Here is a 576716-nt window from a genome sequence, read left to right as displayed (position 1 = left end):
TTTCAATTTTTGAATGATTATTTTTTGAATAATTATTGAATGATTTTCAATTATTGAATGATTTTCAGATACTGTACTGATTTCAAAATTATTTTCCTTTGATTAGAGGACATGCTCTGTGATTATTTCAGTATTTTGAAATTTACTGAGACATTTTATTTTCAGCATATGATTTACTTAGTTCTTATTCCGTGCATGTTTGAAAATGAAAGTTGCATTCTCCTTTAGCAGGTAATTGTAATACATGTGGCAATGTGTTTCTCATGGTTGATAATACCAGCTATTCTACATATAGCTTGCCTGATTCTCTTCTTCTATCAGTTGCTGAATTGTGTTAAACATCTCCAACTATAATGACAGAAACATCTACCTCTCCCTTCATTTGTGTCTATTTGACTTTCACGTGTTTTGAAATTCATTTGTTATGGGCATACATATTTGTAATTGCTATATCTTCTATCATGAATTGATCTCTTTTTCATGGGCCCTCTTTATTTCTAAACTTGTGATTAAGCCCACTTTTTCTGATACTCACATAGCTATGATGTGCTTACTGTTTGCATGGTCTATCTATTTTTAATCTTTTTACTTTCACCCTTGAATTAAAATAAAACTTTTAGTTGTAGTTTACTACTACAATCCAGCATGCAGTTGAATTTTGTTTTTTACACATTTTGACAAATTATGTCTTTTAATTGGAGAGCTTACTTCAATTATGTTTGTGGTAATTATTAAAATATTTAGGCTTAAATCTACCTTTTTGTAATTTGCTTCCGATTACTGTTTTTCTTATTGATGTATATTTTCTCATTTCCTGATTTATTTGGGGTTAAATGTATCTTTATAATTTTTATTTAGTATTTCACTTTAATTTCACTAATGTTTCCTTTTAACTAGACCTTTTTGGGCATTTTTTTTTTACTGATTACTTGGCATTATAATATACATCTCATCATGATCTATCCAGAGTTAATGTATCACAACACATAGCTGGATGCTCTCCAGTGCCTTCAAGTAGTTTGGGAATTTTTTTTTATATTTTATCCATAATTTATCATTGTTACTGAGAAAAACGTTGTCTCACACAAGCTACTCTTGTCATTACTACTGAAAATCCTACAATATGCTTTTATGAAGTATTTTCTACTAAAATGAGCTAGTGGGCCTCCCCTGGTGGCATGGGCAGTTGAGCGCCACGCTGTGAAGCTGTCCGCAGCCTCTGCAGTGCGGGTTCCATCCCAGCCTGCCGGCGAGGGTCCCACATGGCACAGCAGACCTCTCCTGTCGTGCCTGCTGCTCCCCTCAGCAGTGTATTTCGTCAGTCTTCCTGTTCTGTTCTCCGCTGTCTCTGATGAATCCTCTCACCCTCCCGCGCATCTGGCCTGTACCCCGGTTCTTGTATAAATAAATAAATCTTTAAAAAATAAAAAACGAAAAAAAGAGCTGGCATTCATTTAGTTGGAAATTCTGCAACTAAAATCTGTAGCTAACATTAGTACTGATTGATAACCAAGATTAATATAAAAGTTATCAAGTTATATCAGGTATTTATTTCTTTAAAATTTTATTCTGATAGGTATCACCCATTGCAAAATTGTTTAGATAGACCTTCTAAATGTCATTTATTTTTAATATTTTGAAGGTGAGTGAATATTTGTACTTTCATGGCGGTTTATCCTTTTTTGTACCAGAATAATCGAGTTGACTTTAAAACACTGACACAATATTATTATAATGGTGGTTGCATCAGTTAGGATTCTTGGGCACAAGTCACAGAAAATGAGCTTGAATTCACACTTAAAATATATGTACACACACACACACACACACGTGTGTGTGTGTGTATATATAGTTGGCTCTCAGAATCCAAAATAAAATTCTCTCTGGCTATCGCCTTCATTTTCTCACCACCTAGGACAGTTGACTACCGATACACATTGCTTTTATATATTAAAAATTTAAGACAGAGAGATTCTCATTTTCAGGTACAGCCACAAAAGCCCTGTGGATAGATCTGATTAGCCTCTTATCTCACCCTAATGTCACTCACTAGCAGACCGACAGATAAGTTCAAATAAAACCACCTCAGTCATACACCTGGAAGAAGTGACTCTTTCCGTGAGATAGAAAAGGCTAGACAAATCTCTAAATTTTTCCTTCAGATATAATTTATAAAACTTGACTAAAAGTGGGAAGAAAGAACTTGGAGTATAGAAAACATATTTTGAAAATTAAGTCATTTTTCCATTAAACACACTATTGTTTCATATGTAACAGAGTTGTGCTGTCTATGCCTAAAAGTCTTTTTAATGCAGAAAACCTGTCTGAAGAAATACAAAATGAAAAAACATAGATTTTGGGCCTCCCTGGTGGCACAAGGGGTTAAGCACAGCACTGTGAAGCTATCTGCAGCCTTTGCAGCACGAGTTCGATCCCCAGCCAGGGAGTAACACACATACACAGCAGACCTCTCCTGTCTCTCCTGCTGCTCCCCTCAGCAGTGTATTTCGTCAGTCTGCCTGTTCTGTTCCCGGCTCTGTCTCTGGTGAATCCTCTTACCCCCAGCACCTCTGGCCTGTACCCCAGTTCTTGTATGCATAAATAAATAAATCTTTTAAAAAAAAAATCTGGACTTTGGAGACACAGACCCAGGGTCAAGTCAGCTGAGCTGGTGGGTCCTAAGTATTAACTGTATGAATGTGAGCATTTAGGTAATCTGTATCTCTCCATTTCTTTCATCTCTGAAGATGTCTAATCAGAAACTGACCTAGTAGCTTTGTTGTGGGGAATAAATAAAAGGCGATAAATAAAACAATATAGGTACTTTAAAATATAGCTATTTTAATTCACTGAGAATCTGAGCCTTGTTTCCTTGTACTAACAATTTTCTTCCTGAGACTTTAAAAAAAAAATCTATATGTTCGATTTATTTGTTCTCCAGGAAGAACATAGAATGAGAACCAAAAAAAAAAAAAAAAAAAATCTCATTCTGGCTCTTTTGCAATTGCAAAACTAGGACAAATGCATTAAAATAGAGATTCCAATAAACACCAAAAAGGGCTTTGATAGCAATTATATTACATTATTTTTTAAGCATTTAATGGTGCAGTTTCCCATAATTCTGCTCCCCGTCCTCCACCATCTTCCCCGTGTCCTACTCTTCTTTGCTTTCCCTCTTGCTCCTTCCCCTTCTACTCAACGCACCTAGAACTGAGGCTTGAGATATCTGCCCCAGTACTTGGGAAGGCTGCCACAGAACTCTCCTTCCCAGGTCTGGAAACAAAATGCTTACATAATTTAGCCCACGTTTAAGAGAAAAACTCAATTATATCTTATGAAGCAGAAAAATGTCTTTATTTACTACACTAGAAGAAATTAAGTTGAAATGAAGATAATACAAACAGACAAACACATTGTTCGTCTTGACCAGAGTGAACACTCCAGTCCTATTAGAAAGGAACATGCTCGTGTTAGTATATATTTTTCTAGGACATGCAGTAGATAATATAAAATAGAGGCAAATGAATGAGACTATTCATTGAATCAAGGCCCATTGATCTTTAAACGACTAGATTTGTGAATCATAAATCTTACCGAGAAAACTGGGCCTCCTCCAAAAACAGTGATTAATATTTAATGTATTCATTGGTCCTTCTGCTTTCCTTGCTCTACATCTTCCTAATGTGGCACACAGCCTTGAGCCATCTGGCTTCTCCAGCCCTGCATCATTTTGACCCCCTGCAGGTCACCACATAGCCCTCTCTGGAGTCTCAACTGATTCCTCCAGAAAGAGGGCACCCCAGAGCCCTGTGGCCAACGTGGGCATGTGTGAGCCGGCGTGTTCACCTGTCTGTACAGGGCTCTGTGGTGAGCAACATGAGAGCAGCCCCTTTTATGTAATTGTTTTTTAAAGGTTAGTGTGATAATAAACATACTTGGGCATATTCAAAGTGCACGGCCTGACAGATGTTTACGCACACATGAAACTGCCACTAAAATCAAAATAACACATTTAGTGACCACAAAATTTCCTCCCATTTCTAGTCTCTCCCTCCTCTCTCAATCTCAGGCAACCACTAATGTGCTCTCACTACAGATCAGCCTGCATTTTCTAGAACATCATATGAATGGAATCATACAAAATGAGCCCTTTCTTTGCCCTTTGTCACTCACCATAATTATCTGGGGATTCACTCACATCACTGGTGTCACCAGTCTGTTCCCCCTGTACTGCTGTGCACTCTTTCATTCTAAGGTTATGTCATAGTCCATTGGTCTGTTCACTGGTGATGGGTGCTGTGCTTTTTAAATACAACCCCCCTATGAATACTCCATGCAAGACCTTGTAGACAAATGCTTTCAGTTCCCTTCAGTAATACCTATTAGGTCAGATGGTAGAACCATATCTAACTTTTCACTTATTTTCCAAATTGCTCGTACCATTTTACACATCTATTAGAAGTGTATCAGAGGTTTAGGTTTTTATTATTAATAGTTGGGGTGTTCAATTCTTAGTCATCTATTATTAGATATTGTAACAGTTCTGTTGTAGTATCTTATAGTGGTTTTAATCAGCATTTCCCTAATGACTAATGATGTTGAAATTCTTTATAAGTCTTTTGGTGAACCTGTGTATGCCCTTCTCTTGAAATGATGGATGTACCCTGTCTGTGTTAGAAGACCCTGCCAGTAGTTTTCCCAAGTGGTTGTGCCATATTACACGCCCATCGACAGTTTGTATTATCTGCTTTTACATTTCACCATTCCTTTGGGTATATGGTAGTACTCCACTGTGGGAGAAAATGACCTCTCTATCACATATGTATTGATCATTAGTGCCTGTTCAAAACTTTTGCTCATGTTTTCATTGGGTTGTCATTTTGTTTCACTTGCAGTTCTTAATACATCCAGGATTTGATTCTTGTGTAAGATACATGCATTGCAAATATCCTCCCATTTGAATTGCTTCTTTATCCTTCTATGGTGCTTGTGATGAAGAGATGTACTTGATCTTGTTACAGTTCAATTTCCCAATTTTTTTTCTTTAGTTGGTGCTTTTCAAGTACTATTTAAGAAATCTTTGCCTACTCCCATTTTATTAAGGTATTTTATGCTTGTCTAGAAAAAATTTACATTTACCATTCACATGGAGAAGTCTGGAGTTCCTCTCAAATTGATTTGCTTCATTCTCCTTTATTATTTTCTGTATTAATATGAAAAATCAACATGTCCAATTTTTCCTTTTGCCCAGGTCCCTACATGGCTCAAAATGGCACTCTCTTTATTCAAAGTTGTGATATTTTGTTCAGTATGTGTTTTTAACTAATTGTAATTTGTTTAAATACTTCATTAAAATATTATTTATCTTGACTGCTAAGTTTAAATTTGGTGCCCAGAACAGGTTCCTCATTCCCCCCACTCTAGTTCCTAGCTCACTTTAATGCTGAAGCACAGGGCTCTTCCTGACAACAGGTGCTTCTCCACACCCTTCAGAATGGCTCCATGGATTCTCAGCAGAACCCTCAGGCCCTCAGGAGACCAGAGATCTCAGTCCCCTCCTTTAAGCAACAGAAATGCTCTGATTGCCCGAATGTGAATCCTATTATGATCTGCCTTGAGAGGGCTCTATTTCCACTGCTGCAAGGAAGAACCACTGTGTGGCAATCTAAGTGATTTACCCTTTCACAGCCATCCAGGTGTTATTCTAGTTCTTTGCTCTGCAGACCAGAAAAGAAGAATAGAAGATCTTAAAGAGATAACTGCATTTGCATATTCATTGCAGCATTATTCACAATAACCAAGATACAGAAACAACCTAAATGTCCTGCACAGATGGGTGGATAAACGAAATGTGGTCTTTACATACAACGGCATGGCATTCAACCTTAAAACAAACAAGGCAGCCCTACCACTTGTGATTGTGATGGTAGAATGTAGACCAGGACATGGGTGGACCTGAAAGATGCTGTGCTAAGTAAAAGAAGCCAGACACAGAATGACAAATATTATAGGCTCTCACTTATTTGTTTATTCTAAAATAGTCAAATGCAAAGAAACAGAAAGCAGAATGGTAGTTGCCAGGAGGTGTGGGGAGGGGAAGTTGAGAAGGTCATGATAAAAGGGGCCAAAGTTTCAACTGCGCAAGTAGGATCTAGTGATTTGCTACTGGGCAGCCCAGCACCTGGGGCTGACAACAGTGCACTGTACTTAGGCCTGCTAAGAGGGCACATCCTGTGCTCAGTGCTCCTGCACAACAACAGCAGAAACAGGGAATAGGAAGAAGTCTGAGAGGAGATGGGCATGTTTATGGCCTTGGTGGTGGTGGTTTCACAAGGGTACAGTTATCCCCAAATGCATCACCTTGTATACATTAAATATGGACAACTTTTTATGCCAACCATATATCCATAAGGTGGGTTTTTTGAAAAATAATTTGAAAACACCCCAGTGCCCACTGACAGAAAACAGAATAGAGAAGATGTGGTCTATTCACACCAGGGGGTACTACTCAGCCACAAGAAAGAAAAAAGGTCATTACCAGCAAGATGGAAGGCGTCTGAGGAAATTATATGTAGTAACCCGGTCAGAATGGCAGAGACAGATATGGACATTTACATGGTAAATGATTTAACAAAGGAAGACACAAAAATCTGCAGGCACTAATACATGAAGCCAGGTTTCGATGTCAAGGTTGAGGGGGGAGGGTCAAAGGATGAAAGGAATGCTGATGGGAAAAAAATCATGGGTTTAAAAACAATAAAACAAAGAAGTTGTGCATTATATTACCGTTCTACTGAAATTCTTTGCATCCTGGAGGAGTCAAAGGAATTACAGTGTGACTTTTCCCACTCGGCTCCAACCTGAGTGCTGAGACAGTTTTCCTGATAGTTACCCTGATCAAGAAGCAGCAAACATCCTATTACATTTTCTCACTCAAGAATCTACCATTTTCTCTGGGTTTCTCGTCTATGGAGTAAGCTCAGCAGACTGTGACTCTGGCAGCTCCTCTCCACTCAAAGCCCCCACACTGTGAGTCCCCAGCATGCCAGAGGCTCTGCAGTCTACGTACATGTTCTTAGGTCTCCTGTGATGGCTTGTTGCTCTGTTTGATTCTTTAAAACTAGTATCAGCTACACTGCCTTCCTTTTGCTGGTGTGTTTACTATGTGTGCCACAAGAAAGACTCTAAGAACTGCTTCTAGACTTCCCGCCTTCGGGTGAGCTTGGAGTGCTATGGCCAGAGTGATAAGCCAAAGAGAATCATGAAGATAAACTCCCAGTTTTTGATTTGCAGCTTCAGCAGCTTAGCCAGTGTCGCTGTCCGGCAATGCTGGCAAGAGCTCCCAAGTCCACCTCCGGAGACACCCCTCCCTTGGTCAGAGTCAGGCCGGGGTCTTCTCTTCCAGCCCCCTGCGGGCTTCTGCTTGGTCCTAAGAGCTGCCCAGCCACTTCACAAAAATCTATCAAGGGAAAGCAAATTAAAGAAGCTGATTTTTAAACCAACCTTACAAATTAGCCGCAGTGCAGATGCCACAACGGACATGCACGAGTAAAAGATAGGCCTGGCGGGAAGGAGCATGTTTTCCCCATCCTTAGGTTTCTTTGGAGACAAAATAGCAACTAAAACCTTTGGCAATATTCAATTCCAAATATTATCTGCCAAGAAGTTCAAGCTAGAAAGGCTAGGACAGACGGTTGTACCCGAAAATCCTTCCGTGTGGTTTTCCTTTTACCAACACATGTCCTTGCCCGTCAATGGGCAGAAACCACACTATAGGCAATTTTTTGTAATTTGTGTCTTTTAAAACCTCACCAAAAGGAAGGAAAGGAGCAAAGATGAAAAAAAGTAGGGTTGTAGTCAACAAAACAATAAAAAATCAAAACCAGTCCCTTTCTGCTTCTGCCTTTCTCTCATTTCAAAGAAAAAATAAAAATAGTTCAGGGAATCCTGGAGCATGTCTGGCTTGAGCTCAAACACAATGCACAACCTCCCAACCCCCAACCTCGGTGGCTCTCTTAATTAGGCTTTGTATGGCTTCTTAGCTAGGCCAGTATCTCTGCTGTGTGTCCACCTGTATTTATATCAAGAAAGTCACTCCTAGTGGGGCAATGACAGACCCACCCCTTTCTAGCAATTTTCTAATTCCTCTGATTACCTTCTAGATTCCAATGAACTCTCTAATTACTCCATAATTATTTTAACCCTTTCTCCCAGGATTGTGAGTCGGCTCATGAGAACTAGATCAGACAATTCTTGGAATAATTAGTGCTATGTACTCAAAATTACTCTTCTTCTCTGAGCGGCCCAATTTTCCTCAGAATAATCTGTCATTCTCTCCCCGATACAATTTCTTTTCCAGGAGTACCTAGTATCTACTATTTGGTCTTCCAAACATATCCAGGACAGTCTGAATCTTGGGTAAACACAGCAAACATAGGCTCCCAAATCAGTACTCCTGGTACACAACTATCTCCCATAGTTTCTGGAATTTGCTATTTCATAAGGAAGAAATATCGCCTAAATCTTGGCTCAGAGTTTTCATATTTTCTATATAGAAAGTGATAGCACCTTCTACATACCAGCTACTGGGTAAGAAATGGAGATACAGTGCTGAGCAAAGCAATAAACCACACCTTCACTCAACCAACTACAGTCCATTAGAGGGGAAAAGCCAGACTTACCAACTATTAACTGTGACAGTGTAATAAAAGATATATATAAACTTAAGTTCTAGGTACAGTGGTAGCTCCAAGCCTGAAGATCCACTCTGCTTAGGGGTAGAGAATCAGGAGAATTGTGAAGAAGCTTCAAGAATGGTTGGAAGAATCACTATACTAGGTGATCAAAAGACATGGGTGGAGTCAGCGGCAGGGGCAGAAGCAAGAAGGCAAAGCCCAACCAATCTTGCTTGGGCGCAGAGTTGCCATTCAGGACAGGGCAGAGGGCATGAGGAATGCGGAAGATCAAAGCAGAGAGGCCGGCAGAGGGCGATCTCGGTGGGGGGGGGGGGTAGGGTGGGGTCTTGCATGCTATACACCCAGCTGACCACTCTCAGCAAAGGAGAACCACTGAAGTATTTGGAGCAGGGAAGACACGGCTGTGGCAGCCGGGTGAAGGAAGGAGTCCCAGGCAGGCAAGAGTATTGCAGACAAGTTGGGTTATTACCAGGTCACTTATGTCAACGTGCGGAAGAAACAAGCCTTTTGGCCCGTGTGCTAATCCCCACAGCTTGCCTTCCAGTACAACACCCCCATTGCTTTGGGGTCCACACCGGGTCTGCCTTTAAAAAGCCTTTCCTTGGTTATATGGTGACAAGAATGAAACAGACTCAGAGAGAAGAGAAGGTTTTTCCAGGTCCCTGCACCGATGGCCTGTTAGGACGTGCCTCTCCTTGCAGTAGGAAAGCCGATCTTGGAAATACTCACATTATACCATTTATGGTCTACATCTTTGCCATCATCATTGTATTTTTCTCTCCCTGTTGACCTCAGCCTACACAAAAAGGAAAGAAAACACCAGATGGTGCTGCTATGCACATGGCTGTGCCCCAGGGAAGGTTCCAGCGCTCCCTTCCAGCCTTTCTGGAGGTATCTGGAACCCACGCTCCCGGGCATCCTCAGCACTGCCTGCCAGCCCAGCAGGCTGTAGCTGAAATGCACTACTCTTATTGAAAATCCTTCCACGTGCTATAAATCCCACCAACTTTCAACAAGATACTGAAAAATCAGAGCGTAAAAAGTGGTCTGGTATAGCTATGGTGTTGGACTACATACAGGTGCTCTGGTGGTGGGAGAGCTACAGGGACCACACCTGAGCAGAGAAATGCTATACTGTCAATGCTATACTATAAACCAGGATGTAAAACATTGGTACGTCATTTTTTAAAAAATTAAATAAGTGATCCAACATATAGAGTGGCTGTCAACGCTCATCAGCCTTCTGAGATTCCAGTTGATTTCCACGGGAAACATGAAATCTCAGAGCTGGATTTCTAGCTTAGAAACCCAGTCCACTGAATCTAAAACATGACTGTGTTTTAGAATCAATGCTTAAAAAATAAAATAGGCATCCTTGCCTCTAGCTCCAGGTGCTCTGTTTCAACAGCACAACAGTGCAGTATGATGTGCAGTCAAGTCGGGCACCGCTGGCCACCTGACAGTGTTGGAATTCTCCCTCGATTTTACCCCTCCCGATGCACTGGCCAGCACCTGCTGAGACACTCCCAGAAACAAGGACCTCACCTCCTGCCTCCATGATCCCCTTCCTACTTAAACACCTGAAACCATTTTAAGTGCTTTCTTAGGTAACCAGAGTATTCAGAGTATTCACCCCTTTCTGACCCTGGGTGAAGAGGACATTATCAAGGGCACCCAGGAAAATCTGCCCAGCAGCCTTGCCCCTGGGCACCACCAGGTAACTCCACACACTATCTGGCACAGTCTGATTTATGAGTAATCTTACAGCCCTCTTCCCTAGAAGAAATAGGTGCAGAACTGGAGTGAAAATGAAAATAGTTCTTTCACTGATGATTCAGGCAAGCACCAAAACAACAGAGACAGGAGCTGATGGCTTGGTCAGAATCATTTATCATCTGTACTTTGGAGAAGCACAGAAGGGCTTACTTACAGTTGGGGGTCTTTGTTGGTTGCACACATAGAACAAGCTCTAGCTTCTCAACCCCCTTCTTCTTGGTGGCCCTCTTGTCTTCCTCCTACAGTCATTCCCCAAGTCTCCCTATGGGGTGTCACCAGCCTGTTCCTCTTTGAAACTTAAGCCCCCAGACTTAAGAAAGAAATCCCGCCCTTGTCAGATTCCCCCCTGCAGGACTTTGCAAGCCCTCAGTGAGTAGGGAAGACTCAGGGCTGGAGAAAGGGAGAGAGAAGGTGGGAATCCTATTCCATTTCATTCTCTGCTCCACGAGGGTACTAACCAGTGCCTAAAGGAATTCCCTAAATTCCTTTAGGAATTTAGCATCTGTCACCTTAGCAACCTTTCATTTTCCTCCTAAAACAACGACAGCGTAAGTTTCCTGTTACAAGATTTTGACCGAACTCCTGGTAAATTATAACACGGTGGGAATTATTGAAACAAGGAGCATCTTCGCATCTCTTCTACATCTGTTTACAACAGGCACCACACTGACTGAGTTCCTCAGGCTACAGGGATACACAGCACCATTCCCAAAGGTATTTTTCCTGATCCTCAAGCTATTCTCCTGCTAGAAAAGCGTGGTATCAGCTCACTCCCACCTACGTTACCTTGAAATTCTCTCCCGGTGTTGTCTACCCTTGGTTTAGTCAACAGATCAACAGGCACCATTCGTCACAGAGATACAAATAATTTATCAAAGGCTTGTACCCTTGAGGAAACAGTGCTTCCAGCATCCAGACTCTGCTTTGGTACAATCACCATTCTCACACAGAATACAAAGCCAAATAAACAATTGCTTTTGATGCAATAATATTTCACACTTTACTTTTCCCTAAACAGCACTCAGCTTCATCCTTAGATCCATATATTTTTAAACTTTTTCCAAAACACCAACAGCTTCTTGACAATAAGAATACTCTGTTTTTCAAAATAGTATGCCCTGTGTTACAGAGAACCAGCACATGAGGAGACAGGGAATATTTACTGCAATAGCGTGGATGAAAGCAAGCATAAATATGGATGGGTGGCAGAGTGGGAGGTGGCGAATGGATGGATGGGTGGATGGATGGATGGATGGATGGATGGATGGATGGATGGATGGATGGATAGATGGACTCCATGAGTCCAATGTGGCTCTAGCAGTACAAGTACAGCACATATTTATTCTGCAGGTATGAAATTATGTTTCCCAATTAGGATTAGAGGTTAAGACTAGGCCCTGATTCTTACTTTAGGAGATGTGATTGCCTTGTTCTGTTGATTTTAGCTATTGCCCAAGTCAAGAAAAAGCAGATCCTGCTTATAAACATAATTATACCAGATGGGAAACTGATTAAAACAGGCCAGCTGACAATATCTGTTCATCTTAATTAGGGCATAGCTTGAAGATGACTGCCTGAAATTCAATCTGATCACAACCAGAAGCAATGGAAATCACCAAATGTACTGTTTCCTCCCTAAGAACATGAGACTAGGATGACTGTAATTTCTTTTAAAAAATATTTCAGAGGAAAATTGATCTTGTTAGGGCATCCTTTAAGGAAGGTCCAAATTATAGGAGATAAATATGGAAAATGACAAAATAAATCAAAAGTAGATGATAAACAAAGAAGCCACAGTCCACCCTTTACTTCTAAAGGCTTAGGGAAAAAAATTTAAAGGGAAATGAGAGCCCAGATAACTATTACATTTTATTTCTTCCCCCAGGGTGCCAAAATCTATAATTTTCTAAAATAAACAGTGTATTTTCCAACTCAGTCCTCAACAAACTCTGCTACTTATTAACTGGGAGTGACCTAGAGCAGAGCAATTAATCACTTTAAAATTCAATCTCCCAATGTACAAAAAAGAACAAAAATATAACCTACCTATCTGTCCTAGTTGATAAGAAAACAAAAACAAAATGTGCATGTTACAGAGGTAAGCAAACCATCAATGCTATGAGCTCTTTAAGCATCTACACATAGTAAATTCTTTCACCTGGCTGGGTGCTACCCCACTGGGAAGCTCTGCAGCACCTGGAGGTTAATGCACCTCCCCAGCTCTCACGGTTAGCAAGCAGAAGATCTGTGATGGAAAAGACTCGCCCCAGAGCTCTCAGCTATACTGCTGTACAGAGTGCTTTTTAAGAAGTATTTGTTGAATGGGCAGATGCGAGGGAGACATGGGAGAGAAAGAGGAGGTTATGGACTGCCTCATTGCGGTAATTCCCTACTTTTTCTGATTCAGATTCATTAACAAGCCTTCTACTTATAATTTGACTATCTCTGTAGATCATCCTATGAGAGAAAAATTTAAATAACTGAGTCCTTTCATATTCCACCGGAAGTAAGAGTGCTCATGATTAACAAATTAGGTTAATATTTATTCATAAGTCTCTAATCCCAGTAACGCCAGTCACTCCCTAACAGATAGTTCACATCATTTGACTGACAAGCAACCTTACATACCTACATGGTCAGACTGTGGCCACAAGGAATCTGCCTAGGAAGTGCCAACTTGTGGCCCCCCGTGGAGACTGCCAGTCAGCCCCAGGCAGGAAAGAGACCCTAAGAGTAAACACGGCTTCTTTGCACTCCCTCTAGGGCCTAGATTTCCTAACCTTGGTTGTGATGGACACTAGCCCTGTGTGATTCTCTATGAATATATATATAGTCAGTTGGGGCACATTAAAACATCAATAAGGATTTTGAAATTCTGCCTTTATTAAAAATTTAGTCATGTACAATTTAATGTTTCCCAATCTTGGCACTGAAATCCTTTTTCCACATCACTCTTATCAATGCCTTCTGGAGTATTAATTCCACTGGCCTATTCAGCAAGCAAATAAACATTAATTGTATACATACCACATACAAGGGACTGTCCCAGGTTCTGGGGAAGTCTAAAAGATGAATCTGGGAGGGAGAGGGGACTTAAAATTTTGAATGCCCAATGTTTGTAAGGTCCTTTGATCTTATTGCCTGTGATCTTCACCCAAAAAGTCTCTGAAGGAGACATTATTAGCCTCATTTTACCATGAAGAGACTGAGATTCACAAATGTCAAGACCTTTGCTCAGTGTCACTCAGCTACTAGCTGGTATGGCTTAGGTGTGAAGGCCTACCTGTCTCACCACGGATTGTATACTCTAATAGTCTTATAACATGAATCCTTCTGTAACTTACAACATTGTACAGAACAGGCATGTGTGTAGCTGTATGATACATGACCAGAAGATCCAGGGCAAGAGAAAGGACCAGGATGTGAGCTACTGGGCATTCACAGGAACTTCACATTGTCTTCATCTAGGGAGATTCAAGAAAGGTTTTACTTCTGGGGACCTTCCCAGTGGCACAGCAGGTAGAGCACCACGCTGTGAAGCTGTCCACAGCCTCTGCAGTGCGGGTTCAATTCCCAGCTGGCCAGGGCCATACCCACATGGAGCGGCAGACCTCTCCCGTCTCGCCCGCTGCTCCCCTCAGCAGTGTATTTCTTCAGTCTGCCTGTTCTACTCCCCACTCTGTCTCTAGTGAATACCCTCACCCTCCTGTGCCTGACTGTACCCCAGTTCTTTTATAAATAAATCTTGAAGAAAAAAAAAAAGAAAAGAAAGAAAGGTTTTACTTCTGATGGGGCATTTGAGCAAAGCCTAGATGGGAAGCAGCCAACCTATATAGTGGGAATAGGGAAAGAAATTTATAAAATCTTGACCTGTATAAAGAGAATCCTCAGTAACCTGTATAAGGGTAAGTGTCTGTCTCTGTATTAGGTCATTGAACCATTGGAATACCTAATATGTGCAAGACAGAACAAACACACTAAGGTAGAAAGGGAGTCAAGTCCCTGACTTCAAAGCAGTTTGCTCTGTAGTGGGGCAACCTTCCCTGGACAGGACCCCAGGTGACAGGAGAGTGCGGGAAAGCAGAGGACTTCAGGTTGGGTTTTTTATTGTTGTTGTTGTTTTTGGGAGAAGGTCCAGGGCCAGAGAAAAGAACAGGATGTGAGCTATTGGGCATTCAAGGTTGTTTTTTTGCAAATGATGAAGCACTTCCCAGAGAGGGAGAATTTAGGCTAAAGATGGATTTGAAGAAGTGGTAGCAAGAAGAAAGGCATGCCGAGCAAAAACATTCCACAGAAAAATGTGAGAGAGTCAAAGGCAAAGAGAAAGATGAAACTGCCAGGACTTGAAAGAGACGCCTCCAAGGCCAGGGCACAAAGGAGACAGGCACTTGACTCCGGCGCTAACCAGACAACTTTGCCTTTATCTGTGCTGTATTTTGCATCTTTTGTGTGTGGTATTTTGTTTTAGTTAAAAGGATTGCTTTACTCACCAAACAACTCAAAGCTGGAGTAGACAGGAGGCAGATGTAATGGTCGACAATATTGGGGGAAAAGAACTTAATCAATTGTTCAATGGCCTTAAACTCCATGCCATGGCTTCTAGAATGACCTAGCAGGTAAAGAGTAGTAGTCGTATTCTGATAAGGATGTAAACTAGACAAAAGTTGGGGATGCTACAGAGTAGTCTGAGTCCTGAGTCAGAGAATCACTCTCCCATACTGATTTCTGCTTATCACATGCATGAATGAATATGGCAACAAACATCAGAATGAAGCAGGCCAGAGCGTCCTTCCTGACCTCCCTTAATCAGATAACAGGCTCTTAAGATAAAATCACTACTCAGCCACTGCGCCAGTGGAGAAACAGAGGGCCGATGCTGCAAGCCAGGAAAATTCTGTACAGAGAATGTACCCCCCTACCTGCCCCTACTTTTCTTTTATTCCTTGGGTTGAATTAGAGAAATAATACCTTTAAAAATAAAATATAATAAATATAGTATGTAAATAAAATACACAACTAAGTTGAACTACTTCTCTGAGAGTAAGGTATGAACTCACATTAACAGAAACTTTTTGTTATCTTTGTAGTATCCTCATTCCCTAATTCAGGGCGGTTTGATAAGTGATCATTATTGGAAAGGCACCAGCAATGGAAAACTCCAATGACATTTGGCTCTAGACACACTTTAAGAATCACTACCAAATAACTGAGATATTGCATATAAATTGCCCTCTCCATTTCAAACTGGCTCTCTGGGGCATGAGAAAATGCCATAATGAGCAGCAGCAGCAGACCCAGCAGGGTTCCAGAATGCTGAGATCTCACTCTGGTGCCAGCGCCAATGTTCATAAACTCCCCGATAGGGAAAATGTCTTCTCTCCCTTGAAAATTCACATTCAAAGCTTAATAAAGAACCAGAATCAGAGGACAAGTTAACCAGTTCTCAGGACTAAGAAGTATTCTCAAATAAACAAGTTAAATTAACTCAAACATGAATTTTCAAGTGAAGTAGTGGAGTCTGTCATTCCGCACACACATAGCACAGAGGGCCAGCGCGGGGTAGCTGGCTGCACCACTTCATCCAGCTCTATAGGTGTCTGGATCTTTGTCTGTGATCCCCGCGACCTCTCAGGCTCTCTTGCCTGCTACATCCTGTTGGAGTCTACAAGTAGGAGACACTCGCAAGAGATTAAAGGTAAGAAGATGAGCCACGTCTTCTGCATTTACTCCAACAGAATGGTAGTTGTGGACACTGCCAGGTGTTTTCATCTGGATTATCTCAGAATCTGGCATTGGGAGCCCATTCCAGACCTAGCTGCTACAGCGCATGTGGATTGAGAACTGGCTTCTAGAACCTTCAGCAGCCCAACTCCAGTTAAAGGGTTAATGCAACCCTCTTCTCAGAGAATCTCCTCTTTCTACTCCTCTATTGATGCCTGAGTTTCCTCATTTCTAAAATGGGGCCAATATCTTTGAAAGAAGAAATTAGGACTATTAGAAATCTTATGCACTATTTTTTTAAAGAGTGACTCAGGGTATAACTCAAAGTAAGTTATACTCATTTTGTAAAGTGTAAAGAAATCCATCAAGTTCTCTTTCTAGTATTATGAATTTAATAGTGCTTTTAATATTAAAAAAAAATCCATTGCCTGCTGTGCATCTAGCATGTATGATACCTACTTTCTATGGGCTTTTTTGAGGGTCCGCAACAAACATCTAGCAGTGTGTATGTAGCTCGTACTATATGCTAATACATGGCAGCTGTGATCATTTGCACTGTAGACATCTTGACAACAATTATATTTTCTTAATACCTCCTGTACTTTCCAATGCCATTGCACTAGAAATATAATAGCTCAGGTTATATACTCATTTGCACCTCCTTAAAGCCGAGGGCAATGATCTTGGGATGCCTCTAGTACAGACTGCACAGAGGATAGAAACTTAAATCTCTCTTGATTCATCTGAATTTGTTTCAAGCTGTAAACTGGAAAGCTGACACTCTTCCTAACCAAATATACTAGATAGCCCACTTAATCCTAGAGGGAAATAAACTAACATTTATTGTTGCCTATTATATCAGCCAGCTTGTTACCTTTTTCTAGAGTGTCTCATTTAGTCTTGCTAAACTAGCTAGTTAAAAGATAATTTATTTTATTAATTGGATGAACACAACAAGGAAAATGGATACTGTCTGTCTTAATTAACAGGCAAGTATGTGTTATATTAGGAAAAGACTCATTCATGTAACAAAAATTTATTGCACGCTTGTTGAGTGCCAAGAACTGTATTAGAAACTAAGTAAGTGGATTAAAATAAAGAGAAAATGGCACTGACCACTGGCCACTGCCTCAGCAGTGGTTGCCAAGGGCTCAGGGGGCCTCAGCAAGTGGGGCAGCCTCATCCAGAAAAGACTGAGAGTTAAGTTCCTGGGGGGGGGGGGTAGGGTTTGTCCCAGGTCAATGACTGACATGAGGGTAAAAAGCACCTTAAGGTAGGGCAATTCTGTGGGACTGGTCACACTCCAGAACTTCCCAGAGGGTAAGAGAGGTTAGGTCCTAGTGCAGACACAACTCTTGGCTTAGCTTCTTTCTCCCCCAGCTGCCCTCCCTTCACAGGGGTTCTTCAGAGAGCACCCCTCAACAACTCTCAACAAAAATCCCCATTCCAGGCCCTGCTTCTGTGGAGCATTGCTCTAGCCGGCCCCCAAGGAGCTTCACCTGGTAGAGAAACACACAAACAATAAGGCATAACATCACATAAACACCCCAGACATCTGCAGGTGCACAGATACACAGAGCGTGGCCGAATCGTGCTGATCCTCACTCCCAGGGTATTTGGGTGAAAGCAAGAATCCATCCCGAACCCAAGTACAGTCAGGCACGTGCCCTCGAGCAGGGCCAGCAAACTTCCTCTTAATGAGCCAGGCGGCAAATGCTGCAGGCTTTTCTGGCCAAGGGAGGAAACTGGGTATGTAACAGAGGTGTTTGTACTCCGGTGTAAACGTAATCACAGGCACGTTACAAAATTTTGCCTAGCACAATGCTTTTCAGACATTAATGTGCATGGTAATTACTGGAGTTTTTGTCAAAACACAAAATCTGATTCAGCAGGTGCGGGGTGGTGCCTGAGACTCTGCATTCCCAACTAGTTTCCAAGCCAGGCTGCTGCTGCTGGCCCATGGGCCACACTTGGAGTGACAAGGTTCTGGAGAGACAAGCGTGATAAGAGAAGAAATCATATAATTGGGTTGATTTTGCAGCTCTGGGAGCAGAGGAAGAAATGAAGAGGACTCCAGGCGCAGGTGAGAGGGAGTGCCAGGTGATATCATGGACAGATGTTTGCTGTCAACCCACTGCAAATTGCTGCTCTATGCCCCCTCAGAGGCCATGCTTTCACATCCAAGAGCATACACTGTCAAAAACCAGCTGGAAGTCACTGCTGCAGAAAGTCCTGATTGGTCAGTTGTGGCAGGAGAGCCAAGGGCTGGTGGAAATGGAGAGACCAAGGGCTGGCCACAGCACAGCCTTGAGAGCCAGGCATATCAATAGCCAGGGACTTAAATTCCAGCTGAACCTTTCCCCCCCCCCAATTTTATGGATTTGTAAATCATTTACACAACGATATAATTTGGGGATTACAACTTCACACCTTTTACCAACTCTTTAGTCTGGTATGTGTCATCTAAATACTCTGAACCTAAGATTTTAACTTATTTATTTAGTAGAAAAACTGGGGTGAAGGCCAGAAGTGTGTGTGGGGAGTGAAGGTGAGAGGATTCACCAGAGAGAGTGGGGAGCAGAACAGGCGGATCTACTAAGAAACACTGCTGAGGGGAGCAGCGGGCAAGACTGGAGAGGTCTGCTGTGCCATGTGGGTAGCTCCCTGGCTAGGGATCGAACTCAGGTCATAGCAGGGACAGCGCTGAGACTTAACCCCTAGACCACCAAGGAGGTCCATGAGCCTAAGATTTCTCACCTAGGTGTGCAGATAAATCTATCCCTGTGAGTCACTGTGAGAATTCAGTGCTGTGTATGGAGGCACAGGGCACAGAACTGTGGCATGAAGACCCACCGCCCACCCCCTCCCTTGATCAAGAGGTTGGCATGGTCAACTGTTTCTGAAATATGCAAATATGGAACCAATGGTTTTAAGAATGCAATTAATATATATGTTGGCTTGAGACTATATAAACTCTCTGGAAGGGTCCCCAATAAATTGCTGATATGATGACAATATGGGACAAGAGTAAGGTAAACTTTTATATATCTTGACTCCTTTCCATGCAAGTGTTTATTTCTCATTAAAAATGCAATTACATTCTATATTGTTGTAATGCAATGTTACTTGAATTTAAAAAAAAAACATTTTTTATGCAATCACATGTGCACACACACACAATTTGCTGAGTGGATTAGTGACAGGTTTGAGTGAGAGCAGTCTTCGCTGTGTGACTGAATTTCTGTCTAGAAAACTATTCTGAGGAGTCTGGTTTTTATTTGTAAACATTGCATACCTAAGAAGATTCATTAGGAGCCATTTCAACCTTCTTGTTCTTCCTTTTTTGGCTTAGAAAATTAATCTTCAGACTTCCTTAGCGTTAGAGGGAACCCATACTACAGATTTCTAGGCACTGAGACATAGCCAGTGCTGCCCCCTCCCCTTCGTGCTGCTTCTGTGTGACACGCGGGCCTGAGACCAGAGCGGGCAGGCATTTTGTAACCACACAGTGCAGCAGAGAGACAGCGGGTCTGGCTCCAACAGCTTCTCAGAGCAGCCACTGAATGTTGTACTTCTCGTACTTGTGCTTGAACCACCGGTACTTCTTGTTCTGTAAGGAAAACGAATTCCCTACTTGCTTATGCCATTTTATCTCATTATATTAGTTATAGCCAAAGCCAGTATTTAATGATAAAAAGAGACGAGCCAAGTTTAAAGTACTGGAGTTTCAGAGAAGGAGGTCTATGAGCAGTGTGGAAGCATCGCTGAGGGTTATTCAACTCTCACTACCTTCTATTCTTGGGGGGTCTCAATTCAGGTGCTCAAGTTGTTAGGACCGTGAATCCAACTGACCCAACGTGGGTCCGGTACCTCTATTCTTGAGACAAAGCACCATCCCAGGGGACAAGTGTAGTGAGCAGGGATGGCACTGGGCATGGGCAACGATACCAGTTTGTGTCCTACATCTCACCCTGGACTCCCCTGAATACATGTGTGTACACACACACACCCCTACACCCAATACACACACTCTTTTCCCCATATCCAAAGATGCTTCCATACAACTAGAACTATCACTCCGCGTGTAACACTTTCCCTCTCTCTTCCAATGGGAAACCACCCAAGTTTCCACCCAGCTACTCAGCAAGAGACAATGTCCTGAGAACACGCTTGTTCTGGAGAATAAGTTCTCCAAGAGATATCCACTGTATGGTAAATCTATGTTGGCATGCTGCCACTACACCACCTGTGAAGGGAGGAAACTTCAAGACATCTAGAGATCGATATAGACACAAATGGATACAGTAAACAAAGAAACTAACAGATTTTTTCCCTTGTTGCCAAAACTTGGCTATTTCAGGCTTCCTGACACACTCCTACCCCTGCCAGTATGCCTCCAGGCCTCCTTTCTCCTTGCACGAGGAACTCGGTTGACAGGGTCTTTGTCTAGGGAAGCTACCTAGTGTTTGACTCCTGGGCGGCCAAGGCGCTGGTGGTCCTACCTGCAGAGAGTGGTGCTGGCCACTCCACCCTCTGCTATTGAGCACATCACCCAAGGCGGCTCTTTCCTCCCAAAGGGCTGACCTCGATATAATTCAGTCCTACCAGCCTCGACCTCTGCATCTTCCCTTATATGTTCTGAATGCCCACAAAAGAGTATTGTGAGGTCAGTTATTTTTGTCCCTTGTATCAACTGGCCATGGCTAGAGGCCCAGGATAAAATGCACATTCAGCCAGGGAGTGGCTCTTGACTAGCTCACCACCCCGGGTTTTTCTAGGTAAATAAATTCTTTCTTTACCAGCAGCTATTTCCAAGGTTGTACATGCAAAATGTGAAATTTTTTTAATATGATGACATTTTAATATTAGCATTAAATTTATTCTCACGTACTTTCAAAAAAAAAAAAAACACTGACAAAATCTTCTAACCATTTATCAATGATATCCTCAAAGTCTTTCTGAGTCACATAGTCCTACTCAGTTGATTAGACTGTCTAATATGGGTAAATCTAATAGGCAGTGAAACTGCCTAAACAAGGAGTAATTCTGTTAGTGATCAACTTTGTAATGTAATTGAAAGAGCAAGAGCTCTTTAAGGGAATTAGGCTGATCTGGGTTTTATTCCGGGTAATGCTCGCTATCTGACCATAGGCAATTTATTAATTGCTTTCAGTCTCATTTTCTTCATCTATGAAATCATTATCATAATATCTAATTCATATGCAGGCAAGAAAAATGTAATTAAATGACTTATATAAAGTTTCTGGTGCATTTTCTAGAAAATAATAGATATCCAGCAAATGATAACTGTAGTAATCAGAGTTTACCCTTCACATTGACTGGGATAAAATTCATGGCTAAGTACCCAGAAATTAACAGCAGGTGTCCCAATTTCTTTACATAGAGCTGAAATTTTTCTTATAGTAATTTTATCCAATGTCTGCAGCACAATTCTTCCCAGATTTCCCCTCCAACTTCTCCCAAGGGAGGGAGCACATTAGAGCGTTCTGCCCTTCCTAGCTATTTTAGCAAGAATTTTCTCATCAAGAATCACCAAAAGAAGGAGGCTGTGATCAAGGTAACCAGAATGGTGCATTCTCCATTGTCTCGGCTGTAGCATCCACTTGATCTAGTTCAATTCCAACTGTCCTCTTGGCCTCCCTCACTCTCATCATTCCAAGAAGGGAAACTTTTTGCCATTTCTTCTTTATTTTACCTTTCTCCACAAGGTCTTATTAGACATTTCCCTTAAATTTCCTCAATATGTTTTATTTCTTTCAAATAACCATGATGCCTGTCCCTTCTCTGACACAACAGAGCTTCTCATCAATACTGCCTATGAAACGTGTGTGTGTGTGTGTCTGGGGGTAGTGGGGTGGGAGGGTTTAGCATAAAATGTTATTTAATATTGTACATAAAATATTATTTCTACCAAAATGGAATTGTAAGTATAGTCTAACTTTAAAGGAGGAATTTCCATTGTTAAGCCAAGGAACCATGACTTTTCAACAATATTTTATTCAAGAAAATGCAGCAAAATATTTTTTAAATTAATAGGAACAAAAATGTTTGCTGAATTAGTTTCACTCTGTATTTTTCAGCTGGCCAAAGAGAAACCATGTGGCTTTAAGCCATAAGCATTATTCCTATGCTCCATGCAAAGTAGAGTAGAACTCTATTTGATACACTAGTGAAAGGCAAAGCCTCCAGGCTTCAGATATTTCTCTGAATTACTGTCCTTTTCCTCCACACCCACCTATAGCCCACCTCCCCCAAACCTCCAGAGGTTTACTAGTCCATTAGACCTCAGCTTTGGTGACACTACCTCCAAGAAGACTTCTTGGGTTTTATTGGCTTAACCCTGAAGGAGAAAGTGGGCATCCTGCACTGTGCCCAGACACTGTGCTTACTCCCTTTCGTACCAACGGTCACTCTTCTTTGGGGTTGTTCATCTGTTAGTATCTCACCCAATGACTATGAGAAACTTGAAAGTTATGTCAACTCAATCAGTGGAAGGAATTTGAATCAGGGAATAGGTCTCAAAGTTGTTAGAAGAGCTCAGAGAGCAAACAGGAAGAGGCAAGGCAAGCCAGCAATTAGCACCTGCAGGGAGCCATCAGCATCCCAGAGCCTGGAAGGAAGGGCCAGTGGTGCTGCCAGAGCCAAGGTCCAGGGCTTTCAAGGGGAGAACTCCAGCCTGCAGCAGCACCCCCCTCTCAGACCTTCGCCCTATTGTTAGCAGTTTCCAAGCAATAAGGGAGTTTAAGGATGAGTCCCATCTTTAATTAGGACCTCGATCGTCCTCTGAATTGTCCACTTGGGAGTCCTGGACTCTGGCACATCCAAGGGTTTTATTTCAGACCTAAATATTTTACGAGTGCATTTTCCATTGGAGAACCATTACTAATATTCTGTGAAAAGTCTGCAAAGAACTTATATTTCTTTAAAACACATGTCTAATGTCATGTGTCTAATGATAAAACAGGCAGTGAAGGAAAAAAGGCAGTTAAGATAGCAATACTACTATAGCTTTAATAATATTAATAGAGCTTTTAAGAGGAAACAAACTAGTAAAGCTCAGATCTAAATATGCAATTCTTTTTCAAACCCGGTAGGCTAGAAACCTGCCTCAAGGATGCAGCCTTTATTGAAAACATTTTTAGAGCTGGGTTTAGAGTAGATTTTAAACCTCAAAGGAAAACTAATTTCTTGGCTGCAGCAGCAGCTGCTGCTTACCCCAGAAATTAATCTTCCTCTTTCCACAAGAAAGAGAATGTTTACCTGGGCACATGACTTCCTCTTCTTAGTGGCCTGGTTTGACCAGGTGACTAAGTTCTGGCAAAGGGTATGTTAGGGGAAAAATCATCTAGGCGCTTCTAGGACCCGTCCTTGAGGGACAATTTGGATGTGCTTTGGGCCCCCAATTTCTTATCATCCCTTCCTCCTTACTGCAGCCTTAAATAAAGCAGTTACCAAAAACCAAAACAGTGCCGGTTGCATTTAGAGAGGGGAGAACAGTGAGCTAGAAGATCAGAGTCTCTGAGGACTCAGAGTCTCAAAAGGCCCACTCAGTTTATACCTGAAACAAAATACATTTCTATGGAGTGTTGATCCACTGTCACATCATTTGGTACACTACTTTTAGCCAAACCGATTATTTCGCAGATACCCGAGAGAACAGCGTTCTGGTGGGAGCAGACCCTTCCTGGAGGCACTGGAGGAGGCCAGACTTGCCAGGCAGGGCCTTAAGCTCGCATTCATGTCTGATCAACTCAATGATCCATGTTAAATAGATGATGAAATCATTTCTAGGAAAAACAGGGCAGCTGGGTGCGGAAGAGGGCGTGGGAGGTAGACAGGAACATATCTTCCCATTAAAAAATCAAGCACCAATTAAAGAAGGTGCAATAAATTTTGACCCAGAATGGAAAGAGTTCAAAGAAATTGCATGTTTTGCCCTAAACAGCAGAGCAGCAATTTTTACTATTATCAGCCTAACCACTGAGGTAAAACAACTGAGCTGTAAAAATAATCACTTATTTTATGATTGTTAAGTCTGGGAAATCCAGCCAAAGTCTTGCTAATAAATTACCCTCTTTGGAGGAAGTCAAGAAATTGAAGCATGATCTTCCCTCTCTGTCAGATTCTTTGTTTTCTAGCAGTTTGCTCCCAAGACAGTTGAGTCACTGGGGTGATAAGTACTATGTGAATATATCAAGAAAAAGAAAAGAACTTGTAAATGATCTCATTTAAGATCCTGAATTGACTTTGTAACTTTACAATGTATGAGTCACAGCCATTGGGATTCCCCACCCATCTCTTTTCCCCACTGGTTATCACAACCAGCTCTCAAACTTGAGGAAAGCCAGCATTTTCTGTTTTCCACACAATACTGGCATCCCCAAGGAGGTCAACAAATGTGCAGTGACCAAATATACCTGGAAATGGATCATAAAGGAATATTTTATAAATATTTCAGGTGCTTTTTTTAAATACCAGAAATCTTATTGCCAATGGCTCGCTACCCACAGCATTCATTCTGTGAGGAAAGAGGAGCCAAAAATGACTTAGAACAAACTGGGCTTTTACTGGAAGTCAGCCTTTGTCAGGAGAAAGAAATTTCTAAATTAAAAAGCAAATAAAAGAAAAGCACTTTACCAATCAAATCATAATGGTATGAATCAAATCACTTTACTAATTATAATGGTATGAATGAGATCTGAATTCATCCAAGTTTTGAGATAGAACTAATAGTTTTATTTTCAGGGGAAGTTAGGGGACTCAGCATATAATTAGGAAAAGTCTGAGTTGCCTCAAGAGGAAGTGGAGTTTTCCTGGGACAGGAAGATGGGGAATCTGAGGAGAGAGGAGAAGGGTAAGCATGTGAGCAGACATGTTTGCCTAGTCCACTGGCCATGACAGTAGAGACAGAAGAGGCTGCTGAGGACAATTAGGATATTGCAGAGTAGCAGGGATTTTTCCTCACTTTCCAGACACAGACTGGAAGAGTTTAAGTTTTCATTTGGAAGATTTCACATTCTACTCTTTACCTGAGCAAAATGACACCTAGAGAGCAGGTTAAACTGAGCAAGGGAGATAAGAGCAGTAAACCCAACGCACGCCCCCAAAGAGGATTTCAGGGGTGGAGACAACTCCGTAGAAGTGCCAGGAGTAGTGGTCACCAGAACCTTCAGCCACAACTATGATGACAGGGTGAACAGAAATATGAAAACCAGAGGCAAATGACCAGAACTTCAGTAGTGGGCTATCTCATCAACCCACCAACAACCAGATGAGGCCTGCCGTTCCCTAGCGGATACCAACCCAAGTTGAATCAAACCTGATCCATCCATTCCTCTACAGAAGAGACCAGTGCAACTCTAGAACACATCATGAACCCAAAAGTCCCTTTTCCCCCAATGTCTCAAAAACATGTAAGGTAGATAAGGGGAAGAATCTAAGACTAGACATTTCCCCAAAGAGTCTGAGTCATTCAAAATAGCCTCTCCAAACTGAAAGAAATGGTAAAACTGTTAATTAGCAAGATTAATTTTGCAATACTGCCTTAACCCTAGCACATCAATGTCATATATGGATAACTTCATGAAGAATTACATGTGTACACCCTCCATGAAAAAAGTAAGGATATAAACTGGCCAATGAATGATTATAAATTATGACAGTAAAATGGAGTATTCATGGAAAAGACTCCTGGAATTTGGGAATTCGAGTGGGTACTGCCAAGTTTAACCCTGTAGAGGTTTCAAATGCAATTCTTCTATATCTGCTTTTTTCTCACTACCGGGATTTTTTTTTCCTTGAGTCTTATCCTCTATCCCACATACAGATGGATTTGCTTTTAATTTCATAATTTATTTAAAAAAATAAATGGTTCTTTTCTTTTAATACTTTGTAAAACCAGAAGAACCACTCACAAGGTTGGATAACCATGTTGAAAACCTTACTATTTCAATCATCTTTATTTTTCTTTCATCAAAACTGAGCTCTGGCCTAGATAGTTTCACTCATGCAATATGTAAGGTAGAATTTATTTCGATACTCTTTAATTTCTTCCAGAAAATTGAAGAAGAGAGAATACTTACTAATGCATTCTAAGAGACCAGCATTGCCCTAACACCAAAACCAGACAAAAGACATTACAAGAAAATTACAAACCATCATCTCTCATGAACATAGATGCAAAAATTCTCAACAAAAGAAAATCAAATACAAAATCTATAAAATGAATTATATACCACAAATAAGTGGAATTGATTCCAAGTATGTAAGGTTGGTTTAACAATTAAAAATCAATTAATGTAATTCATTATACCAAAAGCTACCAAAAATTCACAAGATCACATTAATAAATGCAGATAAAGCACTTGACAAAAATCCAACTCTCAGCAAACTAAGAATAAAGTTTCTCAACTTGATAGAGAACTTCTACCAAAAAAATCTAATATACCATCATACTTAATAGTGAGAACCTAGAATCTTTCATGCCAATATTAGGAACAAAGCAAGAATGTGCCCTCTGGGCACTCATTTTCAACATCATAATGGAAGTCCTAGCTAGTGCAATAAGACAAGGAAGGAAATAAAAGGTATGTAGATTGGGAAGGAAGGAATAAAACTTTCTTTGTACACATATGATATGATTATGTAGAAAATACAAAAGAATCAACACCAAAAAAAAAAATGTTCCTGAAACTAATAAGCTGTTATAGTAAGGTTGCAGGATCCAAAAGTCAATCACATTCCTATATGCCAGTAATGAAAATGTGATTTGAAATTAAGATCGCAATATCATTTACATTAGCACCCAAAATAAACTGAAATACTCAAGTATAAATCTAATAAAAATGTATAAGGTCTCCATAAAGAAAACTTGATAAAAGAAAAATACTTGATAGAAGAAATCAAAGAGGAGCTAAAGTGAAAATATTTCCTGTTCATGGGCAGGAAGACTCAATATTGCAATTATGTTGATTCTTCCTAATTTGATCTACAGATTCAATGAAATGCAAATTAAAAATCCCAGAAAATTATTTTGTGGATATGGACAAAGTGATTCTAAAGTTTATATGAGGAAGCAAAAGACCCAGGAGAGGCAAGACAATAGTGAAAGAGGGCCCTCCCTGGTGGCACAGGGGTTAAGCAACGTCCCATGAAGCAATCTGCAGCCTCTGCAGCACGAGTTCAATCCCCAGCCGGCCAGGGAGCAACCCACATGGCACGGCAGACCTCTCCTGTCTCGCCCGCTGCTCCCCTCAGCAGTGTGTTTCAGTCACTCTGCCTGTTCTGTTCCCACTCTGTCTCTGGTGAATCCTCTTACCCCCCCACCTGACCTCTGGCCTGTACCCAGCTTTTGTATGCATAAATTAAAAAAAATTTAAATAATAAAAAAAATTTAAAAATTAAAAAAATAGTGAAAGAGAACAAAGTTGGAGTATTGATACTACTTGACCTTAAGACTTGTTTTTACACTATAGCAATTAAGATAGTATGATATTGGTAAAAGAACAGACTAGTAAATCCATGGAACAAAAGGAAAATCCCAGAGTGGATCTCACACATAACCAACTAAAGTCTGAAGCAACTGACCACAGACGCAAAGGCAAAACAATGGCGAAAACACAACCTGCTCAAAAAATAGTGCTGGAACTACACTTCCACATTAAAAAAAAAAAAAAGTGTAGACACAGATGCTACATTCCTCACAAAAATTAACTCAAAATAAATCACAGACCTAAATGTATAATTTCAAACTACATAACTTCCTTTACTTAACTGGGAGATGAGATAGGACAAAATTTAGATGATTGTGGGTGCACAACACCAAGGGCACAATCCATGAAGGAAATAATAGATAATCTGACTTCATCAAAAAAAACTTCTGTTCTATGAAAGTCACTGTCAAAAGAATGATAAGAGAGGGCCTCCCCTGGTGGCACAGCGGTTGAGTGCTGGGCTACGAAGCTGCCTGCAGCCTCTGCAGCGCCGGTTTGATCCCCGGCTAACGGCGAGGGTCCCACATGGAGCGACAGACCTCTCCTACCGCCCGCTGCTCCCCTCAGCAGTGTACTTCGTCAGTCTGCCTGTTCTGCTCCCCACTCTGGCTCTGGTGAATTCTCTCACCCTCCCATGCTTCTGACTGTACCCAGTCCTTGTACAAATAAATAAATCTTAAAAAAAAAAAAAGAATGATAAGACAAGTACTGGAAGAAAACACTTGCAAAAGGATTGTTATCCGAAATTCACAAAGTAGTTTTAAAACCCAACAGTAAGAAAATGAATAACCTGCTTTAAAAATCAGAAGATACACAGTTATCAGCTAAACATGAAAAGATGTTCAGCATCTTAATTTACTAGAAAATTACAAATCCCACATCTATTAGAATGGATAAAATCCGAAACACTGACAACACCAAGTGCTGGTGAGGATGTGGGAACAGAAAGAACTCTCATTCAAAATGATACAGTTGCTTAGAAAACACTTCGGCAGTTTCTTAGAAAACTGAAGTGAAGGACAGTCTTACCATACAATCTAGAATCACAGTCTTTGGTATTTACCCAAAGGAGTTGGAAAGTTATATCCACAGAAATACCTACACATGAATATATCAGCTTTATTCACAATTGCCAAAACTCGGAAGCAAACAAAATGTCTTTCCAGCTGAGTGCACAAAGGAACTGTGGTACACCCAGACAGTGGAATATTATGCAGTGCTAAAAAGAAATGAGCTATCCAGCCATAAAAACAGTATGGAAGAATCTTATATGCACATTACTGAATGAAAGAAAACAATCTGAAAGTTACACGCTATATGACATTCTTGGAAAAGCAAAATTCACGGAGATAGCAAAAAAGATCAGTGGATGCCAAGGACTGGGGTAGGAGAAAGGATGAACAGGCAGAACACAGAACACAGGACAGTGCAGCTCTGCTACTATAATGGTGGATACATGTCACTATAGGTGTGTCCAAGCCCATAAAATGTGTGACACTGAGCATGAGCTCCAGGCTAAACCACAGACTTCAGGCGATCATGATGTGTCAGCACAGATTCATCAAGTGTAACAAATGTACCACTTCTGTGAGAGATGTGAGTAATGGAAAGAGACATAAAGAATTGGAAGCGGTCACCTACTTTCATGTGCAGAAATTTGCCTTCAGGTCCTATATTGAATAACCCATGTCTTTAGAAGGGATCTCTTTAAATTGGAAAATGCCAGTGTACTCCCTTGGCAGAAAAGATCTGTCATCAAATTCTTGTCCAAATCCCTCATCGTGGTGGATTTTTGTGCGTTAACTGTACTTAAGACTCAGAACATGTAGTAGAATCTTGATACTCTAAAAATACAATATAAAAAAGTTGAGAGATTATTTCTATATGATGGGATTATGGAATGTTTGTTGTAAGTCCTTTACACTTCCAGTTTTGCTTCATTCTCCCTATGATGAGCACGCATCTCATCATCACCAGAGAAAACGGATACCATTTCAAAGAGACATATAAATGGATCCCATATGTGCGTATCTACATGTTCACGTACATACCATATGTCATCACAACTGTGGACAGGAGGAAGGACAATAAAAATATTAAAGAGATTAGAATGAAATACACCAAAATGGAAGTAGGCTATAACTGTGGTTACCTTTGTGTGAAAAGACAAAGTATTATTTAATATACTTTTCTGTATTTTCCTGATGGTTTATAATGAATCTACATTTTTGGTGGAAAAACAAACCTGCATTTATTACATCAAAATAAAAATTCTGTAAGACTCTATTTAGAGAAACACTTCTTAAATAAACTTGAGCATGAAGAAATTGTTATGACTGCTGTGAACATTTTGAAAGATTAGCAGAAGCAGGGATAATATGACATTTAGCTGATCTTTCAAGAGAAGCTGGACAAATAACACTTTCTGTTAAAGAAAATAGTAACTAGCAATGAAACATGGTGTTTCTAGTGTGATTCAGAAGTGAGGTGTCAAATTTTTCTGTGGAAAATTTCAACATTACCAAGAAGGCACATACTTCAAAAACAGAAGTGAAAAATATCTTGATACATTTATTTAACACTTTTAGAATTTATCCAAAAAAAAAAAAAGCTTATTTAAAAAAAATTCCAACACATATAAATTATCATTTACAGTGAACTGGCCAAATGAGAGTGTCTCATGTATGCTGCATGCCCAGCACGCGTGGGCTTTTACACACTCTTCATTCTTCACTACAGAATGCAAGGAAAGTATTCTTAGCCGCACTTGACAGGAAAACTGAATCTCAAAGAAGTCAAAGTGTCTTCTCTGACATCACACAGCTATTATACAATAAAACTGATCTTTCCACCCCTCTGACTCCCCCCAAACATTGGGGACCTTTACATGACATCATCAGTTCACAGTGTGCTTTTCCTCCAGGTTTTGACTGAAGCATTACTGCTCAGCAAGATGCCTCAACTAATATGCAAAACGTGACTTTAACAAAAGGTGATCATTTCTGAAAGCAAAAGTCCAATCAGAAAGTAGGTGATTTAGAGAAGAGATTAGCTGAGCAATAAGGACACTTCAGAAAAGTCTGGAACCAAAGCATCAATGCTTCACTTGTTAGGAACAGTACTCATTTGGAAGAAAAATTTCTTGTGTGACCATTTAAAATGAGTCTTGTTATTCTAAGCCCTAGTGGGCAGGTAAGAAGAATAACTTACGTGTTTGTTTTTTATTCCCTTTAGCTACCTGCTCCAAGAATGGATTTCTTCCTAAACTTCAAATTGCAATTATGACTTCCATAAGTATGACTAGGACTAGTTCTTAGGGTGAGACTATACATAAGTAGGCTTGCACAGGGTGTTCAAAACCTACTCTGAAGGAGTGAGCTCCTAGGAGCAGGGCTGGACATTGCTTATCTCCACAGCCCAGCTGCGGAGGCATGGCAGCTACTCATACATGAACTAATTATGCATTCAAGAATCATACAACAGGAAGATAAAAAAAAGCTTTTCATAGTGTGGTGCTTAACCCCTTGCGCCATGAGTTCGATCACCAGCCAGGCAGGGAGAAACCCATATGGCGAGGCAGACCTCTCCTGACTCGCCCACTGCTCTGTATTTCAGTCACTCTGCCTGTTCTGTTCCCCGCTCTGTCTCTGGTGGATCCTCTCACCCCCTGCGTCTCTGGCCTGTACCCCAGCTCTTGTATACATAAATAAATAAATCTTTAAAAATAAAAAGGTTTGGGCCTCCCCTGGTGGCACAGGCGGTTGAGCGCTGTGCTGTGAAGCTGTCCGTGGCCTCTGCAGCGCCGGTTCGATACCAGCCGACCAGCGAGGGTCCCACATGGTGCAGCAGACCTCTCCTGTCGTGCCCTCTGCTCCCCTCAGCAGTGTATTTCATCAGTCTGCCTGTTCTGTTCCCCACTCTGCCTCTGGTGAATCCTCTCACCCTCCTGTGCATCTGGCCTGTACCCCGGTTCTTGTATAAATAAGTAAATAAATCCTTAAAAAAAAAAAAAATGTTTTGAAGCCCAGTGCAACCCTGTGGAGCCTGTGTGACCATGATAGCTTGCCCTTGGGAATCACGAAAAGTACCCCCCAGTCTTGTTCTGGGTGAGCACACTGTTCAGGGTCATTATCCTGATACTGCTACTGATAAGTTCATAAGAAGCCCTTCCATCCTGAGGAGAGGAGAGGTGAGAAGAGGGACTGTGAGACTTAGCCACTGTTCCTCCATCTTGCGTATAACCACCATTTTAGTATTTCAAGTTTTGCTTACTCAAGACTAAATAGCCTGCATTCCAGAGAAGGTTTCAACCCCCACCCCACTCTGGTCTTAGCCACAGCGGAGCCAAGCAACGGGGTCTAACTAGCCATAAAATGGAGCCAAGCAATTCGGGCCACTAATGGGGTCAAACTAGCCATAAAGTAGAGCTGCATCTCGATGTGACTAACCAGCTCAAAAGCTGAAACTGTGCACCCACCGTTGTTAGGAAATGCACCTGTGTAACCAATGAGTAGTTGCAAACATCATTTAATTTTTAGAAATCTGCTTGTAACCCTATATAAGATCCCTGTTCCCTTTGTTCAGGGCTCTCGACCTCTGCCGTTGCATCGGTGCGTGTCGTGAGTCCGGATTCAAGCCCGTAATAAACTCCTTTGTGTTCTTGCATCGGCTGTCTGTGTGTCCTTGGGGGCTGCTCTGGTCGACGTTGGGCACAACAGGGACAGGGAATGACAGCCGGCTGCCTGCCTCTCCAGTGCCGTGATGAGACATCCAGTGCAGGCTATGGACAGCCACGACCCCTGGGCCAAATCCAGCCCACGGCCTATTACATGGTCTATGGCTAAGAACGCATTTTATATTCATAATTGACTGGAAAAATTCAAAAGCAGAGTAATATTTTGTGACATGTAAAAATAAATGAAATTGAATGTGTAGTGTCCATGCCTGTCCATAAATAAAACTATGCTGGAACTCCGCCACATCCACATTCACTGGTTTACGTTTTTCCAAGGTTACTTTCACACTTCAGCAGCAGAGTTGAATAGCTGTGACAGGGACCATACGGACCACCAGGCCTGAAATATTAAGAGTCTGTCCCTTTACAGAAAAATGTGCTGACCCCCACACAGATAAGCAACCAACCTATCACTGGGAGTCTAGGATAAGTGGGGGCTGTATGAATTAGGGGAAACACTCTGCGAAGAGCAGGTGATGAGGCTTGGCAGCACCATTTTACCACCTGTCTGGTAGCCCTCACCTGTGCCCCTCACAGTCAACACTGCACAGGCTCCGAGGGCGGAGCAGGAAGCATCTGATGACTTGCTGCACACCCTTCCTATTCCTTCTTCATATTAGCCTGTGTGTGGCTGTCAGAAAAACGTTGGATCCTGCTGTCATTTTCAGACCCCACCAGCAAGTTCTGACAGTCTCCACACCTTGAAGCTTTCCAAGCGCCTATCTTGGCTCTGCAGCTGCCTGTTACCTGTTTAGTCGGGATGCGCTTCCCACATGCTGTTATTTGTGTTTGTCCCTCTCTGCCCCCCTCTCTCTCTTTCATTAGAAGGGAAAAAAATCTTTCGACTTCTTCCTAAGTCTAATAGAAAATCCCTTTCATAAACAGAGCTGCCCTGGTTATTTGCAAAAGTGTGGCTGGCCCTCCTTCTGGAAGGTGATGGTACTATTTCTGCAAGGCCTCCTTGGGCCATTCTCCCCACATCATATCCAGCCTGGAAGCTCTCTGGAACCCCCTCCTTTTGGGTTTTCATGGAAGCATTGTTACCAAGGCAAGACGACTTGCCCTCTGGCAAATGACTCAATCTTCAACCCCTCTTCCCTCCCTGGAGGTCAGAGGGTGGGGCTAGAAGTTCCAATCCACTAATCCCAGCACTGTTCCTCTAGCAACCAGCCCCCATCATCAGATGCTTCCCAAAATATTAACATACCAAGAGATACTTTAATCGCTCTTAACACTTAGGAAATTCCAAGCCCTCTAAGAAATGCGAAGCAGAAACGGTGCATGCAGACCAGATACATATAACTAAAATAGATATTTCCTATAATCCCACTATCACAATGGCCATGAGGTAATCCACAAAAGTCAACAGTAACTAAATGATTCACAGCACAGCCTACCCACCTTAACTCTTTACACCAACACTTGGCAAGGGATAGATTTATAACGGTGGTACACCACCACCGCCCCCCCAAGCTCCTGTGAGAGGGAGGAGGTTGGTCTGTTGGAGGGACAGTGGGGAGCAAACTCCCAGGCAGTGAAGACATCCTGAGTGAACTCTATCCCTTAAAGTCTTTCTGGACACCATGCAGCCTCCACATGGAGGTGATCTCGGTCAGGGAGGACTGTAACTCCCAGCATGCCATGAACCACACTTTCTGACCCAAGAGCAGCAGGAGGGGGGGTATGATGTTGAAGCTAGGGGCTGAGCACACTAACCTTTAAAAGGCTGAGGACAGGTGGGCCTCGCTCTCTTGCTTTTCCGGCTTTGTCTTGCACTTGAATCTCAGCTCAGACAGGGCTGCTGGTATGGGATTAGTGCAGGACATCATTTCCCCCTAACAGTAGGAAGACCGCATCCAGCCTTGCGCTGACCCATAATATTGTAACAGGGGGGTCCCCAGGAAAGGGGGAGGTTCCAGGTTCCCTGCCCCACCCAAGGGAGGGTGGAGCTGAGCAGGGAGAGAAGAAGCTGCAGAAGAGACTGAGGAAGGAAGGAAGCAGGATGGAGCCAGAAGGAGACCTGGAGGAGGCGCATGGAGCCTAGAGACATGTGAAGAAGCTGTGCTTGTCTTTTGGTCATGGACTGGGTGACACAGATGTGGGTGAGACCCGTGGGGAGGCGACAATGGTGGATTTTGTCCTTATTTTGATTTTGCTCTTTTCCTTCCAGACTTGTCTGGTTGTTTCTGATCCTTTTCTGGGGGTCCCCACTGGAAGGTGCTTTAGACTTGGGGCAGGCTTTGGGGCCTTACTCTGGGCCAATCCCGCTTGGGTGGACTTTTACCCACGAGGGGACGGGGAACTTTGGGTGCTTGATTTAGAAACTAGATTCTTTGCCTTTCCTGTCTTGTTTCCTAATTGTATTAAAGTTCCTTCCCATTAAAGTCTCATATGTTTTGTGTTGATACAGCGGATGGCAGAACCTATTTAGAGCAGGCAGGTTTGGGGGGTCTGGGCTGCCCCTCTCCCTGCCCTGTAACAGTAGGAAGACTGCATCCAGCCACGCACTGACCCAAAATATCTCTCCTGTCTCTGCTCTGCCCCTTCTTTCTCCCCTTTAAATAAACCTTTTTTATTTCTCTCCAAGTACCTGCTTTTAGGTTTTGTCCTGAGTTCTGAAGCACACTCACAAACAGGGACACCCCTTTTATTTCCTACTTTACCAGCAAACATATTTGAGAATGCCCTAAAGATTGCCACAGAATCTTTACAATGCTGTCTCACAAACTAAAACTCAACTATTTTTGAGTTTGGCTGGATTCCTTTTCCCCTAAACCTGTCTGCTCTGAGAAGACATTTTAAATCACTTCTGCTCACCAAAATGAAAGGTTTTGACACTGATGAAGGTATTTCAAACAAGACGTGGTAGCCTTCTCTGGGGCTCAGGGATTCAAGTCACCCCTTATCTCTGACTCCAAGCAAGTGACTTAACCCGGCATCTGTAAAAGGGAAATATTGTATGAAACCAGTCATGAGGCTAAAATGAAATAATGGACATAAAGTTTCTGGCCTAGGATCTAAAGGGGAACAAACGCCTCTACCGCAAAGTATGTCTTTTTTTTTTTTTTTAAAGATTTATTTATTGGTTGATGCAAGCACTGGGTACAGTCAGAAGCGCGGGAGGGTGAGAGAATTCACCAGAGCCAGAGCAGGGAGCAGAGCAGGCAGAAGGACCGAGGTACACTGCTGAGGGGAGCAGCGGGCGGCAGGAGAGGTCTGCGCGCCATGCGGGACCCTCCTCCGGTGGCCGGGGAGCAGCCGGGGATCGAACCGCCGCTGCAGAGGCTGCGGGCAGCTTCGCAACCCAGCGCTCAACCGCTGCGCCACCAAGGAGGCCCCCGCGAAGTATGTCTTTTTGGCAAAATTTGACTTCATGGGAGGGACTGTGGAAGCTGGGTGGAGGGTGCATTTGACAATGAAATGGAATTATCTCTGTGAGCCTTCTCCCAGGAAGACCTGCCCTCCTTTTCCTTTTTTTTTTTTTTTTAAAGATTTTATTTATACAAGAACCAGGATAGAGTCCAGATGTGTGGGAGGGTGAGAGCATACACCAGAAACAGAATGGAGAACAAAACAGGCAGATATACTGAAGTACACTGCTGAGGGGAGCAGCGGGCGAGACAGGAGAGGTCTGCTCGCCATGTGGGTTGCTCTGAGGCCGGCTGGGATCGAACCGGCACTGCAGAGGCTGCAGATAGCTCCACAGCGCTGCGTTCAACCGCCTGCACCACCTGGGAGGCCAGGCCCTGCTTTTCTTTTTCAATGAAAAAGGCAGAACTCAACATGCACACTTTTGTCTCCTGTGCCTTCCCCAATACCCTCCCTACCTGACCATCTCCTAAATCCGCCCATCTTAGCTAAGCTATTTAAAATGGCATTAATGTGGGTGAGTTAGTCAATCAGGCAGGCCTCTCCTATGTATACAGGGAGCATGCTTGCTATTATTAAACTTCTTCTTGGCTTTCTGTCTTATCAATCTATCTGATGCCAGTTCGATTATATGGCAGCCTAGAAGACCCCAGTGGGGTACAGGACAATTTCCTTCGTGCACCTACAGGTCCACATGCAGAATGATGAACAGAACAATCTAGTTCCTTTCCCTTTGCAGTCACACCACATGGAGGACCCCGAGACAGCCGCAGTCCTGGTCAGCGGGACGAACACAAGTCAAAGACCACACACTTAAGGCCTTTGCCAAATGACTGTGGTCACTCACTGCGCTTGTCTCTACCAACTCCCAGCCCTGGTTATCAAGAGAAATTTCAGTCCCACCCTTCATAAAGAAGAAAGAAGAAAGAGGCCTCCCTGCAGTACAGATAATAAAAGCAATCCAGCATTTAATGGAGCAGAGTCCCTGATGGGCCACAAGCACATTTATTCAGCCGGTAATCACGAAGGCTCATCACCCATTCCTCTGTGCTGTCAGACAAATGGCCCCTTTGCTTCACAACCCTAGCTCAGAGTTGCCCAGGTCTCCACATAACTGATTCACAAAGCCAAAGGAAGCCTTCCGGCAAGTCCCTTTTAGAAGGCATTGCTTAAATGGTGGCCCATGCAATCAGTTTCCGTAGGCCTGGGGGTTCTCCCGGATGAAGCTCTGCTGTCACAGCAGTTCAAAGGCTCGAAACACGGAGCAGTGGAGCAGAGACTCAGAAATGGGAGGAAAACTACTGCCCTAATTCTTATCTCTGTGGTGGAGAAGAGGTTACAGAAAACTGATTTCTGAGCAGTGAACCAGAAATTAGTTCATCTCTTCTGTTACTTAGTTGTGTTTCCCCAGGCAAACACATAATCTGAGTCTACCCTATAAAGAGAAGCAGGAGTGGGGTTAGGTTTGTAAGACCCCATTCCATATTAGGGTTCCTGCTTCCAAAGCACCAGTCTACAAACATCTGTACCTCATAAAAAAAATTTTTTTTAAAGATTTATTTATTTATACAAGCACTGAGTACAATCAGAAGTGCAGGAGGGTGAGAGAATTCACCAGAGCCAGAGCAGGGAGCAGAACAGTCAGACTGACGAAGTACACTGCTGAGGGGAGCAGCGGGTGGCAGGAGAGGTCTGCACGCCATGTGGGACCCTCACCTGGTGGCCGGGGATCTAACCTGTGCTGCAGAGGCTGCGGGCAGCTTCGCAGCTCAACGGTCAACCACTGTACCACTGGGGAGGCCCTGTACCTCATAAATATTCTATGTATGAGGCAGCAAAGGGAAACATTTGCTATTACTACAAGATAATGGAAAGTTGCTATCTTCTCCAAGTTTCACACTAGAGTTTAAGTACCAAACAGTAGTTGTCAAGAACCCTCCCATTTAAAGTTGGGTTCCAGATGGTCTATGTAAGATTTGCAAAGGGCAGAGTCAAAAACCAATTTTGCCAGCATAGATTATTATCTACCTCCAAACTTTATATGAAAAAACTAAAATGTCCTTGAGGAACAGAGCAAGGAATTCTTCACAAGGGCTGATGTACCTCCCTCTTACACCTTCCCTAATAGTGGGGAAATGCTTCCCGTGCATTTTAAGTGAGCCACCTGATGCAGAACCTCAAAACAACCACTCACAGCCTGACAAGTTTCTGACATCTGCAGTGCTCAGAGACTGCTACTACTTCTCAAGAAAGTCCAAAGACAAGATAGAGGATTGAAATATGGGATAAGAGAGAAGAGTTGAGTCTGGAGTGCTTCATACCTCAAGCTGTTCTGGCCAAAGGGCTGTGTGTGCCTGCATGTTTTCCATGGGCCACAGATGGACTCCACCATAGGGAACAAGACAAAATCTTGAAAAAGACCCCCCTGGAAATCTTCCTTCCAGGGGTGAAGCAACCTCCACAGCATCAGAGGTCACAGTGGCGGGGTGGTAAGTGGTCATCCAGGAAGGCACAGCCTAAGTTAGTGAATTGCAGTCAGATGTGTCCACCAGAGAAATCTCTGAGGGACCCATAAATAGGTTCCAGAAGAAAAGGCTGGTGGGAAGGGAAGGGAGGTCAAAATGCAACTGACCAAGTCAACAAGGCCACCTTCCGTTTTTCTCTTCCACCACCCCGCCTCCTCTTAGCCAGTCCTAGAAGGGCCAGAAACCACTTCTAAGCAGGGGTAGGTGTGGACAAGCAAAAGTCAAATACACTGTCCGCCACAGTCCCGACTACAGATATCTCAGACTGTGGCTGTCACTATGAGGTTTTATGCCAATGTTTTCTATGAAATTTTTCAGGCATACAGCAAAAGTTGAAAAAATCACAGCGAACACCTATTTACCCACCTACCTAGATTCTTGATTTATCACCCATCCACTTCTGTCCATCCATCAATCCACCTTAGTCTTTATGCATTTCAAAGTAAATTGCAGACATCAACATTCACGCCCTAAATACTTTAGCATGTATTAATTGGGGTTTGGTAGTTTTTGATTAAAAAATTTTACATATATTGAAATGAAGGCATCTTAAGTAGATATTTGCTGACATTTGACAACTGTATACATATGTGGAACCCAAAACTATCAGGAAAAAAAACTCACAATCCCAGAAAGTCCCCTCATCCACCTCTCTGTCAATCCCCATCCCGTTCTCTTACTTTTTTTCCAACATAATGTGCCAAATTTTAGCTTTCATTTATTTCTAAGTGGAATCACATAGCAATCGATCTTTGGTATAAGGCTTCTTGTAGTCCACAAAATATTCTTAACACTCAACCACATTGTCATACAAGTCAATAGTTCTTTTACTTTCACTGCTGAGTAGAATCCTACGGTATGATTACTGTAATTTGCTTATCCACTCTTCTGTTTATAGACACCAGAACTGTTTCTGTTTTGGGCTATTATGAGTAAAACCGCTGTGTTCTTCTTACACATCTTCTTAAAATATATACATATATTCACTAAATTTGAGTAAATACCTAGCGGTGAAATTATTAGATTCATTGGGTAAATATATGTTTAGTTTTATAAGGAAAGTCTAGAAATGTTCCAAAGTGGTGATACTATTTTATATTCCCACCAGCTATATAGGAAAGTTCCAATTGCTTCACATTTTTTGCCAACACTAGTGCTTAATCTTTCCAAGCAGTCATTTTGGTGTTTGCATAGTGGTATCTCATTGCAGCTTTAGTTTCCATTTTCTTGATGAGCAAGGATGTTGAGCACTTTTCCCCATTTGTGTATCATCTTTGCTAAGTGTCTCCTGAAATATTTTATCTTCTAGAGGGGGTGGGTTTTTTTTTTTATCCTCTTGTCTGCTAGTAAAAATTCTTTTTAAGTCCTAGAGCCCAATGCTTTGCCAGAAAATGGATTTATACATATTTCCTCCAGTTCATGGCTTTCATCTTCCTTTTCTTAATGTATCTTTTCACTAGCAGAAAATTTTATCATTTATTCTAGATCTTGCTCCATTTTGGTAGCTGTATTTTTACAAAAACTTGTTCATTTCATCCAAGCTCCTGAATTTACCACCATGATGTTGTTCGTAATAGTCTAATCCCTCACGTCTACAGGCTCCATAGTTAAAACCTTTTCTTTTAGATACTGAGAATTGTTTTTCTCTTTTTTTTTCTTCATGACTGGAGTAGCCAGTGGTTTATTTTCAAGAGACAACTTTCTGCTTTATTAATTTTCTCTATTATATTTTCTGTTTCCAATTTGACCGCTTTATGCATTTTTATCAATATCTTTAAAATTTCTTTTATGCTATGTCCTTGGGTTTGCTTTTTATTGAGCTATAATAGACATTTTTTAATTGAGTGCCCCCTGCCAATCTTCTTCAGATCATTGATTTGAGACCTTTCCTATTTTCTAATATAACCAAGTAGAGCTATATATACAATGCCTCGAAGCACCACCAGAGATGTGTTCTACAAATGTTGATATCATGTATTTTCATCACCATTCAGATTTATGTTTTCTATTTTCTCTTGAGTTTTTCTTCACCCACACATTACATTAAATTTCTAATTATTTGAGGTTTTCCTAGATCTTATTATTGATTTGCATTTTAATTTTTCATGGTCAAGGAACATACTCTATGGTTCCACATTTATTTAATATATTGAGTCTGTTTATGTGACCCAGTATGTGGTGTCTCCTAACAAACACCATGTACACTTGAAAAATATGTGTATTCTGTGTTGGGGTGTAGTCTTCTATAAATTAATGCAAGGTGGTTAGTAGTGTTGCTCTGATCAACTGCTTGAGAGATGGGTACAAAATCATCGATAAAAATTGTGGATTGTCAAGCGTCTCCCTGGTGGCTCAGAGTTAAAGACAGTGCTATCGAGCTATCACCAGCCACTGCGGCACTAGTTCTGATGGAGTTTTATAGAGTTGCAGGCCCTTGGGTTCACTCTAGGAAAGGTTTCACCAGAGCTCCCCTTTCAGCGGCTCGTGGCAAGTTTCCCAGGCGAGTTTCTCCACGAGACAGAGACATTAGTCATATTTAAAGAATAGGTTTATTAGGAAAAAGGAAATGGACAGGTTTTGCTAAGAGAGGCCAGCATGGTTGCAGGCAGGTGGCCTTGAGGAGAACAGCCTCCGCTGAGGGAGGTCAGTGAAGTCCTGGCATGGGACAGGTCACGGGCAGGCAGGAGGCTGCTGCCCTGCAGAGGGAGAGAGTTGATGAAGAGGCTCCCACATAGGCACAGGTGGGCAGTGGGGGTGCTGCCCCAGCCTGTGCAGAGACTGTACTGATATAGTCCCCTTCTGTTTGGAAGGGTCTCTCCTCCATGGAGTGGTCTGTTTGTTGCTGATTTGAGATAACCAGGCAAAACAAGGAAGGGACCAGAGATTCCAGGGTGGGCCCAATCTCCATATCTTTACCCTCAGGCCTGTGCTCCACTCCCTAGAGTAGTCTGATCCTGCTTGGGTCTCAAGCCTTGTGATAAGGCACTGGTGCCTGAGGGTCACGACTTCTACAGCTGGGTTAATGGTCATTTTATTCCCCTTAACCCTCACCTCCTTGTGTGAGTCAGGCCTCCTTTCCAGCTTTTCCATTCTTTTCCTCCATCAGTTCGATCCCCAATTCCCGGCCAGGGAGGTGACCCACATGGTACACCTGCTTCCCCCTCAGTATTTCAGTCAATCTGTCTGTTCTGCTCCCCACTCTGTCTCTGGTGAATCCTCTCACCTCCACACCTCCAGCCTGCACCCCAAGTATGCATAAATATTTTTCTTGTATGCATAAATATTTTTTATAAATTTGTGGATTGTCTATTTATTCCCTTAACTATCTTTATTTTTGCTTCATATGGACTAAAGCTGTTATTAGGTACTTGCTTTTTAAAAATGTCTCATATTCACTTTACAATGAAAATGAAATTGTGTCTAGACAAGGGAGAGTCCCCAGGTCCGCTCAGTCAGATCCCAGCCTCCAACACAGGCAGATGAGCTGGGAGCAAGCCAGTCGCTGTCCAGAACTTCACCCACTGGAAGTAAGAGGGATGGACTGGAGGGCCCTGATCCCAAGCTGGGAAAAGGTTCTTGAGACTCTGGCCAAGACAGAAGAGGTGACTCCACAGACACCAGTGAAAGCAGTAAAGAAGTCAGCGCTTTTTCATCCACAAAAGAGCAAGGAAAGAAAGCTCTGAGGAGACCCCTCTGGGCACAAAAGACTCCAAATTGCCAGGCTAGGAGTCTGTATAGGTTTTAAGACTGGGCTTTGAGAACAAGGGATTTAAACTTTATTTGCTGAGAAAAAAAGCAGAGTGGACGTGGCTGACGTCCATCTCTGTCGCTGCTTGTGAGCACCGGCCAGCTGCACCTTGTCACCCTGCAGACGCGTGAACACCTCCAGAGTGAGCGACTCGCAGAGGCTGTGTGTCCACAGTGTCGGCCTGACCCAGGCTGATCCCAAGATCTGTGACCCTTTTCTTCTGGGCCTATAAATCCCCTTTTTCCCCATAGTAGCCAACTAGATAAACTGGAAATTTAGTTCATGATTAGGAAAAAATTAGTAAGGAAAAAGAAGAACCAAAGACATTTATAGCAGCAGGTGTCTAGGCCTAGAGTCACCAGGTCTTTGACCTCTTGTTTACCAGGCCATGGGAACAGCAACATTTTATCCTTGCACCCTGCCCTGCCTGTCCTTCCCCAGGACCCATCCTGTCTCAAATTCACTGTCATGAAACATCCTTTTTTTTGGTCCCTTTAACTTGTAGCATATTTTAGCTAATGTTAACATAGCTACCTCAGACGTCTATCACTTTGTTTTCATAATATAGCCTTTTAAATATATTTATTTAAACCTGCTTATATGTTATATTTAAAGTGACGATCTTATGGACAGCATATAACTGGATATTGGAGGGTTTTTGAATGAAACGTGGAGATCTGGCGATCTCTGCATTCTAATCAATTGTGTAGTTCATTAACACTTAATGTTAAATGTTGATTTATTAGTGATTGAATGCCATGACTGGATTTAGGACAACCATTTTTTTTTGTTGTACTATTTTGTTTTGCTTGTCCCTCATGCCAATTTAGAGTCAGATAATTTTTTAATAAAGTCTGTTATCATTTTGTAATTTCTAATTCATAGATATCCCATGAATTCTAGTTCTGAAGCCATGTAAACCTGGAAGATGTCACAATTCATGGTCCTCACTGTGGGCTCACAACTGCAGGACACAGCTCAAGCACAGAGTATAACAACAACAGTTTATTTACAAGGGAGAAATTAGGAGAGATTAAAGAAGTTTCTGAGCCCACAAGTGCCTGTCCATCGTACCCAGGATAGTGTCTGCTGTGTCCATTAGCACAAACCAAAAGCTGAAAGATGATATTGTCTCTTTGATGACAGCCTAGAGCTGGCAGCACATGGACAAGTGGTAGACCAGGTCCCAACTCACAGTGGCAGCTAGAAGTGATCACAGGTGGTCCTTCTGAGGCAATGCCATGCTCTAGAGGTGGCACAGGCCCATCAGGCAGCTGCAGTAAGGTTTTAGAGGCAGCTCTGGTGTAGCAGCAGGATAGGCACAGAGCAGGTTTTCTCTGAGCTGGTAGATGGATAAAGGAGAGTCCTGGAGCCCTCAGTGGCTTTCTCAGGCTTTTATTAAGCTTTTACATGTAGTACAGGAATCAGGTACACGGCAGGCAGGAGTGCCAGGAAGCCAGGAGGCCGGTAGGCCTCCAAGCCCCCAGCAAGTCTTCACCCTGGGCTTCTTTCTCTCTCCTGCCTCTGCTTCTCTTGGTGACTATCTCAATACTGCTGCCATGGCCCACAGAAGTAAACAACACAACTTTAACAATGCAACAAATGTGGGTGGCCCATCAGGCAGGGCAATCCTAATGGCAAGCGGGCAGAAAAGCCTGAAAACCGTTTACCCTACAACTTGTCATGCCAGAGGCAGGAGCAGCCATCAGGAGGTAGCACTGGTCAAGTCAGAAGCAGGACGGGCTTCCTGAAGCTACTGCCCAAGATCAGTCGCAAAGATCATCCCAGGAGAGCGTGTCTGCAAGTCTCAGATCTGAAAACAGGAACTGAAGGTCTCCCTAGGCCAGAGTGCCTGAATCTATCTGTTGCCCCAGCTTTTATGGGAGGATCCCTTTGCTGCTCCCAAGAGCATCATGGCTTTCAACTCTGATTGGAGTGTTTTCAAAACTGGCCTGGGCTTCAACACCCAAACAAACCCCATGGGTGCGTGAAATCCAACCTGAGCCAGTCAGCTACCTCCCGCTGGGTGTGGTGATGGGTGCAGGGGGGCAGGGGATCCAGGCAGCTCCATTGTACCCCTAAACCTGGAGCCACAGCTCTTCTCTTACCATTTTGCTAATCGAAGTATTCAGTTTAAAAGCATGAGCTACTTTCTAAATAAATTCTGAGTAGGAGTTATTAGGAAACAGAGACATAAAGATCCTAAGTGGCCTTGTGACCCAAGTTTTCTTCTGAGAAGGAAATTTCAGTCATTTAATCAATGCACTGTCTTTTATAAATCTTCAGGAACTCTCCTAGGAAGCCTTTACGAGATGAATTCCTGGGTACTGCTGATATATGTTCCAATTAAATGTTTAGTATCGCCCTCATGGGACTGCCCTGCCTGATGGAGGGAATGTGATCTCAGCTCTGACTCCCCACCATGGCCAGCCCACTGACCAACACGATAATGTGCAAGGCTGGCACTAGGGGCAATCTGGATGCTCTGCCAATCTGGATATAAAGCATGACCTTGGAAGCTCCATATACCCACACAGATGGGTGTCTTCAAATAGGAGAGTATGGCTATTGTCCAGAGGAAAAGAAAGAAAAAAGAATCTAGGAAAATTCTACAACCATGTCCTCTGCCACCCCCATTACTAACAACCAAGTCCCCAGAGCCTCTGCCCCAGTCACGTGAGGCCGCCCAGAGTACCGGCTTGTGAGTTTCACAAAGCACATATGCAACCATTTATCTTGGGGGAGCTGAACAGCAATAACTCAAGGCAGAAAAGCAAAGGTTGACTGGCCCCAAAGTGAGCAAACTGAAACCATAAGTCCTGAGAGCTTGAGCGACTTGCCAAAGCCTTCCTGCAGCCTGCACACCAGGGTGGCCTGAGCAGGGCAGCGGAAAGGCTTCCAAGGCGGCAACGCAAACAAAATGATGGATTTTAGTGTGCATCATTCTTAGTCCTTTCTCTTTTTTTTTAATATAATTTATTTATTAAAGATTTATTTATTTATTTGTTTGTTTGTTTGTTTGTTTATTTATTTATTTATACAAGCACTGGGTACAGTCAGAAGCGCGGGAGGGTGAGAGAATTCACCAGAGCCAGAGGGGGAGCAGAGCAGGCAGAAGGACCAAAGTACACTACTGAGGGGAGCAGCAGGCGTCAGGAGAGGTCTGCGCGCCATGTGGGACCCTCACCCCATGGCCGGGGAGCAGCCAGGGATTGAACCGGCGCTGCAGAGGCTGCGGGCAGCTTCCAACCCAGCGCTCAACGGCTGCGCCACCAGGGAGGCCCAGATTTATTTTTATACAAGAATGGGGGTACAGGCCAGATGCGCGGGAGGGTGAGAGGATTCACCAGAGACAGCGGGGAACAGAACAGGCAGACGGACGAAATACACTGCTGAAGGGAGCAGCGGGAGCGGCAGGAGAGATCTGCTGCACCATGTGGGATTCTCCCAGGCCCGGTGGGATTGATCCCGCGCTGCAGAGGCTGTGGACAGCTTCACAATGCAGCGCTCAACAGCCTGCACCATCAGGGAGGCCCTCTTAGTCCTTTCTCTTTTGTACTTTCCTTGGGTTCAGGACACAACGGACATTCCCACCCACGATTCACCTGAACCAGCACAGGTAGCACTGCCCACCCATCCCCTAGTTAGTGACTGGCTTCATGTGCTCTCGACCCTTTTCACTTTACTTTCTCAACACCCGTATAAGCAACACAAGGATTTTCTGCCCCCAAGATTTTGTAACTTTCTACTCAACTAACTACAACTGAAAACTGACTGTTCCACATACTTGGAGATATATGGTAATCAAGTAACCAAATGCTCTTTTTGCTAATGACATGTTTTTCAATATGTTCAAATGAGAAGCTCATTGGAAATTATTCACTTTCTTTTAAGTTGCAAAGGAAAATGAAAGGCAAATTATGGCTGTATAAGCACGTGTTTGCACGGATCTTATTCCACTGAATTAATTTGCCATCCACAGAGCTATCAACAACTAGTTCTTTCCATCAGCCTCTTCACTTACCAGGTGGAAGGGATGAAAGATTTCATTTTGTGGAAGGGTCCGGACCTTCAGGTTGGGGATGGCAACCATGTAACAGAAGCCCCAATGTCCAGAAGAGAAAGAGGACAGTGTTTCAGCAGTGGGAAGATTCAAGAGCTTCTCACAGGAGAAAACTGAGGCCCCAGAAGTAGATCAAAATCAGTTTGTTTGGAGCTGAGGGTCACAACACAATACCTGGCCTCTTTCTCCCATCCTGCCCCATCTGCCTTCCAGGGATGTTGGTATAAATGAAAGTAAGTTGGAGAAATGGGACCTGAGGTAGGCTTAGGAGAAGCACTAACACATCCCAGCCATTCTCTACACACTCCCTACTTACTCGGCTTCATCCCTTCACAGAAACCGCCCTGCTCATACACAGCCCAGCACACACTTCAGGCAAACAACCCCTCCTGATGCTCATTCTGGACGGTGCTTGTTCTGCCCGAGGAAGAAGAGAAGCAGGCTCAAGGGTAGCCTCTCCTCACTTCCCCACCCCCACCCCTCCCATCAGTATAGGCTGATCCATTTTCATTATATTTCTCTTTGATGCAATATCCAGAAACCTTGGTCAGGCAGCTCTGCTTATCAAATCTGTTCTTAATAATCCATTTTTATCACACTTTATCTGATGGAACCAAAATAGGTTTCATCTGAGTATAAAGCACTTATCAGTCCTACGGCTAAACAGCACTGCCCCAAAGTGAACGCTTGCAAAAGCTTTAAAGTAAAAAGAAGTAAGTTGAAATCCAAAATCCATCATGTCCCAGCTGCACTCCCTGGTATCTTACTGTATCTCACCCAGCACGCCAGGCTGCGGGGGTGCAAGCAAGTACAGCCCCCCCACTATCTGGCTTTCCGCTCTGGGGCAGAGTCAGGCGGACACGTCTGTTACCCAGGTCAATGCCAAGGGCTACCTCTTACAAGTGCTGTCAAGAAGGTCCCTGTAACAGCAAGGACACCTAAAAGGAGGGCTTGCCTGAGTCTGGGAGACTGAGTCTGGGACTCTGAGGCTGTGCAGGGTGAATGAAGCAGAGAGCAGGGCTGGTGAGGGTTTGTCCTCAGACGACGGGCATGGGTGGTGTGAGGCCTGGAGAGCTGACTGAGGGACAGCATGGGCAGCCCAGGGTAGTCCGCAAACAGGAGTCCGAAGCAGTAATCCACACAAGAGCTAGTGCAGTGTAGACGGAAAGCGTGGACACAGGGGACACACACCTGCCGAGTTCAACAGGCCCTTGTGACAAACCAGTGCAGGAAGTGTGCAAAGAGGCCAGGCCCAAGTTAATCCAGGACTTGGCTTCGCACTGGATGGGGGCACTGTTCTCTGAAAAACAGAACCCAAGGGGGAACAGCTGTTGACTGAAACCTCTGAGCTTCCATTTTCCCCTCTGCAAAACAGGCACATCTCCTACATCACACGCGGCTCGATGCACTAGAGAAGGTTCCTAGAAAGTGACTCTTGCACGGCATGTCCTGAAATAAGCAGGAGCTATTCTTGGCCATTCTTTCCTGACCCACCTGCAAATTCAGGATCTCAGATGTTCCTTTCTTTACACGCCTCTCTGACAACACTATCAAATTGCCAATGTACAGATCTAATCACCCTAAATAGTCTCCTTTATGCCAGGCTAGCAAAATAAGCAAGGTAGCGATTGCTCTTATAAACTTATTATCATAAATGTCACCGCTGCAGTTTAGCTCACAGTGGTTCACTCTGCTGTTCAAGGGAAAACACCCACTGCAAATGCAGTTCCCACTATGGGCCAAACGCTCCTGTGCAAATGTATTTATGAGCCAGGGGAGAGTGCTGGGCCCGTCCAGGGACCTGGAAACCACTGCTCCCCAAGGAAGAGGGAAGGAAAGACTGTGTGCATGGCCTTGAGATCTCACAAGATCTCACACTGTCGAGGGACTTCACCTTGCAGAGGCAGATGTTTTCACTGTTGTTTGTACAAGTGAGATGAATTTGGTAAAAGTAACAACTTGCTTAAACTCACAAGGAAGTGATGGAAGTGACTGAGATCTAAAGTTTGGGGTTCCAGCCTACGTCTATAATGTCTATAAAACCACCACCTGCCAATGGGGAGACACACGATGGAGACCATAAAAACCAGGCAGCTGCTCAACGCAGCAGCCAAGCAGCCTGAGCCCATCTGAACTTTCGTGGTGACAGTTTATCAATGTGTGATTATTTTATTGTGTTGTTATGGTTCTCATTAGCACAGATGATAAGCAGAGGAGCTGCTATCCACCAGAGCCATGCTAAACACTTCACAAGCACCATCTCGCTAAGGATTTGGAGCAGCTTAAAACACAGGTGCTTTTATAAATCAGAATTTTAAAAGTAAAGATGAGGAAATGGAGGCTTAGAAAGCTAAAGTTACTTGCCTAGTGCCTAAATCCTGGTCTCTTTCCAAAGCCACTCTACTAGACCCCATGCTTCTGTAGGACACATGTAATGCATAGCAGGGTTACCCTGGTTTTTTGGGAGATTTTCCAATGCCCCCTACCATCTAGTGCACCCCATTCAATGAGCAAATAGGTGTGAGTTCACACCTGAGCCAGGTATCCTTCTAGGTCCTCTGTAATGGCACCTTTTTTTTGTACAGAGGGTCACATCTCAAATTCTGGTCCTGGCTCTGCAGGAAGAACTTGGCTCAGTTACTTAGCAGCTCAGACACTCAGTTTAATAGTTTGGGAAATGGGGGTGATAATCATTCCAACATTGTAAGGTAAATGGAAGCACAGACATTCAGCGTGGTGCCTGGGCACAGTTAGTGCTCCATGCATATTAGCTATGATTATTTTATATTTTGATGATCCTCTGGATAGCAGAACAGATGTTAGTTCATTCTACAGACAGGAAACAGTTCCAAGACATAAAGTAATTTTTGTAATCTCACACAGTTTATAAATGATAAAACAAAGAAACCAAGTCTTCTAAATATGACAAATTTTTGTTGTTAAAGTCCCCCACAGCTCTCTAAGGAGGGTGGGTCTTAGAACCCGGAGGATATTATAAATGCTTCGGTATGAGTGTAGAGATTGAAAATGAGCTGAACTCCGTATGAAACTGGTGAAGAGTGATAAGACTCCCTTAGACACTCTCATGGGAAAACGATGGTCCCGTGCTAAGATGAAATATGTGTAAGATGCTGTGTAAGATGAAAGATGTGGAATCCGACTGTATTTAGGTCTGGCTAAACATAAAAAGTGGGGACTGGGGGGGTTGGAGGATCACCCAATTCTGCACAATGTAAGAAAAGATGGCAACCAGCTTTGGCTTCAAGGGTACCATTCTGAGCTTAGCCAGCTTATAATGGGGGCCCAATCACTCATTCAAAAAGCCACCCAACCTGACCCAAAGCCTTCTAAAAGAGGGTCATACATGTCAGCACTCTGATAGTCCTTCAAGAGACACACCCGATCTAGAATGGAGACAACAAAGAGCAAAACAAGAGAATTTAGACTACTGTTCCCAGCTTATTTCTTTACCTTCCTGATAACAAACAAGGCTGACCACATACAGAAACTCATGAAATCCCCAGTTCTGTTTCCCTCTTTGCCAAAAATTTAATTACTGAAAACAGAATCTGTATTAACTACATGGTTGCTTAACTTCAAATACTTGCATCATATTTTTAAATCATATTCCCAAGATAGAGTTCGCTTTTATAACCCCTGGCCTGGGTATAACGATAACTGCTTGCACCTGCAGGTGGTAGCGAGCAAAAGATGTGAGGAAGAGAGACGGGCAGCAAGGAGGGCGGAGGTGGCCAGGGAACAGACTAAGAAAACTGATCTCTCTCCTTAGGAAACTGGGCAAATAATCTGTGCTTTGCTTTTTGGGAAAAAGCAGTGTCCCAGTGCTCCATGCGCCCTCAGCCCTCTCCTCCTGCTCTCCTACTCTCTTTAGCTACATAGTGAATAAAAGGCCAGATAAGGTGGAAGAAGATAACAGCATTTGGAGTCAAGTGATCTGGGTGTGAGTCCAAGCCTGTGCCACTGATTAGCTGAAAGATCCTAAGCAGGATGATTCTTTCAGCTTCCACAGCCACATGCCTGCTACATGATGGGGCAGTTGTGCTGTGTATATAAGGCCATACAGACTTAGCCCTATTCTCCTCATCACTTCTGGAACAAGCATGCTTTTGCCAAACTCCCCTCTCTGCCACAATGCCCTTGACCCTCATCTACCTACCAGCTCCCTTACTGCCCTCAAAGTGCAGCCCAAAGAAGCACTTCCCTTTTGATCTTCAATCAAAAGCCGATGTTTCTTTGTTCATCAATTGTTCCCTAAAGTATATACCTCTCATAAATTTCTGTAGTGAGATGTATCACATAGTAACTTGAAAATATCTACCTGTATGTCAAGCCTGGCCCACTGAATCCACTATCAAGGGAGCTGCAAACCACATTTTCTTCATCTTTATGACTCTGGCACTTGGCATGAGGAAAAAACATGTGTTTACAGAATTTTAAAATAATAACAGTTACATTTTGTTTAGTCTTTCTCATCTCAGTAGTTTAGAGCATGATTCTTAAAAATAAAAAAAAATAGCCATAGACATAACACATGTCTTTACAGATTCATCCTAAGTAGTTCTGTAAGCTTCAATCGTGGCTTAAATTTTCTGGGAGACAAATTCCTATGTGATAGAAAATAAGGATGACAGCTAACTGGCTCACTTTACTTTATGGGAGAGGATGATAATCCTAAAAATAGCATACATTCACATTTCTAACAAGAACTAGCTTAAAAACTACTTGCATAAACAAGATGTTTTACACTGTCCAAAAAAACAAGGCCCAAAAAACATGTCAGTAAAAGTTCTTTATAAATTGTAAAGTTCACATGTGAAGTAATACAGCTTTTAGTTTGCATTAAAATCACTACCTGGCATAACTCAAATCTCACAGCCTTACCCCCCAGGTAGAAGAATCTGTCTGGAGGGCTTATGACACACTGAAGAGTGGCAGATAATTTTATTCTGCGTGGTGATGATACTGCCTTCCAGCTTCCTCTCCGTCAGCTTCTTCATAAGGAAATAAAACAGCGCTTTACAAGTGCATGAAACTTAGCTTTACAAGACACACCTGTATCTATAATTTTGTTTACCCTTCAGGGCTGTCTCTACTTGGAGAAAGGAAATCCATTCTTCAGAACTGGAGGTGTTTCACCTGAGACCTTCCAGCATTGGATAGGTCAGAATCTGGATGCAAGCCTTTGACCTTCCCATCATACTAACAGTCTATAGCATTAAAACCCCTGAGATCACTTATTCTAATAACTTTAAAGATTGGGACTAAGAGATTACAAGTATTTAAGATAATGCAACGAAGGAGAAAGTTAGGAATCCAACCAAGACACTGCCCCACTCCCAACTACTTGTGTTTTATCTTCTGTGGTAGCCAGCCTCAAACATGGCCTCCAAGGACCCTGATCAACCACTCATACTCTGGAATCATCTCCTCCCACACTGAGGAAGACTGACTTGTATGTAACCAATAGTATATTGTGGGAATGACAAAGTGTGAATTCTGAGGCGAGGTCACAGAGGCACCCTGGTTGTGGCTTGTCCCTCCCATGGATCCTTTGCTCTGAAGGAAGCCAGCCGCCATGATGTGAGGACATCCAAATGCCTTTTGGAGAGGCTCACAAGTCAAGGGATAAAACATCCTACCAAGAGACAGCACCAATTCTCCAGCTATGTGGTAAGTCTTATTTTACTTTATTTTAGTTGAGGTAACACTACACAGTAACATCATACAAGTTTCAGGCACACATCATTATAAATCAACTTTTATACATATTTTAAGTTCATCACTGAAGTCCAATTATAGCCTTTGCATACAATTGGTTCTTTTTATCTGACTTACCAACCCCTCTTTCCCCTTCCTTCTGGTAAACACTAATTCAGTCTTCGAATCTAAAAGTTTACTTTTGGTTTATTTACTTCATTTACTTGTTTTCTTTATGTACCACATATGAAATCCCATGGTGTTTGTCTTTCTCCATCTGATATATTTCACTAAGCATAATATCCTCTAGTTTCATTATGTTATTGCAAAAGACAGGAGTTTTTTTTTTTTATAACTAAGTAATATTCCCTTGTGCACATAAGCCATATCTTATTTATCCAATCAGCCCATCCAATGGATGGATACTTAGGTTGTTTCCAACACTTGACTATTGTTAATAATGTTGCAATGAACGTGGGATTACAGAGACCTTTGATTTTTTATTTTTGGGTAAATGAGCCTTTTTAAAAATGGATCCTCCAGTCCTATTCACATGATTTAATGGCGACAGCCCCTGCCAATATCTTGACTGCAACCTCAAGAGAGCCTCAGCCAGACCCACCCAGCCAAATGGATGCTGAAGTCCTGAACTCACAGAAACTGTGTGGATATTAATGTTTATTTAAATCACTTTGTTTTGAGGTAATACCACAATAAATAACTGATCTACTTCCCCATTACAGGCAGTAGTTTCTTTAAGGTAAGTGCACATTCTCCTTTCTCTCCCTCAATTCCCAACTTCTCTTCCTAAAATGGACTAATCAATTCAGTAGTTCCCTACGCTCTAGAGACATTAATCCAATGAGAGAAGTTACTTTAATAATCTGATTCTCCATGATCTTCACCCAGTTGCCCCAGAAGTTTTCCATCTTTGTTCCCAAGCAATTTCCTCATGGCATACCCCTGTTGAAAGCCTGAGTGAGCTAAGGTTGACTAGGCGGTGTGAATGTCACATGCTTTATATCTGATCTGTCCTCAGAGAAACACATAATGAGATCTGAGATGCATCTGGTTGAAAAATTGGATCCTGAACTGATAGGATCATGGTACTTCAATATATTCTTGCTTAGCTAGTCCAATCGCTTGTTTCTCTCTCTTTCAAATACTTCTACCATGCACTTGTCTGTTATGATTTATCGTCCTCATTACTGAGAAACCAAAACCATAGAAACTGGCTGCTAATAATAAGCATGCTCATCCTTTAAAAAAAAATGTATTTATGAATCACAGTTCCTTCTTTTTCTGAAGCAAATAAATTGTGAAATCTCTTGTCTCCCCCAAAACTGTACTATTTATGCAATTCCCTTGAGAAAAGGAAATAAGAGGCAAAAAACCTGAACCCATCCCACCTCTGCCCTAGGAAAACCTAAGATGCTCATAAAAAGGAAGGGAACAAGATGCTGTTGTATTAGGGGATTGTGCCTCATCCCAACTGTGTGGCCAGGAGCCAAACGCCATCCAGTGCTCTGCAACGGGGGTGTGAGGGTGAGGAGGAGCCAGCAACACCTCACAAAAGTAGTCGGGGTGATGATGATGAATAAATGAGGTCACTGCAACTGCTTCTCGAGCTTTCGAAAGCATACAGTCCCCTAGCGGTTGTGATGAAATGCAGATTCTGACTTGTAAGTCTGGAGTGTGGTCTGAGATTCTACACTGCTATCAAGCCACCAGAGATGCTGAGGCTGCTGGTCCAGAGCCACGTTTTGCAAAATGAAAAATTTAAAACCTCATAGCTACTTGGCGATTATTGTTATGTTGCCAATATAATTTCCAAAGCAAGTGTAGTAACAGTAAGTGGCAAGGCTAGGATTCAAATCCAGGACACCTATGGCTCTCCCACGCCATGCTGCCTCTTAAAAAGGAGCAAGACATGTGGGCATGGGGCTACCAACGGATTCGTAGAGCCAGAGGTCTGTCAGCTCACTCCCTTCCTGATGACATTTCAGCCCCAACATCTTAAAGGCTTTGAGGGGGGGGAATTCCAGGAGAGGAGTTGTGGGTTCATTATAGCCTCCATCATATTATCACATGCTGAGGACTTCCAGAGTTGCCCAGATAACATCTGTCAGCAAAGACGGATTCAATCAAAAAATGAAAATTAAGGCTTAATTCAGCCTAGGGAGGAAACCGATTAACCAGAAGATGGGAGATTAACCCCCTGGGCCACATCTCAGGGGAAGTGGGGCTGACTGCTCTGTGTTCATCAGAATCAATTAAGCATCATCTGCCCCGGGAATCACCTGGAGGAGGTTGTCTTCCAAGACTGAGCAGGCCCAGAGACAGGCAGCAGGGGCTTAACTCTCATCTGGAGCTGAGTAAGGAGATATTTGGTTTGTACAGGGCCTGATAGGGCTGCTGAGGATAGCCAGGCACTATTTTTCACTTCCAGTACTTTTGTTGTTTTGGTTTTTAAGATTTTATTTATTTATACAAGCACTGGGGTACAGGCCAGAGGCGCGGGAGGGTGAGAGGATTCACCAGAGACAGAGCGGGGAGCAGAACAGGCACAAGGACGGAAATATACTGCTGAGGGGAGCAGCGGGCGAGACAGGAGAGGTCTGCTGCACCATGTGGGACTCTCCCTGGCTGGCTGGGAATCGAACTTTCGCCACGGAGGCTGTAGACAGCTTCACAGCGCTGTGCTCAACCTGCTGTGCCACCGGGGAGGCCTACACTTCCAGTACTTTTGAGGCAAGAGAGCTTTCCATTTTTTTATTTGTTTAACTTAAATATACCAGGAGTCATGAGGAAAGGAAGCAGAGACAAGTTTTGAGGAAGAGAAACAAGTGGGCAGTCCTCACATTCTACAACTTTGGTGTCAGAGCTTGGAGTGGGCGCAGATACATCAGCAACTAGCTGTGGAAGGTTGGACTTGGTGACGTACTTGCAGTTCCAGCTACTTTAAAACTGGACTAATAAGAACATGACTGTAACAGCTACTGTTCTGTCTCAGGTGCGGGGCTGAGCACAATGAATACATTAGCTCAGGCTTTCCCACAGTCTAACGGGGATTGAATCTGTGGCCCCCATTTTACCAAGAGCGGGAGTGATGTTCTTGCCTGTTTCCAATAGCAGCGGCGACGCTAAATAAAACATACCTGCATTTTTACTATAAAACATATCTTCATTTTTACAACTGAATTTCCTGGTAGAGACAAGAGTTTCAGCACCAGCTAGGTGACAGAATTTGCAAGAGAATACAAGAGAAAAGATAATGGAAGCTCTTGTTATTACTGACCAAGGCATCAGCTCTCTCACACGCTTATTCCTAGTTCTACGAGTCCTTGGACAGAATACTTGTAGCTCTATGTGTGGGAAGCACGCAGGAGCTTCAGACCAGTTTCAAATGTGGCTCTGGTTTCCTAATAATCTCTCCTGCCCTCAGTAGGAGCTGCCCCCATCTGAGGACAACAGTGAATACCTGATGGGATTCTCCATGGACTTGGCCTTATGGCGCCCTGAGAGTTGGGGGAATCGATGAGCCTTCTGATCCCACAGAAAGTTCACTTTCAAAATCACTGCTCCAAACATGAGGGCTGGACTGTGAAGAGTGCCAAGCAGGGCACAGAGCACCCCACAACCAACCACTGGGCACCTATCATGGTCTTCCATCCCTCCATGGATAGGGCCACCCTCGGGGGCAGGGGGTGCTGCTAACCACCCCAGTTCCAAATCCAGGAAGATACTGTGTAAGGGCCGGGTCAGTGTCAGCTGCTTAGAAGAAAGCCCTGCAGCAAAAAGTGCAAAAAGGCTCCATACAGTGGAGGTGGATCGCAGGTATGCAACAGCTGAAATCCAAGGTGGACCCTTGGGATGTGATGAGCAACAGCAAAAGGGTCTTTTACACATAGAGACGCATCACAACCCACTTCCCACCTCACGACCTCTGTGCAATGTACGTGGAAGGCAATTTAGCACTACCTTTCCAAATGAAAAATGCACATGCCACTGATCAAGAAGTTCAGGACCTAGTTGCTGAGCCTGTTATTCTTGCACATGTGTGAAATCTTACATGCACAGTGACACTTACTCAAGCATTATTTGTAATGGCAAACAATTGGAAAGAAAAAAAATTTCAGTCAACCAATAATGGGACCAATCAAATAAGCAATGACATATCCATGAACAATGGAATCAGAGTGATAATTCACTATTTAACGAGCTGCATGAAATTATCACCAACAAATCAGAATGGGTGATCATAGGGGATGAGCAGAAGCCGGCTGGCCTGCCCGTGGGATGCGTAGTGGCAAATGTCAGTTGTGAATGGCAAACCACGTGATGGTTAAAAAGAATAAAACCTCTCTAGAGGCACTTTATGTCTCTACTTTTAAAGTTGATTTTAGATCATTGCTCAGTTAAGAAGTTCAGACAGAAAGTTCAGCCATTTTGCCCTCAATTCCCCTGTGCAATTCTTCTGCCCTGCGAATGACACAGCCTTCCTGTAGCAGAGAATGTCGATGCTGATTTGAAGGGTCAGTGGAAGGATATACTCAACATATTAGGCTTATTATGTAGTTATTAGTAGAGTTGGGTTTTGAACTGTTCCAGTCTCTGTTTTATTCTAGACGTCTAAGTGGTTGATTGAATTATAAAGTCAGAGTCCAGCATGTGATGGGCCAGACCTCACTGAATTAAACTAATTCCAAAGCAGCATCACGTCCTCCAGCAATCTGATAAATCACACTGGGAGGAGGGGGGAGTTATTCCTCCTGGTAGTTTTCCTCTCAGCTTTAATATGCAAACCAAACTGTATCCGCCAGAAGAAAAAGTACTCAGAACCTGGAATGCTCGGTCTCCCCCATGGGAGAGCCAAGAAAACTATGTCCATGCGCAGCTGAAACAGACCTCCCCTGATGGCCTCTGGCACTCTCTGAAGGCAGAGGAAATTCACCAGTCCAAACCATGTCTTGCTTTTTGAATCTCATCCAGGGCTCACACAAGATTCCATGGCTGGAGTTATAGCTTATTTTCAAGGTGACAAAGCAATTCTGCTCCTGGATTGGACCCACATGGAAAGGTGGTCACCCCTGCAGGTGTCTCCTCACCCACTTATACAGCCACCTGCTTTGGCCTTGACATGTGTTCAGCCAGGAAGGAAGTCAGCACAGGACTTGAGCAAGAAGTCAGTACCATGAGATGCACCCAAAGCAACCAGCATGGTTCGGACTGTCCAGGGAGCAAGAGCAGCCCCTACCTGGGCCTCCTGGCACCATCCACTTCCTTTCCCAGTGGAGGGAAATCCCTGAAGATAAGCGGATGAGTTTCCTTATCAGGATTAGCTCCTGGACTGGTGAGGATTCGGTACATTTTAGTTAGAGTAAGTCTGTTCATTAAAAACATCCTTTTTTGGTAAAATCTTGTCCTTCATGACAAGGATGAAACTGGAGGGGATTATGCTAAGCAAAACAGTTCAGAAGTAGAAAGACAGAAACCTGATGGTTTCACTCACATGGGGAGTGTAACGGAACAGATAAAAGTAAACCAAAACAAAACCCAGAATCTGATTAGAGAATTGAGTTATGGGGGCAGGGGAGCTAGAAGGGAGGGGACCCACTGGATTGTAGATTATGGGTGCTTTGGTGGCAGGTGTGGTGCGATAACATCTATCTGAAGAGGCGTGAGTCTGTACCCCCCAATCAAATACACTGTTACATGTCTGTCACTTCAATAAGTAATTAAAAAAAAAAACTAAAAAACCCCCAGTATTTATTTATATAAACAAAAAGTAAATAAACTAGTCCTTTCTCAACTGATTGTTCAATGAAAGGCTGTGAACAAAGCCATAAAGGAGATGCGTTGGCCCCTACTCTCCCCCCGTGGAGATGAGAGGATGAATCCACCGTGGCTTAAAACGAAGCGCAAGGTGAGAAGCTTCATTCAGCACAGCGATAAGATCACCAGTAAATTTCAGAACTGGGTGCCTTTCAGCTCTGCCCACAGGGGCTGAAAAGGATGGTAAAGTTTATTGAATTCCTCGTCTTCGCCATGGAGGGGGGAGCTCACAGATTCACGGGAACTTCTGGGGTCAACACAGGAAGGTGCTGGCAGTCACAGGGCTTGGGGAGATGGTGCTAGGCACAGACAGGAGAGCCACAGGTGCTGGCATCTGTTGGCACACCTGTCCCCGGACAGGCTTGGCCTACCTCCCTGCCTGGTCCCGGACCCTTGCTCATGACCAAAACAGTGACAGAGATGCCAAGCTCCCCTAAGGAACTCTGGAAAGTGTGAAATGCAGAGACACAATTTAGCCCCATCCTGCTTAAATCTCAAGCTGATGGAAGGTAGCATGTGAGAAAGTCTTTTAGTTTTCTTTTATAAATACAATTTAAAATAGTATTAGTAGAGGCAAATTTCTCTCCCATTAGGACCCTTATTTTCCATTTGTCATTAAAAATAACTTCATATAGGGCCTCCCCTGGTGGCGCAGGTGGTTGAGTGCCCCGCTGTGAAGCTGTCCGCAGCCTCTGCAATGGTGGTTTGATCCCGGCCAGCTGGTGAGGGTCCCACATGGTGCAACAGACCTCTCCTGTCGTGCCCGCTGCTCCCCTCAGCAGTGTATTTCAGTACATCTGCCTGTTCTGTTCCCCACTCTGTCTCTGGTGAATCCTCTCACCCTCCCGCGCATCTGGCCTGTACCCCGGTTCTTGTATAAATAAATAAATCTTTAAAAAAAAATAACTTCAGATAAATAAGACACCCCTGCCCCCACCCACGACAACTACCAGAACAACTACTCCACCTCCTCATCACCCCCTAGTACTGTCTGTCTTGTGTGGTTCTACAGTGGCGGGATTTGAAATGACCTCGTGGTCGTGTTCATTTCCAGGATTAGTCGTATGACTGAGCCTCTTTTGGGTTTATGGTGTAAACCTCTTGTTTTTCATTTTCCTATGACTCTTATAAAAACCAGTTTCCAAAAATCCTTATACTCTTTTTAGTTAAAAAGAGGCTAGCTATCAAAAGCTTGACTGAGAAAAACTGAATTGTAAATAAGAAGTCTAATAAATAAATTACTTTAAAATCTAGTAAGTAAATAAAAGTACAAGCAGTCTGTTCCTCAGTGTTTGGGGCTCTCAGGAATGACTGTTAATTCAAGTGAGAGATACCCGAGGAAGGCAGGTCTCTGCTTGCAGAGGGAGCCCGACACAGCTTCATGCCCCCTGAGGTAAGGGAACAGGCAAAGACACTGTTGAAAATTGACTTTCACCCAAAGCTTAATGGATATCCCCTCATTTAATCCTTGCAACAAAACTCTGAAATAAGAATTACTTTCCCTAGAGGAAGAGGAAATGAAGACTTGGTGTGATTAAATGCCTCTCCAGGGTTATGGAGTTAGTAATTAGCAGAGCCAGAAGTCAGACCCCGAAATGTCTGCCTTAAAAACACATGTACTCGTCACCATACATGAGAATCATAGTCCCTGTGGGTAAGATAATTTGAAGAGAAGGTAAGTATCTGAGGAAGTTTATAAATTTGAAGAGTAATGAGTGGCAGCAAGCAGTTCTTTCAGAAATAATTATACTGGGAGTTAAAGATTACGCCTAACCTTTTCTGAAATCTAACCATTAGACCTTCAGTGGCACACTTGCCCCGACACCCCATCACATTACTGTTCAGATATTCTGCATGCCGTGGGGGATTCATATGAACTCTTTTCTTCCCTTAGATTCCTTTCTTCCTGCTAAGAAACAAACAGTTTTTCAGTATCAGCTGCTTCCTCAGGGGGTTGATGATTTGACAAGGCAAGCTAAGGGAAAGAGATGAATCAGGCTTTGAGAGAATACAAAACAAGCTTTAGTTTTAAAAAGTGCTAGAATTTCTTTTTTTTTTTTCTTTTAAGATTTATTTATACAAGACCCAAAGTACAGGTCAGATCCATGGGAGGGTGAAAGGATTCACCAGAGACAGAGCAGGGGACAGAACAGGCAGACTGACTGAAATACACTGCTGAGGGGAGCAGCGGGCAAGACAGGAGAGGTCTGCTCGCCGTGTGGGTTGCTCCAAGGCCAGTGGGCCAGTGGGGATCGAACTGGCACTGCAGAGGCTGTGGACAGCTTCACAGCGCTGTGCTCAACCACCTGCACCACCAGGGAGGCCCCCCCCATAGACATTTCTTCACTTTCTGCCCTTGTTCTGAAGTCAAGGAAGCTTGTTCGGCCTTCATCCAGAGCCAGAAATTTGAGAACTGATGCTTCTGGAGGCAACTCTCATGCAATAGAGTCAATAAATAAATGTCCTGACCCTTCATAGGGAAATTCTAAAGTGTATTTTACATTTGCCGACCTCCATACTCAAGTCAATACTGCACCCTTTCTTGGTTTTTCTTCCTTCCCTCTATCATCCACCCTACTTTCTCATTTCTACCTCCTGGAAGCACCTTTGAAATAAACCCAAGTCCTTTTCTCAGGTTCTGCTTTAAAGAAAGATCCCCCAAGTTCTCATAAACATTATGTATCATCTTGGATATAAATTCCTTTACCTTCTCCTCCAGGAAGCCATCCCTGACCTCTTCTAAGCATAGAAAGTGTAGCTAAACTTCTCTTATATCACACATTTTAATTGACCATTTGATTTTTCACATTTCTTACTAGACTATGAGCTTTGTGGAGAAAGGGGCTGGATACCATTTCAAGATAGTCCTAGCACAATGTCTGGCACAGAGTAAGTGCACAATAAGCATGTGATGAATAAACAGAGACAAAAATGTATAGGCACTGGGCCAAGTACTTGTTACTCAGAAACCAAAAGGAACACTATCTACAACATTCCCTTTGGTCAAAAGGATTCAGTGCACTGGAAGCAGCAGAGCCAAAAACAGATAAACTGCAAAGCAACATGTATAGGGTTTCCATAGAGACATGAAACAGCCCTGCCTAAGCGCTACTTCAAAAGGCCACCATAAGCCCTGTCGGAAAGATATTTGAGCCAACACTTGAAGAAATCCAGGGTATCTTAATGAAATGAATAGAAACAATTAAAGAAAAATAATTCACATTTGCTGAGTCCTGCTTTGGTGCCTGCTGCTTATACAAGGGGCACCTCTGGCCTTATCTCATTTCACCTCCAAGGCTAAATCTGAGCAGCTCCATTTCCTGTTGAGGATACCATTTGGTGAGGTCGAGAATTTGTGTCAATTTGTACAGGTACCAAAAGGTAAAACCAGGATTCCAGTTTATTTAAAGACAGACTCTTACCCCCACACCGTTGCAATAAACTCTGCACTCAAAGGGTTCCAGTTAAGATGGCAACACGGGTCTCCCAGCCCCTCCTCCAATGAACAACCAAATCTATAGCTATAGCCCTTCCATGTGGAACAACAATCTGGAAAAATAACAAAACTAAACCCAAAAGTGGCCAAATGAGGCCTACACCAGCTGGTGAGGAGGCCTGCATCAAAGTGGGGCACAATCTCCCCACAAACACTCCCCAAGCTACATGAGCACAACCAGGAGGGGACTCCAAATCTGAAGTTTCTCCCCGAGGAGCACAGGGCTGGAACGCAATATCAGACCCCCCCCAACTTGTAAGACCCGCACCCAAGACGCATCCCCAAAACCTCCCACTTTGACAACCAACAGGCCTGGTGTCCAGCCCCACAAGGCAGCAGTGATGTGAGAAGCGGCTTTTACTCACCAGATCGGGGTCCAGTGCAGAGACCCAGATCCAGGGCCCCCAGACACTGTGGAAGAGGCTCCTCTGCGTGTCCCCCAGGGGTGGGCAGCTGACACTCCGGCCGCAGGGCTCCCTCCAGGCGCCCGCTAGATAGCAGCTGGCACGCACCATTTTGTGCTCTTCCCTCAACCCCTGTGACTCCCTGTTCTTTTCCTTGAAAGTCCAGACTTCATGGTGGTGTTTTTTTCCTGTGTGTCCTTTTCTGTCCCGTTCCCTGCGGCCCTCTCACACCAGCAGGAAGCCGCACCCCGCATGTCCCGGGGGGCCTTGTCCGACCTCGGGTGCCCCGGTTGGACCTCTGGTGCCTGGTTTCCACGGAGCCGCCCGGGGACACCGCTCCATCGCCAGGCGGATCCCCAAGGACCGTGTCCACCCGCGAAGAATCCAGGTTCTCGGTCTTTCTGGGAAGGGGGTCTGTGGTCGCAGGAGCCAGTTTCGTGTGCCTGCTGCTCACGCTGGGAGTGTGGAGTCTGGGGTCTCTGGAGGGGGCTTTGATGGCCAGGGAGGGGGACACCTCTGCGCTGCCCACAGGAGGCCCTGGAGCTGGGACCGTGCCCATCACAGCGAGGCGGGCAGGCAGCCTGCAGCAGCAGGACAGGGCCAGGAGCAGGAACTTGATGACTGGAGCAGACAGGGCAAAGGAGAGCGCCCCGGAGCCCTCTGTGGCTTTTGCAGGCTTTTATTGGGATTTACCAGGTACATGCAGGCAGGGGTGCCGGGGGGCAGGGAGGCTGCAGGCCTCCCAGCCCCTGGCGAGTCTTCACTCTTTCTGGGCTCTCCGGCCTTCCCTGGCGGCCTCTGCTTCTCCTTGGCTCTGCTGTTCCTCACTCTCTTCTGCTGGCATCCCCCTGACGCCGCCCTTCTAAGCCCAGCCTCCCAGCCCAGGTGTGCCCACCTACGCATGCCCACACCCACTCCAGGTGCCCGCCATCAAGCATGCATTCAGGGCCGCAGGGGTCCATCATCCATCCTAATGGCGGGAGGGCAGAAAAGCCTGATAATTATTAACCCTACACAGCCCCTGCCACGGCACGACTTCCCGTGAGGGGCCGACCGGCTCCCCACACACGGGGGCCAGTGGGGTGCCGGCCTTGCACACATCAGGCGAGGGCTGGGACAGGCCAGGGCCACCCTCCCCTCTCAGACCCTCGCACCTGGCGCTGGAGGCACGTTGCGTGGGCGGGGCGGGGCTGGTCTCATGCCCCGGGCTCTGTACAGGTGGAGGCTCTACACACCTGTGGGTCAGCAACGGGAAAACGTTTGCTCAGCACGCAAGGCGGTCGCGCAAGACCTAGACCAAAATGTCGCCGAGGTGTGTGTCAGGACGGCAAGTGGTCAAAGGCTCCGAATCAAAATGTCTCCGAGGTGTGTGAGGGAGTCGCGTGGGTGGCAGCGTGTATAGGTGCGAACTAGGTGGGGTGTCCTCATGCAGGTCCCCTCAGTGCCAAAGAGGCTGAGGTCACTGCGGTTGGGATTGGTGGAAATTTGGTCAAACAGGGGTTGGTCCAATGTCAGTCCTGGCAGTCTGGGGGCTCCAGTTTAATCCAGTTTCTTCTGGAAGGTGGGTGTGCCTGGGCAAGCTCCAACATGCTGGAACCCTGGACAGCTTGGGACCTCTGCAGCCTCCCGACTGTTTTAGTTACCCAGACTCACACGACCCCAAGGTGTTTCCTGTCTTGTCATTTACTGTCTGAGGAGCAGCTCCATCTAGGTGAGGGCTGAGCACACATCATGCGAGGGCTGGGAGAGGCCAGGGCCACCATCCCCTCTCAGACCCTCGCACCTGGCGCTGGAGGACCTCAGCTTGTTATAGCAGTTCCGACTCTTATGTGGTAATTCCACAGAGCAGGAAGATCTCACTTGACTTGAGACAAGTGCATCTAACCACAATATGAACATACTGGGGGAATCCACATTATAATATAAGCATACAATTCAGTTGGCAGTAAAAGTGGAAAGTTTAGGACTGCCTTGGCAAGGATTGAAGACTATGCAGAGCCATGGAGGGCGGGTGGGTCCAATCCAGAAAATTCCTGGTAGTCGTCTATTTGCAGAGATGGAGGGCCACTTCTCAAAACCAGAGCCCCTGGTGGCTCTACCAAAAGAGGCGGCTTCAGGGAAACAGGCATCGAGTCCATGAGCATCGCAAGTTGACTTATATTTGGTTCCAGGCCTTTAACCGTATCTCAGAGGCTTATTTTCAGAATCACCTGTTCCTTCTACTCTAGCCAGGGCGTGGGCACGTCAGGTTATATCTGTTCTTGCCTTTCGCATGTCTGTTCACTTCTTAATTGATTCCTTAAGAAGCTCTATCTCATTGGCCCCACTTCTGGACCAATCGGGGTCAATACAACGTAACATCTCCATGGGTCAGGGTGGTTACAATAGCAATACAGAAGCTAGCACACCTTCAGTTAAGGAGTAGCTTAAAAATAGGCTTCCTGTACAATCCTAAGTGTTTGAAAGTCAGCCAAGAGAGAGGGCAGAGTTGAAGGACAAGGCTCATCTCCTACAATCCTTTGCATCTGGGAGAGGTAGCGGTTTTACCTAATACAGAAAAGCCAATTCAGAATCAAGAAAATGAAGAAACTGAAGAAGCATCTTACATTGCCTCTGTTCTGCAGAACGCTAGACAGGAGGGAAACTATCAAAGGAGAAAAATATCCTTTATCCTTATTTGAAATGCAGCATGGATAGATGCAGAAATTGAGATCTTCAAATGACCCAGACAGCATAACTGGTTAAGTGAGGAGACTGGAGCAAAATTAATAACTTCACTTTATATTCTTTAAAAGAGCCAACCCAGGCTGGGGAAAAAAAGCAGGGAGATGGATTGTAGGGTGACAGGCAGTTACTGGTGCAAATCAAAGGTCTGTTAATAGGATCTTGGAAGGAGAATTGGGCTTTGAGTTGGTTTGGCTGAAGACTGTCAGAACCCCCTTCCAGTAAGATGCTAATCCCCACAGGATGAAGAAAGTGACTGCCCTGCATAAAACATGACTACAATTTATGACACGCTATCTGGCAAAAATCTCAGGCAGTCCCTGTGGGACTAACCGAGCTGTGATTCCACATTAATTGATACAAAGGGTACTGTTTTCCAGATGACCTCACACCTAATTGAATGAGGCAGACACATGTGATCATGTTTATTGCATGCATTACCGTCATTTAGCATTTATCACCCTTACCGGTAGCATGTAATGGCTGAAAAGACTGGCTGGCTCTGAAATCTGAGCGACTGTGAGTTTAATCATCCTGAAAATGTAAGAAAAGAGCAGTACATACCTCAAAAGATTGTGTAGGTGAGGAAAATTAATGCAGAAAAATACAATACCTGGCATACAATAAACATCTATAAATATCATTATGATTTGTATTTTCTGGAAGCATAACTAGACTTTTCTCCTTGGGCAAATTCAACTGACATTTTCAGCACCTCTATTGTGCACAATGCTAATTCTTTCACACATTCTTAGTGATCCTCATGGCAGTGAGGTGGGCATTATTATTAAAAAGCTACAAAAGTGAAAACTTGGATAGGATAAATAATCTGCCCTTCATCATCCTCTTGTCCTCTTAAGGATCTTCATTATTTAATGCACACACTTATACATATAAGTTGTCGATGCCCTTTAAAGCTTCGGAAAATACTAAACATGGCTTGTGAGGGAACTCTAAGTTTAGATAAACAACCTTATATTCATTTGTAAGGACTGTCACACAAAATACCGTGGACATTTACACAGTTCTAGAAGCCTGGTGTCTGGAGTCAAGCCCTAGACCAACCCCATCTGCAGGTTTGGCTTCTCCTGAGGCCTCTCTCCTGGGTTTGCAGGGAGACGCCTCGCACCATGTCCTCACCTGATTTCCTCTGTGGTTTTTTTTTTTTTAAGATTTATTTATTTGTTATTTATTTATACAAGCACTGGGTACAGTCAGAAGCGCGGGAGGGTGAGAGAATTCACCAGAGCCAGAGCGGGGAGCAGAGCAGGCAGACTGACGAAGCACACTGCTGAGGGGAGCAGCGGGCGGCAGGAGAGGTCTGCGCGCCATGTGGGACCCTCCTCCGGTGGCCGGGGAGCAGCTGGGGATCAAACTGGCACTGCAGAGGCTGTGGGCAGCTTCGCAACCCAGCGCTCAACTGCTGCGCCACCGGGGAGGCCCTCCTCTGTGATCTTTCCTCTGTCTTTCCTCGCCTTTAGGAAGCCAGTCTGGTTGTAATCGGGTCCAACCTGAAGAAATTCATTTTTAACTTAAACTCCTCTTTTAAGATGTCATCTTCAAATAAAGTAACATTCTGAGGTCCTCGGAAGGGAACATTTCAACGTAGGAAGACGCGAGCTGTGCTATTGTGGTATAGACGGCCACAGCCACGGTCCCACCAGCCACACACTCGGATTCACTCCTCATGTTCCCTCTTTGTCACTGAATCCAAGAGTTGACATAGACCTTGCTCTTTATGAGACTTGAGCAACCAAAGGCCTGTGCCTCAGGCCTGCCCTCTCTTGCTGATGGCACCTCACTTCCTACTATGTGAGAAAGCCCACGCTAACTACTCAATGAGGCAGACATGAGACATGAGACACTTCCAGATGTAAGGAGCCAACATCAATGACTAGGTGAGCAGGTGAAGCCATCTTGGATGACCTAGTAACAATGGATCCAACTGCCAACCAACTGCTGCAGGGTGAGTGAGCCCAGGAGACACCAGCAAAATTGTAGGACAGACTGCTCATCCCACCCCCCTGCAAAAAAAAAATGTTGCCTCCCAGTTCTAGGAGCTAATAAAGTTTTACCAGCCAGAAGTTGGGGGTGGCCTGTTAGCAGCAACACATCCCATTGCAGCTATGAGTCTCATTCTGTTTCTTTTTTTTTTTTTTTTCATTTAACATCACGCATTCAAGACATTGCTATTTTTAGATGTTTCACTCCTTCTGGCTGCTATATGAGTTTTGTCATATGAACATGTCATATTTTACATATCCGTTCTGGGGAAGAATAGTTGAGCTGCCTCCAGTTTTTGGTTCCACTCACATTCTCAGAGACATCTCATTACCCTCCTGTGTGAGGCTTCTGTGCATGTTACTCAGAAGTGAAATTGCTGGGTTTCAGGGCATAAGCACACTCATTTGCACAAATATTGTAGGATTGGCCTGCAGAACACCTGTAGCAATTTCTACTCCACCTAGAAATGAAGGAGGTTGACAGGAGACTTCTAGGGGACTTATTCCCGGATGGTGGATAGTCTTCAGCCTGCAAGACAGAGTACGTACAAGTCCCCAGCTGGGACAACACGAGGTGGTCCAGATGGCAAAGTTCACCTGCAGCCAGAGGCTAACTCATGTTAACTTAACATAGTTACATATTGCTGAACACCATACAGTGGACCTTCCAGATTTGGGTTCTACAGCCACAGATTCAATCAACACCAGATCTAGAACATGCCCTATATCGTTAGGCCTGCAATGGCTGTTTCTGTATTATGTATTATGTATCTATATTATGAACAGACCTTTTTCTTTTTGGTCATTATCACCTTAACCATAAGTACAACAAATACTTGCAGGGCACTTATATTGTGTTGGCTATTATAAGTAATTTAGAAATGACTTAAAGGAGGACTGTGTACACGATGTACAAGCATCACACCATTTTACATATGTGACTTGAGCATCTGCTGATTTTAGTATCTGCAGAGGTCCCGGAATGCAGCTCCTGTCGATCATGAGGGACAACTGTATTTATAGCCAAATACAACTGTTAACATGTGCACATACATTTCTTTGCTCTGTCCACTCAGAGAACCTAAAAGAAAGGATACCAGATAGCAATAAGCACACCCCGATGAGTTGGATCCCCCGCCGGCCAGGGAGTTACCCACATGGCGCAGCAGACCTCTCCTTGCTCGCCCACTGCTCCCCTTAGCAGTGTATTTCATCAGTCTACCTGTTCTGTTCCCCACTCTCTCTCTGGTGAGTCCTCTCACCCTCTGCACCTCTGGCCTGTGCCCCATCTCTTGTATGCATAAATAAATAAATCTTAAATAAATAAATAAATGAGCACACCCAGAGCCCTGATCTTGGTTTCTAATACCATTCTCCTACAAGGAACTGGAGCTCTGTGGGGAAATGACTGATGCTCGGATTGGGACAGCAAATATAGAAGAGGATCCTTGTAGTTCCAAGAAGGATAGACGTGCTTAAAAATAAAAACCCATATTGATAGGAGTATGTCAAAGGGGCACAGCAGCCAACTGAAAGAGCTTGCAGTGGCCAATTTGAACAACATAAAGAAGTATTGGATTATATCCTAAAATATAAATTAAACATCCAGGAGTCAATCTGATATAAATACATAATTAATGGAATAAATAATAATGGAGTAAAAAATAATAATGGAATAAATACTAATAATGGAGTAAATAAATGAATGGGAAAGAAAACATGAATCTGGGTAGAATTTCAAGCAATACATGTAGACAGTTTACCTGGGGAGGGGGGCATAACTCCCATTCTTTAACTATTAGCTGCACGTACCACCTTCCTGCCAAAGAGAAAAGTGTGGAAAGGAAAGGCGAAGAGTAACTTAACAAGGGAAACTTGACAAACACAACCTCAGCCCAGTGATCAGGGGTAACACTCACAGTCACAAATCTCTCTAGTGGCCAAATGTTTTGGGTGATGTGATAATAAAGTCAGTTTGCCTCCATGGTCTTTCTCCCCAAAACCCACAATTACAGTCTAATCATGAGAAAATATATTCAAAATAAATTCCAATGGGAAGGCATCCTACAAAATACCTGAACGGTACTCCTCAATACTGATAAGATCATCAAAAATAAGGAAAACTTTTTAAAAATTCATCAAAGGAGCATAGGGAGAAATGGTGATTTAATGCTCCTGAAGCAGGACAAGGGCATTAGGTAAAATCTAAGGGAATCTGAATAAACTATGACTTTATTTCATGTTGTATAGATATTGGCTCATTCATTGTAGCAAATGCACCCGCACTAATATGTTAATGGGCGGGGGGTGGGGTGGTATGTGTGTGAAGAGAGAGAGAGAGGGGCATGTAATGGGTAGTAAAATTATAGAGAAGCTTGAAAAATATGGTGATTACCCAAAAGGAAGGCAGGTGATTGTGATCACAGGGGCACGTAGGTACTTAATTTTTAAACAATATTGTACAGTATTGGAGCACATTTAGGGGCCATATTGCTGTGTTTTCTGATCTGAGGGACAGATAATTAGAGGTTTGGTTTAGCGATACTCATTAAGCTTTATTATCAATGTCAAGCTATATGTACCTATTTTGCATAGTTTTCACAATACAAAAAAAGAAAAAGAAAAAGAGGAAATACAATGAAATGACAGAGGAGATTTTCTCCAGTGGTGAAATCATGGATTTTTTTTTCTTCTACTTACATTTTAATATATTTTCCAGCCTTTCTGCAATTCACATGAATGTTATTCATTATCTGAGATCGATAAACTCTACTAATTAAAGGAAGAAAGAAAAGCAGACTGTCAAAGAGTATCTGGCCAGGAATAATCTTTTTCTTTCTATTTACAGCTTTATGTTGTACTAAAAGTTAACAAGAAACATGCCAGCTCTGGTCATCTAACAGCCTACTAAATGGAAATGTCAGGTAGCACATAATGCCTGGAAAATCAAGAAACGCTTTCTGGTAGTTTTCCATAAGTCTTTTTATGCCTTGAAAGATCATTTACATCTTTCCCAGTGTGGAAATAAGCTAACAAACAACAAAAATACAATGACTTTGGAGAAGACACAAGGACCCACAGACAAGATGGCCAAAAGTTGCTTATCATTTAACAGCCTCCATTTAGAAGCAATTAAGCAGCTGGCCTTGTGCTTTCATTTGTGATGACAAATACCAGAGGGGAAATTATATGTGAAACAAAAAACATCCTCGCCTTGATTTTGTGCAGGCATTTCAAGAGAGTCAAGATGTTGATCCTTCGAGAACCACAATATTGGAGGACTTTGTGATTAGATGTGGCCTTCTGCAAATCACCTGGGCCTCAGTGTCCTCATCTATAAAATGAAAACTTGGAAGAAATGACCTCAAAGTTTCCTCCTAGGACTAGAGCTCTATGATTAAAGCCTATTCAAATTACAGGAGAATAGACTATAGCTTCGCTATTGATTTTATCACAGCATTGAATATTTCATGACATTTTAATCTATAACGGTGCTCTTCAATGCATGTTCATTTCATCCTCCACAAGTTCTATTTTCAGTAAAAATAGAAATATTATACCTAGCTTGGGGTGAGATCACCAAAAGAAAGTGTGTATTGATGTCATGTTATAGAAAGTCCGTGATTTTAGTTACTCTAAAAATGTAGAAGTACAGCGGAGGGTTCCTGAACATTCTGGTTGTCCGGGTTTTGTTTCCTTTTTTCCATCTATAAAGTGAGCAGGTTGAAGTCGGCCAGACGATCTCTAATATTTTCCTCTTTTTTGACGACAACAAATTCACTTTCTAGGATGCAGAGGTGTTTGAGTCAAAAGCACCTTCTCCTGATTATGAAAATGGCCTTCTTCTAGCAGTGGTCACCCCACAGCTTGGTGCATTTGGAAATGGTCTCAAGGACACTCACTCGGACACCCCCCAAGGTCCCTGCCAACCCAAATAGTGGACATTCTGCTGTAGCTGTCACCAACTTGAGTCTACAGAGATCCCTGTTTTAATTCCAACTCTTCATCTCTGGACCTCAGCCTTTTAATCCATGAAACTAAAGACTTGAAGGCACTACCTGGACCATGAAGATGCTGCTTCAGTGTTGTGGTGGCCTCCACTGTTTGTCAGCACTGGTACAGTCGCCCGTGGTGTGATGAGGCAAGACACCAGGTATGTGTCATTCTTGGTAGACACCACAGCTCAGTACCAGTCTCCAGGATACTGTCATCAACTGGACCTTGACCCTCTCCCTCCCACACCATTGGATTTTGTGTTTCTGTCTTTATCCTCTAACAAATTTTGCTTCTGGCAAGTTTGATTCTGTGGCCTGATCTTTGGTACAGAAGGTATCAAATTTCAAGGCCCATCAGAACCACCCAGAGGACTTGCTCAAATGGAGGGCTAGACCTCAGAGTTTGGGATTCAACAGGTCTGGGGCGGGGCCTAAGAATCTGCATTTTTAACAAGTTTCCAGGTCATATTGATGCTACTGGCTCAAGGAGCCCTCGTTGGGTTGGCCACTGCTCCAAAAATCACCCAACTCCAAGGGCAAACAGACTTCATGATCAGCCAGTTCTTCATGCTAATGTAATCCTCACCCTTCCTTGTAAAGAGATATTTTTAAATAAATAGTTATCTTATAAAGGAATTGACTTCTCTAAGTAATGAAATCCAATTAATAATAGAGGTTAATAGCTGGTAGACTTAAAAATCTACAACTACTCACTTCTGAGGAAAAGGAATTGCCTTGACTTAGCAGAACTAATGAATTCAGTACTTACATATCAGTACATTAACAAGTTGCTGGGTTTCACTTATTTTTTTTTAAGATTTTTTTTTATTTATTTATGCATACAAGAGCTGGGGTACAGGCCAGAGATACGGGGGATAAGAGGATTCACCAGAGACAGAGTGGGGAGAAGAACAGGCAGACTGACTGAAATACACTGCTGAGGGGAGCAGTGGGCGAGTCAGGAGAAGTTTGCTGCGCCATGTGGGTTGCTCCCTGGCTGGGACTTAACCCAGTGCTTAGACTTAACCCCTTGCATCAGCAGGAAGGCCCTCATTTATTTTTCCTTTTCTCAATGCCCACACCCTTCTTTGACACCCACCTGCCATATCAATCGCTCCACCCAGAGGGGCAGCAGGAGCCTAGTGACCCAGGCACCTGTCCACAGGGGAGCCAACCAGAGTAGGTAGGAATAGGGATGGGAATCTTGCAACTGGGACTGGGGAGGAAAGTCACACCTGACTATTTATCTTGGGATGGGAGGCTTGTGCTGGATTTTTATTCCAATTTTCTGCAACAAAGATCAGAAAAGTGAAGGAAATACTTACATATGAAAAGTCAGAAGAAAGAGGGGGCCTCCCTGGTGGCTCAGGCGGTTGAGCGCAGCACCGTGAAGCTGTCCGCAGCCTCTGCAGCTCCAGTTTGATCCCCACCGGCCTCGGAGCAACCCACATAGTGCAGCAGACCTCTCCTGTCTCGCCCGCTGCTCCCCTCAGCAGTGTATTTCTTCAGTCTGCCTGTTCTGCTCCCCGCGCTGTCTCTGGTGAATCCTCTCACCCTCCCGCACATCTGGCCTGTACCCCAGCTCTTGTATAAATAGATAAATCTTTAAAAAAAAAGAGTCAGAAGAAAGAAACTGGCAGATTTGACTAGTCAATTCTGAAGGCCTCTGTGTTCCCAATCCCCGGTTTTCCTGAGAACTGTTCACATTTGTGTCCTGAAGTTCTGTGAGACGCCCAGTAGCCTGAAAATTGATCTCTCTTTCCCGTAACGTAGCTAGCATGCTTACCTCCCCTGCACCTGACGACCCTAAGCAAAAGCCTGTCCACCTAAGGCCACTTCCTTGAGGTCATCGTTCACGTTGGTGTAACTCAAAGGACACCCAGAACTCTCTAATGGACTTAGGATTTTAAGTAAGTAAAAATTACACACAGGGGAGTAGTATACCCACAGTGCTCAAGTGTCAGAAAAGAAAAAAAGTCCCATACAACTGCAGGAGGTCAAGGTCTGAATCTCACATGAGGCCCACAGTCAGTGGGGAGAGGAGGGAGGAGGAGGAAGGAGGAGGGAGGAGGGGGGAGGAGGAGGAGGGAGGAGGAGGAGGGAGGAGGAGGGAGGAGGAGGGGAGGAGGAGGAGGAGGAGGGAGGAAGAGGGAGGAGGAGGGGGAGGAGGGAGGAGGAGGGGGGAGGAGGGGGAGGAGGGGGAGGAGGAAGAGGGAGGAGGAGGGAGGAGGAGGGAGGAGGGGGGAGGAGGGGGAGGAGGGGGAGGAGGAGGGAGGAGGAGGAGGGGGGAGGAGGAGGAGGGAGGAGGAGGGGAGGAGGAGGAGGAGGAGGAGGAGGAAGAGGAGGAGGGAGGAGGGAGGAGGAGGGAGGAGGGGAGAGAGGAGGAGGAGGGAGGAGGAGGAGGGAAGAGGGGGAGAAGGAGGGAGGAGGAGGAGGGAGGAGAAGGAAGTAGGAGGAGGGAGGAGGAGGGAGGAGGAGGGAGGAGGAGGGAGGAGGAGGAGGGAGGAGGAGGAGGGAGGAGGAGGGAGGAGGAGGAGGAGGAGGGAGGAGGAGTAGGGAGGAGGGAGGAGGAGGGAAGAGGAGGGAGGAGGAGGAGGTAGGAAGAGGGTGGAGGAGGAGGGAGGAGGAGGGAGGAGCAGGGAGGAGGAGGAGGGAGGAGGAGTAGGGAGGAGGGAGGAGGAGGGAGGAGGAGGGAGGAGGAGGGAGGAGGAGAGGGAAGAGGAGGGAGGGAGGAGAAGGAAGTAGGAGGGAGGAGGAGGAGGAGGAGGGAGGAGGAGGAGAAGGAAGGAGGAGGAGGGAGGAGGAGGGAGGAGGAGGGAGGAGGAGAGAGGAGGAGGAAGGAGGGAGGAGGAGAGAGGAGGAGGAGGGAGGAGGGAGGAGGAGAAGGGAGGAGGAAGAAGGAGGAGGAGGGAGGAGGAGAGGAGGAGGAGGAAGAAGGAGGAGGAAGAGGGGGGAGGAGGGGGAGGAGGGAGGAGGAGGGAGGAGGAAGGAGGAAGAAGGAGGAGGAAAGGGAGGAGGAGGGGGGAGGAGGGAGCAGGAGGAGGGAGACGTGAGCAGGAGGGAGGAGGAGGGACGAAGAGGGAGGAGAGAGAGGAAAAGGGAGGAGGAGGGAGGAGGAGAGGGGAGGAGGAGGAGGGAAGAGGAAGGAGCAGGAGGAGGGAGGAGGAGGGGGAGGAGGAGGGAGCAGGAGGAGGAGGAGGAGGGGGAGGAGGAGGGAGCAGGAGGAGGGAGGAGGAGGGGGAGGAGGAGGGAGCAGGAGGAGGAGGAGGAGGGGAGGAGGAGGGAGCAGGAGGAGGAGGAGGAGGGGGAGGAGGGAGCAGGAGGAGGGAGGAGGAGGGGGGAGGAGAGGGAGCAGGAGGAGGGAGGAGGAGGGGGAGGAGGAGGGAGCAGGAGGAGGGAGGAGGAGGGGGGAGGAGGAGGGGGAGGAGGGGGAGCAGGAGGAGGGAGGAGGAGGGGGAGGAGGAGGGAGCAGGAGGAGGGAGGAGGCGGCCGCGAGGGAGCTGGGCCCAGCACAACCGGCCCAGTTCTCCCGTTCGATGCTGAGATCCGTGCGAGGATGACAACCACCCCGGCCTTCCTTCCCTTGGTGCTTCAAAGCCAAAGCCCTGTTCCCCGAGGAAACCAGGCTGGCAGAGACACCCTGGGCGGAGAGAGACCAAGGAAAGGGATGAATAAAAGAGACAGTCTTCTCAGATCTTGAGAACCTCAAGCCCATCTGCGGGCCCTCGACAGCAACGAGAGGACAGGCCTCGGGGCAGGCAGTGACTCAGGGTGGCGAGGAGCCCCGGCCCGGCCGCGCGGTGCCCAGGACGACGGCGTGTCCTCTCTCCACGCTCAGTTTGCATTCTCCTCACTGGCTACAAGGGTCTTAGACGCTGCCCTCAGAAGTACTTTCTAGAACTGCCAAATCATAATCTGCAGTTGAGATTTTCTGCCTTATCTTCAAAGAAAATTTACCAGGAATAATCAGGAAGGCTTGCCGCGCAAGTCATGGCTATAATTAATAGGCCGGCTGGCACGAATAAGGCTTCGGAGTCCAATTTTCAAAGGGAGACGTGGCAGCCCATCTGCTCCGGCTGATACGCTCTATCTCTCTGCCCCGGCGGATTGAAGGCCCGAACCTTAAACCAGCCTGCAGAGGGAAAATCTCTAGAGAACGCAAGAGTGGCAAAGCTTTTGCCTAATCAAGGCCTCCTAGGGTGGGATCTTGCTGTCAGTCCCCAGACCTGTAAATGAGTCTTTAGGCAGCATTAACCTTTCCGCTTCCCTTGCGGGGAGCAGCCTTTGTCCAGGAGTCCCCCTTTGTTGGCTCACTCCCGCCTCAAGTTTGACTTTAATTGATTCTTGTAATTGGCCTCTGTAGGGTGTGAAAGGGCAAAATTACCCACAGATTAATGGAAAGAGAGAGAGAGAAAGAGAGAGAGAGAATGCTGTTCACAGAAAGCATCAAATGGAGATAAGAGTTTTCCTTTCATTTAGAGACTCCCAGAATAAACACTTGCCAATCTCAAAGAGTTAAAAAAAAAAACAAAACCCTCATCACAATGTGACCCTCTTGATGAACTGGTGAAGTGGCTAGTAGGGGGAGTGGTTTGTCAGCTGTAAGACGCACAGGAATAGGTTATAGCTATTTTTTTTTCATTCACTCATCCTACAAAAATTCTCCTGCTTAGCTCATCAGTCCTGTCTTAAGAGTTACGTTCCTTCAGCAAGGAGACTGAGTAAAGCATCTATAAAATATTATCACTATATATTTCTTCTGGATTACTGTCACTGGTTCCTAAAATCAAGGCTAAAGCCCCAGCTCTACCCCTGATCATAGACATGACCTTGGACAAGTCACTGATTCTCTCTAAGCTTCGCCGTCCTCAGCCAAGAGCAAAGAAGTAAGTTAGAGCTAATGCCTGCCTGCAAGATGGGACTGCTCCTTGGTCACCCAGCCAGTCTCTCAATGAGCAATTCTAAGTCAGTGTGATCACCACCATGGTTTTGAATAAACTCCTACGGTACAAAGGAGTATCCAGTCCGTCCCGAGGTGCTGGGACAGGGTGCTCAAGGAAGGCCAATTGGAACGTGGGGGGTTCATTCAGCCAACCATGACAAGGGGTCAATGTAAGAAAAGGCAGGAAATCATGAGTCAAGTGAGTTCAGAGCATGAGACCAGAGTCCTGTGGGTGGAGCGTCCCGTGAAGGAAACTGGGGGTACCGAGATGGGGAAGGAGGTGGGGTCCAGAGTACACACACTTGGAATTAAATGAGCAAATGCTTTGGGGACCAGTTTCTAATGCACAAAATGAGCACGAATGTCTGCTAGTACAGTTACTTCTTTTCCCCCTCTTTCCTTCCCTAATCTCTTTAAATGCTGCTGAGAGTGCCAAACTCTCCCCTCAGGGTTTCACAAAGACATGTTCTGAAGATTTCAGATCTGAGCTTGAACCTGAGCTCCACGTACTTGCCATGTGAACCCCAATTTCCTCACCTCAAAGCGGAGTAATAATACCTACCCTACAAAAACGTTATGGATGGTGGAGACCATTTCTATAAAATGCCTTGCACATTCCAGGTGGTCAATAAATGTTAGCTATTAGCATATTTCTATTGGCAATAATGTAACTGAAGTGCCAAGATCAATACCTGGCACAGGGGAGATGTGGCTAAATCTACAAAGATGAGAAGGTGAGAAGGGCAGTTTCTTGACGAGCATTATTTGAGAAAGGATCAGAACACCACTCCCTTCAACCACTGTCCTCATCTGAAATGTCCACTCTCAATCACTGAATGGATGTTGGAAAAGCTTTTTCCAAAGCAAGTTTTGCAGGTAAAATACCCCTTAGAAACACACACACACACACACACACACACACACACACACAGAGCCAGGAAGCAATTTCCCAAACTTACTGACTACAGAATACTTTTCTCCACAGAGTCAAACTCACTTGGGGAAGAAATAGATTAAGGCATTATCTGCAAGAGCCCCCTATTAACAGCCAGGCATCGGATCCGAGAGAGATAAAGCTTGAACACTGTATAGTGGTAGCAATGATACCTGTAATCGAGTGCCCTCACTATGCTGAGACTGTTCCATGAATTGTCTTACTTAATGGATGTTCATTAAGGTCTTAAGATAACAACAGCCACATAGAACATAATACTAGGTACCTGGAGCTCCTCCAAGCATTTAATAATTGCTTAATTCTTTCTACAACCCTATGATGAGGTGCCATCAGCATTCCCATTTTATTTATTTTTTTTAGTTCTTTTTTTTTTTTAAGATTTATTTATTTATACCAGCGCTGGGTACAGTCAGAAGCACGGGACGGTGAGAGAATTCACCAGAGCCAGAGCGGGGAGCAGAACAGGTAGACCAACGAAATACACTGCTGAGGGGAGCAGCGGGCGGCAGGACAGGTCTGCGTGTCATGTGGGACCCTCGCCCGGCGGCCGGGGATCGAACCGGCGCTGCAGAGGCTGCAGGCAGCTTCGCAACCCAGCGCTCAACCACTACACCACTGAGGAGGCCCAGCATTCCCATTTTAAAGATGAGGAAATTAACTAACAGAGAGGTTAAGGGTTTCCCAAGGTGACAGCATCCAGGGGACGAGTTGGGCGACAAGTCCAGGCAGTCCAGGTCCAGGGTCCATGCTCTTAACACTCCTTCATCTACCCATCCAGTCAGGGACCTCTTCTCTCCATTGCCAGACCTGGATAGAGAAGAGTTGTTTCTGCCTGCTCACAAGAAACACGGCTAGTGAAGTTGTTTCTGAAATTCGAAGGCAAACTTGCAAAATGTAATTACTTCTGGAGAGTGGCTGAGGGTGCAGCAGAGTTCAGGACACACAGGGACCAGGTCTACCCTGCAGAGGGCCTGGGTTTAATTCCACGCACAGCGCATGCGAAGAGGACCGGTTTCAAAGCGTAGGCCAAGGCCATTAGCTGCTGATTTTTCTAGCAGACCCTGCCCAATTGGCATGAAAGTGTTTATCAGATGGCCCTGACATAGGACGCTCCTTTTCCTGCCTGAACTGAGTTCCTAGTTTGACGAGAACCCTCTGGAGTCTGGTCATGGAATTCTCAGAAACAGTGACTTGCCATATGGGTCCCAAAGAGAACAGTGGCTTGAGGAAAAGCCCTCCCTCAGTGGAGGACACCGGCCCAGGTACTGGGTCCACCTGCCACTCCCTGGGCTTGTTCAGCCACTTCCTCTTTCAACCAATTCCAGGTCTGCTTCACATACTGCTCTTCAGCTTAACACATCAGCTGACAGGGGGCCTTCATGGAATTTGAAAAGCCACAGATCCGGTCCTGAGACTGGCTAAAATACGTTAGGCCACAAAAATCAACTCAGCAGGGCTAGTGCCTGTGTGTCATTGTCACGGCAGCACCTGCAGGTGGCTGCTTTTCTCCTACTAGCAAAGTCACTCAAATACAACAGGAGTTTATTACATTCCCAGCTGTTTGCTTGTCTTCTCCAGGAACAGAATTTACAGGCACTCAAGAGCCCCTCGCCCTGTGAACCTCCCACCATCCCTGAGCAGGTGCCAACGCTCTGACGCCAACAGGACTCCAGCCCAGGTAACTGATGCTCAGGCTGGAGGTCTCAAAACTGCCCCAGGATACCATTTACCTCATCTGGTCCAGCCAAGCGATGAACTCTCACGTAGCCGCAAACACCCATTATTTGAAAAGCAGTGCAGAAGCGTAAGACCATGTTTTGGTGTAAGAAAATTAAAAACAGTGAAATTCAGAGTGTGCGCAGAAGCAACTGCAAAAGGAGGGACACAAGTTGTATATCACTGGCAGAATTTTACTCTCGTGATGGGAAAAGCATGTTTTCAGTTATTGCACATGCTTATTTTAACCAACCTATATAAAAGAATCACATATTCCAGAAGCAGCTTTTTAAAGTAGGGGCACTAACAGCCACTGCTCATGCCCTACACACCCTGGGATGCACTTCAACTTTGAGATGGAGCCTCACAGCTCATTACAAGGCGGGCGGTCTCACCTCCTTCCAGAAAACACCAAGTAACATAGCAGCCAATGGCTGTAAGAGACCGAGCCATAGTTTCAGATCTTTACGCCTGTCCCAGTAGCACGATCGTGCACCCACCATCCCCTCTGCCACGTATGCTTGCAGTGCTCCTTTGACGCTTTCCCATGGGAGCTGGGGTGTAGGAAGGAGCCCCCAACTCCCAACTACACTCACCTGGGATTTACCCTCAGCTACAGGTAGTAGGGGCAGCACATGATAGGAAGTACTGAGGTCCTGTTCTTGCTGGTATGAGCCAGAGTGAGACACCAAAGGCTGGTCAAGTTACTCCAATGGAGTCACAGTAATGGAGAAATCTCGTTGGCAACCCGAGCATCACCGCAGAGGGACTGTGACTCTGGGACTTGCTACAGAAAGAGCCCTGAGCTGAGAATCCCAGGGGCACGCAGCTGCTTATATAGCCAAAGGGGTGGGGGAGGCAGGGTCAGGTCCACTTTATGCAAACGAGGTTTTTAGTCACTGCAGTTCTGCTTGTGGAAAGCTTGTCAGGTGGTGATAGGTCGAATTCCAGTGGAGGATGTGGTTTACCTGTGCGCTTTGCTTCTTCTGCAGCTGTGCCCATGGCCGTGCTTGGGAGTCCCTCAATGGCTCCGTGTTGGTGTTTCTTATTTTACTGGGAAGAAAACCCTCGACTTGGAGTGGGGTTTGGGGGGCAGGCGTGGAGATGTTCTCATCTGCAGCAATCAGGAGTGGGGTCTCCACTTTGCTCAGCAGGAGAGATGATGGCGTGGCCTTGATTCACCACAAGCCCTCCCCCTCTCTCACCAAATTTTCAGTGGTTTTTTCCCCCATTCGTTTGCCCTTAGGACTATGAACAGAGACTACAACTGTTTCTCTAGCGAGGGGCCTGGCGGATTCCTAAGTGTGACCTATCGTGAGTACATGCATTTGTAATTTATAAAGATGTTAAGTGAAAAGACAAAAATCTGGAAGATTCCTTACTTCCAGCCTGATCATGGATAGACATAGACGCTAAGGCCCAGAGCCAATGGCTCAACCCCACCACCCTTCTGTCTGTTGTTCTCCCCAAAGCAGTGTGGTGCGCCCTAACCCAGACAAGGCCAGAAGAGGGGTGGCTTGGTGCAGTGTTGCTTGAGGGAGGATGAAAAGACTTGGTCCCACCTGTTCCACCAGGTAGTTCGCATCAAGGGAGCACTCTATTTCCTTGCCACAGAGACCCCAACAACGCCAGCGAAATCAACATCACCACAGAGCCGATTCCCCAGTTTCCTTAGAATTGTTACATTCAGTCATTGCTCCTTTAATCTCACATTACTAAAGATAACTCCACTTTGTTTGACAAAAGTGCATCTGGAGAACAGACTCTTAAAAGAGAATGCGCCCAGATGGTAGCAGTATTTAAGGAAATATAGTTTTCCAATTTGGGAATTTGTAACCCCCTCTGATTTCATTTGTATGATTTCTCAAACCCATCCCCCCACACACTATTCAAGTTGCCTGGGGAGTTTTGTGATGTAGTCATGGTAACCGTGAAGCTGCACTAGGCTACCCACTTCCCTACACACACACACACACACATACACCCCTTCACATGCTTTACCCAATGGTAACTCACTCAAACTCCAAAAATCATTTATATTGTGAAAATGAGCTTAAAATAACAAATACCAAAGTTGTATGAACCTCCACATGTTGTGTTTTGTCACTACGTCTAATTACTATTCACACTGAAGGTAAAAAATACAAATGGGACTCGGCAGCAGATTGCTTGTGGCTGAGGACTTCCTTCTTCACACAGAGGAGAATGGGCAGACCATGCCCTCCCCTCCCTGCTGGAAGAAGAGCTGAAATTGAGGGTGGCTTTAAAGATGTACTCCTTCCTGATTGTTTTCACTTTCCTTGCAGTAATAATTATTCTTGGCTAATAATGTTGGTTTTTAAAGCAGGTAATTGGTACTTTCAACACTGTAATTCAATTTCCTGAAAGCAAAGACCTGCATTCTCCCTTGCAGTCCCAACTATTTGACCAGACACTGAATTTCAAACACAGGAGGGAAGAATTTCCCGGTCTTGGCTCCAGTCAGCCTCACCTGGGTAGGATGGCCGCTGCTCAGGACACCATGTTCAGGTGAACAGTGATGGAGGGGCTGCACCCAGGGCCAGCGAGCATGTTGGCAAGCCGTGTCTTACAGCTAAGCCCAGGAGAGACTAGAGAAGTGTGTGGGATCTTAAATTCCCTAGTCTGTGTTTTATGTGAGATGACCTCTAAAGAGGAACTTCTGAAAAAAACAAACAAACAGGAATGTCCTTTAACAGGAAGATAGCTACCCCACGTATTTGCCGCCCCACCAAAGCAAAGGATGAGGAAATGTCCTCACTCTTGGTCCTGATGGGTTCTCTTATCCCTGCCTCCTACAGTGATATGACATATACAAGAAGTCCCTTCCCAGTGATCCCCACTTCTTCTCACCCTCATGCTATTATTTTCCCAGCCTGGTTATACCCCAGTAGAGCCCAAGAATTTATTCACAAGGGTAACTCCAGGGAGCAGGCCTGGGGGGCAGAGAGAGTGCCAAGGGAAGAAAGGAAAACAACCCAAAGATGAATTTGCACTGTCAGCTCAGCCCCTTCATGCAGGAATCATCTATAGAATGAATCTCTGCTCCCTCTATCTGGGTAAGGAAGAGGAAAGCATTCATCCCTGTGCTCCTGCCCCCACTGGTCTGGGTTTCCCCCATGGGATGTGAACTCCCCTCCATTTCAAAGTGGAGCTTTTTGTGAGTATTTGGTAGCATATGACCAAGGGTACCCAAAGACCCCAAATTATTGAGGGGTACATTCTCTGAAAGTGATTCAGCCATCTGCATGCACAAAAGCAAAAGAAGTATAACCTTAGTGTGAGAGATTTTTAATAGAATCAGTCTCTTCTAAGTGTCTCCTTCAAGTCCCTAGGTGCAAGCTGAAGCCAGACAAGGAAAAGGTGAGTACCCACCTACCTTCCATGTTTTATAGGCCCACCTGGCTGCTCAGTTCTGTCCCTAGATCCCAGTAGTTCCCCATCTCAGGAAGTCTGGTTCATGGCATACTGGAATTTGTAATCCAAGGTGGCTGCATGTAAGTGGAGGCAGGGAAAATAGCAACATTCTATGTCCCTTCTTCTTTCATGGAGGTGTTCTCTGGGTGTACCATGTTTTATTTAAAAAGAAGGAAAGGAAAGGAAAGGAAAGGAAAGGAAAGGAAAGGAAAGGAAAGGAAAGGAAAGGAAAGGAAGGGAAGGGAAGGGAAGGAAGGGAAAGGGAAGGGAAAGGGAAGGGAAGGGGAAGGAAAGGGAAGGGAAGGGAAGGGAAGGGAAGGGAAGGGAAGGGAAGGGAAGGGAAAGGAAGGGAAGGGAAGGGAAGGGAAGGGAAGGGAAGGGAAAGGGAAAGGAAAAGGAAAAGGAAAAGGAAAAGGAAAAGGAAAAGGAAAAGGAAAAGGAAGAAAGAAAGAAAGAATAAAAACGGCAGACGCAAAACACAAAATGAAGTCATTTATGCTACACCCCACTAAAACTTAATGCCTAACCCCAGTTGCAGTTTTAGCCTCTCTCCAAAGTGGACATTTAAACCAATCAATCTAGAGTTTCCTGATGAGCACTGGTGAGGATATATGTATGATAAACACACTTCCTTGCAAGAAGCCAAACTATCACTATTTGTGGATGATATGATAATATACATAGAGAACCCCAAAAACTCCACAGAAAAACTAATTAAACTAATCAATCAGTTTAGTAAAGTGGCAGGATACAAAATCAATGAACAAAAATCAGTAGCCTTCCTATACACAAACAATAAATCTGAAGAAGAAGCAATCAAGAAAACCATTCCTTTTATTATTGAAACAAAAAAAAATCAAATACTTGGGAATAAACCTAACAAAAGAAATAAAGGACCTATACAAAGAAAACTATAAAACACTGTTAAAAGAAATAGAAGTAGACACAAAGAAATGGAAAGTCATCCCCTGCTCGTGGATTGGAAGAATTAACATTATCAAAATGACCATGCTACCAAAAGCAATATACAGATTCAATGCTATTCCAATAAAAATTTCAATGTCATTCTTCAAAGAAATAGAAAAAATGTTGATGAAATTCATATGGAGCCACCAAAAACCCCAAATAGCCAAAACCCTCCTAAAAAAAAAAAGAAGGGAATGGAGGCATCACTCTCCCAGACTTCAAACTATACTATAAAGCTGTAATCATCAAAACTTCATGGTATTGGAACCAGAACAGATACATGGACCAATGGAACCGAATAGAAAACCCAGAAATAAACCCACAGATCTATGGTCAACTAATCTTTGGCAAAGGAGCAAAGAATATGCACTGGAGCAAAAAAAGTTTGTTCAATAAATGGTGCTGGGAAAACTGGGTCACTACATGCAAAAGAATGAAGCTTGGCTACTACCTCACACCATGCACAAAAACCAATTCAAAATGGATTAAAGAAGTAGACATAAGACCTGAAACCATAAAATACATAGAAGAAAATATAGGCGAAACTCTATGTGATTTGCACCTCAAAGACATCTTTACAGACACATCACCCAAAGCAGTGATAGTGAAGGCAAAGATCAACAGCTGGGACTACATCAAATTAAAGAGCTTCTGCACAACAAAAGAGACAATAGCCAAAACAAAGAGAAACCCCACCGACTGGGAGAACATTTTTGCACCCAACACTAATGATAAAGGACTGATCACAAAAATCTACAGAGAGCTGATAAGACTCAACAAAAACAAAGAAAATAATCCAATCAAAAATGGGCAGAAGATCTAAAAAGAAATTTCTCTGAAGAGGAAATACAAATGGCCACCAGGCATATGAAAAAATGTTCAATATCACTTGCAACCAGGGAAATGCAAATCAAAACTACAATGAGATACCATCTCACACCAGTGAGAATGGCACATCTTAAAAAAAACTAGCAACAACAAATGTTGGCAAGGATGTAGAAAGAAAGGAACTCTCCTGCACTGCTGGTGGGAGTGCACACTGGTCCAACCAATACGGAGAGCTGTGTGGAGATTCCTCAACCTACTAAAGATAGAGCTTCTATATGATCCAACAATTCCACTCCTAGGTATTTACCCAGAGGACATAGAAACATTAATTCCAAAGAACACCTGCACCCCTATGTTTATAGCAGTACAATTTACAATAGCTAAGCTTTGGAAACAACCCAAATGCCCAAAAATAGATGACTGGATCCAGAAGATGTGGTCCATATACACCATGGAATATTACTCAGCATTCAAAAAAGATAAACACAAGCAATTTGCAGCAACATGGATGGAGCTGGAAGGGATCATGCTCAGGGAAATAAGCCAGAAAGAAAAAGAAAAATACCAGATGGTCTCACTCATAACAGGAATCTAGAAAACCTAAATATGGACCAGGAAAAAGAATAACTATAAGAAAGAAAAAAATCAAAATCAACAAACAACTATGAACCAAGGACACTCTTTGGGGAGGGGGGAGGGAGGGATTGGGATCAAAATCGGGGTTGCAATTGTATGGGGAACATAAAAATTTAAAAAAAAAGTTAATTCTGAAAATAAAAATAAAAATAAATAAAAAATAAATAAACACACTTCCTTGCCCTGTCTTCTTTTGCTAAAAACAATTTCTTGCACCTCTCTCCTTACTAGTTGGGCTGCTGCCTGACTTACTGAATCATCTAATATGGGCATTTCGAGCTCTAAATGTATTAGATTAATTTTTTTGCTTTTATATCATTTTTTACTACTAGAGAAAAAAATCATAATATAGCTTAATAGTTACTGGAATAGCAGAGTTGCCAGCAGAAGCATGTTGGGTCCATAGTTATTGGAATATATTTTCCCAACCTTGTTTTCAACTGAAGCACCATTGCATTTTAACGATATACACATTTCCAGAGTGCATCATTAAAAGCAAACTTGTGCATATACTACATCAAGTTTTAACAAATGGTACAGTGTCCAAAATGCTGAGGCCACAAGGGAGAGGGACACAGCCCAGTCCAGGAAAGGTGCTGTCAGGTTGCACCTGGAAGGCATATCAGAGTCTGTGTGGACTGGTAGACACAGCAGGATTGAAATAAGAGGATTCCAAGTGGTGCCTCCCTCAGAGGCAGAGAGTCCAGCCCGCAGGAGCGAAGGAGTAAGGGCTGAGTGGGGGTGGACACTGGCCTAGCATCCTTGTCCTTCCTTTAGTACATATTCTGTGTGGTAGAAAAACCTGACCATTCTTTTCTGACCCAGGGATACAGCCTGCCGATTCTTTTTCTAGAATCTTCTCCAACTATTGTGCTGTGCTTGATTTACATCCATCAAAAACTGCCTGCCTCCTCAGACACAAATTCTGTTTGCCTTACACCTGTTGGAAGGCACAGTGCCAATCCACACCTCTATTCCATTGGTGACTTTTGAGCCTTTTTAGGTTTCCCCACTGGAGGAGTCGGATCTCTGAACACGGTCTCCTCCTGTGTTCCTAAAATGACTCATGATGATCCCTTTTTTGCTTCTGTGGGCACCACCTGCTGCACCCTGTGACCTGGCCATGGACCAAGCCTGGCCTCCCCCTCACCTTCTGTGCACGTCTGTCCCCATCTATTAATTCCTTCTCCCTCCCTCCCTCCTTTTCTCTCTCTCTCCTCTGGGCTAAGTTTCCCAGGGGAAAATCCTATATGTAGTGTAAATTACATCTGAGAACGCGATGTAAAGGCAATATTGATTTTAAGCAAGATTATGTAAATTGTGGCTAGTCTATTATTTTGCTTGCCAAAATTCCTTTAACAAAATTATGAAGTTGAAGTTCTTTAACAGGAGGCAGGCTGATAAAATACATAATGATCAAATCATGAAGACATGACTCTCAAGCACCCCACCGGTGTGGCAGGCATCTCATTTGGATGCACTAAAACCTTAACACCAGAATTTTGGAAGAAATGTCGTTTCTGCCAAGTTGGCCTGTGTATCTCTTCCATGTAGGGAAACTGAATTTCCCTCGGGCATCCTTTCTGAGGTGCGGAGCCTATGATCGTTATGTTTCCTGTTTCTATGCTTCTGTGAACGAGGCCGTGTTTGCTGTGTTCATCCATGTTGCTTAGGGCTTACTCCAAGCTGTTAATATAGAATTTCCAATAGCATTAAGAGTTTTGCCCAGTTATTCCTGAAAATTGGGAAGGGGAGCCATGTGTCTGCCTATCAGTGTTTTCCTTGTTCTCTACTGCCTGCTTTTGCTCCCCCTTATTGACCAGTTTTCCCCACACCCCACTGGCATGTCCATGCGAGGCTGTTGCTCATGGTTCCATGACCTCCTCCCTCATGGAACCTGAGGCAAGTCCAGGTTGCTGGCCAGGGACCCATCTCTGAGAGGATGTTGTCGTCCACACCCTTCCTTCCCCAAGCACAGTGCACACATCTGGTCTCTGCTTCTCCAGCCAAAAAGAATCCTGCACTGCAAACTCATGCCAGAAAGTTCCATCCCCCAAAACACACCAGGACCCACGCCCAGATACACTGCCAGGTCCTTCCTCCCTCTGCCTTTTCTGGTCTCCTTTCTCTGCTGCTCATCTTCAGTTGTGGAACATTCTAGAAATGGCATGGTTCCTTCAGGACAGATTAAGCATACCCTGATTTTTCTACTATGTTTGTTAGTCCCCATATTACCTGTTTGGCTTCAGGGAGAAGTGTTTATGCTGAAGAGGTGAAAAATGAAATAATTTTCCCCCTTAGAACAACAGATTCAAGGACGGGCGGAACATTTACAGACATCAAAAGGGTAACGGGGGCTCAGAGATCCCTCGCTTGCCTAGGCTTACCCAAGGCACAAATGACAGAACCAGGATTAGAACCATGGACTTTCTTCTAACTGCAAAGCTAAACTGACTCCCCTCCCGTGCCCACCCCAGGCTCTCTGAGAACCTCCTTTCGCAGTTTCCATCCATGTGACTAAATAAAGATTCTGTCACCACGTGGTGGGCACCTCAGTTCAGATCTGAATGTCCACCTAAACTCCATTTTCTCTGCACACCTCATTTTTCTTAAGCCTGGAGCCCTACAGACCACCTGCTGCTTTTTCCCTCCGCAGAAGCCTCCAGGGAGGACAAAACAAGAAAATACACCCTGCCGAGCATCTCAGAATGAAGCCTACCTACACTTGCAAGCGTCCTTGAGACCACGGAAATCCTTTCAATTTGCATGCACCCCAGAGGATGCTGTTCTCTGCAGAAAGTCCAAACTTGGAGGGGACCTTTCAGCCCTTTGTCCACTTCCTCTATTTTAAAGATGAGGAAATTGGGCTGAAGCAACCAGCCCAAGACCTCATGCTGCCCCCAGTTTGCACGGGTGAGGAGTGGAGCCAAGAGTCTTCAGGCTCCCAAACTGAGCCTCCCTTGTGTAGTCGAACAGTCTTTCCCCATTGGGCTGAAAAGATTTGCTCCCGTGAGTCCAGTTAGGACAGTGGCTGTGTGTTTTTAAACAAGGTTAGAAATACATTTCTTCTTTTCTAGAAGTATACACATCCTCACAGTGAATCCATCAACACGGCACAAAACAGATTTACTAATACACACAAATGTCTTGTGTCTGTAAAAAGTTAAGAGGTTAGAAGTAGAGAATCTTATGTTTAGCATTTAATGTTTATCTTACTTGAAAGCGATTTAGATCTTCGATGAATATCCATTATTTACTTTAACAGCAAAAATGTTTATCTCATTTACACTTACTTTTAACGATAATGCTGGGGTCAGGCTTTAAACAGGTAACCATTATTTTTCTACATGGCTAAGGTCAGGCACCACCTCCCGGATGAGGGAGAGTTCCGTTTTTGAGCCAACAGATCGTGAATCCTAAGCCCCACGCTCTCCGGCATTCTGGTTATAACAGCTAATCTTCAGAAATCCCCAGGCATAGTCAGAGGTTTTTGCCTGTGTAAAATTAGCCAGCAACAATAAATGTTAAAGAAAGACCTGGTTAAATAAGCATGGTTTCAATTCCAGGTGTCCTTTATTTCAGGCCCAAGTATAATACAAATGGGTGGAGGAAACCCTGGACCCTGGAGCAAATCTCTTCAGAAATGATCTCCACATTCGAATGCATCCTACAGAATAGATGGGAGATATTCATCGCTTTGCAAAAGCTGTCTCATTCCACTTGGCAGAAACCGACCCAAGGGCTAACCAACCTTGAGTCACATCTTCAAGGTAGCTGCTGCCCTCTAGTGTTCTTGGAGTCAACCCGCAAGTGCACCTGGAAGAATCTAAATGCAACCGCCCACAGGTTTTCAATTAATGTTATGTCTCAGGGGCCATAGCAGGCTTTTCCAAGGGGAAAACAGCACGGGAGGCGGTGCCCCAGTTTCCATTCACCCAGTTCACGTTGGTGCCTCCATACTCGTTCCAATACTGAAATGCTTCCATACCGGTTGGCCAAAAGCTACTACTCCAGCCCCCCAACCTTCCACCCCACACCCCCACCACAGGATCTCCACCATGCCCTCCCCACCACCAGGAGCCTCCCTGGACCCACCCCCCTCAAGACCTCTCCACCATCCAGTTCTTGAAACCTCCACAACCATGATACAAAACTATGATTGGAGACATAGGTTAGAGTTTCAATCTATCCAGTGATTAAATTATTTTTAATGACACTTGAGTTGCCCCTCAGCATTCTGCTAGCTATTCCTTCATCTGTCACTCACCATCTGCCACTCTTCCTATGTCCCAGATGCCATCCTAGTCACAGGGCACAAGGAAAGGCGGGTTCTATGGGGTCACAGCCCTTGGAGCCTGCTGCGGAGTACACTGTGGAGTACACTTAGGAGAACATCTGACTTGGTTAATACTGGCCTGGAGGCCTGGAGACGTCTGCATCCAGGGACTAATCTACACCCAGGATGCTCTGGAAGGCAGTTCCGTGGACCGTCACACTGCCACACACCAGGTGCTGAGGGCCGAGCTTGGCTCCACCTCTCAAGAGCTCCTTGACCTTTGGTGAGTATTTGTCTACATTTTCAGGTTCCCTATCACTAAATGGAAGAAAGTGGTACTTAGAGCATTAGGCTAATTATAGACTTTAAGGAGAGTCTCTAAAAGTGTCTATCCCAGCTATGTCTATCCCTCACTAAGTTTTGAATATGTGTCAGTATTTGGATCACAGAGTATGAAAGGTTAAAACGGCACTCATCCATCAGCAGGTCAACTATTTCCACTCCTTTGACTTACTGAAAAACAAAGACACTTGGGCCATCAGCAGTTCCATCTTCCAGGGACAGTCAGGTGGAAAATCACATAAAGGAAGAAGGAAACAGGAGCATGAAAATATGAGAAAACAAAAATGCCTTGGGCCATTTCACACACATAGCATCAGTTCCCTCCCTCGGCAGAAGCCTTCACTCGCGCAGCATTAGTTATAGACTGAGCCAAACGGCTCCGGGTGGGTGGGTGGGAAAGGTATACGTAGCCAGCTTCCAGGTGTGGGCCAGGTGGTGGGTCCCCTCTGGCCATCACCTGCTGGCTTCCTTTGCAGAACTCGTGGCTTGTGGTTCTGTGCCCTCCTCACAGCCAAGGGACTGAGGACAGATCGGTCCGACGCAGGACTGTGAGACCAAACTGGCTTTTCATTATCTCCCCTGAAAGTTCTTTAGAGAAAGCCTGGCAGGCTTCCCCGACACCTGCTTTGTCCGCTAGCTGTGCTTCATCTCCCAGGAGGCTCATCGACGTCCAAAGACTTAGCAAGTTTAGCTGCTTCCCAAGTTTAGCTACTTCTTTGAAATAGAAAAGAAAAACAAGATCCCATGCTTCGTGGTGTCCTTTTGAATGTCCCCTTTTTAATTTTTCATTATTTTCTCTTTTATGGCAAAAACAAACAAATGAACAAAAAGCAGTTCTGTGAGCAATCTTGCCATGAACCTATACACACCCCAAACAAGTCTTTCATTTCGTTATTAATTTGTCATGTCGTGTGGTGTCCTTTTAAATGCCGCTCTTTCGTTTTTGGTTCTCTTCTATTTTTTTATGGCAAACTCGCCTGGCTGCCAAAGAGTTACACAGCAAAGCTGCTTGCCACGATCCTGTTCCTAGTAAAACTGCCCAAACCCTTTGCGATAGGGCCCTAGGTCGAATTTTCCTAGAAAGCCATCTGTGTCCTTTTGGAAGCACAGGCTGGTCTAGAGAAACCTGAATCACTGAGCTTCTATGTTATAAGAAGTGGTTTTGTGGTTTTGCGTGGCTTGCTCTCCTGGGCGACAGTTGCTATAATTAAACAGACCTCCCTATCTGCCAAGTTATCAAACGTGGCGACACGCTGACTTTGGTAGAGGGCAGCTCCAGAAAGCCTTCGCTTTCTAAGGAATGCATATGCATGATCTCTGGGATTTCGAAATACTGAAAGCTAGAGGGACCAAAGGCGAATGAGCAGCTGTGTGCCTGTCCTCAGGGTGATGACAGGACAACTCGCTGCCCTGCTGGGGACTAGCACCTTCCAGGGGGTGTGTGAGGGTCCTGCTAAGCAGATTCCCTGTTCCTTCTGTAATTAGCGACGACTATAACAACTTTTCTTTCTTCATTTAACCTTTGTGGATAGCTCTCATGTCTGTTTCATTCTATCATTAATCTTCTTGGAAACTTCACTGCTGTCACAAAAGCCACACATATAAAACTCCCCACCATGCCTCCGCAGATTAAATAAAATGTGCTCTCAGCCTGCCTCAAGTTCAAAGGCTCTGTGCTATCTATTTCCAAACTGCTCTTAAGACAGCCAAAACATGAGGCAGCTACCCATAAAAGCACAAAGCTTTGTACCGAGCGATATCGAGGGACACTAAGGGGCTGTTGTGTTGAACGAGGTCTGAGGGGAGGGAGTTACCCCACTATACCTTTCTCTTACCTAAAGGAGAAGGGTTCACTCTTTTCAAGAGAAAATCTCCAAGCCAAGTTCAGGTGGACTGTCTGCAGGTCAGAGTCACACCTAGTCCTGTGTTTATCATCTTCTGTGTACCCCTAAGTGGGAGAAAGCTTTTAGGATCAAAGAGAAGCATTGTAAAGCCTCAAGAATTACAATGTGCCCTGAATTTGTGTGTTCTGTGTGGAAATGGCCAAAATAGGGCTCGTGAATCCCCAGGTTAAAGGGGTCACCCTCCACCAAACCTGGGAAGAGAGAGGCCGACAAGGTCTGAGCGAAGCCGCACAGGCTCCGGGGAAGGGAGCACTTTCACCGATGTCCTGGAGTTACTGATGCGCTGTCAGGAGTCATTGTCTCTGGAGGTTAGGAAAATGATTAGCATTTTTCAAGGGTGGCTAGTTTTTGTGAATTTCTGATTGGACCGCTGTTCAATGATCAGGGTAAGAGATGCTCCCCCAACGAATCAAATAGGTAGGTTATCAGTGCTGCTCAAAATGTGGTTCAAAGGTTGACATTGTCCATCTCACCTTTGAGCTCGAGAAAATGCCAGGTCTCAGATCCCACCCCCTATTTCTGGGGGTGGGCCCCGCAGAGTGTTGTAAGGCCCCTCTGCCTGATTCCAGTGCATGCTAAAGCTTAAGAAGCAGGATCCACTTCCTTCCTCCCTTTCTCTCTTGGTGGCCAGATCTGTGGTTGGAAGAGGGGTGGCAGTGTTCCCAGGTAAATGCCACATTTCCTCACCTCCCTGCAACAAAGGGATTTCAGGGATACAGCTGTGGAATCAACTAGGAAGGACTCCAGGAGAGCGACTTCAAGGGAGGCTTTCTCACCAGGGAGGGATGGTACCTTTGCTTCTTTGCTCTTCCTCCTGCTTCCTGCATGGTTTGTGGATGTGAGGGCTGGTGCTCCAGCAGCCATCTCAGTCCATGAGACAGTCTCTACAAGGGAAACTGTGCACTAAAAATTGAGGAAGCCAAAGGGGGGGCACCTATTCCCAATGCTCAGTCCACAGATCAGCCATATTAGCCATGCCTTTCTTTTCCTCCATTCCTTCTTATATAGGAGAGAAACAAACCATTACATATGAATGTATGCTAAGCCCGCTTGCTCGGGTTTTCAGTGATATGTCATTCAACCTAATCCTAACAAAATACCAAATACTGGGTCAGTGTTCATTCAAACAAACAAGCCAGACACAGAGGAGGTGGCCCATTCCCAGGGCTACAGGGAGTCTTGTCCCATTAACCAATGTCCTGCTTGCACTCCTGGCCCTTAGCCCTTGTCCATGTAAAACTGTCTGTGAAGTCGATTTAGTGAAAATGGATTATGTTCTACAGAACATGAACAAGTTTGTCTTCTCCTTTACCTGACGTATAATCTCAAGAAATGGACACCTCATTGGGGAAGAGTCATGGCGAGGGCGGTCCCGATCAGAAACCCACAGCTGACTGGTAAAGAAGCCGGGACCCCTTTCTATACAAAAGGTACATTTTACCAATTATAAGAGCATTGCACTTTGTTTTTATTGCCAATTTAAAGTCCATCTTGCCCCCTCACTGTAAGTGGAAGGAGGCAGGAGGCAGGAACTGTGTTAGCATGGAGATTGGCACACAGTAGGAGCTCAGTACAGGTTTGCTGAATGAATGAATGAATGAATGAATGAATGAATGAATGAAATAGATGCATGAATGAATGCAAAGCATGTGCTCTACCACTGAGCTACACCCCTTATGCATGCGTGAATGAATACTAATCTTTTCCTATTTAGACTGGTCCTCCCACTCATTCTAAGTAAAACAATTCAGTGCATTTTCAATGAGTGGCCTCAGGGAAGAGAGGGTGTCACATTGTTCCAATCCTCAAAAAAGGGGAGGCTCAGTAGCAGGAAAGACCATTCCAATGAGACAGCATCCCTGTAAGCTTTGAGACATGCTCCATGTCACCTTGGTCACATCATTGAACCCTCCAAGGACCCTCTATGCAAAATAAGAACGCTGAAGGAAATGACTCTCAACCTTCCTCCCATCTGATTCAGTCCATTTAAAAATGGAGAAGAGAACTTAGAGTCCGAAAAGAATCCCTAGCCCCACATCTTAAAGGTTTGCTTACAATTATTTTTATTAGCAGTATTAATGAACTAATACAAGGTCCCGGGGAACCCTGGGAATGAGGTTATTTTTTACATGACCTTGGGCTAATGCTATAAACGTCACAAATAGGCATATCCCTTTCACTAATTATTTCCAATAAAGCAAAAGATCGAAAATCAGCATCAAGAGACAACACCACACAGTTGAGACTATTTAAAGCAACTCCTCCCAAGCTGGGCGGCAGAAAATGCATCATGAACTCGGAACAGGTTTGTTCAATGAAGGAGAACCTTCGCCCTTTAACTCTCCACGGACGCCATCGGGAGTTTCTCAGAGCAGAACGTGAAGTGGGAAAGAAACCCCGGCCAGGAATGCTGTCCATCACCCCCGGTGACCTCCCTGCCATGGGCCATTTCGAGAGAGGCATTCGTCACAGCTGGAGCGACAGCATCTAAGAGGACAGCTGCCAGACAACCTTCGTGGGGAAAAGCTACCCCTGCACGAAGGCTCCAGTGATGGAGCTGGGGGGACCTGCCTGGTGTTGTTGAAGGACCCACGAAGATAATGCAGAAAATGAGAGCTCAGAAATCAAACAGAGCTTACCCCTAACTTACAGCAGCCCCCTCAACACTCAGCCGAGGCACAGAGAATAGATTTCTTATGGGACCTGATTGTTCGAACAAACACGTGGCGTGTTTTCCTGCTAAAAGAAACAGGAACAGTTTACACTTTGAAGATCTGTGACGATTCTTCTCCACCCCTCACTCAGTCATCCTTGTTGTCCGCCATGTTTTATTCTCCTACATAGAGAGAGCACCAGAGGCCACCGAGTGAGTCTCATTTTGTTTCTGGGCGAGCAGCAAAGTTAGACGCTCGTTAGAGACAGAGAACTTGGTTTCACAAGTGATCTGTGTAAGAGAGAAAGTATCTACTTCACAGAGCGAGGAACGGAGCCTGGGTTCCATGAACTGTACAACGTGGGTCTGCCAAGGGCCTGCTCCAGACGGCAAGTGCAGTGGCTGCAGGAACCGTGCTTGGGTTCCCTTGAGGCTGCTCCAGTTTGTGGGGCCACAAACACCAAGTCCTCCCCAAATATGACCGAAATGCTCCCATTAAGCAGAGACCATTTCTGCAAGTTAAATGCAGATGCAGTGATGCCCAAAGTGAGTTTACAGAACCACGATCCCATGACGGTTCTTTGACTAGCTCAAAAGAGGAATACACATCTTCCTTAAATGTATCACGAAGTCATCACGGAAAGCTGAGCACATCTGGGGGGAGGGGGAAATGGGTTTCTATAGATGGTGCTCAAGTATTTGGTTTTCTATGTCAGATTATCTTCAGTGCTGCTGTGCCAATTTTCAAGTGGAAAATAGGATGGGTGATACTTCTAAATGCAAAAATAGGCTTATCCTGTACTTCGAGTCCAGCAGGCCTGTGCCGATTCTAACTTCCTGCTGAGTCGTTATGTCGTCTTTGGGCTCCCGGGAACCTCACAGATGAGCTCCAGCGTTTCTCATCCCCAAATTCATTTTGAAATGCAAACAGGTCCTTGCACCCTGCTGGGGGAAGATTCAAACCCCTGGCCTGGTTGGTGCCGGAGCATGTGGTCCTTTTTCCCCCTGGCCTTGGGCTAGGGTGACCTAAAGCCAAGCACGCAGACATGTGATTCCAGGGGCAGCGCAGGACACCCCAAGTCAGTCACCTGAGTTACAAACATATTGACAGCTGAAATGGGTCCTAAACTAGGGGGTTACAAGAGCAACTCCTTCTCCTGGGGTTCTCTGGACAGCGACAGACAGGAGGCGTGAGTGCATGTCAGGTTCCTGGACAAGGCTCTTCTGACACTTCTTTCCCCGCAGCTTGTTCACATCAGGACCTGTTCCCGCGTCTCTGGCAGTCGGAGGGCAATCAGGCCACCCCCAACGAGGGAGGCGGCCGCCAGGAGGATGGGGATCACTTTGGTTATCCCAACAAAAGAAGCAAAGATGGTGTTTCCCAAAATGGCGCCAAACTTGCACAGCCCATTGAGGATGCCAAAGGCTGTTGCCCTGTCAAAGAAGAAGAAGGTGAAGGATTGTGAGAAGTGACAGCCAGACCCCCTACGTGAGTGGGGCTGCGTTCTCCCTGTTGTGGGAACAGGCACAGTGAAGGGGAGGGAGGGAATTTTTTACCTAAATATAAAAGAAGCATATTCTCACGTCAGTCCAATTGGAAAGTGTAGAATAATATAAAGCTGCAGAATACTACAGAATAACAAAGTCTTTAACTGTCACACAAACACAATCACCACTATTAGCGTTTTAGAATATTTCCTTCAAACCTATTTCTTTTCCCTTTCAAATACACATCTTTTTGAAATTCTCACAGCTAGTAGAAGAGTATTGTGAAATACTGAAAGAATAAAGAAGAATGCAGTAGAAAGTGTATGTGTCCCCCACTTAGTAACACCCTCAACCCTCTTCTGGCAGAGACCACTAACTGCCCCTAAATGGCAAGGGGTTAAGACACAGCACTATGACGTTTTTGCAGCCACTGCAGCACGAGTTCGATCCCTGGCTAGGGAGGGACCCACATGGCGCAGAAGACCTCTCCTGTCTTGCCCGCTGCTCCCCTCAGCAGTGTATTTCAGTGGATCTGCCTGTTCTGCTCCCCACTCTGTCTCTGGTGAATCCTCTCACCCCCCGCATCTCTGGCCTGCACCCCAGCTCTTGTATGCATAAATAAATCTTTTTTTAAAAAATGATATTCCTCTGACTGTGAGACTACACTTTCCAGATTCCCTCATGGCTCTGTGTGGCCACATGACTCAATTTGACCAATGGGATAAGTATAAGTGCGAATGGCAGCTCCTGAGAAACTTTTTTAGATGTAAGGAGTGGGCCTTTTGCTCTCTTCTCTTTCATCCTTTTTTTTTTAAAGATTTATTTATTTATTTATTTATTTATTTATTTATTTATTTATTTATACAAGCACTGGGTACAGTCAGAAGCGCGGGAGGGTGAGAGAATTCACCAGAGCCAGAGCGGGGAGCAGAGCAGGCAGAAGGACCGAAGGACACTGCTGAGGGGAGCAGCGGGCGGCAGGAGAGGTCTGCGCGCCATGTGGGACCCTCCTCCGGTGGCCGGGGAGCAGCCAGGGATCGAGCCGGCGCTGCAGAGGCTGCGGGCAGCTTTGCAACCCAGCGCTCAACCGCTGCGCCACCTTTTTCCTTCCATCCTGCTTCCTGGGATGTAGATGGTTTCATTTTGAACCACGGCCAGGGGTATGGAAGAGAGAACAGGATAGAAAGAACCTATGGTGCCAGCCCTAGACAGCTAGAGATGAGAAAAATACATGCTCACCATCTTAAGGCTGCAGTGATTTGGGGTTTCTGTCACCCCTGTCAGAATCTGTTATCATCACCCTCCAGCACATTACCCAGTGTTAACCACCACTAAGCATTTGTGCTGACTCCATGTACACAGAGACAGCATTCCCGGTGCTCTCTCCCCCCAACTAAAGCAAGATGTCACCTTTCCATACCACAAGTCTATTAAGAATGTGGCTGTATTTTCGTTCCTTAACCCCCCCTTTTGCTATAACTGCACCACAGGATAACTTCATAATCACCAGGCGCCCAATCCCAATCTCTCTGTTTTCAGAATTTTCTTAGTTATTTTCACACATGTATTTTTCCTAATAAGCATTAGAATAATTTTTCAAGTCTTGAGCAGTCGGGTAGGGGGGAATCTCGTTGAATTTTGAATGGGTTCTGTTAAGTTAGAGAAAAGCTAAAGAAGATTTGACATTTTTAAAAGATTACATCTTAGAATCCAATAAGATATATCTTGACATATAGTTACCGCTTCTTTAATAGCTCTCAGTAAAGCTCTTTGGTTTTTTTCACACAAGTGTTTCATCTTTTATATCAATTGGTTCCTAGAAATTTTATGGTTTCTGCTATTATTAAATGGACTTCAATTGTATATTTAATTGTTGATACAGCTTTTAAATCTATACATTAAGATAGCTTTATGTCTGAGCACCTATCAAATTATGCTTTCTAATATTCTCTTTTAGTTTATTTTTGGGGTTTTCTAAATGTAAAACATATTTAGGTCAAACATATCCTATTCAAATTTCTTCCTCTCATTTGTTGTAAAATTATTTTTGTAGAAGTTCTCTGATTTGAGAAAGAGGGACTCTGTGTGGTGAGGTGTGTTTTTCCATAGCTGCCTACAGTCCAGTGCCTGTGTCATCAATTTTGGGAATATCATTAAGGTTTTCTGCAGAATTTACCTGCCGCCCATACTACTTTCCATTCCTTTTGGCCCCAAGGCCCCTTTAGCTACTGTCCTTAAAATTCACAAACCCCCTTCTGTGAGGAAAAATAACAGCAAAACAATGGTCTTGACCCTGTGCCTTCAACTAGGCCTCTTCTCACACGGTGGGCAAAGGATTAGAGCAAGCTCTGGACACCCCTGCCTCATCGCTGCAAACGGCCATCATGCCTCATCCCTGCTTGTTTCTCTCTGCCTCTCCTCTCCCATGTTTATCTAATTCTCCGCCTTTTCACTTTATCTTGCCTTCAGGCCTGTTCTCACCGCTTTGGCTGTGTGGCCATATTCGGCTCTCCTGGACCTGGCTTGTGCTTGTCCTGTGCATTTTACCACCCCCCACCACAGCTGCCACCTCCCAGCCCACATGCAGGAGCAACTCCACAACCTCAGAGACTGGTCCATGGCACACGGGAAGACCTAGGCAGTCGTGGAGGAGGAGCTTGAGAGCCTGGCCAAAGCAGCCCCAAATGTCCCAGCAGAGAGGCCAGGGAAGAACCCACCTCTGGTTGGTGGGGTACAGCTCCACTGTGATGACATCCAGAGCGTTCCAGGCGGCGATGCTGGTCCCGCAGAACAGGCACTGCCAGCCGATCATCGCCGACTCGCTGTTGCCGAAGAAGAGGAAGAAGCAGCAGACGGCAGAGATGAGCATGGAGCCGCCTGCAGAGCCAGGACACAGTGGACTGTGAAGTGGGGTCTGGACACAGCTGGGGCTCGTGGGTCTTGCCCCCGCTCCCATGCTCACAGGTACAGCTGGAGCACCAGGTCCATCTCAAGGAGAGAACCGGCTTGATCCCCAGGGGGCCCCGGCCACAGCAAGAGCATCCTCTGCGTGGTCCTGTCACCAGAGTTAGCCCCTGGGAAGGATCTCAAGACCTTGTGGTGCTCCCAAGTCCAGGACACTGGAAGAAGGCAGAGGGGCTCGGCTAGAATCTACACTGCCTCAGCCATTGCTCAGGGTGCCCCAGATATGTGGCCATCAGAAACCCTGCTCTCATGGGGTTCACATACCAGTGAGAACATTGCCAGGGGTGGACAGGAGGAAATCCTGAAGAAGGACCCTGCTGTTGTTCTCCATTTACTCCCATTTCCAGCCCAGAAGCTGTGCCCCCTGGACTGGGCACCCAGAGAGTTGGAGGAGGAAAGGGCTGGAGTTTGCTCCTGACTCTTGGTCTGCTCTGATGCCCATTTGCAGGGAGAACACGGCTCTGGCGGACTGCAGCTCCAGGCCTTCCTGGCTCCAGCGATCCTGGGCATTCGTGCTGTTCCCTTCCCAACCCTCTAGCCCCAGATGTCGGGCTGCTGCCCCCTTTGCTAGAGCCTGAGGCCTGGTCTGCCTGACTTGTGTCCATACCCCACCTGCCCCTCTACAGTCTCTTCCTCAGACCCATCCCGGGAACCTGTGGAGAGAAGCCGTCTGGAATCCTGCCCAGACACAACACAACCGGCCCAGAGGGGTCGAGGAAGTTGGGGTGGAGGGTGGATGAGGGCGCTGTACAACAGCTTGCAGACCAGGGTCTGGCTAGAAAGGAGGTGGGAGAGTTAGGAGAAAGGAGGCAGGAAATCACCCAACAGCCAGCTGGAAAATGGGGCGTCAGGATCCTGGGGGAGGGAGGACCTCAGTTTCCAAAAAGGCTGACCTGGCCCTGCCAAGTACCTCCCTGGGGGCCCCCACCTGGAATCTCACCCTCATACGTGGAGCTGCCAGGTGAGTGGCAAACCCTGCTGACTCCTGCCTGGATTCTGCTGAGCCTGGAAGGGGCCAGGGCCGTTAACAGCGAGCCTGGAACCTCTCCCCAGTAAGGACAGACTCAAAGAAGAGGAGAGGTAGGGAGGCAGGTGGGGCAGGAGGTACTTGGAGAGAGGGGTGCCATGGCCAGCCCTGAGGGCCAGAGGACACAATCAAAGGGCAGAAGGCCAAGGGGCTGGGTGGCACACGCTGCTGATGCCAACAGCACCTCCAAGAGAGAAAGAGAATGAGGGCAAGGAAGATGTAAGTACACAGATGCAGGAATGAATGAATAAATGACAACATGCCGTACATAAATGAATGGAGGAAGGAAGCAGGGAGCAGAAGGAGGGAGAGAGGCAGGAGGGACACAGGGAGGAAGGAAGGGGCTGAAGTTTGCTCTTCTCTGATAGAATCGCTCCATGACGTATTTTGCTGCCCTTTGGGCGCTGCTGCTGGAAGGCTGGCATTAATTCCTCTGAACGACACCCTCCTGAGGCAGCTCTCGTGGCATGCTTGTTAATGCACTGTCACTCCCACCCCTGGCCTGGACTCATACATGTTTCCCCTACCCTGGGGGGGGGGGGTCTACATCTTGTTTCTTGCCTGCCAAGCATGGCGTGTGTTTCTGTAGCCAACTGAATGTAAATCCTTGGGAATAAGGCACAGCCCACGTGGGTGTGGGGGCCACCTTCTTGGAGAACCTACAATGCACCAAACACTACCAGATGCTTCAGGACATTATATTCAACCTTCACAAAGCCTGACCAGCTGTGATAGGAGACCTCACTGTACCAATAAAGACTCTGAGGCCAGGAGAAGTAAAGGAGCACGTTCAACATCCAACAGCCTTCGGGCAAAGAGAATTCACCAGGAACCCATCACACTCCCACACCCCAAGTGCTATCACCGTAAGAGAATGATGAGCAATAGATTGTTTAAAACTCATCAAATGAAACCAATGCTCATTAAGAGCAGTTTACATCTCTTTCCTGAAATCATCTTGCAAAGCAGGTGAGGAAGACATATTTAATATCCCTATTGATGTGCTCATAGAGTAAGTGGCTGTCACAGAGTTGCTGGGTCAGGAAATGAAGCTGAGTCCCTGGGTGGGGCAGAGGTATCGTGTACCTCCATGGAGTCCTGAAGTTTTCTAGATGTGACTCCTGGCCCTACACCTCCAGATTCCATCTTACCTGTTTGGTTTCTTGCACAAGATATCTTTTTTTTTTTTTTTTTTTTTTTAAAGATTTATTTATTTATTTATTTATATAAGCACTGGGTGCAGTCAGAAGCGCGGGAGGGTGAGAGAATTCACCAGAGCCAGAGTGGGGAGCAGAACAGGCAGAAGGACCGAAGTACACTGCTGAGGGGAGCAGCGGGCACGGCAGGAGAGGTCTGCGCGCCATGTGGGACCCTCGTCCGGCAGCTGGGGAATCAAACTGGCACTGTAGAGGCTGCGGGCAGCTTCACAGCCCAGCGCTCAACCGCTGCGCCACCAGGGAGGCCCTGCACAAGATTTCTTTACGTAAAGGAGTCATTTCACCAGCCCATGGCGCAAAGACTCTAATGACTCACCCATCATCTTGAGCCTTCCAATTCTATCCATGAGCAGAGCAGAGATGATGTTTCCAGGCAAGACAGACAGGCTGCCAAGGAAGCTAACCAGGTAAATCAGGAAGTCGTTATCTTGCTCGAAGTCCATGTGGCAGCCCTCCTTCTGCTCCAGAAAGGTGGAATTGATAAACCGGCAGTTGATAAACTTGTGCTTGTAGAGGTCTGCAGAGAAAAGGACACTCTGGTCCACGTAAGGTTGAGGGGGCTGGGAGGCAAGGGCAGAGGCAGGAAAGAAGTTCTGCCCCCTCCATTGTCTTCTGCAAACCAGAGAGTCTCAAGGTCAATGTGGTGTGTGACCAGGTATGGTAATGACCTGCTCGAGTTCTCATAAGCAAGGGGAACACCAGGAACATGACGAGCAAGTCTAAAGGCATCCTCTCTCAGACCACACACCAGCCCTGCCTGCACAGGTGAGGTGACACCAAGGGCTACTGGCTGACAGCAGCAGGAGACAAGGACACTGGGTCCAGATTGAGCTGGTCCCTCTAGAACCCAGAAGCACTGAAACCTGACTAGTGTGCACAATGAAAGCCATTTGCCTGGTGGCTGCCCAGGCAGGGAGGGGGCAGGATGAAGGAGTGAGCACAGAGCATCTTCAGGGCAGTGAGAACACTCAGTGTGACATTATAATGATGGATACCTGTGTCCAAACCCAGAGAATAGACCACACCAAGAGCGGACCTCGAGGTGGGCAATGGATCGGTATGATTCTGATGTGTCGATTTGCTATCACAAAATTAGCAGCACTGGGGGCTGTTGATCATGGGGCAGCTGAGCTAGTGGGGGGGCCTGGGGTCTCAGGAACCTCTAGGCCTTCCTTCCAATTTTGTAGTAAACCTAAAACGACTCTTAAAAATTAAAAAGATGAAAAACATTCCTTAGGAGCTAGTTCCCATATCTTCTGACACCAGCTATTCTAGCAGAAAGAACTGGAAACAGGTTGTCAGGAAACCTGGGCTCGGAGCTCTGGCTCTGCCCCCACCGCTCGTGAACCTCCTCTGACATCAGAGGGTCACCTGCTGGTCTCTGACTCCAGGCTCTGATGCTTTGAGCCAACAGCATCTGCAAACTCCCCATGTTAAGAGGCGGCAAGGAGCATCACTAAAACTTGAAAGAAGAAAATTAAATATATGCCAGGTTTTAATAACAAATAGCAGAGTATGGAACTCATTTTTTTTTTAAGTTCAGGCTAAAAAGAAAGCCAGGAACAGAAATACCATAACAGGTTATTTAGAGACAGAGGGATATTTCGAGAGATTGAAACTTCTGAGGCTGACATCACGAGGGAGGAAAAAAAAAGTCACTGTGTGCACCATCTATAGGGGCCGGCAGCAGGGAGAAAGCAATGACTTGGGCAAATGCATGTGGTTCAGCAGAAGATCACAGGCCTCATGCCCCAGGAGTGGCTCCAGGTGATGCAGCATGCCCGCTGTGGCTTGCTTGGGCAGCATGTAAAGCCACATGTTCTGGGCAAAGAGGGGGCTACAGTGGATTCCCGCTTGCACACTTGCATCCACTCCACTCAGTGTGTTGCTACTCTATGATAAGTGGTAAATGCAACAAGAAGTGGGGGAGCAGTGTTTTAATCACAGACAGCTGAAATGGCACGATTGATAACAATTCTTCTCTCACTTCATGCATGAAGCTTCCAAAGACATGGTGTATCTTTCTCATCGACGCTCATGAGAATATGAGCCATGAATTTTGCAAATTTCAATTAATGCCAGGTCTTCGAGAAAACTAAAATGTGGCTTCCTGGGAGGCTGGTTTGTACCTGTATCACTGTTTTCTTTTGCCAACCAAGCATAGAGCCTCCATCCATTGAGATCAGAACCCTTGCCCAGAACTCTTGTTTCCATTTACATGTAATGAAACTGAGACACAAATCAATGAAGTGCCATGGTGAAGATGGTGGACCTAGCTGGTGCCTGGGCCCGGAACCCACCTCTCCATCCTAGGGCTTAACCATCTGTGGGTACTTTATTCCTCCTCACGCTTAGGACTGAGCAGTTCAGTTCTTAGGCAAGACTAGTCCAGCCTTGTGACCTTCTGCCTTCTATAAGCAGGTTCTTACCTGTGTTATAAAAGGTGGTTGATTCGATGGTGCAATTCTTGAAATAGGTATCCGTAGATGAAACATCTTCAAAAGTGCACATGTCAAACAGCGTGTCCTCAAAGACTACATGCTTAAAGTACATCTTTGTGAACCTGTGGAAAGACATCAGTCCCTGAGGGATTCGTGTAGGAAAAAGGAGACTCGACACCAATGTGCAAAACACAGGAAAGCAGAAAAAGAACTACAAACCCAGACCATTTCCCGAATTCTCTTTAATTAGACTGAGCTTCTTGAGGGTGACTCCATCCATCCTAAGACCTAACAACTAAGTGGATGTGACTTTGGCAGTTTCATCACCTGGAGGGTGAAGCATTGAGTGAGGGAGCTGACATGAAGTGTCTAGAATGAGGATTCTGCCCAAGACCCTGGCCGGCCCATGGTCTTTGTTTCCTTAAATTTCCACATCGGCTAACTTTTCTTTCGGTCCTGAAACTCTCCTGAAAAAAGAATCTTGGACCAGCTTAGTATATAAATTAGAGATCGGAGAAGATGATTTATATGAAGACTCATAAAATATGCCTTGGTCCTTTCTCCTTTTATCTCTTTCTTTATAACGTTGGCTTTTTATAGCTCATGTGGTGATACATTGTAAGGCCTGCCACCATCTGGCCCATCGATGATTTATGGCTCTGCTTTCTCACCCACCCTTGCAGACCATTAAAATCTCACCAAAGGTCACATCACTAGCCTGTTACTCTATTAAAGACGAGGACAGTTAAGAAATGCAACGGTGTGAGACAGCCTCCAGGTAGAGCTTTCTCGAGTAAACGCATCGCGCATACAAACTACATTAATTTTGAAATAAGAAGCATCTTCCTGTGACAAGATTCGCCAATTAGTTTTCCAATGGCCATCTGGAGAGGCCAGTGGTAGCTTTTGCAGGCCTTGGTTTAGAAGTCTGTAGCAAATGCAACCCGAAGGAAAATGACTCAAAAGAATTCAGCCTTCTAGACCAAAGAGCTTTCAATTTTTTTAGGTACAATGATCTGGGCTCTGCCTCTGGGGATTTTGTTTAGAGATGCCAAGGTTGGAATGTAGGCGAGTGCAACTCTCAGAATGGCTTCTGCTTTATCCTGAGGCCAATGGTCTGAAGACCTCTCTTTGGAAGCACTTGCCCAGCTCTCCTAACGGGGGGAGGTCTTTCTGTAGGTCTAATGGCTCTAGAGCAGAGCAGAATCTGATGTGGCTCTAGAGCAGAGCAGAATCTGAGGACTAGTCATCAGAGGTGGTCATGGGCTGAATCACCTGCCTCCCTTGCTCCCCGGGATTCCTACTGTACTGTGCTTCTCTGTTTGCTTCTTTTTTCCAGTTGGGGTTAAGGGCGGGGACCTTGTGTCTCCTCTCGCTGCCCAGAGCACCTGGCCCCAAGCTCAGGCAGTGTTTGCTAAAGGTAGAGTAAGCAAATAAATGAATAGACGAATGAATGGGATATAATTCTTCACAAATAAAGCTGTATCTAAAGGTAGTCTAAAAGTTTGGCCAAGCTTGGTAAACAGAACCAACTGAGGAAGACATCAGGGTGTATGCAATATTGTTCAGACAATATTGTTTCTGTTGGAGATGGAGGGGCACAGGGACACCCAGATGCCTGCTCCTCATAATCATCTAGATGCTTGTTAACTTAATGCTTTTAAGTGTATTTTTTAAAATTTCTACCCTAGGTTTAAAGGGAAGATTTAGTTGCTATCATTTCTAACCCTTATCCTACCTCCCCAGGGTCAACCGCATCTACCTGTTTCATGTAGAACTAGCAAGATGTACCACATCTTTACCTACGAGAATGGTCACATGCCATAAATACTACATGACATTTTATTTTTTTTAGTTACCAATGTATTTTGAAGATTTTTCCAATTAAGACATATTGACATATTGATTTACCTAATTGCTATAATGATTATATGGTATTCCATTGTGTGGTATCCATCCATCCATCCATCCATCCATCCATCCATCCATCCATTGTCTATCTCTCTCTTTCTAGTAACCCATTGCTGCTGTAAGCAATGTTGCAAAAAATAATCGGGGAATGTATCTCTTTGAATGCTTAAATAAGTATTTGTTAGTTAAAATCTTACAGGTGGTATTCCTAGGGATTATGCATTAAAATTTTTGCAAAATTGCTCTTCAAAGAGTCTGCACCAATGATAGTCTACCAACAGTGGGACTAATGGAGGTGGGCTACGAAATCACTTGAGAGGGGGCCCTTATAAGTGCCAATACCAGCTGCCAGAGCCAAGAGGAACCTCAAGAGACAGGGGTACCACCAGATGGGGTCTAGAGCAGGAAGAGAACACTGGGTAAAAACTAAGGAAATCCAAATAAAGGGTAGACTTTAGGTAATAACATATGATCTGATCCATTCATTGTAACAAAGGTGCTTACTAACATAAGACGCTTCTAGGTATGAGGCAGATGAAACTTTCCAGACTATCTTTGCAATTTCTTGCGAATCTAGAACTGTTCTAAAATTAAGTTAAAATTTTTCAACTATGTAATTGACAGGTGTTTTCGATTCTCAATTTTTCATCCTGAGCCATCACCCTTAGCCTCCAATTTGAACTTGAGAGAACTTTCTCCTACTTTTCACAGGCTGACTGTCTTACTTGTCCCATTGGAGGACCCGCACTAGCTTCCCTGTGGGATGTGAGACAACTCAGGGCCCTGCATTACTTCCTGTGTCACCACCCCTCCCAGACAGGAGTGGGGCACAACCAGGGGGGTTTAAATCAGGAAACCCTCCATCACACTGACCCTAAACATAGAAGGCTGTACCAAGAGACATTCCTTCCTAAGCAGAGAGGACAAGATCATTAGCTGACACATATTCTGGAGTGAAAAGCTGTCCTGCTTTTAATTAACATTAAGAGAAACTGAGCCTTCCTGGTGGCGCAAGGGGTTAAGATGCAACCTATGAAGCCATCTGCAGCCACTGCAGCATGAGTTCGATCCCTGGCCAGGGGTCTACCCACATGGTGCAATAGACCTCTTCTGTCTCCCCACTGCTCCCCTCAGCAGCGTACTTCAGTGGATCTGCCTGTTCTGTTCCCCACTCTGTCTCTGGTGAATCCTCTCATCCCGCCACCACACACCTCTGGCCTGTACCCCAGTTCATGTATGCATAAATAAATGAATGTTTAAAAATAAATAAATAAACAAAAATTAAGAGAACCTGGCCTGACATTTTTAACTTAGGGTCTAACACATGAACTTTTTCTTCTGCCTTTCTTGCCTCAATTCTGAAGCAAACACAGTGTGAGTGATCAGAGCTGCCCAACCCCACATGCTGCCCCGGGAGGCTCCAGATGGTATGTGGGGGCACAAAACCCCTGTGTGTGCTGTTTCTTCCTGGGGCTAAGGGCTCAGTCCATCCACAGGATGGAGTTTAGGTTTCAGTAGGAGCATCTTGATTGAAAACTCGCCCATCAGTGCACTCTGAAGCTCTGTTTATACAAGCGCCCCCACCCCCCAATCCCACCTGGGATAGTCAGTGAAGTAAATAATTTGCATCTGGATTTTAAAGCGGCAGAGTATGGATACCATCCATGGAGGACAGTGGTACCTATGAGAAAAATGCCCCACTGAGCTGAACATGAGCAGTTTAACTCCAATGAGGCTTGGGGTTTTCAAGATGAGAGCCTCTAGCTCTTGGCCCGCAGGTGGCAGCATAGCCCAAGCAAAGAAACTCATTTCTTCTTCCTTTACTTGCAACTATTCCAAGGAGAAAAACTCCTTTTTGTTAATTTTGCTGGAGAGGAAAGTTACAAATTTCTGCTGAGCGTGATGATGTTTTCAGTGTCCGTTTGTTAACAGACACATATGACAAGTTAAAAATGAACTTATGGCAACTTTTGAAAGAATGTATTTGTTAAGAATCACACAAAAACCTCCACACTTGAAACACAGAACATCAGAACACACAGACTATTTACAACCACTCCCAGACTACCCCTGGCACACCGCTTGGTAACAAGAAAGGTATGGACCCCAGTGTCCTGGCCCACAAGGCGAGACCCTTGCTTCCTCCTCACTCCCACCCAGCAGCTTGCTGGAAGCTCCAGTAGGCTAAGAAAGGCTACAGGGGGCAGCCTCAAAGGGGCATTCCTAAGCCCCATGGGCTGCTCAGCCCATCTCCTCTGCCCCAAGAGTAAATGCCAAGGTGTAGAACATATAGAAGATGCAGCCCCACTATGATATGGACTCAACTTTTCTAATATTACACTGATTCTTTTCCCCCCAAGGACAAGATTCTTGAGGTTGATGGGTCACACTGACTGACCCATGGAGGTAATATTAGATGAAAGAAAAACATAAGACAGTGAGTGTCATGTAAGCCTTGGCATGGAGAAGCTTCTATAATTTAAAAAAAAGTTGGTGCAGGGACCTCAGCAGTGGGAGCTTGGGGCCCTCCCCCAGGCAGAAACCAGTGACAGATACAGGACAATGGCTCTCTGTGTCTTCACTAAAGGTGCACATCTCAGAAAGATGATTGAATTGACCCTCCTCAGTCAAATGTGCTCTTCGTTGGGAGAATGCGTCATGGCCAGGAGATTAGGGACGAGTAGGACATACAGTCAGAGCCACAGGACACTGTTTTGTCTTTGACACCTGCAACTAACTGTGCTACCACAACAGCCCTGCAGCCCATCCCGCCATATTGAAGTCCCAACTTTTCAAAGAGTCTCCCAAGAACCATCCCCCACGACTCCTCCCTGATCTGGGGAAAGCCTCTGGGCACAGACTTACTTATCATTCACAAGTTTCCCATGTTGGTGAATCTGATTTTCCATCGTGAAGTTGATGGTGGCACCATATACGTGTTCCCCGAAAAATACCTTCATTTTGGATTTGTATTCTTCATCTTGATAATAGCGGATCATGTCAGGGAACCAAACTGTCAGTCCATAGTAGCTGTAATAGAGAAGACAGAATTTCAAGACATGCTTTATTCTTTCATGTTCAGAGTCTGCATTCCTGACGTGATGCAACATAAGCTCATTTGAAGTGTGTTGATATGGTTCATTGTTAGAAAATCTAATAATAAAACTCATATTAATAAAGTTAAGGAAAAATATGATTATTTCCATAAATGCTGAAAAGGCAGTTGATAAAAACAACATTCATTCTTAATAAAAACACCAATAGATTAGGAATGAGTGAACTCTTCCTTAACTTCTAAGAAAATACATATCTTAGTACAAAAGGTAGGTTCAGACTTAATGCGGAAATGCTAAAGACATATTTCCACTAACATCGGGACTAAGACCAGGCCACCAACTGCCACCAACACCATTTCTGTCTAGACTGAAGGGCTTAGACAACGCAGAGAGGAGAAAAACTTGGGAATATACAATTACAAAACAAGAGCTAAAATTATCTCTACTTGCAGATGATGTGATTTTTTTTTAACCTGGAAAACCCAAGATAATTGCCATTAAACGTCTAATCCTACTCACAATAATGCCTCTCTAAAGCATTTTTGTTCCATAGGATAAGAAATTTCGTCCTTGTAGAAGCCATTAGAGTGAACGGCCTCTTATTTGCAGGAAAGGCATCCAATCTGACACAGACTTCATGAGTCAGAAACAGCTGTAATCCTTGATTTATAGATGAAGGTGCCTGAGGCACATGGAAATTAATAAACTGAATTAGGAGAGACTTACCTTAAGGCCATGGTGAACCAGACCACTGCCAGAATCAGCGTGTTCATCCTGAAGGGCCCCATCACACAGTAGAGGGCATTATCCCACACCTGCAATCCACACCAAGAAGGTTTGCTAAAGGGAGGAACTTGTGATTTGGAAGGGCTCATTCTCAGATTTTCTAATAATCGGCATAGAAACCCATGGAGAGAATGGGGAATGATTATCTCCCAGAGGAGGCAATTCTGTTCAAACAACAATGGCTGCCATGTGAACATATTGGGAGTGTTCTGGAGGGGGGAAAAAACTCTCCTCCCTGACCTAACAGACAAGGGAGCAAAGCCATCTCCACAGAACTGAAGTCAGAACCCACTTCCTGTTCTGTGAAGCAGCCACACAGGGATCTGCTACCTATGGATACACCAGCCTTTCAACTACCAATGACCAAGGAGGCATAGAATGAAGATTAAAAAATACGGGTCCCCAGCCTTTCGTCTCCACTGGTGTACCCTTTAGAAATCAGGGAAGTGACGAAACCCCAGCATTTGGCCTCTTCTAGCATCAGAAGAGGCCTCCCTCTGCCTGGCCAGAAGTACTCCAAAAGTCCTCCCCCTGCCTGGCCAGAAATAATTATATTGCTTACATCAATGACTCACTGCTCCTATCTGTGTAAACCAAAGTCACACTTAACGGTGGTGGGAACCTGTCTCACGGTCAAATCTGTCTGCTGGCTTCCCACATTCAAGCCCTCACTCTGATTATCTGATAAACTCCTTGTCTAACTAGTATTAAAGAGACTTTTATTTCAATCAACAGTCTCTTCTCTTCTTCCAGGCTGGTCTCAAGCTCTATCAGTGCTGTAACATCTTCCTGGGAACACAGCAAAATGCCGTGCGTGTGAGCCAGAGCACGTTGAGCAGGGATTTCAGGGCACTGAATAACCTTAACAGGTGAGTTCTCCTCCTGCCTGTGGGGGCTGGTGACGTTCCAACACTGAACAACCAGCCCTCATGGAGGCGACTCTGTGGGCTGCCCCGGGGCTAAACAGCGGACTTGCCTGGGGGACCACCTCTCAGGGGAAATGATCCTGTCCATGAAGATTTTCTCAGAAATCACTAACAAAGCTTAAGGAGTCATTTCTTTTACTCATTGCTTTCTTTCTATGGCTTATTTAGAAGTTGCTAGAGAGAAGGAAGTTTACTCAGATCAGGCATTTTGCTTATATTCAAAATCTCTGCCTTGGGAAGGAAAGGCAAAAATACTAAGGATTGGAGAGTTGGTGGTTCAAGGGCTCTACTGGGACCAAAGACAGTCTGCCCCGGATGTGCTAAGTGGCTGGTGAAGAGACAGAGGATATAGGAATGATGTTTGGCCTAATTCTCCTCCACGAACAGAAAATTTCTGGTGATCTGGTAGGTGGGAGACAGTCTCACAGCCTTAGGCATGCCAGATCTGTTTAGGTTCATATGTAGATGACCCTGCAAAATTCCTTTAAGTTCCAAAGTTCTTTGTTCTGTTTTTCCCTCCTAAATTTATTGTCCCCTTTCTAGAGATGACATAGCCTCACAGGAATGACCAGAAGTTTTTCTATAGGTTCCTGTGTGCATGAGATTAATTAAAGTTCATCTTTTTTCTTGCTAATCTCTCTGGAGTTAACTGAATTACTTTTTAGCCTATAGACCTACAAGGGTAGCAGGAGACTGGCTTCCTCCCCAATAGCTCACAGCAAGTGAGAGACGAGGAATGGGCTAGAATCAAACCTCTGCATTAGGGGTGCTTGCCCCCCCCATCCCAGTGTCCTGGGGTGGACAGGAAGGCATCAGGACCACTATTCTTAGTCCACTGAGGTTACGGATTTCCACAGGGCCTTCCTCCCCTTCACGGCATGTCCCAAGTCATACCTGCTTGAAAGTGGTTGTGAACCTGACCAACCAGCGCTGGTACCAAGTTCCTGTCGAACTTTGGATCTCTATGAATTCATCCATTTGCTTGGGAGTCTTGATGTTGGAAACCTGCAAAGCAAAGATGGTCTGGACAATCTTAACTCCATTTTGTGCCAGATTTTTCCTTTTTTTTTTTTTTTTTTTTTGTTTAACATAACTGACTTTATTAATTTATTGCGTGTTAGAAGAGCCTTCGGTGAACTCTAGTTCAATGATTCTAAACCAAAGACATACATAGCAGAGCTCAGGGCTTTTTGCAGGCAGCTATATCTCTTTGCAGATAAAACAAATCAGTCTCTTGACTTCATCACGCCTTTGGGAAATCAGTGGCCCATAATACACTGAATTTCCATTCACATCTGGAAATGGAGCTCCAGAACCTGGCTGCTGGTGGACTTGCTTGCCTGCAGGGTCAAATTAGGGAGAAGCGTAGGGTCTGATCTCTGAGGACAGAAACTGCAGGAGGAAGAGCCTTGGTCCAGAAGCCAGAGATTTCTGGTCTCTTGGTGCCACAAAATGCTCCTATAGGGGATCAACTACCTAGGCTGAGTGAAAACATGGTGCCAGTCAGGGAAATGCTGACAAAGACTGGGCTTGCTTTCTGGGTGTTTGGAGCAGCAACAGGAGGCCATACAACCCAGGCATATGCAGAAGCAATTAACCTGATGCTGAATTCAAGTTGGTCAGAACCAAAAAACAGCCTATGCTGGTGGAGAGGGGAGATATTTCCATATACATAGACCCAATGTACCTAACTGATCTAATTCTGCCGAACACATTACTCCCTCATTCCTAGGTCTTTCCTTCCTTTGTTTGCTTCCATAAAACCAATCTTGGCTCCCAGATTGGGGAGAGAGATTTAAGCCCTGTTTCGTGTCTGCTCATGAGTCAAATGGCAATTAACTCTTTTTTTTTCTCAAAAAAACCCCAATGTCATACTATTGACTGCTTTTTTTTCTTTTTTAAAGATTTATTTATTTACACAAGCACTGGGTACAGTTAGAAGTGCAGGAAGGTGAGAGAATTAACCAGAGCCAGAGCGGGGAGCAGAGCAGGCAGACGGGCGAAATACACTGCTGAGGGGAGCAGCAGGCACGGCAGGAGAGGTCTGCGCACCATGTGGGACCCTCGCTGGTGGCCAGGGATCGAACTGGTGCTGCAGAGGCTGCGGGCAGCTTCACAACCCAGCGCTCAACCGCTGCACCACCGGGGAGGCCCCATACTATTGACTTCTATGCACATCAGTCAGCAAGCCCACTGCTTGGGTGAAGGGCAGTGGGAAGGGGAACCTGCCTTGTGAGCTATTTTAAAAATACACCAGAACAAGAGAAATGATATCCTCTTGGTTTTCCCGGTGGAAATCAAAGATACATGGAGATCAAGTTGTATACCTCAGTGTTCCCCTCAAGGGCCCTAAAAGTGTTGATTTAATATCAGCAGGAAGCCCCAATGGGCAATGCTTATTCCCAAGACAGTGATTTTCAAGTTAACTGATGCTCAAAGCAGTCACTGAACTATCTTGATAACTATTATTTCAAGGAGATTCCTGACTTCACGAATCTTAACCAAATGATCAAGGTCCTTGCTTTCTGACCTCTTCAGAGGACAATGGAAGAGCAAACTCAAAAATACTCAAAAGCAGCATCACCTCTTCCAACTATCACTGCCTCCAACCTTTTGTCTAGGGTAAGAGTGACTCATCTTTTTTCTTCAAAGGACTGAGAGTATGAGAAGACAAGAGTAACAGAGATGGGATTGGGTAAACCACAGAGATAAAAGCCAGTGCCTGGATGATAGACAATTAACTTCTTAATTCCCAAGCACTAAGCCGGGGAAGGCTTGGCTATGCTTCGCTAAACCCTAGACACAGTGGTTCTTAACCTCCTGGGAGAGCAAGGCAGTCCTTTGAGAAGCTGGTAAGAGCAGAGTGACTCTTACTGAGCCGGCAGGTAGCACTTGAGAGCCTCCTGAGTGTACCCCTTCATTTCCAGGTGTGTGGCCTTTGCAAATGCTCTAGGGATACAGGAGATCCACACAGCAAACCCTGCAGTAAAACTCTTGGCTGGAGCAGGGCTTCCTGTATCTGACACCCCCAGGGAGGCCAGGAACCCTTGCTGCAGCCAAAAGAGGCCAGAGGGTAAGGGAGACACCAAAGCAGGAAGCACCTTAAAAATCACACTCAAAAGCGTTAAGATAATCACTTAAATGCAAACTTTTCTTTTTTCTCTTGGAGGAAAAATAACACCCTTTCCCCTAGGGATTTGGGAGTGGGTGTGTTGACAACATCAAGCACAATTACTCTAATTTACAATTAAGTAGGATACTTGCTTTGATTCAGTACAAATTAGACTATTGTCTATGTTCACCCCAGATCTGCTGTTGGTTCTCAGGGGAACACTTCAACTCATGCCCGTTCCAGAGGTTTCACAGGGAGACCTGCCACATGGCAGTTCAGAAACGTGTAAGGGTAGTGCCTGGCTGGGTTGGAAAATCAAATTGACAGATTAACAGAAGAAAAGCATATATATTTTATCAAATTTTTACACGTATATGGGAGTCTTTACAAGAGAACGAAGATCCAAAGAAGTGACCAGAACAAAAAATTGTTATACCCTTTAGAAAAAGAAACAATAAATTGGAGAAGGGTTGATCTGACGAAGGCGTATGGCTGTGGGATAATAGATGGCGACAGGGTGATAAGGCTTATTTGCACAGTTTGTTTACATAGTTTTCTTGGCCCTAAAGTCCCTGCATCTGATGATCCACTGAGGCCTCCCACAGCAACGAGCTGAGCAGGTGTGAGTTAAGCCAGGGAGTTGTGTCTCCCAAAATATATAGTTAACTAGACAAATGGCAAATCAATAAAATCTGATTTAAAAAATCCTCTTGAAAAAGAGAGAAATGAACTTGACGTCAGTCTTCAAGGAAGTGATGCAAACAGGTGCACAGAGCTGCCTGCCTGCCACGGGCGGGCTCCCTCATCATTGGCCACAAGCATGGAGAGAATTAGGTGGCATCTTGGTGTCTAAATAACAGGGCAGCCAACTAACTAATGGGGCATCTACCTAATGGGCCATCATAATGATAATTAACATTTATTTGCCTTTCACTTTTAAAATAGCAAGTAACGAATTCGGGCTACTAACCAATGCTGTCAAGGGTGCAGAGAAATGGGGATCCCATTGTTTGTGGCAATGAAGGCTGGGACACCCCACTGAAGTGAACTTGGCCATATGTCATAAGAGCTATCAAAATATACTCTTAGAGCCAATCACTTTATTTTAGGACTCTACTCTTAGAAAATAAACCCAAAACATGAAGTGGGGAGAAACTATGTGTATAAGAAAGTTCACTGCAGCTGTATTTACAAGAATGAGGTTAAAAAAATCAACAGGTAAATAAATCTCTAATATTAGTGATATGTTTAGGAAAACTACATTAATGCTCCTAATATTAGTGTTCATTAAAAGAGTGGTTATGCCACTATGGAGAGCTGTGTGGAGATTCCTCAACCTGCTAAAGATGGAGCTTCCATAAGATCCAGCAATTCCACTCCTAGGTATTTACCCAAAGGACACAGAAACATTCATTCCAAAGGGCACCTGCACCCCTATGTGTATAGCAGCACTATTTACAATAGCTAAGCTTTGGAAACAACCCAAATGCCCAAAAATAGATGACTGGATCAAGAAGATGTGGTATATATACACCATGGAATATTACTCAGCATTCAAAAAAGATAAACTCATGCCATTTGCAGCAACATGGATGGAGCTGGAAGGGATCATGCTCAGCGAAATAAGCCAGAAAGAAAAAGAAAAATACTGGATGGTCTCACTCATAGCAGGAATCTAGAAAACCTAAATAAGGGACCAGGAAAGAGACTAATTATCATAAAGAAAAAATCAAAATCAACAAGCAGCTATAAACCAGAGACACAGTATGGGGGAAGAGGAGGGAGAAGAAGAGGAATTAGGGTCAAAATAAGGGGGTGGGAATTGTATGGGGAATATAACCAAGATGAAAATGCATACATTGTGCAATAATGAAAAATGATGTAAGAATTATATAAAATAAAATAAAAATAAAGAGGGGTTATGAATATAGTAATATTACAGGGCAGCAGATAAGATGCTTATGAACACTCAAACAACACACACACGTGCCTGCATTTATGCTGTATGAGCACAGCTAGTTTTCCCTTCTGTTATTTTCTAATGATTGGGAGCACCGAGAAGGGTGTCCATCGAAATGCAAAGAATGATGATGATCCAGTAACAGAAATGTAAGGGTTTTATTATCCTTTTGACAAATATTCTGATGACATAATAGAAGTTTTTTTTTTTAGCAAACAAAGCAAGAAGGAGAGGCCCCTCCCGTGGACGGAGGTGAAGCCACACTCACCGTGAACACCTTCTCTGGAGTCCCTTTAGCCCTCATGTTGGTGTCATGGACTCGCTTGAGAATCATCCAGGCTTCGTCATGTTTACCCATCTGTTGAAAATCAAGGAAACAGACCTGAAAAAGTTGTTGCTGATAACAGATGGAAAAGCCTAGAATCCCAGGTGCTGATACCTGAGTCCGAGGAAGCTGGACCCGGACTCACAACTGTCCAGGATGTGTGGATGTGTAGGCCAGGTTCCTGGTCCAGGTCCCTCTTGGAGGGATAATAAGGCCAGGCCTTCAAGAGGTAAATGCTAAGCCTCATTGCACTGTACGTGATTATCATGACACGTTACAAGTGCTCATAACCTTGAGGTTGAACATGGGTGGAGCCATGTTCCTCACTGACTAGATCAGACAAAAAGTAACATGTTAGGGGTTGCAGTACATCCCCTAAAAAAGACATGCTGATATCCCCCCAAAATGGACATGCTCAGAGTATGAATTTATTTGGAAATAGGGTTGCTGCAGACAGAGTTCATTAAGGTGAGTTCACGCTGGAGGAGGGTGGGCCTTGGTCCAACCTGGCTAGTGTTCTTATCAGAAGACGCCTGTGAGAAGACACAGAGAACCTGTATGACCACAGAGGCGGGGATTGGAAGGATGCAGTGTCAAGCAAAGAAACACCAAAAAGTGCCAGCAACCTACTAGAAGCTGGATGAGGAGAGGAAGGAGACCCTTACAGACTTCAGAGGGAGTGTGGTCGTGCCAGCATCTCGGTTCTGAACTGCTAGCACCAGAACTAGGGGACAGTGCAGTCCCGCTACTTTAAGTCGTTCAATTTGAGGCCCTTTGTGACAACTTCCCTCACACCTTTGTGTTAGACAATGCGGGGCAGGGTTGCGATATCCCTGCAGCACCCGTTCCCTGATCAATGGGCAAAAGCAGGAATTCAGCAAAGAGGAGGACTTGGCAGAAGGTTCTAGAAGGAGGCACATGAATGGACTCTGAGAACTGAGGCTGTGAGAGTCACTGGGGCCTGTTGCCCTCTGCCCACCCCTGCCCTGCTGACCACTGGACATGGCAAAGGGTGGGGAGGAGAAGCTTTTAGGAGAACGGGGGACCCTTAGAGTCCTGGGGGCCTTAGGAGCAGCAATGAGCTTTGTCACAGATTTCACTGCCACGACTTGGACGACAAGCATGTAACTGAAGCATCTCCTCACTGGGGGCTTGGAAGAGAGTGGGTGCAAGGCCACAGCCTCCATCCCTGCCCACCTCTGGGAGTAGTCAACGCAGGCAATCCAGGGCCCGTAACTGTCACCAGCAGCAACAGGCCCAGGCTGAATGAGCGGCAGGTCAGCTGACCTGGGGTGGGGTGCAAAGCACACGTGCAGAAGGTGGGGCTCCAGACTCACCTCCAGCAGAAACCTCGGGCTCTCGGGCATGAACTTCAAGGCCAGCAGGGACACGGTGCAGGGCAGCGCGCAGACGATCACGAACACTCTCCAGCTGTGGAAGTGGTAATTGGTGCCCATGCTGAAGCCCCAGCCTGTGAGGAAGCAGTGAGGGTTTCTGACCCAGGATTTCAGAATGACCTTGACACTGGCTCTCAAATTCTAGGGCACCAGAGTGCCACCTGGGAGCAGGTTCAAATGCAGATGCCCCACCTGCGTCCCCAGGCCTGGGATGGGCACTGGGAATCCCGACCTTGACAACCGCCCTGAAACATCTGGTCCAGCATCTACTGGGACTTGAGGGCGAACAGGGACAACATTCCATATTTCTACACGTTTGTTACAATTTAATAAGCTACCAAATAAGAAGTGTCCTATAACCCATCCCCTGACAAATAATAAGCTGGAAGGCTGGGCCCAGAGCTATACAGGACTGCCTTTGGGAGCCCCTTACTCCTTCTCCCCGACCCTCTGGACAAGAAGCCTCATGTCAACAGTGGGGGGACACACCATATACATCACATGGTGAAAATGGGTATCTTTGTCCTGCTCCCTGGAGTTTAGTGGGAATTCAGGGCCCTGGGTACCCAGATCATAACCAGATGAAGGGAAAAGGTCATGGCCTCAGAAACCCCTTGCCTCATAGGAAAGAAAGGCAGCTGGAGAAAACCCAGAAAGGGACTTAAGTGACCTGAGGTTCAGGATGAGGGATTCCTCTTACCCAGGTCAGGGGGCAATACCAGCTCCAGGTGATCACGACACCAAGGCTAGACCGCACTTTGGAAAACACTGTCAGACCCAGCACTGTTTTTTGTTTTTGTTTTTTTTTTTAAGATTTATTTATTTATTTATACAGGCACTGGGTACAGTCAGAAGCGTGGGAGGGTGAGAGAATTCACCAGAGCCAGAGCAGGGAGCAGAACAGACAGACTGATGAAGTCCACTGCTGAGGGGAGCAGCGGGCGGCAGGAGAGGTCTGTCCCGCCATGTGGGACCCTCACCTGGTGGCCGGGGATCGAACCAGCGCTGCAGAGGCTGCAGGAAGCTTTGCAACCCAGCGCTCAACCACTGCGCCACCCGGGAGGCCCAGCGCTGTTTATTTTTTAAGATGAACTTCAACAGCCAAGTTAATCCCACCATCATGGGGTGGAGAGGCGACTAACTCCTCTTCAATGACCATCATCCAAAGCATTTCTAGAACTCGTTTCAGCACTTATAAGGCATTATTGAGACTATCGCTATGGGCAGCAAGCTTCCCTCTGAGCAGCGCTAACCCTGACCCCTCACCTGGCTGTTGTGACTTGGGTTTCAGGCGTGGACTGCAGGTAACGGCACAGGTTTGCTGTGAGTTCCCAACAACCAAGAAGCACTCGCCTGCTTCAGGGGCAGCTTGTTTTGTGTACAAGAAACTGCAGAACACACAGTGTCAAAAGGGCCCCATAAAATTGGGCAGATCAGCAAAACAACTGTCTTCAAAAGCCACTGTTCATGAAACAGACTGGTTTTCTCCCACCCCCTACGGTTTCTCTAAAAACAATTGCAACTCCGTTTTTTTAAAAACACAAAACTATCTACAGTGTACACTGATTTCTGAGCTTCTGAGGGTAATATTTGGGTGTAAAATTCCTGTCTCATTTACTGGAAAAACAACATGTGGCCGAGCGGAGTAGTGGCCAATTCTGAATTCTCCATCCCTCCCACTCTGGTTCAGCCTGTTCTGCTTACAGCCGCCTCCTGTCCAACCAACCCCTGCTGTTTCTGCAGACATTTCCCACTCCACTTGCACAGTTGAGTAGCCAGAGGGAAACCCAGGTGGGGTCACATGGCCGGGGACCGTGCTGACACACTGGCCACAGCACGAGGACACACACGTCATTTAATGTCCTCACCAGGACCAAATCTCCCCGCGCTCAGTTCAGGCTACTCTTGTCTCAGGCCTGTACCCATGAAATCCAGAGGCACGTTTTTGAGTTTTGTGACTTTTCTTTTTTTTTTTAAAGATTTATTTATTTATACAAGAACTGGGGTCCATTGGTTAATTTTAACTTTAACTAAAGAGTCTTTTCTTTCACCTGGGAATTACACTAGGAAGGGAGAGAAAACCATGGTAATACTGACATAGTCTCAGCTTGTGTCCCAAAACTACTCTGGCATAACGAGAAGGGAATTAGTAATTAGTAAGTAAAGTTCATCAAAACTACATAGAGCCGGGGCCTCCCCGGTGGTGCAGCGGTTGAGCGCTGGGTTGTGAAGCTGCCCGCAGCTTCTGCAGCGCGGGTTCGATCCCCGGCCACCAGGTGAGGGTCCCACATGGTGCGCAGACCTCTCCTGCTGCACCTGCTGCTCCCCTCAGCAGTGTACTTCGTCAGTCTGCCTGTTCTGCTCCCTGCTCTAGCTCTGGTGAATCCTCTCACCCTCCCACGCTTCTGACTGTACCCAGTGCTTGTATAAATAAATAAATAAATCTTTAAAAAAAAAAGACTTAAAAAAAAAAATCCTACATAGAGTTAAACTCTGATGGACAGCACAGGAGGACAGGCAGAAGCGGGTACGTCTATGAAGTATTCTTCCCCCAAAGATATTTTTTTCTTTCTGATAATATGTGTAAATGATTCCAAATCCACTGTTCCTTCATGTCTCTGTGAGTTTTATGGCGATTGTAGTAATCCACACTTAATGAATTTATTAGGCACATCCTTGGGGCCTTACATTAAATAAAATTAAACAGTGAACTGCTTCCAAGTATGTGGAACAACGATGCATTTGGAGACGGGGATTGTTCTACTCGCTGGCCTCTCACCTCGCCCTACTTTTCTCCCACAGGGGTTCACAAGCTGCCGTGGCGCTGACACGTGGGCTTATCTCTCATTATACAGCCATTTTCTTGAGGCTGTACCCATGAAATGCAGAGGAACATTTTTGAGTTTTGTGATGTTTCTTTTTCTTTTTTTTTTTTTAAAGATTTATTTATTTATACAAGAACCGGGGTACAGGCCAGAGGTGCAACAGGGTGAGAGGATTCACCAGAGACAGAGCGGGGAGCAGAACAGGCAGACTGACTGAAATACACTGCTGAGGGGAGCAGCGGGCAAGGCAGGAGAGGTCTGTTGCGCCATGTGGGTATCTCCCTGGCCGGCCAGGATCGAACCTGTGCGGCAGAAGCTGCAGACAGTTTCACAGCACTGTGCTCAACCACCTGCGCCACAAGGGAAGCCCTGATTTTTCTTTTTCAGTGACTCGCTCTCCCAAGTTCCTGGTGCCAAGATCCCCCAACACGTCATTCCTGCCAAAGAGATGAATCAGGTCACCCCGACAAAACGGGTTGCCCCAACACCCGCCTCCTCTCATAGCTTCCGGTGCATTTATCACTGGCAAGCGTCAGAGGATTAACGACTTAGGGGTATTGAGAAATACTGTCAAATATCTGGCTGACTGTGAACAAAACATCCAGTCCTGGTAAAATGAGGCTTAAAATAAACAATTACTCACGTCACACTGTTGCTCTGGTCTGCCTTCCCCTATGGTAATGGGGGGTGGCCCTCCCCCATGTTAATGCCTGTTTCAAAGGAGCCTAATCATCCAAGAGGCTTCTATTTTAGAACAGAATGTTAAAGTCAGAGATTCCATACAGGTGTACAAATAAGTAAGTGTCCTGTTCATTTGGGGTAAAAGATTTAACCACAAGCCCAGCTCTGGGCCAACAGTGAAGGCGGCTGCCACAGGGAGGTTGGCCAGAGCTCAGGGCCCCTCTCTGTGGGATTTCCCTTCAGTCTTGGTCTATATGCTCCAGCCTAGATTCTTCTGCTCTACTAGAAATCAGATACCAGGCCTCTCTGGTGGCACAAAGGGTTAAGCGCAGCACTATGAAGCTATCCACAGCCTCTGCAGCACGAGTTCGATCCCCAGCAGGCCAGGGAGCAACCCGCATGGCACAGCAGACCTCTCCTGACTCACCCGCTGCTCCCCTCAGTAGTGTATTTCAGTGGATCCGCCTGTTCTGCTCCCTGCTCTGTCTCTGGTGGATCCTCTCACCCTCCACACTTCTGGCCTGTACCCCAGTTCTTGCATGCATAAATAAATTTTAAATTAAAAAAAAAAAAGAAAGAAACCAGACGTCCAGACACTGGAGTGTGATTGTGTATAAAGCAAAGCAAAGAAAACGATGCCTTTGGAGCAGCTATCAGGGGTCCCCTCACAACGTTCCCATCCCTCCTCTCCCACTGTGTTTCAATTGAGTGACTTGGGTGGGAATGACCCCACCTCTGGAGCCAGGGATAAGAAAGGAAGTATATGAGGACCTGGCCTCCTCTGGGGTGCAGTGATTGGCTGAGATGGGCACGTGAAAAACAGTGAACTGCTTCCAAGTATGTGGAACAACGATGCATTTGGAGACAGGGATTGTTCTGCTCGCTGGCCTCTCACCTCGCCCTACTTTTCTCCCACAGGGGTTCACAAGTCACCGTGGCGCTGACACGTGGGCTTATCTCTCATTATACAGCCATTTTCTTGGGCTGTACCCATGAAATGCAGAGGAACATTTTTGAGTTAAAATGATCCGATCAGAGCGAAGTCAAAGCTGGTTCATTGGTTGGGTTTGAGAAAGTCTTTGTGAAGCAAGAGTCTGCAAGAAGGCCTAGGGTTGCTAATGTTGGGGGTGTGGGGGGGGGATAGCTAGTCTGAGTAATAGAATCAGCTCAAAATTTTTTTTGACATTCCTCTTTGCATCCCAGGAATTAACGCTAGGGCTGGCCCGGATCTCCACGGTCAACTCTCTTGGCTCCTCCCACCTTCATTTTATAGGGGAGGGACAAGATGGAGTGACTTGTCCCAAATCACACAGTACCACTCTTTTGACTCAACTTTTATTCAGATTTTACTTGTCCTCTCCTGCCCTAAAAGATTTATCTCACTTAATTTCCACGTGGAATTAGTCTCTTGGTGAGAAGAAGGAAAATGATATTTTAGCAGGAATCGTGCAAAAAGAGCAAAGCAATTCCTCAGACTCATAACAAACAGCACAGCACACAGGTGATTAAAGTGCCTCCTTGGGTGGAGGGTACAGTGCAGAGACCAGCATTAGGAGTAAGTAACACAATTCATTGTTCATTTGGGGTAAAAGATTTAACCACAAGCCCAGCTATGGGCCAACATTTTGTGTCCAAATTAGGGAGACTTGCCTAGAGTGATAAAATCATGCAGAAAACTCTTCAACCCTTGATTTCATTATTCCCCTTCATATCTCTTCTCTGTTTCTGACACCAAACCCAGTGGGCTCTCAACCGTCAGTTATGGCAAAGACCACCTGATGTTCCCAAACCCACTTCCTCCATTTTCTGGGCACATGGCAAGATTTCCCAGTGTCCTCTGCAATGGGGTGTGGTCACATGGTATAGATTTAGGACCACTGGAATGTGAGCAGGTAGGGTTGTGCTCTGCTTCTTAGCCTGCCCTTCTAAAGCACCCATGTGCTGCTGCCCACAAACCAGGGAGTAAGATGCATGTTGAAGAAGGTGGGGTGACAAGCTGGAAGGAATTTGAGACCTGAAATCACTGATGGAGCAGAGTTGCATCAGTTTCCAGCCTGCACAGGATGGGGGAGACTTCTACTGTGTTAAGTCACCGAGATTTCAGATCAGATGACCGGAGTAACGTACCTTAAAAGTAGAGTAGGCATTGTCTACACCAATGCTACTTTTAAAAAAAGGCACACAGCATCTCCATTAGTTCAGAATACATGGAAAGCATCAGATTTAAGGCAGTGGGTGGAGGTGAATGGGTAAAGAAGTGATTAACCTCAGAGGCAAGTTTCTATTAGCCCCTCAGTCTGTAGGATTCTCAACGATGGTTTTGAAGGATGCTGACAGCACTGCACAGTCATGATCAAATTCAAAACTGCTGCCTTTTTCCTGCTTTACTGCTAAGAAAACCAACAGTGAAAGTTGATGTTGCCAGGCCCCAGCCTAGAGAATCCAGATTTGCAATTATCCAGCATAATAAAATTGTCCCAGCTGAAACCAAGGCATTATCTGTAAGGGCTACTCCACACCTCAGGGAAACAAGATTGACAGCCGTCCTGAAAATGGCAAGTGTACAAGAGTGCCTCAGGGTGAGGGCAGGTGCATCAAGACTCAGGGTCACACCATGGTGTGACGTTAGCAAAATCACCAATTTCTCTTGGCTTCTGTTATATCATCTATAAAATGGGGTTACCCAAATCTAACTTTTTGGGGGGTTAGAGAGCTAGAGAAGATGAAGGTTGAAATCCCTTCAATCAGAAGGAAGGAAAGAAGAGAGAAAAGCATGGAGGAAGGGAGAGATGGAGAACAGACCATTTGCAGAAAGGCAGGTGAATTGAAATTAGCAGGGTGTCTACAGGACTGCAAGTTCTTTCGAAAGATCGAAGTCAGACACAGGAACTAGGTGAGTGGGAGGAACAAAGCTGAGGACAGGAATGGAGTTGGGATCCACAGAGAGGGGCCCGGGTCTGGGGAAGCCCGCGTGCTCACCGTAGTGTGGAATGATGCTCCAGGCCATGGCAGACGCGTAGAGGCCGCCGGTCATCCAGAAGATGCCCAACCAACTGAGGTGCTCGCCTCGCTTTTCCCGGGACAGGAATTCAGAAAAATAGGCAAAGACAATGGGCAGGGCACCCCCAATACTGCAGAGAGAAAACACCAGAAGGAATGAATCAAACCATAGGCAAAAAATGGTCATAGCCGAAACCAAGTGGTGTGGTACCCCGCCCTTAAGCTCGGTGGTGGAAGAATGCAGTGACACTAAAAGGCAGCACAGGGCCCCTTGACCTAACACAGTGGCTGACACCCCCTTCCAAGGCCCAACGTTCACACAGTATCTTGGAAGTCCCAAAACTCAGTCCAGGGTTTCCTGGAGGTGCCACTGAAGCCAGACAGCTGGGAGAGATGCCCCATGGACCTAGTGTCCAGCGGAAGCCCCCGGATCACATACCCTATGCCTGAGATGAGCCTGCAGAAGAGGAAGGCCCCGTATCCCTGCACGAAGGACGACAGGGAGGCGAAGGAAGCGTTGATGGCCAGAGATGTGCTGAGGACTCTCTTCCTCCCCAGCTTATCGGCCAGGCCCCCCAGGACGAAGGCCCCCGCCATCATTCCTAGGTACACTATCAGCCCTGTGAGGAGGGGAAAGAGAAGGGAGAGGGTGGAGAGAGAGCAGCATCAGACACCATGCGATGTTTTAGAAAACCCAATACCCACATTCGTGCATCTAAGAAATTCCACGTCACAGCCATAAGAGGTGGCCGGGAACAGACGCGAGCGGCCAATCAGAGCGCAGTGCAATGTGACTTCTCAGGAACGCTTTTCCCAAAAACTTTGCTTCGTCAGGGTTACATATGGACACATCCTAAAAGAGACCAAGCCAAACTGGGGGTGATGAGCATTTCTAAGGGACGTCTCTTGGAGGTGCATCATCCACCGAAGACAGAAACACTGTCATTTTATTTTCAAGCAAAATAAAGGGGTGAAGGTTGTGTTACAAAAGTCCTTACAGGGTTATGTTTAAAGAGAAATCCTGCAGGGTTATGTTTAAAGGGAAAATTTCCAGTGGAAAGCATGGCACAGTGAGTATGGGGAACTTTGGAAAGAAAGAAAATGGTGCAAATGTGAAACAGCAATTGCCAATAAAGGTCAACCATTTAATTAGATGCCCAAGAAGGACTTTTGCCAAGTTACAGCCAGGGTTCACGTTCCTTCGAGGCGTGCAGGAGGGGTAGCAGTGACCAGTCCCTTCTTCAACACTACCTGTCTTACAAGAAAATTAGTTCATTTAAGATATCACATAAATAGGCGAAATAAGCCAGAAAGAAAAAGAAAAATACCAGATGGTCTCACTCACAGCAGGAATTTAGAAAACCTAAATAAGGGACCAGGTAAAAGACAAATTATAATAAAGTAAAAATCAAAATCAACAAGCAGCTATAAACCAGAGACACACTACAGGGGTTGGGTGGGGAGAGGAAGGACTAGAGTCAAAATAAGGGGGGGTGCAATTTTAAGGGGAAATAACCAAAATGAAAATGCATACATTGTGAAAAAATGAAAAATGATGTAAGAATTATATAAAACAAAATATTAAAAAATATATAACAAAAGATATCACATAAATATATTGTTGCAGACAAAATTATAGTATTTCAGCATCCTAGGTGGCCAATCTTCAGACATACACAGACAATTATTTCCTATTAAATAATGAGTGTTTACTAATTACTGATGACTCTGCCAAGTGCAAATATCAATTACTAAATCTGAGAAGGAAACTTTGCACAGTATCTTGTGTGCAGAGAAAACGCTGAATGCAAACTCATTAGCGAACGACCTACCCCTCTGTCCAGTCTTGACTGTACGCCAAAGGAGGAATACAAACTTTCTTTCACATAAAGGAAGGTTTTCTGGCCTGAGAAGTTGATTTTATGCAGACGTGTGCCCAGAAGGGCCAAATAAAGCAAAGAATTTTAAGCAGCATTAAATGAAGGTGGGTCTCCAAAGGGAAACATGTAGCTATGCTCTGCTCAAATTCCCAATGGAATTTCCTTCTTTTATCATCTTATTCTATGAGATGAAAGCAACTTTGGTGCTGTCAATGATTTTCACTCATTAGGATTTTCTTCACTCACTTGCATTGCGCAAAGTCACAAAACCTTATTTCCTTTTTATTTTCAGTGTATGATGTCACCTCACAAAATATGCCCGATTCTCCCTTTATTTATTAAAAGTCTGTCATTTAAGCACTGTTTTCATTACTGGGGAGACAGGGGAGTATCAACACATGGCAATCCCAGCCTTGATGGCGATTACATTCTAGTCGGGGAAAAGAAATACTAAAGCAATAAGCAAGCAAACTGTATAGTAAGTAGGTTGCTCATAGGGTTATAGAGAAAATTAATGCCCAGGGGTGGGATGAGGAGAGCCAGGGTGGAAGGTGGCAATGGAAATAAGATGGTTCAGGCTGCCTTCACCTAGATGGGGCATTTGAGCAACAACCCAAAAGGAGCCAAACAAGGGCTGTCCAGGGGAGATTGCGTCACCTGAACACCTGGACCTGAGGTTTCTCTGCATAATTGGAAGATGCACAGAGGGGCAAAAGAGGGAGGATTTCTCACCCTTCTGATTTCACCAGTTCCTAGGCCCACAGCTCAAAAAATGGAATGAACAATTTTCCACTATATTAGGTTACTACTGCTTGTGTTTGAGAAAACAAGTCAAGATTTGCAAACCCACCCATGCATGTGGCTCGTTGTATTATAATCATGTGTGACTCAGTGTCCCTGCTCCACTCTGAGTATATCTGCCTGATCCAGCCTGGAATAGCCAGGGGTTTTCCACATCTGGCTCCTTCCAGACTTAACCTTACCAGTTCTGAGCTGCTGAGTCTTCTGTCTATCATGAATGAGGATCTCTTAAAGCCTCCTTCTGCCACACAACACAGGGGCAGGTACGTGGGTGAGCTTCCAGCTGCAGGCTCCCTAGTACTCCCACCAAGTCTGCAGGACTGGTCCCGAGGTCCTGGTCCCCATGCCAGTTTCCCACCAGCATCTGATCCCCTCAATAGGAAATGTCCCAAATTCTGCCTATGCCCAGGAAAGAATCAGGTTATACTTCCTCTGATTCAGACAAACCACCTAACACGGGGACGTGGCCAGGAGTCCCCTGTATGAAAGGCCCTGCCTTTTCTGCGCACTTCCAGGGAGTCCTCTGGGGCATCTTCAGCAGCACAGCTCACACTGGAGTCTTACACAGTCCCTTGTCCTTGGTATTTCTGACCTTAGACCAGAGGAGAGAGGGAACTTTTTGACCAAGTCTGTTCAGCTTCCTACCACTTAATACAATTCCTTGCCAAGAATTTCCAACATCCTGCTCTGCCAACAAATGACTTTTGTTTCTCTTATGTTATCCGATCAATAAACACATGGACTAAAGAAGCAGATGTAGACAAGAAGAGAGGAAGGCCTGCCTTGCAGATCCACGACCAAAGTGGATGCTGTCCACTTTAAGGTCCTGAGTTACACAGCAATAAGCAAGAGCCCAAAGTAGCATCCAATAGCAGTGAAACAGCAACCTCTGCAAGGCCACCTGCAAACACTTCACAGACATTGCCAATCCCACTTAACGCTTCCAATGACCAAGTGGGGTGGCCACCATTTCTGTTCCTATTTGCTCAGGAGAAAACTGATTTGCAGAGAGGTAAAGGTCTTCTAGAGGAAGAAAGAGGTTTTGGGCCAGGAATTCTGACCTCGGAGCCGAGGCTTTATCGACCACACTTTACTGCTCTTCATAGATGAGACCTTTTAACTCCCATTAGTCCATTCTTTGCCCATCCCCAGGGCTGTGCGCTAAGTGGGGCGCGGTTCTGTCCTCTGCAGGTGATAAACAAAATCTATGATTGTCTCCCAGTGAAAAAAGTGCTTCAATAAAGGTATATGTAGGGTAGAGTAAAAATAGAGGAGCGCAGCTTGGATGCTCCAGTGCGACGGCTCCCGGAAGGAAGATGTGGGGCAGCTGCTAATGGAGAGACAGGAGTTGGTCAGCTCCTGTCTCCGCGACGGGGCAGCATCACAGGCGCAGGTGTGGGGCAGGGAAGAGAAAGCCTGGCTGTCTGAGCAACTCCTGGCAGGGGTTCAGTGCATGCAGCATCAGGTGGGGGAACATGAGTGGGGCTGTGGGTGGAGGGTTGGACAGAGGCCAGAGGGGGCATGAATGTGCATGCATGAGTGCATGGTACACATATGTGGGTGTTTGCATACATGGGGGGCTATAGTCTGGGGGGAGGGGAATGGGGTTAGAGGCATGGTGAGGAGATTTGTTGGAATCAATCAGCACCACAACCTGGCCCAACCCCAGAGGAAGCTCTGGCATGAGACCCATTTGTTTTCTTTGACTTCACTAAAGCCAGCACGGTCCCCCAGGTGTCCCCTCACACACAAACCACCGCAGGGTCTTGCTAAGTTCAGATCCTGGTCCGCAGTCTGGGGAGGCCTGGGGCCCTGTGCTTCGACAATCTCCAAGAGAGGCTGCTGCAGGTGCCCAGACCACACCCCGGGACAGGACCCTGGCCTGGGGACCAGAAGATCCCGATCATGGACGTGAGATTTGGGAGAAATTCCTCTGACCCTCTACCCGACTGGTGGCCTGACTGCTGAAGTCTGTATCTCCACACTGCCTTCTTGTCTGTCTTTTAAGTGTCAATCAGGAAAGATAAAGTCATGGGGCTCTCCCAAGAAGATATTTAAATTTAAAAAATGAAAAACAAAACCCAGATAAAATGTTTGATCAGGCCACTGTGACAGCCACATAAGACATGCGGCGTGGCCCACATAGCAGGTGACCAAAAGTGACTTCGAGGCCACCAAAATGCAGTCCCAGCAGTGACCAAGGTGCCAGCCAGCACGGAAGCCGCTTTCTGATGGGGCCCCGCTGTGCCTTATCAGCCCTGCCACTAGGAGGCACTAGAGGGAGCGCAGAGGTTGGGGAACCTGCAAGTTTCACCAGGGCAGCAGTAGTGCCGCGAGGGCGCAGCCCAGTCAGTGAGCAGAACCAGCCACGGTGCCTTTCTCCCCCGCACACAACAGCTCAGTCACCCCGCTCCCTGGAGACCTGAGTGGTAGCCCCAGGGGCTTCCTCTCTAAGCATGCAGATGATAATAATCCAATCTCGTCCGTCCCCCACCCCCATCCCCGGGGTAGTGGCTGCTCCCTGCATTCACCAACTCGATGTACTTTTTTTTTTTTTTTTTTTTAAAGAGGCATGTATATTTATTTATTTATTTGTTTGTTTGTTTGTACATGCACTGGGTACAGTCAGAAGCGCGGGAGGGTGAGAGAATTCACCAGAGCCAGAGCAGGGAGCAGAGCAGGCAGAAGGACCGAAGTACACTGCTGAGGGGAGCAGCGGGCGGCAGGAGGGGTCTGCGCGCCATGCGGGACCCTCCTCTGGTGTCCGGGGAGCAGCCGGGGATCGAACCGGCGCCGCTGAGGCTGCGGGCAGCTTCGCAACCCAGCGCTCAACCGCTGCGCCACCAGGGAGGCCCTCGATGTACTTTTTAAAACCATTTTGCAAATGAGCAAAACCCTCCTGTCTTTCACTTCCTGACTTACTTCATTTTCTTAGCATCGCCCCCTTAAGATCCATCCACGGGGTCCCCAAAGGAACCACCCCATTGTCTCTAGCAGCTGAGCAGTTTCCACTGGCTTTCAGCTGGCTTTCCCCGTCGTCTGTCCTCGGGCACTGGGGATGGCTGCTGTGAACGAAGTTGCTGCACTGGGTACAGAGGAACGTGGGGAGCGAGGAGGGGGCGGGAGGTGGGCACCACAGGGGCACCCCTGCAGGTTGGGTGGAGGTGAGTGAAGCGTGTGCACATATGGAGGGGTGAAATGTAGTCCCCAAATCAGAGAGCCATGTGAGCGACTAACAAACCATCAATCAATCAATAAGAGCGTTTCACTACCCAGTTAATTTTTGTTCCCTTGTTTCTTTGCTGGAATAACTGCCATGAGTTCTGTCTCCTGACCCCACCCAGACCCATCATCAAGACACACAGGCAAAGGGAGGGATCGTAGAGGTTAGACACTGCACCCCACCTTTAGCTTTGCTGGAGGAGGGTGAACCCCAGAGAAGTCAGGGGCTCTCCAGCAACCTCGCTGCTGCAGGAACTGCGGCTCTGCATTGCTGCCCTCCTGCTCCAGGCCTAGGGCTTCTGCTGCCAAACCTCACTGTCCGAGTCAGAGGAGAATCTAGAGGAGCGCACCTCAAAATGCTCTTGTTGGGGGTCACAACGTCCACCCCAAGAGGTGCCACTTTGGTACCAGGATTATTTTGAGCCGCAGACAGCTGAGAAACAGCACGTGCTAGGGAATGAAGCTCTCGGCTCTCCCTCCCCAAAGCAGGCTTAGCTCTTACTCATCAGGGACAGAATCAGTGCAGAGATGGCCCCAGCCTCACCTACCCAAGCCCCCCGCCCCTTGACTTACTTCCCACAGCTGGCCTCCCTGGGACCCCAAAGTCCTTTTCCTCTGGCCACTTCTCAACCAACAGATTGTCCTTCGTGACGACGCTAAGGTAAATCTAGCCACCCATCGAGTTACTCGTGTGCGCCGCAAGTGCTAACAAACCCTCTTTCTCTTTCGAGTTTCATTCCCAGACCCCCAGCCACTGAGCCTAAGAGAGTAAGGAGAAAAAGGTTTTCCTACTCTGTGAAAAGGAAGCGTGGAAAAACAAGCCAGCCTGTCCACAGAGAAGAGAAATATGAGAGCAACGAAGCTCCCAGAACAGCTGCGCATTAAACTCATTTAAAATCCGTCGTTAGCAGGAGAAATTAAGACAGTAAATTTGGAAAATGAGAGTGCAATAGAGTTATCAAGAATTACTTCAGCATGAAGCAGATAAGGGGCTGGTTAGAAAGCGAGGACGCCTGCTACCTGCAATTCCACTCAACAGGCTTGCTGGTCGGCTAGGGGAATGGCCCCGTAACACACTGAGCTTTCTAAGGGAAATTAAGAACCATGATTGCAATTGGCAGAGTGGGGGCTGGGGTGGGGGTGAGAGGAGGGGCTCTGCTTGGGTGGGAAGGGTTTTTATTTGTTTTTATTTATTTTTAAAGATTTTTTTAATGCATATAAGAACTGGGATACAGGCCAGAGGTGCAGGGGGTGAGAGGATTCACCAGAGACAGAGTGGGGAGCAGAACAGGAGAATCCACTGAAATCCACTGCTGAGGGGAGCAGCAGGGAGACAGGAGAGGTCTGATGCACCATGTGGGTTGCTCCCTGGCTGGCCGGGGATCGAACTTGTGCTGCAGAGGCTGTGGATAGTTCACAATGCTGTGCTTAACCCCTTGTGCCACCAGAGAGGCCCAAGAGAAGGGTTTTTAATCAGTGATGGCACAATGGAGGAAGTGGGCCGCCCCTCCCTGGAAGAAGACAGCGTCTGTGCTGCCTCTTCAGGCCCCCAAGGGTGATCCCAGCTCCAGCATCACCAGCAGCGCCATCGAGGGCAGCAGAGTCAGCCCCTCTGATCTCTGTTCCTTCTTTGTGAAATTCGGATCACAGGGTTCCCCTTGCAGGGTTGTTAGGATTATCCAGGACAGGAGGTTGGGGAGTATTTGGCAGGACGCCTGGCTCAGAAGTCAAGGCACAATGCAAGCTGCTCTGGCTGTTTTGAGCAGCGCCACTAGGACTGGCTCTGACCTGAGAAACCACAGGAATAAAATGGAAATACGTTGGTGCTATTTTAAAATCAAACCCACCTTTATTGGAGGAAGAGGATAGAGGCTAGGCAAAGAAATTTATTTATAGTAAGGTGCACTTTGTATCTCCCTCTCTCTTGACATAAAGGAAACAGCCAGATCCAACTAAAACCTTTCCTTTTTGACTAATTTTTTGATAAAATATTTTTCAAATTTATTCTAACAAAACTTGAGGAGGGTCTCCTTTTTTCCCCCCTTAGGTTTTTTTTTTTTAAGATATATTTATTTATACAAGAACCAGGGTACAGGCCAGATGCACGGGAGGGTGAGAGGATTCACCAGAGACAGAGCAGGGAACAGAACAGGCAGACTGACGAAATACACTGCTGAGGGGAGCAGCGGGCGCAACAGGAGAGGTCTGCTGAGCCATGTGGGACCAACGCCGGCCGGCTAGGATTAAACCCACACTGCAGAGGCTGTGGACAGCTTCACAGCATGGTGCTCAAGCGCCTGCACCACCAGGGGAGGCCCAAACTCTTAGGTTCTTAAATTCCCAAAGTAAACATCATCTCTTCAGGGAGGTGGCCCTGGTGTTCCAAATTAGGACTCAATAAACCCTTTCTGTCAAGCACTGGAGAATAAGCATTCCACTTGTAAATCATTTCCTACGCAGAGGTGTGATGGTCTCTGTGATGTTCTTTTTTCTTAATTCTTTAAAAACAAAAATGGGTCCTGGCTCTATGGTTTGTTTTTACTGACCCCACAGTTCCTGTTCCAAGTGAAATTCTGTTGTCCCTGCTTGTCCTCCAGCCACACACTGTCCCACCCATCACCTCCCCATCTCGATTTGCTAGTGTATATTTATTTATAGTTTCCTATGTTCAGTTTCCTATTTATAGTTTCATATGCTCAGCATTTGTCAAACTCCTTTGACGATAAACTCCTGGAAGTGACCCTTTAAGTAGTGTCCCCACCATGTCCTGGCACCCGGCTCAGAGCAAGCCCTCCATTCCTATTTAAGAAATAATTCACATTCAGGGTCCCCCTGGTGCACTAGGGGTTAAGTCTCAGCATTATCACCACCATGGCCTGAGATCAATGCCCAGCCAGGGAGCTACCCACATGGCGCAGCAGACCTCTCCTGTCTCCCTACTGCTCCCCTCAGCAGTGTATTTCAGTAGTTCTGCCTGTTCTGCTCCCCGCTCTGTCTCTGGTGAATCCTCTCACCACCCCCTGCCCCCGTGCCATAGCTCTGGCCAACACCAGTGTAGCCAGTTGGTCTACACACACACACACACACACACACACACACACACACACACACACACACAAATCACATTCAGAAAAAATATGAAAAAACACAAAAACTGTACCCAAGGCAAACTGAAAACCACCCCCAGTCATGGCCCCAGCAGAGGCAGCTCTCGTCAGCATGCCATGCTCTTGGTACCTGTACTTGGGTCTGTGCACATCTAACCACGCTGGATCTGCATGGCTAAGACCGTGTTAATTGGAAGCACCACAACCTATTTTTCCACTTGGAAAATAAGTCAGTGAAAGACATTTTTGTGCATGTGTCCTAGCCTGCATTTATGGAGTTTTATTAAGAATTAGCTCTAAGGACTGGACCCCAACGTCATATGGGCCAAACAAGTTTGTGGTTGAGGTGGAGGCCAGGCCTCTCAGGCACACATCACTCCACAGCTCATCACACCATCAGCCACGTCACTGTCTCCAGAAGGCAGCAGATAAATGGATAAACGACTGCAATGGTTTATTCTGTGATGTGAACGAGGCCCCTGTGCATGATCTTCTTTATTTAGCAATTAACCAAGGACAAAGAAGCTTGCATACATACATATTAAATGCATTAATTATCCTGGGAGGATTCTGAGCTCCCTTCCCCTGAAACCACTCAAATATTTATTGCATATAACATTATATGCAAATGTTTTACTGGAATAAAAATCAGTATCTCCTAACTAGATTGTTTCTTTTCTATTTCTCTTACTCAACAAAATAGAGCTTCTTGAAGGATGATATTCTTGGACTAGGGTATGGGATCCTCGGATCCACGAGGTGGTACACGTGATCAATGATGACCTCACACAGCAGTCCCCGGAGACATCTCGCTTTGGTATAAAATCATGAAAGGAGGGCCTCCCTGGTGGCACAGGTGGCTGAGCGCAGTGCTGTGAAGCTGTCCGCAGCCTCTGCAGTGCGGGTTCGAGCCCAGCCGGCGGGTGAGATACCCACATGGCATAGCAGACCTCTCCTGTCAAGCCCGCTGCTCCCCTCAGCAGTGTATTTCATCAGTTTGCCTGTTCTGTTCCCTGCTCTGTCTCTGGTGAATTCTCTCACCCTCCCGCACATCTGGACTGTTCCCCAGTTCTTGAATACATAAATCTTTTTAAAAAAATCATGAAAGGACATCCGGGGTCTGTCTGCCCACCCCTGTGGAATCAGACACACTGAGTAAGTCAGCCAAGTGCTTTGTTTATATGACATCTGGATGTTGGCAACTTCTAAGATAGGCAAATGCTTGCTTTTGGATCTAGGTACTTGGCACAGAAAAGGTTTGCCTTTAACGACTTATTTAGTAGAAGCCAATCTGGCAACGACTTGTTGGACTTTCCTAGTACTTGTATGCCCAGTAAACTCAGATGAATGAATCTTTGGAAGTGGGTTAATGCTCCATTCCAGCAAAAGTGGGAACTGTCTCCTAAATGTCAGATATGTGGAAACACACAAATGTGTAGAGGAAGAAAGGACGGGACACTTGGATAGCTGGCTCTGACTCTGGGCCCCATAAAGGCAACAGGATTTGTGCTGGGCTGTCTGAAGTCAGAGACTCCTCGAACAACCTCTAGGGCCAATTTGTCCACTGATGGGCTTCGAAGGCATAACTAGTCACACTGGCTTAATCCCACAACCAGAGGAACATGGAAATCCCCCAGGGAACTCCTGCCTTGAGCCTCCCAAGGTGGACACATCTTATGCCAGTCTTGGTGGTTCCAGAGAAGGGTCCTAGTGAAGTCCTGGGGCGTGGGGAGGGTGGAGCTCAAGTGGACAGACAGGTCCTAGGGAATAGGAGAAAGCACAGTAGCAATCGGGAGGGTGGAGCTATGGAGTCCCTTCCTGGTCACCTCCGTTTTCTAGTGAAAGAGGAAGTGAGCTCGTGGTGCGGAGGGTGAAGAGGGGCTGGGGCGCAGAGAACAGCAGGTAAGGCAGGAAACAGTCATCCAGAAGAGGGGAATAGGAATGAAGGATCACAGCCAGCAGCATGGAGGGCCCTTTGGGGCTCTTGATCACGCAGTTAAGGTGAGGCCAGTGGACAGCACTGTGTGTGTTACCAGCAATGTTCGCTGTGTGGCACGTGGGCTGGTGGGTGAAGAGTGGGTGTAACAGGAGTTGGGGAGCATAGCACAGTAAGAGAGACACAGAGACTGGGGGTGTGTGCAGCAAGCGGTGATGATGCTGGTCCATGGAGTTTAAAGTCCATGAAGAACATGGTGAGGATAAAAGGACAGACCAAAAGTCTGCAGGTGCCTGTGAGGTTGGAGAACTGTGGCAGCTGAAGTCCAGAAAGAGTGGGCGAGAAAGCAGAAGTGGGGAGCTGGACACGGGTGGGGCGGGGCTGGAGTTACTGGGGAAGTGAAGACCTCGGGTAAGACCAGGTCAGTGAGCGGGAATCATCACCATGGTGCCCATCAGAGAGGACATCAAGGGACTGAGAAGCCAGGACACTGGAACACACTTATTGAAGTCACCCAAGTTTATCACTGGAATCATAACAGACATAGAGCTTGAGAGTGCAGCACACCTGGAACTAACCCCCTGGAGGGGGCCTGAGGTCGGCAGGTTTGGCAGATGACACGTGTGTGGACAAGAGGTTCATGACGCTGCGGGGAGAAGGGTCTGAAAATGCCAGCAAGGAGCAGGGGAAACAGGATCACAGAGTACAAGAGGGAAAAAAGGCCACCACCTCGGGCTGTGGTAAATGCTGGCCGTAGAGGGTATGGTTTAGTTATAGCAAGAAGGTGCATGACACTGAGGGGAGAGCCTGAGTGGGGTGAAGAGATGCAGGAGGGATGTGACAGGGTCGTGTGCGCATGAGGGTCTGGATGATGAGGGAGGTTTGGGGGGACATTTACTCACAGCGACCAACAAACACAGTGATTAAGGACACAATGAAACTGCTACTGATGGTCTCGGTCAGCAAGGCTGGTCACGTCGGGGTAAAGAATATTTGGGGAGCCTACCAAGAGCATACTGACTCCAGCCAATGGAGGTCGGGGGGGACCCATCTGCTTCCCCCTAAAATGTCAACTCCATGAAGGAGGGACCTGCACGGCATTTATCAATGAATCAGTCAATAAATACCTGATTCCTTAGGAGTCACTGTATAAAATAAAAAATATACAAAGCAAGCTATTATTTTGGATCCTTTCTGGGCTCAGATTATTAGATCTTCCTGAGACCCGGAATGAACTCCATGGGCACGATCTTATCAACTCCTCACAATGTTCTGGACGGTGAGTACTAATAAAACCTTAATCTGGCAGATCAAAAACCAAGGGGCAAGGAGTGTAGAGGTGGTTAATGGAATAGCAGGAGGTAAAGTCAGAGCTCTGTTTTTTAAGTCCTTTTGTATGTGGTAGCATCTGTTAGTCACATTTCCAACAAGCCTTTTCTGTCTCCTTCTTTGTTAAGGAAATCTTGGCTTTTGTTTAGGTATTAAGATGTGCTTAGAGGAAATGTACTGCACTGTGGAGATAATTTATACTTGATTTGCAATGGTCATCTTCACCCAGTTCTTCTTGCCAGTGATTAACTCCGGAAGACATATGGAGATGTTTGTCAGAGGCCCTGAGCAACAGTTTTGGGCTTATGAAGCAAAGGCAGCACCCACCGTGAAAGACATACCTGCCCCCGACTCCCTTATTTCCTGCTTGGAAAGTCATTATGCCCTGTGAGGGCAGTGCCCTGTGACCATGAGAGAAAAGCTGTGGGGTCCCAGAGACCCCAGACTTCATGCCCAGGAAGCAGCAAGGCACTGACCGAGCCTGGCACCACCTACGCTGGGGATTCCTGATAAGTGGACAAGAAACATTTTGAAGATTCAAAGTCACTGTTAGCAGCAGCCAAATACAATTAGGCACATGCTCCCTCCTGAAAAACAAATCAGGCAGATAAAAGATGGTCTAATTGACTTAGGCGGCCATTCCTTAGGAGAAAAAGGCAAGAATATTTGGGGTGGAGGAAGAAGCTCTGTGGCAGCAGTCAGGGGGTCCAGCTCCAGGTGTCAGATCACGTAACCTCTACCCACTCGCTTATCCCTTAAGGCTCAGTTTCCTCAAGTTGGAAGGGATTCTAGACAGTGATACTTAATGACACTATATCTACACTATACCTACAATCTGAGACCAAGAGGCCAAGGGAAGGATGAGACTTCCTTGGATGGTTTCCTGCAAGTTGATGTATGCCCCGAGTCAGCAAAATCTCCAGCAGTGCAATAGAAAACGCTCACCCCGCACAACTGAGCTGCCAGGTCAGCCCCCTTAGAGAGGAGGCTGCCCAAATTCCATCTGTTCAGAGGGCCCCCTGGGGCATGTCAACAGCTATTACATTCCCAGGACCATCTATCTGACGCCCCCCCCCCCCCTTGCCTCCTCCCTGCCCTATTAATTCTGAGACTCCCAAGCTTCCTTCTCTGGAAACTAAATCAATCCTTTGCAAAGTGAAAATCAGCTCTTGGGCGCTTGTGCTGATTTATAAAGAAGGAAGGATTCCATGCCACTGGCCTACACTGGCCATGTCAGCCCTGCAATCGTGGGTTCCACCTGGACACCTGAGGGCCCACGTGGGTCCTGGTGAGGGCCCTGGGGATGCGTTCTACGTGCCTCTGGTCTGCATCCTATGATTTCAGGCCTGGATTTAGGGGCCATCAACTAGGAGTCTACAGTCACCATTTAGTTTCTTTTTAAAATAAAGATCAAATCAAGACAATGAGAAGCTAGGGCACAGACCAGGAGGTGACTCTTGCAAAAGACACACCGTTGGATAAAGAACTGTTATCCAAAATATACAAAGAACCCTTAAAACTCAACAACAAGAAAACAAACTAATTTTAAAAAGGGCAAAGGCTTTAACGAGCACCTTGAAGAAAATACACACAGGCAAATAAGCACATGGACAGATGCCCCACATCACATCACCAGGGAGACGCAAGTAGACAAGCAACGAGACAGGCCCATGAGTCTATCGGGATGGTCAGATTCTGGAACACGGACAATATCAAGTGCTGGTGAGAATGTGGAGCACAAGGACCTCTCATTCACTGCTGATGAGAATACAGACTGGTACAGCCGCTTGGGTCACAATTTGGTGTTTGCTCATAAAAGGAAACATATGCTTAAATGATCGAGCATCACGTTTCTTGGTATTTACCCAAAAGAGTTGAAAACTTAGGTCCACATAAAAACCTGCACACACATGTTGACAGCAGTCATAACTGCCCCAACTGGGAAACAACCGAGATCCTTCAGTAGATGAATCGGTAAACTGTGACACATTCGGACAATGGAATATTAGTCCTTTAAAAGAAATTATAAAAAGAAATAAGCTATCAGCATGGAAGAAGCCAAAATGCATATTACTTACTCACTGAAAGACGTTTAGTCTGAAGGGCTACATAGTGTATGATTCCACTAGATGACACCCTGGAAAAAGCAACAGTATGGACACCACGCCATCACCACTTGTCCAAAGACACGCAGGACAGACAGGCAATATGCTGTACCAGACTGAGCGCATGCTCTGGGTCAGACACAAGGGTTGAAATCCCAGCACCAGGATTACTAGGTGACCTTAGATACAGCTCCCCAAGCCTGTGTCCTTGTGTGTACAAATGGGACAAACACCCTCCAGCCACTGCGGTGACTATGAAGGTGACACGAGGGGACACCTTGCCTCACCAGACCTCCAACCATCCACCTCCTCTTGTCCGCTCAGACACCCTTTCCTTGACCACAGAGGTGACCCTGCAAGTCCATCGCTGCTCAGGTGGTCTGTCTGCACCTCCTGGACTGAGTCACAGCATCACCTTGGCAAACACCAAAGGCAAAATTGCACAAACATGGGCTCTCTGGATGAGAAAGTCCCCTTGACTCCCAGTAGTCACCCAGGAAGCCAGCAGGAGCTGCCACCACCATGCTGCAGCCGTGATAATAAGGTTGCTGGACACCAGGGTGGCCAAGAGACAAAAGGACATGTAATCATCACTGACATTGCCAGTTTGAATTAACAGGGATCGGGGGTTTCTGCTGAAAATACAGCAAAAGTCAGTGTCTTAAAGTATTTCATACAACTGTAGATGGTCAAGCTTGGTTTGGGGTTTGCAGTTTTTGGGGTTTTTTTGGTTGGTTTTTTGCCCTTATAAAATCTATTTAAACTTAAAGGCTGCTAGCAGATTATTTTTTTAATAATTAAAAAAAAGTACTAAAATTCTGTGTTTTAAAACTCTGGGTGGTGGTCTTGCTTCTCAAGTCCTTTCTTTTCTTTGGATATGCTTGATTTCTTCTGGTTCCTGGATGGTCTTATATGACACAGCTATCTCATTTTAAATGACCTTTTCATTAAGCAGGAATGGACAGAGACCCATGGGGACAATTCTTTCTGCAGAAGTTTTCTTTGTTTTATATACTATTTCAATCAAGGGTCAGCAAACAATTACCTAGAAGTTAAATCCAGACCTCTGCCTCTTTTGTAAATAAAGTTTTATTAGAACACAGTCATGTCTATTTGTTTACACATTGTGGCTGCTTTTGTGCTGGAGGCAGAGTTGAATAGTAATGACAGGTCATCTGAGTCTGGGCAATGTTTGCCACCCCCTGCTTGACAGCAAGTATTAGGACGCATAATTGCACAAGGTTTTCGTAGCACTTAATCTCTATAGTAGTGAAATAATTCTGTTTGTTTTAGCCTGCTTGTCCAGCTGTCTGCAAGTTCTTTGACAGGTAAAGACTGTCTTCCTGGATCAATATTTTTTCCTAGGGTGGAGCACAGAGACTGGAACACAATGTACAAATGATAGATATATGTTGAATGAATAAATAAACCAAGCCGCTGGATAGATGCTGGGTTACTGAGGACCATTAATATGTCTTAATCTTGAGTAAGAACCTGACTCATAATAACTTCTCAATAAATGTACTTACACTTATCAATCAATTCACTAACTATAAATTTAGTGACTGGATATGTTTTGCAGGACACTTAGTGGCCAAGACAAACCTTTGTCTATATTATGATGACTCTCTTCTACAGTACACCTTTCATACCTATTCTTTCCGGCTTCTCTGCACAAGGCAGAGAAGATTCTGGTTTTGATGCTTGGCTCTGATGGTGCTGTTCTATCAGTGACTCACAAAGCTGGTAGTCTATGCTGAAGAATCCATCTGTATGCTCATAAGTTGTCCCCAAATCTGAGGGTGTGCTCAACCCAGCATTCATCACTAAGGCAGATAGCCATTCAGCCCATTAATACTTGGATACAAGGAAAACCAGGATCAGATACCAGAGGATTCTGGAAGGACTGAGTGGTAGACACCTCTGACCTGCTGCCTAAAGAACATATTTGTCCTTGAATACGGACGCTGGCTGAATATAAAGAGGAGAGAAATCAAACTTTCAAGAAGGCAAAAAGATTTGGGAAAAGAAACAAGAACTTGAGAGGCAGATCTGAGTAAGATTCAACCTCCAAAACTTACTAGTTGGATAAACTTAAGCCAATTAATTAAGCCCTCCGAGATATAAAAAAAAATTTTTTTCACAGCAAAATGGGTGTAAAATGACAACTTTGCAAGGACATTTGCTAGATTTAAGGTACCCAACAGGGACGGGTGCTATGCAAATTTCTCTACTCATTGCCCTTCATCTGTTAACACCAAGATCTTTGGAAACTTCTACTTACCGAGCATTCCTTTCTTGGCACTGGACAGACACATGTCTTTCTCTGCACTGGGCAAGGCAAAACTCACTACAAACACCTCCACTCCATCAGCCATCAGTGCCAAACCCAAGACAAAAAAGAGGATCCACTGGAAGCGCCCATGACCACACTCCTCAATGATGGTCTCATACTGGTGGGCCAGCTGCTCCTCATCTTCCATCCTCTCAGCCATCATATCTGCCCGGCCCCGAAAGCCATCAGCCCTGGAGGCCGCCATCTTGGTCTGTTTAACTCTGATGTCATCTGGGTGAGGGATGCCCTGGTACTCGCCCTCGTAGATCTCATCCTCCTCATCATGACCTTCTGTGACATCACTCTGTGCATCCTCTTCTGGGTTGGACTCACCGCCACGGTAATAGCCATCACTGGGGTTATAGCCCCCATAGTGGCCCTGGTAGTTGTAGTCATCCATCCCTTGGTTGTGGGATTGCCTGGCTGCCTCTTGGGCTATATCTTTTGTTCTGTGGTAGAGGTTTTGGCTGTTTCAATGACCATCACTCATCCATACGTGCAAAGACTTAGATTTAGAAGGTGTTCATGGGACTTCCTGGGTAAAGGTGACACCTGTATTCCCCCCTCTGGTCTCTCAAATAGTGCAAATTTGTACAAAGGTGACCTAAGAATCCTTTTCAATTCAATGACTATTGGAAATTTTTGGAAAGTTTCAAACTCTGGTCTGGTTTTCTTCAGTGACCCTGAGATGTTGTGTTGGGAGAGGTTGACGAGAAATAGGTTCAGCTGTCTGCCTTGACAAGGAGCACGTAGACCTGGCAACAGACGACGTGCTGGCTGGCCCAGTTTGTTCTTCTACTGAAGGTTATGTCCTAGGAGTGCAGACAAAGGAAAGACGAGAGTGTTACCACATGCTGAAATGCAGGCAAAATATTCTCAGATTTAAACAGATATTGACTAATACCAATGTCTTGTGTATAAAGGAAGGAAATCCAGATGAGATATTCAGATTCCTTGTGAAATGAATGAGGCTTGAATAAAAGAGACTGAAGGCTAAGGGAGAAAGAATCTTGATCATTCAGTCCCTCAGAAGGGTGACTAGCCCATGAAAGGGCTCACATCTTGCACAAGAAGAAAAGAGATGTGCTAAGGGATTTTCCACATACAATGATTCTGTGTTATGGGTTTTCTATTAGAACTTATCAAGCTCCGGGAACAGTAAGGGTTTGTTACAGCTCAACTCCTCTTATGAAAATGCCAGATTTTCTAATTTTGCAAGAAGTGACTGTATAATTTGACATCTAGAATTGTGTGTCAAAGAAATGTCCCAGACCTCTGTTCCCAAAATCCAGTTGACATTGGAGACTCAACATTAAGGTCTGAGACCCCTGGGGTCTTGTAATTGGCTTAAACAGGTGGGAACAGTTGCTGAAGACCCAAAACAAAGAGCTTGGTTCTGAAACTTGACTCGGTCACACAATGGCTGTGTGACCATGCAAGACTCTTTCTGAGACTCAATTTTCTCATCTGTAAATGGAAATAACAACATAGCTACTTAGAGTTAAGATTGTGTGGAAAGTGCTTAGTGCTGTGCCTGACCTACATGGCCAAAGCTATTTAAACCTTGATTCATTGCTGGTTTTTGTGTCCTAATTCCAATTCCAGAAGCTAGGACCCACGGTGGTCAGAACCAAGAGCTGACCCTCTACCCCAGTTCCAATCACTGGGGTCCTCTGTTGACTCCAATGCCCATCAGGGACAGCCTGGGGACATAATTACATTCCTAGCATCTAAGCACTTATAGGATTTGGAGCCATGGTTGAATGAGGCCCACTATGTGCCAGAAATTGTACATCGCTAATTCTCACATCAAGAAAAAAGATAAAGCAGCTGTGGCTCTTTAGATAAAGCAGCTGTGGCTCTTTAGATCAAAGGTTAGATCAAGTCACATAACTAGGACTTGATGCCAAGTCCTTGATCCCACAGTCAGCGCTTTGCATGGCCCCTGCTTTCTTTTTTTTTTTTTTTAAGTAATAAATTTTATTTTTATATTCCCCCATACAATTGCAAACGTCCCATTCTGACCCCAATCCCTCCCCTCCCGCCCCCCACCCCCCAAAAAGTGTCTCTGGTTCATAGTTTTTTGTTGATTTTGATTTTCACTTTCTTATAGTTATTCATTTTCCTGGTCCCTTATTTAAGTTTTCTAGATTCCTGCTATGAGTGAGACCATCCGGTATTTTTCTTTTTCTTTCTGGCTTATTTCGCTGAGCATGATCCCTTCCAGCGTCATCCATGTTGCTGCAAATTGCATGTGTTTATCTTTTTTGAATGCTGAGTAATATTCCATGGTGTATATGTACCACATCTTCTTGATCCAGTCATCTATTTTTGGGCATTTGGGCTGTTTCCAAAGCTTAGCTATTGTAAACAGTGCTGCTGTAAACATCGGGGTGCAGGTGCTCTTTGGAATTGATGTTTCTGTGTCTTTTGGGTAAATATCTAGGAGTGGAATTGCTGGATCCTATGGAAGCTCTATGTTTAGTAGGTCCAGAAATCTCCACACAGCTCTCCACAGTGGTTGGACCAGTTTGCACTCCCACCACCAGTGCAGGAGAGTTCCTTTTTCTCCACACCCTCGCCAACATTTGTTGTTGCTAGTTTTTTTAATATGTGCCATTCTCACTGGTGTGAGATGGTATCTCATGGTAGTTTTGATTTGCATTTCCCTGATTACAAGTGATGTTGAACATTTTTTCATATGTCTGTTGGGCACGGCCCCTGCTTTCTAAAGCCTGTTTCGAGGAAGTGTCATGTGAGATCACCTGGGAGCTTTAAGAAGACAAATGACCAAGCCAAAGGGCTGGTTCAAGCTGAGAAATATGAGTTTTCACACAGTTCCCTGGTGGTTCCAAGGCCAAACTTATCTTGGACAGCCCCTAGGGTGGAGGCCAGACCTCCCCAATGCCTCTTCCCACAGTCCAACTCTCCCCGTCCACCAGGCCTTCTCGAACAGATGCATGGACACTCAAACCCCTTCTTTAGGGCTGCTAGAAACCCACTCCCCAGCTCAGCCCGCACACAGAGAATACATACGCCACCTACCAAACACGGCCCCACCATACCTCAGAGTACCTCGTCCTTCCACCAAGCTCCACAGATGTGGCCTCACAGCAGACTGGGTCTCTGCCTCACCATCTCAGCTGGATTCCTCCGCTGCGCACTGTCCACCCTGCCCTTCCGTCCCATACTTGCCTGCCCGGCTCTCCTCACCCTTGGTCCTGGATGATTTCAGTCTCAGAACTCACTGGACCCAAATACAACCCATTTCTTTTGGGAGAGACACCAGACACCAGTGCTTCTCATAGTCAAGGTGGACCAGAACTACTCAGGATAGGAGGGGCTGACTCCTCCCCCAAATACTGTGAACCTGCCTTACGGTGGGGTAGGACCTGGGAAACTGTATTTTCTAGAAACATCAAACAGAGTCCAGTGGACTCTGCTTTGAGGCAGCAAGAAATATTTGCCAAAAATGATTGTCATTTGATGTTTTCAGATTTTCCACCATCCCAGTAAATAAATTTGTAACAGACCATACCGGTCGGAACCACGTCAGATTAATATTCTAAATCTGTTTTATTATATCCATTTAGGGATCACAAGAGAAATATAAATCCCATGTAAACAGCACGAGGCTTCTGCAGACTGCTATAAAAAAAAAAAGAAAGAACGCCAACTGCCTGAGCACTGGTGTGTTATCTCCATCCTGGGGGTTCTGCAAAAATGCCACGAAGCAGGAATGATAGTTTGCAAATTGGAAGCATGTGCAGAACAGTGAGTTGGAGCAAAGGTCCTGGGAATTACCACAATGAATAAGGGCAGGTGGAGATGGCAGACCCTCTGTGCTTAAGACAGGAACCGCGACACCCGAGATAAGCTCCATCCTCCTGACCTCTCTTAGGAATTCAGGGAGGGACTGAGGCACACAGGGTGAAGCCTAAGAAATGCTATTTGAGAACCTTCTTGTAATTCTAGTTCACATGAACTGGAGACAGGAAGGTCAGTGAGGCCAGATGGGTGCTGGTGACAAGTGCGATGCGTCACTTAGGGCACACACCTCTTACACAGATCCATCTGGACAGCTCAGGTCATGCCAATGATAAGTGCAAGGAGAGAGGCTTAGTTCAAAATATTGTCAGTTGTGAAAAGAAAGATGGCCACACCACTGGAGAGATGACCTGGATTACAGTCCTATCCCTGCCGGCAAGGCTTTGTGGGACTGTGGATAAGCCACTCCCTTCTAGACCCTGTTATCTGTCGCTGAAACAAGGGGCTGAACTGGATGATGTTTAAGGTTCTTTCCAGTTCTCTGACTTAGGATTTCTTTGTCTATCTGTGACAATATTTTTTTTTTGTGACAATATTTTGAGTCAGCAAAGTCATAATAATACTATTTTAATATTATAGCCTAGTGTCTATTTCAAGCTAAGAACATTTAAACACTCATCAATCATTTTTTGGCTCTTTATTCTTAAATATTTAGAATTACTCCCTGAGGTACTGTGACATTCTGCATATATCTCCATTATTACATTATATTCTAAGTGTTCTTGTGTCTCTGCTGGGAGGTAGTGAGCAATTCCGGGATAAATAAAGCCCTGAGTGTAACTTATTGCTGAATCCCTAGCACTAAACAGAGTCTTTAAACACAGAAGATCCTTGAAAATGTTTGCTCCATAAAAGAGGCTAATAGTTATTCTTGCCTGTTTAAAAGAAAGTCAAAAATGGCCCATGGGCCAGAGTGCCTCAGCTTTTACTATAAATAGACCAATTGGTTTACCTTTGCTAAAAAAAAAAAAGTTGGATCAGTTGACATCCTAAGACACTGCCTTTCACAAAGGGGCCATTTACTCTCTTATTTCACCAAATGAAATTAATGAAATTAACACCAAGTCCCAGCTGAGCTTGCTGGGGGTGTGGGGTTCTAAGGACAGCTTGGTTTCTTGGATATGCATAAGGTTCTACTGGTGACCACTGAGAAGACTTGCTAGCAGACAGCTGAGCCCCCCAGCCTGCACCCTAGGCCCTCAGGATTCCAGCTTCTTCCCTTCTCTTCCAGAATATCCCTCTGCAATTCCACTTCACTTTACAATCAAGTACAGTCAACAAAAAGTATGGGTGGTGAGCAGGCATGCGAACATCCCCACTGGCCACTCGGGAACATGCGTGCCCTAAGCAGACTCGGAAATTGACAAAATTATGCATGAATCTTAGCAAATTCAGGTAATGTCAAAGTATCGCGTGATGGCTTCTCCATGAGGGTCAGTGAGGGCAGCAGGAGCTTAGGCGGTGTCTTAGGGGGTTTGGGGAGGGTGGCTGAAGATGCATACTTTCCATAAATAAATACATACATGGCAGGACCTGCACCGTGGAGGGAGAGAGAGCAAACCTGGCTCTCAGGTCCCTTATGATCGGTGAATAGAAATTTTACTGAATCTAAGAACAACAGATTTTCTGTAAAGAGACTCACGACATTCTCTATCTCCTCGTTTTCAGAACTGTTGGAAGCACGTCCCCAAAGAGAAAGCACAGAATTGCCTTAGACAATTTAATGCTCTGATATGGGGCACGGGCTAAGAATTCGGATCTCTTTCTAAAAGATTTGAGAAACTTTGTGGATACAGATTTATGGGTGACTGAGGGAAACAGTTTGTCAGACAGACAAAGTAGTAAAGATGACACCAAAGGGGGGCCAGGATCTCCCCTGGTCGCCCCAAAGGCACATCCGAGAGCCATGGGCAGGACGGAGGCACTTCTGGGCTGACTTGCCTCTGCTCTCATGTCAGCGCTGGTGCATCTATTTTTCTTGAAATGATCTGCTCTTTGCTACAGTCTAGCCTCGCAATTATCCAGCCATGGAAATGTCTGCTCCTCTGGGACCGTCTGCAGTTGGCATCCGCTGAGACTATGGGCTTAGCACACACCGCCGGCTTGGGGTTCCCCCGTCTCCACCCGGTACCCCATCAGCTGCCACTCTCCAGTCTCTGGAAATCTCCCACACTTCTCACTTTGGGGAAACTGTAAGTAGAGGTCTCATAGCTTATCCAGATCTCATCGATCCCATAAATTTCCCTAAAATATTTTTTTAATTCATCTCAGTGCCTTCCAATTCCTGTATCCATCTCCTGATTATCCTGGAATTACTCAGCCTCCGGGTGTGATTGCCCCCCACTCCAGGGTATTACTTCTCCATAATTAGTCCCCTCCTTCTCTTCATCCTCGTCCCTAATTCAGCTTTGGCAAAGTATAAACTTTGTAATTAGAAAGGGCTAAAATGCTGCCAGGAATGCAAACACATTTAGTGCAAGAGCCTAGCATTTTGTACAGTTCTGGGCCCCACTCCAAGTTCAAGAGTAACAGCGAAAGAGGAAGGAAGAAAACCTGTAATGAGACTGCAGCATATGTCCCCAGCATTCCCACACACAAATCTCGTTTAATGCTCACAGAGACCTGAGAGGTGGGTTTAGGTGCCAGGAACTCAGGGAGGCCAAGGAGACCATGCAAGGTCACAAAGCTGGAGAGAGAGGCAGAGTCTCCTGCACACCAGGTCTGAACCCTGCTGTGTCTGCATTGCTCCTTGATCCTAGGGTTCCCCACGTTATCACAGAAAAGACATATTACCCCGGTCTGGCACCTGACGGCTCAGCTAAGTGAATGATGGAATTCCTTGACATGCCTCTTTCTTCTGTTTGCCTTGCTGTTGAAATTCCTCCTCCATAGTTGACAAGGAATATTTCAAATGATGTCAACATTTTAAAGAGCTCTGCTTACACCACCTAAAGCATATTGCTGCGTCACTCATCTTGCTGCTGGCTGCCTAGACTGTGAGTGTCTCTGACGGCAGGGTCCACCTCTTACTTGTCTTTGTCTCCCATGTAAACAGGTGGCAAGACTTTTGCATGGATACACATTTAGAAATATGGGGAGGCAAATACTGTTTAAAAATAAAAAAAAATTAAATTTAAAACATTTAAAAAATCAAAATATATTATTAAAGGGCCTCCGTGGTGGCACAAGGGGTTAAGCACCGCACTATGAAGCAGTCCAAAGCCTCTGCAGCACAAGTTCGATCCCTCAGCCGGCCAGGGAGCAACCCACATGGTGCAGCAGACCTCTCCTGTCTCGCCCACTGCTCCCCTCAGCAGTGAATTTCAGTCAATCTGCCTGTTTGGTTCCCCACTCTGTCTCTGGTGAATCCTCTCACCCCCGCATCTCTGGCCTGTACCCCAGCTCATGGATGCATAAATAAATAAATTGTTTTAATTACAAAACAAAATAAGGAACAGATTGGACTTTTGTCCAATCAAAGCTCAGAACAAGGGAGACCCAAATCTTCTGTTGGAGAAGAGAAGGACCTGGCTGCTACCTTTCTGGGTTCTTCTCAGGTTGGCTGGGTAGCAATAGCCTAGTAAGAGAAAGGAATGAATTTAATTAAATATGTAAGGAAAATCTACACACAACAGGATTCCAAATCAGTGGGGCAAAATAGGGGTATATATTCTGAGCTAAGGAGTGAGCTAGGGGCCTGGGGCTTCCAAGAGGAGGAGGCAGAAGAAAAAGGGTGACTCACGTGACAAAGACCATATGCTCTGTATTACATTTGTCCGATCATAGTGTGTTTCTCCACGGCAACAGCTCTTTCTGGCAATCACCCTAACTCTGGGTAATACCATCCACTGTGATTCTTTTAGGCAGTTAAGTAAAAGTTTCTCATGAACCTGCTCCAAGCAATCCACATGCCAACACGACATGTTTCAGAGAGGTCTGTTTCGAACATCTTGGGGAGGCCTATCTTTCAAATCAGCGAAAGAGCATCCTTGAAGGTGTCCTTGGATTCTAAAATGAACAATAATAAGAGATGCCCTACGTCCTGCACAGGCTAGGAAGGAGGAGGCTGGTAAGGGTGAGAGCTCCACACAGGTGACAAGAATATCATTTTTAAAAAAGAAGCATCCTCATTGTCCTCCTGTTCCTAAATTCCCTTATTATACAGAGGCTGTCATCCTCCAGGAGGGAAAAAAGATGAATTCTGAGAGGACCTGGCAGCAATATTTTCATGGGCTTCTCAACCACTACTAGACTCATCCTAGAAACAGATGGCAGCTCACTGCGACACGCTGCATGAGGGACAACCGCGCAGGCACCATCGGGGTCCACCCCCAGAGCTGCCTGCTGCTGCCATCAGGAGCCTTGAACCAAACACACCATGTCTCTGTGTTCTGTGCATCTGCGACAATTGTCAGCTAAATGATCTTTGGAAATTTTCATCTCTGAAACCAAGTCACTCGGTGTTGTTTTCTAAGGGGAAAATATACTCTCCCCTTCATCATAAACCACGCAGTAGTGACTCCCCTAGAGAGCTGAGGGAAAATGAGGTAATGTGCAAGCTGCTGTGCATATAAATAGAAGGGCAGATACACATTTTTTTGCAAAATGGGAGTGGTCTCTGCTGTAAAGTTCTGGGCAACTTTAAACCTGCTGCTTGTTGGAACATCAGTAGGTTTCTACATGAGAAAGGTTTCAGCTGCCTGTACGGGGCTCAGAGATGCTGGACAGACAGCCACATTCACGCTCATATTTGCATGCACTGGAGGAATCACTTTCTAGGTGGGCACCACACAGGCGACTGTCGATTACAAAGACGAGGGAGATTCCTCAGCGGGCAAGTACTTTGCTCCTGACACAGGACACATCCCACAAGCCTGTTCCTCAGTCCTGTTTTTAAAGATCTTCAACAGGAGAATGTTTTGAAGGAAAATGTTTATGATTCCATATTAATTGACTCACATCTTTTGTAGAGTTAACTTCCTGCTCCTTGAGCTCAACCAAAATGCTTCCTTCTCACTCTCTCAGGTCTCTCTGGAAGATTCATCCCCCTGAGTGTATGTAATATATGTATGTAGGTAGTCTCAGTGAATATTATTTATTACCATCAACTCTCAACTTAGTAACAGGGATATGAGAAATGCATACTTGGGTTTTTTCGTTGCGTAAACAAGACTGTGGCTAATCCACTGTGAGGGTTCAAGTCTGAGTGAAAATAGTTATGCAGGCTTTAACACCTTTTGAACTTGTTTCCACAGAAGTAGCAGAGTTTGACTCTTATCTGCAGGTCACAGAACCCAAGGATATACAGAAGTAATTGGCCTTAATCTGAATTCCAAGTTGGTTGGAACCAAGAGACTACTAACATGGCCAAGGAGAGAAAGAACTTCCCAGACTACACTCAAAATTGAAGGCCCATGGACAAGGAAGATTTGATTATCTGGAAAAATCTCTCCACATATGGATCCATTTGAGACTAATCAAATTTTGCCAAGTGCATAACTTCCTTATTTCTAGCATTTTTTTCCTTTCTTCCTCTGTTCCCATAAAACCAATCTTAGCCCCCAGTTTTGTCTGAACCTTGCTTCCTGTCTTCTTTCTGGTCTACCTCTCAATAAATCTTTCTTTCTCAAAAGTCAGTGCAATAGCATTGGCTCCTTGCACACTAAGCAGCAAGCCTGCTTTTCAACATGAATGTCACAGAGTACAATTACGCCAACCCAGATGGTACAACCTACCACACACCTGCGTTGGAAAGTCTACTGGGACCACTGTCTCTAAGTGGTCTATAGTTGTCTGAACTATAATTGTCTTTAAGCAAAGAATGACTATGTATGACACCCAAGGTGAACCATAACAAGTTGCTACATTTAGAATACTTCAAACTAGAAAACAAAAGTGTTTTTGAACAAAGATATAATGACATTTCACCACAAAAGTTTAATCCATTAACTTGTACAGAATCATTTGCATTTCAATACAACATTCTTGATGCTTTTTTAAAATGCTTCTCTACATAATGGAAGTCCAAGAGTAGGCTTCAAGATGATGGGGAAATTTCTTATAGCATCAAGATGGTAGGCAAATGTCTTATAAAAGGCATGTACTTCCTGCTGTCTGGACTATTCAAAAGCCAGCCCTGTTTTGTTCTGAACTGCCTTGACTGCCAAGGACTAACTGGCACTTCAGCTATGACCTAAACAATTGGGTAGTTAGGCAAGATTCCCACATATGAAAACCCACAGGGAGAAAGGTTTGTGGATCAGACCAAATCCTGAGTCTTGATGGGGATGCCCAGGCTCTCAAAGGATGGCACTGGGCACTGGGATAGCTGGGTGTTCTCAGCAGGAAACTGATTGCTGGATGAGATAATGCAGTAATAAGGTGTGAGACAGCACACTGACTGAAGTTCATTGTAAGCTGTGCTGGCATGATGCACCCAGGCTCCATGCACATCCAGGTCTGCTGCCCTTATTCCCCAGCTGCAGGGATATGGGTGGCTGTCAGTTCTCCCTGGAGACTGGCCTCACCCAACACAAAGCCCTTTAACTGAACAGTGAGGGGATACAAAGGCTACGCCCACTTGCCCCATTAAGCCAGCTTTACTGTGCCTTTCCTGCACGTGTTCCCCTACCCCACCCTCAGGAGCAATGGGACTGCAGGTCAACCATGTCCCTTTGCTCAACCCTGCCTTTTTCCCTCCCCAAGGTGCTACTCCCAAAAGCACTAATTCTGTGTGCTAACCCCTCTCTGCCTCCCAGGGCACTCACCTGTAGCAGGTACTGTGTACTAAGCATTATTCTCAGGAGTTATATTCACTTACTCTTAGAGGTAAGTAGTACTAATAATCTCATTTTAGAGATAAAGAAACTGAAGCCAAACAGAGATAAACATTTTTTCTAAAGACATTCAGGTTACCTTGGGAGACCTTATGAAGATCTTGTTATAATAGTGACTGGCACAGAGTAAGCACTCACCTCATAATTCTACAAATACTTATTGAGCAGCCATCACATGCAAAGTGCTACGTTCAGCATGGGAGACACAGCATGGAGCAAAGGAGTCTAGTCTCTACCTTCCCAGAGTCAACATTCGAGTGGAAGAGAATGAAATTACACAGGAAGAGACCAGAAATTACACAAATAAACAAGCAAATGTAAGTCACGTATCACTTAACGACAGGATACACTCTGAGTAATGCATCCTTAGGTGATTTTGTCTCTGTGTGAACGTCACAGAGGGACTTGCACAGACCTGGGCCCTGCAGCCTACTACACACCTACGTCACATGGTATATAGCCTATTGAGACCATCCTGGGGTCCAGTGTTGACCAAAACATTGCTAAGCAATGCATGACTAGATAGGTCATATGAGTGCTCTGCAGAAAAATACAATGGGTCACCAGCAGCAGGAGACTACAGTAGCAAGAAGGGGGTCATTTTATGTAGGAAAACCCTCAATACATTGACATTTGAAGAAAGAATGAAAGGAAGTAAGAGAGCCAGCTTCACAGATATTGAAGAAAGAGCATTTCAAGCAGAAGAGGCAAGTGCAAAGTCAGGAACAATGAAAGATATTGAACAGAGGCATGACATGACCTGCACATTTTAAAAGGATTTCTCTGGCTGCTGCCAAGTTGAGAATAGATTGGGGGTGGGGGGAGGCAAGAAAGGAAGAAGGAAAACGAATAGGAGGAAGTCTAAGCCATAATCCAGGTACAATGCAGCTGCTTAGACCAAGACTGTTATGATACAAAGGTGGCAGGAACTGTGGCACTCGCTGCTGAGGCATTGCCGTCCGATGTGCAGGGAGATCAGATGTGCGACTGACATGAGAGAAGAGCCAATGGCGACTGTAAGGTTTGATGCCTGAGCAGCTGGAAGGATGGATCAGCCATGACCTGAAATGAAAAGAAACCTGCAAAGAGCGGCTTTGGCAGAAGATGGGGTTGGATCAGGCGGTGGATGGAGGCAGTCGTGTTTAGGGAGAGGTGAACATGAACAGTTCATGCTGGTTGGGAACAGATTCCATAGCCAGACCACCCAGAGTTGAGTCTCTGCTCTGCTTCTACTAGCTGTGTGACCTTGGCCAAGATACTGTGCCTCTTTGGCCTTAATCACTCTCATCAGAAAAAGAGGGAGAATAGGGCCTCCCTGGTGGCGCAAGGGGTTAAGCACTGCACTATGAAGCAGCCCACAGCTTCTGCAGCACAAGTTCAATCCCCGACCGTCCAGGGAGCAACCCACATGGCACAGCAGACCTCTCCTGACTCGCCCGCTACTCCGCTCAGCAGTGTATTTCAGTCAGTCTGCCTGTTCTGTTCCCCACTCTGTCTCTGGAGAATCCTCTCACCCTCCCTCGCCTCTGGCCTGTATCCAAGCTGTTGTATGCATAAATAAATAAATCTTTAAAAAGAAAAAGAGGGAGAATATTTGTATATACCTCATGTAGCTACTATGAGACTTGAGTAAAAACATTTAAAAGTGCTCAAGGGCCTCCCTGGTGGCGCAAGTGGTTAAGACACAACTTATGAAGCTGTCTGCAGCCTCTGCAGCACAAGTTCAATCCCCGGCCAGCCAGGGAGAAACCCACATGGCACAGCAGACCTCTCCCGTCTCGCCCGCTGCTCCCCTCAGCAGTGTATTTCAGTCAGTCTGTCTGTTCTGTTCCCCGCTCTGTCTCTGGTGCAGCAGAAAATGCTCCATGAGCTGCCATATTCAGTATGTAGGGGAGGAAAAAGTTTTGCTCAGTCCTCTTAAGACCCACGACTAAGTCTGAAAATTAAATGGCAAAGATAGATGAACAGGAGAAACACAAACAAATTTATGTGACCTAAGTTTTAGGAGACACAGGTTCCTCAGGAGGAAATGCAGACCCAAAGGGACATGCACCACAAGCATAGTGTGCCGTCTGATGACGACTGGATGGTCCTGGAGGAATGTGTCAGGCTCGTGGGGGTGCGGTCAACTGGGGAGACTTGTAAGGCCTGTTCGTAGGTGTCCTTTTTGGTGTCCCTTGTCTTTGGACACCGGGTACTCCTTATGTCCTAGGCCACCCCGCTGTGCTGGCACAGGAGGACACCTCGCATGTGAGGATATGTGGCCTGTTTTAGTGTAAGAGGTAAGGGAAAATCAGAGTGACCTTTCTGCTTCTGCTTTTTTCTCAAATTCCTTCAACTTGAAAAATTTAACATGCCATGGGGCTATATTTTGGAATAACCTGTCCTGAAGCTCCAAGGAGGTTCCTAGTTGGGGTGATTCATTGCCTCTCAAGAGTTGCTTTCCAGTGGGGAAAAAACTTGAGCTTGAACAATGAATGGGAGGTCACCAGATAGACAAAGGATGGCTGAATGGAGGAGTATTCAAGATATTTGGATCAGCATGTCCACTATTCCAGAAACAGAGCCAGTATTCAGCAGAAGTCAAACATAAAATGGTTATTTCATGCCACCTGTATTAATCCTTCTCCCTGACTCTGTGGAATCCATATGTCTAAAGAGAATGGGAATTGTTCCTATTTATTTATGCAAAGAAAATCAACCCTAGGGCAGTCCATCTGACCTTCTCAGGCATCTGTCCGACCGCATGAGCTCCTGTATTGACAGAGCGAGTTTCCGACAGTCGCCCAGTGGCGCCAGCTGACACTCCTGAAATTTCCTTCTGTATCCCCCAGGTAAGTGTGTTCCAAAAGGAATCAACAGGAGCTGGCATTTGCCTTTCTTCTAATTATATTTAAACAGGTCTCAAGGCCAGACACCTCAATAAATATCCCTACACTCTCTGTATCTGACTGTTCCTACCAATTCTGCTGGAGAAGCAGCATTTCAAAGGTCAAAAGCTTGTTTCTGGCAGAGAAATTCTGCCAGATGTCAGTGAACTGGGCCACAAAGACCAGACAGAGAAGTAAAGCATCCTTGGCAGAAACCTTACCTCTGGGTAAATTCTCAAATATCACAACATGAGCAGAAGCTGACGCTTGAAACTGCATGGGATGCTCCCGTGCTCCCTGGACTGTCCCACAATCCTCAGATGCCTGCACATGCAATTCTTAGCTAATGTGAGAGTGAAGAAGAAAGCCAGACTCTGCCTCTCTGGCCAAGCCACCCCTCTGAAGTCTCTCGGCCCCCAGCCCCATCCAGTACCCAGCTGCCACACCTCCCTGGAGCAACGTGTTCTGTAAGGCACCGGAAGATGGTTCCCCGAAAGACCATTTGACTCCAGAGGACCCTGCACAACAGCCTTTACCAAGCAGCCCTTCACTTGCATTAGTTCCTTTCCTCTATTTGCCTCCCCACAATTTACTGCCCTAAAACCCAAAGTCCTTTTCCACGCTCTCGGGCTTCTCTAGAAACGCACTGTTCTCTTGTTGAGATGCCCCATGAGCCCAGGGCTGAGCACCCCTTCGCAGTTCTCGCTACGCTGTGTGCAAGTGGCACATGCTCTTCAGCTTCTGTCTGTTTCTCTCTTGTTAATCTGGATCTTGTGGGTTGACTCAGTAGAGTCCCAGCCAATGAACCTAAGATGGGCAGAGGAAGGGGTAGCTTTCCTCCTCTGCCGTGGCGAGCAGCTTCCTCATCATCATCAGTGGTGCAGAATGACCCACCGGGCCTTCACCCCACTGTGCATGTCTAGAACCTTTCCTGGAGCCCCTGCTTGTTTCCTGGCTTACATACCACCCCACCTGGGCTCTTTGGTCCTAGCCAGTACACCAAAGAAAGAAAATTCTACATTTTGCTTTGCTGGAAAAGTCGCTCCACCCTGACTGGGCTGCCTCAGAGGCTGGAGTCAGCAAGACAGGGCTGTGCTGTGAAGGACACTGTGGGGAGAAGCAAAGGAAACTTCTGCAACGTCCGCAGTCAAATCCCTCCCTGTCCTGTTTACAAGCAGCTGGAAGCAGCAGCAGGAGAGAGCGGCCTGGAGGGGCCCTCACATCCACAGGGGTAACTGTTCAGACAAAAGTTTCAAATAACCTCTGGTGCTCACGTCTTCCCCTACATGGCTAGCTCAGGCTTGAGTTGACTTGGTAAAATTAAGAGAAGGCTTGGAAACTCTGAATCATGTTTCTCTTTCATCTTTTATTTTAGGTAACTGAAAATGTTAGAAATTAATTAGATGTCTCTTTTCCAAAACCATCAGGTCGTCTTTTCTGTGTCTATAATCTGATACCAAACCCGGGAAGACCCGTCAGTCACTCAGAGGAATCTGTTGAGGGTCCCGAGCCCGGGTCCTCACTTTGATGCTGAGTGACCTCTATCACAGACATTTCCTTTAAACTCTGAATTCACTTCACAGTGGTGGTTATTTCTGTCGACAGCCTTTACTGCCCAGGGTGCTGCTTCAACAGTGACAGGTTTGGAAACATACCAGAGCATTGCTGCCTGCAACTGCGACTCTCACAGCATCTGGTCTGTGCAGACACCGAGGCCCTGTCCTCTCCCTGAGCACGGTGGCTATGGCAGCAATGACTAACCAACCACCCCACGGCCTGCTCACCCCACCCTAGGTGGCGTGAGCAAGAAGGAGGAAGACCACGTTTCATTTGTCCAGCTGCCACCCCCTCCCCGCCCCATCATCACCTCCAAGCTCCTGGCCCCGGCACACGCAGGCCTACAGCGCTGTTACTCAACCTTTTTGACCTATTCATCCCTCCTTCCTTTGGCCACTTGTCCCTTAACCCTCTTTCTTCCCTCCAAAGAAGGCTGGCTGTGAAGGTCAGAGTCAAATTATTTTCTGAAAATTCTCCCCCCAAGATTTGTTGAGTTTAACTCACTGTATTCTACATATATCTTCTAACACTGCAGATGCTGTCTCAAGCCTTCAATACACACGCCCACCCAAACGTGATCCTGCCAGTCCTAGACAAGCATCCCCACTCACTTAGACTCGCTGCTGTGTGTGTTCCCTCCTCCATTCCAGCCGCGTGCACATGGCAGCTGGGTCAGGCCCAGGTTGCATAATAGCTTTAAAAATTACGCTGACCAGGCCTCCCCTGGTGGCGCAGCTGTTGAGCGCTGGGATGCGAAGCTGTCCGCAGCCTCTGCAGTGCCGGTTCGATCCCCAGCTGCCGGCAAGGGTCCCACATGGTGCGCAGACCTCTCCTGCCACGCCCGCTGCTCCCCTCAGCAGTGGATTTCAGTCAGTCTGCCTGTTCTGCTCCCCACTCTGTCTCTGGTGAATCCTCTTACCCCCCGTATCTCTGGCCTGTACCCCAGCTCTTGTATGCATAAATAAATAAATCGTAAAAAAAATAAAAATAAAAAGCTTCATTTAAAAGTTTAGCAATAGGGCCTTCCCTGCTGGCCTGCTGGTGCAGCGGTTGAGCGCTGGGCTGTGAAGCTGTGCGCAGCCTCAGCAGCACTGGTTCGATCCTTGGCCGCCACTCGGTGAGGGTCCCACATGGCGCGCAGACCTCTCCTGCCGCCCGCTGCTCCCCTCAGCAGTGTACTTCGGTCCTTCTGCCTGCTCTGCTCCCCGCTCTGGCTCTGGTGAATTCTCTCACCCTCCCGCGCTTCTGACTGTGCCCAGTGCTTGTATAAATAAATAAATAAATAAATAAATAAATAAATAAATAAATAAATAAAAATAAAGTTTAGCAATAACTTATGGTTTAGAGATTTATATCTTAGAGGTTCAGCTACAACATAGATGTCGTTCTAATTAATTTATTTCAACTGCCATATAGTCATCCCTCTACACCTCTTTTTATTTATTCTCCTCTTTGTAGTGACTTCATTTTCTGTTACTATTAGCAATGATCACAGCACTCCTTTATATTACCTGACACTGGCTCTCTCTGGCAAGAAATGCCAGCCTCACTCCTGTGTCTCTCAGGGCAGGGCACACCGGCCTTTGGGATTTGTCCATCTGCCTTTCAAAGGCTGCCACTGTCAGCAGCTGAGCAGAACAGGAGGGAAAGCCCCAGAGCCCTGGGATTAGTTGTAAACATCCCCCTGCTGGGGGTTGTCTGTGAAGTGCCTGTTGTAGGCCCCACGTGTTACTGGTGCTGAAACAGAGGCTAGATGGTTAAATTGCTTTCAGATCCTAAGAGTGTAAAAGAGAAAAAACTTCTTTAAACTCCTCCCTGAGACTTGCTTTAACAGTCACAACAGAGTCTGGGGGCTGATCGACTCCCCTTGAGCTGAGAGCCAAAGCTGGTGGGGCAGAGACACTGCAAAAGCAGAGGCAGTGGTGACCCGAGGGTCAGGGGTCCACCAGCAGGAATTCAAAACTCCAGGTATCTGGAGAAAAGCCTCTTCCTCCTTCATGTAGGAAGTGCCCTGGAACCAGCCAGTGAATTCAGTCGAGTTCCTATTTCTCTGTCCCGAAGCCGCTTTTCAACCAGTAAAAGTGAACTCAGCGAAATAAGCCAGAAAGAAAAAGAAAAATACCGGATGGTCTCACTCATAGCAGGAATCTAGAAAACCCAAATAAGGGACAAGGGAAAAGACTAATTATAATGAAGTAAAAATCAAAATCAACAGGCAACTATAAACCAGAGACATGGGCCTCCCCTGGTGGCGCAGCGGTTGAGCGCTGGGCTGTGAAGCTGCCTGCAGCCTCTGCAGCGCCGGTTCAATCCCCGGCTGCTGATAAGGGTCCCACATGGCGCGCAGACTTCTCCTGCTGCCCCCGCTGCTCCCCTCAGCAGTGGACTTCGGTCCTTCTGCCTGTTCTGCTCCCCGCTCTGGCTCTGGTGAATTCTCTCACCCTCCCATGCTTCTGACTGCACCCAGTGCTTGTATAAATAAATAAATCTTAAAAAAAAAAAAGAGAGAGAGACACACTGCATGGGGGGAGGAGGGAGTAGGATCAAAACAAGGGGGGGTGGGAACCGTATGGGGAAGATAACCAAAATGAAAATGCATACATTGTGTGAAAATGAAAAATGATGTAAGAATTATATAAAGTAAAATATATCATAAAAAAAAGTAAACTCCTTTGTTCTCGATCCTACATTACATAAACAAATCTATGTAACTTCATTCCCTTTCTTAACTGAGGAAGCAGATTTGAGTTTCTCTCCTGTCTCCTTGCTAATCAATTCACAAGAAAGCTTATTCCTCTTCTCAAATGACTCGGATCTGTCGTTATCTGATCTACCGCACAGTGGACATCAGCCCTGCTGGCTCAGTAACGGTGCTTTGTAAACCACCGTCATGGGGGCAGGAAGAGGGGTGCCTGCTGGCCTAGGGGTCTCAGTGATTCCACCTTGACAGTCTGAGTTTCATCCCTGGCCGGAGAGCTACCCACACACGGTGCAGCACACCTCTCCTGTCTCACCCAGACCTCCCCTGTCTCACCCAGACCTCTCCTGTCTCACCCAGACCTCCCCTGTCTCACCCAGACCTCCCCTGTCTCACCCAGACCTCCCCTGTCTCACCCGCTGCTCCCCTTAGCAGTGTATCTCAGTAAACCCACCTGTTCTGCTCCCAACTCTGTCTCTGCTGAATCCTCTCACCGCCCGCCTCTCCATCTCTGGCCTACCACCAAGTACCTCTACACAAAAAAATAAATAAGCCATAGTCATCCCTGTGATTACTACCTGCCACATATTATGCCTAGCTAGAACTTCGGGCCTCCACTCAGTCTCTCCTTTGAGCTCAACCTAAAATGACACTTTTACTCATTATCAGCCCCAAATGGCACAGCGCCCATTTTAGTGTGACTTCATCCCAACAAACCCAATTCAGGTACAATTTCTTTAGCAAGCAAAACTTTGCCTGTGGAATCAGCTCCAAATTCCCCAGCCAGGCATCAAAGGCCTTCACAACCAACCTCAGCATTCCTCTCGGCGTTGGCCACGTTCCACAGCTTGTCTCCAGATCTATGCTGCTCTCTACCTCTCAGGGCCCTGCCTAGCTGAGGGGCGTCTAAATAGCTAATAAAGCCCAAATCAAACATCACCTCCTCCCCAGGCTGTGGCTCGAACCCACTAAACACAATAAATCACAGCTATGCTCCTGTCACCTTTCCTACGTAACTCTGATACAACAGCCCGAGCTCCCAGCACAGAGGTCCTGCTTAATACAGCATTTCACGCCCCCTGCCCTTGTCCTGGCCAGAGGAAGGTGAATAAATGTCTTATAAACATAATCTGTTTTCCCTCATGACCAATTCCGAGCGAGAAAAAAGAATTTTAGCATCTTGACCTGTGCATAAAGTATTGATTTATTTTTGAAAGAAGAGTCTTTTAACAGCAGATCTTTAATAAATTATTATGAACACAACATCTGAAGAACTTAAAGAGTTTCCCTTGTGAGGGTATTTTCCCTGTCTGCAGGATTTATTTAGAAGAGATAAGCATATTCTGCTCCAGGCGCAATAGAATAGAGTTACAGAACCTCGGCTCGTCCCTGGACCCTCCATCCTGACGGTGACTGCAGCAGGCGGGGCCAGCACTGCCCACCCAGGGCCCCTCCACAATGCAGCATCAACACTCACAACACCACAGTGTCTGTGGCAGACCCCACAGGGGGCATGAGGCACCAGGCTGGCATTAAGTGGCCTACCACCCTACGTGGCGGGGATGTCTCCTTTTATGCGTCAACTAACTGGGCCCTGGGCTGCCAGGACACACAATGTGACTCTGTGTGTCTGAGAGGCTGTTTCCAGATGAGATTAGCATTTGAATCCACAGCCTCCCACAGAGGAGATGGCCTCCCTGATGTGTGTGGGTAGGCAGCATCCAATCCAAGTGGCTGAGGACTAGGAAAGAATAAAAGGTTATCATTTAATAAATATCAGAAGTGTAATTTTAATATGCCTCGACTTGCTACAATGTGGAGGAAAACAAAACCTTTTCCTGGACTTCCATCTCTGAAATGATAAATATGTTCACCTCATTTGAATTGACCCCAGCCATCTCTCCTTGTGGTCACTTTACAAGCACTTCATTGGAGAGTTTAGTCCTCATGTTCATAGAAATAGATATGAAAGCTGAGTGTTTTCTAGAACTGGGATGTGAGGCAACTTTGAAAAGATGAAAGCTGCTTTTATTCTGTGCTGGCACAATGTCCTTGTGCCTTTCTCACAGAGTCGGATGTCTTCAAAGGCCTTCCAATTTTAAAAATGCATGGTGTGGGTCCACTCTTAGATCTGCCTCTGCTTAGACCCGACAAGTGGACCCACCATGCATTCTGCTCCAAGAAGGAGAAGGAAGCGCAGACTGTTTGGATCTCCCTAGTGGGGAGCTCCCTGCCTCTGGTAGTGTGATATCTTCGTTTTCTTAAATGTCCAGTTTGGAAAATATCAGGGCAATGCAAAGTTAATCCTTTCCTTGGAAACAAGAGTACGATGCACAGTAAACCAAATATATTTCCCAACAAGTGTTTATTGAGACACTGCTACGTGGGAGGAGCAGCAGGCAGGTAGGCAGATGGGGCTGGCACTGACCTCCCAGGACCCCTCCACAATGCAGGAATGGGCCCCTTTCCATCCTGCTGCCTTACCAGGCTCACCTCTCCTTCATTTCCAGGAGCTTAACAGGGCATGATAATGAGCCAACCGTTGCCTAAGAAACAGAGGCCTCCCTGAGTAAAAGTAACTACTAGGTATTAGCTTAGAAAATAGCTTATAAATAAGGCTTTCAAGCTAATCTAGTGGCCAGTTTGTTCCCTCACTTCCAGAGAGGAAAAACTGGAGGAAAAAATAATTCATAGTGTGAGAGCAGTCACACATTTGAAAATGAAGAGTCTGAACTGCCAGGCCAAATGGCTGCATCAGGACAGGCACATCCTGTGGGCCTCAGGGGGCTGCACAGCAGGTGCTTTGCAAACAGCACAGCCTGGTTCTGAGCTAGAATCACACGTCAGCCCCTGTGGCCCATCCTTTAAAGAGAAGCTGCTGAAAGTCATTAGTCTGTCCACAGCTAGGAAGACTTCTCGAGATTTTCTTTTCAATGGGGAAATTGCAGTCAATTCCCTGACCTTGTGAAACAGAGAAAGTGTTGCCTGCTCTACCTTTCCTTTCCATTCTTTTTATAAAAGGAAGAATTTTGTTAAAAATTTTAAAGTCATACTAAGTGGAGCCACTCAATAATGATTCTCTTGTCCATAAACCACACCAGAAATCTCACTTTCTCATAGCCTACTTTATTAACTTCTTATCACATCCCTTGTGAAATATAAGCTGATTTATCTCATCTAAAAGATGAGGAGCTGGGGGTTCAAAGAGGCCAGAGGTGACGTCTATGACTGACCTCAGACCTCACAGTAGGAACTCGGGAAGTCAGGTTTATGAAGACCTAGAGAAAGAAACTGAAAAGCACTGTGTTCAATAGGCTTAGAATTTTCTACTGGTCAAACTTTTGATTAAATGAAAGAGTGAAATAAAGATAATTTATATCATTCAAGACCTTAGGAGGTTTATTACACAAACATACACTTGGAAATTTTTTAGAAGGAATTGTGCTCTAAAAAGAGAATATAGGTTCTAGAAGGAAACTGGCAGACATAAGAAGGAAAGTGAGTAACTAGCTAGGTAAGTTTATTTTCTAACTAACTGATGACTCAAATACATGTCTATAGAGAAAGCTAGAACTACAGGCCAAGACTAACAGGAGGAGACAGAGGAGGAGCGAGAGCAGATGGGGTATTTGCTCTGGATGGTAGAAAAGTCATTTTAATGATCTCAGGATAAACACCAGAAAAACAAAGGTATAACTTTAGAACCAGATTCAACATATCCACTTGAAAACAGACAGGGAGAACAAAATTTACAAGATGATCTAAAATTGAAAACAGAAAATAAGATAGAACAATAAATACTGATATAATAACTACAACCAAAGAAGCTAAGCGGTTAAAAGATAATATTCTCAGGTTGTACTTTGAAAAACATTCAGCAAAATTTTGCCTAGATTTATTTTAAAAACAAAAGTACATAGAGAGGGGCCTCCCTGTACTAGGGGAGACCTAGGGGTTAAGTCTCAATGCTATCACTGCTATAGCCTCAGTTCCACCCTGAGCGGATGGAACTCTCCTGTCTCCCTGCTGCTCCCCTCAGCAGTGGATTTCAACAGATCCACCTGTTCTACTCTCCACTCTGTCTCTAGTGAATCCTTTCAACCTCACACCTCTTTCCTACACCCCAGTTCTTCTATGCAAAAAATTAATAAAATCTTCAAAAGTACATAGAGAGGTCATGTAAAAGAAATATTTTGCACCACCCTTTAAAAATGGCAAGAAAGTTACTATAGCAGCTCAAATATATTAATATCCACTCAATTATATTCAGTCAAACATATTCAACTATGTATCAGTCAAACATCAAATATATTATATTCAGTATGTTAAGCTTTCAGCCCCCAATTTCTTAGTAATTCACACTTTGTACATTTTATGATGATAAGATGTATATTTGATGAAGATAAGATGCCATTTTGTTTATTAAGGCATTGTAGTTTTAAATTAAATCCATGGATACTGAATCAGTTAAACTGAATCAGTTTAACTTTCACTTACGTAGTTCGGTTCTTCTTCAAAAGCTCAGAGCACCAAAATACAAGGCTGATAAAAACATAAATCAGTGTATTGTGAAGAAAGAAAAAACAAAAATTCCAAGTGTTTTTTCCTAGTAAATGAATATTAAAAAATTATTAAATTAACTACAATCATACTCAATGAAAAATATATGACTCCATTTATCTTTGTAACAAGGAGAAATTTTTATTCATAGTCACAATTTAAAAAATCACAATCAAAATCAGGATCACCACTATTTTTTTTTTGGTATCAAAAATAGTATTTGACAAATGTCATCCTACAGTCCACAATAAGCTTTGTTTTAAACACTGTGACGTAGTATTAAATTGTGGATTGTGTTAGAAGCAGGTGCCTTGCAGAAAACAAATGCAGGGACACTTATTTCATAAGCAGCAGCAGCTTTCAGAACATTGGACAGTGACCTTTCCCGGCTGTTTTCTATGTCTGGTGAGCTGTTGGAATGCTCTCCTCTGCTGTCAAGTAGAAAATTATTGATTCAATGTGAGACTCTGAAATTCATCTCTAACTGAGAAATATTTAAGAGTGCTCTAGAATTCATTTTACCCATGCAGTAAATCTATTGAGAAACGAGAAAGCAGAACCCACTTGCAAATATAGAGAAATATTTCCTCAAGCAGTCACAGCAGATAAATTATTCACCTCCAACAATACGCCACAAAATGTAATGCCAGAAAAAAAAAATTAACAGTGTTCACACATCCAGGGATGAATGCCTGCAAAATGACAAGGCCTGCCAGTTTTTCTTAAAAGTATGTCTTGTGCAGGATTTCTCCTGCACTCATTATAAGAATAGAGTATGTTTAAACAATGGTCTTTTTCTAGTGCAAAAATAAAAGTGTATCATTAAAAAATAAACAATACCTGAAAATAAATCTCGTTTGTGTATCTGTTGGATAAATCAGGCTTTCAAGCTAATTGCCTAAGAAAGACTTGAGCCTTCTCTTATTTTTTAAAGTTCATTAAATACCTGGAGTCTCTTCACATTTCCACAACTTGTTCATAACTCTGCTGGCAGGTGTGTTTACTTCCCCTTAATAATTATAAAACCACTTGATCTCACAGAGATCAAGTGACTTGTTAAAGGACACACAGCAAGTAAATTATGCAGCTGGACTTTGAAACTACCTTTGACCAACTCCACACATAAAGCTGTGTGTGTTTACCAAGATGTTTCCCCCATTATGCTTACAAATAATTTTTGCTTGGTGGTTGATATTACTTATAGTAAAACATGAATAAATTTAAAGTATATCACTGGTTCTACTTACATAAAAGAAAACAGATTTATGACAGTGAGTTGCCAGATAAGTCACTTGAAGACTTGCAGTTACTAGCTGTAGGAATGAGAAATCTATCTCAGGCGTCTTCCATTCCACATCCCACAAATAAATATCCAGATTGCCCAGGGCATATTTTGTTAGAAGAAAGTAGGTAGATAATCCCATGCCAACAATATACCTTTTGCCAACAAAATACTCTAGTGCATAATCCTTAATAAAGAATGTTATTCATAATAATGAAGAAGGGGGAGAAAAGGAGCAGGAATTCAGACACAGGTGTTCATCTTAATTAGGGTTGGGTCACACCCCATTGGCATGTCAGGACACCCTGACAGGACACAGTGACACTGTAACCCTGGTCAGCCTTATAGAGTGGTGTGGTGATGAGTGTAGGAACTGGGATCAGGTCACAACTATATGATCTTAGAAAAAGTACTTTCACCCCACCCCCCAGCTTTAAATTTCTTCATCAGAATAAAAGAGAAAGTGAGATCTGCCTGGAATATGGTAGGACATCAACGAGTTAGAGTGCAGGCTGGGGGCCAAACAGAGGCAAGCCAATACCAGCACTCTAACCACCACCACGTCACTTTCCAGGTGAACAACCTGACCCCTGGAAAGGCTCAGAACTATTCTTATGGGAAACTCAAATGACACTGACCTATGGTGTAAGGGGAAGAAATATCTCTGTTCCACCCATGACTTGCATACGCTTTGCTGGGGAGGAAACACAGCATCTTCTAAAATAGTTATGTAAATCAAACCGCCATCCTGTAATGCCTTAAACTGACACAGTGATATATGTTAATTATCTCTTAATAAAACTAGAAAGAAACATTAATGCAATTAACCACTTGTAGTTGCACTGGAGGACTTCCACATTCATTAAAACACAGTATTTCATGACTCTGCTACTTTTACCTCGAATATCCTTCACACGCATCTACTTTCTTACTGACCACTTCATTACTGACATCTCTTTCATGACCCACCAGCTGAGACACTTTTCTTAATGGTTTATTAATGGTTTGTCTTTGTATTTTAAGGTGTATGTCTATATTTCTGTCTCGAACAAAGTAACTGGGCATTCCTCAAAAATAAGACACCCAACTTGGTCACAATACCTAGCAATATACCAGGCAAATCTTTATTACCCAATTAAATATTTCTCAACAAATGAAAACTTACATTAAAAAAATTGCAAATAAAATAAGGCTACATACCTTAGAGCTGAAGCACTGCCCATTGGCTAGCTAAGTGGAAGGAAAGAAAATATCACCTATATCAAATGAACTATAGGCAAAATTTCAGAGAGTCAAACAGACAAGAGAAAGAAAGATGTTGCACATCTTTGTGAATTAGAAATCAAAATAAATTTGACTTTAAAGATGTTCATTTTTTCTTAAGTGTTTTAGTTGATTCAACAGGATAGACAGGTCATCTGCTTCAGAAGAAAGCTCCAGGGACAGGATGGAATCATTTGCAATATCCTGCCTCTTTAAAAATGACACTTTCATATTTACCTTAATTGAATTATATTCCTAATAATTTTATTATATGAACATGAATAGGCCATATATATGTGCATGGACATTACCTTGTATCCACTTAGGCAAAATGGTCTGAAAAATCTTAAGACACCACGACATTCTAACTTTGAGCTTCTAAGCCAGCATTTGAGAAGAGGAAGAGCAATTGCTTTTGACTGCTTGAATTCTGAATAAAGTGGTGAAGGTCAGATAAGTTGGATGCCAATGATAAAATGAAACATATGGCTCTGAAATACTGGATAAGCCATGAGTAGGCACTTTTGAAATTTACAAAGGAAGAACAAGCTGACAAGTCAGTGAGGGAGGAACAAGCTAAAAAAGAACTGGGAAATGGAAGACACTAGAATGATGAATCAGAAGGCAATAGAGGCTCCCAATGCCAGGCCTTGGGAAAGGTACATTTTAGAGAACATTACCAAAGCCAAAATTTCCCCCAAGGAGTAACTGTCAACTATTCATCAAATCCAGCATCTGACATCTATTTGCAATGCCCAAGTATGGTGTTGATAGCATTTACTGAAGAGCTCCAGCATTGTGCTAAGCATTTTATAAGCATTCGCTAATCCTTTGAGATATGAACCATTATCATCCCCATTTATCAGATTGAAAACAAAAGTGCTAAGAAATTAAATGACTTGCCAAAGGACATGAGGCAAATGACTGATGGTGCCCAGGTATGAACCAAGAGTGGGGTCAGAGCCGACGCCCTTAACTACAAAAGTGCTCTCCTATTTACATGATGGTTAAATTTTGCTTGAAGGTTAAATTTCTTTCACACAGCTCAGCATAACAAAATGGAGACGAAAGAACTCTCTGTGCAGTCCCCTTTGCTTCAAAAGTAAAATCACACCATATGATGAGCCACTCAAATTCTCACCAAGCCACACCTTGGTTAGATATCTCAGGAGAGTCCTAGCATCTTGGGGATAAGGATTCTATAGTATCACGGACTTTGTTAAGTTAGGGAGTGTTTCCTTCTTTTCTTTTTTGCATATACAGCAGAATACTACTTCTTACTGTCCTAAGCTTTTTTTTTTTTTAATAATTTTATTTTTATATTCCCCATACAATTGCAACCCCCTTATTTTGACCCCAATCCCTCCCCTCCCGCCCCCTACCCCCCATAGAGTGTCTCTGGTTCCTAGTTTTTTGTTGATTTTGATTTTCACTTTCTTATAGTTATTCATTTTCCTGGCCCCTTATTTAGGTTTTCTAGATTCCTGCTATAAGTGAGACCATCCGGTATTTTTCTTTTTCTTTCTGGCTTATTTCACTGAGCATCATCCCTTCCAGTGCCATCCATGTTGCTGCAAACTGCATGTGTTTATCTTTTTTGAATGCTGAGTAATATTCCATGGTGTATACGTACCACATCTTCTTGATCCAGTCATCTATTTTTGGGCATTTGGGTTGTTTCCAAAGCCCTAAGCTTTTTCTTAAAGTTTTATTTCAGTCCGTTACCTTAAAATGATTCACCCAATTAATAAATCAGAGAAACAATGGGCAAATGGAATTAAAAATTTTGACAACTCTCAAGAGGTTGTCACTTCTCCAGGAAAGGGGATTGTCACATGTCACTTAACACATATGGAGTTGCAGGTGAACCTGCACTGGTTTACAGGCTTCCCCTGCTTTCAGAATTTAGTATTTCAGAATACATAATTTCAGAATTCAGAATTTCAAACATTCAGTAAAATGTTTCTATTTGGTATGGTGTTGGTAGGTTATTTGGGGATCTGTAAATGCCCCCAAATTTTTCATATATGTATGTGGTAACAGCATTCCCGGACCAAAAGATAACCCAGTAAATCATACCAAATAGGAATATCCTACTTTTGGGTAATGGGGGAAACCTGTATTTATAAAGTGTGTAATGTAAGAAACTTCATGCATTTGATCTGTTAGAACAAAAGGCTGGTGTGCTTACATCCGGTCAAAGAGTGTTGTTTGCTTGTTTGTTTTCCAAAGAGTGTAGTTTAAGGTGGACAGTAGGTCTCTGCATCCATGTGGGTGGATGGATGGATGGATAGACAGACAGACATGTGTATGTGTGTATTATGTATGTGTGTGTGTATATATATATACACATATATTTTATATGTGTGTGTGTATAATAGGCACTTTTTAAGAGCTTAAATCTAAAAGACAAGGAAAGAAAATGAAGTAATGAAGTCTTGGAATTTTGCATTTTTATTTTCATATTAAAATATCTAAACATCTCAGAAGTAACTGTCTACAGCCACATTATCGCTGGCCTTCTGATAAAAAAAAATGCATTTAAATGAAAAACAGACTGACACTTCTAAATAAATTCCAGTAGGAGAAGCAAGGCTTGCATGAAACAGAAGAGGAATGCTTTTCCTGTGATTAATTTAAAGCAGGAGTGCTTTCCTCTTTAGAAATCTCTCAAGACCCGAGCTGTCAAGTGTGAGCAAGTATCTGCTTTGCTTCAAGCTCTGCACTAAATTTCAGACCTTGCATCGTGGCTGGCACATAGCAAGGGCTCAGTTAGCACTTGTTGAGTGCATATATACATGAATAACTGCCTAAAACGTCTCTCAAAGAGCTCAAAATTTAGACATTGCCATTTTAAGAGTCCAAAATAAGACTGTGGACCTGAGTATATTTTCAATGATGATGATACTATTCAGGCCAAGTTTGTGAACTTGATTCTCCTAGAATCCTGAGCTGCCACCCCAGAAATCCCTTAAAACACTGACTATGAGGGATCTGAGGTGGATCAGCACTCAGCCACAGCTGGATGACTTGACAGATGCATCAATTCCAAGTGACTATTTTCATGGGACAAGTCAGGGTCTCCTCTTAGGTCCTATATTTTAAGAACTCCATCTAAATTTGCTTATTTCTACCATCTTTAAAAATGGCATTTGTGAGAGGAAAAAAATCATCATTTTGTTGGATATTCATTAACCACAAACCGAGCACATAGAACTGTCAGTTTGGAAACTGTTACAGAGAATGGTCATCCTAAGACTTCACTACCTCTTCATGGTCACTCACTCAAAAGTCTTTTTTGAGCCCCTTCAATGGACCAGGCACTGTGACAAGGTCTTGTCCTCATGGTTACACATTCCAGGGAAGGGATCAACAATGCAAATATATATAATCCTACAAGGCAAAGGAGCAAGCATCATTTGGAGTTAATTCACATGAAGACTTTATTCTGAATGGGGAATATAAAAATAAAATTTATTAATTAAAAAAAAAAAAGACTTTATTCTGAGATCAAGAAAGACTTCCCTAAGGAGGTGGCCTTTGATGTATGAACTGGAAGAAGAAAACTACCTAAAAGAAAACTATGATCACCATGTAACCCTAATGACATATAAACTGGGATTAAATTATCTAGATAAATATGGGGGAAGTTGTTCTTCATTGAATTACTCAGCTACTGCAATTTGATTTCTGTTCATTGAAAAATCAAAGCAGCTCATCAAATAATTGACCAGAAATATTTTGCCTTAATTATACAGACACATCATAAAAAGGACTTACATAGAAACTGTACAGACAATGGCTTGAGTTCTCCAGTCCAGCTGCACTTACATCCAGTTTTAATATCCAGCTTAAGATTTATGACTTATTGTAGGTCAAAACTTTGAGGTATATTTCTCCAAAACTCCAACATGGTATATCTCCATCATAGGTTATTTCCTTGCTTATAAGATGTCATCTCGCTTTCCCCTATAAACTAAGATCTATGGTTGAATGGGTTTTAGCAGAGTAAGCAAGCATTTCACTAGGTAATTACCCAGGCATTCATCAAAATGACAAAAGAAATGAAAACCCCAGTCTCAAAGCTGTGTGAATGTCAATGAGCGCACAGATCAAAGAAGCAAACAAACCAGATCCACATCCACTTGTGATTAACAGGAAAGCAGAGTGGGAGAAAACGGACTATTTGCCAAGGACAGAATGAAACACAAATTGAATTTTCCTCCTGGCCTTCAAAAATGTTGACACGTTCATCTACTCATCAGCTCTCCATATCTTATTTTCACAACTTGCTGCACACCCTAAATAACGGCCGGGAGCCAACGGAAAAAGTAGCTGTAATATCACCATTTACTTAATTGCTGGTCTCAATAAGAGACATCGTACTCCCACTCACCTTTGATGAAGTGTCTACGACACTTACCATTCTCAACACTTTGAGTTAATAATGCATGAGAAAGACTTTAATATACATACATCTCTCACCTGTCTTAGTAGCCCAGCAACTAGCACAGACCTGTTCCAAAGTCCTATTAAATAGAGTCCCTGAAACCCTTGCAGCATGAACATACAACTTCAGAAGAGCCCATCGCAGGCAGGAAAAGTAATTCAGTCAGTGGAATCGAGCAGATGAGATTTTGAATCGTGACCTCTACTTCCCAGCCACGTGACCATTGAAAAATGGCTTCCATTTTCTAAACCTCAAATTCCTCATCTATCAAGTGGAGATAATCATTACCTAGATCACAGAAATAAGGTAAGAAGCAACTCAGATCATGAACATAAAAAGTTGGCACTTGCTCGGAACTAACATGCTCATTCTCTTTCCGTGACTTACAACACCCAGCGGATCAGCTTGTGAGATACCAATGACAAAGAATTCTGACTGTCCTTTTATTAGTGGGGGAAACATGAACTAGGGGGTTCAGACCACATTACATTCCATATGACAAACCCTTTGTTGGAAAGTTACCCTTCCCAGACTTGCGCTAGGTCAGCACACGCTCACTTGGCGTCTGAAACATGCCCCCAACAGCAACAGCACTGGTGGAGAGGATTCTGCACAGCTGTGCTTTCGTAGACACTCCCTCATCATCACTGTCACCTGCTCTCAGGCAGTGACTGCCAAGGACTTCGTGGAGGCCACACCCCTGCTTGTCTCTCTAGGAAGGACAGGAGGGGAAGGTCTCCCCACTCCAGATGGAGACCCGGTCTCAGCTCACCTTCTCCCTGTCTTCCTCTCAAGCAGACTCTTGCTGGGCCCCAGTAGGCTCAGAAAGCCTGGGGCAGTGACTGGCCCATCCAGGAGTGGCCTGGGTCATCTTTGAATGAGCTCCATAGAAATATCACCAACTTGGAGAGCTCTTCCAGGAAAAGCTTTTCTTCCTTCATCACCACAGTAAGAAGTCATTACCCCTGAGTTAATATTCTTCCATGGATTCCTCTCCAAGGCATGAACAGCCTGTAGCTTTATGCATGCTGGTTCCCATCTAATAAAGAACATCATTTAATGAGAACACAAAGTTAGGTCAGATGATGAGACAGCACAGGGGGCTTAAATTATCATTAAGAGAATGTGATCTTTGGTTTAAATGAGACTTCTCCAGAAGCTTCATGGTAAGACAGCATTCAACATTCAGCTTTCAGACAGGAAAGGAACTAAAGTGTACAGAGCACCTACTACGTGCTACCAGACAGGTTATGGGGCTGTCACGATGGTAACAGCAAAGTTTAATGACCAATCCCAACAAAGCCCAAAGAACTAGGTGGTTTGCCTAAACCCTGATCATCAAAACCAGGTTTTATCCTCTCAACTCCAATTGTCTGAAGCAGAGAACCTTGCATAGCTCGGGCACTACAGCACTTGCTTGGCAATTCCTGCTTGGCTATTTGCTTTCATCAGACATGAAGCAGCTGAGGGCTGTATCTCGACAGGGAGCCACAGGCTCCTCAGCCGAAGAGCCACACAATCCGTTTCAGAAAGACAGTTCTGGAGCTGGTGTGGAGAGGGAGGAGCACAGCAGATTCATCAACAGATAGTCACTATAAAACCCTCTCTGGAACATTATTAATCATGGGCTTCATCGAAATGCCAAAAGCTCACACAACTGTCAAACAGTCTGCGTGGGTGAAGCCCAGGGTGTCCGTGCAAGCAAGAGGCCGCTGCCTGGTGGTGAAGCTGCAGCCATCCACACGCACCAGCACCGGGGAGGCTGGCCTACATGTTTCAAGACTGCAGACAGTCTCGGAGACCCATTCCAACTAACTTCTCTGAGCAAATTAGGTACCAACTTGAAACACCACCCATGCAGGCAGCTCGGCCAGTGTGGTGTTTGACATCGACCATAGACTGTGGCACAGGTGAGGCTGTAGTCAGAATAACCGCAGCAGAAAGGCAGCCTGGTCCTGACTTTCAGGACCATCTGTGCCACCAGCCCAGGCCACCCTCCCCACAAAAGCCAAACACCCAACTGTCTGTGCTCGGAAATCATGATAGAAGTTACTCTTGGGAACTACTTAGCATGAGCTTTACATAAAGACTTACCCATTAATCTTGCCAACCTGATGAGATGAGTGCTATTCTTATATTCAGTTAAGGAGGGTCAAACTGAGGCCCACAGGGTCTAGTCACTCACTCACCATCACATAGCAGAGCTGTGATTCAAGCCCCAGGGGCCCAGCCTATGACCCCCAACCTTGCCATGATCCCTGCTTGACAGTTAAGGATGTACATCAATTCCAAAGAGCACCTGCACCCCTATGTTTATAGCAGCACTATTTACAATAATTAAGCTATGGAAACAACCCAAATGCCCAAAAATAGATGACTGGATCAAGAAGATGTGGTGCATATCCACCATGGAATATTACTCAGCAATCAAAAAGAATAAATTAATGCCATTCGCAGCAACATGGATGGCGCTGGAAGGGATCATGCTCAGCAAAATAAGCCAGAAAGAAAAAGAAAAATACCGGATGGTCTCACTCATAGCAGGAATCTAGAAAACTTAAATAAGGGACCAGGAAAAAGAATAACTATAAGAAAGAAAATATCAAAATCAACAAACGACTATGAACCAGAGATACCCTATGGGGGTTGGGGGGCGGGGAAAGGAGGGATTGGGGTCAAAATAAGGGGGTTGTAATTGTATGGGGAACATAAAAATAAAATTTAAATTAAAAAAAAAGGATGTACATTTCAGAGCCAGATGGTTGAGCCTGACCAAACCGGCTGCATGACCTTGAGCTTAACCTCCCTTGGCCAGTCTTCCCATCTGTGAAACGGGCAGAGTTGTGAGAATGTCAGTGTGCAAAGTGCCGGCCACAGAGTGAGTCCACAACAATGAATGGGACAGTGTTCGCTGGGGAACTTGCAAAGCTCCTCATTTCAAAGGCGATTATTCAGACTTCACTGGCAGCTGGGCATCTTAAAAAAACTGAAGGTGAACTTTCGTTGCTTTTGATCAAAGTTTCATGATTCCATTAGGTCATAAAAAATTCCCTAGAAGCTTTTATTCATTTGACAAATCAAATACTCAGCACTAAGCACTGTTCTGGTTTCCAAAAATACAATAGAGAGCCTAAGAGGAACATTCCTGAGCTCATGGGCAGTTAGATTTTCTTAAAGGTATTTTTCAATCGTTTGCAAAATGTTCTTCTCAATTTAAAAAGAACCCTGGGCCTCCCTGGTGGCGCAGTGGGTTAGGCGCTGCACTGTGAGGTGGTCCCCAGCCTCTGCAGCACCAGTTCAATCCCCAACTGGCTGGGGAGCAACCCACATGGCGCGGCAGACCTCTCCTGGCTCGCCCGCTGCTCCTCACAGCAGTTTACTTTGGTCAGTCTGCCTGTTCTGTTCCCCGCACTGTCTCTGGTAGATCTTCTCACCCCCTGCATCTCTGGCTTGTACCCCAGCTCTTTAAAAAATTTAAAAAAAAATAATAAAAATAAAAAAGGACCCTAATAAACCCATATTTAGGTCTAATAAGAATAAAAGTCTGAGTAAGAAAGAACTCCTCCTGCCTGCCCATCTTTTGGTTGGGACCTCAGCCTTCTCCTGCTGTCAGACTCACCCCAGACTAAAACACCATGGGCTCTCCTGGGTCTCCAGCTTGCTGACAGCCAGTTCTGGATTTCACCCCATAATCCACATAACCCTGTTCCTTAGAGGAACTCTGTAGAGACAAAAGTGGAATATGGATCGAGTTCTCTTACTGAGCCTGTTTCTCTGGGGAACTCTTACTAGACACATGACTTCTTCTCATTTTTGTCTCACCTCCCCAACCAAACAAGCTACTTCCATTCAAATTTTGGTTCCAGGCTCTGCTCCTGAGGGAACTCAGATGAGGACAGACTGACCTGACAGCGCCCAGCCCTTCTCCTATGCGGCCTCCTCCATGGAGGCGAGAACCCCATGTCTGCTTTCCCAGCTTTCTCTGCAGTTAGAGGCGACCACCCAACCCCAGTCCATGAAATATAATCTATTGGTGGGAGGGGAGCTCTAAATGCTATCTCACCTCTCGTTAAGGGCGGGAAGGATGAAAAGAAAACCTGGTCTCTTCTGTTCTTCCTGTCTTAAATGCTAAGACAATGCCTGGAGCACCATCACCATCTCACAGCCACGATGAATTAATAGCCCCAAGACGTGTGCTATCCCTAATCACACCAGCCCTTGGATGCAGCTCTCCTCCTCGACACTATCTATGTAATATTTTAGACATATTAACTCTCCCTTCCCCCACTCAAGCGAGTAGTGAGCTTCGCACACTGGCACCCGGGAGAGGTAGGGTAGAGCAGAAAATAAACTGCCCAGAAGTGCTTCTGGCTCCCTGTTCAAAGACAGGGCTTCGGGACAGAGAAGTTCTGGGTATCGTAAAAAGCAGAAAGGAAGGGTTGCTCTCACACAGACTAACGAGATATTCTCCTGGCATAGGCGGAGAAGTGTAGCAGCAGAGACGGGGCAGGGTCTCTGAGGGCAGAGGAGACCTGAGCCAGGCTGCCAGGCACACTCTGCTTCCCTGCGCTACCATCACTGGCCGGGACAAGACCCCACCTTTCTCTCTTCATTCCATGATGCTCAGTCTTCTTTGCTAGCTGGCCTGCTACTCAATTTTTTAACTGGGCTGGTGGACCACAGGCATCTCCGTGAAGGTTTGCATCTACCCCCCATCCCGGGGAGCTACAGAAGCCTCCCAAACCAATGCCCATTTTGGAGGGACAGTGGGATAATTCTCAGGGCAGCCTTTGTAGATGGGTGGGCAAGCCTCGTACGCTGCCCGGGAGGCTGAAGAGGTCTGAGTGATGGATCCAAACTCCTTTAGTGATGGACATATTATGAGTTAAGGGTTTACAGTCTCTCCACACTCCAGCACCAGCCACCACACTGTTGTGGAGATTCTTAATCAAGTAAGACCAATTCATCTTTCATTCTTGCAAACACTGAGTTCCTACTGTGAGTAGGCATTGGTGAGATCAATCAAAGAGGACAGAGTCAGTTCTCAAGGGGCTTACAGTCTGATAGAATAAATATCTGTAGGCTTATTATTTGAGTTACATGTCTCAGAGGCATGTTTTTTACAAATATTTCCTGAATGAATTCTAACAAAGAGGAGGTTTTGTGTGCCCCACTTACAGATGAGCTCACAAGACTCAGACTGGCTAAGCAACTTCCGGAAGATGACACCATCTCTATGGGTGGTGTTGAGACTCAGATCAGGATGACTGACATCAATGGGCGGCTCCTTCTACTTGCTCACCACCTCCCAATACGCACAGAGAATCTGGAGGAGTTTAGGGACCGCTTGTTACACCCCTGACCCCAGTGGACATTGTCACGTAGAGCAAACTGTGTCTTGCATTTCCACAAAAATGCTGCTCCGAGCCAGTCGCTGCATCTGCTGAGCGCTAGGTGACTGTCGTGAAAGCCATTCCTATCCATCACACCTGAGGGAAGCGGCAACCTCCTGTGTGCGCACATTAATTAACACAGCAGAAATAGGCTCGAGTTAATTATAGAGCCTTCCTGGTTAAAAAAATGAGAAACAGGCCAGCTGCCAAAGAAGCCTCAGCATCATGGAATAAAGGAGAAAAGTAGAGCAAGACACCACCTCTCTACACAGGATCTTTGTCTATGAGAGGCTGCTCGGCTGGGGAGCACAGGCGTAGTGGCCAACGCTTGGGGGCTGGCCACTTGGAAAGTCTCTCTCAGCTTTGCCCATGTTAGCAGTGCCTTTAGGAAAGTCTCTGCCACTAGAAAAGATGTGCGCATCAATTATTAAGTAGGGCTTTTATCAAGGAGGAAGGAAAAATTGCATGTCATTTCCCTGGCATTCGATATTTTTTCATTATTTATTACCAGTTTTCATCTATTTGGGGAAGAATGAGCCAAAGCTTAAAAAAAATCCATAAAAGTTTCAATTCAAGAACTGGAGAGAAAATAGACAGTGAGTTCTCTGTGGTCCAGAAAATATACAGCAACCACTAAATCTCTTGAGTTTTTCTGCTCCCAGAGTACCAAGGACCACATTCCCTAAACCATCTCAGTAACCGCCCTTCTGTTTTGTTAAATAAATACGACACCAACTACTAATGTCATCTTGAGCCTTCTAGCGAATTCCTGCAGGTGTATAAACATTATCGGATTCCTTCAGAGTAAAATATGTCTAAAATACGCTGGCCTCATCACTAAGTACTACTGGAGTAAAGAACATATTCCATTACAAAGAGCATATACAACTCACATATTTTAAAGGTTCAGTGACCCATCACCTCCACGGCTGAAGTAGAAATAATGTTTGACCAGACACTGCTCACAGGAGGAGAACACTGTGCTGGAAAGAATTCCAGACAGGAAAGCCAATGCTTCTCCCCACCCCCCAATAGAAGACAGAATTCAGTCTTGTGAGAGAGGAGACTTCAGCGACAACTTATTCCAACAGCCCCCAGCCCTGGCTGTGCATTAGAATCAGCTGTAACAGGTCTTCAAATAATGTCGTTTCATTCAACATCCTTGTAACATCGGTGAGAAAAAGAACAATCCTGGCAGCGTTTGAAGAACATTATTAAGGACGTGTTTTTATGATATAGCGTTTCGCTTAAAGTCACAATTCCCAGAACCTATCAGCATTGTTAAGGGAGGGTTCACTGCACTGCATCCTTACCTGATTGCACTTTGCAGAGATCGCATATTTTATGATGGGAGTGTCTGTGGCCACCCCGCATCAGCCACTCTATCAGCACCCCCTTCCCAACAGCATGCACCCCCTTCATTCTCTAGGTCACATTTTGGTTATTCTCACAATATCTCAAACTTTTTCATTATAGTTATAACTGTTGTCTTGATCAGTGATCTCTGATGTAACAGCTGTAATTATTCTGGGGCGCCATGAGCCACACCCATGGAAGGCAGTGAATGTAATGGACAAACTGAATGTTCTGACGGCTCCATTGATGCTGTTCCTCTGTCTCTCTCCAACTCTTTGGGCCTCCACATTCTCTGAGACACAACACTATCGAAATCAGACCCCTCACTCTGCCCCGTAACAAGTAGGGACCTGATTTCCCCAAGCCGTCCCAACAATGGGCTGAAGAGTTGGGACTTCCACTCCCTGACAATCAGGCACTGGTGCTGTGCTTTGCCTGCAGACTGTCTGCTGCCCAGGATCCCACTTGTCATGGAGGAGCCCATACTTGCTTCTTACTCTGCCACACCTCTGAGCAGTTAAGCAGCCTGTGAGCAGGAAGGAGCAACAGCCCCTCAGAGCCATCTCACTTCTTGGCAAAGCTGCTGCCCTGTCTCACCTCTGCAGCTCTGGCCACCCAAAGCCAGCCCTTGGGTGCCTCCAGAGAGTCAGAAGAGACAGCCCACTCTGTCACCGCCACTGCCTCCCTAGGAAAGGAAGCAGCCATTGCAGCTCCTGAAGAGAGGGACACCACTTTGAAGGCAGTGAGCCTACTGAGAGCTGGCACGCCCTTCCACGGGTCTGGAGACCAAGGCACCATGCCTTGCCCAGGGGACCCTGCAGCCTGGGGCTGGGCCCAGGAGGGTTTGGGTTTGAGGCTCTGGGTAGCAGCCAGTGAGCACTAGAATGATCGCCTCCTGGGCAGCGGATGGAAGCCTGTCGCCTGGCCCCGGCCCAGCACCCTCTGCGGACCCTCGTAGAACTCCGCAGACTGACCTCGCAGGAAGGCAAGGCTGCTGGAGACAGTCTATTTGTGCCTGCGCCTGAATAATTTAACACTCCCTCCAAAATAGACTATCATTAGAATCGTCAATTCCTGTGCATTTGAGCAGACAGTCTCAAAAAAAGAAAAAAGAGAGAGAAAGGGAAGAAAAAGTTCCCACACATATGCCTCACGAAGTGAACAGGAGGGTGGAGGTTCAATGTTCTTTTTTTTTTTATCTGGAGTCAAAGTCACTTGGTTACTGGTGCAGCAGCTGCAACAGCAAAGGTTGCCCTTTTGAGCCTACTCTGCCCCAAACCAAGCCCGTAGTCAGGCCCACAAGGGAGGGGAAGAGTCTGTTTCCGCCTTCCATGGTACCCACAGTGACAGTTCACAGGCCCCTAACTTTACGACCCTCAGCTTCTCCCTCTGCAGCGTGCGTAATGACGTGCCCGCCTTCCAGGAGTTTCGAGGCGTTCACGGGATAACATGACCCAGCGCAGTGATGCCCCTGGCACACGCTGGCCCAAGGCTCTTAGTCTGCCCTTCTTCACCACCACTGGCTGCGCCTGAAACATGCTAGCGCCCTCGGCACCATCCCAGCCCTGCACAAGCCCACTTTCTTCTCCCCATCACTTAGACTCCCAACTACTCATGGTCTAAAAAAAGCCACCACAAAACAGACCCCACCAAGCACAGACCTCCAGCATCACATGTCTCCTGACCATGAGAACAGAGCCTGGGAAATGCACTCCCGGGTGATTTCCACTGCAAGCATCACAGACAAGTGTGCTTTCACAAACCTGCCTGGCACAGCCCACACCTCGACTGCCTACAGGCACCATGGCCGTAAACACAGTCCATCTTGACCCAAACGTCACTGTGCAGTGCAGCGTGCACAGTCACCATGGGGAGAGGCCAGGCTCGGCTCTGACCACCATGAGTGACCCCATGAACTGCTGGGTGGGTCTCCCAGCACATATGGAAGTTATATTCATACTACAGTCTAGGGAGTGTGCCAGGGCATGCTTCTTTTAAATGTGCAAGACCATTGTCTCTTTTACAATGCTCATAGCTTAACTGGAAAAATACCTTATAACTAAAAAAAAAAAGTTAACCATCATCTGAGCTGTCGGAAAATGGTGCCGACAGACTTGCTGGATGCAGGGCTGTCACAAAACCAGTCTGTAAAATGTGCAACGTTTTCCAAGTGCTATAATGAAGCTCAATAAAACAAGGTATGTCTGTATATACATACACCCCCCGCCCCGCACACCCAGAGACACACCAGTGTATACACACACACAGGCGTTCACCAGCTCAACCTCCAATACAGATGTGCAGGTCAGTGGGTCCCAGCTCTGCTGCCAGTGGCTGACACCCCTCACTAGAGCCACAGTTTATTCCCACGAGGGCTGTTCCAAACCTTTTCCATGTACCTGCCCCATTTCCAAAACTGCTACCAGACAAAACTAAGGGATGTCTAGGGGCCCCAAACTGTTAGGTGCCACTTGTGCACATAAATGCAAAGTAATGACACTCCAGCGTGCCCAAAGATTGTTCATCAGTGAGAGGTTCAAAGGGAATAGAGAGGAGTCGGGGAGAGAAGGATTTTGAAGAATAGACTCGCAATCAAACTCTGCAATCCACCATCCCCTCGTGGGGGGCCTCGCGCAAAGCCTGAATTTCATTCTATCTTATGAAGTGGCGACAGGCATGTTTATTTTGCCAGTTAGACTCTAATTGTCTTGGCAGAAGATAACCGCAGTTTCTGTCGACATCACACCCCAACCCCAGGGCAGGGTGAATGCTTATCGAGACGACTTGGGCCCAAGGATCTCACATAGCCACTGTCCCTGGGATGATCCCCCTGTCTGGAAAGCAGCAGGACAAGAAGCTGGCATCTGGCAATGGAGAGATTCATGCGGTGCGGGGGCAAGGAGGGCAGAGTATTACCCAGTCCCCTCACTTGCTCTGACTCCAGGCAGAAAGCTCCCTGCTTATAGGCTGCAAAGTGCATTTTCAAGGAAAGAACAGAACAGCCTTGGCGTTCCCTCACCTCCTCCTGCTCCCCCATCCCACCTTCTTGGAGAAGGGCCTCCGAAGATGACTCACGGGTGGGAGAAGGTGAGAACAGCTCCTGGGAGGGGCTGGCAAAGTCTGCCAGACCCAGAGCCTAGCCACTGACGGGTCTGGCCCTCCCTGGAGGGTGGAAATGCAGTAGCTGTCATCCCAGGTTTGATCTGAGTGCCTGGGATGAACCCGAGAAAGACAAGAGCAGTCTCTTCCCTTTCTCCATGCAATGTGCTCAGATCCCTGGGGCCGTTCTTCCCCGCAGAGCACCACATGTCGTTACTCACCTCTCCTCCCAGGCCTCCGAACAGTCCATAAAGCTCATGTCACTTTAATGCTTATAATGAGAGAAAGAAAAGAGAACTTCAAAGCTTGGCAGAGCTAAGGTAGAAATCCCGGTGAACCCCTGGGACTATTTCCAGGCTCCAGTATGCGGGGCTCAAACCCTGAACTCCACCTGTAAAGGCAGAACACTCCAGCCCTGCACCCGCCCCCTCGCCACCAAACACCTTTCTATGTGGTCCCTGGGCAAACTGCCATCCAGCCTCTGGAGTATTTCTTTTCTTCCTTATCTAAGGAGTTATTTGTTCCATAGAAAGAGTTTTTCTCTTCCAAAATCAGGACAGTGTAGACAACCTGCTTTCTAAACACCTACTGAGCCCAGGACCAAGGAACGTTGGACAGAGCTGTCAGGGTGGGGGCTAGACAGAGAGAGGGCACCGCATAATGGGCTTCTCTGGAGCAGCCACACGAAGGGCACAGCTGATCTGTTTCCAGCCTGGCTCCTGCCCATTAATTACAACATCCCAGAAATGCTCAGATTCACCTCCCACGCGCCCCACCCCATGGAATCCACACTTTTCTCTTTCCTGTAAAGATAAAGCTGAACACACTGGGGAAGGCACAACGGAGAACATCACACAAGCATCTGTCATGTGCCCAGTTCATTCCTCACAAGGACCCTCCAAGGCAAGCAGGAAGACGCAAGACAAGCTCAGAGAGGTCAAGCAACCTGCCCACTTCACACAATGTTCAGTTAATTGCACTTGAATTAATTCCGAAGCCCAGGCCACGTGGCCTACTGGGTGTTAGACTGAACAGTTCAACTGTAACCTCCTTGAAAACAAGAACCCAATATTGTGATTACAGGACATGTATATATTCGGTCATCCCAATGAACCAAAACACAGTTCTCCTACATATTTAATCTTATTTAATCCACATATTTAATTTAATCCACATATTTTATTTAATCTACATATTTAACCCAGTTCCCGGCTCCCCTGGAATTTAAGTGTTGAGTGTGTTAAAGGTGTCTCTTGTTATGTTAATGAAGTAACTTTTGGAAAACACCTGAGGGTGGGGGCTGGTTGCCAGGGAAACCGACTGACTAGAGGATGGAAATTTGTCTCACCCACCACCTCCAGGAGGAAACAGGGGCTGGAGGTTGCGTTCCATCGCCAATGATTTCATCAATTCTGCCTAAGTCATGAAGCTCCAATAAAACCCCAAGAGGAGAAGGCTCCAGGGGGTGTCCCAGCTGGTGAACATGCAAAGCTTCTGGGGGGCATGATGCACCTGCAGAGGACGAGGCAGCTCATGCCCTTTCTCTGCTTCCATCTGGCTGTTGATTGGTATCCTTCAGTATCCTGTGTAATAAACGGGTGATCTAGCGACTAAATTAGTGGGTTCCCTGAATTCTGACAGCCACTCTAATGATTAATAAAATGTGAGGAGAGGACCCCGGGGCCTTCTAGTTTAAAGGCCATCGGTCAGCAGTCATGGCCCAGCTTGTGATGGGCCACATCTGGGGTATGAGGAAGGTGGGGTGGGAGCTGTGACCTACAGCTGGCTGGTCAGAAGTGTGGGCTTGCCTGGAGCATTCCCAAGACACCGGCCCTTGACCTGAGGAAACTGAAGCTCTCTCCGAGTAGGTAATGTCAGAATTATTTGAATTCACAGGTGCCCTGCTGGAGTCCAGTAACTGCTTATAGGTGTGATGAAGCCTCAGCACCTGCACACCTGTTTGCAGTTGGGTTACAGGTCACACAGAGCGTAAATCATATCAACATCTGTTTCCCACATCACTCACCAAGACAAGACCCTCAGAGTGTGATTTTTAAAAACTGGGTGAGTGCAAGCGTGAATCAACAATGTAATGAAATGTGAGGTTCTCCTACTTCCTTCTTGAGGTGGCCTGTAAACTGATTTGCTGATTAGGTTTTACAACATAAAACCTTTACAATAAGGCCAAATACACAGTGACATCGGCAACCAACGAATTTCAGCTTCTGAAACAGACAGAGCCATCCCTGGTACGCCACGGGAAGGTTACACCTGCGTGCTCTGTGTCTACCTTTCCACTGTCTCTACTCCTCCGTATGGTTCTCCACCTTTCTTAACAGAAACAAGCCTTGGTTTCTCTAGCCCTTAAATGGATCAGAAAGGAAGCATGGTGTAGTGGACCCAGAGGAGCCTCCAATCCCAGAAAACTACACAGTCTCTGTGACCCCCATCCCAACTTTCCCATGGGCTCTGAGACCCTTAGCAGGGTCTGAGGCCCTCTGAGACCTACACCAGGTAGGGAGGATCAACTTCAAAAATTAGTCAGCATTAAGCTTGAGTGTAAGCAAGGTGGCCGGCTGGCCATCATCTTAGAGTACTACCAAAGGGACATGCTGTACTTCAGTGGACACCTGTGGTATGCAGAACAGTCTCCCAGATACCTGTATCCTAACCCCCCAAACCTGTGAACATACCATTAATAATGGGGATGTGTTGGGGAAAATGTGTCACTAGGGGATGTTGCCATTGTGCAAATGCAACACTTGCAGTAATCTGTATACACTTGGGGTGGGAGGGGGCTGAACCAAACATGACATTAGATCAGGCACAAGGGGAAAAAGGTGCTACCATGAGACACAGTGAACACAAGCAGCATGAGGTTGCCGTAGGGGAAGACCCCACCCCCCACAGCCGCTACAAGGTCATTAGGCAACAGGGATTTGGGGACCACCCTCCCTCCTGTAGGAGGGGCACCGTTGTGCACACATAATTGTGATGCAGTAGCTGTATGTTAGGCTTCATGGCACAAGGGACTTAGAGGTGCGATGAAGTGAAGGAGCTAAACATGGTTTAGATCTGGGTGATCTCCGTGGACTTGCTGTAATCACAAGAGTCCTCCTAACTAAGAGAGGGAGACAGAACTTTGAAGAGGTGAGTTGCTGGCTTGAAGGTGGAAGGAATATAGGTTCCCCCTGGAAACTGGAGCAGGCAGGGAAGATTCTCCCCCAGAGCATCCTGAGGGAGCCCAGTCCTGGCCACACTTTGACTTCAGACTCCAGACTCCAGAACTGGAAGATAATGTGTGTGGTTAAGCCACTAAGTTGGTGGAAACAGGAAACAAACATGCTGTCCCCACCCAAGGTCTGGCTGTCAGGTAAGTCAGGCCTCATCAGCTCCACAGTCTCCCCCATTTTCCACACCTTCCAGACTGAGAAAGCGACCAGAAGACGACCTGGCCTACCTGCAAGGAGAGTGTACCAGCAGGAATGGGCACAGGGCAGGTTTTCTATGACCCGAACAGACGGAGTAATGGAGGAGTCCTGGAGCCCTCAGGGGCTTTTCAAGCCTCTGTTGGGATTTTACTGGGTACACAGCAGGCAGGGGTGTCGGGGGGCCGGGAGGCTGGCAGGCCTCCCAGCCCCCAGCAAGTCTTCACTCTTTCTGGGCTCTCGGGCATTCTCTGGTGGTCTCCGCTTCTCTTTCGGTCTCTCTTTCACTCTCGTTCCCTCTGCTTCTCTGCTCTCCTGGCGTCCCCGTGGCGTCACCCTTATAAGCCCAGCCTTGGCCCAGTTGTGCCCACTTACGCATGCCCACACCCTACTCCAGGTGCCCGCCATCAGGCATGCATTCAGGACCACAAGGATCCATCATTAATCCTAATGGGGAGGGCAGGAAAGCCAGAAAATCACTCACCCTTCAGAGAGTCTGCCTGGAAGACCAACTCCTCATCTGGGCGTGGCCAGCACCCTCTTTGGAAGCTGGCTGAGGAGCATGACTAGAGTGAGCAGAGGCAGGGAGTCCCCCACACCCAGTCTCCTGTTCCCAGCCCCTGGCTCCCATGCGCTGGCCAGCACAATCTGACCCAAGCAACCCTCACGCCTGAGCCGCCGGTCAGCAAGCACCTCCTCCTTAGGCAGTGTTGGGGAGACACCGCAACATCGCCTTCTGAGAAACTCTTTACTGCGCACACTCAGCTAACCAACACCCCTTAAGAGTGTCAGCGCTGTCTTCAAAGTTTTCTAAGAGTCTTTAGAATTGTGACCATTAAATAACTAACACATTTAAGGCCATGAAAACACAGACCAGGCAAATGTAAGCACTTCATAGAAGTCAGTTATTATTATCATCACCAACTCTGGAGAGAGAGTGCAGTTATGTCCAAGCCTAGGGGTCTGGGCCCTCTTCTCTCCCCAAGGGAGCTTCATCTCCCCACTCTGCTCTTGGGCCTGATGTCAAGTTCCTGACACAAAGGCCCTTGTTAATGCCGATGCACAGAGTCCCCTTTCAGGAAATGAGAAGAGGCAGGGAAAGCCATGAGCACAGCGCCGGACACACAGCAGAAGCTCCGGCCTTCACCTCCCCGCTCACCCTCCCTCACAGGCAGAATTGGGTGCCCTGGGAATTCGTGGTCAAGCCCAAGCCCAGGGCCTCGAATTTGACTCTTTTGGGAGCCAGGGCCTTTGAAGAGGTGATTGAGCTAAAATGGGGCCCTGAGGGTGGCTCCGACCCAGTCTGACTAGGGTCCTTACCAGAAGAGGGGGTCAGGACACGCAGAGAAGCCAGGGACGCACACAGGGTGCACACACAGAGGAGGGCCTCTGTGGAGGGCTTCTACAGGGTGGCAGCCTTGGATCCCACTGTGACCCGCACTTCTGGCCTCCGCCATGTTGTGGAGGACCCCGGCCGGGGAGCTTTGTTAAGACAGCCCAGACACTTCCCTTTCCAGAACAAGCAGCAGGTCATGGGGAGACTTATAAGAAGGCCCTGCTGCCTCTGGGGGCTGAGTTCTCTGCTGTGGAAGCTGAGGACTCATATCTCCCCCCAAGGAACCAGCTGCTGGGCCTGGCACACAGGAGGGGGCTTCTCATATCCTGAGGAAGGAGGTGCCATTAGCAGCACGATCCCCCCAGAGCACTGCTCGGAGTCGTGCCTCGCGGAGCGAGCGGAGGAAACACCACTCACCAAGGATACGAAAAACGGTGGAATCGCAAATGACAGATTCGTGACTTCCCAGAGGGAATAAATAGCTAGAACAGATGGCCTTGAGCTGGGAGACTTCATTTAAATCTTAATAACATTTTGATAATTTAATGAATGTGGTGAGAAAAGAATAACAAACCAGGACCAGCGCCAAGCATCAGTTTGCCCACCCTGGTGTTAACCCAAGGTGACTTCCCTTTGATGAGGGCACTGCAAGGTCACGCAGACAAACTGTTTCCTGCAGGATTTAAAGCTTCCTCCCTGAACCAAACAAGCCGAACACAGGGGTGGGGTGACATCCAGAGCAACACAAGGCACCCCGTCCTCCGCCACACCTTCTCAGCCCCCTCTCTGCACAGCAGTCCTCTACACGACCCAGGTGACTGCCAGGAAGGGGTGACATGCAGGGGACTCAGACCTGCAGATGGCTTATCCAGCAAACCCAGCCCACTCTGGAGTCTTCGTGAAGACTATGGTGCAGACAAGAGGGCACTGAAGAGGGTTCTGGATCCCAAGTCCACCACGCACCAGCCATGACACTTAGCTTCTCTGTAACGTGGGAATAATGCATCCTGCCTTGCAGGAATTTGTTGTAAAGAGCCAAAGAAATCTACTCTTTAGAAAAGGGGTGGCAAATGGCCAACAGTCCACAAATGCAAATAGAAACACCGCCCCATTTGAGTCCCACAAATAGTACAATTTGCCCAAGGCCCCTGCATGCTTACTGCATAAAAAGAAATGGATCTTGGCTTTCTAAGTTATTCCTGGACACACAAATGCCGCCTCTGTGGTTTTACAGCCACCTACACTGTCTCTCCCTCTGGACCTTATTGAGATAAATGTGGTAGAAAGTGCAGGACAAAGAACAGACAAAAGATTAAGAAGAGCCTCAGTTGCAAAGTGTCTTCACTGGGGTATCCCAGTGAAATCGCTGAGAGAGAGAAGTAACCAGAAGCAGCAGAAAGGATGGAGGGAGGGAGCCAGATCTGGGGGAGCCAGCACTTGGCAAGTGTGCTGGCAGGAACAAGCAGGAGTGGATTGTGTCCACATGGCTCGTGAGGCACAAGAACGGGGCAGAATCATCCAGAAGAAGAATGCTGGGCAGCCAGAGATGATCCCAACACAGAAATCACTCCAGGCAACCCCTCTGTCCCTTCTGAGTTCCCAGGGAGGGTGTTTGGGGACCCAGGATGTTTGTGGGTGTCCTGACTTAAGTCATGAAGAGGAGAAGGGTCTGCTTTGGTAAACACCTACTCTGAATCAGGCCCCGTGCCCATCTTACCTGCATCCACGACACCCCAGGTGTAAGGGCGCACACAGTGCTGAAATGTATAATTACATTTGCTAACATGGTGGGACTCTGAAAATGGGTGTAGTGCTCAGTACCTCCTAGGTCTTGTCAGACTCCTGGAGGCCGTGGGCAGGCTTATTTTTCAAAATAATACGGATATAAACAGATGCTTCCCCCAGGTGGGTGCAGAAGGCAAGGGGGTGGCAGAGAAGAATGCCTCCCCTGACTAAGACAAGGGCCCAAATGGCTCCAGAGAGTGGAAGTCCTGAGCTTATCTACCTCCACTTCTGCCAACTCCTCTCTCTTCCCTTTAGGCTACCGTGTGTCCTGTTTGGTTTGATGAGCTGTTGAGTCCACTTTCAGAAAGAAAGTATATAAATGCAAAAAGGAAAGCTGTGTGGAGGCTTTACTAAAAATGGAGCGACCATATGACCCAGCATTCCACTCCTGGAAATCTACCCAGAGGACACAAAACATTAATACAAAAGGATACCTGCACCCCTGTGTTTATTGCAGCACTATTTACAATAGCTAAGCTATGGAAACAACACAAATGCCCAAAAATAGATGACTGGATCAAGAAGATGTGGTCCATATACACCATGCAATATTACTCAGCCATCAAAAAAAAGATAAACTCATGCCATTTGTAGCTGGAAGGGATTATGTTCAGTGAAATAAGCAGAAGGAAAAAGAAAAATATCACATGGTTTCACTTATAGGAGGAATAGAGAGGAACCAAATAAGGGATTGGGGAAAAACAAATAATAAGACAAAACTAGCAGGCAATTATAAATCAGAGACTGCTGATATGCTGCAGGGGAAGAAGAGGGAGAAGGATTAAAACAGGGGGTATGTGACATGCACAAGGGTCTATGGATGGTTCACAGGTGAACTGGTGGTGGGAATTTTATAGGGACTACACCTGAGAGGAGAAATCAAACATTGTACAAAAATGAACAATGATATAAATGTGTGTGTGTGTGTGTACATCATGAGAGAATATAATAGCCATGAAAGGCAAAAGAGCGTCTACCAAGGAATTATGGGTGGCTCCAGAAGGAAGATAGAAATGAAAAGAAATAATCACTGAAGGTTTACTGGATCTCAAGCCTTGGTTGTATGTTAAGGTCGTCAAGAGGTTTCTTTAAAAAAATAACATTTTCCCTCATGCCAAGAGTTTCTGGCTAAAGTATTCTCTAGAGAATTAGGATATAGATTTTTTTTTTAATAAACCCCTGAGGTGATTCTGATATACAGGTGGGATTGAGAATCGCAGCAGGCCATAGTTGCTAAGATTTACCTAAGACAAAGAACACCTTGGAACTTCCATCATCCTCGCTAAATTCCATCCAAAGTTAGCCCCTTCCTGACACTCCCTTTATTTCAGAGAGAGATAACAAAATAAGTTATTAATAAACCTATTCGTAGGTTCATTGACTACCTCCCTGCCACTTTAATTCATGGGTTGCAATTTGCAAAAGGCTTAAGAAAGGGGATATCTTATCAAGGCTCACAAGTTAGACTTTAGTAAGCCTTGAGTGTCTCCCAGTGCCATCATCTACCCCTGAACCTTATTGGGCTAACTGGGAGGATTAAATGAGATACCAAATTTAAAGAACCCAAAGTCTAACACATGCTAAGTTCTCAGTAAGAGTCAGTTTCTGTTTTTTTTTTAATCATCATTATTTTAAAACACAAACTTTGCAAAAAATGAAAAGTAAACATCAAATAAATTTTAAAAACATCATGTTCTGTGACACCAGTTCTCACCAAATTAACCTGTAATGTAACTGCATGGAACATAAATACAATAATAATTCATAATGGAATTAAACTGTAATTCTTATCCAAAATCCAAAGGGTTTTTTTAAAACTCGGCAATATGATTCAGTCATTCATCTGGCAGGTGAACGCAGCCAATGGGAGACTGCAGCCAAAGAACATTTTCTAAATAAGAATGAAGAACTTGTACTTCTAGATAGTGTAATAAAAAGCTAGGGTTATAACGCATCAGCTTGGGCACAAGAGACAGAGAAGTCAAATAGAAAGGTACATAGGTGGCTTTATTTTTTTTAATTTAATTTAATATATATTTTACATCGTTCTTCCTTTCTGTACCATGCACACTTTCTCCTTTTAGGTGTAGGCCACGCAAAATTCCCACCTAACCCACTGAGGAAGAGTCTCATTAAGTGGTGCTAAAGGAACTAATTAACAACAATTAAAATGGACTAAAATATAATAGATCTCTACCTCACACTATAAGCCATAATAAAGTGCAAATGATGAATGGGTCACCTATAAAATCAAAAATAATAAAAAACAGCCACAATTCTCAGGGAAATACTTTTCTGATTTCAGAGTAAGAACAGACTTAGGAGGCCTTAAGAAGCATGAAAAGATTTTAACTGAAGGCACTGGTAATATAAACACATTGAAAGTACATTTTCTCCGTGACAAAAATAAACCATGGCAGCATAAAATTAGAAGGCAAGTAGATTAGGAAAATGTTTGCAGTAATTATGAGAGCCCCTGATTTCATATCCTCAGTGTGGAAACACTAGCACGCCATTTAAAACACAGGGAAAGGAAAGAATGCACAGGAGAAAAAATACAATTAGTCCATAAACAAAAGTGCTCAATCGCATTAGCAATCAAATACATGAAAAATAAGGTATTTCCTCAATTACCAAGTTGACTGTGTTAGATTTTATTTTAAATGAAAATACTGCAGGCAAAGATGCTTTGAGGGTCACTCCTATACTGCTGGTTGTAGGGTAAATTAGAAAACACTTTCTGTAAAGAAAGCATCATGAGGGCCTCCCCTGGTGGCGTAGGCGGTTGAGCGCTGGGTTGCGAAGCTGCCCACAGCCTCTGCAGCACCGGTTCAATCCCAGCCGGCCAGCAAGGATCCCACATGGTGCGGCAGACCTCAGACCTCTCCTATCTTGCCCGCTGCTCCCCTCAGCAGTGTATTTCGTCAGTCGGCCTGTTCTGTTCCCCACTCTGGCTCTGGTGAATCCTCTCACCCTCCCACAAATCTGGCCTGTACCCCGGTTCTTGTATAAATAAATCTTAAAAAAAAAAAGAAATCATCTTGAGATAAGCGCTTTATAAGTAATAAATTTTACTATTTTCCAACTCTTATTCAGTAGCAAGTACCACTTTTTTTAAACAGGAAATAAAACAACAATAATAATAATGATAATGATAAGCCTAAGGAAGCCAACTACCTAGTAGCAAACTTTAAGTCACTAACTTCATTAATAGTGTTGAGTCATTTCAAATTCCCCAGCAAACACAAAGTTTGGAATAAGTTGCACTACGTTCATTACAAGAGTTTATAATGACCACGAATAACCAGGAGTGAGACTGGTCACCTGCTAAGTTCAGGCCAGTCACCAAGCAGCCCAACCAAGCGTGAGAACCAATGAATTGTTCTGATCGCTGTGCACTCACATCCCAAATGACAGCGTCCCTTCTTTAGCCTTTTGATCACCCATTTTAGCATCTTAATCTCTCCCTGAAAGTGAAGGGGTTGGCAAACTAGGAAAAGAATCATCTTTGAAAAAAATAGCTCTTGCCATCGGGGGAGAGTTTGCTCCTCCAGACATGCCAACCCTTTGCTTCTGTAAAGATATGCTCCCTGCCCACATTTTATGTATTACCTTGGACCAGTCTTGTTCTAAAAAGTGTAATGACCTGGCTGAGCATACTGCAGAGTCTTCCACCTGTTGCAGGCCAGACAGAAGCTGGGAATTAGGAATAAAAGCCAGGCGCTCCAAACAGATCAGCCCGCATGCCCACACCCCCAGACCCACCTCTCTGCAGAAAGGTCATTGGCCAGTGTAGAAAACATGGAAGGCTACAAAGAGAGTCTGAGAGAGGTGGGGAGGACCTATGAAGAGGAGCCAGAAGTGGAGGAAGTAAATTGTGTTCATTCAAACTGCAACATGAATGAAAAAATGACACAATAATTATGGGGGGGGGGGCGGAGATATCCCTCGGCGGCGGCATTACTCCTATTGGGATACAGTTCCCTGTCGCTGATGGCCATTGTCTCAGCATCGCGCAACCTCTCCTTGACCCCCATCAGCACCAAGGACCCTCGCTGAGAGGCTGCTGGCTTCCCCCCCGCAGACCCGCCAGCTGTCTATGCCTCCACCCCTAAACCTCTTGCTTCTTCCTGTGGTGCCTTCTGCCCATCCGGAAGCCCTCAGAGGCAGGCAGAGAAAAGTGATGTGTCCCCTAGCACCATCCTATTATCCAGCCTCCCCCGGGTAAGCCTCCTGGCTAATCAAACCTCCAGACTAGCAGCAGCATCGGTCTCTACGTCTTCATATGCCCCAAACTCCAGGGGACAACCCCTCCCAGGAGCTGGCTAGCACCATCCCCTCCACTCCACAAGTAACAGCTGGAAAGAGCAAGTTGCTCCATCTCCCGTCCTCCTTCCCCAGTCTTCACTAGCAGATGTCTTGATGTCCCTTGGCTTGGCTTTCTGGGAAGGGTCTTTCACCTCAAGCAAGTAACTTCCAACAGGCCAAGACTCTCGGGCTTCTACCTTCCCTTTCCACTCTGTATTTACGTAGACCTGGAGGCTGAGTGTTGAGGGCGCCAAGGCCGGTGTTGAAGACCCCTGAAAAGTCACCAGGGGCCCCCGTTGTTTGTGACTCACTTTGGAAAGCAAAGTGCCTAAGACTTATTTTCAGCTTTGCACTCCGACTGCCCCTCCTGGACAACACAAAAGTCCTAATCAACGCTTGGGTCCTTGCTTTCTAGATCAGGCTGGGATTTGGTAGAGCTCCCAGGGACTATGACTAGAACCCACATCCTCAGCCACATCATGCTGCAGGGGCTTCCACTGTGGGAGAAAGTGTACGTTCCCATCTCACTGAGGTTGGGGTTGGCCACGTGATTTGCTTTCATCAATGAAATATTAATAAATGTGGTGTGCACAGAGCCTCTGATGTGCTTGTAGAACTTGACATCCGTCGTGTCCTCCCACCATTCGCCATGAGACATATGTGGCCCTCATTGCTGGCAGCAGCCCACACGCAGCTGACCTGACCTGACCCGCAGTATAAAGAAGAGTTACTCCTGGCGACAGGCAAATTTGTGAGCAAGATAAATAACATTTTCTGTATGAGTCACTGAGATGTGGGGCTGTTTGTTATGCAGCATTATCATTACAAAGAACTGACTGATACATTTGCTATACCCCCACCATGAGGCTGAGCACTGCATAATCTCATTGAATTAATTTCTCTTAACAACTCTGAGATAGAGCACTGTTAATATCATCCTTGCTTGACAGATAAGGAAACTGAGGCCAAGAGCATTTAAGTACTAGTAGGTGAAGATAAGCTTCAAAAGCAGCAGTCTGGCCCCAGAACCTCTGCTTTTACCACCACGGAACATAAAATAGGAGGAGAGAGAAGTGCAGCTCTGGGTCTGTCTAAGTCTGGAGCTGCTGCTGACCTTGGGTTCAGGCCACAATGTCTGCTACAGGCTCCCAATCAGCATGCGCCCAACCAGAACCCCAGGGCTGAGACCATTTCTCTAGTTCTGTTCTTTCCGTGTTCAAAGAGAATGAGACAGTTTTCCCTTCCAGAAGGCTGACCCTTCCCTGAACTTTGAGGAGGGGAAATTCCACGGGGAATTCTAACCAAGGAACAATGCTGCCTTTGTGAAGGGCCGTCACCCAGTGTTCTGCCCAGGATTGCACAGCACACCTCATTTTCTGCCTATTTTTATTCTTGCTCAGCAAATATCTCCAGGCTTTTTCTTTTGAAAACTATTACACAATTGCCAGCTGCTGGGATTATACAAATAACCTGATAATAGCCAAGCAATGTGCTGTCCGTTGTCCAAACACCACACAACAACAAGCCGATCTGGAGCCGGAGCTGGGTCACAGCCTGCAAACAGAGGCCGCACAAAGGCAGGCCACCCACCCTCTCCCAGCTCGGGGAGAACAGGGTACCCAGCAGGTAGTCTGGTCCCAGGATGGACTTTCACTCTTCAGCCTCCCGTGCTCTGTGCACAAGGAGGATGCAGAGTCATGCTCTCTGGCAGAAAAGTGCGTCGATGTGACTCAAGCCTGGACTCCTCCTCAACGAAAGTCAGTACTCCTGGAGCAGCGATCGAGCTGCAAATTCTAGACAAGCGAGCAGTCAGGGGGCAAGGCTCACATCTTCCTCGTCTACCACTAACCCCTATCTAGCACAGTGGACACTCAATCAATATTTGTTTAAAAAAATTGATATAGGACCTCCCCTGGTGGCACAGGCAGTTGAGCGCTGCACTGTGGAGCTGCCTGCAGCCTCTGCAGCGCTGGTTCAATCCCAGCTGGCTGGCAAGGGTCCCACATGGCGCGGCAGACCTCTCCTGTCTCGCCCGCTGCTCCCCTCAGCAGTGTATTTCGTCAGTCTGCCTGTTCTGTTCCCCGCTCTGTCTCTGGTGAATCCTCTCACCCTCCCGTGCCTCTGGCCTGTACCCCAGTTCTTGTGTAAAATAAATAAATAAATCTTTAAAAAAATTGATATAAGGGGACTTTAGAGGGTGAGGAAGTCCATCTTTTAATTTTGCATATTTCAGTTCTTAAAGTGCAAAATGAGGGCAAGCATGGCCATGGACATGAAAACTAGAACCCCTTAAAAAGGGACGGAAAAGTGGATATTCAGCCAGACTGTCAAAGTCTTTGATACTCAACAAAGCTAACACAGGTTCAAATTCCCCCAAATTTCCAAAGTTCACCTAGCCACTTCACTTTTATGAAAGACCTCCTGTAGAGACTGTTTTCTCTAACTAAAAGAAATAAAGAGACAATTTTTGATTTGATGCTATTTTGGGGGCCTTGGAAGGAACACTCAAAAATACCCCCATGTCCGTGGTGGTCATTGCTTCTGCAATTTATACCATTTCAGCCCAGGGAAGGTTTCTTAGCAACACTCTACTTTCTGATATCAGGGGAGACCTGTGCTCGGTGATATATATTTCAATGAGAGAAGCCAGCTCGCTGTGTGTGGTTTTGCCTACTCAACTTCTTTGGCTAACAAGCCCTCGATTTTCCTTTGGCAAACTCCTTCCCTCACAACATGGTGGGGCTGATACTTAGGGTGCCCTCAGGGAGAGGCATGTGGGCCAGCCAGATTCCTCTCATCCCCGAATATTTGCGCATGAAGCCTGAGGGCTTCCAAATAGCCCATTAATTCCCAAGGGAGCCCTGGATTTTTTCTCCAGAACACTCTGGAATTGTGCACTCTACACATCGGCCCTGGGGGACACACACAGAGCCATCATTTTGCTTTCAGTTAAACTCACTTTCCTGAGCCACTCCTTGGAGACGAGCACAGTGCTGAGGAGAGAACTCCAAGCTCTACGCAGGGGGTTGATCGCAAATCTGCCACAGGAAGTAAGTCACTCCCTCCTGGGCCCAGTCCCTCCCTCCATAGTATTAAGGGCCTAGGATTAAATGACCACAGAGAAAGCCTGTGTTCAGGTCAGTAGGATTGACCCCAGGAAGCCCTGGGTCTTGGCAACACAAAGGCCACCTGTCAGGGCCCCTGAGGCTTGGAGTTTAAAGCAGCTAATCCTCTGGCTGGCTGGCTGGATGACTCTCACAAAGAGGATTAACCCTCCCAGGAGAGAGTCATCATCCAAACATAGAAAAACCCCAGCAACACGTAATGTGCACAAAGTGCCCCAACTTCTCTGCAAAGTCTTGTTTTCTTTTGGAGAGTTGATGGATTCACCTTCTGGCACCCCAAAGGCAAGGTGCTAGACCCTCTCCACGTTTCTCCACACCTGTCTCATCTCTCCAGCCCAGGGTTACAGCGCATCTTTGCATACACAGGTCTCCTTAAGGCATTCAAGTTTGGTGAGTAACTCGCCAGGGTGTGGCGCTGTGTGCCAGGGACTCTCAAGCCCCTGCACCATGGCAGGAGACAGGGAACCATCCCACTCAAGCACCTGTTGAGCGCTACCTATCTTCTCCATCAGTGCCCCTCAATAACCCCAGAAAGTCGATCTTGTCAGGACCTTTTCACAGATGAGGTTTTGAGACGTGAAACTACTTGGTCACTCTACGTGTCAGAGCGAATCTCCTGGTTTGAAGATGATCTGGACGAAACCAAGAGTGAGGCCGAAGCCAACTGTGGGCCTTGGTGATTCTGCTGCATCAATATAGGATCACAGGTTGCAAAGATGCACCTCTCTGACGGGGGTATAGACAGTGGGGGAGGAACAGGAGGGTCAGCGGGAACTCTCTACACCTCCTCAAGGTTGCTGTGACTCTGAATCTGCTCTAGAAATTTCAAATCCTTTTTAAAATGTTATGGGATTCTACAAGATACCCCCGTTCATTCTCTAAGAGTCTGAACCAGAAGGAGAAGCAAAGTGACAACACTGATCTTCAGCCAGTTCAGAGCACTCGTGGCCTGGAATAGGATTAAAGAGAAAAACAGACGTTTAACTGTGTCCATCCCTGGACCCCCAGGATACAAGGCGGCCATCCCAGAGGAAACTTTTTAATCCTTCATATCAAGAAACTCTCTTCTTGATCCTTTGCGGTGGTTCCCATAGGAGAAACTGCTGATTAAAATTTCAGGCTCTGTATGAACCGAGGCACACCGCTCTAACAAGCCAGCCCTCGGGCGTCGATATTCAGCATAGGCGGGGGTACTTTTTGCAGGTGAGCAGCTCTAAGCAAGGCCAGCCTGCAGAGGCTTCCCGGTACCCACCACGCCTATCCCAAGGTGTCCTCCACCTGCGGTCAGGCCACACCCACAGGCACAGGAACCTGGGAGATGTAGTCCGTGTGTGCAGGAAGAGCAGAAATCTGATGTGGTGAGGAGCTCGCCGGCCTCTGCTCTGGGCTCTGGGACTGCTCACTTACATGGTGATTTCAAAATAAATAGCTCACGATCCTTACAAAGAGGGTGGGATTGGAGCGGGGTCTTCCTTTTCTTTCCCCAATTTTCTGGATGACCAGTAATGTGACTCTAACACATTCAAAATGGTAGCGGGGAGGGGGGACTTCCCTCATGAGACTCTTGGAGCAGTTGGGATGGAAGCCAGTGACCCAGGTAACTGCTGAGAAACAGCTTCCCTGGTCCCCTTGCATCCTTCTCGTGCCGTTCAAATACAAAAAAAGACAGCGAGAGAGAGAGAGAAATTTCTTTTCCATTTGCTCTGGGCAGCTATGATCTACGGGTTTCTTTATGTTTCTTAAACATTTTCTGTGTTCTCGTGGGTCTGGCGTAGCTAGAAGCAGCACCAAGACATCAATCGCAGGTTCTGAGGCCGCCGTGTCTCTAGCAAGACAGATGCGTGTGCGGGAGGCCAAGCCAACGTGCTCCACTCACACGCGCCAGAGCCCAGATAGCAGCACCTCCCTCCGGCAGGACCTTCTCGGGAGCTCCGTGTAGCTCTGCACTTCATGAGCTTTTCTCTCCTTGACACACCTCTCAGTGACCTTTAAACGCCCCCCCAAGAGATTCCAGAGGTGTCCACGCCACATCCCACCACCCTCCTCCACCCGATGCCCCGTCCTCCACACCCACTGCCTGGCCAACACCACCTCATGCCCCGAGCTCCTCCTGGAGCTACTTCCTCCACCAAGGATCCTCTTCTCCTCCCACCACCCCAGTGAGCCCCCACGCACCCTGCAAGACTCAAGGGACACATCCCCTGCACCCTGCCCAGTGCTCCCTTGGGAGTACTGCTGCTCCCCAGGCAGCAGTGGCGGCAGCTCCCAGTCTGTGCCCCCACGAACACTCCCTCCACGTCAACCTCCCTGACAGCGCCTTCTCAGCTTGCATCGAATTATTAACTCATAACCACAGGACGTCACACTGAGTGTGACACGGATGGAACCGAGAGACCAGGTAGCACCAACTTGGCTTCCAGAAGCCCGGTGTAGCCCCAGGACCCCACACTCAGGGCCACTGAGCAGACAGGGTCACCCGGCCCGTGGCGGGGGGGCAGGAACCCAGTGCAGATTCGCTCATGTTCTCAGCAGCCAACTTGACCAAGAGAGAGGGGGCGAATCAGCATCACCTCAGGGGCGGGGAAAGCTTAGAACCCACCCGAACTCTGACCCTTTCCAATCACCTCTTCTTTGCTCATCTTCCATTTTGCTTTCAAGCTCCTGCTTTTGCCTGCTTCCTTACAGTTCCCCTTTCCTTAGAGCTACATGTTTATGCTTTGCTTTGAAAAAAAGTGTGGGCCTCCCCTGTGGTGCAGTGGGTTGAGCACAGCACTGTGAAGCTGTCCGCAGCCTCTGCAGCGTGGGTTCGATTCCCAGCCGGCCAGGGAGCTACCCACATAGCACAGCAGACCTCTCCTGTCTTGCCCGCTGCTCCCCTCAGCAGTGTATTTCGTCAGTCTGCCTGTTCTGCTCCCCACTCTGTCTCTGGTAAATCCTCTCACCCTCCCGCGCATCTGGCCTGCACCCCAGTGCTTGTATAAGTAAATAAATCTTTTTTAAAAAATGTACTTTTAAAAAAACAATAAAATAAAATAAAAAGTGGCCCTTAGGTGGATGGGGTGGGTGCATCACTCATCACGGGGGCAGAAGTGGAACTGAGGAGAACTCCAGGGCCAAGGTCAGGGGCTCCTGACATTGTCATGATCTGCCTTGGGATGCCAAGGCCCAGCACTATGCCCCACAATGCCGCATGCTCGCCCACAGAGCTGCCAGCAGCAGCGGAGCTCTCCCCCCCAGCACCGTCTACTGCCCCCCAGGCCAGGCAAGAGGCCACAGTCAGATTTCGTTACCACAGGAGAGCAGGGGCCATGGGCGGGGCACAAGCAGCCCTCTCTGGGCCTGGGGCTGGGGTTTGCTGGGGGGGGGGGAGTGTCAGGGGGAGAATCCCAGAGGGTTTTCAGAGACAGCTGTGAGGGGCCTAACCAGGCTCTCACCTGCCTGGAGAGAGCAGCTGTGTTTCCTGCCCTCACAGGAGGGGTCCGAGGCTCTTTCTACCACTCACTTCCAGCAGGACTGTAAACAAGTCATTTCCTTCTGATGACTCAGCTCCCACCTTTGCCGACCAAGGAGCTTAGATTTCAGCTCCGAAACACTAAAATCCTATTGTTCCAAGCAGTCCTTCCATTTGTCTTGAACTTTTTTCTAGGCCTGAAAAGGAGCCTGCCTATGAAATAGTGGTCAAGACAGAGCCAGCTCTCTCCAGGCCGTGACGGTTGGATAGTGCAGCCGTCCCTTGTCGTTCTGTGCCTGCCCTAGGGCCTGCTCGCTTGCAGGCGCCTGTCATGGAAAGGCCTTGAAAACGCACCCTGATCTCTGCTGAGGGAGATTATGGGGGCTTCTGCCAACACCTGCATCATCTGGGGTTGAAATGGGAGTAGCAGTGTTGCCCTGCTCCAAATGGGAGCAGCCGACGTCCAGACCCCAACATCGGCCATCCGAGGAGGCCCCAGGGCTCTGGCAAAATTACCTTTCCTGCATCTAGGCAGAGCTGGAAACAGGAGAAATGAGGTTGCCGATCCACTTCTTGAGGGTTATTTGTGTCTGTGATTTCTGCGGGCTCCAGGTTTCCCCAGGAAATGGGAGAAAGGTGTGGCCTCGCTATCTAGCAGCACCTGGCGCCTAAAATTTCAGCCAGGCTCTATTCCTGAGGGTTTAAACAGTCACTTGCTAGGGAAGAATTTTCAGTTGCCTCCGGAGAGAAGAAAATGAACACTTCTCTTTCCCCTGCTACCCAAGACAGAACCAAGGTCCAAAGACCAAAGGTAACAGGAGGTGGGCGGGGCAGGAGTTTCTGCAGGAAATAGGAAAGCACGCTGGGCCCACAGGCTAGGTGGTGAGCTGACGGCGGGAGCCCGTGGCACAGTGCCTAGCAGCCAGGGCCGGAGATTCTGCTGGGCCTGGGCAGGAGACTCTGCTGGGTCAGCCGTAGTCAGCACCCAGGACCACACGCAGCCGTGGGCTCTGCTGCTGGCGTATCTGGGTGCTGCAGGGAAAGCAGAGTGTGTGATCCGTGATCTAGATCCTGGATCTAGATCACAAGGCCAGAATGACAGCAAAGGAGGTAAGGGAGAGAAACAACTCCCACTGAGAACCTACTAGGTGCTGAAGACTTAGCTCAGCACTGCCACTCATACTTCTTCCTGCCCCTGCCAGTGAGAACCAGCCAGCAACAGTCAGTGAATGAAGCAATCACGGCAGCATTGACTGACTCAAGTGTCTTATAAATATGCGATGCATGCCTACTATGTGCCTGGAAGAACACTGACTTCTCCAGCATAAGACACCACAGGGTAGATCCTGTGGGACTGATGCCCAGCAGTGTCTGAGAGGGAAGTTTCTGCATCCACTTAATCTAAGTGACTCAGAAATGTCCATCGTGAAATTCCAACAAACTGGGACATTGCAGAGCTGAGTCAGTGGGGCTGGCTTATGATGGAGAACAGAAGGTTGTTTTCTCCAAGACATCTTGGAACTCTCTAGTCCATAAGGCTGATCAGTGTCCACTTGTCTCATTTTGATTGTCATGCACCTCATCCAGGAAATATTCTCAAAGGCACTTGCAACATAATATGAAGAGCAGGTTCTCAGTTCCTTCTTCACACAGAATCTTCAAGTCAACAGGTATGGTGCCTCTGAGTCAACATTTAGACCAGCATGCATCAAGTCCAGGGGCATGAAGGGACACTTGGGTGTCGACATCACCACCATCAGCATCATCACCATCAGCATCACCACCATCAGCATCATCACCATCAGTTTCACAACTCAGGAAGCCCAGGCGTCAAGAAATCAGATAACTTGCTCAAGTTTACACAGCTATGAAGCTTGAGTTCAAACCAATCTGGGTGGGTTCCAACCCCACTGGCCCCTCCTGTGCCCCACATGGTCAGTGCTAGTTCCCACACACAAAGATGGAGGCCAGCTGACTCTCACTTTCCTATTCATCCTTCTGGGCTGGCTTCATTCTTTCATTTTTTTTCCCTCCACTATTGGCTGGTGTGGCCCCTCCTATCCCTACAGTCCCCCACCCCTTCCCTTTGCTCTTCCCTCCTCTTCTCTCTCAAACACATGAAACCACTTTCAATTGCAGTACATGGTTTCTCATTTTTCACCATCCCACCCCACCAACAGCATTGCAAACCAAACTCACACTGGCGCATATTCTGCCACGCCATGGGGAGAGAAGAGAAGCAGCCAGAGTCTGAGGTTGGCGTCATTCTAGCCCTGCCCTTCCCTATAAGGCTACTGCTGATTTCTCTCCTTTTATAAACAGGAACACATTATGCAAGAGGCTGTAGATGTGGGATTTTTCAAGCAAGCTGGTGACACTCTTTCACTTGGCATAAAATTGATTTTAAATAAGTTTCTCCTTTTTTCGAGATCCTTCCCAGCTCCTGCTTAATCTTAAATTAAGAGCAGTACAATAATAACCCAAGAACATCACACCCCTGAATTTCAGCCACCTCTCTCTGGAGAATCTTGCCTCTTTTTTTTTTTTAAGTATGAGTTATTTTTTGGTTCCCACTGTCTCTTTCTTTCTTGTCAGCACACATTGCTTTCTGTAAGAGGTAAGCAACTGGAGCCTTCACATTTAAAGTCTGTTTTTAGTCCACAGGTGCCACAGTAAGGTCCCCCTGAAAGCTTGGAATGAAAGGGAGTAACTCCAGGGTTACACTCCAAGACCCACCAAACCAAAGATTTGTAGTCACCTCCAGTCACGAAAGGGTTCCACTCGCTCATCCAATAAATATTCACTGAGTACATACTATGTGCCAGACAAATGTCCTGGGCACTGACGATACAGCAAGCTGGTGACACGCTTTCTCTTGGCATAAGCAAAAGTGACACAGCTCATCGAAGGGGCAAAACACATGTTCATTATACTCAAAATTACATCTCCTCTGTGAACCTCTTCCTTTGACTTCAGACTCACAAATAAAACTATTTACTATCACCTCCCATTGGCTGTGCAAGCGAACCCCATAAGTCTTCTCCACCTCAGTAAAGGGCTATTCCACCCAGTTGCTCAAATACGTGGTCACATATGTGAAGTCATCTTGACTCCTTTCTTTCTCTTATTCCCTAAATCCAACTCATCAGAAAATCCTATCTCCTCGATCATGAAATACATCCCAAATTTGGCCACTGATCTGCCCCATGATCCACCCTGCTTCAAACCCTTCTCATCTTCACCTGGGTCACTTCGGCAGCCTCCCGTGTCTTCTCCCTGTTTTCACGCTTGACCCCGGAGCTAGACTCAAAGCGCGAAAGCTCATGTGATCATTGAAAACACAAATCAGATCACAGCACCTGTGCTCCCTGTTCTCCTGTGGCTTCCCTCTCGCTCAGAGGAAAATCCAAAGTCCATACAAGGCCCAAGAAGACCCTCTATTACCCACTCCTCACTAGCTCCTTCTACAGGAGGGTCCTTGCTGTTTCCAGAACATGCCAACACTCTGTTGTCTCAGGGCCCGTGCACTTGCTTCCCCTGCCTCAAAGGGTTATTCCCCATATTGCTCTGGCTCATGCTTTCACTCCTATATGTGACACTGAGCACTTTATAGAAAATGCCCACCCTTACTCCCTTCTCCCCCACTCAACCAGGTACTCCCATCCCTGCTTGATGTGCTCCCATCCACATTTCCTTGTTTGCTTACACAGTGTCTCCCCTGATGACAGTGAGGCCTTCGTGAGGATGGACCTTATTACTTTTATTGCTGGGGCCCCAGCCTCTGGCATGCCTAGCACATAGACATCACTTGATAAATATTTGCTAAATGAGTGACTGTCTAAATATATATGTCTGTCGTTGGTCAGCCACGGAAACACAGAAAAAGGAAAGACTCCTGTCACTGCTGTGTGAACATGCTCCCCTCGCCTGTTGGAAGATGAGAGGCCACCAGGAACAGAGGCAGGTCTTCCTAATGGAGGCCACCCTGAAGCAGCCAGTCCTCGGCCACTCCACCAGCAGACCCACATCCACGAGGAAGTCCCCACTGAGCTCAACCAGGCACAGCCCAGATCTACAGACCCACCCAGCCAACCCATGGGCACAAAGGAAATGAGAAATGGCTGCTATTTTAAGCCATGACATTTTGCAGAGGTTTGTCCTGAAGCCCGGTGGCAAGACCAGCCCCGATGTGCGTGACCAGTCTCTCGGAACAGCACTGCGCTGAACATGGGCTCATTGGAAACGTCATCCTGTGACTGATTTCTCACTTGGGGGGTCTGCAGCCAGAGTGTCTCGGCCACTGCAGATCACTGGGCTGGCAGCAGGTGAGCAAGGTCATGGTGATGTGGCCCAGACAGATCAGGTTTCTGAGGCAGCAAAACTGAAAGCCAGACCTTGCAAAGGGGAAATGCACAGAGGTAAACGCGACCTTCTGCTGTGACCTGGGGGACACCCAGTCAGTCAACGCTGACCATGACCCAGCCTCACCACACACTATTTCAGAGAAACTATGACGAGGTCCTCAGGCATCCAGCACATTTCTGCCCACGGGACACAGGGCAAAAGGCCTCCAGCACCAAGGACAGCGCAGGATGGAGCTCAGGTCCCCAACTCATGCTCATGGGAGGGTCAGCGTCTCCAAAAACAGAGCAGCAAACTGATCTTCCTATGACGCCTACAAGATGGGATGCCTCAAATAAACGTGTCCTATGATATTACGGAAATGCATTCATTGGTGGCCCCAAGGTCAGTATATTTCCAGTTGACTCCAACACCATTTCATAATCGTAGAAACTAATACCATTCTCAAAGAGAAAAGAATAAAACCAGTGATGACTCCCAAATGTCAGTGGGACTCTCACTAAAGGCGAACAGTCTTTCGTGGTGGAGGAAGCAAAAAACAGGTTCAAAGGAAGCACAAATACAGCCCTTGATCTGGGTGAAAACGCTGTGATCACCATTTTGCACTGTCTCCCTGATTCCCTTGTTTCTCATCTCCTTGCAAAGATTCGTGCCTCTGTTTGCTGCATTCATTTATTCTCGGAGTGACCACAGGAACCTGTGCCCGTACAGAACCTCAGTCTAAATAGAGTTTAGGCTCCCAGCCAATTCCTTAGACAAGAGCTTAGAACATAAATCTTAGAGACAAACTTAAACCATGAGAGGCAATAAATCGCCCGGTGACCTCTCTGACCTCGAGTCCTACTTTGGTGCCCTTACTCACTCACCCGCAGCCTCCTTGGCCTCCTTTCTGGTTTTCTTACAGACACACCTCTCGGACTGCGGGGGTTTTGCAGGAGCTGTTATTCTACCCAGAATGCTCTTCCTCAGACATCTGCCTGGCTCATTCCCTCACTTCTCTGGGGAGCTGGTCAAATGTCACTTATCAGCAAAGCCTCCTCTGACCAAGCTGCCTAAAAAAAATAACCACCCTCACCCCACCCCCGACACCACATCCATTCCTCTGGCCCTGCTTTCTTCTCTCCATCATAATGTGTCATAGGCTGCTGAGCGGCCCACTTATTTTTTTGGCATTACCTCAGACACACAAGCCCAGCTCCTGAGGATCTTGGTCCATTGTGGTTCTGTATCCCCCACTCAGAGCAGTACCTGACACGCAGCAGGCATTCAACCAAGGAACAGCCATTTCTGGAGCACCTCCTAGTGCCAAGCAATCTATCAATGACAAGCATTTCCCAATGAACAAATATTTTTTTCAACGGCTCTAGACAATTCTTATACATCTCTACCACTAATTCCATTCACTTCATCAAACCAAAGCTCAAAGAGAGTTCTTTGCCCAAGACACCTACTTGGTCTGTCTGAAATCAAAGCCCACACCCCTAAGTGGGGCACCAGCCTGCTTCCTAACTACCTGAATGATTGTTTAGGTTACAAGATGCCCACACGAGGGTCCTCTGGCACACATGTAGTAAGACAGGAGCTCTCCAGGCTATCGTTTTTCATCACCCACCATGGTTCCTGTCCAGGAAGAAACATCCATAAGACTGGATTTTCATCTCCCCGAGCAGATGGGTAGTTAGAGCTTCAGCTTTTTTATTCCACCCATTTAGAGACAATCAAGGTCAGCTTTCCCTTTGACCTGTGTTGGGACAAGCACAGACGGGACAGGTGCCTTTGGGGTTGGGGGAGAGAGAAGAAGGCCATCTGTTTTGAGACTCCCTCAGAATTTTCCAGAATCCCTGCCTTTGCGAAGTACCTTCAAATCTTCATGGTCCTGGAACTTAGGAGAACAATTCAATGGGGGAGAAAAAGGCATGCACTGCCCTGGGCACACTGTCCTTTGGCGTGAGTCTGTCTGTGTCTGCAGGCTCCGGTCACGTATGGCAAATGCCAGCCCGGCGGTGGCTTGGACAGTTCTTTCCATCCAGGGACTGAGACACTGATGGGCCAGGAGAACCAAGTGATCCACCCACAGACCACAGGACCAAGGGAGGCGCCAGCCCCTACCTCGCCCATGGACAGCCTCTGTTCTGAGGGCTCCACTTTCAAAGTAACCCCGGCCACATTCACTCCCTCCTCCTCTCTCTGCTTCCACCCCTCTCCACCCACCCCTGCATTACTGAACTTCTCACACTTCACTGTTACAGGTGTTACCCCCCTGCTGCATGTGAGCTTCCGGGAGCCTGGACTTGGCATCACCTCACAGCCCCACAGGTTAATCCAGGCCCTGACACAAACTGGATGCTCCTTGAGTATTTGCTGACTCAAGAAAGATGCAGAATGAGCATGTGCTGTATCTGCTGCATCCACCCAGCACGCCAGGCCAGGCAGCTCCTCTGGAAAGGGCAGAAGCAGAAGGCACAGCAGAGACCAGTGCAGACCAGGGTCAGGCGGAGCGAGCCAGCCATCCTGCTCAACTCTCCTAGCCGGGCGTACATGCACACGCACAACCTCTCACCCCTTGAGTGCCACTCCCTGAGCCTTAAAGACACCCACATTTGCCACCAGAAGAGGCTTTTTAAAAAAGAAAAAGGAGCAGGCATCCCTCAGAGCCCTGCCCCACCCTGCCCTGGCTGTTCAGATCAGACCCAAAGACACCCACGTTCACTTACTTTAAACAGAGCAAGCTTGCACCTGTGACTTCTGGCTAAAGGATGGGGCTTCCACAGAGGCTGAAGCCCGGACAGCAGAGCTTCCTAACACCGGTGTGTGGCAGAAGTACCGTCAGCACCTCGCTCCCCCCTGGGTAAAAAGGCACTTGCTCCCCCATCCCTGCAGAACAAGTCGTGTTCCTTCCCTTGCACTGAAATCCACCTATAAATAAATCCTCTGTGTCCCTAAGAAATGGCTCCCACACCCGCGGAGGGCGCCCCCCCCACACACACACACAAACACACAAATCACAAATCCTCAGGGCCCCCAGGTATGAGCAATAATCTGCTCCTTAAAAACAAGCCAACAGCAGCTTCAGTCCATCCAGTAGAAGCAGAACTAAAACTAAAAGCGGTGGCTGGAGGCTCGTGCAGACGGAGTCCTAAATGTCAGCAGCCTAAGTTGCAAGGTTAGGTCTGGCACCAACAGTTCCAAAGAGGTCCAAAAGCAGCCCCTAGGGGTGCCCCCTTCAGCCAGGCGCTCAGCCCCGGGGACCCAGCGAGTCCTTGCTTTTCTGCACCTACTTTCTCAGACTCTCCTCTGCCCTTGGAGCCTTCTGCTAGAAACAACATTTAGAGAGACCAGCGTGGAAGTCTCAGCCCGGGGCTGGTGGTCTGGGCGCCCCCCGGAGCGCGCTGGGTGGGCGCACGCGGTGGAGAGCCCAGCTGTTCCCTACCTGGGTGCAAAATCCTGGGGTTTCCGCCGCTGCGGCTGCGAAGCAGCATCGGTCCTGGGAGCTCGAGCTGATTCGCGGCGCTGGGGCGCTCCCGGCAGAGGCAGGAGTCGGGGTGTCCCACCTGATCGCCGCGCCCACGCCGCCGCCCGCCCCGCGCAGCGCGCAGCGCGCCCCCGCCGCCGCGAGCCCCAGGGCGGGAGGCAGCCGGGTCCTCTGCTCGCGGATCAGATCCCAACCCGCTTTCTCCCCGGCCTGGGCATTAAGCGAGTCGCCGCGAACAGCTCTTGGCTTCTAAATCCCCTTCTGGTAAGAGGCGGGGTGCTGGGGGACAGCGCCCTGAAAAGGGAACCCCGCGGGGCTCCGGGCTGCCTGGATTTGCAGACCAATAGATGTTAAACTTCTGGCTCGAGTTCCTCCCCGGCTGATGGCGGGGTCTTCTAGGCTCTCTCCACCCGCCCGAGGCGAGGGGGCGCTGTGGAGGCCACAGCCCCTGTCACCTGTTCCAAATCGGGGTGCATGGGCCAGGTCTCAGATGCCTTGAAGGGGGAGCCACGGATGATGCTCGTCCCGCATATCTTAGGGAGAACGATGTAATCAAGCCCCCCTGGCCTTGTTGCCTCATCAGGGAACTGAAAAGAACTTCTTGGCCGGTGGAAGAAGAACACTTGGAGGACCTGATGCGTTAAAGGGGCCTCCACATGTCTCCCGGGCTCCAGCCCCACCAGCTGCACCCGCAGGAGGTCAGCAAGTGCAACTGAAAGGCTCTTTTCACAAGCAAAGGTCTCTCCCAGAGGAAATGAAAAGCAATAAAATGGCACTGAAAATTCAGGTACCCCTGGGGTGCCTGCCCTCCTCTAGAGTCTGGGACTGCACTCCCTCGGCAGCAGCAGCAGCGCTGAAATGGGGTCTGGTGCTGAAGGGCTTCCCTCTGGCCCATGCAGCACATCTGCCATCACGAGAGCTTCAGGCCCACCTCCGGGCTGTCCCCACAGTCAGCTGAGGGCGCCTCTGTCCCTCCCCACCAACTCTCACCTGGCCCACCTCCAGGGAGCGCCTCCGAGACTCATTTCTTCAAAGGCAGGCACGGCCTTGACTCCTTCCTACCTAAAGCCAGGCCTGGGCTTCCCAGCAGCCTTAGAATAACCAAAACTTGATAACACACCCCATCTAGTCATCAAAGAGCTCGCCCTGGCGGAACCCCACGGCCTCGTCTCTCCAGCCTTGCCTTTTCTGAGTACCCCGGCATCACTAACATCTTACGCCTCCTGCATGCCTTACTTTCTCACCTCCAGACCTTTGCATATACTCTCCTGTCTACCAGGGATGTTCTCCTCCACCAGCCCCCCATCTTATCCTTGCCAAATACCTAATGTTCTCAGCTGAGCCATCCCTTCCTTGAGGGAGACTCCCCTCCCAGGGTGTAGGTTCTCTGAGCTCAGGTACCCTAGAGTCACACCACCTTTCCCTATCACAGGGCCCGATTGGTCACGAAAGCTAGCTGCGTCCTATCTGCACCCAACTTCCCGTGTGCACGGGGCGCAGCAGAGTGGCTGTTCATTGCATTAGTGCAGCCACCACCATCCGGATGAAGACAGAGTTCTGGCAGCCAGAGGTTTCCTTATGCCCCTCCCTGGCAAAAAACATCTCCCCTGGGGCCTCCCGGTGGCGCAGCGGTTGAGCGCTGGGTTGCAAAGCTGCCCGCAGCCTCTGCAGCGCCAGTTCAATCCCCGGCTGCTCCCCGGCCACCGGAGGAGGGCCCCACATGGCGCCCAGACCTCTCCTGCCGCCCGCTGCTCCCCTCAGCAGTGTACTTCGGTCCTTCTGCCTGCTCTGCTCCCCGCTCTGGCTCTGGTGAATTCTCTCACCCTCCCGCGCTTCTGACTGTACCCAGTGCTTGTATGAATAAACAAATAAACAAACAAACAAATAAATAAATAACTCTTAAAAAAAAAACTCCCCTGGACATGACCTCACCTCTTTCTATATCAATTAGCATTGGCTGCTCTGGAATTACATACGTGTGATAGCCAATGTGTTGTGTGACCTACTCAAAATAATGTCTGAGATCCGTTTCTTCGTCACGCACGAGACGACTCTTTTTCACTGCTGTTTAGTACCCCACCGTCTAGGTACAGCCGTGTGTCACTCAACAACAGGGTTGGTTCTGAGGAGATGCCCTGAGGCTGTGTTCTCATGGCACAGACATCAGAGCGCAACGTGGTTAGGCAGGGCATATGGTTTAACAACATTTATTTATCCTCCTCCTGGGGGAGACATTTGAGCTTCCCCCCTCCACACACAGTTTTTCATTGTTATAAATAAAGCCGCTAACAACATTTTATAGAAATAGGAGCGCTCATCTCTTGAATCTCCAATACTAGGAGTGGAATTGCTGGCTCGTAGGATCGGTGCTGGCTCTACTGTAGCAGACACTTTGGCTTTGCAAAGCGGTGGTGCCAATTTACAGGCCTCCTGCAGAATTTGGGGACGCCAGATGTTCTGCTTCTTTGGCATTGTCTGTTTTTAATTTTAGCCATTTTTTTTTTAAATATATGACCTTTTTTTTTTTTAAGATTTATTTATTTATACAAGCACTGGGTACAGTCAGAAGCACGGGAGGGTGAGAGAATTCACCAGAGCCAGAGCGGGGAGCAGAGCAGGCAGAAGGACCGAAGGACACTGCTGAGGGGAGCAGCGGGCGGCAGGAGAGGTCTGCGCCCCATGTGGGACCCTCCTCCGGTGATCGGGGAGCAGCTGGGGTTCGAACCGGTGCTGCAGAGGCTGCGGGCAGCTTCGCAACCCAGCGCTCAACCGCTGCGCCACCGGGGAGGCCCAATTTCAGCCATTCTTGTGGGTCCACGGTGCCTTTCTGGGTGGCTTGGTTTTGCGTTTCCCGTTGACTGGTGACATGGACCTTTTCAAATGGCTTGTTGGGGCCTGGGATTCCTTTTTGTGAAGTGCCATTTCAAGTCTTTTGACCGATCTGTTGAGTTCTTCGTGGTTTTCGTATTGATCTGTGGGCACTCTTACTTTAGAGAAGAGTTCTTGGTTAGATATACGGAGCTTTCATGTCTTCTCACAGTTTTTAGTCTCTTTATTTTAATGAAATGCAATTCATCCTTTTTTCTTTTATTATTAGAATTTTAATCATAATTTTTGGAAGCCTGTTTATGAACTCTACCTCAGGTAGGTATTTCAAACGTTGCTTCTGCCCTATTTTCTCTCTCCCGTTCTCTTAGATTGAGGAAGAGCACGTATGTCAGGCCTAAGGAGGCTGTCTTGCTGCTGTCCTGCATGCCTATCACATTCCATCCTTTCTGTTTCTGTTCCACTCTTTTTGTACTTCAGCTTGAATATTTTCTATTGAACTTTGAGTTCACTAAACTCGTTTTCTGCTGTGACCAATTTTCTGCTAAACATGAGTTTTTCAGTCTGAAAATTACATTTTTCAAAAGTCCACTTGATTATTTGACATAGACCTTTTTGAAGTTTTCTATCTTTTTATCCACTGCTCAACCTTCCCTTTATTTTCTTGAATATATTTACACTAAAATGAACTAACTTCAACACATGGATAATTTCATGTTTTATCTTTCCTATTGATTATTAGTAATACTGGCCTTATATATTCAGTGGGACCTCAATGTTTTCATTGCACAACAGCCATTGTATATAAAGAAACCACAGAAAACTGAAGTCAATGTTACTTTCCTCCAAAGATGGTTCACCTTGCTCTCTCTTTTGCAGTAAGACGAGGAGTGGGTCCCCTAAATCTGTTTGGAAATCAAGCGCCAAAGGAGTTGGTAGTTGCTTTGCTAAGACTCACTTCACTCCTGTTCTCATATATCTCAGAGATGAAATCTGTCTTGTGTTTATTACAAGATATTGACTCCAGGGAGAATTTTCTAGCTCTTTATACCCCCACCCCCAATTCAACACTCAGCAAATATTCCATTAGGCAAGCTGTCTGTACATTTGGGGTTTCTCTAGATTTTAAACCAGCACACTAGCTCATATGGTGGTTGAAAGCTTTGCCTGTTTTTCCTCCCAAGCTCTCTGCCTGTTGTAAGCCCGAGTCTCGCCCACGCTCAGACTCAGCAAATCTCACTGAGGAGAAGGGCTTCCCTCTCTGCAGCGTCAGTGCATTTTGCCCTTTATTTTCCCACTGCACTCTCAGGCCTTTTATAACATGACCCCTTAATTTATTCCATTTTTCTATTTAATACATAAGATTAAAAGCTTGTTGCTTCTTAGCAAATTGTACTGAAAAGTAGAAAATTATTTGATAACTCTTTGTACTTCTCGATATTTTTATGAGGCAGGCACCATTTTCAGAGAAGTTGTGTGACTTGCCAAAGATCACATAATAGTCAGTAATGGGGCTGGGAAATGAGCATAAACCATTTTGCCCCAAGCAGGGGATGATAACCATAACGATACAGTGCCTGCAATTGACAGGACACCCTTTTTAAACATGTAAAATGCTAATTCTGACTTTTGACTGAAAATCTAAAGAGCAGATCTTTCTAAAAACTTTTGATATTTATTTTGAGTCAGATATGTAAATAAATTACTTTAAATTCAAGGCAAATCTCTCACCAAAATTTTTTTTATCAATGCTAAATTATGTGCCCTTTTGAATTAATGTTTCTATGTCCTCTGGGTAAATACCTAGCAGTGGAATTGCTGGGTCATATGGAAGCTCCATCTCTAGCAGGCTGAGGAATCGCCACACAGCTCTCCATAGTAGTTGGAGCAGTTTTCACTCCCACCAGCAGTGAGAGAGAGTTCCTTTTTTACCACATCCTCGCCAACATTTGTTGTTGCTAGTTTTTTTTTAAGATGTTCCATTCTCACTGGTGTTAAGATGGTATCTCATTGTAGTTTTGATTTGCATTTCCCTGATTACAAGTGATGCTGAACATTTTTTCATATGCCTTTTGGCCATTTGCATTTCCTCTTTGGAGAAGTTTCTTTTTAGCTCTTCTGCTCATTTTTTGACTGGATTATTTACTTTATTTTTGTTGAGTGTCATCAGCCCTTTGTAGATTTTTGTGATCAGTCCTTTATCATTAGTGTTGTGGGTAAAAATTTTCTCCCAATTGGTGGGGTGTCTCTTTGTCTCTTTTGCTGTACAGAAGCTCTTTATTTTGATGTAGGCCCAGCTGTTTATCTTTGACTTCACTATTACTTCTTTGGGTGATGTGTCTTTAAAGATGTTACTGAGGTGTATGTCATACAGTGTTTCGCCTATATTTCCTTCTATATATTTTATGGTTTTGGGTCTTATGTCTAGTTCTTTAATCCATTTTTAGTTGTGTTTTGTGCATGGTGTAAGGTAGTAGTCAAGCTTCATTCTTTGGCATGTAGCGACCCAGTTTTCCCAGCACCATTTATTGAACAAATTTTCTTTGCTCCATTGCATATTCTTTGTTCCTTTGGCAAAGATTAGTTATCCATATAAATGCGGCTTTATTTCTGGGCTCTTTATTCAGTTCCATTGGTCTGTGTGTCTGTTCTTGTTCCAGTACTATACAGTTTTGATTATTATGGCTTTGTAGTATAGTTTGAAGTCCTACATTTATAGCAGCACTATTTACAATCGCTAAGCTATGGAAACAACCCAAATGCCCAAAAATAGATGACTGGATCAAGAAGATGTAGTGCATATACACAATGGGATATTACTCATCAATCAAAAAAGATAAACTCATGCCATTTGCAGCAACATAGATGGAGCTGGAAGGGATCATGCTCAGCGAAATAAGCCAGAAAGAAAAAGAAAAATACCGGATGGTCTCACTCACAGCAGGAATTTAGAAAACCTAAATAAGGGACCAGGAAAAAGACTAATTATAATAAAGTAAAAATCAAAATCAATAAGCAACTGTAAATCAGAGACACACTGGGGAGAGGGAGTAGGATCAAAATGGGGATGGGGTGGGAATTGAATGGGAACTATAACCAAGATGAAAATACATACATTGTGCAAAAATGAAAAATGATGTAAAAAACATAAAATTTTAAAAATATTAATAAAAAAATAAAGTTATACTTAGGTACATGAAAAAAAAAACTAAATTATGTTTTCTTGTCCTCAAGACCCAAGAGACAAACATCACCTAATCAAATGTCTTCCCCTCACCATTTTTGTCAGGAAACCTGAGAGAAAACTGTCAAATTTCCTGTGTCCTCCTCCCACAGAACATTAGTGTTAATTTTAACAATTCACTTGATGAATACAAATGCATCTGAACACCTTCATTTTGTATTTCCATTTTTAGGACATAAATGCAGTGACCACCAGAAAGAGAAAGACAAAATCCTTCCATTTCACTCCTATGTGGAAAACAAAGAAGCAAAGCAAATGAGCAAACAAAAGCAAACTCTTAGATTGTAAGAACAAAATGGTGGTTACCACCACTACCTTTCACTGTGCACGAAATCAACTCAAAATGGATAAAAGAACTGGACATAAGGCCTGAAACCATAAAATATATAGAAAAAAATATAGACAAAACACTACAAGACATACATCACAATAACATCTTTAAAGACTCATCACCCAAAGCAAAGAAAGTCAAGGAAAAGATAAACACCTGGGATTACATCAAACTGAAAAGCTTCTGCACAGCAAAAGAGACATTAACCTAAACAGAGAGATACACCAGTGATTGGGAAAAAATCTTTGCACTCCAGTCAACTGATAAGGGATTGATCACAAAGATATACAAAGAACTCACAGGACTCATCAAAAACAAAATAAACAATCCAGTCAAGAAATGGGCAGAAGAACTTAAAAGACATTTCTCCAAAGAGGAAATGCAAATGGCCAACAGGCATATGAAAAACTGTTCAACATCGCTTATCATCAGGGAAACGCAAATTAAAACCACATTGAGATACCACCTTACACCAGTGAGAATGGCACATATCAAAAAAACAAGCAACAACAAATGTTGGCGAGGATGTGGTGAAAAAGGAACTCTCCTGCACTGCTGGTGGGAGTGCAAACTGGTCCAACCACTATGGAAAGCTGTCTGGAGGCTCTTCCATCTACTAAAAATGGAGCTACCATATGGGCCTGCAATTCCACTCCTAGGGATCTACCCAAAGGACACAAAAACATTGATTCAAAAAACACCTGTACCCCTATGTTTATTGCAGCACTATTCACAATGGGTAAAACCTGGAAACAACCCAAATGCCCAAAAATAGATGACTGGATCAAGAAGATGTGGTCCATATACACAATGGAATATTATTCAGCAATCAAAAGAGATAAGCTCATGCCATTCGCAGCAACATGGATGGAGCTAGAAGGAATTATGCTCGACAAAATAAGCCAGAAGGAAAAAGAAAAGTATTGAATGGTTTCACGTATAGCAGGAATATAGGGGAACCAAATAAGACATCAGTGTAAAAAAATAACAGGACAAAACACAACAAAGCAAAAACAGACAATTACAAACCAGAGACATCCTGCAGGGGAGGAGGAGGGAGAGGGATCAGAGGGAGGGAGGGAGCAGCACAGAGGACTCAGGTGATGGTGCCCGGGTGCCTTGGGGAAGGAAATTCTATGGGGACTACACTTGAGGGTGGGGGGAAGCAAATATTGTTTAAAAATGAACAATGATGTAAAAAAAATTAAATAATATAAAAATAATAATAAAATAAAATTTATAAAAAGCAAACAAACAAATAAACAAACAAAACAGTGGTCACCAGAGGGGGAGGGGTGCAAATTGGGCCTCAGGGGTCAGCTATGTGCTGGAGGATGGAAACAAGCGGTACATACAGATGTGACCTATAATGCTGCAGACCTGAAAAAACATCATGTCTTATACCAGTGTCACTTAAAAAAAAAAAATTATTGTGTCCACATTGAAGGAAAACTTGAATATTTAGCTTATTTTTAAGTGAGTTTTTGATGATCACAAAATTAATCAATTATAAATTAAAGCACAGTGCCCTCCTAAACTATCTGCTTAGAAGAAGTAAAGTTAAGATAGTGAATCCTCTTACCCATCTTACCCCGCACCTCTGGGCTGTACCCCAGTATATATAAATAAATAAAATCTAGGGCCTCCCTGGTGGCACAGGCGGTTGAGCGCAGCACTGTGAAGCTGTCCACAGCCTTTGCAGTGCTGGTTCGATCCCCGCCAACCTCGGAGCAACCCACATGGCAAGGAGACCTCTCCTGTCTCATCTGCTGCTCCCCTCAGCAGTGTATTTTGTCAGTCTGCCTGTTCTGTTCCCCGCTCTGGCTCTGGTGAATCCTCTCGCCCCCTGTGCATCTGGCCTGTACCCTGGCTCTTGTATAAATAAAATAAAATCATAAATAAATAAATAAATAGATAGATAAATAAATAAATAAATAAGTAAGTAAAATATTAAAAAAAATAGTATATTGGGCAGAAGTGGGGAAACCCTCGCCTGTGTTGTGGGTAGAAGACAGACGAGAGCCCCGAGGCCCTGGAGCCGCTGCTGGTTCATGGCTGCAGAGTCACAACCAGAGCTGCGCCTTGGAAACCAAGGCATTCTGTGGCATCCTATGGGCCTTGGCCAGATGATCACAGTGACAATGATCAGGCTGCTTCTAGCTATAGATTTATCAGTAGGAAAATGCAGGAGCAGGAAATCAGAACCTCTCCTACTCCCCATAGAGGTAGCAAGGAGTTCTGATCTGGCCTTTCAAAGTCCAGTACCTGGACTTACTAAGACGTTCAATTGTTGGTTTCAGAACGGAAAGCGCCACCTCACACTGAAGGTGACTTGAGCAAGACCACACCACGAAGGGTAAGTGGCGGGTCAGCAGGCCAGTCACAGAGTGGTCACAAAGCCTCCGTCCACAACATCTGCCTTCTGCTGTTAGAAGCCCCTGCTCCTCCTCCTGTGGTTTCAACCTACCTGTCTCTTATTCCTCTTCAGTCCATTCCCACAACTTCACTTCAACCCAGACTGATCTAGTCCCTCAAATGTTTTGAACTTATTTTCTCTTCTGTACCTTTTCACACACAATCCTTACACTGAATACTGTTTCTAGTCCTCAAGCCTACAAGAAGTCCATTGACCTTTCAAGTTCCTGCAGAGATTCTCTGTCCTTCAATAAACTGGCCCAGCATACCCTATTCTCTCCCCCAGTTCTCCATAGCAACCGCCCCCTCCCACACATTTATTTGGCCTGTACTCTCTGTACCATTTGTTCATTCATTCACTGAACAAAGTTTTATTAACTCAGGCATTGGAAACAGATGACTAGAAGTGAAATTCTATAACAGATGTAGAAAGATAAAAAATTGTTTAAAATTTTATTTGTTTACATGTCATGTCAACAATATTAATAAGTTGATATTATCAAGTACTTACTCTGTATCAGGCACTGTTCTGAGCCACTTAGACATCCTCACTTATTTAAACTCAGATCAAATCTCTGCAGTCAAAACCATTTAGTGGGCCTCCCCTTGTGGCGCAGTGGTTGAGTGCTGGGCTGTGAAGCTGCCTGCAGCCTCTGCAGCACGGGTTCGATCCCCGGCAGCTGGCAAGGGTCCCACATGGCGCGCAGACCTCTCCTGTCGCCCGCTGCTCCCCTCAGCAGTGTATTTCATCAGTCTGCCTGTTCTGTTCCCTGCTCTGGCTCTGGTGAATTCTCTCACCCTCCCATGCTTCTAACTGTACCCCAGTTCTTATATAAATAAATAAATCTTCTTTTAAAAAAATGTTAAAAAAAAAAAAAAACTATTTACTTACAAGGATACTGACCCAGAGAGGTGTAACAAGCTTCCCAAGGTCACACAGACTGGAAGGTGGTTGAGCTGACCTCAGATCCTGTGTCTCGGGAAAAAAAAAAACAAAACAGGCATTCCTCAAGGAGCCCAGGAGAAGAGCAAAGGGGATACTGTAGTTGATTCCCGAGTAGCCAATCCTGTCTCCCTCAGCAACTGTGAAGACAAAAAAAGTTGGGGAAAGGTGCATTGCATGGCTGACCTACGTCACCCAGGTCAGTGATTCCAATGAGTGATCCCAGTGCTCAGGCTGTGATTCATCCAGAATCCCAAGCCTAGTAGCATTTCTGTACAATTTAGATTAGCTCAAGGAGACCCAGGAGATCACACCAAAGAATGAGCCACCCTGTTTTCTCCTAGATACAAGGAAGGAAACAGACCCGTTGGCCACTGGTGGTCATTTTATCACCCTAAGGACAAGCAGGTCCACATGCAGGTCACCCTCAGCCAAGGGTCCCAAAGCCAGCGTTTCACCTCCCACTTGCTCTTCATCCCCACATCTGGAAAGTCCCAGCAGGTGTGTTGGAACCACATGCCACGCCTCAGCATCACCCTGCTTTCCACCAGCAATGGTGTCCTCACTGCCATCTGAGGAGTGAGGCACAGAATCTACCCCGAGTGATGGATACCAGCTGTCACGCCCAGGTTTTCCTCTGAGCACAGGGCCAGAAGCAAACATTTGCAGGCAGGTATTTTATTTTGGGAAATGAGCCCAGAGAACAAGAATGGGGAGACTTGACTCTGAAGAGTCAAAAGGAGAGAAAAGGAAAGGAAATTCCAGGGCACATTATTTAACAGTCACTAGTGTTGGCAGCTGGGCATTGGTCCTGCTGGGAAGCTCTGAAGAACTGTACAGAAATGTTACCCAAGCATTGGAGGAGTGAAACATTTATCTGCCAGTTTTCAATCCCATCAGTCAAAGGTAGCCCCGGAGAGAGGTGACTTTCTCACAGTTGCAGGTTTGCATATGTACTGGGGTCCAGCTGTTCTTCTAGTGGGTTCCCACAAGAGTTCTATATCCAATATCAGATAATCCCTGGGGCAGAAAGTGAAAAATATGCTGTGCAGCTGAGGCACAGTGCTGATACCTGTGCAGAGCTGATTTCTGAGCCCGTGACTGCATTAAAGGTAAACTGAGAGGATATAAGGCAGGGGATGGAGGTGTCCGTACAATCATGCAGATGTCAGAGAAGGAAACAGAAATCACCTGCAAGTTCAAGGTCATCATCCTGCTGCTGGAGTCTGCTACCTCTGTTTCCAGTAATGGGAACACATTCATTTCCTTATTGTTTAAGCCACTTCTTTCTTTTTAATGCCTCCTTTATTAAAAGGAGACAACTAGAAAAAATACATTCATTAATTATGGCATGGCAAGTTGCAGCAGGAAGGCAGCCAGAAATAGAGGACTAATTTTCCTTGAGATATAGGATTTATTTTCCTCTTTGGTTGTGAAGCCTTAATGCTATCAGACAGTCACATCATTTATGGAAGATAAAGTATGTTGTCTTTTCTCCAACTTGAATCTGAAATCATACCAACTCTTACAGAGGACAAACTGTACCCAAGAAATAGTATGTAGAAAGAAAGGAATTTTTTATGTATCATGTAGCTTCAACATTAGGAACAGACTATAAATGACAGGGGTAGAAGCAAGATGACCCCCTTCAGAGTTATTAACAGGCAATTATGAAATTACTTTTCACTACTTTCAGTTCCTGAATCATTCTTCTTTAAATACAACTAATTGCATGCAGACTGGACCCCATGGGACCAATATTCCAAGGGTAACACAGGCTATCCTGAATGCAATGCGATGTGCACAGTTTAACACATTTTGAGAGTAATTTAAAAATGTTTTCACTCACTGATCTATTAAATCTTTCCTTCTGAGATACACTAAGTACCAACTCCTACAAAGAAAATTAGACAAAAGGCAATTTAGATATGAATTGAACTTAGAATCATAATCCAAAAAAACCCTTAATAGATTGAATGTAGTTTAGAAACTAGATCGCTAGTTTGGACTTCCCACATTAATCATTCCATCACTCAATATTTACAGCTCATTGTACAAGCCCATTTTCTTTCCCTGAGAGTCTTGAGGACTCACAGGCAATTTAGTAAGGGAAAGTGTGTGAAGTAAAGTATGAAGGACATATGACTATGAAGCCAAGTTGTTGTGACTTGGTTTGTATCCTTTCCAGAATCAGTAGAACAGCAAAGCAGAGGGAAAACTGGATGACCAGCTGGAAAGGGAGCCAGGATAGCTAAATAAAAATTAGCTATTAAAAATTCTTCTTAAAATACACAGGGAACTGAGGTGATGGTGCACGGGTGCCTTGGTGAAGGAAACTCTATGGGGACTATACCTGAGGGGGTGGGGGGAAGCAAATATTGTTTAAAAATGAACAATGATGTAAAAAAATAAAAAATATATATAAAAAATAAAAAATTCTTCTTAAATAAATACAGAAATCACAACTTAGGTGAGCAGGAAACCATAAGTTGAAACTCCAGGGGAACCAGTGCTGGACAAGAAAAACTGGGTTGTAATTGATGAATTGCTTGAGGCTCAGTGTGGACCAAGTCCATGAGATAAAAGTTCCAAGGGTTGTTGCCTCAATAGAGAAAAAAAATAAAAACAGAAAGAAAAATTTCAGGGGGTGACCCACTCATCAGAGAGCCCCCTATGCTTGTGAGTTTTACCTCCAGGAGTTTGACCAGGTTCTCACAGTGAAGCAATACTGCATTATAACATATAAGTTTCGGGGGTACCTCATTAAAAATCAACATCTGTGAGCATTAAGTTCACCACTAAAAGTCTAAGGAAAATGTTATCATAAGGTACTTGCACTACCTGTGAAGTAGTGTAGTGTTCCTGGAAAGTGGACTTGGCATCACTGTAAATGTATATTGCAACCACTAAAATGTCTATTTCAACCACGAAAAAAATTAGCACAGCATAATTGTTATGCTAAGAGAGAAAATTGAATCATATAAAATGCTCAATTAAAACCACATATATGTGCCTCCCTGGTGGTGCAAGGGGTTAAGACACAACCTATGTAGCAATCCGCAGCCACTGCAGCACAAGTTCGATCCCCGGCCAGGGAGCTACCCACATGGCACACCCACTGCTCCCCTCAACAGTGTATTTCAGTCAGTCTGCCTGTTCTGTTCCCCACTCTGTCTCTGGTGAATCCTCTCACCAGTCACACCTCTGGCCTGTACCCCAGTTCTTGTATGCATAAATAAATAAATCTTTAAAAAAAAAACCACATATAACAGAAAAGAGTGGCAGCTAAAAGTAGAAATGAAGAACAAAGGCAATGAATAGAAAACATAAAAAAAATGGAGTTATCAATCCAACTACCAATAATAGCAATAATCATTTTCAGTGTCAATGGTCTAAACAGATCAATTAAGAGACTGAAACAGTCGCTTCAATAATAAATTTCAACTATACATTGTCCACAGGAAATTAACTTTAAATATAAAAACACATATAGGTTAAAAGCATAGGGATGAAGAGGCAAATCACAGAGGAATTGGGGGGTGTAGCTATATTTTTCTGTGTGACCCTGGAAAGAGGGATACCTGTTGTTATACATTTGTCCAAACTCACAGAATGAGAAACACCAAGACTGAACCCTAAGGTATGGCTGATATGCATCCATGGAGGTTCAAGGATTATAACAAACACGGCACTCTCTTGGGGAGTGCTGATAATGGGGGCGGAGGGGCTGGACGAGTGTGAGGGCAGTGGGCATGTGGGAACTCTGAACTCTGTGCTCAGTTTTGCTGTGAACTTGCAACTGCTCTAAACATAACGTGTATTTAAATGGAAAAATTAAAAAATACTATCTTTCTACACTCTCCAAATTTAACTAGAATGAGTAAGTGTTCCTTATAACTAAAGAGAAATAAAATGGGTCAAAGTGCTACCATTCCCCTAACCCTACCGTCGAAGAGGGGGAAACCATCTGGTCCACTGGACACCTTCAGCCATGGCATGTCCAGTCTTGAGCTATTTGATGAAAAGCACTCTCTGGCTCTCTGGCAATGGACTTGTTCTGCAGCAGAAACATCACTGGCATCTTCCACAGGCCTGTGACCCAAGGACAGTGATAAGTCAGATTTTGTGGCCCGCTTATGCATAATGCAGCACTTATTGATTTGGAGGGACCTCTGCCAGGATTTGCAGCAGCCAGGAATAAAGCATTAATATTTCATGGCTTTCCTGTTCACATGTGAGGACAAGTCACACTGGACTTCCCAAGCTATCCGGCCGAGGACCAAGGCTACTGGGCACTGTGAGCCCAAAGTGGGACCTCATTTCGCATCCGCTGGTCCTCACGGGTGCCGGGGCACAGGTTAGATACCCAGATGTCTGTTAGCCAGGAGCATGTTTCCATGGCGATCTTGAATTCCGCTCTGCTCCCCCTCCGGTGTGTTAGGTCCACACGGGGCCTCCGCGGGCTCGCCCATCTGCACTGCAGCTGTGGCCTCAGCTGCTTTATGAGCTGCAAATTATCCTGGCAAGTTAGGTCAAAGCCCAGACCGCGAGGTTCACAGCACTTATCTTGTGATTGCTTGCCATCTTCAAAGAATCTGTTTCCAATACAGAGATGGCAACAAAGATTTAGGGCCCGAAAAGCCATTATTACATTACTCGTAGCAGCAAAATACTGGGAGTTCTCTTCATGTCCTACACGAGGGGGTTTTAAAGGAAAGCATGCTGTCGACACATGTTCTGAAGTCAGTGAAGTCACCCTCTGGGTGGCTATTTGATCACAAGAGGAAAGTGTGTGGTTAGATTATAAAGTGGAGAGACAGGCAAGGTCGCCAAACAGACATTACAATGTGAACTCAATTTGGGGCGTCTAAGAGGTGGGGGCGGCGCTCCAGATTGCTGCAGTCCCACCAAAGAAACACGCTGGGTCTCTGTGACCTCACCACTGCCCGTGCGGGGCCTGGGGCCCAGGCTCCAGCTGGGCTCACAGCCGTGTGGACCAACGAGGCGGACACCGGCCACACAGGTAGCTCAGATGGAGACGAGCGGCGTCGCAGGGAACAGATGGCCCACACGCATGTCAGTGGAGCCGCGTGCCAGAAACCCACAGGCTGCGCTCCGTGGGTGTTCCCAGCGCAACGGCAGGGAGGGAACACCAACGCAGCTCCCTGGCACCGGCAATACAAGCGCTCACTCATGTGGGCCATGGTAGTCAGTGGGACCTGACGCAGGCCCTCAGGGCTCCCCATTGCCAGCAGCAGATGGAGGCCACGTGGGCAGAGGCTGGGCAGCAGCTCGGCGCTGGGCCCCTTCAGGGACACATAGCTCTCATCTCCATCCACCTCTCTCCCAGCAAGTCTCTGTGTCCCCCAACTCCCTTTCCCCAGGCCAGGGATTCCCATCCTCAACCCCCTATTGGGTAGGGGAGCCTGGCTCCTCTTTCCTTCCACCTCTTCGTTCTTCGTCCATTCGACATGCTGCAGGCATCAGGATGTGGACTTTCAAAACAGCAACATCCCAGAGCTTGACATTCAAGGCTCTGAGTTCTGACAAGTTCACAGGGCAGTGTGAGCCTTTAGGAACTGAGGGAATGGGGGGCAGTAAGGGAGACCCCAGGACAGAATACAAGGGATGCCATGGAAGAAAGGACCAGGATAGTATCTCCAATGTGTATCCCACCACAAAAATATGTGCGCAGAATAAATACCGGAGAGCTACGTAATCACATGTGCTTAACGATAGGGAAGCTTCTGGGGAAAGGTGACTTCAGGCAGTGTTGTCGTCATGTGACCGTCTGAGTGGGGCAGCCCACTACACATCTCGGCTGGATGGTATGGCCCGCGGGCCCACCAGCACGGGTGCAGCACAGGACTGAACACGCTGTCCTGACAATCGTCTCTCCATATCGAGGGTAAGAGTTGACTCACAGCTCCTCCTGCTGCTGTAATCTTTTCAAATTTCCTGCCATGAGCATCTATCACAATGGAAATGTATTTTGTCTCAATATTAGCTTCCAATGTAAAAAATCAAGTAGGGTCAAAACTGAATTCTATTAATTATCCAGCACATACTTTTCTCAGACCTCCATCAGTCCAGCCAGTAATCCCTGTGACACTAGAACAGACAGCTGTCTCTGCAACTAAGCACCAGAGGAGAGGTCCGTTTGTAATTAAAGTTCATGCCATGTGGGTAAAAGCACGGGAATCATATGCATGTAGCTGAGTCTGCTTTCGCTGAATGCATGTGTAATGCAGTCACACTGCTCACAAAGCTTTAAAGACTGTTAAAAACTTACTGCTCAAAAAGAGTTATTAAAGGAAATAGAATATTCCACAGAAAGTATTGCCAAAGAGCTTATGCAACCCCTTTTTAGTTCTTCCCCAAAAAATGCCCTGCCATTTGCCAGCTGTGATCCTTATTGAGTATAATGATCTACTATCCCAGTCTGCAGAGTGGGTATGACCATAGAAGTCCTCAATGTGCACTAGCCCTTGGTCAGGCTGGATGGACAACAACTTAGGGGATTTGGCCAGTCTGACCCGAATGGGATTATGTAGGGGGTGCCTGGGAATATTGTCAGACCACACAATTTCAGAGATGACAGCACAGAAGGGTCTAATCCCAGTTCCCATTGAATGGTGTAGATACAGAGGGTCAGAAGCCTCAAGTTCACAAACTAGCCTGGCAAGTGGGGGCAGGGATCCAGGTCGCCCAGGTCTGCCCATTCTGAGTGCCTCCTGCAAATTTCTTTGATCAGAGGGGAGGAAACTACAACAGAGAAGGTGGATGATTTGCAGACACGGCGATCAGAAACAGAGCATTCGAGCAAGCCTAGCATGCGATGGAACTCCAAGCACATTTGTTGAAGGAATCCAAAATATGCGGACCTACATTTTCAGATTTTACTATTTTAAACAAACATAATTCATGCTCATTGTAAAGAGAAAAAACAAAAGTAATCAAAGAAAAAATTAAAAATCTGCCCCTTTTTTCACACCACTAGAGGTAACCCTTGCTAAACATCACTGGCAGTTTGAGGGATAGTCTTGCATATTTTACTTGTACATAAATATAATTTTTAAAAACAAAAGTTGATTCATAAAGCATACTTAACTGTACTTTTTTTACTTAAATAACAGGAGGGGTACTTTCTTTTTTTTTTTTTTTTAATATTTATTTATTTATTTATACAAGCACTGGGTACAATCAGAAGCGTGGGAGGGTGAGAGAATTCACCAGAGCCAGAGCGGGGAGCAGAGCAGGCAGAAGGACCGAAGGACACTGCTGAGGGGAGCAGTGGGCGGCAGGAGAGGTCTGAGCACCATGTGGGACCCTCCTCCGGTGCCGGGGGAGCAGCCAGGGATCAAACTGGCACCGCAGAAGCTGCGGGCAGCTTCGCAACCCAGCGCTCAACCGCTGCGCCACCGGGGAGGCCCCAGGAAGGGTATTTTCTATGTCAGTACATATGGGTTGCTTTCTTTGTTATTATGTCTCCTAATATTTGTCCATTTCTCTCACATTAATGATCTCCCCTGAAGAACAGGGAGAGTGAACTTTACAAGGGGCATGGTGGGGGAAAGATGGATATTTTACAAACAATATTGGGAAATTTGGGTAGTCATTGGTAATTACAAAATTTGCTCTATTCTTCACACCAATATACTATCATGTACGCCGAAGAGACAGACTGAAAGCAAAATGTGAAGTCATACAGAAGAAAAGAGGGTATGTCTCTAACCCAGAGTTGGGAAAATCTTCCTTAACCACGACACAGAATCCAGAAGCAATCAGGAAGGGATGGATTTGACCACATAAATTGCTGTCCTGAGGATCAGACAACAGAGCAATGAAAAAAAAGGGGAAAGAATGTGTCGATTAAAAGACACTTAAGGGATAAATCAATCAAATATAACCTGCGGGCCTTTATATCCTGATTCCAACAAACTAAGTATAAACATGCACATTTTTATAAGGCAACCAGGGAAATTCGAAACAGTGATCGAATATTCAAGATCAGGAAGTAGTAAGGTTTCATGCCACTTAATGATGTTGAGTTGTTTATTTTTAAGAGTTTGTATCTTTTAGACACAGACTGATAATATTTGAGGATGAAGGAATATGTCCAGGATTTGTTTCAAAATAATTCAGAGCGGGCCTCCTCGGTGGCACAGTGGTTGAGCGCTGGGTTGTGAAGCTGCCCGCAGCCTCTGAGCGCTGGTTCGATCCCCGGCCAAGGGGTGAGGGTCCCACATGGCACAACAGACCTCTCCTGCCACCCGCTGCTCCCCTCAGCAGTGTGTTTCATCAGTCTGCCTGTTCTGCTCCCCACTCTGGCTCTGGTGAATTCTCTCACCCTCCTGTGCTTCTAACTGTACCCAGTGCTCATATAAATAAATAAAAATAAATCTTGAAAAAAAAATTCAGAGTGAGGTGAGCAGTATCAATAGTTGGCAATGCAGATGAAATAAGAATGACTGTGTATTTCATCATTAATGAATCTGCATAGTGGCTAAACGGTGGCTCGCCAACTATGCTTCTTTTTTGTATACGTTTACAATTCTGGAAGACTATTTATGCAGTGATACTATCAAAACACCCTCTCCTGGCTTTAGGTCTGACACTTGTTGAACCATCCTAGGTGCAGGCTTCATTCAGTAATTACAAATCCCACACTGCCTCGTGGTTCTGGTAACTTATCTCCCAGTAAGATTTCAAAGCCTTGAGATCAGGAATAACATGTTCTGTCCCACCCCCTCCACCCCTTCACCGCTCCCACCCTGCCTACCTAGGATTAAACCGGGAAGTGTTTGTCAATTGTCCTGTGGGTGGAGAGATTTCAAGCTTGCTCAGCAAAATGTGGAAGGCTCGTTTGAGGTAAAGCAGATACAATAAGGATTAGTGTTCAAATAGGTTTATTAAAAATAAAATATTACTAAAATTGAGAGTAAAGCATTGTATCACTAACAAGAATAACTGATAGAGAATAAGACACAGAGACTAGAATTGGTAGACAAGGTAAATTACAAAAGTATTTTTAAATTAATTCTAACGATGTTGCCTTATCATGACAGACGTGCTGTTCCAGAAACGGCCAACCAGCTGCGGAGAGGACATCCTTTACCATCTTCCCCTGAAGTCACTGCCAGGGTCAGTGTCTATAGTGCACCCTATAGAACAGGTCAGGTTCCACCTTGTGTCTTTCTAGAATGGGCAGCGGGTGCTTCTGTGGCAGTGTTCAAGCGTGGACACGGATGATTTTTCATTGCCAATAACACATCTTTCTTTTTAAATTTCTTTCTCTAACAAGTCAAGAAAATCATTAACTATTGGTAAACACCCCAGCCCCCAGCATTCAAGCTCCACTGCCGGCTGGCTGAGTGCCCACCCCACAGGCAGGGAGCCTCCCATGGGAGTGTACAGTCCCCAAGTCTTCGCCATTGAAGATTCTCAGACGTACAAGTAAGGCGAAAATTATGGGGGCTATTATTTTCATTTCATCGCTTATTTCAACGGTCAACATGCCCCACTCCTACCCAAAACAGTGCACTCCCCGGGAACCACAGCACTACCCCAACGGTGCTTCTCCTGTGGGTGTGCCAAGATTTGTTCACAGAAGCCATGATTTGCTCCTATTCACAATCTTCAGTACTTCTTTCGATGCTAAAGCGAGATTAGGAGGCATCCTATTAGGTGCCCATTATTCGTTGTAAGAAACCATTGTGTGACCTGATGCTCCAGGGCCACCTCAGTGATTCATGTGACAAAGCTCTTTCTTGCAATAAATTAGTTGGCGTTCCATCGATATTTTTTCCAATACCCCTACTTAAGTCCCACAAAGTATTATTGATTGAACTTCTAAAATCTTTCCTCTTGCAACATGCAATTGCAATGATAAATGGAACAAAATCCATTGTGGTGTGCACGTGCATACAGGGGTCCCCACACTGCCCCTAGGGTAAGCAGAAGGGTGACCCCCAAGACATCAGGGCCTGACCCCTGCAGCACGTGCATGTTGCATCACCTGGCAACATTTTTTCTTTTCTTTTTTGGAGATGTGATTAAATGAAGGGCCTCGGGATGAGACGATTATCTGGGAGAGTCCAGGTGGACCCCAAATGCCATCACACATAACTTTCTAGGAGGGAGGCAGGAAGGTGCATGAGTGTGCACAGAGGCTGGAATCATGCTGCTTGGCAACGGCCCCAGGAAACCAGCACACCTGCCCCAAGTCTGTGTCCCATCATGAAGTCAGGACTGGCAGGTGGAGGCACTGACTCATCTGCCAGGGGCACTGCTGGTAACATTCTCCACCCAGCACTGTCCAGTCAGAAACTCTGCTGTGTCTAACTGGGTGCAGGTTTGTCCTGAACTCTCAGGATGGTTTGTCAGGTTCTCATCTAATCCAGACACAGGGGCAAATGCTCCTGAGTGAAGGAAGCACAGAGGGTCACAGAGTGGCCACCGGGGCCTAACAAAGTAGGCCAGGTCCCTGCTTTAAAAAAAGATTGGAAGCCAATGAGATTAATGAAATAAAATAGTAGCATTTAAACATTATCTCCCAGGACAGCTTCGTGTGGCTGTTAACTATCTTATGAAAAAGGAGACTGAGGCCTTGCCAGGGTGGCAGCTGGCATCTGAACCCAGCCAAGGGTCTCTAAGACTCTCCTGCCCTCAGAGGCCTCCAGTGCCTGAGCTCCATGCGGTGCAGGCTCCGTGCTGAACTCATGGAGAGATGGGAGACAGACACAGCCCCCAAGGATAACACACAGAGGGACAATCCCCAACAAGGAGCACACTAAACCCATGGCAGGAGTGACCAGCACGGGCACTTTTACCAGGCCCGAGGGAGATACCAAGGCTGGGGCCCCGAGAGAGGACTGGAGAGGTCAAAGGAATGTTCTATAAAGAACCCAACTTGGGCCTCCCTGGTGGTGCAGTGGTTGAATGCTGGGCTGTGAAGCTGCCCGCAGCCTCTGCAGCGCTGGTTCGATCCCCGGCTGCCGTCGAGGGTCCCACATGGCGTGCAGACCTCTCCTGCTGCCTGCTGCTCCCCTCAGCAGTGTACTTCGTCAGTCTGCCTGTTCTACTCCCTGCTCTGGCTCTGGTGAATTCTCTCACCCTCCCATGCTTCTGACTGTACCCAGTGCTTGTATAAATAAATAAATAAATCTTTGTGGGGGGAAAAAAAAGAACCCAACTTGACAGCTAAAACCACAGCATCTCCTGCTGTCTACGGGTCATGGAACGCATGTTCCTCACATCTTCACATAATCAGCCAACTATTTTAAAGATCCATCCTTTCTAGGAAAAAAATATATATATATAAACAGAAATAAAGATGTTATGTGTGTACACACATGTATGTACAGGTATATACATACGTCTAGAGATATAGAGAGAGCGTGTGGGTATATACAAAACAAGCTAGTCGTTGAGTTACTTCACTGAGAACTATTTTTCCATGTCAGACATTACTTCATCAGTTTTTTTCAGTTACTCGCTGATTCTATTATTGGTTTAAGAAACATTTAGAAACTAATCAGTGAACTTCTCTATATGCCAGGAATTGCGCCACGGCTGAGGATTCGGCAACAAACAAATCCCTGCCTCGTGGTATTTACTGTCTACTGGAGAGGCAGCCAAGTAAAGATAAGTGTTATAAAGTCAACAGAGTGATGAGATAAATGGAGGGGTCACTTGAGATTGGAATTTCAGAATACCCTCTTCTGAGGGGGTGCAGTCTGGACCTGGCAATTTCAAGAGCTGGGAGCAGCACTGTAGGCAGAGGGCACAGCAAGGAAAAGGCCTAGAAGCAGGGAGGAGCTGAGCACTAATGCTCTGGATTTCAGCCTTAGCTGCCCCTTAGATTAACCTGGAGCACTTTTTAAAAATACAGATGCCCAGGCTCCAATCGAGACCTGGGTGGGTATTTTTTATAGTGCTTCAGGCTCATTTTTTTATTGGTCTATAACATTGTAGAGGTTTCAGGTGAACAGCCTTGTAAATCAGCATCTGTATCTACATTATTTTCCCCACCAGAAGTCCAGTTTCCATTCATCACCATACAATTGGCCCCTTTACGTTATTTATTTACTCCCCCGCTCCTCCAGGTACCCATTATTTTGCTCTTATAGCCTAAGGGGTCTTGTTTTCTTATACATTTGTTTTGCGTAGGTGCCACATATGAGTGAAATCATAGTTTTTCTTCTTGCTCTGTCTGACTTATTTTACTTAAATAATAGCTTCTGGGTCTATTGTGTTGTTGCAAACAGCAGGATTTGATCTTTTTTTATAGCTCAGTAGTTCAAAAAGATATACTGCACCCCATGTTCATTGTGGCATTATTCACAATAGCCAAGAGCTGGGGAGAGCCTAAGGCCCATCGACGGATGTGTGGGCAGAGAAGCCGAGGCCCGTGCCACAGTGAGGACTGCCCAGGTGGTTACAGTGCAGTTCAATCACCAGGACCAGAAGGTGGCCAAGGAGGCCCACGCAGAGTGAGTGGGGGCACTGAAGTTGAATAAACACACAGGTGCAATGTGTGCAGGGGACGGAATCCGAATTTGAATCTAGGTGGCTGGGAAATGACAGGCGCCTTTTCCAGGGCTTGTCAGTAACTGGTCTGGATTTCTAAAAGATCTCCCTGATTATAGAGGGGGGAGGATGGACTGCAGGGGCAAGAGTGGAAGTAGGAGGACCAGTGAGCAGGCCATTGCATCTACCAAGGTGGGAATGATGGCGGCCTGGCATGGGGCTTTGGCAGCAGAGATGGGGAGAAGTTGCTGGGTGGCATTTCAGAGGTAGAAGCCATAGGGATTTCTGATAGACTGATGGGTGAAATGACAAGTGACTCCCCACTATGGAGCTTGAACAAGTGGGTTGGTGTGATAAAGCCCAACACTGCCTGGAGCTGGGTCAGTCTCCCCAGGGGGAGGCGTGGTCCTCCTGGAGACTTCTTTACTTCTGACACCAGCCACCAGCTCCTTAGGGGTTCCCAATACTCTTCAGGGTCAATAATTTGCTAGAACAGGGCCTCCCCTGGTGGCGCAGCAGTTGAGTGCTGGGCTGAGAAGCTGCCCGCAGCCTCTGCAGCACCAGTTCGATCCCTGGCCACCGGCGAGGGTCCCACATGGTGCACAGACCTCTCCTGCCGCCCGCTGCTCCCCTCAGCAGTGTACTTCGGTCCTTCTGCCTGCTCTGCTCCCCGCTCTGGCTCTGGTGAATTCTCTCACCCTCATGAGCTTCTGACCGTACCCAGTGCTTGTATAAATAAATATTAAAAAATAATAAAATGCTAGAACAACTCACAGAACTCAGGAAAACACTACAGTTACAAACTTCAGGACATGCCACCTTCCTGGCACAGCAAGATCAACAGACATTTAGGAAGTTCACCTTCTGAGTAGTCTAGTTGGGACTGGGGTTTCATTGAGTAGGCGTGATGGACCAAATCATTGACCGTAGAGCTGAACTCATCTCCGCTCCCCTACCCTCCCAGGAGAGGCCAGACTAATCACATGGTGGGCCTTTCTGGCAGCCCAGTCTTGTTCTGAGTCAGCTCACGAGCATAAACTCATTGCAAATAATGACAGCTCAAGAGTGTAAGCTCAGATTTGGTGTGAGGGATTCACCATGATTAACAAAGGCCATCCCATCACTGGGGAGATTCCAAGAGTGTAGAGACACCCTCCCAGGCCAGGAGACAAGACCAGGAATTCCCATTCCTGAGCTTGAAGAGGGTGGGGCAGGTGTGGGATCAGGAGGGGTTTCAAGGTATGAAGTTTGGACAGTGGAGCAGTCAGCTGGGCAGGTGACACTGGCCTCAGGGGTGAGATTCAGGCTGCTGATTTAAATCTGAGAATCATTAGCCTGGTAATGGTATTCCAAACCAGGAAACTGTGTGAAGTCACTTAGGGAGTGGGCCTTAAAAGAGAGGCTGATCAGAGCCTAATCCCAGAGCAAAACAAAGAGGATTCAGGCCTGCCGAGGACAACTCTGCTTTTCCTGCTATTTCACCCTTTTCGTCTCAGATAGTGAAAAACAGCATTTGTCCCTGCTTTGATAGCACCAAACTCTTCAAAAACTGTATGGTGCAGGACGGAGCCAGATGGTCCCCACGACAGACACCAGGCTAAGCTGATGAGGATAGCACTGCCTGTTATCCTCCCAACCAGCCGGTAAGATAGGAAAAAACAGCAATCCAGAAAGACTGAAATAACACTTGGGACATACCAACACACGTCTCTCTCACCAACGTGGCACTACAAAAGGATGAAAAACAATGAGCTTATAATTTCAACAGCAGTTTCCTCTTATTGGTAATTTCACTTTCCACACAGTAACTATAACAGAGATGATGATGCTGTTGGAATTTTTTTTAAAGAAAAATTTACTTATTCCTTAGTAAAAACAAAATTTACTTTTTTGCCTTTTAAAAGTTAACATAAAACCACTGTAAGTCCCACAGTAAACTATCCTTAAGACCAGTGTTCTGGGCCTCCCTGGTGGTACAAGGGGTTAAGACACAACCTATGAAGCTATCCACAACCACTGCAGCACAAGTTCGATCCCTGGCCGCACAGGAAGCTACCCACATGGCGCAGCAGACCTCTCTTGTCTCGCCCGCTGCTCCCCTCAGCAGTGTATTTCAGTCAGTCTGCCTGTTCTGCTCCCCACTCTGTCTCTGGTGAATCCTCTCACCCCCCATACCTCTGTCCTATGCCCCAGTTCTTGTATGCAAAAATAAGTAAATCTTTTTTTTTTTTTTTTAAAGACCAGTGTACTGCAAGACAGGGTGATGGCAAACTCTTCACCCAAGGAGCTCTTCACACCCACAACCCTTAGCTAGCATTTCACACTTAAATATATTTAATAGTTATTGAATATAAGCATCTGACTTTCACTTAACAGTATGTATGACATGTATTGAACAAAACCTGGGGAAAAGGCATTATTACCATCCCAATTTATCCTTAGGCCAGATACAGTAACTCTCTTCTCTACAAACAACAAGGTTAATGGAGTTGACGAGACCACACACCAAGCAACAAAGCTGGGGTTCTAACCCAGTTCTGTCCGAAGATGAAGCAAGAAGCAGCTCTGGGATTGAAGGAAAGACCCTGTCTCCCCAGAGTTCTTCCCCATAGAGGCCACTGAGCACCAGGGGTGGGGCTGAGCCTTCCCAGCCCTCAGAGCTCCTGAGCAACAGTTTTCTGCAGCACTGAAGTGGCCATTGGGTGGAGCCTCAACCACACAGGAATACAGTTGGTATTACTTTTAGGATTTTCTTCTTTCTCCTCTTCCATACTCAAGACCTGTCTGGACTAGAGGCTCAGCAGTCTGTGAACGTAAGTCTGTGAACTAGGTAAATTGCACCAATTATCTATTTATTCATTCATTCATTTAGCCAAATGTCAAGAGACTCAAGTGTCCAGACCTTGGACATCAGGTAATAACACAAACTACCATCTCTTCATTGTGTGTTACAGCCCCGTGTCACGTAAGGACAGTATGGTAGCCCCAACAGGCTCTGCCCTTAGTCTAGGGGTGTGGCAGCTGTGCCACCCAGCTCTGACATCACCACTCCAGGAAGCTGGCACCAAGAGGAGATCAGCTAATGATGCCTTTATCAGAATCCAGCCCCATGGTTAAGCAACTCCAATTGTATTTGTTATTACAGAAATGTGTCATAAATGTAAATAGATGGGGCTTATGATTATAAACTAATAATGTATCCATCATTTCTAAAGTAATGAGAACTTTCATTTATTAAGTGCCTTTGTGCATCAGAGAATCACAGATATGTTTACTTAGTCTTCGTAGCAATCAGTATGGCAGGTATTGTAATACCCTGTAGAGTCTCAGAATCATTTCAAGATTGTCCCAGCTCTCACGATGGGACTCTAACTGTGTGGACATCCCCCACATAAATTCTACCTCCAATACGCTGTGTACTGGTCCCTCAGCTCCGGGCAGAACTGAGGTATCTGTTTATCACAGAGTCCTCTACCATCCGAATTCCTGCAGAGCTGCAGATAATAAAGATCTTCTACCTAGTTTATTAAACTGAATATATTACCATTATTTGAATAGCCATTACAGCTCAGTGCTCTGATACAGAGATAGCCTCGGGGGTTATTGGCATGCATAGATGGAGCTCTTTGCCACTATGCTAGACTCTGCTGCAGTGGCATGCTATTGCAAATTTAATTTTTGAAACGTATATGTTTGTTTTTATCATTTTTCTGCCTCCTACCTCACTGTTACTCTGTAAGCTGCCACGCACATCTTGCAACGTCCTTATTTTGCTTTTAGGGTGACACTTACTATTGATATTGGGGACAGATAATTCCTTGTTCGGGTGGGGGCTGCCCTGTGTATTTTAGGATACGTACCAACAATTGGCCTCTACCTCCCAATGCCAAGAACAACCCTCCCTTCCTCTCAAGTGTACAACCAAAAATGTCTCCAGATATTGCCAAATATGCCTCAGTGGGGAGAAAGGCAAAATCTCCCTCACTTAGGAACTGCTGTTTTGGGGGAACACACACACACTTCTTTCCAAGCTATTTACAGGAGGACGTGACTCGCCAGGCTTATCAAAGACACAAAATTAAATAGGAAGGAAACCACTGCAAGCAAAATGCACACATTTCAGCCCATGAAGCTGTGACCTGTGTTGTGTCCAGAGGTCTATTTTATTTTACATCCATTTTACATTTGCAGCATATTCTAAAGAACTGAGGTCCTCAGCTTAAGTGACCACATGAAAAACAATTGCCACCTAGGCCGCATATGTTCCAATCATGTTAGCTGAAGAATTAACTTGCACAGCAAATCATTGTCTGTAAATTTCCATTTACCCTACAACAGATAAATTCAGTGTTTCCATTCTCCCTGATTCAATACAACCATTAAAAAAAAAACCTAGTTAAAATGTTACTGTGAAGATTATTCCTTCTTGTGTGTTTGCTCTTTCACCCATGAGAACTGCACAAGGTCCTACTTCATTATGGAGTCTTCTTTGCACGGATATCTTAACCTGCTCAAATCCTGACTTTCAAATCGGTGCGCTCTGAGAAAGCGAGACACACGGCAGGATGGTCTCCATCTTTTAGAAACTCGCTGTCGATGAGCATTTTTAGCTACTGACAGCGCCATTCCAGAATTGATTTTCCTTACAGCAGAACATGGTCAATTTTTCCCTGCTCTTCAGATGTCATCGAAAAATGAGACCACGGGGAGCCATTTATACATGCAGCTGTTTGCACTACTGGGTTGCCTGGGGTTGCTGACTGGAAAATAAACTCGTATCGATGTCACTGTAGGAGCTGTTGGGTTCCAGGCAGCACACATCATCAATGTTAAGGCAGAATACCGATTTTTTTCTCCAAATGGCTCAACCAATTAACAATTCCAGCAGCAGTGTTTTAGAGGTGTGGCTACTTCTTACACAAAAGGGTATTTAATTATACGAATAACATTTGGAGTTATCAGTCACACTTGACATCCTTTATAATCCATGAGAATCTTGTTCCCTTCACAAGAATTTGGTGCGACGGAAGGACAGGCTTCTTCTGCCATCTGACCACTGCGGAGCTGGGATCACGTCTGCCAGTCAACAGCTCGTGCCAAACCAGCAGGAGCTCCAGTCTGCCTGCTCTGCAGATATCTCCACCTTCTCTGAGTGACCTCTCTTGCTGGCAATTCACTGCCAGTTGGAAATGATTAAACACACAAGTTTTGCAGACTCCAGCATCAACTGAGCCACGACTGCACGGTGGTAGACATGGCTGGCTGCCCATCAAAAGCACGGCCCCTCCAGGTGCACCGTGGCTGGGGGCACGCCCTTCCCCACGCCAGCTTCTAAGCAGGATGAGTCCTCACTAGGGAGGTAAGAGCAGAAGTGATCTGAAAAGGCAACATCCTGTTTGATTCCAACTACGTGACATTCTGGAAAAGGCTAAATTATGGAGACTGTAAAAGATCAGTGTTACCAGGGCTTTGGGGGAGGGCAGAGTTAGCAGAGCACAGACAACTTTTAGGGCAGTGAAACCACCCTGTGTGAAGCCACAGTGATGGGCACACATCTGTGCAAACCCTGAGAACATACAACACCAAGAGCGAGCCCTCAGGCAGACTGTGGGCTTTGAGTGATTATGACACATAAATCAGGGTCATTGATTCTAAGAAATGTACCGCTTTGGTGGGAGATGTTGACAATGGAGCACTTTGCATGGGTGGGGCCAGGAAGCCTGAACTTCCTCTCATTTTTGCTGTGAACCTGAAATTGCTCTAAAAATATAAAGTCTACGGCCTCTTTGGTGGCGCAAGGGGTTAAGAAACAACCTATGAAGCTATCTGCAGCCACTGCAGCACGAATTCAATCCCCAGCTAGGGAGCAACCCACATGGTGCAGCAGACCTCTCCTGTCTCGCCCGCTGCTCCCCTCAGCGGTGTATTCCATCAGTCTGCCTGTTCTGTTCCCCGCTCTGTCTCTGGTGAATCCTCTCACCCTCCTGCACATCTGGCCTGTACCCTGGTTCTTGTATGCATAAATAAATAAATCTTTAAAAAAAATTTAAAAATATAAAGTGTATTTTTTAAATGAAGGGGGAGGGGGCAGAGGGGAAAGCCAGCATCTTTGGATTTGCTCTGAACCCTCTTGGACCCAAGGCCTTTATGCCATGGAGACAGTCCAGTGCTCAGTACAGGGTGGACAAATGTCAATGTGGGGACATAATCAAATGAAAAGAATATTCACCAACCATTTGATGGAAAGTAAAAGCAGAAAAGGGGAGCCTCTCTGCAGAGAAGGGGCTACCAGAGGCCAGAGGTGGCCCCACTGTCGCCTTGGGCCTTGGTGGCCGTGGGGACCTGATCCTCTCAGAACCACTTTACCAAAGTAAATTCTCACTCACAACCCACTTTCGCGTTACCGTATGGATTTTATTTTGTGCTCATCTTATTAAAAATAATGTCGATCGCACAATTTTTCCAGTTTTTCCAAAAGTTATCAATGTAAAGATGCCGCATCACCCTTCTACAACTTGAGTTGAAGGCTCTCTTCCTGGCCAGGTTGCCAGCAGAACAGAAAGAATATTAAGTCTTAAAATCTTCATCGTTTTTAATTATATTCAAAAGTAATTCATAGACTTTGTAGAAAATACATTCCAATAAGAGACACGTGCAAAAGAAGAAACAGGGAGAAGGGATCATGGTTTCCATCCGGTTTTGCCACTTGCTTTCTGGATTAAACTCTGTGTCCTGGGCATCTGTCACATCCATCCTTCCCCTGCAAACTCCCGGAGAGCTGGCTTGAGAGTCAGGAGAGAACAGACTGATGTTCAGTCAGGATTCCTTCAGCACTGTCTGCCTCCTAATTCCCGTGGGTATGGGCAGAGAACAGCCAGGCCCAAGGAATTCATCTGGGCAAGATGTGCCCAAATAGGAGACTTCCAAGCTTTTATCAGAGCTGGCTGCCCCCCAGGGCCCTTTGTGGCAGGAACCTGCACATTAGTCCAGTCGGGGGGAGAGGCCAGTAGCTCACACACTGCAGTAGCTACCTGCCTGCTAAGCAGCAGCCAGCCATGGGGCTTCTGGGTGTGTCTCTCAAAATCCTGTGACTTGAACAAGGCACGGGGCTGAGTCCCAGCCACAGGCAGGATGCAAGGGGGTGAGGGCCTCTCCTGCACACAGAATGATCTTACAGTTTGATATGCACCACACGAAGTGCTTAGATAAAGGTGCTCTCTCCGGGAGGCTGACACGGCTTCAGCAGGGGCTCTAGGTCCAGATCACTGGGCTGTGGACCGGGGGACGGCGCCCAGCAGCACGATTGCCTGTTTGAACAGTGACACCGTGTGGCATGACCAGCAACAACAGCCACAAACCCTGGACACCGTGGCTCCTGTTTTGCCTGCCCAGGGGAGATGAGTATCCTGGGGTTGTCACGAAGAGGGGACAGCAGAAAAACAAAAAACACTCCCTACTATAGTAGTAGGTGATCACGGAATGATTGAAACTGTGTGTGTAAATGAATGCGCAGCTCAAGCTGATGAGTAAGAATAACCAAGGCAACTGCTTTTGATACGTGTCCTCTCTGCTTCGGGCATGTGAGGTGTCTTGCAAAGGCCATCCCATTTCTTCCTCACAGCAAAACGTGTCAGGCGTGTGTCTCTTTTCATTATTTGAAGAAACCGTCAGCTCAGAATAAAGTTAAGGCTCTTGCACGAGTTTCCAGGTGCCATATTATGGCAAAACAGCTGCTCGCACCTCAAACTCTCCGCCGGCACGTTCTCTCCACGTTCCAGAGAATATGAGGAGAGCAACAGGAGTCAGTGCTCTCAGGAGGGGTGGGGAAGCCCCTCATCACACCCTCCGACCCACCGAGGTGTGGGGGTTCAGGAAGGGTGTAAGAGAGTCCGTCAATCCAAGAATAACATTCTTACTGACTGAGAACTCCAGTGTCTGACATCACCACCTCCGGTCCAAACCTTCCATAACCTTCCATTCTTACCTTCAATTTCATGTAGCAGCGCATGGTAAAACTGAGGGTAAAATCTGTCAATAGACACTATTCTTTGTATCATGTCATACTGCTTGCTGGGCACAACGCCCAATGCGGTTTAATTAATCTTTATTAATTAAGATAGCGCTTTGTTAAGGGAGACTGCTCTATTAAATTGATGTGACTGGGCCATCTGCAGCCAGCACAGTGTGGGTGACAAAGAAAGAGCTGTCACAGAGGACACACTCCAGTTTTCCACTCTTTCTTCACGAATAGCCTAACGTAACTCAATGCAAAAAAAATCTCATGCAGAAGTTGGGCCCTCCTCCTCCTTGCGAGAAGAGACGGGCTGGGGGCGGATGACCTTAAGGGTGAGGTGGGGCTTCCCGGGAGGGGACTCTTGGAAAGCAAACTGCACACCCCAATGAGTCAGGGGAGGGTGGGTCCCTCAGCGGAAGAGGCAGGGCGGTACAGCACGACACGCTTTCACGTAGGGGATGCAACAGCAAACAACTCTGTTCCCATAGGAACACACATGTTTATGTCAACACAGAAAAAGATCTGGACGCATCCTGCTGACCTTGTGGAAAGCAGAGGAAAATTGCAGCTTTACCTGAATGTGGGGAATTTTAACACCAAGAATATATTGTGTATTTATATAAGCTGATAGTTTTAGAAGAAAAACTTAAATGAGCTTAAACGAGGACAGGATGGCACCCTGCTTTCTTCGTCTGAACCACGTCTGGTTAACCTCACGTGTCTTCACCAGAACAGCAGCAGCTATTTTTGTTTGGCAACATCCACCAAAGGTACCAGGTTCTATCTTGGTCCAAGTTCTATCAATTCACAGACTTACAAAAAAATATATCCCTTGGTTTGCCGAGGAACATGTGATCTGGGAGAACAACACTCCCGGATTTTGAGTTTTTCATTGATGTGACATTATTAGGCGATCACAGTTTATAGGTTTTAGGTGCACGTCAGGACAAATCAGCTGCTAAATCAACCACATTCTGTGCCTCACTAAGAGTCTGATTCCATCCTTCACCAAAAGACTGACTCCTATCATCCAACCTCTTTGCCCCGGTCCCTCCTGGCAACCACTTCCTTGGTCTCACAGTCTAAAATTTGGGGTTTATTTCATTCATTCGTGTGTTTCGTTCTTCTGTCTCCCACAAGTGAGTGAAATCTTCGGGTGTTTGTCTTTCTCCTCTAACTTCTTTCACTCATCACAGAACCACTGACTGGCAGAACCACTGACTGTGTCAGAATCTATGCATTAGAGTTGATGTGTTTTGTATTAGTGTCCACTGGGTATCGGTGCCACGTCAGCTGCCCTTATCCACTGATGGGCACCTGGGCTGCCTCCAGCCCTTGACTGTTGTGCACCAGCTGTGTGACCATGGGGGCAGACATCGCTTCAAACCAGCAGCACTCCCACATCCAGGGCTGAACACCGAGGCGTCCCCAGCCACCTAGTCCAGGCCACTGAGGAGCAGACTCTCAGGCCCGCTGATCTCTCTCTTGTTTTGAGATGTTTTGTGAGAAAAGTGTGGAACGTGGAGTAAAGGAGGCTTCAGCTGCCTAATTTCTGTGCAGAGTCAGCATTTTATTGCACTCTGTTTATGCTCCCTTGTTTGAAAAATAACAATAACAGCAATAATAATGGCTGTTATCAGAGGGTTGGTGCAAAAACTAAATATAATTGAACAGTTTTCAGGGAAAAAAATGAAAATATTTACCTAAAGAAACTAATGAAAATTAACCAGACTGGAAGGAAGCCCTTAACAACTAAGGGTTCAATTGGCCCAAGGCTGCTTCCCCACAGGCCTGCAGGCTGGACTTCCGTGTGCTAGGAAGTGCTTATCCCAGCAGATGGCAGGAGAGACCTAAGTCAGGGGAAAAGCCTGACCACATGCACGTGCCCCAGGAAAGTTCTACACACTGACCTCACAATCCAGATGCAACTCCCCTAATGGCTGAGGCTGGAGAGTCGAGAGAGTAACCTCGTATCCAAAACACCATGTTGCTACGATTCACTTTTTCAAGAACATCCATATGCTCCAGCACTTCAAGGCGCTGGAGACACAAGCTAAAAACTGAATACCCCTACCCACCAGGAGGACACAGTCTAGCTCCAACAGAATAGGGAGGTGACTGCCTGTACCTTGCAGAGCTGTCCTCGAATGACAGCCACTCCTGACTGTGACAGGAAGCCAGCTTCAGGGTGCAACGTAGCGCTTCTTTTCTGCTGTGACCATATCTCTGCCGCCCCACTGTTTCCACTCAAATCCAGCTCATTGTCTCTCGCTCTGGTTACTGCCTCAGTCTGCTAAGAGAACCCCCTCTAGTCTTACTTTCTCAAGTTCATCCTCAGGGTAATCACTCTAAAATGCAAAAAAATGATTAGATTATACATCTCCTTTAAAGACTTCATGTCTTTCACTGACCTCATATTAACATCCACACCCTTAATCCTCCACATAAGACCTTTTGTGATCTGACCCCCTGCTTTCCTCTCCTGCCTCATCTCTTGCCCTCTCCCCTGCGATCTATCTATCAACCAAGAGATACAGTCAGTTTCCCAAATGTTTGTTACTCCTTACTGGTCTTTGCCCAAGTTGTTTTTCTTCTGCCTAGAACACCTAAAAAATAAAATTAAAACCCATCCCCTCCCACCAACTATTCTCCCTAATCTGGGTAACATTTATTCTTCGGGTCTCAAATTAGATTATCTTCCCTTTGGGAAATTGTCCCTGATTGTGCCAGACTAGATAACACTCTTGGTCACCCCATCGAACCCTCTACTTCCATCGTTGTAGCTTTGCCATGTTTCGCATAGGGTTGGCAGATCTTCCTGTCTTCTGTGAGCCCCTTGAGAACTTCCTTTTGTTCAACCAAGTAGCCCCATTTCTTTGCACAGTTCTTGGTACAGAGCAACACACAATCAAAGTGAACTGATTAGGTGAACAAACAAAAGCACAACTGACACTGTAAGGGAGCAAAAGTCTGCCATATACTCCTTTAGCCAGAAGGCTGATTTAATGGGAGGGGCTCTGAAATTTGGGTGGCACTTGCTTTAGGAAAGATAAACTCCTTCATGGGCCTGTACTGGAGACCTAACCACCTGGTATCTATCAGAGGAGAAGGCAGAACTCAATCTGCACACCTTTGTCTTCCGTGCCTTGCCCGGTAACCTCCCTAACTGATTTCCCTTTCTCTACCACCAACCCACCCCCGACCCATCTTAGCTTAGTTATTTAAGATGGTGTCTGAAGACAGGTGGAGGGGTTACTCCGTCCTGCTGGGCCTCTCCCATGTATACAGGTGGTGTACGAGTCATTATTAAAATTTCTTTTTGTTTTTTTCTTTTCTCTCTCTGATGCCTGTTTGATTATTTGCCATCCCGAAAGAACCTAGAGGGCTATGGACTGACTGTGCACCCTGCCAATGCTATTCAAGCCATCAAAAGATCCTTGGGGCATGAGGTCTCAGGAGAGTAGATCTTCTTGTACAAAGAGACATAACAACCCCTTCTCATCAAGATGGTGTCAACCATGCATGCTCAAGACAAGTTGCCTTGGTGTACACAGACTGCAGACACGGAGAAGGCCACCTAAGTCGGGGGTCACATCTTGCCCCTGCACTCAGTGCAGCCCTGATGGTCACCTTCCTTCTGAGAGATAATTGTGTACTGTTTCAACTGCTAAATTTTGGGATAATTTTTAATGCAGCAAAAGCTTTCGGCAGAAATAGCCTTTCATTCCCAACAAAGTTCTATACTTTTAAAATTATTATTTTTTTTACTCTTCACAGCAATGCCTTATGTCATCCCTGGTAGTTAAAATGCAAAGACTTCCTGGAGGGACAACTCACAGTTTCCAGCGTGGTGAGGAGAACAAGGCACAGGAAGGCGTCCAGAGACTGAAAGTGGTGGGGAGGGGCTGGCTAGCAGGGTGGACCTCAGGAGGGCTGCAACTGCAGCCACATGGTGCCAAAGGAGGAAGGCAGCAGAGCAGAAATACCCAAACCTGTTTTACTCCCTGCTTCCAATCTCACCCCCAGAGGCCCCCACTGGCTGAACCTGAAAGCCAGAGGCAGGGAGCTCCAGAGCGGCCACAGCACTCGCACCAATCCAGCAGAGCAGGAAGCAACGAGCCACAGCCTCACCTAAAGCAGCAGCCATGAGACCAGAGCTGGATCCTCTCTGCGTCCTTAGAAATATACAATTAAATATAAAACACAGAGACTTTGTATTTAATTTTTTAAAATTATAAAATAGCTTAAATATTTAAAGAGAAGCCTAGAAATGAGCACAACACCCACAACCCAGATGAAACGCACTGATTTTTATCATGATTGTTTCAGAGTTGTTTGGTTTTTGAAAAAAAATTAAAGAGCAAGGCAGGGGCATAGCTGCAGGGTGGCATAACCCCAGGTGCTGTGTAGAGAACCTAACTAGTGCTAACCTGTGTCCTCAGAGGTCAGGAAGCCCTGTCTCCACGGAGTTAGGACAACCTGCCACTTCACAGTTAGCTCCCAAAGGCCCAGAGTTTGGGGCTGACTTTTGTTTTCCTCTGTGCTCAAGACAGGAAACTGGATGGACCTGGGGTATTGCTACCTTTAAAATTACCCCAAAACTTAGCAGGTGAAAAGAGCACATAATTATATCACAGTTTAGGGGGTTCTGGAAGGTGACCACCAAGGCTGTGGTCAGCACATGGTTCAGCTGGGGCAGGATGTGCTTCCAAACCCCCCAGCCTCCCACTGGTATGTGGCAGGATCCAGTTCCTCACGGGTGGGGGGCTGAGGGTCTCTGGTCTACGCAGGCTACTGACCGGAGGTGTCTTCCCTCAGGGGACCTCTCCACCAAGGCATCTGGCCTCATCAACCCAATGAAGCCAAACAGGCAGGAGCAAGCCAAACAGAACGAGCAAGTGGCAGCAGAGAGAATGCTGGCAAGGTAGAAATCACAGTCTTTTGTAACCTAACCAGAAAGGTGACCTCCCATGACTTTTTTCATACTCTATTCATGAGAAGCTGGTCACCAGGTCCAGCCCAACACAAGAGGCGGAGACCACAGACAGGAGTGAGGCCGGAGGTGGGAACATGGGCCACTGTCTCAGATCTCTGCCCACACAGTCTTCGCATCAGTCCGAAAACCATCCTCACTCATTTCCCAGAGGGCCTGGCGGGACCAACAGCAAACAGCAAACTGGACTCCACATGGGCCCTTCTGCTCCCCGAAGACACTTCTAACTTCCACTTCCCAGAGTTCTACTTCCACTGTCCTCTGCCTGCCACCATCCAAGTTAGCCCGGGCTCTCAGAAGATGAAAGTGGCAGAGAAACAAAAGGAAAGCTTATCTGAAGCTACAAGCGCATTAAGGATGCTGCCAGTTTCAAGGAGAAATTCTATCCCCTGGTAAAAATCAAGTCCTTATTCGGCTTGTCCGCTGCGCTTGACCCAGAGTGAACAAAGGGGCATCCCATCCACAATGACTGAAGTCACGCCGTCTTCCTGAGAGAGTTATATCTGGGCCCTGGGCTGCAGCTCAGCTTTGACAGAGGGACTTAAAAGGAAACAACCGTTCTTGGTCCAAAGCAATAAAGAGACAAGTGAGTCATAACAGTCTGAATTCTCCACCAGCATAAGCTGTTCCCTGAATCGCCTCTATAAAAACCCTGCCTTTCTATCCCAAGCTATTCCCAGTGCCAAAACCTTCCATTCAAGAGTTTTATAACTCAGGCCTGGGCTCAGAAATGTCACCGCACATAAGAGGGCCTTTGATCTCCAGCCATACCCAAGCCCATCGTCGGCCGCCGCAGAGCGTGGTTTGATAGCTATCTAAAGAGAAAAGCGCTTGCGTTTCCTCTTGTCTATTTCTATTCTACTTTTAATAGGCTGCTTAGCTTCAGGCATCTGCCCTCTGCCCTCCAAGCTTCCAGCTCCACCAGAAGTAAAACAGGCCCATGGTTATGTGCTTGGAGAGCTTGTGAAATAATGATGATGGCAGCAAATACTAAGGAGGGACTTGCTAGGTGCCAGGCACTGTCCTCAGAAGTTTGGGGAGTCAACCCTACCCAGGAGGTTTTCACTAATGAGGGAATGAAAGCAGAGAGACTGAGGGACGAGCTCTGACAGAGTCACAGCTAGCAAGGGGTCTGAAACCAAGCCATCGTCTCCAAAGTATGTCTTACTCACTTGCAATGGGAGAGAATCACACAAGCTCCTGTGGAGACTGGAGATGAAGTCAGAAATGCCAGTCTCTGTTAATAAAGGAGAAACCTTGGAACGAACTTGGCAGATGTAAAAGCACATGTTTTTTCCAGGTACTGTGTTAGAATGCCCTTCAGTCAGGAGGCTAAACCTACAGGCCTCTGAACTACAGCCAAACCATGAGCTGATTCATTAAACTGAACTGAACGGAAGGCCCCACATCAGGCTGAGCTAGGCGCTGAGGTCCGTCACTGCAGCAGGCGTCTGTGCAGTTTTTTTCCATTCAAGAGAAAGACACAGAGGCTATTGCCAACTGCTTTATTCAAAGTGACCTTCTTTACTCATCAGAATTGGAAACCTCTAACTTTCTTAAGTCTGTTTAAACTACGGTTAGGTCAGCTAACAGCGGTAGCTCATGTATCCGATCTAAAATGTACCATTTCAAATGGATTTTAATTGTTCAGAATCTACACCAGGATGATTTTTGTGCATGAATAAGTGCTGTAAAGCTCCTTTCTTCTCTTAGCCCACAGCAAGTGGGGGTCGAGGCCCTTCCCCAGGCCTGGTGGGCATAGTGAGCTATGGCAGGACCACCCCATCACTCTGGTCCATGGGGTTGCTTCAGGGATGGTCACTGGTCTGGCCAATGAGAACCCCAGATTTTTGCTGGAATTATTGAGGAGCTGTTTTGATACTGTACTCGTTAAGCAGGTGATATACCAGCTGTAGCTGCTCCAGGCCACCATGCTGGGGACAGCCTGCCTGAAAAAGAAGCCAGGACAGAAGAAAGCAGATGGAAACAGAGGCAATGATGTGCGGGGAGCTTGGGCCCAGAGGAACCTGTATTTTCCCTACGTCAGGCGGTTAGTGGGCCTTAAAGTCTCCCAGTGTTACGTCTGTGAAGTGGGTGCCCGCCCCCACTAGAGGGGACTGACTCGACATGGGAACAGGTCAGCTCCCAGGTCCTGTTCAGTTCCCACTGACCACAGTTTGCACCACATGGGTGCGAAGAGACGCCCATGACAACCGCATTGCAAAGCCGCACCCATATCCTGGGAGTGTCTGCTAAGCGCGCCAGGACCCCGCACCGGTTGAAGCTGACATAAATAGCACCCAGGAAGGCCCACCCCCGGGGCTGAAGGTCATATAAAGGTCTAGAGAAATAATAAACAAACGCCCGCCCCAACATACACACATACACACACCCACCAGGCAAAAATACCACACATGTTCTTCTTAAAGGACATAACCCATCAGCAAAGTACAGTTATGAATCAGTAGCTGACTATAATTAGGGGCTTCGTCCCCTGCCCCCCAGTAATATCTGAGTTAAAGAGCATAGAACAGCTCAGGCATTGGTAAAGAAGTGACTCTATCTTTCTTGATGTTCTCTGTGACTCAATCCCTGAAGAACAGGCCCCTGCAAGTCAGGAAGAAAGCTCCCTACGAGCACTGAATGCCTAAGCAGTTGGGAGTTTTCCACCTCTCTGTCCCAAGTCAAAATACTTCTGCCATACGAGGATGTGGAGAGAAAGGAACTCTCCTGAACTGCTGGTGGGAGTGCAAACTGGTCCAACCACTATGGAGAGCTGCGTGGAGATTCCTCAACCTACTAAAGATAGAGCTTCCATATGATCCAGCAGTTCCACTCCTAGGTATTTACCCAAAGGACACAGAAACATTCATTCCAAAGGGCACCTAGATCCCTATGTTTATAGCAGCACTGTTTACAATAGCTAAGCTTTGGAAACAACCCAAATGCCCAAAAATAGATGACTGGATCAAGAAGATGTGGTCCATATACACCATGGAATATTACTCAGCAATCAAAAAAGATAAACTCATGCCATTTGCAGCAACATGGATGGAGCTGGAAGGGATCATGCTCAGCGAAATAAGCCAGAAAGAAAAAGAAAAATACCAGATGGTCTCACTCATAGCAGGAATCTAGAAAACCTAAATATGGACCATGAAAAAGAATAATTATAAGAAAGAAAAAACTCAAAATCAACAAACAACTATGAACCAGAGACGCTCTTTGGGGGTGGGGGGGATTGGGGTCAAAATTGGGGTTGCAATTGTATGGGGAATATAAAAATAAAAATAAAATAAAATAAAATAAAGAAAAAAAACAATAGTTCTGCCATAGAGCTTCCATATTGGAAGCTCCAACAAACTCAAGCACCCACTCCAGGAAGTCCCCATCACTGCACTTTAAGTCCACTTTTAATTCAAAATTTTATGACAGTATATACCAAAGACATAGATAAGAGTGTAAAATGCATGGGTGCATTTACATTTTTTAAATAATAATTAAGCAACAATACACCCACCACCTCAGTTAGGAAGTACAGGATGAGCTATTCTCAAGTTCACGATGTGCCCCACCCCCAGGACCAAGTCACCCTTCTCACCTTCATATAACACATCCTTTTGCATTTAGACATATACAATTGTAGCACAAACACCTGTATCCCTGAACAATACATGATTTCATTTTGCAAAACTCAGTAGTAAGTAAAATCCTAGCCTCGGAAGAACCAGGCTACCAAAGAAAGCCGAGCTACAGGTCACAGTCTGGCCCACACCTTCCCTGTGCTTACAAGAACCTTCTAGGGAATGTGGGAGGGTCAGGTGTTGTCAGGAAGTCCTCGGGAACATGGGGGGGGGGGAGTTGGGGGGAGAGCACCATGCCTGGGGCGCCAGGCAGCCAGGCACAGTGCAGGCACATATTCTATTGTAAACAGACCATTGAGTATGTTCTAAACCCTCATGGGTTTAGAAGGAGGAAGAATAAATATGTGGGGAATAAATGTCCTTCATAGATCTACCAGCAGAGCCTGTGGGCCTTTCATCAGCACATGGTCAAGGCAAGTCACTTTAAAAAGACAAGAGGACATTCAAGCGGTTCTCAAGTGGAAAGACAGTAAATGGTAGGGGGTCTCGCTGATGCAGCAGGAAGCCTGTCTCCAGCCCACCCATCTGATCTGAACCCACTGGGAGCAAGGCCTCATGCTGACATTCCCCCATCCTCCAGGGCACCCCTTTTGGAAATTTCCAGCTGGACCCTCCAGTTCCCATGTCTTGTATCTTTCTTGGTTTGTTCTCTCCTGCCTGGGTGAGCTTCTTGAGAAAGGCCGCATAAAGCATTCAGACCTCGCCTGCCTGGAAACGCAGTTTTTCAACCTACAAATATAAGCGATAGTCTGGCTAGGATGCGATAATGGCAGTAACTTTTTTCAGAAGTCCGAAGGCACAGCTCATCTTGCTTTCTTCTTCTTGTTTTCGGTGCCGCTATTGAAAAGTCATTTTGAGTCTGATTCTTATTTATCCTTTTTTCCTCTTTGGAAGTTTATAGACATGTCTGTTTGTTGCCAATGTTCTGAAATTTCACAATGTGTGCCTTGTTGTAAGTCTATTTTTATCCAGATATTGGATCTCCTGAACTGATTCTGTAATTTTCCTATATTTTTATTCTAGCTTCCATTTATATATTTTTTAGTCTATTTTCTGAGCAATTGCCTTTTCTTCTACTGAAATTTTATTTTCAGAAGGATTGTTTTTGTCCCCGATGTGCTGCTTCTTTTTTATAGTCTTCTGTTCCTTTTTCCCGAGTGCCGTGTCCTCTGCTTTCTGTCTAAGTATTTTAAAAGACTTTTTACTACATCCCCCTCCCTGCATTGCCTCTGAATTCTCTAAGGAGCTGTTGTTTGTCTGTTTTTTTCATTTCAACCAATCACAATAGAGACCTTCTCAGATGTCTCATACTTAGCTACTTCCTCAGAGTAACTAGTAGCTAAGAAAAGCTGGTTGGTAACTCTAAGCATGTGATGAGTTTGTTGTATTTGAACTTCACTGTAAGGTTGTATAAGTGAGCACTTCGGGGATAAAACCCTCACACCAGCAGATGCTGGTCTTTCCTCTTAGATTGGTCAGTTTCTCAAAGAGGCTCCCACTTCTTGCCCAGAGGTGTGAGTACTCTGGGACCCATCTGGAGGTACCAGGCAAAGGGCCCCTTCATTCTGAATTAAGTGTGCACATGGTGGGCCTCCCTGGTGGTGCAGGGGGTTGAGCGCCACACTGTGGGGTAGTCCGCAGCCTCTGCAGCACGAGTTCAATCCTCGGCCAGCCAGGGAGTTACCCACATGGCGCAGCAGACCTCTCCTGCCTCGCCTGCTACTCCCCTCAGCGGTGTGTTTTGGTCAGTCTGCTTGTTCTGCTCCCCACTCTGTCTCTGGTGAATCCTCTTACCCCCTGCATCTCTGGCCTGTGCCCCAGCTCTTGTATGCATAGATAGATAAATCTTTTTTTTTAAAAAAGTGTGCACATGGTGACTTCATCTGCCTTTGGTATCATGTTGACATGTTAGCATGCCCACATCTGAAATATTCCACCCAGAAGCCTTCAGTTCTGTCCCATCAGAATCTAAGTCTCCAGGTCTCTGCCAGAGAGGGTAAAAAGCAACATCAACAGGATAACATGGCTTTGCTGTAGACAGTTTTTCAAGTTCAGATTCTTCTACTGCATTTGATTGCTTTTAATTTTTTCCCACTGACTGCTGTGACATGATTGACATGCATATTTCAATTAAGTTGTTCTGCAAATCCCTCTGTAGAGCCACTGCTACAAACACCTGAGAGAAACATATACGAACACCTCCAGCTGGAGTGGGAGAGACAGAGAGTCCTTGGGGTAAGCAGGAAAAGAGAACTCCCAGGTTCAATAATGTCTGGAAAAATCTCTCCCATTACTCGAGTCCATTCCATCTGCACGTGCTTCCTGTGCCTTTTGCCAGGAAGAAGTCCTCTTATAGTTAAAAAAAAAAAAAAAAAGTCCACCTGCTGACTTTCTTGGTACTTTTCTGGCCCTCACAGACACGGCTAAGATGTTCCTGTACAACACCTCATTTGCTCCTGATAACAATGGCCCTGTGCATCAAGTTGGGGAGGGCTGGATGTTGTTATTCCCCTTTTTCAGAAGTGCAGAACAGGCTCAGAAAGGTGGCATGAATTGTTATAAATAACATGCAACGAGCAAGGTTAAGGTTACAACCCAAATATCCTGCCCCCAGGCACCACTGCCCACCATCCCCACCACGTCAAGTAAATTAGCAGTCACCTTGAGACATATCCCCTTAAATTCCCATGGACCAGTGTTAAGAAGGAGAAAGCTGGTCAAGACTTAACAAAGGCAAAAATAGCACCATCTGTGCCTTTCCTGTTGGGCAGAAACCCTGAGGGGTCCATTCAAGGACCAGGAGTTCGTACCCTTGAACGATGACATCGGCGCCACAGTCTGATATGACACAGTGTAGGGTAAGTGATTATCAGGCTTTTCTGCCCTCCCGCCTTTAGGGTTGATGATGGATTCCTGCGGTCCTAATGCATGCCTGATGGCGGCCACCTGGAGTGGGGTATGGGCATACGTAGGTGGGCACACCTGGGCCAAGACTGTGCTTATAAGGGCGGCGTCACGGAGAACAGAACCGCCAGAAGACAACAAGAGTAGCAGTGGTGCAAGAAACGAGCAGAGACCACGAGAGAAATCCAGAGAGCCCAGAAAGCTAAGATTCGCCGAGGGCTGAGAGGCCTGGCAGCCTCCTGGCCTCCTGGCCCCCTGGCACCCCTGCCTGCCGTTTACCTGGTTGCCGCGCTACATGTAAAAGCACAATAAAACCCTGGAGAGGCCACCGAGGGCTGCAGGACTCCCCTTTATCTGTGTGCACAGGATCACAGAGATCCTGCTCTGGGCCTTCCTGCCCCTACACACAGTAAGTACCGCAGCAGGAAGGACTCACCCTGCGGACAAAAGGTGACGTCACAGCCAACAGGTGCCCAGACCAGGAGCGTCCATTACCCATGTGCCTCAGTCAGCCCGGCTCCGCCTTAATGTCTGACTTCTGTCGTCAGCACCAAAAACGAGCCACAACTGTGCTTCCCTTCCCTTTACTTGATTGCAGAGCCTGTTGTTGGTATTTGAGGAAAAGCACTCACTGTACGGACCTTCCAAATAAATCCCTGGCTCCTTGAGTTTGACTACTGGATTACATTAAAGGTATAATAATGTGCCTAGAAACATCTAATGAACAGAGCATGTCCCAAAAGCCGTGTGTAAATTACATTTTTGTAACTTGGGATATATTTCCCCATAGGGAAGCTGTACCATGCTTTTTAAAGGCATGACTAAATGAAGAAATAAATGGCTAATTAAGTTCCTAGGTCAGCACACAAAAGCCTGTTAGACTTGTTTTTAACCCATAACATACCTAAAGGATAATGTTAATGCTGGCATTCAGCTACATTGGGTTCTCAGCACTAAAGCTGTTTTTATAGGAAAACACATTCTCCAAATAGAAACACCTCTCAAGCCCAACAAAATAAAGGTCAAGCTTAACATTTAGCCTTCTGCGTGTGTGTAAAACTTTGTACTAGGTGCTTTCATACACATGACCTCATTGTCTTTGGGACAGTCCTTTGAGGAAAACTTGAGTCTGGAAACTGAGTCTGGAAATGGTTAATAAGATTTCATGTGCACTAATAATATGCTCAAAGATACGTACCCGCTCAGGGGTAGAGCCAGGTATTTAAACCCAGGTTTATCTCACCTGCTCTTCCTAAGATTAACCACCTCTCTCATCTGGAGTCACAAACTGCAAACCTGAACAAGCACTTGGAACACCTGGATTTTGTTAACGAAACAGCTGGGCCCAACCCTCTGTGTTTCTCATTACTGCTCTGAGCAGGGCCTGGAAATTTGCATTTCTGACCAGCTGCAGCTGATGCTCCTCTCCTGGCATCGCCCCGATCTGGGGCTTGGATAGACTCAGAGACTCAGGAAGTGCCTGGCTAGCTCCATCAGTAAGCATTACTCATGGTCAGGGTTGAGGAACATGGAATTCACCTCAAGAATCCTTGGATCAATCCAGGAACGAGAAACTTGTGGAAATAGAGGGACAACTCTACTGAAAAAAGATCTGTGTGTAAGTGGACTCCCGAAGTTCAAACCCATGTTATTCTAGGACCCGCTGGACGCCTATCCAACTGACCCCGGCAGCAGCCCTCTGAGGCAGGCAGGCTGGGAGCCACCCTCCCTCCGGAAATGTGAAGGAAGTCTAGGAGATTCAACCTAAGCAGCCCTCGGACCCGCACCCAGTGCTCCTAGCTGGCACACCCCATCACTCCCTGAGCACTTCCTGGTGACATGAGCACCTCAAGGCATCCCTGTGGATTGTCCTGAGAATTGGGGCCCCGAAAACATGAGTCCTTTGATGGACTGCACCACTTCAATCGTGTGACAGCGGAAGAGGAAGCTGAGACCAGAGACCAGGGAGCCTCGGCTACATTTCTTCAGAAAGGATTTTAAATTGACTCCCAAGTCAGTTCCTTGGGCACCCTGGATCTGACTTAAATGCCCAGAAACCCACATTAGGATACTCACTAGTGACAGTTAGGGAGTGAGGGGCCACGGTGGGTGAGACCCGGATGGACGGTGCCATTTTGCCTGTGGGAACACCAGGGCAGCCGGCTCTCATTTTGACCATCAATCAGAGAGAAATAGCTGTGCATACACATCAGTGACTCCAGGGCAGCGGTTAAGTTGTGCCATCTCCAAATGGACACATGGCCCTAACCCCATCAATGTGGCCACAAAGGACTAGAGGAGGCCCAGGACAAGGAGGGAGAGTCTTTGGTGTGTGGGTTTGTAAGACATCTCCAGTGGGGACCAGTCTGTTTGCCCTATGATTGGGCACCATAGCTAATATACCAACTTTCTTATTCCACATCACTAAGCACATCAGGCAGGTAAGTCACCTGGGCGCCTGGTATGTGCTTGAAGGATAATAACAATTTTAGAAGCCCAATGTCCATTGCACAGTAGAGCCAGATGATGACAATTTTAATTCCTTGTGTCAAGTAAACCTCCAAGCAATACCATGATGGACAGAAGAAAACAAATTATTGATTTTAGTCATCTACCTCTCAAGTCTCGTTGTAAAGAGTTGGGTGAAAGAAGTAAGATAAACTCATGCCATTTGCAGCTACATGGATGGAGCTGGAAGGGATCATGCTCAGTGAAATAAGCCAGAAAGAAAAAGAAAAATACCAGATGGTCTCACCCATAGCAGGAATTTAGAAAACCTAAACAAGGGACAAGGGAAAAGACTAATTATAATAACGTAAAAATCAAAATCAACAAGCAACTATAAACCAGAGACACACTAGGGTGGGGGGTGGTTAGAGTGGGAGGGATTACGGCCAAAATAAGGGGGGTGGGAATTGTATGGGGACTATAACCAAGATGAAAAAGCACACATTGTGCAAAAATGAAAAATGATGTACAAAATACATAAAATAAAATATTAAAAAGAAAGAATTTTAGAAATGAAACATTTCAGTAGAAATGTTTTTCCTTAACTTTCAGCAAAAAGCCACAATGATGTCACAGGTGTTCCCCTGAAAAATGATTGATGATATCTTCCTAAAAGATTATAAAATTTTAGTCAAATTAAATGTTTTTCATTGAAAAATTTAAGATCATTTGAGAGTTTCACTTACAGAAAAAAAGACAATTTAATACAATATGATCTTTTCTCTTAATATGAACACAAAACTTGGTGATTGTGTGACTTGAATTTTAGTCAGGAAATGATTATATTATTTGAGAAATTCTTGGTCTAGGATATAACTCGTCTAGAAACCAATAGGCAGATTTGAGAAAATTTGAAGGTTAAAACAAAAAGGGGTCCTCACTGCATGTTGTTCTAGGCAATATTTACACAAGTGATTTGTATCTAACTATAAAAATATCAGCTCTACTCTACCAAACTCCCTTTACAGAGTGACAATTAACCCAATTTGATATTCTTAGTCCAAACACAAATATTTGCACTAATTTGCTGTATCACTGATTTTTTTTTTCAAAAATGATACTTTAGTTTTTCTAAAAATCAAAAAGAAAGTATGTTATGGTGGAAAATCATATCCAGTGTTCCAATTTCTCAGCTGTACAGAGTTGGCTAAATAATTTAACTTCATTGTACTTCATTGTCCCCATCTGTAAATAAGGATACTGCAGTGCTTCTATATGTCCTTATAAGAATTAAATAAAATAGTACGTGTAAAGGACCAAGCATATTTCAAAAGTATTTTATATATGTTATATATAAAAAACAATTTTTTTGCATTTTTTATTTTAACATTTATCATTTGTTTACATTTTTTTAGACAATATTTGCTTCCCCCCAACCCCCTCAGATTGAGTCCCCATAGAATTTCCTTCCCCAAAGCACCTGTGCACCATCACCTCAGTCCCCTGTGCGCCTCCCTCCCTCCCTCTGGTCCCTCTCCCTCCTCCTGCCCTGCAGGATGTCTCTGGTTTATAATTGTCTGTATTTGCTTTGTTGTGAAAAACAATATTTTTTAAAATAATAGCAATATTGCTATAAATATGCTCTTTTATATTAACATACAAAATCAGATTTATAAAATAAATAAGCAAAGGTGTAATGCATTATTTTTAAATGCATTCCCTGAAAGAACTGTTTTACTGCCAAAACTCTGCTTCAGTCTTCCCACTCATGGAGAAGATGGCCAGGAGCATGAGAATGAGGTTTATATACAGGAGAATGTAACAGTGAAGGCAACAGATTTGTTGTCAGAGACCCAGGGTGAATCCTTGCCAGCCTGAGGTCTTAGGTCAGTAATATAACACTTCTGGGTCTCCACTTCCTTGACAGCAGAGAAAGAATATCACTATCTATACTTGCCAGGCCTTGGAGGAGGTGTGAGGGTCTGGTCCATGCACTATGCTTAATAAATCCTTTAACTTTAGGAATTAGTTTATAAGGCCAGGTACACATTTTCAGTAGCACCACACGAAAGAAACTTTGGCTAAAAGATGTGTATATTTTAAACACAATTAAATTTCAAAACCCTTGGCCCAGGCTTGGACTTCTGCATGTATTCAGAGCACAGGAATATTATATTCATTTTTCAAAATATTTTTGAGGGGACCTCCCTGGTGGTGCAGGGGTTGAGCGCTGGGCTGCGAAGCTGCCCGCAGCCTCTGCAGCGCCGGCTCGATCCCCGGCCGCTAGCGAGGGTCCCACATGGCACAGCAGACCTCTCCTGCCGCGCCTGCTGCTCCCCTCAGCAGTGTACTTCGGTCCTTCTGCCTGTTCTGCTCCCCACTCTGGCTCTGGTGAATTCTCTCACCCTCCCGCGCTTCTGACTATACCCAGTGCTTGTATAAATGAATGAATGAATGAATGAATGAATGAATGAATGAATGAATCTTTAAAAAAAAAGAAATTTAAAAATATATATATATTTTTGAGCATCTCATCTGCCAGTCTGTGCTGGGTCCTAGAAAGTGATATGAGGAAGTGACATCTCAGGACTCCAGATCTTACATCCTTTCTTTCCACTAGGCTTAGGTACCTCTCTAGTCTTGCATGATAACAGCCTACGTCAACAAGAACTAATGCTTCCAGAACTGAGCACTGTGATGAAAGAATTCATCCATTATTAGTAAAACAAAATATAACAAGGGCCTAACTGCCAGGTTTATTTGTGCCAGTCATCCTGGCCTGACTTCCCTCTGCAGATTCATTCCAACCACATCTCCGATCCACTGGTGTGAACACGGGTTCAACCTGTTACTTGAGTCCATAGTAGGAAACATCATTCTATGCAAAGCTCCAAGGTGGGCCTACTGAAGACAACACAGAAAATGACGAGATGGCAAGAAAAAGCAAAATTACCTCAAAGGGAAAATATAGTTTCTTCAACCCATGCAAGCAATTATGTCTGCAGAATTCCCTCTCAGAAACAAATGTGATGATGTTGACAACAGATACTGTCTGATCTTTCTCCATATCATGAATAGTAAAATGTGCCAGTATTTTCAAGAATTTGCTTTGACAGCTCAGATTTTTTAATACAATGTTCACCAGACCCGACTTCCACTGCCTCAGGCGCCTGTACTAAAATATGACAGCATGGTATTCTCCATTATGTTGTGTAATAAATATTTTGGGTGTCACTGTGTATAACTTAAAGCATATGAACCAAGCAAAAAAGAAAATCAAATCCCTTCTGCTAGACAACATTTAGGGCATATCATCTCTCAGCACAGTGTCTGCTGAGACACTGATTCAAAAATACACCAGATTCAGACACCAATCTTCTTGGACACTCACAAGAGCTTTTGTTTCTCCACATGGACAGCCACAGAGGGTGGGTGATGGTTGTCCACTAGACGGGGCTTTCCTATACATCTTCTGAGTGGCAAGTCCCACTTCTGTCTTGTGGTCTCTTAACGTCTCTGGATTTCAATTTCTTCCTCAGTAACAACGTTGATAATAAAATCTACCTTACAGCACTCTGATGAAGACGAAATTATTTAGAAGATCTTAGAACATAGCAGATCCTAATAGACAGTGGCTCTTGTAACTGAGAAAAAGATTGCGTGAGATACAACACCTACCAGAGCGAATGAGGAAGAGACAATTCCACTCAGAAAGTCCAGAACTTCAGGATCCTCCCTGAAGCTTCACTAAGCTCAGCTGTGAAGGAGAAAGGCAAAACAGACAGCTAGGTGGACATAGTCAAAACATGATTTAATTGCATGCATGAACACTTTTTCACTTTCTGGATTTTTCTGATTACATGTTAATGCCCCTTTTCCATTCAGCACTTCTGTCAGCCCTCTCATCCCTCAGGCGATAATTCTTCGAAACTTCGAATGCCCATCTGCCAAGATTTCATGCTCAGACCCCTTAACAATACCCTTGTGCTCTCTGAGCGATGATGCTCATGTGTTGCTAAGAAACACCACAAAAATCACTTTTATCTTATGCAAACACCCAAATCGATTGACAAATTAGCTCATTCATAACACAGAAATCATCACTCCCCTGTCAGAACATTGGGGTGGTCCAACACATACAGAGAGATAAAAGGAGAAAAACAGCAAATCAAAGCATCATCCTTGGATTACAAAAGGCTATATCAAAGGCCACAGCTCACTATGAGAGTTGGCCTTGCCAGCGCAACCCAATGTCAGGCAGCTCTGCCCATCCAGCCACGGGCATCACTGCGAGGCCCTGAAGATAAAGACAAGCTGGCAAAACCTGCTGCAAGAGGCGGAACTGGGCATGAGCAGTGAATCCTGCCCAAAGTCCCGGCAAGGTCCTGGCAGAGTGGCCAGCCCTGTCCCCTTCACCCTGCGTCCCCGTCACTGGGACTGGGCAATAAGGAATGGGCCGGGGGGTGGGGTGGGTGAGAAAGACTCTCTGCGAGTATCCACAGCCAGAAAATAAACTTCAAAATAATAATAACCAAGAACTATATATAAGGCCGTCGTCATATGCCAATCTCTTAGCAATCAGTGACATCAATCCCTAAAGGTGGTTGTTTGACAAAGTTAAAATTCGATGTAAACTGGTTCAACCACTATGGAGAGCTGTGTGGAGATTTCTGGACCTACTAAACATAGAGCTTCCATAGGATCCAGCAATTCCACTCCTAGGTATTTACCCAAAGGACACAGAAACATCAATTCCAAAGAGCACCTGCACCCCTATGTTTATAGCAGCACTGTTTGCAATAGCTAAGCTTTGGAAACAGCCCAAATGCCCAAAAATAGATGACTGGATCAAGAAGATGTGGTGCATATACACCATGGAATATTACTCAGCATTCAAAAAAGATAAACACATGCAATTTGCAGCAACATGGATGGCGCTGGAAGGGATCATGCTCAGCGAAATAAGCCAGAAAGAAAAGGAAAAATATGGATGGTCTCACTCATAGCAGGAATCTAGAAAACTTAAATAAGGGACCAGGAAAATGAATAACTATAAGAAAGTGAAAATCAAAATCAACAAAAAACTATGAACTAGAGACACTCGATGGGGGGTGGGGGGTGGGGAAAGGAGGGATTGGGGTCAAAATAAGGGGGGTGCAATTATATGGGGAATATAAAAATAAAATTTATTAAAAAAAATTCGACGTAAACATGCCATCGAGCATAAGAATAAAAGGATGAATTTGTGTTTGAAATTCCTGATATAGATGCAGAAAAGTTAATGTGTCCACAAGAAATCGTAGATGACAGTGTAGACAAAAAGGATGCATATGAATAAGATAGCAGGCCCCTTTCTCCACTGAGAGACGATTCAGAAGATGCTGGCAAGTGTCTGCAAGTGAGAACACATCTGGCATCATCACTGACTTTGACAGAGTAATTCTGTTTTGACTGGTATTTAAATTGTCTAAGTATTTTTTCCCTTTGAAAATAAACCTATAAAACCAAAAAAAAAAGAAAAAGAAAAAGAAAAAGTTCTGGCATGTATGTGCATCCCCAGCAACGCAGGGACTAGTTTCCATCTCGGGGAGAAAGTCGCTCCGTCTATCCACTCAGAGCCGCATGCCCGAGGGCCAGAGAACCACTCACCCGAGGAGTGTGACACAAAATCTAAAATGCACACGGATGCCCCAGGGGCCAGAAAATGCCTACCTCTCCACTGGAAGGGACAGAATAGAGAATACATTTGAATGTGTGTCCAAAAAAACAAAGTAAATAATCCAGTCAAAAAATGGGCAGAAGAGCTAAAAAGAAATTTCTCCAAAAAGGAAATGCAAATGGCCAACAGGCATATGAAAAAATGTTCAGCATCACTTGTCATCAGGGAAATGCAAATCAAAACTACAATGAGATACCATCTCACACCAGTGAGATTAAAAAAACTAGCAATTATTAAAAAAACTAGCAACAACAAATGTTGGTGAGGTTGTGGAGAAAAAGGAACTCTCCTGCACTGCTGGTGGGAGTGCAAACTGGTCCAACCACTATGGAGAGCTGTGTGGAGATTCCTCAACCTACTAAAGATAGAGCTTCCATAGGATCCAGCAATTCCACTCCTAGGTATTTACCCAAAGGACACAGAAACTCAATTCCAAAGAACACCTGCACCCCTATGTTTATAGCAGCACTGTTTACAATAGCTAAGCTTTGGAAACAACCCAAATGCCCCAAAATAGATGACTGGATCAAGAAGATGTGGCCCATATACACCATGGAATATTACTCAGCATTCAAAAAAGATAAACTCATGCAATTTGCAGCAACATGGATGGAGCTGGAAAGGATCATGCTCAGCGAAATAAACCAGAAAGAAAAGGAAAAATACCGGATGGTCTCACTCACAGCAGGAATTTAGAAAACCAAAATAAGGGACCAGGAAAAAGACTAATTATAATAAAGTAAAAATCAAAATCAACAAGCAACTATAAACCAGAGACACACTGGGGGCGTGGAGGGCAGAGAGAGGTGGGATTAGGGTCAAAATAAGGGGGTGGGAATTGTATGGTGAATATAACCAAAATGAAAATGCATACATTGTGCAAAAATGAAAAATGATGTAAAAATATAAAATAAAATAAAACAATTAAAAATTAAAAAAAATTTTTTAAAAAGTATAATACCAAAATAAGTAAATAAATAAATACTCCTTATTTTCTCCCAGGCAGAATCTAGCCACCCCATCCTGCCTGGGACCTCACCAGAGGAACGCAGCTACCCAAGGAGCAGGTCTGTCAGGAGACAGAGAAATGGCAGCAAAAGAAAAGAACATTCCAGAGCTTTCCCCCAGGGTTTGGTGTTTAACTGGTTCCTGCTGGGAGAGAAAAGTGAACATAGACCCAGATAATCACCCCTCACCAGGAGAAACCTTTGCAGGTGTAGTTGGCGGACAGTACATGGGGACACAGGAGCCCCCACTTTCTGGGTACAGAATGTGGGGAAGGGAATCATCCCCACTTTACGCGCCCTTATGCATTACAGTGAGCCGGTGCAGGTACAGGTGTGCCCAGCTATTCACAAGTCCATCTTCTGTCAATTTGCCTTTTTTTAAAAAAAAAAAAAAAAAGGTCGAGGGAACCAAAAGGATTATGGAGAATGACCGGTGCCTTGGTGGTGGGCATGGTGTGATAACATACATTAGTAGAGGTATGAACCTGCACCCCTAAATCATATATGAATAACAAATACACTTAACAAGCTTAAAGGGACTTATGTGATCTGAGGAGTTAGCACCCAAATGTCCAATCGTGAACATTGCAGCAGAAATTCTACTAAAAAAGTGGGTGCCTACTTGGTGCCCTTTGGGAATTCAGGGAGTCAGAATGGATAGTTAACACACCATCAGGAGCTTGGGATCAACTGCATGAACTCCGTCAACACAATCTGCTCTGTACAATTGCACACACACTGCTAGCAAGAGCCTTTGTAGACAGACATCGGAAGCTTTGCAGAATCTACCAGGTTTTCGAAATTCTTCAGAATCTGTGGCACTGTATGGCCTTCTTTTATTCAGCTTCTGGAAGTCTGAATAGAAAGCATCCTCTGTTGCAGAATTCATGCTTTCAAAGAGCATCCCTATTGAGTTTTTCCTTTCTTAGGAGATTAATTACTTCTTTAAAAGGAGTTGTTGGTGACTAAAAGCCAGAACCTACTACAAAAGTGCTCTTTCATTGGATTGCTACCCACCATTGGAAGGACATTTAGATTGAAAACTTCTGATTCTTACTTATCTGAGAGTGAAATGCTTCTTGCTATGGCCATCTTCCTGGTACCTGATACTTGTAGGATTCAGAAACTTGGAACTTCTACACAGATACAGTCCATAGTTTTGAAAAGATGTGAAGAAAACAAATCTTGGAGCAAGATGATTATCAAGCAGCAGTGGAAAACTTAATTATGGCTGCTGGTAGATGGGTCTTTAGCTTTTCATAAAGCACATGGCTGTCGATGTTAATAAGAAACAGATTGATAATTGATATAGCTACTGCTCTGCCCTTGAAATGGTTGAAAGAGAATATGAAAAGGTTTGACATTTCAGTAATCATGAGTTAATAAAGGCTTTAAAAGATATTAATGATAAACAAAAATAACAGCAACCGTAGGAGTGCTTAATATAATACTGCATTATCAATCAACTGTTGATTATTCTGCTAGATGAAGGATGGGAGAAATCGGGGGGTACAAAGCTTCCATTTTAGGATTAGTTGTTCTCTTGCATCCTGCTCTCTGAATAAGATTAATAAGATGTTCAATGTCCATATTCCAAACAGAGCAACTAGGTAACACTCAAACAGATTGCAGTCCTAAATAATAGACAGATGCCATGGGTCCTGTATATTCCTTTAAACACTATTTTTTAAAATTCCAAACTTAAGTATTTGAAGATCTGGAGTCCACAAAAAACATTTTTAGATTGGTGGTAAGTTCTTATTTTTAACAAGCATAGAATGAGCCTAATTTACCATTAATAATATTTATAAACATGGCAAAAACCACCGATAGTTTGGATTCTAAATTCTCCTTTGCAATAGAATTTTTTTTAAGATTTGTTTATTTATACAAGAACCAGGGTACAGATCAGATGTGCGGGAGGGTGAGAGGATTCACCAGAGACAGAGTGGGGAATAGAACAGGGAGACTGACGAAATACACTGCTGAGGGGAGCAGCAGCGGGCAAGACAGGGAGGTCTGCTGCGCCATGTGGGTATCTCCATGGCCGGTGGGAATTGAACCAGCACTGCAGAGGCTGCAGACAGCTTCACAGTGCAGCGCTCAACCGCCTGCACCACCAGGGAGGCCCTGCAATAGAATTTTTATAATAGTTTAACAAATCAATTTTCTTCAAAGTAAGTAAAAATTCACCATTTTCTATCTCAGACTATGCTGTTACCAGGATGCTTACAAGGTCTACTTAGTTTGGGCTCCACTGTCGTAACTACACCTGACAGGTGTGTCCACCTGGTTCAGAGAACCTTCTTGAGCAATGGTTGAAATACACTTTTAACTTGGGATCAGAGCCTGCATGTGACAGGCACTCAGCAAAGCCAGCCCGTATTTCTTCTTTTTTTTTTATTTGTTTGTTTGTTTGTTTTGTTTGTACATGCACTGGGTACAGTCAGAAGCGTGGGAGGGTGAGAGAATTCACCAGAGCCAGAGCGGGGAGCAGAGCAGGCAGAAGGACCGAAGTACACTGCTGAGGGGAGCAGCAGGCGGCAGGAAGGGTCTGCACGCCATGTGGGACCCTCCTCCGGTGGCCGGGGAGCAGCCGGGGATCGAACCGGCGCCGCAGAGGCCGCGGGCAGCTTTTCAACCCAGTGCTCAACCGCTGCGCCACCGGGGAGACCCCCCGTATTTATTCTTAAGATGTTGCTCCACCTGCATGAAGAAACACACTCTGGTGAGAACAATTCCACCTCATTGAGTATGTGTGGGGCCTGCAAACAGCATCTTTTCTGTATGGGATCAGGGACATTCACCTTCGCTCTTGTGATCCGCTTTAGTTCATCTCAACCTGGACTCTGTAAAATCTATCATTACTTACACACTCTGAAAGCAGCCTGTGTTCAGCTACTCAAGTTCTGTAAAGAATAGGGTCCCCCACCTCCCTGGTGGTGCAAGGGGTTAAGCACAGCACTGTGAAGCTATCCACAGCCACTGCAGCACGAGTTTAATCCCCCACCAGGCAGCTGACCCACAGGGCGCAGCAGACCTCTCCTGTCTCCCCGCTGCTCCCCTCAGCAGTGTAATTCAGTCAGTCTGCCTGTTCTGCTCCCCACTCTGTCCCTAGTGGATCCTCTCACCCCCTGCACCTCTGGCCTGTACCCCAGTTCTTGTATGCATAGATAAATAAATCTTTAAAAAAAAAAAAAAAAACAGTCCCCCACAACTCTCATTCTATTTCTGAGCCTTCTGACAACTGTCCCCAGCTCAGCAGAGATCAGACGAGCTGGCCTCCTCTGTTACTGCCCATTACAAATACCTTTGTGCTGAGTCTCTGGAAAGAGAGATGTTTGTCTTGTTAAGTTTTAAAAAATATATTTTATGTAATGTGTAAAAATAGTCTCCACTTTGTGCTGAGAGATAAAGATGTTAGCTTGTGATTGGGTGTAAAAAATTATAACTTTAAATTTTAACAATTTATTTAATTTCTGTGTCATATCCTAAGATGGGAAAAAAAACCGTCTCCAAAAATGTAGGATTTTTTCCTTTTTTATTTGTTTTTAAAATTATATCATTGTTATTGATGTAGCATTGATTTACAACACTGTACCTGATTTAGGGGTACAGATTCACACCTCTTCAGATTGATGTTATCACACCACATGCTCCAGAATCCTCTATCACAGGCCACTGGATCTCCTTCCTCTCCCTCATTATTCCTCACCCCCCATGCTCCCCTTCAGGTAGCCTCAGTTCTGAGGTCAGATTCATATAGTGTCTTTTGGTTTAGTTTTATCTATCCCTTTGTCTTAAGGATTTTCTCCATTTGTCATGTGACCTTCAGTGTCCAGTGAGGGGATTGTAAGGCCCGTCCTGTGGTGTCTCCTGTTGGGGGTGCAGTGCTGTGTCTGATTTTCAGTGTCGCGCGACCTCAAGAGTGCCTGCACTGATGTACGTCATCCAATCTCAGCCTTGGAATTCAACCCACTCATGTGGCCTTGCAACATTCCTTGTTTCTCTCTGGCTGGTCCTGAGGAGTGTGGTCTCTGTTCCATCGGTGACATGCTGAGGCCATGGAAAGCTCTGCGGGGCTAACGGGGGTCCCGTTTCCTCACACATCTCTGCCCCAGGGCCCTTCCAGCAAGGTGTGGGGTCCCTGTCAGTCAGGCCTTCCAGTCTCCACATCCATCTCTCCCCTTGGTCTCTCCCTGCTGGCTTACCAGAAACTCCTCACAAGCCTTTCCTGTTTTATTTTATTTATGGACGACTTCCCACTCCCACACAGGTGTGTGGAATTTGGGAACGTGTTGGTGCACAACCTTAGGAATTCCCAGAGTAGAAGTAGAAACTGGCCCCCAAGCACAGAAGACAAGGAGAGACTGGAGAGAGCTCGCTCCAGGTGGTAGGTGACAGGGAGGTGGAGGACTCTGGGTGCCCTGGTAGTGGGGTTGGTGTGTAACATACATCTGAAGAGGTGTGAACCTGTAAGTCAATCACATACGGTGTTACACACCAACAGTGCCTCAGTAAATAATACATTCTAAAAAGAAAAGAAAAAAGTTTTGTTGATACTTTAAAAGATTGTGTATGTATTAAACACATTTTTCCTCATAATCTCCAAAGCTCAAAAAACACTCAATGTCACTCATCTTAAAATATACTGGAAGTTTTTTTTTTTATTTTATTCTATATATTTTTCACATCATTTTTCATTTTTGTACAATGTATGCATTTTTATCTCGGTTATAGTCCCTGTGAAATTTTTTTAACAGCATAAAATTTTCTTCATGATCTTAACTCAGGCATAAATGGAAGTGATAAGAAAACAAAAAAATTATTAGCAAAACCTGAAGACAATCTTTGATTCTCCAAAATATCCTGCTATTCCATACTCTGAGCTGATTTCCAGAAAGTTGTGGAGGAGAGTAAAAAGAAATAAACAATGAACTGAACATCTGGCTCTCCCCCAAATTCATATGTTGAAACCCTGATCCCAACGTGATGGTATTTGGGGGCTGGGTCTTGGAGAGGTTATGAGGTCATGAAAGCTGAGCATCGTGCATGGGATTCGTGCCCTTATAAGAAGAGACCAGGGAGCTCCCTCAACCCTCCCACCACCTGAGGTCACAGAGAGAAGACAGCCCCCCCAGGATCAGGGCCTTCATCAAGAACTGACTTCCAGCTGCCAGAACTGTGAGAAATAAGTGTGCACTGTCAGACACATGCAGACTGTGATAAGTTGTTGTGACAGTCCAAACTAAGACAAAAATCATAGATGTTAAGAGAATGTGAATAGAAAAAATAATTCTGCTATCATGTTAATAAAACACCTAATGTGTATTGCATATGCTGATGAGAACGTTTAAATGAAGGCAAGGTAGGAAACAAGAATTCACAACACAAAGACAAACTGCCTTTACCAATTGGGTAAGTTTTCTGCCAGCATTTTCTCGGTGCTTTTTCTGATCAGAATGTATAAAAGTTGCTGTTCATGTAATTGAATAAATGGTAAGAAATTTTTAATGTTGTTACAAACTTTAAAAATATTATTTGTTGGAGAGTGGGCGGAGCAACATGGCGGCGAGGAGACGCTGCGAGTAAGATCTCCCATTAAAAAAAGTGAATAGGGAGGAAAAGCGGCAGGTCCCAGTGAGAACTGGGACACGGAAGATAAACAGACGACTCCAGCAAACTGCCCGAAGAAGAAAGTTGCCATAAAAGAGGACGAGAAGGGAGGGAAGCGCAGAACCCTGCTCCCCTCCCCCGCCCACAAAGTCGGCACTCTCCAACCGGCAGAGAGGAGGAAACAACAAACCAAAACGGCCATCAAGAAAAACGGACACAGCAAGCGGGACTGTGAGTGGAAAGGAACTATTGCAGCCACCACACCCCGTGAACGGGAGCTGAGGCGAACCCTGCAGGATCCGCCGCGGAGGTGAGCTCCAGGCGCCATTAAAGAGAGCCCCGCCCAGGAGGAGACCAGCCCCAGCACACAGCCCCGGCCGCCCGGTAAGCCTGCACGGAAAGTGGCGCGGATCCAGACCGGATCGCAGCTGCCCAGGTCCCCGCGCCTGCGACCTAGGCTTGCGGGGAGACGGCGGAGGCCCTCCCTGAGTGAGCAGGAACAAGGCGCCCAGGCAGGGGAGCGGGATTCAAAAGGCGCCATTCCCGCGCCACCGATCTGGGCTACAGCCCGCGTCCTGGAACTGAGGGCTTTGGAACTGAGACCCGGGGCACGAAATTAGGGGCGTGGGTTCCCCACGACGGTGGGGCACAAGGCAGACACAGCACCCCAAAGCCGTTGAGGTGTACCCTACCATCCCCGCTCTGCTCCCTGTCCCACGGGGTGGAAAATCAGCTCCCCAAGGGCTCTAGGAGAGATCTCTGGCGCCACCTAGCGACTTGACCCCAGCACAGGCTACTGAAGGAGCTAGTGGCCAGCTGGGGAGTTAGCCCACACCTGGCTCCTTCCGAACAAGTAGTCTGAGCCCACAGGGAGAGCGAGCACCCACAGCCAGGGCAGACCAGGCGCGCAGAAGAGTGTGCCTGAGACCAGACGCGCAGGGAGTGTGTCCCACATCACCATTTTAGAACAGGGACATTTCTTCAGTAAAGACTACCTGCAGAAGGCTTCCTCAGGAGCCAGAGGTGAGCGGGGGAAGTTCGCCCACGCCAGACCCCCTCTGGCCTGCAGTCCAAGCCCAGAGGGGAGCAGGAACCCACCGCCGGGGCAGACCAGGCGCACAGGGGAGTGTGTCCCCACATCGGCATTTTAGAACAGGGACCTTTCTCCATTAAAGGCTGCTTGAAACTGACAGATGACTCCTGGAAGAACCAGAGGGGAACAGAGAAGCCCACCCAAGATGCCGGCCAGTCCCAACAACACAGTGTCCCAACGCATACGGCAAATTAGAAAACAGACAGTAGGGAGGAGAAGAACCACACGCAACCTAGCAACTCTCCAGAGAAAAAGCACACCACAAAAAGAAAGCCAGCCCCCAGATTGCAAAGACAATAACTTGGAAGAATTTCTGAGCCTTCCAGAAAGAGAATTTAAAATTGCCGTGATTAAAAAACTGACAGAAGTCATAAAGGAAAACAATGATAAGGGAAAAATAATCAACGATCAGAAGAATGCAATTGAGTCCCTAGAGAGGGAAAACAATGGTCAGAAGAAAGAAATTGAGTCCCTAAAGAGGGAAGTAAAAGAAATGCAGGAGATCAAAGAATTAATGGAAGAACTAAAGAATTCTGGGAAAAGCAATGAAAGCAGAATAGATGAAATGGAAGAACGAATAAGTAATCTTGAAGACACAGAAATAAAAAGAACCAAAACAGAAAAGGAAAGAGAAGTACGAAGGAAAAAGAACGAAGAAAGACTTCGGGAACTATCTGACTCCATGAGGAAAGGAAATATAAGAGTTATAGGAATACCAGAAGGAGAGGAGAGAGATGTAGGAACAGAGAAAATATTCAAAGAGATAATTGAAGAGAACTTCCCAAATGTGAAGAAGGAGCTGAAAATTGATATACAAGAAGCAAGAAGAACACCAAACTTCCACGACGAAAGGAAAAATACAGCAAGACACATAATAGTAAAGCTCCCAAGAATCCAGGACAAGGAAAAAATAATGAAGCTGGCAAGAGGGAAGAAACAGATAACATTCAAAGGAAAACCAATCAGGCTGACATCAGACTTCTCCGAAGAAACACTACGGGCAAGGAGAGAGTGGAGGGACATAGTCAACAGACTCCAAGAAAACAGATGCCAACCAAGAATACTCTATCCCGCAAAGCTCTCCTTCCTCTTTGAAGAAAGAATATGGACCTTCCCAGACAAACAGAAACTCCGGAATTTCATTGCAACTAAACCCCCACTCCAAAAAATACTACAAGGAGTCCTAAAGCCAGAACCTCAGAGGGACGAATAACAATGAAAGAAGGCCAAAAAAAAAAAAAAAGTTATTAAAAGAATAAATAAATAAAATCAAAGGAAAGACAAACACAATGGCAAATACAGATGTTAACATATCAATATTAACTCTAAATGTAAATGGACTAAACTCTTCAATAAAAAGACACAGAGTGGCAGCCTGGATTAAGAAACAAAACCCAACCTTTTGCTGTCTCCAGGAAACACATTTAGCTACAAAAGATAAAAATAGGCTCAAAGTTAAAGGATGGAAAACAATCCTACAAGCAAATGGACCAAAAAAGAAAGCAGGAACAGCTATACTTATATCAGATAAAACAGATTTCAAACTCAAAAAGATAAAAAGAGACCCCAATGGTCACTACATTATGATCAAGGGGACAATACTTCAAGAAGAAATAACACTCATTAACATATACTCACCAAACGAAGGAGCACCAAAATATATCAGACAACTGTTGTCCTCTCTGAAAACAGACATCAGAGAAAACACATACGTAGTGGGAGACTTCAACACACCACTATCAACAATGGATAGATCAACAAGACAAAAAATAAGTAAAGAAACCAAAGCTCTAAATAAGGACCTAGAGCAATTAGGCTTAACAGACATCTATAGAACACTAAACCCAAAAAAACGGAGTACACATTTTTCTCAAGCGCACACGGATCATTCTCCAGGATCGATCACATACTGGGGCACAAGACAAACATCAACAGATACACCAAGATTGAAATCATATCAACCATCTTTTCTGACCATGAAGGCATCAAACTAGAAATAAACCATAAAAAGAAGGCAAGGAACTTTCCTACCTCATGGAGATTAAAAACCACTACTGGAAGACCATTGGACTAATGAGGAGATCAAAGAAGAAATTAAAAAATTTTTTGAATTGAACGACAAGGAGGACACTAATATCCTAAATGTATGGGATGCAGCAAAAGCAGTAATAAGAGGAAAATATATAGCAATAGAAGCTCACATCAAGAAACAAGAAAGAACGCAAAGAAACAACCTCATCTCGAAGCTCAAAGATCTAGAAAAAGAACAACAAAAAAACCCCAAAACCAGTAGAAGAAAAGAAATAATAAAAACCAAAGCAGAAATAAATGAAATTGAAACTAAAAAACAATCCAAAAGATCAATGAAACCAAGAGCTGGTTTTTTGAAAAATCAATAAAATAGACAAACCCCTAGCCAGGCTCACAAAGGAAAAAAGGGAGAAAGCACAAATAAACAGGATCATCAATGAAAGAGGAGAAATCACAACGGACACAGCAGAAATCAAAAGAATAATCAGTAACTACTATGAACAGTTATATGGAAACAAGTTTAACAATCTAGAGGAGATGGACAAATTCCTACAACTCTACAATCACCCAAAGCTAGATAAAGAAGAAATAGAACACCTAAACAGACCAATTACAATTAGCGAAATTGAAATGGTAATCAAAAACCTCCCAAAAACAAAAGCCCAGGACCTGATGGATTTACAAATGAATTCTACCAAACATTCAGAGACGAATTAGTGCCTATCCTTCACAAACTCTTCCAAAAAATTGAGAAGGAAGGGACAATACCAAACACGTTTTATGAAGCCAACATTACACTAATACCAAAACGAACAAGGACAACACAAAAAGGAAAACTACAGGCCAATCTCCCTAATGAACACTGATGCAAAAATCCTCAATAAAATTTTAGCTATCAGAATCCAACAATGTATCCATAAGATAATTCACCACGACCAAGTTGGATTCATTCCAGGGGCACAAGGATGGTTTAACATCCGAAAATCAATCAACGTTATAACACATCAACAAAAAGAAATATAAAAACCATATGATAATAAATAGATGCTGAGAAAGCTTTCGACAAAGTGCAACACCCATTCATGATAAAAGCCCTTGAAATTCTGGGGATACAAGGAACATACCTCAACATCATAAAGGCCATCTATGACAAGCCAACAGCCAGTATCATTCTCAATGGTGAAAAGCTGAAAGCAATTCCATTAAGATCTGGAACAAGACAAGGATGTCCACTCTCACCATTGCTTTTCAATATAATACTGGAAGTCCTAGCCAGGGCAATAAGACAAGAGAAAGACATCCAAGGAATCCAAATAGGAAAAGAAGAAGTCAAACTATCACTATTTGCAGACGATATGATATTATACATAGAGAACCCCAAAAACTCCACAGAAAAGCTAATTCATCATCAATCAGTTCAGTAAAGTGGCAGGATACAAAATCAACACGCAAAAGTCAGTAGCCTTCCTATACACAAACAAAATCTGAAGAAGAAGAAATCAAAAAGACCATCCCTTTTGTTATTGAAACAAAAAAAATCAAATATTTGGGAATAAATCTAACAAAAGAGGTAAAGGACCTATACAAAGAAAACTATAAAACACTGTTAAAAGAAATAGAAGAAGACACAAAGAAATGGAGAGACATCCCCTGCTCATGGATTGGAAGAATAAACATTATTAAAATGGCCATCCTACCAAAAGCAATATACAGATTCAATGCTATTCCAATCAAAATTTCAATGTCATTCTTCAAAGAAATAGAACAATTATTGATGAAATTCATATGGAATCACCAAAACCCCGAATAGCCAAAGCTCTCCTGAAAAAAAAAGAAGGGAATGGAGGCATCAGACTCCCAGACTTCAAACTATACTACAAAGCCATAATCATCAAAACTGCATGGTATTGGAACAAGAACAGACATACAGACCAATGGAATCGAATAGAAAATCCAGAAATAAACCCACAGATTTATGGTCAACTAATCTTTGACAAAGGAGCAAAGAATATGCATTGGAGCAAAGAAAGTTTGTTCAATAAATGGTGCTGGGAAAACTGGGTCGCTACATGCAAAGAATGAAGCTTGACCACCTCCACACCATACACAAAAATCAACTCAAAATGGATTGAAGAACTAGACATAAGACCTGAAACCATAAAATATATAGAAGGAAATATAGGCGAAACACTACGTGATTTGCACATCAAAGACATCTTTACAGACACATCACCCAAAGCAGTGATAGTGAAGGCAAAGATAAACAGCTGGGACTACATCAAATTAAAGAGCTTTTGCACAGCAAAAGAGACAATAACAAAAACAAGAGAAACCCCACAACTGGGAGAACATTTTTGCACAACACTAATGATAAAGGACTGATCACAAAAATATGCAAAGAGCTGATGAGACTCAACAACAACAAAGAAAATAATCCAGTCAAAAAATGGGCAGAAGAGCTTAAAAGAAACTTCTCTGAAGAGGAAATGCAAATGGCCAACAGGCATATGAAAAATGTTCAACATCACTTGTCATCAGGGAAATGCAAATCAAAACTACCATGAGATACCATCTTACACCAGTGAGAATGGCACATATTAAAAAACTAGCAACAACAAATGTTGGCGAGGGTGTGGAGAAAAAGGAACTCTTCTGCACTGTTGGTGGGAGTGCAAACTGGTCCAACCACTGTGGAAAGCTGTATGGAGATTTCTGGACCTACTAAACATAGAGCTTCCATATGATCCAGCAATTCCACTCCTAGGTATTTACCCAAAGGACACAGAAACATCAATTCCAAAGAACACCTGCACCCCTATGTTTTATAGCAGCACTGTTTACAATAGCTAAGCTTTGGAAACAACCCAAATGCCCAAAAGTAGATGACTGGATCAAGAAGATGTGGTACATATATACCATGGAATATTACTCAGCATTCAAAAAAGATAAACACATGCAATTTGCAGCAACATGGATGGCGCTGGAAGGGATCATGCTCAGCGAAATAAGCCAAAAAGAAAAAGAAAAATACCGGATGGTCTCACTCATAGCAGGAATCTAGAAAACTTAAATAAGGGACCAGGAAAATGAATAACTATAAGAAAGTGAAAATCAAAATCAACAAAAAACTATGAACCAGAGACACTTTTAGGGGAGGGGGTGGGAGGGGAGGGATTGGGGTCAGAATGGGGGGGCTGCAATTGTATGGGGAATATAACAATAAAATTTATTAAAAAAAAAAAAAATAAAATAAAAATCTAAGCGGGAACCAAAAAAAAAAAAAAAAAAATATTATTTGTTGTCAAATATACTTCTGTGTAGAAATAATAATTATATAATCATTTCCTTTCTTCATATTCAGTGGTTACAACACTCTGTGATCCAGAGGATCACACCCCTTCAGATGGTTACCCCATACCACACCCACCACCCATAGTACTCCACCATATTTGCTTTTTAATTTAAAAATTTTCATTTTTTTATTCAACTAATATTTATTGAGCACATACACTATGTGCTAAATTTTCATTTCATGAACTCATGTAAAGAAATGTTAAAAGAAATTGTTATTAAAACATACATTAGAGATGAGCCTGAATAATGCCATCAGATTTCATTGCATTACTTTATCTAATAAATTATCAAGAATTATTTTATCTACACACCAAAATAGTTCATGAATTGCTTCACAACAAATGTATGGTTGTTTTCTAGACAAAACCTAAGCAGAAACCACAAGGTAAAAGTTACATGGTAAGAAATGACAGTCTTCTGTTTTGTCCCAAACTATTATTCCCTAGTAGGGAAGGGGTGGGGAGCCAGTGGAGGGAGATACAGAAACACAAATTAAGACTCCTGGGGTGCCTTGGTGGTGGGAATGCTCGGAAGAGGTGCAAACCTATACCCCTAAATATTACATAGTAGGCCATTGTTACCTCAATAAAAAAGAATTCAACTGAAAAAATATAAACTCCAGGCCCCGGTGGTGCAGCAGGTTAAGCACAGTGCTATGAAGCTGTCCGCAGCCTCTGCAGCGTGAGTTCGATCCCTGGCCGGCCAGGGAGCAGCCCACATGGTGCAGCAGACCTCTCCTGACTCACCCGCTGCTCCCCTCAGCAGTGTACTTTGGTTGATCTGCCTGTTCTGTTCCCCACTCTGTCTCTGGTGAATCCTCTTACACCCCCATACCTCTGGCCTGTGCTCCAGCTCTTGTATGCATAAATTAAAAAATAAATCTTTAAAAATAAATAAACTCCCTGATCAGTGTGATAAATTGATAGAAACAAACACTAACAGAGTGAGCCAATTTGAGTGTGCTGAATCACACCAGGACCTCTTTGGTAACAAGCTAAAGATACCAGCTCAGCCCTCCAAGCTGTAGCCCCAACCCCCTTTTAGTGCTCATCCTGTGTCTGCCCTATGCACACCCTTCACTCCATTCAATACGAATAATTTGGTATTTCCTGACAAGCTCCAGGCTAACCCAATCTCGTCTCTGCAAGTTGAAACTTTACTTTTACCTCCTTGCGATGTCCACTTCAAACATCATTTTCTGCCTAAGACATCTCTCAAGTGGATATTTTCCTTCCAATCCGCCTTGCAGTACAGTTGAGTATGTATTTACCATCTCAATAGAATTGTAAGATCTTTAGGGTAAAGGTTTTATGTGGTTCAATAATGCTGTCTTCCTCTTCCCATTGGTATATATTCAACATTTAAAAGGTAATCATCCCTGCAATGTCTCAGGCCCCAAGATGGGCCCAGGAGGTGTTAAGCAGCCTAGACCTGTCCCTGTCCCAAGAGAGCTTATACCATCCCGCAGAGGATGAAGAAGAGTCCATGGCAAACTTTAAAACCAGCCCTTGGAGACCAACGATAGATCTGAGGCATCCAGATAGATCTGAGGGCACTATGGTGTTGGGCTCTGGGTGCTCTGGTGTTGGGAGAGCTACGGGGGCCACACCTGATGGGAGCAATCCTCTATTGCCAAAATATTAACAAGCATGTAAAACAATGATACTTCATTAACAAAAAAGATGAAGGGAGGAGGTGGGGAGAAAGCAGAGCCCACGGGAGTTAAAGCGGAAGCCCACACGAGCCACGGCAGGTCACAGCAGCATTGGCCCGGCTGGGGGAGCTGAGCCGTGCCAACTTTTAAGAAGATAATACCTGGATAGATACCTAGGAGTGGGATTGCTGGATCCTATGGAAGCTCCATCTCTAGCAGGCTGAGGAATCTCCACACAGCTCTCCATAGTGGTTGGACCAGTGTGCACTCCCACCAGCAGTGCAGGAGAGTTCCTTTTTCTCCACAACCTCGCCAACATTTGCTGTAGCTAGTTCTTCTGACATGTGCCTGTGGGGTAAATAGGGGGGAAACCTCAAGCTTTTCTGCCCTCCTACTGTGCATGCGCACTTGGCCAAAAAGAGGGGCGCGCGTGGTGGGGCGCGCGTGTGGTGGGGCGCGCATGTGGTACGGTGCCGAGGACTGAGGGGTGCAGTGGAATGGACGGAGGAGTGTGGTGGAGAGTGGCAAAGCGCGATGGAGTCCGGCGACCACGAACAGCAAGAGCATGAAGAGTTCAACAGGGCTGCGAGAACCGGTGATGAACCTCCCCAGTGTGGGTTGGTTGCGCACCAGTGCCATTCACAGAAGCGTTCATGCCAAAGGGCACCTGCACCCCTATGTTTACAGCAGCACTATTTACAATTGCTAAGCTATGAAAACAACCCAAATGCCCAAAAATAGATGATGGATCAGGCAGATGTGGTACATATACACCATGGAATATTACTCAGCAATCAAAAAAGATAAACTCATGCAATTTGCAGCAACATGGATGGCGCTGGAAGGGATCATGCTCAGTGAAATAAGCCAGAAAGAAAAAGAAAAATACCGGATGGTCTCACTCATAGCAGGAATTTAGAAAACCGAAATAAGGGACCAGGAAAAAGACTAATTATAATTAAGTAATAATCAAAATCAACAGGCAACTATAAACCAGTGACACACTAGGGGGGGGAGGGATTAGGGTCAAAATAAGGGGGGGGAATTGTATGGGGGACTCTAACCAAGATGAAAATGCATACATTGTGCAAAAATGAAAAACGTAAAAAATATATAAAATAAAACTAAAAAAAAAATAAAGAAGAGCCTGGAGCTAAGAGTACATGACGGTTTCAAAGAGCTGGGGAAAGCACAACATGCCTGAAGCACAGACAGAGGCTGTGAAGACAGAAGCAGGGCTGTGGCCCCCAGGCTCTCCTGAGCAAGACTAAGGAGTTTAGATTTTTTTCTCAGGTCACTGGAAGTTACTAAGCAAAGACATTTGATCAGAATTGACACTGAGGCTTACAGAAAAATCCATAGGAATTAGCTTACTTCCTAATAAACAAGTATTCATTTATTTATGCCCCGCCGTCTGATTTTCATTCTTTAAAATGCAATCACATTTATTTCATGGTCCAGAATACCATGGTCTATCCCATTGATTTTTTCATGTGACTTTGGAAAAAAAATTATATTTTGCCTTCTAAAAGGATTTGCAGGAACTAAAATATTTATTTGCAATACAACTTGCAAAGTACAGTTAACCCTGGAATGATGTGTGCAATGGGGTACTGACACTTCCCCCCTCATCTGCAGATGCCAAAATCTCCAGGTGCTCAGACCCTTTATAGTTAGCCGCATGAAAATGAATACATCCTATTCAAATATGAAAATTTGGGAGAGACCAGATGTACAGAGGGTGGACCAGATGTGCAGTTGAGGAATGGTGGGAAATAAGGTAACAACCATGGCAGCCCACATGAGCTAAGCTAAGCACTTATCATGTGCCTGGCACTGTGCTGAATATTAAGGCATTATCTTACAGACGTATATCTTAAACTATGTATCATATACTATAGAGTCCATAGGAATTATATGATGTCGATATTATCTCCACTTAAAGGGGGAATATCTCAAGTTCAGAAATATTAAGTTCCATATTCATCCAACCTTTAAACTCAGGATTTGTAACTCCAGTAACCCTGGCCAGTAACGAGCTGGGATGTGACTCAGGATGCTCTGCTTAAATACCACCTACTCTGTCCTCTCAGATCTTCCTTCTTCTAGATAAGCTTTTAGGACCCTGACTCATCTTCTGAAATTTCCCAAACACAGGCTATAGGATCATATTCCGCACATTTTTCTCCCCTGTTTATTGACTAATTATGTAAACAAAGGATTATAAACACACATAGATTATCGAGCCCTCCAGTCAGGTACCATTAGTCACTATCATCTTTCTTCTTTAATCCTCACACCTGCCTTATCAGTTAAAAATGAATAACCCATATTCCAAGCTGAGGAAAGTGAGACTCAGGAAGATCAAATCACTTAGTCCTTCAAGGTCATATTTTGTGAATGACACAGCTGGGATTCTAATTCAGCTCTTTAGGCCCCAAGGCCAACATGCTTTCCATCAGATCACAACTCCCGCCCCATTGACAGCAGACTGAATAGTGGGGTGCAAGGAACAATGGAAATTTACTGTTTGAAATAAGACCAGCTCTTGGCAAGCATAATGTCCCCTGCATCCCACACCCACACCCACAGCAGACAGTCCTTTCCTGCTACATATGGAATCCTAAAAATCCTTTCAACCTGGTATCTCCAGCAGCCAGAACTGGTTGGAATAGGCACAGAGTGCAAATCCATACGCCTTAGCCCCACTTATTTGGAAATTTTATTTTGTGGTACCCCACTTAGAAAAAATCCACCTAGAGAGAAGGTGCAATCTGAAAAGACAGATAATGTTGGGGAAAATAGACCTTCAGTACGATTACACCTTATCCTACATCAATGGTTCTCAACCAGGGGCAAAATTGGGCCCCTGTTGATATCTGGGAGGGTCTGGAGGCATTCCAGGTTGTCACATCTTGGGGGTAGGGAGGGATGCCACTGGCTTCTCGTGGGTAGAGTTCAGGGATGCTCCTATGATGCGCAAGACACGCAACCTCACTCACAGCAAACAATTATCCAGCCCCAAATGTCAACAGTGCACAATGGTGAAGCCCCCCATCACAGCACCTACAAGGAGGAGCATCCTGGCAGATGCCTGCTGCTTCTCTCACACAAGTACAATTAAGGTGAGGAAATCGAAATTGATGTTTCAGGGTCTGTTTCCGCTTGCTCACATGCCTGGCAGAGGTCACCCTGGCTTTGGAGAGAGATAAATGCAAGACCTTTTGTTTTCTTACGCCCCAGGAAGCAGCCTAGATGCTACTCACAAATCCTCTATCAACATGGCTTTTGGCTTGCTCTCAGCGTTCCTCTCCAGTCAAGAAAGACATGGGTAAAGTTTATTTAAAGGGGGAAATAAATGGGGTGAGAAGAGGAGTAGACCAGAATCAGCAAAGGAAACTCCCTCTCCCCAGCCAGCCTGGCTCGCGGTGTGCACGTTCGTGCTGACCCGCGAGTGCTCCCCAGCTCTTGCTCCTGTCACTCAGAACCTTCCTTCTCTCGGGGTGGGGACCCTGCAGCAGAATTGGCCCCTCCTGGCATCTCCCTGGAACCCTGGCATCTCAGCCCTCCCAGACCTCCTGACTCAAACTCTGCATTTTAACAAGATCCCCGAGTGCTTCGTGCGCACTGGTGCTTCAGAAGTGCTGCTCTGGGGTGTCCAAAAGGCAAAATAAAGCTGCAAAGTGAACAGCTGTGGAACAGATGCAAAGCTCGTCACGTGGTGCAACATATGACTTCTCCGGGGGATTTATGGCTCTCCGCGGATGGCAGTTTGTAATATAGAAAACAGAAATTTGAAGGCACATGTGCTAAAAATAAATGCCATGTTAGAGCCTTTAAATCACCCTAAAGGGACCCACCTTGGGTTGGAGGAAATGCAGTGCCTGGCACAAAAAAATGCTTCATGTTTCCACAGCATACTCAGCTCTGGGAGGCAACAAAGACAGAGTTTCCACTGAGGTCCCTGAAGTCCGAGGGGGGTGCTGTCTCCAGCATTTGTTACCCAGATCCCACCACACCGGTATTTTGGTGGCGCAAAGGGTTAAGCACCGCACTATGAAGCAATCCGCAGCCACTGCAGCACGAATTAGATCCCCGGCCCACCAGGGAGCTACCCACATGGTGCGGCAGACCTCTCCTGACTCTCCCGCTGCTCCCCTCAGCAGTGTATTTCATCAGTCTGCCTGTTCTGCTCCCCACTCTGTCTCTGGTGAATCCTCTCACCCCCTGCACCTCTGGCCTGTACCCAGCTCTTGTATGCATAAATAAATAAACCTTTAAAATAAAAAAAAGAAAAAGATAAATCCATATTGTATCTTTCTAAACAATCTAGTAACTGCAGGTAAGAGAAAGGGATCAGGTTGAACGTCAGGTCCCCGCTTGGCTTCCTCAAACCGGCTTCATTCCTTCCAGCAACATGACTTCGGAGAGTCCGTGTGGAGAGTGGTTTGGAGGAGCAGAGCGCTGCAGACCACGCCAGGCACTAGGTGCCCAAAGCCCGGGAGAACTGGGGTGGGAGGCGAGGGGGTTCTATATGCACCTGTGGGCCACTAGGGAGCCTGCCCCCAGCCTTTGGAGGGGTAGGTCTGCAGGATGGGCCACGACTCTGCCTGGGGCAGGTTTGAGCAGGGCAGTGCCCTGCTGCGCGGCCGCCAACTCTTTCCAGGTCCAGAGCTGAGGTCTCTGAGAAGAATGGACACTCAGCCCCCTGGGGGGCTGGTCTCTGAGGGGTCGCTAGAGGCCGCGCTTGGCCCCTGCACCCCGGCCAAGAGGGAGGCGGGAGCAGGTTTGCAGCCGGCTTTGTGTGGCCCCTGCCAGGCGCTCCCTCCTCGTGGGCTCTTGCTCTGCACCCACAGCGGGAGATCAGACACCAGCCTGCGGGTGCGAGCGCCCCACTCGCCCCCTGAATCACCTTTGGAGGGCAGGGCGGGGCCCCGTGACCCAGTTTGGTTTCTGGGCTCTGTTCCCGGGTCTCCCCTGGGGCAGAAAGTTTGGGTTCGCTGCTCGCAGGGGTCTGCCTCTGTCTTCGCTGGGATTCTGAAGCGCAGGGAGCTTGATGTGCGGAGAGGACCTGGGACTTCCCTCGAGGAGAGGACACTGCAAGAGGAACCGAGTGGGAAGAATTCAAGAAGGGTTGGGGGTAGGGAGTGCAGGTTTCTAGAGGCCTTCCCAAGGCCTACGGTGTTCAGAGGCTCCTGACCTCTTACTATCCCTGGGCTTTTGCAAGTGGAGTGAGACTCTGCGTGCTGACAAGGCAAGCAGGAGAAAGTGGCTCCTAAAACGTTTCTGGAGACATTTTGAGTCCATGGGTCACAGTCTTGCCCAGGCCTCAGGACCCTTGCACGGGGAAGGGAGATGAGGCAACATTGTGGGGCACCCCTCCCGCCAGCACTGGCTTCAGGGACCTAACACCCCACCAGGGCCTGTATAAACATCCAGTATCCTGAGTCTGGAAGCTAAGAAGGGGGAAGTTAGGAAATTTGCAGGGGCAGAGAGGGGGGTTAGCTGGCAAAAAAAAAAAAAAAAAAAAAGTGGCAGAGCTTCTATGTCTCTTTGTTTGATTTACTCTATAAATAGACAACACCCGCAGGTGATTGATTGAAAAGCGCCCCCCTCACTGTCCCCTGCTGACCACCAAAGAGCCAGTTCCTCACCTCCTGCCTCCTTCACCACATGCCTAATAACCACCATTCTTTCAACTTTTTTACACTTCTTTGTATACGAGCCAATAAGATCTAGCATGTTCTCATTTTACCTCCATTTTTACAGAAAACACGTGTTATACATTCTGCTCTGTGCTTGATTTTTCCCTCCCACTTAAGACGTCTTCGAGGAGACCTTTCCTTATCAACACATCAAGGGTTTCCTCTCTTTTCTCTTTGCAGCTGCGCCCTGTTCCACTGTATGGACATACCATGATTTCATTAACCAATCCTCTTCTTCGACTTGGGTTTCTTCCAAGGTTTGGCTGCGGCCCACAATGCTGCCATGTATAGCTTTGTCCGGACCTCATTTTGCACATGCTGGAGCCAGCAGTGTGTCTCTCTAGCTCTAAGCACACGCGTTCCCTCCACTCCCAAGTAGGCACAGGTGCTACCTATGGCAGCACCCCATAGGTAAATGCACCTATCTCTGTCCTCCCTCAGCCCCCCAATCTCCCTGGTCTTCTTTTCTAGTTATGAAACCTACTCCTATTTGAAGCAGCTACAGAAACTCCAGACAGAGAAGCCCTGGCCACTTTATCTTTCTGTGGTTGCTTCACTTCATTCCTGAAATACCAGGAGTGACTGTAACTGGGCTGTACTGGAGATAAAATCTGCAGATGTTGCTCTGCATGAACATGGAATTTCTGCTGCCAGTTGGATCTCGCTGCTTTGTGCATGTTCCGGGGAAGTTCAAATCCTGCCGACCAGAGTCTACGCCAGGCCTGGGTCCCAGTTCAGAACTTGGAGGAGGATCTTCTGGAGATGGGAGCCACCACGTCCCTCTCCACCCCTGCCTGCTGGCCTGCAGGGACATTAAGTGAGTGGAGGGGACATGGCACAGGTTTGAGGACGTCTAGCTCCTGGGGGAAGAGAAAACGTGTCTCAAAAGCTTTCCTCCTTGTTATCTGTGGGCATTTTGTCATCCCTTTTTATACTTGCATTTTCAGATTCTCCTTTCAAGATAGCATCTTATCTCTCCAAACAGGATTCGGCAATTAGAGAGAGTACTTGGAAAAAAACAAACGACGGTAGGTTGCTTTTTCAGGCATGTGATTCCAACCACCATTGCATGGTTCACTGAGAGATGGAGTCACACTCTGGGTGCGGCTGGGTCCTCACTCAGCCCTGTGTGGCTGACCCAGCATGGCTTACCCTTCGTGGCTGACCCGGCGTGGCTCACCCTGCGTGGCTCACCCTGCGTGGCTCACCCTGTGTGGCTGACCCGGCGTGGCTGACCCAGCGTGGCTGACCTGGCGTGGCTGACCTGACGTGGCTGAAACAGCAGGCCCAGGTGGCCCCAAAACAGCCACTCACATGTCACAGAGAGAGAAAACAAACAAACAGATGAACTAAGCAAAAGAAAACTGAACTTTTGGACTCTAAGACCAGTTAGTGGTTACCAAAGGGGAAGGAGGTGAAAGGGCGTGAGTACATCAGGGCAAAGCGGACAATGCATAGATTTGAACTTTAGCAGTGAATGTAATGTAGTAGCATTGAGGACACTTCATTCATGCTCAATGAACACCTGAAACTTACATAATTTTGTAACACCATGTTACTTCAATAAATCATTTTAAAAATAAAATAAAAGGAAGGACATTCAGACAGACCAAATTTTTTTGGTGACCAAAAAAAAGATAAATTCAAAAGTGACATGAGCGATGAAATAGGTAGAGAACTAGGTCTGGGATCGCATGGAGCTCAGAGAAGGGACATTTAACCTGAGTGGGGTAGAGAGACAAGTCAGTTCAGGCAGGAAGGCTTCCTCAGAAAATCATGCCTCAATTAAGTCCTAAGGGATAGCAGGAGGGACTCTGCAGTGACAAAGGCCAGGGAGGACCAAAATGTAACTTAATTTTTTATTCAGATGTTGAAAATTGAACAGCAAGCTAGTAGCCCATGTAGAATGAATTTTAAAGGCTAAAACTGGGACAAATTTTATTGAGATTCCACCATCCTGAAATGCTAGGCCTTCCTTCTGTTCTCATCTTGCTTAGGTTGGTCTTTGGAAGTCAGCTCACCCCCATCCCCTTCACCAAACTCCAGGACGGTTGCAGGCAGACGAAGTTCCAGGCAAGTCTTTCTCAACTGCCCAGGCCTTCTGTCTCTTATCTCTGACCCAGGACTGTTTTCTGTTCCTCACAAGAGTTTGCCTTTTTACCCCCACCCCCCCCCCCCCCACCCCCAGTGGCACTCTGGACTCCCGCAACTGTGGTATCTTTCTTTCTATGAAAAGACAAGTCAACAGCCTCTGAACCTGGGGTTGGCCCCTTTTGCCTAAGAATGGAGACACTAGGAAAGTTACAGATCACGCTGTAAATGTCAAAGTGTCAATGTAATAGGCCAGTGCTGTCATCAGGATAAAGTTCATTCTTGCATCTCCAGAAATGGTTGCTCCGCCCAATGTGGTTGAGAAATTAATGCATCAAAGATCCTCTTCAAAAGTTGGTCTTCTGATAATAATGCCAGGAACAGTACTTAACATTTATATAGAGCTTACTATGATCCAGATTCTTCTAAGCTCCGCAATGCTCACTCCTTAAGGGTTCTATCTCCTTTAATCCCTAGACGTTCTTCTTACAGGCTGAAATGCTGCCTAGTTAAAATTCAAGAGTCCCTGGATTCAAATCCTGTCTCTGCCTCCTTAGAATATTTGTAATGTCTCTGAAACTCAGTTTCCACATCTATAAAGTAGACCTAGGAATACCCTCCTCCCAGAAATAAACGAAATGTTCACAATGAATGTTAATTCCCCCAAATCAAAAATTGCTTCTATTTTCAGAGACAGAAGACCTAACAGAATATTTTAAACATATTTCACATCATTTATTTCACATCAAATATTTCACATCATTCCTCCAAGTAACAGAAGGAAAATCTATGGACCATGTTTCCTTGTCTGTACTCTGTGTTTCTTAACAAAGTGAGGAATACAAGGGGAGATATGTGTGAGAGAAAACACAGGTGCCAGCTGAGGACAAATTTCCAAATCTGGACATTGTCCACTGAGGACTCCCTGCCCCACCCCGGCCCCATGAAATCATCCGCAAAGGAAAGAGGAGTGTGGGCTCTGAGCTCCTACCCAATTTTAGCTCTAGCTGCTAGGGTCATGTGGAAGTGGCAGCTTTTGAAAGGCTGACACGCTGACACTTAAGCACATGGCTGGATCCTGTTATAGCTCAGAGAGAGGATATAAAGAACTTGGCTCTAGGTGAGATTTCCAAAAATGAAGCAATGGCCAGCATGATGTAAGTGGTAAGGCTTGGGGATGGCAAGATGGGGGGTGGGGTGGGGCTGGGGGCTTGAATCTTAGCTCCAACACTTTTCAGCTGTGTGACCTTGGCCATGGAGGAATAACATCCTGTCATTTTCCACTCCACCCCTTGGATCGCTGGTAAAATTGGAGAAATTGCGTCTCTATCATGGCGTTGTGCTGCTGTTGCAGCGATACGCAGCCCCTTTTCCTTTGTGGCCAGAGGCTGACTCCACAGACTCCAGTGGGAATCCCAGCTCAGCCCAGCAGAACGCCCAATCAGTTCTTGCAATCCCACTTCCATGGACCACCTTGGGTTTGTGGAGGGAATCTGGGCTGGAATGACTTCCAGGCTGTGCAGCCTGTGTGTGCCCTTGTGGAAGGAACAGTTTTCCTTTGCATCTGCTCAAACAATTGACCTCAGCTGACGGCCTGCGCGAGCCACAGCAGCCATCACTCCTCCGTGCCCTGCTTCCAGCTTCCTGTTTGCTCCAGCAGAGACAGGCTTTCATCTTTCTGGAAAAGGCCATCTCCAGTCGGGACTATCCCGGCCCCTTTAGAGCCCTGGCCTGGGAGTCTGTCTCCATCTATTTCCTACTGCCGGTCAGTGTGTTCTCTTATATTTCCTGAGGTGTTTTCCTCTCCTTTCAATGACTTTCTGCCTTTTCCATTCGCTTTGTGCTGCTTTTCCTTCGCCGCCCCTCGGGGACCAAGGCTGAAAGTTCCTCCCTCCTTTTTTCTGTTGCTCATCCTGCTATTTTTGTTTCCTCATCCTTTCTCTCAAAGTAACACAAGAAAGAGGTGCCTGGAACACAGCTACAGCCATTTGACTGGAGGCATCAAGATGAAGAAATCTAGAGCGACTAGATGGGCAACAATGTGTGGGGCTTGTACAAAATAATATGCAAGCATGAAACAGATTGATGCAATTATGAGTATTTAAAACTTCAGTGAAATTACATCTTCACCAAATTAAAAAATATATAAATATATATATATATATCTCAATACTATTTTGAGCCATTCTAAACTCACAAGTGGCTCAACCCAGTCAACACTTCCAAGAAGCCAAGCCCATTTCTGCAGCACATTTCAGGCACCACACAGAATGGACTTTTTTCTGGGGCTTCGATCTTATCGCCTTCTTCAACCCTGTCTTTATGCTTCATTTCAACCAGGTCCACAGGTCAGGGGCAAGATCATGTCTAAGGAGTGAGGGTCCAGAAGGAAATAATCTGAGAACAGAAACAAGTGGCTACAGGGCACAAGGGCCAGAAAGAAAGAGATCAAGTTCGTGTCTTTGTAATGAGCAGAATGGGAAGCTGACCCTTCTGTCTTCACGCTCTGCTAGGTCTCTGCATTAGGCCTTGCACCTTCCAGTTCTCAAGGGGTGGAGGGTTCTAGGTGATTTATTACAAAAGGTACTAATGCATCCAGGACAAGCCTTAACAAAAGGTGAGTGGTGTGTGGACAGGTGAGCTGACGTGAGTGAATGAAGTCAGGGTGGACACTGCTTGACTGCATAGTGTTGAATCTGAAGGGTCTCAAGACAACACAGATTCAATACCTATGTGACCTTGGCTCCTCCACCAGACCCTGTGCTGCATATGGGGAGACTGCCGCTCAACCTTCCAAGTTTTCCAGGACTCTAAGACCCACCACCCCTCCTCCCCATCCCATAGAAAGTGCTCTCACTCACCTTGCTCCCCAAATGGGATGCTGATACCAATTACAGAACACACACCCCCACTTTCCTCTTTCCCGCTCAGTTCACTGGGCCCAGCCCAGGTCGTTGTTCTATTTATTCATCTTGCACCAAAATACTGCCTTGGGATTACCTTCTATTGTTAAACAAAACTGTTGCTTATGGCCTGTTGTGCTTTCTGCTTTGCAAGGGACTCAATTATGATCACCCTCACACCCTCCATAATACCCACAAAGGGTGCCTTGCATGAGTCCAAGTCTTGACATATGTGTGTTGGTAGTCACTGTTCACCTTGTGGATGGTTCTCTGGCTCTCCTGGCTTTTACTTGTCTTCTTCAGGCAGGACTTGGCAGACACTGAAGAGCCAGCTACTTTAAACAAAAGAGACAATGAACTAATGCTTTAGGATTCCTGTAATCTGGAAGGAAAGGGCCTGGTCCTTCACCATAATGCCCCCCCCACCCCTATTTTAGAACCTATCCACTGTGTATCTAGAGACTGAAAGAAACAGGTGGACAAAATAAGAAAGGAGAGCAACAAACACTATAACTACAAGACATCTATTCAGACAGGCCTCCTGCTTGTCATAGACACCAGAAGGAAGTAACTCCTCCCTTTGGAAAATAGGACTCCAGTGGGAGGAGACACCCAGGGCCTTGGCCCAGAGCTCTGGGAGGCCTGACTCGACTCTAGAGGTGGCCCATAAATGGTGAATGGATGGATGGAAGATAGGGTGGCTGGCAAGCATTCTACTCTAAACAAGTCATAAACTCCCAGCTTCTAGACAGGCCTGATTTCCCTGGAGAATTGTAATAACAATTACTATAAATACTTATTAAGTTCTATGTGCAAAACAGAGATATAAATTTTCATATATTAACTCTCTTCATCTATACAGTCCTTTGATGTGTGTATTATCTTCATGTTCTCAATGAAGGAATTCTTCATTATCTTCACGTTGTCCATGAAGGAATTTAAACACAGAGAGCTTAAACTTTTCTCTCAGGTCGGACAGCCAGTAGGTGGTGAAACTGGGAATGTGGAGAAAGAAATGAAATTGCATTTAGAGAAACTTGGGTTGGAATCTTGTCCCCATCAGCTACTAGTTGGGTGACCTTTTGCAAATTATTTTAGCTCCCTGAATCACATTTACCTCATTGGAAAAACCAGGTTAATTGTATCCACCTCATTGGGCTGCTGTGAAAGTTGGATGAGTCTTAGAACTGTGAGTTTCCTATAATTGAGGACTGGTAATTTGGACCAACCCTCTTATTGAAAATGAGTATGCTGGATGATTTTTCTTTCCATTGCTATTAAAGCACAAAAATAACTGACAAAATGGTAAAAATAAAATAAAATAAAAAACAAGAAGTGCCAAGTCTAAATCTAGAAGAAAATAAGAGCCCAGAGAAATGCGCAGAACATCAAAGTCAAAATCACTTTTCTTCGGAAAGCATTTGTTAATCTGGATTAGCTGAGCCGTGAAAATGTCTTTGCTGGGTTCTCAGAATATGGGGATCAAAAGTCAAGTCCAGGGGTTGCCAGAGTTTCCAATGGCACTTTTTCAAGTCCACATGAGTCAGAAGTATATTCATCCCTCTCACCACCTCCCACAGGAAGACAGGTCTTGGCCCTCTGCAGAGTCAGAAGAAAGCAAGCCTGTCTCCAAGAGTTCTAACAATGGGCTAACATTGTTGCAGGCTGGCAGCCTAGACCTGCCTCCCTACTGTGCTTCCCAAACTCAAGGTAAGAATTTTACAGGTTGCCACATGGAGAGAAAGATGACAAAGTGGGAGAAGGAGCACAGGAAAGGAAGCTGGGGGGCCACCAAAGCAGACACAATTTGCCTGCAATGCCTGGGGCATCCTCAGGGCTTCTGGTTCTTCCCACGCACACCTTCTCTCTGCACTGCTTCTTCCTACATCGCAGGCCTCACTGTGGTCATTATCAGCCATAAGACCTCTAATGTTAGATGCCCAAGAGACTGCTATTTATTAACTGAGTGACTTTGGGTAAGTCACTAAGCTCTCCATTTTCTTCACCCCCAAAAGGGAACCGGTAATGATAGAACCTCCTTTGGGGTTATTGGCAAATCAGATGAGCTAAGGTCCAAGGAATGTTTAGAGTTGAGTCTGGTGCATAGAAAATAATTTACACAGTGATTGAGGTGGTACTGATGAGGGTGGTGGGTTTTTGAATGATGGTTCCCCTTTTATGTATCTGACAAGAATTTATTGATCTTTTACAATTCAGGTAAAAGAATACCTCCTCTGTCACGGCTTCCCTATCTCAGTGAGTGCCAGAATGTTCTCTAGACATCTGTCCTGAAACGCTTATCACAGCCCTTTGCAATCTCTTGTTGACATTTCCATCTACCCCAGGGAACTAGGTTACTTGATCTGGGGGGAGGGGAGAATGGCAAAGTCTCAGATATCATCACATCCCCTGTTGCTAGGACAGAGCTTGACACATAATAGACGCTTAGTTAATATTTGATGAATGAAAGCATGTATTGGTTATTTTAATAACCCTTAGTCTAACCGTTTTTCCTTTGCAAGAATGTTGTGCTTATTTATTTATTTACTTTTAATCTCCTGACCCTCATGTTGTTCTCCTACTTGAATTCTTTCTCTGGCATGTAAACTTCTTAGGATCAGCCTCTGTATCTTATCTACTTAGTTGTTCTCTGCATGAGACATCAGGGTGTTAGGAAAATGACTCAACCACCAATAAAACTATATTGGCAAACACATCAGGCTGATGAATCATGAGGTCAGTGGCCGTGAAATGGCCGCAGAATTCCTCCTTATCTGAGGATGCGGATTTGCATCAACTTCCTCGTTATGCTGTTTGTGGTAAGAACACTGGACTGAATGTGAAGAATCAAAGGCTGCTGATTCACTCCCTGTGACTTTGTTCTGTGACTTTGGGCAAAACTTAGTTTTCCCAGACTTTACTTTCCTCATCTGTTAAGTGGGTTTAGTAACATCCTCCAGAATGATGCTGTGAAGTCAATAAGGTGATACGGGGCAGGCGAAAGGGCTTTATCAACAGCCAAGCATCATAAAGATGTGAAAATGGTCACTTACATTATTCTGATGCTCAGTTATATTCCAAGAGTGGGTTTTCTCAAGACCCTTCCTATGATCTTTATAAACACAAAAAACCTCACCTGGAAATGAGCAGTCCTTGGGGGAATTTAGGAACAACCCTGTTTTGGGAGTTTGGCAACCAACTGAGCTTGTTTCCAGCCCTGGAGGGATGTGTCAGGAGCATGTGGGTGAGCTCATGCTTCCTCCATGACTCCTGGCTCTGACACATTCCTCTGCAGCAAGGCGTGGAAGGAGGTCGTGGGCTGCCCACCTGGGATGCAGATTTGCAGAGCAGAGGGAAGCCTCTCTGAAATGACATGGACTTCAGATGCAAGAGAACAACCTTGGCTAGATCATCAAAGGCCCACCAGGAGGCATCAGACATGGGGATGGGTGTGTTAGAAAAGCAGAGGGCACTACCTCCAAGTCTTTAAAGACCAGACTCTGTGTGTTTGTTCATCTTTGTTAGTCTGACTAAACTCTCTCCCTGCCCCTATTGGAAAGCCAAAGAAATTTCATTTATATATATATATTTTTTTTTTAAAGATTTATTTATTTATACAAGCACTGGGTACAGTCAGAAGCACGGGAGGGTGAGAGAATTCACCAGAGCCAGAGCGGGGAGCAGAGCAGGCAGAAGGACCGAAGGACACTGCTGAGGGGAGCAGCGGGCGGCAGGAGAGGTCTGCGCACCATGTGGGACCCACCTCCAGTGGCCGGGGAGCAGCCAGGGATCGAACCAGCGCTGCAGAGGCTGCGGGCAGCTTTGCAACCCAGCACTCAACATTGCGCCACCGGGGAGGCCCCAAAGAAATTTCTCAACAGAATGAAGCAATTTTATTTGGTGTTGACTTTGTCCATTAAGATCACACTCTTCAACTAGGAACCAAGACATTTCATGGAATTATAAGATATTAGAAGCTGGAGAGAATTTATAGAAGACCCGTCAGAACCCATAAACTCTAAGACCTGGAGATGAAGTGACCTGTACATGGACAAACAGCAAACAGGATGGGAAATCCGATGTCCCTCACCCCCGACGCAAGGCTATAGAGCTCCACCCTCTCAGCCTCCAGCCCAGAACTTGAGAATCCAGATGCTTCTGTTTGTCAGCTGTGGTCTGGAGAGAGGGTGGATCCAGGTCATAAGTACAATCTGCTGTCCCAATAAGCTAGCCTCACCACAGAGGCAGTTTAACCTCCTGTCAAAACAGACAGCACGGCAGTCATCCATCTAAAAAGCCAAATTGTCAGTACACTCAGAATTGCATCATGGCTCAAATACGAAAAGAGAGGAAAAACGGATTGAATGCACTCAGCCATCCAGATTGCTTCCTCACCAAGGCTCCCCCAAACCAACTTTCTCTAGCCTATGATTTCTCCCTAACACCCCAAGACTTGGATGGCAATGCTCTATATCCCAATTTAACTTTCATTTGACATCTGAAGAAAAGAAAAAAAAAAGAAGTTACGTGCTCCAAAGTGCCGGGTACATTCCAATTGGTGTCTTGACTAATCCTCACAACTACCTCTGCATTGACAGTTGAGGAAACTGGGACAGGAAGTAACATAACCTTTGCCAGATCACACCTTTGGTAAAGATAAGGCCTGTGCTGAGTTGTCCTGTGTCCAGAAAGTCTTCCGTGTTACTCACAACAGTAAGTCCATCTGGTCCATCATAATGAAAATTAACCAACATGGTAAAGTTTATAGCCAGGGGCAAACTAAATGTATGCATTAGTTTACACATAACAGACACCCTTGGGCATAGGGTCCAGTTCCAAGAATTTCTAAGTACATAAGGCATTTCTACGCAATGTCTTGAAAAACTGCACTTTGAATAACAAAAAAATACATTAGTACTCACACAGGGCACACACTCACACAGTACTCACACTCTTACTGAAGAGTGTGTCAAACGTGCAAATCACCAGCAAAGTAAATGACCCTCCATTGGCCCCACACCATTGTCACTTCTGGATTTGACCCAAACTCCAGTCCATTCCTGGCCACATAAATCTGCTCTTTCTGCTCTAGAGGGAAACAACATTCCAACATTCCAAACTTCAAACTGGTTTGAGAGCTCAATACATTGCTATTTAGTAAGATTACTGTGCTAAGCCTTTTACATTAATTACCTCCCAGCAGCCGTAGGGAGAGAATGGCCATTATTAGCATCCTCCTTATATTTAGTTGACTGAATTTCACCCAATAAGTAAGAGACAGAGCCATGCCCATAAACGCCAGGCCCTGACATAATCTGTTGTCGAGAAGAGTACTGAGGAAGGTTCTATTCAGAAGTTCAGGTGGGCTCGACAGATTGAAATTGCAGTGGTCCAGGGACAGGGGCCCCTGTTTTATGGTTCTCTGTCCTGGGCTGTGGATGTGGCAGGACCTGAGACATACACTGTGGTGAGAGTGACCCCATGACCTGGTCCAGGCTGACACACAGAACCTGTGGAGTCCAGTTCTCACTCAATGCACCCCTACACAGAGAACGGTAGCCTTGCCACTGCGTTCGATTGGCCAGAGAGTTCGGGCTTTGAGAGAACTATGATCCCAGGGACGGCCCTCTGCGTCCCAGTAGCAGCTCTGCCCCGTCAGCCTGAGGAGACTGACTGTGTCTTGGTTGCCAGAGCGCCTCACAGATGACCACATCGACCTGCAGTTGACCTCACTCAATTGCCCAGGGCCTCCTGACCCGCGCTCTCGTCATCTCTACACACAGCTTTCCCGGTATGCGGGTAAGACAGGGAGGACACCATCCCCTGGAGGTTCTCCTTCCACCCCTGGGGCCTCTTCATCCTGCTCCCCTCTGCCCTCTGAAATCTTCCTACTCCCAACTCCGGCTACACCTTCACCATTAACCTCGGCATTTGGCAGACAGACCAGCATTTGGTTCAGGAGCCTTTAACGTAGCCTCTTTTGCATGTTTTATTCCCCTCAGAGTTTCTCAAAGACCAGGGTGACATTTTTTATTTTTTTATTTATTTGCTTTTCCACCCAATACCCGCATCTTCTTGTGCACAACAGGCTGTCCTGCACCTTTGCCGGCTGACTTTATTTCCTCTGACAGCCTCCAGCTCACTATTGCACAAGCAAGAAGGGAGGCGGACAAGGCCGAGGTCTGGACATTCCCATCTTCAGACAAAAACAGAGGCTTCTCTGGGGGTTTTTACATGAATTCCTTGATTCTCCAGCAGTCTCACTCAAGTATTAATGACCTTTGAAAATGCACAGAACTAAGACTCGCTGACGGCCTCTATATTCCTTGCCGACATTAAGTCAGTTAGTCCTCACCACAACCACAAATAACAATAAATGTTTTTCTCATTGTGGAAATGAGATATGAAGTAATTTTCCCAAGGCGTTCTGGACTCAAAACCCAGTGTAGTTCCAAAGTCTATGATTTTCCACTCAACCTCCAGGCCCCGGGTTCTGCCTCAGGGCTTACTTGCTCGTCTCTTTCATCCCTTTTCTTCTTATTTGACAGGTTTATCTGTAAGTTGCAGAACCTGGATGCCAAGGGAGGCTGATAATGGCCTTGTGGAAAAGGGAAACCGAAAAGTGGGTAAACAGACGCCATTTTCTAAGCCCCACCATCCGCCATGCTTGCTTATATAAGGCTGTATATGTACCCTACTCAGTGACCTCACTATGCAAAAACGGAGGCTCCAGAATCACATGAGTTGCCCAGTGCCCCACATCCAGTGAGGGTTGGAGTCAAGACCCAGGCCCTGACCATAGAATATCAGGGCACTCATTTGGAACTTCCTAGAAAACAGTTTGAGATGCTACAAAAGCAGTGAACTCCATTTTGAAGACTAAGGACTGTGCCCTAAGCAGGTTGTCAGCCCTGGTGGGCAATACATTGGTGGGAGCAGAGTATGACTCTCTCTAGAAGCCATGAACTTCTGACATGGGTGATGTCAAGCACCTGTGATGTGGCTCACTGAAGCCTAGCGGGAAACACAAGAGGTCAGAGGCCAAGCCCAAATGCCCAGCCATCCTCCTGCAACTAACTGAGTGCCCATGAATATGCAGCACACGTTGTGTGTGTAACTGGAGGCCTCAGAATCCACATCCACCAGTCCTACTGAACAATAAGTGTCTACAGCCCCTGTCTTGGGGAGAAATCTGGGCTTAGCCACCCTTGGGGTATGGAGAATTCTGGATGAAGACCGGACACATTGAGGTGAAGGACAGTTTTAGATGAGAGTGACAGCAGATGCTAGTTGCTTTCTCCATTCAGCATTCACTCATTTTCTTCTGGCCACGCCCAGATTTCCTCTGCCCCCATGCCTCTTGCTGATGGTAGGGCAACTCTCCCACTGACTGCAGGGGAAGGGGAGAAGCAGACCTGGCCTTCCCCATCACAGCAATGTGGCCAAATGAGCCTGCAACCCAGGAGATGCAATGAGACCTTTGTTTGAACTGTGAGCCTGGCAGGATATTGGCCTGGAGGTGCTGGCAATCATTTTATCACTCTATGGAGCCAGGGAACAGAATGGTCACACAGAGGAAACCAGAACTACTGCTATGGAGTGAATGTTCATGTTGCCCCAAAATCCATATGCTAAGTCCTAATGCCCAGTGTGATGCTCTTAGGGGGGCTTTGGAGAGGTGATCAGGTCATGAGGGGGGATCCCTTGTCAAAGGAATTAGTTTCCTTTAAAAAGGAACCCCCAAGAATTGTCTAGTTCCTTCTGCCATGTGAAGACATATGGAGAAGACAGAGAGTCAGCCCACATCAGACGTCAGGTGTCAAATAACCAGAGCCTTGACTTCGGATTTCTAGTTCCCAGGACTGTGACCGTCAAATGTTTGTTGTGTAAGCCATCCATTCACTTGTAAGGAAAAGCCTCTTCTGGTCTTCCCTTTTAAGCTGGTGGTTCCTTCTTTTAAAATGGACATATTTTTGTTCTATAAGAATGAATATGATTTTTAGAAACCAGTCCTCACTATGGAGCCCTATGCCAGGTACCCCATAAACCCAATCTTTAACCATTACCACAACTCACTCTCCTCATTGCACATAGATGCGTAAGCCTGGCTCAGAGAGGTTAAGTAACTTGCCCATAGATGCCCAGATAATACATAAAATAATTGGGGCCCAACAGTCTCCGCTCCTTCCGTTCCATCAGCATTTCTCACCCCTTATTTATGTGGCACTTCACAACCTTTGTGTTACTCTCATAACATGGATTATTGCTTAACACTTTTCGGCAAATTAACTCACTGTATTTTAAGTGTAACTTTTCCTTAAACAATAACCATGAAATTATGGGTCTTGTGTTCTTGTTACATATATTGTCCATGCACATTAAAATAATTATGTAACTATGAATTTTTAATTTAAAGCATATGAATCCTACCTAGCATGTCGACTTTCCACTAGTGGCACACCTGTTCAACCTTTGCGAAAATGCTACACCGTTTCCAGAAGTTAAAGAAGGTGTACATCTCAGGGAACAATATTTGCTGTTGTTTTGGTTTTAAGGTAACCAGAGGACCCTTCAGGCAAGGATCTTCCATGTCTGAAGGTAAAGAGATTAGACTCGCCAAGGGCCAGCAATGAGGGAAAGCAACCGTTCAGATGAATACATGTTTGTCTTCTACTTAACCCTCTCTTCATAGTTCAGCCTCAAGTGATGAGGCTGACGTGATGCTGTGAGTGGAAATTGAATAAGGACCTTTGGACTTGGTTAATAACTATGGGTAAGAACTTAGTTAATAACTATGAGCAGACCAACACTGAATCTTATTTAAGTAAAGCCTCAAGAGCATATAGAAGCTGTAAGATTAATTAAGTCTTGACATCCTTTTATATATATATATATATATACACACACACACACACACACACACACATATATATGTAAATATATATCAGGAATCCAACCCCCCTTAGATTAAACAGCATTAGCGATAGAAGGACATATAGTAAGTTGGATTTATCTCAGTATACCAAAGAAATGCTCCTCCTGATTTTAAAGTATGTTTGAGCGATAATCCCAAGAGACGAATCTTTTGATCTAACCAAATGAAAGAAGAACCTCGTTAGTGCCAAAGCAAGAAAGACAGCATTTGTTGATGCAGCCACCCTCAGCTGGACGGAGGCCGGGTGACAGGGGATATGATGTAATTAAGTGTGGTCCCTGCCTTCAGGGAGTTCCATGTCTAGTAGGGGAGACAAATCAACATAGGATGACAGTGCTGTGTTCTGTGAGCCCAGAGGAAAGGACTCGAATCCAGTTGGAACGAACTAAGGAAGACTTCTCAGTGAAGAGATGTGCTTTGGGCGTTGCAGTCAGTGATGAAGTAATCCAGGAAGGACTAACTTAGGTGTGGGAAACACCTTAATGAAGAGCAATAGGACCAAGCCAGGGAGCAGGTCATTCATGACAAACTCGGTGTGGCTTGGAGGGGAGCAGCATGGGGCACGGGACATGCCAGACGATGGAGGCCCAGCTGGGCTGTTCCTCCTGAGAGCTCTAGGAAGCTTGTGGATCCCTCAGCAGAGAAGACTTGGGGTTCTTCACAACTTGGAGTTCTTCACGACTTGCCAGGAATACCCTCGAGGTCTCCGCGCTTGGGGCTTACCCTGGATGTATTTGACACCCTAGCAGCAGCTGTGATTACTGATGGCTGGAAAACAGAGTTTCTCTGGCGTGGAATTCGGGCAACTGTAATTACAGATAATGGGCCTCAATTTGCCTGTCAGGAATTTGCACAGTTGGCTCTGTCCCTGGAATTTGAATATTGTATGTCTTGCTTGTGCGCTAGCGTCAGCCAGCAGAAGAAGCTGACATAGCCATGATTTTTCTTCAACTCAGTACATTGATGTTGGAAGTGGCCCCTTGTCTTTCTGAAGCAGTGGCCCTGCCTTGGGAAGTTGAATTTCCCTGTTTTTTTTTTTTTTAGAAGTTTTTTTCTTTTTTTTTAAGAAGTGGGGTACAGGCCAGAGTCACGAGAGGTGAAAAGATTCACCAGAGAGAGTGGGGAGCAGGACAGGTAGATGTACTGAAATCCACTGCTGAGGGGAGCAGCGGGCGAGACAGGAGAGGTCTACTGCGCCATGTGGGTTGCTCCCCAGCTGGCCGGGGATCGAACTTGCACCGCCAAGGCCACATACGGACAGCCTCACAGCACTGCACTCAACCCACTGCGCCACTTGGGAGGCCCAGACTTTCCCTGATTAAGTCACCAGGAAGGGGGAACTAACAATGCGGGACCTGCCCCCTTACAGGGGTAGCATGGCCTTCTGGAGTCCTCAACAGGAAGGATGTGTTCACCCAGGCCCTGGTCTGTAACCTAGCTTGACACACACCCTCTTTTAGCCACCTGCCCCCACTTAAAAAACAAAACAGAACACGAATACTTCAGCTCTCCTTTGAGTAATTGTCTTGGAAGCGCTCCCTTCATTACTGCTTTTGTTCTTTGCATCCCATTCTGGTCCAGGGTCATTTCTTGCTTCCTTGCATGGTTGTCTTCTGTTATCATCCTAGCACTGACCCCTTTCTCTGTATCTGCTTAACAAATATTTGGCCACATACCATGACATGTTGTAATTGCTTTATGTGTATTAACTCACTTATTCCTCATAACAAAGGAATGTGCTAAGGACGGATGAGGAAGTTGTCATTATACCCACTTCACAGGTGAGAAAATGAGGCCGACAGTAGTGAGACTCAGCTTTGAAGCAGGCAACATGGCTCCAAAATCTAGGCTATACTTACTTCACTTGTACTTAATTCATTCTTACTTGTCTCCTGAACATCAAAGGCAATTTTTTACTAAGCACGTTCCTTGCTCTAGAATCTCCTCTTGAATCCAAAACAACCCCAAAGAGATTGATAAGGTAAGAGAACCAGGTCACAGTGATTCAAGTAACTTGTCTAGATGATCCCGATAGTAAGTGGGGAGATGCTGGCCTCTGGGCCAGGCAGAACTCTCTTGCCTGGTTTATTTACTTATTTATGGGGAGTTTTAAAGAACAATCTCTTTACTGAGGTGTAATTCATATATCATAAAACTCATGGGGTTTTTTGAAGTACACACTTGGGTGATGTTGAGAACATCAGAGTATTATGCCTTGATCTCCACCATTCCAGAACATTCTCATCATCTTATGAAGAACCTGGTACCAGAGCAGTCATGCCCATTCTCTACTCCCCATCCTGCCCCGATTGCCAGCCCCTGGCAATCACGAGTCCACTTTGTCATTATACATTCGCTTATTCTGGGTATTGTATTGAGGTATGGCCTTTGGTCTGGCTTCTTTAATGGAGCCGATGCCGGGCAGGCTAGTCCGTGTCATAGCATGTCTTCCTACGTCATTCCTTTTGTGGCCAAATAGTCGTCCGTGCATTGTTTATCTCTCATCAGTTGATGGACGTTTGGGGTTTTTCCACTCTGGGCTGTTATGAATAGTGTTGCTATGAACTTTCAAGGACAACTCTGAGTTGTCATGGATAAGTGTGCCTAGCGGTGGAATCACTGCACCCCCCGGGAGCCACATGAACCCCTGTGAGGAACCCAGAAACCAGCTTCCAGACTGCGCCACTGTACACGCCCTCAGTGGCATCGGAGGCTTCCATGAGCTCCACTTCCTCACTGATGGATGGTTTTGAAAAAATGAGATGCTGTTTTTGCCACTTCTGCTTCACCTTTTCTTCACTTAATGCTTTTAGAAAGGCCATTAAATCAGCCTGTGTATCACTGTAACTCATTGTGACTAGGGACTACGGTAATATTCCACAGCATAAATATACCAAGGAAAGAAATGTAAACTTGCAGTCTACTCTGTGACGCTACAAAGGGCCTCTTAATAGAACTAACTCTGACAATCATGTTTGCCCTTATGAAATGCTGTCCAGTGGGCCAGGCCCTTGCTAGGCAATATGTATGACTACAGTGATGATCCTACAAAGTAAACATCACTGCCGCCTCCTGCAGATGAGGAAACAGAGGTTCGAAGAGGTTCACTCACCTGCCCACCATCATACAATTATTCACATGTGCTCACTCCACGGTATATGCTCTGTATACTACGGCCAGCTGCCTCTCTTGAGAAGTGGATTGAGGACAAGCCTTTCCAAGCACTTGGAGAACATATAGCAGGTGGAAGAGAAATTTTTCATCTTGGGTTGTGGAACATTTCCTTCTTTTTCTTTCATATTTCCTTCCTCCCTACCTCCTACCTTCTCTCTTTTCCTTCCATCCTTTTTGCAATGATGAAAACTGACACCATGAACAACAAAGCTAGCAAAAGCCCAAGACTTGGCCTCCTGTCGTCTTTAAAAGCCAAGTTCCACCCATGCACAATTATGACCTCTGACATAAAAATCCCAACCCAGGGTGAATCAGCCCAGAGCAAAAGCGAAGAGGGCAGGGCCAGGGCTGGGTGCTCAGACTGAGTCCCAAAGTTATGACTCAGAGAAATCTCGAAAAAACCTGCTGCCATGTTAATCCCTGACCAGGGCTTGTCAAGGTGCATCTGGTTTCACAAACTCCAGAGGCCTGGCTGGACCGCCCTGGGGAAAGAGCAGTTCTACTGGCTAGGGAGGGTGACTGGAACGGAGTCATTGACAGAACCTCATTGGTGCTGCTCTGGCCAAAGCCGGTCCTACTGTCACGTGGGGGAGCAGGCCTCTTTAATTCTACTCTGCCCTGTTCCCAGGCTCTCAGCTAAGGTGTGTATGATGCTGTAGGGTAAAGAAAATGTCAGGCTTTTCTGCCCTTCCGCCATCAGGATAGATGATGGATCCTTGTCCTGAATGCATGCCTGATGGCGGGCACCTGGAGTAGGGTGTGGGCATAGGTAGATGGGATTCAGCTGAGCTAAGACTGTGCTTTAAGGGCGGTGTCACGGGGACGCCAGCAGCCCCAGCCAGCAGCAGCAGAACCTGAAGGAGAAGCCGAAGCAGAAGCAGAGAACGCCAGAGACCCAGATAGAGTGAAGACTTGCGGGGCTGGGAGGCCTGCCAGCCTCCCAGCCCCCCAGCCAGCACCCTTGCCTGCAATGCCTGGTGAACCCCAAATAAAAACCTGCAAAACTACTGAGACTCTGACTCTCCTTTACCCGGTCTGCATGGGATCAGAAAACCTGCACTGTGGTCCTGTCCTGCCCTTACAATTGGCGTAGTCGGCAGGATCCATGCAGACGGGTATGGAGCCTCCGAAGACCTGGAGGGACTAAGGAGAACAGACTTTGCCTGTGACGACGCTGGAGCACCATGGCGGTATAGAAATGGATACGTCCACGAGCTACAGGATGAGACCTGGCTGAAGGAGACGCCCGAAAGGACCAGCCAACGACACCGGAAAGGACCAGCCAATGACACCGGATAGGACCAGCCAACGACACCGGATAGGACCAGCCAACGACACCGGAAGGACCAGCCAATGACCCCTGAGGCAGCAGCCATTGCTGAACAGGGAAGGCCAATGGACTGATGGACTGATGAACTGATGATTTGGACTGACAATCCCGCCAGAAGGTGGAGGACCTTAGCAGGTTATGTTTATTTGAGAATCTGGGGTGGCCAGTGGGCCTAGATGGCCAAAAGCAGCCTGTGTATGCCCAGTGGCCAGGTGGAGAGAAAAGCAACTAAGGTGGCAAAAGCTGGTACTGATGCTAAGTTGAGAAGCCTAAAGCGGCTGTTAACAGCCTGGGTATGCTGAAGCCTGTGAGTCTCGTAAAATCACCTATGGGTGATGCCTGCTCATTCTTGAGTGAGGGTGAGGAGCTGAGAAAGCCCGTCCTTGGGGACGGGTGGGGAATGTGGCTTGGGGTGGAGCCCAAGCCAAATGCAAAGTTTGGATCCCCAACCCATGTGCTTGTGCAATGGGTTGGCTTCCAGAGAGCAGGGTCTGTGAGTCGCATGGTGGCCATGAAGCCGAGTGATGGAGCGACTGCAGACAGAACCCTGTTTTGGCGATACCCCCAACACCTTTTCTTGCCAATCCCAGAAAGCTAGTGCATCAGCCTGTGGATGCTGTGTGTGCCTAGGGACTAGCCGAACTACAGCCATGAGAAGGCCAAGGAAGCCTGACGGCAGTCTGGTGTGTTAAGCAAAGAGCCGTGTGTGATTTCCCTGACAATCGTATGATGAAATGCTGCCAGTGGGCCAGGCCCTTGCTAGGCAATCTGCTGACTACCAGTGATAATCCTACTTTTGCACATCACTGCCGCCTCCTGCAGATGAGGAAACAGAGGTTCGAAGAGGTTCTCACCTGTATACAATTATTCACATGTGCTCACTTGACGGTATATGCTCTTTACTACGGCCAGCTGCATTCTTGAGAAGTGGATTGAGGAAAATTGCACTTAGAACATATAGCAGGTGGAAGAGAAAATCTTGGGTTGGTGGAACTTTTTCTTTCATATTTCCTTTTCACCTTTCCTTCCCTTCCTTCCATCCTTTTTGCAATGATGAAAACTGACACCATGCAACAAAGCTAGCAAAAGCCCAAGACTTGGCCTCCTGTCATCTTTAAAAGCCAAGTTCCACCCATGCACAATTATGACCTCTGACAATAAAATCCCAACCCAGGGTGAATCAGCCCAGAGCAAAAGCGAAGAGGGCAGCAGGGCTGGAAGCTCAGACTGAGTCCCAAAGTTATGACTCAGAGAAATCTCCAAAAAACCTGCTGCCATGTTAATCCCTGCAGGGCTTGTCAAGGTGCATCTGGTTTCACAAACTCCAGAGGCCTGGCTTGGACCGCCCTGGGGAGAAAGAGCAGTTCTACTGGGCTGGAGGGAGGTGACTGGAACGGGAGTCATTGACAGAACCTCATTGGTGCTGCTCTGGCCAAAGCCGGTCCTACTGTCACGTGGGGGAGCAGGCCTCTTTAATTCTACTCTGCCCTATTCCCAGGCTCTCAGCTAAGGTGTGTATGATGCCTTTAAAATGGAGGCACAGACTTAGTCTTATTACTAAATAACAACTGCAACGTCAACTTGCCTAGGACATTGACCTGAGTTAGTGGAGACTTAAACAAAACGAAAAAGGTCTGTGGCAGTTAGTCCGTGGTCTGGAGCCTCCCCATCATGTCCAGGCCCACCTCTTCTTCTGAATTAGGAATGTATTTAAGGTAAGGGGGGGCGGTGTCTGATCCACCCACTGTGTGCACCTGTGGACAGATCTAGGCTCCTGTGGGTCTTAAAAACATGCATTTTTTTTTTCATTCCAAACACTGAAATCAGGAAAATTTCCTCTCACCCAGATGCTCCCAGAGAAAGAGGAGGGAGTTGTGTGGAAAGAGAAACTGATCGTGGGAGCACACAGATTCGGAATGACTCCCCACCTCTCCTACTTTCTGGCTGCATGAGCTTGGGGCTAAATTATTTAGTTGTCTCCCATCTAAGTACTCACCCGGCCTGATCTGAGATCAAATGAGATCAGGTGTGTTCAGGGCAGTTATGGCCTTAGACCAAATTACTCATTTGGAAGACTGGAGAGGACAAGACTTACACTAGAAAGGCAAGAAGGGCAAGTGAGAAAATACCTGTTAAAATGCCCAGGGCCGTTCGGGTTCATAGCTGGTTCCATAGCTGTAGCCCATCTCCTGGGCTGACATGCTGTTTTTGGTGTTACCAGCTCCATTTTGAGCCCTAGAACCACCTATTCTTTCTAACCTAGGACTCCTCAGTCAGAAACACAAGACAGAGCATGCTACAAAACTCTGCCTTCCAGAAATAGAAGCAGGCAATTCGGTGATTCTTTATTTCTACACAATTATTACACGCATGTTCTGTGTTAAGGAATGGGGATTTATAAATGGGCTTTGGAGCTCAGTTTATGGGAGGAAACAGATACATGACACCACTGCTGTTAGATCTGTAAGAGCATGACTACTGTGGTGAGCTTGTTCCAGGAAGATGTTGGGGGGTGGGAGGGCAGTACGGGGAAGTAGGGGCAGCTGAGAGCCTGAAGGAACAAGATGGAGCAGACCAGGTAAAGAAGGTAGGCAAGGACTGGCTCCTCCTGCAGCGACAGATGTGCCTAGGCTTGGAGTGGACGTCACTGCTGGTTCCCACTGGGCAGGACCAGAGAGACGGTGAAAGAGGTTGTGCTAAGACAAAGGCTGGGGTGGTGGGCAGGGATCAGGTCACAAGGGGCCTGGAGAGCTAAGCTATGTAATTTGGGCTTTAGTATGGAATACAGAGTGTCTTTGACACAGGAGAAGAACACAATCAAGAATGCTATTTTAAATTGCCCCAACTACGTCTACTGATTCAGCTTGTGTTTATGAACTCAGGGCACCTGCCTACTCCCCAAAAAAGAGGAAGTTGCCTCTTCAAAAATTAAAATTGTCAGGGGCCTTCCCTGGTGGCACAGGCGGTTGAGCGCAGTGCTGTGAAGCTGTCCACAGCCTCTGCAGCGCAGGTAGGATCCCGGCCAGCCGGCGAGAATCCCACATGGCACAGCAGACCTCTCCTGTCTCGCCCGCTGCTCCCCTCAGCAGTGTACTTCGGTCTGTCTGCCTGTTCTGCTCCCCACTCTGTCTCTGGTAAATCCTCTCACCCTCTCACACATCTGTCCTGTACCCCAGCTCTTGTATGCATGAATAAATAACTCTTTAAAAAAAATTAAAATTGTCAAGGAACCTCAGGCTGCTGAGATTTGGGGTCTGTTGTTGGTGTTGTTATTGAGGACCAAGGCGATGGGCCCTGGGAAGAGAGACACCACCCCATTGCTCAGTCCACGTTTCTCCTGATGGACACAGGCACTTGCAGATTTCTACCAAATCTGGAGACAACCAGCCTTGCGCTGACAAGCAGCCTCTCAGATGTGACAGAACCGGGGTGTGACCAGCCCTGAAATTTATTAGCAGAAGCATTTTACAACCAGAAATTCCCCTGGTGAGCTGCCTTTTTTCTTGCTTCTATTTCTGGTTTTAACTAAGGCTCTCACCTTCTTACTTTCAAAAGCCTTTACTTCATTGAATCATAAAAAATATTATGATTGGGAAAAGTTTGTACAAGTGTCCTGAAAATCTAATGACCTCATTTTCCTGTTAGCTTGACAACATTTGCGAACACTTGGTTGGGTTTTTTGTTGTTGTTGTTGTTATGTTTTTTCCACCACTGTCACTTCTTTTGATAAATTTTACTCTTAGGTTTTAGAGTTTCAAGGGCAGTTCATCCTACCAGTCAGGAGCCCAATGATCTGAGGTTCTGGCTCTGTAACCAAAATATAACACACCCTCAACTAACAAAAACCCCACCCACCCCACATCAGGCAAGGTCTGGGAAGCCGACTTAGCAAGTGAATTGAAACAACAAGCTCAGACTTTGTGTGTTGCAGCCCTGCCTTGCCCTCATTTGCTGGAAGGCTTTTCTGGTGTGACATTTGTCTTGGCAGATGAAGTGTCACATACTAAGCAGGTGATAAGTGGTCTAACTCAATGGAAGCATTTGGGAGAGCAAGTCAGGGCCAAATGACAGGTTGGAATGTTAACTCTCAGCACACACAGGCCAACATCCCAGCACAGAAGATGTTTGGAAGGCTCCTCTGTGATTTGGAAACCCTGCAGAACCTACTTTTCAATCAGTCTCCTTGAGATACCGCTTCACATGGTAAGAACAGCTCATTTCAAAAAGACCTGAAACAAGTGTTGTTCAGGTTGTACGAAAAAAGGAACCCTCTTCATACATTGTTGGTGGGAATGTTGACTCATCTGCTTTACCTGTGGAAAACAGTACAGAGGGTCCTCAAAATACTAAAAATAGACCTACCATATGATCCAGCAATTCTACCCCTATGCATCTATCTGAAGAGTACAAAAAGAAGGCCTCCCCTGGTGGCGCAGTGGTTGAGCACTGGGCTGTGAAGCTGCCCGCAGCCTCTGTAGCGCCGGTTCAATCCCCAGCCGTCGGTGAGGGTGCCACATGACGCGCAGACCTCTTCTGCTGCGCCCTCTGCTCCCCTCAGCAGTGTATTTCATCCGTCTGCCTGTTCTGTTCCCCAATCTGGCTCTGGTGAATTCTCTCATCCTCCTGTTCTTCTGACTGTACCAGTGCTTGTATAAATAAATTAATTAATTTTAAAAAAAGAATACAAAAAGAGATGAATTGAAAGGGATGTCTCCACTCCTGTGCCCACTGAAGCACTATTTATGGTAGTTAAGTGATGGAAACAACCTAAGTGCCCCCTCCACAGATGAGTGGATTAAGAAGATGTGGTGATATATGCAATGGAATACTACTCAGCTGTATAAAAGGATGAAATTTTGCCTTTTGTGACAACATTGATGGAACTGGAGGGGATCATGCTAAATGAGATAAGGCAGAAGGAGAAAGATAAATACCAAATGATTTCACTCACATGTGGAATATAAAGAAACAGAGTCAAGGAACAGACAAAACAAAGCCAAAACAAATCTTTAAAATTTGTCTGTGGGACTGAGGCTACCAGAGGGGGAGGTTGGGCAGGGAAGAGATAAAAGGGGAGAAGGCTTAATAGACTATGGTGGGGGATTATTGATGATGGGTGTGCTAACTTATAGAGGTGTGAACCTCCCCAAAATCATATATAGTGTTATAAAATGTTATCTCAATAAACATAAGAATAATTAAAAACTAAAATCAGTCTCCTTGTGAGTCTCTCTCCTGCTCCCTCCTATCGCTGCTGTCTTTCTGTCACTGAATACTTAAAGTAGAAAATCAGGAGGTAGTGTTGTGCCTAAAATAAAAAGAGAGAGACAAAGATCTTCAGGAAGAAAACAAAGAGAACTGAAGCGGATTTCCAAGTAGACTTGATATCCACTTCAAGAGACTAGCTAAAATTACCTCACTGAAGAGTGTCTTGTGTCACATGCTTTGTCCCCAGTGTATGCAGAGGCCAAGGCCTGCCCACTCGGAGCTCCCATCACAGTCCAGCTGGGAACTGAACACCCACTGGGGTCCCTGGGTCAGAATTAAGCACATTCACAGAGGGTCTCCTCAAGATAATGGGAGGAGACCCATCAACCCCACGTTCAAGCCTGAAAGGGGGGTGAAAACAAAGTTAATTGTCCTTTCATAAATGTCAGTGAAGTTTCACACATTGAAACACAGAAGGGAAGTTTAGAGAACATTCTCTGAAGCCTGTCTCTATGTTCTGTGCTAGGGCAATTTTGGCCTTTGAAGGCATTTGCTTTGTGGAAAGGGAAATGAATGGGTCAGGGGGAGGGCGTCAAGGGCCAGCTTCTAGCCTGCATCTGTTTTCTAGGTTTTCAAGCTTGCAAAGCTCTTGGTTTAGAGCCAGATTTAACTATGAGAGCAGCTTTCAAATAAAAGTGGGGCTCAGCACTGCCTTCCTGTTCATTGGAAATCTCATAATCCTCCCCCATTGGGAATCCTCCCTATGGGGTAGCTTCATGTTGGTCATGGTCATGGACTGGTCTGGAAGATGTATGGAATTAGCCAGGCAGAGATGCAGTGGGAGAATAGTCTGGGTAGAGGCGACTATCTTGATCGGGGCAGAAAAGAAGAAACCAGAGGTTATGTTTTGGGCATGTGAAGTGACAGAGCCAAAGAACTTGGCATCAGTCTAGATGTTTGGGGTGGGGCAGGAGAAGGCGTCAGAGGTGACTTGCAGGTTTCAGTCCAAGTGATGACCTTGACTGAGGATGAAACATAGGGAAAGAAATTACTTGGAAGGGAAGTGGTTGACCAGAGCACCTGTTGATTTGACATCCCACCTGCTTCTTTGCCACCTCAATTTTCCTCTGAGCACACACCCCTTCCTGCATTCTCAATCCAGGTGGCTCATGTACAATTGATGCCATCTTTTGCTCAATGTGTGCACAGATATCCCAGACCCAAGCCTGATCAGAACATTTTATCTCCCAGGTCATCAAAGATGGCCTCTCTAATTTTTATGTAGAATTGCCTATGAATGCTAGCATGATGGAATATTAGAATTTCAAGTTGTGTTTGCACAGCAATTTTTTAGACTAAGTAATCGTCAAAAAGGGCCTCCCTGGTGGCACAGGCATTGAAGTTTCAGCACTATCAAGCTATCACCAGCCACTGCAGCCTGAGTTTGATCCCTGACCAGGGAGCTAGCCCATATGGTGTAGTAGACCTCTCCTGTCTCACCTGCTACAGTGTAGATCAGTAGACCTGCCTGTTATGCTCCCCACTTTGTCTCTGGTGAATCTTCTCACATACCCCTACCTCTGGCCTGCACCCCAGTTCTTGTATGCATATATAAATAAAATAAATATTAAAAAAAGAGAAATCATAAAAAATTGTGGGAGTGGTAAAGATTATAGGGGAGCTAACACTTCTTCAGTGACCTTCCTGCGGTGCTCAGTGCCTCCACTGTTCACTCAAAGGTGGACATGTGATTAAACTTTGACCAATGGAACATAGCCCTGAGACGTTTTCTAAAAGAATTGAGGTCCAAAAATTCATTTCACTGGGGGCACAAAGCAGATAGGAGATTGGGAACTTCTGGTGGTTATATTGTCACTATGAGGGAAGGGCTTTTTGAGAAAGAAACTGACAGAGGAGGGAACAAGAAGGTGATGGGGAGGGACAGATGCCCAATGGTGTCTTTGGATGACTTAGAACCAGACTTCCTGGAAATCTAACACTACACTTTCTTTTCTCTTGAGTCAGTAATCCCCAAGAGTCTTAATGAAACCAAAGACGCATTTAGATGCATTTATATGCATTTATATGACTTATATGACTGGATATCATCCAGCTAGTTGGAAGAAAAGGAGAACTAGTATTCTGAACACAGAAAAGACTAAGGTGAAGACTTGACTCACCTGCTTAAAACAATAATAAAAGCTGATGTTTACCATATTTGGTTGGTGCCAGGTCTTGTTCTAAAGCGCTTTCTATACTATCTCCCACTTCACCTCACAACAACTCTGTGCAGTAAGTACTATTCATGTTTGTATTTTACAGATGAGCAAACTAATGCACACATGAGGCGCGTTCACGAGGTTGCTCTGGTAGCCAGATTCCAAGATGGTGGCAATGAAACCTGCATCTTGGTTATTTGGGGTCTCTTTTCACTCCCTTCCCTTCAGTGTGGGTCAGACCCAGTGACTTGCTTCTAAGAGGGAATAAAGTAGAAGTATGGGTGACTTCTACTCCGGCTTCTTCTTCTCTCTCTGTCTCTTTCACCACTCAGCTGGGGAAAGCTACTTTGTGATCAGCCTCTGAAATTTCTACTGAATTGAGAAATGGAAACCTCTGGTGGAAAGCTTCAGATTTGAATTGGGAAGTGGGTTTGCCAATTCCATCAAGTTATCAGAGGCTACAACCCCTACTGACAGCTGGGGAGAGGCTCTGCCCCAGCACTACGTAACTGGGTCACCCGCTGACTCCTGATCCTCACAAACTGGGAGATAATCTTTGTTGTTATGAGTGACTGAGTTTGTGGTTAATTTATTACAGAATGGCAAGTAACTAATACAGATTTTGGTACTAAGAATGGTACTAAGAATGTTGATGTATTAAAAACCTAAATGTTGAAATTCCTCTGGAAATGAGCAGTAACTAGAAAATGGTAAGGATTTTTAGAATTCTCTGAGCGTTCTGGGGCCAGAAGTTTAGAAACTAGAAAATGGTAAGTAGTTGAAGAATGATGGACTTTGAGGAGGCTGCCAGAAAGGGCTTAAAGGAAAGTGAAGAAAATGTAATTGTAAACAGGCTAAAAGGGAGATCTCTTATGCAGAAGCAGAAGGTTTAGCAGAAGTGTTGCCTGCAGTAAGGTGGGTGGTAGAAAATATCCCTAATGAACTGGATGAGCAAGTGAAGATTTCCAGTCAGTGTTCAAGGCACTATCTGGTTTCTTTTGCTGTTTAGAGCAAATGCAAATGACAGGGTTAAATTACCAGAGTTGTTAAACAAAAAGGAGATGGATTTGAAGATTCCTACCCTCTCTAGATTAGCAAATTATGTTAGCCTTTAAAAATGGCATCTGAGAAAAGATTAAACCCAGGGTACTGCTGGGGAAAACTTGTCCAAAGATAAAGCCAAGGGTGTGTCTGTAAAATCCTTTGTTAAGACTTCAGAAAACCTAAAGGTAGAGCCTCCCAGCACTGCTCAGTCTAAGGATGTTAAGGGTATGACTAACAGGTCCTCTCAATCAAACAAGAGGGTTTCTAAGAAGTTTAAAGGGTGTTGGGTTTCAGCAGAACTCCAAAGCAGGGAAGGATTATATCAAAGAGATCTGTGAGTGTGACTTTATTTGAATGGAGTAGGCCCCAGTAACATTCACAGGAAACTCACTAAGTATTTAAAACAATTTTGTCAGCAGAAGTATTGCCAGCATGGACTAAATACAAACGAAGGACTTTGTACTCCCAAAATTCTACAAGGGAGAAATAAACAGAGAGAAATACTCTGTTGTAAATATATACTACCTTTCTTGAAAAAGGAAATTTAACTGTGAGGTAGAACAAGAACTATGAAAAGCACCCCTGGGTAGAAATAGGCCAAGTTATAAGCTAGGAACTCAGTGTTTTTCAGGAAGGATTTCAGAATTGCTATGGACCAATGATGCCTTGCAGCTCCTGTCTCCTTCCTTTTTGAACAGGAATTCCTGTTGTCGCTTAAGTGTGTGTGTTGGAGGCAGGCAGATACTTGTCTGTTTCTCAGGCTTCACAGGTGAAAGATTAAGAACTATACTCAAGAGGCTATACTTAAGGTCTGCACCTAAGCAGCCACATTCACCTCTGGACCTCATTTAGATCTGAGATTCTGGACTTTGATGTTCTAATGATTTGAGACTTTTGAAGGCCTTGGGACATGTATATGTATATATTTATTATTATAGATTCATATATACACACATACATACATATGTATTATATATGTATATACACCTATATTTTTACTTTGTAGTAGTATATTTGGGATTTGGTGTAACATTTATTGTTGAGTGAGCAATCTCCTAACCCTTGAGTGGGGACTGAATTCCAGTTTGAGAAAGATTCCTTTTATCTCCCATCTCCCAGATGAGAACGCTAGAGACAGCCTTGTCCCCCTAGAGGGGATCCCTTTCTTTGCTCCCCAGTTGCTTAACTTGGGACTCCCCCTGCTTGCGGTCCAGAGCATTCAAAAGCTCCTCCTAGCCCCTGAGTCACTGATCTTGGGAGGCCCCACATTACCTGTGGTTTCAAAGGCATTTCCCACTACCCCCTGAATTCTCTGAGGGTTCTGGGGCCAGAAGGTTGGACCTCACTGGTTTTCACTGCCCCAGGGGTGAGCTAGTTAGCTATAAAGCTGTAGCAGGCCCATGGTTGGGGTGCCCAATGAGTACTCAAATTCTGGGACCACTTCCTGGCACTGTTTGGCTGAGGGTCTCCTCAGAAACTGTTATCTGCTCAGCTCCCAGGTATCTGCTTGGTGAGTCCTACTCTGGATTCAGCAGTGACTCCCCACTTCCCTGGAAAGTCACACAGCCTCCAGGGTGGCAGGTGGCTTGTTTTCTTTTCAGGTTTGGGGTTAAGAAGGGAGACACATCCAAATTTCTTCACTTATCCCCCAAATATCCCATGTCTCCTAGGATCTGTCAAGGACTGGGTCACCTCGCAGAGTCCTTCATGTGCTTGCAGATTTCTTCCCAGCTAAGAGCACCCCAAGTTTTACTCATCTAGGTCACTGTCCAAGATGACCCAGAAATTGGGGAGATGGTGCCTCACCCAAGAAGGCAGGAAGGTGGCCCTGGGTTCTAGGTGCTTCAGTTCTGGGAAGTCTCCTGTGTGTGTATTGGAGGGGGAGGGGTCCAGCACTCCTGACTAGTGGCCCTACCTGTGAGCACACAGGTGAGAGGTGACCTTCCTGAGGTCAGGCCCAGCATGCCCCCAGAGATCACAGATAATAAAAAAGTGAGGACAAAATGAGATTCAGATTCTAATTGACCAGATTTTCCCATAAGAATCTTGCTTGGTATCTAGGACTCTATCTATTGTGAGATCTGAAAACATGGAAATTTTAAGTGATAGATTTGTTCCATTGAAAAAGAAAAAGAAAAGCTCTTTTCAGCTGTTCTCAAATTGGAGTTATGGGTAACCAAATGAGGACTTCTCTGATATTTCAAACTCCATATAGCTTTACAAAAATAGTGTATTCAAGATGAAAACAGAATTTTAAAAATTATCTGCCCAAGAAAACCTGAGTTTAGACCTCACATGCGTTGTTGGAGTTCAGCCCCATTAAATAGTGTTCAGGCTCAAAACAATTGTGTTTCTCTGACTTCAGCTTCAGAAACCTACCATTAGACATAATTGGGGATAATTATGAGAGCAGCTGAATAAACTGGAAAAGGCTGGGCATAAAGAGAAATGCAGCAGGACAAAATGTGCAGAACTTGAGCCAGCCCATCAGCCTCTGTGGATCAGAGTAACAGCTCTCCTCATCTCCAAGTTTTTTTAAACACAAAACCAATCCTAAATAAATCAAAACAATGCTACTCCCCCAAAAGTGACTGTTACTGGAGGGAGATCTCTGGGCCCTGTTGCATCCCTAAAATTAAACCCCCTTTTTTCTAGACTAAGAAACATGGCATCACTATTTTTGAGGTCAGGGTAATCTCTTCACCATGAGGGAAACTTCCTTCTAGAAACTCAGCAGCACCTAACTCTCCTGCCATCTGGAAATATAATGGCTATAGTTTAAGTTGATCTCATGAGCAGTTTTTAAGCCAACCCAGGGCTGGAAGTTGTGATGATGAAAGCAAGGGTTTCAGATATTAAATAAACTTTTCTAGCACAAAGTGGTAGATCTTGAATATAGTCACTAAAGGCTGGGAAAACCCCTGAGGGCCAAGAGACTAGGTGATGCCTCATCTACTGGAAAGGCAATACATGACAGCATGGACTTTTCGTTGGAAATTCTCTAGTGCAATTGTGACAAGATCTGTGTTCACGTTTCCCCACGTTTCTCTAATAGAACTTCTTCTGCACAATCAGAACTGCTCCTAGATAGCTTTGTCTTACTGGGTGTAATGGGGGAAGGAGAAAGGAAGGTCAAGTGGACAGAACACTTGAACTGTGCTAGCTAATACGTTAATATATGTATGTATGTAAGCAAAAACAGACAGTTACAAATCAGAGACATCCTGCAGGGGAGGAGGTGGGAGAGGGATCGGTGGGAGGGAGGTGCACAGGGGACTGTGGTGATGGTGCATGGGTGCCTTGGGGAAGGAAATTCTATGGGGACTCAATCTGAGGGGGTGGGGGGAAGCAAATATTATTTTAAAAAAATAAAATTTTTTTTAAAAATTTAAAAAAAACAGGTATTTTCACAAAGAAAAAAATATATATGTATGTGTGTGTAAATATGTATATATATGTTGTTTTATGTATTTATCATTTTTATGTATTTATGTATTTTTCTATTTATGTATTTTTGTATTTATGTATTTATATATTTTTGTATTTATGTATTTATGTATTTTTATGTTTTGTGTATTTATGTATTTATTGTGTGGCCATTGGGTGGGAATGACCCCTTTATAAAGAATTTGAACATCCAAGATCCAAACCCAGCCCTGACTGCTTCCCTTTCATACAAGAGGAACCAGATCAGAAGGTTAGGTGCTCTAACACCCTAAAAGCAAGGATGTAAGCCAGCAAAACTTTTCTAGAGGACTGTTGGCAACGAATGTGCATCAGGGTGCTTAAAAATAGAAATACTGGGCCTCGCTGGTGGCACAAGGGGTTAAGCACAGCACTGGGAACCTATCTGCAGTCTCTGCAGCAGGAGTTCGATCCCCAGCGGGCCAGGGAGCAACCCACATGGCGCAGCAGACCTCTCCTGTCTCACTTGCTGCTCCCCTCAGCAGTGTATTTCAGTAGATCTGCCTGTTCTGCTCCCTACTTTGTGTCTGGTGAATTCTCTCACCCTGGCCCCCACACCTCTGGCCTGTACCCCAGTTCTTGTATGCATAAAAAAATAAATCTTTTTTAAAAATGTTAATACTAGCTAACAGGCATATGAAAAAATGTTCAACATCACTTGTCATCAGGGAAATGCAAATCAAAACTACCATGAGATACCATCTTACACCAGTGAGAATGGCACATATTAAAAAAACTAGCAACAACAATATGGATTGCATATTGAAATTATGCTTGGGATGTATTTGGTTAAATAGAGTACCATTAAAATGAAATCCCCTGCTTCTTTTTTATGTTTTAAATGTGGCTCCTGGAAGAATTTAAATCACATATGCAGCTCACCTTATCTTTCTATGGGACAGCACTGGGCTTAGACATTGAAGAAGGAAGGCTCCCTCTGCCACCCAAATGAAAGAGTGACTCAGGACTGCAAACCTGCATTGAGGCTGGTTTCTCAAGGAGATTCCCCTGACCCCCACCTTCACCCCATACTTAGATCCAGCCAAGCACATGAAGCTAGGGTAACCGTTCCAAGATGGCAATCTATTCTCATCCTTGTTCCTTCTCCCTCCAGGTTCTTGTGTGTGTAGTGTTTCTGACGCCTCAACATCTTTCACTTTGCTCTTCCTTTTTCTGGGACTTTTTCTGCTACCTGTGCACACATGTCCTGGAGCTTCCTGCACTACCCACTGTTCTCTGCCTGGTGATTGTCATCTACAGAGCTGATCTGTCACATTCTCCAGGATGCCTCTCTTGAACTTTCACCCTAAGCAGAAGTGCTCTGGATATGCCTCTGTAAAGGCCCTTACACAGCTGATTTCTTTGTGGTTTGCTTGTGTGCTTCCCTCACTCGACTGAGTTCCTTACAGCCAGGCACCTGGCTCCTCATCTCCAGCCCCAGAACAAGCTTAAGCCTGGCCCATAGAGACTCTCAAAGCTATTTCCTAATGGAAGTGAGAAGCAGGTCAGGGGGCGGAGTGGGGATCTTCAGTTCATGGGGGTTGGGGGAGGGTGTCAATTCAAACTCTTTGGGAACCAACAACTAACCTTCAAGGTGCTGACCTCCTTGGCTTTCGTGTTTGAAGTCTGTGCTGTTCTGAGTTCAGGCATTGCTGGAGTCAGCAGTTCGAGCCATGTCACCGACCTTATTTTCCCTGGTCTCACCACCTTTCCGCTGTGCCGGCTCCATTCTAAGACACTCTTTCCTCATGGTGACAAGATGGTGGACACGCTTATCCTTCCAGGTTCCAGTTGAGAAAGTCAACTCCTGTGGTGCAACCATCCCAGGCTGGGTAGGTTCATGATCTGTTTAGGCAGCTTAAAAGAGAAACTTGGAGCCCTTGGCATCATCCCCACAGGTTTTTTAATACATGTAGAGGAAACAAGCCAGCCGGGAGGCAGCGACGTGGGCCCCCCTGGGAATCTCTACATGTTCTTTCCTCTGCACTTCCTCTCACAGCTGTCACTCTCCACTGCTCTCCCCTGCGCTCTGCCACACACTGTCATCTACGTGACACTGCCCTCATAGCTGCAGTCTCTCTGCTCAGGTGTGCCCACTCACGCATGCCCACACTATACTCCAGGTGTCCACCATCAGGCATGCGTACCCGAGCCCACGTTCCCAAGTGCCTCCTGCGTTCAATTCCGCAGGTGATACCCACAGAGGCCAATGGCACAAAAGCCTGAGTATTTCCATTTCCCCTACATTTCCCCTGATACTTCAGCCTGAAGGTAGAATTTACTCCTGTTGCCCCTGGTTGACCCGTTGGGATCAGCCTGCCCTTGAACTGACCATTGTTGCTGGTGGTTAGGGAGCACTGATTGACTTAGAGCTCATCACCCACAGTAGTCACAGGATGGGGGTCATTGTGGAGTTGCCTGAAGTGGAAGTTCCCTCAAAGCAACATCAGGGTATTACTTGTACCACAAAAACCATAAAATGTCCACTGCTGTGAAAGAAAAATCCAGAGTCAACTCTGTTTCGAGGCTTCTGTTCTCTTACAAAAGTGGACATTTTAAGGAACCATGGGTCTCAAGAGAAATTTAAGTTTTCATAACTGTTGGTTTTATTTTTTCTTTGCTTTGTTTTTTTCAGGGACTCTATAAAATGGGGTTTAGCCTTATCATATTTTTAGGCATTATAATCTATGCAAATCAGTTTAATAGCTATAAGTCAACTAGAGAGATAGTTCAGAGATACATAATCCTACTGTGCTTGATAAGACCCTGGCAGCTTGTTAACCTAGTTAGGGAAAGGGAGAAAATTACTTAAACCTGAACCTTCTTTCTGATGGGGCACCATGGGTAGAGGGTTTTGGTGTAACTGGGAATAACTTTTTAGCATCAGCAAGATGACGAGGGCTCAGCTGTGTCTGGGGGACATTGCTTCTCAAAGTGGGGTCTCAGGCCTGCAGCACCAGTATCACCTGGGGCTTATTAGAAAATCAGAAACCCAGATTCGATCTCACTGAGTAGGAATTAGTACACTTAGCCGAATGTCCCAGGTGATTTGCAAGTACAGTAAACCTTAAAAAGTGCTGGACTCTAGGGCCAGCTTGGTGACGCAAGAGCTATTGGCAGCCTCTGCAGCATGAGTTTGATCCCAGCCGGGGAGATGACTCACATGGCGCAGCAGACCTCTCCTGTCTCACCCGCTGCTCCCCTCAGCAGTGTATTTCGGTAGATCTGCCTCTTCTGCTCCCCACTCTGTCTCCAGTGAACCCCCTCACCATCTCCCCCTGCACCTCTGGCCTGTATCCAGTTCTTGTATGCATAACTAAATCTTTAAAAAAAAAGTGCTGGACTCTTAAGTATTTTCTGTAGCTACCAGAAAGGAGAAAATGCTGCGGAAGCAGGGAGCAGGGGATTTTGGTCTGCAGTCATCAAAAAGATCACATGGTAAAATTTGCTGCTGTTCCTGTAACAGACTCTAAAGAAAATCAAGTGATCTTCTAGCACAGCCCTTACGCCTTGCAGGAGACTAACTTCATTTGGGGAGTGACCTCCTGTAGGGGCAGGATGAGACGGAGCAGGATCTCTATAATCAAGCAGACAGGGTAAAGGAGAGAGTCCTGGAGCCCTCGGTGGCTTTTGCAGGTTTTTATTGGGATTTACCAGGTACACATGTAGGGTAAGGTTAAAAAAAAATATCAGGCTTTTCTGCCCTCCCGCCATTAGGATTGATGATGGATCCTTGTCCTGAATGCATGCCTGATGGCGGGCACCTGGAGCAGAGTGTGGGCATATGTAGATGGGATTCCCCTGGGCTAAGACTGAGTTTATAAGGGCGGCATCACGGAGATGCCAGCAGAAGCAGAAAGAACCATGAGGAGAGCAGAGAAGCCGAGAGATCACGGGAGAACACAGGAGAGCCCAGAAAGAGTGAGGACTTGCTGGGGGCTGGGAGGCCTGCCAGCTTCCCGGCCCCCCAGCACCCCTGCCTGCTGTGTGCCTGGTGAATCCCAATAAAAGCCTGCAAAAGCCACTGAGGGCTCCAGGACTCTCTCCTCCTTACCCCGTCTGCTCGGATCATAGAGATCCTGCTCTGAGCCCATTCCTGCCCCTTACAACACGGCAGGGAGGGGTGCTGGGGGCCAGGAGACTGGCAGGCCTCCCAGTCCCCAGCAAGTCTTCACTCTCTCGGGGCTCTCCGGCCTTCTCTCATGGCCTCTGCTTCTCTGCTCCCTTCACTCTGTTGGCGCCCCCATGATGCCATCCTTAGAAGCCCAGTCTCTCAGCCCAGGTGTATCCACTTATGTATGCCCACACCCTACTCCAGGTGCCCGCCATCAGGCGCGCATTTAGGACCACAGGGATCCATCATCAATCCTAATGGCAGGAGGGCAGAAAAGCCCGATACTTACCCTACACCTCCTTATTGTGGTCTCTCTCTGCCATCGTTTACATATTGATCAGGACAGATTTGAGTGCATCTGGAGGAGATAAGCAGGATGAAGTGGCTGGGAAATAACTTCACCTGGACCACTGGGGATGGTTGACCTTGTGTCTTTTTGTTTTTAAATTCTGTGAGATGAAGGAAACACATGTGAGATCCAGATCTTACAAGGAAGGCTATTTCAGCTCCAGGTTTGGAATATTGCTGAGATTAAGAGCCCTGGACGATGGAAGCATCTGGTGCAGGCAGGGAGCACCCACAACACCCCACTCTCAGGTTCTCAGGGCTGGTAGGAAGCCTGCCTGGGTTTCCCCGGGGACAGTCATTTGTACCTTTGAACTTTTTTTTTTCCTCCTGTGTCCTGTCCCAGGACGCTGACAAACACACTGTAAGATGTGTGAAGTGCACTGGTCTTAAGTGTACAGTTCGACGAATATTCACTTACCTTATACCTTTGTGACCCACCACCTAGATCAAAATACCGAACACTTCTGCACCCCTCAGCTCCTTCCCAGCCATATGTCCCCAAAACCACCCCCAAAACCATAATCAAAGTCCATCTTCTTGAACGGCACACTGTCTCCCTTTCTAATTCAATATTTCTCTTTAAGTAAACTCAGATTTTCCAACTATTTGGTTCGACCAAAAAAACCCCCAGAAACAGTGGCTTGCGTGCTGGCCCCACCCCCACGTACATTAAGTCGTGAAAGCATCATTTTATTTCTCAAAAGCCCCCAGATGATTTCTGAGATCCTGGGTAATTCTGTACAATTTTGTGGCACTAGAGTAACCAAAAGTTCACAGACTCAATCCTGATGCCTCCACAGAGCCAGCTGTCCGTCCGTCCTCCCGTCCGCCGGTGTCCCCCTGCGTGCCAGTGAAACACTTGTTGCACACCTTGCACAGAGGACACTAACTCCCCCTCTCCGATGTCAAGCGGGGGGGTGGGGGGAACTGGAGAGCAAATCGCGTGGGCGTGATTGCACGCTCAGGTAAGCCCTGGCTCGCAGAGGAAGGGCGGAGAGGCGGCGAGGAGGGGCGAGGAGGGGCGAGGGGAGGCGAGGGGAGGCGAGGAGGGGCGAGGAGGGGCGAGGGGAGCAGAGGGAGGCAGGGTGGGCCCTCCCCGGTGCAGCCTCTCTCTGCAGGCTGAGCTGAGCTGCGCTGCAGCCGGGCAGGCTCCCGCAGCCTCCTTAGCAACCGGAGCCCCCAGCCCAGCTCTCTTCCCATTGGCTGCCGAAGCGTGACGGGCAGCTCCGGGCGCCCTCCCGGCTCGCCCCTGGCGCTCGCGCTTCCCCCGGGGGCGGGCTCTCCCGGCGCCCCGCCCACCGGGGCGGCCGGCGCATGCGCGGGCGGGCGCGGCGCTGGGTCCGCGAGGAGCGGGAGCCGCCGCGGGAACCGCCGAGTCCGCCGCCCGCCGCCGCCCGCGCCCCGCGCCCCCGCCCGCGCCCCCGCCCCGCGGCCGCCGAGCCCCTCTCCGCGGCGAGGTGCGGAGCTGCTTCGGATCGGGCCGCGGGGGAGCCCCCGGCGCCGCACGGTGAGCGAGCAACTTAGTTGGCGGAGTTGGGGGAAGTTTGGGGGTGCGCGGGGGGGCGGCTGCGAGCCCGGGGCCCCCCGCGGCGGCGCTGGGCGGGCGGGGCCGGGATCGGGGGCGCGCGGCGGCGGGAGGGGGCGCGCGGCCCCCCGGCTCGGCGGCCCCGGCTGGGCGCGCGCCCCCTCCGCGGCATTGTCTGCTCCCGCCGCGGGCGGGGGCGCGGCCGCCTCTCGGGGTGCCCGCCGCGAGGCCCGGACCCCGGGCAGGGGCGGGGCGGGGGGGGAGCCGCGGCCCCTCGGGGATCGCCGGGTCCGGGACGCGGGGAGCGCCTCCCGGGCCGGCGCGGCGGGTAGCACGTCTTGGGGGGCCCTTTCCGCTCAGGATCCCGGGGACCCCTGGGTCAACATGCCTTGGGGGGCGCTTTCCCCAGGATCCTGGGGACCCCGAGTCAACACGTTTTGGGGGGCGCTTTCCGCTTTGGGGGACGCTTTCCGCGCAGGATCCCGGGGACCCCGGGTCAAGACGCCTTTGGGGGCGCTTCCCACGCAGGATCCCAGGGATCCGGGGTCAACACGCCTTGGGGGGCCCTTTCCGCGCCGGATCCCGGGGACTCGGGGTGAACACGCCTTGGGGGGCCGCTTTCCCCAGGATCCCGGGGACCCCGGGTCAACACGCCTTGGGGGGCGCTTTCCTCCTTGGGGGGCCCTTTCCGCGCAGAATCCGGGGGACCCCCGGAGGGGCCCGCTCAGCACCGGGCAGCGGGCTCAGCCCTGCGCCCAAGTGCAGCCATACTTTAAACGAACAGTAAAATATTTTGGGGGGGGCATAAAACAAGCTTTACACTTATTTTTGGGGTGCAGCATCAAACAGCATGCGAAGTTTGTTTTTTTTTTTTTTAAACAATGCGGGGAAACCCTCACGGTGTCCTGCCCAGCCGCAGAGGAGGAGAGGCAGGTTTATTTTTTCCCTTTGCAACTAGTTCCTCCAGCACATCGATTCTGGCCCATTCCAGTGTCTGGATCTTCTGTGGACTCAGGAATTCGCCATGGAGGTCGGTTGAGCAATATTTTGTGCTCCTTCTTCGGGTTTGCGCTCCTCGGTGAGGTTATTTTGAGAGTTTGTTGCCTCGGGCACGTAGAACTAAAGGAAAAGCCATGCGCCTTTTTTTTTCCTTTTTCTCCCCCCATTTAATTTTCTGAAGAAGCTGATTCTCTCTCTGGACCGGTGGATCCCCCAGATCAGGCCACAGGCTTCAGCTCTTGAAAGATTTTTTTTTTCTTTTTTTTTTTTTTTGCAAGTTTGTAAAGGAATTAGGATCAGCTGAGATCACGCAGGGCCTTGGTTCTTCCATTGCCTCGTGGTCGCTTGGTGATTTGCATCTTCATGAAAATACCAGCCTTGGGGTCAGGTTTTAGGTGGATTGATTCTGCTGAATTGGGCTTCTTTGGGTTCGCGTGCGAGAGTGTCTGTTTCAGTTCTTCAGAAGACAGGAGTGTAAATGTCTGCTGGTTGTCGATTGCTCAGTGAAACTGACCGAGAGATGTTAATATCAGGAGTTCAGGCCCCGGGCCTGCTGCTGCATGAAAAAGACACATTCGAGACACCCACCACAGTGTCAGTTTGCTGGATTTCTCCTGCCACCTGAGTGATGCAGGGAAGTAGCTCCTTGGGTTTTTCTGGTTTTGCTCACATCATTTTTCTTTTTTTTTTAAGATTTATTTATTTATTTACTTACTTATACATGCGCTGGGTACAGTCAGAAGCGCGGGAGGGTGAGAGAATTCACCAGAGCCAGAGCGGGGAGCAGAGCAGGCAGAAGGACCGAAGTACACTGCTGAGGGGAGCAGCGGGCGGCAGGAGAGGTCTGCGCGCCATGTGGGACCCTCGCCGGTGGCCGGGGAGCAGCCGGGGATCGAACGGGCGCAGCAGAGGCTGCGGGCAGCTTCGCAACCCAGCGCTCAACCACTGCGCCACGGGGGAGGCCCTTGCTCGCATCATTTTTCTTTGAAAAGCTCATTTTCTTCACCTGATGAAGCCAAAGATAAATGTCATATGGTGTAAAAGCATTGTTTTTTTTTTTTTTTTTAAAGATTTATTATTTATATATACAATCACTGGGTATAGTCAGAAGCGCAGGAGGGTGAGAGAATTCACCAGAGCCAGAGCGGGGAGCAGAGCAGGCAGAGGGACCGAAGGACACTGCTGAGGGGAGCAGCCGGCAGCAGGAGAGGTCTGCGCGCCATGTGGGACCCTCCTCAGGTGGCTGGGGAGCAGCCGGGGATCGAACCGGCGCTGCAGAGGCCACGGGCAGCTTCGCAACCCAGCGCTCAACTGCTGCTCCACCGGGGAGGCCCTAAAAGCATTGTTTTCTTAAAACTAAAGCAACAAAGTCAATTTGAGGGGCCACACTCCTTGCTTTTACTGGGCTTTCTTCCCTTGTCATACAGGGAGTTGGGGGAGGAAGTTGCCAGGGGTTGCCAGGGGTTGTCAGGGAGGGACATAATGTAAACAAATACTACAGAGCAATATTAGGTGACCAGTGGGCAGTTGTGTTCCTTCCCTGAGCTGTGCTAGCACATGGCATACTTTTGTTGTAGGATTCCTCACACTTCATTTATTCGCCCGACGGATGGGAACTGTGCATTTTGTAAGTTGGACTCGAGGGTGTTAACTCCTTGAAGACTGTGATTCACCTTATTTCTTCTTTACCTTTGCAAGCTCTTTGCAGGAAGGAGACTTCACACACAGTGCAGGCGCCTGGGTATGCCTTTGGACTGGGGAGGTGCTCTGTACCCGCTCACAAAGAGTCACTAACTCTGGGGACTTGTCCAGGAGGACAGCTCATCTGTGGATCTGTGATGAAATTTAGTTGACCTTAGACGGGACTTCTGACTTTTGTTTTTGAGCTTGTTAATGATTTCTTGAGGCGAGGTTCAGCTGATGAGTGCATTGTGGTTCAAAATGGTTCTGATTTAGACATGTTCACCCTTTTTGGGAGAGATAAGACTGCCAGGCACGTTCGCTCATCTCTGCCTGTTCCTCTACTGTGAAATGGGGTTAGGCACACTTTAGAAGAAGAAGCAGGTGTTCTTTGGAGCCACATCTCTGTGCTTCTCCAGTTGCCTGGTTTTGTGGCCTTGCGCTTATCCCTGGTACCTTCCCAAAGCTGGGGTATCCTACTGTGTAAGGTGGGGTGACAGACTTCCTTCCAGTGCTCTTAGGAATAAAGGGAAATGTGTGAAGGACCTCCGGTGTGCCTGGCATTCAGTAGGTGCCAGTGACCTAGTAGCTGTGATGATAAGATTTTTACGTGACTTACCAAAGTATTTTTAAGAGCGATGCTTCTGAGCATAGTGACTTGGCCGTTTCAGAGAGAATGGATCCTTCTGATCATTGGGTCTTAGTCACATGCAGTTTTTTTATGGTGTTAGTTGAATGTTAATAGAAGCAGCAGTTTTTTCTTCTCAGTCACCTGTTATCTTTGGGACTTGTGGAGTGACTGGGTAGGGTAGAGCTCTGTGCACCCGGAGTGTTCGGGAAATGGTGAGACATGAATTGTTTTAAGCACTGAAATAGGATAGCCGAGTTATTTAGTCAGTTTCAACTTCCCTTGTTCCTTTAGTCATGATAAATAATCGATAAGGATTAGGACTGCATTTCTCCAGCTGGCTTAAGGTAGAAGCAATGCCCTGTTCGTGCAGTTCAGCCGCCTGAGCAGACTTTTGAAGGTGCTACCACTTGCGGAAGGAAGCAGAGATTGAATTATTTCATTGACTACAACTCAGAATATTCACAATGTCAAATGGAATAGACATTCTCAAAAATGGGCCTGTAATGGACATTTAGTATCCTGAACCTCCTCTTTCCACTAGTTTTCTTACAAAAGGTTATAGCAAGTCTTTAAACATTTTATTTGGTCAGACTCACTGATTGAGGGGAGAAAAAAGTCCCTGACAAAACGAGATGAATGAACTTTTGATATTCTCTTCTTTTAAAGTTAACATTTAAGTGCCCTTGAGCATGCTTGGTTATTCCTGGCAGGCGGCATCCATTTGGAAGCTGTGCTCCTGGCTTCCCTCTCAGTGTGGAGAGGGCAGGAGGCTGGCAATGGAAGGAGGTGTGTTTCATTCATCTGTCTTCACAGTTACTATCTTGCAGTCCACCCGGGGTTTCATGTGGACGTGATAAGTAGAAGATGAGTAGATAACCCTTTTTCCAGTCCTTGGTGGTAAGATGGACCAGCCAGCCTAGTACTGAGATACTGTCATTGTCTGAAGGTTTGTGTGGACGGTGACATACTTTTCCTTTTGTTCAGAGCCTGGGGGAAGGTAAATGTCCGTGTGTTTTGTGATGTGGGTATTGGGGTGAGGAGAAGGTAAAGGTGTGAGGGATTTACTGTTTCTGTCGTTCTGTAGATGCTGGTGTTGGAAATAGCCCTTTTGAATTTTCACTTCTGGCTATATGTATTAAATATCATTTTATATACATCTATTATGATCATATCACCTCATAGTTGGCCATAGATATAGCCTTCACCACCTCAAATGATAGGTTTTTCTTAAATAGGTAGGACTTGAATATGTCACCCTATAATGAATTAGCCTTGTAGATAACTGTTAGGAAGGCAGGCACGGAGGAGTTACTGAGGTCAGGAGTTTCACACAACCCAAGATGCCTGTCTGGTGGTGGCCTCTGTTTGGAGCACATGGCGTGGGGTGACACATCTCACGTCACATCCAGATTTTCCCATTTACTGACGGGTGTCCTTGAGCGAGCCACCTCATCTGTCTCAAACTTAGTATCCTTACTTACCAAAAAAACCCCCCAAACATTTAAGTATGAATGCTATGCCATCTGTAAACTGTTGTGGTAAACATGAGATAAAGTGCTATGCAAATGTTGTGTTACTGTAACTATTGGTTGGCAGGTGGTTTGGATAAAGTTCGTACCTTTGTCTAGAAGGGAAAACGAACCAGTTAAATTTATTGGCTTTTCTTTATAAAAGGGAGTCGAAATATTCTACCGTTTTTCTTGCCATTCTGAATCTTTTGCTTTGGGAAAATGGGTGCTTTTTACTTTTGACTCTTTTCACATTGTCTTTTACAACATATTTGCCATGGAATATTCTAGACTGTAAACACATTTCAGCGCACAGAACTTTCTGTTCGACCTGAGTTATTGTGAAATCAGAGGCACATTGAGTACCAATGCTTGAAGTCAGGTGAAACCACACTAAGCGGTGAACAGAGATTGTCAGAATATTTTCAGAGAATGGAAGAAGCTAGTATAGTTAGTTATCTGATCTTTTCTTGCCTGTTTTCTTTATTTTGAGAAAAATCTGTTTACTCACATTAGCTGAGTGTACCTCCTCTGCATCGGATGTCATACCATGTGTCTTACTACACTTTCTTATTTAATTAAAAACAGCAACAATGCAAAAACCTGAGGCAGGAATTATTAACCCATTTTAGAATAAGGAAACAATCTCAAAGGTGGCTGTGGTCTCATAGCTAATAAATTGTGGTGCTAAAGTCTGAACTCAGATTATTGTGCTCTGATTCTCAGAATGTGAATGTCAGCCAGTCCTGTGTGAACTCTGGGATCATTTAGCTTATGGTTCTTGGGTCATTCTTTGCTCGCATAGATTTTTACAACATACACGTGTGACTTACTCTCCAGTATCAGATGCCGGGAGACCTCTGTGCTGGTTTCTGGAGATCCTTCTTCATGCAACTGCCTTCTTTTTCACCTCTGCTGTTTCTAGACTTCTCCACGTCCCCAAACTCTTCTGTCTGACTTCTCAACTTGACCTGACTGCCAGGGCTTTGCTTCGCCTCCCTCCCCTACCCGCCTCACCATTGCCTTGTGGGTCACTGTGTGCCTTCAGGCTGAAAGAGCTGGTGCAGAGTGGACTCTCACCCCTTGCCATCTGCTAGGGAGTGTGGTCTGGTGGTGTCTGTTACCCAGTGTCGAGACGATATTGCCTCATACGTTTTGTCCGTTTTTCTGCATGGGGATGTGGTAGGGGCCAGTCTGAATCCATTTGCTCCATTGTGGCTAGAAACTGAAGTCTACTGGAAAAACATGCTTTTTGGTGGTGCTGAAAGTCTCATTACAGAATCCTCCAAGTCTTTGGAGGTATAAATATCCAAGAAACATTAATTGAACATTTAATGTGTGTCGCTTAGTCCTTATTCTGTGGGGAATTTAAAAAAAAATGGAGGTGTTAGCTATACATAAGATTCATGAAAAATGTGGGAAACTCTGGGATGAACTCGAAAAGATCACTGTCATCTGAAATTTTTGTTTTGCATTTTTGTTTCTTAGCTTATATGTATAGTTCAGTTTTATGGCATAAGATATAGCGCCTTATGGGTATGGGCAGATATACTGCCCTTTTCAAATGCATTTTGTGACCTATTTTGCTCTGTGACTTTAGGGAAATTATTTTCTCTGAAACTTTTTTTGTGAATGGGCATATTTCTAGCAGGGCTGATTGTTAGTTTATTTGGCACATATTTGAATGTCTTGTGTGTGTCTGCCACTGTTCTGAATTACGGGGATTCAGGGACGAATAAAAGGTGGTCGCTGCAATGGAGGAGCTCGTATTCCAGTGAGGAAAGCAGAAGTAAAAACCAGTGCACAGACAAGTTTGGTGATGTCTGATGGTGACAATTCTAGGAAGAACATGAAGAGTATATAGTAGAAATTGAGGAGGTGAAATGCGGCCTTTCTGAGGATTTGGAATTTGAGCAGAGACCTAAAAGAAATGAAAAAAGCTGCCTGCCTGTCGTTGGCTGGGCCTTGCAAGCAGAAGGAGCAGGTGCAGAGAGCTTGAGGTAGGCTTAGGAGAAGGGAGGTGCGTGTGTCTGGGGTGGGGTGAGGGAGGAGAACTATAGGAGATAAAATATATGAAGCAGAGACCAGATCCCGTAGCCTTCCAAGCGTGCTGGGAAGCCACTGCCGGCATCTGAGCAAGGAGTGGCAGGAGCTGATGAGGGTTTAGACGTTGCCCTCTGGATATATGGGGAGCAGTGAAAACAGCTGAGGGTTTTGCAGCTGTGCACCCTAGGGAAGATGACTGTTGGGGTCAGGGCGATGGCAGTGAAGTGGGGAGAAGTGGCTGAAATCAGTACATGCTTTTAAAATCGCGTGCACGGTAATAGAAGTGGTCGCGTTCCTGGTAGGGTGGGGAAAAGGTTTTGAAGGAAAGTAAGGAACCAGGGATGATTTTTATCTGTTTTACTTGAGCATGTGGGTGAAAGATAGTACAGGCTCCTGAGTCCGGGAGAGGTAGAGTGAGTTTGCTGAGAAGATGTCGTGATTCCACTTTTGGACCTGCTAAGTTTGAGACTTGTAAGTGAAGATGTTGGTGAGCATTTGGATATGCAGATTTGGAGTCGAGGGATGAACTCTGGGCTGGATGTATGGTTTAGAGAATTTAGCTAGAGAAGGGAATCAGGGATCTCTGAGGCTTCTGGCACGTAGTAGGGCTCCCGGCATGGTAGCTAATAATGATCACTAGGGTGACAAGACACAGTAAAGGAGAGCGAGGTGTGACGGAGGGAAGATGGCAGAGACCTAGACTAACACCTTGTATGTTCTGTCGGCTACTTAGGGCCCCGCGCGTGCTGAAAGCTCTTCTAAGACCGGGAAAAATCTGCACGTCTCCAGTCGAAAGGTAGCCGTGATTTTCATATATTTCACATACGTGATGCCCTAGTGTCAACTAGTTATGCCTGAGGAGTGAGCTATAGGCAGGCTGATTTTTTGATTTTTAAGAATTCCACAGTGCATTTTTTTTCTTTATTATTTTTAATGAAGGGAATTAATATTTTTGGAGGATGTGCTCAGTTGGTGGGCCTCGGGGGTGATGAGTTTCACTTGTTTGTGGTTGCTAACACTACTTCAAACAGACGGGATCCTTGACTCTGGTGTGTTTGGGAAATTTGAGCCCTGGATCACGGGGTAATCAGGTAAGAGCGTATGGGTTGTTGTGGGGTGAGTCCCCAATAGCTCCTGGGAAGGTGGTTAGCACGTGTTCCTTCCACCAGCCCAGGTGGCATCATTTTGTCCAAAGGGGACATTATGTTACATTCGCCCATCCTTCAGATGTCAAATGAGCATGAATTTGGTTGAATTTGAAATGGTGTCAGTAACTTCATCTGCCTCCTTGCTCTTGCTAGTTGAGTTCTGCCTTGTCCAAACTGCTGTGTCTGGACAGGGATGGGGCGGTCCACGGTGGCGTTGCGTGGAAATAATTCCTGGTAATTGTTTGCAGACTGGAGGGAGATGGTATTTTTTTGGTGGTTGTTTTTTTTTTCCCCATTGAGTATTTTTTACCCAGGGTGGCTAAGCTCAGAGTATAAAGAAACCCTGGGTGCATCTGTGCAGTTAGAAGTTGTTGAGGGAAAAAATGTGGCTGCAGGAGTTGAGGAGTCGAGTTGCAATTGTTCCTTTGGCCACGTGAAGCCTCGGGGCCTGGCCGAGGTCTTTTCTGTCCAGGGATTAAGGATCTCCACGGGTCAGTGGGCAGGAATGACCCAAGCCTTTGCCCCGGCCCTCCTGGCCAAACGGTGCAGCCCGTAAGCGCAGAGCGAAGGACTGTGTGCGCTGAAAGGACTTCTCCAGTCTGGAGAGCTTTTGAGGTGGGCTGTTTCCTAAAAGATGTTTTCTGAAAAGTGGAATCTCAAAAGGGAAGCAGAAATGTGAACTGGGTGCGTGCCTGCATCTGTCCATCACCTTCATTCCTCACAGTAACCCCGTAAGATGGTTGTTATCAGCCCACTTTTTTTTTTTTTTTTGATGAGAAAACCAGAGTTAAGAGATTTTGGTTTGCTGATCCTCTCAGGTCAGTGAACTGTCATTTTTGTCCAGAATTTTGTGACTGTCAGCAGACTCCAGTCTTATTACATATTCCATAAGTCACAGTTTTTCACTCTGACATAATTATATCCCAGATTGTGCCAGCTTAAAATTCCAGCTTGTTCTTGTAAATAGAAAGTCATTGTGGTCTGCGCTTAAAGTTTTCCAAGAATTCTTGAAAACACGGCTGAGCATCCACATTGATGTCTTGAAACAGCGGAAGCTGGCGTTTGCACGTCTTCACACTCAGGCGCTTGTGTCAGCGCTCATCGTTAGCATTTACCATTCTTTCACACCTTCAAGGTGGCTTACAGTTATTTCACATTGAGCCTACACTGGAAAGGGAAAAATCGGTTCATTTTTAAGGTTCATTTTAGCTGTGCTGAAGCACTGGGGGCTAAGAAGTAAGTCTTCTGTTAAAAAAAAAAAAAAAAAAAGCAGGTGTGCACCTTCCGGTCTTCAACCTCTTTTCTCAATCCCCAGGCTTTGTGCTCTGTTTAGCTCACATCAAGCTTGTTTTGGGGTGTATATAATTCTGCTTAATGTGAGCCAGTGGAGTGAAAGAGCGTTTGGGTGGGTTGGGGAAAGACATTGGTGATCAGTGAACTGTATTGCTACTCTCTTCTGTCACCCCTTAAATGTGAATTGTCCCTGAAGAATCCAGTGAGAATTTTGGGGGACAGGCTGTGATTGGTGCAGAGTGTGCACCAACGAACAGCCATTAGGCATGCTGATTTCTGGGAAGAATGCTTCTCTCTTCAGTCTTGGTTTGAAAGATAATAACTCAGTAATTCAAGCCTTCGCTAGTGTCCTCACGGCCACCTGTCACTTGACGCCATTTCTTCTCCCCCCTCACCTCCTAATAAAATGGCTTCTACTTGGCAGCGGTGTGTAGTTGGAAAGGGTTGGGAATGAGGCCCTAGTTTAGTTCAGCTGCATTTCTGTCCCACATACCTAGCTGTGTGACCTTGAGCAGTTACTGCTTTTTTTCTCCCTGTGAGTTCTTTTGTTCTGTGAATTAATAGTGTTAAGTCCCAGAGAGGAAGATGCACAACTTAACCTCTTGGACATGAAATGAGAGCGGATTTTCACGTCAGTGAGAATTCTTCAAAGTTCCAGTGATGTCACCTTTCCTCCTTTGGTTGAAATGATTTATTTTACTATTGTTGCCAACCGCATCACGACACTTCAAAACATCTTTCTTTTTCTAATACAGAGCAAGAAATAGAACATTCGATAAATATTTTGTCTGGGTGATTTCCTAAGACAGGACATGCAGGTTCCTTGTTCATCATTGGCTCCAGCCTGGTAATTCAGAGGACCTGGGCACGAGTCTGTGTCTGGATGATCTTGCTAAAGAAACCTTAGCGTGTGATGGCAGAGAAGAGAAGAATCCCGAGGTTGGCACGTATACTTAATTAATTGTTTTTATCATGACTGGCAATCTGTTCTTTTAGTGGGGCCAGATAGGAGTGGCCCTGAACTTTTTCTCTATCAAATAGTGTCTTTTTCAAATCTCTTTTTCCTACTTAACCCATTCCTTCATCGCTTAAAAATCTGAAATCTTAAAAGTAAGACGAGTCGGCTTTAAAAACATTTGTGTAACACTAAATACTCCCAGGTTTAAGCTTTTTATCCTTTTCCAAGATTGATGGTAACTTGGAAGGAATGTGGTAGGACCATACCTTAGAATAATACTGTATGGGAACTTTGCATAATTGAGATTGACTTAACTATATTGTTCAGGCCACCCTTTAATTTAAAGGATGTCTGTATGTAACATTTACTTTCCCAAGGCTTTTCTGCTATGATAAATTATGTATATAAGTTAGACAAGATGAAAATTTTCATCTGGAAACACTTACTTGGTCATAGCAGTATCTGAAACTGTAGTAATAAGGGGGATTTTCCTAAGGTACTGTGCCAGCAACTAAGATAGAGGGTCGTTTTTCTTAGTTCCGTTAGGCATCTTGGGTTGAACTGTTTTCAGGCACCTCTTTAATTTGCCCACTTTGTCTCTGCCCACTGACCTGTCCTTCCTCCCAGTCATGCAGTGGGATTCGCTTGTCACAACCCACCAGGCGACCAGGGAGCAGGAAGGCATACGGTACGTCTGTCTTTCTCCTTGGTTTCTAAACTGCTGGAGGGCAGACTTTCACCTGCTTTGCTCACTGCTGTCTCCCTAGCACCTGGCATTGTGATGGCATGTAGCGGTCACTTGCTCCCCGGGAAGTATTTGAAGTGATGGAGAGTAAATTTGTGACAATTCTATATATGCTGATATATGTGCATATTAAACTGTTAGCAGAATCTTGTTGAGATGTTAATGCTGGTTTTAGTGAGTTAAGTCACCCCTTTTGGGGTGACCGAGGGCACCGAGTTAAAAGGAAGACTGGCCAGTGTTGACCTGGACAGGTGCTTAGTTTATACCCCTCTTGCCTGGTTTTTGTGTTTGGACGGTGTAGACCTCTCCCACCTTACGTTCTCACTAGTTCAGCACCTTCATCGTGGGCATGCGGATGATTGACATAAGAATGTCTTTGTGACTTGCTTTCCTAATGAAAACCTATTTAATAATTTAAAACATTCAAAATGGAAGAATTCACCCTTGTATTCCCATTCCGCAGATTCTGGAGAATAAGTAGGATTTTGCCTTTCTCTGTATACATCATCTTTCTAAGCAATACCTTTATCGACACATCATCCGTATATGATAACATTCACTCCTGCTTCACTTCCTTATGTTTCTCCTAGTAGTCGTGAAAGAGATGACCAAACTACTGTTTTCATATTCATGAGTTTTGGTGCTGTTTTTCCACCTGCGTATGGTGCCACGAACCACGGAATGCCTCTCTCGATCAGGGCCTGATGTGTCCAGGATCCAGAACAGATGACTCTAATTCGAAGTAAATGAGCGCTGAGTAGCCTTTTTTTCCCTTCAAAAGAATCGTTACAGCAATAGGACCATAAACCTTCCATTAAGCACTTTGTATGAAAACTGAGGTTTCTGTCAAATTAGACATAGAAAATTAAACAAAGCTGCACAAATTGCTGATCTGTGCAGTTTCTGAGCTCGTCTCGCTTCTGCTGGGCTTTCTTTTCTCCTCCGATGACCGCTTCTCTTAAATACCAGGACAAGCATGTTGTGATTTATACACAATTATTTTTGGTTTCTTGTCAGTAGGTGAAAAGCACCTCCCCATATAGAATTTAGTGATCCTTTCTTTCCCTTGAGAATCTGTTTTTCTTCTTAAAATGGATTCTCTTTGCTTTGCCTTTTTTTTTTTTTTTTTTTTTTGGTAAAAAAATTTAGATAATCGAATACCTTCAAATAAATTTTGTGCCTCTACTTCATTTGGCAGCGTGTATAAAAAGTGTTGACTTTCTCATGCTCCTTTATTCAGATCATGATCTTAAAAGCTTTCATTTCAACCCCCAGGAACAATCCAACCACTGTTTTTTCATGGCCCCTGTTTGTATGTATTATGCGCTAAGCTCACGGAGTCTCTGAAACACCACACTTTCTCCTCTTCTGTGGTAAAGTGCTGTTTTGGCTGCTTTGCCAGAGTGCTTGTGGCGGTCTGCTGGCCACCCGAGTGCTTCGCTCACTAGGCCGCGTGCCTGCAAACGGAGAATTTTCTTTCCTGGGTCCAAATAAAATTAGCTCACGTGTGCGATTCCTCAGGACTCAACTCCTGAAGGAAATCCAAATCCGTCTTCTCTCTTCAGCTTCGATGGCTGTTGATATCTGCGGGGACACATCAGCAGAACAGCCGTTGTTTACTGGGAGCCTCTGTTGAAGTGGCGACCCTGAGCGCAGCGGTTCTCACCTCTGTGCAGAAGGTGGTAGTTTTATGACTTTGCCAGAGAAAGAAATGGAGGTGCCGAGGAAGTTAATTTTAGGTGCACTTCATCCAGCTGACACCAAAGGCCTGCTGTCTGTCAGGCGCACCCATGGGTGCCAGGGATCCACCCGCTGGAAGAGCTCGAACTTTGGTTCCTGAGGAGCGTGTGATGGCGACAGTCATAGGGGTGAGCGCCACTGTTCACGGCCGCTGCCGGGGAGCCGAGCGTCCCGCTGTCTGCTTTGGGCACCGTTCTTTCCTTTTAATCCCCGTTCTTTCATTTTAATCTGCTCTGATGCCTGGTCTGTTGCTACCCTTGTTTTATGCACAAGGAGACCGAGCCTGAGAGAACAGCTTGTGGCAGTTCTGGGGCTTGAACCCAGGTCTCTGATTCTGGGCCCAGTCTCTTTTCTACATGCGCCGGCAACATTTCCGACAAGAGGTTAAGTATTTTATTCGAGGACAAGGGAAAGGGACGCCCCTTGCAATCCACAGTTTTGGCCAAACTTGATGTAATTTTGACTTTGCCAGTGCATTTATTGTTATGGTTAACTTACTACTGTTTACTCTCTTACTCTAGAAGATACCGGCTAGTTTCTGTGTTTCAGGAAAGACATGTTTGGTCTTTTTTTTTTTTTTTTTCTTTCTGTGTAGCAACGGCATCAAAGTCCCTCTAGGAATTCTGGAATTACACATAAACAGAAGCACATGTATGAATAGAGGAACTACCTAAAACATTTTTTTGGTACAGTTTGTTTTTCTTTCAAAAACTTGAAAATTGGTAGAGGGGTGTGTCTGAGTGTGTGTGTATCAGTCATATGCATCATATCTCATATACTCTTTTTTTTTTTTTAAAGATATTTATACAAGATCCGGGGTACAGGCCAGATGCGCGGGAGGGTAAGAGGATTCACCAGAGACAGAGCGGGGAGCAGAACAGGCAGACTGACGAAATACACTGCTGAAGGGAGCAGCAGGTGAGACAGGAGAGGTCTGCTCGCCATGTGGGACCCTCGCCGGCTGGCCGGGATCAAACCGGTGCTGCAAAGGCTGCGGACGGCCTCACAGCGCTGTGCTCAACCGCCTGCGCCACCAGGGGAGGCCCCCATATACTACAAACATTTCATGACTACAACATTACACGATTTCAGGCAACCCAATGGTTATGTACTATTGGTGGATTTTAGATTTATCCTCAGTTCACTGACTTATTTGGATATTTAGGTTGTGTTTCTTTTTCTCCTGCCCCATCTTCCTCCCTCCACGTCCTCTGCTCTGCTGTTACCAACTCTGCTGCCAGGCCCAGCGCTGTGCTTGTCGCTGCATCCAGGAATGAGCTGCCGGGGCAAGCTGCACAGTTCAGCCCTTTTGATAGATATTGTCAGGTTATCTACAGAAAGTTTAAACTGCCCCGGGAGAGTGTGAGTGCATTTACTATTCCTCTGTAGCCTTAAAAATGTTTTTGAAAAGCAAGCATTTTAAAAGGAATGTTTAAATGCCACAACAGGATTACTGGCAGCCAGTGATAAATTAGAGTTCTTTGTTTCCAAAAGAATAGGAAGAAACTCAGGGAACATAATCGCTGCTCTTTTGAGAGTTAATCTAAGATCTGGTCTGTCTTGGAGGGCACACGAAGGAATCTTGCACATAATGAGAGGCACTGTTGTCTTTTTCTCTTGGCTACTTCTTGCTTGTCCAGATTAACTCTAGCATTGAGACGGGGAAGTGTCATGGCGATACAGAGCCGGGGCCCAAGCGGCCTGGAGAAGTGATCTGGACCTTGGGGTGCACGTCCAAATGCATGTTAGGCACCTTACAAGTTAATGTGGCATCTGATTCAATTATGAAGACGCACGCTCCACCTATGCCCCCGCAGTCATAACTGAATCAGTCATGTGTTGACATTATGGTCTAAATAACCAGGAAAGTAAACAAAAGTAAACTTGGGACTGTCCTCTTGCATATTGATACAGCTAAACATTTCTCCGTGAGACACAGATGTGCTGGTTGGCCTGAGCTATGTTAATGGTGATCTTAATTTTCAGGTGATGTTTGTCAAGATATTTTGTACTGTAGGTAGAAAGAATCAGCTGCACAGCGAGTGGTGTCAGATGAAGGTGCTCAAGGCCAACTCCTGACCGGGCTGGTCACTGAAGTGAGAGTGCCTTAGGGGTGTTCTAATGATATTTCCTTTTTCATTTTCGGCCTGTTTCTGGTTGCAGAGAAGGAGTTGGTTAATTTAGTAGATAATCTTATCACCATAAGTAGAGGAATTGATTTAGGATATGTAATATGCGTTACATATGTGACATGTGAGAATGTTCTGGAGCGTGTGTTCAATCGAGGGAGGATTTGTGTGGTGCTCTGGGAACCACCTCATTTTTTTATGTCGCCTACCTGAGTCTTGAGCTGTTCGAATTTCGCTGGTGTGTCTGGGTGTATTTTGACTTGGTAGGAACCTCTTCTGTGAAATTCTGAGGACCTTTTTGCCCATCTGCATTCCCCAAGAGCTTCTTTATAACCATGTTAAGGTGGACTTGAATCTCAGAAGTGTGCCTCCTGCTTTCTCACTGTTTCTTCCTCCCTGGTAACTCAAGCTCTAATCTGTTTACCAGAGAGGCTGATCATTTTTACCTCAGCATTCTCTTGATAAGCTCTCCTTGTGGAGATACAGAAAAGGGAATTAGAACGTTTGGCAGGTCAGGCAAGGAATAAGATCCAGCATCTAACCTGTCAGCAGACTCCCTTTGAGTCTTACCATGTTCTCTCTTTCCTGCCTTATGCACCTGGGCATAAGCATAATAGGCTTGGTAAATCAGTGTTAGGAGGTAAATGTTTCACTGCACTTGTTCTGGGTCACATGACAAGAATAATGGGGAACAAAGGAGTAAGAGCTTGCACAATGTGAGAGCAGTAAGTGCAATGTGAGAGTCATAAGAAAGCAAAGATGACAGATCAAAAATCGGAGGTCGAGACTCAGTCATGGATAAAGATCAGGGTAAATTCTGATGCACAGCTTTCTTCGAGAAGAAAAACTAGGTGGTTAGTGGACACACACGGCCTCAGGATTCAGTAGATTTGGGTTCTAGACTTAGGTTGCAGCTGACAACCTTGGGCAAGTCAGCTAGTCCTGCTCCTTGTTAATTTTGCCGCTGAAAGCAAAATGGATTCCCCTCTCTTTTCCTCCCTCCACCACTTCCCCCCCCCCCCCGCCCAATTATTCTTAAGTCCTGAGATTCCTTAGAATTACATTAATAGGCCAAATGGGACTGGGGCACGGGAAGGGGTGACATGAGGAAGAGACCGAGTTATCGGCACAGAATAGCTCCATTTCTGTTTGCTTTTGTGGGTTTCCTGTAATATTTCCTTGAAGAAATTCCTATGGCCAGAAAATCAGTTTGGAAACATCCAGACTGAAAGATCTTGAAAATGCCTTTTGATGCTAAGGTTGGGCATTTATGAATGCCCATCTATTGTCTGTGTTCTTGGTATAATTCAGGGTTAGGGAAATATTGGCTCAATAGAGAAGCAACTGTCATACAAAGGATAATTGTGGTGTCTGACTATTAGCTGTGTCCCGGTGTCAACTGCACATGAGACATTTCTCAGCTAAACAGTTCATCATTGAGACTTTTACCTCTCCTGACTCGGAGAACCTAGTAAAAAGGTAAAGAAAAGGTAAAGTGTATTCCTGGCTTATCAGAGCATATCTATAACCTGCCACATTCTTGAGCATCCACCTCGGAGCCCTTACTGTAAGCTGTCTCATGGAACCCTGGACCGGTCTCCTCAGGTGACCAGAGTGAACTGTAGACACGGAAATGGGACCTCACCGAGACTAGTTTGGCTCAGTTCCCATAGCCGGTGAGTGATAGAGTTGCGATTTGACACCAGGGTTGTATTTCTAAAACCTGTGCTTTATTGTTTGGGGAAGGACCCACACCACCTGAGGCTGTTTGGACAGGTCTCTCAGTGGCTGACGGGCCTGCCCTGTTCAACCTTCTTGCCCCAGGACTTTCTTGTGATCTTAGAAGATGAGCCGAGCCTCAGGACAGACCCTGCCTGGAAGTCTGTCTCTGGTTTCTTGCAGATCAGCAGTGGTCTGTTAATGGATCCCAAAATTTGGTTGTTCACAGGATACTTGTAGTTCCCAGGCCACCTTGTCCGACTGGGTTACTTTGGATCCTAAAGGGGATGTCCCACTGGGAGAAAAGGGCTGAGAGTGGAGCTGTTGAAGGCAGGTGAGCAGGAGGAGAAAACACTCACTGTCCACCCCGACTGCACTGGGAGCAGCAGGTGATCGTAAGGCCCTGGCCGAGCACCCTACCCCTCAGCTCCGGAAGGTGACAGCCCTGGCCATGGGGTTTTTCTGCAGAAGGCTTGTGTTTTCTGCTTGATGGAGAGAACCCAGACTGTTCACATGTCTAAGCAGCCCAACTTCTACCTAGACTAGTACTTTGCAAAGACCTTTGTCAATTTGTTTTGAAATTAATTATAATTGTTACAATTAATGACTTAGGTTACAATTAAAAGCCTTATGCTGCACATTACACTGCTTTATTAAAGAGCATGTACGTTTATTATACTTTATTATAATTACGCCTTTATTCAAGAGTACATACATGTATTATACTTTATTAATATTTTCTGTAAACTTTTTACCCTCTCAATGGAAATGGGAATAAGAGTGCTATTTTAGTGAAGAAGAATTAGGGAAATGAGGTGTAATTATCTTTTTGTATTTTGGTCTTGATTGAGTGGAGCATTATTCCCAGATTTCTTCTCTCTCTTGTCCTGTGCCTTCAAACTAGAATCTTCCTTTTACCCAGCGGTGGCCAGTGTATAATTGGAACTTGTCTTTCAGATTTGTATTATGTAAATAGGCTCAGACAGGGGGCAAATTTAAGCTGTTGTAAAGATTGCCTATTCATTTCTGAAACAGTATTTTGTGGTAGAATTGAATTACCAATTGTGAGAAGGAGTTTTAAATTGAGGAATGTGAACTTAGAATCATTCCAGTAAAAAAAAAAAAAAAAAAAAAAGGATTATGATCACTGCTTTATCTTTTCCTCTGAAATTGTCAGTAGCTTTTTATCCCAATGATAATTAACAAAAATGATTTCCATGCCTAAATAACAACGAGTTGTAATGAGCGGAGATGATGATGTGTGGAATTAGTTGGCAAGTGAGTAACAGAGGATGCGGGTACAGAGTGTTCCCTTATTTAGGTGACTTGGAAAGACTTAGGGAGCGCCACAATTGGGGAAGCAAGTTGGTGGACTAGTGTTTTGTGCTTTCTTCGTTCAAAATGCTTTCTCTTGGCGTGCATGCGTTGCTAAGATGAATGGTTAGTTTGTTCTTGCTTCTTCTCGATGTCTGGCTTTGAGCAGACGGCATATTGTGAAGATGTCCCAGCCCTGACACTGCTGGCCTCTGCCCGGGACTCGACGGCCTTCCCAGCGCGCAGGAAAGCAGATGACGGGATGCGCTGACCTGTCTGTAGTTCACGCTGCGTTTGTGTTGTGCGGAATTGCCGTCAGCGCATTCTAGGAACTGATCGTCCTTTCTGTAGTCCCCGGGAGAACTGGCATTCTATTTAGTTTATTGGGTGGGGGAGGAGAGGATTATTTTTCTAAATGTAGTCCTTTTATTGATTTTTTTTTTTTTTGATGAGGCGATAGAAGAAATGGAGAAAAACTAATAATTATTGTTTCAGCATTCAAAAGCTACTGAACAGGGCCTCCCTGGTGGCGCAAGGGGTTAAGGCGCAACCTATGAAACTGTCTGCAGCCTCTGCAGCACGGGTTCAATCCCCCAGCCTGCCAGGGAGCTACCCACATGGCGCAGCAGACCTCTCCTGATGCTCCCACTGCTCCCCTCAGCAGTGTATTTCTGTAGATGCCGCCTGTTTTGTTCCCTGCTCTGTCTCTGGTGAATCCTCTCACCCCGCCCCCCCTACTTCTGGCCTGTACCCCAGCTCTTGTATGCCTAAATAAATAAATCTTAATTCTTTTGTCAGTAGTAACAAACATACCTGTATGTAGTACTTTCTGTTGCTAAGTGAAATTACCTAAGGGGTGAACAAGAGAGGGGGAGGCCGTGCACCTCATTTTCTCTCTCTGGGTTTTGCAGAGTGTGAAGAGGGTAGGAGAAAAGAAGACACATCTTTCCTGTTCTTATGTAGTTTCTAGATGACTTGGGTATCTGATCCTTGAAATCGTGTTCTACCAGCAGGGATGGCTTCAACATGCAGACTTTTGTCACTTAATTTTTATCATGATCTGCAGAACAGCTTCTTGGAAAGTCTCACTGGTGGTTTTGGATACAATTCTTGGGTTTTTAGCTGGGTCTGTACCCTTCAGTTCGACAGAATGGCTGTACACCAGCGTGGAGACCATTGGCCATCTGTTTTTAAAGCCACAAGTTGACCATCTCTTGAGATAGAAAAGACAGATACAAGTTGGAAGTTGATACTTAAAAAATCCACACCCTCACTGGGATCTGGAGGAAGAGTACTTTATTTTGAGGGCGTCAGGAACTAGCTATTTGACGGGAAAAAATGATCTGCACAGTACAGGATTGCAGGTAAAGGGAGTGCAACTACAAAAAGGGAATTTTTTCCCTCCTTCGTTCAACATGGGAACAAATTTTAGGGGGATTATGCCTGAAAAAATTAGAAAACCCTGCTTAAAGGAGCTGTGACGTAGTCCTAGTGTTCGAGATCAGGAAACGGGTTGTGTAGGAAGGAGCCTGTGCACCATGTCCAGTAGGACCCTGCTAGGCAAAGGTGCAGCTACACAAGGTCACAGAAATTCAGATGACAATGCTTTGTCTGTGGGACTCCAAAAGTAATGGTGGTAGTCTCAGAGAAAATAAACAAGGGTTTTGTGAACTGCCTAGTCTCTCGCACATGCAACACTGGGACTTGTTGAGGGGGCTGCTGCTTTTGATGGCATTTGAGCTCTCCCAGCGGGCTGCTGGGTGGGCAGAGCGAAACCTGAAAATAGAAGGAGGCTTATCTGCACGTTTGAACTTTTGGAGCAGCTGGGGTAGATCTCTTAATGCCCTAACCCCTCCCAGCTGGCTAATTCTTCCCCTGTGTTTCGCCCTACTGAGAAGTCATCTCTGAGAGCATTTTTGAGAAGGGTTTACACGGGGCTTGAGCACTAGAAGGGGGATGAATGGCAGGGAACATTTGGTAATTTCTGCCACTGTCAAAATAAAAGCAAGATTTGGAGAGGTTGTAAGAGAGAAGCAAATGTTCAGCTGGAGGAGGGGTGTGTGTTCACATTCACATTCATTTTTTTCCCCTGGGACGGTATAAAGGTAAAAGAAGGGGCAGTGGCTTTTCCTCCTCTCTTGGTGTATTGTAAACGCTGCAGGGCCGCGGAGGGAGACAGGGACTTTCCACTCGCTAGGTTTATTGTTTTAAAATTTGAATGAAAGTTTATTTTTTAAGGTTTTAGTTTGTATGCATTGTTAAACAACTGCATTTTCCTATGGTGGTTAAGAGTATGTGTTAAAGTCTCTGGCCTGCTCTGTGAGGGAGGGCTCTGCACTGCTTCCCAGCCCGGTGTCTTGCAGTGCCTGGGACACTTTGCCTGGCCCTGAGGTGGGCGCTCCCAGGCTGCATTCCTGAGGCCTTTGGTGCAGTTCCAGCTCCAGAGCTGGCGCAGAAGAAGCGCAGATGGGGGTGGGCCTGGCCTCGACCTGCCCTGCAGGTGACATCCACAGTCACTGAATGATGACTGAGCACCAGCCCCTGTGTGTGGTCCTGGGACACACTTTCTTGGGGTCTGATCTCACCCTTCAGGAGCTTGTGTTTATTTCGTAGGAGCAGCTCCACCAGGCAGTGCACAATTACAGCACGGAGGTGCTCTGTGAAGAGGGTCCGCTGTGCTTTGGAGAGCTTTGAGGAGGCGCATTTAACCTGATTACCATGAGTCGAGGGGGGATTGTTTCTTGAAAGAGGTGATTTCATGTGGCTGAATTCTGAAGGATGGGGCAAGTTAGCTGGGAGGAGTTGGGTTAGAGTAGAGGGGCTTGGGGACTTGAGAGAACTCGAAAGGGGGAGAAAGTACTACAGTAAGTTTTCAGGCTCGCACCAGGTTGACTCACTTGTTACAGGCTTACTTTGGATTTAATGAAATGGAGTAGAGTTCTTAAAATTTGAGCCAAGTGCTTTTCTAGTGGAACTGTTTGAGAAATAACTTGTCAGTTCTACCCTAACCTAATCAAGCCAAACCCAGCCAGATGGAGTATCTTTTCCAGTACATTCCTGTACCTGGTTTTAAATTAAACCCTAACCCAGCCTGATTATGGATCAAGTTAACAGCTTCTTACAGCAAGTCCACCTCAGTGACCCATATGCTCTGCAGTAACGTGAAGGACTGGAACTACTTAGCACCTTGCTGATCTACGTTCATATTATGATACTAACACTTTAAGACTCACAATACATTGTAAGGCCAGTATGCAGGTGAACTTCATGAATATTGTTCTAATTTAGCATAATATGTACTCCAGCTTATCCGTTATTTTTATTGAGATTACCTCTTTGTTATTTTGAAAGAAAAGCCTGGTTATAAAGGATCATCTGCGGGGCATGTTTAAATTATGTAAGATAAAAACTTTAATTTCTTTCACTTCTGGTAGCATCAAAGTATATTTATTTAAAGGAAAGTCCTCTGAGGACTCGTGTGAGGCAGGAATTTCTTAATCCTCATTTCGGTACTGTTGGAGTCAAGGCAGAGTCTTTTGAAAGAACTAATATTTACTGGTGGGATAGGTAAGTTTTGTGTTTTGTTTTGTGTGTTTGTTTTTTGAGCGGGTGAGAGAGTTTGGTTTTGAAAAGTAACCCCATGGATATCTATAAACAAAATTGGTGCCCAAGCTTGATTAACTGCTTCATGTGAATAAAGAAGAGACATGTCTATAAAATATTGACTTTCTAATGCTAATTGAAAAGCCTTGTAAAAGAGAAATTCCGGAAATACTCCAAGCAATGCTGTATTGGTAGAGTATTGATTCTTCCAAAGAACTTAGAATGCATAATTTTCAATTTTGGTGCATCAATGTGTGGTGTAGTAAGGGCTAGTTTGAAAATCAGTGTGGTTTCCATTTCAGTTGGAATTCTGTAGTATCAGAATCTTTAATGTCACGTGTTGATCTCATCGGCAACACTGACCAGTCTTCCCCTTAATCTAAATGTAAAATTTCATGATCGTGTGAGCCCTTGATGTTATTAAGCCAAGTGCTGTTGAGGGTAGCAAAAGGAGTGTGCTCTGCCATAAGGTGAGGACTTCTTCACTGTTATGTGAACAAGCCTTTGCTGTTTTGGGGCCGCTGACATTACCATCAAGGAACGCCTGAGACACAGACGGTGACGGTCTCAGAGCACACGTTCCATGTCGTCTCACTTGCATATTGAGGTAGACTCTTCAGTTTGTGGGTGAATCTTTATTTAAAAAAAAAATTTTGGTACGGTGGACATGTTTGCACATTTAAAGTGTGTTTTTACTTTTGGGTTTATGCTGAGGAAAACATAAAGGGATCTTGAAAACATAAAGGAGTAAAAAAAAAAATCTGCATTTTCCCTGCCCCTCAGGAAGAACTTGGTGGCAGCCGGTCCATGAGAAGGTGGATTTGCTCGGCCAGTGCCGTCCACTCAGCTACTAGGTTTTGTCACTTCAAGCTCTAAGCGGAGAGAGGTTCTGCTACACAATCTCCACCCCAGATGTCTCCGAAAGAACAGTGCTCTGTGACTGTTTCCAGATCTTACCTTCTTCATAACCATCTCCAAAGAATTTCCCTCCAAGTAATCGGCTATGGTTATGTGCGGAGCATGTTGAGAGATTGAGCGCAGGGCTGTGTGCATGTTTGAAATCCTGTCGACAGGATTTCCTTAGGATTGTTCTCTGGTTTATAGGAATTAAAGCCTTGCTCTGGGCTCGTCCAGGCCTTGTTTCTGTACTCCACTTTCATAGGAATATAGCAAGTTAGAGATTTTGGCGTTGGTTCTCTTTCCTCCTTCTGTTGTGTGGCGTTTGCGAAGCTGAAGTTATCCTAACACTTGCAAGGGTGGGCTCACAGGTGTGTGAGTGGGGTGCAAGCATAGTCTCTTTCAGGAAAAAAATCTGTAGCCATTTGTGGTTAAAAACAGTCCTTTGAGCATTATGGTGGAATGAAATTGCTTTAAAAGTAAAACGTTAACCGTATATATTTGGTAAATGCCAAAATATAATTTTAAAGTTGGAAGGAGCCATTAAAATAGTCTTCTCAAGTTTGTTCACATTTTATTGATGAGAAACCTGAGGCCCAAAGAAGTTAAGCAATGGAAATAGTACACTAAATCTGATAAGACTAATTGTAGTAGAAATATTTGTAAAGGTCTGCATTTGGGTCCAGAAAACCAGTTATGCAAGTACAGATGAAGGAAGTCTTGGTGTAATTAGAGCATTAGTTGACCATAATAAGCTTATTTCAGTCATGAGTGACATGGCTGTCAGAATTGCTAAACTGATCTTGAGTTGCAGTAATGAAAGTCTGGTGTCATAAGAAAAGGACTTGCTGGTCTGTTCGAGGAGGCCAGCACTGCAGCACAAGGTCCAGTGTGAATGTGTTTAGTCCCAGATCGCCTGTTTTCAGAGGAACATTGACAGCCAGATTCAAATCGTGCTGCTGGGGACCAGGGTCCTCGCGGCTTGCTGGAGGGTTCCGTGTGATCTGGCTCGCTGTGACTGACCCCGCGTTGCTCCTGGCCATGTGAGTGAGTCTGGCTTCCCCTTTTCCTCGACACCTTTTACTTTGCTAGAGGCCTGCTCAGGCCTTGGCACCCTTATATAAAGTTGTTTCCAGATGATCGGTTAGAGCCCCTCTCCTCACAACCCCTGCCCTCACAAGACTAGGGGTGCATCTGGGAGTTGTCCTTCAGCCAGGGGCGAGGGGTGCTGGGGTGGGCCTTCCCTAAACTGCTGCTCAATATTTTGTTTTTATTGTACTAATTTTCTTCACTGGTTGAGCACCTACTGGAGTGTTCTTTGCTGATGCGATTGGTGCTCGGTGACCAGGACAATGGTAAATTCCTTTCTGTCCATCAGGAAGTTTAAGATGTAGTTGGGGGTTGAAGTGCGCGTGATTGGTGTTGTGATAAGTGCCACAGACTGTAGGGTGTCTAACCAGCCAGCCTACCCAAAGTGAAACAGCGTCCTGTCCACCTGTGGGCGTGGGGGGGGGTGTGTCCATGGCCCTGAATAAGGCTATCTGGGGAGATTTAGTTCAGTAGGTCTGGGGTCGGCCAGGAACCTGTGGTTCTCAGATGTAATGTGATTTATGCCAGCAGGAGAATCTTTGATTTCCTTGGTTCTCAGAACCCAGGTTAGTTCTTCTCTTCTGAATAAAAGGTTTGCATTCCCCCCTCGTCTTAATCTGTGCTTTATTCTGAGGCGGAAAGAGTTGACCTTGGTACCTTTCGGCTCATCCCCTTCCCTCGTGAATGGACATGTGAGCGTAGTCTGTGTGACTAAAGCAGAATTTCCAATGTAAGGCAAATGCAGTCTTTGTAGGAGTTAATAGTAAAGTCTAGTAAGGTATTTTTCATTTATTTGTTTATCTTCGGGATGAATTTGTGCATCGTCTTCTGTCTTGGAGTCAGAGTGGGTACAGACACCACTGCTTACCGAGAGTGCCGATTGCGTTTTTAAATCGTTGTGGCCGGTCACTGGAACCTCTTCTCGGCAGTATTTTAATGGCTCTGAGTCTCAAGTTATTTACCTTAAGCTAGTAAATATTTCTTAAGTTTGTTAACATTAGCTATTAAATTATGTTTCCTAAACAGCACTGAATTAGTTGAAGTTGCAAGCGCTTTCTCTGTGTCGTCATATGCTGCCACTTCCTCGGCAGTTGTGTTGAGGTGTTGTGTGTGACCCGTGGGGGGCATGAGTGATCTGGAGGCACGTGGCTGTTGGTGAATTTCTTTCTTAAAAGCTGTAACTTGCTGTATTTCAGGGAGCTGGGCTGTGTGATTTCCAGCTGTACAGTTACGCTTTCTTCAAGTTCTTAGTCGTTCCTCCTCTGCTTGAATTAACATCACGGGTCTTCTCAGTGTTTCTGCCGTTTATCTTGTTTTAACATGTCTGCCTGTTACTGTTCATCTGGGCCTCTTCATTACTCCCCTAATCACTACATGTAACAGCTGGCACTGAATATTCGCCCTGTACCAGCCTTCATCTGTGTCTGCCGATGACTTTCCCTGTGTGGGCACAATCTTCCTCTCACCAGGTGAGGCGTACTGCTGTCGTGCTTTGCAGAAAGACGTTTGAGGGGTTAATACTTGCCTTAGATCATAGCCAGCCGACTGAAGAGCCCAGACACAAATCCACGTCTGCCTCCAGAGCCCGCGCCTGTAACGTGGCTGTGCCAGGCCCAGAGCAGATCTGCATCCTCAGTTTTCTCTTTTCTGATCACATTGGTAAGCACCCGTGTGCCTTACAGTGGGTCCCCCTGAGAGCCACAGGTCGTCGTCAGCCAGCTGTCGGCGTTTCTTCTAATCCCTGGGGACGGCCCTTCTGGGGCCGGCATGGTGGCAGGACCCCTGCTCCGCCTGACAGTCAGCGCTGTGACCTCGTCTGTAAACGTGACTTGTGATAAAGTCAGCAACCAGGTGTGTGCCAGGAAAATCTAAGGTACCCCTGGTTGTGCCAGATGTGGCCTTAGGCCGGGGGCTGGACCGTTTACAGGCGGCAGCTCGGCTCTGCAACCCCACGCAAATGCTTCGACCTTTCTTTCCCACCCTTGGTTTCCTCACCCGCTGAACAGGGCAGAACTAGAACCTTCCTCGAAGAGAGATGTGGGATGAAATACGGCAATGTGAAGTGCGAAGCAGAGTCATACAAACAGTGAGCGTCAAATGTTGCTTTAATATTCGGAGTGAGTAGGAAATCGTGGTATTACATTAGAACCAGCGGAACCACTCACGGTAGAGATGGTCATTAGGTGCTGGTCGCTCTGCCCCTTAGTGTAAAACTGGCCTGTGTTGGTGGTGCTGTTTGCAGCCTTCAGGTGGGATTATACAGAGTCTAAATTCTGAAACAGCCTTAAACATTTTAAAATAGCTTGTTTTAAAATATTCCTTGTTGTATGTAAACGTGAAGTGGATGGTAAGAGACTTGATTACCAGGTTGCTCAGCAGACCAGTCAGGACAGACAGAATTTGGAAAATAGGCAGAGTCCTGTGTGCTTGTGCTTGTGTCTGTGTTGGAGGGACGGCGGAAAAAGAGGTGTCAAGTGGTAGTTCTGAGCAGCAGGATGGTCGGTGTGTGTGCACATCTGAGGTTTGCTGTAGGAAAAGGCAAGCTCGGCTTTACTTAGTCTTCTCTGTAGTATTCAAACCAGTTAGAACTTTTCCAAAATCAAGTCATTGAGGGAAGCTAACTTGTTGCATAGGTGGGGGTCGGGGGTGGAAAACTTTTTGCTTTTTTTGCTGGAGGCCTTTGTCTCTGAAATAAACATTTTTAACTAGCGGTGATTTGTTCTTGAAATTATGAACTCAGACTGTTTAAAACCCTGCCTTGGCAACACACTTATGCTCTGTATTGTGGTCAGCCAGGGGAGGAGGTGGAGAGGGAAGTAGCCAGATGGTTGGGAACCCTTGGGGGACTTCGGTCCGGTGGCAGGTGTAGTCATCACCTTTCCAGTACTTAGATTCCAGAAGTTCTTCAACTGATAAAAGTATTTCATTTTCTGTTCTGAATTTCACTGGGAGGCAGTTTAGACGAGGGCCTCTTTCCAACTTTCTTTCTGGGATTCTGTGTTTCTGAATATTGAATGTTACATACCGGATTAGTTCTTCTCATTTCATCCTTTTCCCATAGAATGTGTCCTGTAGCCTAAGAACAATAGAAAATAGTTTTGTTTTTGTAGCTCTCTCAACTCATTCTAACCTCGTTCTTAACTTAGCCTAACTTTGTAGTTTATTTTGGCTGCAAAATCTTGCCCACTTTTTATCTGCTGTAAAAAAGTGTTTTTCCTTCCATGAGGGGAAAAAATGCAAGCTAACACATTTATTTTGGATTATCTTTTTCCCCTCATTATTTTCATATCCCTTAAGCTCTGTTCATGCCGCTGCCAGTCTTTGACAACAACACCAACATGGTTGATTGAATTTGAGAACAGCTGAAGCTCTATTTAATGCGGGAATGGTTTTTTAAAATGGAGAACTTGACTTGAATTCTCTCTCGGGACATCACTCAGTGACAGTTTCCTTGGGCTGCAGAGATCACTGGTAAATAAGGTCTTGGAAAGTTTGAGGTTTAGGAGTCAGAGTTCACTTCAGCCAAGAAACCAGGGGAAATTACTTTGTTTTCTAAAAAAGACATAGGTAGGCAGAAGCTTCGTTAGGACTAGCTTTTTATCCACTTGGAAAATTGGACTTTGTTAAGCTAATAGAAGGTGAGAAAATGGCCTCTGTCCCTGCCAGTGTTGCCACAGTCTGATCTCCATCATTCAGAGTTGTGTTTCTCTGAAAAAGAGGACAACTTTTGAGAGCTTCTGGGCAGGTTTCCAGCAGTTTATGTCTCATGGTTGAAAGCATTTGCCCTCATATTTTTATAAGGTTGTAGTGGGGGTTATTGCTTCCCCTTGCCACCTCCCAGTTGTATAAAGGATAAATACCATTTGGCAGATATATAAAAGAAGAAATAATTACCCAGAATCCCATTACCTGGCGATGCTTAATATTTGGATTTTCCTCTGCCTGTTTTCTCTTTGTACATGACTTAAAACATCCGTAGTGAAGGAGATCAAGATTACATATATACAGTTTCCCACCTTTTCCCGTTTCCTTAACCTTTTTAAGGTTATATCACAATTTTGTTTGGCGCTATCAAAAATTTTTTTAAAAAGAACTTGTCAGTCATGTATATAACTTTGGGGTTACAATTTCACCCACCCTTTACCAAAACTCCCTCTCTCTCCAATTTCAGCAGGGACATGTTGGTTTTCCTGCCGGTGGAGAGTTCTTCATTTGTCGGTGGAAAGTCATGGCACCTTAAATAAATGAGAGTATACTCCTCTTAGAAATGCTGTGACTACGCAGTCAGCCCATAAGCTCCTCGTCCTTCATGTTGGTCTAAACCCATTGCTGGGCACTTCTTGCTCATCCCTTCCTGTCATCTTCTAAAGGGCCTCAGCACAGGAGTGCTGGTGTTTGACTGGATCTGGAGTGTCTCATTAGCACCAGGACGTCCTGGAACAGTTAAGCAAGCAGCTGGGATTTCCCTGTGAAGGAGAAAGAACACCCACCAAAGCTGTCCACGTCTGCGGTGCTCTGTGCCCATCCGTCACATGTGTAGCAATTGCCTTGGCAGAACCAGTTTGTGCATCCAGAAGAACCAGTCCAGAGGAGTCTGCCCTTCCCGTCATCAAAGCAAACACTGGGTCATCTCCTCCCTCCTTCGTTTCCTTTTGACTCTGACTAGCAGGTCCTCAGCTAGCTTACAGGTTCCAGACTTGTTCACACAGTCTGAGCTCCACATTTATTGGGCCTTTTTTTTTTTTTTTTAAGTTGAAAGAACATTGATTATAACATTTTACAAGTTTCAGGTGCGTGTTTCCATTTTATAGGTAAAGTTCTTTTTCTGGAATTTATTTCTGAAAATCTGCTGTTAAGAGATTCTACTCAGGAGAGACCTGATGTTTGATCCTGGGGAGAAAACTGATGCAAGGACTTAAAACAGGCAGATGTCATATAGAGACTTGCTATGTAGACTTCTGCTGTATTGATTGATAGAACTGGTTCTGTCTGGTGCTGCATAGCTGAATCTTTATGACTAGTTTCCACTCACCTTCAGGTACCAAAAAAGGGAAAGTCTAAGCAAAGATGTCAACAGGGTGATGCATCAGAGCCTCTCACTGTTGTTTCCTAGGAAAACCGCTTTCTCCAGAACCATCCAGTTGTTCTTGTCCTGTATACAGTTTGAAGAGTTACCTCACTTTCATGCTCCTAGCAGAAAACCTGTGGCCATTCAGAAGCCAAGGATTTAGGTTAGAGATGACTTGGGTAGTGAAATTAAAGTAAAAGCTCCAGAGTGTTTTAACCAATGCATGTCTACTTCATAAAGGGACTCTTCGAGCAGTTACAAAAGCCAACAGTTTGCTGGCGAGGGAAACCCCACACAGCATATTTAAGAACTCCAGACTCATTGGAAGGCTTGGAAATTTCTGTTCAGGCCTTTGTGTGGTTCTGTGTTCATAAATGTAGATACTTAGGAGTGGACTTCTGGGTTGGACAGTTTTCCAAAGTGGCTATACCATCTTTACATTCCCACTGGCAATACATGAGGGTTCCAGTTTTCCCCACATTTTTGCCAACACTGGGCATGTTTAGCGTTTCTCATTATAGCAGTCTGGTGGGGTGTCTTTGGTAATGACTGGTGATGCTGAGCATATTTCCCTGTGCTTATTTGCCATTTATTTTCTTTTGTTGATGTGCCTATTCAAACTTCACGCTCACTGAAGAACATTTGTTGTTGGGTTGTCAGAGTTCTTTGTTCTAAATTCAAGTCCTTTATCAGATACTTGATTTGCAAGTGTTTCCTTCTAATTCATGACTTATTTTCATTTTCTTAATGGTGTCTTTTGAAGAGAAACGTTTTAAATTTTGGTGGAGTCTATCATAATTTCTTAGAGATCAGACTTTTTGATCTCTTATCTAGGAGCTCTTTGGCTTAGCCAAGAACACAAAAAGATTTCTCCTGCATTTTCTTCTGGAAGTTTTATAGTTTTAGCTGTTAATGTTTATGTCTGTGATCCATTTTTAGGTTATTTTCTGTGTGTGGTATAAGGTAAGATTTTTAAAGTGCGTGGCAGTTCCAGTGCCTTTGTTGAAATGATTCTTAGAGTTTCTTTCCCTTGAAGCTGCATTACCACCTCTCAGTCATGGGTGTGCTGATGAGTCTTCATTTTCCCAGTGAGTAGGACGATGGGAGGGAAGGGTTGGTCTGGAGTCTTTGCCTTATTGTAGAGGGTCTTGGGCCATAGTTTGCTTTTTGCTTGCATGGATTCTGTTTCTGTCTGTTAAGACAACCTCAGAGTCTTTGTAAACAACAGCAGGGTGTTGCCCAGGTTGGCTTTAGTTTAGAAGTTGCTTTGCTATCTTCTCCCTCTGGGAGTGATTATAAAATCTTATTGTAATGTACAGTTTGGTTAGATAAGCCTAGGATAGTATAAGCTGACTTGACCATTTCTTAAAGATAGTTCCAACATGGGAATGATAAAACCCTTCTTAAAACGTTTTTTCTTAAATGTTCAACATCACTTGTCATCAGGGAAATGCAAATCAAAACTACCATGAGATACCATCTTACACCAGTGAGAATGGCACATATTAAAAAAACTAGCAACAACAAATGTTGGCGAGGGTGTGGAGAAAAAGGAACTCTCCTGCACTGCTGGTGGGAGTGCAAACTGGTCCAACCACTGTGGAGAGCTGTGTGGAGATTTCTGGACCTACTAAACATAGAGCTTCCATAGGATCCAGCAATTCCACTCCTAGGTATTTACCCAAAGGACACAGAAACATCAATTCCAAAGAGCACCTGCACCCCTATGTTTACAGCAGCACTGTTTACAATAGCTAAGCTTTGGAATCAACCCAGATGCCCAAAAATAGATGACTGGATCAAGAAGATGGGGTCCATATACACCATGGAATATTACTCAGCATTCAAAAAAGATAAACTCATGCCATTTGCAGCAACATGGATGGAGCTGGAAGGGATCATGCTCAGCGAAATAAGCCAGAAGGAAAACGAAAAATACCGGATGGTCTCACTCACAGCAGGAATTTAGAAAACCTAAATAAGGGACCAGGAAAAAGACTAATTGTAATAAAGTAAAAATCAAAATCAACAAGCAGCTATAGAGCAGAGACACACTAAAATGGGGGGCAGGGGGAGGAGAAGAGGGATTAGGGTCAGAAAAAGGGGGTGAGAATTGTATGGGGAATAAAACCAAAATGAAAATGCATACATTATGCAAAAATGAAAAATGATGTAAGAATTATATAAAATAAAATACTTCATTAAAAAACCACATTTTTTCTTTTCCCAAACAGCAAATCATGTTTGCTAGAGACACTTTTGGGAATTGCCAAATTGTAAGGAAAGACCTTTCTGTCTCTGTCACTGCCATCCTGGTTTTGGCTCAGCAGTATCTTTTAAACTTCAGGCAGTGTGTGTTGTGCGGGCTCGGGACAGCAAGGTCCCTGGAACAATCCTTACTTGGATCTGCTTATGGATTCGGCTCCGGTTTATTTGTTGTTGTTGTTGTTTGCATTTCTTATGGGAAGGGAGAGAGGATTAGGGCTTAATACTTGATGAGCACCTTTTGTGAGGCCTTGAGCCTCACCCCACTCTGTGGAATGTCACAGTTGTATTAAAATTTTATTCCTTCTCTGCTGACCACTGTTTTCCCCCCTTCTTTTTTGCAGGCTTGGGTTACATCAGTTGCCTAGTTTCTTTGAACCAGCCGGAGATAGTTTGGAATTTCGGGGGCAAAGCATAACCATCTTTCAGTTAACCCTGTGTTGTCTTTTGTGGTTTGAAAGACTTTGAAAGAAGAGATACTGATAGTGTTGTAGAGCAACCCCGATACAAAACGGGGTGCCTGACTGTGGGTCCTCACCGGACTTATCAATGCTCTACTGCTGGCACACGCGAAAGGTTCATAAAAGGTTTATTTACAAGGGAAGGGCAAATGAGGAAATGTACCGCTCAGGGAGAAAAGTGGGAGGCAAAGTTTTAAATGAGTCCTACCCGATCCCCATATCAGGAATCCCAAATGGCGCTCTGAGAGCTGGCCGCCAGCCAAGAGCCGTGTAGCCAGGAGGCGAGCAACAGCGAGCCCCCCCAAGGCCCATGTGTTTGGTTTTTATATCCAACCTGGCTGCTCAACTCCACCCTCAGGTCCCAGCCACCCTCCCTTTGGTGGTGACGGGATTTGTCTTTCCCAATGTCTTGATGACGTTAGTCTAAAGTAGGGATAAGGTCCACAAAGCCTATATAAAATTAGCTCAGGACATCATTTCCCCCTAACAATAGGATTCTCCTTTTCTCTTCTCATTCAGTGGTTTCCCTTTTATTCTTGATCAGAATTAGAAGTTCTAACAACCCCGAATGTCCAGATTCAGTCTTGTTTCTCTTCTTTCTGTCCTGTGCTTTCAGCTCTAGGAGACTTAGTTTTACCTTTGCTGTTTGTTAGCTGGAGAGAAGGATAAAGAGAGCTGGGATTTCCAACAAGGAAAATCCCCTGAATTTGGATTGATCTCATCAGCAATTTTAATTTATCGAGCATTAAGTAATAACTAGGTGTGGCTTACCGGGCAGGTGACTCCATTTCCTCATCTGTAAAATGGACTAGCTTCTCAACAAAGATTCTTCTATGGCATGTCACCGTTTAAAGTTTTTGGTGTTGGTGGAACCATGGAATAAGTTCCTGATGGTATGATTAGTGCTGTCAGGCATAGGGACCAGTGTTGAAAGAACCATTAACTTTGAGGTGTCCTTGAATTTTAAATAACAAACTGTTGGCGTTTGAGTTAATGGACAAGAAGCATCATTTGCAGCATATTCTTTTTAAAGAGAGAGAGAGAGAGAGAGAGAGAGAGAGAGAGAATGTGTGTGTGTGTGTGTGTGTGTGTGTGTGTGTGTGTAAGTAGGATATTTGGAATCCTGGAGCTTATTTTTCCTCCTCTATTTGGGGGTTGTTTGTCACTGTCAGTGCCTGTTTGACAGCCAGAACTTCACATGGCCGCTCACATTTCATCAAATAGCATCACTTACTCTAATCTGTTGCTTATGCTGTTACCATAGTATCCTGTCTGGAAACAGAAAGGTGGTTGATATGTCTGTACAAGAATCCAGATTTCACCCCCCTCATTGACATTTGCCAGCAAAATTTTCTTAGTCATTCAGGCTAAGGCTGAGAGTCTAATGAATACAAAGGGAGGCGGGTGGCTGTTTCTATGCTGGACAATTGAGAGAAGAGCTTTTCATATTAACCTGCTCTGTTAATTGCTGAACTATTTTGCTTAATGATTTAGGGCATTCCACTTGAGCCAACTACTTGTTCTATGAACTGTATTTATTCCTGAAGAGGTTCTGTCTGGGTTGAACTTTAGAGCATAGGCTAGAGCAGGCAGATCAGACGACCGAAGGGGTCAGCTTCTAGTGACCATTGTAGCACGGTTGGACCAGTGAATCAGAATGAAGAAAATTAAAAGGTGTCTTACGAGGCCTAGAAAAGGAAATAAAAAGTGAGTTGTTTTCATCTCTCCTGTCCAAGTACCAGGAAACCTTTGGCTTGGTTGTAAAAGTAATCCACCTGGGAGTAGAAATTGTTTAAAGTAAAATGTTTATGGTGTGTTGATTGTTGTTTTTGCTTTTCACTAATTCAGAAATAGTGGGGGGCGGGGGGAAGCTGATAGTGTTTGAGCTGAAATACCAACAAACAAAACATAATCCTTTTAGGATGTCTAAGAGGGAGCACAGAATAATTTTAATTTTTTTTTCCCCAGAGAACATGGCCACATAGGCTTTGTGGGAAAGGGATTACCATTTAGTGAAGTTTTAGTGAGGTTAACACCGGGATTCTAGTGACACTTCCTGGTAAGTGCATTTACTCTGGGTGGCCTTCCTCTCTCCCTTTGGGACTTCTCCCTGGTGGCTTTCTCTCCCAGCCTCTTGCCCTGGGGCATTTTATTAGCAGAGAAGATGTTAACTCTTCATATGGTGCAGTCGGGACTGTTTTGACAGGGATTCACAGCTGCGGAAGTTAAAGGTGGAGAGAGAAATCATGCAGCCATGCTTACAGTTTTTGCATTTACTGTCTTCTCTTAAAGTATATTACTGCTTTAAATAAGCCGCCCCCCCCCCCCCAACTTGCTTGCTTAGAAAATTCTTATCTTCTGATCTCTGATCAGTGCTGGGAAATTATCTAAGCAAGTAATTTGAGGCTAGGCAGTTGGGCCTTATTGTTTAGAAAGCAAGGTGTCCTTGGAGCAATTTGATCCGAGAATTCACTCACTAACTATATTAAAATTATGAGCAAGTGTTAAGATACACATTGAAGGGAAGAGGGAGAGCAGAAGGAAGTCGTCGCAAGTTAAACATGTTGGATGGTTTTGATGAGTGTTCAGTTAGCAGGCTTTGGGGGCCATGAATTTGAGGCCCTTGGAAAGAAAATGGTGAACACTTGGCACTTTATCACTGGCATGCCTGTCTCTAATTCTGCATTTCTAGAGCTTGTGGTGAGAGTTTATATATTCTCTTGTGGCAGCCGTGGAGTCAGCCTAGAGAAAACTTAGTAATATGTTTAAATTTTGAAGACAGGAAAATAAGCTGATACAGCTTAGGACTTTCAGTGATTGTTGATGCAGAAATCATTTTTGTAATACGTTATGGAAGAAATTGGTTGTTCAGGATGATTATTAATTTTTCTTCTATCCGCTTGTCATGTTATGGAAGTAGTTTATTAAGCTGTGTGTTCTAACAAGAATTCATTTAATTACATCTTCCTCTGGGCTCCCATAGTGCTGTGATTTACCTTATTGCCATGCTTATAGGGAGCAAGATACGATCTGTGGAAAAGCCTACCCATAATTAAATAAATTCAGTCCAACCCATTAATCAAATTAAGGCAACATTTTTGGGAGAGACCCAAAAATTCATATTTGTTTCATTGTCATGTTGTCTCCTTTTCACTTTGACTTAGTTGTAGAAGTGTCGTGACCAGCAAGCGGTCTGAAGTCTCAGGGATATGATGTTGGTCTGGTATGTCAGGGATATGATGGCAGCAGGAAATAAAGGTGTGGATAGTAATTTGAGGCTAGGCAGTTGGGCCTTATTGTTTAGAAAGCAAGGTGTCCTTGGAGTAATTTGATCAGAGAATTCACTCACTAATTATATTAAAATATGAGAGAGTTGAACCTTTTGATGCTGTGTTCATGCTCAGGCAGGGAAGCAGTAGGGCAGCCATGGCCCAAGAGAGAAGATGAAGGCTTAGGCAGAAGGCATGGGTGAGCAACATTGTGAAGGTACCTGAACAGGGCGCGTTAAGATACTCATAGACGGGAAAAGGGAGAGCAGAAGGAAGTCATCGCAAGAATGCAGGAGCTGAGGATGAAGGTCAGAGGCCAGTGAGAGGGTGGGCTTGGTGCAGACCATCACCTAGGGCAGGATGTCTAGTTGACAGGTGTGGAGCTCACACACAGAGTTGGAGCTGGAGTGTTGATGGCGTGGTGGTGAGCGCAGATGCCTTCCAAAGCGAGAGCTGGAGTGTCAGTGTCAAGAGCGTGCTGCATGTAAGTAATGGCTAAAACCGAGGGGCGGATGGAGAAATCTTTGTTGGGCCTGAGAACTTTCTGGAAGTAGCTCCCGGTGGAGGCAATTTGGCCAGGTAAACGTGCGTTTTCTTCCTCTCCACTTTGCCCAGCCCTTCCTAAAGCTCTGGATTCTGATGAAGAGAATTTAATTGAAAACCCATTATATCATTAAGCATCATATAAATAAATGCCAGTAATAATATTTGGGTCTCACAGTGTATGTTGTGAGAGGCAGAGCTTACTGCATGATGGTAAAGAGCATCAATTTTGGAGCCAGAATCTCTGTTACTAAGGCTTTCCTGCTTATTTCTGGCTGTCCACTTGGCTAGTCGTGTGACTTTGGACAACATGGTCAGCTTTTTTGTGCTGTGTTGCCTCTTCTTTTGGTCGTGGATGAGGTGGGACGTGTAGCCAGGGAGATCCTAGGTTTTGAACCTTTGCTTCCTCCTCATCCTGCTCATTGTGTCCTTCTCTGTGAGCACGCTGCTCGGACCATAAGCAGATGAGCCACATTTCTCTGGACTTTTTATCTGCAGCCGGTGGCTGTCATCTTTAGAAAATTTCCAGAAGGAGTCAAACAAAAATAACATTTTGTGTTGGGGAAGATCTGCCTGAGCCGCAGGGACTTAAGCGGACAGGGTTGACCCTTTCAGCTCTGCCACCGTGTCAGTTACTTCGCGGGGGTCTTGCCCTTTCTGTAAGATAGAGGAGACAGGAACCTAATCAGCATTTCTTTTGAGCTCACGTAGTCATTCTAGAAAAAAGTCTCCAAGGGTAAGTATATTCCGGCGGTGAGTACAGAACCCAAGGAGGGACATTTCACCATTCAAGTAAAACAATAGCGGGGTAACATTTTATTCGAGAATGCAGTAAAAGTTAGTGCAAGAAAGAGGATGGTTTTGGAAAAAAGGAGGGAGGAAGGGCAGTGTTAGCAGCAGAAATCCAGCGTCTCACCCTCTCCAGCTCGCTGGTGACTGGGGGGATGTGCTTTGCGTTGTGGTGTGGTGGTGTGGTGCCTTCTACTGGAATGTGTGATGGTCACTCGACGTTAGCTAAGTTTTAGAGGGATACTCTACCAAATTTTTTATTGCTCTGCTAGAATTTTTCAGAAAATTGACACAAATAGGTAAATGATTTAGCTCTCGGACTCTTGCCAAATCTGCCACTGATCATTTAATTAGGATGGGGGGGGGGTCCACTGTGTGACTGTCACGGAACCAAAGAATCTACGAATCATCTTTGATACTCCAATGTTGTTATTCCCTGTATTTGTTAAAAACATTAATGGTGAAATCTCGCATGGAGAGCCCAAATATCTGGCGCCTGCCCGTCTCTCTGGCCTCGTCATTCCCGCCCGGGCTGTTCGTCTCACCTGAGTTGCTGCCATGCCTTCCGGCAGCAAAGGCATCCCTGCCTTTTCCACTCTGGTGTCTGCCGTGCAGCAGGTGATTCTCTCAAAGTCCAAATCTAATCATGACCTTGGTTTTAAAAATAAAGACCCACAGAACTGGTGGGGTCAGTAGCCCCTGGATGGTCTGGCCCCACACTCTCATCCCGCCTCATTTCACGCTGAGCGCCCCTCGATGCTTCGTGCTTTAGTCACGGTTCTTTCTTTCTTTTTATCCTGCTGGGGTCTTGGCGTCTCTTTTTCTTTGTTTCTCAGTTCCTGTTTAGACACTCACTTCCTCTCAGAGAAGCTTTTCCTGACTTCGCCATGTGGGTAAGATCTCGCAGTTTGCTGCTGTCTGTGCCCTCCTCTGTGTAATATTGTACTTTTCTGTGCGTTTGTGTGATTGACTTTTGCCCCTCGCTGGGCTAAAAGCCCCCCAAGAGCACAGACTAAACCTTCAGAGAACTCAGTGTTGTCCTGGTTATATCTCCTGGCATGTCATATCAGTTTTTTCTTAGTATGGTGAATGAATGTGTGAGTTTCAGGTAACTGGAGATTGGCATCCAGGTAGGTGTGAAGTACAAAGGTGTGTGGCTCGCCATCATTCTGTAAAGCAGGCAGAGAAATGGAATTGGGGGATCGCATTGGCCGATGACACCAGGCAGCGGGCTTCCCCGCGAGCCTCGGAGGACGACGTGTTGGGTGTTACGGTTGACTGTGGAAGTCGTTCATACCCTTGCAAATGCAAGTCAGGTAATTGCGATTCCCTTTTTGCTTTGGAGCAAAATCGGCGCCAAATCAAACAACGCGTGGGAAGACTTGAGCCACAGTTTCCGTGACTTCACTGGTTTTGGGGTTTTGGTGTGCTGCTTGACAGGACTTAATGTTCCTTATCCTGCTTTCTGAACTTTAAGGAGGGGCTAGGGAGTAGGTTAAGCCAAAAGATTAGACCTGTAGTCAGAAAACGACAGAAATCGCTGGTTTGCTGTTTAAAACAATAAACACGAATTCTTTAATAAAATGAAAAGCATATGGACCTGGATTTTATTCTTAACTCTTTTAAAGGCTTTCTATTGAGATAGATCTTAACCCCCATACCATATAACTCACCCATCGAAAGTGTACAATGTAGTGACACCTAACATAGCCAGAGTGGTGAACGCTCACCATGATCACATCTGGAACATTCTCCTCTCTCCATAGGGAAGCCCTGCACCTGCAAGCCACCGCCTTGACCTAACATTTAATAACCGTTTCCAGTGTCTCACGGAGGCTCTCTGAAGCTCAGTGCTTTTCTCTGGTTTGGTCTGTTAACAGCAGTCAAGAAACTGAGCCAGATTGACCCCCTTTTTTTTTTACCCTAAGAACCATGATTCACCTTACTGGAGAGGAGGGATGGATCGCTACCAAAAGTTTCAAGTTTCTTTCACATATACGAATGAGATAGCTTTCTTCTGTCTGTTCCTTTGGGTGTTTTCAAGTAGAAACGCAGGGCTTTTTTGTATCCACAGTAAATTTCATCGTGGCATACTGGCCTTTCGTGTCCATTCCTGGGACATCCTTTTAGCCTTTCAGAGTTTTTGCCTCTTTGGTCTTTCCGTGAGTTGGTGTTCTTAAAGAACCTCGGGTATTCTCTGTCTGTGATCATTTTATCATTAGATATTTCACCAGTGGTAAAGTCTTCCTCAGAGCCAGCCTGAGGCGGGTGGGGAAGAATTGCAGCGCCTGTGATAGAAATCTTGTATCTTGCAGAGCCTCATCACTGTTTGCCTCCTTGCTGAAACCACTGTGGGGCTGAGGATGACAACAGTGGCATGTGGGTCATAATTCTCCCCCTCCCACTAATTCTTACAAGAACAGCCTGCTGTAACCTAGATAAAGCACGGGCCGGAGGAGGGAGACTCTTAGTCATGCGCTGCTTCCATCCCATCGGCCTCCTTGTCACTTTGAGCCAGGTTGCTCCCCAGGATGGTGGGGGATTTGAGCAGGTGTTTTGCTGAAACCCAGACGCACTACCAATCCCTTGGATGAAAAAAGTGACTTTAAAACAACTGCATCCAGTGGAGGATCTGTGTTGAGTTTTTAGATTATTGCTGCAGTTTCTAAGGCTTGTGTACCCTCCCGTCAACAGCTATGTCTCACACTGAGGTAAAGCTCAGTGATACAGTCTGTGGATCTGTTTCTTACTGGAACTGCCCTTGTCCCTTTTGAATCTTCTGCCCACCCCCGCCTTTTTTTTTCCAAAGATTTATTTTTTATTTATACAAGAGCTGGGGTACAGGCCAGAGGTGCAGCAGGGTGAGAGGATTCACCAGAGACAGAGTAGGGAGCAGAACAGGCGGACTGACGAAGTACACTGCTGAGGGGAGCAGCGGGCGAGACAGGAGAGGTCTGCCGCGCCATGTGGGTATCTCCCTGGCTGGCCGGGAATCGAACCCGCACTGCAGAGGCTGCGGACAGCTTCACAGCACTGCGCTCAACCTGCTGCGCCACCCGGGAGGCCCTACCCCTTTCATTCTTAATCTTGAATGATGCGGCAAGTACCTCTTTCTGGCCTGGGACAAGCTCCTTTAAGTCAGATCGCTGGCAATGTCTTCATGACTTGGGCTGATAATTTTTGCTTTGCTCTTATTTATGCTCTATCTCCTAGTCTGAAATTCATTCTCATTGGGAGGGAAGGAGGAAATAAGATAGATACAGAAGTCTTTTATGTACTTCCTTTTGCACACCACCGCCCTGAGCAGTGGGTCTGAGCTCTGTCGTCCATATTTACCTTGTCTCAAGCATAGAAAAACAGAAAAGCCCCATGGCATTTTTCCAAGCCTCAGCTCATTGTTAGAGAATCCTACCCTTTTTGCCTGTCCACTCGAAACTGTAATCTGAGTTCACCTTTCTCGCTGTAAGCAAAATTAGAAGTGTTTGTTTAGTCATTCAGATATATACACGGAAGCTTTCAGCTCAACAGGCCTTTCTGCTTTGAACACTAATTCTGACCACTCCTTAATCAAAATCCAGATAACAAGGTCTGCACTGCTGCGGAGTCTGTAGGAGACTCACTGCCCCACTTTCTAGATTCCTCTAACTCAGATGTCCCCCTTCCCTGCCCCCCGCCTAGTTAGAGTCTGCTTAGCGCTTGTGAGATTGTATGAACTCATGAACCGTCCCTGACAGCTCCCTGAGGTGGTGGATCGGCCTGTTTAGTGCTGTCACAATAAGTGCCCTTGCTCTGTACGGAGCCCTTGCTCTGTAGGGTGCACCTGGCACTGACTGTTGCTGGGCTTCCACTTAGATTTTCTTGCGTAGCCCTTCCAAGGGTGTTGTGAAAAGGTGTGATCCCCTTTGTGCTGACAGGAACCTGGGCTTAGAAAGGGTAAATGCGTTGCTCCAGACCCCGTGGAAATAATCTACTGTGCATACATATACCTGTGTTTTTATTAGACTTTCAAAATAATTTTTGTAGAAGAGGAAGAGGCCTACTTAACTTTCAAATCTGGGTTTATTTGACCTCCAAAGTGAGTGATTTTTCTCACTGCTGCTGAGGACTTCTCTGGTGTGGTATTGTGCCAGGTGCTTTGGAGGTTATAGAAATGGAAGAAAACACATTCTTGGCCTTAAAGCCCCCAAGCAGTTACTAGGGGAGAGGGCTGCCTTTCTCTTGGGGAGCAGTGGGCTGAGTCAGCTGTGCAGAGTGGGAGCCAAGGAGAAGTAGGTGGAGGTTGTCTGTCGCAGCACCACGGTTTGTAGCTGAGGTCCAGACTCCTCACACCTATTGTAGCTCACGGGGCTTGCCCGCTGCAGATATATGTGGAGTGTTGGCAAACAAAGTGATTTGCCTTTACTTTTGGCACTTCCATTAGCTCTGTCTTCATCTACAGAACTGCAGCCCTTGGTGGCGGGTGACTGAGCTGTGGCTGCCTGGCTTCATTTAACGAATGCCCTGTTTGACCTTGCCGAGTCAACATGTCAGAAGAGATTGGAGTTTTCCAGATAGACGTAGGTCCGTTCCAGGGGTGAGGCATCCGCCTTAAGCAATTGTGAAGACATGCTAATAAGAAATGCTAATAAGTGACCTCTTTATTTTCATATTTAGTAATCTATGTTTACTGTGGAAATTGTAGAATGTGCAGCATTTAATTCATTGGGCATTTTAGAATAAATATGAAGTGGAAGAATAAAAATCACCCACACGCTTCCTTCCCGGGGTGTGCTCTGTGCGCGGTGGTGGACAGGCGCTGCTTACCTGATCCCCAGCTGAGGCAGAGGTTTGCCATCTGAGCTGAATTAATATCCTGCTCAAAAAAGCCACGTTTCTTGGAGGACAGAAACAACCCAGAGTTGCCACAATATCCAGGACACAATCCAAAATTACTCCAGGTATAAAGAAACAGGGAAGTGACCCACCCTCCAGAACAATTTCATCCATGGGCCTGATCTCAAAACGAGCCAGGTGTTGGATTTAGCTGAGAAGGATTTAAAAGTTGTTGTTATTAAATTTAAGTATATGTACAGGAAAAGATCTTCTCGTAACGAAAAGCTATGAAATCTCACATAGAACTAGAAGATAAAAGAAAAATTACCTGAAATAAAAATTTTCTAGGTTACGCTTAGCAGACATCAGAGAAAAGTCACTGAAATTCTTGATGAATAAGAACTATCTAATGCGAAGAACAGAAGGAAGTTGAAACCAAATGGAGCAAAATCTCAGTGACCCATGGGGCAATTTAAAAAAGGTCTGTAATGTTCCAGAAAGAGGAGAGGGGTAAAATGGGGCAGAAAATCTTACTTGTGGGAATCGGAATAAACATTTGCTAAATTTAATGAGAGACCAGAGTAGAAATCACGGCTGTTTGACATTGTTTATCAGGAGGAGGAGGAAGACATGCGAGGAGCCTGTGAAGCGCAGCAAGGGTGTGGCTTGGCCTGCTTTCCCCGTGTCTGGTCTTAACCAGCTGAGCGATCACTGTCCCTGCAGTGCCTGACAGATCCACACTCCTCTGAGGTCCGTAGACGAAGTAGCAGCCAAGACTCAAATGGTAGAATGGGGTGCTTTTCCAAAACATGCCAGCACAGGCTTCTGTCGGTCTGTGGCATGTTTGCCTGTCCTGCTTCCCCCCTGCCTTTCTCTGCTTTGCTTTCCTGCCACACTCTTGTTTCTGAGAAAGAGCAAGGAGGAGACTGGGGCGTTTGAACTAGACTGATTTTGCATCCAAGGCAGTGAGTTCTGTCGATAGCAGAGGCAACTTCCACGGAGAGCCGCTGGGGTGGGAGAGCTGTTGGTGGGTGTTTGCTTTTTCTCTCCCAGATGCTGTTGCTGGTGGCGGTGCTGGGGGTCACTTGGTGATGAGTCCTTGATAATACGCATTAGTTGAGGTGTGGAAGCCAGAGGCCTGGGATTCTGATCTTAACCTTTTACGAAAGTGCCCTGGTGTGCTCACACCCAGCTAATTATGCACTGGTGAGGCCATAAGGCTTGTTAAAAGTTTGAAATGCTGCTCCAGGCCTGGTTCCCACTTCTTGCTCTGGCTACCCTTGGACCTCCCCCTCAGATGGTCCCCTTACTTCAAGCACAGCCCCTGAGTTGCAGCAACCAGAGGGTTAAAGTCTCAGGCTTTATCAGACCAGAGACTCTCTGCAAGCCTCTCCCTGCCTGTCCCCCTTGTGCCTGTGCCACCACAAGAGTGCCAGTGTGTGTGCTCTGCATGGGTGTTAGAAGTTACAGATGTGGGAGGTAACGCTGTCTCGGAGTGACACAGATTGGATCCCAAGTCTGCTCCACTTATGGGCAGGGTGTTCTTCTGTAAGCTCTTTGAGCACTGATGTCCGTTTTCTGGTGCAGTAGGGATTATCTCTATTTCTCAGGCGTTTTGGGAACATGAGAGAATGTGTAATAAACCCCGTAAATATTTATTCTCTCCCTTTTAGTTTCACCATAGCCAGTTTTTTTTTTTTTTTCAAGGATTTATCCATTTTATTTTACACAAGCACTGGGTACAGTCAGAAGCGCGGGAGGGTGAGAGAATTCACCAGAGCCAGAGCGGGGAGCAGAGCAGGCAGAAGGACCGAAGGACACTGCTGAGGGGAGCAGCGGGTGGCAGGAGAGGTCTGCACGTCATGTGGGACCCTCGCCGGTGGCCGGGGATCAAACTGGTGCTGCAGAGGCTACGGGCAGCTTCGCAGCCCAGCGCTCAACTGCTGCGCCACCGGGGAGGCCCTTTAGCCAGTTATTCTAAGTCATTTCTAGTTTTGTACATTTTGCGTAATTACAATTGGTAGTTTCTTATTTATCTGTCTTGCCTGAAGAGAAAGAGGTGCAGTTGGGTTGCCCAGAGTTATATAGCTTGACTCCAGCCATTCTGACATCTGAGCTGGGACTCAACCAATTTGTGCCAAGATTTCCCTCAGAGTGAAATTAAGAATTCACACTTGTTTACCCCATCCTTTGCACCCCCCCCCTTTATTTTTTAACCAGTTTGCATCTCGATAAATGGTAAAACCTTGATAAATGGTAAAACTAAAGGGCACAATTAGTGGTACTTTTAATCTACTTATAATCTTTCTTGATCTGTTACATTTATTACTTTTCAGCCTTGCTGTGTATCTGTTTATAGACTTATCATCTGTGCTGTGGCAGACCAGAGATCTTTAAAAGCAAATATTTGGGTGTTAGTAATTTTCAGTCCTTCAGAGAATTCAACATCTTATCCATGTAGCCATTCTCATCGTCACTGCGTCTTCCTCGTAATACAGTTCATCTGGTTGGTGACAGTGACAACTTGAATAACTTTTGAAACGCTGTAAATAAGTGGCTAATATTTATGCTCATTTGTCAAGCTGTAGAATCTTGGAGTTAAGAGAAACCTAAAGGCTATTTAAAGCCCCTTAGATCTTTTCTCCACTTTGAACTTCCCTAGTTTCATCAGCGGTTACTTTGTCAAACAAGCAAACTTGATTTTCATTTCATTCTGCCTTTTCTACACTTTGTCCCTAACCTTGTAATTTGTTTGTTCCTGTCTCTCTTGCGAGTTCCCAGAATGAACCATCATTAAGTTCTAGGTCTGTTGAGTAAACAGTGCTTTGGGATCACCTGTCAGGTTTTCTGCTTTGTCACTAAATATCTATTTTATTAACTACACACCAGTATGCAACTGGTAACCACACATCCACTGATGCAAACCATTGGTTTTGGCAGCCCTTTTTATGCTGTTGACTCTGAGTTTAGTGTGAACCAGCCCTTAAGTGCATTTTACAAGTACTTCTGCTCTACAGCCTTCCCATCTGTATTGATAGAATGCACTCGAATGTATCGGAGCATGTTTTCTGTACTTGGTACATAGTAGGTACTTAATGCAATGTTTGAATGATTGGGATTTTTTTTCTTCCTAATCCCTGAGTGTTCTCTCTCCCTCCCCCTGCCCTGCCCTCCCTCTCTCCCTTCTTCCTTACTTTTTTTTTCTTACAAACATCATCACCACTGCACCCGTGCTTTTGCCCTGCGGAACAACCACTAGTTGTACCCTTAGAAGCTATGAGCTACTCATGCCTCTCATGTGAATACTACGTACTTTTCTCTCTAGAATGATCCCTCTCCCCTCTATCCCTTATGCATCTCAACTTCTGAGAGTTGGCTCAGGAATCACCTTCTCTTCAGGCCTTTCCTGACCATACTCTGTGCGTCGTCTTCTACCTGCATAGCTAAGGTCTTGTCATTCCATTTACTTGTTTTTGTATCTGGAAAAATGTGCTTTGAAAGCAAGGACTGTGTTTGTATTATCACTTCCCCGGGCAGCATCTCACACACCATCCCCAGGAGTCACTACACACTGCACTGGGGTAAAGGGGTACACAAACGAGCAGTCTCAGGACCTGCGCTCCCTCCCAGTCTGGAAACTTTTTGGGGCCTGGAGTCTATTAACCATCAGACTCAGTTTGGTGAGCGAGATTTCTTGTCTTCATCCAAGTTACTGACCTATATTTGACAAAGGCAGGGTTGAGGACATTTGTGATGCCTAATTTCTGCTATCTTCAAGGACTCAAATTTGCATATTAACCCTTTTCCCCCTGTATTTTTGTTTTGGGATAATATGAAAGAACAGCAACAACAAAAATCTTAGTGTTATTTTGTGGCTTAGGTGGTGTAGGAACCGCCCAGGATAGTTAACTTGGTAACCAGGTTGAGAGTCTATGTACTATATTACTGGCTCTCAAAATATTTTGCAGGTAGGTGGTTCTTGAATTTGCAGGTGAGTGGCGACAATGTGATGGTCTTAGAAAAGCTTTCTCATATCTTTCAAAGTAGAGATAGTTTTGAGGGATTCCCTGAAAACCCGGTGAAGACCGAAGGAGCCAGAACTGGAAACCCTGCCTTTGCCTTCCAGTCCATCTAATTTTATTTTATTTTTTTTTTTTTTTTTTATATAGAGGCATGCTTTATTTATTTGTTTGCTGGTTTGTTTGTTTTGTTTATACATGCACTTGGGTACAGTCAGAAGCGCGGGAGGGTGAGAGAATTCACCAGAGCCAGAGCGGGGAGCAGAGCAGGCAGAAGGACCGAAGTACACTGCTGAGGGGAGCAGCGGGCGGCAGGAGAAGTCTGCACGCCATGTGGGACCCTCCTCCGGTGGCCGGGGAGCAGCCGGGGATCGAACCGGCGCCGCAGAGGCCGCGGGCAGCTTCGCAACCCAGCGCTCAACCGCTGCGCCACCGGGGAGGCCCCCATCTAATTTTAAATTAGATCCAAATTGTGGCAGATGAGTGCAGTATAGACAGGTACTGTTTTAGGTGGGAAGGTTAGCATTTATCGCTGCATACTTCTGGATTTGCTGCTGGGAAATGTGGCTGCAGTTGACGTGGCCATGATGCACAGATCGGAGTTATCATCGGCGGGTCATTTCTTGTAGGCCTGCTAGTCCGTCTCACTACCAGCCTCTTTCCCACCAATCCAAGGACGCTGTGGCTGTCAGGTAGCATGTCTTAAATAACAGCTGATCTGTTTTCATAAGTAGGCTTATAGGCTGTGGCTCAGGACACCATGGTCCCCTGCACGGGATGTCTGAAGGTTAGTGTGGGGGTTGTAGAGCTTGTTTTATAGCAGAGTCAACTGAGGCCTGGAGAGATTAAGTGACTTTGCCATTTCTTCCAAAATCTTAACTGTTTCTTTTTAATAGCTTTTCTCTTCTGGAAAGAAATTCTTCCATCTGTCCTTGCCTTTGGTTTTCCAGCAGTCACTTCTGCTCTGAGTTGCTAGTGTGTATCCAGTAGACTGCGTCAGACAGGTTCAGAGTATTGGCAATGAAGAGAAGAGCATTCAGTGATTCTGTGTCTGTAAAGACTTGGGGGAGAAACAGATGTGTCTTTCCAGGACTGTTCAGTTTTGTACTTTCTTGGGAGCTGTGGCATCATGTGGCTACCTACGGCTGGTTAAGTGTCGCTAACTTTCTCCAGTGATACTTAGAAGTGACACTCTCCTACTTACTAGCTCTGTGGACCTTCCCTGCTCCTCACAACTTCTTGCAGGCCTGTTACTGTGCTGCTTCTGGAAGCCGCTGAGTGTTCTCCTGGGCCCCGCCCTGGGACAGGGAGGCCTGTGTTCGATCCAGTGGCAGCTTAAGGCCTGATAACGGGCTGTTGAATTGTTTGATGTGGGGAGAGAGGTTGCCTTTAATGCTTTTTTTATTAGTATAATTTATATACAATAAACTTCATCCACGCAAAGTATACAATTCAATTAATCAGTTCTGGTAACTCTGTACAATTATCTAACCACCACAATCAAGGTACAGAGCATTTTTGTCTCTCCAGAAAGTCTCTTCCTGCCCTTTGCAGCCAGTCCACTGACCCTATGCTACATCCAGGCAAGTCCTAATCTACTTTGTGTCACTTACAGTTTTGCCTTTTTAAAAATTTCATGAGAATGGGCTCATACAGGACATTAAGTTTTTGTATCTGGCTTTTGAAACCTACCTACATAGTTGCATGTATCAGTAGTGTGCACCCCCCCCCCTTTTTTTTTTTTTTTTTTTGCTGAGTAGTAGTTCAATGTATGGATATACCATAAATTGTTTATCTCTGCACTGGTTGGATGGATATTTGGTTTCCAGCTTTTAGCAATTTTCAGTAAAGCTTCTAGACTATTTGCATAATGTTTTGTGAAACATTTATTTTCACTTTTCTTGAGTAAATACCTAAGAATGGGATTGCTGGGTCATATAATAAAAGTTTAACTTTATTAAGAAGCCATCCGAGTTTTTTCAAAGAGCCCGTACATTTATCTGATCCCACCAGCGATGCCAGAGGGTCCAGTGTCTCTATTTACTCATCAGAAATTGGTATCGCCCACCTTTTAGACTTGAGCCATGGTTGTGGTGGTGGAGTATTTATCTAATTTCCTTGTTGACTGCTAATAGTAGGTATCTTCTGTGATGAAAGATCTGTCAAGTATCTTTCAGTCATTTTTGTGTTATTTTTGAGTTGTAAATTCTCTAAGGTTCTGTGCCTCAATCATGGTGGTGGTTAGATGATTATACATAGTTGCCAGAACTAACTTGTTCAACTGTATAGTTTAAATGGTTGAACTTTATTATATGTAAATCACTCTAATAAAAGCAGAGTTAAAAACAATTTTTTTTTCAATTTTTCAAACAACTTCAACAGTTCTTTAAATATTCTGAACATGTGTCCTTCATTAGATATGTTTTACAAATTTCTTTCTCCCCAATTTCTTTTTCTTCTTAATGGTATCTTTTGAAGAGCAGAAAGAAGTTCTTAATTTTGTTAGATTCCAGTTTGTCCTTTTTTTCTTTTCTTTCTAAATAAAGCTTGTGCTTTTTGTGTCCTAGATGAAAAGTCTTTGCCAAACCCAAGGTCACAAACATTTTCTCCTTTGTTTTTGTTGAGAAATTCTACCTCTGGTTTTTAGGTTTATGATCTGCTTGAGTAAACTTTTTTTTTACTTTAAATGTTTTATTTTTTACATTATTGTTCATTTTTAAACAATATTTGCTTCCCCCACCCCCTCAGGTTATTCAGCAATCAAAAAAAGATAAACTCATGTCATTCACAGCAACGTGGATGGAGCTAGAAGGAACTATGCTCAGTGAAATAAGCCAGAAGGAAAAAGAAAAATATCGGATGGTTTCACTTACAGCCGGGGTATAGGGGAACCAAATAGGACATCAGTGTAAAAAAATAACAATACAGAACACAACAAAGCCAAAACAGACAATTATAAATCAGAGACATACTGCAGGGGAGGAGGGAGAGGGATCAGAGGGAGGGAGGGAGCAGCACAGGGGGCTGTGGTGATGGTGCAGGGGTGCCTTGGGGAAGGACATGCTTGAGTTAACTTTTGAAGCTGGTGTGAGGTAAGGGTTCAGGTTCCTTTTTGCATGTGGAGACCCACTTGTTTCAGCACCATTTGTTGGGGGGCAAACACTACCTTTTTGAATTACCCCTTTGCTGAAAAAGAAAAGTGGGCCATAGATTTGTGGATCTATTGTTAGATTATTTTGTCCTATTGTTCTGTACATCTGTCCTTAGGACCTGTGCCACTACACTGGCTTGATTATGGTAGCTTTATAGTTAAGGGTTGAAACCAGGCATCGTAAGTTCTCCAACTAAGCATGGTAAGTTCTCCAACTTTGTTCTTTTTCAAAAATTGATTTGGATATTCTAGACCATTTGCAGTTTCATGTGCATTTCCAATCAATTTCCGCAGAAAGTCAATTTCTGGTTTTTATTGGAATTGCATTAAATTTGTAGATCAAGTTGGTGGGGGGAGAGAATTAACATATAGCTATATTGAGCCTATCCATTAACACTGTATGTCTGTTTTTAAAGATACAATTTGTTTTTTTCAAAAGCATGTTTTCAATTGCAATGTGTTTTTTAAAAATTATGCTATGTATAATATTTTGTTAAGTTGATGCCGAAGTATTTCATGTTTTTGGTGGTGTTGTAAATGGAGTTGCAACTTCCAATGGCCTGTTACAGCATATGGAAATACAGTGGATTAGTATTTATTGATCTTGTAACCTGACACTTTGCCAATACACTTGTTTCTACTAGTTCCTGTGTAGATTCCTGAAGAGACCTGAGGTCCTTAGCATTCAGACTCTGACTGTTCTGTGTATTTTTGGTTGTAGGTTTTTTGTAATTGCTTTTACCAGGTTGAGGAAGTTTCCATTTCTAATTTGCTGAGAGTTTTTACAATGGATCATAGTTAAGTTTTGTCATTGCCTTTTCCACATCTAATGAGATTTTCATATAGTTTTTCAAATTTTGCTGATGTGAGTTCCTTTAATTTACAGAAGTTTAACATTGAATACTCTAGTAGGATAAATATAATTTGGTCATTATGAGTAGCATTTGAATTGGTAACTTTTGTTAAATTTTTTGTGATTTTTATGTTTGGCTTTTTTTTTTTCTTGAAGTATCTTTGTTTGATTTTAGTGTCAGGGTAATGCTGGTCTCATAAAGTAAATTTGAAAAACCTCTCCCCTACTCTTGGACATTGCTATTATTTCCTTTAATGTTTGTTCCATGTCATTTTGATGACTCGAGACCTGGAGTTTTCTTTGTGATAAAACTTAACTCAGAATTCAAATTCCTTAATAAATATAAGATGGTTCTGGTAAATGAGCATCTCATTGTTTTTTTAATTTGGCTGGTGTCTAATGAGTAATGATGTTGAACACCTTTTCATGCGCTTTCTAGCCGTTTGTATATCTTTTTAAGTTAAATGTTTGTACGAACACTTTACCATTTTTAGTTTGGCTGTCCTCTGAGTTGGAAGAATTCCTTATAAATTCTGGACATAAGTTCTATATCAGGTATATGATTTGCAGATGTTGTCTGTGGTTTCCCAAAGGTAAATTATGAATCTAACGCAATATAAAATGAACACGTGTTGAAGATTTTATCTAATTCATTTATTAATGAGGGGCTCAGGAAGATGTTACAACTGATTCCATATATCTAAATCTATTTTTTATTATATGCTGCATGTTGTGGATGATTTAGAGCCCACTGTGGTTTTATCTTCTGAAAAATGTTAACTTTTGTTCTGGCAGACGACTAACTGGATTGGACTCAAACTTCCATGTTCTATTTCTGCTCAGTTCTTTCAGCCTAGCAGTTTGGATTTTTGCTAGAAATCTTTGATTTTCCCCAGTATATGTGTAATCCAGGGGTCTGCTGAGGATCTGGGAAGACTTTATATGCACATTTTAAGACTACAGCTTTCTGTCTTTGTAACTATTGTACTACGTGCTCTGGGACTACAACTCCCTTTTCTTAAAAAGTTAATTGAGTCTTAGCCATTATTTTGTACTTCTTTCAGCTTTCTGTCTGTTTTTAATAAACCCTTCCATGGCCTTCATATGCACCTTGTTATATTTTATTCAGTTAAAACAATCATTCACCCACAAGAGCAATAGTATAATACAGGGTAGCCTGCCCCCCCCACCACCGCTTTTTTTACTTTTTAAATAGTGAAACTTTTATTTCAAGTCTTAAAACCATTTCTTTTCCATTCTATTGGATTTGATGTTCACATTTCCCTTTTTCCTTTAGTGTTTCTGAGTATATTTACTCCTCTTTTTTTTTCTTTTAGAAAGGCCAGTAATAGATTACATTAATGAGTATTCTCCAAACCTTTGCCATCTTCAGTTAACCTCCGTAGTGCCTTTTTCTAATCAGGTACTGGAAATCTAACTTAAGAGTTCACATTTTAAAAATGAAAGTAATGGGCTGATTTGACTGGTAAGATTTAAAAATATGTTTTCTTTGCTTCTTGGTTAAGTGCAGCTAATGCTGACACTTAATGTGGTTTTTGGTTGTATTTGTTAAAGCTGGAGGCCTGAGGCTGTGAGCCCATATCTGAATATCAACTGAGAAGGAGTGTCTCCTTGGAGATTCCATAGCTGAGATTTTAGATTCCCCAACTCTGTGGCATTCTCTTTTCTCAGGGACTGGGTGGGGAGGCATTCTGTGGGTGGCTGCATTCTTTATTTGTTCCTTGCTCTGACCTGGGATAGCTGTCAGGGTCTATGTGCCTTTGGTCAGTTCATCTTGCCTTTGTAGCTGCTTTGTTAAATTTTTTGTTCAGTTTAATAGCAAACTTCAAGACTAATTAGCTATATGAAAAGCCAGTGTAGTTTTCGGTTCGTGCCTTGCGCTAGGATGGTGCGCTCCTTATTAATACTTAGGTATGGGCAGAAACATTATCACTCACTTTCACTGTAATTTTAACGTGCAAGATTCCTTGTTTAACTCTCTTTAAGCTGGTTATTAGTTTTGAGGTTTATTTTCTTAATCAGATTTTTGTAAAATTGATGGGAAAACATTCTCAAAAGTTCCTGTTGCTTATGTAATAGCAACTGAATTTTTTGGGCAGTAGATTTCAGCTGATTTTGGCCTCTGTTTTTGTAGAAGGGCGCCCATTCCCAGCTGATTCTCAAGCTTGTAAATGTTTCCATTTGGATGTGGGTAGGAACATGTTGGTCTGTTGAGTTGTTTTACTTGTTGGATAATTATGCAGCTGCCTTTTTCTGTAGGTCATTACCTGCTACTTTGGAAAATAACAGGGCACATCTGTACACTAGTCTCCAATGGTGAGTTTTGGGGGAGATGAAACAGTTGAATTAGCATACAGAAAAATTCAAAATAAGCATAGCTGTGCTTCCTCCTCTCCCTTGGGTCTTAATTCATGAAATCCTGCTTCTACCACCATCAATTTTCAATTTAAATGAATGAGAAGAGCTTCTCTTCCTTCTCATCCTGACTGTGTTTAGTTCTTGACTCAAAATTGTCTTGCCTCATTTGTTTATACGCCGAAGGGGCCCAGCGTTTCTGTGTGTGGAATTAGGATGTTCGAGATGGGAGCGACTTTCATTTCCTAATCCAGCCCCTTCCATTCACTAAACAGTGGAGATCGGGAGCTTTGCTAGGGGTTGGGAGCAGCAGCAGCGTGGTAGTCTAGAAGTTAACTGCATTGTCTTTGGAGTCAGATCTGGATGCAAATTCTGACTCCCACTGTTTTTGAGCTCTGTGGACATGTGTAGGTTACTTGATGTCAACCATGGATCTCTTCACTTGCTAAATGGGTTAGTGTGAAGATTAGCAAGATGCCTGAGAAAGGGTGAGTAAACTCTTCTTTCAGTGCCAGTGAAGATGATGGTGGTAGTTACAGCTTCATAATTGACAGGCTACAAGAAGAAAAAGCTATTTAGGTGCTTGCTTTTGGGACGAACCATGGAGAAGAGCACTTACTGAGGAGTGAAACAGGAGGCCGTGACTTCTCTGTCAGTGAAGTCTTGAGGAGGATAAGTTCTGGAAAAGTGAGCACATGTTCACCACCCAGTGTATTTCCAGGGTGTGCTTGAAAGAGGGGATGAGGGCACGAGGAATTTCTTTCAGATGCCCTTGGTTAAGTTTCAGAAATGGATTTCAGATGCCAGGAAGCCACTGTAACAAGAGGATGAGATCAGTGGGTATAATTGGAGCTACTTGATAATCCTTTTACTGTGTTGTGTGAGCATCTACAGTGTTCCTATTTCTGTGCAAACACATGAGCTATAAAATGACTAGAACTCTCCATAGAAACATCATGTGCCAAGTTGGACAGGGTGGGTTAGGGATGAGGGAATGTGGGTAGAACCACAGCTGGTCTTCAGCTTCCATCTTCACTTCACTCGCCTGTTGTAAGTACCGGGGCTGTTTGTCCTATGTAAGTGCTTCTGGGGATCATTTTAGAAAGCGACTGCTAGTTGGTCGTACCAGCATTTGGAAAGAGGGGCAGAGGGAAAGAGAGGGGTATCAAGAGCGTATTTTAAACACAATGAAAAATAGTTGACCTGTGAGCTTTTCCCTTGCGTCTTGTCTTGTGTGCTGAGACTGTGTCGACTTGTGGTTTTCACCTTCGCTGCGTCCTGCTGATGGAGAGCCAGCCACCTGGACAGCTGTTCTTGAGCCCTTGTGATGATTGAAAACATCTTTTCCACCTTATTCTAGTCATTTGGAGAGTGGACATTATTGAGATTTTAACTTAAACTGCCAGACCAGTGGTGGTTCAACTGGGCCCTGTTCTGTAAGGATTCTGCTGCTCTGCCAGCGAGGAGCCAGGCTTCTGTCCCCAGTGGGCCCCATCTTTGCAGTGCTGTTCTCCTCCTTGGTTCTCCTAAGTCAGGTGTGCCTGTTTGCTGAACTCCTGTAGAACCTCTCCTGCATCACCACTGTCCTGCGATCTGACCCCTGCTGTTCTCAGAGGCAAGTGGTTATTCTGTCACATGCAGAGGAGAAAGGCCTCCTAGCCGGTCCTCTTCCAGTGGCCACAGCAGTCCACCCTTTCAACAGTGGACATGGGACGTGTAAGCTGTGATTCTTTGTTTTGGGCACCTCAGATATTTTGGAGCATCCTGTCTTTAGTTTTCCAGATGGGCCCGCATTCTACCCTGTTGCTAAACCGGGACTAATCCAGTACTGAAGCAGCTGTTTGCTGTATGGGGCGGGGTGGGCTGGGGGTGGGGACAGTACATGTAGAGCCTATTTAGTTCTTGTGGAAAATCAGAAAGCAAAGCTCTCAGAGCTCTCTGGAGAGTTTATTTAGACTATTTATAGTTTGTTGTTCTAGCCACGGTCCGTCTAGAGTACACACTCAAGTATTTGTTGAATTATTTCCCTTTGTTGCCTTTCAAATACCTCTTGTTTGCGTGTTTTCCAGATGAGCTGGGCTCTGTGAATACACTTGTACAGGTGCTTGCACCTCCTCACACCCTCACTCCTAGGTAACAAAACCTGTCAAGCAGCCGTGTTACTTTTTAGGACAGTATACCTGGAAATCTTTAGTTTTTATCATTCTTTTATAACATATTGATTTTATGAAATAGCTATGTATAGTTTTTTAATTTTAAAGGAAAAGGGTGTTATATAGTAGGTAGCTGACTTTATCTAGCTTAAGTATCTTAACTATTCAAAGTCTCTTGGGCATAGAATATGGTCTATTTCCACATTTTTTAGAAGCAACAGTTTGTTTTGTGCTATTTATCTGCTCACACACAGCTAGAAATGCTTTTTTTTTTTTAAAGTACCAGGCCTGTATATTTCATGACAACTTTATCTTTTAGCTTAGTTCAAATGGGGAAATTAACTTTCCATTCATAAATTGTATGGTACATTAACCTACCCCTATAAGAGTTTCAAGAGATACTCAGAAGATCTGAAATTTAGGGAATACGTCGAAGTGTTCTGAAATCTATTTCTAATTCTAAAACAAGCATGTTACTTAACCTGGCAGCAGCTTTTTAATAATTTTATGAAAACCTGCCTTTTAAATCACTCTTTTAAGATCATTTTCATGAAATTAACAGGAGAATTTGCAGGGCTTTTTTTTTTTTTTAAACCTAGTAGCTGACTTTATACACAGTTGAAATTTAATCTTCACAGTTCTTAGTATTGTCAAAGATTTCTTATCTTTGTTTTTCGAAGTGAAAGTGAATTATCTTTATTAATATCCAGGTATAACAAGCCACAGCTCTTACAAATGACCTCTGCAGCAGGTGCTTCAAAGTGTAGATTCTGATCCTCAGCACCACCCCCATTTTGCGGGGAGCACCGCCTTTCCTGTGTAGTGAAAGGTGGAGGCATGGTTCTTTTTTGCAGAACATTGATCTATTTTTGTCTTTAAATGGCTGAATTCTCCACTGAAAATGCCACCAAATGGCCACAGATTCTGTACCCTGTGACAGTTCTGTGTGGCATCTCCTTGTTCAGAGTGGGGTGTGTTGCTTTCAGTCCCCTGACACTACTTTATTTCCTGAGTAATCTAAAAATTTACTCTGTTAATTGTGTGTTGTCAAGAACAAAAATGACTCTCCAAAGGATAGCTTGGATCAGGGATGTTTTAGGAATAGAAATACCTCTATAAAAACAAAGTTTTTCATTTAAGAACTTGAACGATAGTTTAAAGAATTTTAACAGAGGACTTCTGAAAATATTGGTGTTTCTTTGTCTCATTTTCTTTTAGTTATGAAAGGTCCACGTTTATTTGAAGTCTTCAGAACTTTTCCTCTGATTTTTGAGGGGGTTTGTGTTTCCCAGTGTCATTATTCTCAAGATGTTACTGTAAAGACTTAGTCCTGGGGAATCATAACATTACGGGCAGTATTTGTCCCCAAGACATGAGAACATTTGAACGATTATAAGCTGACATTGACATTCCTAGCATCTGTTTGAAACCCGTCTTTTGCCTGCCACTTGTGGGAATAATTTGATTGTGCTTTGTCGTGTAATGTGTCCAAGAAGGTGGGGTGTGTGTCCCTGTGAAATAATTCCTACCCAAGCAGCTGCTGCAGCCTCAGCTTGTCTGGCTCACCTCATCAAGCTCAGTAACATCTGCATTTGTGTGATAGCTGTTTGCCTCTATCGGGTCTTTCCAAGTATTGTAGTTCATTGTCAGTTTAGTCCATTGAGCTGCTTGCATTTTGGATGATAAAGGTCAGGAGATGAAGTGTAATGGCTTGTCCTCGGCAGTCTCTTTAACCGGATATCTATTTTAACCCCTGCTGAAGTTAATTTACATAAAGCCCAGCTGTGTATGAATTCTTCTAAATTTAAGTTTATTCATATTATCATAGGGATGAAAGTGTCAGCACTTGCTGATTTATGGTCTTGCTCTCCTGTGTCTGGACCTCCTGGCAAGTTCCAGTTCCGTTTCCTTTGGATAACAGGATACAGCTGGCGGCAAAATTCTCACCTGTGGAACAGCTATTTGGAGTTTTCTTCTCCATATAGATCTTTGCAGAGCAGCAGAAACCATTTTTGCAGGAAACCACAAGCCTGTGTCAAGCACCAAAAGAGAATTGAAATAACATGTGTTCCTCTTCCCAGAGGTACCAGCCGTCAGGTGCGGGCCCAAGCGTCCTGTGAGGAGCTCTTTGCCCTCCCCTTTGCTCTGAGTTGTCCAGTCAGGGGTGCTGCATCCCACTACTGTGTCCTTTTACTTCCCACACAGATTAAGCAAATCCATCCAGGCTGGTTTTCTTTAACGGTTGGCAAGCGCTTACTACCTTTAATGAGCTACTAGATGAGTCTTCTGGAATGAGCTGATTTTAAATATAGTGATTTTGCTAGATTGGTTTTTGTTCTTACAGCAATAGCTGTGGATCCTTTGTTAGCAAATAGCACAGAAAAGCTACTGAGTAATTTCTGTCTCTCATATTCATATTGGTCAAGTATTCCCTTAATACTTATGGGGGAGTGGAGGGTTGCTCATTGCCGTGCCAGGGGCAGGGGTGTGGAGGAGTGCTGCAGAAGACATCTGCAACGCGGAGACCTCGAATACGTCTGTTACGGGGAACAGGCAAGAACAGAAATGGAAGAGGAGAAACACACTGACAGCATATGACTTAATGCTGGTTGTGTAGATGAGATTATCGGCAGTGACGCTGTTACCCAATCAGCAAGGGTGCAGGAAGCCATTCCCTTGAGCGAAGGTGTGAGGACCGAACTGCGTGGGGCGTGCAGATGGTGAACCAGGGCTGGATGGGGGGTGCGGGGTCGGGGCGAGTGCTAGAGGCTGCATGGACAGTGGGCTGACTACTCCTCTGCAGTCTCAGGGGTGGTGGGAGGAGCCTGGACGACTTATGAGAGTTCACCAGAGACCAGGGGCACTGTGTCTGTTGTTGGCTGTATTTGTCCCTCATCTAGACTCTTTATTTCAAATTAGGGGTCCAGCTAATTCTGATTAGGATAGTCCAGTTTATGTGGCAGTTGAATATGCGAGTTTTGAAATGGCTGATCAGGCAATAGGGACCAGGAAGTCAATTTACTGTATTTGTTCATTGTTCTGTTCTTTTTTTTTTTTTTTAAATATTCATTCATGCATACAAGAACCAGGGTACAGGACAGATGTGTGGGAGGGTGAGAAGGTTCACCAGAGACAGAGCAGGGAACAGAGCAGGCAGACTGACTGAAATACACTGCTGAGGGGAGCAGCGGGCGAGCCAGGAGAGGTCTGCTGCGCCATGTGGGTAACTCGCCGGCTGGCGGGGGTTGAACTTGTGCTGCAGAGGCTGCAGACAGCCTCACAGCACTGTGGTCAACCGCCTGTGCCACCAGGGGAGGCCCCCATTGTTTTCTTATTGCCTACCACTGTGCTAAACTTTCTTACACTTTTTTTTTTGTTGTTCTTACTTTTCTACATTTTACAGATGAGGACATGGTCCTAGACATGCAGGTAGAAATGCCAGAGTGGCAAATTCCATTTCCAAGCCGGTTGAGTTATATTGAGTTATAACTCCTTTGAGTTATTACATTGCCATTCTTTCTTTTTTAAAGAATTATTTTTTTCCCTAAGATTTATCTATCTGTCTGTCTGTCTATCTATCTATCTAGATATCTATCTATCTATCTATCTATCTATCTATCTATCTATACAAGCACTGGGTACAGTCAGAAGCGCGGGAGGGTGAGAGAATCCACCAGAGCCAGAGCGGGGAGCAGAGCAGGCAGAAGGACCGAAGTACACTGCTGAGGGGAGCAGCGGGTGGCAGGAGGGGTCTGCGCGCCATGTGGGACCCTCCTCTGGTGGCCAGGGAGCAGCCGGGGATCGAACCGGCACTGCAGAGGCTGCGGGCACCTTCGCAACCCAGAGCTCAACCGCTGCGCCACCGGGGAGGCCCGCCATTCTTTCTTCATCCTTGTACTCATGTTACAAGTTTTTAGAGAATTCTTAAATGCTGGAAGGTTATCTTCAGTCTCAGGGAGGACTGAAGTCATTTGTTCCTTCACTATCTTCGTACTCATCAAAAGTGACATGGGCAGTTGGTGTGAACTAAGTACATCACTGGGCGTCTTACACAGGAAGTGCAGCGAGCGCACCCTCTCTGCTGGCAGCTGCCGGTCCCGGCTGCCTCGTGTGTCGTGGATGCAGGCTTCTGGGCTTGACAGGTGAAAGCTAAAATGGCTTAAATATGTCTCCAAAACTGTGACCACTTTTTACTTTTGAGCTTTTCTCTCCCTGTATTGACTAACGACCCATCTTAGTTACATTCCCTAGAACTCCCTACAGAACACCTTTCTAGAAGATAGCTTGCTACTGTGTAGGCAGAAAAGCAGCTGTAAAATGAAAATAGCGTTTCAGGACGGTTGAGTCAGAGATGCACAGGGAGCCTGAGAGATTTTCTCAAGGCGATAAGGCCCTGGCACTCAAGCCTGCAAGCAGGGGCAGGTAGACTGGCAGTGATTCCTGCCGGGGAAGAAGGGTGATGTGGGCTGCTTCCGAGACCCCTTCTAATTAGAAAGCCCCATGACTGACAGGGTTTGGCTGCGTCTGGAATGAGGGCTCCAAGGTCTGTGCAAGTGGACTGGGAAGCCAGCCTCTGCTGGCTGCACCTCAGGGAGGCCTTGGTATGGGCATCTGGCCGGGCCCTCGGGATGTACTAAACAGCAAACAGTAGCTCTTGAGTTTGAGTGTAGGCCGTGTGGTTGTAGATTTTTCCCAGTGCTACTTTTTGAATCTTTGAATCTGCCCTGTGAATGGACAGAAATTTGAGCCGAGCTTCCCCTCTCCCTACCCTCTCCACCAAAAATGAACCCCCCCAAAAAAACCAAACCCATAACTGCAGCTTGGTGATGCCATCCCCTGTGTATGGCTGTAATTTCTTTAGGGAAGAGCCATGGCACTGTGGCTTGTGTATTTTCTTGTCTCCCTTGCCTTCTAAGACCAAATAACTTTGAGGTTTGGGGTTTTACGAGGATGCTTCTCTTGACTTCCTCATCTCAGTTCCCACAGTGCGTTCTTCTCAGCAACTCCTGGTGCTGCATCTTGTCTTTGCATGTGCTGTGCCTTCTGCACTGAGCCTGTGCCCATGGAGAGAAACTGGTCAGGGTTGACCTCCTGGAACTCGGTTCAGGCTGCCACCTTCTAGAGAGTTGATTGTTCTTTCCTGATCCTGTGACATTTGTTATTATTGCACTCTAAGGATGGTGATATAATTACCCGTTTAATGCTGTATATGTCCCTTGTTAAATTGGCAGCGGCCATTTATCTCTGAAGCTCAGCAGTTAGCTCTACTCGGAATATTCTAACAGTTAAATATGAGGAGATTGTCTACCATTATTGAGCATTTATGTGCAGATGGGCAGCATCACTTATCAAGGATACACAGATCGGAACCACATTGAGACATATCGTCCCACACCTGTTAGAATGACTTACCAAAAAGAGAAGGAATAACAGAGTTGTGAGGTTGTGGAGAGAAGGGACCCCTTTCTCACCTTCGGTGGGAATGAAATTGCTGCAGTCACTGTGGGCAGTAGTCTGGGGCTTGCTGCATAGACGTGATCCAGCAGTTCCGCTTCTGGGAATTAGCAGAGGAAAGCAAGAACACTCATTCAGAAAGGTGTATGCACCTCCATGTGCGTTGCAGTGTTATGCACAGAAGCCAAGGCATAGAAGGAACCTAGATACCACTGATGGATGTGTGGATAGAGAAGTCGTGATGGGGCCTCCCGGGTGGCGCAGGCGGTTGAGCGCCGCACTATGAAGCTGTTTGCAGCCTTTGCAGCGCAGGTAGGATCCCCGCCAGCCTCGGAGCAACCCACATGGCGAGCAGACCTCTCCTGTCTCGCCTGCTGCGCCCCCTCAGCAGTGTATTTCAGTCAGTCTGCCTGTTCTGTTCCCCACTCTGTCTCTGGTGAATCCTCTCACCCTCCCACGCATCTGATCTGTATCCCAGCACTTGTTAAAAAAAAAAAAGTCGTGATACACACACTACACATGTGTGTACGTATGTACACACACATGCATGTATATGCACATACACAGTGGAATGCCATAAAAGGAAGACTGAAATCCTGCTGTTTGTCACAATGTGAACGGACCTCAAAGGCATTATTCTAAGTGAAACAGGTCAGGCAGAGAAAGATAAAAGTACTGTGTGATCTCACTGACATGTGGAATCTAAACAAACACAAAACCCAGCTCAGTCCACAGATGCAGAGACTAGATTGATTGTTGGGTGCAGGGAGTGGGCAAAATGAGTTAAGGTCAAACTCTATGAACTTACAGCTGTAAAATAAGTCATGGGGATGTAAGGTACAGTATGTCGCTAGTTAATCATATTGTGTATTTGAAAGTTGCTAGGACAGTAAATCTTGGACTTCCCCACCTAAGGAGAAAGTAATTTGTAACTGTATGGATACAGATATTAGCAACAGTTGTTATGGATCATTTTACAGTATATACAGATAATCATTATGTTACACGCCTGAGAGGAATATAATACTATATGTCAATACCTCAATTAAAAAAGAGGCCCTAATCCCTAGAAAGATGATGGTAAATGTGTCCATATGAATTTCAAAGTTATGAGTGTAAGAAAGTCAGAGTTCTGCTTGAAGTTTGAGTTCGCATTTTTTTTTGTTGTTCCACAATAATTATTTGTGTGTGTGTGTGTGTGTGTGTGTGTGCCTTAAATTCAGCGTTATTCTGCCTTTTGGGTAAACCAGCACTGATAGAAAATAAATGCGTGAATGTGAGTGTGTTGTTTTGCTGTTAACTTGCTATGTCTCTGCTGGGTGCCTTCATGTCCAGCCTACCTGCCGCAGGCCCTCCTTCTGCTCTGCCCCACCTGTCACCGTGCTGTGCTTGTCCTTGGTGACCAGGTGGTGTCTGTCATGTCTGAGCTGTCCTCAGAGAATTGGACACAGTATGGGACACAGTATTGATTTCTGTTGACCACGGTTTCCCCAAGCGTGGGCCCTGGCTCTAGGGCAACATCCAGGTGGTAATCATACCACCACCTCCTGCTGATGCTGCCTGCCCTGGAGAGTCAGGGCTTACAGCTCTCTGCTCAGTTACTTGTTAATGCGGCTTTGTATGGAAGCCAGGTGATTTTGCACCTCCTGGAAGATTTCCTCAGTCTGTTGTTCAGGAAAAATATTTGGAAGCTGTAGTATTTTATAGTTTTGGTAAAATTTGGCATCTTCAACAGAAAGAACCCATTTTTTTGTGCCCTGCTTCTTTTTCTGTCGTTCAGAATCCCCAACTTCCACACAACCAGTGTACAGCATGGCTGTCGCCACCAGTCTAGACTCCTTAGGAATGAAGGAAAGAGCCTTTAGAGTCCATTACTTTTCCCAAGTGTTCTACAAGAATCCAGAATATGTATTATCATCTCCATGTTAACCCTCACCTCAGATGTTTGTGGACTTAGAAGGATTTGCCGTAGCCCAGTCTTAACATGGAAATTCATTGGAAGTGCTCTGCCGCCAAGGCACCCTGCAGGTAAAACTCCGCTATTTACACTTGGCCCAGTCCCAGACAGCTGCCCCTCCTGTCAGAGTGGCATCGGCTATGTGCACATATGGGAACTTAAGAGGGTGGTTTGCACATTGTGAATTTGGGAGCTTTGCTGTTGTGAATGACAAAGGCCATACGGCCCTGTCAGTTGAAGCGGTGGGTTTGTCAGACCTGGACAGCTGGTCATTGGCGTGAGCATCCACCACTAAGCTAAGAGGTTCCAGAGTTTGCAGGGTAGTGACCCGATCGATACAGTGTTGGGGACCTGCCCTCCCCCTTAACCCCCTGTTTCATTACCCTTGGAGCACCTGTTAAAGGCTTCTCCAGTTAGTGTACGTGTGGGTTTGACTACAGAGTGATGAGTTTGATTTCTGTTTACAAACACATCATCATTTTAATTGCGGTTCTTTTACCTCCTCCCGGCACCTTTAGTGAAGATTGTAGATTTCTTCCGTTTGTAGTTTTAGGAAAATATGTCTGTTTAACTCATTTCAGTTCAGTTGTGATGCACTGAATGACAGGTGCTTGCAGCAGATGTGCTGCGTGTAATGAATGTTCTCTTCAGATTACAGAAGTAGTACGTTCATCGTTGGCGTAATTAAGATTCAGAAGCAGGTAATTTAGGAATGAAAATTCCCTGTAATTCCCAGAAATATGTGCACTTAATATTTCTGTATCTGTCTCTCCAAGGTTCTTTTCTGTGGCCATTTTGTTATATTTTAGAATTGCAATTTACCCACCAACCTGTTTTAAGATTCTGAGAAATTGGTCCCTGGGAACCTGAAGCCTTTCATTTAGCCATTTATGGTTTTTAATGTATTTTACGATAGTCTCCACTGTGACCCAGAACCTCCGCAACGAAGAAACAGCAATACGGCTTCTGTGCTGAGTCTAGCAGTGTCCTTAAGCTGTGCTGGATTATCTCTTAATTCTTCATTCCGCCCCCCAGTATAGGCAGGAGTTCTTGTGCTCTTTCTCTGCATAGGGGGGCCTGAGATTCATGCAGGTTAAAATGCCTTTCTCAGCGTCATGCGGTTAATCAGTGGGCGACTGGGGATACCCACACACTGAATTTCACATCTTGTCTAGAGAATGTGTGCACCACCCTGTCACTTTGCTGCCCTGAGAAGTGATTGAGGCTGAAAATATTGAGACATAAAGCTGCTGAATCGGGGCACACTGCTCTTTGGCTTCTTAGGAGGTGTTTCGTTGGCTTTTCACCAGCAATTGGCACTCTGACCCACTGGCTGAATCTAGCCTGCTCCCTGTTTTGTAAATAAAGTTTTATTGGAACATGGCCACGCCTGTTCATTTACATGTTACTATAGAATCCATATGACCAGCAAACCTAAAATAATTTGCCATTCGGCCTTTCCAAGAAAAGGTCTAGTGACTCCTGCTGTAGATACCAATTTTTATTTACTTCTTTTGTGGCTGCTAAGGTTTTGCATTCATTTTGCTCCAGCATGTTGGTTAGTGGAAATGGCTCTGTCCCCTGCCACCCCCAGACTGCCCAGCCTGCGAACCATCACTTCATGCCTGAGTTTCAGTGACCCTGTCCCATAACTGAGTGCTTACGTAGTCCTGTGCAGGTGGTGTGAATTATAAAACATTCTAAAACACGGTCCACTATGATGGTGGGTACACCTGACACCCTAGAAGAAAAGGTGCATGATGAGTTTATACTAAAGAGCAGGAAGAGACTGTGGCCACAAACTTAACTTCCCTAATCAGCCCCACCCTGGAACTGCTTGCATGTGAGCATTTATGTGATTTATATAAACAAGTCACATTAAAGTTGGGTGAGTCTTATTTTGATATAGGGTAGATGTGTTACTTTTATACAATAGTAAACTATTAAATTTGTTTTAGAATTTTAAAATGGGAAATGTTTGAGGAATAAAAATCTGTAGGCGCATTTACTTTTACACACCCTCAAATTTGTAACTCCTCAGATCTAGCTGATGACGTCTTGGTGATAGATTCGGTGAACATACTGAAAATGAAATCATTCAGTCTTTGGGTTCTGATGCTACCTTTTCTTCATAGTGTCTCACATGCCACTCAGCTTTTATATTTCCACTGTGTCTGCCAAGTACCGTCCTTGGGTACATGAAAGCAGCCGCAGTAAACGCGGGGACTGACTCAAAGTCATTCACTAGTTACTGGGTAAGGAAGAAATGACAGGGTTATCCCTCAAGGCTCCTTGATTAAGTCTTTGAATGGACATGTTATACACTCCCTTCGCTTTGCTTTTGGGGAAGCTTGAGCAAAAATCTGTTGACAAAGCAAAGACCATAAGTTGGTCTTGGAGGGTAACCTTTGTGTGCACTCACGCCAGCCTGAAGACTGCCGTCCCATAGTCCTCAGGTGAGGTGAACTTGCTAAGTGTGTCAGTGGGTTGGCGCTCGTTGGCTTCTTAGGAGGTGTTTTGTGAGCTTTTTACCAGCAGTTGGCACCCTGACCCACTGGCTAGGGTTGGTAGTAAAGTTTTGATGGTTTAGCTTCAGAACCCTTGAGTTTTCAATTTTGGGGCCAGTGTGAGGGTCTGAAACCCCTTGTACCTGTCTCCTGTATGACTTGCTTTCTTAATCTCTTTCATTTAGATCAGTGTCAATGCAGAAAGGCCTTCCATCGGCATCATATTTAGAATGGTATCCTGTTCAGTTCCCTTTTCTTCTTTTATTTTTCTCCTTGCTGACTGTGGGGCCCGGCACATGTAGCTGCACAGGGTAGCCGAGTTAATAATAAAGGCAGTCTGGATTTACAGTCTGTTGCTTCTGTTGCTTCTTGATGACTTTTGACATTGATTCTTCCAACAGCCTGTGTTGCCAGCATAACCATGACCTGTCCCTTGGCAGTGTGGGAGAGCGGGCACGATGGCATCCCTCTCTAGCCTCGTAGCAGAAAGCTTGTGTGGACTCTGGCTTGGAGATCAGTGGGGATGAGGCTCTGATTCCAAGCACACGGTGTGGGAGCCTCTCAGGCAGGTTGATGGTCATGGTCCTTGCACGTAGCCATCCTGTGTTTCTTGCAAATCAGGAAACATCAGAAGGCTGGTTTGTCCCCTAGATTTCTTCGATCCTTATGGGTCCATCTCCAAGGAGATGTCTTAGTTTCCAGTGATGTTCCTTCTGCTTTGGTAACAAGAACACTTCAGAAGTTGGTTAAGGCAGATTGGTACCTGTCTGTCTCAGGCAAGTCTGGACAGGACCTGCAAAGCTGATTAAAGGTCAGTGAGCAGAGTGAGCTTAATTTTAAATTAAATGGATATTTAATGCATTGAGGAAAGTGCTCAAGTGCTTCAGTCTTTCTGTTTCGGCGCTTGCTATTTGATTCTCATGGGCTGGAAATCTTTTTTTTCTACTAAGAGTTGTTTATTGCTACATTTCTCAAGCTGGATTTTCAGTGTGAATTTCTGCAGGTGATTTTAGCACCTAAGGATACAAAAATCATAAAATGAAGGCAGGCAGGAAGGAGAGTGCGCCCTGAGCCAGGGAGTCTGTTAGAATGTGGGGAGCAGGCCAGAGAATGAAGGGGGTGGACATGAGGGGGCCGGTCAGTGTGGGGATTCGCCCCCTGGCTGTCTGCCTCCTTCTGGCTTTGTCTAGAACACATTGAAGCCCTTAGCCTGCAGCTGGTTGGAGGTGGAGCCTGGTATAGATTTTTTTTCCCCCTGCCTAAGTGTATCTTAACTGCTTTTTTGGGGTGAGTGTTGACCCCACACTTACACAGTCTGACCAGACTGGCAGGTCTGTGAGGATTTCACTATTGAGAGGATTCTGTTCTTTAAGTGATGACTGGTCACTCAGGCATTGCTCTTTATTCTAAACTTTTGGTCCTTGATAACCTCCACTTTATGGTTTGGATTTCTGTTCGTTGTTTTAAGGTTTTGTGATCTACAGAGCACAGGATAGGAGGTTATCTACCTTTTGTGTGTGTATGCATGATGTTTCTGTACCTTTGTTAAAATGGTGGTTACATGTGCCCTAATTGTTACCTATTATGAGTAAGAAGCTGCTTTTTTTTTAAGATTTATGTATTTATTTATACAAGCACTGGGCACAGTCAGAAGTGTGGGAGGGTGAAAGAATTCACCAGAGCGGGGAACAGAACAGGCAGACTGACGAAATACACCGCTGAGGGGAGCAGCGGGCGGCAGGAGAGGTCTGCGGACCATGTGGGACCCTCACTGGCAGCTGGGGATCAAACCGGCGCTGCAGAGGCCGTGGGCAGCTTCACAGCCCAGTGCTCAACCGCTGCACCACTGGGGAGGCCCAAGAAGCTTCTTTAGATCAAATTATAGTGACATCACTTGGGTCTGCTTCTTTGACTGATGAGGATGGGGTGAACTTATGTTTAAATGCCTGGATATTAAGAATAACATGCTCTTAAAAGTTTAACTTGGTGATTTGAGCAGGACTTCATCTAAGCTAAGAGATCATGGTCTCCTCCCACTCCCCCCCAAAAAATGTAAAAAAAAAAAAAAAAAAAAAAAAAGTCATGGTCCAGAATCATGGACTGGAGAATGCAGGGCCTTTGCCAACACCCTGAATTTGAGTATAAGTTGAAATCTCTAAAATACTTTGTAAGTTTTTTGTGAGAATTAATTTGGTGACAGTAACAACAGATAATCAGGTATTAGTTTTGAGGAAGACCACAGCTTTTTTCAAGCTGTACCTTCCCTTCTTGAGAGAAGGTCCGGGTGGACGAGAGCGCTGGGGTCCTGTGCCGCCTTCCTGGGAGGAGAGCTGTGAGCTGTGGCCTGGGCACTGGCCAGCTGAGAAGAAGATGCTTTTGCTTTGGTAACTGCCTTAGAGACTCTGCACAGTGAAGCCTTTTCTCCTTAATTTTCAATCATATTTTTTTCCACCTGAAAAGACTGAATCTGGAATTCTGTAGCCTTGATCTTCCCGCCTTCCTGAACATCTACTGCAAACGAATAGACTGTCGTCTCGGGCCTGCACTGTGTCCGCAGACCCTGCGTGATTGATAACCACGACTTAGAGGTTTCTTAATTTTGGTGTAATTTCTTATTTTATTCTCATTTCATTTTCCATTTCTGTTTCAGTATCCCGGGTCATGAAACTTACTCCACAGCAAGCTCCGTTATATGTGAGTAAATAATGACATTTAAATTTTTTTTTTCTTTTTCTTTATCGAGGTAACACTGGTTTACAAAACTGTATATAATTTAGGCGTACAGGTTCACACTCCCTCGGAGGTATGTTAACTACTCAGTTCTTCCCCCTCCCTCCATCAAAGCACCCATAGTCCTTTACCCTGGGCCATTGGGTCCCCCCATCACTTTGTTCCCACCCCACCCTCACCGCTCCACCTCCAGCAGCCTCAATTCTGCAGTCATATTTTTTTTATATAAATATATATTTTAAGATTTATTCATACAAGAACCGGGGTACAGGCCAGATGCGCAGGAGTGTGAGAGAACTCACCAGAGACAGAGCAGGGAACAGAACAGGCAGACTGACTGAAATATACTGCTGGGGGGAGCAGCGGGCGAGGCAGGAGAGGTCTGCTGCTCCATGTGGGACACTTGCTGGCCGGCCGCGATCAAACCCGGGCTGCAGAGGCTGCAGACAACCGCCTGCGCCACCAGGGGAGACCCTCTGCAGTCATATTTCTAAGATTTATTTTGGTTTAGTTTTGTCAGTTTCTTTTTATTTTATACTCATTTATGCTGTTCACTTGTTATAAACTCATAAATGCTACTGTGTGTTTATCAAAGGAATTCTTAACTTTTTAAAGATAATACATGAATTTTTTTGATGTAGTATATTTCAGAAATTGAATTTGATTCTGTAAGTACCACATGACCAAGAACAGATAGTACCTGTAACTTGGAAGGTGACCTGGTTGGGCCTGTGGGATGGTCAGTACTGGGGCTTTTCCTCCTAGGGTGCAGCTCTGTAAGGGCAGCCACAGAGCCTTCCTGAGGCTTCACGAGGTGCCCCATGTTGCAACTAGGTGGTGCTCTGTCTTTGGCAAGAGTGCCATCTACTTTCGCACTGGTGGAAGCTCACACACCATCCCCTTAAAGTAAGGGAACTACCTTAAAGTAGAGGGAATGGACAGATGAATGGATCCAGGTTGTAAAAGGTAAACCCTAGGTGATTCCCTCTTTTTGTTGTTGTTGTGAGAATGAATCAGCTGACTTGGGTTGGTGAAAGTGCCCTTTTTAATGAGGCTCTAACTTAGAGGCATGGCCAGGTAGAGCTGTGAGAGGCCAGTGGGTGTTGGGTGGGTCTGGTCTGGAGAGGGTGAAGAGATGTCTTTGATGGGGCCGGCCTGGAGCCAGGCCTCGAAGATTAATGCGCATGTAGTTGGGTGAAAAGTCCTAGAATGTGTTCACGAGAAAAGGCAGGTGGACAGTGAGGGGTGTCTGGCAGCACAGCTCATGGGTGGTGGGATGGGACTGGCCAGCTGACCTGTGCTGCGGAGCGGGGACAGAGAATCCAAAAAAGAGGGCAGACTGCAAACCAAGGCGCCGGGTCTGTGTGACCACTGGGGAGCCTTTGATGTTGTTTATTTGAAATCTGCTGTTCATTTTATGTCTGTGTTTGTAACCATGCTGTGTTAAGTCACATCCTTTTACAGTCAGGATCACTCCTCTCCTGGATGATTTTTACGTTAAATGTAACAGCAGGGAAAATGTGTCTCTGAAGATGGCTTATGCACGTCCTTTCTCTCCAGACTACCTGAAGACAGTTTATTGTGCTCACCAGTGAGTTTACTCCTGAACTGAACCCATAAGAATTTAAAAACAGCAACTTTGTTGAGATATAGCTCACACACCCTAAAACTCACCCATTTAAAGTTATGATCCAGTGGTTTTTAGTGTATTTACAGTTGTGTGATTGTGACTATTTTCTAGCTTCAGCGCATTTTCATCCCCCCCAAAAAGAAGCCCCTGTCCCATTGGCAGTCACTTGCCATGTCCCCAGGCAGCCATTGAGCTACTTTCTCTTTTTACCCATCGTGGCAATTGCGTGTAAATGGAATCATGTAATAGGTAACCTTTTGTGACTGGGCCTTTTTCACTTAAGTAATGATTTTAAAATTCATGCGAGAGCAAACATTGCCACTTTGTTCCTTCTTATTAATGAACAGTACTTCATTGTAAGGCGCTATCACATTTTATTTATCCGTTCAGTTGATAGGCATTTGGGTTGTTTCCACTTTTACGGTTTAATGAATGCTGCTTGCTCAATAGTAATTTTTTTGTGGGTAGGCATATATTTTCATTTCTTTGGGGCATATATAGACTTAAGAATACAGTTGTTTGGTTATATGGTAACTCTCTGTTTAACACTGAGAAATTGCCAAACTGTTTTCTACAGTGGCCACACCGTAATACACTCCCAGAGCAATACTGAGCATTTGTTTCTCCATATTTTGGCCAACACTTGTTATTAACTGGTTTTTTGGGGTTTTTTTTTTTTTTTTTTTTTTTTTTTTTTTTTGGTTGTAGCTAATCCTGGTGCATGTGAAGTAATATCTCATTGATTGTTTTGGTTTTGCATTTCTTTAGCAGCTAATGATTTTGTGCATCTTTTTATGTGCTTATTGACCATCTATGTGGGGAAATAGTCTGTTCAGATTTCTTGCCTCTTTTTAAATTGGGTTGTTTCCTTATCAAATTGTCAGAGTGTTTATATATTCTGACTGCAAGTCCCCTAGGATGATTGTCTTAATTGCGTATACAGATTGTTCATTGCTGGTGTATAGAAATATTACTAATTTTGTAATTTGATTTTGTATCTTTGCTCTTTTTGTATCTTTGCTCTTTGCTTCAGCCTTGCTGAATTTCTTAGTTGTAGTTTTTAGTGATTTCTTAGGATTTTCTATATATATATATATATATAAGGTTATGCCATTTAAAAATAGAGATAATTCTCTTCCAGCCTGAATGCCTTGTCTTTCTTTCTCATGCTTAGTTGCTCTGAGGAGACCCTCCAGTACAGTGTTGGAGGGAAGAGGTGAAAGCTCTTCCTGGCCTTATTTCTGATCTTAAGATGCGAACATTCAGTCTTTGGCTATTTAAGTACGATGGTACTATGGATTTTTCATAGGTGGTCTTTATCAGGCTGAGGAAATTCTGTTCCCAGTGTGTCTTGAAAAAGTGTTCAGTTTTGTCAAATGTGTGTTTTTTCTACCTATTGAGTTGATCCTGTGGGTTTGTTCTTTCATTCTGTTAATATGGTGTGTTATTGATTGGCTTTGAATGTAAAACCAACCTTGCATGAGATAACTTCCATTTCGTTATGATGTATAATACTTCTTAATATGTCGCTAGATTGACTTTACTGGTATTTTGTTGACTATTTTTGTGTATATACATAATGGTTATGTTTCTTAGTTTTCCTGGGATGTTTTTGTTTGGTTTTGGCCATTAAAGGTTTCTAATGAAGGGACTCATCGTTCTAAGTAGTTGTCATAGGCAGAATATAGGCTCCCTAAAGCATGTCCATGTCTCGGTCCTGTAAATATCCAGATGTGACTAAGTTAAGGATCTTGATGTGGGATATTACCTTGAACTATCTTGGTAGCCCAGTGCAATCACAAGGGTCTTCATGAGAGGAGTCCAAATCATGGATGGAGACTGCTAGATGCTGTGCTGCTGGCTTTGAAGGTGGAGTAAGGGGCCATGAGCCAAGGGATTTAGCTTCTGCACCCTTGAGAAGCAGGGAATTATTCCCCTAGAGCCTCCAGAAGGAACACGGCCTTGTGGGCCTCTTTATTGTAGCCCAGAGCGAGTTGTTGGGGATTTCTCATCTCCAGAACTTAAAGACTTTTTTTTTTTAAGCCTGTGAGTTTTTGGTAATTTGTTGTAACAGCAGTTGGAAACTAATTGGTGAAAGTGTGAAGGATAATTTAGAAGGAGAGAGTGTTATAGGGCAGCCCCGATATTGAACGGGTTGCCTGGCTGTGGGTCCTCACCTGCGCGCTTAAAAGGGACTTATGAATACTCCACTGCAGGCACACACAAAAGGTTAATAAAGGGTTTATTTACAAGGGAAAAGGAAGTAAGGAAAATGTACAACTCAGGGAGAAAATAGGGAAATAAAGTCTTTAATGCGTCCTACCCGATCCGCCAACCTGGAAACCCAAAGTCACTCTCAGAGCTGGCCGGACGCTGCTAGCTGGCGGAGAGCCAAAATGGGGGAACCCCTCCCCTCAGCCCACATATCTGGCTTTATATCAGCCTGACTGCTTAACCCCACCCTCAGGTCCCAGCCACCTTCCCTTTGGTGGTGATGGGATTTGGAGTTCCCAGTGTCTTTGGCTTTGGCCTGGGGTGGGGGTGGAGTCCACAAAGCCTGTGTGGAATTAGCTTTAGGACATCCTTTTCCCCCTAACAAGAGTAGAGGCAGAGAGATCCCATAGGAGCGTTCTGATCTTGCTGTCATGCAATTAAGCCTTTCAGTATTACCTGTGTCAACCTCTGTTTTAGAAATGAGGAAATGTGTTCTGAAGATGATGTCTTATTGGGACCATAGCTCATTGGTGCTAAAATTGTGATTTAAATCTTTATTTTTTGAACATGCTCGTAGAAATCACAGTAAAGCATGATAAGCTTGAGAAAGTTGCTCTGTTAGGGAAGCAAGACTCTTTATTTTTAATTTAAATTTTATTTTTATATTCCCCGTACAATTACAACCCCCTTATTTTGACCCCAACTCCTCCTTTCCTCACCCCCACCCCCCATAGAGTGTCTCTGGTTCATAGTTGTTTGTTGACTTTGATATTTTCTTTCTTATAGTTATTCTTTTTCCTGGTCCCTTATTTAGGTTTTCTAGATTCCTGCTATGAGGGAGACCATCCGGTATTTTTCTTTTTCTTTCTGGCTTATTTCACTGAGCATGATCCCTTCCAGCGCCATCCATGTTGCTGCAAATGGCATGTGTTTATCTTTTTTGAATGCTGAGTAATATTCCATGGTGTATATGGGCCACATCTTCTTGATCCAGTCATCTATTTTTGGGCATTTGGGCTGTTTCCAAAGCATGGCTATTGTAAATAGTGCTGCTATAAACACAGGGGAGCAGGTGCTCTTTGGAATTGATGTTTCTGTGTCCTTTGGGTAAATACCTAGGAGTGGAATTGCTGGGTCATATGGAAGCTCCATCTCTAGCAGGCTGAGGAATCTCCACACAGCTCTCCATAGTGGTTGGACCAGTTTGCACTCCCACCAACAGTGCAGGAGAGTTCCTTTTTCTCCACACCCTCGCCAACATTTGTTGTTGCTAGTTTTTTTAATATGTGCCATTCTCACTGGTGTAAGATGGTATCTCATGGTAGTTTTGATTTGCATTTCCCTGATGACAAGTGATGTTGAACATTTTTTCATAGCAAAACTCTTTAGAAGTCAGTTCTGAGGAATATTGCATCTTGGGTCTGATCATGTGTTTAATTGGACAGACTACTGAAGAAGGGATTTTGAACTTTAGCTTTCAAATGTCTGTCAGCAAGAATAACTAATTGGACAATTTCTTTCCTCTCTTCAAAAGGAGAGTGACAATATACTTGATCCTCAATGAATTAAGTTTCATTGCAGGGATTCTGCTCTTTTTGATGAAGAGTAACTGGGATAGGAAGTCCATTGGAGGGAGTCGCATCCCTTCACCCAAAGAGTGTAATAAGCAGAAGAGAGTGTTGAAGTTTCTCTCTTAGTTATATTTGGAATTTCCTAGGGGCGTCATCAGCAGAGAACTGCTAGTAAATAAGGAAAAACACTGGATCCCAAGGACAACTTTCATCTGGGAGTTAAGGAAAACAGGCAGGTTTCCTGATAAACATTTTAGTCATTCCTTGAAGAAAACTATGTCCCTATAAGTTGTAGTTGTGAAATTGTAAGGGAGGTTCCAACTGTAAGGAAGGTAGGAGGTGTTGACTGTCCGGACGAAGCTGCTATGATGAAAGGTCACTGAGGCACGAGCACGGCCCTGGATGGCCCTCGGCACCCCATCTGTGGGTTTAGTGTGGGCAGGCTGGCCACGCCTCCCATCAGGTGCTGCTCTCGTCTGTACAAAGGTATTGATCATTGCCAGATGAATTGAGAAAGATTGTGCGATTGGCTCCACTGGGTGATGGTGAGAAAGACTTGACACGTTTAGTAATACCCTGTCAGGATGGTTTGGGGCAATGAAAAAGGATAGTGTCAGATGCGTGAAATCTTTAAAAGAGACTGCAGGATCGAGGGCTGTATTAGGTTTGGGAGTGGGGGAACGTGAAGGCGTGCATACGGAGATTGGTGCGTGAGTGACGGTTGGTGCCTTGTCTTGGAGGAGAACCTGTTGATGGGCATGTGAGTGTCCCTCAAGGGCTGGAGAGACAGGCTTGGGATCTGTGGAGCAAGGAAATTGGTCTTGAAGTAAGGTTTGAATTATCTGTAAGAAATGGATACTTTGTGGCCAGGAGAGTGGATGAGCTTTGAGAAGAAAGGCATGAACTAGGCTAGGAATCGGGTGGCGTTTGCACCTTTTAACATTTTATTCCTGGAATTCTTTAATTTCAGTCACATGTCAGGATTGAAAGTGAATTTTGGGTTAGTGCTGGGGAATTCATTCTTTCATTCAGGCGCCAGCCTGTCCCAAGCTCTGTTCTTGATGCTGGTGATGATTTAGCTGTGAACAGAGCAGACAATCCCTGCGCTTCATAGGACTTGCGTTCTCATGAGGAGAAGGCAGACCACGCCTAAGTAAGAAAACATACCAGGAAGGGAAAAAAAAAAGGGCCATTTGAGGTTGGATGGTCACAAAAGGCATCTGAGGGCTGTGCCATCTAGCCTGAGACCCGAGTGACCACGAGCCAGCCATGTGAAGATCTTGGCACAGCGTACTGGCCCCAGGGAGCAGGTGTTCAGCGAGTGTAGCGATGTGGGGTGTGGTCTTTCTGGGGTGTGCTTGGAGGCTTGGGGAGAAGATGGGGCAAAGCCTGACCTGCAGCGCCTGGCAGACCTGGGCCTGCTACCTTGCTTGGGCCTGATCCCGGTCCTGCGTGTCCTTTGGAACTTCAGAGCCTCCCATGACTGGGGGGCTCCTAGGACGCAGGTGTTTCTCCTCAAGTGGAGCTGCTGATCCTGGATTCCTGTGCAGCTTTAACATAATATTTTGGGCTGCTAGTATTTTTGAGAAATCGTTTCAGTACTTCGTGGTCATCCTTAAGATCCATGTTTTAGACGTAAATTGGATCTTAAACTTAACTTTTTTAGTACTGTGACTCATTTCTCAAAGGGGAGTGTAAAAGAAATTCTGCTTTGTTTTTATATTCCTTCACAGCTGAATTGGGGGAAAATTCTGTTTTCAAAACTTGCTACTGTTTGTCCATTAATGAACCTAAATGGTATGTGATAGGAACGTACAGTAGTGCTGTCACATATGGTTTTCTGTGATTACTTCACCTGTTGGTGTGACCCTCCCCTGTATCACTTCTACCTTTCTAGAGGACAACTTCTTAAACAAAATGAGCTCCTGTTGTGTCGTTCTTCCTGGCTTCAGAAGCGGCACTTTCCATAATTATGTCCATTGGTTCCCACAACTCCCCTGACAGCTGTGCTGTCTGCTCATCTTGCTCCAGGAAAGAAACTGTGAGAGGACTTGTCCCGTAAATACAGAGGGTGGGGTTCCATCCAGAAACTGTGACTTCTCAGATCCATTTGCTTCCGTGTACCAAGCTGTCTTACAGAATTGCTGTCCACAGTTGCTCCATAAGATACACAGATCTTACAGCACTTCCTATGACAGACTTGCACAGTTCTTTTTTCCTATAAGTAAGCCAAGTGTAACTTTCTATTTCACATATCTTTAAAAATTTTAAATGGTTTAGTTGAAATAACTTCAAATTTATAGGGCTCTTACAAGAATACAACTTCTATTCATCCTCTGTGAACATTTAGTTATATTTATCGCCCTGTGTTACTTTTTAAAAAGAATTGTTTGAAAGGTGCAGACGTTATCCCCAACCTTTCCCCAAATATTTCAGCATATATTTAAGAACTAGGATGTTCTCGGTCATAACCCCAGTGCAGTGAACAAAAGCAGGAATTGTAGCATCGCTGTAGTATTCTTATGTAAGTCCAGCTCCAAGTTTCTCTAATTATCCAGTACTGTTCTTTATAGCATCCTCCGTGCTCCCCTGTCCAGGATTTAATCCAGAATGGCACATTTGTGTCGTTAGTCTGTTAGGTGGAACCAGTTCCTCTGTTTGTCTTTGTCTCGCATGGTAATTGAAACAGTATAGAGCAGTTATTGGTAGCGGTGTGGATGTGTGTGTTTTGTCCATAATGATGTTCTTGACATCAGGAGGGCCTCCCTATGCAGCACCTGGTAGCAATTTATTTTAGAGATGTTTTCTGTGGGATAGCTAATTTATGTAGTCACTTAGTGAAGTGAAAAGGCATGCTAGAAAGTCTTGTATCTCTCGAGCCCTGAATTATTATCTCTAATCCTTTCGATATTTATGACCTGAGCCACTTGTTTACAGCAAACCATGTGACTACAAATATTATTTATTAACACAGAACATGTACCCTTTGGCTCTAGAGCCCTCCTCCCTGTCAAGATAAAAACAGACCTTGCCCAGAGTGGGTAGGGTTGAGGGAAGCTGTCAGATGATAAAGGAAAAAAACTAGGCTAGTGAAGCAAAGGTTTGACATTTATAAAATAAACAAAACAGGCCCCACCACCATCCCCACACATGGAGCACTGTGACCCCGCGACCTAGCAACTGGACACTTAACAACACCAAACATCCTCCCGTCCCCCACACGAACAGCTGAAAAGGAAGCAAGGTCTTTAAACTTCCTAATGAGGAGGAGGAGGAAAGGATGTTTGATGCCTCTATTCTCAAGTCCCAGGTTCATTCTAGAAGAGATCTGGCCACACCACACCTAAAAGTGTACCCGGCGCAAGGAGCCAATCTGTGTTAGATGTCAGGAGTAAGGAGACCCGAGTTAAGCCCATGCGCTGCACACCAGGGAAAGTCACTTCCTTTCTCCGCCCATGACCTGACTTTTCTGGAGAACAAGTCTCCCACCACTGGTTCTGTGGGCGCGAAAGCACTTTGTGGGAGTCAGGGCTAGAGAGTTAAGTGAGCCATTGCACGGTAGGGTCCAGCCCAGGCCTCTAGGTAAGTGAGGAGGTGGAGCTGCAGAGAGAGCTGGGCAGGCAGCAGGAGCCGCAGGTGTCTAGCCAGTGACAGGAGGCAGGCAGCCAGTCGACTTGAGCTTAAGATTCAGAGTCCCTGTGTCGAGCGGTCGGTGGGCTCAGCAGCAGTGGGGGAGGAAGTCTCGGAAGGGCTGAGCGAGAACTACGGCTGGGCTCCTCTTTGGAGGACTTCATAGTAAAGATTTGGCTGTTTCTACGGGCTGTAGACACTTTCAAGAAGAGTCGCTAATAGAAATCCCTCCGGGTGGAAAAAGAAGTCAAGATGTGTCACGTAACTTTGGATATAGGCAAGTCAGGAAGAAACATCCGGAAGAATAAACTTGGTCAGATAAATAAATTTATCTCTGTACCTAGACTTTCTCAGATGATGGGGGACTCTCCAGCCAAAGGAAGGTCTCGGCCCTGAACAGGGCAGGGAAGCTATTTATGTGTGAAGTGCAGCTCCTTCAGCATTTCGGAGTTAAAAGCATGTTCTTCACTGGACACGCCGCACTTTATGGCAGTGAGTGTCCAGAGTAGATGACTGTGGCTAACTCTGACCCAAAAGGTTTATTTTGGTGGTAACTTGTTAACTAAAATAGCCTTAAGAACCCACTTAAAGAAGGAAAACTTGAGGTGTATTTTACAAATTCTTCAATTATCAGCTTGTTGTTTTGTGACCCAAGACTGATGCCTCTTGACGACTCGCCTCTGGGTCTCCACCAGGGAAGCCAAAGGGCATATTTCCTCCTGCAAATTCAATACTTAGTGAAACCAGAGGGGCACTGCGATGTGAAATGTAAATTCTGCTCCAAGGTTATATATGGAATCATTTTCATTACCTGCTATGTTTGGGATAAAACCGACACTTATTAGATTTTCAAGGGGAAGAGCCATTACAATTACGAAACAAATTTCCAGAACCCCAACAGATCTGGTTTATAATGCTCTCCTTCCTTTCTCCTTTTTCCTCAGTGCTGAATGTTTCTGCATGTAACTGCCTCTGGGCAGAGGCACACATGTTGACTGTAGAAGGACATCATGAGAAAGACTGTCTGACCCCAGATGCCTGCATTCAAAATAGACAAGACAAAACAGTACCTGACGAGTATACCCCCTTCTGTTAGACTAGGGGCCACTGCTTGTGGTGAGGCTATTTCTTTGTTCTCTACCAAGAGAGAGGCAGATGGACTGGAGGACAGGGCCTGGTGAGGGCCTTCTCTTACAATCACTGTAGGTGGTGATTGCACCCACAATCACTACCCTGATTCAGTCTCTACAATGTAAGGGTTGGTTAATGCAGCTTTGCAGTCAGGGCAGGGAGGATTCAAAGGGGTAACTAACTCCCCTAAGGTGACACAATTGTGGTGGACATAGAGTCAGATTCCCTTGTGTAAATGGGCATTAAGTAAATTCCCGTTTAAATAAAGGAAATCAGAAAAGCATATCCAATTTAGATTTAGATTTTAAATTTAGATTTAGATTTTGAGAAAAAATGGAGGCATGTCCTATCACCCCACTGAGTTCTTGTTGACTCTGGACCTCTTGTGTGCAGCCCAGCGGAGACTTGGACATTTGTGCAGTGGAGTCACTTGCTTCTGCGTGCTGGTCAGGACAGGGCTCGGAGTCCAGATGGTACCAGTGGGTGAAAGGGCAGACTGTCATGGAGCTTGTTGTGCTCAGAAAGAAGTTTTACATTTTTTATCAATTAAAAAGTTTTACTCTTTTGTTCTTGGAATTAGTGCACTCGTATTCTTCAGATAAATGCTCAGAAGTAGGGTAGCTTGATCATCTGGTATTTCTATTCTTACTGCTCAGGACAGCATTATCACAATAGCCATGAGCTAGAAACAGCCTAAGTGCCCATTGATGGAGGCAGGGAGAAAGGTGATGTGGTGTAGACACACGATGGAATACTACTCAGGCATTAAAAGATGAAATACTGCCATCTGCAGTGACATGGATGCACCTAGAAGGCATTGTGCTAAGTGAAGTAAGTCAGAAGGAAAATGACAAACACTGCATCATTTCATTTGTATGAACAAGGCAAAAACAAACTAAGATGATAAGAACAAAATAGTAATTACCGTGAGGGAAAAGGTGAATCGGGTAAAAGGGATCGGCTGTGTGTTGAGGATGGAAACTGGGCTGCTGGTGATGAGCATAGCGTCGTGTGTTTAGACACCCACTATAACGCTGTAATCTGAAATCTATATAGTGTGAACTGGTGCTACTTTTATTAAAAATTTATTCTTGAATAAGCATAAAATTGCACATAAATTTTTGAAGGGCCAAGGCATTTAGGTTACCCTCCTGTTCTCAGCGGCCTCCTTGTCAGGAAGAGGGCCTGTTTGGTCATGGCAACCCTTTATCATTGTGCCTGGAAAGTGTGTTTCTACACCCAGAGTTGAAATAACCTGGCTGTGCCTCTCCCTTGGCTGCTAGTTTATATTTTGCTCCTACAGGGACAGCTTTATCGGCCTTCTGATCTCTTAAATGAATTACCTGACTTTGCCTTAACAATGCGTGTCCAAAGGGTCTGCTCCAACTGGTGGCCCTTTCCAGCCAGATCTGGAGACTGTATTTAAATAGCAGCACTTTGTCATTAGTGCCAGAGGAAATAGGAAGTCAAGTGTTCCTTAATCTCACTTTTGATAGTCTTAGAGTAAGAACTTCAGTTTCCTTCGGTTGGACTTTTAAACAAGTCTCCAGAAACATGCTTTGAGGTTCATAGGTTTTACATTTGCAGGTAGCGTTTTCTTGTCTTTCCTTGGCATTTTCAGAGTAGGTGAAGATGCACAGGGCCTGAAGATGTCCAGGATGTTTTCACTGTGATGTGGTATTGCCCAAGCATCTGAATTACTGGGGGGGGTGGGGGGGTGGGGGGGTGGTGGTGGCTGGGGGCGGGGGTGCTGAGGGGTTGGGGTTAAAATTTCCATTTGGTTCTACTCAAGAGAAATTTTGATGTCCCAGAAGATTAAAATGTAATGAATGCTCTGTCCCATTCCAGCCATTCAGCAGGTATTTGTGAAGCTCTTGTGAAGTGAGTGGAGGCCCTGGTGTTAGAGAGGTGGATTACCTCATAGGGGCCTGGGTGCACAAGCAATACCTTCTTGACAGTGAGATGATATAGAGGCAGCAACAGCTGATGGGGAAAGGAATGAGACTATCCCAAATGAGTGGGAAGCCTTCAGGAAAGGAAATGACCTTTGAAGTAAGACCGAACCTGGTGTTACCGGGGGTGGTGAAGGACAGGTCCTCGGTCCTCTTGAGCTGCTGGGCTGCATGGCTGGTGTTGGAGAATAATTGGAGATGAGCTTATATAGAGCTGCTCTGTATAGTATTCAGTCACAGGGGGCTGTTTAATTAAAATGAAATTAAAAATTCACATCCCCCACTGCAAAGTGCTCAGTTGCTGCATGGGGCTGGCTGATGTCTACCAGGTTGGCAATGAAGAGACAGCCTATTTCCATCTTTGCAGAAAATTCTGTTGCCTGCATGGAACGAGGCGGGGGCCATACAGGGTTTTTACACCATGGATGGGAGAGCAACTGGAGTTGTTTTGACAGGGCAGATAGCATGATGAAACTGCTACCCAAAGAAAATTGGTCAAGAGGTGTCGTGAGTAGGGTAAGCGTGGTGAGGGGCTGTTCAGTCACTACTGCAACAGATGTGCCCATGATCAGGCTGTTAAGGATTTATTGCCTCATAGAAGGACTGAGAGGATCGGAACCACAGATTAGACCACTGAGGATTTAACATGGGAGGCCCAGGGAGAACGGTGCAGCAAGGAGTGAGGGCCTGGGAGCAGGAGCCACCTCTCTGGCGGCCTTACAGGTGGTAGCGATGCTTGCATGAGGGGGTCTGTGCGAAGCACGTTCTCAGATGATGGATGAAAAATAGGTGATTTTAAGAGACCCTTCTCCTTACTTTGCCACGGTGCAAATGCATGCGGACATTCTCTTGTGCATCACACAGCTTCTGCATAGGCACTTGTGTTGGCAGTTCTTTCCCTTGCTGGCTTAGAAATGGGAAGGGGGCTGCTGTGCACTGAGCACCTTCCGTGTAATCTGACCTGCACATGTTACCTCCTTACCCTTGTGAGGCCTGCCTTATACAGGACCATAGCAGGGAACAGATGAAGCAGGGATTTGGACTCAAAACTTGCTCTATTGAACAAGTCGGCCTGTTTTCCGTTGGTTCCGCAGCGCTTGATGCTACCTGCTCTCGGCCTGGTCCCATAAAGCCTGATGCTGACGTGCTGACATCACCTCTGAGTTGGAAGTTATCTTTCCCCTGAATAGTTCCGTTCGCCATCCACATCCGTAGCTGGTTTGTGGGCAGCATAAACAACAGTATTTTGAGGTTAGCATTTGGGAGTTTAAAACCCCTACTTGTGGACCCCCCGCTGAGTCGGTGGTGCCTCAGGTAAGCCAGCCTCCGCCTTATAAAATGCTCTCTGCAGCCTTTCCTCCGGAATACAGGGAACCTCTCAAGCTGCTGCCCCCGCCCCTCCTCCAATATTTCAGGATTCATTTCCTGTTGCCTCTTTTTTTTTGTGGGACCCTCACCAGCGGCCGGGGAACGAACTGGCGCTGCAGAGGCTGGGGGCAGCCTCGCAGCCCAGCGCTCAACCACTGCGCCCCCAGGGGAGGCCCTCCTGTCACCTCTTTCTGTGAAGCCCTTCATGAATCTTCAGCTTTCTGAGGCTCTGCCCCTCCTCCCTTCACGCCCCTCCCCTCTGTACAGACTTTCTTGTCGCTTCTCAGACACTTCAGTGAGCACCGCACTTTTTTACCAGCCTCTTCCCGGTTTGCTCTGTACATCTTGAGGACAGAGAACCATGACTTACTGTTCTCGCTTTAACCTCGGCTTCCCTCACAATGTTTGCCTCGAATAGGTGCTCAGTGTTTTGGATTGAATAATCAAAGCTTTGGGAAGGAGCCTCGCTCTATGCATGGCTGGCTCTAAATGTCCGACTAGCCAGAGATGAGACAGACCCTTCTTGGGTAAGATTTATGCCCTTAAGGGAAGGCCACTGTAGATCATAAGAGATGAAACCACACGGGGCGTGGTGACCTGGAACCAGGCCCAGAACCGTCACTTTGCTTTGATCCCTAAGATGGGGCCTCTTGGAGAATTTGAGACCCACACTTGGTGAAAAACTTAATTTCCACCCAGCTGGTTTAGTACTTGTGTGTTGTGTGTGGGCCGTTCACTTGGAATGCTCTCTGTTCGCCGCTTCCAGTACTAATTTCCTTTTATTGGTCTGACAAACCTAAGAACGAGGAGGAATTGTTTTTTTAGGCTTACAGGAAGGGAAACTGAGACAGCAAGATTTATATTTTAAACTCCTAGCCTGTTGATTATAGGACTAAAGATTTTTACTGTCCTCTTTGAAATTGGCCATCATCTGAGATAAAACTGTCAGGGAGAGTCATCAAGTCACTGGGGGTGTAACTCGGAGACCCATAAAGAGCCCCGTCGGCAGAGGAGGCCAGGGCTGTACTCCTGTCAGCAGGGGTGGGGAGAGTCTGCCTTCTCTGAAAGGCGCACCATTTAATTGATAAACAGTCTGGTGCTGCGTGTCTTTAGTCCTTGGCTCATTCCTGCACGTTTCTCCTCCAGAGCCTCCGACTGCTCCCTTTTCTGCAGGGATTGTAGTTCAGGGTTCTTGTCCTTGAGTGTAGGGAACATCATCTGTACTTGCAGAGTTTGGTTTGTCTGTCGACTCCTTTTTCAACCAAGAAAGCACAAAGGTCTGTGTCTGGACTAAGTCTGCCGAGCACCTGGCAGCCAGGGTGGAATTCCCAGCTGTCCCTCTGTTATGTCCTCAGAAGGAAATGCGAGTTTTATCTCACTGCTCAGCAGTGGCGCATTCCTTTTTTGGTTCATGGGCCCACCAGTCTGACTGTGGGCTCATTTTCCACCATTCTTGTTATCTGAAGTTAGTTCAGGGCCAGGAGTCAACTTAACCTACCCTCGGGTGAGTTCTCTCTCACTCCGCTCCTGCATTTCTAAATTTGACTTTGAGTCAAGTTCATTAGGCTTTGCTCACGTCGCCCAGTTTGGCTTATCTTGTGTGGGTGAGGGACCCCTGCAGAATAGTGTTAGGAAGCTACTGCTGTGGCTGTTTCCTCCACCAACCCCTGTTCTGCAGATCTCCGTGAAGCTGCTGTCTTATCCTTGCTGTATCTGCGGGTAGCGGTGCTTGAAGCCAGGGGCTGTTGCTGCAGATGTGTGAAACGAGGGGATTGCAGGGCTGCTTGAAGGCAGAGTGAGACAGTGGGAAGAGGAATAAGTTGGGAAGAAGGGGAACCATTTCCTTCCCTCACCCCTCTGTGGGGACAGCCCCCGTGACGGGTGCGGCAGGCCTGCAGGTTCTCACACGGCACACGCGGAGGGCAGGGGATCCGGGCGCACCCACTCATACACTGCTCTCTGCGCATAGCCCCAGGGTTTCTGATGTGCCTTGTGGGGGGCAAGGCTGAAAACGTGCATTTCTTACACGTTTCTGGGCGAAGCTGCTGGTCTGGGAGAAGTCATGCTCGAGGAAAGGGCAGGGGCGGAGGAGTCAGTCGGTGGGCGTGTCCGTGCCAGCCCTGCGCAGCCAACTGTGGGAGCCTGACGTTCCTCTCTCCCACCCTGCGGCCTCTACCCAAACCGTTGGACTTCAGCGAGGGCTGAACAGGGCTTCAGAACGACCACAGCATCGACTGATGCCTGGATGAGTACTAGGTACTGGGACGTGCTTCACCTGCACAGGGGACTCTGCAGCAGTTAAATGTTGTTGCCCACATAGAAAGATCCAGCACGTAATAGCTGCTCAGTTACTCTTCCTGCCCTTGCCTGCCATATTTAACCCTTTGCACTCCGCTGTCCCCTCTCAGGGGACATTGGAATTCTAGCATATCGCTCGGATGTCCCCTCTCAGGGGACATTGCAATTTATTAGTGATTACGGGGAATTGAGGTTATTTCAACGCAACTTTTTGAGACATGCATGTTTCCCTGAAGTTTTATCTTGAAATGGCACAAGAAATTAAATCAAAATAGCGTAAAATGGTTCGGAGTGCAAAGGGTTAAGAAGCCTGGGAAGACCTATGCGCTACAGTAGTTTTTATCAAGCCGCTTATTTCTTTTTAAAACTTTGACACTATGAAAGGAAAACTTAAAAAATTGAATGTTCATGTGAAATGATTTTTACCAGTCATGCTGGGTAGGAAAATGTGACTTCCCTGAAATGAAAGTATTTCTTACTACCTTTGTGGTTTTTAAGTACTGTGGCTTAATGTCTGTATAGCTGTTTTTATCAATTACAAAGCATAAAAGGCTTTATGAAAGGTTTATAATTTACCATGAAAACTAGTCATTTTATTTATTTTTTATTTTTTTAATTAATTTATTTATTCAAGCACTGGGTACAGTCAGAAGCTCAGGAGGGTGAGAGAATTCACCAGAGCCAGAGCGGGGAGCAGAGCAGGCAGAAGGACCGAAGGACACTGCTGAGGGGAGCAGCGGGCGGCAGGAGAGGTCTGCGCGCCATGTGGGACCCGCACCTGGTGGCCGGGGATCGAACCAGCGCTGCAGAGGCCGCGGGCAGCTTCGCAACCCAGCGCTCAACCGCTGCGCCACCGGGGAGGCCCTGAAAGCTAGTCATTTTAAAACTGTGTTCTTTTATGGCTGTTATTCAGAGTATTTCATGAACCTATTTTTTCCATTTAGTTAAAACTCTTCACCCCTAATTAAAAAAAAAAAAGAAAATTTATCATACTTTATTTGGTTTTGTTTGAGAGACAGGTCTTACTAGAAGAGATTATAAGGTAAAAACATGGAGATTCTGAAAGGGAGACTATTTTTACTGAGACCGAAGGGAACATTTATTTTGTGTCCGCTGTGTGCGAGGTGCTTGGCTTACTTCTTCAAATGCTAGTCCTTACTCCATACGGTTGTTCCAGGGGATCCCGTAGTACCCCACGTCAGCGTAAAACCTTTCAAACATTTGCGGGCAGCTACGCTGGAGGCAGCACTCAGCAAGCATTACTGTCCGTGTGTTTCAGAATGTGAACATGATAAACACAATTTCTACCCTCAATGAGTTTATAATCTAGCAGTTCCCAAAAAGAACTTGAGGTCCTTCTTAGAAGAGTCACTAAGCCAATAATGAGTCAAGGGATTCCCAAGCCCGTGGCCTGCCTCCCTGAGCAGCGCCTCCCCTTCTGAATTTGCAGCTTCTGAGCCTGCAGCTACTTTCTTAATCTTGACGTTGTTCGCAGGGTCCCACTTGCCAGCTTCGAAGCTCTTTTTCCCATGCGCTCATGGTTTGTCGAGTTCTGGGTCAGGAATGTGATGTGTGCGCTGCAGCTGGACATGCTGAGTCCCCGCCTCGGCGCTGCTCACAGGGGCCCGCCCAGGGACCCGAGGAGGAGACTGTGCTCTAGCGGGGCTGGGTGGGACGCGGCGGGTTAGGTCAGGCCGGGATCCTTTCCCCGAGGAAGGGGACCGGGCGTCTCCCTACTCGGGAGAGAAAGGCTCTTGCTTCAGGCCTGCCTCCCTGCTCTGATCGCGAGGTGGGAGCAAGTCGTGACAGGGAGAGGAAGCAGTGCGGCCCGCGGTGGGGGAAGGAGGACGAGCCCAGGGCTTTAATGTCCCGTGGGTGCTGGGGCTCTCAGTGGCTGGGTGTGCTGGGGCGAGGGAGGGGCGGTTCTGGGAGGGAGACGACAGACTGGGCTGGAGAAATGGGCCGGGCGAGGGGGTGGCGGCCTCGTTCGCCGTCACTGAAGGGGGTACCTGCTCTGGGGTGAGGCTGTTATGCTGTTGGCGCCTTCCAAGAGTTTCCAGAGAGTGGTTTGAAGAGAGGGTATTTGGGCCTGGTACTGCTCTGGTACTGCTTCCCCGGGCGTGAGGGCAGATGAGGAGCCCTTATGGATGGTTTCAGAGGCAAGTCCTGGGAACCCACAAGGGGTAATAAGCACGAGGAGGGAGCGAGGAAGGGGAATGGGCTGCAGACTTTCCTTGCAGTGTCCCCATCTGCTCTCTGGTCAGGAGACAAGGCTGGGGAGCCAGAGAGGTGGGTTTCTCTCATTACCTCCGATTCTTTCATCACATTTCTGTCAAGAATTAATAAAAATCCTGTCTTTAAAAACAAAACAAAACAAAACAAAACAACAACAATAATATCTGGGTCGTTTAGCAAAGGGGAGACTGTCTCTTTTAAGTGTTGACCTAGTTATTCTAGCCGTTCCAGAGAGTTGTGAAACATTTGTGAGACCGGGAGAGGCCAGTGTGGTTTTTTTTTTTTTAAATTATTATTAATTTTATTTATTTACTTACTTAAGTCGCCAGTCAACACCCTGCCACCAGCTTAGCTTTCCTTAACAAGCATGGACTGAGTGGCCGGGTTGAAACAAAAAAAACCCATCTCATGCTCTTAGAATTTTTGAAACAAAAAGTTTAAAGAAAAATTGAAACAAACTGTTTTATTTATTTTTATTTTATTTTTCATCTCAGAATGGCATCTGGCTTCATGAAACAAACTGTTTTAGACTTAAAAAAAACCTTTTTCTTTTTAAAGAACACTTCCCATTAAGGAGGATCAGGCATGAAATGATTTCCAAACTTTTTGTAACTTGATTCTTTTTCCAGCTGAAGTTTCGAGATTCTTTCTCATTAGGGAGAATGGCTCTAAAGCCAATCAATGCAAAGAACTCAGCAGATTCTTGAGCGCCATCTGCTGGTTTGATTTTTGACTGTATTTTAGTGTCGTAATGATTAGGAACTGGAAAACAATCTGAATTTTGATTATTAGGTAGTATTTAGAATTTATTAATGTTAAGTTAGTTTTGGGAAGGGGGTGATTTGACTGGATTATGAGTATATGTGGTAAAAAATGAAGTCAGGCTATATATAGGACTTCATTGACCTGTATATTTCGCAAAAGATTTATTTGGGCAGATAGAAATAAAAAGTGATTTTATTAAATGTCGAATAAGTTAAAGTCACCAAAGTCCGCCTGTGTGCATAGAATGAATTTAGTTTATTCCAAAGTCCATACACTTTGACGTTGGACACCTGCAACTTGTGTTTCACGCAGGCTTCTGCTCAAATGTGACTTCCCCTGGCAGCCTCCCCCCACGACCCTCTCTGCCTGTCTCCTACCTGCATCGGCCCTCACCCCTGCTCCAGGCATACCCTGCTCCCTTGCCTTGTCTAGTTATTGTAATAGAATGTTTCCCTGCTGTTGCTTTTCCTAATTTGATTATCTTACCTGCTAAGTGTAAGTGCCATGAGGCCAGAGGCATCATGATTCCCTTGTTGCTAACAGGGCTTCACACATGTGTCATCGGTAAACTGTAATGAGTGAATTCATTTTGCTGACAAAATGCTTTTCCGGCTGCTCTTGATCGAGTCTGCCACTGTTAAGGGACTGATGCTGATCTGATTCCCGGGTCCCTGCCTTCCCTCCTGCGTTAGCTGTGTGCTGATGCGCACGCAGTGAGGAGCGATTGCGTTTACGTTAGTCGAAGCAGAGCAGCACCGAAGATTTGTCCGTGTGGGGGGACACACGCGCATACACAGAGTGATGGTGTTCATTGCCCAGAACAATGACTCCACTTTGGGAACCACAGGAGCTACTTTTAGGGCATATTGAAGGACGGAAGCGAAGAGCCCTGTCCACCGTGGGGTTTGGAGCTGCTCCTTCTGGCAGGCCATCTGTCCTGGGCACGGACGCAACATCACTTACGTGACTTGTTTTCTTGAAGACATTTGGTGTTCTGCTTTGTCATACTGTGCCTGGTAGTTCCGTCTAGGGCACCCCCGTAAGTCAGGCCCCGCAGATGGGACTCCGGTGTCCTCCTGTAGTTGAAGTTGTGCTGTCCTTTCGAATGACTGTCAGTGCAGAGAAGACCACGGGATGGCACTTGGGGGGCTCGCAGAGATAGAAATACAAGATTGACGTGTCTTTGGGGTTGATAGCAACATTTTATCTGGTGTTTAAAAACTCACATGTGAGTTTGGATTTGGTTTCTGGACTTTCACCTCCTCCCACTTTTCACCATTGTCCACTCATCACAATGCGCTTCTTTCAAACAGAATTTGAAATCAAGCAAGAGAGAAGGCTTCCTCCAGCTCCTTGCAGTGACCCATGTTTGGGATGGCCTGTGGGGTGCCCTCCTCATCCCAGGGCAGACGACTCCTCCAAATCCTGCCTTGCCTGCTCCTGGCCTTGCCCGCTCTGCTTTCAAGAACTGCATGCATGGCCTGTGTCGTTCTACCTTGAAAGGCCATGAGCCCCAAGAGGGCAGCACTGTCTCATCTTTCCGTCCTCAGTACTTGCCATAGAAACTCATCAGTGCTCACCCTACGCTTGATTGAAGAAAGTGACCAGCAATACAAGCTTAGTCCTTTTTTAAAATTTATTTATTTATTTATTTTAATATATTAATTTTTAAATATTTTACATCATTGTTCATTTTTAAACAATATTTGCTTCCCCCCACCCCCTCAGGTATAGTCTCCATGGAATTTCCTTCACCAGTGCACCCGTGCACCATCACCTCAGTCCCCTGTGCTCCTCCCTCCCTCTCTCTGATCCCTCTCCCTCCTCCCCTGCAAAAAAAAAAAAAAAAAAAAAAAAGCAACAACAAATGTTGGTGAGGGTGTGGAGAAAAAGGAACTCTCCTGCATTGCTGGTGGGAGTGCAAACTGGCCCAACCACTATGGAGAGCTGTCTGGAGGTTCCTCAGTCTACTAAAATTGGAGCTACCACATGACCCGGCAATTCCACTCCTAGGGATCTACCCAGAGGACACAAACACATTGATTCAAAAGAGCACCTGCACCCCTATGTTTATTGCAGCACAATTTACAATAGGTAAAACCTGGAAACAATCCAAATGCCCATCTGACTGCATCAGAAAGATGTGGCATATATACACAATGGAATATTATTCAGCAATCAAAAAAGATAAACTCATGCCATTCGCAGCAACATGGATGGAACTAGAAGGAAATATGCTCAGTGAAATAAGCCAGCAGGAAAATAGGGGAACCAAATAAGACATCAGTGTAAAAAATAACAGTACAGCACAATACAAAGCAAAAATGGACAATTATAAACTTAGTCTTTTGTTTATTAGATAGCATTGTAAGTTTTGCTTGTGAAAAAAGATCGAATGTTTTTTTTTAATTTTATAGAGGCATGTTTATTTATTTATGTATTTATTTGCTTGTTTTGTTTACACATGCACTGGGTACAGTCAGAAGCGCGGGAGGGTGAGAGAATTCACCAGAGCCAGAGCAGGGAGCAGAACAGGCAGAAGGACCGAAGTACACTGCTGAGGGGAGCAGCGGGCGGCAGGAGAGGTCTGCGCGCCATGTGGGACCCTCCTCTCGTGGCCGGGGAGCAGCCGGGGATCGAGCCGGTGCCGCAGAGGCTGCGGGCAGGTTCGCAAACCAGCGCTCAACCGCTGCGCCACCGGGGAGGCCCCAAGATCGAATGTTTTTATTTAACCCAGGAAACATCAGTTGTGCACCTGCTGTCCATGATGCCTTTGGCGAGATGGTGGGTGCGGGAGTCTCTCCCCAGCTCACTGTGAGGGCCTGAGCTCTGCAGAGGTGAGGGGGTGGCGTTGTTCCCCAGCTGAGTGGCAGTGGCCGCCAGCATTTCTCCACAGAAGCTTTCTTGGTTGTACCCTCAAGGTAGAGGTCAGGCATTCACATGCTCTGTGCCTGGCTATGCTGGTGTTTATGCTAATTAGGGTACTGACCACGGGACAGTCTGTCTGCAGACTTGTCTGTTTGGGCTCCTGGAGGGCTTTAGCCTTTGACCTAAGTGAGCAGATTATTTTGAAAATAAGTTTTTTTCTTATACAAATAACCCATCTTTATTTAAAGAGAATTGGAAAACACAGAACCGTATGAAGTGTGTTAAAACTGACCCTCTGGGGCTCACTGCTCAGAGCTTCGGGATCTCCTGTCCTTCCTTTTCAGATGTGTTTGGAGCACCTGTCAAGGGGAGCACTCAGAGACCGGAGCCTGCTCCTGTGGGGCTTACGTTCTTGAACTGAGAATAGCTGTTTTATTGCTTGATACAACAGACATGTGACATGGGGGGGTTTCAGGTGTGCCATGCACTGATTTGGTGTTTGTGTATCTGTAGCGTGATTACCACAGTAGATTAACATTCATCCCAAATAGTTAAACTTTTTCCTTGTATTGAGAGTTTTCAAGATCTGCTCTCAAGAACTTTCAAATACACACGTTACTGAAGGTGACTGAAGCCCCCCAGGCTGTTGCTTGTTGCGGTACTGTACGCGTCACACGTTCCGTCTATTGTATCTGTCACTTTTTGAACATTTAGCATGTGTACACTAGCACTCTGCCTTATCAGCTCTTTAACTCTTGCAGCGACGTAAGCGCTAAGGATGGTTTTGTCCTCTTAGGGCACAGAATTAACCTACCCCAGGGAAACGGCTAGAAGTGATGAACCATACTGTGATTCTAACCCAGGTGGACTGACGTCAGAGACCATCCTCTAACCCACTGTCGTCTGCTAATGTGCTACGCACCAGCTTTTAAAGCCAGAAAACAAACTGACTTACGGTGATGAGAATAGTGAGCTCTCGGGAGCCAAGCCTGGCAGCGTTATCACCATGGCCTGCGTGCACGGCCCTCCCACAGCAGCCCTGCCCCTCCTCATTGGCACGGCCTCTCTTTCCCGGGGCTGCCGTGGCTTACCCTTGCCTCCCCTGGGGAAGTTCTCCCCTGCTGTCCCTCTCCCCCACTGCTGACTCTGTTTTCTTTCTTTCTTTCTTTTTTTAAAGATTTATTTATTTATATAAGCACTGGGTACAGTCAGAAGCGCTGGAGGGTGAGAGAATTCACCAGAGCCAGCGCGGGGAACAGAACAGGCAGACTGATGAAGTACACTGCTGAGGGGAGCAGCGGGCGGCAGGAGAGGTCTGCGCGCCATGTGGGACCCTCGCCCGGTGGCCGGGGATTGAACCGGCACTGCAGAGGCTGCGGGCAGCTTCACAGCCCAGTGCTCAACCGCTGTGCCACTGGGGTAGGCCCTGCTGACTCTTTTCAATGATGTGATGGCTTTAAAAAAAATTTAAAAACCCTGATTTATAGCGTTAACAGTTTCAATACTGCAGATACTCCCAGTGTTCGATGTCAAGGCTGTTAGTGCCTCGTTGCTGAACACAGAGGCGGCAAGGTGATCGTGCTGGGAAGCGGTGTGTGGTAGCGCAGCATTTTACTGGCATTTCTCCTGTGACTGTAACCCTCCAGAGCGTAGGTGAGCGTGAGACGTGGTGAACACTGTCAGAGGGATGGGTTTTGAGTATTGCACTTGTTAATATAATTTAGTTGTAAACCTGCATCATTTAGTTTTTAATCATGGCAGTGTTTTACAGCCGACTTGCAGATTTCCTGAAAACGTAGCTGTCCGCTCTCACGAGCCTGTACAGTTCCAGGGCGCACAGTGAGCTTGGCGCCGGGCCCCTCTGCCAGCCCGTGTGGGGGATGCCGTCTTCTGTTCAAGACATGACCGCCGTTCCTTTCCCCTTCTGTGACGAACCACTCTGGGCATTTCCCTGATGTCCGTCTCACATCTCTTCTGTTCCCAAGGCCCTTCACCTTCCAGCTGTCCCCACACTGTCGTTCACTGTCTCGGGGAAACTGAGGCTCGGAGGATTTACATAAGTCTTTGCAGATGGCGTTCAAACCCAGATTTGCCTGGGCCCGGTCTTAACGCTCCTTGCGCTCTCCCTTTCCCGGCGGGCTCTGTTAGAGGCTGTCCGCCTTGGCTGGAGAGTGGGTGGGGGGACAGGATTTGTGGGATGTGGAAGTTTGAGTCATTGCTGCCTCTGGAACATAGAGCTTGGGAGGATTCTAATAAGCGCCTGCATCTCTGTGCCTTATCTTGTCCGCTCACTTCTTTGTCTCATCACCTCCACTCGAATTTCAGCTCATCGAGGACCGAGATCTTACTTTCAGGTCATTCGTGTTCAGTGCCTGGGCGCTCAGCGGCACGTAAGCGTCCGCAGTGTAGATGCTCCATTAGATCTTCCGTTAAATGGAACTTTTCCTAAGCGGGGCTGCCGCGAGGGGCCTTCCTAACACAGACCTGCCTGTCTTCCTTTCCTAGGGCGATTGTGTTGTCACCGTCTTGCTCACTGAAGAGGACAAAGTGGAAGATGATGTAGTTTTTTACTTGGTGTTTTCGGGTTCCTCCCTCCATCACTGCGCAAGCACGCGGAAGGTCAGTTCAGACACGCTGGAGACCATTGCTCCTGGTGAGTATTTGGCGGGAATCTCTTCTTTTTTTCCTGGTTCTCGAGCTCTTTGGAGGCTGTGACTATACTCACAGCCCTGGCGTGCTGGGACTACCGCCTCATCTGTATCTTAAGGGCAGTTTAAAATAAAAAATCTCGTTTCTGTTTTTACTTGTTCCACAAAAATCAGAATTAAGAAGTAAGTGAAAGTAAAGTGGTATCATAAATCGTGAAAGGTGTAAAAATCAGAATCAGTAAACAAGTTAATGTATTGCAATGTCGAGGCTTGGGGAACATGTTTACCCAGGTGGGTGGTTAGAGCTTCGAGTGGTGATAGTGCCGTGGCTGCAGGTGAGTCTGAGGACCCTGATGATAAAAGCAAAGGTAAAACATAATCACACTTCCTTGAGGGAAAGCCCTAAAAAGTCTTACGTAAAAGCCAGACTTTCCCAAGTTAGCAACTCATCATTTTGGTGCTGAGTCACTGTTGGATTTATGTTTGGCAGAATTTAAAGGAAAATGTTTATGGATTAAAACATTCGTTTTAATGTTTCAGTGGAGCCAGTAGTCATTCCTACTCCTCCCAGGCTCGGCTGATCCAGAGAAGACTATTAACCTACCACAACATGTGAAAATGCATTGATTTGTGTTTGGAGATGAACCTCTTTTATGGACCTTGCCACAAAGTTAACAGCTGGCCAATTTTCATCAGAATACAACAGGGGAACCCCTGAGAAATGCTGACAGTTGAAATATTTTTTAGAGGACAAGATGCACTTAGCTCTTACTGAAGCATTTCCACTTTGTTGGAAATAGATGGTATAAAAATTTTTAGTTTATGAAGCCCTTTCAACACCTGACCTTGGTGGTATTGAATCAGATTGTTGGTTTTTTGTTCCCGTGCACGCTGTTTTACATAAATTTCATGTCTGATAGCTGCCAAATTACAGAAATTTCACTATATCCAAGAACTGGGTTTATGACAATTGAAAGCTGTTCTTCCTTAGCAAAAATGATTTGGGAAATATTGAATTCAAAGATTCTTCTTTCTCCCCAAAGTTTTAGGGATGTGGAAACTAACAAGAAGTTCAAGATAGATACTGATTCCTTTTCTGAAAAGTATTAAATATCCTTCTTTATAACCCGACGCTTCAGTCGTCTTACTTTCTGAGATGTATAGCGTGTCAACGAAAGGCTTGTCTGGAACGTGAGCTCTGTGCCCCGGCAGGAGCCATCCCAAGTCAGTCACCATAGCTAAACTTTGATTTTGTGGGGGCAGTGGAGGCCCCTCACCTCTGTTGGATGAGTAGTCCCATGCCAGCTCTTTGTAGGGGGAAAAAAAACGGATGCCTCTATTAAATTTTTATAAACTTATTCCTTCTTTAAGTGGAAGTACCACAGGAGTTAAAAGATGGAGGGTGTGTGTGTGTGTGTGTCTGCGCGCGCGCATGTGTGCACGTGCATGTGTGCATGCGTCTGTGGAGAGTGTCTAAGGAGGTACGGAGGAGTGCAGGCAGTTGTCGGAGAAAGAACAACAAGGCATGGTGCCCTCTTGGCTACCCTCAGCCCCGAGTGTTGGTGGAGTGAAGCTGGGTGGAGAGGCTGTGTGTGAAGCTCTCCCCGGAGCCGCAAACTGTCACACTGTCTGGGTGGCCTGGCTCTCCGAGTTTGCACCCGTCCTCGTGTACCGCCCCTGCCTGCCTTTGGCGCTCTAGTGCCCCTTTCTGCCAGCCAGCCACAGCAGACAGCCATTCCAGACCCGAATGAGTAGTGACTCCTCAGAAATCTCGCCTGGCCCATTTGCTTGGGGCCTGGCTTTCTAGTACCTGTCTACCCCTTCATGTTGTGCTGGTCAGCTCTCCCGCCCCAAATTATTATCTTGTTCACTCCCTTTTTGTCTGTCCGCGTACGCAGTCCACCCACTTGTCGCCTTTACCCGCCCGTTGTCCTGAACATTCTGCTCCTTGAGTTCAGTCAGGCAGCTGCTGTGAAGTGCCTGATCACAGCAGAGGTGACAAAGGAAGAGAGTCCTTGAAAGTCCCTCTGTACAGGTGAGCCAGGTGAAGAGGAAGGCAGCACTTGAACCCGGGAGCCTTTGATACCATGCAAGGGTGCCCGCATGCTCCTGGCTGGTCGTTAGGAGCTCGTGACTCTGCGAGCAAGAACATTCCTGAGCAGACCCTGCATCTCTGCCGTAAACTGGACTGTCACTCGTCTCTCTGGAGGGTGAAGATAGTTTTGAATTTCTTACTTGCCTCAAGGAGTTAATATTTTAGTCTAGAGTTAAGCTGCTGTCAACCTGCTTTGGGAACGTCTTTGACTTGTCCCTTACTCTCTTTTGGTCTTTACTTAGGTGTCACCTGCTCAGCAAGGCCTTTCCTGTCCACCCCATAAAATTACACAACTTCCCCCCCTCCACATTCCCTATTCCCCTTTCCTGTTGCCCTGTTCTTCTCCAGTGCACTAACACATTATTTATTTCATTCATCTCACCTGTGTTCTTCTGGATGCCTCTATTAAAGTGTCAGCTCTGTGAGGGCAAGGGTTTTTGCCTGTTGTGGGCACTGGTGTTGTGCTAAGGTTTGTTTTAGGAATCCCCACCATTAGATGGAACAGTGTTTTCATGGTAGAAACTCCTCCTCAGTCTCAGCAGCCATTCTTCTAGAAAGGTTGTACACATGCGCACTCAGACACCTGCACCTTTTCTTTGGAAAAATACACAAGGAGTCTGGCTTCTCCAGATAGCTTCTTGGCTCTGAACAGGAGTCTGCTCCTGCCAGAGCCACCTGTGATGACCTCTGTATGTCAGGCTGGCCGTGTTGATAGCCTCAGACTTGTCTGCTGGGGCCAGAGCAGTCAGGGTTCTTTAGGAAGTCACACTTGTGCGCATCCCCGCCCCGGGTGAACGGGCACAGCTGGCTGGCGGCAGCTGCATCGGGAGGGCTGCACCCCTTCTGCTCACGTGTTCTGTCTCTTTGGCTAACTCTGGGAAGAAAAAGAGCTTTGTGTCTTGTTGTTACTTTTAATGTCACGTTTCATCCACATTGCTGGCTCTGATTTTTCTTTGAGTTCTCTGCCCTGCTCAACCGTCAGTGTTTGGTAACATTTAGTTTTTACTAAAAGCCGATGATAGATTGACCTTCAAAAGACAGTTTCTTTATATTAGCCTGTAACCTTTTATTGTTTGGGGGCAAGATGAAGCATCTCTTACTTGTTTCCTAAAAAAATTAAAAAAAAAAAAAAAAAACATAAAACCTCTGGCTTCAAAAAGACATTACCGTCCCCTTTTCCCCTGCTCTTCTCACTTTTTGCTGTTTTTCTGAGAAGTGTACCTTGAATGGTGTATGCATGCTAATTATACAGAAATTGTACAGGCTTTTCAAAGTGAATGTTTCTTGCCTTTCTACCATGAAAGGATCTAGACCCGGATGTGATTTCCCTCCTGAGAATAGAAAGTCCATTAAGGGCAGTGACATCTCAGGGATGGGGGAGGTAGGTAGAGACTTTGGCTTTCTATTTGAAGCCAAGGAATGTGCTCTCTTTTGAAAATAACACCGTCTTTGGGCTAAGAAAGGTGACAAGCACCAACAAGGCTTTCACAGGAGAAGCCCCACCATTCAAAATACCTGTGACGTAGCTGGTTTAACAGTACAGTCTGCTATGGGAGACTGTACAGTCTGCTTCAGGCTGTAACGGTACAGCCTGAAGTGGGAGTGCCTCTCCAGTTGGCAAAAGGCCTCGCCTGTGTGATAGATGAACCTGAAATATCTATTCTTTCTTTGAAACAAGTCCAACCCCAAACCCCATTTTAATTAGACAGTGATTTTTCTCTAGAGACAAAATAGCTATTTTTAAAAAAGACCTATTTTGGACTAGTAAGTAATGTCAAGAAATCTGAGTACTGTTGGAAAAGGATTCTTGGGGGAATCTGGAGCACTGTCTTACCGTACTGTGTTTGTATGATTACTTGAGATGTGAATTTAGAAACAAACACTGATTCCAGAATGAACAATGAAGACAGGGTGTTCAGAGGATGCTGCATACTATTTTTGTGAAGGCTTTAGGTCAGAATTTCCTGTACAATGAAGTCACTTTTCAGCATGCTTGTTTTAGAACTCACAGAAATAGTTCTTATTTGATAGGAAAACTACGTTCGTGGACCCCAAATTTGACTCAGTTCTTTAGTATCTTTTTTTCCCCTCTCTCATTAAAGGGAACTGTGTAAAGTTGATTGGTTATTAAAAAAAAATTAAAGGAACAAACAACCGTCATTTACCATTATCAGAAGCCCATACGGGTTTAACTAAAAATCACAGCTCACAGCCCAGGCCTCACAAGCAGCCCTGTAGTCCGTCACAGCAGGTCCCCATCTTTGTGAACCACACAGTTCCCAGCAGGAGATGTCCAGGGGTCGCCAAACTGAAGAATGCATTTGGAAAAAAAGGTGTAGGCTCTTTCCTGGCTGAATCAGAGAATTCTCCCTCTCCCCCAATGTAATCAGTTTTTTTTTTTTTTCCCCTTACATTTTCTAACAAACTCCCTATTCTAAAATACTCCTACCATAAGGCTGTCTGTAGGCAGACAGGATTTTATATTTTAAAATACTTACGTGACCAAAACAAACAAACAAAAAAAAAACCCCAAAAAACTTACGTGACTACCCTGATGCGCGTTCTGTGTATATAGTGGTTATTCTGGAAAACCTGAGAACTTGTTCCCTCTTGTCCCAGCTGTGAGGGTTACGTGGTAATGGCGTCTTCCGTCACCTTGGAACCACAGACACTGTACTGGTCCCTAGCTTGTGCATTACAACCAGACACTGTCCCCGCCAAGGGATGACAGTGGACTCTCAGGAGTGTAAAAATATGTGTATAAAAATTTCATATGCTTGAGGGGGTGGAGGATAGAGAGAAATGCTTTGAAAGGCTCTTTGGGGGGATGAAGTGAATGAAAGGTTGAGAAACACTGCCTTGAGTCATAGGCTGGAATATTGTAGATCATTAGACTTCTCTTCCCCTGCTGTTTTCCCCTCTGCGCAGAGATGCTGTCCATGCACACCGAGCTTCCCCTCTGCCACTGGGCCAGCGCCCAGGGTCGGTGGCAGCACTTCTGCACACACGTCCCCCCTGGCAGAGTGTGGGCCTGAAGGTCCAAAGTTTCCTTTTAACCCCATAGGGCTTTAAAGAGAAGAGAAAGACCAGGTTCTAAACTGCTGAGATGCCAAACCGAAGTGCTCAAAGATACTGTTTATTTGCCACCCTTGGGTGCTAAGGAAGCCCTGCCCCCCTCTAGATGGCCTGTGTGGGATGGGGTGTGTCTGGCTAGCAAACACTTTTCAGGGTTCCCTTTGGATTGCTGGTGAAACAAAGTCCCAGTTGTTCCGTCCTCAAAAGAGAAGGCCCGGATGGGATGTGTGCCACTTTTAGCTTAATAGGAAATGAAGTAATTCTTGGGTCATGCTTCACCAGTTTTGTTTATCTGTAGCAATATTTCGTTTCCATGGGAACAGGTGCTTCATATAGTGATAAGCAGCCTGCAGAAAAGCTCTCCCAGCCTCCTGAGCACACACATACCTTTTGGCCTGGAGCTTAAAAAGGCTTGGAGTAGACATTGTCAAGAGGCCCTTTAGCGGTAAATGTTTGTTTCTCACCTAGGTGTTCCTGGTTGCTTTTTGGTTTATTCTGAATTCTTAACCTCTTCCTCCCCTGCCCCCCACCTTCTTAGATATCAAAGGCACCCTTAGCGCGGCCCCCCCCCCCCCCCCCCCCGTATGCAGCAGAAAGTAAAGTGCTGGGGCGGTGGGGGAGGGGGGGGGCTGTTTCCCTTGAGTAACCTGGGTAAGGGCATTTTGAGAGCTAATAACCGTAGCTCTCCCATCACTGTTTTATGCCAGCTGCTTTGTCTACAGCTCGGTCTAACATTTTCAACAGATTGGAAGATGGGTGGCGTTCTCATTTTCTGCCTGAGGAAACAGGCTTCAGTGTTGAGGGACTTTCTCAGGATAACCCAGCCAGTCTGCAAGGGAGGTAGGGAGGTGGGTTTTTAACTCTACAGCTAATTAAGCACTAGCCTAATTCAGGACCCCTCACCGTTAGGACCAGATCTGTGTCACCTCGTGATTTACTTTATATTTTGTCGTGAACTGGACTTGACCGTGGCAGAAGGCAGTTTAAAATGTGGACTCAAGCTGTAGGCCGTGTTCCTTTCACGGTTTCTCTCTCTTCTTTCCCTCTGTCAGTCTGGGGAGTTTCCTTCAGAAGAGCCTCTCTAAGTTTTCAGAACTTCCCTTTTAAAAAGGCGTGATATTTTCCTTCCTTGTTACCAGGAAGTCAAGTGGAAGGAAAGTCACCATGGAACTAACTGAAACCCTTGCTGCTCTTTGTTCTTCTGCAGCTTCTCTTTTCAAGAAAAAGAAGTTAAATCTTGGTAGCCCCAGCACATTGGACGTGGCTTCCAAGCGCAGGTTCTTCACGCCTGGTGTAGACATTGTTACCGCCTTGTGGGCTTCCCCGCTCCGCGGCTGCTGACTCCTGCGAGTCGTCTCTCTGGAGCTCATTTGTGGTGGTGAAATGCTCTGTGTGCGCATGTGCAGCGCTTATTGCTTGGTCCATATTACATGACCTTTGCTGTGAACATGTTGATCCCTGCCCCCCCCCCCAAGTGCTTTATCTGAAAAGCTAGAAGGATTAAAAAATAATCTTGAGAACCACTTAAACCTAAGAAAAAACATGAAGGGGAGCAAGTAGCTGGTTTCCAGGCAGGAGGGAGGCCCCAGGCCTCAGTCATGGCCCCCCTGGTTTGCTACAGACGCGTCAGGGAAACCCTCAGCATCGTCTCGTTCAGCCCTCAGTTTCTCTTTTGGAAAAGAAGCCCATACTCACACCGGACAAACTCCAGATTTGTGGCATGTTTTACTCAGGATGATTCATCGTTTTTCCTTTAGATAGTGAGTTCACTTCTGAAAATACTGGCCTAGTTGGATGGCTTCTGTTTCATGGCTGTTTGTGACATTCTACCTCCTCTAGTGTGTTGCTTTATTTTGGTTATACACAGAGCTCACAGGCACTCCCTCATGTCCCTATGCACTTCCTAACGGGTTTTTCCGCCAAAGTTCCAGAAATAAGCCTACCTGTACTGCTAATAAGCGCATGTGCAAACACATACACCCCGACATGTCTCTCCTCTTTGTTCCCACCCCATGCTGTCCAAGTAAACAGCCACTTTAGCAACTTCAGGTGGACTTCTTAACTGTACTTTCTAGCGTTTAAGCAGGTATGGCTCCATGGTGGTGTTTTGCTCTGTGTGTGTGCATGTACGTGTGTCACAGAGTGAGGCACACACATTGCATTTGAACTCTCCAGGTCAAGGTGAAGAGCCTTGGGGTGGGAGAGTTGGGAGCGGGGCCAATGCCTGTGTTGAGATCTTGCACTGTCGCCCAGCCCAGACCTTTGGCCTCTGACCTGAATTTGAATAGGTTTCTGTCTTAGTATCTGTGTGGCCTTGAGCAAGTGACTTGACTTCTTGAAGTCTTGGTTATTTCTTACGTAATGTGAGGGCGGTACATACCTCATAAATTGGTTGTATAAAGAAAGTGGCACATCAGTTGCCTGGTATGTAGAAGGTCCTAGGTTAGTAAATGCCGTCACCTCCCTAGAATTAGGGAGAGAACAGTGAGAGAGCATAATGGGTGCTAGGAGGCCCCTCAGAGAGTATGTGGAAAATCAGTTTGCTTTTGTTCTTGTCGGCCCCATGAGAAATAATTACTGTTTTCCCTTTTAAAGACAGCAGGAAGCTTAGTTAGTTTTGCCCATGTCTGGAACCTCTGGGCCTCTGCCTTGGTGTGACAGGTAGTAGATTCATGGAACAGTAGAGGGTGGCCTCCACCTGGCTCCGTGCCAAGGCTGGCTCTGCAGGAAGTGGGTACAGGGAAACCAAGGTGTCCAGAACAGATTGTTGATTGTGCAGAGCACTGGATGCCTTAATGCAAGTCACAGAAACATCAACTCCGTTTTCCTCATCAGAAAGCGCAGTGATGGTTAAGTACGGACTTCTGCTAGTGGAGGGCAGGGTTGGAAAGCTGAGGGAAGGCAGTGGGTGTGTGTATTCTGCGTTTTGGGGACACTCAATTCATTGAGTCTTAGTCCAGAAAGGCCTAGCCCACAAAAACAGTGGTGTTAAACTTGCCTGATTTTATCAGGTGGGGCTCTCTGGGGACTTGCAGGTTGCTGCCTAAAGTGGTAGCCTCATCACCCAGCTGGTCTGTGGGCTCCCAGCCTTTGACTGGCTCGTTTCTCCTACACTAGCTTCTTTTTTATTTTATTTTTTTTAAAAGATTTATTTATTTATTTATTTATACGAGCACTGGGTACAGTCAGAAGCGCGGGAGGGTGAGACAATTCACCAGAGCGGGGAGCAGAGCAGGCAGAAGGACCGAAGTACACTGCTGAGGGGAGCAGCGGGCGGCAGGAGAGGTCTGCGCGCCATGTGGGACCCTCCTCCGGAGGCCGGGGAGCAGCCGGGGATCGAACCGGCGCCGCAGAGGCTGCGGGCAGCTTCCAACCCAGCGCTCAACTGCTGCGCCACCGGGGAGGCCCTGCACTAGCTTCTTTCCACAGCGTCACAGCGTCCTTGTGTGAACAGGCATCTTCACTGAAGTCCTTGTCTCCTTACAGGAAGGAACGGGCATCTGAGCGCAGAAGTTCTTTTGTGGGCCTTGAGTTGCAGTTAATGAGAAAATAAATATCAGTTTTGTGCTTTTCAAAGTGCTTCATCTCTTTTGACTGGTGACAGTGTGGTGCTGTTGAGGCACGTGCTGGGGCCTCTGTGAAATCCCTCCCGTCTCGCTGGGGTGCCTTGTCCCCACTGGTCTTCAGCTCGAGCTCAGTTCAGCAGGTCGTTGACGTCCCGCTCCATGCTCGTCTTACAGGACCCCCGAGCTTCCATTCTTTAATAGGTTCCGTTGAACAGCTGCAGTTGATATTCAGAGTCTACTCAGTGCCAAATGCTACTCATGGCCATGGTGACAACTGGGTTACCCGACATTTGCCGTTTGCTGAAGGAGCTAATTCATATTTGCAAGTAGCAATAGAAGGAGCTGGAACTGGGGCTTTCAGGAGTTTGGAAGGTTGCTCCTTCAGAGCTTTCAGCTGGAAGGGTCCCTTTGGGAAGGGGATACCTGTACATGGTGTAGGAGGAGCAAGGGGACCGTCCGCGCCCAGCTTGGCCAGGAGAACTCTCACCCTGTCGTCTTGCTCACGTGCTTTCTGCAGGTCACGATTGCTGCGAGACGGTGAAGGTGCTGCTCTGCGCGTCCAGGGAGGGCCTGCCTGTGTTCGTCGTGGCCGAAGAGGACTTTAAGTTCATCCAGGATGAGGCCTACGATGCGGCCCAGTTCCTGGCAACCAGCGCTGGGAACCAGCAGGCCCTGAACTTCACCCGATTCCTTGACCGGTCAGGGCCCCTGACTGGGGATGTGAATTCCCTTGATGAGAAGGTGGCCCTCGCCTTCAGACACCTGAAGCTGCCCGCCGAGTGGAATGTGTTGGGGACAGACCAGACTCTGCCTGGTAAGAACTTAAATGACCTACAAACAAATTGGAGTTTGTTGAGCTCTAACCAGGCCGCTGCCGTATAGTCAGACTCCCCATCTGCCGCCATGGCTGAAGGAAAGTGGCCGTTATGTGGCTGTGTGGCCTTGATGGCAGGTCTTCATCCCAGGTGTTGAAGCTGTCCTTGCAGTGTGGGGGCCAAGAGCCAGCGAGCGCAGTGGTCATCTTCAGCTTGCCCTTCAGGGCAGAGTGATGCTCGTCTTGTGGGGTTTGCCTTATAGGCTTCTTTGCCTTGGGGGCATGGCTAGTGAACCCTCCTTAATGAGGGGAGTAGCAGTGACTTTATTACCTTTCTGGTGTTTGACTATCAAAGACTGTGAGCTCATTAGTGTGTTCCGAAGTTCTCTGGAGAGTGCACGGGGTTGGAGGAAAAGGAAGAGTGGGTAGTGGGGGGCACAGGAGCAGGATGAGCTCCGAGAACCCCACACTTTTAAAACCAGAGTACTTTTGGAGTACGAATTCACTGAAGGAAGGGCCCCACTTTTTGAAAAATACTGAGGGAATAAGTGTGTTCTCTGTATGTTCCTCTTAAGTGTACAGGGGGTTTCCCACTTAATTATTCTTGTAACAAATGACATCAGATGTCATGATTTTACATAAATATTTAGGTGAAACCTTGTATAACCTCTGGGTTCAGTAAATACCACTCCACATCAAATCCAGTTGAAAGACAGGAGGGGTTCCACAGATTGAGGTCAGCTTTGTTCCTGACGAAACTGGATTGGAAGGCTGGTGCTGAGCCTCTTGTCTGAGGGTTTGCTTAACATTTCTACCTTACCTCGGAAAGGGCTGGACAGTTGCAGGATTGCCCCGCAGCGTCCACTGGCTGGGGTGATTGTGTGCAGTGGAGAGAGCAGATCTGAAGTCGCCGAGAGGTGCCTGAGCTGGGGGCATTGCTTGTTCCGGCTCTCACAGAACCATCAAGGAAATTGATCCTTCCTCCGGGGAAGAGGCTAAGGAGTGGTGGTTTTTTAAAATCCACTGAGTGTAGCAGTTAAGGCTGTGATCAACCAGAAGATGAACTCCCTGACTGTTGGGGTTCTGCTTTCACCATGCTGCTGGTCACTACTGCCCAGGTCAAATATGAAAAGAAACGGGGACCCCAAAGTAAAATCAAGGAAAAAAGCATTATCCTTTGCTTTTTCTTAGATAGTGTCCAAGAAACCTCTGCATTGCTATCTCTGGAGATCGGAATAATTGCCTCTGTATAGGACGGAGACCTGTTCAGAAACTAATGTTTACTGCGTGTGTGTTGGTATGGGAACAGTCTTTCTGGTGGCCAATTTATAACTTAGTCTGGAGATGGATTGTGTTATTTACTAGTGGGACGTAAGGTGGTTTTATAGTTTTGTCTTGTTTAAAGAAGACACAGGAGGAGTAAAAAAGTATTTAAAGTATTTTTTGCCAGGAGTAAAAAAGTATTTAAAAAATCTCAGGTCTGGAACCTCAGGCATATCACTTCCCTCACTGGGCTTTAGCTTCCTTGTCTTCAATAGAGAACTGGCCAGTTTTAATATTTGGTGGTTCTTAAGTTTCTACTTTACAGAATAGCTCAAGCAACATTAATAGAAAAACTAAAATTAAAAAAAAAAAAAAACAACAAGCATTGACAAGGGTGTAGAGCAACATCTCATACTTTGCCAGTGGAAATACAAAATTATAGAGCTAGTCTAGAAAACGGTATTGGCAGTTTCTTAAAAAGGTCAGTTCATATTTACTGTATGACCCAGCAAACCCACTTCTGGGTATTTATCTAAGAAAAATGAAAATTTTTATTTACCTCAAAAATCTTTACACATCGGTGCCTGTAATAGCACTATTCATAATCATCCCCGAATGGAAACACTCCAGATTGCCCTGTCTGGGTGAATATGTAAGTAAACTGGCATACACATAATGGCATACTACTCAGCAACAAAAGAGAACAATTGATATGTGCAGCAACTTGGATGCGTTTTTAATGCATTGTTCTAAAGAAGTCTGTTTTCAAAAGTTACTTAATACGTGATTCCACTGACGCTATTTTGAAAAGGGCAAATTGTAGGAACAGAAAACAGGTCAAAGACTAGGAGTGAGGGTAAAGGATGGCTAGTAAAAGGTATAATCGCTTGGGTGTTACAATTGTTTTGAAGTGTATGGTCATTATCTGTGTTCAAATTCATGTACACCCCCCAAAAAAGTGAATTCTATTATGCATAACTTAAAAATACCTGAAAGAACAAGAGAAATTGAGCAAGGTGAGTGTATACTTTGCAAGTTGAAATGCATACAAGCTGCTTGATAGGTCCTGTTGACTTTAAGTTCACACCTGGCATCAGGAATCTGATTTCAAGTGCTAGGTGCACATTCTGCAGTTGAAATTGTTCCACTAATTGTGGATTAGAGTCTAGGAACACTGGGTATTTTTAGAGGAGAGTAGCATTAGTTGAAAGGTGGGTGCTTGCTGTTGAGAGAAGAATGTAAAGGAACAGTTTGCTCACATAATATACTATCTTAAGGATATTTGAAGGGAGAAGGAACAGAGAAAACTGTTGACTGGGATAATGATGCAGGTAAATGGGGCACTCGTTACATAACAGGACTGCTCGCTGTTGAAAGGAAAGCTTGGATGGTTACAGGTGTTCCAGCCTAGTGCTCATACAGAGGAGTCTGGTAAGATTTGTGTCTCTTCCTCCCACCCTTTGTTTAGATGCACTGCTTTTTAACTTTCTTCAGGTCACTGATTCCTTGGCAAGCCGTTCAGAGTTTGCCTTAGGAAAAAAAAAAAAAATCCACATATGTGCCCACCTGCAGAAGTGTGCATAGTACTTGTGCACCCAGTCTCCCTGGACACCGCAAGTGTGAGGGTGAGACCAAGAACTCTTGCTTTAGGTTTGCTGCTGTGAAGTAACAGCGTAGAGAGTAGAGTCAGACATTGTTTTGGTTTTGTTTGAAAGATTTATTTAAAAAGAAAAAATATTTATTTATGCAAGAACTGGGGTATAGGTCAGATGCGCAGGAGGGCGAGAGGATTCGCCAGAGACAGAGCAGGGAACAGAACAGGCAGCCTGAATGAAATACACTGCTCTGGGGAGCAGTGGGTGAGACAGGAGAGGTCTGCCGCGCCTTGTGGGTTGCTCCCTGGCCAGCTGGGAATCTAATCCGCACTGCAAGAGGCAGCGGACGGCTTCACAGCGCGGCACTCAACCCGCTGCGCCACTGGCGAGGCCCCCAGACATTGGTTTTTATCGTGGGCTCCTTGCAAGAGTTTGTGCAGAATACTTAATCCCTCTGTTTCGTGTTCTTCTATAAAAATGGTGGGAAATCTACCTGGATAGTGTGTGCTAGATGGCAAGCTGCTCATTCGTAATGTGTCTTGACCCTGTCCAGTGACCTTTCAGAGACAGTGTGGTGAACTGCGGTGGTAGAAGGGCCTGTGCTGGGGGGCGGCGGGCCAGGTCAGCTCTGTACTGACAGGCTCTTCCAAGCAGGATGTCACCGTTTCACTTTTGCTTTTACTTCTGAAGTGAATCCTCATTTCAGCATGCATGGGAGGGAGTTTGCCCATTCCCGAGTTACACGAAGCTCTTTCTACACTGTGCTTCTTGCTGTACTTCTGCCTTAAATGCAAATAACAAGCATTCATCCGGGGGAGGGTGGTGGGTGGAGGAAGGTGTCTTTCTTCCCTCTTCTTACGAAGCCCCACATAGTGGTCTCAGCGCCTCAGTGGTGAGTAAAAATAGTGAACTAGACTGGTTTTCCCCTGGAAGGTCTTCAGGTTTAGAGCGAGTGAGGAACCCTGGGGGCAGCCTTCACTCTTAGTCAGCGTGATATTGTGCAATGAAAGGATAAGAAGATCTGATCATCTTTGGGGGTGGGGGTCCTCCCCCTGAAGAGAAAAATCAGGGGAGAGGAGGGCAAGGTGGGTTAAGGAGAGGCTAAGAGCAGCGTGCATCCTCGGCTGTCCCCGTGCGAGGTCACAGAACCTCCATGTGTGCGTCCCCACACCCCTTCCAGACTGTTTGATGGCTTCCCAGGAAAGGTTTCCCTCAGCCACACTCACTAGTATTTGTGTGTTTTTTCTAGCTATCATAAGTACTAAAAAAAAAAAAAAAAAAAAAAAAAGGGCCTCCCCGGTGGCACAGGGGGTTGAGCGCAGCACTGTGAAGCTGTCCGCAGCCTCTCCAGTGCCGGTTTGATCCCCGCCGGCCACGGAGCAACCCACATGGCGCGGCAGACCTCTCCTGTCTCACCCGCTGCTCCCCTCAGCAGAGTATTTCAGTCAGGCTGCCTGTTCCGTTCCCCGCTCTGGCTCTGGTGAGTCCTCTCACCATCTCGCACCTCTGGCCTGTACCCCAGTTTTTGTCTAAATAAAATAAAATCTTGAAAAAAAAAGAAAAAGGGAAAACAAGAAAATAAAATGACCACTAAGCGACTTTGTTTCTTGGAGGAAGTTGTTAATACTCCCAACCCCATGACAAACAGCTCCTTGGAATGGCAGCCCTTTGGCTCAGGAGCTTTCGTTGCCTCTCAAACCTTGACTCCGTCACCAGGTTCCAGATGTCATTTTTCCGGTAACCATTGCTCACACCGGCCTCCTCTTCCCCCTCCCCGGGGTGAGTCTTCCTGCCTCATGCGGGACTTCAGGTTTGTTTAGGAGGCAGGGCGAGTGGTGGGAGGAACCGTGGTTTTCGAGTCCTGGTGATCCGAGCTCAGCAGCACTGTGCGCAGGCCCTGGGTGGACCGCTGGGGCAGGAAAGTACACGCAGTGCTGGCCACTGGGCTCAGGAGCGCTTTGCTTAGTCAGAAGATCTGGCAGGGTGGAAAGATGTGGCGAGCGGGTTCGCCTAGGGACGTTCACTGGGCGCGGTGTGCTCCGCCGTCTGAGGGCACGTGTGTGGGAGGTGCTTCCGGCCCAGAAGTAGACAGCATGGGACTGAGGACAGTGTCTGTGCCTTCGCTGTGGGTAGAGGCTGGGCTGACAGAGAGATCTTTCCAGATAGGGTTAAACAGGAAAACCAGCCACCAACCAACATGTGTCTCCTGAAATAAACTTGCAGCATAAAGGAAGTGGAACAGTTTTCAGGTGAAGAGTCCCCGAGTATAACTTTCTCTAAGAAAAATTGACTCAATAGTTTCCATTTGTCTTTTAAAAGATGAGTCGGGCCCTTTATGAAATTAGAGAAGCAGCGACATGCAGGAAATAGGCTTGATGAGCATGTCAGTCAGGGGGCGCCGGAGAATTCGAACAATAGGGGAAATGCAACCAGCATTACAGCAATGGCTGACATGACTGTGGGCGCTGGCTGCCGAGCAAGGCCAGAAAGCATAGTGCCCGTGAGGAAGGGGACATCAGGGCCGAGCTCAGACCCGCTGTGTGGCCCCACTGTGCGCCTCTGCCAGTCAGGAGGGGAGGCCTGAGCAGAACGGAGCTCCCCAGGCACAGACTCACACTGTCCCCACTGGCCTGGCTTCTCTCTCCAGGGAAAAACCTCAGCCCTGCTTCTGAAGCCTTCCAGCTGATTCAGTTAGGGCTACCCAGATTATCCAGGATAATCTTCCTTATTAAATCAGCTGATTAGGGGCTTTAATTACATCTGCAAAAAAGCCATCACAATGAGGGCAAAGATGGAAAAGCAGTTGGCTGGAGTGATGCAAGGACATTCAGAATGCCATAGCATAATTAAATTCAAATTGGGGACAAAGGACCTAATTGACATCATCGGAAATGCAGTTAGTGATGTGAAAAACAAAGTTGAGTAAGTCTGAGAACAGAGGAAAACGACTTAGGGCTTTGCAAGAATAAAAATGCAGAGACTGAGGGTAGGAAGCGGAGATTGGCCCTCGAGCTCTGAACTGTGGAGGGTGCAGGGCGCCGAAAGCAGCCCCGGCAACACCAACCATGTGTCGGAGAGAACAAATGCCTTTAAAATGATACGTGACCCCAGAAACTGTACTTCTGTCTTGGTTTCTTTATCCTTCATACCTTGGCTGCGTATCCCACACGCCTAACAGCACACGGGACCCCTGTGAAGATCAAACAGAAAATGTGTGCAAGATGAAACAGAGGCTAGTTCTCCTGCATGGGTGTGTTTCTGCAGTGACTTTCTTTGCAGTGCACTGCCGCCTTGGGAGGCACTTGAGACCTTGTGCTGAGTGAGAGAAGCCTTACACAGGAGCATATATTGGCTGGCACCAGTTATAAGGCATTCTAGAACATGTGGAACTACTCTCTGGTGAAAAACTCACAACAGTGGTTAGCTCTGGGGATGGGCAGGGCCACTCCTGGGGAAGTCTGGATGTCATCACGTTCTGGGTTTGATAGAGGTTTGGGTTACGCGGGTGTGTGCGTTTGTTAGAATTTGTCAGTGGTGGAGGGAGCCATTCACAGGTCACATGATGTGAATCACCTCAAGTCATAACCGTATATTGATCTCCAGTTAACGCTGTGCGTGCTGGGGTGAAGGGACATGAATGAGCAGAGGGGAAGGGTGATTACACAGACATGGGATGGAGCAAATAGAGAAAAACATGAATTACAGGATCTAGGTTGGTTGGTGGTTGTGGCATTCTTTCAGCTACTGTGCACATTTCAAAGAGTTGATAAGAGAATGTTGGGGGGGAAATGCGAGAAGGCACTCTTTAAACCAGAACATTAGCTTGCCCGCATGATTGATTTTCACAAAAGAGGCAGGATGGGGTGTTGCTAAGAATATGGTTTTGAGACTTAAGGTGGAAGGACTTTTATTTATTTTTTAAACTTTCTTTAAAAAAAAAAAAAAAAGATGGAAAAGCAGTTGGCTTTTAAAAAGATTTATTTATTTAAGCATACAAGAACTGGGATACAGGCCAGAGGTGGTGGTGGAGCAGGAGGAGGTTGAGAGGATTCACCAGGGACAGAGTGAGAGTAGAACAGGTGGATCTACTGAAATACACTGCTGAGGGGAGCAGCGGGCGAGACAGGAGAGGTCTCCTGCGCCATGTGCGTCACCTCCCTGGCCGGGGATCCAACTTGTACCGCAGTAGCTGTGGACAGCTTCATAGTGCTGACACTTAACCCCTTGCGTCACCAGGGAGGCCCAAGAATTTCAAAATCCTGGTTCTTGCTGTCTTCAGCTGAAAAATAAGGATAAGGAGACTTTGTGGGGCTGTTGTGAGGATGAAGAGCTGTCGTGAACATCTTAGCTCTGTGTGACGCTTACATCTGCTGTCTGCAGAAAGGGGTGGCCTCAAAGCAGAGGTGGTGCCTGCGCTAACCACCTTCAGACGAGATGGGGGAGGATCCAGGTGTGGAGTAGGAGAGCCAGGTCTGAGCAGGTGCCTGGCCCTGTTACGAGAACTGTGCTCCCAAAAGCGGAGCTGGCCCCGAGCAAGTAAGGGGCCAGAAAGGGTGGAGTGTAGGGGAGGTCTCACCTACTCATGCCAGAATTAACCAGACTAAAAATAGACACCACTCCTGGTCAGAGCCTTGCTTTTCTGTGCCCGATGCGGATGTCCAGGCGCCTGTGAGCAGCTGCACGGCACAGGGCAGATGGTGTTTTGATCTTTTGTGAAGGTTCTTTCTGTCCTTTTATTGGGTCTTAACCACCTGCTCTGAGGTGTTGATTATTAAAATTTATATTTGCACATGTAATGGTTTCTCTGGGATGCTGACTTCTGCCCAGCCCTGTGCCTCTGCTGCACACCCTATAAATCGTGAGCTGGTTGGTGTGTGTCATTCTGTAGGGAAAATGTAAAATAGGAAAGATAACTTTTGCTTCCCGGAAATGTATGTTGGCAGTTGGGAGACTGGACGCCAGTGACCCTTGAAAACAGTGCAGTTCAGTGTAAAAGCACAAGTTCAAAGATGCATTCGCTCTTACTGTGGGGTGTGGGGACAACAGAGTGTGGCGCCAACACTGGGGCCCGGCAGTCTGAGGAAGCTCCCAGAAGAGGCAGCTCCGAGGCAGCCACCGAGGAGAGGGCTCCCTAAGCTGAGAGGCAGAGGCGGGCATGGTGTGGGGCACCTTCCCTTGCAGTCTCGTCTGGGCCCCCTGTTGCCTGAGGACTGCGCAGCCCCCTGGGGCACGTCTCAGTGCAGTGGTTCTCGCTCCGTCCTCAGAGGTCGGCACAAAAGGATGCCCGAGGACGAATGAGTGTTGCCAGCGCGCCCAGCCTGTCATTTGACATCCAGGAGGAGAGCAGGGAAAGGGAAGGACATTGGCACTGAGGGGCACTTTTTTCAGCCACTCCGCAGGCGGGCCTTTTACCCCCGCTCTCCCTGGCGGGCGGTGATGGTGCCGGCTCGGGGCGTGGAGACAGTGACACTCAGAGAGGTCAGAGGAAGAATGCCCGGGCCCGGCCCTTCCTCCTGCCACCGCTTTCTGAGTGACCCACTGTGATTGAGGGGCCTTCCCCTCAAGTAACAGAAGCCCAGGCACATGCTTTTATTTCTGAAAGTATTAGTGCATCATCTTAGAGGGAGTCTTCTTTATTATGCCTGGAGTAGCATTTCTTTCTTTCATTTAGCACACACACAAAGCCGGCAGCTTGATTTGCCCTTAATGTGGGGAATAAAAAGACCGTGCGTGCTTGACAAGCAGAACCTGTTTTTAGCGTTTGGCTGGCCAACTCCTGTCTGGGTGTTATTATTTTTTGAAGTAATTATGCCCTTTTTGATACACCCATCTAAGCCCAGCAATCATCCACCTGCGGTCCCCATATCGTGAGGCTGCTTTCACTTCTATTTTTTTATGTTTGTTTTAAGGAGAAGACAAATGTGTGGAGTCACCCCGTGGACCTGCTTTTATGACCTGGCTGCATGAATACATTGAGTCAGAGTCTAGAGAGGGCTGCTTCCCTTCCCCTCTGTGGGGCCTTCTCCCCCTGGAGACTTTGCTGCCCCTGCTTTTTTCTAGCTGTGCCTCGTCTCAGAGCTGATTCTTCTCGGCCACAGTGAAGTTGTCCACATAGTACGTTGTGGTTTGATAATCTTGGGATCTTAGGTACCTGCAAGTAGAGGTGTTTTTCTGACCTGCCTTTCTGTGGTTTGCTTTTTGTTTTTCCTTTCCCCTTGCTGATTTTCATTTCTACCCCCCTGCAGATGGCGCCCCCCGGGAGACATTGATGCATTTTGCTGTGCGGCTGGGACTGCTGCGGTTGACATGGTTCCTCCTGCAGAAGCCGGGAGGCCGCGGAGCGCTCAGCATCCACAACCAGGAGGGAGCGACCCCCGTGAGCCTGGCTTTGGAGCGGGGTTATCACAAGCTGCACCAGCTGCTAACCCAGTAAGTGCTCTGCTCCCTGTTCCCCATCTCAGGCCACCAGCCCCACCCCCTGGTTCTTAGTGCCGCCCACTTGGCAATTCAGTGTCACTTTGCCAGGAATTAAAACCTCAGCTCCGTGCCCTGCCTTCTGCTGGAGGGTTATACACGCTTGCTCCTGCTAACCCCTTCGTTGTCTGAGAGAGACGAACGTAAGTTATATTGCCACTTTCTCTCTCCTCTGCCTCCCTGCCTTCATTGCTTCTTGCTGCTTATATTTTCCTGAAACCCAGGAATCTTGTCTGTGGGGGTAGCATTCCATTACCATTATGTCCAGTTTACCCTGGTTTGGTGCAAGAGGAAACAGTTTTTCTGTGCCATATATTTTTTCTGGTGTGTCTTCATGACTTGAAGGGGTATTTGCTAATGAATACTTTAATATGATAATTGTGTGTGGAAGATAGGCTGAGGCTCTGAATGGCATTTCTATGAACAAAGTGGAAAGCCTTGGTTTCTTCATGTGAGTAGTTGTCCTGGCAGTGTGCAGGAGGAAATCCTGTCCGTGTGTCTGTGGGTTCACTTGTTACACATTCTGAGTCTTCAGAGACTCTTTGAGGGAGGTTGTTAGTCGAAACGTGGGAAGACTTCTTTCCTCTTGTGTGGAGAAATAAATGCATGGCAACAGCCAAGAGTTTTTGTTGGAATATTTATAACAGGCAGACATTTCAAGTTTAGTTTCTCTTGCTTGATACATTTTTTATTTTATGGTCTTCATCATCTTTTCTGACATATAATCTGACATGAATAAGCCTCACTGGATCCACAGTTTACAGCAATTTAGGGGTGCTTGTCAGTTCAGCCGTGAGAATATGATATTCCCAAATGCTCAGGTATTTGGCTGTACCAGACTTACTTTAGTTGCATTAATTATTTTTTCTTTTACCATTTTTAGGGGTGTGTGCGGTGAGGGGGTGGGGGGGATAGGTTCAAAGGCCAAGTAGGGATCTCAGAATGTAATGCTATTTGCTGCTATTTAATTTATTTATGTATATATATTTATTTTTCTTCCTGTGCCAAGTTTATTTCTTTGCCAGTCAAGTCAGACAGAGTTCTTTGCGCTGGCTTTTCTGATGGGTTGTGCAGATATGGTGAGGCTAGGAGGGCCATATCTCATGTGAGCCTTGGATACCTGAGCCGGCCTCTGCTGCTATTCCAGAGAGGGATAGGTTCCCCTCCTTCCTGCTTCCCATCTGGCCAGTGGCGGATTCATTGTGCTGTGTGCCTCAAGCCCTAGGCAGAAAAGTCTTGTTCTAAAGGCATCAGCTGGTGTAACTATGGTGAAGCGCTGGGTGGTTGCAGTTCCTCTCAATTAGTTCTAACTCATCCTCTTGCTGGGAGGCATCATTGGCGAAGGGTTGCCATCCAAACGGCAACCAAAGGGATTACAACAGCCTCACTCTGTGCTTGGTGAGGGTGTCACAAGACTGTGTTGCAGCACAGCTTCAGGGAAACTAGAGTGTGTTTGTTCTTGGAGAAGGGTTTTGGCCTGCCATGTAGTACCGCCTCTGCTCCTTGCGGGAGAGCCACTTCCCTCCTTTGGAAATGAAACAGGTAAGAAAAAGCCAACTTGAGAAATCTTCAAAGGGAGGACGGCAATGGCGGGTCTGAGGACCTTGCTGCAGATCCAGCCTTGCGACGTGGACTCTTGGCTGTTCTTATTGTGCAACCAAGACAGAGTGTTCTGGCTGATAATTAGCAATTCAGTAAAGTGGTAAGGGGATGATTCTATTAAATCCCTCAGTTGTACTGTGAAATTCGTAGCATTTCAACCATGAGGAGTCAAGGACGGTCATGTTTAACAGCTCGGGAAGCTGAGACCCAGAGGGGCAGAGTGGCTGGATTAGGGTTACAAGGGTTGGCAGGGCCAGAAATGAAAGCCCGGTCTCCTAAAAGGCTGTCCCCAGAGCTCACGCCATTCCTGGGATTCTTAACAAGGACTCAATAGAAGACTTCATGGGGTTTGCACCCTTTGAAATTACAGACAAAAGTTCCTACATGTGCTTTTGAGTAGAGAGTTTGTTTTGTGAAAACCACAAAGAGGTTTGTGAAAAACTAAGAATTGTTCCACTATATGATACCTTCTTTCTAACAATCTGCTAAAATCTTTGTACTTGCGTGATCTTAACCTCTCCTCCCTTTTTAAATTAAAATTTCCATGTAGGCCTCTCTCATCCTCTCTTTTTAGTTAAAATGAAATGGAAGTGTGGCGACATACCCGTCTCTACTGTCTTGACTGTCAGTCTCAACTGAAAAGTCAAGTTGATTCAAGTCCTTTTATACCTCTCTCTCCCAAAATGAACTTGTTGCTTTAATTCCTTGCTGCTCAGGCCATTTTTGGGGATGGAGCAGGGTGGGGCTTTGCACTGATTAGAGTCAACTTTTATTTTTACATTTGTATGTCCAAGACTTATTTTGAGAATTTTTTTTTTTTATTCAGAGATAATTGGCATATAACATCATTATATTATTTTCAGGCATACAGTGAAATGACCAGATATTTATATATATATTGCAAAATTATCACTGTAAGAAATCTCACGAGCTACCCATGGCTCTCAGCACACTATCAATTAATGCAGTCACTGCTCTCTGCGTTATATCCTGTTACTTAACTGATTTTATAACTGAAGATTGGATAATCCATTTTGACAGACGGAGTTGTTCTGTGAAAATGGATTCTGTGTTTGGAGGTAGGATTCTGTAAATAAGACATGTCTTTTAGAAGACGGTTGAAATTGGTAATAAATCCCACAGTCACAGCTATTCAAGGCATTCTTGACCCTTCCTGTCACCCATTATCGCTTACTTTCATTTCGTTTAGTGATGGGAGAGATTTTACCCACTCATTATTTTAGCTTATAATATGATTTATATTACAACATGGATATGATTGTCTGCTGAAAATTAGCCTTAAGCGCAATGTTACTAGTCTCGTCTGAGAAATCTTACCCCCTACAAGGTTCCCTGGAACACCGTGGCCTACGCTCGCTTTCAGGTGGATGCACAGTCACATGCCCCAGGAGTTAGGCATCCTACCCAACATCCTGAGTGAGTGACGGGTAGAGGAGGGGCGAACCCAAATCTCAGGTGCGTAGTTTAGTGGCTACGAGCGAGGGACCGTGTTAGGTGAGTGTTGCTGAGTCCAGTAAGAGAATGTGAGAGCCAGATGCTGCTTGATAGCCCGCACCGCACCCGGTTGTCCATAATGTAACTCTTCTTGTCATTCTCTGAACTAAAGCGATTGAGAGGTCGGGAGAATGGTAGTGAGGCAGACTAGTTTTGAATCTGGGGTCTACCTCTCTGAAACTCTGTGAAACTTGGGTGGTTGCTGAGCTTCTCCAACCCTCTGTGCCTCATTTATAACACGAGAAGAGTCAGTGGGTTGCTTTGAGAAGAGACGGGAAGAAAGCATGTAGAGGCCCCACCCAGTGACTGCTATTATTATTATTTTCCTGCCCTGAGTTTTGCCAAAATGTTGAAGTGTTTTTAGGCAGCATTTGGATGTCCCTTCTTGATGACGAGTTTGGAATTGACTCCCTAGTGTGAGAGAGATGACTTAAAATCAGTTGGGCTCTCAGCTCTGATTTCCATGCTGTGGGCCCGTAGGACAGGGAGCTCTGGTGCCGCGCCACTTATGGCGCTGCCACCTCGCAGGAGGAGTATTTAAGAATTTCAACTCTGTGGAGTGTTGAGATAAAAGTGCTGAAGCATTTCATTTGTCCAGAGGAAGTTTAAAAGAATTTGTCCTCATAACTTCATCTTATTTTCAGCATCAGTTCAACAAATCTTTCTTTCTTGAACGCTGCAGTTTCCTGGCGCCAAGGTTGATATGTCACAGATGATCTTACACTTCAGCCTTGTTAACCTTTCTGTGATGGGACCTTCTCTGCATTTTATAGCTGAAACACAGAGACTTAGATCCACAGTAACTCGCCCAAGGCTGGGTAGAATATGATTGAGCTTTCACCGCATGTCTGTGGGATTCCCAAGCCCTTGTTCTTCCCCCCACAGAGCTTTGATGGAAGAGACTCAGTAAGAAGCCACTGGGAAAACATAGCAGGATGAATAGCAGTTAACCCAGAACGGGCGATAGGCGCTCCGGTTAAGATTTAACCTTGGCTTCCCTGAGGAAAACAAGTCCTCGTATGGTAACTCTACACACATATTACCCATCACGGGCTTTGAAGGTATCATTGGTTTCTCAGCTGCCTTTTTACATTTTGATTCCATAGCAGCTTAATGAGTGTAGAATGGGTGTTGTTATCCCTATTCTGTAATTGAGAAACTGAGGCCAGAGAGGTGAAGTGATAGGTCACAAGGCTGCAGGGTAGCGGAAGCAGAGTCCAGTGGTTTTTCCAGGCCCAGATGACACCTGTGCATGCAGAGCCAGGACCAGCGTGGCCACGCGTGCGCTCACACTCCGATACTGCCATGGCGAGGCTGCTCTTGCAGGCTCTGTGTCTGCAGGTTCTCAGGTCTGCCTGTGGAGGCGCTTGCCCTTGAAGCCCGAGTTCAGGGTCAGGTGGGAGAGTGACTTCCCAAGTGTACATATTTCACAAAGGGCTGCTGTTGAGCAAGATGTTCTGGTAACCCAGCAATTGCCTTTTTAGGGTCCTCTTCAAGCACTTGACAAATGGGTCCACAGGAGCCCCTCTGTTGCTAAACCACTTCGGAGCCTTTGCTTAGGAAAAAGGATGAAGCAAATAAAGACAAAGTTGTCTTTGAACTTCTAGCCCAAATCAGGTTTCTTAGATTTTATATTTCTTTGGCCTGAGGACCTGCCTGCCCGCCCGCCCTGACGTCCCTGTCTTTGTGTTTTGGTGAAGATGAGTCGGTAGGGCTGAGTGGAGACTGCAGAGAGAGAGAAGGGGCTGTCCGTGGCTGGCTGCTGCTGGCATCATGCTCGCTGCTGCCTTGTCCTGTGCGTGTGCTTGCTCTTGAGCCCTCCCTGCAGACGGGCCTGTCCTGATAGTTTCAAAACTATCAATAGGACTCTGATGGGCGGCTGTGTTTAGTAACAGGTTTGTAACTGAAGTAATTTGATGATGATAATGATGATGATGAGTCATAGATCTGGTTTTCAGTCATCTTTTGGCGGGGGTAGGTTTTCCGCTGAAGAATTTCAAGAATTTTGGCATTTCTTTTTTTTTTTTTGGTTACAGCCATTCAGCTATTAATCTCAGGATTGTCCTGTTTGGCAACATGCTGGAAAATTACAAAGTGTACTTTCTCAGGACACTATAGGTATTTATAGAACAGTAACACCAGTTACCATGCATTGTATTGTGCTCCGCATTTGGCATACATCTTGTGTGTCTTCTCCAGCACCTTGGGGGTGGGCACTGGAGGCCACACCCCAGTGGCATGTGGAGGGGCAGGAACACCAGCCCAGCTGTAGGCACAAGACCCATGGACGACTTCAATGCCCTGGACTCTTGGAGCAGGTTGACCGGGGCTAGTGAGGTGGAGCGCCGCTCCTGTGCCTCACGCTTCTCCGCACAAGCATCCCTCTCCCTGCCGTGTGCCCAGTGACCCCAGCCTGTGTTTGCTTTTGGCGGCTGTGTAACATTTAAGCCTCAGAGTTTTTCTTTCAAGAGTTGTAAAATTACACAGCTTAACCTGTGATAACAAATGCTCCATGGCAACAGCATGCGATTTAGAAAACACGTATTTCTGACTTCACTGAGACCTAGTTAGAAGAAAATATGCACCTGGAGTGCAGGACTTGATGGGTGTATGTGAGAAAGTGAGGACTCGTTGGCACTCTTCACCCTCTGAAATGCAAACCTTTCATACCATTACCTGTTATTTGGTCACTTTTGAAGTTTCCTTAAAGGCGTACCAATAGAAAAACAACTTGAAATTCTTACAGGCACTTGTTATTAGCAGAAAGCATGGAATAAAATAGGTATCCTGAGTAAACATTTTGGTTAAAATTAGTATTTGGCCAAAACTGGATGATCAACTGCATGGAATGAAGTTGTATGATGCAAGATTAAATTAGGCAAAGTAGAAAACATAATGATGGGGCCTCCCTGGTGGTGCAGGCGGTTGAGCGCTGCACTGTGAAGCTATTCGCAGCCTCTGCAGCGCGGGTTCGATCCCGGCCGGCCGGTGAGAATCCCACATGGCGCAGCAGACCTCTCCTGTCTCGCCCGCTGCTCCCCCATCGGTGTGTTTCAGTCAGTCTGCCTGTTCTGTTCCCTGCTCTGTCTCTGGTGAATCCTGTCACCCTCCCACACCTCTGGCCTGTACCCCAGCTCTTGTATAAATAAAAATAAAATATTAAAAAAAAAGAAAATATAATGATGGTGTGTTCATTAAAATTTCATAGATGTGGCCTTGTTCCAGAAGAGCAATAATTTGCTCAGCACTACCAGTCTCCCGGTTGCTCTTGATTCTTCCAACTGTCAGTTCATGTTCTATCAGCACATTGATGCTATCTCACTAGTTGGGCAATTAAATCACAAATCAGTTTTTCAATAACATGTTTTCTAGAAGGAATTTTGTACTCAGGAGTCTTGGTTTAGTGAATCTCAAAAACACTAATTGCTGAAACCGGTTAGCATGGTAAACAGCCATTTAGACCGTTGTTGTGCAGGTGTTCCGTGGTCATCCATTTGTAGCTGTATGGAGGGTGTTCCTTTTATCCGGTGTGACGTCTTGCAGTTCCTGCCTGTGTCCTTTACATTTGTATTAGTGTTTGCTGGCACCAGAAAGATGAAATGTTCTCCCTAAGGTTATTGAGTTTGTGCACTCTTTAATACTCACACTGTCAACCTATTTTCTCGATTAATTGAACCATCTGAAGACTTCACTTGTTCTTGTGAAAAGCATTGTTCACCTGACAATAAAATTTCTGCCTAAGATTGATATAAGGGGATTCGCACTTTCAATTTTGTAAGAGAACACTTAATGGTCTCGCTTCACCGATAACATGGCAACCTCTGCAGCTTAGACAAACTGATCTCACGCATGTTCAGTAGTACCCAGCTGTCCGGCCTGAGCAGTGACAGAGCTGAACTCAGGTGTATCATGTCGCTAGTGCTTATCATCTGTGAGCCTCAGTGTCCTCTTCTATAAAACGGAAAAAGGTCGCCTGTTCCCTGTTAGGGCCCTGAGAATTGAATGTGAACATGCTTGTAAACTTTTTGAAAACAGCTTGTCTTTTTATTGGGAGAGCTAGGAAAGGCCCTTTATTGGAAACAAGAGGATCACTTCAGCTCTGTGGGTGTGAACTGGCATCTCTGCCTGGCTGTCCATTGCTGACAGGTTTTTTCCCTGCTCAGCCTCACCCTGCAGCTGCAACACCATCCCTTCAAACTGCAGGCAGTTAGAGCCCGGTTTTCCTCTAGGAGTTTTGGGAGTGGATCCTGTGACGATAGTTGCCTGACATTTATCCACAAGCCAGGTCCCTGTGCATTTATTTTTTTAATTTAATATGTTTATTTTATTTGTATTGACTAAAACCTATAGAACAAACAAGAGTAGTATTTTTTGTCTTACTTCTGACTTACTATAAAGACTTTTTCTTTCCTTTTTTTTTTTTTTTTTTAATTTAAATATCTAATCCTCAGAAACTCTTTTGTCCACTGGGATTACACCAGCCCTGTGTATAGCATGTATCAGTAGTCACAGTTTATCCAGGGCCTTGGGAGATCCACGGGCTCTGTGAACTGCACATTCCCATTCACTTACCTTACCTCAAGCCTGGTCTTCCCGTTTGGTAGACAAGCAAGTTGACCTACAGAGAGATTCAGGTAAACCAGCCCAAGAGCACAGGGCTGGTAAGGTCAGAGTAAGGAAGCAAAGCAAGTTTGCCTGCCTCTCCAGCGAAGTGTTCTAATCATTACCTTATAACACTTTCCTATTTTGAATTATTTAGTAGCAGAAATTTGGTAACAAATCACTGAAGATGCACAGTAGTGGCTCTCCTGTGTGCCCTGTCTTTTCTGTTTCCCCCAAGCTAGTTGTTAAATGCCCAGGGACAGAGAAACAGCGAGGATGTCACTACCCACACTCCCAGCGACTGTGTATACATGGACGTGTAGTCTAGTGAGTGCACTGCCGACACTGAGGATGTCCCCTTAAGGCCCCTGTCCCTCCCCCAAGGGACTTGTGGTTGATGCTGCCGGTTAGGGTGATGCGGTTTCATGGGAGATATTGCAGTGGCTCTCAAATAAGGAACTCGGTGCTGTATCTAGTTCCTGTCAGAAGGTAACACGAAACCCCCTCTTGGGCGGGCTCCGCGTAAAGCTGCAGCATGAAGCCAGGGCGGGAATAAGATGGGCTTGCGCTGCTCGTGGTACCTGGGCTGTCGCGAGTGAGTATTGGCGTCCAGTGGGTGAACTCTCATCCGTGGTGTTGATTCTCTGACACTTGATCTGGCTTTCGCTGTATCTCAACAAGCTGTGTCTTTGAAGTTCCCCCGAAGGACTAGTGTTGTTAGTATCTGAAAAATGTTTTTCCCTTGCACCTGATTTGCTGAGGTGTCTTACGTATATATTAGCACCAAACCTGACTTTCCCGCTGAGTTGCAATGTGGTAGGTGAGGCGGTAGGGTTGACTGCTTGTCAGTGGCTGCGTAACAGCTCGAACGCAGCCCCAGCTCACTCTGGGCTTGCTGAATCTTGTACCTACCAGGTACCTACCAGGTACACCTTGAGTTTTGGGTCCAGCCATGGATGCTCAATTTGGATGCTCTTACCCCAGCTCTGAGGGATGGCCTCTTAATTTGTGTTTTTCTACAGTTCAGAACTCACTATGGATGCTGTAAAATATAACACAACAATATACCTGATTAGCTTTTGTGAAACATTGTGTGAGAATTACAATGTGCTTACTTTGAATTCGGTCCTAATTTGAAACTGTTATAGGGTGTCATTGTGGACACTGGAAAGAGGCCCAAAAGTGTTGGCATTAGGTGTGGGCTGAAACTATGATCTTCTCACTTACTAGCTGTGTACTTGGGTGAATTGTCCCTTCAGCCTCAGTTGCCTCACTGGAAAAATGGAAACACACTGATAACTGCCTCAGGGTTTTGGTGAGGATTGGATGTAATCGTCTGCTGCCATGCTGGTAGTCGATGTTGTTTGTTTCAGTCTTTAGTTTTTTCTTCTTTTCCTGCCTCCTCCTGATAATGTCTCACCCCAGTCAGAATAAAACCTTATTAGTTCTTTCTGTGATCCAGAAAGCATCATGACGTCTGAACCCTGTATGACTCTCAGACCTCATTTCCTAACACTCTCCTCATTCTCAGGGATTTCTCTGCACAGCACTGGCTGCAGCCACATGGACCAGCTCTTTGCTACCCCAGGATCTTTGCACTTGCTCTGTCTTTTGCCTGATACATTCTATCCCAGTAACTCCACATGCTGGCTTTTGCATGTGCCAACATGCGTGTCTCCTTCTTTCCATTGTTCTTCAGTTCATATTTCCAGATGTCAAAATACCCATTTTCAGAAAATGAAGGGTCTAGTATGCATTGATTCACCCAGACATTCAACAGATATCCGTGAGGTATCTAGATGTAGAGAAGACCACATTCCAGGCGGAATGCATTTTTATACAAAGCATGCCATGTGTTGTGTTAGTTTTCAACAGGCTTTTGGAGACATTTCATCAATAATAGAAAAATACCGATATTAATATTTGAAAACAAGTATTTATATACTGAGAAATCATGTTTATAATGCCTTGTGTATAACCTAATTCCCTCCTAGTCCTTAGGATTTAGATTTGCACTTTCAGCGTGTACAGAATAGGTTAAAATTCTCTATATATATTGGCTGTACCTATCTTCTGGGATGTTTGTGTATGTATACCTTTCTAGAGTTAATTTGAACGTGATTTTGCTGGTGTTCAGGGGATATTTCTTAGTGCTTTTTAAAAAATGTTACCTGAAATACTTTTGCTTTTAGCTTTTCTTTCAGTTTATTAATTCATGTAAGTTACGATGTTAAATTGCTTTGGAATAAATTACTTGAAATGAATTTATAAAATTTATTCTTGGCCTCATTCAGCACTTGGCAGTGTAAAACCTTGGTTGTTTTGCCTAAACCTCATTTCCATCTCTTCCCTGAACATTGGCCCTTGTGCTTGGAAGACTGAAAATGATCCTTGTGATGAAAAAGCTGTAAGAAACTGGCTGCTGCTTTGCAGTGTGCTCATTGGGAACTGTGGTTAATTCCCAGCATCACATTGGATGATGGAAGTCACATCAGGAACTTTCAGATGTTCTCTGTGACATGACTTCATTCTGGGTGGATGCTTTTGATTTGATAAGAGGAGTAATCATACCAGTTGGGACTCAACTTTTAAAACCCTCCTGAATATCACTGAGTTAGTTTTCAGCTTTGTCCAGGCGTGTGTATGTGAGGGGAGGGAGATGCCCAGAGGCCTGTAGCTGGCTGTGTGCTCCGTGTTCCCATCTGCCCCATGACTTTTCTTTCTCCTGCCCCTCACCGTCTCCCCGCTGTCTGTGGGCCGAGGCAGTCTGGGGGGCTCTCTGTAGCCTGCCCTGTTGAGAGAGCTGCGCGCCTGCCTCGGGGCCCCTCTGCCTGCGCCATGTCACTGGTTTGTTTATTTGGGGTTTTGTATCTTGTAAATTTCATTTTTTCTCTAGTAATTCATTTTTATTTCTGTGCTGAATTGGAAATTTAAAAAAAAAAAAAATCTGGTCATTCATAAATAGCTTGAGAATTCCTCCCTTTGACCCACTCTATTTAAAACTGCCATCAGGGAGAGTCGCCCCGCGCTGTTTTCTGTAAGGCACACTGAAAGAGACGTTTGGGAAAAAGCCGTAGCTGGCCTGTGAACGAGACATTGTCTGTTTATGTTGACCTGTTCTGTCTAACCCCGCTGAGCGATCTTCTCAACAATTGGATTATGAAGAGTGTGGGATCACTGGGTTATATATAAAACATAGAAAATTTATTAGAAGCTTGTTGGACTTGTTAAATATGGGCTTCTTTGTAAATTTTAGTGAAAGTAACCTATAAGAAGTCAGGTGAAATGCCCGCCCAGACTGATGAACACAACCCATTTTGCCCTTTCTGAACTGGGAGGGCGAGTTTACGGAATGGGGACTTGAGTTACTGGTTTCTATCGAGGAGAAACCACTTATCCGTAGAACCAAAGACTGTTCACCAAGTGCTCCATTCCACTGGAGTTACAGACGCCTGCTTAGTTCTTAATCTTTCTATCATTTTCACATGCTTTTCAGAAATGTCTGGAAAAATGGAAAAAATATGCATTCCTTTCCCCTGTCATGATTAACTTATTTAAATGGGTAAACACACAGTTTGCTATTTGATTTTGTTTCATGCTTTTGCTCCATGAGAAAGCTAAAGAAATTCTTGACATTTTTAAGCTAGGGTTTTCTTCCTGACCTGTTTCATCTGTTTGAAATTATTTTATTCAGTGGTGGTGGTCCCAAATTTCAGGTGTTTTGTAAGCGTGTCTCTCCTTCCCCAACCTAGAATTCTATTTGGGTCAATAGTGATCACGTTCTTCTTTTTGAAATAATCCTCACTTGCAACTGTGCTTCTCCCTCTAATTGAGCAACCCAAAGCACTTCGTATGCAGAGAACACAAAGTAGTTATTAAGCCAGTGACTCATGGGAAAGGCAGAGAATCAGGAGCCGTGTGAGAGATCAATCTGACTTTGTATGCACGCAGTTCCAAGTCATACTTAAGTAGACTCTCTAATCACTGATTCGTGGCCTGTGTCCTCAAGGGAGGCAGAGGGTTGGTTGAAGGAGAGAAAGTGTGTTACTGAGCCAGTAGAGATTGGTCCGTCTGGCTTGTTATTTAGGGGAGGATCATTTGGAGGCCCTGGTGTTGGTCTGGGGACGAATTAACTACAAGTGTGTCACTTCAAGCTCATTGCTTCTTCAGGTTCCTTTGAAGTAGCTTTGGTGATACCTGCTCTGCTATCTCTGTCCTCTGACTTAGGCCAGAAGCATGAGGATAATGAGGGAGAATTAGCATTTATGTTTTTAACAAATAAGTTACACATAATATTATTCATAAGGCCTCCATCATAAGACAGGGTTTATTTCACTCTCAGGTCTTACCTCCTGTGTTGTTGTTTTTAAAACAGTTGCAGCTGATATTCCACTTTGCATTCTGATATTTTCACTCTGTCATGCTCTTATCTATTTCTATTATTCTTATAGCTGCATTTCAGACCCCCTAAAATATTTTATCATGAGTATTTAAACCTTTCACCTAAGGGTGGATGTTAATTTCTGATTATTATTTTCAATGCCATCACTGATGATGCCACAGTGTGCTTCATTTTATACCTCTTGATTTTTGCTTCTGTTAAATTATTTTTATAAGATAAACTCTTAAGGAATTGTATGATCAGGTCAAAGAATATAATGTTGACAAACCCAGAAAGACAGGCAGTCTTGCCTGTCTTAGCTGTGCTTTTCATATTTAAATAAATAGCACCTGTAGGTACCTTTCTCATGAAGTTTTACAACTTACACGTCGGGATTCTAGTGACATGCTACAATCTTTTGAGGAGCTTAAGAAAAATAATGTTGCCTGAGGGCCAGCTCTCCAGACTTTTATTTAATTAGCATGAGGTGTCGTTTGGACTTTGGGATTTTTAAAAGTTCTCCAGGTAATTCTAAAATGCAGTTAAGATTAAGAACTTTGGCTTTATGGAATATTAGGCCTAACATTGCATTTGGAAATTAATTTTTTGAGAGTTACGTGTTGTCGGATCAGGTTGGTGGATTACATAAGTGGAATCACCAACCAAGCTTGATCACATGAGTAAATACTAGAATGTCAAGTTTAGCTTGAATATTGGTTTAACTTTATTTTTTCCTTATCCTGTGAATGTTGGTATATTAGATATTAAAGCATATGTCACTGTTTACACAGTAGGATATATTAAACATATCTTTTTCAAGATCCTGAGAGCAGTGCAGTCAGGAGAAACTAGAGAATGTTGACTGTTAGAGGACAAGGTATTCCAGAAATGGACCCCCATTTAATAGGGGGTCCATGTTAGCCCCTCAGAGTGGAAAGCAAGAAGAACGACCTTGGACACTGTGGGCCCAAATGCCCCATGTTCGCAATGCTCAGTGGGCTAGAACTCGCACTCTGAAAACTTAATTCACCAAAGCGTGTATGTCAAAAGTAATTGTTGTGTTTCATTGGTCTGCGTTTTCTAATGCAAAATAAATAGCAGAGGTGGTTTTGTGTGGAGGTTTAGATGTTAACCCCAGTTCTGGCTCTATTACTTACTAGCTACTAGTCAAGTTTAAATTTCTCACAACTTCAGTGTCCTCATCTGTACATGGGAAGAATAATACCTTCCTTTATAGGATGGGTAAAAGAATAAACAACGTGATAATATATATAAAAAAAATTACAGCCCTGCATCTGAGACGTGGTTAAGTGATTAGTAAGCTTAACAGTTAAGAGGGGGTAGATATGGTGTGTGTCCTGTACTTGTGGAGGGAAATAGCTAATTTGGTACAAGGCTATCTCTATCCATATTCTGTAATCCTTAAAACAACTGTGAAAAAATGGGTACAACTCCCAGTTTTTTAATCAGATGGAGAAACTCTTATTCAAAGAACCTAAATAATGTGTCTTAGATCAGAAATGGTGTAAATGGGATTATGGTCAGGTCTCAATAGCCATGCTTTCCCCATCTCATCACCCTAGGATTTAGCCTCTGAGGAAATGTAATTTAGCGTAATTAGGTAATATGTAGCATAGTTTATGGTGATTTGGACTGTGCTGGGTTTGAGTATTGGGCTGTCTGGTTGGTCCTGCATTTTGACAGAATCTTACCAAAAACCCTTGAGAATAACTGGCTCACCTGCCCATCTTGTTTGTTAGAAAAACGTTCTGCCTGGAGTGGACATTCTTTTAATTTCTAAAGATCTTTTTCTTAGCTCCATGCTGCCTTTAAGTGAAACGTGGTGCTTTCTTCTATGGCACCTTTCGGGGGTTCCTACACACACCCACCTATCCCTTTCACCTAAAACAAGGCAACAAGAGCTCACGGGGGAGCACGGCCTTGGAGGTCAGTCCCAGCTGTGTACTGATGGTTCCGCACTGCCCAGTGCTGGACATTGATAGATACATTATTTCCTCTCTTTTTAATTGCCAGAGAAACTTTGTTAAGGGACTATTAATGCCTTGATAGATATCATCATAACAAGCTGGACGAGATTAAGTTCGTAGCTCAAGTTCTTACAGCTTGTAAGTGGTCAAGTTTGATGTTTGCAATCTGATGATGGATGTGTTGTCCCTCACGTGAGTAGAATGTGTGAGTAGAATTTTGAAAATAGCTAGGCAGTGAAAATTTTGACTTGAATAAAAGAGTTCATGATTTTGTGTCTCAGTTTCCTGTCCTCTTAAGTAGCAATAGCACTTCTTTGAAGGAGCCATACAAAGATTAAATGAAATGGCGTACCTGAAGGTGCCTGTCAAGATACCCCTCTCAGAAGACCCCGGGATAATAATCGTTTCTTCCTTACCTTGAGTAAATAGCAACTGTAGATGGGTGAAAGAATTGCTACCTCTGCCTTTTTAAAAAAAATTAATATTTTAATATTTACCCTTTTCTTTTGAAAACCTTTGAACTCATAGGAAAGATACAAGAAGGGCCCCTTCATCTAGATTCACCAGTTGTTGACATTTTTTAAATAGTTGCCTTATCTTGGTGTGTCATAAAATTTCCTGAGCTCTTTTGATGGTATGTTACAGAGAGCATACCTCTATTTTTAAATATTTCAGCATGTCCTTCCAACATTGTAGTTGTCAAAATCAGTCATTTAGCTTTAGCATAGTAAGATCACCTGATGCATAGTTCATGTTCACTTTTCCCCAGCTGCCCAGCAATATCCTCTGAAGCAATGGTTTCATCCTGACTGGGACCATACAGTGGGTTTGGTCATCATGACTTTTTTTGCCTCCTTTCCAACTTTACCTTTTAATCCCTTACTGCCCACTCTCTCGGATTATACTAGAATGACTTCTTCAGGTTATCTGTCCCTTCACAGAGAGTGCATTCCTCAAACTCTTTGTAATCATCTAGAGAAAAACAGAAGACTGTCTCTACTCTTCTGCTGTGAAATCCTAACATATTCTGCTGTGAAAATAGCTAGGCAGTGAGAATTTTGACGTGAATAAAAAAGTTCATGATTTTGTGTCTCAGTTTCCTATCCTCTTAAGTAGCAATAGCACTTCTTTGAAGGAGCCATACAAAGATTAAATGAAATGAAATCCTAACATTCTGCTGTGAAATCCTAACATATTTCAGGACCTACCATGTGAGTGAGCAGGTAGTAAGACCAGCAAGGGAGCAGGTGTGTGGTTCTGGGCCTCAGCAGGGTCGCAGGTGCACTGTGCAGCACGGCTTTCAGAATTGCGCTTAGGGCGGTCCTGGGAACTCTGGCTCAAGGCCAGGCTGCCCAAGAGTGATTGGAAGCAATGTAAACTGCCTTTTAAGAGGACGATGGGAAGTTTCAAGGCAGTTAATCATAGTATTGGCCTTTTATATCTTGCAGTCTGTCCTGGGGTGAGGTTGAATGTGACAATCTAAGAGACTCTGAAGAGCCCTCGGTACTGGCTGATGTGGTTGTAATGACGTGATGCCTGCTCTGCGTGCTGCGCGATTAGTGGGAAAATGACCTTTCGTTCCTTCAGCCTGGTGGGTGGATGTTCTCACTGGGATGAGCAGTGAAAGGTGGTGGAGATCTCAGGCCTCCTGCAGCAGTTACACACCACCTCCTCTGCATCTCCCTGCTAGCGTTTGTAAAAAGCCTCGTCTGAGACTGTGGTTCCTCGTCATTCACCAACTGAAACAACCAGAATTTCAAGTGCATCTGTGTGCGAGTGCTTTTCTGTTCAGCCACACGTGATTTGGTTACAGTAAACTCTTTGTCCATATTTCTAAGGTAAATTTTAGATGCCCGGGCATATTTCTTTCCATGGTAGAAATTCAAGGCTGAGGACAAACATACTTAACTACCTGTAGACATAGGAAGGGCTTCTGAACAAGGATTGCTGAGTTTATTCTAGAAGTCCAAGGGAAGACAGAACAAGGGAAATGACTTGAAAGTGGGCAGTGTGGCCGTCATGCATAGAGCCTGCGCTTCTGTAATTAGTGTTTAGCTGTGCCTTGGGTTCTAGGGACAACCTCGGCTCACCAGGAGGGGAGGTGGTGGGCTTTGCCTGCTCGCCAGAGGAGCTCTGTTTGTGCCTCTGGCTTTATTTGAAGCGTGAAGGCTAGTCTCGGGTGCTTTCATTGCAGTATGCCAGGACACCAGTCCGGAGGTTTCCTGCAGCCTAATGAGAAGCCTCAGCTTTGCCCTTTTCACTCATGGGATCCGGATGCTCTGGGAACAGAGGCAAATGTTAACATTAAGTCAAGCAGAGCACACTGTGAATGCAGATCATGTTAGAACTGCATGTCCATTTGAAACAGTTGTACTCAACTGACTACCTTTTATACTGTTAATCTTTAAGATGTGGTTTTTCAAGTGTGAAATCAGATACATTTTGGTTAACATTGTCACAGCATTGTGTCATAGTTCAATTCACAGCATTTTTTTTTCCTTCTGAGTGAAACCTAAAATGGTGGTACTTCTGCAAATAATAGCAGTATAATTCAAATAAAATGATTAGTGCATAAAATGCCACATTTCTAAGGGCAAAACTCCTCATAGGTTCTTTCCTGCTTTTTGCTTCCATAGAGGTGACAGTGGCACCGGGAAAGCCCAGCTGTGGCTGTAGATAGTGTTTGTGCTTATCCTTGAGAAAGGTGTCATGTTTCTCCTGTAGCCGGGGCCCTGTGCCTTCCATTTATTAATAGTCGGTGTTCTGTAATGTTTCACTGGCTGATTTTGCACCGTTTTGTTGAATGATTGGGAAGCAAGACCATAAAAACGAGATTCTGCTTAGTAGTAATTAATAAAAGAAAGTAATACATTTCTTTCAAGAGGAAACTAGACTGCATAAAAAAGAAAAAGTCATGGTCCATACAGGATCAACTGTGAATAGCAGTTCTAGATGCTTAATAATGTAGAGGCTCAACACTGATGCAGCCACATTTAGAAGAAGAACTAAAAGGAGAAAGGACAAGCTCCGCGGGTGTGGTTTGTTTTGGCTTTTGGTTGTGGTGGGGGGAGGTAGTGAGCCAAACATTCAAATTCTTTGTTGGGAAATCACTTTTAATTCCTCCTCTGTCTCAGTTCCCCTTTTCTCATCTGTGTGCCTGTACATAGTGAGCCTGTTCTTTTTATATAATTGTAGCCCCCAAATGTTAGGCCAAAGTTTGTATTTGTTACTAAGTTGGAAAAAAAAAAGAAAACCAAGTGCGTATTCTATGTGGACTTTTGCTCTTAAACCTTCAGTTAATTCAACTATAGTAGTTATCACCCCAGGAAGCTTGTATGCTAGTGAGAGGGATAAAACAAGTTTGTTTGTTTTTAAAGATTTATTTATTTATTTATACAAGAACCGGGGTACAGGCCAGATGCTCGGGAGGGTGTGAGAGGATTCACCAGAGAAAGAGCGGGGAACAGAACAGGAAGCCTGACAAAATACACTGCTGAGGGGAGCAGCGGGCGGCAGGAGAGGTCTGCACGCCATGTGGGACCCTCCTCTGGTGGCCGGGGAGCAGCCAGGGATCGAACCGGCGCTGCAGAGGCTGCGGGCAGCTTCACAGCGCGGCGCTCAACCGCCTGTGCAATCAGGGGAGGCCCATAAGACAACTTTTTAAATAACCCAAAGTAGTTTTTAAAAAAGCTACTATGAGACAGGGTCGTACGACCTTTGTGTATTCAGAGGGGAGAGAAGACTCTCGGTGTGGAGGCAAGAGATCAGGAGACCAGACTGTGAACTGTGGGTACATTCGGGGCCCACTGATACCCCGGGCTGATGAAGTGTGCTCAGGGAGTGGCCAGTTAGGGTTTAGCTGCAGAATAAGAGTAGAGGATAAGCAAAACTGCATTAAAAGAGACATTGACTGAGAAACACCAGTGCCTTTTGTGGAGCGTGGCTGGTAGGAGGGCCTGTGAGTGTGCATCAGAGTGGAGACAGGAGGACTGGCTCAGCACACTGGCTTTGGTCGTGGAGTTCTGGGCTCTCACCTTTGCCCATCCATGCAGTAGAGATCGCTGCTTCGTAGAAAGCTTGAAATTACAAGAGATGCCTTAGTGATATCATTGCTTCATTCTCACTGCAAAAAGAACAACAAGAGTTATTTCATTTTGCAGCACAAAACTCTGAAGCAAGAGAATGGCATGGTGTTGCTTTTGAGCAGTCCCAGGGTAGACTTGGAGAGGGTGCTGATACTAGGGCAGCTGGCCGGTAATGAAAGTGTCCTCGGGCATCCAGATACGTCAGTGGAGGCCTGAACTAAAGCAGAGCCTATGGGAATTGACATAACGCGCTGAATATAAGAAGTATTACAAACACAAAGTCAACAGAATGATCTGAACAAGGGAAACCCTGTTACTTGGGGTGACAGTGGCTTCGTTCATGGGGATAGGGTTGCGGTTGCTGCTGCCTTCGGAAATGGGGGAGCATGAAAGTGTTTTAAAATTGGAGAAATCCCACTGGACACCCCAGTAAAGTCATTCATCAAGCAGTTGGAAGTGTGTGGAGAAGTGACTCAGAAGTAACTCAAAGCCTCTGAGTTACTGTGGAAGAGGGTGAGAAGTGAGAGGAAGCAGGGCATGGAGAGGGTGGCTCTTTCAGGACTTCGGGTGAGGATGAATTTTGAAAAGAGAAACAAGTCATCATTTTAAAGTTCCACAAAAGTCCAGGATAATGGAGATTAAACAAGGCCACTGGCTGTGGGGATTCGCTCGAGGCAGTGACCTGCCCTGGCGCTGCTGGCAGTGGCACAGTGGGCGCAGAGGAGCCAGAGGGCGGCGACACCTTAAAGCCTCAGCGGCAGAGGGGAGGCCACCTGAAAGCAGACCCTGGTTTGCCACAGGGTTTCTCAACCAGTGACCATGGGGTCTGAAGGGCCTGTGTTATAGGGAAGTGTCCCGTGCATTATAGAACTACCACGCCCAGCTCCGTCAAGTTACCACAACCAAAAATGTTTTCAGCCATTGCGCGATGTCCTCTGGGGTTGCTGTCCCTGACGAGAGCCACAGGTCTGCAGGGCTGACTATGCAAGGCAGCCCCTTCTGCCACCCTGTCTGCTGGCGCTGGCCTCCTGCAGGGGGGCAGGGAACTGACTGGGGCAAAGGGGAGACCACATGCCTCCAGGGGATGCCCAGGAATCGGCCACCTCAGGAGGGCAGGGATCATGACTCAGTGAATGTAGAAAAGGCTGCTTAACACTTGAAATCTGTGCCAAAGTGACAGTGATTGAGTAACAGAAGATTGTGCAGCGTGCCTGTGTGTCCCATTGCTGTTGGTGACACCCAAGTCTTTCATTTGGGGTGAAAAGCACAGATTGTGAGCTGCATTACAAGCAGGCATTGCGGGCACAGGTGTGCCTTCTAGAAGCAAAGGTAGAATTGGCGGTGCTGTGGACTTTAAGAGCACAGATCCATTGACTTGTTTAAATCAGTTGGCTTGTAACGGTGGACATTTCATTAGAGAGACCCGCGTAAAGAGCTTTCAGGGTTTGAAGTGAGGCCTGTCCCAGAAATGCCCTTTTAGGTACCTCTACCTGAGTCAGCCAATTTGGGTATCTTGTGTGTTTATAAGGATGTGATTAAGCAAAGTTATTTTTTTAATTAAAAAAATGTAGCTTGAAGTTCTTGTAAACAAATGTTTCATTCAAAATAGGATTTGATAGTCACATTGCCAAGTGCAGTATGTTGGTGGCATTGTAGTGGTCGCTCTCTCTACCCTTACTAACCTTAAGAATTTTGAGGGTCCTCCCTCCACCTATTGTTAACAGAAATTGGAGCTCCTCCCATTTGTGGATTGGATTACTAGTTCTTTCCTTTCCAGTAGAACCAGCTGCAGTCAGCACATGGTGTCACCTCTATTTTTAAGACTACTGCTTCATAAGCCTTGCTTCTCTACTCATAACCAAGCTAAAAGCATCTTCCTTACATTTCCTTGTTACTTGATTGTTAGCAAATCTTGATCAAGAACAGCCTTGGGGACGAATCCTTCAGTTTTCTTTGAATCCAATTGTGACCTCTTAGGAGGATGGAGCAATTCGTTCTATGCCTGAATCACCGGGGAACTGCACAAAATTTCTGCTGCGGAGCCTCAGTGAGCAGTCAGAGTTCACAGATGACTTCAGGGTTACACCTGCTCCCAGGAGGCAGAACATATACTATGTGTGTAATAATAATAACCGGAGCTTGCTTGCCTGCAGGGAGAACGCTGGAGAACCAGACTCCTGGAGCAGTTTATCCTATGAGATTCCTTGTGGAGACTGTTCTGTGAGGCACCATCGAGAGTTGGACATTTATACGCTAACCTCTGAGTCCGAATCACAGCATGAACCCCCGTTGCCTGGAGACCCTTGTACTGGCCATATCTCTAAACTTATGAACATCCAGCGGCAGCTAACGGTAAGGTGGAGCGCGTCCATCTCCAGGCTTCTGTGCCCCCAGCCCTTTCCCCAGCAACCGTCTCACTGCGATTAGAACATGGAATGCTTCCCTCTCAGATTTGACACCTGTCAAGCTGTGTTAGCCGTGAGATGTCACCACTCACAGACTCAGAACTAACCCTCGCCTGTAGCAGTGGGGGACGGCCGGGAGTCTTCAGTGGTTTTGAAATAATGACAGGTACATGTCCACGTTGCCAGTACAAAAATAGGTAATAACTAGAGCTAGATTTTCCTGACATCAAAGAAAATTTGTCTGTTCGCTTAACTTTATAAAATGAAATAAGCGAAATAGCTTCTGAGACTGTCGCTAAAAAACAGGAACCAAATTCACTCAGAAATAAAGGCTTTTCACAGTTATTTCATTGAGTGATGATAGTGTTACTACATTTAAATGGATAGTCGTACGGTCAAAAGATCACTACAAAAAAATAAAGACTTTATAATCCACTCAAGCCTTCAAGATAAAGTTGTTGCCAGACATAAAATCATTACAGGCTCCTGGAAGCATTTGTCATGGATAATATAAGTATCACATGGGTACATCTTCCTTGGCCACAACATCTGAAAGGCTAAGTTTAGATAATTTTTCCACCCAGTTTACTTCAGAGCTGATTTGATTTGGGAATATCTTGACAGTAATTTAATTTCAGGTCATGTAGGGTCAGTTCAGTTCCAGAGGCTTCTTTGGGAGCTTTATTTTTGAGAGCAGCAGCCAAGACACTTCATAGAGGGGTGGACCAAGGTGCCTGCCTGGGCCTTTTGGAATCACTGTTGTTCTAGAACAGGTGTCATTCCGTGTCCCTCTGGACGTCAGATGTTCCTTTGGCGTTCTCCTCGGGAGGTGAACGTAATCCGCTTGAAAACATTAGTTTGCAGGTGCCAAAGCTCTCAGCAGGATAGTAGGAAGAGATGCAGGAATCCATGAGAAATTAAAACTGTGAGAGGATGGGTTTATCAGGAGCTTCTGAAAATTTTCTAGCCACACCGCTTGTTTCTCCCAACCTCTGTTCTGTAGTGTTAACCCTGCATTAAATTTAATGGCCTGCCTTCATAATTTTCAGAAGACGGGTTCAGCAAGAAAGAGGCACATTAATTTTGAATACTCCAAGGAGCATAGTACAGAGTGTGAGCAAAAGCCGCTTTCCTTGCTCTTTCTTACAAGGCCTTCACCGCGCATAGCACACGTGCACACGTGTAAACTTCGCGGTAGTCTCGGAACGAGACAGGAATGGCCTGAGGATGCATGTTGGAGGCACTCAGCATGTTTACTAAGTGAACGTCTCTTCCAACACACTGGGTAGCGCGTGAGGAGCAGTAGTTTTTGTGTTGAAAAACAGTATTACTACAAAACTTCAAAAAATTTTGACAGAAAGGCAAATCAGATCAGCTGGTTTATTTTCCTTTATTTTTCTAAATCTTGTCTACATGCACAGGTGATTTTTGCAAAATTTAACCTTAGTTTAACCTTAGGTTTTATTTATTTATTGACATTGTATTATAAATGCCTTGTTAAAAAATTTCATTGTATTCTTCATAATTGACATATACACAACAGGGCAGCCTTTTCCACCAGGTTGATGAACCATGGTTATCTTAACCATTCCTGTGTAGTTGGTTATTTTTATTTGCATTAAAAAAAAAAACAACAACTTTAAAGTTGCCAAATGAGTTTTTGACATGGCCTATAATATCCTGAAGCCATAGCACCATCTGGGAATAATCAAGAATTAGCTATTATGGGCTTGATATGTTCTCATTTATTATTCAGCCTTAGACAACAGAGGAACAGTTTTATCAAAAAGTAAAAGAATTCTGTGTACTGTCCTTGAAATTATGAATCCGTTACTAAATGCTGGATTGGATGGGACATGTTTTGGTGATGTAACAATGCCATGTAGCTCCTCAGGAGGAATTTGAGGCCCCCCAAGCCCCTGCTTATGCTGTGATTGTGGGCGAGCCGATCTGCTCCGGATTTGTCTTTACCTATATGTGTGAGGCAGGATGGAAGCAGCTTCTGCCCCTCTAAAATCCCTTTAAAGATATTGTTCTTAGCTGCTCATTTGAAAGTAGTTTTTGTACTTTAAAAAAGTAAGGATTTGCAGCTTAATTTTAATCTACTTTCTAAAATAAATTCCTATGACAGAAAATAGTCATCTCGTATATTCTTGACAGTGTTCTTCATTCCAGCTATAAAAGAGGAAGCGGGCGAGGGGGTGGGGGATGTTTATTTGTATTTATGTCAAGATTTATTTTCTGTGACCTTAGAAGGGCTGGAATGGCAGTGAGTTCTCTCCAGCAGGGTTTTTGCTTATAGGCTTTAGCAACATTTTTTCCCAGGGACAATTTTTAAAAAGTGTCTTTGATTTCCTCCAGAAAACAAGCTTCAAGCAGATGGACAGTCTTCTGCCCCCAATGGTGACAGCACAGGATCCCTCATGCCTGCCTGGCGGTCCAGCGGCAGACGGCCAGCATCAGCCCTGCGCATCAGAGCCCACAGCTGGCCAGCAGCTTTCTCCTGAAGACGCCGAGAGCTCTCCAGGCTGCCCCGGGAGCCCAGCTGGGCAGATTGGACAATCCTCTGATTTGTCAAGTGTGTACAGGGAGGAGGATACAGACTGTTCCTGTCAGAAGAAAAGTAAAGGCAGGGAAAGTAAAGGGGAAGCAGAGCTGACACCGACTGTGGACCCTGGCGCTGTGCCCGACCCCCACAGTGGAGGAGAGCACACGGGAGGCCTTCCGTCCTGCAGAATCCGAAACGGAGATCCTGGGACAAAGTCCTCTGCAGGGGCCGCAGACCAGGCGTCTCCAAACAGGAGTGACAGTGTCCCGCGGGGAGACCTGTCGGGAGAGCCAGGCACTGTGGGGCCGGTCATCCCTTCCGCCTCAGAGGCCTGGGTCCCCGAGACTGCAGGGGCAGCAGAGCCCGAGCTCGGGAACCCAGAGGAGGCCCCCCTCCAGAGGACCGAGTCGGAGAACACCAGCACAGCCGGTGCCTCTGACGGCCAGGTCTCAGGCAAGCCTGCCAGTGTTCCCAGCTCTGCCTCTGCCACGCTTTCCTTGGGTGGTCACAACCCCGCCAAGCCTTCACTTGTACTGAGTAATGGAGGAAGCTCCACTGAGAAAGCCGCAGACTCTGAAACTTCAAGAAGTTGTGATGAGAACAGTGCTGTCCCTGGAGGTCCAGATGTCCTGGGGATTTTGCCTGCTGCAGAAACCAAGATTTCACATGGGTCTGAAGCCGACTGTCCCTCTGCAAGCGTGTGTGAGGTGACGTCAGCCTCCGATCTGACCTTCCCCAGGCCAGAAACAGATGTCAGCCCGTACCAGAAATCAGAAATGAATTCATCTCACAGTCCAAGCCAAATGAGCAAGTCACCCATAGGCTCCACAGCGGGACACGATAAACTTTCTGTGGCCTCTGCATGCCCCCAGAACACAGTCATTTCTAGGGGTGTGCCAGCTGCAAAGCCTTGTGATGACCCCGTCGCCCCACCTGAAAGTGCTCCCCCAGAGCTGCCCAGCACACAGCATCTGCCCACCGCCATCTGCCGTGAAGACCCACAGGCCTGCACAGTCACCCCTGACCATGCTGGAGCTGCCCAGGTGCCCGTGGATTGTTGTCCTCTTGGAGTTGTGGATGAAGAGGGCCGGGGAACAGACACAAAACTGGAAGCATCTTTAACAAACACACTTAAGGTGGCTCCACATCCATACCCTGCTGTACCCGAAATTGAGAAAGAACTGGTACCAGGCCAGACGATGACATCACACAGGACTTTCTCTCCGGCAGGCGGTGCAACATGTGAATCAGTAACCAAAGATGACGTGCTTTCTTTTGTCCCCTCCCAGAAAGAAACGGGAACAGCAACTTCTGAACTACACACAGCTGCAGATGGTAGCGATGGCCCTGGCGGAGAGTGCATTGGTGGAGCTAAGCAGCTGCTAGATGACCGTGCGGCAGGCCTCTCGTTGTCCACTGCTGCCCTTGATCTTCAGCCCAGCATGGGGAATGCCAGCCCCACAAGGCTTGTGGGGGAGCATCAGGGTCCCTGCCTCTCGGCAGTTCCTGGGCATCCGAGTCTCGAGGGGAGTGCTGACTCTTCCCTACTGCTCGTGGGAGAGGCCGCCTCGCTCTCGGATTCCATTTTGACTGAGGAGGGAAGAAATCTGGTGGTTTCAGAAAGCTCTGTGGCTCAGGGACGAGACGACAAGGACAAAGCAGTGACTTCTTCCTCCCTGAAGGAGGTCCTTCTTTCTTCCGGAACTCTGCTGGAAGAGCAGAGAGCACCTTCTGGACCAGATGCCCCAGGACTCCTTGGAGAACCTGACTCAGCTGCCTGTGCTAAGGACAGAGCACTCCATGGCAGCTTCCCAGGCGCACCCTCAGCCTGTCTTCACGTAGAAACTCAACAGAACGAGGAAGTGGCCCCACCAGTCTCCAGGCTGCCTGAAGGTGGGGCTGCACCAGTCAGGGTGCCAGCAGGAGCAAGCCTGGCTGTCGACGGCGGCCCGGAGGCCTCGGGGGCTGCCCAGAGCAGCTCCCCTCCACTGCGAGCTCTGTTACCAGATGGGTCGGAGTCTCTTAACTGCCACCCGTCATTTGCTCTGGATGTTGATGTGAAAAGCACTCAGAACCAGGGGGAGAACTCTGCTTGTGAGATGAGTGGGAACGTGTGGGAGGTGGCAGTGGCTGATGCTCCACCAGGTCCCACTGGAGCCAGAAGGAAGGGTAGCTCACACAGCCCCCGAAACCCCCTGACTGCAGAGCGCCTCCTGAGCCCGGAGAAGAGCATGAACCGGGGTGTGCCAGGAGCACCCCCAGGCAAAGGCGTGACTGACCAGCAGGCCGCTGCAACCCCAGAGATGGTGCCTCTTGGTGGGGAGACAGGGAAACCAGAGGGAGCTGAGCCCCACTGTCACCTGGGTAGCCCCAAAGAGGCGCAGGTAGATGGTGGAGCCCAGCACACCCCTCTGCAGCCTGCTGCCAGGCAGTCCCGCACAGGGTCAGGGCTCGCCCAGAGTGCCGCTGACCAGACCCCATGCTGGGAGAGCGGGGCCCTCCCACCACCTGGCACTGTCTCTGCCACCGCCGTGCCTCTGCCTCAGCGGGCCGACGCCATCATGGAGGCCGCCAGTCGCATCGTGGACGCTGTCATAGAAAGAGTCAAGGCCTCAGGAGTTCTGATGGCCAAGGGGGGCATCCAACATGGGCCGCAGTCCAGTCCCTGGGAGTTGGGCCCCGCAGCTGGACAGCTGGCCGGTGTCTCTGCAGGCCACGTGAGTGCCTGCCTGCCTGGGGACACCCCACAGGTGGGCAACATCCAGGAGGAAGCCCCTGGTGCCCTTGAAGGATGTGATGCTGGAAGGAAGGAGCCAGAGCAGCTTACTCCACCTGTTCCAGGACCTGGGCCGGCAGCAGGTAAGCAAAGCAGAACCCCAGACTCACCTTTTGAGAAACGGGTTCCCTCAGAGTCACTGCTCTGTGTTGGTAGAAATACAGGTATCTTTGTTGTTGAGCAGTCTTGCCCGCGGTGGGCAGGGTGGCAGGAGGAGGGTCACTGCCACCTGGGGAGCACGTCATCTCGGGGCAGAATTGCTTCCTGTCATGTCGACTACCAGGCTGAGTGCCTCAGGCCGAAACTGTTCTGTCGGACACACCAGAAACGCTGTCCCTGCCCAGGCTGGGGGGCACTGCCTGGATCTCAGGTGCTCCCCAGTGGTCAGGGAACTTGGCATGTGTTTTGGCCCCACAGCACAACCCTCTCTCCCGAACCATGGCAAACAGTGTGAAAGTGGGTTCAACTTACCAGCCTGGAGTCCCTTTCGATTCCTGTCGGCCGCCTCTGTATCCTGAGTGAATTTAGAGGCCGTGGTCTCATGCACACCTCTAATCTTTGAAGCCTTGGCACGCCCCCCCAGGTGGTGGTGTTAGGTCACGGGCGAGGTGGGGCACCTCCCTCCTCTTCCTGCCGGAGCAGTGGACCTCCGGGGCCTCTGGGCAGCCGTCTGGGATGCCGGGCCAGCACGGCGTGGGGGATAGGAGGCAGGATTTCCGCCCCAGCCCTGTCTGCTGAGCTGCTGTCACGGGCAGACGTTGTGTCTGCTTATCTTGGTGAAGCAGCTGCAGCAAGCAGATTGCTCACACAGCAGCCCGTTCCATCTGTGGGTAACCATGGCCAGAGAGGACAGAGCCGCCGCTGTCGCTCACTGGAACCAAGCTCTCTGAATAAAACTGCTTGGGGGCTGAGGCTGAAGCGGACTGGACTCCGCCCGACTCCTTCCTGCTGTCACGGGCCCGTGCGACCCCTCCATGGCACTGCCTGTCACCAGGTACTTCGGCAGGCTCCTCTGTGCTCCCCTGGCGCGGAGGAGAAGCAGGAGCCTGTTCTGTTTTTTGTTTGATTGTTTCGCTGTTGTCTAATTTTGCAAATCCCTGTCAACGTGGTAGGTGTTGAGTGTGGGGTGGTAAATGGAAAGAGGGGACAAAATAGCAGGAGAAAGTTGTTGGGGGAGCAGAGCAGGTTAATAAACAGAGCCGTCATTTTCCCTGATAAGGAGCCCTTAACCATTTATAATCTGTTTTTCTTTTCCCCGGTTGAGGGATTTAAGAAACCTGAGGTGGTGTTTCTTGCACCTTCGGGTTTTCAGTTTCCATTAACGTTCTAAGGGTAGAAAGTCTGAGCAGCAGAAATGTGCCAGCTGCTATCTCAACTTAAACAAGAAGGTCTCTGGTTTTTAGAAGAAGGTACCGAAAGTCTATTTTGGGGGGGGCTGTGGCAAGTTGGCATTTCAGAAGGGGCGTGACTGTAAGCCGATGCGGGCTGTGTCCTTTTTGCTTGGGTGCTGTGTGTTTGGCCGCATGGGCTGGAAATAGTCCTCCCTGGCTCCGTGGTCAGAGTTTAATCCCAGCAAGTATGAGCTTTTTGAGGTTTATTCCAGAGCACTCTGAAAAAAGGTGAGAAAACCAGGGAGATTTTCAGAACTTTGATTTTTTTAATAGTACAAAAGCTACAGTAAGGAAGTTAAATGATTTTGAAGATCATAAGGTTTTAGGAGAGAAAATGAGATGTGTGAAGTGTCAACACCATCTCCGGGTTGGGGGTGGTGGGTATGTGTGGGCGACTTGTTCTGCCAAAAGGAGTCATAGTGCTCCGTGCTCGTGGTGTCTAACCAGAGAGAGAAGTGGCCAGTGAGGAAGAAGCCGGCGCTTTCTCCGGAGCAGGCAGGGCTGGGGAAAAGCCCCGGTGCCGTGGCCTTATGGAAAAAAGCACCTGACCGTGAGCTCAGAGCCGAAGGGTATTTTGTAGGAAGTTTGCGTGCCGTTGGTGAGGTTAGCCAGCTGTCCTAGGATGGAGACACAGGTTTAGCTGCTGCTTTAGAAGGGGCCCCATGGCACTGGCTTCGGTTTTTACATACTGCCTTAGCTAAAGCCACATGAACATCGAGATGGAGAAAACTCAGGGAGAAGAGGGGCCGTGGCCCTTCGCCCAGCAAGAGCATGGGTGTAGCCATGTGGGGCTGCCCACCCCACCCCTCGGCGCTCGGCAGTCACTGCTACCATGGTGACGGGTCGCTGCTTGCCAAGACACACATTTCCAGTTGATGGCATAGATAGTGAGGTGTGCCAAAGATCACATCCCCAAATAAGTAAAAGCCACCAACAATCAGAAAAGAATTTACTCTGACTCACTTAGAAGTGTTTTGATCAAGGAATACGGATTCTAAGGCGATTGCTTCGTCAGACGTTTCTTCTTAAATAATCACATTTTATGAACTGTAAGACAGACTTTGGTTCTTGGGCAAGGAAAGTTGTTGGCCTATTTTTAAGCTGCTAGTAAGATTATGTAATTATAAAGGCAAAGAGAGAAGAGTAGAGATTTAGAAATGTTCATTCCTAGGAACGTAACAGTTTACGTGTAAAGGAGATCTTTGCATGTGTCACTGTGTGCCGGTAGAATAAAATCTTAACTAGTACAATCGATTCTTTGGTGAACGGAACCTCCGCCCTTGGTGTAGGGAGCGTTCTCCTCTGCCAGGGTGGTGGCTGGACTCGATTAGTAACAGCCACAGAAAATGTCCCACGTGAAACCGAGTCAGTAGTGCCGCTTGTGTTTGGATTATCGCGATGACCTTTGACTCTTTATGCACCAACTTCTTTAAGAAGTGGTGTCAAAACCTAAATTTCCTCCAGACATCAGTTTTAGCACTTCCTTCCTGTCTTGGCTGAATGATGGTCAGGTAACACCAACCACTGCTGTCTTCTCTGTCAAGAATAATTTCAGAGAAAAATTTTTCTTAAGAAAAGGAGTTGCCACTTTGTGAATATGTGATGGTTGGGGAAGAAGTGAATTTTAAAATAATAAATAGCATAGGAATTGTTCTGTTTCACCACTCACAGTGATGGTGAGTGTGTGGTGTCCCACAGGCCTTGTCTTGCTCTCAGCGGCTCTTCCTGTGCAAACACGTCCATCTCTGGCCCCTTTGGTGGTGGGCAGTTTGGGCTACCTGGCCCCAGCTGGTAATCTGCCCCCTTAAAGGCACGAGTTTGCTTCTCCACAAGCCAGTCAGCTCCACACTCAGCTGTTCTGGAGAAGTCAGTAGTGAGAGTGGATGGTCAGTGGCGTGAATCGGAGCTCCCTTAGCTGCACCCACGGAGGGCTGGCTGGGAGACCATCTGGGCGTGGGGTGAAGGAGGACGAGGGGTCAGAAATGACCCTGGCAGCTGAATGAGAGGGAATACTTTCCACTTACGCCAAATGCAAACCAAACAAAACACACGAAACCAGGAGGTGTGTAAACAGTAAGACAGCAATCGATATTTCTGATGCACTTTGTAACCACCTCGTTTTCTTTAGAAATGCCAGATACGAAAGCTGAAGACGAAGTGGACTTTCGTGGTAACTCCAGGGAGAGCCCTGCTTCTGAGGAGGTGGCTGCGGGCAGCAGCGTCGCTCCTGCACCAGAGGCGAATCCAGGCCCGGAGACCCAGGCGGTGAGTGGCATCACATTTATTTCAGCATGAGAGGTTCTAGCCAGGTCTGCTCTGCAGCCTGGTTTCTTTCTGTGTTGGAGATTGCACCACCACCCCGCCCCTGCCGCCCGCCACCATGATCTCTTTTCCTACCTTTACACGAGCATATGTTGTTCTAGTGCAGCCTTCAAACATGGCGTGCACCTCACAGTAGAGTTCTGGAGAGTAGGATAAACAAGATGTTCTCTCTGAGCACAAAACTTCAGTTTTCATCAAGTTTAATGTGTCAGAAAATGAGAATTAACTGCAAAAAAGGATCTCTTGACCTTTCTTACACCCAATTCTCCTTTCTTTAAACAGAAACTGAGAGCTGCAAAAGTGAGATTGAGATTTGAACTTTGAGCTCAGTACTCTCTAAAATACAAAGAACATCATTTTTAGGGCCAAAAAAAGCTTCAGTAGGTTTTGTGCCTAACAGCTTTATTGCGCGAGAATTCGTAGGCCATCAAATCCACCCATTCGAGTAAGATGCACAGGTCATTTAGTTTTTAATAGTTAAAATCTTGCAGCCGTCACCACTGTCTGACTTCCGAACACCAGCATCACCCTGAAGAGACCCTCATCTCACTAAGTCTGCACCCCCAACCCCCACCTCCGTCCCCGGCAGCCACTCATCTACTTTGTGCCCCTCTGGCTTCGCGCCTTCTGGAACTTCACATGCGTGGAATTCGACAACATGTGGTCTAACATGTTTTCAGAGCTCTTTTTATTGGTGTGGATAAACCACGTTCTGTTGTACGCGTCGACTGTCCCCATTTTGGGACTGGTGAACGCGCTGCTACGGTGCCCATGTTCCTCTCTACTTCTTTTCTTATACCAGGTAGTAGGTTTGCCAGGTCACTGGGTAATCTGGTGTTTGACACCCAGTATGCTCTCTGAAGTATTCTTCTTCAAGGTCTTGAGGTTGTTTCTCCTATTGTTTATAGCTGTTGACTTTTAAAGAGGGCACTTAAATTTGTTGAAAGAAATGGTGCCCTAAGCTTTTGGTTACATGCTAATGAAGTTAACCTTCTGGAAATTCAGGTTATTGCGGTAAATATCATTGGCCCTCAAAAATCCATCTGCCTTTTCTAAACTTGGCAGAGCCCTCTCTCTTTGCTCTGCAGAGGGCCGAGTGGTATTTTTCCTTAAAGTTAACTCCAGTAGGCAAACAGAGCTGTGCCCTCCCCAGCTGGCTCGAGTATCTGAACTTGATAAACAAGCTTGGTTTTTGGAGCGCATTGTGGGGAGGTGCTGCCGTCGTGACCGCCCTCACTACAGATAATGTGTGACTAATGCGGGTGGCTCCTCCTGTCGCAGGCGTTATTCAGACCAGTGTTGCTTTGGCTCCTGGGGAAAGAAAAAAGGACACACCCTGCTTGAGTACATGTGTCTTTGTTTCCAGGAGCCCCTGAAACATGGAAAGAACACACTCATATCCTTGAATTCAGAGGCCTCCCTTTCTTAGCCCCTCATCTTAGTATTAGAGCCATTGGGGTCACTGCATGTGTCTGATGCCTGATGGGGGGGGGGTGGGGTCATCTTATCCGGACTGGGTCTTAGCAGGGAAAACGAAGAAAACGAAACATTATTTTAAAAATAAAAGCCCCCGCTCGCCTGTTCTCTTTCCCTCGTGTTTGCTCTCCTTTTTAAAGCTCAGAGAGCTCACTTTCCCCATTGGCCCGCACGCGCCTCCCCCCCCCCACCCCCCACCCCCCCCCCACCCCCCGTTTTACAGATAAAAGAATTAGCGCCCCTGAGACTCTTAGGACTAGCCCAGGTCGGGCTCAGCAGGAACGAGAATGGGAGTTTGGTTTCTGACCCGGGACAGCTGGTGGCGGTGCTCCAGGGGCGTCGGGGGTCAGGGCCGTGTCGCATGTCTGCCGCTGGCCTGCCTCCGCCTGGAGTTGGAAGAGGCACCTGGGATGAGGTTTTCAGTTCTTGAAGATTTTCAAGTCTGAGTCTAGAGATTTTGTGTTCACTTGTGATGTTGTGAAATCTGACCTCTCCTCTCCTCTCCTGTCAGGCCAGGCTGCTCTGCTTGCTCTGAGCTGAGAGGAAGAAACTTGGACACATGCGCTCATTTTTCCCATTCTCTCTTTCTCCCCCACTTTTAGCTCTTCAAATTCTGTATTCATCATGTGTGTTTTCATTAGATCCACAAATCTCTTTTTTTAAAGGAAAGATCGTAAATATTCTAGCCTCTGGGCCACACAGAAAACAGCTCTGGGCGTGTGCAAGCAAGAGCGCGACAGCTCCAATACGAGCTTGGTTTAGGGGCTCTAACGTGGCATTTCATAAAGTGCTCATGTGCCATAAAATGCTTTGAGGGGGAGTAATTTCTCATTTAAAAATGTAAAATCCGCTCCTAGGTTTGTCTACGCCCTGCACCGCAGCAGGTGGTGGGCTGCTGGCCTACAAAATAATTGTGTGCCAGCAGCAAAAGGAATGAGAAAGCAGTGGGCTTCTTTTCTAAACAGTTTCGCTCGTTTAGTGGTGAGAGCTCCAGTGACGAATGCAGGCGGGAGGCAGAGGGTGGCAGGTCTGGTCTCAGGCGCTAGCTCTGCTTGGCCTCTCCAGAGAGCACCTTCCTCCTCCCTTCATCTCGAGCTGTGGCCTTCTGAAATCGGTTGGCAGGCTGGAAGGGCTGCACCGGCTTGTGATGGTCGTGGAGGTAGAGTGGCATCTGTGTAAAGTTACACCAACCAGTCTTTCTGACATATGTCCCCTCTGTGTGTTGGCTTTGGGGACAGGCCAGTTATTGCGTCCCTGAATCATTGAATTGTCCTCCACCAGGTGTAAAACAATCTGTGTATCTTAGGCTTTGCTACCATCTTGGAAACCAAGAACAGTGATGCATTGGTAGCAATTTTCTAGTAAATGTAAAGAATCAGATTTTTTTATCCACGTAGAAGAACTGGGGTGTAGGCCAGACATGCCAAAGGAGGAGAGGATTCACCAGAGACAAGAGTGGGGAGCAGAACAGGTGGAAGAATCAATTTTAAATTCTCCTGGGAGGCTTCCTTTTTTTGTAACCTGCTCTAAACATGTATAGTCCTTGGTGCAGGGACCTCTCCTGAGGTGGCATTACAGAGTGCTGATGGAAAAAGGCTTCTGTTGAATTCCTATTTTATTTAATCCAGTAGTCTGATACCTGTCATACAAACAGAGCCGTAATTTTTCATTCCTTAATCTGCTTGACCATTGTTGTAAATCAGCCCTTACTGTAGAGGTCAGTGATGCTTAAAATCATGACCCATAAATGGATTAGGCAATGGCAAGATTAATGTTTGCCTCTATTCTGAGGGGAAACATGTGCTGAGTGCCGCAGGTTTCTCAGTAGAAGTCAACCCATCCTAACAGGCACTTCACTTTTCAGGAGGACGTGCCATTAATTAAAGACACTGTGGTTCGTTCATTCCCATTGGTTGCGGTTTCTTACTAGGGCTAATATTAGCTACAGTGTGATATTTAAGGTTGTCCCCTCTTATGAACCCTTCTAGTTTCAGAGTTCTCAGATTACCTTCTGTGTCTTTACTTTATTCTTTGTTGAGTTAGTATATATTAAACACTCAGAACAGGGCCTGGCACACAGGAAGTATGGTTTGGCATTATTGTTATTAATTTGTTTCTTCCGATTCCAAGATCCTTCTCACTTATTTAAGCAACCAGTGGCATATGGCAGTTCCTACAACAATCAAGACTCGTGGACATGAAGTTGGGAGATGTGGAGTTTGTTTAATTTCTGAGACCTGTAGAATTTGAATGACCCTTAAAGATGAGTAAAGAGGTCCAGTGCCTTAGCTTCATAAGAGAAGAAATGGATTCAGGGTGGTTAAGTCTTTTTGCCTCGTTTCACAACTAGTCAGCTTTGTTTAAGCTGAACTTAATATCCTAATAGTGTTTCCTAATAGTTCTATCCTAATAGTGTTTCCCTAGTAACTAGACTGATTTCCTGAAAAGTTGTCCCGAGGATGCACTTCAGGGGAGCCCAGGTGACTCGGCTTTGGGATGGGGTTTTGCATTTTAACAAGGCCTCCTGGATAACACCCATGTGAAAATCTCATCATTACATCTCCTGCTTTCCGTGAGAGTTGGAGAAGCTCCTTTGGCCTTTTTTGGAGCTAAGCTGACTTACTTTTAAGTCCCATGTTCTTAGAATGTTTAGCTGCAGCTAAAGAATAGCAAGAATTTGTTCACAGAGTTTAGTTTTGGTACAGAAACTACTGAGATTTTCCAGACCTGCATTTTATTTCTTAAAGAATGACATGACTCGGTGCAGAGATGACACTGAGTACTGAGTGCAGAAAAGGAAGCCTCCAGGGATGTGCTCCCTGGCCACCAGGATGTAACTGTGGCTCCTGCCCCCCTGTCACAGCTGAAGACTGTTAGCCACATGAAGACTGACTCCAGCAGGCAGTGTGTCCCGTCAGGATGCTCGTGGCCCTGTGGCCAGATGCTCAAGAACAAGTATGTTCAAACACAACCCTAAAATCCCATATTTTGAGTGGTAGGTTACATAACTCCGTAGCCAGACATCCGGTTAACTGAATTTCATTCTTTTTTAATATATTTTTTACATCATTTTTCATTTTTGCACAACGTATGCATTTTCATCTTGGTTATAGTCCCCATACAATTCCCACCCCTGCTGTTTTGATCCTACTCCCTCCTCCCTCCATCTCCCCCCCGTAGTGTGTCTCAGGTTCATAGTTGTTTGTTGATTTTGATTTTCACTTTCTTATAGTTATTCTTTCTCCTGGTCCCTTATTTAAGTTTTCTCGATTCCTGCTGTGAGTGAGACCATCCGGTATTTTTCTTTTTCTTTCTGGCTTATTTCGCTGAGCATGATCCCTTCCAGCGCCATCCATGTTGCTGCAAATGGCATGAGTTTATCCTTTTTGAATGCTGAGTAATATTCCATGGTATATATGTACCACATTTTCTTGATCCTGTCATCTACTTTTGGGCATTTGGGTTGTCTCCAAAGCTTAGCTATGGTAAATAGTGCTGCTATAAACATAGGGGTGCAGGTGCCCTTTGGAATTAATGTTTCTGTGTCCTTTGGGTAAATACCTAGGAGTGGAATTGCTGGATCCTATGGAAGCTCTATCTTTAGTAGGTTGAGGAACCTTCACACAGCTCTCCATAGTGGTTGGACCAGTTTGCACTCCCCCCAGCAGTGCAGGAGAGTTCCTTTTTCTCCACAATCTCACCAACAGTTGTTGCTAGTTTTTTAAATATGTGCCGTTCTCACTGGTGTAAGATGCTGTCTTGTAGTTTTGATTTGAGTTTCCCTGATGACAAGTGATGCTGAACATTTTTTCATATGTCTGTTGGCCATTTGCATTTCCTCTTCAGAGAAGTTTCTTTTTAGTTCTTCTGCCCATTTTTTGACTGGGTTATTTACTTTGTTTTTGTTGTGTCTTGTCAGCTCTTTGTAGATTTTTGTGATCAGTCCTTTATCATTAGTGTTGTGTGCAAAAATGTTCTCCCAGTTGGTGGGGTGTCTCTTGAATTTCCATTCTTAATTACATTCACAACAATGTGAGTATTTGTGTTTTTTTTTTTTTTTTTTTTTGTGGTGGTAACAGCTTTGTTGAACTGTTTCCAGCTTAGTATCTTCTTGAACTCTCTCTGCTTTCATTATTTTTAATGGAACACTGTTTTCATCCTCTTGACTCAAGGGGGCGAGCTTGCATCTCTCCCTAGTCTAGGACTCTGGCAGAAAGCTTCAGTTTTGTGTGTCTGCCCACAGCCTCCATACTCAGCTGCCAGGAAAATATGGATGCGCTTAGGCTATTGGGTAACTAACTTGACAAACTGTAATGCTGGTGTTCAGAATGCTTTACACCTCCTACCCTGTAATTTAACAGTTTTCAATTTTTAAAGAATTCCTTTAAACAAAATGTCATTCCTATCACATTTACCTACATAGTTTGTGGTGTATGTGTCACCTAGGACTAGGCAAATTGGCCTCTTTGTGAGCCACCTTTAAGAGAAACAGACCTCCCTCAATTATCCTTTTTGGGTGCAAAGTTAGAGCTCGCTTCAGCCACAGGGAGCTTCTCAGCGTTTTCATCTGACATACTTTTGGTGCAGAGCGTCTGGTTGTAGGACCACGAGCATCCTGACAGGACATGCTGCTTGCTGGATTCAGTGTTCCATGTGGCTAACGGTCTTCAGCAGTGATGGGGGCAGGCGCCATGATTCCGTCCTGGTGGCCAGGGAGCACGTCCCTGGAGGCTTGCTTTTCTGCACTCAGTACTCAGAGTCATCTCTGCACCGAGTCATGTCGTTCTTTAAGAAATAAAAGGCGGGTCTGGAAAATCTCAGTAATTTCTGTACCAGTATCATTGGAGATACTCTCTGTCTGTGAAACTCTGAAATGGAGAGCTTCTGGGAAATTCTGCAATGGCACCTTCTGCAAATACTCTCTAAAGTAGATAGTTGCAAAAAGAAATGTCTCAGAGAACCCTGGGTTGTGAAGCCACAAGTGGGAAAAATGTGACTTTAGTGTTAAAATACTCATCGATAATGTGTAAGGGTTTGATTTAATGATCTATCATAGATTGTTATTGACCTTAAGCAAGTTATTTAATTTCTCTAGTCATTGTTTCCTCTGTTATGTAATGGTTAGATTATCTTTAAAGCTTCTTCCAGCTCTGCATCATTGACCAGTGTATGATTCTAGAATGGTCAGAATACACTCCTAAACGTTGGGGTGTACCTGATGTGTTGGACTAAAAAGATAATCAAGGGGAACTGTTGAAAGATCATACTTTTAAAAAATAGCCAAACTCTTTTAATGTTTTCTTTGAATGTTTCCAAGGTGATTTGCTCTGGAGTCTTAAATTATATTAATAATCCACTATTTTCACTCAAAGAGATGCTTAATTGTAGGTCAGATGTGCATTTTGGAGCCTGAATGTGTGCCTGCCTCCCCCTCATTCCCCAGGTTGAGACCAAGGAACTACCACTCCTTCCACCCAGTGCTTACACTTCTCACTTCACTTTTGTTCTTTCTTATCTAATCCTTTTGTGTGCCAAGAATAGCAGCCAAGCATAATGGGAAAGATCCTGGAGCTAAATAAACCAAGGTTTTAACCCCAGTTCTTCCACTTGAATCCATTTGTGTAGAACCCTGATTTCCTTGTCAGTAAATTTTTGGCATTGACACCTACTTTTTTTTAGAGTTACTTGTTCCAACTGGAGTTGTTTGTGGTAGGAATAATTCAGATCTCATTTTAAACTGAGAATTATCAGACCCATGCTTGAGACTGTATATGAATGATCCTACATTGGTGATGGTTGACATAGTCTTGGAAGAAACTATTTAAATATCCCAGGCTGTAGTGATAGTCATTTATGAAAGATTACCTTGTCACCTAGTTGGCCGAATGCAATAATTTACTTAGTGCTTGATTCAACACATGTTCATTATTGACCCCTGTGTTAGACTTTCGATATACTAAAATGAAAATAGGTCAGTCTCTGCATTCAAAAGCTCATATTCCAGTGGGAAGAGATAATTATTAAACCAATAAAGAAGATACAATCCAATCGGCATTAAAAATACAGATGAAGGGCCTCCCTAGTGGCGCAAGGGGTTAAGATGCAACCTATGAAGCAATTCGCAGCCTTTGCAGCATGATTTCTATCCCTGGCCAGCCAGGGAGCAACCCATATGGTGCAGCAGACCTCTCCTGTCTCGCCTGCTGTGTATTTCAGTCAGTCTGCCTATTCTGCTCCCCACTCTGTCTCTGGTGAGTCCTCTCAACCCCCCCCCCCCCCCCGCCTCTGGTCTGTACCCCAGCTCTTGTACACATAAATAAATAAATCTTAAAAAAAATACAGATAAGGTTACTGACTAGATACCTTTCAGTAGCTGGTTGGTGAATTCTCCTCTCTAGGCTTCTATAACCCTCAGCAGGGAGGGAATTTTTTTTAATGGTGTTTTTTCACGCTGTTTGGCTCCATGTGTTTTTAAGCTGGTTGTCTCCAGTGCGAGTGAAGATGTGTGCATTCTGCCTAGGCGCCCTGGGCTGGAGTGCAGCAGGCTTGGAGGAACTGCCCTAAGTGGTTACTTAGAAAAACTGAAAGCGAGCTCCTCCCCCTGAGGGCTGTGCCCGGCCTGCTGGCGTAAACATGACTTATGCTGAGAAAACTTGCGTCATGAAAAGACTCTAAAAGCAAAGCCGTGTGTCTGTGAAGGCGGGCCTGGGTCCTGCTCAGGGACAGAGAGATGGGCGCCTGTGATTAGGCCGGTGCAGATTTCTCCCACTGGGCTAATTGTGTGTGTTTAGAAATGCCTGCTGGTTGGCGGCCACCATGAGAGTAAAGCTGCACAACCTGCGTGGCATTGTTTGCTTCATCCAGAAAGATTTCAGGGGTACTGATGTCACATATTTTGGGCCCCTTAAGCTGCTTAATTTTGTCATTTAGCCTATGACTTTGATTTTGTTCATTCACTTAGTGAACATTAAACAAATGCCTTTCCCTTTCAAAGCCTATTGCATCTAACATCTAGGCAATTTTTAAAAGTGAGCTGCTGTCTCTGCCCTGGCGTAGTTAAGGTCTAGTTCTAGAAAGCGTACACAGAGACAGTCACGGTGTGTGAGCACCGAGGGTGAGGCCTGCCGCAGGCACCGCAGATGTGCCTTAGGAGTCCTTCCTGTGAGGTGCTTGTCTGAAGTGCAGTGGGGTAGCCTGTTTCCTTGGTTATCAGTAACCACGTAACATGACATGGAGTAAATATTCCATTAGGAAGAACAGGGATAGAGTCGGAGAACCTATTATGTGCTTTCCAGCCATATTGTTCTTTTTTTTTTTTTTTTTTTTTGCTTTCACAATGTGCTTAGCCCTTTGAAGATCTTAGAATTGCCAGAAACTCCCCAGTTTGCAAGGTAACTGAGGTAGCAGTAATCCAGGTTAACAAATGAATTTCATTAGGAAACCGAGCAGAAACATTTACCAAAAGCATGACGGATGGAAGCATTTGGTAGTCTGCACACCGAGTGGGGGTTAAGAAGGATAGTGCTTCAGTTTGAGAGTCTCCTACAGTCAGTGTCAAGCTCTGTTCTCGCTCCGCTTCACACCCATCCTGAGAACCCCACAGCCATGTCCCTGCTGTGGACCCAAAGACGGTGAGCTGAAGGCGAAATATGGCTACCATGAAGTTGAGATCAGAATATGCTGTGGCCACATTTAAAAAGTCCTGAGTTCAGGCCTCCCTCAGCAGCCAGGCATCAAAATATTTACACTGATTTTCCTTATCTGTAGTTGGCTTCTGTCCTGAGTCATCCGGATTGTTAAGTATTTAAGGGTTTTGAAAGCCTAGTCATTCTGGGGTTGGAGCTTAGAGTTGAAATGAAGTAAAATAATGGAACAGATTTTCCATGTGTGGTTCTTGGGTTTCAAGTAAAGATAGTTGCTGAAGATGATTTCTGGAACTGACCTAATGTTACCCATTCCACCATTGGCCCGCACCTAGGAACTGAACTAATTTTGTTTATTTATTTACACAAGCACTGGGTACAGTCAGAAGCGCGGGAGGGTGAGAGAATTCACCAGAGCCAGAGCGGGGAGCAGAGCAGGCAGAGGGACCGAAGTACACTGCTGAGGGGAGCAGCGGGCGGCAGGAGAGGTCTGCGCGCCATGTGGGACCCTCGCCGGTGGCCGGGGATTGAACCGGTGCTGTGGAGGCTGCGGGCAGCCTGGCAGCCCAGCTCTCAACCGCTGCGCCGCCGGGGAGGCCCTGAACTAATTTTAGTTGGAATAAGTTTATGGCTTTCTAATGTGGACACTGTGGAGAATATTTATTTGCATATATAAGTTTGACTTTGAGCTCTCATTTATGTGAGGGGGGCAGTGTGCCCTTGCACCTGCTCACGTGCCTTTCACTACCTAGACTATGAAGTTCTTTGGGAACTGCATAACAGCGGAGAATTTTTTTTTGTTCAATCCCTTCCCTGAGGTAGTTTAAAAAAAAAAAAAAAAAACCATGGAAGGGGAAATAATCAAGGAGAACCTCTTGCGTGGAATTTCTTTGAGGAAAGACCAGTAGAAAATTGTATTCAAGTTGGAGGTGCCCTGCTACCCCAAAACTCGCACGGGATCATCAAGTCTGTAAAGGATCCATTAAAGGTTCGTTCTTTTAATGAGAACAATCCAAAATCCTCCAGAAATAATTGTTTTTATTATGGAACGATAATGCGGGAGGAATTTTTGTCTCTATCTTGTGGCCTGTACCCTTTAATTTGCAATTGAGGAACTTGAGCCCAGGCCTGCTGAGGTTGGCCCAGCTGCTTAGTGCCAGAGCCAGGCCTGGAACGGTGCCCAGGAGCCTTGCTGCAGCCCAGCCTCACCTTCTTGCCCACCTCTGCTTAGACGTGGCCTCATCGGTGGAAAGCAGCTCCGCGGTGTTACATGCTGTACCAAGACACCCGGTTCCCAGCCTGTGCTTTCCTCTCTGGAAGTCCTTAGACAGAGCCACCTTTACCTGTCAGCACCCTCTTCTATTTCATGAAGTTGTCTCCCCCACCACAGTGCTTGAAGGAAGCTGTGTGCACTGGCTCCCCTGCGTGGTTGGCAGGCTGCAAGCACCTGCTGCCCCCCGAGGGCTCTTCCTTTGGCAGAGGGCCTGCTCGCTGGGGCTGGGTTGTGTGACGATCACAAGATAGAGGGTCTGGGTGTAAGGATCAATCTTATCCTGTGTTGCCTTCTTCCCAAGCACGGCATCATTATTTTTACATGTGTGTTCTGTGTTATCTTTCCTAAACACGCCTGTCTGAGTCACGCAGGAATCCAGTTGCTGGTGACATTTTCTGGCCCCGCCACAGTACATGGATGATGGGGAAAAGGGAGGAGCCTTGTGCTTGCTGTGCCCGTCCCTGGGGATATATTCCCTCAGCCCTGGGAAAAGCAGAATTAGAGGATGTCCTCTCCAGTGCCCTTTATGTTTCTGTTTCTAAGAAAATAATAACATAGAAAATGTGCTTGTGGGTCCTCTGACATCATCTATTCATTTCTTTGCCATCCTTCCTCCTCATTTTGCCACCAAACATTCCGCTATATTCATTTGCTCCATTGAATCATCTACAGGAAAACTCTTTTAAGGCACAGGGGCCTGGGGATGGAGTGGTTGGCATCGGGCCTCTCCCTCCATGCTGGGCCAGTGGCACAGAAGGCTGAAGAAGAACCAGGGCGGCTGCCGCAGCTGCAGGCTTCTTGAGACGGGGCCAGCGCCTGGGCCAGCGTGCGGGGGGGCATGAAGCCCCAGAGTCGTCGATCATAGACTCTCCACTCTGCGGGCACTAGAACTTCTTCCTCGGTGGCTCGGCAGTCTTTCCTCCCATTCTGTCCCAGTGAGGCCAGGGGTGCAGGGAGTAGCCCGTGTTGTACCCCCTGCACCTGAGTTCCTTCCTCTCGACAGTTACCACACAGGTTCTCCTTGATGCTGCTGCAGGCGTGTCCGTTTGGAGCTTTGGGCATTTCCCAGACTAAATCAAGCCTTTCGTTTGCAGGCATCTGCTGTTTTGCATGCCAAACAGTGTAGTAAAAAATGGACTGCCATAGCGGGTGAAATGAATCAGACACGGCCCATTCCCCAAGAAACTGTTGGGAGAAACAGAAATTAGCCAGGAGTTGACACCCGGACCCGGGAACTCGGGAAGGAGCAGCCTGTCGTTCAGGCCCTTCTACGCCAGCCCCTTGCACTGCTCGTTTTGCCGGCTTCGTGCCTCTGTGCCATCAGACACTTAGCGGGGTGCTGCTGAAATATTTCCCTGGGGGGGATTCTCTCCTCTTGACAGCTTCGCTGGCCTTAAAATTGGCCTTAAAGTCGGGAGCCAGTCTTCATTCCAGTTCCAGAAAGGGATGCAAATGTTGGCCACAGAGCATTTCCTCTCCCATCACCTCATCTCCACACAATAGGCAGTGTTCCTTCCTCCGGGTCATTAGGCTTCCCTAATGGGTGAGCTAAAGAGGGAAAATAGAGCTCTGGCCTCCTCCCTCATTAGTGCTGAAGCCTGGTGCTGTGTCTGCTTCACATCAAGCCCAGAGGGTTGTTTTTCTCCTTGTCTGAGACTGTTCTTTCTTCCCCGAGTCAGGAAAAGGTTTGAAATGCTGGCTTTCCTGACGAGGAACTTAGTGCAATTGCTGTTGCAACTAAACCCACCAAGGGGGTTTGGGGGGTGGGGGTTGTGATCTGTGAGGAAAAATGCTGTTTCCTGATTGACATCTGATTTGGACACTGCTCTTAGGTTTGTCTCTTGGGTTAAAATACGGTGCTTTTGCTTTGAGTCTGTCTGGCACACCCCCTGCACCCCTGCAGCCCCCAGGCGCCTGCAAAGCCAGTGGAGGTTCTGAAGATGCTGGGCAGTGGTGACTGCAGGGGACCGACAGCTGCTGCACGGAGCCCTGGGGACAGTGTTCCTCTCCCTGCGCACTTTGGTTTCAGCCTCGCCCAGGGGACTGCTGTCGATGTCGCCAGAGGAGGAGGAGGGGTAGCGAGCTCATCAAAGTAGAAGATGCCAAGTTTCATTGTCTTTGTCGTATTCCTGAAGGGGACCTGTCCTGACTCTTTGAGGAAAGAGCAGGATTAAATAAAGACAGAGTAATTCGTGTCTTTATAGAACTGTGATGTCTGAATCTGTCCTGTTTTTAAAACTTACACTCCACACCTGGTGGACAAACAGCAAAGTACCTGAACTAGGATACGATCGGTGCCTGGAGCCTCCCTCCTCAAGGCTGCTTAGTGGGAGTTTGGAGCTAGTAAAAGGAAGGAGCTAGTAAAACGGGAGGACGAGCAGGAGCGCCTGAGTGCTGGGGCTTGGGGAGGCAGGTGGTTAACTCAACACCCACTCCCCGCGGCTTCTGCAGCCGAGCAAGGTCTAAAAGCATGAACTGGCAGCAGCTCGGGAAAGACCCAAGGAGTCTCATCCTTCCAGCCTTTGTTCCTGTAACCTGTCATTGCCTGCCCCAGCACAGAGTGGGGGAGATGGGCGTGGAAAACAAGAATTTTAAAAAAGGTTGCACTAGTTGGCTCTTTCCTCTCACAAGGATTGATCACATAATCGGCTAGTTTAGTCTAGTGGAGGAAAATAATTGCACAAATCTAAGTAAGTTAAAAAGTGGGAATTTTCAAGTGTTTTCGAAAGCTAGGTGTTTGCTGTTAGATACGCAGGATTACTCAGGAAGTTTCAGCAGCTGTCGCTAAGGGAGGTGCCGGTGGCCGTCTTCAGGGTAGTGACAGATGGTGAAGATGGGCGTCCATCTTCACAGAACATGTTCCTGTAGGAAGTTCTTAATAAACAGACAGCGATTAAAACACCTGGCAAATGCTAGTCTTGGTCCTACCTTTTAGCACAGCTGTTTTTAAAGGGGATATGTCTTCTCTCTCTGCTCTGAAATGCACATACATTCTGATGCCCACCAGGAGTAGCAGAGCTGAGAGCCAGCTCAGCTTTGGCAGAGAGAGAAAATCGTCTGGAGTCTTTGTCAAGTTTTCAACTTTGGTTCGGAGAGTGGTGGTTTGTGGGTCCTCAAGACATCGCCTGCCCCAGCAGTTGCAGACCCCTTGTAATTTAGGTTAGACTATTTCCACTGTGTGGAATCTTTCACACGTGAATCCTTTGGGATGGTAGAGCTTTCGAGTAGCTGGTGGCAAACCCTAAGTGCTGGTGCTTTGGTTTGAAAGTCTTTGCTGTGCTTTTTCTAAAATAATGCAGCACTTGGCTGTCTTCTGAAACACTGGACACACTGGTTCTCTCCCTGATGGCTCAGATAGTCACTGTGACTTGTCACTGACTATCACTTAGGAAGACTAGACCATCAGGGGCCCTAATCCCAGTGACCCTACAGGAACTTGGAATGACGATCCCCTCGTGTCAGATTGCCTGTGGGTCATTTGCCCCGTCCCTCAACCATGGGACTAGGCATGCTCAGCTGTGTGGGGTATCGGAAAGGGCCTTGGAGCTGAACTCCCACAGATCATGGAAACAGTTTTCTCCTGAAGAATTTTATTCACCACTCACAAGACCATCTTTGCTCTTCCTTACTGTTGTAGTTACTCTTAATTCCTCACCTTAATTCCAAACGTTATGAATTACTTGGGTCTCACTTCTTATACAACTAAATGCATTGGCTTTCATGCAGTCTCTCTTAAGCAATAAAGCTTTCACTCCCGCCCTCCCAGATTCCTTGTGCTTCTCACAAGTCAAAAAAATTTGTTACTTTTGCCCATCACTTCAAACTGGTGACTTAGAAGGCTCATACCCTCATCTTCACCTAGATTCTTCGACTTCCTTATTATTAACCTCTTTTTTGTAACCACAGTTGTCAAACTTCTTGGTTTTAGGATTCCTTATTCTTAAAGTATTAAGAACTACAAGGAAATTTAGTCTCTGTGGGTCATCCCTTCATGTTTTTACCACAGTTGAATTTAGAAATGATACCTTTAAAAATATTTACAGTGACAATGATTAACCTATTACTTATGAATATAAAGGACATATTTTTATGAAAAATAACTTTACCAAAACAAAACTTCTGGCTTCATTGAAAACATTTGGACTCTATCTCATGCATTTACGATGTTCTAGTTAAAACATAGCAGGAAAGCCCAGATACATGCTTGGAAGAGGGAGGAATATTCTGATAGTTTCCTGAGATAACTGCGATTTTTTCTTTGATAGTACATGAGAACGGAGAAGTGGTAGATTCTTAAAAGTTACTCGCAGTGTGGAACCTGAAGTCACATCAGGTTCAGACCCACCAGCCTGCCGCCTCCTGTCCGTGCGTCATTTCCTGCCATCATCCATTGGCCATTTGGAAAATAGGGTGCCGTGTATTTCATGTACACTTCCCATGTGTCACACGGACCATTAAAAAAGGTGTATCTCAAGGTTGATCGTTAATGAAATCAGTGTTATTTACACGACTTTCTATATGAAATGTTACCTTTTTTGGGCTTTAAACCGAGTTCATGGCAGTGATGACTGTCCTGTGAGTTGACGTTGATTTGTGCAATTGGGAACACAATAAAGCAGGTAACGAAGGAATATCTTAGCACTACAGTCAAGAGCTTTGACTCACAGGGGCCTTGTGAAGGTCTCTGGTACCCCTGAGGTTTTGCAGACCACACCTTGAGAGCCACTGCTCTGATGGGTGCTACAGACCCCTGATGAAAGTCAGGAGGCTGCTGAGTTCTTAAACTTCATGGCGTGGGGTGCCCAGGAGTGCAGTCTTCCCTGAGACCGTGGGTCCCCGGCCACATCACACACCCCTCTCCCGTCAGAAGCCATCATCGCACTTGCTCAGCTGTTTTTGGCCAGAAATGTGTCCCCGGAGTCTCCCCGCTCAGACGTGCTGTGGGTCCCGCACAGCCCTCTTCACGCCCGGCCTGCGTGTCCTCCACTCCTGCCTACCCTGGAGTGCAGAGCGGGGCCTGCACAGTGCACCCGCCTCTTCCCCTCAAGGCTCACATGCCCGGCACAGGCACCTGTGAAGATGATGCCTGGTGAGTGTCCCGCAGGAGCAGAACCGGAAGCCCTGCATTCGGCAGGGCCGGCTTCTGTTTTGGTACAGCTTCCTGGACTGCTTCAGGGAAATAAGCACACGTGTCTACTTCACCCATGTCTTCATTTCTCTCCTCCAGGGCACTGATAACCTTAAGTAGTTGCTCTTCTTTTAAAATCCCGTTTTCTTTTTAAGTTTGGTTACTGGAAGTAAAATTAGTAACATGGCCCGAGCTGCAGCTAAATAGCAGGTGGCAAAGGGGAAGACACTCCCCACTGATAGCCCAGTAACTTTCAACTTTAATTAACTTTAATTAATGTGAATGAAGTGGTTCATCGTTCTGTAGAATTTGGATAATTGCCTTTCAGGTTTTGCGGATGTCAGAAGTGGAGGCGCAGAACTGTTAGGTTGCAGACCCAGGAGCACAGCCTGCAGGAAGGAAGGAAACAGCAGTAGGCACTTGAGAGAACGCTGTGCCCTTTTGAAGACCCCTTAATGCTTATTCTTCAAAGAGAGACTATAGAGAGAATATGGAGAAACAAAGGATCACACAGAACCAAGCTAATTACCAAAGCCTAGAAATCTGAGTGGGGATGGTGAGGTGGAGACTACAAGATGGGCCCAGAAGGGGGCACAGTGGACTCTGCTGGGCGCTGTGGGTGCCTTGGCAGTGGCTGTGGTGTAAGGACAGGCCTCTAGCGAGGTATATGCATTAGTATACATTACTGAATATTTATTAACATTTAGACAGATCTGCAGAGTGGATGACGTTCGGAACCTAGCGGTGCTCTTTTCTGTGGTGCCTGGCTATCAAAAATGTGTGGGTTGTATAAACATATGAATAAAGGAGCTTCTGACTTTAGTTAGCCTGTACTCGTCTGATCTGACTCTGAGAATGGGGTGCCTTAGAGAGATCCTCTTCAGACTGAGAGATGGGTATTGACTCATTCACACAGCAGCCACTTGTTGAATCTAAGGCCAAGCACCTACAGGAAATTCTGAGGCTCGGGCAGCAGAGCTCTGCGGCAGCCGGGGGTGCGCGGTGTGGTCTGCGTGCTGTGTGTCCTCACGGTCAAGGGAAGGGTGGGCCCACCTATCACCGGGGTGCTCAGTGACAGCAGCGTGGACAGCATTTGGAGGAGACGGAGCGGCCCGACCAGTTTCTCTTCCTCGGGGAGGAAACAAGGACCGGGGACGGACAGAGGCAGGCTGCTGGAAAGGCAGAGACTGAGACCTACAGGGAAGGTAAGAGAAGCAGCCGGGGAGATGGCGGTGCAGGCTGTGCTCCCAGCGTCACCTCTCCGAGCCAGCGCTCTTTATCCCAGTGGGTCACGTGGGCGCGTCAGCCGTCTGACTAAGGATTGCTCAGGGACACTTTACGTTGAGTCCAAATTAGGCACTTGGGGGTTAGCCAGGAAAAATCTATAAATATCCGTCTTTGCTTCTTTCCCTTTGCCTCAGTTGAGGCCTTTTTTCTCTTTTCCCTCAAAACTGTAGCTCTGCCCTCTGCGTTCCCAGTCCTGTCTCGACCTTTTAAGAGAACTGCTTCTCCACAAAGCAGCGTGGGGTTCAGACACTCAGTAGCTCCTCTCGCCTTAGCTTCTGGGCAAGTTTCTTACTTTCTTTACTTGCTAGAGACCAGAACACTCAATTCTCCACCCCACCCCCAGCCCGCGGTCTTGTCCCATGATGAAGGTACTTTCAGAGGGAACAAGGTGGTCTCCCTCAGAGCCAGCTGCTTAATTCTTTCAGTTCTCCTGTGTCAGAATTGATCAGCTGTCTGGTGTTACCTTGTGGGCTCTCTCGGGGGAGGATGTAAATACCTCTTTAAAAAAATTAAGGCAACGTTATAATAATAGTATAGTAATTCATATGCCACCAGCACTATACACCAAACGTGTGTATTAATTCACGGACGCTGCCTACAGCCCTTCTCCCCATTTTACAGGGGAGCAGCTGAGGGACCGAAAGATGACGGGACATGCCCAGGGCCCCAGCGCCCACCGTCTTAACCACAGAGAGTCTTTAAGTGCCATCACCCCTTCCTCAGTGCACTGTGGGGGCACCTCCACTTGAGCCTGTTTAAGTGCAGGGGCATCTGAGTGCCCCACCTCCCCTCTAAACACGTTGTGGGGTGACAGCCCTTCCAAAACACATTCTGGCAATTTAATCTGAGGTAAAACAAGGTTTTGTTGTACTTCCTTAAATTTTTCAGGATATTTAGATAATCTGCTCGCATAGAATAAAATTATCAAATACAAGCTCTAAATAGTATTCCCCGAATGAGTGAGACGGGATTTTACTATTGGGCATCAGTAGATAACATGGCAGCGGTTTTGAAAAGTAGAGTTTTTTTTTAACGACAGACTTTTCTATTTTTCTTTTATGGACAATTGATAAAAAGAGCAGGTGGTCTTAAACCTCTGCTTCTTTTTGGCAGACGTGACAGTCGAGTGGTGTTTGTGCTTGGAGGGATGAGGGAGGTTTCCACGGGACGCTGAATCACTCCTTGGTTTGTCTGAATGACTGTGCTTGAGTTCGTCTCTGTGCTGTGAAATGAAAAGTAAGAAGAGTAGGCGAGGAATTTCCTCAAGTAATACATTTCCATTTTAATATGGGGTTCAGGTTTTTCCTAAGACTTTAGTTATTTTGAGCATGAGTTCTCATTTCTGCCCAGGATTCAGAAGTTCTCTTAGACCACTCACCGTTTGTGTGTGTCAACACGGACAAAACCTTTTCTCATGGTTTAATAACTAAGCCTGGTTCACCGGTGGATGCATCTAAGGACTGTGTTTGTGGTGATAAATGAGTACATAACCTTTCGGTCATCTAGCCTTTGGACGTGGGGGGTCATTTTCTGTGGGGAAGTTCAGGAAGATGCTGCCACCAGTTAGGGACTCTCCACGTCCTTGGAGTCGACCAGTGTCAAGGACCGTCACCGGGCAGACACCCTGTAGCGAGAGCATCAGTGTGCAGTGACCGTCACGGTTCAAAGGGCAGAGCTAAAGAAAGGGTGGGGAGAGGAACTTGAATGAAGGGTGGATTTTGGCTAAGGTTGGGAATTCCCAAAGCTAAGAGCCGGCGTCACTGCAGTAAAGAACCACGGTCTGACTGTGGAACTCTGAGAGCCCAGCCATAGGTCTTGAGGAATAGTAGCAAGTGAGCTAGGATGAGGATCCTGGAGCGGCGTGGTGCCTGGGCAAGGGAGATTATAGATGCCCCAGGACGAAAGGTTTTTCTTCTCTCTTCCTCAACACCACCACAAGCTTTGCAACTCCTCTGAAGAATCTCAGCCTCCTACCATGACGTCGTGTGCTTCTATAACCTAGGCCGTTAATGGTTTCCAGGGCAGAGTCGTAGCACGCCCGCACCACAGTATTACCTAGACAGCTTGCCGGTCCTCTGTCACACCTGCCCTCCTCAACACCTGCACCTTCGCTCGCTCTGCCCAGGCCCCCTCCCTTCCATACGCTTTCCTTCCCTTCCTGTTAAGCCACGAGCTTCATGACACTGTTCCTCCTAGTCAGAGCACCAGAGCGCCTCCTTCCCTGTTGCTGAAATTCTGCATTGCATCCCCCAGGCCATCCTGTAATTTCATGCCATTACCCCTGCTGTGTTTCCTTAAGACCCAGACACGGCTCGCCCTCCTTTATGTCTCTCACAGCCGTCTTACAGAACACTGAAGCTACTGCAGACGTTAGATTATTTGTTGACTGGCTCGTTAGCCGATGCTCACTGTAGTTTAGCGCTCGCTGGCCATGATGTGCTGGTGATGACAAAATCCCATTAGGAAATTCTGGTCAGCCTGTCAGTGTTGTTCCCCCTGACCTCACTGCCTTTGTTTTATAGGTGAGGTTTGTTCTTATTTCCATAGATGATCATGTGGAAAGGGAGTTTCTTGTGGGCTGTTCCGTTCTTTTCCCACTTCCTTGCTGCAACACTCTTGTCACCCTGCTTCCGCCTGCATTTCCTGACCAAGATGGCAGGAAGGGCACTCAAGTGTTCCCTTTTTGTCTCTGATGAGATCTCCTGGAAAGGATTGAAACATGACAAGGACAGACAGACATGCTGCGTGGATCTCGGTGCGTGTTAGTGGTTCCCTTTCTCTGTTAATGCTGCATTTGGTTTTCAGAAAGTTCTTTTTACAAGCGAAGGTATTTGTTACCAGGCTGGCAGTCCTCGAGCAGCCATTATGAAAGTGCTGTCGCTGACGCATTTTCTAAAGAGAAAACGTATGAGAAGAAAATTAGAAACAGTTGAGTATACAGTCAGTGCTTATACCTTTCTCACAACGTGGTTACAGTCTTAGCCTCCAGCCTTCATCGCTGCACCACACAGCACACACCAGAACTGCCCTCACCAGCCCCACGGAGCTTTTACACAGCGAGATCCAGGTCCTGTATCTGTGTGACCCGGTGACAGCACTTGGCACTGGTGGCCAACCTTTCTTCACAGTGTTGTTCCCTTTCAGTTTCCTTTGCGTGTTGATCTCCAGATCTGGGTGCTCGTGTCCATCTGCTGCCGTGGCTCTGCTGGGGTGCACCGAGGTCACTCGCGAACTCCCCCTGTGCGAAACCCGGCTCATGCTCTCCTCTCTCCACTGCCTGCTTGTGCGCCAGCCGCCGCCATCTGTCTGTTGCCCAGGGCAGAAGCCTAGTCGCACCGGCCACTTCTTGCCCTCACCCTCCCATACCCACTGCCTGTTACTGTTGACAGCTCAGGCTGTGGGTTTCTGTTCACGATCCTCACTTCCATCACCGGACTCCCAGCTGCCTTCACCTCCATTCAGCTTCTCTACCAATATTGTAACTAATCCCACTGCCTCCACTCTTGTGCTTTCCAGTCCAGTGTGTTCTAGTAAAAATAGGTTTTTTTTTTTTTTTTTTTAATGCAGAGTGAATTATGCTTTTCCCTTTCTAGCAGCCCTTCCATGGCTTTTCCTATTGCTGGGATTCACTCTTCCAAATAGAAGTAGCATGTTCATCTGGAACTCACCTGTCTTCCCCTGGGCCTCAGGCCTCTGGCTGACCCTGTACACAAAATCAGTTTCTGGTTTCCTTCCCTGCCTCCTGCACCTCTTTACACACACCACCTTTTGCCAGGTGTATTCCTGCTGCCCGTCAGGTCTCTGACTGGTCAGCATTTCCTCAGTAGGCCTTTCTGCAGCCTTAGAGTATGTTTCAACTTAAAGCAGAATGTTGTTGTGATTCCTCTATTCTGACATTTCTCACCCACTGCTTAATGTCTGTCGTGCTGTGTCTGCAGTGCAAGTGTAGGCTCTCAATATGTTTTCTAAAAATTGAACTAACTTCATGTAATGAGAAGCTTGTTGAAGATTTAGGACAGTGACATAAAGTTGTAGGATACAATCACAGCGTGAAAGGTCTTGGCTTAAATTGTTGCTGTTATTAAATGTACCATTTTTAACATTCTTGGCCATTTCAGATATTGAAGATGCTCATGTAAAATCCACAATCTTTGGGAAAATTGGAAAATTCAATTTAAAAACAAAGTGTTTACAAAATCTCTAGTACACTTGAGTTAGGGGTCATCTACTGCATGTCCGTTTACCTCAGTAAAGCTGCCTAGAAATTATTTAAGTGAAAAGTAAAATATTTTTCAAGGTCTGGATTGCTATCTAACATGCAATAATGGCCAAAAGGTTAGTCTGAATCTCGTGCTGTTTGCATGTGTAAATGTCTGTGCAAACTATTTGGGTGTGAAAATAGGGACAGGATAAGGATTCGTTTAAGTGGACTCTGCGTAATATAGTTCTGCTGACCAGGACCCATGGGAGGGGGCGCTGTCACTCAGTTGTTTACGCAGCCAGCAGCTGGTGCTTCCAGGCTTCCTGAAGTTGGTACGATTTCCCCGCGTGAGCAGGGTCGCACCACTACGACGGGAAAATCGGAGTAACCTTTGCTTTGTCTTTGTCAGCGCCGCGCTGACTTGCAGGGTACTGTTGTGGTCATGCTAAAAATAAGTGTTGCTGAAAGATTAAAAATAGTAAACACGGCTTGCAGTTGATGAGCAGTGAGATCTGTGGGATCTGGTGTGAAATACCCTTTCGGAGAAGCAGGTATCGAACAGGAGGAAGCAGCGTGGTGTCCGTGTCTCCGCCGTCGGGGTCCCCGCGCAGGTGCCCGGGAGAATGCCCTCCATCCAGGGTGTGGGTGGCAGCAAGAAATAGGACAGGTGGCTCCACATCTTCGGGAAGGTGAAACCTGACTCGGGCTTGAGTTGGCTTTGTTGCTGATGGAATGGCGTCTTCGCGGGCGTGCCGGCAGACAGATGGACTGCCGTCCAGGGGGGCTTCGGCCGGACGCCTCCGCGCCGCCAGCCGTGTTAGCCTGGCTCCCCAGGCTTGTGGAGGACACACAGAGGGCAGGAACAGCTGCTGTTTCAGAGACAGAACCCACCTCAGGATGCTCGTTGTGAGCTAAAATAACAAAATGAAGTAGAAAATGTAATAGGGAAATGATGAAATGATGAATGTAGTAGGGAAATGATGAAAAGTGGGTTTTAAGGCCAGAAGATCATGTCAAACTGAAGAAAAGTCACGAGAAGTGAGACCGTTTCACCACCAGCTTACCTCCTCCCCGCAGTGTGCTGTTCGTGCTTGCTTCTCCCGGGGCATGTGGCTTCAGAGGATTTTGTTCTGGGTGCCCCCACATCACGGGGAGAACACTGCCTGGGGAGCCCCCAGAGGGTGCGCTGCTGCAGGCGGCACAGTTGTGGGGTCCTGATCCAGAAGAGCCGCTTTCAGGAGGGCGGCGTGACATGGCGATGGACCTCTTCAAGGATTCAGAAACCTGCCATAAGAAATGGCCGATCCAAAGAGAGAAACTAGGAGGTCAGCATACCCTTTGGTTCTAAAGACGACCTGGACAGCGGCTGTCAGTGTCCCGAACTCCTAGGCTGCGCGTTGGATGAGCTCATTCTGAGTTTCGGAGCACACTACTGTAGTAAGAAGCTGTTAAAAAATTGAAGGGTCACGTATTAAAACGCTGACCACGGTATCGAGTCTGTTTAAGGTGACGGCACACTTGCTGCCTGTACTTTATAAAATTTTGACTCTCAGATTTTTAATTGAACAAAATAACACCTTTTTCTATCCTTGGAATTTATAGAAAAGCAAACAAAATTATTGATGAATATGGGTAAGGAATTCGGAGTCTTCTTTTCTCAAATGTTCATTTGTATTTTTTCCATGATAGTTGCATTTCTTTTAATGTAGGGCATTACCCTAGTGGCAGAATAAGATGTGGTGGCCTGGGAAGAAAAACAGATTTCCAGGACTGAGTTTAACGCAAACTCCTCCTCAGCTTTGTGACCCGGTGCAGCTGACGTGTACTGACAGACTTTTATGAGAAATCAGCGAGACGGCACACGTGGACCCGCCTAATAAGCAGGAAGACCTCAGAGAGGGTCACTGAGAAATGCTGCCCCAGAAGACTTGTCCCAGAGCTCCAGCTGTCCTACTTTGCAACTAAAATTCTGAGCCTGCCACCTCCCTTTCCCCCCCACCTTTCTTCACTTAAGAGGTTGGGTTGGACCTTTTAGTAAAATTTATCACTTGTGTGCTTGTGGTAGACACCACGAGGTGCTTCCTGTGAGGAGCCCAAACCTGGGAGGAGGCGTCTTTAAAACTTTGTTTTTTCTTACACCCTTCCATGTTGACTTCTTTTGCCGTCGATACAGCTTTCTGCCTCCAGGAGGCTGTCTGAGGAGAGGTGCTGCTGGCTGCAGCCCGCTGCTAATTTGAGGGTTACTGTCTGTTGCCCTTCAGGCCTTTCTCTTTGCTCTTAACCTTCCTGGAACCCCTGAAGTGTGAGTCAGAGGAATGCCTGGAAGCCGGGAGGTGGAGTAGAAGGTCTCCCTCTCCTGGGCCTGTTCTGTTTAGACACCTCAATTGAAATTTAAAAGGAAATCCTAGATGGAAAAATGCCCCGTCAGTCTTTGTAAGTGATTTCCTTCTCTCGAATCCTTGACCATCTTATTTGGAGCAGGCTGTTTTTCAGAGTAACTGGAATTGCTCAAGTGGCAGCTAAATGCTTTGTCTGTTTTCTAGTCCATCTTGCCACCAACACATGTGTGACTCCGGGTGACTCACTGTTTCTAAGTTAATGAAATCATGGATTAATGCAGTGTTGTCTGGGGTAGACCTTTCCTTCTCATTTCATGTAAAAAGTAGAGGTGGAAAATGCAATTATCTAAGAATATACTGTGTCAACAGGTTTTGAGACTATGCTGCGTCTACAAATTATGAGTTTTCTCCTCTCCTCTGAATCTGCCTGCAACCTGTGAGCTCTGTGGCAGGCGATAAAGATCTCCTTGTCTTTGAGGTTGACAATGTCAGATCAAGAAGGAACTTCAGGTGTGACCTGTTGTCCAATCTCCCTGTGCAGTTCTCTAGGTCAGGCAGACCGACTGTCCAAGGGCGCTGCTTGGATGGTGGCACACCTGAGTGTACAGGGAACCCTTGACCTTCACTCTGCTACTTTGGGTTGTCTGTGGACTCGATGGGTCCTTGGTGGGTGTTTAGCTAGTGGTCTTTAGCCAGTGCTTGATCACATGCTGCTACTTTGTGTTTCCTTTGGGGTTACAGATAAAAATCTTGAGCGGCAGGGGACCACCCCTCCGTCCACCAGCTTACTGCTTAGCTCTTTAGCACACCCACGAGGTGGTGTCCTGGTTCAGAAACTGCTGTGGGGCTTTGAACAGGGCCCTGTCCTCAGCAGAACAAGCCAAATGCAAGTCCCTTGTAAGAATGCTTAAATAATTTGGCCAAGGGATTAGAGCCTGTGATTCAGTAAAGGGAAAGAAAGTTTAATTCTCAAATGCTGCAGTGAAGTTAAAATGCATAAGAGTTTTACACTGTACCTTCTGGAATCTTTTAAGCATGCCTGTTGCTCCTATCGTATGGACAGACTAAAAGCACTGGTTGCTTCTCTTGAAGAATTTGGGGCCCCTGGCTGTGGTGTGAATGGGATGGAAGATAAAGAGAAAGGGGAAATAGTTACAAGATTGGTGTCTTGTAAATGACTCCTACTGTTGGAGTCAATAAACCATTTGACTGTATGTTCCCAAAGTTAAAGGAGAGGAGGGGGACTATTCTCCAAATGAAAATTCGTCACTCTCAGCTCTGGTTTGGATATGAAATGATTGGTTGCTGTGTTTCAGGATCCTAACAGAGGAACTGTTCAGTGGTTCCAGATGTTTTTGATAAAAACTTGGAATTGTCGCATCAGCAGCAAAAGCACAGGCTGTGGATTCCGCCTTCATTTGGGGAGTGCTGGGCGGGGTGGGGCGGGGGAGAGCTAAAGCAGACTCTTTGTTCCCCACCCAGAACATTTGTTCTCCAAGAAGGCTCAGAATACAGAAGGGTGACTCCAGATCCTCTTAATATGTTTGTGTGTGCAGAAAGAGTAGGAAATAGATTTCCAGCCTCTAGCCAAAAGCCAGCAGATCATCAGCGATAAGAAAATTAATCCTTTATGTCTCAATCTGGGCCATTTTCACAATGGTATTATTTTGAAGCTGGTTTCTCTCTAATTATATAAACTTTCTGAGGACAGAGACCTTTTTATTCTTTTGTTTGCCTCTACTACAAGGCAGAAAAAATCTGTTACACCAATATAGAGTCTCTGCGTTTAAGCCTACAGCGAGGCAAGGCTGGGAGTAGACAGACCCTGGTGATTAAAGCATCTCTGGTCCCCGGGGAGATGCCTGGGAACCTTGGAAGCAGGAAAACATTTGATTCTGATTAAAACAGAAGGGAGCGGCAGTAAGGGATAAACCATGTTGGGGGTGGGGGGCAGCTCTGTGTTCTTGGGGAGGGGAGGGAGCCCTCTAAATGGCAGCTTGGTGAAAATTCATACAGAAAAGATAATAAACCGCTCGTTTTTCCGTACACGAAATCCTAAGGGTCTTTCGGTTTGTACCCTGGACCACGTCGTTAAAAAATGTTTGTCACCCCCCGGCCAGGTTTCCATCCTAGGGGTTAGCCTGAGTGGGGCTTTCATTTACAACCTTTTAGTCTCTCTCTAATCATCTCGTCTCTGCTGCTTGCTCTCTTCCTTCTAATGAAAGGCAGCGTCCGCCTCGCTCTACCTGTCAGGGACCCCGCAGAGCCACGGCCGGGGGCATCTGTCTTCATGCCTCTGGTGGGACAGTGGGGCGCGGGGTCAGAGGCTTGGCGGGGATCACTGAGACAAGAGGGGGCCTGAGTAGTGGCAGAGCTTGCTGCTTGGGTTCCCGGGAGCTGGCTGGCCTCTGGGACCCTGGCCCGGGCAAGCTTTGACGCCTTGGACCGACTTCACTTTTCTAGAATGTGGAAAATCTCGTCACCGATTCGGGTTGCAGTGTAGACAGACATGGAGGTTTCCAGTCTCTTACTCCTTGCCTGATTCACATGCTCCGGGACGAGCCCAGGGCTCCCCTGGGCCCAGGAGTTGAAGATGGGGCTTTTTATTTTTCCCCTTCTCCGCACATTCCCCGCTTTGCGCTTCCCTCAGTTCCTCCTCCTCTTCCTCCTGACCCCTCCCACCCCAGCGTTCCCAGCACGGTGAGAGCTGTGTGCCCAGAGGACTCTGGGTGCCTGGGAGTGCAGGGTAGGGGCCGAGGGGATGCAGTGGCGCCGGGGACCCCTGGGACCCTCCGTCAGGCCTGCGGGCGACCATCCTGGGCTCTTGACGACCTCCGGACCCTTCAGACACTTTCGCCGTCCCTCGCGGTCCTGGAGACAGAGGGCCCTGACATCGTCGGGTAACATTTTTCTCCTATGAAATCACTGGGCTGCGCTTGGCAGGAGCAGCCGTGTGCGCCTGCGGTAGTTTCAATTTTCGGGGCTTCGTGGAATAGATGAGTGTGTTGCACTTGCTCGCGGCCTTCAGGCTGACACCCCTCCTTCCGTCACCGCCCGCCCCGACACCAGGCTCCCCGAGGGGGGACAGAGCCGTTTTCACAGGCCGCGGCGAGAGGAGGAGGAGGAGGAAGCGGGCTGGAGAAGGAAGCCTTGTTTTCCTCTTTTCATCTCGGGATGAATCATGTTCCCACCACTGCAATTAGGTTTCCAGCCCTCCGAGGCTGCTGGTGCCGCGCTGAAAGGGCAAATAGTGACGCTCTGCTCTGCTCTGCGGGGCGGGACCGGCCGGCCCAGGAGGGGTGGGAGGGAGCAGGCCGGAGGAGTCGTCTTTTTTTTTTTTCCCTCCTCTTACTCTGCTGTCATTAGACATTTTCCACTTAAATCAGAACCGAGCCCCGCTGCCTGGTGAGCCAGAGACAGACGCCACAGCCCCGACTTGCAACAGACTCTCCAGGCGGCGACTTTTTTTTTTTTTTTTTCTATAAAGGAAAATTGATTTTCCTTCCCTTTTTTTTTTTAATGGAGAAAACGGATTTCAATGAGCATTTTTTCCTGTCCTCTCTTTGAAGCAGAGGTATCTTCCCTTTTTTTTTTTTTCCTCTTTTCCTGACAAAGTGCATAGTGGATTTCTGTTGCCTCTTGCGGGTTTTTCCCCCCACCTAGGTCGGCCATCATGCTCAGCCGGTTCATTAATTTTTCTCCTGGAGTTGTTGCCGGCGGTGGAAAGGCTGCGTGCTTCTGCTTCAGTCAAGATCTGCACAAAGTGTAGCAGTGGAGGCTCTGACTGTTTGTGTTATGAATTATAAATTCATCATCGCGGTGCTCGCAAGTGGCCAGAAAGTTCTCAGTCGGTTCAGGGAATTGGATTCTGCTTGGCTTCTTTTTAGCTCGTTTTGCCCCTGTGAGGGTTTTATGGAGAGAGGCCTCTAGAAGGCACAGACCTTCTCCAACTCGCCCTGAGAAACTCGGGACTCGACTCGTGGGGAGCGCACCGTTCCCCCAGATTAGCAGTGGGCACATCTCCTGCATTTTGTCCCCTCTCCTGCCTCTGGACAACATGTATGAGCGGCACAAGAGGCGCTACAGCCTGTGTGACATCTCCAAGGTGGACAGGACTGTGGACGTGGTGTTGCTGAAGGTAAGGGGCCCCGCCTCGGACACCACGCGGCTGTGGGGCTGCGCCCACGCCCCGGGGCCTGGCTGCTGCGGGAGAAGGACTGAGCAGCACATGTGGACAGTGGGGAGGGGGGGGTTGGGTTGGTGATCTTCAGGGTCTTAAAGGAATGTCTGAATGGAAACAATGGAGGCTGGAGAACAGCATTGAGCCATTGTCCTTTAAGTGACATTTTGCTTAAACGCGCTGTTACGCTCGGTAGAACCTCATAGTCTTGAAGTCACAGAGGAAGAAGCCCGCCTTCGAGGCGCTCCTGCCTGACATGTCTGCCCCACTCTCCCTGCCCTGCCCTCCGCCCCAGGCCCCATCCGACTGGGTGTGTGTCTCTCTGCCGCTGTCCCATGGTCTCTGTCTTTTGTCTGGGTCTTCTCTGCGTGTTGTTTCTCTGCTCTCTCATCGGCGAGTCTTGGAGACAAAGGTACACGTTTTTATTTCCTTCGGAGGGTCTCTAACCGCTCTCTCTATTAACGTGGCACAGCCACCCTTTCGCTTGGCTTGGCAGCCTTTCAGCCCGAGCTCGGCCTCTGTTGATAGCTGAGTGTGTTTATTTTCCAGGCGCTAGTGATGGGGGTGTCTGAGCAGGATAGGGCGGAGACTCCGGAAAACGAATTGCTCACAGAAGGCATCCTTAAATCTAAAATTAATCGGAACTCCTCCAGCCGCAAGAAGGCAGTGAGTCTGGGAATGTTGGACAACTCAAGGAGCGCTTTTTGGAAGTTTAGCGGTTTTCTGGAAAAAGCAGGGGAAACTGGAAGCCAGCCAAGTGCTTCCCATGCTAGAAGAACCTCAGTAGGTGAACTTGGGAGGGTGTCCAGTTGGGGGGTGTCTGACAGAGGGATGCTGTCTTGCCCTGGTCGAGGAAAGCGTGCAGCTGAGGTACCGACTGGTCACTTCACGTGTTGCTTCGGACGCCCTCATTTTTCTTATTGCTCAGTCGAGGCCAAGACATGGGCTCAGAAGGCTCGACCCAGAAACCAGCAAAATCCTACGCTGGACGAGGCCGCGGAGGAGCGGTGACCTGTGGGGGCGGCGTCGTCATCCCGCCAGCTTGCTCGGGGCCCCATGGACAGCGAGGCCACGGCTGGAGCCATCTTGAACTTGTCTCCGAAATGGGATTTTTTCCTCTGAAATCACAGTGATAGTCAACACTTTGATTGCATATATTGAGGAGAGCCTCGTCGTTTAGGACCGTTATTTGCTCAGCTCTTTCTGATTTTACCTGTGAGGGAGGGAAAGGGAGTTGAGGAAGGTAGAACGTCCTGGTGTAGGTCTCACGGGCTTTCTGCCCGCGTAGGACAGTGCTGGGTGTGCAGACCTCGGCCGGGCCTCGGCCTTCGCGGGGGGCTAAGTTCAGCCCAGGCTTCTGCTTGACAGCTTGAACCAGACACTTCCACGTGCATGATCTCACTGGAGACCGGCCTGTCAGGCAGCAGCTGTTTCCCCCATTTTCATATGAAAGGCCTGAGGTTTCTCTTGAACCACGGTGAAGACAGTCCGAGAACTTGAGTGACATAGACGGGATCCCCTGCCACAAAGTCACAGCTAATAAAGATGCCATTTGATTTTCAAATGAACCTCGGTTTATGTTCTGTTTCTTTACCATTCTACCTACTACGTAATACTTAATGAAAGACTTTCAGTAGAGAAAAACTTCACTTCTCAGAAAATACGCACTGATTACAAATAGACACCAAGTTCCGAAAAGACCCAGGTTTTCAGTTTCAGTGAGTAGGTAAGTTTGCCGCAGGTTTTTTCACTCTGGTGATAAAAAAGAGGGGTGCATCACTGAGACCTCTGCATTAAAACCAGTGATGGCCTGTAGGGTGCCGGGCATGGTGCGCAGGCTGCACGGTTCTCGGAAGGTGTTACACGTAATGTGAGATGCAAGCCGTGTGCCAAATAGCGGACATGGGAGGCCTGTTCTCGATCGAAGCTCTGTCTCTGATGCTGACATTTAAAAAACTGATCTCCAGAGGATGAAAAGGTGCTGATGGCAGGGTGCTCTAGGGATGCTGATGAAGGGGGGGCGCTCACAGCCATTGTGGCTGGGCGGCCGGAGCCCTGGTGGTGTGGTAGCCATCCCCAGGGGCCTAGGAGAGCAGGCCTGACAGCCTGGTGAGCAGTTTGCTTTCTTTGGCTGCTTTACTTCTGATTTGTGTTTTTAAAGACCATTCTGGCAGCGTGGGCCCAATGAGGGTGCCTGATCGTAGTCCAGGCACTGTAGAGTGGTTTTGTGGTCTGAGGTGGAAGAAGGGGTTGGGTATAGGATACCGCTGTTTTGATTTTTACCTTCCTGCTGCCGGTCTCATTTTACATACGGAAAAACAGGCTTGGATGGTCATTTCCAAAGGCCTCGCGGGCCCTGTATTTCAGTGGTAGAACGTAGCCCCGGGTCTGATTGTATCCGAGGTCTGTGTTTCTTCTTGCTCCCTGAGACTTTCCCTTGGAGTCGACCTTTCATTACGTGACTAGGTGTATCCGTTTTAACTTGCATGTTCATGTTGTTTTTCTGTCTTAGTCTTTTCATATTGGAAAGAGTCTGAGAAGTTCTCCTGGTTACTTCATTCCCGGTGCAGGAATACCTTCTACAGGACTTCACACGGGTGCTTGATCTCATACACATTGTTTTGTCGTGCCCATTTTAGCAGATTTTGCTCGCAGGTTTTTCAGTCATGCATAAGTGTTCTCCAGCTGGCTTCCATTTTGAGTTTCAGGATATTTAATCATGTCTCAAGAAAAATAATTGTATTTGGTGTCTATGCCGGTTCAGTTTTCAAGTGACTGTGTCTATCTTCTCACTCCTTACATCTGTGGAAGTTAGAATTTTTGTACTATGGCAGTTGTCATTTTTTTCATCTTTTCACTAAATATATCCAAGTACTCAGAACAATGTCCCGATTCAAACGGAATGCTCAGTAGTATTTGTTCGTTGAATGAGTTCGTCTTTTAAGATTTGTAAGCATCATATCTAAACTATAGAATACACTGATTAAGTTGGTAGAAGACAAAGAAATGACGTATAGAAATATACAAAAACCATCACTTTGCTGTCTACCTTTACAGCCCTAGCCCTGTAAGGCCAGGGGCATGCTGAGAATTCACTGCAGATTAGCTTCAGAGTCCTCATTCCGTGTCAGGTCCCCACACTTTCATGGACTTTGCACTCTGGCCTGTTTGCACTTTCAATTCTATATAGTCGTTGCCATGGTAGCCCTTCCGCACCTGACTTTCCCTCCGGCTGCGTCTAGTGCCCTTTATCCTCACACCAGCTCTTGTATCTTACCTTAATGCGAAGTTTTCTAAATACAAGCTGTAACTTGATGGCATTCCTTGATCACACCCCTCCATCCCCAGCCCGGCGTGCCCATACACACCCTCCCTGTGTGACATTCCTCTTTTCACCCCCTGCCCACGTGCGTGTGTGGCCTGTCGCTCTTAGGATGAGTGGTCGCTGGCAGTGTATCACGTGTTCAACATGGGGCGGGGTAGAAGTTTGTTGGCAGACACCCTGAGGTATCATCCTGCTCTTCTCACAGCATCCTTCAAAAAGCTTGTGTTGACCTCCCAGGTTGGTGAATAAGATCCTCCGCTTACTACAGTTCTGTAGCCGACTCATGTTGAACAACCCTGAGACTGCTCCTAACGCAAGAGGACAGCACGTACTTGAAGCTGCACGCAAAACCGGAGTGGGAATTTAGGGTTAACTGCTGATTTAAATTGATTCTGATCCAGGGGCCGCTTCTGGTTAACTCATTTTATAATTTTTGCCTACTGACAGTGACCATAATTCTTCATGTTACTGATCATTTATTGAGACCATCCCTCCTAACTAGTAATTTAGAGTTTCAGATGAATGGTTAAAAGATTTACCACCATGTTTTGAGTGTATTCAGTGAAAATATTTGCAGAGGAGAACAACCCCCTCTTTATCCGTAGTGTCTGGGCGGGTCTGGTGACCTCATGCCTCTATCTCAGGGGTGTGTCTTTAACTCTGGTATCATTTCACAGAGGAATATACATCCTTTGAAAGTTCGCTTGCTTTCTAAGACAGTTCTGCATCGCATCAGACAAAAGATACAGGAGGTGCAGGATTGAGGGCAACTAACATATCTGGTCAGCTATAGTCTCTGATTCCCCGAAAAGATTTTGACTCAAGTGTTGGCTTCCATGTCCGGATGGTAGGGCTTTGCTTCCCGTTGTTCAGCCCTTTATCTCTGAGTCGATCTGGTAAGACGGTTGCAAAGGAAGTAAATAGGGCCAATGACTGGGAAGGCTGGGTGTAACCATGAGCCGAACTATTAGGATGTTCGGATATAAACAGTAGCAGAAACACCGCCTAAAATAAAAGGCCGTTCTCTCGCCACTGAAAATATGTACAGCTCTATTTTCAGACTGATGGGAACATTACGTGGGCGTGGCCTCGATAATCACAACGGGCCCCAAGCTTTGTAGCAGGAATGAGAAATTAGCTGGGCGGGTTGGCATGTCTTCTGCAGTAACTAACTCCTGTTATCCCATGTTGCATATGCGCTGTGACTCGCCAGAGTTTTTTGCATGTCGGCTGCTCGTAGTGTCCATTATCTGGTTATCTCAGAGACTGTCGACAAAGGACTGAGCTTGTGTTTTAGCAGAAGAGTCTTCAGTGGGGTCAGAACCAGAAGAAGGTGGATTTTGGTAACTTACTCCTCTGAAAAACGTGGGCATGGAGTTTATTTTCTTCATTTCACCTCCTTGCTAAAAAGAATTTCTGAGTTATCTTAGGCTGTGCTCTCTCCTACCATTCAGTCAGTTACTAATCCTGAATTTTGCTGGTAACTCAAAAATTTCTTCGGGGAAAATCTGGACAGAGGGGCTCATACTCCGCCTCTCCATTTGTCTTAAAACTTATGAAATTCTTAGCAGTCTCAACTCTCTTCTTGCTTTCTGTTCTGCCTCCGAATTCTGCTGGTGATTAGAATCTTTGGTCAAGCCTAGTTTCAGAGCTGGCTGAGAAGAACATTGATAGTGTAAGAATCAGCTTATCATCCACTGACGTGAAAACCTCATCTTGGAGGCCGCCCTCTGGCGCGCAGAAGAGAGGTGTTGCCATGTAACGTCCTCAGGGCCCAGCGTAGTGTCTGGCCAGTATCACACACTGAAATTGTTTCAGATGGAGCCACATCGTGTGGCCTTTACGCTGTCTTGGGTGAGTGAGAAAGAAACAGGGAAGCACTGAAAACTAGAATCATGATGAGGGCAAACTCAGGTGTCACATCAGTGATTCTGAAACAGGACGGAGGTGGGGGGCGGTTTCTGTCCTCCAATTTAGATTTCTTAAGCAACTTTTATGTAGGCTTGCTACTTTTGACACAAGAATATGACATGGGTAGTGTTGCTGTCACTGCGCAGGATGTGGCTGAAAGCGCTGATACGTGTTTGGACGTTCTTTCCACGCTACATGCATGTGGGCTCCATCCTCCGGGTAATGGCATTGCCCATGATTGGTAGCATCTGGCCCGGATTACCAGCTGTGCCTCTGGCTACGTGGGCTGCCTGAGACTTTCCTCTGAGCAAGCAAGCTTGCTTCTCTAACAGCTGCACACTCATTCTATTTGTTTTTTATTCTATTTTTGCAGTTCTTTTTTATGTGATCAGAGTATATATGTGTAGAACGAGCTTTGCCACAACCAGGCTTCCAGTCCAGTGGCATGAAGTCACAGGCACGTTGTTGGGCAGCCATCATGACTGTCCATCTCCAGGACTTTCATCTTGGCAAACAGATTCTGTATTCATTAAATGGTGACTGCCCATTCCTTCCTCCCCCTAGTGCGTCACAACCACCATTCTGTTTTTATCTCTGAATCTGAGGACTCTGGTACCTACTACAAGTGGAATCATCCAGTATTTGTCCTTTGCGACTGGTTTATTTGACTTAGCACAATGTCTTGAGGCTTTCTGGAAACGATGTTGTAGCAAGGGTCATGATTTTCTTTTACAGGCTGAATAATATTCCACTCTTTATACGTGCCACATTCTGCCTGTTTCCATCTGTCAGTGGATACTTTGGCGGCCTCCACCTTTTGTCTGCTGTGAATAGTGCTGCTGTGAGCATTGTGTTGACCCAGAAGTCTGGTCAGGTTACAGCAACGGTGTTACCACTTGCATACAGCAAACTGGGCATTTCAGGAGTGCAGTCCAGGAAATCAGATGCAAGAAGCACTTGAGCTGTAAGCCCCTGCAACCCGCTGGGGGGTGTGCTTATGTACACACTAAAAGTCCTGCTTAATGCAAATGAACTTTCAGTGCAGATCCGATGGCTGCAATGTTTGTTAAGCAGTGATTGGTCAGATTTCATTTTGGGGCAGTCTTTGGCTTACTGGGTGTGGCTTCATTTTCTCCTCCATGGTGAACATGTCTGCGCATACCTGCATATGGGGGGAGGTGGGGCGATCCCCCTACCTGTGCCTAGGACCCAGTTCTCAACAGCCTCTCAACTCTGGGCCTCTCCTAGTCTCAGAATGGCTTCGTTCTTGTGTTTCTTAAATGTCTGGTGGCATGCAAATATCTACTCAATTCCTGCTTGATTTTCCCTGAAATCTTACTCTTTTTCAGTGCACATTTTTACCTTTATGTTTGTAAGTGAAGCCTCCTTCAAATGAGGGGTCTCTGCGCATCTGCACTGTGGTCTGGTCTGCTCATGCGTCTTGCGCTTAGAGGCAGCCAGCCTTCTCAGCCCCTGTTAACGAGCCCCCAGTGATTGAGAATGCAGGCCCATGGAAATAGACAAAGCCAAGGACAGATGAAAACCATTACAGCATTTTAATGTTTGAAAAATTGGCACCTGTTGTTCCATATTTTAGTTGTTTCATTTCAATGTTTTCTAAATATTTTTGTCTAAATTAAACCGCGCTTCTATTATGCAGCGAATCTCTGGCACTATTAAGTGTGCTTTGCCAGACTTGTTCAATTTTATATTGCTAGGAAAAATTGTTTAAACAACTGTCAAGTCGTGAGACGGAGCAGGAGGAGGAGACCCTGGGCCTGGGGAGAGCGTCCCGGGCAGAAGGCGAGGAAAACGGAGCCCAGCGCCTGTTCCTCCACGTGGGACAGCAGGGCCCGCATCACGTCGTGTTATTCACTGTCGAGTCCTTGCTCCGTGCTGAGACGTGGGAAGAAGTGCTGTTGCTCACCGACCTGCTTTCGTACCTTCGTGTCCCTTCACCTCCTACCACCTCGCTGGGTGTAGTGGGTCTAGTGAAGAGAGTCTCCTGGCGGCTCGCCCAGCTGCCTGCGGTTCTCCTGTAAAACCGCTGAGTGAACTGAAAGGTTGATCATGGAACCTCCACCAGGAGCCACACACTTGCTCCACCTTCTGGGGGAGACCCCGGGGGTAAAAGATGTGATTTGGCTGTCAAGTAGCTTCTGTTCTTGTGAGCCGGTGAAGCTGCCTGTGTCATACAGTCAGCACAGCTACGCCCCCACATCCGGCCACGCGGAGAGTGTGGCCTCCGCAAAAATGAGGATGGGGCAGAAAAAAGATATGGAGGTGGCATACTTGACACAGTGCCATGAGCTCTTCTGCAGGGTTAGTTCTTGTAAAAGCTGCTCTGTCCAAAGTCACCAGACACCTCACACTTGCCCAGTTTGGTATTTAATAGTTAGCAGCAATAGATTTCTCTTCTTGCTTTTGACTTCTCTGCAGCGCTTGGTACTGTGGACCCGCTTTTTCTTGGTAACCTCGGAGAAACTCTGATTCTTCCGCTTCTACAGGGTGTGGCAACCTCTGACTTTCCCGTGCCATATTGTGCAACGCTTTGCCTGAAGTGGGAGAGCAGAGCTGTTATCTGGCTTGTGTCTGTGTGTAATGTTTGTGGCCTGGCCAGAGGTGTCGGTAGCATTTAAAATACAGCATGTCATCGCATCATTCCATTCGCTAATTCCCATTTCTGTTAACTGGGCGTCATTGTCCGAGTCAGCACACACCTTTGGGGCCCTCTGTGTGCTGAATGCGGGGCAAGGCCTGTCTCTCTCACTTAAGCTATGAGAGGTTCTCTCACCTAAGGACATGTTCTCTTACTACCTCTGTTTTTGAGACTGGATGCAATGATTGGATACATAGCTAGTGTTTAAAACCTTATTTAAGTGAAAGGAAGGAAGCAAATCAGAAGGTGCGGAGCATTTTATCTTCGTGCTACCTTCCTAGAAAGTAACCAACAGATCAAAAACTATTTCCCATTTTGAAAGAAGTACTTACATGAGATACTCCTTATCGCTAGGATGGCTACAGTCTAAAGGACAAGTGTTGGCAAGAGCGTGGAGAAATTCAAACATGCGTGCATTGCTGGTGGGAATGTCATGTGGTCCAGCCTCTTTGAAAAACCCTGAGAGTTCCTCAGAACATTAAGCAAAAAGTTGTCGTATGACCCGCAGTTGCACTTGTAGGTATATTACCTAAGAGAAATGAAAACGTCCGCACAAAAATGTACGTAGTATATTCTTTTATACAATTATTCATAACGGCCAGGAAATGAAAGCAACTCGAATGTCTGCAAATAAGGAATAAATAAATCAAAGTGAAAAAACACTTTGGTAAGTGAAGGAAGTCAGGCCCAGAAGACCACTTAATGGGAATGCCGCGTACATGAAGCGTCCAGGACAGGCAAATCCCTAGAGACGGGAAGTGGATTGGCAACGGCCTGCGCGGAGGTGGTGCCTCCGATTCTGGGGATTGTAGCTGCTGATGTGTACAGAAGCATTTTTAGTGTAATGAAAATACTCTAAAATAGTGGTGATGGATACACAACTCTGTGAATAGGCTCAGCCACTGAATTATACACTTCGGGGTATAAGTTGTAGAGTTTATGAATTATGTATTTCAGAAAAGATGTTAAAATGTGCAAGTATACACACACACATAAGCGGAATGCAAAGTAGTATCCTGGAGTGGATCCTGGAACAGAAAAGAACATCAGTGAAAACATAATGAAGTTTCAGATAAAGCCCGAAGTGCAGTTAACAGCAGCACGCTGTGGTGCCCGCCCGGCACTGCCGTGGGGGCGAGGATGTGAGTTCTAGCAAAGAAGGAGGTACGTGAGGACCTGGACTACTTGTCACTGTCCTGGAGACCTGAAATTATCACCAGATAAGAAGTTCATCAAAACAAACTTACAAAAACAAGGAGTACATCATCATTAAGGTTTGAGAAACTACAGGATAGTAGATGTGGGTCTTAGTTGTCACTGATCATGCAGGCATCACTGTGCAGCTAAAAACTGAAGGTCATAAACTTATAAACCAGTGTTACTTCAATTTAAAAAAAAAAAAAAGCAGAACTGAAAAAATGAAATTAGGTCAGAGTTCTTCACCTCACAGGGATGGTCACATCAAGAGATCTTTGACCTCCACTCGTAGGAAACAGGAGAGGCCCCTGGAGAATTATCTCCCGACACTGATATGTTTTTCTCTGCTGTTACTCGGAAATCGGTGTGTTCAGTTAAAGAGTTTTGATTTAATTTAAATTTAGTTCTTAAGCGTGCATTACGTGTTACTTTAAATATTTGTAAATAAAGTTTTATAATTTTTTCGTGAGACATTTTACATATATGCTAGTATGCTGTTATTTTGGGAAATGTGTAACTCACTTTTTGCAACTGCAGATGCTTTGAGTCTGTCAGTGTCTTCCATGTGGAAGCAAAGAATGTTGTTTACTCACAGCCATGGAATCACTTGTGTGGTGTTAAAAAGGTGATCGAAATTTAGGGCAATGTCCCGAAATACTGATTGAGAATTGCTGAAGGTCCTGGGAGGAGAAGGCAACTTCATAGTGGTTTAGAGCAGCTCAGCATTCTTCGGTGCTGTTAGATTTTTTTGTTTTTTATATCTGTTAATCATTTAACCAGTTGCTATATTCATATATCCTCTTCCTCTTTGGGGCATTAAAGGAAGAAAAACTAACTTCTCTTCAATTTCAAAATGATCTTCTATTAAGCACCATAGCTCTGGCTTCTTGCTTTTATTATTAGCAGAAAAACTTCACCAGTGCAAGTTTATAATTTGATGAGTTCTCACAAACGTTTGTGTGACCTACATTTGACCAAATTTTCAGACCAGTTTAATAGCTATGGTTTTCTCCTCATTTGTCTCTGTAATATTTTCCATAAATTCTGACTATACATAAAATAGCTGTACTTGGTAGTTTAGCTGTAACTACTGAATAACTTGAAGACTAAGAAGTTGATAATTTTGTGTTTGTGTTTGTGTTTAAAACCATGTCTTGTGGCCTCCCCGGTGGTGCAGCGGTTGAGCGCTGGGTTGCGAAGCTGCTCCCCGGCCACCCGAGGAGGGTCCCACATGGCACGCAGACCTCTCCTGCCGCCCGCTGCTCCCCTCAGCAGTGTCCTTCGGTCCTTCTGCCTGCTCTGCTCCCCGCTCTGGCTCTGGTGAATTCTCTCACCCTCCCCCGCTTCTGACTGTACCCCAGTGCTTGTATAAATAACTAACTAAATCTTTTTTTTTTTTTTTTAAAAAAAAGGAGAGTAAAGTGTCAATGCTTAATTCGTATCTCTTAAAAAAAATAAAACCATGTCTTGCACACAAACAGAATTGAGGAACACTTTCTAAAAGTGTGTGTCTTGACAACCATTTTATAATTTAATAAAAAGGAGGATATTGTGATTTTCAAAAATCCACTATCATGATAGGAACATTTCTATTATCCATATACATAGTTCTCTCCTGGCCCCCTGGAGTCAGCCTCTTCCTCCAGACCCTGCTTATCACTAAGAGGCTTTCTCGCACTGATTTGGCCTTTCTAAACTATTTAAATGTAATCATTCAATAGGTAGTCATGTGGCTTTTTTTTTTTTAAACTTAGCATTATGCTCTTGAAATCCCACCAGGTGGTTGTTTGTATCAGGAGTTCGTTCCCTCTCCTTGTAAGTCTGTTGCATTATATGGATTTACCAACTTTGTCCAATCACAGTTGATGGCAGCCTGGGCTCATGGGGACTATCATTCATTAAGCTGCTGTGAAAATTCCAACAAAAGTCTTTGTGTGATGACACAGTTTTCTTTTTCTTGGGTAAACACTATGAGTAAGATTGCTGTGCTGTATGTAACATACATGTGACAGTATAAGAAACTGCCAAGCTGTTTCTCAAAGTGAATGTTCTATTTTGCATTCTCCTGCAAAGGTCAGTATTACAGTTGCTCTGCAGCTTTGTCAACACTTGGTATCATCACTCTTGAATTTAAACCATTCTAATGGATGTGGACTGTTACTCCCTGTGCTTTTAATTTTCTTTTTTGTGATGATTAATGCTGTTGGGCTATGAAGGCATGTTTGCCATTCATACTTCTTCGAAAAATGTTTGAGTTATTTGCCCATTTAAAAAAAATTGTCTTAGGGCCTCCCCGGTGGCGCAGCGGTTGAGCACTCGGTTGCGAAGCTGCCCGCAGCCTCTGCGGTACCGGTTCGATCCCCAGCTGCTCCCCGGCCACCAGAGGAGGGTCCCACATGGCGCACAGACCTCTCCTGCTGCCCGCTGCTCCCCTCAGCAGTGTACTTCGGTCCTTCTGCCTGCTCTGCTCCCCGCTCTGGCTCTGGTGAATTCTCTCACCCTCCCGCGCTTCTGACTGTACCCAGTGCATGTATAAACAAAACAAACAAACAAAATAAATAAATAAATAAATAAATAAAGCATGCCTCTATAAAAAAAAAATAATAAAAAATAAAAATTAAAAAATTGTCTTAGTATTGTATTATAAGAGGTTGTTTTTTTTTTTTTCCCTATTGTAATATTCTGCGTACCGGTATTGATGTTGTTTTAATATTTTCTCCCATCTGTGGCTTGCCTTTTCTTTTCCTAACAATGCCTGTTGAGGAGTAAAAGTTGTTCATTTTGATGAGGTTAAATTTATCAGGTTTTTCATGCATGCTAAGAAATCTTTGTTTTACCCAGACACAAAAAAAATGCTTCTCCATGTTTTCTTCTAGAAGTTTTATGGTTTTAGCTTTTGACATTTAGATGCATCTCAACTTTATTTTTATAGAGAGTATAAGTTTAAGATTTGGGGGAGATTTGTTTGTACTCCACATCCAGTTGTTACAACATTGATTGTTCAAAGGCCATTGTTGTCTTCACTGGTATTCCTTGGCATCTTTGTACAAAATCTGTAGGCTTCATCTGTGAAAGTCTGTGTGTGGAATCTTTTGTTCCATTGATCTTATTTATCTTTCTGCTGGTACTCTGTACTGGCTTGATTCCTGTACCTTCTCTAGTAAGTCCTCAAATCAAATGATGATCAGTTGAGGAGAGTTAACAGTGCTGAGTATTTTGATCTGTGAATATGGTATTATCTCTCATTAGGCCTAGCTTAAGTCTTATCAGCACTTTTTTTGTAGTATTTAAAGTATAAGTCTTGCTCCTATCTTCTTCAATTGACGCCTAATTATTTTATATTCCTTGATACGATTATAAATGGTATTTAGTTTTTGTGTTTCATTTTTAATTGTTCACTGGTGATATATAGACCTAGTGTTGTTTTGGGTGTTTGGTTTGGCTTGGTTTGGTATATTGACTTTGTATCCTGCACCTATGCAAAACTTATTCTAGTAGCATTTTTGTAGCTTTCCTCAGAATTTTCTGTGTAGTCATTCAATCATGTCATCTGTAAATAAAGAGTTATAATTCTTCCTTTCCAAATCTGTGCATTTTACTTCCTTTTCTGCTTTACTGCATTGGCTAGAACCATCTGTACAATGTAAATTGAGAGTGGACATTCTTGCACTGCTCTTGATCGTAGAGTGAAAGCATTTAATTTTTAACCATTGGGTGTGATGTTAACAGTAGTTTATTTGTTTTAATAGGTGCCCATGCCCTTATCAGTTTGATGAATTCCCCTTCAGTTCCCTGTGTTCTGTGAGTTTTATCATGCATAGATGTTGAATTTTTCCAAATTATTTTCTGCGTTATTGATAATCATTAGGGTGGGGGGGGGTTGGTCTGTAAATAAATTGACTTTTCAAGTGCTAAACAATCTTGCATTTCTAGGATGAAATTCCTAAATCATGATAAGTTTATCTTTTTTTATTTGCTGGATTCAATTTCCTAAAATTTTGTTCATGATTTTTATATCTGTCTTCCTGCGGGCACTGATTTATAGTATTCTGATAATGCATTCATCTAGTTTTGGAAGCAGGGTGATACAGGCTCATAAAATGTATTGTTTCCTTCTATTTTCTGAATTTGTGTAGATTTGCTATTATTTTTTTGTCTAAATGTTTGGTAGCATTTATCATTGGACCTGGAGTTTCCCTTACAGGAAGGTTTAAAACTATGAATTCAATGTGTTTAATAGTATAGGTCATTTTGGGTGCCTGTTAAGTGGATTTTGATATTTTGTGTCTTTTATGGAACATTTCCATAACATTGAATTTTGCAATAAAATTGTTCATAGTATTTATTATTCTCCGTGTCTGTAGGCTCTGTAATGATGTCTCTCTTTAATTACTGATGTGGTTATTTGTAACTTTCTTGTGTTCTTTACCAATCTAGCTAGATGTAATTGGTCTGTTTTCTATTTCATTGTTTTTCTATTGCACTGATTTCTGCTCTTTATTTTCTTTATTGTGTTTGATTTGGTTGAACTTGCTCTGTTTCTGTTTTCTAAGTGGGAGCTTAGATCATTGACTTGAGACTTTTCTTCACTGATCTGGGCATTTTACTGTTACAGGTTTTGCTCTAAGCACTGTTTTAGCTGATTCTCACAAATTTTTATACATGGTGTTTTTGTCTTTATTCAGCTCAAAATATTTCCTGTTATTTAACCAATATTAAATATTTCCTTAATGTTTGTTTTATAAGTTGTTTTTAAATATTTGAAGTTTTTCCAGGTACCTTTTTGTTTTGGTTTCTAATTTAATACTGTTGTGGCCAAAGAGCATACTTCATATGATTTTAATCCTCAAATTGAGAATTGTTTAATGCCCCAGAATGTGGTCTGTCTTGGCAAACATCCCATGTGCTCTTGAAAACTGTGTGTTCTGCTGGTTCAGTGCAGTGCTCTATGCATGTCCATTAGAGCAAATCGCTGATAATGTTTCTCAAATTTTCTGTCTCCTCACTGATTTTGTGTGTCTGTGCTTTATCAGTTACGAAAAAGGACTGTTAAAATTTTTAAATGACAATTTCAAAAATTGTACTGTTCTAATTAGAGTATTATAATGTTAAGATGGTTGGGACTTGGAAAGGTTAAATTAAGAGCTGCTTTAATAGCATGTATTTACTGCTTCATATGCTTTGCAGTAGCATAGACTTATTACCCCAGCCACCCCTCTGAGTCTGGTCATTCGTTTTTGTTTTTTTTTAAGATTTATTTATTTATACAAGAACCAGGGTACAGGCCAGATGTGTGGGAGGGTGAGAGGATTCTCCAGAGACAGAGCAGGGAGCAGAACAGGCAGACTGACTGAAATACGCTGCTGAGGGGAGCAGCGAGCGAGACAGGAGAGGTCTGCCGCGCCATGTAGATATCTCCCCTGGCCGGCCAGGATCAAACCCGCGCTGCAGAGGCTGCGGACAGCTTCACAGTGCGGCGCTCAACCCACTGCGTCACCAGGGAGACCCTGGTCATTCTTTGGATAAAGATCATACAGATTTTTGTAGCTGTTGTGAAGGTTAAATTAGATATACAGAAAGTTCTTAACCTGCTATCCAACATTATAGTCATTCTTGAATAAATATATAAGAATTGTTTTGATTTTTTTTTTTTACTTGCAAACAAGAACATCAAATATGTATTTTACCATTTGGTCAATTTTATTTATCTGCTAGCCTTTTTTACTTCAACCTGGACATGGCCCATGGTCTTCCTCATAACAGATCTTTTTTCTTAGTGCTATTATATTCCTAACTTTTACTGACAGTCTCTTTATTTTTTTAATTAATTAAATTTTAATTGAGGTGATGGAGAATCCCCTCCCCAGCTACCACCATAGCACACCCACCAGGAAGTCAGCCGTCATCCTCCACCTTAGTTCATTGTGCCCCCTTTGCTCTTTCTCCCCACCCCTTTTCCAACCCCTTCCCTCTGGACACTTCAGTTCTATAATCAGCTTTCAGGGTTTGTCTTTAAGAGTCTCTTTACAGCCTGAATTCAGTATCGACTGCCTTGATTGTATTTTTTCTTTTTCTTTTTTTTTATTTAAATACGCTCCATTTTTTTTTTAAAGATATATTTATTTATACAAGCACTGGGTACAGTCAGAAGCACGGGAGGGTGAGAGAATTCACCAGAGCCAGAGCGGGGAGCAGAACAGGCAGACTGACAAAGTACACTGCTGAGGGGAGCAGCGGGCGTGGCAGGAGAGGTCTACGCGGCATGTGGGATCCTCGCCAGTGGCCGGGGATTGAACTGGTGCTGCAGAGGCTGCGGGCAGCTTCGCAGCCCAGCGCTCAACCACTGCGCCACCAGGGGAGACCCTGCTTTGATCGTATTGTGACATAAATTTGCCTAGTTTGCAATGAGGTGTTAAAGATAGACATGTTGATACAGTGGAAATACTAGGAGTAGCTGTAAAGTCATCCCCCTTTATTGCATTTTCTAAAACTTGATCTGTTTTTCTTTTCCTTCAGATAAATCGAGAAAGCTGGTGTACAATAGAGCCGTGCCCTGATGCTGCAGCTCTTGTGGCTCCTACGAAGAGCCCAGGTGAGCAGGGGTTTTCCTACTTCCAATGACTTGAATAATTGCTTGTGAAATGGCCATTTCCTGGAGCCACACTCTTCCTCTGATCACTGGTCCTTCCATTTGGAGAGCTGTCTGTCCTTCCTCACCATGTGGTCAGTGGATGGGAGGAAGAGAGGATGTGATTTGGGTTTGTAGACACTTTGTTTTCTAATTGAAAATGAGCACTTGTTACATTACCTGTATTTGATTTTAATTGTAAGTGTTCACTTCCGGTGTTGTGATCTGTTATTTCACCTGTGAAGTCTTGGCATCTGTGCTGTGCATATTCAGGTGATAAAAGCTTGTTAAGCTAGTAAAACTATATTATTTAGGACTAAGCCTTTGACTCTCAGTTTTGACTTCAGATGAAATTAACTGGGGAACTTTAAAAATATGCTGATGCCTGGTTCCTGCCCCAGAAATTCTGATGTAGTTGGGCTGAGGTGTGACCTGGTGTCAGAGAGTCTTTAAATTCATTTCACAATTCTGCTGTGCAGTTGAGATGGAGCACCATCAACTTGTCAGTATTGGCAGGGATTGCGTCTCCCCTGGAGCATGTGTGAGGAAGCTCAGCAGTAGCTGCACAAAGCCAAATCCTCTTCCGAGCTTGCTTGTTAATGGTACGGGGCACATGCCTCAAGGTTCGTCAGGAGTCTTTTACCCCACGTTCGCCGCTCTCCATGTGACGTGGGGAGGTGCCCTGTTGCCTCCCCATTTCTGAAGCGTGACTGGCCTTCCTTCTTGGGAGTGTTGTTCCAGGGATCTGGGGAGTAATTGGAAGTCCCCTTGCCTGTTTCTGCAGCTGTGTGGGCTCTCAAGTCTGCTTTAACCGCAAAGCCTCTGTTTGCCTTACCAATTTTTACTGACCTGCTTTTTAAAAACTACTCAGTCCTGAAACACTTTTTACAAATGCTTTTGCTTTGGGTGCCCTGCAGTAATACTCCATTTGCAGAGAAACGGTTCAGATCCTCTAACGAAAGAGAGGTTTCCTGCTGTTTCTCAGCTCTCTGAATTTAGTCCAAAGGAAGTTTTGGAAACATGAAAAATGCTCTTCTCTGTCTTTGTCTGACATAGAGAACGCCATTAAAGGATGTTACTATATCCTAGGGCTGAGTTGTAGGCTCCCCATACATATGATAAGATTGGCCCAGTGCACAGATTTAGCTGACACTTCCCTCCTCCAGCCCCATAGAATCTTCTGCTTAAAAGTATACGCCTTACTGTGTTTAGTGTCTTCAGCTACCTGGGGCTTTGTCTGCAAGTGTAGTCACTCCTGACCACCAAGCAGTGAAACTGCTGCCTCCTAAAGGTTGAATCGGGTGGCCTTACAGCTTGAATATTTACAGGAAGTGTCTCCGTTGTGTTACAGTTTAAGTTACTCATTTAAAGGAATGAATTCTGAACCCCTGAGCCTTTCACCAGGGTGTAGTCTTGAATTGTGTTGATTCCTCCCTCAGCCCCCTCCAAGCCGAGCATAACTGCTTTATTCCTTGTAGAGTGATTCTTTTTAAACCTCAATTTAACAAAACCCATGATCTGGACTATGCTTCTGATCCTCAGAGCAAAGACTCTGATTTTCAGACGCGAATTTTTATGAATTCTAGGTACTTCTCGTGTTGCAGGCTTCTTTCTTTCTACTTGGTAAACAAAGCTCGAAAGCAGTAGGGCCAGGCCAAGTCAGATAGTATCTTTCACAATCACTCTGCATAGTCTTCAGTTCCAGATAAATGCAAGATAGCATCTTGGTCAGCTTCTGCCAGCTAAACCCAGGCTCCTGCTGCTTGGTCCTCCACTCACCAGCTGTAGTTTATGTGCTTGTGTGTAGTTTTGAATCCAGGCAACTAGATAACATCTTTTAAAAGTATACATTTTGCTAGTTTCTAAAACTAATGACTCAGGACCCAAAGAGTTATAGACAGATTTCTGTGTGGGTGATAAAATGGCGTTGGTTCACCCACAGTCCAGACCCCCTGCCCTCTTCATCCAAAAGTAGAACATTCTTATCTGGTAGCTTGTTTTTTGGATTTGGGAACACTATTACCATTAATTTATATGGAAAAAATGTTATGCTTTCCCAGACCCAAAATAACCTACCAGATCACACACCGCCCAGAAACATTCTCTTGGATGGGGTGTGGGGTGTATATCATTCTCATGATATACTGCGAGCCACTTGTGAAGTCACACGTCCTTGGTCAATAAAGCCTTAATTTCATCAGCCTTGTTTGTCACACACCAGCTGTGTCCTGAGGGTGGAGTTGCAGTTACTTAATGTGTAGGTTCTGTTTACTTAACCTATAGCTGATTTCTAATGGTCACAACAGCCATTTCCAGGCGGTGCAGCTCCTTCCCATTTCCCTGCTGTGGAGGTGGAGAGGCTTAGGGGGTGAAATCACTGGCCTGGGATCGTCGGTCTAGCAGAAGCCACGCCTCAGTCTAAGCCCCAGCTCTGACTCTAAACCAGTGCTCGCTGCTCTTGCCTGCACTTTCACATGCTGCTCCGCTTTATTAGGAAGAGAGAAAGGATTCCATTCATTTGGAAAGCTTACCAGCATGTGCCGTAGCTTTGCCTGTTGGCTCCCCCCACCTGTGGGCATTTCATAGCGACTGCAGGCCCCCTCTCTGCCTGCTCCTGGCCTTCCTGGCCTGTTCCAGCTCGGCCATCCTCTCAGTCGCTCAGCAGACTCGTACTCCACACTTGCTTTGTGGTCCCTCACAGTACCGGCTTGGATTTGTTTTCTGGGTGAGGTCTTCCTACCGGGGTGAAGCTGGATCTTCCCTGTGAAGTTTCCATTAGAACGTCTCGAGCTGGTCTGTTTTCCAGTCTGGAATTTGGACGTGGTCTGCTAGACTGCCAGCTGGACCGCTCGCAGCTCAGCATAGTTGCTGTGACAGCCCTTTCTCTTCTTGGCCAGCCCCCCGATTTTCCCCTAAACCATGGAATGGAGTTTTTATTTTTCCAAGTGGGGGAAAGGGAACAAGTCGAAGGATCACACCCACCGGTTCCACTCAGTACGTACTCTCTGAGATGTGGAACAACAGTCTCCTGGAATAGCTGTGACTCCAGTTTTTTGAAGGCAGGGTTACTCCCGTCAACCTGACACTCAGCGGTACTTTGCACTCGGTGACGCAGACCAAGGTCAGGTTTGCCTCTAGTGAGAACATTTTCAGATTAATCTCTGGGCCCTGCCTCACTTTCTGTGGCATCTCTGCGTACTTCTGTGTTGAAATTGTCACTGTTAATAAGGTCCTTTCTACTGCAGAGATTGTAAGCGCTCTCTTGTATGTGTGCACACACTCACACTAACAACATCTCTTTTTGTGGGGCTGTTCCCCAGTCCCTAGTCACATTCCTAGTTGATAGGAAGGTCATGTCACTGATCAGTGATTCAGGAACTCTGCCAAGGCAGCACCCCCCGACCTCCCTCTGAGAGTCCCAGCTAGTCCCGGTGGTTTTATCCGTTAGGTGAGACCCTTTTCTCATAAGTGCACGCAAACACATGCACAGTTACTGTCCAGCATAGAGTCTAAGAATGAAGACATTGGGGTTACCTAGTCTAGCCGCCACTTCCTGTGGGCCCCAGCTACAGCGAATTTCTGTGGCTTCACTTGCCAGCTTTTGTCCTGCTTGTTGGCCTTGCATCTTTTGTTTGCGAGGATTTTAGTGTAAATCCTCCTAGGACCACGCACGCTCTTGTGCAGTTGACTGGCACACACAGGCTCACGCTGTCCTCTTTTGGATATGGGTACACCGTCTATTTATAGAGGCTAAAATATCACTAGTTTTTGTGTTGCCATCCCTTTGCCAAGCCCTCTTGAATTTGGTCCCAACCAAAACCGCCAGGTAGAGTTCTGAATCGTTAGGTAGCTAGGCTTTCTACTTGCCAATTAGTGTCGCCTGCAGATTTGATAAGCAGGTCTATGTGTCTATCCAAATCATACATAAAAAAGTACGAGGTAGGATGGAGACGCGCTTATTATCTTCAGAACTTCTTGAAGCAGGCTGGTATCTACCCACTGACTGACTGTCTTTGGGGTTCTTGGTTTCACCATGTACATTCTCTTTAAATCTGTTGCTCCCAGGTCACATGTCCATTTATTTACAAAGTGAACAGGGGAGATTGGACACTGTCTGAATTTTACTGCACTCTTAGAATTCCTTCCTTGCCCGGTGTCACATTCCTGTCAGGGCCCCTCCTCTGTCTGCAGAGGCCCAGTTCTGGGTGATTGAAATAGAAACAGACTCTAGATGGTAGGTTTTTCTACTTCAGCACCTCAGTCCCCAAATGTTGTGTCCATTTGAGGTAGGAGAAGGGGGAATAATTATACTTGTATTATCCAGTGAATCCATAAATTTAATATGTTGATGTGTTTATTAGGTGTGCGCCCCCCCACCTTCCCCAGTAGTTTGATAAAAGTAACATATCTATAAAGAATTTGCCTCCCAACCTGGAAGTAGGCCACAGTGCTATCACATAGTTTCTGATTAGCAAAAGAAAAAACTACCAGGAGGAAAGTAATATTTTTTTTAAAAGATTTATTTATCTATGCATACAAGAGCTGGGGCACAGGCCAGAGATGCAGGGGGTGAGAGGATTCACCAGAGACAGAGCAGGGAACAGAACAGGCAGACTGACTGAAATACACTGCTGAGGGGAGCAGCGGGGTGACGGGAGAGGTCTGCTGTGCCATGTGGGCACCTCCCTGGCCGGCCGGGGATTGAACTCAGTGCTGCAGAGGCTGTGGACAGCGTCATAGTGCGGTGCTTAACCCCTTGTGCCACCAGGGAGGCCCAGGAGAGTAATATTTAAATAAATAGCAGTGGAATGATGGTTCTAAATCACCATTTTATCTTCTTTTTTTTGTGATGTTCACCGTAAGTACGTACTTAACGGTGATAAAAAGTATGTACTTACGGTGAACATCACAAATTCATGGGTGGCGTGTGGTAGCCGAACCCACTGGAGTTCCCAGCTGAGAGGCACTTGTGACTATGGCTCTCAGCTGCTTGATATGGGGGCTAAAGGCTGTTTGCTGGGATGGGAGGAAACTGAATTTTGTTAATGACTGGTTGAACAAATGTTCTTTTTCAGAGTGCGAGAACTTTCTGGATGTTGGTCTGGGCAGAGAGTGTGCCTCAAAGCAAGGTGTACTGAAAAGAGAATCCGGGAGTGATTCTGATCTCTTCCACTCAGCCAGTGAAGACGTGGACAGCATCCTGTTCTCCAAGGTACCCTCTGTCTCAGCAGGCGGCTCCCGCTAGCCTTGTTGGCCTCTGGCTCCAGCGTGGTCTCAGACAAACGCAAGTGTTCCCTCTCGAAGCAGGAAGCTCCCGGTCACCACTGATTTAGAAACGGCATTGCCCACTTTATTTTCTGTAGAATCACATAGGTTTTGAAATGGACATGGAGACAAAGAAATTCAGCTTCCTTTAGTGTGAATCAAGTCAGAGGACAGTGAATACTTTCCAGTGGGCTGGGAGGGACCACCGCTTCGGATGTCATGGGTATCAACGCACTATGGCGTCACTTCTGATGAATGTGTGCAGGCTGGGAGTTCGCCGCTGAGCTTGGTGATGTCACCCCTTCTCTTCTGGCCTGCTTGCTTGTAACTTTCTAGATCTTCGCTGGAGAGCCCAGGCTTTCTCCCTAGAGAAAAGCCAGGTCCACCCTCATGATTCATCTCGTGTTCTCGTGTAATTTGAGGCTCTCTGAAGGATTTAGGGGATGGGGACGTTTTGCTTTCTTCCTCTTATGCTTGTATCTGGTTGCAGCAAGTTTTGGTTTGTCTCCTAAGGAAAATAGAGGGTTCGCCCACAGCAGGATCAGCAAATGATGCTCAATTATAAGACCACAGTGGTTTTCTTAATTGCAGGGGGCGAAGGGGCAGAAGCACTGTGGCAGCTGTGAAGACAGCTTTATGGAGAGGGTAGGTGATGACTCTGGAGAAAGCAAGAGCCTGGTGGTAGCGGCTGCCTCAGGCCCCCCGAGGTGGTGCGGTGATGCTGAGCTGAAAGCTGTGAGAGGGGAACGGAGCCCTGACCTGGTCTGGAATGTGTTCAGGCCTCTGTGAATGTCCCTTCGGTGCTTCCCTTTCGTTTTTTCCCAGCAGTTCTTGACCAACCCCAAGCCTGGTCCACCTTGTTCCTTTCCCTTGTGCTCTTTATGGTCCAGAGGTCTTTGGAAAGATTTAGGGAGCTTCAGGACTCCTACCATAGTGATTCATGGTGATTTGACTCAAGGGACTTGTAAAGTAAAAAGTCCGCATGCTGGAGGACCCCTTCTTCTCTGAAGTTACTTAGGAAAAGGGAAGCCAGAGGGATTTTTTTTTCAAATAACAGAACTTGGGTAATTTCCACTGTGATAGGGAGTTCTCAGGGCAAGGACTTGTAAAGTGCCCCAGGCCCCGGGGGTAATCCCATTCTGTCGGGTCATGTCTCTGAAAATACACTACTTTTTTTTTTTTTTTAAGATTTATTTATTTATTTATTTATACAAGCACTGGGTACAGTCAGAAGTGCGGGAGGGTGAGAGAATCCATTAGAGCCAGAGAGGGGAACAGAACAGGCAGACTGACGAAGTACACTGCTGAGGGGAGCAGCGGGCACGGCAGGAGAGGTCTGTCACGCCACATGGGACCCTTGCCAGCAGCTGGGAATCACACCAGTGCTGCAGAGGCTGCGGGCAGCTTCACAGCCCAGCGCTCAACCACTGCGCCACCAAGGGAGGCCCAAAATACACTACTTTCTTAAGAGATAAATAGATTAGATAATATCTCTGTGATCTACCTTTAAAATCGAGTCATTGCTGATCACTGAAACTGGGTCATGAATACATGGGATTTGATAAACATTTATGTATGTCTGAAAATTTTCATAGTAAAAACTTTTTTAAAAATTGAATAGGTCTTGGGCCTCCCCCATGGCACACCGGTTGAGCGCTGGACTGCGAGGCTGCCCGCAGCCTCTGCAGTGCTGGTTCAATCCCCAGCCACCAGGGGGAGGGTCCCACATGGCGCGCAGACCTCTCCTGCCGCCCGCTGCTCCCCCCAACAGTGTACTTCGGTCCTTCTGCCTGCTCTGCTCCCTGCTCTGGCTCTGGTGAATTCTCTCACCCTCCCGTGCTTCTGACTGTACCCAGTGCTTGTATAAATAAATGGATAAATCTTTAAAAAAAAAAATTGAAAGTCTTGATTAAGAAATGCACACTCTGCGTGGGACGTGACTTCTGGTCACCAAGTTAAGTGGCTGGTTTTCCTAGCTAAGGAATTAAGAATTTCCCTTATTCTGTCTTCTTGATCACTGCCAAAAGCATTCAGGAGTTTGTTGATAAGTTGGCTGGTGCTAGATTTAATCATTTTTTCAGGATGACTAGATAGATAGGTTTTTAAAGCTGAAGCAAATGAACTTCGCCCCATATGTCCTAGCAGAGTGCTTAGGGAAACCTAGAAATGTGGGTGTGCCCTGGCCTCTTCACACCTAAGGATGACCAGTGGTCTGGGCAAGACCCGGGGGCTCTTTCTCTTGGTGATGTTTCCACTCTCCACAAGTCGTGTGTGACCAAAGCAAAGGTCAGCAAGAAGCGTTTTCTCCAACACTAATAGCCCAAGGGTGCAGCTACGGAAGGAAGAGGTGAAGCAGGCTGCGGTCGCAAGTGCTCACTGAGCAGCAGGCAGGGGTGGACGCTTAGATGGTGATCTCATCTCGCCTCCGCGCAGCCCAGCGAGGTGGGTGGTTGTGTCCTCATTACGCTTCCCAGGAAACAGACTCAAATTGGTAAAGAAGTTTACTCAAAATTACTCAGCTGTTCAGAAACAGAAGTGAGATTTCTACCTAAGCCTGACTCTAAATCTGTTCATTTTCTAGTTTTCTGCGCTCAAGTTCCAAACCCTGGCTTTAAAAGCCAACGATTAACGTGGCAGCAGCAAGGCCACCGGCTGCTCCCTTGTCTTCCTCGCAGCCATCTGCACGGCGTGTGCCGCTCAACATCAGACATTCAGAGTTTCTTCCCAGGCTCTGGCCCTCCTCTGCTCCCCTCTCTAAGAAATAATCTGTAGGCAGAGTGTTGCAACATCGTCTTCTGTGAACTGGGAGCTGAGAGATTAGGTCACTTCCTGCAGCCGCTTCTGTGGCGCTGGCCTTAGAGAAAGCCCTTGAGCAGCCTGCCCCGCTTCTCACGCACTCTCAGCAGAACCGTGGGCCTCCCTTCAGCATGCCTCCTGGGTGAGTGTTACAGGCGTCGTGTTTCTTCTTTCTGATTTTTACTGGCTCCTAACTTCTTTCTTTTCCTTAGACCCATAGCATAAAATTTACATTTTGTTTCCAAAGTGAGAAGAAATCCTGGGATTATTTTTTGGCATGGGCTGAGACTGAAAGTGTGGTCAGCAAATGCACATAATCAGGCCCCTCTGTAGCCCCAAGGACAATGGTTAAGAGTTGTTGCCGCTTTTCTCCAAGAGCGAGAGATCTGCAGCTGATTTAAGCAACCAGAGAATCTCCCCTAAGAGGTGCAACCTTCAGGGAACACCCTTTCACATGTGGTGGCTTGCTCTCCGGTCCCCTGGCCACAAGGCAAAAATAGTACATTTTATTTTTGAACTTTTTAGGCATAAAGTAAATATATTTAGACTCCAAAAAAATCTGCCTATCTACAAGTATTAAAATTACTAGAATTTCAGAACTGAATTATTGATAGTTTGTCATCAGATACTTGGGATTCTTAAATAAAATGCTGCACCAGGCAGGGCCTCCCTGGTGGCGCAGCAGGTTGAGCGCAGCACTGTGAAGCTGTCCGCAGCCTCTGCAGCGCGGGTTTGATCCCAGCTGGCCAGGGAGATTCCCACATGGCAAGGCAGACCTCTCCAGTCTTGCCTGCTGCTCCCCTCAGCAGTGTTTTTGGTCAGTCTGCCTCTTCTGCTCCCCGCTCTGTCTCTGGTGATTCCTCTCACCCCCCCCCCCGCCCCCCTGGCCTGTACTGCAGCTATTGTATAAATAAAAAATAAATCTTAAAAAAAAATGCCCCAGGCAATTGGCATATACATTAGGGGTTTAAGATGTGAGTTGTTATTTCCCGAGGCACACAGCAGGCTGTCTTGTGTATAATATGGTAGATAATAATTTATAAATATTAGTGAATAAATGAATGAAAACTAAGGACTGAAAAAAGCCAATATTTACTGATACGATGGCTTTTTTGGTGAGGGGGTGTGTGTGTTTGCAAAATTTGCGTACACTGATGTGCACAGGCTCAAGGATTCTAATCAGTGAGTCTTCGCCAGCTTTATTGAGTTGTAATTAACAAAAACATACAGATTTCAAGTATGCAATGTGATGTGAACTGACTCTGTCGGGCTAACTATCGTGATCACCCCCAGAGTTGCCCAAGAGAGTGAGATCTGCTCTCATGGCTAATGTCAGGTATTTAGTACTTGGTTATTAACTGTATTCTCCACGCTCTACACTAAGTCTCTAGGACGTCATCTCGTAACTGAAAATGTGTGCCCTTAGGCTGCCGTTCCCCATCCCCGACCCCTGCGGCCCTGGCCTCCACCCTCCACTCTGTTACTGTGAGTTCTCCCAGCTTTAGAGTCCACCTGAGGTGAGATCACGCAGTGTTTTGCTTTCTGTGTCTGACTCACCTCACCTGGGACGTGTCTGCCGTGGTCACCCACCTTCTCATAATTGGCGGAATTTCATGGTTTTTAAAGGCTGGGTGATAATTTTCTTTGTCCATTTCTCTGTTGGTGGGCGCTCAGGATGTTTACATATCTTGAAAATGTGAATAATGCTGATGTTGACATGGGAGAGCAGATAGATACCTCCTCAAGATGGTGATTTTATATTCTCTGGCTGTGTACCCGGAAGCAGGATTGCAGAATCACGTATGGGACTTCCTGCTCTAAATTTTTCAAGGAACCTCTTTACTGTTTCCATAATCGCTGAACCTCAGTGACTTTTGATAGATACAGCCACTTACCTTTGTGACCCAAATTCTGGCAAGGCATGATCACCGCTTCGGAAAGTTTCCTCCTGCCCCTTCCTAATCTCCTCTCTTAACTTCCTAAAGGCAAAACTCTTCATTTTTTTTCCCACCACACATTGGTTTTCTTTGTATAATTAGAGTATAAATATTAGTTCTCTTTGGTAAATACCCGGGAGGGGATTGCTAGGTCATCTGGCAGGTATAGATTTAGTTTTATGAGAAAGTGTCAGATCTTTCCCCAAAGTGGTTCTCACCTGCAATATATGAGAATTTTTTTTTTAAGATTTATTTATGCATACAAGAACTGGGGTTGTGGCCAGAGGTGCAGGGGGCTGAGAGGACTCACCAGAGACGGAGTGGGGAGCAGAACAGGTGGATCTACTGAAATCCACTGCTGAGAGGAGCAGCAGGTGAGACAGGAGAGGTCTGCTGCGCCGTATGGGTCGCTTCCTGGCCAGGGATCGAACTCGTGCTGCTGTGGCTGGTGACAGCTTGATAATGCTGTGTCTTTAACCCCTGCACCACCAGGGAGGCCCTCTAGGAGAATTCTTGTTGCTCCATATCCTTCTCAGCTTGTGTGACTGTTCAGTTTTGGTATAGTTGCAGCTTCCCCGTGTGCATGTAGTGAGCCTTACATGGCTGTGATTCACCTTCCTGACAAGCGATGACCGTGTGGAGCATGTCCTCACTGGCGGTCTGAAGCTCTTCATGGGAGCTGCTGTTCACATCTTATGCCCGTCAAAAAAACAAATTGGATTGTTTATCTTTTTTGTTGAGAAGTAGGACCTCTGTACAGCTCCTGGATGCCAGTCCTTTGTTACATTTATGCTTTGCAAATACATTTTCTCCCACTCTGTGGCTGGCCTGTAGTATTCATAATGGCGTCTTGATGAGCGAAATTTTGACAGCGTCCAGCTTACCCACGTGTTGTGGACGTTGCTCTCCTGTTGTTGATTAGCCACTGGTGGTGATAATTTCTTTTTTTGAAGATTTGGTAATTTTAGCTTTTCCCTCTCACACTCATCTCCATCTCAACTTAATTTTAAGCATTTTTGGAAGCATTCTGTAGTTCCTAGCAAGAGATTGAAAGTTTGCTCTACCTAATATCCCCTGAAGAGATTGAAGTTGGGGATCCTTACCCCTAAGCACTTGAATTAGAATCTTGAGTTTGTGCTGTAACCTCTTTCTGCCTCCATTTTCTTGCGTGGAAAAGGAGGTGGTGAGTGCCTGCTAAATCAAGGAGTGGTGAGGATTAAAAGAAATAACACATCTCAGTCACCCCTCATGGGATGTCCAGGAAATAATTGTTAATCAAAATTAGGACTTGTCCTATTGCAGATCATGTACTTCTAGTCTGCTACCTCCAGCAAGAGGATAGAAAGAGCACAGACCTAGATCGTAGCCCCACTGTGGGCCTTTGAAGCCAGCTAATGATTATGTTGAAAAAAGAAAATTCTGTTGGAAGCCTGCTGCGACTTGCCTCTTCCAACCCGGCATGCTTTCTCTCCCCCGCAGCCCGAAGAAGAGCAGCTGGTCTGCGACACCACTGGGTCCAGTTCTTCCACCGATGACACGGCCTCCCTGGATCGCCACTCGTCCCATGGCAGTGATGTCTCCCTCCCCCAGACCTCAAGTGTGAACAGATCCAGGCTTCAGCAAAGCCTCGATGGCTTCTACAGCCAGGGGGTGGGAACTGAGGGTCGCGAGAGCGAGAGCGAACCTGCTGGCTCAGGAGACATGGAGGAGGAGATGGACAGCATCACTGAGGTGCCCGCAAACTGCTCCGTCCTGAGGAGCTCCATGCGCTCTCTGTCCCCTTTCCGGAGGCACAGCTGGGGTCCCGGGAAGAATGCAGCCAGCGACGCAGAGATGAACCAGCGCAGGTAAGAGGGCGGCTCTGTGTTCAGTCTCTCGGTATCTGCTCCCTTGGGGTTCTTGTTGGCAAGAGATTGTAGGAGACACTGGTATAGAAGAATGCCAGCTCTGGCGTCAGGGAGACGTGTGGTCAGTTGCCTGTTCTCTAGCCTCCCTGTAGAATATCTTGGGCAAATTACTTGGCCCCTCTGAGCTTTTAATGTTCTCAACTGTGAAAGAGGTGCCTTTCAAAATACCAAGGGAAATATGTCTCTCACATGTTTAATAATGGTTAACATTTTTTCAGACCACGTTTGTCCATGAAATTAGCAGATTAGAAAAATACTGGTGTTATCGCATGTCAATTTTGAGTTAAGAAAAACACAAAATCTTAAATTTTTCCAGGGGCTTCATAGGAATTGCCATTTGTTCCTAATCCAGAAAGTTTTGATAAAGTCCAGCTTACCGGTATTTTATCTTCAAGCGAACATAAGAACCAATAAATACCTTTAAATTTTGGCCTTTTACCATTTTTCAGCCAGTTTGAGGGTACTTTCAGAAGTGCAGCCAGCTTCAGACCTTGGGTTTGGAAGCGGGTCTAAGACGAGAAGTTGGATTTGGCTTCTGGCTATTGGCTGCCTTGTGAGCCTACTAGGTGGCTCTAGTGCTAGAGACGAACGCCTGGCGGCCCTGCCTGACAGCCCTACCTGACAGCCCTGCCATGCTCGGCGCGCAGAAGTAGGAGCCCGGAGGTGACAGTTGTCCCAAAACATTTGACATGAACCACCCACCTCCTAGATGAAATAAGAAGCAGTTTCTAAAACCCTTCCTTCCCAGCTTCAGTTGTGCTGTACTTTTTTTTAAAAAGCATTCACACCAATAGAAAAAATCAGCATCAGGGGAATGACCCGACAGCCAGGGTGTTATTACCGCAAGAGGAGCTTCCTGACAGGACGTACCTGTGGTCAGCAGCGACAGCCTCCTTAGGCAGGGGCTGCTTGTATGCAAGCCTGTTTTTCTTGAACCTCTCCTGGGCCCCTTCGCGCTGGCTGACTTCAGAGCAAGAGGTGACTTCATGGGTCACGTAGCTCCGATGAGGGACTTGAAGCTCAAATGAAATGATTTGCCCGTGATTACACGGTGACCGAACTAAGACCCCCAACCTTATCCCTGAAGTTACTTGTATTTCCAGTCACATGGGCCCTCCCCTTTGAGTTCAGTGTTCAGCCTGGCCGAGCGCCCGCTCGCCCGGGCCTCTCGAGGTAACGGGATGAGTCAGGTATCAGTTTAGTTTGACTAATTCTCACAGTGTTATCAGTGTAGCCTGTACTTTAAAGTCTGAAGAAAACCCTTTTGAAGTTTTGGACATTTCTCACCTGGATCCTTTTACCTGTATAACCAGCTGAGCCTCATCCCTCGTCCTCTTAGAGCCAGGAAGGAAGCACAGACGCTCCCCGCACAAGCTGTCAGTCCATTTTTGGTTGATTCTTACTCGGTGCCCTCACTTCCTGTGCTGTTTCTCTGTGGCAGTCACACCTCTTCCCATTGCGATGTCTCCGTTTCATGCATTTGTGTCCCATTTGTTTCACCTTGACACTGACCTCTTCCACCATTCATTTTCAGTTCAATGCGCGTTCTGGGGGATGTTGTCAGGAGGCCTCCCATTCATAGGAGAAGGTACAGAGTTCACTAACTTGATGGACTAACCGTGTTGCCCCTGAGCATATACTAACATCACCCCATTTGCTTCACCTGTGGCTAAACAGTCTGCTCTTAAATATTGTCAAGTCTCTTTCAAGCAAATGAAGTGTCGGTACTTACTCATTGCTGGTGTCCATTCTGTATGAAATGGTTTCTTCAATTTGAAGTGTTTCCTATTCTTACGCCTTAAAAAAAATTGTTTTCCCTAAATATTTTTTCCATCTAGCACTTTTTGGTGTTCTGATCATGTTGATAACGGTGACTCACCCAATTTTTTCTAGGAGAATGGAGAGAATTGTCTGTGTGGTACCTATTAAATGGGCCCTGGAGAGCACTTTTCTCTCCAGAAGTACAGAGCAGAGCCAGAAGTATGAGTGCTGGAACTCGGGCCTTCAAGTATTTTCAGTGCGTTCCCTAATAGTGGGAGGAAGGATCTTACCCCCAGAGCCCTGGCACTTCTGCCCCACTGCTGGTGGAGCCTTTCCTGAAAGCAGCCGGGAGGCATCAGCTCATGGCTCTGAAGTCTCCTCCTCTCAGCCTTTGACTTCCTTCTTATCTCTCGTCAGAAAAAGTTTCAAAACTGTTTTTTAAGCTAAAATTTGCTTTAAATTTTTCCAGTACTGAGTTGTTTTTTTTTTTGTTGTTGTTGTTGTTGTTGTTGTTGTTGTTCAACATCAGTAGTGCCCTTTTCTTCCATTATTTGAGGAAAATTTAGAAATTCAAAATGCTGTTAGATGGCTATCAGCAACTTCTCTCACGAGGAGGAGACATTTGTCAAGAGGGATTCGTAATGTAGCTGAAGCCTTTTGCTGGGAATCAGGTCATAGTGACTTCCCCACTGTATGTTTTCAAGTGGATGCTTCCTCTGACTCCAGATTTTAGGTACAAAACAGATACAAAAACTGTTGTCATGACCCTGGATAATCATGACCCGGCTAAGGTTCTCTGTCGGGAAACCAGGTGTTAAATGCCTTTTTCAGCAGGCGTGTTTAGAATCTTTAGAGATGTATTTGTCAGACTCTCCATTTAGCTCTTCAAGATTAACCTGTTCGGGTTAATCAGGATGCCAGAAGATGACCATGGTTGGGCGCGGTCTGCGCTGTCAGTGGGTGGATGCCCGGCATGACAGCTGCCGTTAGTGCTACCCCCGGTCATGTTTCTTTTTTATTTTTATTTTTTTTTAAAGATTTATTTATTTATACAAGCACTGGGTACAGTCAGAAGCGTGGGAGAGTGAGAGAATTCACCAGAGCCAGAGCGGGGAGCAGAGCAGGCAGACCGACGAAGTACACTGCTGAGGGGAGCAGCGGGTGGCAGGAGAGGTCTGCGCGCCATGTGGGGCCCTCGCCAGCGGCCTGGGATCGAACTGGTGCTGCAGAGGCTGCGGGCAGCTTCGCAGCCCAACGCTCAACCGCTGCACCACCAGGGGAGGCCCTCCGGTCACGTTTCTGTAGGAAGAGCGTGATATGTAGTTTCACGTTTTGTATAATTAAAACATTCCAACCAGTATTAGCAACAGCCAGGGAGAGGGGCATTTGTTGTTGGGTTTTTTTTTTGTTTTTTGTTTTTTTCTTTTCCCATTCATTTAGAATTTCTTAAATCTTAAAATAGTCTACCATTAAATATTATTCCCCCCCACACACCTCACTAAATGGGAACTGGAGGAAATTTGGGTGCTCTCAGATAGAGCTTTGATATGTATATGAAGAGGGGCTTTCTAGTACAAGGAAAAGCAGTTTTTCCAATACTGTAGAACCTGCAACGCCTTCTTGGAAAAGCTGTTCTGTCCCTCCCCTGTCTCCCTGTGGATTCCCTTATTTCCATTTTAAATTTCGCCCCAGTCACCACATCATCACTTTCTGAGAATGAAGAGATGTTGGACATTATTTCTAGAGATGGTCATCGGGCCGTGTATGTTCAGTTACTAACTGACCACATTGTTTTTCATTAGACATTGGATATATAGGTGTCATAGATCCTTTTCTTAACAGTTTGGAGATTTAAAATTAAGCTGACAATTTCAGAGCATGACCTCCTGACATTGTTTTGAAGGTTTGCCTTTCGAAGGGCTGTAGGGGCAGCTCATGTATTTAGTCACATTTTTCTTGTCTCCTTTCCTCTGTCACATCCACCGCTCAGCAACAAGGAAAGTTATTAGATTATCATTTTGGGGTCTACGGCTCTTCCCAGCACAAGGCTCCAGAGGTTGCTGAGCAGTTTACTGTCCAGAGTCTCTGGTTTTAACTCCCTTCTGAAAGCAAAGGCAGATCCCTCCCAACCGTAGCGCCCAAAAGTAGCCCTGAGTTTATCAATGATAGCTTTGTTTAGCAATCATCCTGACCTATTGATGCAGTTCCTTTTATAGAATACCTTATATTTTAAATGGGTTATCTCTTACCTGGTTATAGTGACGAAGTATTCGCACCCAGATCTTCTGTCCCTGCTGCTTAAGAATAAATATCAGTGCTGATGTAATCAAGGAAGTAAATGATAAAATGGATTTGTAAACAAAAAGATATCTTATGGGGGAAAATGGACACAAAGTTAAAATCAAGAGGAAACATCTCTAACTCAGTACTGTAGAATTCCTTTTTTTTTTTTTTTTTTTTTTTTTTTTTTTGGAAGACAGTATAAATCCAATCATTAAAATACAGGGGAGTGTGGCCATTGTTAAAGGCTTTGTCTCTGGCCCGAGGGTCTGGAGAGAGGAGGGTTCTAGGATGAATGTGGCTGCTGATTGGGTGTCTTCCTAGGCCTGTGCCCCCGTCTGGTGCACGGGGTCCTTACTGGAAAGCCGTGGAAAAAGCCACGACTGATGAGCCCACCCCATGCAGCTGACCTCTGCTCCTCAGTGAAGGGGCCGACCGCGCTGCGGGGCTGTGGGAGTGGGGTGAGTGCAGAGAGGTGGGCCCAGTAGTGTTGCTGTGTTGCTTGAGACACCTCTGAGAGTGCCGGGGGGGGGGGGGTCTCTGTCCAGAATTGGCTGGAAGTCTCGAGTTTCAGGTGGGAGTTGATATCCCATAAAGAGCTCATGTAGTCGTGTGCGGCAGCTTGCTAAATGGACGTCAGTAGGGCATCCTTTGCAGTTTCCATGGTTTTGTTCAAGCCTTTGTCTAAGTTGGCAATCAGTTTTGCAATTTTTTGATGATCAAATCTGTCTCTGACTGTGCCCTTTCTTTTAACCCTGGTAACCCTATCCTGTTTCCTCTTTTCTCCCTCCATTTCTGTTTCTGCTTTGATGTCATCCCAGTATGAGCTGGTGTACCTCTGGTGTGCAATACTCTGCTGCCCTGAGTGCTGACTTTAATTACAGAAGGTATGGTATTGTCACCCGTCCTGCCACCAGGGGGGACCTTCAACTTGGCCTTTGGGCTTTTGGCTTGGAGCTGGCTTCACTGTGGCTGGGGTGCTCACAGCAGCCTGCTTTGTCTGTGAGCAGTGTTCAGTTGCCGCTGCCATGGGCTTCGCTGGTCCAGTAGAAGGAGTCTAGCCTGCGGTGCCCGACGGTGTGGTGTGCCCGTGCTCCCCGCTCGTCTCAAGCGGCCGTGGATTTGTGTTGTCTGCATGCACTTGCCTCCATGGCTTGGCAGGCACTTCTCTTGTTTTGGTCCTGCCTAATTCCCAGATTCTAGCAGTTCCCATGTCCTGAGGAGAACAATGATGGAAATAAGAGGCACTTATTTCTATTATGCTTCCAAATCCACCAGTCTCTTTAGATTCCAAATTCACAGACCTCATCGTCATCATATAGTCTTTTCCCAAGCAACCAGAGTTAATTATTAAAACATTTTCAGGATTAAGTTTTGTGGTGGCACAGATCTGGCTTTCTCAGGCTTCACAAATAATTCACAATAGAAAACTAAATTTCTTCTTCACTTAGTCTATCTTCTTATTCCTGCTATTGAAAATGAATTCTACGGAGACATTTACTTGCAGTGAGTCTGGATTTCTATTGTCATATTGAAATATGACATATTGTTTAATTTACTGACTAGGGAAAATAGAGACATATGGATTGAGTTCATAAAACACTAACAAATAAAAAAAAAAGCCAATACCAGCCCTCTGGGCCAGCGTACACGAATTCTCTGTAGTTGTTAACTATGGTTGAACAGAGATAACTAACTGAATAGCTTCAGTATAGCTTTAAAGACAGTCCCAGCTGCTCGTAACTGAGGACATGTCAGCTGCAACTGTATTTTGAGATCTTGCTTGTTTTAAAACAGTTTCTGGTACAGTTGTCACAGATGTGAATGAATTACTCTGGCTCCTGGCCCCAAGGAAGAGAGATGGCTGACCTCTCCTCTAGCCTCCACTTACAGAAAATGTTTCTCACTCTGCTAAACGCAAAATCTTTATTCTGGGGATCCCATTTTAGATACCAGGTCCTAAGTTTGCAGTTTTGCTTTGTTTTTTTTCCTTTTAATCTCTTTGTCAAGGGAAAAAAAAAATAAAATTCTAGACTTAGTAGCTTTTTGGCTTTCATGGTTAAGGTGTCATATGTGGCTGTCTGCAACTAACAATCCTCAGGAAACCTGTCCGGCTGCTGGTGTCTCGTCAGGTGAGCACAGGTGACAGTGCTCACAAGTAACATGTGGGGTGTCTTGTGTGGGGTCGGGGGCATACCTGTGAACTTTCAAAGGTCAACTCAGCTGTTGAATGTGAAGTTATAAAGGTCCACCTATTGGCCACAGGGCAGACCTCTGTGTTTGCTTTTGAAAATTACCTGTGCTCATGTTTTCTCTATGCCATTTAATTCTTTGGCATGAACAAAGTTAGATTCTGGCAAAGATTAATTAATTATACCACGTATAAATGAAGATCAGTACGATAAATAGTCTGTCCATATGTTATACAGAAAAAAAAATCTGAGAAAATGGCCTGAGATGGTTTCATACTTGAGTGAAAGAGTGAGTTAGGTGAGAAGATGTACATGCAGTGTTCTCTCAGCGCCCCAGGACCTGTGGGGGGGTGTAGGTCAGGGGCACCCCCTTGTGGGCAGTTTTGCTAGGAAACACCAAAGTAATAAATGAGCAAGGGAGATAGAACTGCAGGGTTTTGTGTCTTTCCTTCCTGGTCCTCAGAATGAATTAACCCTTGTGCTCTTATTTGTTCAGTTTCAGTCTAGAAGGCTTGGCAGGAGGACCTGGCGTCGGGAACAAACCATCCTCATCCCTAGAAATAAACTCTCCAAATGTCAAGGAACTCAGGCACCCTTTCAGTGGGGAGGACCGGGTTGGCTCTTTGGTGTCCCTCTCAGAAGAGGACCTGGAATCAGACCAGAGAGAACCTAGGAGGATGTTTGATCCGCAGGTAAGATTGAAATGGGTGCACGTTGCTCATTTGGGAAAAACATTATTTCTGTCAATGCATCCTCGTATTGGAAAACCAAAAAACACAAAGACTCACGTTTATATAAGACTAGCTCAAAGCCAATTTGTAGCACTTGTTACTAATTAAAGAATACCGGTAACCTGCACAGATTTAAATATTCTATCAAAGTATTAAATTAGGAAAGTATCCATGATGGGGAGTTTTTCCTTCTTGTCTGAGAACTTCTTTTACTGCTACAACAGTAAAATGAATTTTGAAGTGGGGTTACATACCATTATTAAGTTTCCCAATTCTTAAAACTGTATCCCAAGATTATCTTTGCCGGAAAAATAATTCTTTGTCTTACGGTGTCTAGGGAATGGCTCGTCTCTTTGCTTGTCATCTCTCCTGAATTCTGGAGTGCAAGCCTCACTCCCACCTGTGATCTTAGCATCTCCATTATCCTCTCTTAAAACTTCTACTTTAAGGTCATGGACTTTCTTCTCACCCAAATCAAGTGACTGTTATCTTAATTCCCCTCTTTTCAAGCCCTTCATTACACTTTTGACAGTCCCTCCAGGAGTTTTGAGTTGAGAATGTGAATAGTGCGGGTTTTTTGTAGTGTCCTACCTTTTATCTGTGTCCTTTTTTATCTCCTCTTGGACCAGAGAGACTTTGGATTAATTTCCGAGAGGATTGCGGTATTCACATCCAAGTGAAACATTGCTAAACAAACGAAAATATCAAACAACCAACCTGTCCTTTGACTACGTGAGTGAAGTTTTGGGTAGACATTTAAATTTTGATGACATCCTACTATATGGCAATGATATGACCAAATATAAACTTGGCGCTGGAGGATTACATTAGGAATAAATGTGTCACTTATGCTCGTGTACAGGCCTAAGAGAGTGGAGGCTCGATGAAAATCAGATTGGAGGCCCGAAGGAATTTTGCCATCTTTTATCCCTCATGCATGTCTTCTTGGCCTGATGTTTATTTAAAAAGGAAAAATAGTAAGATATGGAGAATATATTTATGAAGTCAGTGAATTTGATTTGTTTAGCCTAATGGCGACAGAAAGAAGGAAGAACTAGAAACCAGTCTTTGGTGACAGAGAATCTCTGACAAATAGAAAGTTAACTTGCACTTCATGTGCAAAATCATTTCCAAGAGAAGATAAGATGCCAGAAATTAGGGGTTTGTGAACAGGAGGATCATAGACTTTGGGCCAGTGTGTGCCTTCAGGTTCCACTTCAGCCTCTGAGAACTCCAGGCCCATTTAAGTGACCTGTTGAAGGCCTCACACTGGTTGTTAGCTGAGCAGCGTTAAAGTCGCAATCCCTGGCTGTTGGTCTCACTGATTCTTTCCATGTCTTGAAGTAGATGAGTTTTCATGAAGAAACGAGAACATTTTAATTGGCTTAATATTGCTTATGTGATACTTTTCTGAAACTGACATTTCCAGGTATTTGATAGATGACCCTGGCTTCTAGCAAGTGATGGTAATTAATTACACTGATGTCTTTCTGCGGTGGCCTTTCTGGTTTAGTCTTTCTGGCTAACGTTGTCACCATCTTAGTCCCTTCCTGTACTTACCCCTGCTGCCACTCTGGTCACCCCCAGCTTTGTGTGGCACTGCACAGTGGGTGTTTGAGCTGCTTATATCTCTGATCTGGATGAGTCGCCTACAGCCTGCTTCCTGTTGAAGTTCCCTGCCTTTCACCAAGGTCATTCTTTGGACCTCACGGTTGTATTTGAAACATAGCAACTATTTGCTTCGACTCCATGGTTACGCGGGGAGCAAGCTCTAAATAATCAGAAGTCTTTGGCACAATTGAGTTGAGTTCATGCTAGGAACAGATGTTCATTGCTTCCTTTAAACATAGGCAAGTCAGAAAGAGGCAGATCTCAGCCTACTGTGAGGGGAAGAGAATGATGATAACCGAAGTGAGTTACCAGCTGGAGTGGGTTCTCTCACGACAAAGGGAAGGGGACCCTCACACCAGAAATGCTCGCAAGGCTGGTGACTGCCCTTTGGGGGTATTACTGCAGGAATGTCTGCAGTTGGCTGGATTACATGACCCTGAAGCTGCTGTGGGTTTACTGGGGGTGTTGAATTATCAAGTCTCAGCCACCCTCATGTTTCTGTAGAAGCAGTCTAATCTTAGAAGAGGAACTGAAAGAAATTCAGGCCTCTCTCCAGACGCACTGCTGCTTTGCCTGGAGCCTTTAAACACTTTTTACTTGCATCTCTGTTCCCAACTTTTTAAAATCAGAATATTACTGGTGTCCCACTCTATCCCTATGAGGGATATTCACATTTTCAAAAAATGAGATATAGTTTGGTATTTCTAGTGAAATTGCTTTTATCTGCTTGTGCATTCAGTAGCTATATGTTAAGTGCATATTAGTCTGAAACATAATTAGGATAAAGGATACAAAACCACTGTAAAAGATGGATGCGATAATTAATCCCCATTTTACAGAGAAGAAAACTGCCCCTCAAGTAAGCTAAGAAATTTCTTTGCAGTTGAGCAGCTCCGAAGTGTGGGCAGACTTGAGTCCTCATCTGACTGCAGAGTCTGGATTCTGCCTCGGGTCAGAAGATGAAGTTTTGTACCAGCTAAGAATATGAGAACATGCACTTAGAATGTGTTTCACTTTTTTTTTTTTACACTTCACAGACGCGTCACAGATCTAAACAGTCATTTAATTACTGTACGTCCGCCATCTCTTCTCCATTGACAAAATCCATCTCATTAATGACAATCAGCCATCCCGGCTTGGACCGTGAGTATACTGCCTTTTTTTCAATTAAATGTTACACTTTAAACACTTACATCGTTTTTCGCACTGTATCATTGACTACCAAAATCTGTCTGCTGCTGCTTCTGAAAGAGTGGCTGAGCACTTTGGGACCTTCCTCCTTCCCAGCCTCCTAAGACTTCCTTGATCCATTAAATTCATTTTATGCCAGGGACTAAACATTTTTTAAAACTTTATTTTTAAATAATTTCAGTCTTTAAAAATAATCACAAAAATAGTGCAAGGAACTGTATATTCCTCACCTCAGAGTTCTCAGATGTTGTCATAGACTTGTTGGTATCGCTCTCTCCATCAGTCTCCTCAAAGTCTTTTCTGAAATACTTGAGACTAAATTAGATATAATGCTCATATGTCCCAAGGACACACTCTCACATTACCACAGTACAGTCACCCAGACTGGATCCAAGATGAATTTCCTGAGCTCTTCTTCCTGAGGACTTCCTGTCAGCATCATAAAAGACTAAGAAAGACTGAGATACGTAGTCAGCTAAGCAAGTGCCAGAAGGATCACGTTGGAAAATGCTAATGGAACTTTGTGCAGATTCGGGATCCACCGGCTGAGTCACACGGGGCGTCGACTTGAATTGACTCCAGATGTTTGCCACAGAAGGGTTGCATGTTCTTTGAGAAACCTCACTTTTTGGTTTTATTTTTTTAATACTGTTTTGTTTGTTTGTTTGTTTTTAATGTGTAGTTGCAGTGTGAAATCTTAGTAAAGATTTAAGTTCCTATCAAAGGGGGTTTTTATGTTACATTCTTTGCTGCGCTGGGTGCTCAGGAGACAGAAGCAGAAGGAGTGAGCAGGCTCTCCTGGTGTTTCTCCAGTGTCCCCTGGTGAAACTCAGTTGGGGACAGAAGTAGGTGCCCTGCCTTAGAGGAATGTTCTGTCTCAACTCTTGTTTCACTGGAGGCCTGATCCGTGTCCGCAGTGCAGTGATTCTGTTAGCTGTGGCCTGTGTTCACGTGGTCACACTTCACATACAGGTCTGACCCATTGACTGACGCTGCCTGGTAACGACTTACTCTCAGTTATGACAGTAACTTCACAGAACCTTAAGAAAAGTAGCTTTTCCTAGTTTTGTTTGATTTGGGTTTGGATTAGTTTTGCTGACATGGAATAAAATTATTACAATGGACTAGTTCACTGATGGGACTGGAGTGCGAGAACGCAAGAGCCTGAGAGGACAGGAAGGCTCCTAAATGAGCCACTGCAGCTCTGTGCACCGACCTTTCACGACCAGCCAGGCTTGTGCTTGGCAAGGGTCCCGCTCCCCTGTTAACAGTGCCCGGCATTGGCAGAAGGCGTCCCACAGCAAGGACTTTTCCCTCTATGTCGTGACTTACTCTCTTGCCTCTTCTGTGAAACCCTTCACAGTGATTACTCTAAAAACCAAGGTGGTTTTTGGCCTTGTTTTCATTTGCCAGCCCAACATGATAAAGAAGGCAGTGGACTCCCAGAAAACCCGGTCCCGGAGGTCAGCACCATGGCTCATGGAGAATCCCTTGTCTTCTGGGAAATGTTGGGCTCAGTCACCGAGGGGAGCTGAAGTCAGTAGCAGGCTGCTGTGGAGAGCAGCGCTTTAGGTCACAGTTTGCGCCTTCCCTCAGCGCAGGGTCGCTGCAGTGCACGTTTCATGCGGGATTGCATGAGGAGGTCATTCATGAGGTCATACATAAGTCCGTGAGCGGGCCCACGGCTTCCCTGAGTGAGCGTGCTCTGTGAGTGGAGGACTGACCAACTCCAATGACACGCTTCCCCTTAGAGCCTCCCCATTACATTAGTGCCTGGGAAAATTAATTTTCCCAGCTGCATTTTTTTATTGGGCTCTAGAAACATGATAAGTCTTTTTGCAGATGTTAAGATTCTGACCGTTGAACAAAAGACAAAAACTTGTTCAGGGTGCTGTGCCTTTTCAAGTGTTGGACAGTTCTCGAGGCACCTCAGACTCAAATCTCCAACTCCCGCTCCCTTAGCTGCCCTGCGTGCTTTATCTTTGCTCACTCTTTCTAGCTGAAATTATTACAATCAGAATCTACACAGTCATTTTTAAGCCTACAGTGTTTGGCACGCCAGATATTTTAAGCCATGTTTTGAAGTCAACCCACTTAGTGGCTGCGTGACGTGGGTCAGATACTGAAACTCTGGCTCAGTTACCTGAACTGCTAAACAGGCTGGTAACAGGGTACAGATGATATGTAAATTTTAAAGTCCTTGGCGTACTTCCTGGCATTTAATGAGCATTTGTTACCGCATGGAGCGAGTGAGTTCACAGGGGCAGGGCCCATTTTCTCTGACCACAGTTCAGTCAGCGCTAGAGAAGCCAGAATACCGTTCCTCGTCTTCAGCGACTGTGTCTTATGAGCACACTTGTCTAGGAACAAAGTGCTTTCTAGAATCAGCCTTTTCACACAACTCTAGCTTCTGCCTGTGCGCCATCTCCTCCCTTCAAATAAATAAGCTGCTTCAGGCACAGCCTTCCACAGCTGGTAGCATTTGAGCGTTTCGGAAAACGAATGTCCGCTGAGCTGTTGTCTGGAACGTCTTGTTGAGTCACTTACTAGATTAGAAAAACAGACAGACCCACAACATTATTTCTAAGCTGGATTGGTCTCAAAAATCCATTGATGCAAAGGAAAAGAGTGAGTAAAGGTGGTGACTAAAATACATCCGTGTGGCTACTGGGGTGGAGAGTAGACAGGCAGCAGCTTATCTGAGGACCACAGTGGGCCCGAAAGCCGTCTGAGCTGCTGTGTCAGGCTTGTGTCTTGGTAGGGGAGTGTGATGGGTGCATCTTGCCAGCTCATTTTTTTCGGGAGTCAGAACAGCGCAGATGCTGCCCGGGTCAAGTAAGGAAAGAACCACTCGGAGATTCTGCTCCGGGGACTGTGTTTGCTGCATGTCTCCTTCTTGCATCAGAGAGGGCTGAGTGGAGACTCTCTGCTTGCCAGGAGACGTAGATGGTTTCCTGATGGAACTTAAGAGTAAAGTTAGTTTTTGCAAATACAGAGTAATGTAGTCCTTACAGACCATCCCCTTCCAAGACTATATTTTTAACTTTTCACCGCACCCAGATGATGGTTACAAGCAGTAGAGAAACCGCTCCATGGCTGGTTGTCTGCCCGGGAGAATGCTGCGTGCGGTGGCGCTGTTGTTGAAAGAAAAGCTGTGCCTGGCAGGGTTTGACCCTCTCCAGCTTCTCCACTAGTCTTCATCTCCCCCATCACACCACTTGGTGTGGTTCGCTGTCACGAAGCCCCTGTTCACAAATGGCTTTTGTCCTGGGCCTGGTTCTCAAACTCATGGTGTGTGAACTGGCCAGGTTTCTTACACATGCTTTGACAGGAGCTCACGTTTACACTCGCAGAGCTTGCATTAGGCTGGAGTGCTGAGGGGGTCTGCAGAGCTCGACTGTGGCATTTACATGTACAAAGTGTGCCACGTCTGAAAAGGTTAAAGGGCCATGTCCCCAGAGGTCAGGCAGCCTCTGGCGAGTCGGGCCGCCATGGTGGTGAGGCTGCGTGGCCTCCACCTTCCGTGCTTAGTCTGTCTCTTTCTAACTGCGGACAAAGGAATGAGACTGTACTGGAATACATGTCAGAACAAAAAGTGAGGTAGGCTAATAGACTTTTTACACTGGTCTTTCGTTTAAATTGCAAGGCCAGGGTGTATGCATGTCCACTGGGTGTGGAGAAACACTTTGAGTACACATAAAACAATCTCTAGCAGAACTTCTTCCCTATGTGTTGAGGCTGTGCTTTAGATTGTCACAGAAACAACTTTTTCTTTTAGACCCATGATCTTGGGACAGAAGGGGAATGCTCTTACATTTTGGGTGGTAATAGAGGTCATTTCATTTCCCAAGTTTGCTCCACCTGGGGAACTACTTGAGCTTACACGTTAAGATGGCACCTTGCTATTGTGCTGTCACTGCCCACAGAGCCAGTGTTGCCTGTATCTGTACCAGCAACATCTTCGAGTCTTTAGCAAATTGTAGTTTTACTTCAATCTCAGAAATCCCTGAAATCAAGCTCAAGGGGGAAGGGTGTGTTTTGTCCACATTGGAGCACGGGGCGGCCTTTGTCTCCTTGGAATCATGCAGAAAGTATTTCTGTACCTGACCTCCTCTACAGTGGAAACCAGCTAACGCCGGGACTGAGGCCTGCCTCTCATCCACTTCCTGAAGTGGCTCGGGCCTTATGAACATGTGGGAGGGAAATAATAGGAGTGATATTCCTTCTGTCTCTTCCATTCCCTGCCCTGTCATCTGACCTGGTTAGTTTTCATGAACCACCAACCTCAGTTTATGGCCTGAAGGTTAGGGAAGGCGGAAGGATGCATCTGCCTGCTCATTTATCAGTGTTATCCTGAAAGGGGCCAAACATCTGCTTTATCTCCTCTATTTCACAAATGAGGAAATAAAATGCAGAGATACCCCAAATTAGTGACAGGGCCAAAACTTGATGGGGCAGCTCTGAGCCGCTTTCCTGCTCATTGAGCCATGTCCAGTAATCCTCAGGAGCATTTCAGATACACGGTGGCTGGATTTTTAGTATAGAAGTATGTGAAAGCAAAACTAATAGTATCCAGGATATATATTTAATTTTCTGTTTTCTATACCTCCTGGGTCAGCTCAGAAAGATGGCTGGGGGAAAAACAGTGATCGGAAAACGAATTAAATGTGTTTCAGATGTATTTGGGAATTAGGGGGAAATGTTGATTCAAGGTTTGTAACTTCAATCGTGGATTAAATTTTTTAGGGGAAATTCACTCCCCATTACTGCCTATTTCCAGTTCTGATTTGAGGGTTTCAAGTTCAATTTGTCCTTCTTCCACACCCCCAGGAGGAGAGGCAGGCATCACGCGCTGGCTTCCAAACACTTCTCTGCTTTGCTCTGTCATAAACAAATAGTAAACATTTTTTCTGTCATCCAGGTATAGTCCTTGTTTTCTAACCTTTCACTGTTGTTTTGTTTTCTAGATTCACGGCCTTTCCACAGCACCAGTGCTAATCTGACTGAGAGGTACTATACGCTTATTTTGTTACTCATTTTCCCAAGGTAGCATGAAGGAAATCCAGCATGTTTTGGGGCATTTAACTAACAAGTAAACAAATTTAATTGAGCTCTTGGGGTCCTTCCCTCCCTAAGTGGTAAATTTGGAGTAATGGTTAGAAATGGTTTGTGAAGAAGCCTGTATCTTTTTTAAATTAATGTCTTCAACCGTTTTCCACTTTCATTCTTTACACCGTCCTAATGATCGGTCCACAGCTCTGTTCAAGGAAGTGATGGGCTGAAAGCCGGCGGAGGAGTCCTGTCCTGACTTGTTTGGATACCTCTTTCCGTGCTTGGGAGATGGAGTCTCATGATATGATCATGCTTGGGCTTCCCCTGCAGTATTTTTAAGTTGCTACCCTTTTCCAGAGCCAGTAGTTACGGCCTGAGGTCCAGAACGCTTTCAGTATGAGTGCTGCTCTCTGCGCTGCCATCAGACCCCGTTATCATTTGTCCTTTCTAGAGTGGTGGTTTTCTACACCGTTTCCCCTTTATCTTAGTAACAGACTATTTTGTTGGTAAACAGTTCTTGATTTGTAACAGACTGTGGTTCTGCTTCTGTCTGCCCACTCCCAGAGGCCCTCGAGGCAAATGCTACTTTTCTGTGGAAAACCTATAAGATAATGTTCTAGAACAGTGAGGAGAAATCTAATAAGTACACTCCTTCCCCCGTAATGGAGTGTGTGTGCCAGTGCCCCGCGTCCTCTGAGGAATCTCTTGAGGCCCAGACATGTCCTTCCCGGGTGGACTTGGGCTTCGTGTGGGCTTCCCGAACACGTCTGACCTAGTCCAGGTCTGTGAGTCTCCTGAAAGGCCCCTCCCCGCCTGCCCAGTCCTGCCTGCGTTCACCCTGTTCCTTCCAAAACTGCTGTCACCGTCACCGTCCGCCAGGCCCCGTGCCCATGTGCGGACGCCTGATGGAGCCGGGGAGGGGGGCTCTGCTGCCAGGGAAGCTGGCTCCCCGTTTAGTCATAAAACTCCTTGGTTTGCAACCTTTATGAATAAGCCCATCCTTCCATCACATGTATGGGCTGCCTTCCCAGCACATGATTTGATGCAAAGAAGTTTGTAAATCTATTTTAGATGAGGAAGGTTCAGATACACTAATGAGCGAGTGATTGGCAGTGAGACCCTAACACCAGGTCCCTGAAAACCCTTTAGTGGGTATGTCAGGTGACTTTTGTCGTGTAGCCAAGATAACGTGACAGTGACTGTTACAAGGAATGTGTATAAGGTATTGAGTTTTTTTTTAAAATCTCTAGTCTTTTAAGAAAAACGAATCTTGTTTTTATTCAGTATAACAGAAGAGAACTACAGTTTCCTGCCACAAAGCCCTTCCAAGAAAGATTTTGAAGGGAAGAGCGGAACAAAGGTCAGCCGGACGTTCAGCTACATCAAGAATAAAATGTCCAGCAGTAAGAAGAGCAGAGTAAGTAAGAGCGTGGGTGTCCTTCCGTCGGTCATTGTATGCTCTCGTCACAACCCGCTCCCACCTGAAAATCAGCGAAATGTTGGTTGGGGACACATGGAAATACATTCAGAGATACTCTGAAATAACCTAATATTTGAAGGAAAATAATAGCCCCAGGAGGTAATTATCACCATTTGTGTTCCTGGTGTTTGCTGAGAGCTTCCCAGGTATTTTCCAACTCAGTCCCCTCCACTGCCCTGATAGGGTAGATCCTCTCTCGCTTCTCCAGGAATGAGATGCCTTGTCTGGATCTGGTCCCAAACATGGGAGAGGATCACACCCAGATCTCTTTGGCTTCAGAGCCCGTATTCTTAGCCACAGTGCTTAATTCTGTAAAGTAGGTGTAAAATGCAGCTACAGGATTTTATGCCAAAACCAGAGAGGTTGGCAAGATTGCCACCACCCCCCCCCCACCACCCCCAAAAATCACACTGACTTTTAGGACAAATACGTGTGGGTTCTTAGGCCTACTCCTAAGTTGGGCGTGCGTATGTTGCATTGTGGTCTCCTCAGTGTTTGAGAGGTAAATGAAGATATTTTTAAAAGTTTCTGTCTCGTTATTTTTTTCATGCTCTACTTACAGGAACTTTCGAAATCTGAAAATAAGGTATTTCACCTGTCATCCCACATAGAGTTAACTATTCTTTTATGTGCTCTCAAGAGAAATAAAAGGCGTAAACTTCCTACACCTATTCCCAGTGCTAACCAAATTTGATTCAGTTTTAGATCAGAGGGGAAAACTCTCTACCCCCCACTTATCTTACACTCTACTTACCCACCCAGCCTCCATCCGAATAAAGAAATAAGTACAAAAAAAGAAAGAGACAGAAATCTTAATAACTAAGGAACTCTCTTCAGGGTACACACCCGAGTGTAATACATCCAGTGCACGTGCTCCTAACTACATCTGTGAAGTAAGGGGATAAGGGAAACACTGAACCTAGGGACCCCGGCAAAGATACCCCACCCAAAGCCTGAGCTCACAGCTTCGAGGCCTTGGGTTAAGTGGGCTGGTCGAAGCAGAGCCCCCGTGTGTTTCACTAAGTTTTGTAAATAAGATCGCTTTCTTTTTGCAAATGCTGTGCTTACTCATCACTCAGAAGAATTTTTCCACAAAACCTGCCCCCAGAATTGTTTCCATTTCTCCTGAGCAGGTGTTAGGAAAAGGATTCGCCACCCCTCCGTCTGCGTACAGACAAGTGTGGGATGGAGGGAACGCGGGCAATCCCGAGAGGCAGGCGAAGATGCAAAGAGTCTGGCAATCATTTCCAGAATAATCACATATTGAAGTGTTCATTTCATGTTTCGCCTTGTGTAATTTTAAAAAATAAGGTCAAAAAGGGCAGAGTGCTTGTCAGTGCCTGCACGTCAGTGGCGAGGTTTCCTGTAGAGCCTTCTCTCCCCCACTTACCTTTGTTGGCTTGGACAGGTTGATGGCAACCTGAGAAAATCTCCCCGACAAGATCAGTATAAATGAGCCAGTGTTACTGGGTGATGTCTCGTCTCAGCATCCGGAGTGGCTGACACGCCCCTAACGATGCTCAAGCTCAGAACCTTTACCTTGAAAAAGGCCAGGACTAGCCTGAATGATTTCACATTGTTCTGGTTGATTTTTATCTTTAAACTGTGAAATCTTCAAACAGACTGGTATTGGAAGACACTAGGTAGGTGGAGATTCCCCACCATCTCCCAGTGACATCGACTTTCAGGGCAAAGCAGTGATGCGGGGATACGGACAGACGTGAACAAAGCAGGGTCAGGCTGAAGTTAGGGGGTGGAGCCTGACCGTTAAAGAAGACTCATTCCATCCTCCTGGAGCACAGGCCGCGGCCCAGAGAAGAAAGAGCCCGGAGGCACCGCCTCTGTGGTCTGGCCCAGGGCAGGTAGCCTCCTCATTTCATGCTCACTCTAACACCAAACCTACCTGTCACTAAACAGTAACTTGTTTATCCTTCTAGCTTACCTCAAAGGAGTGCCTTGGCTAGTAGGAGAGGGAGAGAAGAAGGCAGGAGAAAAGAAGGCTGTTTTTCTTCCACCAAAGCCTGTCATTGCTGCACAAACTATCAGTTGACCTATTGCCCTCTGATTATCTTCGTCAAAATGACAACACTCTTTTGCAATGAGACTGGTTCCTCTTTCAGACTCAGCTCCACCATTTAATCTTCAGGGGCTTGTGCTGTCTCCAGCAAGGGTGTCTCAGAGAACAGTAGATCTGTAGCCCTGCACTGCAGTCGTTATCAGGTGCAGAGAGTACCCTGGTGGCCTATCATTAAAAGGCTCGAGTTTCCCTTTGGTAATTGTTGTTTTACGATTGTTTTACAACCGTCCATTTTTGTCAGTGTAGCCAAACATACTCAGAAATAGGGGAAGTAGTGAAACAACTTGTGTTAAGTCCTGTTTGTACCCTGTTTTTTATACTCACAGACAATAGAGCTCACCATACAGAGAGTTTTATTCTCTAAACAGTAACACCAAAATAAGTGAATATTAGATTTTCTTAGCATGATGATACTATTGTTTTCTTACCTTTAAAATGTTTTTTTTTTTTTTCCGTGTTAAAAAATTCAGTGCTACTGTAGATGTTAGCACTGATTTCTTAATGAAAATGATACATTTGACTTCTTTCAGAGTGTGTGAAGAGATGCTATGGGAGCATCTAAATCTATTTGTATTAAGATGTTGTCCTGGATAACCATTGCTGCATAGGGAAACTAAGCATTTAGTGCAGATTACATTAAATTGCCACTTTTCAGTCTTAGCAAAGTCTCTAAGAATGGTTTGGAAATCTGCTTTCCTTACAATTAAGCATGATACATGTATTTGTGTAAAATGGTTTATAGTTATTAACCTAGGTGTATATTCCAGTTAGTATGTTAACTTGTGGTTATAAGCAGTTAACTACTATTCACAGAACCAAAAGTCAACCACTCGGCAGCAGATTATTCACATTCCTAGGTGATGTGTTTGTCTGCTTTTTTATATATATGTGAAAACTGATTGTATATATACACACACATTGGAGAAATTGATAATATATATGTAATATATATAAGAAACTGAATACTGAGCCTTCACATGTCATTTTTGAGATTCATCAGTAACTGGCTAGAATCAGTAAATAAATATATTGAAATGTTTTTTAAGGGGGGTTGAGCATAAACAGGAAGTTTAACAGGAAGACTGGCAGTTTCTGCTTTTGTCTTTCAGTATCTTTGAGAAGGGGTACAGTTTCTATCTTAGTAAGTTGACTTGCTGTAGAGAATTTAAACCCTAACAGGCATCATGTTTGGGTACATAAAGGCAGTGAGGTGACCCTCTTTAAACATCATAATCACACTGGCTTTCTAAGTTTCCTCTTTGTGGAAAACTAGCAGATGCTTAGAAATGTTTTAGGTAGCTTCTTAATCTGACTCAGAGTCGGTGTTGGGGCCAAGAGTTACATTTCTGCCCACCTGCTCTGCTGCTCCATAGCTTCAGGATGACATTGAGCTCCCAGCTCTGTGGTCTGTGCAGGAAGAACTCTATCTACCCTTAGCCTTTCAAAGGAAGTTACTTGCAAGTAAGTAGGGAGTTACTTGCAAAGGCTTGAGTCAGGGTTAAGTGCAGTCCTGTCTCATTTCTGACTAAAGATCTACACATGACATTTGCTTGATCCCAGCGTGTTGCATGCTGTCTGGAGTGCTCTGTAATTTTTTCCTAATAGCTGTCTACAAGGCCAGTCTAGAAAGTGGAAATCCTCTTCCTTGGTAGTATCCTAGTGCAGCTGTTACCTGACTCTTTCCCTTTAAAGACTGTTTGCTTCTGTTTCCCCTGCCCACAGATAGAGCATTTTTGGCTGCTGTTAAGCTTACGAAAGTCAGACTTCAGAAAACAACCAATCACCACAAGTAACTTCACTGAATATTTTTCTTAGAAAACTTGCAGCTTTTTATAAAGTGAGGACTCAGTTTTCAAGTAGAAGGGTTCCTTAAAGAATGGTGTCTTTAAAAAACTTGTCCTCCCTGTGTGGAGATTTCTTGACCTACTAAAGATAGCGCTTCCATATGATCCAGCAATTCCACTTCTAGGTATTTACCCAAAGGACACAGAAACATCAATTCCAAAGGGCACCTGCACCCCTATGTTTATAGCAGCACTATTTACAATAGCTAAGCTTTGGAAACAACCCAAATGCCCAAAAATAGATGACTGGATCAAGAAGATGTGGTCCAGGGCCTCCCCTGGTGGTGCAGCGGTTGAGCGCTGGGTTGCGAAGCTGCCCGCAGCCTCTGCAGCGCCGGTTCGATCCCCGGCTGCTCCCCGGCCCCCGGAGGAGGGTCCCGCATGGCGCGCAGACCTCTCCTGCCGCCCGCTGCTCCCCTCAGCAGTGTCCTTCGGTCCTTCTGCCTGCTCTGCTCCCAGTTCTGGCTCTGGTGAATTCTCTCGCCCTCCCGCGCTTCTGACTGTACCCAGTGCTTGTATAAATAAATAAATAAATGTTAAAAAAAAAAAAAAAAAAGAAGATGTGGTCCATATACACCATGGAATATTACTCAGCATTCAAAAAAGATAAACACATGCAGTTTGCAGCAACATGGATGGAGCTGGAAGGGATCATGCTCAGCGAAATAAGTCAGAAAGAAAAAGAAAAATACCAGATGGTCTCACTCATAGCAGGAATCTAGAAAACCTAAATAAGGGACCAGGACAAAGACTAATTATAATAAGGAAAAAACAAAATCAATAAGCAGCTATAAACCAGAGACACACTTGGGGCGGGGTGGGAAAGGAAGGACTAGGGTCAAAATAAGGGGGGGATGCGATTATATGGGGAATATAACCAAAATGAAAATGCATACATTGTGCAAAAAATGAAAAATGATGTAAGAATTACATAAAATTAAAAAAGTAAAATAAAAAAAAAAACAAAAAAACAACAACTTGTCCTCCCTCCTTACCAGGGTTCCTGGCAGAGGAGCTGTCCACACAGCCTGCCCTTGGGGCATTCCCTTGGCTCACTTCCGGTGCTTCCGGTGTCTTTGTCGCTTTTACCAGCAGCATGCAAATAGTTAAGGCTAGCTTTGAGGAAACTGCGGTCTGGCCCTCCCTTCTTCCCTTTGTCAACCAGTCTGTCTTGGCTTCCGCTTAAGGTGATTTCTCTCAGGGCAGCTGGTAGCTGCTGCGCGGGGCCTAAGAGTTTGGCTCTTAGGGGCATGCGCCCCCCTTTCTCTGAGCGCATGCTTCCTGGCGTGGGGGTCGCGCCATGTCGGTAATGTGGGGTCGCTTCCCTGAAGTGCCCCTCATCACAGTGAAATTTATAGGACCAAAGCATGGGGAGGTAAGCGCCCAGCTTCTCTGCAGCTCTAGATTCGGACCAGCTCGGAAGGGGGCATGCGCCTGTGTTGTGGTGGTGCTGGGAAGACGCGTCTGGATGCGGAGGTGCTTGATTTTGGGAGCCGGCCGGTGCTGGCCTTGAGCACTGGACACAGACAGTTCTTTCTTCTAACCCTTGGGGCAAGCTCTAGCTTACTTGAGCAAAGTCAGATGCTTTTCAGCTCACATTTTATGCTTAAAGAAGCTTTCAGGGCCTCCCCTGGTGGCACAGTGGGTGAGCACTGGGCTGTGAAGCTGCCCACAGCCTCTGCAGTGCCGGTTCGATCCCCGGCCAGCAGGAATGGTCCCAAATAGCGTGACAGACCTCTCCTGCCGTGCCCTCTGCTCCCCTCAGCAGTGTATTTAGTCAGTCTGTCTGTTCTGCTCCCCGCTCTGGCTCTGGTGAATCCTCTCACCCTCCCGCACTTCTGACTGTACCCAGTGCTTGTATAAATAAATAAATAAATCTTAAAAAAAGGGGGGGGGAGAAGCTTTCAGCAGAATTTAGTTACAAGAAAGAAATTGAGAAGACTCAGTTTTTGTTATTATCTGTTACAGTTTTGCATCCTTTAGCAGTTGCTCATTTTCTCTCAGCAGTTTCCTGTTTTGTGAAGTGAGGTAATTTATATTCCTCCCTCCTCATTTTTTCCATCTAAAATGTAGCAGTTTGGCTCTTAGACTTTTACTGTATGTGTGCTGTTAGCAAAGGGCTTTCCATGAATCTGGACTGAGAGCCACCATTTCAGTGAGTAGTGGGGAGCAGTCAGTGAACCCTGTCCTGAATGTGACTTGCCCATTTGCTGTGTGAGCTTTTGTGAGTCAACAGCCTCCCCGGCTGGGAGCCAAGCTTTAACTTCGGTCAGGTCAGGATCTAGTTCCAGCTTGTGCAGTTATTGGCGCAGGACCACGACTCTTACTAAACATCTCTGAGCCTTAGGATTTAAACTGGAGATAAAAACTAGCACTGAACCTGACTGGGTGGTGGTGACATGTGAGCTGTTTGTGACAGCATGTGGCACATGGTACCTGCACAGTTTTGTCTTCTCAGCGTGCTGCCCACCCACCCACTTCAGAGTTACTGAGTCAGATGAAATAGCATATGCGGAAGGTGTGGATTCAGAGTGGAAGGCATTTGGAAATTGTCGCGACCGCTACATTTGGGGTACCCATTACTCGGAAGTTAGCGGTCATGACAACTGCTATGAATGTGTTCTTCCAGCCTCTGTGAATTGTAGTTAATGGTCCAAGTTGGTTTGAAAGGAAAATGTTCCACTGGCACTGATGAACCAGCGAGGGCTATGCCTAATAATCTCTCTGAAGGACCTGGGGCACGCTGTCCTACCCTGGTCCCCACATCCTTAATTGCCCCTGGCTGCTCTAGGTTTTTCCCTAAAGTCTAGCTCATCATTGCTTCTTTTAAGTTCTCAGGCTTTTAGTTCCACCTCCCCCAGTTTGAAAGCTGGTCCAAAGCGAGTAGCCATGAACTTTTGCAGATGTGGTTAATAAAACAAAACGTCTGTGTGGGGCATGATTGCTGTTTCTGGCTGGAGTGAGGGAGAATACATCAGAAAGGCGCCCTTGCTCAGGATGTGCAGTGGATGTGAGAAGTCAGAGCAACCTCAGATAATTCCTCTTGCTGCCCTGTCTGCTTTCCTGGCCCTCACCTAGTTCCAGAACTCACTGCCCTGCTCCCTGCCGGCCACTGGCCAAAAGCTCTCTGCTGCCTCCTGTGTGGGTCATGCTTTGGGTCACTGGGGGGAGTCATGGCCACCCCAGACCCTTCTCCCCCAGCACCAGAAGCCTCTTCTAGTGTTGGACGCTGGGCATGTGGGTATGAATAAGCCGCTACAGAACGATGTAGCCTGCCAGTCTTCACAGGGGCTTTCTAATGTAGCTTGATTGCTCACAACTTCACCAAAAAAAAAAAGAGTCAAAGACAAGCGACCCTGACTTATACCCAGAACATTTGCCAATCGCTTTTGGCACATGCCATTGGGTGCGCAGGTGAGGGAAGGTCTTCTGCGGTTCAGTTAACACCGATTCTTTCCTTCGGCAGGAAAAGGAAAAAGAAAAAGATAAAATCAAAGAGAAGGAGAAAGATTCTAAAGAGAAGGAGAAGGACAAGAAGACTCTGAATGGGCACGCTTTCAGCTCCGTCCCCACGGTGGGTCCGGTCAGCTGCAGCCAGTGCATGAAGCCTTTTACCAACAAAGATGCCTACGCCTGTGCGAGTGAGTAGTGGGGCCTCCTGCCAGCCCAGCCCTACCCGGCCCCCATGTATGTGGAGAAGCAGCCTTTTAAATGTCTTTAAGTATCGTGGAAGAAACCATCGCTATACCTGTAACATAGCGCCTGTGCGTTATTTCAGGTCGCCTCGGTTTCAAAGACCCTGTTCTTTGTCCCTAATCCACTGCCTTTTCCAAAAATCTGCATTAGCATCAATATAGTCTTGCAGCCCCAGACCCAAAAGCTGCCCACCCAGTGTTGGGTTGTATGTGCTCCCCTTGGTACTGAGAGAATATGAATATGCTTGAACCGCCTGCCAGGGTCAGGTCATGGTGACGGCCAGGGAGGCACTTCGTGCAAATAGGTGTTCCGTGCTGACCTGTTCTTGACCAGCGGAAAACCACCTTGGGTGGCTTGCTCACAGGGGGTGTGTTTAACAAAAAATGACATCCTTGACCGGTACCTACAAAGAGCTCATACCCATCATAATTTTTCAAGCATCTTAGTGTGCTGCAGCCTCGGTGCTTTGTTCTGAGTTATACTTGTTGTAAAGGAGGAAGGTGACTTCTGTTGGCTTTAGTAAGGAGAGTGCGAGTGATTATCTTGGAAATCTTGATGACTTGAGGTCAGTGCTTACTCACTGCAGCAATATTCATGGTGCAGAAAAATGACGAGATACCTAAGCATCCATCAATCAAATAAAATGTCATTTGAGGGGACATTGGGCTCCATGCTAAAAAGAATAAGCAAGGGTCAGGAAGCATCATGCCCTTTAAAGCAAGGAGTCCCGACTACGTTAGACTATGGGCCGTCAGATCTCACTTGTGACTCATCGGCTCTGCCCTTCCAACACCAAAGCAGCCCTAGACTACACATAAAGAAGGGGCATGTCTGTGCCTCACTGAAACTCCAGTCCCAGAAATGGGATAGGAATTCAGCCCACAGACCAGGTGCTGAGCTAGAGCCGCAGGTCTGCTGAGATCACTTGCAGATCTATTGGGAGGAGAAAGACCTTCGTAGAGCTGTGTGTGAGATCCCCACTTATAGTAAGCAAATAAGTAACTAGTAATTGTTTATGTAAATATAAAAGACTGTCTAGAAAGATGTACACCCAACCATTGACAATTGAAGAACAACATTAGGAGGAAGAAGTTGAGTGTACCAAGATTTTATGTTATGCTTCTGTTGGTGAATTTTTGAAGAACATACTTATATAGCATTTGTATGTGTTAAAACTACATGTAAACTGATTCACTGATACTTTCAAAGGTTTTTCTGATGATTTGTCAGCTGGTCTCCAGTGAAAGAGCAAAGTATGTTGGTATTTGATTCAAGAATTTACTAGACAAAGAGCAGAATTATTGCTGGAAAAGTGTCCGCTTGACAAAGGCTGAAGCAGTTCTGATAATGCCAGGCTGACGAGAAACCGGACGGTTGATCCCCACAATCTCAGTTCTGAATTGTGACGTGAGACATTATAAGCAGGTTTAGGGATGAAAGAGGTGGAAATCCTTTCTGAAGACCCACCGAATCTAGAGTCCATTAAGTTGAAGGACCGTTGGTTTATTGTTACAGTGAGTAGGTGACAACACTTGTCATAACCAGCTCCAGACAACTTTTCAGTTAGTTCCTATTGGAAAAAGCTGTCTCGTTTACGTCAGTATCGGTTCCATCTTATACTGACACAGGTATCTTATCGATACATTATTTCTAGGTTTAAAAAAATCAGATTTTTGCCCTCCTTGACTGTAGTCTGTCTTAGTCTACACTAGACTTTAAAGACTAAGAACTAAGCCTGCAACTGGTTTGTTATTTGTCAGATAGCAAAAATATCCACGGTGATGCAGGAGAATGCATTTCTTCAATGTAGGCATCCTCAGCCCACTTTCGCTTCTTTGCTCCCGCTTCCTGTTAAACGTAAATAGAAATAATTTCACTAGACACCCTTCCTGATGAAGCACAGCTCGGGCCCCACAGCCTGTTGGATTGCTGTGCTGTTCCTGTCACATATCCCGTGTGCCAGAGTTTCTTCCGGAGAGGGGTTCTGGGATGCCTTTGGAGACGGGCATGGTCCAGGGATGCAGAGCAGCCCACGCGGTACTCAGAACGGCACAGAAGCCAGGCAGGCGCTGTGAGGTGTGTGAGGCGCATGTGTCCTGCTCATCCTCACCTTTGGATCCCTCAGAAAAAGCTTCTTGGTCCTCAGTGATTTTAAAAGTAAATGTTAAAAATTTAGCTCTAAAATCTATACTAAATATTTTTCATATTTGATTACCTAAAACGTAAAAATGTTTTATTTCATTTAAGACCTCTTAAACGTGGAAAACCAGTAAAAGAGCAGATGGGCTGCTTGTTGCACGCTAACCGCGTTTATTCATAGGGCGGGACTTTTTGGTTTAACTTGTGCATTTTAATATTAGGTCACCCAAGGAGCACGGAGCCTGCTCCGTGATTTGGAAACAAATCATTTCATGGGTGTGGAGGCCACGTGTCATCACAAGAGTCTCCTGTCTGGAGGGGCCATTTCCAGGTGGGAGTGTCCTGATATCCGCTGCCAGCAGCCCTTCATTTATGGTTAGCTTGACCTGTCACCAACTGGTTGTTACCTGCTCAGCCAAAAAAAAAAAAAAAAAGGAAAAATAATTAATGTTTTTGAAATTTAAACTGAATCGCACAACAAAAATTGTTTGACAGGCTGGCCTGATTGCTACCCTAATATTCATGGCACCCCCCACAGAAACCTAGTGCTCCCCGCTGCAGCCACAGCTTTGCACCCAGCTCCAGAGCTGGTGTTGAGGTAGGCTCAGCGCTTCATAGTGACTTGAAGGTTTGCGTGTGACCGTGCTGCCTGCCATTTATAAAAAGATGGGGAAAAGGCAAGGCTTGAAAGCCAAGGAACAACATGTAGTCATCTCCCCAGAGGGACAAAAGTAATGGCTGATTCTCGCCAGCTTCCTGCAGAGCAGCCTGCAGTGATGTGTGTGTGCATGAAGCACCATCTGCTATCTTAAAGGAAGTGGAAAATTTGAGTAATTTGGGGACTTAGGATCTCTTCTCTTCCTGCATCCCTTCTCCTCTTCAGGAGCTTCCTCAGGAGTCTCAGAAAATGTGGTGACCTCCAGTTACTCCCTTGCCTCCTGGGAAATCTCTGAGCTCCTAGCTTCCCTTTTTCCGTCTAGCATAACCCAATTTGCTGACCCCGGGAGCCTCAGGCCACCAACCAGTTGCTCAGCCAGGTCTGAGTCTTGGTTTAGAAAGAACAGCCAGAGGCCATCGCGGTGCTGTGTCACGAAGGCTGGTGTTGACTCGTACCTGTCTCCCCAGTGTCCTCAGTCACGTTAGTGTGGCTTCTCTGCAGGTAGTCAGCAGGACAGGGTCTTTTAAGACAAGTCACTGTCCTGACTGCACTGGAGCACACCTGGACAGTCTGAAATAATCGTGGGTGAAGGCGGAGTCTGGAGGCACCTGTGGAAACGTTCTTGCTCTTACACAGGAAGCCGCAGGGGCAGAACCCACAGAGTTCCTTGCGGTCTGAGCCCAGGAAAGGGAAGCAAAGCAGTGGAAGGAAAGACTGACGCCCCCGGCAGGCCTAGTTCAAAGTGATTTAACTTAGTAAAAACCTGGCCTCCATCTCTCCCCTCCCTGAACCCCTTCTCCACCACCAAAAACCCTACTGTGCCTTAGGGTTAGGTTACTTTATTGGGGAAGGACTCTCTTTCCTTTCCTTTCTTCGGCAGGCACAGAAAGCTTCCCCTGAATAATCAACTGTTCTTTCCAGATCCCACAAATAATTTGGCCTTGGGAACACGTGGTGGAGTTCTTCAGGGTAAAGAATCTGTTATGTTTGGGCTTTGGGATTTTGCCAGTGGTTTTGTTTGCTTTAAACAGATGTAAAACGATCCCGGGATTATTGTTGATTTATTTTCTGTTGTGTTAGCAGCTTCTGAGCACTTTTGTGGTAGGTTGTTTCTCTTGATTAAACAAAATAAACAAGTGGACCAGCTGCTGTCTAAGTAGGTAAGATGAGTTGAGCATGTGTGTGTGATGGTTGGGTTTCGCTTTGGATTTTATCTGGAAAAGCAGCTCTCTAGATAAACAGTTTTCTGGCATTTAGAGTGGATTGCTTATATGAGAGAGCGAAGTACATATGGCTGATTGAAGAAAGGAAGTTTGTTGTTTAGAGGAGATGAAGGTGAAGGAAGGGCTCTGCATCGGGAGTCGGTTCTTACTCCAGCAGAGCCCGCGCAGCTTGTTGCCTTCTGCTGCTCAGGGTTCTCCAGAAAGCTGCTCTTAGGAGGCCCCAGCTAAGACGATTGGCTCTTTTTTTTTTTTGTGGCTTCCCTCTGCTTCTGTGCATCGAACTGTGGTTATTACACCAGCCACGACGAATATCACACACGCCTGTTGTATGTCGGCTCTGTCGGTCACAATAGGCAGCACCTCACACTGCCCAAAGATTTTAAACGAGCAGTTGCAGAAAGAATTGTGGAACATGTATTTCTAAAGTGCTCGCGCTTCAGCGTGTTTTGTTTCCTCGGTTAAACGTGAAACGAGAGGGAGAAGTGGCACCTTTCTGCCCTTAGGTGACTTGTCAACCTGCCTCCTTGAGGAGGACCTGAGAATTTCCCCCAGGTCTGTTCTGCTGCTCCGGGGTGTTTCTAGTGGGCAGAGCTCTGCAGCCTACTCGGCAGTGACCGTGGACTGAAGCCTGGGGAGGCTCCTCCCTCCCACCGCCTCGCGGGGCTGGGGATTCGGGCCCTCGCTTCCCCAGTCACGCCGTTCGGTGACTCTGTGAAGCCTTAGAACTTCACCCTCTGTGAGGAGAGCCCGGCTGGCGCGAGGCCTCTAAGCTCGTCTCTCAGGCAGGTCGCCTGCTTTCCGTGCTGAGAAACGGCCCCTAAGAGCTGCAGGCGGTGGTGGCTGGAGGCAGGGGTTCAGACAGCAGCCACCCACGGGAGCGCCCGTCAGACAAGTTCGCTTCATGTTGTGTTGCCCGATGCCTCCTTGTACGTTTTTAACCTCGTGTCTTGGGCTGATGTCAGTTGAAGGTTGAGCTGTTTGTTTTTAAGGTCAGAGGAATCTAATTAGGGGTCGGCTCTGTTCCCATAAGCCACTGTGCTGAGACTTTTTAAAGACCTCTGAAAAATGAAAACGTAGTGGATAGTGCTTGCTTTCTGCTGTTCGGAAATCTTTTTTTTTTTTTTTAAAAAAAAAAAAAGGCAGGCCAGTTGTTGCTCTCCCTGATGATGTGGTATGGTTTGTGGCAGAGGAGCTTGCAAATGTGCTAGATTGGTTCAGTCCTCATGTTCTTGATAACTGGCTGTTTTCCATAACAGAGCATTACGTTTCAACCGCATGACTTGGGCTGATGTCAGTGGGGCTGAAGCTTCTAATCACCCCCACACACCCCAATGCTGTGACCCCGGTCCAGGCCGACTGGATGAAAAGCGGAGCGTTTTCACGTCCACACTTGAGCTTGTTGAGCAGACGTTCGTCCGAGCTGTTTACCATGAAGACTTGTGGCCGTATTGTAAAGTTCAGCTGGCTTGTGGGTTTGGGGACATGTTAATTAAAAAGCAAATTTTCTGTGATAAGTTGCTTACTAGAAAGGCATGTTTAAAAAATTATTTCTGCTTTTCTGATTCATCGATTGGAATTGTTTTTTCACTTTCAAACATTGGCCTGAGACCTTGGTTACTATTAACATCTGTTTGAGGTGATAATCCCCACCCCCTCAAAAATCACCATGGCCTAATTCTCTATGGGGCGACGCAGCTATGGGGGAGAAAGGAATAGGAGGTGGAATGCAGCTTGGGCCAAGATCTGCCCACAGTCCGCTTGGTCACTTCCGTAGGTCAGGATTACTGGCCGGTTCTCCGGCAGGTCCACCGCCTCTGCTGATGGGCACCGGTGCCTGAATTATTACTGATCTTCAGGAAAGCAAGAAGATGCGTTTTTGTAACTGGAATATGAGACAGTGAAATCTAACTGAAAAGTGTTTTTAGTTTATCACGGGTGTGATTGGCTTTTTTCAAGGACAAGGAAATGTTTCTGAGGGATTTCAAAAAACTTGGAAGGACATTAGAACTTTGTGGGATGGTTCTTTTAAAAACATTAATGCAAAGTAGTGCATGGATAACACGACAGGCTTTTATGTACCCACCGCTGAAGATGAAATTAAAAAAGCAACTTTTTTGTCATGTTGCTTTAGATGAAATGTTTCATGTTATTAACCATTATAGGTAACGGTGAATTCCTGTTTCCCTGTTGATCCCCCTGCTCGTCCTGCCTCCCCAATAATAAATAATTGTGAGTTCGGTGTATCTAGTCCAGGCTCTGGCATCTCATCTCAGATAGTGTTTCATCCTCATTTTAGTTCATGTAGATGGTACCTCTGGGGCTCAGCCTGCTGAACAGATGGGTCTGGGTCGCTGACGGCTCGCTCCTGCGGCATCTCTTTACAGACACGGAGAATCTGCTCCACCACTGCATCTTTCGGGTTATTTCCAATTTCTCTCATAGAAACTTCGCCTCAGCGTCCTTGTGCGGGAGCGTCTGTCGCATCGGGCTGTGCGTAAAAAAGGGAGTCGCGCCCCCCTACAGCGGGCGGCCCTCACCTCGCCAGGCCTGGAAGGGGGGTGGGATTAGACAAGACAGATTTGAAAGACTCCAGCTGAGCAGGGACTTGTGAAAGACAGGCGGTGGGGGGCGGGGGTGCTCTGGGCCCTGGGGGGCTGCATGAACGGAGAGGGAGCCAGCCCTTTCTGGGGTACGGGTTCTGCTGGGGATAGGAAGGGACATCCAGTTGTTCTAGGAACTGAATAAAGAGCCTCCATTCCTTTGTCAGGCTTTTTGTCCTGTGGGTCCAGCATCTCGGTCCAGTGGGTGGGCAGAATAAGGGGCCACGACAACAGGCCTTTCCAAACTAAGAAGTTCGAGTTTTGCCTTTAAGATGAGGGGGAGCCATTGGAGATTTAGGGGGAAGCAAGAAGGCAAAAGGTTTCGAATACAAATCTATAGAAACAAGTGGTCGGGCCCACCTCTTACCTCATTGACTCCTTCTGGAAGGCCAGAAGGAATTCTTCCTTCTGGAAGGTCTGGAAGACCAGTGGCTAGCGGGGCCTCAAGTCTTCAGTCGCAAGTCACTGGCGTTCAGACCCTGGGGCATGAGTTCCATGTTGCGCAGAAGGCCACAGGGCCTTGGCATCACAGCGGTTTATGGGGATTCCATTTGTGATTCTACTTCTTTCTGTTACTTCTTTATCAAAGAGCCAGACACATTAATGAGGGCCAGTGGTTTCCAGTTCCTAAGAAAAACATGCTTAAAATGTTTCCGTTTGCTCATAGAATGAGTTACTCACTCCCCAGGGGTCTCTCTGCAAAGCCCTGGTAGGGCCTGGGAAGGGTGTTGCTGAGAAACCCTGGCATTAATATTCGGGGGTCTGTGACCTCTTTCCCGCTGTACCTTCTACAGCAGCTTCACAGCTTAGGTGCACATGGCCCTGAGCATCCCGTAAAAGTGGCGGGGAGGGTGGCTCCCGCACAGCCTGGTCGGCTCCTGGAGGGGAAAGCAATGGCTGCAGCAGCTGGGACTGGGATCAGACCTTCGGGCTTCTCCCCTGCTTGGTTTCCTTGGGAATCTTTTCCAGGAGAACCTTTTCCCATGCTGCTTTTGTGAGTGAACGTGAATGTCTCTTTTTGTTTATTAGAGTCGAAGCACTACCAGACAGTGACTGTTCACGTGGGGTGGAGGGGGCTAGGCAGGAGACAAGGGTCTGCCCAGGAACGAAAATCGAAGCCTCACCCCAGCCCAGGACTACAGCTGGTCCAGGTCTAGGACATCCTGTTGACAAAAGCAGAGTGCTTCTGGAGGCTTCATTTGTAGGGGAGCCTCCAGCCGTGTTCCTCCAGGCAGAGCCGTTGATGACCAAGTCCTCCTGACATGTGCTCACTCGGGTCTGTCCTGGTGATGACTCAGACAATTTAAAGTGAAAACCGCTTCTGCAGCATGAAGGTTAGAAACAGTTCAGCAGAATCTACTTTGAAAAGTTATCCTTGCAAGAAAAGGAGCCAGAAATGTCTTGCTGAACCCCAGACCGAGGAGTGGGGGGGGATAGGGCCCCTCCTTTCATTCTATAGATGAGGAACCGAGGCTTCTGGAGGGGGGATTTGCATAGAGTCTTGTTTGCTCGTAGAGCAAGCGCCTAAATCAGATTCAGGGTGATGCTCTTCTTGCATCCCTTCCAGTGTTAACAAGTTGATAGTTCGCATGTCATCCAGGGTTGGGCGCTTGACTTAGCATAAAATAGACGCCGGCAGATGACGGGCCTGAGGTGGACATGTGCACGGGCACCATGACTCAGGACTGTGCTAGACTTGGTGGAAGATTCTCAGTGGGCGGAGTGGGCCCTGCCCTGGAGGCGTCAGTGAAGGAGAAACCCATGAAGCAACCACAGTGCGATGTGATAGGTGGCGTTGTGGAAGAGACCTGTGACGCAGGCGGCATTGCGCTGTTGAGGAAGGGGGTGGGGAGACCTTGGGGCTAGGATTCTGCCCGTCACCTTCTGGCGTCGCCCCGGGCCACCCCACTCCCTGTCACTGCCAGATGAAGGCTGACCCTGTCCCCACAGCCAGCTCTCCTGTCAGCTGCTGCTTCACCTCTGGCGGCCCGGCACAGGTCTGGTCTGTGGCCGCACAGCAGCCGGGGTGCACTGACCCTTTCGGGGCGCCGAGGGCTGACCCTTCACCCCAGTGAGCAGCAAGACCTGAGCGTTCTTGGCAAACTGGTCTCTGCTTCCTCTCGGGGTGGGGGAGGGGGGGGGTCTCCCGCCCTCTCCAGTCAGGCTTCCCAAAGTGCTCTGGGCAGTTCTACGACCTTCCTTGACGCAGGTGGGTTTTGGAAAGCTCGAGGTCGTCCAGGTCCCACATGTAGGAAGACGCAAAGAGGAGGACGTTGGGATTCCCGCTGCACTTCGCAGCAGGACCTGGCCTTCGCGCTTGTCTGACTTGCACTCACAGCTGACTGGGATGGGCGCAGATACTTTTACTTTTAGTTTAGTAGCCGCTCCGCTTCCTGCCCGAGTTCCAGACTTCTAGTTTCTGTTAATCGGAAATCGCATCTGCTCTTGTTTCTCCTCCTCCAAGTGACATCACAGGCGCTTCCTAGCGGAGGCCTGCAGTCTGTGCAGCCGTCAGAGTCACATTCAGGCGCGCGTCACTTGACCAGGAGACCCGTGGGCTGCCCGCGGGGTCGACTGCCGGCTCTGTTTGCTCTCTTGACCTCCCTTGGGTTTGCTTCTTTTCAGGTTGCAGTGCTTTTGTCCACAAAGGCTGTCGGGAAAATCTGGCCTCCTGTGCAAAGGTCAAAATGAAGGTAAGATGCTCCGGTTAAAAGAAGGGTTAAAAAAAAGGGGTTAAGCTGTAAAAGTCTTTGGAAGTGAGAGCTGCGGTTGTGGTTTTTGCTGATTTTATGATCACCTGGTATAAGCTTTGAGACCAAAAGAACCAAAATTGTTTTCTCTGCAATGTGAGCGACGATCTTAACTTGGGAATTGGAGCCTTGGAGAAAACGAAGTGCCTCAGGACTTCTCCGCGTCAGATGGCTGCCCTCTGTGGCTGAGCACCTCTGTGGTGCTGTTGAAGGGGTTTCCTCACTGTGTCCAAGACCCACTTTACTTTTCACACCTTGGCCTCTTCATCTGGGGCCGGGAGTCCCCCTAGTGGAGATGGGCTTGGAGCCGGGGAGTGTCCGGTCAGGCACAGTCGGTCCCCAGTCTGCGCTTTCCTCCATGGGATGCATACAGGTGGCCCTGAGCCCGGGGCAGAGGCAGGACATGCCCGTTGTCTGGCGGGCCTGGCCTGAGCACGCGGGCCGCCGGCGGAGGTGGGCTCTTTGGGGGGCCCCTCCAGCAGCCCGTGTGCTTGTCTTTGTTCCTTGTCAGAGGACGCTCTCCAGCTGCTCAGCGTGCCGTGGGCGCCTCACTAACGCACACACTTGTCCAGTGCTGTGGCCTCCAGCTCAGAATCACCTTGAGGCTGTTCGAAGACAGCCTACTGGGTTCGGATTCTAGGTTGGGGCCAGGAACTTGCATTTTGCCGAATTCCCGATGCTGCTGCTGTGTGTGCTGGCCTGGCCTGAGGTCCACACTCAGCAGCACTGGCCCGGGGCACAGAGGACTAGCTCTGCACCTGCGTCCCCGTGTGGGCCGTGCTCCCCACTGGAATGTAGGTGCCACGCTCGCCCTGCAGCCTCGAAGCAGGACTGTGGTTCATCCATCAGGCCCTCGCTCCTGGCCAGGCGACTGGCTTCCACTCCCATGGGGCTGGATGGCCAGCGGCTGTGAGCCGAGTGGCTGCAGATTGAGACGGGATGGGCAGCTCCACGTGTCCCATCCTTCTCCGCCCGCTTTGCTGGGCCTATCGCATTGGTGTCTTGAACTCTTAACAGGACATGCTGCTGCTGTGAAACGAGCTGTCCTGTCCTGAGGTCCACTGTCCTGAGGTCCCGCGGGGGTGTCAGGGTGGGGACCCATGTTGCTGAGGCCCCGCGGTGAGGACCAGAGCCGGCGAGTAGGAGCAACTGGCTCTCTTCCTAGTTAAGGTAGAAGGTAAATCATAAATAGGGACTTCATGTATTTCTCTTCTTTCTTTCAGCAGCCCAAAGGGAGCCTCCAGGCGCAGGACACGTCATCGCTGCCCACGGTCATTATGAGAAACAAGAGTAAGTGGCTCGGCCCGCCTCCCCGGGGCAGGACTAGACATGCATGCATTTGCGCTGCTCCTCTGCATCCTTCATCGAGGTGGGAATGCCCATTCTGGGGTCAGCTCGAGAAGGCTACGGGTTCACTGACTACAAACCTAGCCCGTCAAGCCCTCTTTGGGGGGTTCTGGAGTTGCGTTTTTGCTTAAGAGGCAGCACCTTGGCCCAGTGTGTCCAAGCACGTGACCCTGCACATCTCCCAGTTCCGCCTCAGACCATAGTGCATTTTGCCCAGGGACCTCAGGTGACGCTGGAGTTACCTGACTCACACGCCCGCACACCGCCACTGCCCACCTGTGGGAGGCTCCCCTCGGCTTACTTCATGGCCCCCCCTAGCATTCTTCATCTCGCTCCTCTCCCTCTTCCGTGCCTGCTCGGTGTTTTCTGTGTGTGTCTTTCTGATCTGCTGTGGCTTTAGCCATGTGCCTGTGTTTGAAAATACTCATTGTCATGTGTGTTGAATTTAAGTCAGACGGTGACTGACTCCTGTCCCGTCTGCTCTTTCCCGCCTCCGGGTGTTGGGAGTGTGGCATTGTTGTTAAACGTAAGCTGCTGTTTGAGGCTGTCCTGTGGGATTCCTTCATGAGCATCTACCACTTTACTGGTCAGTGCCCCCAGGATCCCTAAGGTTTCTCCACTCCCCATAAAGCATGCCTCAGAGCCTCGTAGTCAGTCAGTGGAAACCCGTATGAGACTTTGCCTGCAGCAGTGTTTTTCCAAGGTCTGATTCCTAAATCATTTAGAAGCACAAATTCTTGGGCCCTCCCCCAACCTGCTAAAGCAGAAACCACAGGGGTGAAGCCCAGTGACCTGTGTTTTCCTCGCTCTTCCATGTGATTCTGACACACACGCAAACTTGAAACCGTAATTTCTCTGGGGCCTTCCAGACAGCAGCAGAATGTCCACGCCAGTCCCTGCAGGAGCTCGTGAGTCCCGCTTAGATGCGGAAGCTGGTCACGGCGATCTTTGTGTGCCCATGACTTACACTGGACCCAGACCCACGTCCGTCTGCCGTCCGGCCCACGCCAGCATCGCGCACGTGTCTCATCGTCCTTAACTTCTTTGCTCTGATATTATCCCTTATTTCACAAATCAGATAAAGTAAATACCTGTTTTTTTGGGTAAATACCTGTTTCATGCCTCATTCTTTGTGGACAAATTACCGCTGCCCCATGAGAAAAAGTATTGTTCTTCCAGCTTTGTCACCTTCGGTGCTTAGGAGCCCGGGGTGTGGTCTGGGCCCCCACTCCACCGCGTCACGGAGGTGTGAACTGTTAGCCCCGTGCTGCGTTTGCTCCTGTGGAGCAGGATGAGGACAGCGTCAGGGCGGGAGTCAGACTGAAGGATCAGACCGACTGTGGCCCCGTCAGTGTTAGTTTTTGCTGCTCCCATCGCAAGTAAGGAACGAGGCCTGGAGATGAAGCCACATTCATCTGAGGGGCATAAGGATCCGTGTCAAACAAGGCAAAGCTGATTTTATCCCCGCCTTGTGCTGCTGCTGGATAAAGCGGTTCCTCACGACTCTCAGGGCTGTGCATCCGTGACTCCAGTCTGTCGCCCCAGGCTTCCCACTGGTCGCCAGACGCATCCTCCGCGTGCGCCTCTTCTGTTTCGCTCCTTCTCACATCAGTACTCCAAGGTTATTGCTGCCTCCGTTCATACACTTCCCCCCACTAGAAGGTTCCCTTTTCTCTCTGACCTACCCATGTCCTTACCATTCTTCTAGCCCAAGCGTTCCTTCCTGCCCCGGGCTTCATCTGCTCCCCGACTTCCTTCTGAGCCCGAGGGTGAGCCCAGGCTCTGCGGGTCCGCGCCCCATGCCCGCTCCTCATGCGCTGCTGGCAGCGAGCGTCTGCTGTGTCGTAGCATGACGTGCTCTGGTGCATCCCGGTATCAACTCCATGGAACTGGAATTGGCAGTCAACAGTGGGGTTAATTTGTACTAAATTACAGGCTCCCTGAAATACTGGAAAGTCCTAGCTCTGGACTTGGCTGGGGACGGACGGACGGACGGACGGACGGTGCAGCTCGTGTCTGGGGCATGCATCCACTTACCAAAGAAAATGCCAGTGTAACCGCTTCGGTGCTAAGTCAGGCCTGCAGTTCCCTCTTGGGTCACGTTAAGGAGAAACAGTGTGAGAACAAATTAGCTACGTGACATCAAACACGTGTCTGAGACCTCATCGGTAAAGGGAAGGAACTGGTCAGACCTGTGTTCTCAGCGTGCCGAGGGCCCGTGGGCAGTGTATGCAACGTGTGGACTCGGTCCCAGCCCAGAGGCCTGGGCGGGCAGTGACTCGCACGTCTGGTGAGCACCTGAGAGTGCTTCACTCCCAGAGAAAAGTGCCTTAGTTGTCTCTGAGGTTCCTTTTATCCCAAAAGTTCTTTCAATCTTGTTTTGAAATAGCTTGAAATTTTAAATGTAGAATATTTTCATACAATTCTTTACCCTCACTGCCTAAGCACCATCCTAGCCCACAGACGACTATTCTTTGTTCATAATTTTTTTTTCTTCCCAAAATTTCTTTATTAAAATACCAATTTGGATCGAGATTTCTTTAAGTTTCAAAGAGAATCTGTCATGCGCTTGGCTTGGCTCCTTTTCTCCCCTCCCCTTACTTGGAGACCTGTATCAGTTTGTGGAGAAAATCCTCATTTTTTTAAAGCTACAATAGGATTCGGTCTATGATACACCATTATTGCTGATCTTTTGCTCCTCCCTTGAGTCTTCTAATCTTCCACTTTAACCAACAATATTGCATGGGGTAACTTGGGACAGATGTCATTCTAACAGATGCAGGTATGTCTCGCGAAATGAACATACCCTAAGCTGGACTTACTGGGTCAGAGGGTGTGGGTGCTTGCAGTGTCTGTAGACCCTCCCAGATTGGTGCTGTGGCATTTCTGCACCATCCCCACTCCCTGGGCAAGTCAAGTGAGAGTTGTCTCCCATGTGGCGTCTGTAAGTGAGTCAGAACCAGGGCTGTGAGAAGTGATGCTTAGCCGGTATGCTCTCTGCCTTCACAGCCTCCCAGCCCAAGGAGCGCCCCCGCTCCGCGGTCCTCCTGCCCGACGAGACCACTGCCACCACGCTGTTTGCCAGTAGACGGTCTCAGCAAAGTGTCTCCCTCTCCAAAAGTGTCTCCATTCAGAACATCGCTGGGTAAGTGGGATCTGAAGACAGCCCAGTTCCCATCTGGGTGACAGGGCACGGAACTGTGTCATTTGACTAAAAGACCCCCCCGCCCCAAACACATGAAATTAACCAGTCATGGTACAGTGAGCAACACCAGGAAGAGCACAAGCTCACGTTTCCATGCCAACATGGCCGCCAGTCCTAACGGAGGTGTCCCTTCCCCCTGGGCAGGTTATCCTTGGACTCTGTACGTGGCTGGCCCTGCTTTTAAAGAGCCTGCGTTCTAACAGTTCTGCTTTTTTAGATGAGAATAAGAAGTGCCAGTAGGATCTTTGGTAGTGACCACTTCTATTTGCAGATGGCACAATTTTTTTTTTTTTTTTTGGGTGCAGGTGAACCTGGTATTTTTTTTATTGTTGTTCCTTTCAAAATCTGTTTTCCATCCTTCCCTCAACTCTTACATTGGTTTCATGGGAGAGATTAGGGGGTTGGTTATTACTGTGAGGCTCCCACTCACCTCTGTGTTGAATTCCTCCGTGATCCTTTTAAGCTGCTGTGGCCCTGGCTGGTCAGGCCCCATGTCAGAGGCTGGCACAGGCTGATTGTGATGTTACTGGCTGTTTTGGACAAGATGCCTGTCTTGCTACTGGATTAAGAAGTCATCTCAGATATAGGACTCAAAGCCCCTCTTGCACCTCCTTGGAGAGAGAGAGAGGCCTTAACTACAGAATGCAAAGCCTCCTTTTGTCATATTTTCTAAACTCTGCTGACTAGTGTGTGCTTTTCCTAAAAAAAACGAAAAAAAAAGAAAAAATGAAAAGAAAAGCTTCAGGTATTTTTACTTTGTTTTGTCTTTGTATTTTGTTTTTTATTATTATTTATACAATAGCTGGGGTGCAGGCCAGAAGCGTGGGAGGGTGAGAGGATTCACCAGAGACAGAGCAGGGAGCAGAACAAGCAGAATGACTGAAATACACTGCTGAGGGGAGCAGCGGGGAGACAGGAGAGGTCTGCTGCGCCATGTGGGAATCTCCCTGGCCGGCCCGGGATCGAACCCGTGCTGCAGAGGCTGCGTTCAGCTTCACAGCGCTGCACTCAACCCGCTACGCCACCGGGGAGGCCCTGTCTTTGTATTTTCAATATCCAAAGGCCTTCTTTTCAAAGCTGTTAGCACAGTTTGTTTGCATAATGACTGTAAAAGTTAGCCTTCGAGTAAAATTTGAAGTTTTAAGTGAGTCTTGCTTGCTTTTGTGTCAACATTTGTTCTGTGATGATGAGTCAAGGTTAAGTCAGTCCAAAGAATGCAGTTTAATATGAATGCTCAGTCTTTATTTAGGGAATGGGGAAAACTGATGGAGTGGCTAGACAGTGTTTCAAGCAGAAATTTCTGATGTAATGTGTGCACCAGAGAGAAGAGAGCTTCCCTGACTACCTGTCATTTAAAAAAAAAAAAAATCCCGGGGCTCAGAAAGTTCAAGTTTGCAGGGGTGTTAATCACCTCCACCCTGCATTAACAGTTTGTGTTACGTGTTACTGGGAACCTGACAAGAGAACGTGTGTTCAGCCTCTGTAGTACTTACAGCCAGCTGTCAGTAAGCCCTCATTTTAGTGCAGAACACAGCGCATCGGAACGTATTTGATGGTGTATGTGTTTTGTCTCCAGAGTTGGCACTGATGAGAACATGTCAAACACCTGGAAATTCCTGTCTCATTCAACAGACTCACTAAATAAAATCAGCAAGGTCAATGAGTCAACAGAATCGCTCACTGATGAGGGTAAGAGCAGCGGGGCCTGGCCTTGTTCATGCATCTGTAGGGATGTGTCACTCCCTGGACATTGTGAATGGAATAATAAGGGCCTGCCCACCCTTCCTCTTGCGAAGGTTCTCTAAGCTCTCTGAGGGCATCATTTGTGTTAAAATGAGTTGGTCCAGACGTACCCGCTGTCAGCTAACTGCTGAAGGAAGCCACTGATTGGCTGGGGTCGTGCCCTGCTGCAGTGCTTGTTCTTGCCCCAAACTTCCGTCCATTCACTTCTGGCTCTTGGCATGTAAGGTTACTAGTTCCTTCTTCATGTCGGAGTCACGTCTTGACCATGTTTGATCGAGGTGAAATTTTTATCAGTCGTCACCAAGTCCCGAGTATAGGTCATTCAACAGTTGCTGCTTTTCTAATACTGGCACATGTTCTCTGTGGCCATGTCCTGTGGAAACGCAGGGGGTTTGTGTCTGACAGAATTAACCAGCACCCTGAGGAAGGGCTTGGCTTCTTAGACTGGTGGAGCTGTCTCAGAGGTCACTGACCCACGGTTCTGATGCTCATTTTTTGTATTTTGAGGAGTAGGTACAGACATGAATGAAGGACAGCTAATGGGAGACTTTGAGATGGAATCGAAGCAGCTAGAAGCAGAGTCCTGGAGCCGAATCGTGGACAGCAAGTTCCTGAAACAGCAGAAGAAGGAGGTGGTCAAACGACAAGAGGTGCTCTATGGTGAGGCCCTGCTCTGCCCGCCCGCGGGGTCCTGCCTTCTTAGCTGTTGATGTGTTGGGCAGTGGGACGTCAATTTTCAAGGATGAGCCTCCTCACAGACTTTCTATAAAACATTGCCGTGTGGAGACATCATGTTTCTGTCCTTTTCGCTTCAGTTTTGTTGAATGTTGTACTTAATGTGAGTGCTTACGTGCAGTGTAGTCCTCTGCTCCTCTAGAAGCGAGACCAAGCAATCGCCATCTCTAGGAAGTCGGAGCACAGTAAATATGAAAGGTTGTAAGGCCCCTGAAAACCAGCATTTAAGAGTAGTGGAAATCAGAGGAATGAGGTGAAAGTGCTTGCAGGGAAGGGCCAGCCCCTGGCCCGGCGAGGTCTGTGTGGGACCCGCGGGGCTTCAGCCCACACTGGGCTCTTAGCAGCGACAGGTGGTGTTTGAAGGAGACGCCAGTGAGCAGCTTTGTCCTCCTCAGAGCTGATGCAGACGGAGCTGCACCACATCCGCACGCTGAAGATCATGAGCGACGTGTACAGCCGGGGCATGATGACCGACCTGCTCTTTGAGCAGCAGACGGTGGAGAAGCTGTTCCCCTGCCTGGAGGAGCTGATCAGCATCCACAGCCAGTTCTTCCAGAGGATCCTGGAGCGGAAGAAGGAATCGCTGGTGGATAAAAGTGAGAAGAACTTCCTCATCAAGAGGATGGGGGATGTGCTTGTCAACCAGGTGAGCATCGGGGTGGTGGGGAAAGTGAAGGTTGGGGCTCCAGAGTGGCGTGTTCACGTCTCGGCCCATCGCTTGCAACGTGAGCAGCGGCAGCTGTTTACGCCCACGGGGCCACAGTGTCCCCTGAGTGTGGACAGCAGGCGTCTGCCCTCGTGCGGTTTCTCTCCCCAAGACGGTTTATATGCCGCCTGCAGGAACAGTATAGCCGAAGGAATTGCAAGTGTTTGTTGGAAGTCTCACCCCTATGCCTGAAATCAAAAGGAACATATTTATCTCGAACCGCTTGAGTATAGAAAATTGAATAAGCAGCTCTCTGTGAATTACTTCCCAAAATATGATCTTATTGCTGGCGTTTTCATCACAGCATGGTGTGTGGGTTAGTCCAGAAACAGTTGGACTCAAATGTTGATTCAGATGTCTTTGTCGTGGACCATTTTTATGGTTTCTTTTTTTTTTTTTTAAAGATTTATTTATTTATTTATACAAGATTGATTGATTGATTTATACAAGCACTGGGTACAGTCAGAAGCGCGGGAGGGTGAGAGAATTCACCAGAGCCAGAGCGGGGAGCAGAGCAGGCAGAAGGACCGAAGTACACTGCCGAGGGGAGCAGCGGGCGGCAGGAGAGGTCTGCGCGCCATGCGGGACCCTCCTCCGGTGGCCGGGGAGCAGCCGGGGATTGAACCGGCACCACGGAGGCTGCAGGCAGCTTCGCAACCCAGTGCTCAACCTCTGCGCCACCGGGGAGGCCCTATGGTTTCTTTTTAAAACATTCTTTTTGGGGAAAAAAAAATCACAACTATAATTTTGACTGAGGGCATACCATCAAATCTGTCCCCCAAAAGAGAAAAAAAACACTCCGTTTCCCAGGCAAATCTCTGCTTCAGTGTTGAGGCAGACAGTCACTGGTAAGTTTGCTAGAAAAATGGAAATGTTGTCCTTTCCTTGTGTTCTGGAGCTGGTGCCCCTCACCTCGTTCATTCATCCATCATTCATTTTTCAAGTATTTACGCGCACCCACTGAGCACCAGCGAGTCCCAAAGTGACTGTGGCATAGACCTCTGTGCCTCATCAGCTCGTGTTACAGGAGCGGAAGTCAGCACTTGGGGGTGCTGTGGCCTGGGGCCCGGCAGAGTCAAGCCTGGAGGTGGCAGTGGTCAGGTGTGAGGAAAGGCTGCTTCTCCCGCTCTCTGCCTCTGCCCTGGCAGTCGCCCCTGGCCCGGGCCTGTGCTGTCCATGGCACCACTAGTAAGACCGTAGATGGGGGTGTTACGCTCGCAGCCCCTGGTGTCTGGAGCTAGAGTCGCCCTTCGAGAACACGACCTTTCTGATGCTAGCCAACCACTTAGCTCTCCTGCCCAGCTTCTCTGTCAGTAGAGGGAACAGAAAAGCACCCTGAACCTTTTCATCAAGACTTCTAGGAAGGGCGGATCGGTATTGCTTGCCGGGCTGTTGAGTGCAGTGAAAATTGACGCTTAGTGGGTGTCGCAAGCAGCACATACAGGGACGCCTCGTTTTACCCCAGGTGCCTGCAGGTGAACCCAAGAGATGACACTCATTTGGGGGTGATTTAGGGCCAGACTGTTAGGCTTGCTGGCCTGAGACTAATAGGATAAACAGATGCTTAGGTAATAACAGCTGCTTCTGGTGTCTGATTTGTTATCAAGGTGAGATTTTTAAGACTGAATATTTTGTGAAAAACTTTCAGTGATTCGCCTTGTTTTATTACTATGTTTATGACCAATGGGAATTAGAACGCAGTTGTATGCTCATATTTTGTGTTTGTTTTTAACTATATGTGTATAAAACAGCTTTATTGTTACATGATTCACATGCCACGCAATCCGCCATTTCAAGTACGCAATTCTTAGTAGCTTTTAGTATATTCATGAGGCTGTGCAGCAGCCCCATTTGAGAGCTTTTTTATCACCCTCCCAACTGCCCCAGCCCTGGCAACCACTAATCTATTTTCTTTCACTGTGGAGTTGCCTGTCTGGACATTTTGTACAAGTGAACAAAGCCTTTTGTAACCCTCGGTGACTGGCTTTTTCCAATCAGAATGATGTTTTCAAGACTGATGAGTATTGTGGCGTCTATCGGTATTTTATTCCTTTTCACAGCTGACTAATACTCCACCACTCACATTTTATCCATTTATCCTTTGATGAATATCGTGGTTTATTTCCACTTTGGGTCTGTTGTGATTAATACTCTTATGAATATTCACATACAAGTTTCTGTGTGGATATGTTTTTATGTCCAGGAGTAGAATTGCTGGGTCACATGGCGACTTCATCTTTGGCTTTTTGAGGAACTGCCAGACTGTTTTCCAACACTGCTGCACCATTTTGATCTTTCAGGGGGCTATGAGGACGTGCGCTTGGGTTTTACAGGGGGGCTGGGAACCGTGCAGAAGGGTAATGTGAATCTAGTGCCCTGGCTCACAGCTTAACTCGGGCCCGTTGTCTGCAGTTTTCAGGGGAGAACGCAGAGCGCCTGAAGACGACGTACGGCAAGTTCTGTGGACAGCACAACCAGTCCGTGAACTACTTCAAAGACCTTTACAACAAGGATAAGCGCTTCCAGGCCTTTGTGAAGGTAAAGGGGCTGACATGAACGCCATATCCCCTTGTGGCCCAGAGCAACACCATCAGCATTCGCTAGCACCTTCTTCCCCAGGCAGTTGACACCTTTCCTTTGCTCCTTTGCAGAAGAAGATGAGCAGCTCAGTCGTCAGGAGGCTTGGAATCCCCGAGTGTATTTTGCTTGTAACCCAAAGGATCACCAAGTACCCAGTTCTGTTCCAAAGAATACTGCAGTGCACCAAAGGTGAGTCTCAGACCACGCACAGGCAGACTGACGAAATACACTGCTGAGGGGAGCAGCGGGCACGACAGGAGAGGTCTGCCGCGCCACGTATGACCCTCGCCAGCCGGCTGGGATCGAACCGGCGCTGCAGAGGCTGCGGGCAGCTTCACAGCACAGCGCTCAACCACCTGTGCCACCAGGGGAGGTCCAACAACTAGCATTCTTTGGAGTTAATTGTATCAGAGCAGGGACAGGCCCATGGCCTTTGACATCTTTGCTTCACTCCCCCAAGGGCATTGATGATCTGGAAAAAGAAGGTAGGACCCCCTCCTTCCTCCCCGGTCTGAAAGAGTCTGTTTAAACAGAACTGCTGTGTGTATAGCAAAGGTGAAAATGTACACATTGTACAAAAATTTAAAATGATGTACATGAAACAGGGCCTCCCCTGGTGGCGCAAGCGGTTGAGCGCAGCGCTGTGAAGCTGCCCGCAGCCTCTGCAGCATGGGTTCGATTCCTGGCTGCCCAGGGAGAGTTCCACATGGCGCGGCAGACCTCTCCTGTCGCACCCGCTGCTCCCCTCAGCAGTGTATTCCGTCAGTCTGCCTGTTCTGTTCCCCACTCTGTCTCTGGTGAATCCTCTCACTCTCCCACGCATCTGGCCTGTACCCCAGTTCTTATATAAATAAATAAATCTTTATTAAAATATATATATATAAAATAAAAAGAAATGTAATTTTCAAAAAATAAATAAACAACTGCTTTTCCCTTTTCAGACAATGAGGCAGAGGAGGAAGATCTGGCTCAGTCGCTGAGCCTGGTGAAGGATGTGATTGGGGCTGTGGACAGCAAAGTGGCGAGTTACGAGAAGAAAGTGCGTCTCAATGAGATTTATACGAAGACAGACAGCAAGTCGATCATGAGGATGAAGAGCGGCCAGATGTTTGCGAAGGAGGATTTGAAACGGAAGAAGCTGGTGCGGGACGGGAGTGTGTTTCTGAAGAATGCGGCGGGAAGGTTGAAAGGTGAGGCGCACTCTGCGTGCGGAGAGCAGGCCGCACCCCGCGTCCCGGCCAGCAGCTCCCCAGCGCCCCACGCGCGGCCCCCCGGCGCACCACTGCCGTCTCGGGTCAGAAGGGCCTGGCTCGGGGTAGCTCAGAAAGGCACGTGGAAAACAGTAAGGTGACATGGAAATGATGCCGTCAGGGAGAAGCGATTTTTAAAAAGCACAGGGTGAGATTGAGACGCAGAGGCCAGCTGCCGTGGAAGGCGTGTGCCCCGCGCGTCAGCAGTGGGGTGAGGGCTCTCTGCAAGGAGAGAAGCGCGTCCGTCTCAAGCCTGAGGGATTCGTCGTCGTCATTTGTTTCGGAAGAGGCTAGAGTGTTGCAGCTTCTAGGACTTTAGAGAAATGGACGTTCAAGCTCACTCGATGCCAGGCAAATTTTATATTTGTATCTTTCTCTAAAGCGAAAGAGATCATGAAAGACGCTCATTTTCCACTTGGTTCTGTGGTAGGCTGCGCCACGGGAAGAGTGAGAGGTTTCATTCCTCCATGCACGGCCATTTCATCTGCGCAGGAGCAGTTCCTGTGAAATGGCTTCATCAGTGGTTTCCTCAGGCCGGGGGGCGGGCACTGGCCTCACACCAGCCTGGAGCGGCTCCTCCCACGTCGCACCCAGACGGCTGCTGTCCCCAGGGCCAGTCCTCGCGGGCCTTGTCACGGGACCTGAGACGTGTGGGGCAGCCCCCTGGTGGCAGGATGGGGCCAGGATGGGTGGGGGGGGGGGGCGGTAGCTTGGGAGCCCAGAAGGACGAGGAGAGGGAGCGGGTGTCTGCGGGGCGGTGCGGGGTGTCCCCCAGAGCCTCCGCGCTGGCCTGGCAGCAGGAGGCAGCGGGGAGCACGGACCCCCAGCAGGACCCTTGAGGCCCCAGGCAGGAGCGGACGGTGGGGCAAAGAGTGGGTTCGCATGGAGGGTTTTGAGCAGGAAATGGATGGATTCGGTTGGTTTTTAGTGTGACGACTGGGGAACACAGGAACAGAGCGTCCCTGTGGCCGTGCGTCAGTGAAGCGCTGCTCTGGGCTGAGCTGAGGAGGGCCTGTGAAGGGGAAGGGCACAGGGCCCTCTGCCCTCCCACAAGTAGGCGGCCACGAGTCCCCCTGCTCCGCCACGATCCCTGGGCTTCTCCCCCCAGCCCTGACGCCCCTGGGGTCCCGCACGTCCCGCTGCCTCTTTCCACACGGCCCTTGGACACCGTCCAGAGGGCAGGTCCTCTCTTGAGAAGACCTGAATTTCCTAGAGCTGCCGTTGCCCGGAGCCGGCTCTTTATTCTTCCTTTGCACAGCAGTTTATTCATTCCCAGAATGAAAACTAACAGATTCCAGCTGTGGGAATGAAGCTGTGGTCCAGCCAGTGGCAGAGCGGTCGGTTTTCAGGCCCGAGAGCCTCCGGCAGCGAGGGAGCCAGTGCCGAGTCATGTCACCCTTGAGCTCCCCCCAGAACGGCCAGTACCGTGGGGCCCGCCCTCTGCAAGGGACGGGCTGTTTTTCTCTGCTGCTGCCACACCGTTTGCACCATCAGCTTCAGAATACACTGAAGTTGAAACTTATTTTAGAACTTCAGGGCCAGGGGTGGGGGCCACAGGCACCTGAATTATTTAAAAGGAACCTTTTTGAAACTTGTGAAAACGAACGGTTGGCGTGGAAAGTTGCTGTAGCGTGGGGTGCAGGTAGAGACCTCCCTGGGGGTCAGGCTGGCTCGTGTTCTCCTTGGCTCATGCGGGAGGGGTCCCAGCTGAGAGAGTGTGGTGGGAGAGGCAGGGCTGGCGCTCAGGGGCCTGCCTCTCGGCTTCACTAGTGTTTAGTGCCACGTTCTCGCCCCAGGGGACGGTGGGACGTGCCCCCGTGCTCCTGGAGGGGAGCAGGCTAGTGGGGGTCGCCTGATTCCTGGATCCACCCAGTTGTTAGTTTAGCTTCTGCTGAGTGGAGCCATAAAAGGCTGTTCCCATGGAGCGGGGCTTGGGGTGATGGTGGTGTGTGGGAGCAGGGAGGCTGGGGTGATGTGATGGTGGGGGGCAGGGAGAGCAGTTCGCATGGACCCTTGAACCCGGTGTCTCAGGGCTGCTCTTGCTCCGCCGGGGCCAGGGCGGTCTGCCTCTCACGACGTGGCTGTTACACATCACCGTCTGGCAGCGTGCCCGGCTGCTGTCCCACGCCTTTCCCATCGCCCTGCCCGGGAGCGGGGAAGTGTTACGACCCGAGTGTTCTGTGGACTGTGCTGCTGTTTAACATCCGCTCAAGCGCCACTTCCCCCTCTGTGCTTAAAGTATTCTAGTCTGAAAATCTTGCCTGAAGGGGATACAACTTTCCAAAACCGAGTCCTTCAACTTTCTCGAGACAAGGCTTTGGTAATAAATCGCATTTCAAAGCGCCTCTAAAACGCAAATGAGCAGATCTAAGTCCCGTGGAACTGGCAGACGCGCGCCGCCTTGGGGGGTGCGGCCCTTCCCACGCGGGCCGGGGGCGCTGGCGAGGGGCTGCCCAGCCATCCGCCCTGCTCACCCTGCCTCTCCCCGTTTCCATCTACAGAGGTGCAAGCAGTTCTGCTCACTGACATCTTAGTTTTCCTTCAAGAGAAAGACCAGAAATACGTCTTTGCATCGCTGGTAAGCCGCGTGTCTCTGGCGCCTGGCGCGGGCGGGTGTGCGGGTGGGCGTGCGTGCGGCGTGCCCTCCTGCCCGCGCTCCGTGGGCTGACTCGGGCACATTCCCCGGGGTAACTCTTTACGCACCTCGCAGTTTTTGGAGCCCCTCAGGTTTTCTGTTCCCTCAAGAGCCTTGGACACTTGAGATAAAAAGAAAGCTGTCACTCGAGTGCCTCTCACTGAGTTAGAGGACTGACCACACTCTGAGCGGGCCCCGGGACCATCACCTAGGAAGCGTGTCCAGACCCTTCCCAGTGATAAATTTCCCCTCCCTCTTGGAGTCTGGCACCGTGGGAGCGAGGCAAGGCGCATCTCGGGCCTACGCTGCCGTAGCGTGTTAAGCCACGTGGTTCTGAAAGGCATCCGGTCGACCTTAGCTGGCAGCTGTGGTGAGGGTTCGGGTGCTGTCCACTTACCATTAACTCCCCTCTTCCCAGGACCAGAAGTCAACGGTGATCTCGTTAAAGAAGCTGATCGTCAGAGAAGTGGCCCACGAGGAGAAGGGCTTGTTCCTGATCAGCATGGGCGTCAAGGACCCCGAGATGGTGGAGGTGCACGCCGGCTCCAAGGAGGAGCGCAACAGCTGGATCCAGATCATCCAGGACACCATCAACACCCTGTGGGTGGATCGCGGCTCCCCGGCCCCCCGAGGCCTCTGATTTCCCGGTAGACGGGCAGGGACCGCGGTAACTGACATGTTGACCATCCTTTGTTTCGCTTGCGTTAGGAACAGAGATGAAGACGAAGGAATTCCTAGTGAGAACGAGGAAGAGAAGAAGATGTTGGACACCAAAGCCCGGGAGCTGAAAGGTAAGGCTGTCGGAGGTGGCCCCTTGCCTGGCCGCCTGCAGGGACGGCCGGTGTCTCCCCCCACCCCGACTGTCCCAGGGGCCCTGAGACAGGATGGTCAGCAGCTTCGCATGGGTCCCCGCCCAGGAAGGCTGTACAGTGCGCAGGAGGGACCCGAGGGGATGTTGGGCCTCTTGCCTCAGTGTCCACGTCCCTGGGGACAGTCTCTGAACTTTGTCGCAGATTATGGCAAAAGCCACGGTCACGTTGAAGAGTAAAACAGAGAGGGCGAGGAGAGGAATTCTCCGTTCATCCGTGTTGAGTTCCCTTGCCTGGGCCACCTGCTCCCAAGTTGCTGGGACAGCCAGGCCCGCTCCCTGCCTTCTGACCCGCAGCCGGCGCCCTGCCTCTGCGGCTCGCTTACTGAGCGCTTTGGGCAGAAATAAGGCCAGAGTCGAATGAGTACCAGCCTCCAGGAGCGCTGTGTGTCCTCTAGGCTGCAGGTGCAGACGTGTCAGGGGGCGCGGGGGCTCGCACAGGAGCCTGAACTGTCAGGCCCGCTGGCCCGCGGTGAGGGTGGAAGCGCCAGGTGTGACGCTTCTTGCAGGGCGCAGAGCTCAGCCGGGTCGCCGCCCGGGGGACAGGCAGGACAGGGGCAGGGTGGCGAGCCCACGGCACGGGTCACTTGGCCTGCCCCTGGTGTTCATGGGGGGGGGGGGTCTCGCATATTCTGCATCTGAAAAGAACTTTCCCACCAAGAACAGCGGTTAGGTGAACACTGAAAAGGGACTGGACGTGTCAGGTTTGGAATGTTCGGACAGGCGAGGCCTTAGAAGGCAGCGGAGGAAGGATGCAGTGTGTTGGTCCAAGTGGGAGCTTGTCTTTTTTATTGCTGTTACAGCCACTTGGGTTTTGTCCCTGCGGGAGTGGGGGCCGCTGGGAGTGGACAGCCAGTGAGCCTCGGGGCAGGTCAGGCGCACGATGGCCTGGAGGGAGCAGGGTGGGGGACGCCAGAGTGTGAGGGGCGGGGGCCGGCGACAGGCCACTCCGGAACCAGCTGGAGGAGGACAGCGAGGGGGGGGGTGTTGGCGAGGGAAGGGCCGGCGGGCGAGGAAGGAGGTTTGTGACCTTCTGGGAATGGGGCGCAGAAGTGGGGCTCGGACGGGGCCTTCACAGTGGCGGGGGCTCGGCACGGCGCTCAAGGAAGCGGGTCGGATTCAGGAGGCTTCTTGTGAGCGACCAGCTTTGAGGAGGTCGCTGAAGCCGCGTGTGAGCTGGTACACGGGCGCCCAGACACTCCCGCAGCCGAGGGCAGGGAGAGAACCCGGGAGTCCTCGGGGGGAGGGGCCCCTCCAGCGCTGGAAAGGATGAAGCGGGACCTCGAATTCAGGGATGTCGGATCCTTGGAAAGAGCAGGAGCAAAGTCCGGAGCAGAAGCCCCGGGGTAGCTTTTCAGCTAGAAATTGGCCTACACCCCAACTCATGTGTACATAAATACACTAATTCTATTAAAAAAAAAAAATGACAGAACGGAACATGGGTGATTCTGCCGGCCTGAGGAGAGAGGGGTGGGCGGGGCGGGTCCTGCGCTCCCCGGCCTGCAGACTCGCCACCAGGTGGCGCCCGCGTCGCGGTGGCGCCGCTCCGGCCGGGCCTCACGCCGCTCCCTGCACCTGCCCGGCAGAGCAACTCCAGCAGAAGGACCAGCAGATCCTGCTCCTGTTGGAGGAGAAAGAAATGATTTTCCGGGACATGACGGAGTGCACCACCCCCTTGCCGGAGGACTGCTCCCCGGTCCACAGCCCTCGAGTGCTCTTCCGCTCCAACACCGAGGAGGCTCTCAAAGGAGGACCCTTGATGAAAAGCGCCATAAATGAGGGTAAGGACTCCAGAGCGGCTGACACACTGAGCTGACTGACCAGCTTTACCTTCTTCCTGGGAAGATAAACGCCCTGGAACTGGGACGTGACTTGTAACGTGATCCCTCGGGGTTCTTTATGGCTTTACGATCAAGTGCCTACGCTGAGCCCCCACGCTTTAATGTTGCTCACGTCTTCTGCATCCCTGTAAGAGTCTTCATTGTTCCGTCTCCCTTTGCACACAGCTCATCTTTGGGGCGGCTGAGCTTTTTAGCCTGTAGCGTTCTCCACGGGCTGGGTTTTATTCATGCAGCGGTGGTTCTTCTGCCTTCTGTTCCCGTCAGCTCGCAGCTGGACTCCGTGACGCAGACTTGCTCGCTTCGGCCGGCCGCCTCCCCGTAGCGCGCTGCTCCCTCAAGGGCACCTGCTGCCTGGTTTCCGCTTTCGTGCGGCATAGCAGAAAAGCGCGATAATGGGATTCAGGCTTGACGTTTTTCCACCTGCTTAACCGGTTTTCAAAGCAGCGGGTTGATGTATGGTCCTCCTCGGAGGTGACCGGTGCACTTTCCGTGGTGTGGGCTCACGACTTCAGCTGTGTTCCGCGGGCCTCGCCTCCCTGCCAGGCTGTTCCTTACCCAGAGCTCAGGTCCCCTCCCTCTGCGCTCCGAGGAATCCCTGTTCTCGAGGCTCTGGTATAGGCCGACTCCGCTGGGCTCACGAACCGCTTCTCTCCTGCCTCAGCGCGCGGAATACCCTTGCTCCCCCACCACCCAGTAGGGCTCCCCTCCGCTCTCCCACTGCCCGTGCTTTAAACAGCTGCACAGCCTGCAGAGCGTGTACGCACGGCGGAGCACGCTAGCCCAGATCTGGAGTCTCGGTGCCACGCATCCCCAGCTCCTACGTCGGGCTCCTCTGGTCACCTGGGTGTCTGAGGCATCTCTCTTGTGGGGCCTCAGGAACGGCCCTGGGGAATAACAGACCCTGAGTCCTTGCTTGTGGGTAATAATTTGTGTTATTAATTTTCATTTGAAAGTCTGTCGCACTGATACAGAGTCCCTGGTTCACATTTTCTTCCCCTGGGTATCTTTTTTTGTCAGAGTCTGATCATAAATTTATGTCCCCACATGCTCTTTGTCTGGGTGCCCAGAGGATTTTTCGACTGCACGTCAGTTTACTAGAGCAGCGTCGGTTTTGCTGAACTGACGCTCTAGGGTCTGCCGTGCTGCACCTGTCGTGCCTCATAATAGTTTCCATGGCTGCGTCTTCTCACGGCGTCACCTTCTCCCGGCTGTGTTTGCTCTGAAGTGACCTTTGGCCACTGGTTTCTGGTTCTCTCTGGACGTGGGCTTCTCACCGCCGGCATCTGCTCAGCGTTTGTCTGGTGGGCCCGTCCGTCTCCTGATGCGCGCGGGCTGTTGGTAGGGGGCCCCCGCGCTCCTTTTTCTCTGCCTCTCACTCCACTCTGCGGGGTTTGATGTGGATGTTTTCCTGGGGTCATTTTCATGGAAAACAATCTCAGATGCTTCGGGTCTTCACCTGGCGAGACTCACAGTTGCAACGTCTGGGGTCTTGAGTTTTACCCATGAGGCTTGGCCTATGAAATTCCGTCGTCTTTCTCCATCTCTTGTTCCAGCCCAGGTTGATTTTACTTGCTCTGAGCATGCAGGCATTTTGTGGCCTTCTTTCCTAGAAGGAAAGAACCTCAGCTGGTCAGACTTGAGAATGCAGGGGCTTGGCCTGCTCCAGACACGCGCTCACTCTGGGCAAACCGAGTCGTTTCCCAGCTGACCCACCTCACCTTCCAGGGAGCGCTGCTACTTCAGCCCTGATGCCAGGAGCCGTGCTCCTTCCAGGAAACTACTCTGCCTTCTCTGTGCCCCTTGGCATTTCCTAGACCTCGTGTAAATAGGGCCGAAGGGGTGCTCTCTGGATTGCCTGAAGTAGAACCCAACCAAACATCCCCGAGTTGCGCTTTGGGCCTGTCTCTGTGCACACGGTGTGGCACCGTGGTCTCTGCTGCCCGCTGGGAGCCAAGGGGTCAGTCTGGCACGTCTCTTCTCTTCCAGTGGAGATCCTGCAGGGCTTGGTGAGTGGAAGCCTGGGAGGCAGCCTGGGGCCAGTGGTCAGCAGCCCCGGCGAGCAGGAAGGCACGGTCGGCCCCGTCTCTTTGCCTCGAAGAGCAGAGACCTTCGGGGGATTTGACAGCCATCAGATGAGTGCTTCAAAAGGTAAGAGACCGGAGCCGGCGCCTCTGCAGGCAGCGCCGGCCTGCCCATTCCGGGGGACGCTGTCTGTGGTCGCTCGTCTCCGCTGTCCCCGCCAGTCAGTGTTTGGAGAGACCCTGGGGAAGCATGTAGCTGCCGAAACCCTCAAGACCCTCTAGCAGGGTCACCGTCATTCTGAGCAGTGAAGATTCTCCTGGGACCTCAGCTAAGCTCTGGCCAAAGACGTGCCCACGCCTGCTGTCCCTCTGGCTGCTAGTCCAGGGACTCCTGAATCAGGCTCAGCTGCCGCGGGAGCTCCTGGTTGGCAGGCACAGGATTCAGAAGGACCACGTCCCATGTATTCGTGTCTCTGCTAGACTTTTTTCACTTCTTGAACACATTTTCTTTGGTTTGTCTGTTCAGGAAGTGAGAAGGAGGATGCGGATGACGGCCAAGATCTCAGGAGGACAGAGTCGGACAGTGGTCTGAAAAAGGTATTTATTTCTACCGCCTCGTTCCTCCCTCTGAATTCATCTTTGAAACTGGTCCACTCCGATCCTGTTTCGGGCGCCTGGCTTTTTTTAATTTACTGCTTTAAGAAAGCACGCTTTTAATCAAGGGGTGCAGGGCAGACCCCTCCCGTGTTGCCCACTTGTCCCCTCTGGCTGGGACGCGGAGCTCGCCCTGCCAGAGAAGCCCCCAAAGCAGCCTGACCTTGACACGCTCCCTCCACCCGCAGCGGGAGGCCCCTCCTAACTGGCGGGCACACTGGAGGCGGCTCTTACCTTGGGAGGCTGTTGTTCTAATGCACGTCTTCCGCCTTGCAGGGTGGAAATGCAAACCTGGTGTTCATGCCTAAGAGGAGCAGTGAGGTAAGGCTGTCATGAGCTGTTTTAAAAAAATCTGATCGCTTTCCATTTGCTGGGGGAGGGTGCACGCTCTTGCCTTGCTGGTAGAATTGGGGACTCTGGCCCCAGTCTGCTCCCTGAGCCGTGGGCAGCTCCATGCCTGGCCTTTCCCAGCACGTCGCTTCAGGCAGAGTCTTGCAGGCAGAGTTTTGCAGGCAGAGTCTTGCCTGCTGACGTGGCCCCAAGGCTCTGCCCTGGAGAAGCCTCTGCCTCTCCCTGGACCGGCAGCAGCGAGCCCCCAGGCACGAGGAGTCGCGGCCGCCTGTCCTGTAGCACGAGCCTCGGGCAGAGCGACTCGGGGTGTCTTCCCTACAAGATCCACTGGGGCTTTCCTCCTCCCTCCACCGTTCCCTCTTAGGAAACCCCATGCCGGTGACAGGCACCCGGCCGTGTCCTTGACGACGCGCGTGTGGCGCTCGGGGCGTTCTGCTTCCCTCGCTGCGGCACAGCGGCGCCTTCCTTTCGCCCATTAACGTGCGGAGGATGTTGTTTGCTGTTGGTTGGCCCTGAACTTGCACGCGGTGGTCCCCCGAGGCCTCCCCTCCAGTGTGTGCACCCCGAGATGAAATAAGCCCGTTCTCCCAGACTGCTGCTGCGGGCCGGGCGCCCAGCCCGTTTTCCTTCGCGCCCTTCCCCGGGCTCAGCGGGCCCGTCTGGGAGGAGTGCCTGGGAAGAGCAGAGCCCGGGAAGGTACCGCCTGGGGGATCATAAAAGGGGCGCCTGGCAGGCGAGAGTGTCCAGCAGTGTAAGAAGGAGAAGCCAGCCCGCCCCCGGGGAAGAGCTGCGTGTCTCCAGCCTGGGCGCTCCGCTCGCACGGGCGCAGGGCATGGTGCTCTTGCCGGGGGGTCAGCTCTTCTGGTCAGCCGTGGACACCTGTGTCCACCCATGTCCTGCACGGGTTTCTGATCACTTCCCTGCTGCTGCCTCGTTGGGGTGCCCTGGGCCCCACCCAGACGCCCTCCGCCTGCTTCCACCCAGCACTGGGGAGCATGGTTTAGTTGATGTTTTTGTTGATTCGGAAGCCCAGTGGTGTGTCTTCATTTATTTGATTTCACGTGAGGTGGAGTCATTTTCAGCGTGTGCTCCCGGCCTGCCTTTCCCCCGGGCATTCGTGCGTTCTTGCTCATCTAAAAGATTTTCTTTTCACTTGCCTCCCGTTTAAATCTTACGTGTGGACAGTGAAAGTTGAAAATTTGTGGCTCCTTCCATGGCTCCCGTCTCTGGAAAACCCTGTTTCAGAATCAGAACACGCTCATGCGTCCCCGCAGGCCCTTCCCGGGTCGTAGCCGACACGTAACGTTTTAATCCCCTGGAAGGTTTCAGTGAGCCGGGCTCAGCCAGGCCCCCAGGCTGCTTTCCAGCAGGGTCGTCCAGTGTTCTCGGGACAACTCACCGCCTGTTCTCTCCTTCCTCGTTGACCAGAAATGCTCCCTGTGCCGCCTCCGTCCGGGTGGCTGCTGCGTTATGCTTGGGCTGCTTTCATGCCAGTCTGAACAACTCAGCGTTTCGAGAGACTCCAGCGGGGCGGTGTGCCGCCTGCCCCTCGGCCGCGCTGTCTCTGGCCGGGTTCTTTGCTCCCTGGCTGCTTGTTCTCTCGGGAGCTTTCTGTTGGAACATACGCAGTGCACATACCTTGCTGGGTGGGGACGTTTTCTTGGGCTGGGCTCTGCATCCCTGGGTGATGCTTCCATCCTGTTCCCTTTGCACCAGGTGATCCAGCGCGTTGTCCATCTGCACGAACTGCTCAGCTCTTTGCAGGTACAGGCCCTCCCTCGACCCCTCGGGATCTGTTTGGAGTTAAGTAGCCAGGAGGGGGTTGTCAGCCTAGATCACTGAGGTTTGCAGTTGCTTCTGCCTACGTGGGGCCTCACTTTAGAGGGCACGGGCCCTCCTAACAAGAAAGGCTTGGGGAGAACTCAGAGACCCTCTAAGAAGATCCCGGACAGAAAGGGGCGCATGGGGATAACCCGGCCCCATGGGCCTGTGTGGCCTGCCCCAGCTGCTTCTCTTTAGTCCTTCCTGGGAACAGCCTCAGAGTCTTCTCACGTCCCTCCTTGAAGGTTCAGCCAGATCCGTTCCTATCCTCCCCCAACACACACGCCCTTGGGGGGTGGGAGGAAACTGACAGCAGCAGCCCCACTTAACCAGGACTGTGAGTTCCTGCATCCTGGGATGAATGGGCAGTCGCCCCCGGGGATCCAGGCAGGTCCTTTCAGACCAGTCTAGAAGGGGTGGAAGAGGTGTCCTGGGTCTGAGGTCCTGCCCGGTGTGCCCAGGGCGTGGTGCTGCAGCAGGACAGCTACATCGAGGACCAGAAGCTGCTGCTGGCAGAGCGGGCAGTGGCGCGGAGCTCAGCACGGCCCAGCTCACTGATTGAGCAGGAGAAGCAGCGCAGCCTGGAGAAGCAGCGCCAGGATCTGGCCAACCTGCAGCGGCAGCGGGCGCAGCACCTGGACGAGCAGCGGCGGCGTGAGCGCGACTGGGATACCCGCGAGCGGGCACTGCAGGAGCGCGAAGTGCGGCTGGCTCAGCGCGAGGCTGAGGCACGCCGGGGCCTCCAGGATCTGGAGCGGGAGCGTGAGGAGCTGCAGCAGCGCAAGGCCGCCTACCAAGGCGAGCTGGAGCGCCTGCGCACTGCCCAGAAACAGCTGGAGCGCGAGAAGGAGCAGCTGCAACAGGACACTGAGCGGCTCAGCCAGGTGAGGAGCCAAGGGGGGCGGCTCACCTGCGCCTTGGCGCCCCCCCAACCCCTCCATTAGAGCCTTTGCTTTAGGAGCTTGAGGGTGTCTCTCCTGTCTGCACCACTGCTGGGTAACAGGAAGGGAGGTCCTGGGGCTTTGGGGCTGGAAAGTGCCACATGAGATCTCAGAAGCGCCTCCACCTAAAGACCCGCCCAGGATAGGGCCCAGGAGCCTGTGCCCCAGGCAGAGGAGCTATCAAGGAAAGAACAGGCTGGGGCAGCCGCCCTCCCCGGGAGAGGCCCACGCTTCCCTGTCCTCTCGCTCTGGGGATGACACCTTCTCTGTAGCTGCTGCTTAGCTGGAAAGGCCTCCCGTGTCCGGCACGCTGAGCCCCGTTATTTCAGGGCTGTTCGGCTCACCTGGAGCAGGACGCCTGTGCAGACGGAAGGCCCGGGCCCGCCCAGCCCGTCCTGTTGCTGTGCGTTTGGTTGACCTTGGACAATGAAAGGAAATTAAACTGGGGCTCCCAGCGGGCAGCAGAGGGCAGCTGGGCCCCCTTGGGAGGTGTGCATGCATGGCAGGGTGCAGCACGGGGTTCTGCTCTTTGGCACCCAGCCTGGCTCTCACCCACCCCGGCAGTCAGCGGGGCTTCCGCAGGAGGCCTCTGAGAGTCGGCACGGATGAGACCGTTCATCCTCATCTTTCAGCCTTTCCCACAGAGCTTGGTAGCAACTCGGCTTTCCACTCGCGTCCACCTGAGCAGGCTCCTGCACTTGGTCCTGAGGGGCCAGTCTGCACCCCGTGGGTATCACATCAGCAGCCCCTGGCTCCCCAAGGGCTGCCGGGGCCAGGGTAGGCGTGGCGAGGGTACAGACGCGCGCACAGGCGCTCCCAGGCGAAGCCCGTGTGCCGTCACGTCCGCGGGTGCCGCTGGGGGAGCCTGGTCTCTCCTCCCAGGCTCTCCTCGGTGTCGCACACTGAGCGAGCCCTCCTCCCCCTGCAGGCTGCGCACCCGCACACCAAGCTGCTGCGGATCCCGTCCTTCCTCCCCAGCCCCGAGGAGAGCCCCTCCCCTGCCCCCGCCGTCGCCAAGTCGGCGTCACTGGACTCGGAACTCTCAGCGTCCCCAAAAAGGAACAGCCTCACTCGGACACACAAAGACAAGGGGCCTTTTCACATACTGAGCTCGACCAGCCAGGCCAGCAAAGCGCCAGAGGGCCAGAGCCAGGCCCCGGCCTCCGCCTCCACCCGCCTCTTCGGGTTAGCCAAGCCCAAGGAGAAGAAGGAGAAGAAGAAGAAGAGCAAGGGCGGCCGCGCGCAGGCTGGCGGTGAGTCACGGGACGCGGGCCCCTGCGAGCCCTCCCCGGGGCGGGCGGCGGAGCCAACCCGGGCCGCGCGGGTCCCAGGCCCGCAGCCCCCTTGGCCGGGAGTCGTCACCCAGCGGGGAGCAGCGGCGGCCCAGGCCTGGCCGGCTCACTCAGCACTTGGGGCCCCCCTGGTGTGGGGAACCGATTGCCCGCCAGCCCTGCCCTCTGCCCCCACACGCAAGGCTGGGGCGGGGGGCTCCCTGAGGAGAGGGTGGCTCTCTGTGCTGATTCCTCGTGGGGTTCTCCTTTCCAGACGGCCCCGCGTCAGAAGGACCAGCAGAGGGAGAGGAGATCTTCTGCTGACGCGCCCGTGAGGCAGTCCTGCCCGCCTCTGCTGCCTGTGCAATCTCTCCCACCGGGCGCCCGGACCAGAGGAACAGTCTCCGGGTGGGGAGGCCGCGGGGCTCAGCCCCTGCCGCGCTCCGGGTGGGGCCTGCCCTCCTGAGGACGTCCCGCTGCACGTAGTGGCCCGAGGAGTCCCCGGCCGTGGCTGGGGGTGTGTTCGGAATTCCTCCGGGCTGAAGGCGCGTCTTCCCGTACGGTCTGAAACTGCCTTTTCCTCATGGGAACGACCAGAGTCGGAGAGCAGAGGGCCTGGCCTGCTCAGCACTGCCCGGAGGCTCAGCCCGAGTCCTCCCTGGCTGGCCCCCGTCAGCGACCCCTCCCTTCTGCACACGCCTCTCTCCTTTAGAAAGGGCGCCGGACGATTGGAGGCCCTGCAGGGGCCTGGCGCCCGCCCGTCCGGCGTGTTTCAGGCACCGTCTGTCATTCCAGCAGGACGTCCCCGGTTGTGGTCATCACTGGCCCTTCTGAAGTGGCCGCGGCTGCTCGCGCCCTCTTGGGGCCGCCCTCCCCGCCTGTCCCTGCTGGAGATGGCGTGTAGGCAGGCAGGGGCAAAGACCGAGCCCTGCGGTCTCCAGCGGCCCGCACCACAGCGGGCCAGGGAGTGCGCGCACCCTGGGTCGGGGCCTTGGCAAACGTGGTTTTTTAAAAAAAATGTTCAAAGGTCTGTCGTGACTTGTCCTCCGCCCCGCACACGCGTCCCTGCGGCCTTGTCTTTCCCCGCCCGTTGGAGACAGGTGGTCTCTCGGGGCCTGGCACAGGCTGGCCTGTGCGGGGCGGGCGGCCCCAGCCCACACCCCCCGGCCCGTTGTTACCCTGGAAAATTCTGCTCTTCAGCCGTGGCCTTTGGAACCCTCACAAGCCTGGGTCTTTGAACATATTTTTTACAAAACATACTAAAAAGCTCCAACTTGGTGCTTGTGAGGAACTGCGAGCTGGCCTTGCAGGTAGAGAGATTTATGTTCAGTTGTATTTGAAAGTCCTCTGTTGAAAATTGTGAGCTTAATTGTGTTTTATTTATTGTATTGTGTGTGTGAGAGAGAGAGAGAGAGTGTGTGTGTGTTTTCTCAAGGCTGACTTACTGGCCCAACGGTTTTACCTGCCTGCTTGGTGCCTGGAGGGCCCTGAGGACGCAGTTTCCCTCAGGGGACAGCTTCTTCCTTGCCGCACATTTCTCGCCCTACAAAAGCGGGCTTTTGAGAAAAACCAAGACATGTAGCCCCCCCCCTCAAAGACTCATGCCACCCCGATTGCCCCAGCTCTGTGGGGCTGTCCTGCCACCTGCTCCAGTGCCCCTCTGGCTGCCCCTCCCCAAGCCCCGCTGCGCTCGTGGTGAAAGGCCTCCCCAGAGCCTGGAGTCTTAAGTTGGTTTGGGTCATTTTTGAAAACCCACAGCCCTTCTCTCCCCGCCCCCCTTAAAATGACTTGGTCAAGTGCAGGCTCAGAGAATCAGAAGGGGGGGTCCTACCTTCCCCCAGCTCCCTCCAGATTCATCCGCAGGCCTCCGTGTCCCCCTCACCGCCCCTTGCGGTTCCGCCGAGGGACCGAGGTTCTGTGCCGGGCAGCCCCCGGGGCCTGTGGGAAGGGGCTGACTTCCAGGGCGACGCCAGCTCCCCTCTTGGGGCAAACTTCATCAAGCTGAAGAAGTCAGATGCCCAGCTCGTTTGGGGCCACAGCTGGAACCCCGGGCCGCGTCCTCAGGCTTCCAGAATCCGGTGGGCCTCCCGGAAGTGGCTGCATCTTGAGCATCCCGTCATCTCCGCCGTCATCCCGCCGGGTGACATGCACTTTACAGGCCCTCGCCGGCTGGCTTCTCTCGAGACAATCCGCTGTTTTCTCTGAAGACGGGAGGGTTACAAACATGCAGGTGGCCTAATCCATCCCTTGCCAACATTCCAGCTTCTCGCCCGGGAGCGGGGACAGCGGGGAACAGCTCCTTGTCAAGATTTGTCCAGAAAAGGTACCTCTGCCTTCCCTTTCCCGTCTCAGGGCAATACCACTAGCGGGCCCTTTGCTCACCTCCCTGCTCGGCAGCGACGCCCTTGTCCAGCCTGTCGGGGAGACGGGAGCAGTGTCAGGGCTTTAGGAAATAGGCTTTGCCTGAAGTAAAAGGTCGCACAGGCACCTCAGGCCAGCACCTGATCCTGGGGGTGCTGGCCCGGGAGGACTTCACTTCCCCTCTGCTGCCAGTCCCGGGGAGGGCTGTGCTCCCCGCCCACCCCTGCGAGGCCTGGAGGCGCCCTGTGTGCGCTTCCCTCCACGCTGGCAGGACATTCCTCGCGACGGGCCGAGCCAGAGAATAGCAAGGGAAGCGGAGGCTTCTTTCCGTGTGTTTTTCTGATTCCTCCAGCGCGACACCGGCCCGGCACAGCGCCCTGTCTCGCTGAGGTGAGCGGAGGGAGCCCCCCTGGCCCGGGTCTCCCCCGCAGGGCCGCCGGGTCCGCGCGGGCAGGAGAGAGGGAGCCGTCGTCCCTCTGGCCGGCGCCCGCGTGCTGAGCGAACGTTTCCCAGCGCGCTTCTGCAGAGGCCGCTCAAGCCCAGAGGCTGTATATTAATTTGTAATTATGTATAAAGCAGTTTTAAACTGTAAAGATTTTTTTCAGTGTGTCTGGAGTCGCGCCACAACATACTGGCTTCCTATTTTATTTATCTTCATAGTTACCTGCTTCCGAGTCATGTAAATTTCCTGTTGCCCCTCAAAGAAGAATAAACGACTTTGAAACCTGGATGGTTGCCATGGCCTGTTCCTGCCCCTGTGGGGTCCCATCCGAGGGCCCACTGCTCCCCCCCCCCCCATGCAACGCAGAGCCCTCCCCCTGCTGAGGCCGCTCTGGCTGTGGGCACAGGAAGCAGGGAGGCGAGCCCGGAGCCTCCGGCGTCACAGGCTGGCACCTGGAGGCCCGGCTGTTCCGGGGACGGGTGACATCAGGGCAGGATGTGGCCTTTGTGTCCACGCGCCAGAGGGTGCGCGCCTCTCCCGCCCGCCCCCAGAAGGAATTCGGGAAGGAAAAGGCCACCTGGGGGTGGCCTGGGCCTGGCCCCTGGATGCCCGTCCGGGCTCCTTCCCCGCATCACGGGCTGCCCACCTTGTGCCATGCAGCCCCATGTCCAGCGGAGCTACAGGGGGACGGAGGGGGGTGTCCAGGGGGCTGACTCGGGCCCCACCCACAAGCTTCCGAACCCTCCCCGCCACCAAGAAGGCAGGCGCAGGGGCGCAGGCGACCCCCCTCGGTGAGCCTGGCTGTGCGCGGGTCTCTGAAGCCCTCTGTACCCCAGTGGCGGAGGCGCCCTGGCTCTCCCTGAGGCTCAGCGCCAGCTGGTCCCCCCACCCCCGCCTGCTCTGGGGGCCCCTCTCCCACCAACATGCCCTCGGCAGGGCAGAGAGTGGTTCCCACGCCCTCCCCTGCCCCCACTTCCACTGCAGCTGGGGCTGGGCCAGGGAAGGCAAGAGAAGCTTCCTCTTCTCCTCGAGGGAGAGCAGAGGCACAAAGCCCTTGGCAGGGGGGGAGGGGGCCCTAGAACGGGGGACACAGAAGCCTGAGCCAGATGGGGAGGGGCCGGCCCTGGGAACACAGCACAGGCCAGGAAAGCACTTGCAAGGGAAGAGATTAGTGTGGGGAACATCAGAACCAGGTCAACTGAGCTGCAGAAATCAGGGTGCTGCTGTCCCAGGGAGCCCAGTCACCCTCCTCACACACGGGGCTCCCCACCAGCTTCCTGAGCACGGGTCCTCAGGACATTTTCCTCAGGACTGCCCCCCTTTTTTCAGGGGCCTCAGAAGGTCACCTGGAGGGTAGTGGAAGAACTCAGAAGGCCACCCCATGGGTGTCCACGAGGCCCAAGGGGTTGGGACTGGGGAGGAGCTGCTGTGTGACCAGATTTGGGGGATGTGAGGCACAAGGCTCCTCTCCCCCATGTCTGTACCCAGGGCCCCAAAGGCCCCAGGCCTCGCAGGGGCCTCCTCTTTCATGGGGTAGAGCTCACTCCAGTGGCAAACGGCCCCAAGGCGGCTCTTCCAGGCACCTTTGTGACACTTGTCCCTTCCTGAGAACTGGGTCTGGACCGGGAACTTCTCGCCACCTCCCTGCTTCCAGCTGGAGCTAGGCCATTGGCAGGACAACTCCCTCCCGGTCTGGCCTTGGTCTCTGCAGCCAAAGGAGAGGAAAACTGGTTGCCATCTCTTGCAGAGACCCAGCCAGGCAGGGCAAGGAGGAGCCTGGGAGGGGGCGGCCTGGGGTCCTGCCCTGTCCGGGGGCCTGGAGACAGACTGGGGAGGCGCCAGGGAGTGTAAAGGATCGTGCATAGACAGCCCGGAGTGCAGGCCTGCGGCTGAACCTGTTCCTCCTTCCTTCCAGAGGGAACCAGGCCATCGAGCTTGCAGATCTGCTGTGAGGATTTGATGAGATGCCCAGTGCGGGATGCTCAGTCCCCGGAAACATGGGGCGCAGCCCACTTTTGAGCTCCCTCATGTCCCTGACTGTGTCCAGACCCGGCGGAGGGGCAGCAGCACCCAGCCCAGGGCACTGAGGGCGGCTTCTGTGTCTGGGCCTCTGCCTGGTGCTGGTCACCACCACCCCAGGCCCCCAGGTCTCCTCTGGCCACTTCCCTGAGGAAGCCTCCCTGATGGCTCAGGAAAACTCTGCCTGCAGCTCCCCGGAACTCCGAGGCCCGGGGCCGGCCTCTCTGTGCTGGCTTCTTCCCACACTCACAGGTGCCCCGCACACAACTGAGCCCAGGCCCTGCCCCTCGAAGGCAGCTGGAGGCCACCCGCCCTTGTGCCCACAAAGCCCTTCATCCTCAGCACCGGAGCAGGACGGCGGGGCCTTCCCAGGGCCTGAGCGGCAGGGACACAAGGCAGGCGGGGTGGCCAGGGAAGGTGCCTGCTGGGGCAGGGCCTGCCAGGTGGCAGCACGGCCTGAGCCAGAAGAAACCCACAGTGGAGGGGCACGGAGAAAGCATTCTAGGTGGCTGCACTGGCCCTGTGAAGGGTACAGTGGGGGACAGGCTGGCAGGTCTCCTGGGGCCCCAGAGGAAGGTTAACGGCAATGCCGCGCTACCAGCCCAGCCCCCCAGATTCCAAATGTGCAGACAGGAAAACACCAGGGCTCACGTGCCAATGTGGCGGAGAGAGAAGAGCTCTGCAGAAGCCCAACTGGTAGGCGCCAAGGACGACAGCTTTCTAACAGACACAAAATCAAAACTAGAAGCTCAAAGAGACACAAGAAAACGCAAACCCGAGTCAGGAAGAGACAAGGAAACAGGAGCAGCTCGATGCGCGCAAACCCATGGCAGAATGACAGGAGGGAGAGAGCCACGCTGCCGGAAACCCAGACGCCTCGGGTGGCCAGTGGGGGAGGAGAGAGAAGGTGTCAAGAAAGTTACAGAAGGCGGTGAACACCCCCAAGGCCATTGAAAAGGGCCACGTCAGGATCGAGGGCGCCCCGGAGGGCAGGGAGGAAGGGACAGAGTTTATAAAGAGAAGCGATAGCCGAAAACTTCCAGAACCCAGGGAAGGCGCCAACGACGCTCATCCAAGAAGCCAAGAGAACGTTTTGTTCGCAGAGGCCAGAGACTTCGCCCGCACAGTGCAAGGAGCCACCGCAAGATCAAAATGACTCAGCGGTGTTCCGCTGTGTGTCTGCACCGGTTTCTCCAGCCGGTCATCGAGTTCTGGGCATTTGGGTTGTTTCCAGGCTTTGCCTATGGTGAACCGCAGCAATAAACAGAGGGGTCCGGGTGTTCTTCTGACTGTGTGTTGTGTCCTTTGGGTAGATCCCTAGGAGTGGAATTGCGGGGTCATGTGGTGGCTCCATCTTTAGTAGACTCAGGAGCCTCCAGGCAGCTTCCCAGAGTGCTGGGGCCGGTCTGCACTCCCACCGTACACACACGATGGAATACTGTTCAGCCATCAAAAAAGATAAACTCATGCGATTTACAGCTACACGGATGGAGCTAGAAGGAATGATGCTCAGCAAAATAAGCCAGAAGGAAAAAGAAAAATATTGGATGGTCTCACAGGAATATAGGGGAACCCAATAAAGACATCAGTGTAAAAAAAATTAATAACAGGACAAAGCACAACAAAGCAAAAACAGACAATTATAAATAGGAGATGTCCTGCAGGGGAGGAGGCGGGAGAGGGATGAGAGGGAGGGAGGGAGGGAGGAGCACAGGGGACTGAGGTGATGGTGCACGGGTGCCTTGGGGAAGGAAACTCTGGGGACTCCACCTGAGGGGGCGGGGGGGAAGCAGGTATTGTTTAAAACTGAACAATGAGAAGGTATTTGTGCTTCACACCTCTGACAAGGGGCTGATATCTAAAATAAAGGACTTACCCAACACAAAGACACCCGATCTAAAGAAACGGGCAGACGGTCTGATAGACACTTCTCCAAAGAAGACACAGCTGGCCGGTGGTGCGGGAAGAATGCTGCCCGCACCCAGGCTTGGGGAAGAGCAGTGCAGGCCCCGTGCTTACACAGACGAGCCTGGAAACCAGTGCTGGCGGCTGGAGCAAGGCCGCCCTCACCCCGTACACTGCTCAGGGAGGAACCTGGTGCAGCGTCAATGGAAAACAGAGTGCGATGCCTCAAGAAGGTACAAGGAGGGCCTCCCTCATGGCGCAGGGGTTAACAGAAAGCGCTGTCTGCAGCCACTGCAGCACGAGTTTGATCCCTGGCCAGGGAGCTACCCACAAGGCGCAGCAGACCTCTCCTGTCTCCCAGCTGCTCCCCTCAGCAGTGCATTTTAGTTAGTCTGCCTTTTCTGTTCCCCACTCTGTCTCCGGTGAATCCTCTCACCCCCCACACCTCTGGCCTGTGTGTACCCCAGTTCTTGTAAGCATAAATAAATCTTAAAAAAAAAAAAAAAAGAAACTACATGGAGCTACCACACGATCCAGCAATTCCACTTGTAGATATCTGAAGGCATAAAAGTACTCCTTGGGAAGAGAGATGCACCCCGAAGTTCACAACAGCCACGACATGGAAACAACCAAAATGCCCATCAGCGGATGACCCATAAAGGGGAGGCAGCCTGCATGCTCTTCGGAGGACCATGCAGTTATACGAGTGCTAAACCCTTGCCTTTTGCAAGGACAGGAACAGCACTTGAGGGGATCACCCTAAGCAAAATAAGTCAGCGAGAGGAAGGACACCCCCGATGGTTTCACTCACGTGGAATGGAAAGAAACAAAGCAAGTGAGGAAATAAGACACAAAGACAGCAAACCTCTTAGCCTGAGAGACCAGAATGGTGGCTGCAGAGCGGGGGAGAGAGTGTCAGTCAGTGGTGAGCAGCACCAGGACTTCGGCTGGGCGCGGTGTGGTAAATGTATGGAGAGAGGGATGAGAAGATGTAAGCCTGAGACATCCATGGCTTTGTAAACCAATGGAAAATAAAAATGGAAAAATGTAAATATTTCCTATAAAGTTAAATAGAAAAATAAAATTGAAGAGACCAATTCAAAAGCATAGAGCAACTGGCAGTGCCCACATATTGCTGGTGGGATTCGTGAAGTACTGTTGGAAACACAGTATTTTCTTATAAAGTTGAGCAGAAATTTAAACTATGTCCCAGAAATTCACTTCCAAGATATGTACTGAAGTGTAATTTAAACATAGGATGGTGCACGGGTGCATTGGTGAAGGAAATTCTATGGGGACTACAGGGTGGGGGGAGGAAGCAAACATTGCTTAAAAATGAACAATGATGTAAAATACATACAAATAATATATATATAAATAAAAAAGAAATAGAAGAAAAAAATAAACATGACAAAATCACTTTAAAAAGTTTACATGAACACAGGGTCTCCCCAGTGGCACAGCAGGTTGAGCGCCACGCTGTGAAGCTGTCCACGGCCTCTGCAGCAAGGGTTCGATTCCCGACCGGCTAGGGACATCCCCACATGGCGCGCAGACCTCTCCTGCCTCGCCCGCTGCTCCCCTCAGCAGTGTACTTCAGTCCTTCTGCCTGTTCTGCTCCCCGCTCTGTCTCTGGTGAATCCTCTCACCCTCCCGCACATCTGGCCTGTACCCCAGTTCTTGTATAAAATAAATAAATCTTTAAAAAAAAGTTTACATGAACTTGATGTTAAGCTATATACAAACCCTTATTAACATGAAAAAAACATAGTTGTGAGATGAAAGTGAAAGAACTCATTTGTACAAGAAAAATTAGAAAGACTATCTTAAAGAAAAAGATGTAACTGGCGAAGTTTCAGGTTATATTTAGTTATTACATAACTATGTAAACATCTGGATAGCCTAAAATCTATTTGAATGTTGGTGCAAAAGTCCTTACCAAAACACTAGTAAACTAACATTGGCAATATATTAAAAGAATCTCACACCATTAATCAAGTGGGATTTATTTATTTATGGACGTCTTTATCTCTAAAATAAACATGTAACTCAATAAACATGACACACACCCTCCCCCCCCCCAAAAAAAAGGCAACAATCACATGACCGTCTCAGTCAATCCAGGAAAAACATGCAATAAGACTGAATATCCACTTACACATATTTTTCAAAATCTCAACAAAATGGGTCTAGAAGATCACACCTCACCATAGAAAGATCCGACAGGACCAACCCACAGCCAACACTGACACCCTAGTGAAAACCAGAAAGTCCCCACTACGGCCAGGAAGAAACAAGGACACCCTCTCTGATCACAACCATTCGGGCCAGAGCTGGAGAGTCCTGGCGCAACTAGACAAGAAAGGGAAATAAGAGGTTCAAACTGGAGAGGACGAAGTAAAACCATCACTGTTTGCAGACGATGTGAAATATATGTAGAAAATCCCAATGATGCCACTAAAAGCTATTAGAATAAATGCAGGCTACGAACTCAACATACCAAAAACCTGCTGCATTTATATATACAAATAAAAAGGTAGCAGAAAGAAAACTCAGGGAATGATCCCATTGACAAGCAGCGAGGTACGGACCCAGGAACTACAGGTCAGGTGTGCACGCTCAGAAGGAGGTGATGAGCAGAGTTCACCGTCTCCACAGCCTAGAGGTCAAGCATGAGGCGGCCATGCCCCAGACGGACTACGCCAGAGCTAGGCGTCCACGCTCGTCTCCGGGCCCTGCCATGGAAGGAAGCCTGCCCGGCCGTCCCTGGCTACGCACACGAGTGGGCACCCTCAGGCGGGATCCGCAGTGCACGTTAGCACCTGCTGGCAGCGCTTAGGGGGCCACACTGTCTGTAAACTTGAGGCCCACTTGAGCGCAGGGTCCCAATGAGCAGATGCCAGACCGCGTTGTTTACCCCTCACTGCCCTCTCAGGACATGGGCTACACCTGCAGACGCCGAGTTTATCTGCTTGCATCCACGCACCATTGCCAAAGCAGACGCTCCCTCCGGAGAAGTACTAGTAGCCTTAAAGCCAAGGAGTGAGAAGGGCCGCCCCAGTGGCTTAGCGGGTTAAGGCTCAGTGCTGCGATGCTGCTGCTGCTACAGCCTGAGTTCGATACCCGGCCCAGGGAGCCAACTCACGTAAGGTGCAGGGGTGCCTACTCCTCTTGCCCACTACACCCCTGAGTGCTGTAATCAGTCATGTTCGCTCTTCCTGTGTGTCACCCCCCATGTCTGTCTACTCCCCCCCTGTCTAATTCTACCCTCCCCCCGCGTTTGCCCACCCCCCCCTCCCCACCCCAACATGTAGACCAGGTCCAATGAAACGTGTTGGAAACATCCGTTAGAAAGAACTGAAAACAAGGGGAGCTCGGCTCGTCAACGTGGAAGCAAGAACTCACAGCTAAGGTGGAGCAGTGTTTGGTTTACATTAAATGTTTTACAGCTGATTAAAAATACACACAAACCTTAACAAAATAGATAAAAATACCTAGTAATAAATTTAGCCAGAGGTGAAAGATGGGTAATATGAAAACAGTGAGACATGGTTAAGAAAAACAGAAGGCACAAAGAAATGGAAAGTTGGCCCACGCTCATGGATCAGAAGACATAACATTGTTAAAATGTTGCTATTACAGGGCCTCCCTGGTGGCACAAGGGGTTAAGCACCACACTATGAAGCAATCCGCAGCCTCTGCAGCACGAGTTCGATCCCCGGCCAGCCAGGGAGATACCCACACGGCACAGCAGACCTCTCCTGTCTTGCCCGCTGCTCCCCCTAGCAGTGAATTTCAGTCTGTCTTTCTGTTGTGTTCCCCACTCTGTCTCTGGTGGATCCTCTCACCCCCACATCTCTGGCCTGTACCCAGCTCTTGTATGCATAAATAAATAAATCTTTAAAAAAATTGATCCTGAAGGGAAAAAATGGAGGTATCGCACACCCTGACTTCACCCTACAAGGCAGAAGTCATGGAAACAGCACGGTGTTGGAGTGAAAACTGACACACAGGCCAGCGAAACAGAGACTGGTATAAGAAGTTAGAACAAAGGAGACAAGAGCCTACAAAGGAGCAAGGACTGTCTCTTCAATAAATGGATGTTTCAATAAATGATGTGGAAAAGCGGGCCACCACGGGCAATTCATTCGAAATGGTAAGACCTGAAATCATAAAATACCCGGAGCTGATATATTTGGGGGCTCAACTCCAATGACAAGGGAACAGAAGCAAAATAAACCAATGGGAGGACATTTTAGCTTCTGCGCGGTGAGAGACTCCACTACAAGCACAAAAGGGCCTCCTGCCGCCTGGGGGGTGGGGCGCGCCCGTCAGACATCTGATGTCAATACCCAAGATGTAGAAAACTCCCAGGCCCAACGACAACAAAATCAAACCCACCCGTTAAAAAACGAGCAGAGGATCTGAAGACACGTCCCCCAAAGCCGAACAGTGACCAGCGGGCACAGCACCCGTGTGCGTCCTCTGTGATTAAGGCTGCGAATCAAAGCCGCAGGGGGCTCCCCCCTCACACCTGTCAGTCTGGTCTCCAAAAAACATAAGCTAGAGGCGGTGGAGAAGGGGAGACATGCGCTGTGGGTGGAAAGGTAAATGGGCAGAGCCCTTGTGGAAAGCAGAAGGGGGAGCCCTCAAAAGATTAAAACTAGAAAGTCCATGTAATCCCATCACCCCACTTCTGGGTATTCACCTGAACAACACGAATCCAGAGAGAACATGGAGGCAAGTTCATCGCAGCAGTAGGCACGGAGCCCAGTGCTGGAGCAAGGCGCCCTTAGATGGGTGATTTAATAAGGAGGGGTGGTGAGCACCCCCAGCAGAATAGGACATAGCTGTTTAAAAAAAAAAAAAAAAAAAAAAAAACCACTCCTGCCACTTCCAACACGCTGGCCCCAGGGGGCTTTCCACTAAGTGACGTTGGACAAGAAAGACAAACACCGGATGAGGTCACGCCTGTGCGGCGCACAGAGAAACAAGGCAAACGAACTACGTGCAACCAACATACACCGTAAGACCAAGTCGGTGGTGACCGGAAGGGAAGGGAGCAGGTGGGTCAGCTGAGCACGGGGGGCACTTCAGTGCAGGGAGCTTCATGTAGCGGGTGCTGCCCTGTAAGGACAGAGGCCTGGACTCTGGTTCCACGCGGCACTGCCTCAATCAAAATGATTTCAGAAAAACAGCAGCTCCCTGGCCCAAGCCCAGCTTTAATGAGTCAGCATCCCCAGGGAAGAAGCTAAGGAATTTGCATTTTTAACTAATTCCCTGGAGAGTTTCATGCAAACTGAAATGTGGGGCCCAGGGTGCACCCCCAGAGCAGGGGGAGGGCAGAAGGAGGGGGACAGAGAACCAGGAGTGGCTCCTTGCTCCTGGCACCTCTGCCAAAGCGATGGCCTCTGTGGAACTCGTGCTTATTCTGCAGACGATTCTCCAAGATTGGGGGCAGTTGGCGAGTCATGGCGGGGAAGCCAGTGGTTTCCAGCAAGGTGTGGGGCTCTAGTGGCGTCTGCGAGATCAGAGCATCCAACCTCATAGGCCAAGATGACGAAGTGACAGGACAGAGCAGAGCAAATGCTCATGAATATTTCCTGCCCCCAGGGGCTGGGGGGCCGAGTGGGGGCTGGCCTCAACCTTGTTGCACACTGGAACCACCTGGTGGGAGCTGTGGGCCACAGCTGTCCGGCCACACCTGCGACAGGTTCCACCAGAACCTTTGGGAGGGGTCCAGACCTCTGAACGTTTCCAGAACCTCCAGATAGTTCCTGCTCATGGCTGGGTGAGAATCCCAGGCTGGAGGACATCAGGCTCCATCCAAGATCAGCTCTGCTCACAAGCAGGGGCTCCCTCCCCCGGGAGGCCCTTCCTCTGGGCCTCCAAACAGTTCCTGACCCAGAGCTGCCCCCAAGGACCCTGCTGTAGCCAGTGCTCCACAGCCAGGGCTCCAGATCGGAAGGATGGTGGCTTTCTGGGCCCGGTGTCCCACCGGAGGCTGCCAGGCAGCAGGGTAAACAAGAGGGAGAGTGGGGCAGAGGTGGTCCCAGGGGAGAGTCCAGCCAAGAGGGATGGGACTGGAGGGGACAATTCAAGGCCTCCAGAGCCATGAAAGGCGGTGGGCAGAGAAGACAGGCCCAGCCCAGTCAAAGTGGCCCAGCCCCCTGCAGGCCCCAGGTTCTGCCACCACCCTCAATCCTTCTGCCCTTTCCACTGGCGGAGGTCACCTCCTCTACCCTCCCCTCCCATCCCCTCCCCTGCAAGGACATTGTCTAAACCTGTGTGTGGTTGAGGTGGAAGGGGGAGTTACTTTGTAATATTATTGTGATTCACATTCCCTAAAGAACACATTGGAAAGAGATTTAAAAATATATTTAAACAGGGCCTCCCAGGTGGTGCAGCGGTTGAGCGCTGGGTTGTGAAGCTGCCCGCAGCCTCTGCAGCACTGGTTCGATCCCCGGCCACCAGAGGAGGGTCCCACGTGGCGCGCAGACCTCTCCTGCCGCCCGCTGCTCCCCTCAGCAGTGTACTTCGTCAGTCTGCCTGTTCTGCTCCCCGCTCTGGCTCTGGTGGATTCTCTCACCCTCCCGCGCTTCTGACTGTACCCAGTGCTTGTATAAATAAATAAAAATAAATCTTTAAAAATATATATATATATTTAAACACCTATAATCCCAAATCTATCTGTTACCATTTCATCAAAATTAAGGTCACGTTCTATAAAAACATTTGTATCCTACTGCCATCACTTCACATTTTGTAATGAACTTTGGTTGTTAAATATTCCACTTGATAATGGGGACTTGGGTATTTTCCAACTCTTTTATGAGTAATATACAGACCTATTTTATAATGCCCATTTTTCCCTATTTCAAAGTAATAATACAGCTATTGGGAAAAAAATGTAGAAACTATTGATAAGTAGAATAAAAATCAGCCAAAGCAGGAATGCCCACTTCTAAACAAGATGGGCCAGTCACCTGCCTGCCTAGCACAGTCCAAGAGCCAGACAGAACATACAGGAAAGTGTTTTGGTTTGCCTGCTTGCTTGCTTGAGGCATGGGAAGCCTATTAATACCGCAGGCCCTGCCACTGACCTGGGTGACTTTCTGGGCTACAGCAGAGGCCGAACACTCAGGTGGAGCCTGGCAGACTACCCAGGTTGAAGGAATGGAGCAGACAGAAGATAGAACATTCATTAATATGCATGTACCCAACATAGGAGCATCAAATTTTATTAATATATGATGTGAGACAAATAATGAACTGAAGAATGAAAATGAGACCTTAAGAAAGGAAGTAAAAGGAAAGGAGGAGACTAAAAGATTGCTGGTGGAGAGCTCTTGGAAAAGCATTGAAAACAGAATCGAGGAAATGGAAGAACGGATCAGTACTCTCAAAGATACAGAAATAAAAAGAACCAAAAAAGAAAGAAACGAAGTACAAAGGAAGAAGAATAAGGACAATTTTCGACAATTATCAGACTCCATGAAGAAAGGAAATGTAAGAGTTATAGGCATTCCAGAAGGTGAGGAGAGAGACAAAGGATCTGAGGAATTATTCAAGGAGATAATTGAAGAAAACGTCCCAAACATGAAAAAGGAGATGAATATAGACATACGAGAGGTGAGAAGAACACGCAGCTACCACAATGAAAACTGCAGCAAGACGCAGAATAGTAAAATTTGCAAGAGTCTAAGACAAGGATAAAATAGGGGAGAAACAGGTAACTTATAAGGGAAAATCAATCAGGTTAACCTCAGACTTCTCTGAAGAAACACTATGGGCGAGAAGAGAATGGAGTAACATATTCAACAAACTTCAACACAGCAAATGCCAACCAAAAACACTTTAACCTGCAAAGCTCTCCTTCCTCTATGAAGAAAAAATATGGACCTTCTCAGACAAACAGAAACTCCAGAAATTCATTACAACTAAACCCCAACTCCAACAAATTCTACAAGAAGTCCAAAAGCCAAAACCAATAGAGGAATGATCAAGAAAGAACAGAGTAAAGCGAGGAACAAAATCACCCAAAAAAAAAAAATAAATAAATAAAATAAGGCAAACACAGATGCCAACATATCAATGTTAACTCTGAATGTAAATGGATTAAACTCATCAATAAAAAGACACAGAATAGCAGATTGGATTGAAAAACAAAATCCAACCTTCTGCTGCCTCCAGGAAACACATTTAACCACAAAAGATAAACACAGATTGAAAGTAAAAGGTTGGAAAACAATCCTACAGACAAATGGACCAAAAAAGAAGGCAGGAACAGCCATACTTATTATATCAGATGAAATAGACTTCAAATTTAAAAAGGTAAAAAGAGACATAGATGGACACTACATTATGATCAAGGGGACAATACATCAAGGAGGACAATACATCATATACTTACCAAATGAAGGGGCACCAAAATATATTAGACAATTATTATCAGATCTGAAAACAGACATTAAAGAAAATACACACATAGTGGGAGACTTCAACACCCAAATCTCGCCAATGGACAGATCAACGAGACAAAAATAAACAAAGACAATAGAGCCCTAAATAAAGACATAGAACTCATGGACTTAACAGACATCTATAAGACACTGCACCCAAAAAAATGTGAGTACACATTTTTCTCAAGCACACATGGATCATTCTCCAGAATCGATCACATACTGGGCCACAAGACAAACATCAACAGATACATTAAGATCAAAATCATTCCAGCTATCTTCTCTGATCATAAAGGAATCAAGCTAGAAATGAATC

The 576716-nt window shown here is 46.4% G+C and overlaps 2 protein-coding genes across 13 annotated transcripts; one reads left to right on the top strand and one right to left on the bottom strand.

The window, feature by feature from the left end:
- Positions 1–94137: 94137 nt before the first annotated feature.
- Positions 94138–139412, bottom strand: SV2B (synaptic vesicle glycoprotein 2B). 4 transcript variants are annotated; one of them, XM_037511441.2, is made up of 13 exons: positions 138755–139213; positions 122530–122710; positions 122070–122221; positions 115525–115658; positions 114131–114220; positions 109707–109795; positions 109561–109582; positions 107805–107893; positions 106888–107052; positions 102100–102233; positions 99987–100187; positions 97180–97339; positions 94168–94408 (listed from the first exon to the last, which is right to left on the bottom strand). In XM_037511441.2, exons 1-13 carry the CDS (start codon positions 139203–139205, stop codon positions 94225–94227), a joined length of 2052 nt encoding a protein of 683 aa, XP_037367338.1. In that variant the 5' UTR covers positions 139206–139213; the 3' UTR covers positions 94168–94224. The 4 variants fall into 4 exon arrangements, with proteins under 4 accessions (XP_037367337.1, XP_037367338.1, XP_037367339.1 ...); XM_037511440.2 differs by lacking the exon at positions 109561–109582 and having other exon boundaries at positions 94138–94408; positions 109685–109795; positions 138755–139412; XM_037511442.2 differs by lacking the exons at positions 99987–100187; positions 109561–109582 and having other exon boundaries at positions 109685–109795.
- A 170601-nt stretch (positions 139413–310013) lies between these two features.
- Positions 310014–562796, top strand: AKAP13 (A-kinase anchoring protein 13). Of its 9 annotated transcripts, none has more exons than XM_054694743.1 (38): positions 310014–310074; positions 375919–375962; positions 400166–400313; positions 409562–409858; positions 418962–419145; positions 439517–439715; positions 442130–445175; positions 448612–448748; positions 491941–492016; positions 497128–497264; positions 503530–503897; positions 505492–505545; positions 508820–508885; positions 510687–510882; positions 513570–513675; positions 518691–518733; positions 520060–520192; positions 527643–527817; positions 537118–537185; positions 538466–538532; positions 541599–541734; positions 543371–543483; positions 544051–544197; positions 544668–544918; positions 547391–547516; positions 547630–547747; positions 548500–548748; positions 551310–551386; positions 551862–552043; positions 552152–552234; positions 553898–554092; positions 556139–556300; positions 556700–556770; positions 557104–557148; positions 558895–558942; positions 559461–559883; positions 560869–561193; positions 561486–562796. In XM_054694743.1, exons 2-38 carry the CDS (start codon positions 375930–375932, stop codon positions 561533–561535), a joined length of 8334 nt encoding a protein of 2777 aa, XP_054550718.1. In that variant the 5' UTR covers positions 310014–310074; positions 375919–375929; the 3' UTR covers positions 561536–562796. The 9 variants fall into 9 exon arrangements, with proteins under 9 accessions (XP_054550718.1, XP_054550717.1, XP_054550716.1 ...); XM_054694742.1 differs by having other exon boundaries at positions 544048–544197; XM_054694741.1 differs by having other exon boundaries at positions 544045–544197.
- Positions 562797–576716: the final 13920 nt, after the last annotated feature.

This window comes from Talpa occidentalis, unplaced genomic scaffold (genome assembly GCF_014898055.3).
Source record: "Talpa occidentalis isolate TD23 unplaced genomic scaffold, MPIMG_talOcc4v2.1 talOcc4.14, whole genome shotgun sequence".
In the NCBI taxonomy this organism is placed as follows: Eukaryota; Metazoa; Chordata; class Mammalia; order Eulipotyphla; family Talpidae; genus Talpa; species Talpa occidentalis.
The sequence above is the reverse complement of the archived record's forward strand: the minus strand, read 5'-3'. Positions and strand labels throughout refer to the sequence as shown.

Excerpts from the sequence above, each read along its gene's own strand:
- SV2B (XM_037511440.2), bottom strand. The coding sequence starts at position 139,205 with ATGGATGACTACAACTACCAGGGCCACTATGGGGGCTATAACCCCAGT. Across the intron at positions 114,221-115,524 it reads GCCCGAGGTTTCTGCTGGAG|ATGGGTAAACATGACGAAGC; the intron begins GTGAGTCTGGAG and ends GATTTTCAACAG. Across the intron at positions 102,234-106,887 it reads GGGAAACTTGTGAATGATAA|GTTCACAAAGATGTACTTTA; the intron begins GTAAGTCTGTGC and ends GTCTTTCCACAG.
- AKAP13 (XM_054694741.1), top strand. The coding sequence starts at position 375,930 with ATGAAACTTACTCCACAGCAAGCTCCGTTATAT. Across the intron at positions 445,176-448,611 it reads AGGACCTGGGCCGGCAGCAG|AAATGCCAGATACGAAAGCT; the intron begins GTAAGCAAAGCA and ends CGTTTTCTTTAG. Across the intron at positions 548,749-551,309 it reads TGCGGCGGGAAGGTTGAAAG|AGGTGCAAGCAGTTCTGCTC; the intron begins GTGAGGCGCACT and ends TTCCATCTACAG.